The following is a 576,716-nucleotide window of genomic DNA, read 5'->3' as shown; positions in this document are numbered from 1 at the left end:
GATTGTTATTTTTCTAATCTAACACCCTTCAGCTCTAATGAAATGATGGAACAGAGAGAATGTTGGACATGAAATTGTGCTTAAAAGCATCAGGGAAGAAGTGAGTCTTTTGGATTCTCCTTCAGACATGGTTATCTGGACAATGCAATGTCTCAGGGGCACCCCCTCTAGATTCTTGACCATGAACATTAAAAAAGAGAGAGAGAGAGAGTATCCTAGAGAATCCATCACAGGTTTTACACTGAGCACTGTGCCTCTAGGAAATTCTAGCTAGTACAGGATACTGCAGTATGTCTCCTCAACAACACAGGCTACCACAAGCACATCAGACGAGTCCTATGCTCTCTCTACTGACTTCTCATAGATCATCAAGTTAAGATCAAGGTACTCAGTGGCCTGAGCCCAGGATATCTAAAAGATCACCTAAAACTCCAGGATGAGGACTGTGGTTTACAACTCTACTCCCTGGGCACAATGGAATTTTCTACCATAAAGGTAAAGCTCATCTGTGCTGGAGACAGAGCTTTCCAAGGGGCCAGTCTAAGATGGAATTAACTCCCATGGATATTAAGGACCCTCACAGACCTCACCACCTTCCACTTCTTCCCCTTTTCTACTATAAACCCACAGCAGTGTGTACATTAAAAAACAAAAACCCTTTCAAAACAAAACATCACACTGTAAAGATAATTTTCCTTGTGATCAGAGGATGAGAGGGAGAATGAACCACATGTGACAGATGTTAGTTATGTGTCACTACTGGAAGGCACTCAGACCACAATGATAAGAACCTGAATAGAACAGAAAAGTGTCCGCTGCAATAAGAGTTTGGGAACACGCCTGCTGACAAAGGGGGGGGGGGCAAAGGGGGCAATTGCCCAGGGGCCCAGGTGATTTTAAAGGGCCCTGTCCCCTGACTGCCCTCCCAACCTCTTCCCCATCCAACCGCCCCCTGTTCCCTGTCCCCTGACTGCCCCCGGGACCCCCTACCCCTTATCCAACTCCCCGCTCCCTGCCCCCTCCCAACTTCTGCCCCATCCAGCCCCTCCCTGCCCCCTTACCTTGCCACTCAGAGAGGCAGGAGCTTGCAGCCCCACCACTCAGCCATAGCCAGCCACGCCGCCTGCGCTGCCCAGCAGGAGTGGCGGGCCAGAGCACTGGTGGCGCAGCACGCTGAGGCAGCGGGGGAGGTGGAACAGCTGGGGAGGGGCCGGGGGCTAGCGTCCACGGCCGGGAGCTCAGGGGCTGGGCAGGATGGTCCCGCAGGCCGGATGTGTTTGCCCACCTCTGCTCTAACCTCAGGCTATACTACTTCAGTTGATCTCAGCAGAACTGGAGCATCCTTGCTTCAGATCAGAGGGAAGAGTTGGCTGTGTTCTCCATCAAGGCTCTGTGATTCTGGAATTCATCCCTCTATCTGATCCACCAGACCCAAGATCTGTTATTTCTCAGAGTGACCCTGCAAGCCTCATCTTTCCTCTCAGCATTTGTGGAGGAGGCCTGCTGAGGGCTTGACAGGTCTGTTATTTACATGGACATATTATTAGAATGGAAGACCAGTGAAGTTCAGTCATGTACCACGGAATGCCACAACATGGCCAACAAGCACATGGGAGCCAGAAATATGGGTCGTGTGAGAAGATTGCCAGTGATAGACATAACTGAATATCAAGCCAGACCACCCTAAGGACCTTGCCAAAGATTAATCTGAGTGGTGCTTGATCTGCAAGGAAGCCATATCCCTTTGGGATTTGCCATGATGATTTGTTTGGGGGAGAGAGGGATTTTTATCTGGCAATATGTATTGAATTTACATCTTTACACATCATGGCACACAGGGCCTCATCCTGCCTCAACGTAGTCAGTGACAGTTTTGCCACTAGTTTTGATGGAAGCAGGATCAGGCCAAGAGAGCCTGGGATTGGAGTGGGGGTTTTTTTCTGTTTACTTAAATAGAATTATAGGGACCTTCTTCTGCCCCTCCCAGGTATAAATACACTGGATAAGATTCTGCTCTTGTTTTTACATATGTAGCAACAAGGGGGTCTACTTCAGTGTGGGTCCATCTGCATGAATGAGGGAAGATTCCGAGCGAGCACCTATGTCTGTCTTATTTACGGGAGTAGTAGTATTGTTTCTTAATTATAACTTCAGTGATTTACTCTGTTGAAGTTCTCATTTTCTTTCCCCTTTTTTTCTTGTTTGCATTGTTTACCTTTATGTTCTGGCTCTTTTCCTTAGTGATATGAAACCATCCTGTGTGACACATAATCACAACTCTTTAATGTAACCCTTGAAGAAAAATAATTGCTTTAGACAAAAAAATATTTGCCATAGTCTTGCTTCAAGGGGGAGACTGAAAAGTTAAGAATTAAGAAATTAAATTGTAGTGTAATCCCTCTTAGGGTGGATTTATCCTTCACACAGAATTTTAATGTCCAAAATACTACATAGTACTGTGCTTCTGATTTCAGAGGGCTGCTTTCTTCTAGAGAGGTGCATGATTTTGTATAGTAACTAAATGGGAACAGAACCATTTTCAAGTACTTTAAAGCCATTAGCTGTGCCCAGACAGTGGGGACTAGTTTTCGGTATAATGAGTATAAAATCAGAAAAGAAGTTAGGCCTTGTCTACACTAAAGGGAAAAGTCGATGTAAGCTACACAATTTGAGTTACATGAATAGCGTAACTCAGATCAATGTAGCTTAGCTCTACTTACCACGGGGTCCACACTACAAGATGTCGACAGAAGACACTCTCACGTCGACTCCCCTTACTCTTCTTGATCAGGTGGAGTACAGGAGTCGACAGGAGCGCGATCAGCAGTCAATTTAGCAGGTCTTCACTAAACCCACTAAATTGACTGCTGATGCATCGATCGCCACAGCGTTGATCCTCCAGTAAGTGTAGACAAGCCCTCAAAGTGTTAGACCAACTAAAAACAAGCCTTAATACAAGAGTTTACTTCTGCTCCCTACCAGCAAAATCAAAAGGCTCTTATTTATTTTGCTGATCAGTCCATTAATACTAATTCTTATTGTGAATACTGAAGTTCAGATATTGTTTTTGGTTACAAATCAGCTCAATAACCCTGAAGTCCTTAGCAGAACATTTAAAAAAAAAAAACAGCAGATCAGGAGTGTCCCACAAAATCAATTAAAACTGAAGTAAAGAACTCTGCCTTTCCAAAAACAACAACCGTCTTATAAGCCTGAGCTGCATACTCTCTTACTTAAAGAAAGTAATATTACATTTCATTATCAGCTATATGTCATGCTTGCTCATATGAATTTCTCTGCTGTGGGACTTGGTGTTTGTCCATACTGGTAAAAAGGTATAATGCAAGCATTTTCTTTGTGGGTAATGCAAATCCTTATGAAGCAGCAAAGAATCCTATGGCACCTTATAGACTAACAGACGTTTTGCAGCATGAGCTTTCGTGGGTGAATACCCACTTCTTCGGATGCAAGCATCCTTATTATAATCCAGAACCCTCAGGTATCCGACACTAATATGCATAGAAAGTGGAGGCTTCTTAATACATAATCAGTCAAGGCAGGTACGAGACTGACATGTCTGTAAATTGGGCACATGCATCTGCGTATATGATCTTGCAATTGGAGCAGCAGACAGTCAGGACAACTGGGTTCTATTTCTGGTCCCTATTTGAGTGGATATTATACTTGTATTTCACAAGGGTGCTGAGGCATAATTTATTAATCTTTGCATAGGTGAAAAGTGCTATATAAGTATTTTATTGCAGGAGTGCAGGGGAAGGGTTATGTCTGATGATATAGGGCCCAGTTCTGAAGTTCTTACTCAGGAAGAATTGCCATTGACTTCAGTGGGAGTTTTGACTAAGTGAAGAGACTTCATATTCTAGTGTTGGGCCATTGACTGGGTCTAAAGTATGCCTTTTTTTTTTCCTCCCTGTCTGTTTATATATAGGAGCTAATGCGTCTGCTCCAGACCAACTGAGCCTAGCTTTGGCCTGGAACAGAGTAGACATCGCTCGCAGTCAGATCTTTATTTATGGGCAACAGTGGCCGGTACAGTATATACCATCTTCTACAGAAATGTTTAAAATCTGACATTAAAGTGAATGCATTTTAAAAAAAAACAGACTAATATGGGGTTTACAACATACTGAGAAATGTTCAAATCCGACTCAAGTTTCCCTGGTCAGAGCTACTGAAGACAGGATAGATCTTCTGCTCTTCTTAAAGGAAATGAGGCCATTTAGTGACGCAGATAGATCATTGCGTCCACTGCCACACCTTCCATGAGATAAACAACAAAAACTAAGCTATATTAAAATTTGTTCTACAAACTGCCAGTGAGTGTCTGCTGCAAACCTTTTTGTATGCAAAAAAACAAACAAACAAAAACATTAAACTATAGTTATGGGGAAAGTGAGATTTTTTTTTAACTTTTCTAAACATCCACGTGATGTATGCTAATACTTATGATGATCTGTCATGATGTAGTAAATTTAAGTTAGATACCTATCAGGTGTCATCAGACACAAACTATCACAGTGTGAGACCTCCAGAGCAATTGCATCAAAGAAAATTGCCTATGTTTAAATACATTTGTTGCATTTTTATTTTAAATGTATTCTCCAGTTCTTGCTACTCACAAAGATGGGATTTGCAAAGGAGCCTTGCTAGCCAGTTTTTCAGTTAACCTGAATATTTCTCTTGCATTCTCTAATGGAAATAAGCATGCAAAACACATGCAGCAGCTACTGATGTCTTTCTCCATCACAAAATCACAGTGGCAATCTGTACATTCAGTTCACAAGCTAAAAGCTGTAGGTACGAGGTACCTCCCAGAAGAGAAGAAAGCCAGGACTGTGTGTATAATGGATGTGATATATCCATTGCATTTGGCCCTTGTTGGAAATGCTGTTTAAAAATATATTTCTGCTTCCCTGGTTTCAAACCCTTCTTGGCTGCTTGTGTGACAATATTCACTTAGTAGGAATGAGCACAAAGTGCAAAATCAAAAGAAACAAAATGTTTGTCAAGAGAGTGAAACTAATAATGAAAAGCTGTCAAGGATAGTGACTTGGTCACCTGCTACCTAAGAACTGAAAGGTTCAGTTCTTAGGTCCTGATCCAAATTTATCAGAGTGTATTGATCTTAGCACACTGATCTTTTCATTTTTGTACTGATACTTTGAAACAGGGAAACCAAAATAGATTTAAAAATGTGATGATCCCCTTCTAAGCTTAACAAGCTAAGGGAATTCTGTCAAAACACCAAACCCTCCCCATGCTAGAGTGACAGTAGCATCTAGAGGCTTTCCTAAATGCAGGAACAATCTCAGTGAATCCTTTCCTTTGCAGGTGGGATCCCTTGAGCAGGCAATGCTAGATGCCCTGGTGTTGGACAGAGTGGATTTTGTGAAATTGCTCATTGAGAATGGAGTAAGCATGCATCGGTTTCTCACCCTCTCCCGACTAGAGGAACTGTACAATACGGTAGGGCCAAGCTAAGGCAAATTTTCTGTTTGTTCATGTGTTTGTTTCACCACCCGCCCATCCTAAAATGACACAACGGTGCACAGCACTGCCAACACCTTCTCCACAAATGAGTTACTATTTTCTTACATCACAAGCCAACATTGCTTTCTTGGGTTTGACTCTCTTATCATGAGAATTCACTATTGCTTCCTGCTTACTCTGTCTAAATACACATCATGAAGTGTGGTTAAATAAAGGTCACTGAAGTTGCAGACGGAACTGGGTATTTGCTGGGAGTTGTAGTTCAGTATGATAGACCTTGGGCTTAGACAGGCCATTGGTAGGGAAGTTGTGGGCAAGGTAGGACCTGTAGGACAGTGCCACATGACTCCAGATCCCTAGAGAAGATTCATTGGTTTAGTTAAAAAAAAAAAATTGAGTTTTTCAGTGTTGCTAACTCTTGTGATTTTATAGTAAGGTTATCAATATTTGGTGTTTTTCTTAAAGCTGCAAATTCTGAATAGGTTATTAACTGAGAATGAGAGGTTTCATTAGAAAAACAAATTTTCTAGCCCTTATGGTTGCAGAGAAAAGCTTTCAAATATGTACTCGTAAATACTCCAACACCAGAAAGCTTATAAAAAGAACCCTACATATATTGTTTTGTAAATCTTGTGATTTTTAAGAAAAATCTCATGATGGGGGGGCTGACTCATGATTTTTGAAAGCTTGGAGTTGGTAATACCATCATGCAAAATTTCACCATTTTTGCAATCCCAAAATTTTCCAAAATTAATAGTTTTTACTTTTGCAAATTTTATTTCCAAAATGTCTTTCTCCAAAAAGCAAAAGTCCTTAAAGCAAATGTTTGAGTATTGCACTGCTCTAGTTGCTTACAGCACTTCCCATACCAACGCTCACCTCTGTCACCCTCCTCACAACAGCATGCCAAAAAAACTATTTGGGTGCTGTTGGGGAAAACTCCCAATTCACATCAGTGTCTGGTTCAGATGATTTCTATTTCAGTCCAACTGAAAGGAGTTGTCATGATACAAGGCTTTGTTCTGCCTATACATTTCAAATCCATGCCCTCACTGGGCATGTCTGCAGTCTGCACACTGGCACTCTGTCTCTGCTCCCACCTACAGCTCCTCTCTCAGCTCCCAGAACCACAGCATGCTCTTTGCGACTCAGCCCTATGGCTAGGTCATCGTCTGTTTCCCCCTTCCAGGGAAGGGTATCTCTGTCCAACAGTCCAGCCTCTTCCCCAGTGGCAAGTTGGGGGGACACAGGCCCGCCCATTACTCTGACCCAAACCCAGGGACACTGTAAATAGTAGCCTCCTGCTTCTCCTCTGTAACCTCCAATCAATGCTGCTCTATTTCCCTGGGCCACTTCCCCATGGCCCCAGCACCTTCTTTGCCCTCACTTCAGGGCACTCTGCTGCTCAGTCCCAGGACTGCTCTCCCCCTGTCCCTGCTAGCAGCTGTTCTGTCCAAGGAACTTACAGTTTTCTCAGCCCTCCAGGGATACAGTCCTTACTCCCTGGGCTCCCAGCAGCCACTGACCCTATTCTGTCCTGCTGCTCTCTTTTATCTGAGCCTGTTGGGCATGGATTGGTTGCTCCCTGCAATTCCTCCCTGATTGGCTGTGCTTCATGCAGCCACTCTGGGCCACTCAGAGAACTCACGTCCACTGCTCCTTCTGGTGCAAGGCATGATTAACCCCTTGTATGTCTGTGTGGATTAGGTACCCCATCACAGGCTGTCACATTATGGGCCTCAGGGGCAAATATTACTAATTTACTTGTGGTGGCCAGAAGTTAAGTGTTTCCAAAATATCAAACACTAAAAGGTTTGACTCAACTCATACACATAATAGAAAAACAAGTATCTGTGCTGCCCTAAAGCCAAAGGTACAGACCTGCTCTTTGATTGGCTTGTTCTTTGACTGTCTAACCTGGGACATGTCTATTAATTGAGAAGAGAGAGCCTGAGAATTTTCTGAAGATGTTGGACGAAGCTATGCTGTTGTAGTTTATTTGAAAGGAATGGGTAAATTTGTGAAACTGAAGTGCTACTGATTAGTAGGGGTGTGCATATGTTTGGTTGGGTGGTTAAGTAGGAAAACTTTACATGAATGGAGCACCTTCCAGATTTTACATTTTATCTCCTACGTGGCTTCTGTATAAGGCAAAAATATTTGATTCTTCTTCATCTGTCATTTACAGAGACATGGACCATCCAACACTTTGTATCATCTAGTGAGGGACGTCAAAAAGGTAAGAGTCCAATAGACGGTAGGTTGGAGGTAATGTCATGATTGCTTCTCGTAATTAGAGACAGTCTCTGTTTTGCATGAGCTTTCAGAGCATTCTCCTGTTCCTTCCCGTCTCCTTCTCCGTCCATGCCATTTCAGTCTGCATTGTTTGTTTGTATTGAATCTGAAACTCTTGCACACAATGCACAACTAACCAGTTACTGGGCTTGCTGTCTCAGTGGTTTTAGATGCTTTGGATACAGTGCTTTCGCTAGTGGAATTGTAGGCTTTTTCATGCCATGTGGATTTATGCTGTTATCTGTATTTTTCCAGACCCATGACTATTTTGGAAGCTAATGTCCATGTTGTCAGTCAATCCCTGAGACTGTAATAGATCTATATTTTTTTTGTGCTCGATCCTAGTCCACTGCAACATTTCCAGTTCCATCTTCTGTGATATACTGTAAAAGCTGTAAAGTCCTCCATCACAAACAGCATAGAAAAAGGACTAGTGCAATAAAGCAAGAAGACAGCTTGTCTCTCCCCCATTATCAGAATTTCAAGTGAGTTTCAGGCATCTTGAACTATAAAGGTCCCAATGGGGCTAAACCAATCCACTTTCTTTAGCAATATCTTTGGGAGGGGGGAGGGGGGAATTGACATGGGACCAGAAATAAATGAAAAACCAGTATCTTCTATATGCAGATGGTTCAAGCAGGGAATTGTGACCCTGTGCTGACCCATCACCTTTAATTTTCTTTCAAAGGGTGTGTAAACTGCAGACATTCTCAGTGCACACTGGTGCCTATGTTTCTTTAAGTAACTTGTGCCTCCAGAAGGTATATGCTTTCAAGGGGACTTTCTGTATACAGATTAACTAGTTAAATAATAGAGGGAAGAAGGAGGGAGAATTTTTGTCAGGGCACAAATCAAATTTGTGGTGTTCCTTTCATCAGTGAAAGCTAGACAGGGTTAAAGGGGTTCCGGTACAGTAGACATTAAAGGACTTCTAAACATCACAGTGTAACAGCTGATGTTTGATGCAATGCTACTATATTAAATAACGTTATATAATAATTATATTAAATAATAGGGGGGGGCAGGCCACAGCCCCATTGGTTCTACCACACCCAAATAAAAGCAGCTAATGGTGCTGTATGCAATTGTATTAAAGGAATAAAACAGTGAAACCCCATCCCACCCCAGAATCTAATCTTACTTACCCCATTTTAGCCCCATTCATTTCAGTGTTACATAGGAATTACACTGGTGTAATGGAAAGCAATCAGAGACCTTCCAAGCCCCCCCCTTTTATTTTAATTATTCATGATGCCCCTTCTCCACCTCTTTCCTCGCACCCGTGGCCTTTGGCCAGAAATGTAATGGCAAAAGGGTCGTTTGTATATGAGGCAGAGGAAGGGCTAGTTGCAGAGTCCTGCATTGCTTTCTGGAGGAGCTGGGTAAAAGTGGACCTCCTCAGGGGCTATTGCTTGTCATGGAGGTACCATGCTTGGTTTCTGAGGGAACTTCTTGTTGGTCACCCTATGGAGTTGTGACAGCAATAGCAGCAGCCTGGAAAAAGAGTCACAGATCATCCCTTCTGCTTCATACAGATGTAACAATGTCTGGCACTGGGTGGGAAGGCAGAGTTAGGACTGAAATAACAGACAGGCATGGATAGAACATAATAAACAAGTTGGCAAGAGTCTTTTGCTGGGGTTTCCCAACACAGAAACAAAAGAAAGCAAAAGCTTGAAAATTGATTAGAAATATTTGAAGAGGTTTGGGTCATTTTAGTTTTGCTGAGAAGGGGTCTACAGTATCATCTGCAGAGTAGACATCATTAACTAATATACAAGTGTCAATGAGGAAATATGAAATATCTGCAACATATTTGGAACTGTTCGCATGCATAAATCCCTTGGATGGAGCACAGTACTCAGATTAAGCCTGAGTGCATCTAGGCTGCCTGCTTCTCTGTACTTTCTCTGTGAGGCGCAAGCTAGTAGTACATTTTGTTAGTAAATGTGTGATCATTTTTGTGTCTTTAAATGTTTGGAATGATTATCATCTGTCTTCTAGATTAAACAGATTCCATTTCAAATTCCCTGGCCTCCTCTTTCTAACATCCTTCTTCAGAAGCAAAGCATTTCAAGTGTCAAAAGGTTGTGTTATAATAAGGGTAATTAGAACATTGTTTACCATGGTTTCCCAGGGCCTCTAATCTGAGAGGTGTTTTTAAAAGAGCCGTATAGTGAAAAAGTAAGTGTTTTATAAGCACTTTATATAAACAGAAGACTTTTTCATAAAGCAGTAAGAAACTAAATGATTTTTAATATATTTTAACAACAATATGTATCCCCTGTGATTAAAAAATATGCAAGGTATTGGAATTTTTCCTAAAATATATCCTATTGGGCTTTATGTTGCTGTTTTTCCTCGTGTAGAATCTTTCTTTCTTTAACACCTGCCTGTATGTTGAGCAAATGTATGCTCTGACTGGAATGCAGCTAATGGCTTAGAATACAAACAGGCCATGAGCAACCATTCACTAGTGCTCATCAGAAATATGCCCCATTGTGGCCTATTCTTTTCATTTTGTCGATGATGAAAAATTCCTATGCCATGCTGGCTGATATCTGAGATTGTACCACAGTCCTGCACCTGAGCAATCAAATCCCTTACTAGTCAATCGATCAGTCAGGAGATTTGACACGAATTTAAATACAAATACATTCTGGAAAATAACCTCCCAGTGGAACATAGCATTATTTGACAGCGAAACGGTTCACTGTGCATGACAGAGGCAAATTGGTGTGTAGAAGCTAGTCTTTTAGTTTAGATAAATTCTGAAGCCAGATAGTTAAACTTTCAATCTTAATGGCAGTCTCTAAAACTATAAACACCAAAGAGATTTGAAATCTGTCACCTTAACCTGGTACTTCCAGGACTAGCCCAAACTATATGCATTTTATTTCATAGATAGAATAATTTGTAAATGTTCTACTGTAAAATGTGAATTATTTATATCTTCTGTATCTAGCCAAATTACAGATTCAGAAATAACTGCTTGAAAAAGAAACATGAAAACAATGTTGAATTTGCCATAGTATATTAAAATGTATCACCCCAAATCTCTAAGATTTTTCCTTTCATTTGAGAGAGATTCATGGTTTACAGGAGTTCTGATAGTACTATTGGGATTCCCTTTAGAACAAACTGTTATGCAATGAGGAAGGTACACAGTCTTATTTATGGAAGCTTGTATTTGTTTTGTGGATTCTGATTCACATTCTCCTGAGAGTTTCCAAATATTGTTGTGGAGATTGTTACCTCAAGGTAGCTGTTTACAGTCTAGCCCTAAAAAAAAAAAGCTAAAAGAATTACAGCCACAATCAGGGTTTGAATTCTAAATGTATCAATTAACAAAGAGAATACTCTCTCCTTTCTAATTACTATGGTTTATGGAGAACTGTCCATCTCCCACTTTTGATACCCTTAGTTCAGCCACTAAAAGTAAAGCTAATTCTGTTTGCCTTATTCGCACACACAGCCTCACTGATATCAAAGGGGCCTGTGTAAAGGCGAACAGAATTTTTCCCACAGTGGTCACTTTCATCACATTGTTGTTCAAATGATACACTCAAAATAAACAGCAGGAAAAGATGGAGTTGACGGTGTCTTGACACTATTTTTGTGGGCAGAGATTGCCCTCTACTGGTCACTTTTAAAAAAAAAATAAGATTCTGCCCTACCTTTGGATCCTATTCATGCAAAGTCATGCAGATCAGCAGGTTAGTATTTTTCATTTCTTTATTCTTAATGAATAGATGTTCATCCTGCTCATTAGTTATATATACATTCAAATTTCACTGCTATTAGTTCTAGAGACAGTTTCTGGATTCCTGTATTACCAGGGAACTGTGAAGCATAGTTTTATCTAGTATTGTGAAATACTATTGAACTCTTGGTATAGAAAATGAGAAATGGTCGTTATTAGTTACAAATAAAAACAGTTCTGACCTAGTGAAAGGAATCCCACTGACACGTTCGAATTTGAGAGGGGAAGAATAGTGCATTGGTGTCATAAAGCTTACTTCAGGATCATTGCAGACTATTAGTACCATTGGCTCAAACTGTCCTCTTTCATACCTGTGTTGTATAGGTAGGTTCCATGCTGTCTGAGGATCAAGGGTTGTGGGCAGCTTGTATCATTGTGCTGCCACTGCAGCCAGACTTGGGGTATGAACTGAGCCTTATTGTTAACCAGTTTATTTGCTGCAACTTCTGCTACAGTATTCACAAGCACTGACTTAAGTATAATATGTAGTTGGCACTATAAATAGTTATTATACACATGAGAATATTTACAATAGCTTAATGAAACCTAATATTGCCCATTACAGTTAAAACAGGGAGCAGTTTCATATCTACTATAGAATGGAAATATTTGCTAATGGGCCTGATCCTGCAAACGCTCTGGCACACTTTTCTTTCCCGTTGACTTTAATGAGACTATTCACTATATAAAATTATTCCCATGCTTAACAGGATTGAGCCCTGTGTATGTATTATACAATGTGTGATTTGGCTATTGTTTTACAAGGTTTCTTCAACAAAGTGTCCATTGTTAATTAAATTGACTGAAATTTTCAAAACTAAGGGGATTTAGGCACATCTTCCGTTAACGTACAGGTAAATGTATTGGGAGATGTGTCTAATCCCCTAGATTGCTTTGAAAATCTCCACTATGATATGATAAAGTATTGAGTTCAACATTATAATATGCTATTGGATATTCTATATTGTGTTTACTTAAATTGCATTGTGATAACTAATATTTACCACTGAACATGTTTCTACTGCAGAACATTCATTTATTGAGGTGTCAAAAAAAGCTCCCATTGAAGTCAATGGGAGTTTTGTCAAGAGATTCAGTTCTCATTAACTTCAAAAATAGTTGCTCCCATTTCTGCCAGGAAATGAATTTTAACCTTTCCCTTTAGAACAGTTATAAAACAGCTCTACATAAGTCTCCTATATGGCACTTTGTCATTGGTTCCTGTTTACATGTGATCACAAAGAGCCTGCAGTACTTACTCAGGTAAAACTCACATTGGTTCAAACATTCTGGACAGAGAGAACCATTTTTAAAAAGCCAATCATTTTAATTTTTCTTCTTTTAATGAGAAATGTTCATTTTTCATTACAGTGCTCAGAACACAAACATGTTATTCGGTTATGATCACATCAATAAATCATGCCTATTAGGCTCAATCTTTTGTAAGGAGCAGTGCAGAGCCACTGTGTAGTCCCTGTTATCAGTGCTGACCCCTTCAGACTCCCCCATAGTGTAAACACACCGTTTCCCAGACCTCCAGCCATGCTCTCAGAGCACATGGTAGGTGTAGCACAGAACACATACAGACATTGCACCAAATTGTAACACATTATTGATCTTTCTTTAACAGCATGAGAAATACACAGATCTATACAAAAATAATAAACCCTACCTGCATTTCCCTACCTCAGTTTTCTCATCGCTTCAGAGCATTCTTTCACCTGAGGTTAGGGCTGTCTGGGACCAACCAGGATCTTTCATAATCACAGTGCCTGGCTTGGATCATGAAACATGGAGCCTTCTCTCCCACGCTTGCCTCCTCAGACCTTGGATGATCCATTGACTTCCCCTCTCCTGCCCAAACTTCCTGCGAGTGCCTCTCTGAGGGTTTTTTCCCGCTGTGAACCCTTTAAAACCTTCCACTCCTTCTGTCAGGTGACTCCTGGATCAGCTTCCTTAGGTGATCCCAGACTCCTAGCAGGTGACCTCATTGCCAGGCAACCTCTCCCCTGACAAACCATTGTTCTGTGTGGGAGCCTGCCTATTGTCTAGGATGTTTATATTTAAATGGAGGCTCATCCTAAATTAATGTCCCTCTATTATCTGCCTGTATCACTACACCTTGGAATTTCAGTCCAACATGGAGGCAAAGAGAGACCATAGAGAAGGCAACTAGTCATTTTCAAAATAGAGTTGGTAGCTTGGCAAAGATACATAGAGTTCAGAATCTCACACAGAATTTATAAATTGTACACAAAGGTTCTTAAAATCATCACAATCTGTCCCTCAGAGTGTTTTATGATGTATGCTTTATTAATCTAAATAAAAAAACACATCTGCATAGAAGTCAGGTAGATGTACAGAACCTCTACAGACCTCTGTCTGCAAAAAATTCCCAAAGAGAAAAAGAAGGAATATTCATAAAATTAATTATTTTGAATTAATAACCCAGGTGTAATGATATTAAGAAAACTACAGATTAACTACAGTCCATGCTGCATATCATTATAGCAAACACAATGGTTTTACTAGAGTACATTAAATAGTAGTATTAAGATAACAATTGCAATGTAGCTGCCTTATTTTAGTTTTACTATAAAAGCTCTTGTTGTATTATAGCATATTTTTCCCTTGGATACAATTCTGTGTTCATAGATGGGCTAATTGATCTCTTAGGCTTAATTCCATGTCTAATTAACCCAGAATTGTCATGTTTCCTATAATGATATACAGACTGACTGTAGCTAATCTGGAGTTTTTTTAATATTATCGTCAAAGTTGGGCAAATTATTCATAATGACTAATTTTCTGAATTATGCCTCTTTTCTGTTTGTGAATTGTTCACAGGCAGTGGTCTGTATAAAAAAAGCCAAATATTTTTGTGTGTGGCATCTCTTACTTAGTCCCTGACTGCCCCTCCACTGTATGAGTGGACCAAAGCTTTCTCTTGCTGAGTTCCCCTATGGAGACAGAGGAAGGCCAAATGCCAGCTTTGTGGGACTGTCCTTCCATCTCTGGAATTTTCTAGGAACTCTTCCATGGGAGACCTGGGAGGGCACTGCTCTGTGGGATTTTGATGGTGGGGTCTAGTGAACAAAGGTGTGGAAGAATAGGACCTGTCGTTCTCCAGGCCATTATTCTGTTCTGTTCTAGTCTATGTATACTCTTATACCATGCTCATCACAGCATCTGAGTGGACCTCACTTTAAATTCAGAGCAAAGAGAACTGTTTTAAGGTCTGATTTCATAACTTCACATGCAGTAAGCTGCATGGAACTCATGACCTTCGGGTCATTATTAGCAGCACTGATAATATGGAGTAGAAGGGAATGGGCCAGGGAGCACACAAAGTTGGAGCCATAAATATTCTGTATATTGTTGGCCTTTTCCATTTAAAATTAAAGGTGTTTGATGGCATGAAAATTAATATGAATTTATTCCAGGACCAGGAAGGGTAAGAAACAGTGGCGCAATGGGTCAGAACTGGTTTTTCAGCTCAACAGCACCCAGAAATTATCCAGGACATCAAGGCGTCATTTTTCAAAGCAGTGTATAACAAAGGAGCTGAGTAGCCCCCATTGGCATTAATGGGAGTTGTGTAGCAATAACCCTGTGCTGAAAACTTACCCTTTAAACCAGTGGTTCCCAAACTTGTTCGGCCAATCGCGGCTCCCAGTGGCCGTGGTTCACTGCTCGAGCCCAATGGGAGCTGCTGGAAGCGGCGCGGGCCAAGGGTCATACTGGCCGCCGCTTCCAGCAGCTCCCATTGGCCTGGAGCAGTGAACCGCGGCCACGGCAGGTAAATCGGCCCAGCGCGCCAGGGGCTTTCCCTGCACAAGCAGCGGAACAAGTTTGGGAATCACTGCATTAAACTGTCTTAAATCAAGTCCACAAGAGGGCAGTGTGTTAAAAAATCATCGGGTTTATATATTTGCTCCTAAAACTCTAGATAAAACAGAACTGGATAAGAATCAGAATTACTTGATGCTCACCACATTCCTGGCGGATGTACATAAAGCAAAAAAAATAGGCACTTTTTGAGCCAGTTTCATGTTTTCTACAAAGCAGATGATGACATACCTCCTTGACTCTAACAAGTTTTTTAAAAGACTCATTTCAAGCAAAAGAGATTTAAGTGGGCACACCTTACTAATGAAACTTTTTTCCCCCTTCCTTTTATTTGATGAGTGCTAACTATTAAATAATGCAAAGTAGGGAAGAAACATGCTTTTAGGAAATAGAGATCACAACTGAGGAGCTGCAAAGCCTCTTTTTGCAAATGATATAGAGCAGGGGTCGGCAACCTTTCAGAAGTGGTGTGCCAAGTCTTCATTTATTCATCCTAATTTAAGGTTTTGCGTGTCAGTAATACATTTTAACGTTTTCAGAAGGTCTCTTTCTATAAGTCTATAATATATAGCCAAACTATTGTTGTATGTAAAGTAAATAAGGTTTTTAAAATGTTTAAGAAGCTTAATTTAAAATTACATTAAAATGCAGAGCCCCCCGGACCGGTGGCCAGGACCTGGGCAGTGTGAGTGCCACTGAAAATCAGCTTACGTGCCGCCTTCGGCACACATGCATAGGTTGCCTACCCCTGATATAGAGCTTCCTTCACAATGGACTGAAAGAGAAGGCAGCCCAAATGGGTGCCAGTGCAAACATATTCAGCCGAAGAGATGCTGTGTGTGGAAAACATATTTCACAGAGGGACTAGAGTTCAGCAAGTGTGCTTGACCTTTGGGGAAATGCTTGGTCCTCACGTTTTTTGTTCTGCAGTGGTGTTTCTTGTTTCTCCCAGCAGAAGAAATTGAGTACTATTTTCTGACATTATTATCTTCTGTTACTACCAAGGATTACTGCACATTCTTATTTACTTATGTCTTCTTTCCAAGCGAGAATATCCAGGTTTCGGTTGGATCTATTTTAAGGTGAATTAATTAACCAGCATAATACATTCCTATGTTTCTTAACTAATTTGTATTTGTTTTACTCTAATATAGTTAGAGGAAACACTGAATGGTATCTGTACTAATCAGTTTTGTCTCTTTGTTTCTTTTCCTTTTTCTTTAATTTGATAGGGTAACCTACCTCCGGATTACAGGATAAGTCTGATTGATATTGGCCTGGTAATTGAGTACCTGATGGGAGGAGCTTATCGCTGCAACTACACCCGAAAACGGTTCAGAACCCTCTACCACAATTTGTTTGGACCCAAGAGGGTAAGGAGCTGTATTTCTTTACCAGTAGTATTGCGATTCTGATGTCAGGCCCACCAATAGCAATTACGGGCCCCAGGGCAGAACAGTCAATGGGCCCCAACACGCACACAAGCTGCGCCCCCACTGACATTTTCACGGTGCTGCGCCTGCACTGGCTGATGCCCAGCGAGCTGCTGGCTGCACTGTTGGTCCCTAGTGAGTTGCCGGGTGCGCTCTTCCGGCACGGCCAGGGCTTCCACATGCCCGCCCAGTAGGGCTGCCAACTGTCTAATCGCACAAACCCAAAGACCCTTGCCCCGCCCCTGCCCCACTCCTTACTTGAGACCACACCCCGTCCAGCCCCTTCTCTGAGTCCCCACCCCTACTCACTCCATCCCCCTCCATCCTCACTCACTTTCACCAGACTGGGGCAGGTGGTAGGGGTGCAGGAGAGGTGTGGGGTGCAGGCACTGGGAGGCAGTTTGGGTGTGGGGGGAGTGCAGGCTCTGGGTGGGAGTTTGGGTGCGGGAGAGGGTGCATGGTGCAGATTCTAGGAGGAAGAATGGGTGGGGGAGGGGTGCGCAGTGTGAGCTCTGGGTGGGAGTTTGGGTGCGGGAGGCGGTGTGGGCTCTGGGAGGGAGTTTGGGTGCGGGGTGCAGGCTTTGGAAGGAAGTTTGGGTGCAGGAGGGGGTGAGGGGTGCAGGTTCTGGAAGGAAGTTTGGGTGTGGGAGGGGGTTCGGACTCTGTGCTGGGGCAGAGGGTTGGGATGCAGGAGGAGGGCAGAGAGTCGGTGCTTACCTTTGGCACCTCCAAAAACCGATCGACACACCCCTCTGGCTGCAGCTTCTAGGAGGGAGCTAAGGGGGTCTCTGTGCACCACTGGCACCTCCCCCACAGCTGCCATTGGCTGCAGTTCCCAGCCAATGGGAACTGCAGAGTCAGCACTTGGGACGGGGGCAGCGTGCGGAGACCCTCTCCCCAGGGACTGCAGGGACGTGCTGGACACTTCTGGGAACAGCGCAGAGCAAGGGCAGGCAGGAAGCCTGCCTTAACCCCACTGCACTGCTGGCAGCAGACAGGGTCCCCTGGGCCCTTTTAAATCACCTGGGCCCTTGGGCAATTGCCCCCTTTGTTTCCCCCTGTCTGATGTGGTAATAAGAAAAAAGTGCTGGGAGTCAATTCAGTAAGGGGCTGAATTTTGGTAGATTTCTTCCCATCATAGGAGTTATAAGAGGAAGAATCAATACATGCATGTCATTTGCTGCTAGGATGCAGCTGCTGTTGGCCTGAGTCTAGGATAAAGATTGTTACTGGGTTCTAGTTTTTTAAAAAGCAACAATTCTCTCTACTGATTAGCAGTTCATTATGATCAGGGTTTTGTGCATAGAAGAGCAGCTGCCTCACTACGACCTAGAGAAAGTCAGCTCCTGACACTAGCTATTTTATGGGCTGGCTGCAGAAATTATTAGGTGAGGTTCTTCGGCCTGTGTTATGCAGGAGGTCAGACTAGATGATCATCATGGTCCCTTCTGACCCTAAAATCTATTAATATGAATCTGTGAATGGTTCTGATACAAAGCCTTATGAAGGCAATGAGTGTCTTTCCATTGACTTTCATGGGCTTTGGATCAGCCCCTGTAATAGGTAGTATATTGCAGTGAGATTGAAAAAAAAATTGAATTGAGAGAGAGAAATTTCCCTGGTATGTGCTGAAACCTTTTTAAGTGGCATGGAGATTTCAGAACTGGAAAAATCATAACTCTAAATGGGCTTGATCCTGCACTCCTTGAGTGCAAAGGGTGCAGGTTCAAGGCACAATTTTGTATTTTTTGATGTTATACTGCTGTGAATCTGGAGTAATTCGTCAGTCTTTATAAAACAAAATGATGTTCATTCTTGTCTTTAATGAAGTCTCTCCAGATTCACAGCAGTGGAACTGAAAGCAGAATTTGGTTGTCTTCCATGAAACTCCTAGTTATAACGACTTCTCTTAGCTTACTCTCTAGCCGACACAGATATTTCACATATGGGTTCACTTTCTAGAGACATATATGAGTATGACTCTGATGATCTCATCCTAGCAGACATTGGTCCTGATAGTACAACAGCTGCTATGAAATGTTTACATCCAAAGGAAAACTGGAGACCTGCTGGGTTTGTTTGGGGCTTTTTTGCCAATTCCACCCTGGGGATGGCTTTTCTGTCATTTCTTTTTTTTTTTTTTTTTTTTTAAGTAGCAAAATGCATTCTTTTCTCTTCAGAGAAATGCTCCCTTCCCTCAGCCACTTAGTGGAAAAACTGTATAAATTAAGACCTTGTAAACCTTGGGCCAGATTCTTGGTCCCTTTGAATTGCTGAAGCAGTGGAAAAAAAGGGCTGTATATCTGCTCTATGAGGAGATGGGAGAATCCCTGAGAGATATGTAGAGCCAGCAGAGTGCCCTCTCTTTTGCAGCTTCTTGTTAGGGGGGTTGTCAGATGAAGGGTACATGTCCAGAATGCAAATGAACTCCCGGGATCCTCAATGGATGGAATGGCCCCTTAGTGTCTGCAGCATCCAGCACAAATTAGAGCTGCTGTAACTTATGGTAGGGGCCAAACTTATGCCAGGAATCTTGGGGGAGAGGGGATACGTAGGATTATATAATTTTGTTTAAAATGTTGTTGGTATGGATAGGCTATATAATGGTTTATTAAACTCTTTTTTTGTACAGCCAAAAGCCCTGAAACTTCTGGGAATGGAGGTAGGTGACGTAATAAATCTTAATGTTACATTCTCTTCCCTTTCTCACCAAATTCAGCAGCATTATACTATCTGAGACTTCTTGTAATTAATATATTTTAAAAGTTCCACAGATTTAGAACGAGAAGTTAAACACACACAAGGCTGTACTTTCCACCAAAGTAAATTGTTTATATAAATGCAAATAGAAAATCAGTTTCTCAGTATGCTTCCCCATAGACAAACTAAAAAAAAAAAACGTGGGGGAAGTAAATCCTGTCGTCTCCAGGTCTCTGTTGGTGAAATTGGTACATATTGTTTTAAATAGTACAGTCTATTTGAAACCAGTATCCCAATCCAACAACTATAAAAGCTGTCAGAGAGGTCAAACAAATATAGTATGTGATGCCTAGTTCCCATTGACGTGGCTGAGGCTTTTGACTTTTTCTTTTCCCTTTGTAGAAAAGGCTAGAGGCAATTGTTTGGGGTGCAGGGAAGCACAAAATCCTACTTTGCCACTCCAGAATCTATAAATAGCAACTAGATGCCTTGCTGTCCTTAGCCAAATACCTGCTCCCACATCCGACAGCAATGGATAGATTACCACATTACATGAATGTTTCTGCTAAAATAGGGTCAGATGCACAAACTGTTATTCATATTGAGTAGTGCCTTGCTCCACAAATAGACCTGTTTACTTCAGTGGAACGACATGAGGGACAAGGTACTACTTAATGTGAGTGAGGGTATCAGAATCCAGCCCATGCCCATCAGGGCATTTGTTAACAATTAGATTGTTGTTTTTAAGTTTCAGTGTGAGCACCATACTTAGCTGAATGTGAGTGGTTTGCACTTTTCAGAGTAGTTGTTTCAGGCTGTCTGTTTGCAGACTCAGCAAACCATTATTGCACTGTTTCGTATTTCCTCAGATATTGAAGGTTTTCTTTACAACTATATGGGAGAGAAGCTTCTCTCTTTTAATGAAAACTTCAATTCTGGAGCATAATTCTGTGTCAAGTGGTTGGATTCTGTAGCAAGTTTTGTGGCAACCTAATTATGGAAAATGTGGAGCACTGAGTATAGTTTTTTTTTATTTTACATGCTATTTAGGCTGGGATTCTCAAAAACCCTCCACTTTGTCCTGTCTGTACTCCCAATACCATCAATGGGACCACTTTCACAAATCCCAGCCTTAATTATTTTGTAAATATCATTGGTTTATAACTGTCACTTTTATGACCACTTTTTAACTATATTTAATTGTAAACAATATTAAAATAAAGATTTTCAAAAGTAAAATATCTTTACTTGGGAACTTGAGCTGAGATAGAATGGAGGGCATTAGTGTAGTGCAATGTCAATCTTCAATAACCCAACATCCTTCAGCCTCTGTAATGCTGTACACTGGCCCTTCAGAGAGCTGAGGTTTTGTATGATAAGTTTCACTTTCCTGCTAACACAAGGAGCAAAGTTCCGCGAACACAATCTGGGAACAAAAGGACAAAGGAAAGCTATAGGACAAGATGAGAGGACGGAAATAAACAGGATGGGCAAGCAAGAAGAAATAACATGGAATTGGAGGGGGAAAAGGGAGAAGAAAGGACACAGAATTGAAGGAGTGGGATAGTATGTGAGGAGAGAGAGGTTACCCCACTGATAAGATCAGGATGGGAGATCACTAAGAATGAGACAGAAGTGGGGAAAGGACAAAACAATACCATGCTACCATCTTCTGATGAAGCATCCTCCAGCCTCTCCCTCAGTGTCCTTTCTAATGCAATTAGAGTGAAAAGAGGTGAATGTATCCACCCCAATGTGTTAAAAACTCAGAGGTAAATGGGCATACCAAAAGCTTTAATGTAAAGGTGGTTTTCCCAGGAGTGACCTGGGTATGTTATGATAGTGCTCTGCACTACCACAGGGAAGGGCCAAGTTAGATTGACATTCCCAGACTCCCATTTCCGACCAGACAGGAGCTGGGAGTGTTGAATCATCATTTCATATGCATCACATTTATTTTGTGAATTATTTTTTTCAGTGAATGTGAAATTAGTTATGTAAGTTTGTGTAGGGAGGAGTAGTGGGAAGCAGCAGAAATTTTACTCCTAGAAACTCAGAATGTGGGCTGGTCACAGTGAATAATTAGTCAGTCTAATCAGCAATTAAAAGAAAGTAAGTTACATGAACATGAGTGTGCCTGTGGCGAGGGAGTCAGCTTCCTCATGTTGTGCCTCCTGTATCCAGTGTAAACTGATTCACATCATTCCCTAGAACCACACTTTCTCCTTGTTTGACAGGATGACGTCCCTTTGCGAAGAGGAAGGAAGACCACAAAGAAACGAGAAGAAGAAGTGGATATTGATTTGGATGATCCTGAGATTAACCATTTCCCTTTCCCCTTCCATGAGCTGATGGTGTGGGCTGTGCTGATGAAGCGTCAGAAGATGGCCCTCTTTTTCTGGCAGCATGGGGAGGAGGCTATGGCAAAGGCTCTGGTGGCCTGTAAACTCTGCAAAGCCATGGCCCATGAGGCATCAGAAAATGACATGGTGGATGACATATCCCAGGAGCTGAACCACAACTCCAGGTTGATTTCCTTTCATGCATACTTTCTGGGGAGTAGCAAAGAGAGGCTGCTGAAACTGCCAGTAATCAGCTTAGGAGTGGCTTGCTTTAACTGCTAAAGATGTAGGGAAAATGCAGTGCCCTCAAAGCCAAAGGAGTGGCTTTTAGGGAGCACCCATGCTAACAGAGCCCTTCTAAAAACTGTGCTAACAGGGCAACTTCTGAAATGGATAGAACAGGAGCCAAAAAGGTGAATGAAGCCTCTATACTGACTATATGCTTTCCTCCATCTTGAGGCCACCAGAGCCTGAATGTGATTCTGTTGAGTCACTTTTCCCATCCCAATGAAATACAGTTCAAAATCTACTGAAGTAGTACCCAGGTGCAGGAAGTAACTAATCAGGAGATCAGACTAGATGTCAGGAGGTCAGACTAGATCATCATCATAATCCCTTCTGGCCTTAAAATTCATGAATCAAAGACCAACGGGAATTTGAACAATGTTTGGACACAGGTTAATAAAACCTCCCCTTCAGGGGTACCTGACATGAGATCATGAACAAGCAATGGGGGCCTGGATTGCCTAATAGCAGATAGACAATGGGCTTCAAGGAGAGAACAGCAGCCAGGCAGGTGGGAGCAGATGTCTGGGAGCAGTGGGTATGCAGTATTCTAAATCAGGACATTTATTTAAGTGCCTAACTTTAGGCACTCAGGTTTGAAAACGTGGGCCTCCATGTACAGCCAGCACCGCGACTGCATTTCATGGAGCTGTCACTAAGTGTGTACTTTCCACAAAGCAGACTGTGCTGGCTAATGAGAATGTCCTCTGTTGCAGGGATTTTGGCCAGCTGGCGGTGGAGCTGTTGGACCAATCGTACAAGCAGGATGAGCAGCTGGCAATGAAACTGCTGACCTACGAGCTGAAGAACTGGAGTAACGCCACGTGCCTGCAGCTTGCGGTGGCAGCCAAGCACCGAGATTTCATTGCTCACACTTGCAGCCAAATGCTGCTCACAGACATGTGGATGGGCCGGCTCCGGATGCGCAAAAATTCAGGTTTAAAGGTCAGCACTGCCTTAGTATCAATTAAGAGCAAGAGCTCTAAGGGATGGCAAGGGGGCTGACACCAAATCAGCTACAACTAGATGTACTAATAAACTAATTGCTGGTCCTGTGTTATTTATAGTGACATGACACAGTGCTCATCCCTGCTGGCCCAAATCCTGAGTGCCTTACTCAGTCCTTGGTCAAAACTATCCAAGATCAATAGGACAGTTACTGGCATAAAGACTGAGCAAAGGCTTCAGGATTTCTCCCTAACTGAAGACTTCAGGGTTTGGCCGTATTTTAAAAAAAAATCAGTTAATAAATTAAAAGGGTGTTTGAATGTATTTATTACTAGTGAAAGGTGCTGAATTGACAACCCTGGAGAATGATCCTCAGAACAAGCAAATGCAGCAGCAATGCAAATACTCCTGCAATCCCAGGTCAAGCTGCCTCGTACCTAACCTGGACAGACCACCCCTAAGGGATATGGAGGATAATTCAATCAAGCCCATTTAATACTGAATTTCTCTGGCAAAATAGCCAGTGAGAGTGGAGTTTTCTGACAGGCATTTTTGTCCAAGAGGAACTGAGCTGTGGTGCATTCACCTTCAGCACAGTATTCACTAGTCAGACCAAGAATTGCCATTTTTAATTATGTTTTGTGGTGATATTCCCTGACAGGGGCATTCCCTCGCCTGTATCAGGTTTACATGTGAAAATCGACACTTGCTCTCGCTGTTCTATTGTGCTGCAAAAGCATGTACCTGAGAAAATAATTATGAACAGCACAAATATAAATATATCATTATCGCACTGAAACTAATGCACTATCAGTAACAAATGAGCATCAGTGGCTAATAAGATTCTTGTCTCACTTGTGTCAGAGCTCTGCATGAGTACCTTTCTTTCTAAAACTAGGACATGTTCTTACATTTTGGAAATTCCTCCATCTTAGCCATGTTTTCTGAATCCATCTGTGCCCGGATCCCCTTGCTCTCCCTGGGGGGCCTGACTTCTCTTGCAAACCTGACTTTTGAGATGTTCCAGTTGTTCATTACTCAGTAGATCTTGCTTACTGTAGTGTAGTGGATCTATCCATTTTCCCTCCTATGCCTTGTCCTTTACAGTGTGTACCTCTTCAGCCACACAGCAGACCCCTGGCCCTATCCTTTGCATAATAAGTATCTCAGGGTGATAAATTCCATTTTCCTTTTGGTTTGTTCCAACAGAAGCTCCTCCCAACTGTCCACACTCAGTTTATTGTTCACTCTATTTATTCTGCTTTATTCCATAAACCTTTATCCTTTAACTCTCCCTCCCTGAAGCAACTCTCTTTAGGCAAAAGAGAGAACAGCATAGACTTTGTCATGCACCTTAATGGAGTATATGGCAGCATTGAGGGTGAGGGGGGTGTACTTTAAAAGCAGGGCAGCTCCAGTCCAGAGACCTGGATTGACCTCTGCAATGCACTAGTAAGCACCAGTAGACAAAGCAGGAATGTTCTTCCTCATGGGATGGAAATATACTCTCCTCACATATGCCAGCAGGCCTACTACATAATTTCATTGGCATTACTGGAGTTAAATTCATTGGAGATATGTATAAAATGATTTTTCCATGAAATGCTGGCAAAAATCAAGCTTTGGTGTGTGTGTGTGTGGTTACAAATGGGCCTAAACCATGATGGGTGATCTCACACAACCCAGGTGTAGTGTGTTGCATGTATAAGAAGAACGTAAAATGGATGTGCAGCACAAGACAGCCAATACAGGAGAATATGAGCTCACATTGATGGGAGCAGTGCTGCCAAGTTACAGGAGTGAATACCTAAGCACATAAGTTGTATACTTTTAAGTCTGTCTCCTCAGACTCACTCATGCCATTGTCCTGACCTATTCTACCCTATACACTTCCAAGTAAGGGACCACAGGGAACTTACTAAGCCCTGATCTAAGTTTTGTTTACGTAGCTGTGTAAAAAATATCACACCCCTACCAAACATAAAGCTAAGTCAACAACCTCCCCAGTGTAGATGTAACTATGCCAACAGAGGAGTGCTTTCATTGGCATAGCTAATGTCTTCTGGGGAGGCAGTATTACCATCCTGGCTAAACTCCTTCTGTTGGTTTATGCTGTGTCTCCACTAGTGGGCTCTACCAGCATAGCTATGCCAGAACAGGCTCTGTACTGTAGACACGGCTAACACTTACTGCAGAGAACTGTCTATTGCCTAATATTTCTTGTGTCTCACATTAACACTGGAACACTCTACTGTACAATGTGCAAAATGTTTCAGGTTCAATGCTTTTGTGGTTCCGCCTACTACCTAGTATGGTAATATTTTGTAGTGTTCTAGCTTGTAACAATATGTATGAGATGGGTAATTTAGGGTTATATGAAATAAATTATTCAGCACCATGAGTTAGCCATATAACTTCTATTAACATTGCAAGGCATGCTATGCTTAGTTTCCCTACAGTCCTTTGTAAACATAATCTCAAATGACAGCTTTCCAGGTGCCATTGAAATTTATACACTGGAATGTTTGATTCCCAGATTCCCCAAGGGGCTTGTTCCATTTGATACTAAGCTACCACCATAATCATAACCTGTTAATTGAGATGATTATTATTATTATCATTATTATTGCTTTAGGTAATTCTAGGAATTCTACTTCCTCCTTCAATTCTCAGCTTGGAGTTCAAGAACAAAGATGACATGCCTTACATGTCTCAGGCCCATGAGATCCATCTACAAGAGAAGGAGCCAGAGGAACCAGAAAAACCTGTAAAGGAAAAGGAAGAGGAGGACATGGAACTCACAGTAAGGGCAAATAATACAAAAGCCAGCCTAAGTTCTGTCAATTTACTATTCCGACCTCTGCAGGAACTGCAGACTAGAATGTCCAAGTTTAGTGGATAAATGCCTCCAAAAATCCTCTTTCCTCAGCGGAACTCAATACTTGCGTTGCAATGCTGAATCGCCAAATTTGCCTCTTGTAGTCCTGACGTTGCCTCAGTGCATGACAATACTGCCTCATCACATTGTGATGTGACGTCATGTATTGACCAACAGCAACGTGGCATTGTCTGAACTAAATGTAATAGACTTGCAGAATTCAGAACACACCCAAGAATGTTAGGATGAGTACCCTGGAGAGACTGAGCACTAGTCTTTCATGTGTTCAGAAGGAAGGGAGAATGGAAGTTTCCAAAGCTTGGATGGGGACTGGAGGTTTTTTTCCTTTTATCTGTTCTCGTTAAGCAGAAATTAGTGTACTGGTAGGTGTACTGCTAAGATATGGAAATCTGTCTAATCAGAATTTCACCTCTTTGAGTCCCTCACTCAATGCTTTCTCACATTGGTGATTACTTACTAGTACACATGTGGAAGTACTTAGAAAGGATTGCACAGTCTAGCCCTGGATAATAACAGGAGTCCGGTGGGAGGGGGTTACATTTGATTGTGTTCTTCTGTTTTTTTATAATGAATATTTTATTTGCTTAATTTAAAATGTTAGAATTGCGCAGTGTAACCCTGAATGAATAATTCATACCACAAAAGGACTCGAACCATTGAAATTCCGATGATTAGACAAATCTCCACAGTTCCTTGTTTGTATCAAGCTTCATGGGCATTTTTTATTTGGCCAAGGTAGGGGAAAAATTGCAAATCCCATCATCAGAGAGCTTTGAAGGGCTTCAAATCCACCCTGGTCTTCCAGGGCCAAGATGCAACTGAGACACATCAGTCAAAAAGAAAAGGGTTCTTTCTGGTTAATTTTTTTTAAAAAACAGCCTATTTCCCACAGGCAAACAGCAGGCGCTGCCCCCAGGACCCCATCTGCAGGCAGGCAGAAGGACCTGCCTACAGGACCCAATATGCAGGCAAGCGGAAGAACCAGTCCACAAGACCTGCCTACAGGACCTATTTGCAGGCAAGAACCTGGCCATTGGAAAAGACCAGATGCCAGCATAGCATTTGATGGGCTGTTTTCCACTCATTAGCTACTAATTACAATTAATTATTGCTGGCTTCTGCTCAATTCATGAAGTGCTTATTCAAATCCAATAAGTGCTTCACACAGTGCCATGTTTATGGCATTGGGTAAAATATGGCAATGAGGTAAATACCATGATCTCTCTGTGAACATCCTGGCTCTCTGTTTCTTGTCTCCAATACTCATTTCCCTTTAAAAACTTTCTGATTACCACTACAAAAGCACTATACTCTGAATGATATATTCTTGTCTGCAGGCCTTAGGATTTAAGCTTTCCTTCCTCTCTCCTCTCAGCTTTCTGACAGTCCTATGGCTCTCCCCTTTCACTGACTCTGCCCCCCTACTCCCTGATATGCAGCACACACACCACTGATAACCCAATTCAGGGAGAATGAATTGACTGTAGCTTTCTCTACAAAAAGCAGGAGCAGGGGGACCCAGCTGATCCCATGGAGTCCAGCAGCTCTTGTAATATGGTCTTGGGCCCTCTGCTGCTGAATTCAAATGTTTTTTATATGTCCTTGAGTTGTGAGCTATAGAACACCCAACTCATTAATTTTGCATCAATCAACAGCAGGCAAGCTGCTGGGACCCACAGTGGAGATGTAGGAGATTTGCAGAGACTGGGACCTTTCTGGATAGTTTCAGAAGAAAGACAGCATCCTTGTCAGGAGGTTCTTATATCTAGTCCTTTCCCAGGCTTCACAAAAAGTGACATTTTCTAATTATGAAAAATAGTTTGGTTTAAATTTTGGGTGAAAGTTATGCATTGGTTCTTATTTTATCTGAACTGCTTCACCCCTGGGACAGGAGGACCCCAGAAGGATTACTCAAAAAGCTCTTTCATGAAGACCTTTTTTTGGTCACACTTGATATTTAGGGTACATTTTAAACCATCTGTGAGAGTAATAAATTATTAACAGATGTTTTCATAAACGGTTAATCAATTGTTATAGAGTCCAACAAGTTGCTTATAACCATAACTTGTAACCATCTACAACACCATCTATGGTCTTATCACTGTCCACAACACACACCACTCAGGTCTACAGAATGCTTATAATGTCTATTAGTTCTTTATAAGTGAATCTTGAATATAAAGTTGCCCTCCTTTTTTTTAAATGGCTAGTAGTACAACTCTGTGAATTGATTATTACAGAATAGGGTGTGTTTTATGTTTTCTGTGCTGCCCCAGAGGACAGGGGGGATTTTATCACCACCCTGTGATGCACGAAAAGGATTGTGTTATCGCCATGGCTTACACTTATGCAAAGTGGGTGTAAATCGCTACCATTCTGATCTGATAGCATTTTCCATCCAATCTGCACTTGTTCTGCACAGGAGTAAATGACCACACAAGGTGCAAAAGCAGGGAAATAAAGCCAGTGTGTATGACTCGGCATGTTTGTATGTGTTTACACTGCTTTTTAACAGTTTTTTGTTTGGTAGTCCCCAGAGGGACAGTTATATCAGGAGAGGGAAATTGAGGGCTTGTGTACATGGTGTGGCAGTGCACAATACAGGAGTGTGAATTCTAATGTGTTGCACCTTGCTGGTGCGCACTAAAGGTTCCCTAATGTGCTTTAATGTAGTGTCATTTGAAACAGTATTTCATTAGGGGACCTTTAGTATGCACCAGTAGGGTCTGTACAACACATTGCTGTGCCTAAGAAATCACACCCTCATAATGTCCATTACCCTATTCAATAGACAAGCCCTAAGTTATCATCCATAGTACATGTCACTAGAATGATGAATTTATATGTTGTAAATTACTTATTTATTTTTGCTTTTTAAATTTCTAACAGGTGCATGGGCGTGCCAGGCACAAATCCCATTAACACTTTGGTGATAGGCAAGAGGATTTCCTGATATAACATGCCGACAAGAATGCATTTGCTAGAGCTCCTCTTTCATCATTGCAACCCCAGCACAAAAAGGGTTAACAAGTCATAGGATTTGTGCATGGAACTTTCACTCGCTAATCCTTAATACTTAAATTTGAAGAATTACTGCATGGGGGAGGAGTGGCAGGAGACTAAAATCTACAGGAGTCTAACTCTTCCACGGACAGTCTTATTTCCGGGAGCAACATACCACATCACAGTCATTTGTTCAGTATTTTCTTTGTTTAGTTCTAATTTTCCACATCAAATAAAGAGTCTGCCCTTCTACAAGTAGTAAGAGTGCAAATAAAATAAACATGTTTGGGCTTAGGACATTCCCCTTTTCAAAAAAATCTCAAGTAGGTTAGTTTTTTGGATATGAAATGATTCAGGCTCTTTCTGGAACTAAAAAAAAAAATACAGACTGAAACCCTAAAGCTACAAAGCTTTGAAAGTTAGTTTCTCCGTGGGGCCAGTGCTGCAGTGGTACAGATGAGAGCTGTGAGATAGCAGGGCGGTTTTGCCTGTTTTTTTTTCTTACTCATGATAAAGACCAAGTGAACTGGGGAAAATGAGCACAGTTGTCCAGGAAAGGTTGGCAAAAAAATGGTTGCCGCTTTGTGCCAGGAAACACTGAATGGCTGTCTGTGAGGGAAACTGTTTTCCCACAACCCCTGGACACATTTCTGTGTCTGTCCTCCCTGCTGTCAGCAACTCTTAATCTGACTTGAGTAAACTGCTGTTATTGGCAAGCAATAGGAGCAGCTGAAAATGCTAAAGGGGGGTCACTGAGCTGAACTTAACACCTTTGCCCTGGCCATGCCTTAATTCACCCCCGCTCATACACTTCTGCTCGCTCCCCATGACTCAGTTCAGGGTGAATATATAGGCTTGCTCACATTGCTAAGCACTATGGGTGAAATTCGCCCCGGTGCAGAGAACCAGCACAAGGGATATGCACCACTTATGTAAAAGCCATAATTTGGGGACTTAAGTAGTGCATTAGCCCATGCTGGTTTCTTGTACAAAGATGAATTTCACTCTAACTGCAGAACATTTCTGCACACTGTGGAAACCTCTCTGTACAGCTGCTGAGCAAACACTAAGAGTAAGTCTTACGCTGCATTTTGGAGCGAATCTCATAGGCCAAGTCAAAAGATGGGCTGGCGGGGATCACACTAGTGTGCTAAAAATAGCTGTATAGGCAGAGCTTTGGACTTTCAGCTTGAGCTGGAGCTTGGGCTTTGAAGCTCACCCCTCCCGTTAAACTCCTGCCCAAGCCACAGCTTCAAAGTGCTGTCTGCACAGTTATTTTTAGAGTGCTAGTGCAAGCCCACTGGCACATCACTGACCATTTTTTAAATCAAGATTGCATGTTTTTCTATACGATCTGCTCTAGGAAGAACTTCCCCAAAACGATATGTATGGTCTGTGTTATACAGGAGGTCAGACTAGATAATCATAACGATCCCTTCTGGCCTTAAAATCTATAAGTCTCTTGACCTAACCTGGGGGGTTTGCTCCAAAATGCTGTGTAGACATATGCCCAGCGCTAGTGCTTTGGCTCTGCTTATTTCTTTCAACAGTGTTCATCAGATGCTGCAGAATTGAGAATGTAGAGCTGCAGTTAGTATAGATCAGGGTCTAGAAAACTGTGTTCTCAGTGTTCAGAAACAGGAACTATTGAGCACATGCAAAAGCTGGTTTTTACATGCTTACATCTCTGGGGTTTTTAGCTATTTTTGTCCGAGAAACAATGAAAGCATCCATTCCAACTAAGCACCGTTATCACATGGCCATCATTTCCCTCTGTACTGTGGAGATGGTTGTGTGTGTATGCGCACACGCGTGCACGTAGATGTATATTCAGTGAGCTATGTTCCATTTTTCCTCACCAGTTTGTAGATACTAAAGTTTGTAAATAGCGTGTGCATTTCACTAAAGATGAGTTCTGAAAAGCCTAAGCTCATATTCAGTGGGACCAAAATTCCTGTTATAAAACAAATGCGCAGTATATATATACTGCTACTACTAAAAAACATATTTTAATTTGTAAGTGCACAAGCCAAATGTTTCTTGTTGCTGGAACAACTCTAAACATAATTACAATGAAATAAAGCCACATGCCTAAAAAAATCCCAGAACCCTGCTCACAAAATCCCCATGTCCCACTCAATAATGTACATGTAGCACACAACATAAAACTGCAGGCCAAAGGGAAAGCAAGTAATGAGGATGCTGCAGATATACTGCACTGTGCGTGTTGCCCTGAAGTCAGGACTACCCTGACTGACTCATGGCAAACCACAGGCAAAGTTTAACATTAGAAAATGAGATGCCATTTACACCAAACAGTTTCAGTGTTGTCTCACTGCTTCTCCTACCTTCTTCTTCCCCTCAGAAATAGACACGTTTGTTCACATTCATTGCTTGCAACAGCACAGTGCAAACTGTCCATTGACTCAGGCTCTTTCTATAATATTTTTAATGGGAAGGCTTTTCAGATTTGTTAATACCATCATGAAATTAACATCCTGGGACATTAGGTTAAGCCTAATACCTAGCAGTTTTAAAGCTATTCCCCATCTGCTCTGTGGTAGATGGTTATTTTGAAATGACTGTAACATGGTTAACCTCAGCATCATTATCCACAAGAAAACAAGAATAACTAGGCAATAAAGCAGCAATAGTGAAATAAGAAATGAACCTAAAGCAAGGTACCGAACGGGACCGTATCACATTGACTGCTGGGGGAATACAGGGCCATTCAGAGTCGCACGTTTATGAACCTGTGAAGGGTTTGGAATTTGTTAAACAGTCACCCGCCCTGAAACACTGCCCAGTGCCTTAGTTAAATCTGCCAAAGCCCTTTTTCACCTCTCCCTCAGAACTCTTGAGCACAAGCAGGCAACAGAGCTAGAGGCCCCCAGGATAGGCACTGCAGATTTATGTAGCACCAGATATCAGTTTTCCCCATAAACACTCAGGAGGCAGAGGGAAGTAAGCAGACAAATGATTTTCTCAGGCAGGAAGAGCAGAAATTGTTCGGAGCATCTCAAATCACATGCAGAAAACCATCCTCTCTCATGACCTGGGAAATAACTCTGTCCCTGTGTCCCTCGGGCAAGTTGCCTTTTGTAATGGGAAGGGTTAACAGTCTCTATTAGTATTATTACATTCAATGAATGCTGCAGATAGAGTCTGCAAGGAGTGAGTCAGTCTGCTTAGCTAAAGTGAATCCTGCTACCATTTTCCTTTGTTTATTAACCACTTCGTCCTTTTATTCTGCTATGTCTCACCCAAACTTCTTGTGACTTATTTTTTGAGTCTAAGTTGGATGCCCTGTGTTAATATTTAATACCAGTTGTTTTAAACACATTTGGTAATGCCCCTAGCGTCTGGGATAGACACAATGAGCTAATGGATAAATAACTCTTCTAAGATGGAGTGCGGTTTTAAGAGGGAGAGAAAAGACTCAGCTTCTACTCTGTCCTTGAGTCTTAGATCTTTGTTCTTTTTCTATAGAGACTTACAGTTAGCAGGTACTCAGGGTACGTCTACACTATGGGACTATTCCGAATTGGCATAAACCGGTTTTGTAAAACAGATTTTATAAAATCGAGTGCGCGCGGCCACACTAAGCACATTAATTCGGTGGTGTGCGTCCGCGGTCCGAGGCTAGCGTCGATTTCTGGAGCGTTGCACTGTGGGTAGCTATTCCCTAGCTATCCCATAGTTCCCGCAGTCTCCCCCGCCCCTTGCAATTTCCGGGTTGAGATCCCAGTGCCTGATGGGGAAAAAATCATTGTCGCGGGTGGTTCTGGGTAAATGTCGTCAGTCACTCCTTCGGGAAAGCAACGGCAGACAAGCATTTTGCGGCTTTTTTCCCTGGATTGCCCTGGCAGATGCCATAGCATGGCAATCATGGAGCCTGTTTTGCCTTTTGTGACTGTCACCGTATGTGTGCTAGATGCCGCTGACAGAGGCGATTCAGCAGCGCTACACAGCAGCATGCTTTTGCTTTTGCATGACAGCAGAGATGGTTACCAACCATACTGTACCATCTACCAATCCATAAATTGGTAAAAAGATGATCATGGTTACCAGTCCTTTTGCACTGCGCCATCTGTTGCTGTCATAAGTGCCCCTGGCTGCTCTTAGCCAGGGGCGCAAAAGCCAAAATTGGGAATGACTCCCTGAGTCAATCCCTCCTTTATGGTATCAAAAAACAGAATCAGTCCTGCCAAGTGTACTAGAGAACCACTGTATCATAGAACCAGAGAGCACAGCTGCTCTGTGTCAGATCCTGCAGGAATGATGAGCTGTATGCTATTCACAGGGGGTGCTCCTGCAACAACCCCACCTGTTGATTCCCTTCTTCCCACAGCCTTCCTGGGCTACCATAGCAGTGTCCCCCCACTTGTGTGATGAAGTAATAAAGAATGCAGGAATAAGACACAGTGACTTGTTAGTGATAAATGAGTGGAAGGCAGCCTCCAGCTGCTATGATAGTCCAGACAGGACATTAATGAGTGTGGAGGAGAGGAGCCCAGCATCCTGCTGCTAGTCCAGGGGCAATTGAATCTTTTCTTTACACATGAAGGGTGGGGGCTGATGAAGCTCAGCCCCCTGTTGCTATGATGAAGACGGTTATCAACCATACTGCACCATCTACCATGAAAAATTAGGTGCACATGACACTGGGGGACCTGACAGATGCTAGTCGGCATGGTTACCAGTCCTTTTGCACTGCACCACGTGCCAAAAAGCTCATGATGATGAGGATGGATACCAGTCATATTGCACCATCAGCCACCCATAGCGGGGGAGGTGGGAGCAAGGATGTTGATGTTGAATGCTGCAGCATTGCGTCTATCTGCAGCATTCAGTAAAGATAGGGTGACATGTTAAATAGTCACGAGAGGATTTTTTCCCTTTTACTTCTGGGGTGGGTGGGGGGGTGTACATTGCCGAGCTATGCCCTGAACCACCATGGACACTGTTTGTTTGACCCTAGAGGCACTTGGAGCTCAGCCAAGAATGCAAATGCTTTTCGGAGACTGCAGGAACTGTGGGATAGCTTGAGTCCTCCAGTCCATGAGCGTCCATTTGATTCTTTGGCTTTCCGTTACGCTTGTCACGCTGCAGTGCGCTGAGTCCCTGCTATGGCATCTGTCTGTAGAATTTTTTTAAATGATTCTGAATTTCGTCTTCTATAACGGAGCGCTGATAGAACGGATTTGCCTGCCCTTACTGCGATCACATCCGCATGGTCCATGCTGGAGCTCTTTTTTTATTTTGATTTCGGACTGCATCACCACCCGTGCTGATCGGAGCTCCACGCTGGGCAAACAGGAAATATTCAAAAGTTCGCGGGGCTTTTCCTGTCTACCTGACCACTGCATCCGAGTTCAGATTGTGGTCCAGAGCAGTCAGTGGTGCACTGTGGGATAGCTCCCGGAGGCCAATACCGTCGATTTGCGGCCACACTAACCCTAATCCGATATGGCAATTCCGATACTAGCGCTACTCCTCTCGTTAGGGAGGAGTACAGAAACCGGTTTAAAGAGCCCTTTATATCGATATAAAGGGCCTCTTGGTGTGGACGGGTGCAGCGTTAAATCGGTTTTATGCTCCTAAAACCGGTTTAAACGCGTAGTGTAGACCAGGCCTCAGTCAAATACAAGAAACTGAGCAACCACATGGCAAATAGCAATAACACTGAGAAAACTAACATGAATCAAATAAAGTGTAAACACTACAAATGGCAGCAAAAACTTAGATACCTTAACAATAAGTACCCTATAAATATCTAGACAGACAGAAATAAATACATAGGTTCATGCCTTGATTGAATTGTTACAATTTATTCTTTAATAAGGCCAAAAAATGTAGGAAAGGCTTCCCAGAAGATATTGCAAGGTACAGTGCTTGCCCTTAAGAACTTGCATTCTAAATTATAGATACGACACAATAATGTGGGGTGTCAAACAGTCCGAACAGTATGGGAAGAGAAAGGACTAGGGTTGTTGATTTAATAGCAGTTAACTCGCGATTACTCAAAAAAATTAATGGCAATTTAAAAAATTAATTGTGATTAATCACAGTTTTAATCACACTGTTAAACAATAGAATACCAATTGAAATTTATTAAATATTTTGGATGTTTTTCCACTTTTTCAGATATATTGATTTCAATTACAACACAGAATACAAAGTGTACAGTACTCTATGCTATTTTATTACAAATATTTGCACTGAAAATGATAAAAGATATAGTAGTTTTGAATTCACCTCATACAAGTACCATTGTGCAATCTCTTTATCATGAAAGCACAACTTACAAATGTAGATTATTTTGTTACATAACTGCACTCAAAAACAAAACAATGTAAAACTTTAGAGCCTACAAGTCCACTGAGTCCTACTTCTTGTTCAGCCAATCGCTAAAATATCAACAAACTTGTTTGTCTATATTTACGGGAGATACTGCTGCCCACTTCTTATTTACAGTGTTACCTGAAAGTGAGAACAGACGTTCGCACTGCACTTTTGTAGCCATCATTGCAAGGTATTTATGTGCCAAATATGCTAAACATTCATATGCCCCTTCATGCTTTGGCCACCATTTCAGAGGACATGCTTCCATGCTGATGACGCTCGTTTAAAAAAAATGCATTAATTAAATTTGTGACTGAACTCCTTGGGGAGAATTGTATGTTTCCTGCTCTGTGTTTAACCCACATTCTGCCATATATTTCATGTTATAGCAGTCTCATATGATGACCCAGCATGTTGTTCGTTTTAAGAACTCTTTTTCACTGCAGATTTGACAAAACGCAAAGAAGGTACCAATGTGAGATTTCTAAAAAAAGCCACAGCACTCAACCCAAGATTTAAGAAGTGCCTTCCAAAGTCTGATTGGGAGGCGTAAGGAGCATGCTTTCAGAAGTCTTAAAAGAGCAACACTCTGATGCAGAAACTACAGAACCCAAACCACCAAAAAAGAAAATCAACCTTCTGCTGTTCGCATCTGACTCAGATGATGAAAATGGACATGTGTTAGTCTGCACTGCTTTGGATCGTTATCGAGCAGAACCCATCATTAGCATGGATGCATGTCCTCTGGAATGGTGGTTGAAGCATGAAGGGACATATGAAGCTTTAACGCATCTGGAGTGTAAATATCTTGCAACTCCGGCTAAAACAGTGCCATGCGAATGCCTGTTTTCACTTTCAGGTGACATTGTAAACAATAAGAGGGCAGCATTATCTCCTGCAAATGTAAACAAACTTGTTTGAGCAAGAAATAGGACTGAGTGGACTTGTAGGCGCTAAAGTTTTACATTGTTTTACTTTTGAATGCAGTTATTTTTATACACAATTCTACATTTGTACGTTCAACTTTCATGACAAGAGATTGCACTACAGTACTAGTATTAAATGAATTGAAAAATACTTTATTTTTACAGTGCAAATATTTATAATAAAAAATAAATATAAAGTTAGCACTATATATTTCATATTCTATGTTGTAATTGAAATCAATATATTTGAAAATGTGGAAAACATCCAAAAATATTTATATAAATAGTATTCTATTATTGTTTAACTGTACGATTCATTGCGATTATTTTTTTTTCTTGCTTGACAGCCCTAGCAAGGACAAAGGTGTTACAGCAATATAATAATCTGGTTATTCAGGGAAATAGAATGTAAGAACATGAATGTTATGAATTAATATTATAGATTAAGGAAAGTCATCAAGAGGTTATTTAATATAGGAGTGTCCCAGCAAACATCAGATATAATATCAAGAGTTTAAGGGATTCAGCCTTAGTTTACCTGCATCTTCCCAAAAGTACCTTCAAAATGTTCAGCACCTGGAAGAATGGCACAGAACTGTAATGTCATTATCCTCAGAAATACAACCTCCCATTGCAGAAGGTAAAATTCATTTTTTGACTTGGCTTTCTCCTCAATATAGTCTACATACACACACAAACAAACAAAGAAGAGATTGTAATGTTTATTTTTAAATATTTAGGAATTGCTTAGCTATTATGGTGGTGGGCCATATCGCATTTCCAGCAAGGCACTTTAAGCACATAAATAATCCAACTGAAGTCAACTAATTACGTACACAATGCCTTGCTGAATCAGGACACAGGAAGGAAGGAAGGACAGTGTCATTAAAGTACAAATGCTGGATTGGGAGAAAACATCTCTGCCATGACATCCTGTGTGACTTTAGACAAGTTACTTGACCTCTTAGTTTCTTAATTAGTCTTAGTTTCCTCCTTTGTAAAATGGGGATAATAGCAATACTTGCAAGGGTGTTTTGAGGCTGCATTAATTCATGTTTAAAATGCTTGAAATCTTCAGAAGGAAAGTGCTATAGAAACATTAACTGAAAGCATCCGGGCAGCACCAGCCCACTTAAGTAAGACAATAGTATCAAAATACTTGACTTGCAGGTGTCACTATATGGAGAAGTATCAAAATCTGTGCCTGTCACAACAAATGTAAGAGTGGGAACTTGCTCGCAGCATGAAAACTCTCATAAAATTCCATCTACTCTGAGTCGCCTATTTCACTCTCCTAAGAGGACTGAAAACAAAAGAGCTATTCTACAGTCAGTATTACAAATACAAGAGGACACTTCTCTCTTTTTTTGGCCTTATTTCTTTAAGGAAAACATTGCCGTTCTTCAGAGGTTATAAAATCATTTAAGATTCAGTGAGTAATATTTATTGTAGTCATTCTCTCTCTCTAAGGTCGAGCATGAATTTCAGACTAGCTCTACATGTAGACAACAACCATTATTGTTGTTTAGTCACCATTGGTATTGTATTTATTGATGTCTTATATATTTATTTCTAAAACACCTAGCAGCAGATCCTCTGCTGGTGTAAATTTTAATAGCGTCAATGAAATCAAGTCATTGAAGTCAATGGAGCTATGGCAATTTACACTATGTGGTAGATCCTCAGCTAAAGTGTGTTCAGCATTCTGGAAAATAACCCTGGAAGAAGATGCAATCCCTATAGCAAGGAGCTTACAGTGTAAAGCCTCATTCCTGCAATGGACTCCAATGGGCAGGCCTCTGCATCCATATGGAGATCACTGCAGGATTGTGGCCTAAGTAAGATACAACAATCAAAATGAACAACAACCAGGATCATTATTTCTTATTCAGTAACCTTCAACACCTGCTTTCCTCCTTCCTGCGTTTCGCTTCCAGTATCAACCCTCTGATCATTTTCCTATAACAACTTCTATTCTTACCTTCTCTGCTTTGCACATAGCTACATAATAGAAAGTGACTGTTGGGAGAAGAGAAATCAATATAGCAAAAATCAGAAATGTCTCCCACATCTTATTTTTGTCCCAGAACCAACATGTGAATGGAGCTCGGTAGTCACATTGGTATTGACAGTTCTGAAGTGTGTGGCTCCTTCAGCTTATGAGGGAACAATTGGTATGATCTGAACTGGAGCTTCCCATCTAAAAGAGGTTGTTTGCAAACAAAGTAGTTCGAATCCTGCAGCTACATGGGCCCAAGAGGGATGGGTCATCTGATCCGATCCTCGTGTTAAGATGAAGATATCAGAGAATCAATTAATGTGGCTCCTTTTGACACTTTCAAAAATAGCAATCCCCCCTGTGGGATCCAATTAAGGTGTAGTTCGTAGTTCACAAGGAAATAACTACCTTTCTTGTTACAGGCAATGTTGGGCCGAGGGAATGGAGAATCATCAAGAAAGAAGGAGGAGGAAGAAGTTCATAGCAGACACAGACTGATCCCTCTTGGAAGAAAGATATACGAGTTCTACAATGCACCTATAGTTAAGTTTTGGTTCTACACGGTAAGCTATCTTCCTCCTAATAAGTCAGTGTCACACTGTTGTCCATGTATCTGTCTGTACTGGCACGAATTTTCAGAGGACCTCCATTAATACATTCACAAATGCCATTTGGGGAAGCAGACTGGCATTTGCAAATCCAACCACAGTATTTGTGTATACAAATGGTGATTTACTTGGACAAATGGGTGAGCCTGTAAATTTTGTAGACATATTTTTAGAAACAGCTGTCTCTAAGTACTATAATAATAGAGCCAAATTCTGAAGTCCACCATCAGGTAGTACTCCCATTGAATTTGTTGTTGGACTCAGTGGGAGCTTTGCCTGAGTAAGGACTCCATAACTGGGTCATAATTAATTAAAGTAGGTATCAGCTACTACAGCAGTGTACTTTCTTAGACCATTCTTGTTTTGTTTGGCTAATTTTCATGATCTACCTTCTGCTGAACCCAACCCCAATTTCAGCAAATCACAAAAAAGAACTCCCTATTTCAGGAGATGATCTGAAAAAAAAATCATGCTTTCCTGCTGAGACCTTAATGATACATATATAAGCAACACAAACAGCTCGCTCTCAGCAGAGATCAAACCATGGTGGGGAGCATATGCTAGTAACTCACTCCAAGCTGGCAATTGTCATCCAACAAGATACTATTGAACTGTAGCTAATAAATGTTAATCAAGTTGATGAATCTAAAAACTGCTCATCAGCAGTCCAGTATCATTATGATTATCAATGTGCATTATTCCTACCAAGAAAATTCTTTCCACTGTAAGCAAAATGAGTGTCCTGGCTTGCACTACTATTTCAATCCTGAAATGGAAGAGGGAGATCAATACTACATTTTCATTTAGACCTGTTTCTACTATTTTAAGTCCTGAGGGAGGTCAGGGTCACTTATTAATGGATCTTGGCTAGATTCATCTTCCAGAGCAAAGTAAGGCTGTGGGGCCTGGCTGATTGGACTTGAATGAGAAATGCTGCAAAATGAAAGAAAAGCAACTTCCAGGTAAGGGTTAGAATAGCTCTGAAATCAGTCTGACTCATTTTTAAAAAGAAGTATAGCCTAAAAACTATTCAAAAGAAATCCCCAAAATCTTTGTATTCAGGGTTCAACAAGCAGGGAAAGTGTCCATGTCAATTACACAATTGTCAGTATGAATGGCATATAAAATCATTCCATTATTCTGTGCCCACGTCTAATACCATCATTCTTAATGTATATTGGAGTGGGCTAAACTCAGCGTCTTGTGACTGTTACTATTGAAATGGATGTTGTATTTTTACAACACTAATATCCACTCATTCATTAAAGGGACCCAATTCAACTTGGATTGGTGGGATTAGTTGCCAAGAACAGGCAAGATCTATCTAATAGGTACATTTTAACTCAAAAAAGACATCAAGAGGTGGGATCAACTGGCTTTCAAAGATACTGTCCCTATGTTGTTTTGCATGGGGAATAGGCCCATCATACTTTGAAGCTGTTCTTTCAATTAGGTAGCAACATTTTCAGTCCAGCCAGTCCCACTCAGATTGGACGTCTGTTGACTCAAAAGGACTAGACCCCAGAATAGGTCAACCTGGCTTTCCCTTTCCTTCAAACATGTTGAGAAGATCAGGTTAGCTCTAGAGAAACAATCTAATCACCAAATACAGATCTGAAAGAAGGGATGAGTCCATTTTCTCCTCCTGTTGTAAGTAGAAGAGGTAGATTTTAGCTGTGCTCATAATTATGGTCAATTTAAAGAATTTGTCTAAGTGGTTTCCAAGCCAGTGACTGAAAATAAAGCCAGCACTCAGTACTGCAAGCCTTATGCTTTCACACACTTCAACAAATTGTTTGTGTGAACTAATTGAATAGAGCAGAACTATGGACCTAATTCTGTTAGGTGCTGATCATTATCTACCACCACTGAAGTCACCACTATGTTGCTTCCAAAATACACTGTCCTACTATGTTGCTTCCTTTTGACCTTGTTACAGCATAGGCAATAGACTTAGAGACTTAGACACAATAAAAAGAAAGAGAAACCTACTTCTTGAAATACAAACACTTGTAATAAGATGTCAGCGTTAACAGAACACACGCCTAACTCTCTATGCCTGGCACTGAAGATGTTCTCTGAAGAGTTTGACCTAAAATATTCTGTGTCATAGAGCTGTTGCTCGAACAGTGAGGTACTCACAGGGAAAAGAGAAGGGAACTGAGCACTGCAAAGTCTGACCAAAGTCAAATATCCCTGCCACAGAATTATTCCACACTGACTCCATGTCAGTCGCCAAAGTTCCCTCACCAAAGGCTCTTAAGCAAAGTAAGCATTAATAGGATAGGAGGGAAGGTCTTCCCATGGATCAGTAATTGGTACAACGACAGGAAACAAAGGGTAGGAATAAATGGTCAGTTTTCACATTGCAGGTCCCCAAGAATCTCTACTGGGACCAGTGCTATTCAACATATTCATAAATGATCAGGAAAAAAGTATACAGTGAGGTGACAAGGTTTGCAGATGGTCAGTTTTCACATTGCAGGTCCCCAAGAATCTCTACTGGGACCAGTGCTATTCAACATATTCATAAATGATCAGGCAAAAGAAGTATACAGTGAGGTGACAAGGCTTGCAGATGATACTAAATTACTCAAGATGGTTAAGTCCAAAGCAGACTGAAGAGTTACAAAACTGGGCATCTGGGCAACAAAATGAGAGATGAAATTCAATGTTGATAAATGCAAAATGATTGACATTGGAAAACCTAATTCCTAACGATACATACAAAATGATAGGGTCTAAATTAGCTGTTGCCATTCAAGAGACTGTGGAGTCATAGTTCTCTGAAAACATCTGCTTAATGTGCAGCAGCAGTCAAAAATGCTAACAGTGTTAAAAACCATTAGGAAAGGGATAGGTAATAAGACAGAAAATATCATAATTAAACTATATAAATCCATGATATGTCCACACCTTGAATACTGCATGTAGTTCTGGTTGTCCCATCTCAAAAAGATATATGAGAAGTAGAAAAAGTACAGAGAAGAGCAACAAAAATGATTAGTGGTATGGAGCAGCCTCCCTGAGAAAAGATTAAAAAGACTGTGACTGGTCAGTTTAGACAAGAGATGATGAAGGAGTGATATAAGATAGAGGTCTATAAAATCATGAATGGTGTGGAAAAGGGAATAGGGAAGTGTTATTTACCCCCTTCACATAATGTAAGAACCAGGGGTCACCATGAAATTAATAAGCAGCAGGTTTAAAAATAAGATAGGGAAGTACTTCTTCCCACAATACATAGTCAACTTGTGGAAAGTATGGCCATGGGGTATTGGGAAAGCCAAAAGTATAACTGGTTCAAAAAATAATTGGATAAGTTCATGGAGGATAGGTCCACCAATGGCTGTTAGCCAAGATGGTCGGGGAGCTACCCCAGGCTCTGGATGTCCTTATACCTCTGGCTGCCAGAAGCTGGGACTGATCTACCAGGGATCGATCAGTCGATAATTGCCCTGTTCTCTTCATTCCTGCTGAAACATCTGGCACCAGCCACTGTCAGAAGACAGGATACTGGGTTAGATGGACTATTGGCTTAACCCAGTATAGCCATTCTTATGTTCATAGGTTCTCCTAGTTGGCTGATCGGGGGTGCTTCGTTTATTTTATTTGTTTTTTATAAATGGCCTGTGTCCCAACATACTAAAAAAAACAAACCACCGTCTTTTTTCGACCCCCTATAGATGATAGGGCAGATAGCAGAAATATAAAGGGAGAGGACCAGAGCAGTTGTGCTTTGAAGCTTGGAAAGAGGTGAGGATAGGTGGGTGAGCAACAGAAGCAGTTAGGCCAGAGCAGTAAGGATATAGATGGTCAAGGTGGTAGAAACAGTATGTATGATGACCAGGCTAGATGCAGTATTACTCTGAGTCAGGGCAGGTAGTAGTAGTCACAGTTCAGGATAACTCCATCTGTATTCCCCCCTGTTGTCCACCAAGAGCACCCACTCTAGGTTCCTGACTCCTCAGCTGTCACCTCTTTTGGGCACAGACTCATATCTCTCCCCCTCCTCAAGGGTTTTTCCAGGATGCACAGTTCCTTGTCTACACTATGATATCCCCAGCAAGCCAGACTGCCTAAGAAACCAGTGTTTGTGCTTTGCTTTCTCCCCAGAGGCTATGCCCAGTGTATTGCCCACAGTCATAAGTTACCACACAGCTCTTTATAAGCAAGCATGTTTATTCCTAAGGTGAAAGCATTACAGAGAAGACATTAAAAATTAAAATAACCTATGCACATGCTAAAAAGCTTACCAGAGGTTGCTCCAACTCCAACCTTAGGCTCTGGTAGGTGTCACTCCTTCAAAACATGCAACTGGGTTTTCCCCATGATTATAAACTCTTAACTGTCTCAGATTCAGAACCAGAACATCAGCTGGGTAGATCAGCCTCTTTCTTTAAACAGCTCAAGTCTTTGATCTCTAAATCCTGGAAACAAGTAACCAGCAGACAGTTAACCTCTCCTGGAGGATGTAGCTTCAAAAGGCTGGGTTTTTGCATAACTGGAGGTGAGGAATTTGCATTAATCTCTCCCTAGGCATTTTCCAGGAAATCTACTTTGCATTTATTTCCCCAAAAAGTCTATTTTTGGCACAATTTAATTATATTCCTTTAAACTTCACACTTCATATCACATCTTCCCCCTAGAGAGGTTACATACAATTCCGGCCCATAGTATTACATAAGATAATAAGGTTTTCCAAGAATGTTGCAGGAAATTGCCATATCTATCACAGCATCAACTTGGATACAGGGGATCCAGATTAAAAGGGTTGTGCATTAAGGGAGAGAAGGTCAGGGTGGGTCTGAGGTAGAGGAACTAGGTCAGAATGATTGTATGTGTGGACAAGAAATGTCAGGTGAGTAAAAAGCAATAGGTAGGAGGGAAATTGACTGGATTGGAAATGTTCAAAAAGGTGACTTAGGAAGTCTAGGTTTGATAGTGGCCTCCTGGAGAACCATAGAACCATGACTGATCCCATCAGGCGTAGTGAAGATCCACATGAGCTGTGTTAACAATGATGGGAGTGGTTATACTTGTGAAGCAGCAGTAGCAATGGAGAGGAGACCTCCAAGCATTTATTTTAGAGCTTCCACTTGGTATACAGATCAATTTGCATAGCTGCTGCTGATGTTCTCCTCTCTGTTTTCAGATAGAAGATCTTTGCAAACTGAAATTAGGGTTTTAAAGCCACCTCAGAGGATCTGACTCTGCTGTATAAACATTAGTTAGTGGTTACTGATGTCAAAAGAAATTTTTGTTTCATTACAGTTGGCATACATCGGGTACCTGATGCTATTCAACTACATTGTGCTAGTGAAGATGGATCGTTGGCCTTCTACACAGGAATGGATAGTTATTTCCTATATTTTCACACTGGGAATAGAGAAGATGAGAGAGGTAACATTATCCTGGATGAGCCAGAAACAGAAAGGAAACACAAATACTTTTCACATTTTTTTATTTGTTTGAATTATGTTTCTCTGAGTATTTTGTTAGGTGGACTTACCACAAAGTTTCCTTTTTTCCAGAAAAGCAGAGGGATGTTGAAATTTCTATTGCTACATTTCTCCATTTTACTGTTTTCTTAGGGCTCTTCACAATGTTCCTCATAGGCATGGCCACTGAAGTAGAATTTTGGGGCTTGTTGTTTACTTTTAGGTGTGTGTGGAGGGGATTAGAGAGAGGGTTCCAACCAGAGCCCCACATCTAAATACCCCCAAACTGTCCGAAAGCTTGGCTCTGCATTCAATATTTGCAGCTGTCCTATGTCTCCATAATGTGCTGAACCAAGACTCTGCATCCAAACATCCTGAGTTCTGGGACCATTCAGACCCATAACCAAACACTGTGACCCATTTTTGGGGGAGGGGGGGTTCTCCTTCTTTATGTAAATGTTTGTTCACTAATTACATCAACTGATGACAGGCATCTCCCAAAAGATTTGAAAGCACTTAGAGAAAAAAGATGAACATCATTCATGAGTGCATTCAAAATTCTATAATTATATGAGAAGCAGAATTGTTTTGTCCTCTTCTGTCCCCTATCCCCCTGCAGCTATAGCTGTGCCCTTTTCACTTGGCCTAATAAAGGTTTATTTCTGCAGTGAGAGCACAGACCAAATTCAGCCCTGATGGGAGCAGGTGTATCTCCCATTGACTACATTTGTGCCCCTGGGCTGAATTTGATCTTGTCGTCAGACTCTGCCATCCATATTTGCATTTCCACCAGCAAACCTATTTAAGTGCTTTTGAGGACTAGTGAAAAATTCATCCTAAAGCAGTTACTTAAAAGCACAATGCAGGTTCAAAAAATTTGGGCTTTAGTTTTAAATCAAATGAATAGAGAGTTACAACATGGTGGAATAGGACAGTGATTTTGTGGGCACACACTCCATCAATCAGCCACAAGGGGGCTCTGCAGCACTGATAACAAGTTGCAGAGAATTCAGTGGATGAAAACAAATGCTGTTAAATATTTTCTGTGAATATTTGTTCCATTTTTATAATCATTCACTTCAACTGTGTGTGCACTTTCCACAAACATTTTAGGAAGATTGTTTATGGAAAAAGAGTTCTAAGTGGAGGTTGGAGATTATTCACAGAAAACTAGACTACAGTTTGTCTAAGAATTGTGCTCACCAGGTCAGGGAGCGAAAACAGACCATATGACTGTGCTCAAACGTACTCAAATTCCAAATGTAGAATACTCAAAACAAACTACTTGCATACAAGCTAAAGGCAAGAAAATATTCATGGAAATTGTTTGGTGAATAGTTTCAAATGACAAACAAATTCAGGGAAATTGTAAACTCCTCACAGATGATTTTGCAAACAGAAAAGAAGCTAAATTCACAGAATAAGTCATTTTATGCATTATTTTCCCAACTGTGGAACTCAGTCTCCCAAAGCTATGTTCAAGTAGTAACATCAGTGTTTTGGATGAAATGCACAACCAAGGTCCTTGTGATCATTAAAGATCCCTGGCTCTTTTATGTGTAGTTTGGGAACACTTTTCTGTAGTTTCTTTAAATGAGATTTTTTATTATTATTATTATTATTTATTATTAAACACCTTTCTACCTCTCTTCCTTTACCCTTTAGTTCAAAATTGGATCATTCAGTTTGGGAAATGGAAAGTGAACAGTGAATTTTTTGTCACTTATAGGGGATTTTAGAAAGATATATTCACAATGTGCTATTTTAAAAAAAAATAAGAGTTATTCGTTTGTAAAACAAAACCAAATACATCACAGATGGAGTTTGATTGGCTAGACCACAAGGTATCTAAAGATGGGTCAGAAGCATGTACGGTATTCATGAAGGATGTCATAGCAGGGACTTCATCAGATTTGCTTTTGGCCTTCATAAAATATGAATGTTTGCCATGTGTTTTCTATGGGGCTTAAAGTGAAGATAACATAGATCCCCTTCTATCCTTCTTTCATGCCCTTCAGATATTGATGTCAGAACCTGGGAAGCTGTTACAGAAGGTAAAAGTGTGGCTCCAAGAGTACTGGAATGTTACAGACCTCATAGCCATTCTCCTGTTCTCAGTCGGAATGATACTTCGTCTGCAGGATCAGCCATTCAGGAGTGATGGGCGAGTCATATACTGTGTTAACATAATTTACTGGTATATACGTTTGTTAGACATCTTCGGCGTGAACAAGTATTTGGGACCATATGTTATGATGATTGGGAAAATGGTAAGATAAGTTTCCTCATTCTTTCCATACTTTCTTAGCATTTGCTTGATTTTATTTGTTTGGGTTGGCGGAATTAAATCACTACAAATCACTAGTATTTTCCTATAATCCTAGCAATCAGTGCCTTTATCTTATGTCAGCATCATGGCAAACCCACATCCTCCAGATTGGCCTCATATGTAAGAGATCAGCATCTAGCTCTTCTCCAGGCTTCTACAGATTTTTATACGGGAATCTTATATTTTGTGTGGCAACCTCAGAAACCCCCTTTCAACAGCAAAGTTATCTCACTAGTTTCTGTGCCTCAGTTTACCCATGTATAAAGTGAGGGATAATAATTCTCACCTACCTTGAAGACATGCTTTGAGATCTATTTAATTAACTAATATTTTTGGAAATGCTTTCAGATCCTTACAAGAAGGATGCTATAATAAGGGTGGTGTGCTCATATATTGTTAATATTTATTATAATAGTGGTCTTGCGATAGCTTGCTGCCCCATTGCCTCATTTCCTTTTGTCTCCCATCCCAGGGGCATCCTGCTGACTAAAGGCCTCCTTAGTTCTTGCCCAACTGCACCTTTGACATACTACCTCTCACTTTCTTCTACTAGGATCACTTCCTGTCTTCCCCATCTTAGACCTCATATCTGTGTTACCTTGATTTTCTGCTGTTCCTTCCTGGTGACGTCCCCAGTTGCTTCTGCAGAACTTTGTCAGGATCATGTCACATTTTATCTCTGGGGAAGCACCAAAAGGAACCCTCCCTGTGAGAGCTGAAAATCCATTCACGTGACCACAGCAGCTAGAGTTGCCAACTTTCTGACCAAACAAAACCCAACACCCTTGCCCTGCCCCTTCTGTGAGGCCCTACCCCACTCCCTCCCTCCATCACTCGCTCACTCCCACTATCGCTCACTCACTCATTTTCACCAGGCTGGGGAGGGTCCCTTTTTGACCAGGTGTTCAGTTGAAAACTGGACACCTGGTAACCCTAGCATCTGTAATGGAGTCATATTGCATGTACATATTAGGGCATTAATGTTAACATGTTATATCTAATACAACACATATTCAAGTGTACTGAGTTAGAAATGCTGTGACATCCACAGCTTTGAATTTTCCCCCTTTGTTGGTTTAAAATTTCAGCTGTAACTTTGCATTAATGTTGGATATTTTGCATCTAAAGCCAGATTCTCAAAAGATAGAAAGTCAAGTCCACATACTAAAAGGCACCTTCAGTAGGTGTCCATGTAAAATAACTGCATGTAAATGCCCATGCACACTGTATGAGTATGTATGTGACTAACTAGCCTCTTAAGTGCACATATATCGGATTTACATGTTCATGTTTTGTGTAGACTTGGGCTTCCATTTTTCAAAATTGGGCCCCGTCATGTGTTCCAAATGTTTAGACTATATGTTTAAAAATCAATATTAAAATATCACTGACATATAGCAGAGATGGGCCAATTGAATATTAAATGTACCAGATAACACAAATGTTAATATTGCCTGATTAATATGAGGGCAATACTCAGTAAACCTAATAGCATCCACATTATGGTTCAGAAGATGCCTATTGAATCTGCCATGGAGAACACTTTATACTTTCAGCAGCAGACCCAGTCTGTAAACTACAGTATAACATCCCTCACTCCTTGTACCAGTGGAGACGGGGACAATACCTGCTCCCTCCTCTGTTCAGCTAAGAGTTAGACTCACTTCTGGGCCTTGGATTAGGGGAAGCATATAGAACCCTACACTTCAAGGCAATGAGTGCCAGAGACCCCTAGACTTAGGATACACCAGTGCAAAATACTGGCTCTCTTCCTGCCAGAGTCACCAAAATAACCAGTTCACCCTCTTCTTAGTGTGTTACCTTCTTAGGGTCCGAACTGATAGCAAAGAATCAAAAGGAAAGATACATTTTAAGGAAAAAAGAAAGACCACAACAGAAACTGTTGAAAAATATTTTTTCCTGCAGAAAGGTCTTAGTGAGTCTATGGATTCCTTCAGGGGAGACAAGGGAACCGTGATTACAGGACAGTGAATAAAGAGACCTCCCACAGAACTGCAAAGTCCAAATAGAAAATACTCAAGATAACAACTGTTGCTGCTGCAGATTACTGAAAGGAGAAAACAAGCTTCCAGACAGAGAGGAGAGAGGAAAAGATCAGACAGAAACCATTGCAATAGCTCCTGCCCCACCTCAGTCTAGTTTCTCCCAGATTGTAATTCCTCCTTGTGATGATCCATACCAGCATTGCAGCTCAAATTGCCCGTCTCATATAAAACTACAAAAGAATGTCAAAATAGCCATGTATTCCTCTGTTTGTCACTGGTACCATACACAGCCACATTTTTTTACCCATCTGCTCAGCAAAGGCAGCTTGGAGACCAATTTGCTACTGGACAGATTGTCAGACCCCTACTAGCTGAGGCACTGGCAGTCAGCATATGATGAATTGACATTAAGGTCACTGAATCCAATTCAGCAGTGACATAAATGGTAGTGTATGTTGCACCTTGGGTGTAGCAGGACCTGCAAATGGGTATAAGTAGCAAAATAATGTAATTTGCACTTCTGGGATATCCCTGCATGTGTACAAGGAGAGTAACCTCCCACTGCTTTGGTATTCTGTGGGGCCAGATGCATCCCTGCCAGAAATGGGTTCGACACCCATTGCAGGCATTGGGAGTTGTGCCCACATAGCCCTTGGAGCACTGGGGAAGGCATAAGTTAAAGTAGGGGGACTGCTTTATCTTACGCCCTTCTGCTATTTGATTTTCATACTTTATCCCTGCACTTCAGCATTTTGACATACCCATTTTGCCCATACAGTGAATGCCCAATTGGTACAAGTTGCACAAATTTGCCATAACATCCATTTTCTGGCCACCTTAGACCCAGTGTGTAACTGGCAGCCCCGTTCATATCACTCATATACTTACGTGCAGTTGCTTGCTCTAGGCTGTATTTGGGTCACCGACTACCTTTTTGTTTAAATCACGTTTCATTTTCGTTCTCTAGCTTCTATCTAATCTCCTCTTTCATTTCATGTGCCTGGGAAGTACACAAGTAAAGCATGTGAAGGATCTACTTGATTAAACATATTTCTACCAAGCAAGCTTTATCACAGCTACTGTATTCTCCAAAAGGCCCATATTTAGTATAAACTGTACCATCATCCTATTTATATTTATGTGGAATTTTAAATCATAAGCAAAGTTTTAGACTCTTCAGACAAGGGGCCTTACTCCCTCAAGTATTTCATTACTTTCAGTGTGTCAGAGGAAGGCAAATTACTATCTCTTCAGCTGTGTCTGTACAGAACCCAGCACAATGAGGCACCGATTGTCACTAGGGCCTTTAGGTGCTGCCAGAGGATTAATGATAAGTGTTACCACTGGATTCATTAAAAACAGTGCATAAAATTGTGCTGGCTGAAATTAAATCAGGAATGGGAGGAGGGCACTGGAGGTATAAAACAAAGAGGATGGTGCCTTTGAAATGGCTGGATTTGCCATTACCTTCTTATTTCAGTGACTGAATGTGCACATTTTTTAAATCTACTTTTTTATTTTTAAATAAGGATATAATTCTGTACTTTTCACTTACAGGTAGGATGAAATGTCTCTGACATGGTGTCATGAGATTAAGAGGTGTATCAGACACTTTTCCATACACAGACTAACATCCAAACTGTATTTCATTTGTCAGCAAGTTAGAAATTGCTGTGGGGCTAAACTTTTCTATATTTATAAATCTACTAAATAAATATATTGATACAGGAACAATTCACATTTTGTCAGCTAACTGAGCTTTTTCAAAGAGATGATTAAACCGTTGAACTATCAAGTTAAACTAGCAATTGGAATTTGGTACAACAGGCAAACACACCCTAATCCAATCACCAGTAAAATCCAAAGAAAGACTCCTATCAACTTCTTTGAGTTTTAGATCAGGCAGATTGAGAGGGCTGAGCCTAGAGATGAGACATCATCTTGCTTGTGGATGAGACAAAAACAAATGAACTCTTATTTCTAGCAACAAGAGCCCTAAACATCATGATTGCTGATAAACAATATACCAGAAGGTTAAAAAGGTTCTCTTATGGTAACATCCAAGATAATTGTCAACATTTGGTTACTTCCCTGACATTTTGGTACATCTGCCTGAAATCAGTGCTTGAGTTGGTGGGGGAAAGGGATGGCATGCTCCAGCTTGGTCTCCACATGTTTTCTTTCTGCAGCAGTAGAGGAGCCTTAATCTGGTCTCTAAAATTGTTTCCCCATATTTTTCATACCACAATATGTTGTTAGTTAATTTATTATATTTATTTTTTCAGTTTACATAGCACCTATGATGGATATTCTAGGCATTCCCAAGGGTTACTCTTCCTTTAATATCCTTTCTTGGGGTTCTCATCCCTATTGCTAGTGCAACATCTGTCCCCAACCCCATGCCTAAGATCCTATCCAGTATATACTGGGCCTGATGTGTCAAATTGGGGCACTGAGGAGATCCCTTTTTCCTAAGCACTTCCCTGAATGCACAGACATTATAACCATGTGGTAATGAGTGATTTGCATATGCTAATGAGACACTGCAGAGGGGAGATGTATAGGGCTGAGCCCCTATGATATTTGCATGCTATCTTTTGAAAATTCATGCTCCCCTGAGTCCTCTGACCTCTGCTGGTCACCTCCAAACATGCTGGTCTCTGGTCCTTCTACGGATCTCCTATCTCACTGGTCACCACTGTGCCTGTCCATTATGTTGCACTAATGAACTGTTATGCCACTCACTATTCCAGTGTGACCAAGAGAGGTTGAATCCTTATGCTAGCTCCAGCCTCAGTTCCTTTCCCCTGGGACATTGTCTGCTGCTAGCTAAATAGATGACTATGCCCATGGCTGCCCGTCGTTTTTGTAGACGCCACCTGTAGCATAAGAACAGTGCTTCATCTTGCAAGTGTGGCCCAAACTGGGCTGGGCAGACATCAGTGAACTTATAGTAGTTGCAGGCAGCCTGTGCAGCTAAACAGTTGCTTATAATTTCAAACCAGCACACACACATTCATAACAAGCTTTGAAAATCCCACTGAAAATGAACTTGGCCAAACCAAGCACCCAATTTCCCCACTCACCACCTTTGAAAACTCCAGCTCATATGTACAAATTGTATCCTTAAACTTTACAGTTTTTCATATCAAGGTTGAAACATACCCAAATAATTTTCTCTAACTCGTTTCCTTTATCTCTATTTCTCCCTCCTGCACTCTTTAGATGATAGACATGATGTATTTTGTCATCATTATGTTGGTGGTTCTGATGAGCTTTGGTGTCGCAAGGCAGGCAATTCTTTTCCCCAATGAAGAGCCTTCGTGGAAGCTGGCAAAGAACATTTTTTACATGCCCTATTGGATGATCTATGGGGAAGTGTTTGCAGACCAGATAGACCGTAAGCGTGTTTATGATTCTCATACTCCAAAGTCAGGTACCCAATTTTGATCAGGTGATGTCTTACAAGCTCATTTGTATGTTCTCAATAAATGGCTCAAGATAGGGGACTCATTCATTGAAGAAGATATTCACAGAAAAGCTATTACTAGTAGTGGCTAGTATTGGGGTACCAATTTCTGTATTGCTAAATTTTATCTTTTATATGTATATACATACATAACTTTGTAAAGTGATTGATTCTTTTTAAATGCTTAAGGGTGTTGGGGTGAAGAAAATCTAGGTATCCATGAAGAGTTCATTGGTATATTTAGGACATAGCACTCCACTCCTTTTCCATCCATTGGTTTCATTTTGGAATGAATACATCAGTTTTGCTCAACTTGGTATTGAGAATCCAGTCTGAAAATGCTGAGCCAGCTCTTCAGCTGGTAAGTCGGCATAGCTGTACTGAACTGAATGGAGTTACACTGATTTACACTAGCTGAGGATTTGCTCCATCGAGTTTTGCTTTTACTGAGACCTGTTCACTGCTACCACCCTTATGTTAAAACATGTGATACAACCCTTTGTGGACGGAGGATATATTACTAAAATTTTGTTTCATTATTTATTGAGAGGTGAGTGTGTGCTCAGTTCAGTGCAAATAGAATGGAAGCCATCACTTCCGATACATTCTCCTAAGGATTTATTTGGCTGGCAATCTGGAAAATGCCAGTTTCTTTTTAAATTAAACCTCCTGGTGCCAACAGGCGTAGTATGGCAAAGGAGATAAGTGACCATGTGAAATGATGCAGAGTGAGGAATGGAAAAAGCTAAGAACCATCTTTTTAACAAACACTGACATGCAAGAGATGCTCAACCCCTTCATTTCTTCCTAAATGTGCATAGGTCTTGGAAGTACTTACAAATGAATATCTCTACTAATGGTAGAGAGGACCCATTGAATCTATATAAATATAGCAATTCAAATACTAGGTTCAGCCTTAAGGAAGAAGTGTGCTTCCATGATATATCTTGAGCTCATTCAAAATTGAAGAATTTAGACTTTCCCTAGATTGTTTAGATCCAGATGATAAACTTATCTGCATCACCATTCATCCCCTTTAATGCCCTTTAGATGTAGACTGTGTGCTCCATGAAAGGTGACTCAGGAGAGCTCTATTTGCATTCTTTCTCGTCATGTCCATGGAACCCTATGCCAAATGCAAATAGTCTCCTTTTATGTTACCCCTCCATTATGTTCTCAAAGGCAACATGGCATTCAAGCAAATAAATATCCTGAAACCCAGAGAATTTCTCCCTGTATTTACCTTTCCACTTGGTTCCATCTTTTTTTTCCTCCAGAAATCCATTTTACTTCCAAGGGTATAATAATTGAGGGCTGATATTATCCCTTTAAACTGTGGCTCACTTTTACAAATGGAATTCTGTCTGTCCCTCTACAAGTGGCCATTTATTGATGTTGTACTAAGAAACTACCATAGTGCAACAAGTGCGGCAGTCTGGCTGGATAAGAGGATTTTTTTTTTTAAATGAAGTGCTGATTGTAGTTTAGAACCCTGCAATCGGAGAGAGATTATTTTAACATGAGTGGAATATGGCTGTTGGGTATCTGTAACAGGCTGGCAGTCTCTCTGTCCTTGCATAGGGATCCAGGGCTAATCTAGTGAATCATCCTGATGTCCAGTGCTTAAACCTTGCATAAAAATGCAGGGTAATTACTGCTGAGTCATAAAGGCAGGTGCATTATCTTAACTCCAACCAGGTATAAAAGAGTTGTTTTGTCCCTCTCCCTGAGGAAATTAGGGGTTTTAACAGATGAGGTCCTTCACAGAAACTCTAAGAGCAGCCCCTACTTCTTTCTCTGTGAGTAAGAGAGAGAGACAGACAGACAGACACTGTGCAAGGTATTAGAGTCTGCCATTCTCTTTCAGTGTTTTTCAGTACATCACAAAATATATGTTATCCCATGGAACAGAATGAAGAATGCACTAATTAACTGACACATAATTGTGTTTTTTTTTATATTGTTATTTTTTCACTGTTTGGAAATTTACTGCCATATATTCTCCACACTGTTCTAAGCTAAATCAGCCACTGTATTCTATTTAGAATGACTGTACTTTCTCAAATGTGATTCTAAGAGTGTCCTAAAAGCTGTTGTGCCATCTCTAAAATGTAATCAGATTTCACAACCTGTGGTTTTACTTTCCTCTTCATATTACACTGAAAGGATTGCTCAGATTTATTATTATATTTTTTTAATATTTGTATTTTGGCCATGAATTCCGGATTCTGCCAGAGTGCTGATCTCTGGCTTGTTACACAATGGAGCTGCATGCTAGAGATTACTCGTGTCTATTTGAGAAATGTACAAAAAGTGTATGTTACTCTAAAATGTTTTTTTTCTTTTATCTCTTTCTTTGGATTTGTGAAGCATGTTGTAAAGCTGGCCAGATCCACCTCATCAACTGGCAGCCTGTCCATCCAGTAGATCTGCTCTTCTTTTTAATTTTATCTCAAAATACTGCACTCTTAAAAAACTAAGCAGTCATATTTTTCTAATTTACTGCATGGACTATGTGTTTATATATATCAATGAATACCTGCATTCATTCATGTGAAAAAAAATTCTCTTAGTTGAAATGTTTATAGATGCTCAACAATGCACTGTGGACATTGAATCTCACTAGCAACTCAAAAGTGGGGACAGTTATACCCTGACTTCCGGGAGTTAATATATAACCCAGTGGTATGCACTATTACATATACAGTAAATAAATACTATATTCATATAGATTATTGGCTAGCAATCAGTCATAAATAGGGCCCTACTAACAGGGCCACCCAGAGGATTCAGGAGACCTGGGGCAAAGCGGGGGAGCTGCGGCGCTTGTACTCACCCAGCGGTGGTCCGGGTCTTCAGCGGTAGGGGGCCCTTCAGTCGCTCTGCGTCTTCAGCAGCACTGAAGGGTCCCCCACTGCCGAAATGCCACCGAAGACCTGGACCGCCACTGGGCCAGGGCTCTCGGGGCCCCTGTGGGGCCCGGGGTCTGGGACAAATTGCCCCACTTGCCCCCCTCGGGCGGCCCTGCCTACTAAATTCACAGTCCATTTTGGTCAATTTCATGGTATAGGATTTTAAAAATCATAAATTTTATAATTTCGCTATTTAAATCTGAAATTTCATGGTATTATAATTTTAGGAGTCCTGACCCAAAAAGGAGTGGGGGGAGTTGCAATACTGCTATCCTTACTTCTGCGCTGCTGCTAGCGCTACACTGCCTTCAGAGCTGGGCAGCTAGAGAGCGGCAGCTGGTGGCTGGGAGGCCAGCTCTGAAGGCAGAGCTGCCACCAGCAGCAGCAGCCCAGAAGTAAGGGTGGTATGGTATTGCCACCCTTACTTCTGCACTGCTACTGGCGAGGCACCGCCTTCAGAGCTGGGTGCCTGGCCGACAGCCGCCGCTCTCCAGCTACCCAGCTCTGAAAGCAGTGTAGCAGTAAGGGTGGCAATACGGCGACCCCTCTCCCCCCCGACACACACACAATAGCCTTGTGACCCCTTCCGCAACTCCCTTTTGGGTCAGGAGCCCCAGTATGAGAAACACTGGTCTCCCCATGAAATCTGTATAGTCTAGGGTAAAAACAAACAAAAGACCAGATTTCACCATCTGTGACACGTTTTTCGTGGCCATGAATTTGGTAGGGCCCTAATCTTAAAGGAAAAGAAATAGAGCAAAACTTCTAAGATTGTTTAAAACATGTTCACTTTTTAAAATAAGTTAAACAAAAAGATAAAGTTAGTCCTAAAACTGAAACTAGAAAGCAGTTTCTCTCAGATAGACACAATCTTGTTTATTGCAGAAGGACGGGCTGGATGAAACAGGGAATTGGTAATAGAATTTCACTTTTAGATTGCCATTTCTAATCCAGCTCAGACTGGTATTGATTGATAGTGACTCCCAATCAATTGCTGATTAGTTGTTTCAATGCTTTTCTAGTGGACAAGTGTCCTCATCATAAAATCTACCATGGCAATTTGCACTAATTGGTACCCTGGTTGGAAATCTGAGCAGAGAACCCAAAGATTGAATTGCCACAAAGAATTAATAGTTTTCTGATCCCTAGAACCTATCCCTCCAGAAAAAAAACAGGTGGCGGGTGGGGGGGTGGAGACAGCATCAAAGGAAAGCTTGTGATACTGTTGTCTATAGTGTGCCTGTTCTATAAACAAAGGGTGAGTTTGGCAGGTAATCTTATATGTGGTCAGATAGTAACTGTAAAATGACAACTTGATGGACAGCAGTCACCATTAAAATCCAACACATAACATTCTTAGAATATGAATTTAGAATATGGAATAACTGTGATTGCTGTTGACAGATATTGACTTTTTAATGACAGCCCCTGTATGTTGGCTCATTGTCTTCTATGTAAAATTTGCTTAGTGTATAGATCAAAACAAGATTTTCTTTCCAACTGACAGCATTTCAAAAGCAATCTGAGAACTAAAAATCAATCTGGATTCTTTCTGCTCCCTATATCCCCTTATGGAAAAATCCCATAGAATTGTAATAGACAGTGATGGAACCTGATTCTCCTCTCATACCTAACAAGTCTTTATAGGTTTTTGAATCGCCGTATAGAATGTAACAAAAAATTATATCCCTTGTATAGAATTCTCTAGACGAGAGGGAGAATTCTGATCTCAACTCCCCAACCAGGGGTTAAAGGAAGTCTAGTGTTGGTGGTCCGCCAGGTCTATGGCAACAAGGTGGGAAGAGAGTTAACAAGAACTTAGTCTAACTGGGGACAGGCATTCTCACTGTTCAGGAATACCAACTGCTACACTACAGTTCTTATTGGAGCAAGATGACTAGAAGAATATAGAATTCTATAGGATGGTTAAAATGAACTATAGAAAGGGTATATTTTTCTGTTAAATTCTATGGACCCAGTTCACATTTACACTTTACACCATTCTGGTTGCCTAACAGGGCCTTAAAGTGAGTATAAATTGCATCTACATCCACTTGAAAGCCACTTAACACTGCCAGAGCACAATAAAGGTGCCCAATATGAATGAGAATTCAAGACCTATAGATTTTATAATAATTTGCATTGAGCCTTATTATATTTCTGTAGAATCTTTTCAGTTTCAGCCTTCTTGCATTTCTATGGAACTTTCTCATAAGGGCCATCACCCTTATTCTAGAATTAGAACTAACAGTAATTTTGTACAAGATGGAATGAAATGCACCTTTGCTCTTCTGTGACTATACTGTACGTTAACTATGCATCACTGACAGAGTTTGTTAATATGCTAGATAGACATACTGGGTGAGATCCTACAAGGCCTATGTACCCTTGTGTGGGGTTTTTTCTTCTCTTGTTGCAAATAGGTTTATTGTTTTTAATATACGGAGAAGGAAGGAACTAGAATTAGAGGGATCAAGTGTAGAATAAATAGACTTTCAGTATAAAATGTGACTAAAGCACCAACACTGCAAGGCACAACAGATATTCGGAGGAAATGTTTTAGCAGAACCCAGGACAAAAAGTAAAATACAAGAACGTGGTTTACTTGGTCCTGCCATATCTCAGGGTGCTGGATAATGTCCCTTCCAGCCCTACATTTCTATGATTCTGTATCAGAACAATACTATCTATTAATGCTAAAACAATCATTTAAAATAATGAGGTATTGTTGCAGTTCCCTGACAGTTTTTTTCCCCTAGTGGATAAAGCAAGGATGTGATAATCAGGACTCTCAGATTTTAGTGCTTTCTCTGTCTCTGAATCACTGTGCAGCCTTAGGCAAATCACTTGTCCTCTCTATGCTTCAGTTTCTCCATTTGGTAAATCAGGATAATAAATACCTAGCTCACAAAGTTGTTTAGTGTTTAATTAATTAACGGTTATAAAGTGCTTTAAGATCCTTGATGGAAGGCTCCATGGAAGTATTATTAAGATGGAAAAAGCACCTAGTTAGCCATCAGGATGAGGATATAAGTACATTTCAGATTTCTGGAGCATCCACAAGAAATTATTATTCATTACTTAATATTCATATTTTTGTCTTTATCTTGAGAAATGTGACTAGATGTACCCATTAAGCAGTTCCTTCTAACAACATATAACATACCTTGAATTGTAGAGACCTTATCCATTTTTAAATGAAAAGCTTTTATACAGAAATTGGTTTTGCTACTAAGTAGTACCCTTCCCTCTCTCTTTTGGGACAGCAGATGGGGGAGGAGATTTGCAACTGTCCTTTCATAAGCCCTCAGCCAAATGCACATTAAAAATTAGCAATGCCCATGTCATGTCTAGTGTAATTATATTAGAGAAATAGACCTTGGAGTAAACATAGCCCTAGGCCTAAATTCTGCAGATGCTTTAGGCCTGAAACACTCAGAGATGTGGGTTACAGCTGTTTGCTCTCATGTGATGAGCTGGCCAGGAAAGAGGAAGGGCTGGGGAGAGAAGAGGAAAGGCTTATACAGGAAGCTGCAGAAGTGAACATGGAAAGGGAAAATAAGCATAGGAGGGGATTATGAAAGAAGAAACAAAGGATGCAAAAAATAACTGTTTCTACAGATGTCAGGTTCTAGTGTCCTAAAATTTAGTGAAGTTGCACATGTGTAACTGAAATTAGAGCTGGGCCCTGAAGAGCCAAATTGTTAAAAGCATAGCTCTGAGATCTATGCTCAATGTCCTACTTTCATTTAATTGGTACCTAGGTATCCAACTAGTCATGTGTATGTGCAGTCCCCTAGTGTACACATGCAGCTGAAGTAAAAGGCCTTGAATCCGCAAAACACTTAACATGCTTAAGTACTATGCTGAATCAGGGCCACAGCGTCCACAAATGTAAGCACACAATCTGAAGCAAACATTGCAATTCTGTTTTGAAAATACAGCGAGGAGTCCTAGTGGCACCTTAGAGACTAACAAATTTATTTAGGAATAAGGTTTTGTGGGCTAAAAGCCTCATTGTTTTTGCTGATATAGACTAACACGGCTACCACTCTGAACCCTGTTTTGAAAATGTTTGTCATCGTGATCTAATTCTGCCTTAAATGATACAAAATAAATGCATTTATCAAAATCTATTTTTAAATGGCCGAATAGAACTCTGATGTTTTCTTATGCCAGCATTAGCATGTATATTTATTGTCTACAGAGAATGCTAATTGTGTTAATATTATTTTAATATAATCTCTTTTAAACACAGTCATGCAGTGTAGAACAACTAGTCACAGATTACTCTGTGTTTCACAGCATGAGAGACGTCTGTGGTACTGGAATCATTCCACCTGTGCCTCCACGCTTCTCACTATCCCTAGGGTGTGTTTTTGTAGCATATGCTCACACTGGACCTGCACTTCTCATTGTGTTGCTGCAGATATCGCTGTCACATAGATTGGCCATTTCAGACCACAAATTGAAGCACAGAGTGTTATGCTTGCTATTTGTAAGTATGCGATTACAGACTTCTCAAGGAGCTCAGATTTTGTGGTACATTCCACATTTCAAGTGAAACACCCTCTGTTCCACAGCAACACTAAAGCAGGTGATGGTCTATGCATCCAAGACAAGAAAAATGACCTTTGGCTTGGGGAGGCTGCACTGGACTGGGAGCTAGGAGACCATGAGTTCTATGGTTATCTCTCGCACTACCTGCTGTTCATATTTCTGTGCACGTCATAGACATTATTATGAGCATGTCCTCAGACCTCTCCCTTAGCCTACCTAAGAGGGAGACAAGTATCATTCTCCCCGTCTCACAAATAAGTTAACTGCGATTTGGACAAGATCACACCCAGTAGAACTAGAAATAAAACCCAGGTCTATATGACGATAGATCCAAGGCTGAACTATGCTGCCTTTCAGAATGAACATACCAAATGTATGTACTTTGCTAACCTGTCTTCAACCACTAAACCATGCTTCTCTCCCAGGGGCAAGAACAGAATCAATTAATTCTGATCCCTCACCATCCTACTGTTGTCTAGCAAATAGTTGTGTAACCTATTGACAGTGTGTCACTTTGCCCCCAAAGCAGGCCCACATGGAGGCTGATTCATCTTGTTCAAGTGGTAGAGGGTTGTGCTGGTGATCTGAAGGGTCAGGGTTCATTGGGCAGGATTCTTATGGTTGCAAATAGTAGAATTTCTGTTTTTCTTGTTTTCTTTTTAAACAACTGGGTCTATTTAGGAAGCAATAAAAATAACCCTTAAACAACAATAGTTTAAAACATTGTAAACAGTCAATTCTGGTGTAATGTGCAACAAAACACAGATGTTCCATATTTGGGTCATTTGTCACACAATTTAATTGTTTCAGGCAGATCTGAAGGTTGAGAGGTATGCTTGATTATAGCAGGTTAGCTGCCGGTAGAGTGCCACACAAAATTAATATTGAGTTGTCACTTAAAGGCAGCTGACTCCAACACAACAGGCATAGGCAGGAAGCCTTTGGAAACCTGTATGGGGAAAACCAAACACCCATGTATGTGTACTTCCTGTGGCATGAAAGGGGTTGGAGAGCTGTTGTCATGCTAAGTCTAATTGTCCATCGTACTGTATGGCATAAACTGACAGGGCTGCATTAATGGCATTCTAAATCCTCTGAGAGAGGTCTTTATTAAAGGAGGCTGAAGAAATCCTCTTTGTCTAGATATTTAAAGCTGGATTTTTTTAGTTGAAAATCTATTTTTTTTAAATTAGAAAAATAGGATAAATGTAGCCAGAGTTTGGGCTAAGCTTTTGATTTCCCTGATGTATGGTACGAAATACGCTTTTGAGAAATTTCTGTCAGTGTGATAGAGAGAGATTATTCTTCCTTCGCAGCTATTCCTCAGCATCCTTCATGTGCTATATCAGCTGATTATATGTGTTTATTCTGTTACTGATCTGGAGTCTTTATAGGGCCAAGTTATGAATTAGGCTTTGTATCCTGCTGTACTATCGTAGCTTGAAATCAATGCATGGACATAAATCAATGCTCCCCCCGCCCACATCAGAATTTTAAAAGCACTTTATTTCCTGATCCTGCTAAGTGCTGAGTGCCCTCAACCTCCCTTGAATCGAGGCTGAGACCAATCAGCACTTCACAGAAAATCCTCCACAAGTCTCAAGGCAGAGCCCTTGATGCCTACATGAAACTACAGTTTGAAAAGCTAAAGGAAACATTAAATAAGCAGCTAATTGAAAAAATCTGAAAATAGCATGTTGTTTGAAGAATTATTCTCTTTGAATTCATCCAAGAGAGAGAGGGTTTTTTTCCCCTCCTGTATGTGAGGAAGACTAATAATGATCATTAGCATATGAACATGCCCACAAACACAGCACAGCATTTACAGAAGGGTGTTATTGGTGTATAGGGTATTGCTTGTTCTGGCAATGTAATGCCTTTTCTGTGGGTGGTGGTTGTATATTTTACCCTGGGATAATAAGTCAAACATTCACCTCTCCCATACAACTGCATCAAGTACAGATTTGATAGTATAACATCTTCACATACTGCCCCAAAAAAAAAGGTCTCAGGGCTACTTGATACCACATGACTAACACCACAATATCATCCAAAATTGATTCCAGTGGGCTTAGGATCAGGCCCAGAGTAAACATTCTGAAAAGAAATAATACTAGATTTATAGATCACAGATTTGTTAATTTGGGGGGGGGGATTTTCAGAAGCACTCGGTGTTTGCCTAACTCTGCTCCCACTGAAGTCAGTGGTAAAACTCCATTGACTTCACTAGGAGCAATGTTAGGCCAATGCGGAGTACTTTTGAAAAATCCCACCTTAATGGAGGGAATGATGGAAGGTTATCGATAATGTCCATTGTGTCTTTGAAGGGGTATATGTAAGCCACTTCTTCAGTGGTTTCCTTGAAGAACCCAAAAAGATGCTTACTCAGGATGAATCTTAAGGTATAGGAAAGTTACATGCCAGCATGAAACGGGTCAGGAAACAGGGTGGCAACAGGCCACCACATGTTACCAGGTTCACCACTTTTAAGTTGCTCAAGGAACCAAAAACAAGGAAGGAGCTCTGACACTACATGCCTTTTCCCTGACAGCTAAGGCGCCTTTTCCCTGACAGCTAAGGCACCTTTTAAAACATGGCTGCCAAAGCCAACCTCGGTAGGTAGACAGCAGGCATGTCATGTAAATAAGGAACCTGGTCTTCACAAAAGGCTACTCAGCATTTCATTTCTCTTGCTGATGATCTTCAAAAAGCAACCTTACCAAATACTACAGTATTAAATGGATCAAAATAATGTGGCTGCTATCATATTTTGGACACTTATTTTTTGACATTGTCGTCATTAAAAGCTAATCTGAATAAGGTAGGGTGCTGCAATGGGTTAGACAGACTACATAGATGGCTTGAGACCAAAAGGCCAACCAGAATTATGAACTGAACTCACACTTATAAATGGGAGTCTCTGGCCAAAGCATTATCAGAGAACTTAAAAAGTAATATTTTATCCCTCCTCCCACTACTTCCAAAAAATGAGTACAGAGTGTATGTGAATCTAAATCGTTCAAAAAATAAACAGGGAGCAGCTCCACTGCCTCCACGTTTCTATACCTGGTGCAATAAATACTTGATTGTTTCCTGCATTATTCTAGGCAGGCAGCCAAAAGTCCTTTATAGCAGAGAGTCATTACTAACATTTTCCATGGTGGTTCTTAGATTCTTGTGTACTGCAATGGCTAAGTAATTTCATATATTACCTTTGTGTTATTGATTTGCAGTCCCGTCTATCAATTTGCAAAAGCCTAAATATTTACTCCCAATAGAAAATAAATGTTAGCTCATAGGAATAAGCATTTTGTTCAGTTCACATGAAAACCTCTAATTACCACCAGTACATAGCACTATTTCAGAAGCAGCTTGACAGGTCAGTGAGGGACAGGCAGCTGCAACTAAAATCACTCAAACCATATAGACTTCCTGAAATTTCTCAGGGAAAATCTTGATGCTGCTAACAGAAGAGCATTCAATATCAAGAGCAGTAGCTTGTATAATCTGTAGTGAATTTGACAAGTGTTTGATCACAGCATGAGGCAAGTGCATAATCAAACCTCTTGGGGAAGCATCATCCCACTGTGCTTTGGAAGATTTGTGTGTGTGTGTGTTGGGGGGGAACCTTCTTCATAAATATTTAAATGCTTTTGTAGGTTTCATTCTCATTTGTTTGTTGTATACTGTTTCTTCCTAGCTCCCTGCGGCCAGAATGAAACCAGAGAGGATGGCAAAATAATCCAGCTGCCCCCCTGCAAGACAGGAGCATGGATCGTTCCCGCCATCATGGCATGCTACCTCTTGGTTGCAAATATCCTTCTGGTGAACCTCCTCATTGCTGTTTTTAAGTGAGTGGCACACTGATGCATGTGGATGCAGGGTGTTATGATTGTAACATTTCCCTGGGACCCCTGGGTTGTGAGGCACTCGCCACCACCTGAAAGAAAACCTGCTTTTCACTTTTCTGGTGACCAGTCCCTAATCACAGACCTTAAGAACATAATTTTAAGTACGATATATACACCCAACTCCTTATACAACATCCATGCATACGTTTTGCAATGGTTATGATGACCAGTGTGATACAGGCTTTAATTAGAGACCTTATATGACATGCTTTTGATGAACCCATGGGATCCCTTTATTCCATCCAAAGTTCCTTGGGTCACTGTGATGATTTGGCCAGCATGGAGGCCTTTGCAGACTGTTGTGCTGTAGACTGGGGTTTGGAATCAGTTTCAGGGGAGATTTATTATACATGGGAGTGACAGAATAGATTGTCTCCAGGCAGGGCTGGATTTAGGGGCAGGCGACTCAGGTGACTGCCTTGGGATGTCAGGCTTAGGGGACGCCGGACTTGGGATGCTGTTTTTGTTGTTAGCAACAAAAGAGAAAACAGAATGTCTGAAGTAAAATGTTTCAGGTATTAATGTTAGTACATTTCAGTTATTCTTAAAATTAAAAAGTTTCTATAAACTTAGAGGAAACAATTTTTTTTTATTGGCTTATATATGACATGAATAAAATACAGTTTTATAGATCCTAGCATGCAAATTTATCCTCTTATATGACAGGGATAAATCATGCATGCAAATAGTGCATCAAAATCATGAAATGGGCTACAAATGCTACAAAACATAAGGTATTCAAAATTGTAACAAATGGGGGGACACTGAAGACGCTCCTCACCTTGGGCGCCATTTGGTGTAGGTCCAGCCCTGTCTCCAGGGTATGTGGTGGCTGTATAGTTCTTCAGAATTTGTGGTATCCAAACTACAGAGATCCATTCGGACAGAGAGCAAGGAAGTTCTGCATTCTAATCTCACCTGTGGCATATGTCCACTTAATCCTTCATTGCCTCATTATCCACATTTTATGTATGGATCAAATAACACTTACCCACCTCATGAGCCTGACTGCTTGTGAAGTGTTAAGTATTGATATTCTGTCATTCATAACCAGCATATTGTTGGAATTACTGGTACAAGCATTGTGCTTTCTTGAGGAGATAACAGTTAATCTTGTCCTGTTTTTTATGACGGCCTTTGACACTTTGTGAAATCTGTCTAACTGGGTACAGTATTATTATGTGGGGAAATACCCAAGGATGGTTTCAATCTCATTTTATTTTCCTTTCCCCCCTCCCCTCTTTTCTTTTAGCAACACATTTTTTGAAGTCAAATCTATATCCAACCAAGTGTGGAAATTTCAGAGGTATCAATTAATCATGACATTTCATGAAAGGCCAGTCCTACCACCTCCTCTGATTGTTTTCAGCCACATGACTATGATTTTTCAACACCTCTGCTGCAGATGGCGGAAACATGAAAGTGACCAAGATGAGAGAGACTATGGACTAAGTAAGGTTCAACAAGCTCACACCTGTAGATAAAAAGCATGACTTTCAAATTCATTTGGTGGTCCTTAGAGTTTGGAGGGCATGTAAACTGAACTCAGCTCTACAATAACCTTTTCAGTGAGAAACTACATACGCACACAAACATTAACTGAAATTAATCATTTAATTATATCTCCCACCCTTAGAGAAAACCAATAGAATGTGTTAAATTTTCCCCTCTCCCTTACCACTGCTCAATAGACAAACATACCTTTCTTCCTTCCACTTGACAACAGGGAACCCTGAGACTTAAAAGTTTTGAAAACAGCACCTGACCCAGAAGAGATGCTAAGAATTTAAGTAAAATTAAGGACCTTTGTTTGGGAGATGTTAGAAATAGGAGAACTTGCCCAAACTTTTCCCAAGTAAAAAATGGTTCAAATTTGGCTAAGGTCCAGGCCTTATTTCCTTGTTTTAACTAGTTCATTAAACCGTAATAATGATTTTGTAAAAAAGATAGGACTACATTTTCAAAGTGACATTCATCCAACTGCTAAAATTCACAACAATAGTTTTGTATGCACAATATTTATCTGCCTGACTAATGGCTAAGTGCGCTCATTTAGTAGCTGATTCTCATATAAGTGTATGATGTAGCAGCCTTGGGGACTGCTTTTGAAAGTTTCACCAACAGTCTACAATAATAAAAATCAGGATTTTGTTTCTTATAAATTTGTGCTTTGTCAGTGTTACATTCCTCCTGTCATTCCCACAGAACTGTTCATAACTGAAGATGAACTAAAAAAAGTGCATGATTTTGAGGAGCAGTGCATAGAAGAATATTTTAGAGAAAAGGATGATAGATTCAATTCTTCCAATGATGAAAGAATCCGCGTCACTTCTGAAAGGTGATTTTTGGTTTGGTTTGGTTCATTCTGTATCAGGAGTGGGCAAACTACGGACAGTGGGCCACATCCGTCCCACCAGCCGATTTAATCCGACCCTTGAGCTCCCACTGGGGACCGGGGTTGGCAAATGCTCCATACGGTTACTGGAAGCAGCGGCATGTCCCCCTCCGGCTCTTATGCATAGGGGTAGCGAGGGGGCTCCACACACTTCCTCCAACCCAAGCGCCACCCCTGCAGTTCCTATTGGCCGGCTGAAGGGCAGCGTGCAGAGCTGGAGGCGGGACATGCTGCTGCTTCCGGAGCTGCTTGAGGTAAGCGCCACCCGGAGCCTGCACCTCTGACCTCCTTGCGGGCCCCACCCTCCTACACCGCTGCCCTGATCCCCTTTCTGCCCGCTGAACCACTTGACCCCAGCCCAGAGCACCCTCCTGCACCCCAAACTCCTCATCCCCAGCCCCACCCCAGAGCCTGCACCTCCAGCCAAAGCCCTCACCTCCCCACCATGCCTGAAGCCCCCTCCCACACTCTGGACCCCTCCCACACTCCTGCACCCCAACCCCAATTTGGTGAGCATTCATGGCCCGCCATACAATTTCCATACCCAGATGTGGCCCTCAGGCCAAAAAGTTTGCCCACCCATGTTCTATATAGTATGTATCTTTAAATGTGTTCCTGTTACCATTGCTACTCTTTCTTCCTCTCCTTGCTAAGGGATCTGCTTGAGGCCACTTTTTAAATTATTCTTCACAGCCTAGAAACTGCAGCTGGTTGGAAAATGTTCAAATTTTTTTACTACAAATTTTCATCTGGATTTTGAAACTATGAAACATTTAACCAGCTCAGCTAGAAAATAACAAATCCATGCATTCTTCTTATAGCCGAGTTTTTTAAATCATTGCCCTGAAACACAAGTGGTCAGAATATAACCTGGAGGTCCAATGTGGCTATTACATTCTTTAAGGCAACCTGTAACTTTAGCACTGAGGCGTAGCCCATTTAGAGTGGTCAAGAGCACTGGATGTCTGGACCTGTGCAGTGGAATGGGAGTTTTGCCATTTACTTCAATGGGACCAGAATTTCACCCATAGAGTTTATGGACTCACTCTCTTTGTATTAAAGATGAAGGCAACTGCAATAAATTCCATTTTATGTAAATTCTGTGCAGCCTCAGGTGCCTGGCAAATTCCCAACATAGTTCTCTGATCTCTCTCTTCTCTCTCTGTTTAAATGGGTGTTTATGTAGTCCTAATAACCACTGTATCTGAGCAATTTAGTTAAGTTTGAGCTCCCTGTCATAGATCATGTCTATTGACTCAAGGCATTGTTCTCAATAAATATTTCAGGCCAACATCCAGTCAGTCTATTCATAACTAATTCATATGAGCCAATGAAAACTCTAATTCCTTTTGGTTACGCTTTTCTTAAAGAGACAAAGAGAGTGATGGTTGTGAATTCATTTCAAGAAGAAACTCTCTTCCACTTATGCTGCATCCTCACAGCACTACATCTGATGCAACCAGGTTAAAAAAGTGCTTTCTACCAGCATAGAAACATATTTTAGTTTTATTTCAGCTTTGAAAGTAAGTCCAGCTAAGAACAGGAGTAACATATCGTATATCCCCTTAACCATCTGCATTCCTGGCTGAGAACTGTATTCTCAAACAACACACTTTTACGAAAGTCCATTAAAGAGGGAGGATAGTCCAGTGATTAGGGACCAACACAGAACATAGAAGACCCAGGTTTCATCTCAGCTCTGCCACAGACTTTCTTTTGTGACTTTTTCGCAAGTCACTTAGCTTTTCTGTGCCTCAATTCCCTATCTGTAAAATGGACATGACAGTAATTTTCTTCCTCACAGGGGTGTTGTGAGGATAAATACATTAAAGATTTGAGGTGCCTAGATACTTATTGTAATATCTTAGATAAAAGACATTTTTGAACAAGAACCACAGATCTGCCCCAGTCCATTCCCAGCTATATTGAACACGGGGAATGTTTGGATCTGGACCCAGACTCTATCCAATTGTTCTGACCCAGAAACATAAATCTAATCCCTCTACTCTTTCCCCAAACTGAGGAATGTTCAAAACTCGCTCCAGATCCAAGCTACATAATTCAGGGACATCTCAACAGAAATCGTTAATAAATGGCAGGACACTGAAGCTGAATGTTCTTACACACCCTCTCACTTTTCTATCACAGTACCTACTCATTATTCTATAGCAGAATACATAGAGCATTACATCCATTAAAAACTTAAATTATAGGCAAGGTTGTCAAGTCCACTAAATCTACTTTGTGTGCCATAAAGTGGCCGTGAATCAGCCAGAGAGGCCTGTGGAAAATTCTTCCTGAGTTAGGGAAAACTCTCCCAGCAGGAAGCAGAAAGAAGGCAGCTCTACCACCTCCTGAATAAGCCACTTCTCCCTCTCCAACTCCTAGCGTGAGGGGGACGGGGGCATCTGAGTGGCACAGCAGAACTCTGCTATGCCCAGTCCTACAGTAGTGTAAAATCCCTACAGGACTGTATGCTAGTGGTGTAAGTCAGTTCTGCTGTTCTGACTTGCACATAGGGGCCTGATTCTGAGCCATCTGGCCTAACAGCCTCCCCAGTCAGACTCTGTTGAGCATCATTGCTCACATGTGCTGTACACCTCATTCAGGATTGATGCCTTGGCTTAACGTTTTGGGTTTACACAGTCTGTTCTGTGGCCTAGCTTGAGAAAGAACAATAGTTACATGCCATAGGTGCAGGCAGGCTAGTTATGGGGAATGAATGAATGAACTTCCTCAACAATGCTCTAAGAGGAGATGCGCCCCACCCCCTGGGGGGAACAGAGGAACATTTGGGGAAGTGAGCAGCAACACCAGGTGGCTTGAGCCAATGACTCCAGGCAGTTAGCTGAATAGAAAGCAGAAATCTGGGGGGAGGGCATGTGCTCCCCCGCCACACGCATTGTCTCTGACTGTAGCATCCAAAGGCTCCAATCAAGATTGGGACCAGAATGTATTAACTGGTGCACAAATATGTATTCAGACATGGTCCCTACTGTTATGCGTCAGCATACACACACAGAAATCATACAAAAACATAAATACCCTTGCCGGAAGGCTGCAACTTAACGCTACTTTATTTCCTAGAATTCAGAACAATAACACACAAGAACCTAAACAATCAGAGAGAAAAACACCAGGCTACTCCCTAAAACAAAGAGGCACAACTCACCCCGCCTTACCATACACTGGCTGTCTACAAACTGACTCTAATTGCATGCTTCATTCCATAGCCCTCCATTAAAATCAATGGCAAAATTCCCTTGGACCTCAATGGGATCACCACTTGTTCAGTACCTTCTGTATCCCTAAATTTCAAAGTTAGATATGTCATCATAGAACAGTTATTTTAAAGGTTGAACGTGTGCTAGTGCATTCAGTCATTGGCTAAGAAGTATATAAAACTTGCATTTTAAAACCAGAACTTTTTATTAAATTGTTAAATTATATGGCAAAATTCTCCTGGATTCCAATAGGAATTGGTAGTTTGAATATTCTCTATTATGAGATTATATCTTGTGCTTGAAGTGGGTTAGGCGTTTTGCTCCAAACATTTTTGTTTCCTTTGACTACAAGGGGTGGTTTAGTGGTCAAAAAACAACTCGGGAAGAGTGATGTTCCTCCAAACCACAGCTTCAAATCTCAGCAGTGTTTATTTAGCCATTTGTCTTTCCAGGTCTGATACATATAGTACTGAACAGTTTACTGTGTGTTGCTCTTTCAGATAAGACTTCTGAAACTAAAATGTTGCCCACTCTGCATGCCCATTAAACTGGGGTGCAATCCGGACCCCATTTATGCAGTGTTTTCCACCTCTAATTTCTATGGATCCACAGATGCCGACTCCGTGGGTGCTCCGGGGATGGAGCACCCACGGGGAAAAATTAGTGGGTGCTCGGCACCCACTAGCAGCCAAGGCCTCACCTCCTTCTCTCCAGTTCCCCAACATGCCGCGTCCCCGCTCCTCCGCTACCCTCCCAACGCTTCCCACTGCTCTGCCACCTAACATCTGTTTGGCAGCGCTTAGGACTTTCCGGGAGGGAGGGAGAGGAGTGGGGACATGGTGCACTCAGGGGAGGAGGTGGGGCAGGGGCGGGGACTTGGGGAAGGGGGTAGAATGGGGAGGGGAAAAGGGTGGGGATAGGGGGGGTCAAGCACCCACCGGACAGAGGGGAAGTCAGCACCTATGTATCGGTCTATTGTATTGAATCTATGAAAGTATTTAAAGGTAACTGATAAAACAGTCATTTTATCTCATCAGCTAAAAATAAACTGCAAAGCAATTAGACTAGATCCTTAGACCTGTATAAATTCTACTTAGCAAAAACCCAAGGAGGGCCAGGGGCAAAAGTGGGTTGTATTCCACTTTCACGCACACAGCCTTAATCTTGGAGCCAGCCATAACCCAGGTTGGCCTGTGGTACAATTTATAGCAACTTCATCGCGGCCCCTAACTTTTGCCCATCTGCAACAGCACCCAAAGCAGCAGTTCTGGCAGCTGGGGATTGCCAGAGCAGAGCACCACCTCATTCCTCCTGCCATCACTCTACATCAAGGCCTACAAGTGGGTAGCATAGAACTGGTTATTCTGGTTCTACACCACTACTGCAGTTTGCTATAAAAGGGGAATCATGTTGGCCACTTAATCCATCCTTAACTGTGCTTTACAGCAGATGGGGTGGTATAAAAATTAGAATAGAACAGAGGATTTGACCTGGACTTTTTAAGCCCTATTCGTTCCCATACATTTTGGCAGGTTAATAAATAGACCTCAATAATCACTCCCCTGAATATAACCCATGCATTCTTCTTTTGAAGGGTAGAGAACATGGCCATGCGCCTGGAGGAGGTGAACGAACGAGAACATTGTATGAAGGCTTCACTTCAGACTGTAGATGTCAGGCTTGCTCAGCTGGAGGATGTGATAGGACGAATGGCTGCAGCCTTAGACAAGCTGACTGGTATAGAGAGAGGGGAAACTACTAAGATACGCTCTAGAACCTCCTCAGACTGCACAGATGCAGCCTACATTGTGAGACAGAGCAGCTTCAATAGCCAGGAAGGGAACACTTACAAGCTTCAAGAGAGTATAGATCCTGCAGGAGAGGAGTCAATGTCCCCAACCTCTCCTACCATCACGCCCCGTCTGCGAAGCCACTCTTTCTATGCAGTGAATATGAAGGACAAATGTGGGTTAGAAAGGTTGGAAAATATTTTTAAAGAAAAGTCTGTGAGCCTGCATCGAGCGAGTAGCTCGCACTCTGTATCAAAAGAAGCAAAAATACCGTTAGCCCCTACAAGCACTTTGTCAATTGCCCCAGACTCCAGAAGGCCTTCGTCTTGCATAGATATTTATGTTTCTGCCATGGATGAGTTGCATTCTGGTATAGAACCTCTCGACAGTTCAATTAATATACTTGGTACCGGAGACCCATCTCTGCAGGCTCAAATAGCCTCTTCTGTTCTAGCAAACAGTGTGTATATTAGCAGTACTCCCAGTGACAGAATTTCTGGCAGGAGCATTGATTGTGAGGAAACCTCTACAATGGAAACAAGAGTGTTTTCTTCAGACTATTCACATAGCACAGATAGCCAAAACCTCTGGGATTCAGACCCTCCTTTGTATCAGACCTTAGAGCGATCTAAAAGCAGTCGCTATCTTGCTACTACCCCATTTATTCTGGAGGAAACCCCAATCGTGAAGTCTCATAGTTTTATGTTCTCTCCTTCTCGGAGCTATTTCAGCAGCCTTGGGGTGCCAGTCAAAACAGCAGAGTACACAAGTATTACAGACTGCATAGACACCAGGTGTGTCAGCGCTCCCCAGAATATTGCAGAAAGATCCAGTTTTCCCGGAAATCATGGAGACAAAGTGGAGGACTTGGGATGCTGCCACCCGGAGAGAGAAGCAGAGCTAAGTCACCCAAGCTCTGATAATGAGGATATTGAGGCCAAAGACAAAAAGGGGGCTTCCTTATCTCCTCAAGAGAGCAGCACAGCAAGAACACTGTCCAACAACATACCGCTTCCAAAAATAGAAAGGGCCAACAGTTACTCAGCAGATGAGTCCAGCATGTTGTATGCACACACAAGGAAAAGCTATTCTATCAGTGATAAACTTGACAGACAGCGTAACACAACGGGCCCACGAAATCCATTCCAGAGGAGTAAGTCATCCAGGCCGGAGAGTAGAGGAGACAACTTGTCTATGAGAAGACTGTCTAGAACAGGCGCTTTCCCTAGCTTTGAAAGCAAGCACAGCTAGACATGCATAACAGGAGGTCTAAGAGTCATCTGCTCTCCAGTCCATTTTCCTTAGCAGAATAAAATAACCTCACACCGTGATATGTCAACTAACGTCAGAGTCTGTCACTGGTCAGGTTAGCACTTTGTTAATCTCATTGTTGCACACTGAGTTACTGGATCCTGACCAAGTTGATATTTGCACTTAAGGAAAGAGGGAGGGAGGAAAGCTTTATAAACACTTAAATAAAAAGAAAGAAAGGAAAAGAAAAAAACCATCCTCACAAAGCCTTGAGTAGGTTCAGAAATCTGCCTTTTACTAGAAGACATCCTAGGATTTCTGGTAATTATTCATGAGTTTCTAGGACACAGGGCTAAATTGGCAAAAAGAAAAGCATACAAATGAGACACTCTAAACTGATTTCTTTTTACATCAGTTCCATCATTGCAATGACTGAGGAAAAGCATCATTGTAGTCTATAGAAACAAGCTGTAAGCAAATCCTAAAGCTCCCCCACTGCTGCAACTAATCATTGTAAAGATAAACAAGGCAACAATCATATAGTTCACCTGTCTCTTTTTGTATTGAATTCTAGTGCCACAAAGTGTTTATATTTTCAAGATGGGAAAGGAAAAAGAACTGCCTTTTGTATTGCAATGTAAATGAAGGAAGACTTTATGTAAAAAAAAGAAAAAAGAAAAAAAATTGTCAGGTAGTTTCCTGTACTAAACAGGCATTGTGGTACAGTTGAGCCAAGCTCAGGATGAATGTAATTAAGTGGAATAGTATATATTTATTTTTTTACCACATTTGTCATCAATATATTGTCTCAATAAATTAAATGATGTTATGGAACAGTAAGAATAATGGGCTGAGATGCTCAAAGCAGATCAGGAGTGATATTTTCACTGTTCTTTGCAACATTTCCATTTCTTGCATTAATTGTTTTCTGCCCTCCCAAATTGCTACCATGTTTTTCTTACTATTCTACTGTCAAGCTGCTGATTTTTCACATCATTCACCCAACACAAGCATTAACATTTTACTTATTGAGACAGTTGTATCTGAACACTCAAAACATACCATACAAAGTTCATCAAGCAGTCTGATTTCAGATTACCATTGTTTAATGGAAAATGGCAAAGTATCTCAAAACAATAAAAAAGATTTTAGAGGTAAGCTAAAGCACCAAAGTGAAAGCCGTTATGTGTTAACAACAAAAGTCATTAGTTGCAAGTATGCTTCCATTAAAGAGCAAGATAGAACAAACCACAACATGCATTTTAATAAAAATTCTGCCCTCAATTGTGTGTATGGGACCCCAAATGAAGTCAGCAGTGATACGTCCTATGCATCTGAGTGCAAAACCTTGTTCGTGATGTTAATAAGGTGTTTCATACCCTTATGATAGCCATCTCTTGGTCATATAATGGAGCCTTAAAAATAGTAATTTTATCACAATTTCACATCATTTTAGAGGGGGGAAGCTTAATCTTGAGAAGTTTGGAAGCAAATGCTGTGACCATTTGTTTAAAAAATAAAACAGCCTCTAAAAAAAACTATTATACGTGTGGATCCGGGTCCTTTAACATGGGTGGGATTTTCAGAATTACCTATGGGGCATGCCCATTAATTTTAGTGGGAGTTGGCCATGAAAATCAAGAGGTATCTTTGAAAGTCTCAGCCTAATTTATCGCTAAGCATTCATCCCAGGGGTGCATCTGAGTGATAGGCAGCAAAGCCCAAACTCAAATATCTGACTCGCGAGAAGAGGCAATAAGAGTGGGGAAAAATGGTGAGCAATGACTCACTTTTTGGAAAGTTGGTGAAATAAACAAATGCAACATGTTGACTTTAAAACACAAAATGTATTATTTGTTAGTGCACTAATTATTTTCTTTTCGTACTTTGTTAAATCAGTCCTTCTGCGAGCTAGGCTCAGCTTGATCCACATACTGTGTTTACTTGATTGCCTTGAGGTCCATGTACTGCTTTTCTGTCATGTGTCACTGATCAAGGGTACAATTTCTGACCTGTCACTCAGTGAATTACAAAGTGTGCTTGTGATGGGCTGATTGTTAAACAATAGCTTTCCCAGGACAATGCCATTTTTGTTTAACAGTCTGCTTCAAATGTGCCAAGTTTTGTATCAGTTTGTTCCTAAGGTTTCTCTAAATTAGCCTTTTTCTTTATTGCTTTTTTAATTTAAAGATGTTTTCTGAAACTATTCAGAGACTTTTCCACCTTCCTCAATATGATTAGCATGTACAAGAAGAATTAATTTGAGACACCCCCATCACTTTATTAGTTCAAAGTGTGGAGATCCCCTCTGGGTGATTCATTGTTAGTTTGTTGGGGTAAAGGGGTTTCCCAATCCAGGAGCTGTAAAATAATTAGAATACAGCACTTTATTGACCTGGAGCATAAACTCCAGATGTGGTGAACCAGGACACTTTAGTTACCTCTTTTAACTGCCATTATATATAAATTCCACTATAAAAAAGTCTAATTCCATAATGTCAAAACTGTTCCTGAATGTTTCCCATTTACCTAAAATAAGGTTTCTATAGCATGTATTATGATGGCTGGGAGAGTATTTTATTTATCTTCACTTGTTAACATCAGTGGGATGAGGATTCTGCCCCCCTCTCAACGATGAATGGTTCAGGTTGTTATAACTTCTTTAGCAGAGATAAAAAATAACTCAACCTTCATCATCTTATAACTATAGCTTGTGCCATATGATATATTATGTATTGAATGATATCTTATTAAATATATATATATAGCCCATGTATAATCCAGTATGGTTTTGACATGTGATCATATAGTGAATGTTACAGGGCAGCTTTAACATTACATTATAAAGTCATACTTTTAAATCTGTAACATTCAATAAAATAGCACATGTTGCATTGAACATTAAATTCCACTATCCAAGTTGTTAGCATACATATGGATTACGCATTTGTGGTCACAATCTGTAACTGCTGTATGTTTCACATGTCCTTCTGTACAGCGCCACTGTAAATGTTTGTATGAGCTGATGTATAAGTCTCTAATGAGCCACTGTGAGCTGTGATTGGTGAGTTGTGATAGTGTGAAAGATGAACTGGCATGTTATGCAAAAGATAAGATAAATGAACTTTAAATAATATTTTGAAACTCAGTTGACTTAGCTGTTTGTTTACATATGCTGGCCAATTAAGGAAGCAGTGTACAGTATTTTATAAATATTTTCATATAGTAATCTGTTCTGTTTAAGTGATGCTATTCTATAGTTGGGTGTACACTTGTCCTAGATATTGGATTATAGCATATTATTCTTCCACAACAACGTGATATGACTGAACTAGTTTCTCTTCCTTAAAGTCCAGTCTTTTTTTGTGTCAATGAAAATGCATGCATTGTTCCATAAACTTCTTGGGACTACTATGAGGCGTAACATTTTATTATTGCCTGCCTGTAATGATGAATCCAGTTAGGAATTTAAAAAAATCAAGTTTTTGGACTTTTACATTATGTTCAATCTTTAAGCAAACTAAATAGATTTTTAATTTTTTGTAAACTACACTTCAAGACATCAAGAAATTGAAGTACTAAACACAAAGGTGTGAACCTACAGCAGTGCTGAGACATTTAGCTCTCTACTTTGGAAAAGATAAGGTGTTTCATTACTGTTCTTGGCACACCTGTCTGGTAACTAATGGCAGTGAGGTACAAATTGCTAAAACATAACAACCAGTGAGAAAAGGCTCATTAATCCACATGGCAAAATCACTCTAGACTCCAGATAATTAATGTTGATTTAAAGACTTCTAGTGAAAATGAATCTGTGTATATGGATGGGATGGATGATTTCGTTAGGGTGGGGGTGACTTGAGATGTAATATTTGTAAGAGAAGTAGAATATTTGTTTCTTAAAAACTGTCTGGCACCTGGAAAATGCAAAAGTAAAGCATGTCTGCCAACTTTGAACAACAGTAAAATAAGTGCCATTCACAGGTCAGGGTGTCAGTCTAATTCAACGGTTCTGAACCGGCAGCCTGCAGGCCGCTTGCAGCCCAATTAGCGCACAGCTGCGGCCTGGCCCAGCTCAGCTATGGGGTAAAGGCCGTCCCACGTGCCAGGGTCTGCACTGCCCCGCTGCTCAGCGCGGCAGAGTCGGGAGCCCCTGGCTGACCCACGAGCTCTGTGGTCCTGGGCAGCCAGCCCGCCCCACATGGCAGGGGTCTGGGGTCAGGGCAGCCACCCGGCCCCACAGGGTCCCGCACAGCAAGGGTCTGGCTGCTGCTGCCCTGCCACCTGGCCCCTGCAGCCCAGGTAACACATTGTGGGCCACACATACGGCCCACAATGTGTAATAAGTTGAGAACCACTGGTCTAATTCCTGCAGTTGGAACCAGGCCTGTTCTCTCGAAAGCAAAAGTTATCAATTTACAGATTTGGACGGAGCTCACTGAAAATCAAAAATCTCTCTCTAAACTGTTTGTTTAAAACAAGAAAAAAAGTCTTCTTGTATTTGCTCAGGCTATCACTTTAAGGGGATTCAACAACCAAGAGTAAGGAAAATATGAGGTGGTCATTCTTGGATTTCCAAAGTAGGGGTTGTGATGATTATGAATTCTCTCCCCCCCCAACAACAAAGAGAAAAAGGAAAACAAAAATTGCATTTTTGCACAAATCAGCCCATTTGAGACAGCAAAACCATGTTTCCAGATTAACGTACATTTATTATAAGACAGCTAAGTTAATACTATTTCTAGGAAAGGAGCCTAAGGGTATTGTAGCATGAGTTCTCCCTCACCAATCTCACATAACCAAGAGCACGTTCCAAAGAGGGAAGGAGGGCAAAAGTAAAGGATATGGCGGGGGTGGGGAGTTATAGTTAGCTAATGAATTCCTTCATTACTGTGCATTAGAATTTACCCTCCTTTCCTCTCTGGCATAAATGAATACATCACAACACTACCCCTGCACGTGAAAGCAGTGACCCTCTCCACTCCCATGGCTGTTATGTTGCTTTATAGCCAACTATAGTGGCATTTTGGAGAGCAATACAGCATGTTACATCCTTCCCCTTTCCAAGGTAGATTATTGGGTAGATTCTGATCTTTGTTACACTGGTGTAAATCTGCAGGAAGTCTACATCAGTGTATACGGATGGGATGGATGATTTCGTTAGGGTGGGGGTGACTTGAGATGTAATATTTGTGAGAGAGGTAGAATATTTGTTTCTTAAAAACTGTCTGGCACCTGGAAAATGCAAAAGTAAAGCATGTCTGCCAAGTTTGAACAACTGTAAAATAAGTGCCATTCACAGGTCAGGGTGTCAGTCTAATTCAACGGTTCTGAACCGGCAGCCTGCAGCCCAATTAGCGCACAGCTGCGGCCTGGCCCAGCTCAGCTATGTGGTAAAGGCCGTGCCAGGGTCTGCAGAATAAGAGAGAGCAGAATTGGGCCCTGAATTTCCAACTTTACATCACTTCTAGCCATTACACACATTGTCCTTAACCAGGTTTCCAGCAGGCAGTCTACTGAATGAGGCACTGGGGCTGCCTAACTTCAGTTCAGATAGACTGTGAAACCTAGTTATCTGCTGCACTTTCATTTTGAACAAGGTTCCACCAAGTTCTTACTTCAAAAGGCTCTTGAGGAAAATGGTTGGTTATGATATTGCTGCTGTTGTTGCTGCTGCTGGTAGAAAATGTTAACTTTTGTTTATATGGTAGTAGGGGGGAAATGGCTATGAAATATGACAATATGCGTGCACAACAGTTACCTGTACTAAAGGTATGTCCTCCTTCCACCCCTGCAGCTGTCTTATCTGAGGAGAGTCTATATGCTGCTAGTGCTGTCTGGAACAGTGTTTGCAATATTACTGTACTAATAGCTATGTAATGATGTAGTATTTGGGTTATCATTTGTAACTGTTATACCAAACATTTATAAAAGGAGGAGGAAACAATTAAAATGTCATTTTTAAATGAATTCATATAAATATGATGGTTCTGAATTTTGATTTATTCAAATATATATATATATAACTAGGGAAAACACTACTTTTTAAAAGGTCTACTGGATTCACAATGCACTTTTAGACTATGTGGTTAGATATATAATGAAAAAGCGGAAGTTGGCTGTTACTACAGTAGAACTTTCTTAAATTTCTGTAACAAATGTTTTGCAATAAAAAAGGATGTAGTTCAAAACATTTCTACAGCTTTCCAGTGCATTTATTTGCCGTCATCTGGTTTCAACATCACGCTGGACCATGATGCAAGTGGCAGCTGCCTTACTCCAAATAAAATCTGATTGTTTTACTTCCGTTCTAGCTAAGACTAATTTAAAAACAGAAGTACTCTCCCTCACAGCATTTTATAGATGTAATTAAAAAAATCAGACTGGTTTAATAGTTCTCACAACCAGTTCTGGTTCCCGGTCATCTCGATTTTTTAAAATCCAGCTTTTAGGTCCAGCTGTTCTTTATTAGTTCAAACTCTATGGTAGGTGCCCTGACACAGAGTTACATATAGCCCACATATTATAGACACAGTAAATGAAGAGAAGTGAGGTAATGTCTCCTATTGGACTAACTTCTATTAGTGAAAGAGCTGAGCTTTCAAGCTTACACAGAGTTCAGGCCAATACATTGGCCACCAATGTCTGGAAAGGATGTAGAGAAACTGGAAAGGATCCAGAGGGAAGCAACAAAGATGGAATGCAAGCCCTATGAGCAAAGGCTGAAGGAACTTAGTTTGGAAAAGAGGAGATGGAGGCGGGGAGAGAGAATATGATAGCAGTCTTCAGATACTTGAAAGGCTGCTATAAAAAAGTTGTTCTCTTTTGCCACCGAGGGCATGACAAGAGGCAATTAATTCAAACTATAGCCTAGCAGATTTAGATAAAATCTCAGGAAAAGCTTCCTAACTGGAAGAACACTAGAACAATGGAGCAGATTGTGTGGGGAGGTTGTGAAAGCTTCTTCACTAAAGGCCTTCAAAAGGAGGCTGGATAGCCATCTGTCTTGGGTGGTTTAGAGAAAACAAATCCTGCATCTTGTCAAGGGGGTTAGACTAGATGACCCTTGGGGGTCCCTTTTGATTCTAAACAATATTACCTCACCCAGCTTATGTGTCTAATATCCTGGTACCAACACAGCAAACCATAAGATTACAGAGACTTGTCAGGAGGTATGATGCCCATAATAGGTTATAACAGAGTGCAGGAAGCCAGGTCACACAGCTTCTAATCCTGTCTTTGCTACTAACTTGCTATTGCATTTTAGGTAATTTACTTAATTGCTGTGCCTCGGTTTCCCCAGCTGTAAAAATAACACACTCACCTTTTAATGTGTTTTTGGATTTTCAGATGAAAAGCTCTATGTAAGTGCAAAAAATCATTTATTGTTGACAATATGAAAGAGTATCATTTACTATTAATAATTATTATTGCATTATATGCTACCAGAAATAGCAAATACTTGCTTCTAATCATGAAGCACAAGACCATGGGGTAATGAAGCGCTAATTGGCTCCATGCTGCACCATTCATCTTTGTTTTGTAACCCTATACTGTAGCTTTGCACTGCCAGTGTGTGCCTAGGAACAAGCATGTAGTAGCTTTGCCTAAATTTGTGGGGCGGGGAGGGTCTCTCAATGATACCACGCTGTGTCTCTATGCCCTGTGTATCCTCATTTACTGTGCCTGAGTGATGTGTATACCTGACACTTCCCAGCTCAGGTACCACAGATCAAAAATGACATTGAAAACAGTCATGAAGTGACGCCACAATTTTTAAAAAGTGAAGCGTGTTTTATCCCCTGCTTTGTAACCTTAAATGGTATCAACCATCCATGAGCATGAAGCACCTTAAGAGCAGTTAGATGCACAACATTAGGTGCCTTCTCAGCAGAATTTTATAAGGTGAGGAGTATGCAGTGAATTAGAGCAACACGGTGGGTGAGGCAAATCTGTCGCTCTGACCCTCAGAAGTTGGGCCAACAAAAGATATTACCTCACCCACCTTGTTTCTCTAAAGTTAGGCGTATTTAGCCAGTTCAGCCCTATAGCTGGAAAGCCCTAAGCACTTTTTAATTAAACACATATTGGGATATATACACCAGGGTTTTATATCAGTTTCTGCTGGCACAAACCCTAGCAGAGAACCTTGGGAAGAGGGTTTCAGCAACACAAGATACCATAGCAACCCCTTTGCTGGAGCCCTGTGGCTGGCACAGTCCCAAAAGTTGCATGAGAAGGGTCACATGAACAATGTGCTGATTCAGAGAATCCCAGCTGCCATCTCCACAAAAAAAGGCTGAAAAAGCAGTGCTCAGACTAGGTTAAGGAATTGAAACTGCCAGAACTCCTGAGAAGAGCAGAGGGTGAAAAAACAACCTGCCCAACCACACTAAATGCCTTTTTTAGGTTCCAATGATCTCACTGGTGCAAGGATTTAAATTTTATCCTTCTTTGAACAGTGAAGGTGAATCTGGCTCACTCATGTTTGAGGAGGTGAATGTCAAGAGTTACTTATTTGAGTGGGAACTATCAATATAGACAGAGGTTTTTTTCCTTGAGGAATAATAAATGCTGGTGTTTGCTAAGTCAAGGAATTGCTATAACTATTCTGATCGCCATTCTGAATGGCTTTGTCAGAAAAGTTGAAGCCTCTGTGTTGTCATGTGTGTAACAATTTTCCTTTGAAAACAACATTTGAAGGAGGGAGGCACTTAGAGTTTAAAAAAAACTACATCACTCACCCCTTAGGAGATTAATAAATAATTCTCTCTTATGGAATTTGCTGCATCCATTCTGGATGCAACCATTTACATATGAGTACTGATTGGCTGACACGGTTCTATATTTCAGTTTTGTGAATAAGCAGCATTACTTTCAAATGGAAAGTCAATGAGCAGGAATTAGAGTCCTCTTGGGAGTGAGTGGCAATGGCAGGTGCTCAGTATCTCTGAAAATCAGGCAACTTAGGTGCCTAAAATTAATGTTGGTGCCCCACTGTCAGACAGCTTTCAGCCCATAGTAAATCCTGATTTTTTTTTCAGGTATATAACTACAACAGGCTGCAGAGATGTTTATGATCATGAAAGGCTTTCGTTACAGAAATTTTCCAAAGTTCTTTGGCGATAATCCCCAAATAAAATGATCCTTGAATGGTTTAACCATATTACAGGGTATTTATTAATACAAAAAGTTTGTCCTCCAAACTGCCAGAGACATGTCAATTCCAACAATGTTGCAAGCAGCTACCAAAACAGTAAAAACCTCAGCAAACCCTATTCTATACTGCAGAGCCTCAAAACAATTATTTTATAATGAAATAATTTTACGTCATGCAATACATTTTTAATTTTAGAATATAGTTATTCCTGTTAAACCAAAAATCTGCTGTGCAACCATAAGCCCCTCACTTCACACCTCTGCATTTGTCTCCCCACATGCAAAATAAGGATACCAGAGCTCACCTTCCTGCGTGGAGTACTTTGAAATCTACATAAAGTCTCCTATTGACTTCAATAGTCTTTGGATCAGGTCTTGTACCAGATGAACTAATAATAATAAATAATAATACTTATGTCCTCCTCCTCCTGAAATATTACAGGGGATTGCTCATTTCCCTGGCTGTTTACTTGGGATTTTTTTGTTTTTGTTTTGCCTCTCCAACTGTAGTGAAGCATAAACAGGTTGCAGACACATGAATTTCTCATGCCAAGACTGACTGCACTTACACATGGATCCCATATTTACATTTATATGCAAACAAGGTTTTATATTGTAAGATTTAAAAATTAACTTTTATTTTGCTGTTTTAAAATTTCTCTCCTGGATATTATTTTGTCTGGAAGGGACCGTGAGTATCTGTGTTTCACTTTGACAAAGTGCCTATCTTTGGTACCAATGACATTATTCTAGTTGACTTTTGTTGTGGTTTTTTTTTTTAAACTTTCTGCACTTCACTCAGCTTGCACAATTAAACTAGATGGTCAATTTCATTTCTCCCCCCTCCCCCACCCCGATCTCCATTGCAAATACTTCAGGGGAATGCTTAAACAGAGGTCTGTAGTAGGCCTTTGGACAATTGGGCATTTGCCCAACAGACCATTATCATGTGCTGCAGTGCCTGTTTGCTCCCTCCTGTGAATATGCACAGACAGATGCATTCCCTCTTCCATTTGCCTGCCACAACATGTGCAGCATCTCATCTGAAGACACTAGGAAAAAGCACCCTCTGCTTTCTACTATTCCCCGATGCTGAGTTTCCTCAAAACATTGCACATAGCAGGAACCAGCACCATCCACTTCTCCCCCAAAATGAGACTGAGTCTACTTTATCTGACTTGTCTATCCGGGATGGTCTAGACAGTATTTGGTCCTGCCATGAGGGCAGGGGACTGGACTCGATGACCTCTCGAGGTCCCTTCCAGTCCTAGAATCTATGAATCTATGACTTGATAGCCATCAAGCTCAATGCAGTTCTGTCTAGATATACGTATTTCATTCAGCAGTGGGGCATTTGACCTCTGGCAGCCTCCTGAGAGAGCAAAATGCCTGACACCTCCTCAGAGACTGAGTCTATGACTCTTGTGAGTGCCCCTTCCTAGAGCCCCAAATCTGTTGGCCCAGTATATATGTCCAGTGAGCTCCTCTTAAGGTTGGGGGTTACCTCGGTTGGATGGGTCAGTGGAGTAGTTTAGTAGGTTTGAGAAGGTGAACAAATGATGGGTGGATGGGAAGAAGGAAAGCTTGAAGGTGTAGTGTAGAAAAGATTTACATTTATAATAGCACATATCACTGCAACCATTAGTGTTTTTCAGACTGCTGGTGTGTTTTAAATGTCCCAGCTGCATTAGAGCCTGAAGAACCCTCTACTCCAAAAGTGAGGCTAGCACGTGAGGATTTGTCTGCAGCCAGTGGATCTGCTTTACCTTACACTATTTCTTGATCCTCACTGTTCGTCTCTGCTCCTTTCCCTCCTCCCATCCAGCCCCAGTCACTTCATGTTTGTTTTTCATGCTGCTTAGGCTCTGCTCCATATTCTGCCCTGTTGGTTCAGTATCCCTTTTTCTCTGTGCCTTTTCTCCAGCCTCTCACACAATAATGGCTGACTTTGGCTCAAACTTTCGACCTCACAATGTTTGAGTAAGTTTGAAATTTGACAAAAGAAGGTCCTCTAGTTTATGGGGGAAACCTCAACACACACTCTTTTAGGTATTTTAAAACCATTAAAGTAATTTGGTGAGGGTGTGACTGTAGCCATACTCGCATGCTTAACTCATTCCCACACCTTCCTCAGAATGGCGGCCACTTTCTCTCCTTCCACCCCAGGAAAGGTTTACAGAATAAAAAACAAGTTCCTTTCTATTTTTCTAATCTACACAATCCTCATCTGGCCCAGGTGTTGTGAGTTGCCATAAGTGGCAGTTGAAGGAGCTCAGTATATTGCAGCAGCACTTTATATTATAAGGCCTCTCAGCTGCAGCTGATTAGTGCACTGTGTATCTCTGGAGGAGAGAGTATGCTTAAAGCCTCCTTTGCAGTCCCTTAGTACTCAATTGGCAATGTGGCTGCCGCACAGGGGCTGGGTTCAGACCTTTATCCCTAAGGAACTATCATCTGCCCAAGCAATTAGTCATTTAAATAAGGAGACTAACTTCCCAGATGTAGACTGGAGAACAAATGCTACTATGAGTGGTAGGGCTCAGTTATGCCTGAATGCGATAGGATTTCACCAACAAATACTCACTGATCCAACAGGAGGTGATCCTATTTTACAAGTGGATTGAGTTTTAATTAAATGGAAGGGTAATCAAACAGCTCAGTAACTAAGCTTTTAGATTTCAAAAGGGGCTGACGCTGAGAAATTAAAGTAACTGGTTAGTGAAGTCAACTGGATTGATACACTCAAGGACTTAAATGTGGAAAAGGGTTTGTAATTCCTTTAAATTAGAGGTGTGAAAACTATCTGGAATTTGAAGCCCAAGCCAGGGAAATAAACTTGTAAAGCAGGGCGTCAGATCTAACAGGATGGGGGGAAAAAACCCAAACTCAAGCTCAAAAAAGGATATTCGGATTAAGATGCGCACCTACGAGGAATGGAAAAAAGATTGCTTGGCAAAGAAAGCTACATTCTGGAGCTCAAAAAGTGTAGGGATAAAGTGTGGCTTGCCAAAAGTCAACTGAGTTAGCTATTGGAAAAGAAATTCAAACACATAGTAAAAAGCTCATTAGCCTTACAAGAGAGCAAGAAGTGGAGCCTCAAGGATGGGCTAGAGATTAAGGTATGGCCAAAAAACTAAATGAACACTTTGCCTCAGTTCCAATAAGGATGACAATGTACAATATGGGGGAAAGGCTAATGAGACTGTATAGAAATGGATATTACTGCATTGGAGGTAGAAGCCAAATCAGTGAGCTTAATATCCTCAAATTGGGGGAAACAGCTCATCTGCCCCAGAATACTGAAAGAACTGGTATGTGGAAATTGCAAGGATGTTTAATAAATCTGTCAAGTTGGGGATGACTGGAGAAGAGCAAATGTAGTAACTACATTTTAAAAGGGGCTGGGGGAAGTGACGTGGGCAGCTCAAGACCATGAATAAATTTAGGCTGGAAATTAGAAGAAGGTTTTTAACAATCAAAAGAGTGAGGTTATGGAACAGCCTCCAACTAGGAGTAGAGAGACGGGCAATCAACCCAACTAATTTTAAGATGGAGCTTGTTAAGTGTATTAAATGAATATGACAGGGCTGCTTGCAATAGCAGGGGAATGGACTTGATGACCCAGGAAGTCCCTTCCATTCCTATATTCCTTAATACAAAAAAAATCCAGCAAGAAATTAGTATCTCATAAAGGAGAAATCAGCTACTCTTCTGTAACCATTCTGCAGAGATCACTCATACAAGCAAAGGGTTGGCTTAGGTAATCTAACAGGCTCTCTCCCTCTCTACTTTCTAGGAAACAAATTAGCACATTCCAGGGTGCAATCCAGGCTAGTGAGGGATTCTGTCACTGCTTGGTCTGCAACCTTGGGTGCCTCACAATGCTTTGCTGTGTAGCTCCCGCTTGGGTTGCTCACAAACAGCCTAACATTGTGTATGTCACGCCGTGAGTGCCTGTGTATAGCTGCAGCTATGGTCCAGCAACTCTGACCGTGTCAGCAGCTCTCCAAACACACTCCAGCTTCCAGCAGCCTTGGTTACTACTTTCAGGGTGACTCCACCAAACTCACTGTCCCAAATTTTCCCGAAGTAGTATGTTCTGCACTAGCCAGCCCTCTTCTGGACACTTCAGATATTGTAGGTCCATTGCCCCTGTGAGTAGTTTACTACTTTAATTGGTGTTACCAAACAATTCAGTTTAAACACAACACTGGATTGGTTTTGATTAAAGAATAAAACAAGTTTGTTTAATTACAGAGTGATAGGTTTTAAGTGAGTACAACTATAAGGCATTAAAGTCCAAAATGGTTACAAGAGAAATAAAGATAAAAGGCTTTCTAGTAACTAAAATTGAAGCCAGATTTGGTTCAAGGTGAAATCATTACCACATTTTTCCAGCAATAGGACTGACCAAATTCTCAGGTCAGAACCCCTCCCAGAGTTCAAAAGCCAATTCCTCCATTGTCTCAGGTGCGAAAGACTAAGAGAGAGAACCAGGGGTAGTCCAGTCACTGTTATAGTCCAGTCACCCTTTGAAATGCATTTTCCTGACAGTTACCCCTAGAGAAAGTTCCTGCCCACTGTGAGGACAGAGACAGAGTCCCGTAGTGAAAGAGGTTCCATGTCATTGTTTGAAAAATGCTGACAGTATTTCTCCTCCTCCCGCAAAAAAACTTTGAAAAAAGATCAGTTTTCAGTGAAAAACTGTTGATTTGTAAAAAGAATGAAAAAAAATGAACAGCTCTAAGCAGAAGCATGAATCATAACCCCCTCATTTCTAATTCACAAAAGTGTACATATGAGACAATTTAGGAACATAAGGCAGTGGGAGTTTTGGGTGCTCAGGGACTGAAGGCAGAAGACATCTCTGGAATAAATTCAGGGTCATTTGACCAGCACATGTATTTTACATTTCTCAGTTTGCCATATAACTTAGAGCAATGTTATGCATTAAATTAGTGATACATCTATTTATTATTAAAAACAAAGTTTATGCATCTCAGGAAGCTGTCCAGAAGTTCTTGGTGAAGGGCTAAAAGTTTAGCACTCTACTGCATCTTTTTGGACGTCCCAAATAAGGGACAGTGGATAGCTAGGCTGCCCCAGGACCAAACTAGGGACTCAGAGTCACAATCTAGTCCTTGATTATCAGTTTGCTTTGGAGGGAGTAATTTGGGTCAGCCCTGTAACCGGTACAGACTGACAGCACAGCTATGCTAGCGGGGGAGTAGCAGCCCTACGGAGGCCATTCTCCCCCATGCACTACTGCTGGCAACATGGGAAACACATGCACAGGAACAAAGCAGCAGGATTTTAGCCAGGGTCTCAATTATGACCTTAGAGACTAAGTTCTCTGGATATTTTCTGAACTTATCTTGATGGAAAATCAGACTGCAAAGCTTTAAAAAAAAAAAAAAAAACAGGCTCACTCATGAAATGTCCAGTCATTTACAGCTGGTTACACACTGATAACATTTACGTGCAAATAACCATTTCATGAAACACCGCTGAGCTGCTCAACAAATTTGTAACATGTTGTTCAACCAGCTCCATATTGAGTCAGACTGAGTAGGAACCAGCCGCCCACTATTTCAGTGCCTCCAGTTCAGGTCCTGGCCAAGCGTTGTGACAATACTGTGCCAGATCCTCAGCCGGTGCAAGTCAACCTAACTTCACTGACGTCAGTGACACAATGCTGACTTGCACCAGTGGAGGCACTGGCCCATTGTTTTTAATGACCCTTTTAATTAACCTTTTTCAAGTGTCCAAACGGGTTTCTGGTTTGGTTTGCGTTTTAGCCATAAGCCTGTGTCAGTTTTTATGGTTCCTGGACCAGTCTGTGCAGTCTGCTTTCCAGTCATAGGAGAAGGCCTGGTTACAGCCCAGCTGCTGCTGCCCTGCCTGCATACACCCTCCCTGAAAGTAAATGGGAGTGGAAGCCAGCGGGTGCTTTGGAGCCAAATCAGCTACAAAATCAGGGCCTTAAACAATGGAAGGCAGAAAGTTCACATACCACCTCCTCCCCCTGAATTCACCTCTCTGAGACTGGATTTGTTTAAACACCCAGGTTTAAAGTTACAACTTTTAACTGCCCCCCACAGAACATTTTGTAATATCATATTAATCTTTAAGACTTTGGAATATTCATAGGCAGTGACAATCTTGGGTAGTATACTTGGTAATATAAGCTCCAATTCAGTACTGTATTCAAGCTCATGTCCAACTTCTTCAGCACAAGCAGTATCTTTGAAATCAATTATCCCTACCATGGAAGTTAGTGAGACTAATATGCTTAAGTATCTTGCTGAAGTGGAGCTGTAGTCACTGCTGTTTTCTCAACCTTACTCTGCATTAAGGGCCTGATCTCTATACTTACCCATGCCAGTAGTTTACTCATGCAAGTAGGACCACTGATTTCAACTTAATTATTTATATTAATTTTCTTGTCTTAGGACTCAAGATGTAACTGCATATTTTTGCTGTCATAAATGAGCCTAGTCTAAGCCAAAGCCAAATAATACATAGTGTGACAAGCAGGGGCGGCTCTAGCAATTTCGCCACCCCAAGCACGGCGGCACGCCGCGGGGGGCGCTCTGGCGGTCGCCGGTCCTGCGGCTCCGGTGGACCTCCCGCAGGCACGCCTGCGGATGCTCCACTGGAGCCACGGGACCAGCGGACCCTCCGCAGGCATGCCTGCGGGAGGTCCACCGGAGCCGCCTGCTGCCCTCCCAGCGACCGGCAGAGCGCCCCCCGCGGCATGCCGCCCCAAGCACGCGCTTGGCATGCTGGCGCCTGGAGCCGGCCTTGGTGACAAGCTAAAGATTACGCTTGGGATTTTCAAAACCCCTAAGTAATTTAGGCATGCATGTCCCATGAAAAATCAAGCACAAATCCTAAGGCACATGTGTCCAAGTCACACAGGCAAAACTAAGAACATTTTAAAAGTTTACATCCAAAAAAAGAAATAGAACTAAGGCATCTTAAATAATAAAACTTAAGTAAGGAGAAAAAATTGCTAAAAAGGACAACTTTATAATCCAATTTCTTTTTACCATACCCTGTTCCAGAAGGGCAGCCAACCTTGTGTGTCATTTTTTAAGCTAGCTCTTTTTTCCATGGCTAAAATTCTATCCAAGGTTTTTTCTGCCTTTAGGGAGATGTCAGCTAATCGATCATTTCTGCTTTGGGTGATATGAGTTAGCTCAATAAGTAAATCCTATTGGTTTTAGCCTATTTTAATAGAAATTGTGGCCTAGGACAGTGGAACAAACCCCTACTCTTTACAACATAGATGGGATCAAATCAAGGAGAACTTTGCTGTCATGGAGAAGGTAGGGGCAGTACAATGTTATCTCCCACTGGCTAGGATCTTCTTTTCCTCTTCTTAAAGACAACTTTTGGTGTATGGGGGTCAAACTTGAAGGAACGGATGAATCCTCATATATATATAATGCCACTGTAACTTTTCCTCTGGTAGGTTCTATTCCCTTCTTGATAGATCCTTGAGTCGTAAACACATTTTTGAGCAATGCTGTGCATTGAGTATACCCATCCATGAATCAGGACCGCTAGATCTGGTCTCTGAGGGCTATGCCAGTTAAGTATAACTAATTGTATGTGTCATTTCAAAGCTTTATTTATGCCCTTTCAACACAAACCTGACTGTATAATAATGAGGATTACTGGCATCAAAAATGCTGAACCATTAAACAGACGTTATGGGAAAATATTGTACTGCGCATATTAGAGAAATGAATATCAGTATTTCAAACTTCCTTCATCTGTTAATTTCTGCCCCGGCCCTTACTCTGGGTCTTCATCACACAGTTTAAAGGCCAGGCTCACAGAGCTAGAATTTGGCAAGTTAAGAACTAATCATCAGGGTGGTACTCAAGTAGGAGATTTCACACCTTACTTTGCATTTCTTGGCACTGAATTTCATCTGCCATCAAGTTGCCCAATAACCTATTTTTGTCAGATCCTTCTTGAGTTCCTCAATCCTTGACAGTTTTCACTACACACTACAGAGGCAATGTGGGTGAGTAATATCTTTAGGAAGAAGAGCTCTGTGTGGCTCAAAAGCTTGTCTCTTTCACCAACAGAAATTGGTCCAGTAAAAGATATTACCTCACCCACCTTGTCTCTCTCATATCCTGGGACCAACACAGCTACAACTACACTGCATTCACAACATACCGTCATTTGTCTGAGTGGCCACTGGATGTCACTGTTTCTCCTCTGAAATACAGCTTCAAGGGCACATTTATCTGGCTCCAAATAATGAAGTTGGGGTGCTTAAAGACAGGGCTGAATGAACCAATAGGCCCAGGCGTAGCACACAATTTTGAGGCTTCCTCTACACCGATATAGAAAGAGCAGCCTCTACAATGACTGCAATCATTAGGGTTGCCAAGGCAGCAAAGAGTCCTGTGGCACCTTATAGACTAACAGATGTATTGGAGCATGAGCTTTCGTGGGTGAATACCCACTTTGTCGGATGCATGCAGGACTCTTTGCTGCTTTTACAGATCCAGACTAACACGGCTACCCCTCTGATAGGGTTGCCAACTTTCTAATCACATAAAACTGAACACCCTTGCCCCACCTCCTGCCCCAACCCTGCCCTGAGGCCCCACCCCTGCTCACTCCACCCCCCTCCCTCCATCGCTTGCTCTCCCTCACCTTCAGCAGGCTGGCGCACGGGTTCGGGGTACAGGCTCCAGCCAGGCAGCAGGCATGTCTGGCTCCTAAGCGGAGGAGCCAGGGGGCTCTGTGCGCTGCCCATGCCTCCAGGTGCCAACCCTGCAGCTCCCATTGGCCACAGTTCCTGGCCAATGGGAGTTGCGGAACTGGCGCTCAGGGGGAGAGTGCGTGGAGCCCCTATGGATGACCCTGCACATAGGAACCAGACAAACCTGCCACTTCTGGGAGCTGCGCGGAGCCAGGATAGGTAGGGAGCCCAGTCTGCAGAGCCTCCGGGGTCCCTTTTTCACTGGTTGTTCCAGTCGACAACCAGACACCTGGCAACCATAGCAATCACCCCATTCGAGAGGCAGGTGGGGAAGCAGAAGCAATGTGGCATGACTAGTAATCAGGAAGGCCCTGAGGAGCAGCATATGGTCAGCTGGCACACAGTTAGCAGCAGCTCTAACAGTGCTGGACAATGCACAAGATAAGCTGCAGCAGAATACTGACAGTGCACAGTAGAGAAGTTGTTTGCCAGCTTGCGGGTGGGCGGGGGGTAGAGAAATGGAATGAAGAAGCAATACTCATGAAGACAAGAGGGGAGTGGATAGGAACTGCAGAATGGGCTGAGATGTTTCTGTGAAAAGAAAGTGTTGCAATAAGGTGGGAATGGTGTGACCCTAATATTTCTGAGCTGCTTCAAGTGAACCTTGTTAGCAGTGCGCTGTAATTAGAATTACAAATGCTGAGGGGTGGAAGCCAGAGCTTTTAAAGGAAAGTATTGGATGTGTGATCTATTTCCATTTTCCACATTCATCACAATTTTCACCTCTTACTCCATAACCATGAGTACTTGCAATAATAGCATCACTGCCCAAGTGTCATTTATTACCAATTTTAGCTATAATTTATAGGCAGGGTTGATAGCATCACCTACTATTAAGGTTGCCCACCACTTCCATTTATAAGACCCTGTTTGTATTGTTTATAACTTTAACTGTTTGGTCTGAATTTTCCACACTGTCTGCCTCAGGCTGAAGTTTTTTGGAAAATTTCAGCCAAAATGGATCAGCTGTTTCCAAAAATGAGGCGAAGGAAGAATATGGCATCTGTGTAATCCGAATTTGGCCCCTTTGCACATATGCATTATGATTAGAGCTGGTTGGCAATTCTCCAGTGGAACCGTTTTCGCCTTCCTCTGCCACATGAGGCCTGTGCAGGTTTAAACTAGGGTAAATGGTGATTACTGTATAGATTGAAGTCTTTAAACCAGGATTTGAGGACATCAGTGACTCAGCCAGAGGTTATGGGTCTATTTCAAGAGTGGGTGGGTGAGGTTCTGTGGCCTGTAATATGCAGGAGGTCAGACTAGACGGGACCATCGTGATCTTCTGGCCTTCCAGTCTATGGGTCCATTGGAAAATGCTGATTCAGCAGAATTGAGACATTCTACAGGAATGTGTGTTATTTCCATCAAAATTATGACTGGAAACCAGGAAGATGTCCAGTGGAAGCCAGTCTCATCTGCTTGCTCACTTTCAAGGGCTTCTAGGCCCCATGCCAGACCACCTGGTAGGCCACCAAGGTACCAGAGCTCCCAGGCAGCCCACCTGGAGGGCTGCCACAGAGCTGGAGCTTCTACTACTTGTAAGGTCCCCTATTCCTTACAGAGAATCTGGGCCCAAGGGTTTGTTTTTGTTGTTTTTTTATTAAATTTCCCCTCCACTCCCTGCTTTTGTTCCTTTCTGGTGCATTCAGGATAATAAAAACAAAAAAATATATAGTATGCAAATAAAATGCATAAACCCATTAAACAAGCAACACTTGTTACATTCCTATATAGCCTGCTCCTGTTCTCACTGCAGTCAATGGGAGATTAGTCATAGATTTAACTGGGAGCCGAAACAGAACCAGCACTTCTGGGGCTGAGGTATCCAAGCACTACCCCAGTGCAAATAATAAAGCAATAAATAGTAATCCTGCTAAAGTTTAGCATCTGATACTAATGCAGTGAGAGGGGGCAATATTTTATTTCTTAAGGTTTTTCTACATAAGTGATGAACTTATGGTAAACAATTATCATGATGCAGAGAACAAGACATTGATGTTCTTACCCTCTGAACAGACCAGAGACAAAAATACAGAAGTGAGGAAAACAATTTTAAGGGCTAAACACTCTTCTTAGTTAAACTGGTATCAACTTGGAGTAATTCTATTGAAGCCACCCGAATTACTCAGAGTGGATGCCCCTGTAACTGGGAGCAAAATTTGGTCCTATAAATAAACCCACCATTCCATATCTCATCAAGTTAGAAGTGCAGTGTGCTATCTGCAAAGCTGTTTTACTCATCTTGTCTGGCCTTCTGAAATTCCCATCCAGATCCAAATAAGATCTAAGGTCAAATTCATATCCTTCCTGGGATTTGGTCTTATGGGTACCTCAGATAAGAGCAAAAGGATGTAAACATCAAGCTAAAATTAACCCCTAGGCCTAGCTTTTCTTAGGTATATGCTTGAGGTTTACAAGCTGCACCTGTCCCAGTGAGTCAGCAGGAGTTACTCCACAGCTTTATTCAAGGTTATAACTCAGGCCAACAGCATGGGTCAACATAAGAGCACTCAATCTCTGTGCAAGGTCAGAGATCCTGCCAGCCTGTTAGAGACATTTAGAGACAAATGCTGCCCTTGCTTATAGCTATGCAACCCCAGTAAACTTGATGGTATAACAAAAATTTGGCATTGAAGTAGGAGTTACAATTACTACTTATTTCCAGTCCCAGCTCTTTTTTCACTGCATCAAGGTGCTATAGGGATATAAAATAAATATTGTATTATTGAGGCCAAAATTTTCAAACCTAAAGTCAAGCACCTAAATAATAGCGACCTGGTTTTATGAGGTGCTGATCACCCACAGCTCCTGAAGTCAATGCAAAACTAAAGCAACTACCTGTTGGCATACACCACACCATCATTGTTCACATACACCTCTACCTCGATATAACGCTGTCCTCGGAAGCCAAAAAATCTTACTGCATTATAGGTGAAACCACGTTATATCGAACTTGCTTTGATCCACCAGAGTGCACCGCCCCGTCCGCCCGGAGCGCTGCTTTACCACGTTATATCAGAATTCGTGTTATATCAGGTCGCGTTATATTGAGGTAGAGGTGTATATCAAACACACATGCATGACATCTCTATTATTCAATGACTAAAGCATGGTATAAAGTGCTGCCTATGTTAAACTGAGACTTAAGTAGGCTGCTAAGGGATCCAACTGAGTACTCAAAAGTTAAAATTACATTTGTCACATATTCGCCCACATGGGTGTTGCCGCCTCAAGAAGCTGGTACATCAAGAAAAATACACCACAACTATTGTCCCATGTAGCTGGTATGTGTCCCTTGACATGGCAGCGTTTCAGAGGAGAAGCATAGCTTCCAAGAGCAGAGGTGGAAATGGAGAACAGTAGTGAAAGGGCTAAGATTTGGATAAAGTTCTGGCTTGGGGATACACCCTGAAAGCAACATATTAGCTTTTCTTTGCAATTAGATTCCCATAACTCCAGTATGTTTGGGTCAGAGGCTGTCTTTGAAGTCAGCTTCCTACCATGCTGTTGATTAAGATATATTTGTTTTGCCAGGTCTCTAATATGAAACACCTCTATAAACATGGTATTACAGGGCATCTTTAAACAGATTGCTGAATGTCTTTCTTAGCTTAGATTTGCCTGGACTTAGATGCACAGAAAGAGTATGGTTGTGTTCAGCATTTCATAGGCCACAAAGCTGGCTAACTGTGTTCTGACAGTCATCATCCACATGGTGTATCCGATATGTTTATGGCCATGTGGTTTTATGAGGTTTGTAGCATTTTCTGTACAGATACCACCTGAAAATGTGATATCATGCTCAGATGTGGCAACTCTTCCCTGAGGGTTATTGTTTACATGTTAAAAAATTATTTCGAAATACTGTCAACTCCATCTCCTCCCACCAATGGTATCTAAGTGTTGCAATACCTAAGTATTTACTAACTTTTTTTTTCTACACTGACTTTGCAGAAACCAAAGCAGACAATGTGACAACACATTTTATTATAGCCTTAATGGTAAAAAAAACACCACCATTGGAAAGCATGGAAATAATCAAGAGAGAATATGATCACTTGCCATCAGTAACATCTGCATGGGATCTCAGATTTTAAGGACTCCCTGCTCTTTATATAGTTGTCACTCATTAGTAGTAGTGGCAAATAATTTGTAATGACTACAGTAATTTATTTGATGGATGTTCCCAAATTGTCCATGAACAGATTGTGATTTACTCCAATTTCATTGTTTGAAATTATTTGTCACATAATTTCAGCAAATACTTGTATTTCTTTACATTGTTTGCAAGGCAGTTGTATTTGCAATTCAAGCTACACACACAGGTCATGTGGTATGTTTACGTTCCCTTGACTGAAGTAACTCAGATTCAGGTTTCTGGTGTGAATAACTGCAAATACAAATTTGAAATTAATATTATGTAAATACTCTGCAATTGTCACTTAAGACTGTCTGTTTCAAATAATATCTAAAATAACCTCACTTGCTTGTATATTCATGGAAATCAAATATAAGGTACACTAAGAAAGTCAGAGTCTTATTCCCCTTCTGGTGTCCAGGCCATATAAAAGGATTCTGAGTCTGCCCTCACTGGAAGCAGTAGCAGTTGGGCACAGATTTTTAAAGGCCATTATGCCCTTAAAGATGTAAACAGGCATCCATGGGAGTTAACCACTTAGGGGCTTTTGAAAATCCCAGTATGTGCCTATCTTCGACTTTAGAGGCCTAAAGATCTTTTAAAATCTGGCCCTTAGTCCTTTAGCTCAAGTGAAAAAGGCTTTTAGCAATGAAAGTCCCCAAGCAGGCTCAGTTACAAGAAAACACAAAATGATCACAAGCAGTTAAAGCAAATTATTTGAAAAATTTAAACAAATTTGTGGAACTTTTTCTATTATTTGTTTAACTCTACAAAAGGGTCAGCACAACAACCCTGTTTTAGTATGAACAGTCCACTGTTTCCTAGACAGCTGTAAAATCTTTTAAGAAACGAAGCAGTAAAATGAGCAGCAACAAAGAGGCTGCTTGATTTCCTGTTCCTGAACACCCCAGATACAATTGCACTACTTGGTTTCCTGGTATCCTGCTTTCAGCAGTTCAAAATTATTTGAGATAATGAGTTGTGCCGGTGCTATTTCATATTACAGACACACTAAAGCACTCAAAAATCAGGAAATACCAAAATTAAATCTGCATGTGCAATCTTAATTTGGCCCCCTTGTGCATATACATTATGAAACAGTGTTTAATTACATGATATATACTATTTTTTTCCACAGGACCCTTGCCTCATTCCATGCACAAAATGGACAGTGCTCACTTAATGAGCAGCTATTCCATATTTTGTTTGAACAACAAGGGAAAATGTATGACCCTATGCCTTATTTACTACACACTACTCAAACCCTGCTCTGAAGATAGAATTACTAATATCCTCATGGCCTTTTCTAATGGCACGCATTACAATGATATCCAAAAGCTTCACAAACATTCATGAATTTATTTTCACAAAAACCCTGTGTAAAGAGGAAATGTATTATCTACATTTTACAAATGGGGAACTAAGACACAGAGATATCCACTGATTTGGGTGCTCATTTTGAGATGCCTAGGATCTGATTTAGTATTACATAGCACTTTATATGTTCAAAGCACAGCTCCCGTTGACTTCAGTTGCACCTCTGAGTGCTCAGCACTTCTGTAAATGAGACCACGTGTCTCATGTTGGATACCCAGAAAATGATGAACGTGCAATTACTGACCCTCCCGCATGGTGAAAAGTTTGGTGTAAGTGACTAGCCCAGCATTACACAAGAACTCTGTGGCAGAGGTAGGGCTAGAATCCAATTCTCCAGGACAGCATTCTCTTCCTACAAGCCTCTGCCTCATTCATAGGCGCCGACTCCATGGGTGCTCCGGGGCTGGAGCACCCACGGGGGAAAATGGTGAGTGCTGAGCACCCACCAGCAGCCCCCCCATCAGCTCCTCCCTACCACCTCCAGTGCCTCCCATCTGCCAGTGGCGCCTCCCCCTCTCTCCCAACACCTCCTGCCTGCCGTGAACAGCTGTTTCACAGCGTGCAGAAGGCTGGGAAGGAGGGGGGAGGAGTGAGGATGTGGCACACTCGGGAGAGAGGGCGGAACTGGGGGTAGGTCCATACTTACCGCGCGGGTCGACGCAGTGAGTTCGACTTCTTGGAGTTCGAACTATCGCGTCTAATCAAGAACTACCTTAGTTCGACTGACTTACCCGTCCAGACGCGGCGGGGTCGAACTCCGCGGCTCCAAGGTTGACTCCGGAACTCCACCACCGCGAACGGCGGTGGCGGAGTCGACCTTGGAGCCGCGGAGTTCGACCCCGCCGCGTCTGGACGGGTAAGTCAGTCGAACTAAGGTAGTTCAACTTCAGCTACGCTATTCGCGTAGCTGAAGTCGCGTACCTTAGTTCGACCCCCCCGCCCCCGTAGTGTAGACCAGGCCTGGGTGGGAAGAGGTGGGACGGGGATGGAGCTTGGGTGGGAAGCAGCAGGGCAGGGGTGGGGCCTTGGGGGAAGGAGTGGAGTGGGGGTGGGGCAGAGCCAGGGGTTGAGCACCCCCTGGCATTTGAAAAGTCGGTGCCTGTGGCCTCATTCACTACACACCTTCCAACTTCTGTGACAAATGGGATAGGGGACAGACAACAGTTTCCATCACTATCCAACCCTGATTCATACCCAGAGCAAGCCCATCATCATGTGCACTGAATGAGGTGGGGGTCTTGTGGGGAAAATAGTATGTTAGCATGTGATTAAAGACAGTTTATAATGCATGCACACATCAGGGCCAGATGAAAGTTACACAGGCAAATCTTAATTCTGGCATTTCCTACCTTTTGAGGGCTTGCATCTAGTGACTCTCAGCCCACCTCTGTGGCTCCCAGCCCCAGTCTCCTTGCTCAGCCAATTGCACTCTCCCTCCCAGTCCCAGTTCTCTCTTCCCCAGCCTCCAGTCCCAGTTTCCACCACCACCCACCCCAGGCACCTTGTCCCAATCTCCTCCTACTCCATAGCCCATTTGACTTTGGTCCCCTCTGCAGTTGAATCAGGCAGCTTCCTCCTCCACGTTGCCTGGCCCAGCAGGGGGTCATTGAGAGCACAGGAGACCATCTCCCTGGAGCCCATAACCTGCAGCAGTTCAGAGCTACAACTGTAAAGAAAGTTCTGCTCAGCCCTAGATGGGGAGCATGCCCAGTGCACACGGAATCTTAGGGAAATTAGCTGCTAAAATCAAACCCTGCACTGAGCATTTGCAAACTGTGTTTTTGTTTGGGTTTCTTTTGTGTGAAAAGCTTATAACTTGACCAAATTTGGGCTGATTTTCCCAGAGATAGCAAAAGGCACATCCCTGACACAAAGGCCCTGCACCAAATTTCAAGCTTCTGATCCAAAGCATAGGGGTGGTAGAGATTTTCAACAAAAGGGTCACCAGAATCTTTTAATGTTGGCAAAACATATTTTTCCTTAGCCTCTTTCTGAAAAATGGCTGAACCATTTTGGATGAAATTTTCCAGACAAATGCACCCCCAGGCAAATATCCAGCAGGGAATATTTGGGAAACAGTTAAAGTTTGGCAAATCTATAAGCAGCTGAAAACATGGTCTTGTAGTCGGAAATGCGAGGCAACCTTAATAATAGGCAATGCTACCAACCCTACTAATAATGAACCTAGTTTTTTTTCACTCCACCTCCAGGTTTATTTAATTGAGGCATTTCAAGGTAAGGCCAAAGGTGAGGGCAGTATCAGGCTATCTGACAAAGCACCAAGCCTAGCCAGTCTGATAACTGGTTATATTTTCTGTTAAGAATCTTTTTTACTATAGTCTGATAATCCTTTGGAAATGGTTATCTTCAGGTCAGTTAAATATTAAAAGATCACCTTCTGGCACACTTGTATCAATGAAATGGTGACACAGCATTCAGATGAGCCTCTGATAAGGATATGTAAATTTTCACAGTGTTTATCAACTGAGTGATTGTTCACATAGCGATAGTTCACACAGAGAGCAAAATGCTCAGATGTCATCTGAAACAAAAACACTGGTAACAGAAACATGGAAAGAGAGATAAAGAATAGCTATGGTGGATTTAGCACATTGCCAGAAATATGAAAGGCAACAGACCCAATTCTCCTCTCACTTACACTTTCTGCACAACATATAGCTCATTTAATTGCTGTGGAGTTATCCTAATTTCAGAGAGATTCCCCAGAATCAGGCCCAATGTATTTCTTTATGTAGGTAACTAGGTACACCAGTTTTAAAGAGACACTGTCACCTTGAAATGTATCAGTTTTTAAAAATTATTTTAAAATAGTTTTGAAGACCCTGATTGCTCCGGAGTTCCCCCTGATCATTTTTGCAATTTTACAATGTCTTAAACAAAAAATTTCCTCCCCTGTTGTGTGATAGATCCTCAAAAAAGGAAATTGACTAACAGACTATACATGGAAACTAGTTAAACTGACGGTAATCTAGGTCAGTGGTTCCCAAACTTTAACAACCTGTGAACCCCTTTCACTAAAATGTCAAGTCTTGCAAACCTCCTCCTAAAAATGAATATTTTCAGGGATTTTCTTCTTTACCTGAGTATAAATTATACTCTATGATCTTGGAAATATAAAATTTGTACACACTATTAATTATTATTTATCATTACAGTATTTTTAGTACATTATGAAAACGGCAACACTCTTCCAACATCTCACTTTCATAGCTTGTATCACTTTGAATAAGCCTGTTATAAGACAAAGTTCCTATGTTTCATCAAGGAGTATCAGATGTGAAACAGCATGAAGGTATTTAAGAAGCCAATTCAAAGAGTTCCTCCTACACAAGCATCCAGGTCTTGAGCAGTCCAGGCAAACAACGCATGTTACAATAAAGCTTAAATTTGTTCTTCATAATAATTTTAAAAGCAATACTAGCTGCCCATTTAATTTAAAAAACAGCAAAAAATATCCACCTCCCTTTCCATTTCTTATAAGTCGTCTTGAAGTTTAAATCTCCTCAGTGTGATAGATATGCTTGCTTTGATCTGCTTAGCTCTTGGAAGTCCAGGGGCTCCAGGCTGCAAGCCACAGCTGCCCGGGGTCTGTAGGGATAGCTTTGTCTGCCATTAGGGAATTTTTTCCTGAGAACCGCCTGTAACATTTTGCGAACCCCCAGGGGTTCATGAACCCCAGTTTGGGAACCACTGATCTAGGTGCTACACACAGTAAACAAATTGAAAAAAAAAAACCACCAAAACTTTTTTCCTAATCTCTTCTATTTGTAGTAAATCATAAATGTAGCTGTTCCCTGTAACAAACAGTAGGAAAAATGTTTGCAGATGGAAGTGTGACTTCTAAATTGATAGAACCGCTTTAAATTACCAAATGTTTTTAAAGTGATAATCTGTTCTCAAAGCCTCTGGTTTTATCCAAAAAAATCACAGGAAGCTACAGTCTCCTCTGAGTTATACCAATACAAAACCATAAACTTCAGTGAGGTTGCACCAGCCAGGGTAATTTAGAGAAGAATTTAAATCTGGGCCTTCTAACTAGGCACTGGGACATCAGTGTCTAGTTAGAAGGCCCAGATTTAAAGGAGAGGAATGTGTACTGAGGTTCTGAACTGCTGGTAAAGGGCTGGCTTTTCCCTGCAATTTAGAATTTTATTTGCAGTTACAAATCATGGCACTTTTAGTACTAGACTTTCATGATTCTATCTTTTCACTGTCCCATCTAGCAACAGGATAAAGAAGAGAATCAGATACCAGCATGGCACAAAGGATGCTGCTCTTTTTCAGGCCCCAAGAGTGTTTCAAGAGTGTTCTGAAAGCAGCTTGTGCCCACATCGTGTACTATTTATTATCCACACTTTGGGTGAATGACCTGGTATCTTGTTTTTGTCTTTGTGTGGTATTTTAAGTGAGCAGGGCTTTCCATTCTCCATGTTTCTCAGCACGTATGTATTTAGCACAGTCTGTCCCGTTTGTGTAGTATTGGAGAAACCTCTGAGGTTTAAAGAGAGATTTTGGCAGGGAGGGCAAAAAAAAGTATCAGAGTTAAACATAAATCCATTTAACATCCTGTACTTCTCCAAGATTACCTTGTCACTTGTTCTATTTGTTAAAGATATTTGGCTCATACAGGAATTTTTGGCACGATAGCTTAAAAGGCTTTAATTCAGCCTCCCTTTGCAAATTATCGAAGGTTAGGACTATTTGCAAGGGCATATGAGGGTTTTAAGCTGTCATCTTTATTTCTGGGTGTAATCAAAGAGACCACTACATGTAATTATTTGCAGTTGTAAACGAAGAATCATGCAAAATTGTGCCTGTAATTACTGGAGAGTACAAATATTGCAGGAGCAAAAGGGAGATTTCTATTAAATATGATTATTATTATCATCAACAACAGGCTTTCAGAAACTATTCTTCCTACTACTTCAAACTTCACTATGGCCATCCCAAAAGTATCCCTGAAAATTAATGCCATCCAAAGTCATTAACAAGGCATGGTAGGAACTCCATAGTTGTAACTTGCTACCCATTTTAAGGCTTGTTTTGGCCAGCTTAGTTGGGGTGGGGGGGAGAAGGAGAAATCATGCCTGTCTGGAACAACTTCTATCTGATCTCTGGTCAGAAGATAATTTGTTTTGTTTTTTTTCTTTTTAAGTTTCAGGTTAATTGGAAGAAGGATTTTTCAGCCATAGGATTTTGATAGACAAATTGGAGTTTATAAATGCCCTTGGCCAAATAGCTTTAGTTCAGAGCAGCGATGTGATTTAAAAAAAAAAAGTGGATAAACTAGCCTAAACTACATATTCCCCAAAGGAGAAGTGGGGAAACTGTTTACCCACATTTACCCTTGACTACTCTACTGCTTCAAAAAGCTTAGAATCCCACAGACAACAGTGCTTGTAAATTCCACAGGCCACATAGCTCAGTGCCAAGATTTAGAAAGTTAGGACTCTAAAATTAGGTTCCTAAAACCATATTTAGGCACCTGAAGAAGTACCTTGATTTTTCAGAAATGCTGAGCACTCAGCAGTTCCTGTTGGCCTTTGCTGGTTCTGGGAATAGTGCACAATCTGTCTCAACAAAATTCCAAATTATGGTGGTTTTGCCAGCATTTCTTGCCACCACTTCTGGATCTGTAGGTCTACTTCAAGAAATATATAGGTTATGCCAACAACACTGGCAAATATCCCTATACCCAGACCCAGACATCCTAAGAAGACCCACACAGAGAGTGTGTCACAGAGCATACAGATGACAATTTATATGCCAAAGTCAAGAGAGAAAATGTTTGGAATTAGAGAGCCTGTAGAAGAGAATTTGAACTTCCTGCCTCAGGTGATGCATTGCTAATTAGAATATGAAACAAACCTATTCATATAGGTTAATCAAAGAAATATTTAAGTAATGCAGCCATCATTATAATTTATGGTGACAATTATAATTTATTAACATTTGAATAAAAACAAAGGCTTTTTGAAAATGGGAAATATTTGTTATACTATATTAACAAGTATTAATATAAACAATAATCAAGGAGAACTTCATTAGACTATTGTAGTTTGAAAAACTGAATATAGACAAAAAAATCAATAAACTCAGAATTAAGGTTCCACAGACAATCTTTATGTTGTCAAACACCTTTGGTATCCTTGACCTATCTACACATGCATTCCTGAGACACCTTTATAAATCTCAGATCAAAATTCTACAGTTCTCAGTATGAGCCATACAAGGGCCACATATAAGAAAGCCATCACTGACCCACCTCCAATTCAGTCTACTTTTCAGCCTGCAGCCCAAGATCTCCTTTGCTGAGAGTGGGATCCAATTCTGAGAGGTGCTGAGTGCTCTCAGCTTCCATTGCTTTCCACACATAGATGAAAAACTTGTCCTTCCCCCAACCCATCTGCCCGCTGAAGTCAAGGAACAGCAACACTTTCACTTCTTTCTCTCACCTTTACATACCACTCACAAACAAACACCACCACCTTCTTCCAGCCATCATCACAATTTATGCCATGACCCCCATCAAAGTTATTCACCCTCTCTCTGCTGACAAGACATATCTATCTGCTTATCTCATTTGCCATTTTCATGTGGATCTGAAGTCCTACCACCCCCAGGCACCAAAGCAGACGTTCCCTAATCCAAAACTGTTAGAATTTGGGAAAGAGGGGTCAAATTCAAGCCCCAGATTCAAACCTATATCCTTCAGTGTTTGTTCTGGATTGGATCCAAAACTGGAAGGGGCCTATTTTCCACATGTACATTAGCTGTTGGCAAAAAAAAATGCACAAGAGCAGCTATTCTTACAAGATTTAAATGAAAAATGGTAGACAAAAATGTCACAAGATTCACCTTTGGTCCAAAATATCTTGAGCTTGCCATGCGGTTAGTCCTGTTTCAGCCTGTAACCCAGATACCAAACCCTGACCTCAACCTGTTTGGGATCAGAAGTTAGAACCTGAAAATGCTTCCTTCACCCAAATCTAATTATAGCCTGGTTCCAGGTGCACTTGAGCTTCATTCTAGCCTAGAGTTAACTGCCATAATGCTGCTCGCTGTACAGAAGCCAGCTTGTTACTTATCCAAGTTATAGGTCATAACTGCGGCATGTCTCTCTTTGGAGAAGGAGAGGAGAATTCACCCAGATGCAGACGCTGTCAGTAGGGCTAAGGATCCTAACCTAACACTAAGGTCTAACGATGGCTGTAGGGCATGGATGTGAGCACTGGAAAGGTTCTGAATAAGACTTAATAAGGACTAATAAGAGGTTCTGACAGGTTCTTATTAAATCAGAAGCTTTCATAAAACTGTCAGTTATATGATCCAAATACAGAAAAAAGAAGTCACATTTACTTCCCAATATACTTTTTTCAGGGTCATACTTATATTCCCTGTCATAGAAATGGACTTTTATACTATTAGGGCTAGACAGTGCTTAAGGCTCAATTCTCCACTAACTCCAAGCACAGCTCAGGTGGTGTGGAGAGTGGACAGTGGCTTTAGCATACCAGAAAATCTGTCTGTTTCGGTCACAGTACCCCTATTCAGGAGCTGCTGCTGGTACACAGCCACTTCCTCTCCAGCCACGGCAGCACAAGCCATAACTTAAAGTTCTTACAACCTTTCCCTTACTTTACATCAGTGGATTTAAATGAAAGCTAAAACAGGAGGCAAGGGGGTGAGGCAAGACACAAAAGCTGTTTAGGTTTTAAAGTACTGTTTTCAGGGCTTACCCATCAGGCGCCATTTTAAAAAAGGTCTTTTTGTTTACATTGTAATAAACATGAGACAGTACCTCATCCGTCATTACAGTTCCTCTGGGTGGCTTCGGCTTGTCATCACCATAGCGACCATCTAGCTGCAAATATAGTGTCATATAATTTATTTTGTGATTGGGGATCTGCCCTCAACAAAGCAGGCAGAGAGACAGTCATTAAACAACTGCTCAGCTCAACAGCCACTCTTGGTGATGTCAGGCTGACATTAGGCACAGCAACAGTGACAGCCAGCAGTGTGGCAACGATTACACTACCCCAATGCAACACTACTGCTGGCGTCAGTGGATCCTGACCCCTACCATGTGACACCAATATTAACCCTTTGTAGCCCTAACCCGTTTTATGTGACCAGAGCTAAACTAGAAATAAAGACCATTCTCTTTCCAGCTATCTTGTGTGCGCCCAGGGGCTATGGAGCACCATTTAAAGTGGGCAGGCATGGGTGGGAGGGGGTCCAGTTCTGCCCCTGGGGGATGGGAGGAGCCAGGGGAGGGCTGGAGAGCAAGCCTGCATTGCATTCACAGTGCAGAAACTCCTGTTTTGCGGAGCTGGGCCCAGCTTCCCTCTTGGGCCCATAGGCTCTTGCCCCAGCATGCAGGTGGGGCCTTCCCTAGCCCAGTAATGCCCTGCCCTCTTTCTGGCCCTGGCATCAGCAGATTGCATGCCCTGTGCTGGGCTGTGGCGGACCAAAAAGTAGCCAGATCATGACCCAGGGGACCGCATCCCCGCTTCCACACCCCAGCTCCATGGCCTGTGTGTGTGTCACATTGTCAAGCTATGGTGTCAGAAGAAAACAATCTTTGGCAAAAATTGAGAAAATAAAGCCAGCTGAATCTCCTGATTGGGAAGGGAACCTGGCTGAGAACCGTTGAAGGTAGTTGCAGCTAGAACTAGGTGAAGTTTTTTTGGCTGAAACTTTTCTCAGTGAAATGTGCAATTCAGCGACACAAACATTTCATGAATGTTTATGGGGAGCACTTCTCAAATAATGTGGGGCAGCACAGGAGAAAGAAGGAGGGTGCTTATCCAAAAATTTTACAAGTGAGCAGTGGAGGCTGACATCATGAGTCCATTGGAGGTGCATCAACACCTTATTTGTAAGTGAAAAATGTTAGGTGGTGTACAGAGGGACCCTGAAAGGCCTTGCAAGTGAATACAAGCAGCTTATTGTTGATGCGATAGAGAAGGGAGAGCCAGTGGAGGGATGCAAAGAAAGAGGTGACATGGTCAAAGCAATGGGTGAGGAAAATGATCTTTGCAGCCGCATTCTAAATGGATATAAGTGTGGCAAAGTTGCATTTGTCCCAGCCAGAGAGAAGGATGTTGCAGTAATTGAGATGTGAGATTATCTGAGCCATGAGGAGAGAGTTTTAGTAATGGATAAGAAAGGCTGTATCTTAAAGATATCATGCAGAAAGAATCAACAAAAGATTTAGGGTGTGCCTATGCTTCAAGCCGGAGGTGTAATTTCCTGCTCGAGAAGACATACCCACACTAGCTCTGATTGAGCGATCATACTAAAAATAGAGTTTACCAAAGGCAGCATGAGTGGCAGGGGAGGCCAGCCGCCCCAAATACACATCTTGGATAGGCACATACTCAGAGCAGCTAGCACCTCATGCCATTGTAGCTACACTCTATTTTTAGCATGTTAGGTTGATAAGAGCTAGCATAGGTATATATATATATTTTTTTTTTAAATGGAGATATCCTATCTCCTAGAACTGGAAGGGACCCTGAAGGGTCATTGAGTCCAGCCACCTGCCTTCACTAGCAGGACCAAGTACTGATTTTGCCCTTGATCCCTTAGTGGCCCCCTCAAGGATTGAACTCACAACCCTGGGTTTAGCAGGCCAATGCTCAAACCACTGAGCTATCCCTCCCCACTATAGCTACTCCAGCTAGAAATTATACCTCTAGCTTGAACTGTAGGCATACCCTTAGACACAGCCGGACTGCAAGGACCTAGAGAAATGTTCAGGTCAAAGACAAAACATACATCATGGGTCTGAGTGACAGACAGGATGATGGTGTTGTCAGTGCTTAATTTGTGCCAAGACTTGCCAGGGCTGAGCCCCAGCACTCCTAGGCTTAGCAATTCCTAGCCCTGGCTCCTCTGGGCTTCCTGCATCAGTTATAAATGTAAAAAAATTGCTTGAGCCCCAGCACCTAATTGCTTGAGCCCCGGCACCTCTTTCATTACAAATTAAGCACTGGATGTTGCCCACAGGGATCGAGAAAGAAGGTAATGAGAAAAACTTGGGGGAGGGCAGGGGAGATTAGGAGTTCTCTTTTAGCTATGTTGAAATGTCAGAGAGGCAGGCAGAGATTTTAGTGAGTCCAAGGTTGATGCAGATCTATTTGAATTAAACATAAAATTACCATACTTCTGTTTAGTGAATTGCTTCTCACATTATTTTGAAATTAACCTCTTACAAACACATTGCGTAGCTATACAGTGTGCTGGTCCATAGACTTGTAACATCCTTATGAATGTCCCAGGGTTCCAATGGAACGCTGACAACAGCAGGCCTTCATTTCCAGTTCAGCAGCTGCTGCAGCAGGTTAATACTACTATTCTAGGGCCTGGTCTACACTAGGACTTTAATTCGAATTTAGCAGCGTTAATTCGAACTAACCGCTCAACCGTCCACACCAGGAAGCCATTTAATTCGAACTAGAGGGCTCTTTAGTTCGAATTTGGTACTCCACCCCGGCAGGTGGAGTAACGCTAAATTCGACATGGCTAGTTCGAATTAGGCTAGGTGTGGATGGAAATCGAACTTAGTAGCTCCGGGAGCTATCCCACACTGCACCACTCTGTTGACGCTCTGGACAGCAGCCCGAGCTTGGATTCTCTGCCCAGCCACACAGGAAATGACCCGCGAAAATTTGAATTCATTTTCCTGTCTGGGCGGTTTGAATCTGACGTTCTGGTTGCACATCGGGGCGAGCTCCGCAGCACCGGCAGCAATGCAGAGCTCTCCAGCAGAGGAGTTCATGTAATCTCTGAATAGAAAGAGGGACCCGGCATAGACTGACCGGGAACTCTTCGATCTGATCGGTGTGTGGGGCGAGGAGTCTGTGCTTTCGGAGCTGCGCTCCAACGAACGGAATGCAAAGACCTACGAGAAGGTCTCCAAAGCCATGATCCAGACAGAGGATACAGCCGTCATGCAACGCAGCGCCGCGTGAAAATCAAGGACCCCAGACAAGCCTACCAAAAAATCAAAGCGGCCAACGGACGCTACGGAGCCTGCCACCACTGCCCCACCAGTGACCATGGACTCTGATGATGGGACAGTGTCGACGGACAGTTCCTCGACGATGTTCACGGACGGGGAAGATGAGGAAGGGTTTGTGGAGGACGAGGCAGGCGATAGCGCTTACAACGCTGGTTTCCCCGACAGCCAGGATCTATTCATCACCGTCACGGAGATCCCCTACCAACCCTCCCCGGCCAGGAACCCGGATCCTGAATCAGGGGTAGGATCTGTCGGTAAGTGCTTTAACCATGTTAACTTTTATTCTTAATATAACAGGAATCTGAAGTGTGTGAAAAGGAGGTCTCTGTATATATGGTGATAGAACAGAAATCCTCCTGGGAGAATGCCACGAAGCTCTCCTGCCATTAATCGATAAGCATCAGCAGGAGGTTCCTGGGGAGAGCTGCCTTATTGGGTGCTCCGTGGTAGCACACTTTTCCGCGCGAGGCTTTCATGCGGTATTCAGGGAGCACTGCCTCCCAGAGCACGGCTGCATAGGTCCGTGGTTCGTGCTAGATTTCACGCAGCATGCGCTCTCTATCTCCTTCAGTGCCCGTCCTCACGGTGATCTCGCTCGGAGACTCCTGCATCTAAGTAGGGGAAGAAATGTTACGTTACGCCTGGTCCAAAGTATTTTTAATAAATAAACGGACAGACGGCATAGCACAGACTCAGCACGCAGCTGCGTGACGAGCGTAACGGAAAGCCAAAGAATCAAATGGACGCTCATGGAGGGAGGGGGGAACGAGGACGCAAGGTATCCCACAGTTCCTGCTGTCTCCGAAAAGCATTTGCATTCTTGGCTGATCTCCAAATGCTTCTAGGGTCAAACACAGTGTCCGCGGTGGGTCGGGGCATAGCTCGGCAATTTACGCAGCCCCCCGACCCCCAGAAGTTAAAGGGAAAACAATCCTCTGTTGACTGTTTTACATGTCACCGTATCTGTACTGAATGCTGCAGATAGACGCGATGGTGCAGCACTCAACACCAACATCCTTGCTCCCCCACGCTATGGATGGCTGATGGTACAATAAGATGGAAATCCATCCTCATCATCAGCCTATTGGCACATGGGGCAGTGCAAAAGGACTGGTAACCATAACGACCGTACCAACTTGCTTGGGACAGGTCGGTCAAGGCCGCCTGTTGCTAATTTTTCATGGTAGATGGTGCAGTATGGCTGGTAACCGTCCTCATCATTGCAACAGGGGGCTGAGCTCCATCAGCCCCCACCCTTCATTGTAAAGAAAAGATTCAATTGCCCCTGGACTAGCAGAGGGATGAGTGGCTCCCTCCTCCACACCCCTTAATGTCATCTCTGGACTATCATTGCAGCTGGAGGCTTCCTTCCACTCATTTCTCACAAACGACTACCTGTGTCTTATTCATGCATTCTATATTACTTCATCACACAAGTGGGGGGACAATGGTATTGGAACCCAGGAAGGCTGGGGGAAGAATGGAATGAACAGCTGGGGTTGTTTCAGGAGCACACCCTGTGAATAGCGTTCAGCTCAAAATTTATGCAGGATTGGACAGAGAGCAGCTGTGGTCTCTGGTTGTATGATACAGTGGTTCTCTAGTACACTTGCCCATAATCTAGGCAGGACTGATTCTATTTTTAGATACCCAAAAAGGAGGGATTGACTCGGGGAGTCATTCCCAAATTTTGCTTTTGCGCCCCTGGCTGATCGACCAGGGGCACTTATGACAGCACCAAATGGCGCAGTGCAAAAGGACAGGTAACCATGACCATCTTATTACCGTCTTCTTACCAGTTCATGGTATGGTAGACGGTGCAGTATGCCTGGTAACCATCGCTGCTGTCATGCAAAAGCATAAGCATGCTGCTGTGTAGCGCTGCTGGTCCGCCTCTGTCAGCGGCATCCAGTACACATACGGTGACATACACAAAAGGCAAAATAGGGTCCATTGTTGCCACGCTATGGCGTGTGCCAGGGCATTTCATGGAAAACGTGCTCGAAATGATTGTCTGCCATTGCTTTCCCGGAGGAAGGAATGACTGGCGACATTTACCCAGAATCCACCGCGCAAATGATTTGTGCAACAGCAGGCACAGGGGTCTCAACAAAAAATTCACAGAGACAGCCTAGACTCAGTTAATTGTTCGCAAAAAAGTATCATTGCAAGGAATTAACTAACTGTTTCCCATCTCACAGCTTCCACTGTCTCCAGACCTGCCACAGCATCCACCTCGCAGAGGCTGGCGAAGATTAGGCGGCGAAAGAAAAAGACAAGGGACACGATTTTCGATGAATGTGTGGGCTGCTACCTAGCCGAGGCGGACCAGCAGAGGCAGTGGAGGGAGAAAGTCTCTCTGTACCAGCGCTCACACAGCGAATGGGAGGAGAGGTGGCGTGAGGAACACAAGCAGGCGACTCAAGCAATGCTTGTACTACTGAGGGAGCAAACGGACACGCTCCGGCGACTTGTGTATGTTCTGCAGGACCGCTGCAGGACAGAGCCCCCGGCAGTATCTCTGCAACTGCCCTCCCCCGCCACAAAGTCACATTCCCCCTCACCTCAAATAACCAGGAGGATGCCCGCCCTGGGCCGTGAATACTGTCACTGCACCCCAGCAGAGTGCTCAAGTAACCAAAAGCTCTCATACCCTACGTTTGCATAAGTCCTTCCCTTCCGGACTCAAACAAGTCCCAATCCCAGTCCCATCCCATAACTGTGTACTTAAGTAATAAAAATACTTTGCTGTTAAGTACTGTTTCCGTCATGTTTCTTCACTGAAGACTGTGTTTGAATGGGGTGCGTGGGGAAGTGCGTTGCTAATTGCATAGGACAGGCACCTTTCGCAGGGTACAGACACGGGGGCCGGATCAGCAGCGGGTAACACACACAGTGCAGTCAGCAGGCACCGTGGTTGGTATGGGAGGTGGTTTCCAGGTTCTGTGTGGGCGGTGGGGATGTGACTTTTTAGCGGGGGAGGGCAGGTACAGATCTTATACAGCGGTCCTTGTCGTGGACCGCTGAGTCACGCAGCAGAGGAATCTGTATCCGTCCTCCTCCGCCACAAGGCCACATAGCCCCCCACACAGAATCACAAAAAGGAGGGATGGCAGGCTCCGTTGAAACAAGCAGTCCGGCAATGCGGACCGCTGTAGGAGCAGGAGCCTGTCATTCCTTGAGTTTAGAGGCGGTCTTTACATCAGCGCACACCCTACCCACCGCAGTCTGCGTTCCAGTTTCGACCCTTTAACGAAAAGTCATGAATAAAGAAACCTCTCCTCAGTAACAGTGTGACATGTATTTTATTTTTACACGTGTCTTGGAAGTGGAGGAAACGGGGAGAACGGGGTATTTAACCGAAGAGGAGAGTCAACAGTAACTGGGTAAAGAAACAGGGGCAGGTTCAGCTTCTCTGTAAAGAAACTGAACAGTCACAGGTCACGCTGCTCGCTGGTATTTAAAGAGTTCCTTGTCGCTGTCCCAGGCGCCTGTATAGGGCTTCATGAGCAAGTGCATTAGCGGGCAGGCTGGGTCACCGAGGATCACTATAGGCAAATGCACATCCACAACAGTTATTTCGTGGTACGGGAAGAAACTACCTTCCAGCAGGCGTCTGAGCAGCCCACAGTTCCTGAGAACACACGCATCAGGAACCTTGCCCGGCCATACGACGTTCATGTTGGTAAAACGTCCCCTATGGTCCCCCAGTGCTTGCAGAACCATTGAAAAGTAGCCCAATTTCTCAGCAGCTGAATGTGGAAGAGGTGGACGATAAAGTGCGAGGAGGAGAAAACGGCGAGGATCGCAGCGGGCTCCATGCTTGCAGTGCTGTGGCGTCCACGCTGTCACTGACCAGAAAAGTGCACGAACAGATTGCCCGCAGGCGCTTTCAGGGAGGGAGGGAGTGAGGGCGTGATTGACGGTTCAATGACGACAGTTACCCAAAACCACCCTCGACACATTTTTTTCCCCCAGCAGGCATTGGGGGCTCTACCCAGCATTCCAATGGGCAGCGGGGACTGCGGGAACTGTGGGATAGCTTCCCACAGTGCACCGCTTCGAAAGTCGACGCCGGCCCCGTTAATGTGGACTCAGAAGTTCGAATTAGTGTATTTAGTATGGATACACAAATTCGACTTCATAAGGTCGAATCCACAAATTCGAATTAAGTAGATTCGAAATAGTCCTGTAGTGTAGACAAGGCCTAGCTCTTCTGATGCTTGTGCACCTTCCATGTGGTGCTTCAATACCAATAACCCAACAAAGAGCAAAGCTAGCCTTGGGGATCCCTCCTTAAAGTTACACCATGTTAGGATGAATACTCAAATAGCAGCTGAATTGCTGCCATCAAATCCCCTCACAAAATGTGGGTGTGAGGAAGCTATGTTCTGCAAAGCCCTTCTCCGTCACTGGTGGAGTGAGGCTGATTTTCAATTCCCTACTTCAGAAAAGAAACAGAAGTGTGTTGTGGGGAAATGTGGTAAAGTAAAACAAAACCCAGATGCTTAGCAGTAACAGATACATTTAAAGACAAAAAACTATTAATCCAGCTCTGTGAAATTAGGTTTCATTTTGTTCTTTAAAACATTTTATAATTTAGCTTTTTTTTTGGTAAATTTAAACAGAGCCAAAATAAATACTTCTGATGAAATCAAACCTTTTGGGAGTCGGGCTTTTTCTTTTCTTTTCTTTCTTTTTTTTGGGGGGGGGGGGAGAGGAGGAAAGAGGTGTTGTTCTCTCTCTCTCTCTCTTTCCATATATTTATGTGGTTCCTGAACCAAAGTGGGCTGGAGAAGTTCAACCTCAGTTCAAAGAAGAGAACATTCTGTACTCTGCACAACAGGCAGGACTGCTGTAAAACAAGATCAACAACATGATCTCAGCAGCAGCACTACAATAGAGACACTTTCAATACTCAAACTGTCCAAAGGATTTCTCCATTTACATTTTTAAAAAAAATCACACACAAGGATATGTGATCAAGGTCAGTGAATTAACTGACTTTCTACCCTAGAACTAAGTTGTTCCATTTCCTCCCCTTCTCCCCCAACAAATTTGGGAAGATCCCCCCGCCAGAGTTGAATCATAGCTGAAGTATTTCCAAGGAAACAACCCCTCCTCCCTTCAAATTCCCTCACGGGCGCACTGCTCAGGGTTTGATTAATGTAGTTCAATATTTTCTGCCAGTGGCACCTGAATGCTAGGTTTTTCAGCCAGATCCTTTGCTGATATAATCCCAACAATTTCAGCAGGACTGCACAGGGTAAATATGCACAGATTCCACCCAGTATGTGCATTATACTGAAGCCAAAGTATTGCCACTTTAATGGGGAAAGGGCTCCATTTGGTGTTCTTTCTAAGCCTCCTCCTAGGTGATAAACAGTATGACTTCATCTCTCAACCTGTTTACTGTTTAAGACGGTCAATAACAGAATCACTCACAAATTTGGCAAGCTTTGCTAAGAAGCTACTGAAATGGGGGAGGAGTAAAGGGAGGCATAGATTTGAGGAGATGTTTTTGTCTGTGTACTAAGATCTGACCCGTATCTGTAAATCAATGATTCACTATTTCACAAGTCACTGGATCTAGCTGAGTTTTAAATATGGAAATGTGCAGATTTGAAATATAATCATCTGATCCATCTTTTCCTCTTTCAGATCCAAAGCAAAGAGGCAAGGGAGAGTTTAAAGTCCACAAACATTCCACATTGATAAGGACCTTAAGATATATTCCTGCGTAGTAACCCATCTCAAAACAATCTCAACACTGGACAAGGTGTCAGTAAAGCAATCACTGTGGATTCCCACTGCCAGAGCTGTGAACAAAATCACTGGTGAAGAGGTGGCTGTCAGAGTAAGAGATAGTAGGCAAAAGGTCCTGCAGTGGTCATTCTAAAAAAAAGCGTGGAGCAGACAGTAACTGAAGTTGTCCAATAAGGAAACAGTTTTGAGCACGGAGCTGTTGACTGTGCAGGGCATGAATCCAGGGCTTACTCTTGTGGTTTATGATGTCATCAGAATCCCTCTAGGCAATTACAGCCCTTCACTCAACATCAGGGCTAGTTCAGACAATGCTGCCAAGCTTGTGGGTGATGGGAGGCCCAGGTCACAGGGATCCCCAGCCCAGCAGGTGCAGGTTGAAAGGCTTATGTGATGTTTATTGTTCATGCACTAATGCTGTCCTGGAGAGCATGAGCTCTTTCATTCAGATTAAAAGTTGTCAGGAAATAAATTGAGCCACTTGTGGCATCAGGATGTCTCCATCTTTGTCCCCGTCATTGCTGAGATACATTGCAGGTTCCCCCTTTCTCCTGTTTAACAGGAAATCATTATTTCCCTAACACACACTCCTGTTCTGGACACATTATTTCTTCTACCCCCTGCCCATGGGACTGAAACCCCTATCAATTTGGCATAGGAGTTTGAGGCAGGTTGGAGAGCAAAAATCATATAATGAATCATGGGCCTCAGAGCCAATGAGTCCAACTGAATAACTTAACAGATGATCCTCTGACTTAACTGAACTGGCCCTGACCCATTACCTGTGCGTTACTTATTGTGGTATTTTTAAAGCTATAGAGCTGTAAGCTGAAAACAAGCTGGATCGCCACAGGATAAGATAGAAAGAACATAAGGAGCACTGAAAGTTTGCTATAGCATGGGACAGAGCCCTGGATACAAATTCCTGCCACTTCCATATGTTCATCATGTGCTATACCTGACATCACTGTCCACTTGAAATTGTCACCCACTTTGCTCTATCATCCATCTCTATCACTTTATGTAAATCCACAGAAAGACTCTGATCATTTTTAGATGGAAAAAAAATCCTTCCCTTCCCTTCTCTTTCCTTTCCTTATTTGCATGGATTAAAGTTCATATGCATGTTGCCAATGCATTAGCAACCAATTATTCATAATTAATCTCTTGGTGTAACCATGTTTTTATCTGAGCTTCAAAAGAATGGATTGCACAAAGCCTTTTCCTTCATCTTTATTTTACACTGATAATATGCGGCCCCATTTCTACAGACACTTGTAAAATAGAGGGTTTTCTTCATATTTACATGTTGGCAAAAAAAAACAACCACTGAATATGTTTTCCTTAGACTGCTCTGCATTGTCTTCTTCACATAAAGTACACTTAAAAGGCAAATATTTACCCTGCCTAAATAAAAGGTTCTATACTGCTTGTGTGCGTGTGCAGCAAAGGGAATTTGCCAGACAGCTGCCAATATTCAGGACCTGTACACAGGCTGGTTTAGCATTTGTGTAGCTATGAACATAAGAAACTTGTAGTCTTCAGAAACTCACCTCACCTTGCTGAGCTGAATGTGTGACAGATGGGAAAACCATTATCCAAAACCGATAATGGATTTCTCAGAAGAAAACTTCTCAGTTTTCCAATGTGTGTCTGGGTTTCAGCATTTCTAACAATATCATTACTTATATTCAGCCTTCCATTCCCAAAGCTCCCAAGGCATTTTATATGCTATACTCCACAACAGTTTCACTCATTAAATCCTTATGTTGGGTATATTAGAGGGATGTGAGGTAAGATGCAAAAGCAAGAGTTGATCAATGATGCAATGTTTGCTGAAAAAAATTGAGATTTTTGGAGGAACTTGAAGGAAAAGTGTGAGGTAACCTGATGCACAAAAGGAGAAAGGTTGCTACAGATGTAGGGATAGCACGCAGCCATGAAGGGGTTAATGGACCGACCACTTATTTTCCCAGCTGTAATTCAGTGATGACTAGCAGCTGGGTTAAAAGGCTTCCACTCAGGCAGAGAGGGATGGTTGCCAGAGAGGCTGGGACTATCTCAAATAGGTTCCCCAGCAGTAGCCTGGCATGGAAACACCCAAGGAACAGATTCAGAGGCCTGCCACAGGGAGAGGGGGTGAGGTTCCTGAGAAATAGTAAAAAGGACATTTCTTTCCCTCTTACCGTCTAAGGGAGGGAGAGAGAAGGCCAGACTTCTGGAGGCCCACATCTGATTTTAGAGAGTTTATATAGGGACAAGGACTAGCCAGCAGAGACCTAGAAAGCTGGGAGACTATACTCTTAATCGTCCAGGATATAAGAACAATCTCTTAGGAACAAATCCCTTCACAGATAGTCATTAATATAGGCACAGAGTGACAAGTGGGAGAAGATGACAAAGGTTTTGCTAAAGTAGGCAGAGCATGTGAGAAGAGGTGTAGTGGTGGGCAAGGCCTGAAAGTGTGGATGGGACATTTGGATTTGATGTGAATTGGAACAAGAAGTTAGCAGGACTTCTGGACAGGGGTGACCTGTTTAGAATGGCAAGCAAGGAAGATTACTTGAGCTGCAATGTGTTGTGTGGACTGAAGCAGGAAGAGACTGGGATACCTGAGAAGAGAAGGTCACAGTTGCCACCGGAGCAATACGGAGTGTGAGGGCCAAACTATTAGTAGACGAAAGAAAATGGCAGACTTGGAAATTTCCGATACTTTTTAAAAAGAGGGGAGGCCAAATCTCTGACAGCCATTCAACAATAGTTAGGCTGAGAGCAGCAAGAATGCCACCTCCCCCTTTTCCTCATCAGTGCTATTTTAGCTCCGATCCCAGGATTAAATGTTTTATTCTGGGAGACTCTTTTTATTGGCCTGGGCTCCCAAATGAGAGATCTCTTCTTTTAGCTCTGCTTTACTATCTTGTCAGCTTTGATGGTATTTCCTCACCACCAGGTGCACAATACATTCTCCTCACCTCCCTTTGTCTTTACTGTTACAAATATAGAGACTTTATCCCCACCCCAGCACTAAATATAAGGTACTCATAATGAGGAAGTTCTCCACATATCCCCATTCTCCCCTTATTTCCATAAAAAAGGAAAAGGCCAACTGCAAGAATGCCTTCCCCTTTGTTGTCCTCTTCTAAGAGCATACTCCTCCCATATAACCAGAACCATACCACATAAGAGAGTAAATACAGCGCAGAATTTTAAGTAAGATTACAATTCCAACACTATTGATGATGTTCGTCCATCGTTTTCGAAGAAGACCTTAACATCTATCAGGTTGTGAGCTGTCCACAGTGCGTCCGCAAATGGCTGGTAAGGCCAATACGGGCACGGAATGTTCTGCCACATGTCGGGCAGACATGCGTGGGCACCACTGTTACAACATTTGCAGCTCTGGCTTTACGGAGTGCTCGCTTCTCTTGTGCTAGTGTTATCCTTCTAGCTTCAGATGTCTGGCAGCCTTGGTGGATCAGCGTACGCCATGTCGATCGGTCTTGTGCCAGGGTTTCCCAGGAGGTGATGTCGATATCCAGGGACTTAAGAGAGGCTTTCAGCGTATCTTTGTATCGCTTCTTTTGTCCCCCGTGCGATCGCTTTCCTTGAGACAGCTCACCATAGAAGAGCTGTTTGGGGATGCGGTGGTCTGGCATCCTCACAACATGGCCTGCCCAGCGTGTCTGGGCTTTCATAAGCAGAGTGTAAACTGATGGCAGGCCTGCTCTGGAAAGGACTTCTGTGTCAGGCACCTTATCCTGCCACCGAATCCTCAGAAGTCTGCGGAGGCAAGTCGTGTGGAAGTGGTTCAATTGCCTAGCGTGCCTCCTGTATACAGTCCAGGTCTCACTGGCATACATCAAGGTAGTTAGCACTACTGCTCGGTAGACTTTAAGCTTTGTAGCAAGGCTTATTCCACGGCGGTCCCACACGTTGGTCAGCAGTCCGCCAAATGCAGAGCTTGCCTTGGCGATTCTGCAGTTGACCTCGATGTCAATTGTCACTGCACGGGAGAGGGTGCTGCCAAGGTATGTAAATTGGTCCACTGCTTGCAGCTTTTGCCCCTTCACTGTGATGATGGGCTCTTGGTGTTGGGCTTTCGGAGCTGGCTGGTGCATCACTTCGGTTTTCTTTATGTTGATAAGAAGGCCAAAGTTATCGCATGCTGCTGCGAATTTGTCCATGCTGGCTTGCATTTCCTGCTCTGATCCAGCATTCAGGGCACAATCGTCAGCAAAAAGGAGGTCTCGTAGCACAGTCTCCTTTATCTTGGTGACAGCCTGGAGTCTTCGCAGGTTGAACAGTTTCCCATCAGTCCTGTATCTCAGGCTGACTCCCAAGGAACTGTTCTGAAAGGCGTCTGACAGCATGGCTGAAAACATCATGCTGAACAGGGTCGGTGCCAACACACACCCTTGCTTGACGCCATTTGTGACGGGAAAGGCCTCTGAAGCTTCTCCGTCGTCCAGAACACGAGCCGTCATGCCGTCGTGGAACTGACGTACCATCAGGATGAATCTATCAGGGCACCCAAACTTCGACATGATACGCCACAGACCTTCACGACTGACAGTGTCAAAAGCCTTAGTGAGATCCACAAAGATGGTGTACAGTTCACGATTCTGCTCTTGACACTTCTCTTGGAGCTGTCGGACTGCGAAGATCATGTCCACAGTGCCACGCTCTTTACGAAAGCCGCACTGTGTCTCGGGTAATAGACCCTGTTCCAGGTGGTCAATCAGGCGATTCAGCAACACTCGTGCAAGGATCTTGCCTGCGCTGGAAAGCAATGATATTCCTCTATGATTGTCGCAGACTTTTCGATTTCCTTTCCTCTTGTAGAGGTGTACGATGGATGCATCTTTCAATTCCTGAGGAATAGACCCTTGATTCCAGAAGGACTGAAACAGTTGAGTGAGTTTGTCAACAAGCACTGCACCACCATCCTTATAAACTTCTGCTGGGATCGCATCAGATCCTGAGGCCTTGCCACTGGACAGCTGGCTGATGGCCTGTAGGATTTCAGACTCTGATGGTGGAACGTCCAGACTGTGGTTGATATCCGCCTGGGGCATTCTATCAATCGCCTCGTTATTAATGGAAGATGGGCGGTTCAGTACAGATTGAAAATGCTCAGCCCAACGCTGTAGAATCAGAGTCTTCTCAGTAATGAGAGTTACACCATCTAAATCCAGTAAAGGAGAGCTCCCTGAGGGCCGAGGTCCGTACAAGGATCTGAGGGCTTCGTAGAACCGTTTGGCATCGTTTCTATCAGCAAACATCTGGATTTCACCTGCCTTGGCACTCAACCAGGAGTCCTGCATCTTGCGAAGCTTGTTCTGTACGGTCCTGCGAGTGTTGTTAAAGGCATTTTTCTTAGCTGATGACGACGGGTCGTTCTGATGAGCACGGTAAAGGCGGTGCTTTTCAGCAAGTAAGGCCTTGATCTCTTCATCGTTTTCATCAAACCAGTCCTGCTGTTTCCTGTGTGAGGGTCCAAGAACCTTTAGTGCAGAAGAGTGCACAATATTCCGGAAGCGTTCCCAGTCCTTCTCAGCATTTTCCTCTAATTGCAGCTCTAAGAGTTGGTTGTCAAGATTTCTGCTAGTAAAGCTGCTGTATTGGGGTTCCTCAGTTTACTGACGTTAATCTTTTTCACCACAGCTCTGTTTCCCTGCGGACGTCTCTTTGGCTTGATGTAAAGGCTTAATTTAGAGATGATGAGTCTATGATCAGTCCAACAGTCAGCACTCGGCATGGCCTTAGTCACCCTTACATCCTGTCTATCTTTCCTCCGCACGATGACATAATCAATGAGATGCCAGTGCTTGGAGCGTGGATGCATCCAGGACGTCTTTTTGCGAGTGGGCAGGCGGAAGATAGTATTGGTAATGATCAGATCATGAGCCACACATGTCTTCAGGAGTAGTAGGCCATTGCTGTTACATTTGCCGATTCCATTTTTTCCAATGACGCCATCCCAGGCAGAGTGATCAGATCCTACTCTCGCGTTAAAATCGCCAAGTAGAATCAGCCTGTCGGTACGCTTCACGGATGAGAGTAGGGCATCAAGATCTTCATAAAACTTGTCCTTTACTTCATCCGGATTCGTCATTGTGGGTGCGTAAGCGCTGATTAGTATAGCTTGCTTTCCTCTCGGTAGTGGAAGATGCAGTGTCATGAGTCGGTCGTTCACACCCTTGGGAAGACTGGCAAATTTGCGGACAAGTTGATTCTTAACCGCAAAGCCAACTCCAGATTCACGACGTTCGTCACTGCTACGTCCACACCAGAAGAATGTGTAACCACCCCCTATTTCTGTGAGCTGACCTTCGTTGGCTAGACGAGTTTCACACAAGGCTGCAATATCGATGTTAAATCTTGCGAGCTCTCTAGCGACCAGGGCTGTTCTTCTTTCTGGTCGATCTGCTGAGGGGTTATCTTGAAGCGTGCGTACGTTCCATGTACCAATAATGAGTGGTGTCACCTTGCGGTTTGTTATTTGAAGTTTTGTTGTTCGACCGCATAAGATGGGATCCCCTCCAGCCGCGGTAAGCTGGCCAGGGTTCTGTGAAGCAAACAATGTTTAGGGCACCTTTTCTAGCCCCTTCCTCTTGCTACGGAGGTGAGCAGTGCGGTCCTAAAAAGGGCTGCTCAGTCACTCAGGTAGACGCCGAATCCAGCTGTTGCTTCGATCAGCAAGAAGACGACCATTAGACCTGAGCCGCCTGTGTGCAGGTCCACGGCTACAGCTCCCAGTGTATCCACACCTGCTGCTTCGTCGCTCGCCCATCGCCACAGGACTTTGAAATTTACGGAAGTTAGATGTCAAGACTTGCGCGTGGATTGGATTAAAGTGAGGGAGAGGTGCGCATAGTCAGCCTCACTCTCTCTTCCCAGATCCCATCTTGCTCCAATGGCAGGACAAGAGTCGAGACGGTTGGAGATGGGCTGGGCGCAGTGGTTGACCAGGGCATCTTTCGTGTCTTGCCGTGCTCTTAGCGTACCACACCGCTTGCAGAAACCGCCTTCATGACCGTTGGTCCTATTCTAGAAGGTCTCATCCGCTCAATCCGCCGGAGTCTGTCTTCACATGCTCGGGATAGACAAAGCCCTATCTCACCGGAGGTCTAAGCCCAACGGCTACCCTCAACCTGGTTTAGCCAGCCTGTCGAAGCTGTTGCCCGGGGTGTGGCCGCTGCGCATGCTACAGCTACAGGGAGCCACAGGTGAGAGCTGAGTGACAGGTGGGGACCAAAGGTGGACGAGCTGCCCTGAAAGGACACGACATGCCCCTACACCAGAGGTGCTACCCCTCCCTGAACACCCCATACACCCCAACACTATTATTCACCAAGTGGATGGTAAACAAATGTCACAAAGGGTTCCTAAAATGTACTGTGTGTTCCAGTGATGTATCCCCTCTTGTACTATAAGGCTCTACCAATATCCAAGTCTAGGACCCATATCACAGAGGTGGAGTCACTACATCTTGGAGTGCCTATGGCCCAAGATTGCCCTAATCCCTCCCTGAGACTCATAGGAACTCAAAGAGAAATTGGCATAATCTCCTGACTAAATGGTTGATGATTAAAACAGTACAAAGTCATCAGGTCCCTTATCCTGAACGAGAAAGACTTTGTTCCCAAAAAAACCCAAAACTACGGAGTAGAAGATATAAATACAAAAGAAAAAATCAGGATGTTTCCGTCTAATTCTCAAATCAGAAAAAAAAAAGAAAAAAAAAGGAAATTCTCCTCCCTGCCTAGCTGTCCATATGAATTCATACACACTAAAATTCTCATTTCTAATGGCCCAGGTATGGAAAGATGAAATGACCCATTGCACCAAATTAAAGCAGAGCGAGATTACATATGAGACCCTGAGGGGAGAGTATACTTTCTTCCATGCTGATAGCATGACAGATATTAGAAGCCATGTATTACCTTCTCTACATTTCTGCTTTTCTACTCCAAGGTCTTTGTCTTAGCACATCATTTTGATCTGAGCATGAAGAAGAGAGAGGCTGTGTGGACCCTCAAAAGCATAGGAATTCATTCAGCCACACAGACTGAAAAAATGCCTGCGTAAATGCCAGGTTTCCCCATCCCCACCCCTCCTCCTTTGTCCTGGGCCCTCCTCTTGTCTCATTAGCCCTTAACTTGTGCCAACAACAAGAGCAAAAGAATGATTGCAACCTTAGCAGTTTAATTCTAGCCTAGCTGTTATGCAATAGGCTAGACCTGAAATTCTTTAAGGCAGGGCATTAGGGATGCTAGAGAAGGGATTCAGGAACTGTGCTTGTTGGAGTGACTTTACTCTGCTGCAGTGGTGCCCTACTCCTTCCAAGCTACTGAGTCAGTTTCTACTATTAAATCTTACCTAGAAACCTTTGTCCTTATTGCATAAAGCAGTTTATACATGTATTTCTAATACACATTTTCCCACTGCACTGTACCCTCTTCTTCCAGATGTGTTTGCATACATAGAAGGGAGATTTAACTGATCCCCCACACTTGGGAACACTGCACAACGAAGTGGAGAAGCACACGAGAATTTTCACCTATCTTCAATAGGTGAAATTGCTGTTGCTGTTACTTCTGACTTTTAACTAACATCCCATCAATTTGGGTTTCTTCACAACCATCTGGCAGAAAAGGCTCTCATGAATGAGCTAGCTTAGGTGCACTGTGACTACGGTGCAATGGATGCAGTTCAGACACCAGCTGGAATGAGGAATGATTGTCATCAGTCATTTCATAAATTGTGACTAAGCTGAAAACTTTAACAGGGGATGGAATAGGCTGGTCATATAAGAGAAAAGAAGTCATTTATATTGATTGTGAGGAATGTTGTAAGATTTTTGTTGGGGCATACTATATTTAGTTTGTTCAAGTAGCCAAGAAGCTTACCAGCTCCCCTTTCTGTAGATATGTAGACTGTTGTCATCAAGAGGCCTGTGGTTAAAAAGAGGAAAGATTTTCTCTCATCTCTTTGTAATGTGCATGCCAGCCCCAACACCTGTGGGGCACTGCACATCACTTGTAAGAAAAGTTTCAATATATATCAAATCTGTAAAATGTTACATATTGAAATTCTGTGTGTATTCAATTGCTACATATATGTATGTCAGTGATCAGGGGCTTAGGTCAACAAAAACAAATACTTTATCCCTCTTCTCCGTTACGCATACAAACCAGTTGTAAACTGCTTTATAATGCAAAACTGTATGAGCAAGCAGTAATACAGAATAGAGTCTGTGTTCATCAGGCAATGCCCACACAATTTAGATGTGGATAAAACAATCAAACTATTATTTTTTAATACAGATCATTTCACTAGAGAAGAGCAGCACTGTTGTAAGTAATTGGAACAAATGGCAATTTCTTTGTAGCTGTCTCCACAAAGCTGCATTAATGTCAAAGACACTATGGCCTGCTCCAGTAATAGTCAAGATTCATTGTTACTAGTGCTGATTTCACAGTCTTATGAAGCCTTGATTAGTGGGCTGCTGGCTAAAAAAGTGTCACGTGGAATGAAGCAGGATAAATGCAGGTGTGCAAAAGAGAAAGGGGGAAAGACCAGGAATAGGACAGCCGCAGAAGAAAGTTTCTGGCTAGCAAGCAAGCTCTCAGATCTACAAGAAGATACCGGTAGTACAGCAGCAGCTTGGACAAATAAGAAAAGGTATTTAGCATTTTAAAATATTTCCATTATTTTAATTAAATAAAAATCTTGCAACCAGATCACCTCCTGCTTTGGTCCAGTCAGGTCTTACAAGACAAGTTATTATGAGCTGAGTCAATATTTGGATGGGAGACTTCTTAAATGCTACAGAAAGTTGAGCTGGTGATTCAAGAGGCAACATTCCTCCATCTGAGTCAGAACTGAAAATGTGCAAGTATGGGGCAAGGGGGTGCCGTGAAGCTGGAGTTGCCATTTTTTGGATGAAATGGCAAATTAAAGTCCTGTTCACATGCAGTAACTGAAACTTACCATTGCATTCCTCATACAAGAAGGGGTGCTAACCCCCATCTCCTGTCCAAATTCCAATTGAACGAAGACACTCTACCTACCTAAATTGCTCACAGAGTTGCAGCTGAATAGAAGCATTCTTCAGTTCCTGTTCTAAACTGTTGCTGTGCTGTTTCAGAATTGCATGTTTCACTTTTGTAGAGAGCGGGCTGATTCCCAAGCATAGGGGTTTTTTGGATGGCACCATATAAAAATAAAATTATCTATGGAATCCTTTGGCACTCAAAAGAATCAGTCATTAAATCTTAAATGCTTACTTACATGAGCTTGATGCCTGTTTCTTGGCTACCTAAAGGATGCTGGGGTTTTCTTCCTCCTCAAGTTTTTATTTTCCAAGTGAGAAATACCATAAACTGCAGACAGCCTATTGGTCAGTGTTACAGGACATGCTTCCATGCATTAGCTGTCATCATTACTAGCAATTCTCCACCAGAAAAATATATCCAAAGGGACCACTCAGTGTCCATAAGTCATAATTCAGATTGCTCTCTCTCATTTTTGATTGCTTTCATTAAAAAATAAAAATGTCAACTTCAAAAAACTGTCTATGTCTTATTAATTTCAGAAGTCAGCTTCATCTGCTACATGAGATTGAGTCCACCAGTTAGTTTCCATGGAGGATTACTATCATTTGCAAACAACATATTGAGTAGCTAAAAGTAAAGTGACTTGTTAGATGTTTTGGAGAGATTCAATGTTCACTTTTTATTGAACATTTTAGGATATTGACATTACTTCTAATTTTGTTTTTAAAGAGCCAAGAAAAAGAATATTAAGATGCTATAAAGTATTGTGTTTGTCTTGGCTCCATAGCCCAGATAGCATCAGTTACAGGAGCAAAGGTGTCACCGCATACATTAGTTCATATATAGGAAGTTCTGAGTCCACCCAATCCTCCTTCCAAAAGTCTATGGCCTTGATCATGCTCCCACTGACTACAGTAGGAACAGGCTTGGGACTTAAGAGAGCATCCCATGGGGAATAATCTTTGAAACTATGCATTAATTCCCATTTATCCTAAAGGGAGTGAGGTGGATTTTTCCACTGGAGGCTGTATCTTAGGAACCAAGAAGCATTTTTATTAGTGAATTTTATTGTTTGTATCACCTAAAAATAAACTGTACTGCATAACCATAGCACACCATTGAAATAAGGGTTGATAACATCAAGATGCCTGGCATGTTAAACTATTCTAAGTAGAACTGTTTTAAAAAGCTATAAATCTTTATACATAGCACTGAAATTATTAACCATACAAAACCAGAAGAGCAGACAACACAAACAGATGGAAACATCAAGTGATCAGACTTCTGGCTGCAAAACAAATTGCTTGGGAATGTAAATGGCATGCTAACCTTTTAAGAGAACTCTTAACAGGGTTGTTCCTAACCCGAGGACACTAGCTAAAATCTGGGTTTGTACATTCCAGTGTAACAAAAGGAGGCTAAAGGGCATGTTTCTGGTATCATGCATCTATGTTAAAAACTGATCCAATATAAATAAACCAACATATTTTACTAGTTTACCCAATCATGATGATCCACAGAAGATCCATTGATAAAAGGATTATGTTTGTGATTATCACTGTATTCACAAGTCAGAGAGAAAAAAGTTTGACAAAACTAACATTTTTCATTGTTTATGCATAATCATAGAATCATAGAATATCAGGGTTGGAAGGGACCTCAGGCAGTCATAATATCCGCCCTCCTTTTAAGTTTCTCTAATCTTAGGTTCCACAATAATGAAATAAAATAATATGCAGAGATTGCTACAGAATTGGCTGATATGAAACCTTTCTGTTGCCCACAAGGACTGCAATAATTAATCAAATTATTTAATAGTAAATTAATGTTTTTGAAGGGTGCTGGACTGGCTTCCCTAAAACTGAAGTCCTGTAGATCCACAACACAGGCAAAAGGGTATAGAGAAAACTACAGTAGAACCTCAGAGTTACGAACAACCTTGGGAATGGAAGTTATTCATAACCCTGAAACGTTTGTAACTCTGAACAAAACATTATGGTTGTTCTTTCAAAAGTTCACAACTGAACATTGACTTAATACAGCTTTAAAACTTTACTATGCAGAAGAAAAATGCTGCTTTCTCTTTATTATTTAGTAGTTTACATTTAACACTGTACTGTACTTGCTTTTGGGGGTGAGGGGTGTCTCTGCTGGTGCCTGAATGTTTACTTCTGATTCTAAATGAGGTGTGTGATTGACTGGTCAGTTTGTAACTCTGGTGTTTGTAACTCTGAGGTTCTACTGTAGCTTCTTACTAACAGACAGGGGCGGCTCTACCTTTTTGGCCGCCCCAAGCAGTCATGCGCGGGAGGTGCCCCGGAGCCCCGGGAGCAGCGGACCTCCCGCGGGCATGACTGCAGAGGGTCCGCTGGTCGCGCGGCTCCAGTGGACCTCCCGCAGCTGCGGACGGTTCGCAGGTCCAGCGGCTCCACTTGAGCTGCCGCAGGCATGTCTGCGGGAGGTCCAGCCGAGCCGCGGGACCAGCGAACCGTCCGCAGTCATGCCTGCGGGAGGTCCACTGGAGCCGCGGGACGAGCGCCCCCTCCGCAGTCATGCCTGCGGCAGGTCCGGTCGTCCCGGGGCTCCGGTGGACCTCCCGCAGGCATGACTGCGGCAGGTCCACCGGCCCAGCCTGCCGCCCCCCCGGGAAAGGGCCGCCCCACGCGCGTGCTTGCCGCGCTGGGGTCTGGAGCCGGCCCTGCTAACAGGTTTGCGTGCTATCGACATTTCTAACAATTTCACATGATAAAGCAAAACTGGCACTATTGGGAGTGGGTATGAGTGAACCCTGGCTGACTCTGAGCACTTCTTTGCACTCCTGTATAGCCCTTTATGCAGAAAGACTACATTATTCAGCATTGCAAGTCCCCCTTCTGGGGATCAGGACACAGGGCTTAGGATGGAAGCATCCAAGAATTTAAAAGGCCCATTTCTACCGCCAAGATGGGTACCGTATGTCCAAGACAGGAAGTTGCTAAGCATTTAGGCCAGTTATTGAAAATGTTTGACTCCATCTACATTACAAATTGTAATTGTATTATAATTAGTTTAGGAAACCACCATGTTGCAACTGAGCCCTCTGATTCAGTTGCATTTCTGGTATGGATGGTCTCCTGAAGAGACACTAACCCTAATTTAAAGTTGTTAGAATCTAATGAGATGTTTTATAGATTCTAAATGCTGAAGGAGGGAAATTTGAATTCTACTATTTCACTGTGGTGGATTAAGAGAACAAAAAAAATAGCCACTATTTTTGGAGTTACACACACACACACACAATGTATTTTGTGTTGGTTCAGTAGCAACAACAGTTTAGCATTCTCAGAGCTGTAATGAGTTTAATAACTTTATGCACAAAAAGTTTTAGAAGGATCAAATGCCACAGGGTCACGCTAAAAGTAGCATACCCACAAGGCGCCACAAAATTCCCTTGCACCAGCTTGCAGCTGCTGTGTTGAATTTGCTTCACCTGAGGAGCAAGTCTTCACAGCTGCCTACACAGCTTTTAGAGGTTGGGGTTTGTTTTTTATTATTATTATTATATCATACTTGAACAATGCAAAGCAATCAAAAGCTTGAGAACTGTATTCTCTGTCTTAGTCATCCTATGTTTTGTTTTCTGTACAGTATTTTGAAATATGGATAGCCAAACTGGTTCAAAATAAATTAGAACTGTTTAGTCTAGGTGTGTTCCTCTGAGAGACAGCATTGCCCGGAGGACACAATGCACTGTTGGGGATCTGGAAGTCTTACGCTCCAATTTTGGCTCTGTTACTGACTCCAGAACCTTGGGCAATACATTTCTCTGTCTCAATTTCCCTATTATAACATGGAACTAATACTTACGTACCTTACAGGTGTAGTATGAAGATTCATTAATGTTTGTGCAGGATTTTGAACTTGTGAAATGATATAAGAAGTGCTATGTGGCAACATTCAAAAGGAACATCTTTTCAAACTAAGATACTCCAAGTTAATTTCAAACAGGCCAAGAGACATTAACATGTAAGAAGCACCTGCAGAAGTACATATCATGGACATTTCCTGGTTCCTTACAAAAATTAGAGACAGAAAGGACCTACTAGATATAATAATCCATCTCCTCGTGATAATACAGGATTGTTCAACCACCTTTGTTCTGCTGTCCCTCAAGCTAATTAATTTCACTGTAATTTCATGTATTTGGATTGTTTTTTCCAGTCTCTTTACACAACTTTTTCCAGATATAGAATGTGACAAATATAAAACTGGAAATTAAATAAAATCTGCCACACTATGGTCATTTATAAGTTACAGGTATTTGGAAATTGGATAGGTAAAAATTAATTGGTAACCATGGCAAACAAAAGTCTATCTAGCTATGTAACCACTAGGATTTCATTTTCTGTTTCCTGAACCTAAATTTCCAAGAATCTGCTGTCTGTTGCAATTTTGGAAAGCAAAGTTGATGCAGCATGTTATGCACGTGACCCATCTATGCACTTTCATAGATACTTTCCTTTTGCTCTTTTATATGTTCTTATTTCTTTTTAGCTAAAATAAGGGCTGGCCTACACACAAACGTGCACCAAACAAAACGTATGAATGAAAACAAAATTTTGGTGCAAGACTATGTAGGTACTTTCTTATTTTGGAATAAAATGACTACGGCTGATTTAGCTGAAGTTCGTTTGTTGCTGTCTTTAGCTAAAACAAACAAACAAACAAAAAGAGTCTGGTCACTTATTTTGAAGCCAATTTAAGTGACTGATTAAACTAAACTAAACTGATATAAGCCTGTTGCAAACCAGTTTAAGTGTCCCATTTAAGTTAATTTGAAAACAGATTTTAATTAAATGATACAACTTGTGTGTAGGAAAGACCGCAGAATGAAAGTATATGGTTGCTCTCTGCATAAAGAAAAAAATATATCATATTTAAACAAAGCTAATACTTCAGCATTTTGCCAAGATCAGACCTATACAAAGGAATGTTGGGTTTTTTTAAGCAAATGCAGCTATTATGAAGCTTATTGTGAACTTACAGCTGCACAAGCCACAGTATATAAATGTGATTATACTAAAAATAGGCTTAGGCAACTAGTGCTACAATTAAAGCATGAAGTAGGGTCTCTTAGCAGTCTTTCGGGAAGATATGTATTCTAAAATCTACATAAGCTTCCTTGAAAGGGACATCATTTTTAAAAAATGGTGTGGGAAGTGGATAAGAGGAGAGCAGGTTAATATGTGGAATAATTAACCCTTTGTTTGTTCTCATGCACAATCCAAATCCTAAAAACCTACTCCCCTTAACACCTGCTGACCCGCTCAACTATCAAATCCTGCATCCCTTCAAAGAGAATTGCCTCTCATGCACATTTCCCTGTGGCCTTGTCTACACTAGTCTATGTGATGTATTGGAAACTTACAATTACAAGCTCTTTTTTCAATTTGTAAGTTGTTTCCTGATCCTGCTCGCAAGCTAGGGGACTCTGTAGAGAAAAGTGCACTAACTCGGAGTCAGTCAGCAGAGTGATCGCTTATAGTAAAGGCAGGTGGGGTTGTGCCTGGTCTAGGGTTCTTGTCAGTTATTTTGAATTCTAAGAAATAAAGTAGCATTTTGTTGCAGCCTTTCAGCAAGTTACAGAAAAATTAGATAAAAATGTGTTTATGCCATAAATGCAAGTCTTCTGGGGGAAAATCTCCCACTGTTGCACTGTCACTAATGTAGCTCCACCTCTGGTAGCAATCGTAGGAGCTGTAGTGTAAGTTAGGCACAGGCATTTCTACCACTGTAGCATCTAGACCTGCTCTCAGCAGGCTTAGATGACACAATGGTAAAAAATGCCATAGGCCAGCCTTCAGTAGTACTCCAGCATTCCCCCCCCTGGAGGAATTGCACTGGTGGCAGTTCAATGGTGATAGATTTGGATGCTTCTCCTGATATAACCTACAGGAGCAAAGCTTTCTGGGGCGTATTAGAACTGCTTCAAGTAGGTAGACCTACTGGAGAGAAAATAAATGGTTTCAGGGACTCTGAGTACACTAGAAGTGCAGCAGGCAACGATTGTGATGAAGTGTTACAGCAATATAGTACCACTACTGCTTTTTGCCCTGGGAGACAGAAAGTGACTTCTTACTTCATAACTTCCCTTTCAGTTTGACCACCCCGTGCTCATCTGGGATTAAGGCTAAATGTGACCTAGATCACGAACCCGTGGAGGTTTGCACAATGTTACAGGGGGGTTGCCAGAAAAATTTCCTTAATGGCAGCCAGAGGACCCCAGGCATGGGAGGCAGCTGGTGGGACTCAGTTGTGGAGCAGACAGCCCGAGCCCCGTGGAGCACTGAGCTTTGGGGAAGGTGATATAAGGTGGTCAGCTGGAAGGACGCTGCTTCTGGACTGGGAACAAAGAGGGGTCTGGGCCCACACAGATGCTGGACAGACCCAGATGGACTATGCTGACACTTTCTAGGCTCAAGGCCTCTGAGAACTTCCTGTGCTGTGTTCCAGATGAGCAATAAACCTCTCTGTTTTTACACTGGCTGAAAGTCATTGCAATCTAGAGATCAGGGTTGCATTACTCTGTCTGGGTGTGGAGGCCATGGGGAAGTGGCGCGGGCCACAGGGACATGCTGGCCGCCACTTCCCACAGCTCCCATTGGCCAAGAACGGCGAACCGTGGCCACTGAGAGCTGCAGGCGGCCATGCCTGTGGACTGTCAATGTAAACACTGTCTTGCGGCCTGACAGCAGATTACCCTGACAGGCTTGCGTGCGGACTGTGAGCTGCCCATCATTGCCCTGGGGGGTCCAGGGTGAGTGGACTCATGGAGGGGCTCATGGAGTGAGACAGGCATGCTGAAGGCTCAGAGGTGCGGCCAGAGGCCCTAACCCCAGAGAGAGAGTGTAATCCTCAGGGAGGGCTGTCACACTGAAGGGGGTTACTCCCAGGGACTGTACAGAGCAAGAGAGCACAGGTCCTGAGAACCTGCAGCACTGGGTCACACCAATGGTCCATCTACCCCAGTATCCTATCTTCTGACAGGGGCTAGTACCGTATGCTTGAGGGAATAAACAGAACAGGGCAATTTACTAAGTGATCCATCCCCTGTCATCCAGTCCCAGGTTCTACAGAAGTGGTAGGTAAGACTGAATGCACAGGTTTAGGGAAACCCAGATCATGGGGTTGCATCCCTGACCATAGGCGGCAGGTTCGTATAATTTTTGGTGGGGCCCAAAATGGTGCCCCCGCCCCCGCTCTCACCCTGTAAGCTGATATAAAATGAAGCTACAATGCGTCAGCACCACAAGATTACAAGGGTCAATTAAAAGTGGAAAGTCAGAAGCAGCACTTGCCTATTAATACCTAATATACGGTATTAAATTTTGTTGCACCTGTTGTGACAAAGTGGGAATGTTCTTAATGTTTTCTCTGAATACTGTGTGGGTGCCTCAGTTTCCCCTGCAAAGTGCCAACTGACGGTGTTGGGGACAAAGAGATCAGGTGGCCTCCTTGTCCGGAAGAGACACAAAGGCCAGATGAGGGAGTGTCAGTTTGGAGCTGGCTGGGGAAATCGGGAGAGGCCCAGAACTTGGGTCTGGGCTCCCCACCCCAAGATGGACGTGACTGAGGGGTCCTGTTTTCTGTACTTACAAGCTCTGTTTTAGACTGTATCCCTGTCATCTAATAAACCTTCTGTTTTACTGTCTGGCTGAGAGTCACATCTGACTGCGGAGTTGGGGTGCAGGGACCTCTGGTTGCCCCAGGACCTGCCTGGGCAGACTCGCTGCGGAAAGTGCATGGTGTGGAAGGGCATGCTGAATGCTCCGAGGTCAGACCCAGGAAGGTGTAAGCTTCTTGCCCTGGAGACAGTATGCTCAGAGAGGAGGCTCCCCCAGAGTCCTGACTGGCTTTGTATGGAGTTGTTCCAAAGCATCCCAGCATCCCCTTCCACACCATGCGCTTCCCGGAAGTCTGCACAGGCACTGACACTCCCTCCTCTGGCCTTTGTCTCTTTTCCAAGCATTAGGAGGCCACCTGATCTCTTTGTTCTCCAACACCTTCAGTTGGCACCTTGCAGGAGAGTGGCCCAGGCCATCAGTTGTCTGGAGGCAGGGTTGCAGCCATTCTCTGTGCAGACGGCATCACACTGGCCCTCTAGGGCTTTACAACAATCACACCCCCTTAACCCACCATCTAGAGCCTTAAGAAATGCATTGGGGAAACTGAGGCACACAGACAGTATTCAGAGAAAACACCTGTATACGACCAGTTACATACTTTGAAGGGTGTAAAATAATCAAATATTGTGCTAAATACAATGATACTCCAAACACCTTCAGTTGGCACCTTGCAGGAGAGTGGCCCAGGCCATCAGTTGCCTGGAGACAGGGTGTCGGCCATTCTCTGTGCAGACAGCATCACACTGGCCCTCTAGAGCTTTACAACAATCACACCCCCTTATCCCACCATCTAGAGCCTTAAGAAATGCATTGGGGAAACTGAGGCACACAGACAGTATTCAGAGAAAACACCTGTATACGACCAGTTACATACTTTGAAGGGTGTAAAATAATCAAATATTGTGCTAAATACAATGATACTCCAAACTGACCACCAAATTTAAGTTGCATGTTTTTCCCCTCAGGTGAGGGTTCTGGGGTGGGGCTGGGGATGAGGGGTTCACAGTGCAGGAGCGTGCTCGGTGCTGGGGGTGCAGGCTTTGGGGTGAGGCAGGGCTGAGGATGAGGAACTTGGGGTGCAGACAGGCTGCCCCAGGGCTAGGGCCAGAGAGGACTCCCCATCACCACCACTGGCAGCAGCAAGCTCCAGGGGAGGGACCCCTCCTGCCCCCCACGGCACACACACTCTGCACATGCTCCTAGAGCCCCTCTCAGGTCCAGAAAGCTCACTCCCCTCCCCTATGATGGGTACTGGGGGGGGGGGCACAGGTGGCCTTCCATGTTGCTGCCCCTCACCATAACTTCACTGTGGATGGGGCTGCCCCTTGCCCAGCATGGGGCAGAAGTGGGGTAGGCAGGGTGGTGGCTGGCTATGGGACAGGGGAGCAGGGTGTCATAAAATTCACCCAAGCCCCAGCTGCTCAGGTCTAGGAAGCCTCCCTCTCCCATCTCTCCTGTGGCGGGTGGGTGGGTGGGTGCTGGGGAAGGGGGCATTGCCTTCACATGTGGCTTCCTGCCTCCCCTGTGCAGCCTGCTGTGCCTCGCTGGGGCTGGGGCTGGGGGGAATCATAGGGTCAAACACTCAAACATAATAAAAAATCATAGGGTCAAACACTCACGGAAGCCCCAGCAGCTGCTAAGGTGAATGATGTCTGTCTCCTGGCCCGTTTGTGTCTCCTCCAGGTAGGGGCAGGAGAGGGGAGGCCCCCTCCACTCCTCTCCCCCTCCTGAGTACTTCAGCAGTAGTTAGCATTCCTCTTATGCTAATGCTGCAGCCCTTAGGCTACGGCAGCAGCAGCAAAGGAGAGAGAGACGCGCTGTGCGCTCTCTTTACATTCAGGCAGGGAAGCTCCGGGGAGGGGGAAAAATCTAGCTCCAAATATTGGTGGAGCAGAGCCCCTGATTATGAATATTCCTGGGGCTTTAGCTCCAAGAGCCCATATAAGTTGGCGCCCATGTCCCTGACCACCTTAGCTAATAGCCGTTGATGAACCTATCCTCCATGAACTTCTCATTCTTTTTTTAACCTAGTTATGCTTTTGGCTGTTCCCTGGCAATGAATTCCAAAGATTGACTGTGCATTGGGCAAAGAAATACTTCCTGTTGCTTGTTTTGAACCTGCTGCCTATTAATTTCACTGGGTGACCCCTGATTTGTATGTTATGTGAAGGGGTAAATAACATTTCCTTATTCTTTTTCTCCACACCCCTTCATGATTTTATAGACCTCTATCATATCCCCTCTTAGCCATTTTTTTTCCAAGCTGAACAGTCCTACTCTTTTTATTCTCTCCTCATCTGAAAGCTGTTCCATACCCTAATATTTTTTGTTGCCTTTCTCTGTACCCTTTCCAATTCTAATATATCTTTTTGAAAGGGGATGACCAGAACTGTACGCAGTATTCAAAGTGCGGGCATACCATGGATTTATACAGTGGCATTATGACATTTAGTCTTATTTTCTATCCCTTTCCTAATGATTCCTACACTTTTTTGAGCAGATGTTTTCAGACAACTAGCCACAATGATTCCAAGATCTCTTTCTTGAGTGGTAACAGATAATTTAGAGCCCATCATTTTGTAGTTATAGTTGGGATTATTTCTTCAATGGGCATTATTTTGCATTTATAAATATTGAATTTCATCTGCCATTCTGTTGCCCAGTCACCCATAATTGTGAGAGCCCTTTGTAACTCTTCACACTCTGCTTCATCTTAACAATGTTGAGTAATTTTGCATCATCTGCAAATTTTGCCATCTCACTATTTACCCCTTTTCCAGATCATTCATGAATATGGTGAACAGCACTGCTCCCAGTGCAAATCCATTGTGAAAACTGGTCATTTATTCATACCCTTTGTTTCCTATCTTTTAACCAGTTACTAATCCATGCCAGGACCTTCCTCTCTTATCCCATGACTGCTTACTTTGCTTAAGAGTTTTTGGTGAGTGACTTTGTCAAAGGCTTTCTGAAAGTCAAAGTATACTATATCCACTGGATCACCCTTGTCTACAACTTTGTTGACCCCCCTTAAAGAATTCTAATAGATTAGTGAGTCAGGATTTCCCTTTACAATAGCTGTGTTGACTCTTCCCCGTCATATTGTATTCATCTATGTGGCCGATAAGTCTGTTCTTTACTATAGTTTCAACCAATTTACCTGGAACTGAAGTCTTACAGCACAAGATCATAGCAAATGCCCTGCCAGCAGTCCCCTCTCTTTTAAAGTGATGGGGTACCATCCTGATTGCCTCTGGTGATCATAGCTGTAGCAATATGGGGAAGGAAGTGGGCTCAGGCAGGAAGAGCACAGGGCTTTATAGTGTAATGCTGGGGGCTGGGTGAAATCTTGTTGAAGCTGCCCGGTGTAATAGCCACCCTTCATTCAGGACAACCGTAAGAAACAGTTAGGCTCCTTTTGGAATAAGATAGCTGAAACAGCTACAGAAGTGGTAGGTAAGACTGAATGCTAATGCAGCAGGCTGGATATTGTTTTTGATGGACGCATGTGTGAGAGCAGATGAAATCAGAAACACCACAGAAGTAGGCAGAAAAGGCAGCAGAAAGCCAAGGAGATTCCAAGAAGCACTTGTAGTGTAACCTTTGAGAGAAAGCTAATAGCTTTTTGGCTGGAAAAGAGAGGGAAGACTATTAAGCAAGGAAACTGTCTCCTGTGCAATTCCTTCTATGTTCAGGGAACCAGAGCTGTGTGTACACTCTTTGTGAATAAACATCATTTCATCAAAGAAATACTTAGCTCCACCACCAATTTCTCCTCCTAACAGAAACCACCCACAAGACCCCAAATATTGGCTAACCACTCAGGTCAAAAGGGCTACTGATAGATTTGAACTTGAGTCTCTAGGGGTGATCTGCAGAGTTTTTGCACCAAATTAACTAGAGACTGTAAGAACTGATTTAGTCAAATTAGTGCAACCCCTTCTGAGGATGCAGTAATAGCAGCATAAACGCATTTATAGCAGTATAGCTCTGCTAAGGTGTTCGGGTGGGCGAGGCTATACTGATAAACCCCTTCATAGTGATATAACTGCATCCTCCCCTCCCCCCGAGGGAATTGCACCAGTTTAACTAAATCGGTTTTTCTACTGTTTTACAGACATGGTTCAAAACTGCGTTGAGTCAGGCAAGGGAATATGAAGCCACGCACTCTGGGGTTAAAAATGAGAGGGCTCCCTCCCAGGAGTCTGTCCTGGGCTCACACAGCTGGGCTTCAAACCTTTGCACGTCACCCCTCCCCCGAAGACGCAGCGTCACCACCACCTCCAAGCAAGCCTCATGCCTGCCAGTGTGTGTCGGCGGGGCGCCCCCGCGGTGCGTGGCCAGGGGAGGGCGGGAGGACACGCAGCGGGCTGTCATGCCCATTGCAAACCGCAGCAGTAAACAGCCCCAGCCCGGCTCGGCTCCCTCCCCGGCTCCGCGCTGCGCCTCCCCCACCCCCCGTGTGCTGGGGCCGCATGGGGATGAGGAAGCGGCGGCTGCAGCTCCGCAACGGCCCCTCCTCGCCTCTGTCCCCAGGGGCTGGGCTGAGGGCCGCTCCTCGGGCAGGGGGGCGGCGCCGGTAGCGCGGGCTCCCCCTCAGCCAGCCCCCGTCACCGCCACAGGGGCGCGGCAGGCTGCGGCGGGGGCTGAGCCGGAGGAGAGGCCGCGAGGGGGCGGGAGCTGAGCGGGGAGGGAGAGGGGAGGGGGAGCGGGGAGTTGAGGGCATCTGAGGTAAAACGGGGAGGAGCCGGCGCGAGGAAGGGGTGGGCGGGAGCGGAGGCGGCCGGGCGAGCGGGGGAGGCGGATGTGGGGGGTGCAGTGGGAAGAGGCTGAGCAGGGGGAGCGGGAGGGGCAGCCTGGTGCCCGCTAGTAGCCGGCCAGGGGAGCGAAGGGGCGCGAGCCCCGGCTGTTTTCGGGGGCGGGGGAGGCGATGAACACGGTGTGCAGCAGACCAGGGCCCGCGCCCGCCGCTGACAGACGGGGGGGAGCTCCCTGGGGCGGGGGCCGGGGCACACAGGGCGAGGGCTGACCTCGCGCTCTTCGGGCACGCGCGGCCGCCTGCCCCACTGGTTGAGCTGGGGCTTTACAGCCATCCGAGGTGGGTGTTATACCCCCAGCCCCAGCATGTTCCTGCCAATCACTAGCATCCTCCACGTTTGCTCTGCTACTGCCCAGCCCGGCCGTATCCCATCTCCCTCCGCCGGCGCAAAAACGGGGTACCGGGCCAAGCGCTCAGGAGCGGGTTAAAGCGGATTCCGCCGCGCAGCTGCCAGGCGCGCCCCACACCAAGCCGAGGGGACAAAGGGGTGGCACATGGACACTGAATGACATTAACAGGGATGGTGGCCCGGGGCCAGAAGTCAGCCAGCAACCTTAGCTGTCAGGAAACCCAGCAGTTGTTCCTCTCCCCCGCCCTTCTCTGTCTGTCTCTGAGGTGTAGGTGCTAATTTCAGTGCGGCTCACGTGGGCTTAGGCGCCCTGAGCTCCGTGCACGAGCTGGGGGCGGGCTCACCAGCCCCCAATCTAGGGCAGTTTGTTCAACTGCAGTAAAGGGAGCTCGATGTTCCAGCAGCGAAGGGATTTCTGAGAACTGGGACTGTGTCCTCAGATGAACTCCACTCCTCCACCGCCTCCTCCCTTCTGCTGCCTGCAGAACAGCTTTAAAAGGGCAATGCCTGAGCAGCCTGGCTGCGTTACACGTACATCTGCAGCCTGCAGTGCAGTTTATTAGTACTGTCCCCACCGAGCTTCACTCTGCAGTGAATGGGGCTGGATTGAATTTATACAAACCACGGGGTGGGTTAGGAAATAAGCTCTATGACGGCAGGTGTGGCCTTTTCTCTATATAAATTGTGCAGTCTTTGCACCAATTGAATTGTGCTGCATGCAGGAGCTATAGCCTTTCACCTCCTTCACCCTACATCTACATTGTATTTTATTGTTTCTGCGGTTCTGCTATATTGTGTATTTTTGTTAAAGCTCCTTACTGTAACAGCAGCCCCACTGGACATGAACCGGTCAGACCATTACATTCATGGTTTAGTCTCCATATCATATCTTTTCTCCTTTGCATCCCCTCTTGCCCCACCAGCAATGCCAACCTCAATGGCCTCTTTGTTTCCAACTCCCACTCCTGTCTCCCTGCTTTCTTCCTTGCTGCCCTCTATGCTTGGAATGTTGTCCCAGTCCTTCTGCAGCAGGCCTCACCCTCTGCTTATTCATATCCCTCTTGAGGCATCTCTTTCTCCCCCTCCCCCCAGAAGCCCAGACAGAAAAAAATAAAATAGAAAAACCTATACTAGCCTCTTCCCCTGGCCTGATAGGGTATGTCTACCCCAGGGAAACATATTGTGTTAGAAAAAATATGAGCCAACATGATTTAGCAACCAGTGTAGACAAGGAAAAGTCATGTTTAAAAAGATGTTAGCTTATCAGAGTTGACCCCACGTATGGAGGTTCATCTAGGGTTTACCTCAACCAGCTCACATTTTTTACAGTGTTAAATTTTGTCTACACCAGGGTTAAAAAAAAATGTGATCTATAACTGGAGGGGTTCTCCCACCCCCAATGGCTCCAGTACAGTATCTATCACGAATCCCGGTACCAGGGGCATGAAGTACAGGCCCACAGCATATAGTACCACAGGCTTCCAGATGTCCATAGAACAGCCCAGGGAAGCTGCTATAACTTAGCAATTTAAAGCCACCCCTATCCTCAGGTAGATGTAGCACAGAATCTCAGCTCATGTTTTTAATCACGAACTATTTTCCTAATCTAGGCATGACCGGAGTATAGACAAGGCACTACTGTGGTTTATCTTATGCATCTTTCAGGCTACACACCTACATTAGGAAATATTTTCCAGAAAAATTTAATCCATGGGAAACCTAGGATAGGCTTACCTCCAGTAGCTTCTCATTTTTTCCAAGGGCCTCCAGCATTCTTACCATCATGTCTGTTTAACTTATACAGTGGTAAAAACTGGTCTGGCTGTGGGAGTTTAGGATTCCCACTAATGTAGACACAGCCTTTCATCATAAGCTTCTCAAGGCAGGGAACATTTGTGTGTGTGTATTGTACAGTGGTGAGCACATTACGGCTTTTTTTTTTAATTGAGACTCAGGAATATAGTAGACCACTATATAGATAAAAGTCACCTCATTCAACACACATGATTTGCCAAGTTACAGTAGGTTAATCCATTTCATTCCAACCCCTCTTCATATCAGTTTTTAAAGACTTGAAACATTTCAAAACCTTTGCATGGTTCCTACATAGATTGCCACTCACAAATTAGTCTGAGGAGATAAACTTGTAGATCACATGGACATTTCTTCCCTCACATATTCTGAAGCCATGAAGGCAAAGTTGCTCACTCCTGCTTTACATTGAGCTGAATGCTGCATCGTACTGTGAAGTGTTTGCTGCTTCCCCTTTGCCCCATCCCGACAATGGTCTCCCTGATAAGGCATTAGAGTATGGATCACTTGTCCTGACCTGAATCCTTATCCATTTCTTCACTCATTCATTGTGGGGTCACCCTTCTCCTCTTATACACTCCTCTACAGCAAACAGCTCCTATTACTGTGCACTTCCTCTTGGTCAGAAGGACAAGCAGCATCCCCAAACACTGCACTGTTAATGACCTCAACCCTAACATGAGTAGAGTTGCTTCTCATGAAGAAAGAGTAATTTAGCACAGCTGGTGGCCTGTGTGTGGCTGGTTTACAATGTGAACACCTGTCCATTACACACTGATTCAAGGCCATAAACATCAATTTGGATTTGAACTTTGATCCTTAAATATACCATTTGCCCATTAAAGTTTACAAAAGTTTTGTTATTAAGTTGTATCCCTGCAAACTAAGATAGTCATCCTTGGTAACTGAAAATATTAATGCATTTTAAGTATTGTAACAAAATAAGTCAGGCACTTCTAAATTCAATATTGAGTTACAGGTCAAATTGCATGGATGTTTTGTAAATCACATTTAAGGTTTGTTTGCCTGGATGAAAACTGCTATATAGATACAAGATATTAATACAGTTACATTCAAGCCATGGCCCATATCCTTGATTTCCTGGGAAGAAAAGGTTACAAACAGAGCTAGTATGCCACATGTAAATCCTACCATTTGGAAAGGCATGACAATAATGACTACTCAGTTCCAGAAAGTATCTATCTACTTACAGCAATTAGTAAGCCTTTTGAGTTTGGACTCATACTTTTGCCTTCATGAAGAGAACATGCATTTTGGAGGCATATTGGAAATTATTAGACAGCTCTAGGTATTCCATGGCTGCTGACTTTGCCACAGAATCTTCCTTTGCTTTAGAACAATATGGCAATAGTTCAGCTTAACATTTTTTCTAGTTGTAAGAAGGGTGGACTCACCAGTAGAGCTCCCCTCTTGCAGCTGGCTCTCCTCCACCTATGGCCCCTAGCAACAGTCACTATGGTCTTTCAGTGGTCTGCTTCTTCTTGTGACTGCCGGTCAGCCATTTTAGTCCCACTCTTTCCAGGTGAAAAAGCATCCAAACAAATAATAGTCCTCATCCTTACATCCAGTCTTTGGCCCTCAGTTCCGGGCCCCACACTCTCAGAGATTTTAACTGTCATTATCCCCTTATGTCAGGGGAGCTTTACACCACTTTTCCAGTGGCTGGTAGGGGAACCGAGGCCCACCCTCTATACTGGGTTCCAGTCCAGGGACCCTCAAACAAGCAGGCAAGGTCTGCTCTGTCAGACACCTTGCAGCTGCCTCTCTGAACTCTTTCCTACCATTAACCTTTCTTCAGACCTTTCCCCCAGCCATTTCCTGGGCTCTTTGTAACAAGCAACCCTTCCCCAGGCTTCTCCCTGGAAGTGCAGTTCTTATCAACATGTCAGGGTCAGCCCCAGGAGCCTGTTCCAATCCTGAGAATTCTAGGTATTCTCTTTATAGGCTTCCTCCACACCTACAGGACCCTTCCTGCTCCCCCAGCATATGCTCATGCTCACTCTTGTGTGCTCTCTCTCCCCTACTGCCACCACCATGACTGCAAAGTTCCTCCTACAGTCCCCTTCTGCTGTTGCAGCAGCCTCCCAGCTGAAACTCATCATTAAGTGGAGCTGGTCCACTCTCCAGGTGCAGCCAGGGGGGATTGAGGCCAATTAAATCACCTTAACCCTTGCTGAGCTAGGATGGGGGTATATACCCCCATTTGCACTAGTCCTTATGCTTGTGAAGACTCCTTCCATCTGTGAACAGAATATAAATTAATGCAGTAATCTTTCCAAGTCTGCAGAACACCTGAAACAATACCTCTAAGAGCCCCTTCCTTTAAATAAGATGTTATGCTGAAGACTCAATTTAGCAATGTATATGTTAACATTAACTATTTCACCTCTCACCAACTGTAGAGGCAGCAGGCTCTGATTTGCAAGGGCTCTGGCTGAATTACATTTTGGGAATGTAGGTGTGTGTCTAGTAAACACTAGAGATTGACTGAAGCAAGAGTAGCCGGCTTGGGGAAAAACATCCTGAGTACATGGTAAAATCGGTATTCATCCCCTTGATAGTGAAATTTCACTATCCAGGTGACTCCTTTGATCCTCATCCACCTTTAAATGATCCAATAACAGCTGTAGGAATCAGTGTTTTTTTCCAGTTATGTTTGGCTAGAAGACTACAGCCCTCATGAGAGAGTTAGCCCTATCTTTATCTAGGGCCACAGCTGAAGATTTATTCAGCTAGTATAGAACATGGCTTCTATTTACTTAATGGTATTTCATGCAGAGAGATAGCAGCAATGTTTCTTACTCTGTGCTGACTTCCTAATTATTTCCAGGCTCAGTTAAAGAGATTGCTTTTAATCTATAAAGCCCTTTATGGTTTGGGTTCTGTCATTTTAAGGAAGCAGGATGGTCTATAGTTGAAGCACTGAACTAGGATTTAGGAAATTGAGGTTCAAGCCTGGATTCTCAAGAAATTATTTAGATACATAACTCGTCTTTATTTCACTGGGAGTTGGTCACAGACTTTTTGTTTAACCATGGGCACATAACTCAATCTCAGTTTCCCATTGATAACAAAAACTTCCCTGTCTCACATGGTTATTTTCATAAATAAAGATCTTAGAGACAATCAGATACTACATTGAAGGGGTGTGTGGAAAAACCTACTCACCACAGGCACACCCCTTCATGTCTGGGCACAGCAGCAGCTTCCCTCCTTTGGTGCTTTCTGAAATTGCAGTGATCTGAGTCCAATATGCCAATGATCTGGCACCATCAGACCAGAGGCTCAACTCAACTTTTGGGCCTTCCAGCCCTTAGCACCACGTTTTCACATCCCCACCCTAGAATGGCTAGTAGAGGAACCCAGAGTCATCCTGTTCTCTGGGTTCTAGCCCAGGGACCCTGTATGAAGCAGATGAGGTCTGTTTGTCCAGACCCTCTGCTAGATCCCAAGGCTGCTTCTGCCCATGGCCTGGAGTGAAGCATTTCTCACTGCCTCTTCCCCAGCTGACTCATCTGCAGGTCCCAAAAGAGAGGGGATCCAAATTAGTTGTGGAACAAAAGTAACATTTTATACCAGCCCTACTTGCCCCAAGGCAGCTCTGAGACTTAAGAGTGTTTAACTAGGCTCTAGCCCCCACTGGTCCGTCCTTCCTTCCAAGCAGTCACTAGTTAGGCTCTGGCCCCAGCCATACTTTCCTTAACAGGGCTTACTCAAGAGCTTTACTCCCCCTTACATTCAGCCACTACTAAGTTGGGGCTTTCCTCTTTTAGCTGCTTGCTCCAGTTTTTATACCTTTCACAGGTGTAACAGGGTGGGGCTGATTGGGCCCACAGACTCTCATTAACCCTTTTTTGGTCAGTGTGGGGTCTGTGTACTCAGTCACATGGAAGCTATGTAAGTACCTTGATAGATATTTCAGAGACTGCTTCTTTTTCCTTATGTTTTCCCCTGATATTTAACTCAAGATAGGGTACACCAGCTATCTTACCACAAATTTAAATGTTAGGAGCTGATGACAGGTTGTTCTCTAGAAAGAAATCATCCCTTCTAGTCTGAGACAGCCCAAGTTAGCTAACCTTCAGGGTATGCTGAAAGGACTATCTGTTTGCTCAGACTTTTGCCTGATGGGGTCAGTTGGAGAAGAAGAATATGTACATTGGAAAGGGGTACACAGGATTTTCTTTCATTTAAATTAGTTTTTTTGGGGGGGTGAGCCTCTAACAGACATTGGCTCTGGTTGCTAATTGTGTTTTGTATTCGCAACAAAGTATATTTACATGTGTTTATAGACAAATGATAAACATGTTTTATAAATTAAAAAGTAAACATTCTCAATAATAGTAGTAAAAGCAGGTGATATAGCAAACATTGTGTTACTTGTTGCCATACAGTTAATCACATGGAGAAGACCAGCATTATCTCTATGCCGTATCCCATATTGTGCAGATGACCTTGGATTTGTTCAGTCACCAATGGTTCATCAAGTTGTTCAGATACCAAAGAGACAGTCAAACATTATGATGAGGCATGTAGTGTAAACTCATACATGGATGGATGGATAGCTAGAGACTAGAAAATGATTGGATAGGTTCTCAATGTCAGTTAAAGGTTTATTGGTAATATTTTAGCTGTATATCAGATTTGCACCATCACCTCCATGAAGAGGACATTGTTAATAAATTCCACACAAGGGAATATAACTTTTACAAGTCCTAATGGGTGTTGATCTCTGCAACAACCACCACCATCACCTTGGTAAACCTTCTCTACATCAGAAGGTGACGTGGTCAAACCCAACTATGGTAGCAGATTCATTCACGTCTTGGTTTGATACTATCTGCCCAGGGTGAAAAAGACTGGCTCCAGCATAGGTGATTTTCCAGGCAAAGATGGAAAATTGCTCAGAGCACTCAGTCAAGGAGACTCCTCAGGCTACAGTTTGGATGAACCAGTCTCAAAAATATGTATATAAATATGTACAGTAGCTACTTGTCAAATAACTTTGTTATTTTTTGTTGGGAGGAGATATGATCTATTTATTTTGTCAGGTTATATTTCACTTGTTTAATTAAAAATACGTAAGTCTTTGAAGGGAATTAAAAGATGTTGAAAAAGAAACAGCTGAAATAAGTAGCTTTAATACTAAACTTTTATTAGGCTTGTCGGTGAAGGGAGACAATATAATACCTCTAATAGCAGCAAATAACCTGTAAGCATTTTAAATGGATTCAAATGGATTTTTCAACATCCATAAGAGATTTCATCACTCACACCATTTACCCATAAAAGCATTCCTTGGATACAGTGGGCACCCTTAGAAACTTGTTAGGTGCCTTAGTTAGATAACTTTGTCCCTTATTTGCTGTATTTTAGGTATTCCCTATAGTATGTTCGGGGAAGTTTACATAATACAGTGCACACTGAAGTAACTTACCTAAGACAAAATTAGCATATTTTAAGGGTGACCCCTCTATTGGTGTTATTTAAAAAAAAGAGGCCAAATAACTATTTCTAAAGTCTCATTTCTTCCCCTGAGTCCAAAAGAAATTAGCCAAGCATTCATTCACTGGATCATGCCGTGTTTCTCCTTCCTTGAGTAATTGTACATTATTGACCTTTGCCCTCTCCTTCCTCCTGCGCCCCTTCCCATTAACGCGTTGCCTCATTCTTTGTTTCCTATCTGAAATTAGTTTTTATGTTCCTCTGTACAGGGATCATGTCATTTTCTGTATATGGCTGTTAGACTCTTAGGCTCTGTAAAATCAAATAATACAAATATTTCGGGTTCCTGATCCTGGACATTTTAAGCATATCAGAAATCCAGCAGACTCCTGCCCTGGTTTTAAAAAAACAACCACCACCACCCCTCCCTGGAATGGAACTTATGGGTTTTTAACTGGGGTGGAGAGGTGGCTCTAGGTCAGTGACTGTACAATTATTTTCGCCCCTTTACGTCTGCAGTCTGAACTCCTACGACAGCACACTCCCGGCCGGGTCTCCCACTCCAGCTCTCTAGGTTTACAAGTGTTGAGCCGTGTTTGGAATTTCTTTCTGATTGGCTAAGCCAATGTTAGTGACATCAGCCAACTTACTTTCGATTGGCCGGCTGGTTGCTGGGACTGTAGGACTTCCAGCTAGGCAGTTAACCCGGTAAGTGCTGGAAAGCCAAACTTGGAAAGCTGCTAGGCAGAGAGGGCTATAGCTAAACCACAGGGAAAGGGATTTAGTCCAGCCGGAAAGCAGCAGAGTTCGGCACCCTGCGAGATTAAGCTGCAGTCAGAAGCAGCTCGCTAAAGAGAGTCTGATTCAGGCTGGAGCTCAATAATAAGTGATACCGATTATATATTTATTTCAGATTCCTCCCCCATCGCCCTTTTAAATCGCAGCACTCAGACTCCCGGAGTAGCACGCGGCATTGGGAGGGAATATTAGGATTGGCCGGGCTCCTCGTTTATAGACACACCTCTCATGCAAAAAGGCTCTTCTGACTGGAAGGGGGAGAAGGTAAACAGAGTTGAATCACCCTCCCCGCTGACCAATTGGTGGGGGGCTTGGAACCTTACGTGATGGGATTCTGCGAAATTGTTACTGAGCAAGAGCATGCCGGAACAGTGAGGAGCGGCAGGCGAGGGGGGAGTGCATCAGGCAGTGGGCAGAGGGGGGGCAAGTGTCTTGTAGACCTGGAGCTTTGTCTGCTATTTCAACAGAGCGTCTTGATGAGTGGGTGAATGTGCAGGGAATTCTAACGAAGGCAAAGCGGCTGGGTGCATTTCCAGAGCTCCTCCTGCGATTATTATTTTTTGGGGGAGGGGGGGAACACACCACCTTGGGTCCTTTTAAAACGCTGGATTACTTGAAATTACCACTAGTGACAGTATTTCCAAGAGAGAGCCTTATTATAGCCCGTCAATGTGCTTGTCATTGGGAGTGAATTGAAATCTGGAGTTTCTGGTGATCACGGGTAAGGGGTCTAAGCGTGCAAGAAGCCCCAGTGTAGCACCAGATTGTGGATGCTGCCTTTGGAGTCATGGATTGTTATATAAAGCTCAGTGGCTGAGATCGACTCCTTGCTTGGATACTAACGCACACCGCCCCACCCCCTCTCTACTGATCTTGCAGGCTGAAGGCACCAGTGTGCTGATTAAAAACCCCGGGGGGTACGACAGAGAAGTTTCGGTGCCTGGATTTTGGTTCTCTTCTTTGGTGGTTACTCGTCTGCAAAATGTCAGCAGTTGCCTACATGGATTTTGTTGCTGCTCAGTGTCTGGTTTCCATTTCCAATCGCTCTGTGGTACAGGAACAGGGGGCTCAGGATGCAGAGCTACTGAAAATGCCTGATGAAGAAGTGACCAAGGACCTGAATGACCCCAGGGATGCCTGGAAGGATTATTGCACATTGGTCACAATTGCTAAAAGCTTGTTGGACCTGAACAAGTACAGACCCCTCCCAACCCCTTCCATCTGCAGTGACAGTGTAGAAAGTCCAGATGAGGATGTAGGATCAGACAGCGACGTGACCACTGAATCTGGGTCGAGTCCTTCCCACAGCCCAGTGGAAAGACAGGATTCTGGCAGTGTGCCCAGCCCGCTCTCTCTCCTCCACAGTGGAGTGCCTGCAAAGGGGAAACTAGCCACTGAAAAGAGACACAAGTGTCCATACAGTGGATGTGGCAAAGTCTATGGAAAATCCTCCCATCTTAAAGCCCATTACAGAGTGCATACAGGTTAGCTGTGGTCTCTCAATTGCAGAGGGGGCTGTTGGGGTTAACTCAGTGTTGCAGAGCAGCATTGGTTATGCAACACTGATTTTAAGTCATGAACATTATCCTTGTTCTTAAATGCTGCAAATATAGACAAATAATGTTAAGGAAGTTGGTTGTCCTGGTTTGAACTCCTTAGAAATTATTTTACTATTTAACCTGTTTTCCTCCCATCCTCCATTTTTGTGTCTCATCCTTGTTGTTATTAGCTATGAATGCAATGGCTTTCTGGCTACATTCAGTCTATGAAAGCACAGTATGTTACTGAAATTATATGGAATGTTTAGGGTAGAGAGCAAAGGGTGTTCTACTGGTTTGTCATGTTACTGAGATATTTTTCTCTTCCCTGCATCTGTAACACTGAGGTTTACACTGGGAAGATCAGGCCAGTAGAGGAGCTGTTCAGTCTAAAAATGGTATATCTGCTTCTATGAGAGTAGCAAGAATTAACCAAAAATTGCATGGAAGCTGCACGCCCTGTATGCAGTAGAGCCTTTTAGGGACTGTTCAATGTTCTTTTAGCCTTATGCTTGTTTTTTGTGCTTGCCAAGCTGGCTTTATGTTTGGCCAGGAGTCTTCATAGAGTTTTAAAATAACACTGCTTAGTACAGCATAGAATTTTGACAAAATAGGGGATGATGAGTTAGCCTCTGACTAGCTACTTACCCAGTCAGATTTCAGAGCTTCATTTTATTCATCCTGTGTGTTAGGACTTGTCCCCATGAGCTCTGCTGTGAGATTAAGGGCGTGGCCAGTTTCTGAGGTCGTGGATTGATGACGAATTTTATGAATTCTCATAAGGAAACATGTAAAGTTTAACTCCTACATGAATCGGAATGTGAAAGGTCTAGTAATTAATGAACTAAGATCTGAAAAATAGACAAGGAGAAAGGCAGTGAAAATTCCACCTTTAGAAATGTAATCATCCTTGACAAGGCAAATATACTTGTGATTAATCAGCACACTGAAGGGAAGTTGTTAGGTGGTTAATATTCTAATTTAGAAAGATGATGGACTGATATGAAATCAGACTTGCTGGTATAAGGCTACAGCACACTGGGTCCTAAATTATATGGCAGCCACCTTCATTATAACCATTTATATTCTAACACTGCTTTTAGCAAACTCTCTTTGGGAAGGCATTGAGCATATTTTTAATGAGCAAATGTTTTAAGGAAATGCTCCCCCACCCCACCCATAAACATAGCAAGAATAGAGGGGAAAATTCTCTGCTGATGTAAATGGGCACAATTCCATTGACTTCAATGGAATGTGGCCCATATTTTTCAAATACAAGCACATAAGTGCAATAGACACTTAACTAGAAGGGCAGCTGCTTTGAAAGATCAGATGTTGGGTAAGTCTCAACCACTGTTTTTAACTTTCAAAGCTAAGTGCATTCCATCAGCTTTACAATTTGTGTTTTCATAGCACCTGTTCACCATCATTTTAGTCTGCTCCCACGAGGGGGCTGGATGGCTCAAAATACTAGTAATAGAGGGTTACAGTGCTATTAATTTTTACATCAGTGTTCTGATGCAGTATAGGTCAGTAGTGGCCAAAAGTAAATTACCATCATATTATGGCTTTGGTGGCCTATGTGAAATGAATTGGTAGTCTCAGTCTAGTTTCTAATGAATGGGGTTTCCACATCACTCTCCCTTTCTATCTCTCACACACACAACATAAACTCCATCATGACAAACTTGCAACGTTGTTGGCAAAATCAGTGAAGAGACTAAGGACTGAACGGACATTAGAGGGAAATTTCAAAAGCATGTAAATGACTTACAGCCAGGGCCGGCTCCAGGCACCAGCTTATCAAGCAGGTGCTTGGGGCGGCAACTCCGGAGAGGGGTGGCACTTTCACGTATTCGGTGGCAATTCGACGGAGGGTCCCTCACTCCCACGAAGGCCCTCCTGCTGAATTGCCACAGATCGCGATCGCGGCTTCTTCTTTTTTTTTTGGCTGCTTGGGGTGGCCAAACCCCTGGAGCCGGCCCTGCTTACAGCCCAAATCCTTAAAGGTACCTAGGTGCTTAAGTCCACCATTTAGGCACCACTGACACTTTCAAAGTTGCCACTGAGCTGCCACCTAACTCCAGAGATGCCTAAGTCTCCTAGCTGCCTTAGTTTCCACTGGTCAGCATTTGCAAAGCTACCCCACAGTTAATGAGCTGCTCAGAGATCCAGCTCAAGCCAAAGCCCCAAAGTGAGATTAGATGGGGGGGGGGATGCCTATCTCACTAGTGGGGCCTGATCTGGTAGGCATGCTCTGAATATGTCTTAAGACCTGATACTTGTTAGACCCCACAGCTGAAGGCAGGTCACCAGTAGGTGGAAGGACAACAGAGTGCCCATACAAAAGACATGGGGGCACAGGGAAATGTAGAATGTGTGAGAGAAAAGTATCAAGCGAGAATAGAGGAGAGGGACACTATTTTGGTTGGTAGGACATGGCCTACCTAAGTGGCTGGTCTGGCTTAGGTGCCTAACTCCAGGAGAGGGCCCATGGCTGAGGATCCTGGGCGGTGGGAGGCACCTATCTCTAGGCCACATGCAACAGGTCAGCCACTTAGGTGCCTAAGCCCCACCCCTCCCCTCAGCATTTTACTCCTGGCTAGCCTAGACAACTCCCTGGGCGGCTGACTGGCTTCTGAAAATCTCTTCCTTAGGTGCCTAACTCTCCCCATGCATTGTACAGGGAGCCTGAGTGTCTGGCTGCTTAGGGTTCAGGTGTTCAAATGCTGAGTGGAGCAATACCTAAATACCTTTAAGGATCAGGGCCTAAGTCCCATGACTTCCAATGGGACATATGCTCCTAAGTCACTTTGGCACTTTTGAAAATGTTACCCTTAACCTAACTTTTGACCCCCCTCCAGGTGGCCTATTTAGCCTGGGGGGATGGGTCACATTGACAGGGCAACAAGGATACTATTGCATTGTCCATGCTATTCCTGTTCCATAGAGGACATCAATCTCCAGTAGTGTCACAATGGGGTTTTTCACCAGGACTAAATTCATAAGACTGGATATGCTAATATACACAAGCTAGCTCAAGTGGTTTAGCGAGTGAGGTAGTATGGCAAAATATTAACCTAGCAGTAAACCCCCACCCCCAAAAAACGGCTATAGTAATTCAGATGTCCACAGGCTCTCCACAAAAACTGTAAACATGGTAATTGTAGGCTTTTTTTTCTTCAAATTGTCATACAAGTCCTTTTAATTCAAGTGTCTGAATAAAACCATTACCACACATGTAAATTGCAATAGGAGACACCATGCTTGTGCATGAGGCTGTTTAAAAGTTGCTGTAAATACGAGTTGTGTGTAAGTGTAAAAGTAGAGTCTCAAAGGAAATCAACATAACTAGAAGTTGGAAGTTTACCTTCCAATCATAGCATCTCTGTTGTAGATTACTGTGTTCTTTTCTGAACTTTCTATAATAGTGGTGGTGGAAAAAGAAGAAATTATCACAGGAAAATACACCACAGGGCACTGCTGTAATAGTTATACACTAAGAGCAGCTTTATGAAAGGAAATGGCTAAATCTGAGTTACAATTAAACTCCCATCGGACAGGCTTTCCCTTTGGCCTAGCGATACTACTTTGCATTGCAATGAGGGAGACCTGTCTTGTGCTCTCCATGCTGAAGGGCTACTAAAGCAGCATGCTTAGCTCAGGCAGCGCAGGTGAACAAGGAGAATGGTTGTGTGTCATTCAACAGCAATCCCTGTGGTTAATTCAGGAACCTCACAGATTGCCTATGGGAGCAAGGAAAGGAGTACAGTCGTGCTCAGCTTGTTGGGTTGGTAGTCATTTCATAGACCCTTATGGAGAAGGGAAAGTCCATCTGAACTTCCATTTATCTTCCTAGTAAAGAACTTTGTGGATAGAATGTAGTCCTGATTTCTAAGCCTCAACAAGTGAAGTTTGTAGGAGGAAAAAATATTCCATTTGCCCACTTTCAGCCCATAGATATAGACAGAAACTTGAGAGGAAGGGAAAGACATTTGTCCCAAAACTAGGTTTTTTTTAACTCTGTCTTTTAACTTACCCTAAGGCCTGTGTGGTGTCCTCCCTGACATTTCAGGTCCAATATTTACTCAGAACTATGGTAGCTAAATATAGGTGAAGATTTGCAAATTTCTGGCTTGCAAAAGACAAAGAAAATTACAGTATCATTTCCAGTTTGTTCCCAGAGCTCAGGTATCTATCCTATTCTGAAGTAGACATCAGCTGGAATAGCATTCTGGGTGTTGACATGCAGATTAACATACTACACATTGCTTCCAATTTCCTATCACCAGTATTGTTATAACAAGTAAGTTTTAAAGGGGAATAGAGTTTACCTAGGCCATGTATGAAGTGGATACCCATGGGAACCTAGTAAAGGGGGACTGCATGATCAGAGATTTCTTTTATCTTCTTAACTGCTAGTTCAAAACCAGCCCCTCTTGCAGAGACCAAAAGTAACCATCTGATGATTGGTTGTCTATGGCCTGCCTCATGACTCATGCTCAAAACTAGCTTGAAAATTATTTAATTTTAATGATGTCTTGGGTTTTAGACTGAAACATTATTAAGAGTGAGATTACTATTATGAATTATTTCTAGTAGCACCTATGAAGTGCTTGGAGCTTTCCAAATAGAAGAGAGGGCCTGGCCATATTCCCCAAGGACCTCACAATTTAAAGACTGTCTCTCTCTCTGTCTTGAGGATAGGGGAAAGATGCAATACATATACAATTATCTTTAGAATGTGTATACAAATAATGAAAATAGGACATGTACAATTATATCCAAACTACTTCTCAGAGTTCATGTTATCAGTGGCAGCTTTCCCATAAGCATCATGCTAGAGGTGGGTCTTCAGGAGACACTTGAATGTGGCAAGGATCTGGGTCTTCCAAATGAACTCTATAAGGCTATTCCATGCATAGGGAATAGCATAGAAGGTACAGAAACATAGGCGATGCAGTTGTAGATAGACGGGCAGTTGAGACTGAAGTCATGGTGCAGTGGAGAGGCCAGGTAGAAGTGGGTGGATGGCTGATTTAGAGTAGTACAGGGCATTAACTTGAAAATAGTCTCTGTTGCCAATTTATATTTTGAATGAGGGTAGAGAGCTAGGGTTTATAGGCTTTTAAAAGTTTTTAATAAAAAAATATGGAAGGTGAAAGGAGGATGTAAACAAGGAGGGTGAAAGAACGCCAGTAATTGGACAAATGGCAATTGGTGATGTTGGTTTCCCCCCATATGGCAAGAGAGGAAATGGGCAGCAACATATATACCAGGAGGCCAATTCTGTGGGCTGTTACAGGATTAGTAGAAACCTACTCAGTTAGGAAACCCAGGCAGACCAGAGGCCCTGAGTGCTCCATGCAGCAGATGCACTTGCTCCTAAGATTTGGCTGTAAATCCTTGTGTATATCAAATATTCATAATGAATAAGGATTTCCCTGTATTATAAGTGCTTGGAAGATACAGATCCCCTTGAGAGTGCTATAAAGTGCATGAGGTATATACATTCTCTGCCTCCTCAATAGGGCCTTAGAGCAGCACATGTCAATATGTGAGTCTGAACCAGTCCAACAGTGCTAGAGTTTTGTAACAATATAACAGCAGCTATGCCCTTAAACTCCTCCTTTGACATTTTGCCCTTGATGATATTCCGTGATAGGTTAAGGGCGGAGACATGGAGCCACAGATCTGAGTTCTACTGTCTGGGGGGGAAGGCAGGGAGCAGCATTTCTGTCACAACAGAGACACAACTGATTGATGTTGCAACACAAACTGCATCGTGAATCCAGGCCCCTTATCAGTTTAGGCTGCTCCTGACTGCATTTCTTTCCCATTTATTTTCTGAACTATTCCTAGTTTGTCAGACAGCACAGATGTGTATTTTAATGGACAAAGTTTGGAGCATTTTCTTGGTGCTTTTGAGTTTCAAATGGAAAATCTGAAATCTAACATTTTAAGCTTCTTATTCAGTACACATTACACAGGTAGTGCATTTATAATATGGCTGAAGATCAGATAGCAGTGCTCAAAGGGCATCTTGATAAAAATGTGTGAAACCATTATTCTCAGGGATTTATAAAAATGTGAAAACTCGTAATGTTACCAGACTGAATGGACAGATTCTCTATCCAGGAGAAAATTATTTGTTTGTAATATTTGATAAAATTTGATTACATTGCTTGAAAGGCTAGAAGGTTGAGCAAGTTAGGCAAAAAATCAATCACTCATATTTTCAATATGCTTTTTCTGATGCTTTTTTGTATTTCTGTTTTTTGTTGTGTTTTTTTTAAAGAGAATTAAGTATTTGTTAAATTTCACATTTGGAAAACTACCAAAAAGTATTAGTGATCACACTACTCAATCAAAGCAAGGAAAAGCACATTTAGAAGGGAATCAGAGAGCAACAAAGTAGCCTTATCTCAACTGCTTTACTTCATCCTTTCACACCAAGAATGTAACTCCTGTTGCCAGCAGAGGACGTATTGGAAGAGCTGACTCTAATGAGTTATTGCACCTTGTTGTGTCTTGGTACTGGAGAACATTTGGTATATTTCTTCCTAACCTGATTTTGTCCATTTGTGTGTGAATCCATTAGGATCACTGTGGGTGAGTACATTCACCTTCAGTTCACCGAACTGCAATACGACACCATCCTCACATTCATAAACTGACAGAGCTGCCAAACCTGAAAGAGAGGAAAGGGTTGGGAAAACCAAGTTAAGTTTAAACGGCCAAATCCTAGGATAGCACGAACAGAGCCCATTTCAAATCGTTTTATGATTGTCTCAATCCTGTATTTAGATGCCAGCCAAGCACTCTTGTGCCGGAATGCTCTGCGTGCACTTTTTTGGGGGAGCCAGAATGGTGTTCCAGTACTGCTGATAATTGTAAAGTAAACCAATGATAGTGGTTATTGCTTTCATTCTTCACCTTGCACTGTGTGTGGTCGGTGCCTATGCAGCAAAAGGTGCATTCGGGATCTTTCTTTTTTTTTTTTTAAATGGCTTGAGAACTGATGCTAATTATAACGACTTGCACCCTATAAATGCCTAAGACATATAGAGTCTCAGGTTGTCCTGTAGAATAGTCTAGTACACTTTACGTGATGAATAATTATTCAACTAGGGAATTCATAGATAATAATGAGAACTTTCTCTTTTTTTTTTGCTTCTGAACATAGGGGCAACAGATGTTAATTGGTGCAGTCAAAGATGTATTGAAGGAATCATAGCAATACTGAGATTAAGTTTGGTGGATATGTGTATGTTGTGGCAATGGATCTTACCCATACTTGAGCAATTTGAGAAGCTAACTGCCATTTAAATCTCCCAGCACATCTGTCATGTCTGCCCACAAAATTACTATCTACGGGGCACAGGAACATACCACACTGTGGGTTGTACTTGCTCCAAGCAAGGCTAGCTACTGTGTTGCCCACATCACTGTGAGGCTCCATTGGTACAGTGCCACTGTAGATACAAAGTGCTGGTGCAATAATCTCTATGGTGCAAATTGGCCTCCCATCACTGTCTCACAGAGCACTAGCCACTACGTAGGGGGCTTGTTTGGCCTAGTTCTTCTACCTTGTTGGTACAGGATCAAGTTTTCTGGAAGTCCCTTGCCTACACATATAGTACTTCATACTTTTGATCTCATTGTGTACTGGTTTTTTTGCCAGCACTCGTAGCTTTGCGGTCATTGTGTGTTTCAGCAAGCCAATTTTGGAACATATTTCAGAAGGAAAAAGCTATTGTGCAGGAATGCTGCCAGCTGGCCAGAGGCAGATACCCAGGTGCTTGAGAGATTCAATTGCAGTTGAACTCTAATTAGGAAAACTTTGGATTATGACTGAGTGATGCAAATATAGTGCATGGCAGGGAATCACCCACTTGGGGGAAAGACACTACCAGGAGAAAAGTAAAAGGGCCTGAGATAACTGCAGCCAGTCTGGGGTAAGGAGGAAAACCTGTCTTTTTTCCCAATGAATTGGACAGTATTTTTGGCACTCATCCATCTACAGAGCCTGAGGTACTTTGGATGACACTGTGACACCTAGCACCTGGGCCATCAGGAGAAGAGGAAGGAAAAATATTCATCATAGCCCAGTCCATGACAAGGGATGTGGGCCAGGACCAGGAGGTGCCTGAGACCATACCAGGATTCCAAGACCTCTTTGGAGAAGCTCAAGATCTGGCTACAGCAGCCAAACAGGTTGGGGGTGGACGTAGGAAACAAAGGAGCACGCAAGGTACATTGGATTTTATTATTTTCAGCAATCAGGATTGGTTTTGCATGCCTGGGGGCTCTGGGAACATGTTCTTGGATTCTTTCAAACACCATACTCTGACTGTGGGTGGTTACAAGATCACATGGTGCTAGAAGACCCCATTCTCCCTGGCTCTGCCACTACATCATAAGTGACCGCTTTCTTTACCCTCCCTCCCCGCTTCAGCTCCCCCAGATTCTATCAGGATGGACAAGCCCCACCATAATTCTCCACACTTGGCAACATAGCCAGGTGTCCCAAGTAAGGGCAGATGTTTCAGGCATGCAGTGAACTGCAGCTGGCTGAGACATGTCACAGGGCCAGGCTCAAAATGGAGGTCAAGCAAGGAAAACCTGTTCCAAAAGTCAAACAAACCCTGACATATACTAAATGTAAAAGCAAGAGTATTATTACAAGAAACTACATACTGGGTAGCATGATCCCACCATGTACATGACATCGTCTCAGTCAGCCCATGTATCGGAAAAAGGCATCTGTTTAGCTATCCACTCTTATCAAGCTGTAATTATAGTTCATTCTGCCTTTCTATTTAACATATGAGACACAGGCAAAAGCATTACTCAATAACAAGCTGCTCTATACTAACCATCAGTGAGGGTGTGGAATAATGACTATGTCAAACTTCACTGTGGTCAGCTAACAATGCAGGGCAGAAATCTAGAAGAGAGAATGTATTTTAGCCATATTTTTCCACAGTCCTCTGTGAATAATCGCTGAAAGTCTTTTGTAAAAATCAATGCTCAATCTGAGCAATCAAATTAGGGGTAATACTAATTTCCCTATACACCCACAGAAGTTCACTACACCTCTTCAGTCCTAGAACATATCCTATATTTAGCCATGAGAACAACCCAAGTGTAGGATTATCAACTTTGCTCCTAACTTGTTCAAACCAACCGGTCCTTTCCCATTCTGGAATCCTCAGCACAAAGATTTTCTCTATCTCCTGTTTGCCTGGATTACGCAATTTTTTAGTCCCATTGAACTACAGCCACCAAGCCCCACCCCTGCACACATTGTTTTCATTCCCGCTGGTTAAGAATTGGTTTTAAATTAGGGAGAGAATGTTAGTTTATATTCTTATCATCTTTAAATAGTAAGAACAGAGCTTCTTGCTGCAAGAAGGAATTGGAGTGAGAAAGGAACCAGAAGCAGTTACTTTTATTGCATTCCTTGGTACAGACAACCCTGGAATGTCATTAATTAGCCTATTAACATTCTTCTTATTTCTGATTTCAGAGGGCCCGACTGCACCCAGGCCCAGTGTGGAAATGCTGGCACATCACAGAATGGGACGGCAAAGGCATCAGGAATCACAAATGATTGAACACTTGACCACATTTCTCACTGGAAGGAAATGGAAATGACTCACAGAGGGGCATGTAAAGGGACTCTGATACAATGTTTAGATTCAAGGAGGAAAAAGTGGGTCGTTTTTTGGAAAGACAAGACCATTTTAGGCAAGAGGACAGAAAACCAATGATGGAATTTATATGGCAGGATAGTGAAGTGATGCTGCTGGATCAAGAGGTCCATAGAAAATTTCAGAGAATACATGGAGAAGCAAAGGCACCTAGCACTATTCTCCCAGCACCTGTTTGCATTGTACACCCACCTCAGCATGATGCTATGGTACAGAACTGCAGCCCATACTGGACTGGCTCATCCCTGTCTGCTCCCTCTGCTGTGGTCTCCTGGCACTCTGGTGGTGAACAGGACAAAGAACTGGAGTATGCGGGACATACATTTTGTGGCCATATAGCCCCGTAAACCAAATTTTTGTGTGCTTGGGTTATTTTTCTCTGGTTACTTATTGGAGCTGGCCTGAATGTTTGTGGTTTTAAATAAAGTAAATTTGCACAATTTATTTCAGTGTTAAGAATCCATAAAATATACTTTTAATTTACCTTTGTTACATCACCACTTCATTATGCCATAATATTCTTTACCCAGACTCAAACTGATATGTGCATACATAAAGTGAAACCCACCATCAACAAAGGAAACAAAGATATTTAAGGGCAGCACATGCTAACCCTTCAGGCTTGAACAGGCAGAATGAACATTATCACCACACCCTCTTTACGCTACCCCGGCAAAAAGTGTACAAAGCATCTTTGATTCATTTGGTTCAGGTGCCTGGTACTGCCAACATTAACAAGTGTTACAGATTCCGGTAGCACTGCTTGTCTGCCTGTGCATAAATTGTTGCAAGTTCCTCATTCAACAGACTCTTAAACACTTCACTGTTGCTTTCACAAATGTGCGGAATGCAGCAGGCAGATATGATGTCCACTGTTGCTGATTGCACTATCGCAGCACATCAGCAAGCACCTCCACTAGCACAGTCTCTGTCAAATCAGCTATTTAATCACCATTTCTCTGGGCTTTGAGTATGACTTCATGGCCAAGGGGAGCAGTGGATTTGCAAGCTCACAGAATCACTGAAAGCCTAGAAAAGAGGATGGTCCCCTTTCTCCTACCTCTATCTGCTCTTCAAGAGTTCAAAGTTTTAACATTTTCTTGCACTAAGCTTATCCTATCTTCTGCATCCTAGTCTTCCTGTGTGGAAATGACTTTTCTGTCCCACAAAATTTTTTGAGACTTCAAAAATGTTCCCATTCTGCATCAGAATATACCTGAAATTTGAAAATTGCTTCCCCTGGATAGGGAAGAGACATTGACTATCAGCTGGTGGTTAGGGCATTTTCGGTATGCACAGGTAATGCAGGCACACCACATATTGCCTCTCCTGCAATACTTGGTGATTTTATTTTAGAAGCTCCAGCAGAAAAATTTCTGGTGAGCAAAGAGTGAGCTCTGATATTTCAGCCTGGCTTCCATTTTAAGTTCATGCCCTGGTTATTGCTGAGCTTCCGAAAGAGTTATGGGATTTTGACCTCTTCTCCCACAATTCTCTTGGAGTCCCAGAATGCATTTCCAAATGTCCTGCAAGCCAGTGCTTCAGGACTTTGTGCCAGAAGGTGTGAGATAGGCATTGAGAGGGCAGTACAACTGAAACCCTTGAGGAGAGTGCTGTACAAGGATCTGAGGTAGATCTAAACCCAAAACAGGATGGCTAATATGGACACTCTACACCAGGGGTCTGGAACCCCCAGGGGAGCCTCAAGCAGGTTTCCAGGGGTCCACCAAGCAGGGCCAGTGTTAGACTCACTGGTGCCTAGGGCAGAAAGCTGAAGCCCTGCTACATGGGACTGAAGCCAAAGCCTGAGCAAACTTAGCTTTGTAGGGGACCCTGTGGCATGGGACCCCAGGCAATTGCACTGCTTGCTACCCTCTAATGCTGGCCCTGGCTTTTATAAACAGAAAACCAGTTGTTGTGGCACAGGTGGGCCATGGAGATTTTATAGCATGGGAGGGGGAGGAGGGCTCAAAAAGAAAAAAGTTGAGAACCCCTGCTCTACACTATGAACTCCCAACAACCCCATTCTGTAGTATAGAGGCAACCATGGCCTGTGTGTGCATGCACAACAGACCTATAAAATTAATGTCTCCTTTCAGGGCAGTAGTTGTTTAAAAAGGTGTTCAACTGCACTTGGAAAAGTAGAGTGGGAAACAGAGAAACCTGGAAAACCATAGTCAGAGCTCCAAGGGTTAGAATTACTCAAACAAGTGGCTTTCCCTCTCTCTTTACTGGTGCTCTAGAGTGACTCACTACTTTTGCTACTCCTTTTATCCTTCTTCCTTGACCAAGGGCCAGGCTTTTTCTGGGCTAATTCTAAATCAAGATAGTTTCAGAGAGTCATGTCCCACCTCATGGACAACATAAGAGTCCTAGAGTCCTAACATATCCTTTTCAGTCTGGGGCAGAAAAGTCTGACAGGCACGCTGTGTAGCTAGAAGACTAAATTTCATAATATATTATCTGAGTGACTGTTTTCATCCATTAGACTCGGCTTTTACCACTTTCACTAAAGTCATGCATTCCAGTCACAAATCCTAGAAAACTAAGTAAGAGACTGAGCAGAGATTCTAATCTGGGCAAAAGAGAATACCCAGTCACAGCAAACTCTATCACTTCCGAGCTGGTGGCCAATGCCAAGACTTCCAGTTGAGGGAGAGCATTCAGCTGTGCAGTTAAAATGGTGATCGGAAGGCTCTGAATGTGGACATGAACCTGATGGCTCCTTTTACCAATCAAGAGCTTGACCTGGCTATAGATCAACGGCATCCTGATCAGGCTCCTGGTCTAGATTACATCCAAGTGTTTCTTTCTCACTTTGGGCCAATTTCCAAAAGCTGGCTATTTTGATTTTTGAATCATTGTATCCAGGTGCAGAACAAAAACTGTAGCTGTACCTAAGCCAGTGGAGCCATTGACAGACCCAGAGAGCTGCTGACTGAATTCTCTGCTGTGTGTTATTTACATGCTGTTGGAGAGACTAATCCTAATGTGAATTAGTGAGGTAGTCGAGGTACCCTCAGCTGCCTCACATTCAGGATGGAGTCAAGATGCACCCAAGAGCAGATACTGAGACACAGAAAACACATTTGAGTCAGGAAAGGAAGTTGGCGTAGTCCTTATGAATCTGACAGCAGGCTACGACACCATGTGGCACATTGGGCCGACTGCCAAGCTGCTGCAAATTATTCCTTGTAGGCCAATGGTGCAGTTCATTCAAGAAATGATCAATAACCAAAGCTTCATCCTGCAAGTTGGGGAGAAAATCATTCACCCTACCTGTCAACACAATGACCTCCCAAAAAGGGTCAGTTTTGGCTCCTCTTTTGTTCACTGTATACACATATGACCTTCCTGAAACACAGGCCAAGAAGTACGAGTATGCTGATTACATCTGTATTGAGGGCCCCAGAAATGACTTCCACAGGGTTGAAGAGAAGCTCAGCCAACACATGGCCATTTTGACCATGTATTCCAGCAGGGTAAATGAATTCTTAATGAAACCAGGACAACAGCAACCACTTTCCATTTAAACAGTTGTCTTGCCAATCAGTTCTTCTCAATCTGTGTCCCAGGATGGCTACTGAAATTCCAGCCAGTTATCAAATACTTGGGCGTAGCTGGACATACTGGCCGCACCTGAAACTCCTGAAAATGAAGATTTCTTCCCATACTGCCTTGATACGAAAACTGTCAAGAGGCTCCTGGGGAGAAGACCCTTTGGTCCTTTCTACTTCTGTATTGACCCTGCTGTTTGTTGTAGCTGAATAGTGCTCCATGTTCTGGGGGAGCAGTTGCCACATTCAGCTTGTTGACATGAAGAATTTGTCATTCATATTATTAGTGACTGCTTGAATTATACACCAACCTTCAGTCTGTATATGCTAGCACGCATAGCTCCTTCAATGAAAGACTATTAAGTCTGACAAAACTAGCCTATTACATCTCTGGCTGGCTGATGCCCCATTCTCAGGTTGGAAACAACATACAGTGCCAACTCAAAGGTCTGCTCATCTTCAGAGGAGGAGTCCCGCTCCTGTGAACTGGGGATTTTACACCCCTGCTAATCTATCAACACCTCTTTGCCAAGGCAACTCGCACACTTTTGGACAAGAGCGCTACATGCACAGAAAATCAGCGTCACCAAGGTGCTGAAAACTACATCATAGATAGGTTCTCTTTCCTACCAATGCTTCCAAACACAGTATGTAAATTCAGGAGTGCATCACTGCACCTTCTTCCTTGTCTATATGATTATACATCTTGGACCAACCTCAACAGACTACTCTCTGGCTTGTCCAGAGTTGCCACAACTATGCAACAACTTGGCCTGGTTTCTTCCCTACACTCAGCCTGTGGGACAGCATTGCAGACAATAACTCACGTTGTGGAAGCATACCCAACCAGACCTCAGAAGGGCAGTTTACAATGCCTAGCCTCCATTGATACAGAGGCTATCCTCTGCTTACAAAGCCTGGACATCGAGCTCTGACATCTACATATGATAGAGAGACTCTAAGGTCTAAAGCAGCGGTTCTCAAACTGTGGGTTGGGACCCCAAAGTGGGTCACAACCCCATTTTAATAGGGTCGCCAGGGCTGGCTTAGACTTGCTGAGACCCAGGGATGAAGCGTGGGGCCAAAGCCCCAGGTGGCAGGGCTCAAATTACAGGTCCCCTTCCTGGGGCAGAAGCTCTTGGGCTTCGGCTTTGGCCCCTCTGCCCAGGCCAGAGCTTTGGTGGGCTCAGGCTTCGGTCCACCCCCTCCTGGGGTCGTGTTGTAATTTTTGTTGTCAGAAGGAGGTCGCAGTACAATGAAGTTTGAGTACCCCTGGTCTAAAGCCACCATTTTCTGGCCAGATCTAAGAGAATCTACTCCCATCATCATTCTCCCTGAATTCTTTGCTTTTCACTTTGTCAGTAATCCTCTCCTTGACATCTTATCCTCAGTGGGCCTTTGTGATACTTTCCTCTCCTGGTTCTCTTTTTTCCTCTAGCTATTCCTTCAGCTCTAACTTCCTTCCTCTCATGCCATCTTCACTGATTAATTTTAGGGATTTTCATATCTGTGAATGCAGCCTCTGGGTGCCTAGGACACCTCTAATGGTTATTGCCCATTCTTGACATCTTTGTTTTTGAAAGTGTTCAGCAATGCATTTTAGGTTAAGGTAATGGGTTTTGCTCCTTACACCCAGATGCACATCAGTCCATGCTGCTGGATCTGACAATAAAGGGACAGTAACTTTTTAGCCTAGGAAGTTGAATTGAATTGACTTGAAGCAGCCAACCAGGAGATTGAGCAGCTTTGTTTTTCTCTATTTGGAACTGTGTTGAGGGCCTGGGTTCCCCTTTGGTTTCTTTTCTCACAACTCCAGATGACTTTGCTTAGTGAAACAGGAGTACCAGAAGAGTGTGTGTATTCAAAAATAATCATTGCATTTTTGAGGGGTGTTTGTTGACATGCTTCAGAAAGGAAAGAGAAAGTCAGCCCAAGTTTGTGGATACAACTCACACAAACCAAGTTCTAGTTATTCTGTTCTATAGAGCTCTTTATATTGCACTCATTACCACAGGATCTGCATGCCTATAAGTTGTCCTATACAAATACACTGGCCTATACTCCACTGGCAGCTGTCTTGGTGAAAATTAAAGATCCCACAACACTAGCGTTCTAATCAGGACTCTCCATCTCAATTTAGAAAACCAACAGATTTTAGGTCCTGATTCAGAAAAGCAACCCTGTTCAGGACAGTACTTAAGCATTATATGAATAAAGTTAAGCATATGCTTAAGTGCTGTCCTGAACAGCTGTTTATGAACTAGTGGTGGAAACAAATTGGCACTTTGTTTGCTTACATAGTCACTGTGCATCTAAGGTGAAATCCTGACCCCACTGTAGGCAATGGTTAAACTCTCATTGACTTCACTAGGATTTCACCTCAGGTATTTAGCATCATTGTACAGTGCTTTAGATAAGCCAAAGTATGAAAGGTAGTATTATGGAGTTGTTGATCTTGACTCCATAGTTTAAAAATGAGTCAGAAGTTTTAAGTAAGTTTAAAACCATTGTTTAGTATAAATCCCATTAAGATGGCAAACGTCCAAAACAGACTATAAAGATTAATACTATTTATATTTTTAATGGTAGTTTGATTAAAATTGGGTTATTACAGAGAATAATCAGCTTAAAATTATCCCCTTTTCTGAAGTTTTACACTGGATTGTCTCACCTGTTTTCCAACAACCTTTGAAAGAAAACTAAAGTGCCCTAGGATCTGTGCTTTGCACCACACATTGCTCTTCATGCAATGATTAATACAGTATCCTGTACAGTAAGTGTCCTTCATCGGCATCATAATTTTAAACTTTTCTCCATAACTGAAAAGAAATGCATTACATTAAACCTGCTGTAATGAGCAGTGATGCTGTAACATGGTCACTTGTGGATGGGTGAGAGAGAGAGAGCTAGAAAGAACGCAAGCCATCCCTACCCAATACTCCTCTAACCTAGGGGGAAGCTCCCTGAGCTGGAACAGAGGGTATCATAAATTCAAATGTCACCTCTATTGAATGTGGTTTATATTCCCATGAATCTTACCACCCTGATTATCAGTCAAGTCCTTGAACCCCAATTCTAGAAGGCAAGTATGAGCTGGCACCTCATTTTACAAAATAAGTTAACAGAGACATTGCAGGAGGTCACTGCAGGTACAGTCAGAAGTAGAAGCCAGGATTAACAACGGCAGCCTCAATTAGCATCCCTTCGCCACACAGCCCTTCTGATTGAATGTGCTTTGGTTGGCCTATCTTTAATTCCTAGACTCTCTTTTCAAGACGCAACGATAGACCCCAGGATTCCTGCTCTCCAGTATACTACTGTTGTCTGGTAAACAGTTTAGTAACCCCTTATAAAAGTGTGTGTCAGGTCCTCTTGTGAGTGACCTAACTGAGGGTAGCAAATACTCCTGTAGCTCTAGCAATAGAGATCTGGTTTGAGGGTTAAGGGTTCAAATCTTGCTATTGACCTGTGTGAGAGGATAGTCTGGTGGCATGTGACAGTCTATCTTTCAGGTTTTCTTTTTAAATATAACTGGTTTATTTAATTTACACAAAGAGAAGATATCCCATAACACATTTATAATTTACTATAATCTGTACTATTGGAATATGTAAATTATAGCATGACCTCAAAATACAGAGATTTTGCATTTCAACCATTGGCATCTCTCCCTTGGGTACCAATTCACTGAAGTACATGAAACCTGTATAAAACACTAGGAAATTAACACACGAAGGCTTCAGTTGGTGACAGATGAGGTTGCTTCAGGACACACCCCACCAACTGACAACCTGAAAAGTGTGGTAATAACAAGGTAATGGAAAAGTCTCCTGCATTTCTTGCCACTTTCACATGGCCTCCAGTGCTGTCAATAACACACTGCAATGCTCCACAAGGTTTCATTTCCCCCTCCACCAGATACCCACAACCAATATGTACCCCCACTTTCATCAAACATGTACTCTAATGCAAAGCCTTAAGAGTCATCTCAGCAGTGTTAAGGCAGAAAAACTTCTCAACTGTATGGAATGTATGGCAGTCAGATGTGCTCATCTGCTCATACAACAGCTTCAGAGGTTTTGCACTGGAGTTTGATAAAGTCAGGGTATATACTGGTTTTTGGTATCTGTTGGAGGGAGACATGAAACCGGTTGGAGCATTGCAGGGTGTTGTTATAGCATTATATGCTGTGTGAAAGTGGTAAGAAATGCAGGAAACTTTCCCCCTTAGCTTGTTATTCCCCATTGGTGCCGACTTTGTGATTTCCCAGGGGGTGCCCCGCCTCTTCCTGCCCCTGCTCCGCCCCTTCCCACCTCCTCTCCTGAGCATGCCCCACCCCCACTCCTCCTCCTTCCCCCCAGCACCTCTTGCACACCACTGAACAGCTGATCACAAGCAGGTGGGAGGCACTGGGGGGGAAGGGGAGGAGCTGATTGGCAGGGCTGATGGTGGGTGCTGAACCCCCACTATTTTTTTCCCCGTGGATGCTACAGCCCCGGAGTACCCACCGAGTCAGTGCCTCTGATTCCCCTGCTTTTCAGATTGTGAATGGAATACCTCACCTTAACTGTCATTAAGCCACACATGTATATGTTTATTGATTTGTGTAAGCTCTGTGATATTGTTTGGTATTGCTCTGCTGTCATCTTCTAGATTCCTGTTTTTCCTTCTAAACTTTCTGGTTTTGTCATCATTACCTTCCTACAGGTGAGCGACCATTCCCGTGCACATGGCCCGATTGCCTTAAAAAGTTCTCTCGGTCAGATGAGCTGACTCGACACTACAGAACCCACACTGGTGAAAAGCAGTTCAGGTGCCCTCTCTGTGAGAAGCGGTTCATGAGGAGCGATCACCTGACAAAGCATGCCCGTCGCCACACTGAGTTTCATCCAAGCATGATTAAGAGATCAAAAAAGTCAAGCTCCACCTCATTTTGAATGATGGACTACACTGGGGGGAAAAAGACATTGGTAAAGGCATAACTGATCAGCACAAGAAGTCTGCCACTGTACAGTTAATATTCTCTACTTGCATTTTTAAAGCACATGTAGCTGAAATTTAAAATAAATATTTTGTCCCCCGTGCTGATAACAGTCTTAAACGAGTGACTGCTGAGTGAGGTTGGGGGCAAAGATGGGGATCAGAGTAGATGATTCATTTCTTTTGTAACTTAAAGAATCAACACTGGTGTATATATGTCTGACTGGGTGGTCTGACCTGTGACTCCACAATAGTGATTCCAAGGTCTTTGTGATTGCTGTGTCATAAACATGTTTTGTTGAACAATGTAATGCTGCTTGTATTTAAAATTTGTTTAGTAAAACCACTTTCCAAATCACTTAATAATTCTCAAGTAAAATTCCATAGCACACATTTTAGAAGTGGGTTCACTTCTATCTCAGAATGATCCATCATTTAAAGACTGTTAATACATTACATGTGTTACTAATAATACCTGATTGATATACAAAAGTACGTTGAATTTATACTAAAGAAAACTGGGTCTAATTTTTCTTTGTATGAACTATACTTTTGAATGTTTTTCCCAATAAATTTGTGTACAACTTAAGCTGATACTTTAAGCAAAAAAAAAAAAAAAGGCAAAACTGACTTTTTCTGATATCATGTATATTTAGCTCTATTATTCAGTAACCAGAAAAAAAAATGTCAGCCTAAATAATGTGGCAGGAGTATGAAAGGAGAAATACACTTCTCTGGATTGTTCCTATAATTTCATTTGACAATATATACCGTACTGTACTATATAAATGCCACTAACAGTGCTTTATTCTGCTGTTTTATTTGAATGGATGCACAACAGCAACTACCATCTTTAGAAACTGCTGCTTTTTAAAAAAAAAATTCCCTTCATACACTTGCCTTAAAGATTTATTCTCTTCATACACTTGTTCAACTCCTATAAATTCCAGTGGGAGTTGTGTGTGCTGTGGAGAGACTAGATCTTTCCTTAAGAGCACTCTGTGTTAATGGAAACAGGTAAGTCTCCTTTATCTTTTCATAGGTGTTATATAGAGTTGAGGGGGGAATCATGAGATAATTAGAACTACAATAAAGAAGGCATGTCATATTATTCCTTATGACATGAGCCTCACTCCTAGATACCTTGTATAGTACTTGTGTGTCATATACAACATATTTTATTATAATGGCAATATTACATTTATTTAAAAGCTATGATTTGCTCTTTAAGAGGAGTTAAGACATCATTGAAGGAAAACTTAAGATCATTTATATTATCTGAGTTTTCCTCTCTGTTAAGTTAAAAGCATGAACTTTAAAAAAAAACAACGTATTAAGGATTTTTCCCTCTTTATCCACTTGTATGGTGGAGAATTATGTTTACACACTTTTCTTTCCAGAAACATTCTTCTGGTCTTTTGTTTTTACCCCTCCTTCAAAAGAAGGAAGGTGAGGTGCAGCCCTATTACAGACATCCAGGGCCAAATTCATCTCTGAATTAACCACATTGAAGTCAGTGGTGTTCCACTGGGGATGTTATTTGGGTCCTCTTGTAAAACTTTGTATATAAAATCTTGTTAGTACACCTGCAGCTACAGTTATCTTCTTATTGTTTCACCTGATAAAAAAAGCTTGCTTCCTAGAAATAAACAAAAATCGACTCAGAAGTAGAAAATTTTCTTCTACAATTATACCTGGCTTCCAGCTTTAGAGATCAGTTTGTCTATAGCATTTTTACTTGTGTAGTTCATTAGAAATTCTGTCGATGTGAAGAGAACTGCTTTTAAGGCATTAGGGATATTGAGCAGTCTGTGGAATAAAAAGGGAGGCGTTTTCTTCAGTGAAGACATCAGGAAACCAAGCACACTTTCTACCTCCGTTTCAGCTTTTTGAAACAGTTATTTTAAGAAACAAGCATTAATTTCTGGTGTCCAAAATAAGTTGTAGGGACATTTGTTCTTCCTAATAAAATAGGTAGCCTGGCTATATCTATTGACCCAGTATAAAAAATGTATTCTGCTTACCAGTACTGTAACTGCTGCCTTGGGGTCAGGACCATGTGGTAGCCCAGCAACTCACAAAGTAATATTTTTACACTCGTCCTCCCCTTCTCTATTAAAAAAAACAAACCTTAAGAACAGAGTTTAGAGTCAGTTCTACAATCCAGCAGCTGTTCTATGTGTACTGTTGCCATTATGTGGGACAAGTGCAGTACTTAGCAAATTAGGGACTGATCATGCGAGATGCTGAGTGTCCTTCCCTACTATTGACTATGTTGGGAGCTGTGGGTAATCAGCACCTCTTAAAAAAAATCAAAGAACAAAAAAAATCAGGCCACTTAACTACCAGTAGCAGCTTAAATATGGATATAGGTGTCGAGCTATAGGCAACCAAGCTTGAACATTTGGGGCAGAATGTACATTTAAACAAATGTCACTAAATTGTTTTTTGTGTTATAAAAAAAATGTAAGGTACTCTCACAGGTACAAAAATGGAATGTATAAACTCATGTCTATATTTGTGAGAAGATCCTGTCTATAAAAATTCCCAAACAGAAACCAACATTCTAATTTGCTTTAATACATACTGTATCTCAGTCCAGTCCAGATGGGAATAACATGGTTCATTAACCACTAACAAAATACGTTGAGTAAGTTTTTGGTGGGGTTTTTTTTTTTTGTTTGTTTTTGTTTTTTGAGTGAAAGCAGACAATGGATTTAACATACAAAACAAATTGCAGGATAGTCATTTGTATTTTAAACTGAATTTCTGTAAGAGACTGTTGCAGGTGTTGGAAAAGAAAGAAAAATCAGGTTCTCTAATACTATATGTACTTGTCATACTATTCGGGAAATACTTAATAGTGCTGAAGTTAGGACAGCTCCTCTCCTCAGTTAAGAAAGCCCTTCACTATTGCATAGAGAAGCCAAGGCTTTAAAGGTATAGCTATACAACATACTACTTTTGTGAACAATTTTTGATGACTTACATAAACAATTCTATTTTCAGTTTGCAGATGGACTTTGTTCAGTACACACCAGACTGGACATGTTCTTCAAAATGCTGTTTTACTACAGATTAATGATCTGTACACTGTAAAATACCAACCTTTACAACAATTTAATCAGTTTTATTTTTGTACAGTATTCGTATCCTTTATAAGTTATTTCGCTGTCCTGTTTTGTAAATCACATGAACTTGTAAAAAAAAGTAGGCATAGATGTTTTTGTACATATGTATATAAATTGTCCAAATAAAGAAAGAAATAAAAAAATTATCTTGTTATGGATGATTTTAATCAGACTGTGACTGCAGAAAGGTCAATTTGGGTGACTGAAAAAACTTCCACTACTGCAGATGAAAAACATCTATGTGTTCTGCTCTCTGAAGACACTGAGTTTTCAAAGCTGACTCAGCCATTTAAGCACACACCTCCCAATTAAACTACAAAGAGTGGTGTGGCTAAATCCCTGTGTCAGTTTTAAAAATTTCAACCTTTGGTAGTGACTAAGGAGATTGGGTCTTATTTCTCTACTTTTTCAGGGCCAAATTCTCCCCTCCACTAATACAAACAGACGGGCGCTTAATTACGGTGTAACCTGCTGAGGAGAAAGAATACCAACTCTTCAGTGTGAGAAGCTGAGAAGCTTCTCTGCTATAGCTCTATGGTGTGAGGGCTCCACAGATGTTTAGAGGATAGGTGCCGGAAGAAATGCAGCTGGGGAGCAGCCACTATTCATGGCATTCTCTCCTCCTCACCAGTCAGATACCTAAGGCACTGGGCTTTTGCTGATATCCTGAGATCTGTGTGGTTCTTGAGACATTCTCTAGTTTAAGAAGTAAAACCCCCTGTTCGTTCCATACAGAGAGGGAAGGATGGTGGATCCCTACTCCTAGATGCACGTTGAAACTCAGTCAGTGTTGGTAGTTCTTATGATTTTATAGTGAATTTCAAAGACCTTACTCAAAGAGTAGCTGTCAATGGTTTGCTGCTAAACTGGGAGGATGTATGTAATAGGATGCTGCAAGGGTCTGTCCTGGGTCTGGTACTACTCAATATTTTCATTATTGACTTGGATAATGGAGTGGAGAGTATACTTATTAAATATGTGGATGATACCAAGCTGGGAGGGGCTGCTAGCACTTTGGAGGACAGAATAAAGGTTCAAAATGACCTCGACAATTTGGAGAATTGGTCTGAAAAATCAACAAGATGACAAAGTGCTACAATCAAAGAAAAAAAATCAAATGCACAATTACAAAATGGGGAATAACTGGCTAGGCAGTAATACTCCTGAAAAGGATTTGGGGGTTCTGGTGGATCACAAAATTGCACATTAGGCAAAAATGTGATGCAGTTGCTGAAAAAGCTAATACTCTGGGGTGTATTAACAGAAACGTCATATGTAAGACACACAACATAATTGTCCCACTGTACTCAGCGCTGGTGAGGCCAGGGCTGGAGTATTGTGTTCAGTTCTGGGTGCACCACTTTAAGAAAAAGACATGGAGAGAGCCCAGAGGAGAGCAACAAAAATGATAAAAGGTTTAGACAACCTGACCTATGAGGATAGGTTAAAAACCTGAGCATGTTTAGTCACTGAGAAAAGACAAAGATAACAGTCTTCAAATATGTTAAGGGCTGTTATAAAGAGGATGGTGATCAATTAATTTTCCATGTCCATTTAAGATAGGACAAGTAATGGGCAAGGGAGATTTAGGTTAGATATTAGGAAAAACTTATACTTATAAAGGATAGTTAAGTACTAGAATAGACTTCCAAAGGAGGTTGTAGAATCCCCTCACCAGAGGTTTTTAAGTACAAGTTGGACAAACACCTATCCATGATAGTCTAGGTTTGCTTGGTCCTGCCTCAGTGCAAGTTGCTGGACTAGATGACCTCTCAAGGTCCATTCCAGCCCTACATTTCTGTAACTATATGGTATTATTTGGTGGTTTCTTAAAGGCCCAGCTTCTAGAGTCATGTGATTATCAGAAAAACTCACCTTTCATTGGGGGGGTGGGACCTAAAAAGTAAGTCTTCTAGCTCTCAAGATTGCAGAGAGAAGCTTGAACATGAACATCAAAGGCTTAACAAACCAAAAACAAAAGAAAACAACTCAGTATTTATTATATCAGATCGATTTTTAAGCCAATTTCATGATTTAGGAGGCCAGATTCATTATTTTTTAAAGGGTTCAGGGCTGCAGTTCCTTGCTCTTTCTGTAGGTTTCACCCACAGAGGGGAGAATTTGGCCCTAAATTAAGGGTCTCTCAAGCAATGCACTTTACTAATTGTTTCTAGAGGCACCAACCTGGCACTGAACTGTTCCCAAAGAGAAATGAATTGGATCGTCATAATCGGTGTGTAAATTGATTAATTTTTGAAAAATGATTGCTTCACTGTTTGTGTAACATGATAATCCTGGGGAGGTCATTTGTAACAGAGATCAAACCTGCATCTAAAAACATGACCCTTTACTGCCTGAATTATAGGACCCAGCTCTATTAGTTCAAAGACTATACAGAGTAAGAAACCTATATATGGTTCAGCCACTAGGGTAGGACAGAGAGCCACAGTGAATCAGCATGGGTTATAGCCACATAGCAGGACTTCTATGAACAGTAAGAGTATGGGCAGAGAGTGACAAATAGTCTTAGTTTTAAAAAGGCTTATTGTCCCTGACTCCATTATATAAAAAGAACCAAAGGAGTGGTTTGGTTTGGTTTGAAATAGAAATTACGCAGAATAAAAGCGTAACAAAGCAGACCTTTTTTAAACTTAAATTTTGGAGAGAGCAGACCCTTTCTAACAATTTGGGACTCCCTCTTTAACAATAAGGAGGGGGGCATTGTAACAAGCAAATAACCTGGCTTGCCACAAACCTTGAAGGATAACTTGGCATTTGTATTTTCCTCTGTGTGGTATCTTTAAAAAGTTTCCTGAAAAATCTTCTAAAATAGACACATTGAACAGATGAAGGGCCACACTTGGCAGTGATTTCTACTCACTGCGCCCTTACAGAGTATAAAGTCAAGGCAGGATATTGCTCTTTATTTGCAAATTTTAAATTACAAAATAAAATTTAGAAATAATTGATTATTGTATCCTTTGCTTACCTACCAAGACCTGAGCTCAGGGGTCTGTTTCCACATTTCCATTGTGACAGTAGATGACATCACTTAATCTTTCCCTTGATAAGATAAACATACTGAAAAATGGGAAGGAGTTCAGAAAGGAACAGCTTACGTGACCAGCAAGCTGGAGGGATTGCTATAAGAGGGGAAATAAAAGATTTTACAATACATAGACTAAATAAGGGATGTTATCTTTACTTATTAATATTTAAATAATGTCAACACAAGAAAGAATAAGGATTATTTAGGTGGTACAAGGAGTCAAGGGATGAAGTTCAGGCCTGATCTACATTTAAAAGTTTTACTGGCATAGCTATATTGGTTAGGGGGTGTGATTTTTACCAATATAGCTATGCTGGTAAAAGCCCTGGGGTAGATGAAGTTACACCAATATTACTGTGTTTACACTACAACATTGTTATACTGAGGTCTGATCTACACTTAACATTTAGGCTGACATAGCTATGTTAGTCAGGGGTGTGAAAAATCAAGCTATGCCGTCTTAACCTCTAGTGTAGATGCAGCTGGGAGAGGCGGTGATCCTACAGTGACAGAACAACCCCTTCCATTGCTGTAGTCTGCCTCTATACAGTGGGGTTATGATGGCATAGCTATAGTACCATAACTGTGCTGCTATAGTCCCCATAGTGTAGACACATCCAGGTTTTGACAGTGTAACTATATAGGCAAAACCCTCCTAGTGTAGACAAGGCCTTAATTTCAGGAAAAATCTTCCTGACAATGACTTCTACTAGATTGTGGAATATTTTCTCCAAAGGAAGAGTAATGGAAGCCTCATTGCATGAACCATTTAAACACAGCCTGGACTAACCGCTAGATAAGAAGAATATCTGGGAGCACTAGCCAGAATACTTCGTTTAGTCTTCAAAGTAAACTCTGAATTGGCTCTGAATACAGGCCAGTTCAGTAAGAAAGTTCAATTTTTCCATGGAGGAAAAAAAATCTTTTGTTTCTTTCATTTATTTTTATTTATGTTGAAAGAAAAAAAATGCAGGAATCACAAAATACGCGAACGAAAGGATCTTGCTTAAATATCTGCAGTCGTTTAACAAGACCCAAGAGTAAATTCTTACCTGCCAATAATATTTCTCATAGTGCCATAGCATGCCAGCCCAGACAGTGGGTATTAAATCCTTCCTGCAGTAAACACAGGAAACAAACAAACTGAACGAGTGTCATCATTCTCCTTCAATGGGATGCAACCAAATACTGCAATCCACAGAACTTTGGCCCAGATTTTTAAAGGTATTTCAGCATTGTTGCAATCAGCGTTGCAAGGACTAACTGATTTAGGGGTCTAAGACTCAGTTTCAAAAGTGATTCAGGCACTTAAAAGCCTAAATCCCATTGACAGTTAGTGGGATTTTGGCTCCTAAGTGTCTAAATACCCTTGAAAATGAAATTTAGTGCAGCATTTACCTAAATACCTTTAAAAATCTAGGCCCTCCTGAACAATGAAACAAGGATATCTAGCCAGGTACCAGAGAAATGGTAGCGTATAGGACTGTGAGCAACCTAACTAGCAGATAAGAAGTTATTCTTCTCCTTCATTCCTATTATGCCAACCCAGACAATAGTAGATGCAAAAATCTCCTCCTCCAAAACAGACATTGGGAGGGCGCTGAGGGAGAAACTAGAAACCACTGACTACCTCAAGCACATCAAAAGCCTATGCTGACATATAAAGTTTTGAGCAGCCCTAGTTTCCAAAGGACAACTTGTTTCTTTTCGTGCCTGTGCATGGGGACCTGCAGCCTCAGGGCAGGAGAGGGACAGGATGGAGTAGTACTTTTAGCCAAGCAGTTTGAGAAGCTAGTACATTTATGTATGTTTGGTCTGTTTTTATGCACTAGCCATTGCTGTGGTAGCCTTTAATTGTTTCCAGACTAGAAGCCTACGTCAGCGTGACTTGAAAGGCTATGAATAATGACTCTGCTGAGAAAACAAAGACAGGGAGAAAACCGTAACAACATCAGTCATAGATGCCATGGTAGGTGTGAACATTGCTGTGCCTGTTTTACTGGACCCTATCAGAGTGCCTCAGGCTCTGCTTAAGGGCTGGTCTACACACACTTCTTGTACCCATTCAACTATTTTGCTTAGGTCTGGTCTACACTACTAGATTAGGTCGAATTTAGCTGCATTAGGCAATGTGGTTACACAATCAACCCTAAAGGGCTCTTAAAATTGAATGCTGTACTCCTCCTCAATGAGGGGAGTAGCACTAAAATCGACCTTCCTGGGTCGAATTTGTAGTAGTGCAGATGCAGTGTTGTGCAATTCGATGGTATTGGCCTCTGGGAGCTATCCCAGAGTGCTTCAATGTGACTGCTCTGGACAGCATTTTCAACTCCGATGCATTAGCCAGGTACACAGGAAAAGCCCTGGGAACTTTTGAATTTCATTTCCTGTTTGGTCAGCGTGGCGAACTCAGCAGAACAGGTGACCATGCAATCCCAGAATCGCAATCGAGATCCAGCATGGACCAAATGGGAGACACTGGATCTGACTGCTGTATGGGGAGAAGAATCTGTGCAGGCAGAACTCTGAACCAGCAGAAGAAATGCTGATATATATGCCAGAATCGCACAGGGCATGGTGGAGAGAGGCTACACCAGGGACACACAGCAGTGCCACGTGAAAGATAAGGAGCTCAGACAAGCCTACCAAAAGACAAAGGAGCCAAACAGTTGCTCCAGAACAGAGCCCCATACATGCCGCTTCTGTGATCAGCTGCACGCCATTCTAGGGGGGTACCCTACCACTACCCCACCACTGTCCGTGGACACCTGCAAGGGGGGAGTCTCACGCAACACCAGGATGAGGAAGAGGAGGAGGAGGAGGAGAATGCACAGCAGGCAAGTGGAGAATCTGTTCTCCCAGGCAGCCAGGACCTTTTCATCACCGTGGAGCCAATAACCTCCCAGAGTGAATTGTTCCCGGACCCTGAAGTCAGAAAAGGCACCTCTGGTGAGTGCACATTTGTAGCTACACTACAGGGGTTAAAACAATTGTGTTTAATGTTTGATTTGCCCTGAAGAATTGGGATACATTCGCGGCCAGTACAGCTACTGGAAAAGTCTGTTAACATGTCTGGGGATGGAGCAGGAATCTGCCAAGGACATCTCCATGAGTTCTCCTGGAGGTACTCTGAAAGCCTTTACAGAAGGTTTCTGGGGAGGGCTCCTTTAATTTGCCCAGTACGGCAGGACACTTTACCATGCCAAGCCAGTAGCAAGTAGTCTGGAATCATTGCAGCACAAAGCATGGCAGTGAATGGTCCTGGGTTTTGGTCACATTCATGCAACATTTGGTCTTTATCTGTCTGTGTCAGCCTCAGGAGAGTGATAGCATTCATGGTCACCTGGTTGAAATAGGGGAATTTTTGTAAGGGAACAGTAAAAGGAGCCGATTCATGCTGGGCTGTTTGTGCTTGGCTAAAAGGGATCATCCCGGAGAATAGCCATGCGGTAGGTCGAGGGGTGTGCTGCACATCCACCGCAAAACTGCAGCCCCTCCTTTTAAATGGCAAACCCAACCAGCATTGCTTGCTATGGGAAAGGAGGGTGCTGCAGTTTGAAACCATTCCCACATGTTATGAAGGCGGAAGAAGCCAACCCCATGTATTCCTTGGCTTACCATGGCTGCCGGGAAACCAAATTCTATTGCCCAGCCGTGTGTGATGTGTCACTATAACGGCAGGCACTCAATATAAAAGGCAAAATGTAACCTTGTACCTGTAACCCTTCTGCCCGTCTGAGTTGGCAGCAACAATGGCCGGGTTCAGTATCCAGGGATTCCATTTCAATAACATAATGCAAAACTGGCTCGAGCCCCCACCCAGTGACCTGAGACAATTACATACCACCCCCCGGGCGCCTCTAGGAGGCAATACTTCCCCTCTCGCAAGCACGGAGTCTGAGTGTAGCAAAATCCTTTTAATAAAGGAGGGAAACAATGAAGCATTATGCTGGGGAAACACCAAAAACAGGATTCATAACACAAACCATGAGCAAAAGACCCACCCCCAAGTAAGTTTGGCAGTATCCCTTTCCCCTCAGGGTCTTAAGTCCAACCACCCAAAAGATCACCCCAAAGTCACAAAAGTCCAACAACCCGAAAGTCTCTGTCAGAAAGTCTGGTCAGTGCAGCCCCCAAGTTCAAAAGTTTATCTGCAGAGTTTTACCTCCCCCAGCCTGGGTGGAAATGGGAGGGGGGAAGGGGTGTGGGGGGTGTTAAAGGGCACCTTACGTGGTCTGAGGCTGACTGCCCCGCCTCTCCGTGGGGTTCTGCTGCAGCCTTCACCACGAGCCGCTCCACTCCACCAGCCGTCCTGTGAGCCGCTCTGCCCCACTTCACTCCACTCGCTGTCCCATGGGCCGCTCCAACTGTCCCGCAAACTGCTCCACTCTGCCAGCTGCTTAGCAATACATCTTCAGGCTCCCCCACTAGTTAACACAGCACTCAGTCATCTCAGCTCTTAGAATTTTAGCTCTTTAGTGATTTCAGCTTGTAGTAGGGGAGCCCCAGTGCTGGTGCACCATTGGCCCAAAGTGAATTCAGCACAGCAGCCTGTAACTAGACTCTTGATGGAATCAAAATTAGCTCTGCTCTTCAATAGTGGAGAGAGGAGGTGGTGCAATTGGTGTTTCAGGCCCCCAAAAGGTGCCTATACCATCAGGTACAAATACCTGTCCCCAGCCTCTCTCTCTCTCTCTCAATTCACAGGGTTTTGGAACCCATGTCCCTTGTCTAGAGAGTGCTACATAGTTGATGGTGAGTCCCTCTGTCATAAAACAGTTCCATTGGTCTTGATTCACATAGATCAGGGTAACAACACTTTATTCTTCCTGCCCCAATAACAGAGAAACTGGGGATCCCACAGCAGCCAAAGTGACCATTTGGGCGGCTGTGGGCTCATGCTAGGTGGGGTGGGTGTGCCTATGCAAACAAGACCAGCCCCTGAAGTTCTTTTCCACAACTCGCCACAGTTCACCACCAGAAGTCAGGGTAAAGCTCATCCTGACTCTGCTTACATACCTAAAACACATGTGCTGTCTGCTGTGAATTGCTTGATTCACTGTGAAAGAGTCTCCCTTTTGTTCTCAGAAATGTATCTTCTTAAATTGTACTCTTCCTTTTTATCCCCCCTGCAGATGCAAATGTTTCTATGCTCCCCGTATCAACTCCATCCCTGAGGTTATCGCAGATTAGAAGGCAAAAAAACCACACTCGCGATGACATGTTTTCAGAGCTCACGCAGTCCTCCCACACTGATAGGGCACAGCTGAATGCATGGAGGCATTCGGTGGCAGAGGCCAGGAAAGCGTACAGTGACCGTGATTGGAACACGCAGGAGATGCTGAGGCGAATGGGGGAGCAAACAGACATGATCAGGCGTCTGGTGGAGCTGCAGGAAAGGCAACTAGAGCACAGACCCCCACTGCATCCATTGTGTAACCACCTGCCCTCCTCGCCAAGTTCCATATCCTCCTCCCCCAGACGCCCAAGAACATGGTGGGGGAGAGGCTCTGGGCACCCAGCCACTCAACTCCAGGGGATGGCCTAAGCAACAGAAGGCTGTCATTCAAACAGCTTTGATTTGTAGTGTGGCTATAATAAGCAATGTGGCCTTGTCCTTCCCTCCTCTCCCACCCGACCCGGGCTACCTCATCAGTGATCTCAATTTTTTTAAATAAAGAAAAAATGAATGGATTCAAAACAATAGGGACTGTATTTCCTTTGCCAGCTTTGGTCGAAGTGGAGAGGGGGATTGGCTTGCAGGGAAGTACATTCAACAAAGGGTGCAGTTTTGCATCAAGGACAAACACACACAACTGTCACACCGTAGCCTGTCCAGTCATGAAACTGTTTTTCAAAGCCTCTCTGATGCACAGCGCACCTAACTGTGTTCTTCTAATTGCTCTGGTGTCTGGCTGTTCAAAATTGGCGCCTGGCACACAGCAAGCAGCAATAACAGTGGGAATATTGGTTGCGCTGAGGTCTAACCCACTCAGCAAACAGCACCAATGTCCTTTTAAACGTCCAAAGGCACTATTCTGCACTTGCTCAGCCTATAGTTGAACTGCTCCTTACTTCTGTCCAAGCTGCCTGTGTACAGCTTCATGAGCCATGGGAGCAAGGGGTAGGCTGGGTCTCTAAGGATAACTCTTGGTATTTCAACATCCCCAATGGTAATTTTCTGGTCTGGGAAGAAAGTCCCTTCTTGCAGCTTTTCTAACAGCCTGGAGTTCCGAAAGATGCAACCATCATGCACCTTTCCCGACTATCCCACATTGATGTCGGTGAAAAGTCCCTTGTGATCCACCAGTGCTTGCAGCACCATTGAGAAGTACTCCTTGTGGTTTATGTACTGTTTGGCAAGGTGGTCCGGTGCCAAGATAGGGACATGTGTTCCATCTATCGCCCCACCACAGTTAGGGAACCCCATTGCAGCAAAGCCATCCACTATGACCTGCACATTTCCCAGAGTCACTACCCTTGTTAGCAGGTTATTGATTGTCTTGGCTACTTGGATCACAGCAGCCCCCATGGTAGATTTGCCCGCTCCAAATTGATTCCCGACTGACCGGTAGCAGTCAGGCGTTGCAAGCTTCCACAGGGCTATTGCCACTTGCTTCTCAACTGCCAGGGCTGCTCTCATCTTGGTATTCCTGCACTTCAGGGTGCGGGAAAGCAACTCACAAAGTTCCATGAAAGTGGCCTTACGCATGCGAAAGTTTTGCAGCCACTGGGAATCATCCCATACCTGCAACACTATGTGGTCCCACCAGTCTGTGCTTGTTTGCCAGGCCCAGAATCATAGACAGGTAAGGGTTAATTCCTCTTTTACCTGTAAAGGGTTAAAAAGTTCACATAGCCTAGCTGACACCTGACCAGAGGAACCAATGGGGGGACAGGATGTTTTCAAAGAGGCAGGAGGGAAATCAGTCTTTTGTCTGTTCAGTAAATTTGTGCTGGAGTGAAGGATCCAGGAATCAGCCATCTAACATTTCTTAAAAGTAGTAAGTATTTAGAGAAAGAATGTATTAGATTATTGTTTTATTTTATTTTGTGACTTCTTTTGCATAAGAGGGAGAATCAAATTGGGTTTCTTTTGTGTAACTAAGTTTTTGCCCAGAGGGACATTCTCTGTGTTTTTAATCTGTTGTCTGTGAGAGTAGCTTGCATGCTAATTTCACAGAGGTATTCCTTTCACCCTTTCTTTAATTAAAAGTCTTCTTTTAAGAACCTGATTGATTTTTCCTTGTTTTAAGATCCAAAGGTTTGGATCTGGGCTCACCAGGAATTGGTGGGAGGTGAATCAGTCTCAATCCTGCCAGGAAAAGGGGGATAAAGACTGGGGAAATATTTGGGGGAAGATAGAGTTTCCAAATGACTCTCCAATAAACATTTGTTTAAACTATTTGGTGGTGGCAGCTACTAGATCTAAGCTGGTAAATAAGCTTAGGGGTTATCTCATGCAGGTCCCCACATCTGTACCCTAAAGTTCAGAGTGGGGATGACACCTTGACATACTGGTTCAACCTGCCCCAAAGCTGCCATAATATCCCAATTGCCACATCCCATGCTTTCAGGAACGTCTGTGTCCATGTCCTCCTTACAATCATCCTCGTGCTGGCGGCTCCTAACCAGGCTCTGCATACACTGCAAGATAATGCACGAGGTGTTTACAATGCTCACAACAGCAGTGCACAGCTGAGCAGGTTCCATGCTTGCCATGCTATGGCATCTGCATGGATAACCCAGGAAAAAAGGCGCTAAACAATTGTTTGCCGTTGCTTTCAAGGAGGGAGGGAGGGAAGACTGATAACATGTACCCAAAACCACCCACGACAATGTTTTTGCACCATCAGGCATTGGGAGCTTAACCCAGAATTCCAATGGGCAGCAGGGACTGTGGGATAGCTACCCACAGTGCACCACTGTGTGAGTCGATGTTAGCCACGGTATTGAGGACGCACTCCGCTGACCTACTGCGCTTAGTGGGGACATATACAATCAACTGTATAAAATCACTTTCTAAAGATCGACTTCTATAAAATCAACTTAATTTCGTAGTGTAGACATGCCCTTAGGGATGCATTTTTTTAAACCAAAATAGTTGAAGTGGTACAACCCCGAGTGTAGATGCTCTTACAGTGGTATAAAGATGCTTATACCCATATAGCTTATCCCTACAAACTTTATGGGAATAAACTATTCCAGGATAAAGCACTTTTATACAAGTATAACTGCATCCACATTAGGGATTGTACCACTTCAGCTATGCCAGTTTCAAACCACCATAGTTAAAGCAGTACCAAAACTGTGAGTAGACAAGCCCATAGTGAGAAGGACTAGTGGGACTGGAAGCAGGAAGGGAAGTTCTAGCAGGTGGGTCCAGATTCCCACACACTTGAAGCCCATTAAAATACTTCTGTGACACTGGTGGGATGACCTGAGGCCTAAACAAACCTCTAAGCTGCGGCCATCGGATACTGCTTGTGTTGGTGATGAAGACGTCCCCAATTCTTCTCTTTCCTGGACACCTTCCTTGGACTTTCCCCATGCCCCAGCTATCCATTGCCAGCATCCCTATAAAGTATGGGACTTTCCCTATGCTGAGGCTTTGGACGGTGTTGCAGGTGGGTCCCTCTGTCTCCACTCAGACTTATCTCAGTTTGTTTTCCTCCTTGCTGGGAATGACTCATAGTACTTATATCCAATGGAAAGTCGGCAAGCCTCCTTATCTTCAACAGCTTCAAGTGCTCCAGTGGTAGTGGGAACTTCTTTGCTCTGAACACTCCAGAGCTCAGTAGGCCATTGAGGTTTTAGCCGCCATCTCAGCTCAGCTGTAGAGGACAAATAGATTACACCATTTCCCATAATTTAGGGGCTTTTCAGCTAGATATACAAGGCCCTTTTTTATATCCAGAATATGCACTTTCTGCTCCTTCAGGGTTTGTGGGGAGAAACAGGAGGAGAAAGAAGAGACATCCTTGGCCATAAGATAAGGAGAAGGATTTATCGAAGAAAAATGAGGTATTATCTTGATCACTGCTTTGTTTTGCTGAAAGACTAGGTAGCGGTTCCTGATGGCCAGGAATTCCTCCAGCCTTCTAGCCAGGAAAATTGTTATGAGGGCAGGCTGCTCTCAAAAAGCCTCTCTTTAAAAGCTCAAAGAGAGGGTTATGAGAGCAATAAGGGGAAGTCTGAAGGGCCAGAGAAAGCCACCTTGGTTTTAGCTTGGTTGCAGCCTTCAAAGCATCCATCTCTCTCCATAAGAGCTCCTACCCTATGGACAATTTATCTATATTATAATCTTGGAGCCTGACCACAGAGGCCTGGCCCTCAAGGCAGCACAATCCTGGTCTTTATGTAGACCCTCCAAAATTAAAGCTAGAAGTTTTCCATTATCTAAGTGCTAACCCTGAAGAAACAGTCAATGGGCAGTGATGGATTTCCAGATATTCATGCACCATTGTGGTTGGCACCTGTTCCATTCCTGTATGACTTTTTTGAGCATGGTCATTTGAACAGGCCAAAACATGGGGGCTACTAGGATCCTTGTGCAGGAGATGTTGAGAGGAGGGTTTGTTGAGGGGACCATCAAGGGTAACACTTAAAAGTTGGTGGGGTTTTCTTTGCACTTAGTCCATCGCCTATTTGGTCTGAACAAGGACAGAGCCCAGAGTTAGAAGTTTCAAAGTATGCATAGTTTTCTGGGCTAATCCAGAACCAGTAATATGATCATCATCCTATCCCTTGGTACTGATGGTTTGTTTAATTTTCAAGAGCACCTGGGGCAGAAAAAGCATAGGCTTAACTCCAAATAGGTGAGAGTATTTGTTCTGAGAACAAGGTAGTCCATGGTTAAAGCGAGCAAATGAGGATTTTGATGTCCACTTGGGTGGTCATTATGTCTATTTAGAGCATCCTCATACTTCTACATGATGAATGCAGTTCCCTTTCCCCTTATGGCTGTTGATAAACTGATCTACTATTGCTCAGAGTATCTTTAAAGACACTATGCAAAATGAAAAAAAAAGTTACATACGTTTATAAAGAAAATGTGACATTCCAATTGTCTTCAGTTCTCACAAACACCAGAAACATAAGAGCCCAAGTGTTCATACTTATTGACAAAATAAGTTGTTGAGTGTCTGTTGATTTGCTCAGATACATTTATGGTAATGGACTGAGAGCTGTCATCAGCCTGCAATTTTATTACAATTCCCTTTACCTCCTGTTACTGTTATATTTCATTATTTGTTCAATGTAACAATTGCCCATCTGCAGCAAAAGAAAACATCTCTGCCATTTTTAAATGTCTCAATGTGTTTGAGCTAGAGGAAATGACTATTTCAGAAGCCCTGAAGTAGTAGATTTCATACTAAAAGCAAACAAATGCTTAAATCTCATGGAACTGAGAAACCTTTGTGGAGAACAAAATAGAACTAAATGGAAAGCAAAATATTAAAGACTTTTAGTGGGTTTTAATTATTTTGCTAAAAAGGAGATGGTCAGGTTGGTATGATTTACTATACCTTTTTCCACCTGTTTCTGAATTACAAACTAGTATAATGTGCCTTCTAAAAAAAAAAAGACATCTCCCCTTGCTCAAGTAGATTTTGTGTAACAAACAAAAAACCTATTGTCACCATTAAACAATCCTGTATTTTTGCACACCTCAGAATTAACAAATGAGTAACCAGGAATGATGGAGAAGGGAAACTATAGTTTCTTTTGTTTGAAAAGCAAACAAAAAATACTTAGCCTGTACACTGACTGACCTTTCCAGAGTGGACCCAAATTCCAAATTTCAGAGCAGGATTCAAACTTTTCAAAGCTCAGGATGCTTGGAGATGGAGATTTGGTTTGAGATCTTTCTTGTTATGAACTGAAACAGAAGGGTAAGTACAATACTAACATTTAAAAGGTAATTTGCCAGATCCTCAGATGATGTACATTAGCTTAAATGGAACGATGCTAATTTATAACAGTTGAAGATTTGGTACAAAATTTAGCGTTATCATATTTATGTCTAATTGTTCTTTTCCTCTGGGGTATTTAATGTAATGGACGTGGGAAGAAAAATGAACTTTCTTTGCAAAGTAGGAGCTAACATTAGGAAATGGGAGAGAAAATGGGCCAAAGAACCCAGTCCACCTACATTTGTTACTCTTTCCAACCTTTTTAAAAAACTGTTAGGAAAATCTAAAAATTTTACTGCATATTAGATTAGTCTGTTCAAAGAAAACTCCATCACGTTGTCTCAATCCAGTCAAATCACTGTTGATAAGCCGGGAATCGCTTCTTACTGTGAGTACCCTGTGCAATGGAGCCTGTCATTTTAGTTACAAATACATTTGGCATTGCTCAATCTTCCTGCCTCTAACAGCCATCTTGTCTGTGACCGAGACTGCGTGAGACCCAAGTGCTAATGGAGATGAGACTGGAACAAGCAGAAAAACTCTAACGTTAGTGTTCACAATCCAAAGCTTTTAAAATAAAACTGAAATTATTAGAGGAGGATGGAGGTGTCACGGAGTTTGGGGGAGACAAGGCCCTGTATCCCCAGCTTTCTGTGATTCACCGTGACTCTCGGCCAGCCAGTAAAACAGGTTTATTTAGATGACAGGAACACAGTCCAAGACAGGTCTTGCAGGTACAGACAACAGGACCCCCTCACTTAAGTCCATCTTGGGGGACCCCAGGGAGGCCAGAGTCCCGTCTGGGCTCCCCTCTATTTTCCCAGCCAGCTCCAAAATGAAATTCTCCAGCCCCTCCTCTCTGGCCTTTGTCTCTTTCCCGGGCCAGGAAGTCACCTGATCTCTTTGTTCTCCAACACCATCAGCTGGCATCTTTGTAGAGGAGGGGCCCAGGCCATCAGTTGCCAGGAGCCAGAGTGCCAGCCATTCTCTGTGCAGACACTATCACAGGGGCCTTCTTGGGCTCTGCAACAATCATACACCCTGATCCTCCCACCTAGAAACCTAAGAAATGCATAGAGGAAACTGAGGTACCAACACAGTATTCAGAGAAAACATTAAGAACATTCCCACTTTGTCACATCAGGGTATTTTCTTACTTACTAATCAGTTTGCTCTTAGACCCTCTATTGCAATCCCAGAAAGCAGCTAATGTTTTCTCCTTCCAGCAGATGGAGGTGGGAAAATGGAAAATTTCTCAGTATCTTTTTTTTTTTCTGTTGGAACACTAGACTCTCATGCCCACCTCTCACACACGATCAGGTCTCCCAAAGTCCCTCTGACCATCACGCCATGATTTAATACTTTGCCACAAATGTTTGTTAAATAACCTAAACAAACATCATAGTGTTTCTTGTTTTTTGTTCTTCCTATCTCTCTCTTTCCTTCCTTCATTATCTAATTTCCCAGGCTGCTTTTCCCTACAGACAGCCCGTTTTCTTTTCCATGCTCCCTCTCTAATTTTCTGACCTTTTTTCTCTTCCCCTTTTAATTTCACTCATTCCTGTCTCTAACCCCATCCTGGCTCCCTTTCCTTAACTCTTCCATGTTATTCCATGCTACATCATCTGTTCCTTGAGGCTTCCTTTGTGCTCACTGTGTCCTGTTACCTCAACCTCATCCTGTTCTTTCCCAAGACCCCTTTCCATCTTCTGTGACCATTCCCATGTTCACCTCCAGATAAACCAATCCTCTTTTTCCACCCCTCAACAAAACTTATCTCATGTCTCCCTCCAACTTACTTGCAGAGTTCTTTTCTCCAGGTCCCATAGGAGGGTCTTAAGTTTGGCAGATGCCTCCCTCCTCCCACAAATGAGCAATATGCCATAGCTGCCAAGTATTGTGCAGGTCTATGTATAACAATTTATGGAAATTATTTGCAAGCATGAAAAACCTTATTACATAATTTGTATAAGATCATAAACTTCAGTTTAAGGTGAATACACCCTGCCCCGTGCAATGGTGGGCATAGGTCATCATGCTGCAGAAACCTGGCAGTTAGGTGGGTGCTGAAGAGTGTCTGGGGCGTAGATGGGTGTTGGGTGGATTGAAGATGGAGTGGTTGGGGATTGTTGAAAGGGCTGAGTGGGTGAAGGTCGTGGGGGGCAGTAACTAGGAGAAGTTTAATTTACAGGCTGTGTCAAGAGGGGACAGAAGCTAGGAACTGCTGAGCTTGTGGGGTGTGTGTGTAGGGGAAGATGGGGTGGCTGTGTGGAGCATGAGGGTAGATGCTGGCTCAGGGCTGATGGAAAGCTGGGACTTGATGTGGGTGGGATTGGGAGGTTGCTGTGGAGGGAAGCCTGGGCCAGAACTGTCCCCATCTTACCTTCCGTCTCTACTGTTGCCACTTCCTGCTGCCACCATTGCCGGCCTACTCCTCGTGGCTGCTCCTTCCTTGCTCAGGTCCAAAAGGCACCACAGAAGCTTCTGGAGGTCTTAAGCTGCAGTTGCATGACATTTAGAATTTGTCTACATTTGAAAGTTAATTCATATTATAGTAAGGTGTGTATTTAAAGAGCAGTGGCTATTCCTGAATAACTCCAAGCGTATACAAGCCCTTAGCCTGGGCTGTGGGAATGTGCATGTGTGAGCGTCACAAGAGATGCATAGCAGTCAATGCAAGTCCTCTTGCAGCGTACCTGGTAGAGCTTTTTGAAAGTCAGAATTCTGCAGAAAATTCCAGTATTTTGAAATCTGTTTTTGTTCCAAATTGGAAACATCAAATTATTTTGTGGACAGAAAATTCTGAGTTTTCTAACTGAAGTTTCATTTAGACATTCCCAAATTGCCAGATTTCACTTTGGCTCAGTCTAACATTAATCTACGTCCCCATGAGCTGCCATAGTGCCTCATGTTCCCATTTTCCTCTATGGCTGGGCTCCCTTGCCAGACATTTCACATGATGCTGACCATATGACTCCCATGATCCATAGGTTGAACTGACACAATGTAAGTCCATGATACATCATGGGAGATGGGCCATGCTCCCTGCCCAGCCTATGGAGAAGAACAGGAGCCTGAAGCACCCAAACTACAATGCCCATGAGGCACTGCAGCAGCTGATGCAGGCACAGATTAATATGGAACTGACCCAAAACTAAATATTTCAATCTGGATTCAGCTGACTGACCCAAATGGAGAAATATTGCATTTTGAGTCAGGGAAACAATCATCTAAGCAAAAATCTTTGATTTTGCAGAAACATGCATTTTCCGTTGAAAAAAAATATTTTGATGGAAAATCCCTACCAGATTTAGTACCAGGCACACAGCCAGCCAGTAAGCCCATGGCTGAGCTGATGAAGCACAGGAGAGGCAAGAGCTAATGCAACTTGGTATGCTACCCTTTTACACAGAAGGTGCCAAGCCCAGCATTCTGGGGCTGCAGAGGAGATGCTGGGAAGACAGCATCCCACTTACCTCCCCAAAACAGGCCCCTGGGACAGGTTGTATTGCCCCCTCAGCCCATTCCCAGAAGCATAGTTGCCCTCTCAGGAGCAGTTTCTCACCCAGCAATACATTTTAAAAAATTAAATACAAATTAAATAAATAATCTAAAACAGCTCCCAGTTTAGCTTTTACACTAAAAAATGAGTTGCAAATGGTGTAAAGGTGTGACACTGCAGCATGGGGACTTTGTAGGGAGAACCGCAGTGCCCTTTTCCCTTCCTCAGTTAGGTGTTCCACCTTGATCTCCAAGGGATGTCTTACTATCTTTTACAAATTAAGAGTGAGTTGGGAGAATTTAGAGTATTTTATTTCATTAGTGCTGTCCATGCCCAGTAGCCTATGCCAGGAGTTTCCTGGATAATCACCCAATTTTGAATACAATCTATGTGAAAGCTTTTATTCTTTTTCTGTTTCTCCAACGTTGCTTCCTTGCCCTGTAAGATAACAAAGTAACAAAGCTCTATGGAATACTGTTTCCAGTCCCCTAGTGACGAAACATGGAATGACCTTCCCAAAACCCGAAGGTGGAAGGGGATCTCAAGCACCACTTCTATTTGAAATGAATGGAAAAAAATAAACAGCACTCTTTTTTGAAAGTAAGTTCCATCTTCTGTTAAAAATGAAGGGCTATTTGAACTCCCTTCCATTTCTGGGTTTGTGAGGGGTACTTTATTAAGCAGTATCAAAGCCTACATATTACCTGCAAATATATTTATCTAATATTCTCTTTGTCCTCTCTGATCCCTCCACCCCCAAAAACACAACTACATTTACAATGAATTGCAAAGGTTTTCACAGCACTTCAGTCCCTAAAGTTGCTGGTCAGCAGGAGGGGAGAGGCGAAAAGGTTGCTGGTGGATAGGGAAGAAGATGGTTAGAAGTGTAACTGCCTCTGCAGCTAAAACTTGTATAAATGAAATAAATTATAAAGCAAAGGTAGTGGGAGGGCAATGGTGGGTTTTGCCTTTTTTTTTTCTTTCAGATTTTGAGTGATAGTTTCAATGGTGAAGTGTGGCTGCGAGACCAAAAACACCCAACCTTCCAGAGAGAATGCAGCTTTAGACAGACTATATTCCTAACCATAATAGAAAGAATAAATACCAGGAATTAGTTGTTCAGGAGTTACTCTGCAAATGTTCACTTGTGGTATGCACCCATTTACTCCTGCCCTCTACCATTGAGCTTTAGAAATGTTCTGGAAATCAATATTGATTTGGGCTATACAAGCACATTCCCAGTAGATGCTACAAAAGCACTCAAAAGTCCTCAGTTCCTTCCACTTAACCAGGTACCAAGTCCCACAAGGCTAGAACTCAGAAGAGGGAAAGCTGGGTGGTTAGCCTGAATAGACAGAGACAACACTATCTAAAAGACACAATTATTACTAATCTTTCTTCTTGTAGGTAGCATCTGCATATTCTTTACTTATGCTGCTTTCTAATACCCAGGAAGATGGGCAGTGAACTTCTGGAACAAGTTTTGCAGAACTGCTCTCCAAAAATGAGAAACAGAGCTAGATGCCAAGTTGAGGGATATGCTGTGTAAGTGTGAGAACAGGACTCCAAGTAGAAGCCCTGCAGATTTCTAAGATTAAGACATCACAAATACAGACTATCAATTGTTGCCATAGTCCTAAAAGAATAAACCTCAAGCCCTTCAGCTTCTGTCACCCTAATGTATGTATAACGTCTCAATGTGCAGCTTAATCCACACAGGCACTGAGTAGAAATGGCATCCCTCTTACAATGATCTTCAAAGGGTAAGCAAGATTGCACATTTGTTTTTAACCAAGTAATTTCAATATTTGGGGAAAGTCAACTCAGTCCTGGGGAGACAGACCATTTGTAACGACCAAAGGTTAAGCTTAAAAGCCTGATCTTCTGATGAGGTGCACGGACAGAACCGTATGCCCATACAGAGCCCCACTGAAGTCAATGGGAGGCTTCCTGCATATACCACTGCAGGAGTATACTGCACATAATGAGTCTCCATACTCATTCAGTCCCTCTGCCAAATATGATTTCTATTATATGGACACTGGTCCTCAAGGAATTGACTAATTCCAAGAATTCATTTCACATTAGGGCTGATGTCTGTTGATTACTTTTGATCCACAATGACCAGGATTCAAGCCAGTTATCTAGAGGTGTACAGTTCTCTATTCCTTTACCAACTCCCTCAGTCCCACCCTTCTTATTAAAAGGGACTCTCCAGTCAAAAGGTGTTATGTTTAAAAATTATGGACATTTTAGAACTGAATTTTTCAGAATCTAGTTTATGTTTTGCTGTTTATGCTATTAATTTTTTTACATTGCTCTCATTTGGGAGAATTAAAATAGTTATGTGAGCTTCATTTTCAGGTTCTCATTTGCTTAGGACAACACTGCAAACACTTAAGTGGAAAGGATGTCTGTTTTAAACAGTACGCTACTGAAAAAAACCTTTTCTTTGGCATTTAGCTTTATAAAAGTTTTATGCAAAACCTACATCCAGGGCTAAATTTGACCTGACAGTGGCCTGTTAAATAAGGCTTTAATTTCTAAAATGTGACTTTTGTCACATTGCAAATTAAGTAGATGCCCGTCAAACTAATACCATCCTTCAAATGGCTCCTTCAGTGGTGAAAATAAAGATGTTACATATTGCTGTAGATTTTCAGAGAGCATATGGGAATGGCTCATTTTCCTAAAGATTAGTTGGAAAAGGTAACTGACAGCAGTCTTCCAATTTTATACAAATCTGTACCTTTTACAATTTTGTATCACAGATTAGTTAGGCAGAGAAGAATTTCAACCAGCTGACATATTCGATTTCAGGAGTTCACAATTACTGTTGACAGCTGTAACTATTAAACATTTATACTTAAACAGATATGGCCAAAACCCCACCAAGAAGCCAGCAAATTTAACAGCTATGTCATCAGAGATCTATCCTTCACTGGGAGTACAAAACCATGCCAAAGAAACTAGAGCTGTTAAGAATAGATGAGTTCAAGTGTAAAAACCTACAGGAATAATTTCCATACCCACCACCAAAAGCAAATGACATTTAGCTTGATGTTACTTCCAGAAGCTATCCTTTTTGTAGCTCTCCAGAAGAGAGAACACAACTGTTTTTGAAGAGAAATACAAACAAGGCTACTGGCCCAAGTACAATTTTTGTTTAAAAAGCTAAAATTTGTATTTGTCCATATGGAGGGGGGAGGAAGGGAAGAGGTTGTGGTGTGGGTGTGGTGTGTGAGTAAAGGTTTTGGGATTAGGAATCCACTCCACCCTGCTGAAATAGAGTTTAAGGGGAAATGTTAATATACATAATACTATAACGTCTAGTTACATAGTGTATGCTATTTTATATTTAATAACCACCACAAGAAAAAACTGTGATACAAGACTACACCACACTAATTGAGAGTCTGGTGACATCACATACCCTTCTGCCTCACTCATGTAGTTACCATTTCAATAGAACCACTTCAAAGCTATCCACTGTAACTTTATCTTCAAGTTAATTGTGCAATGTATTAACCTAATATACATCACAACTTTAGAAAACTTCAACAAAAGTGGATTTGACCAAACGTAACTCATTTGGAAGAAATAAACTGACAGCTAAAATTTCCTGATGTGGTATGTTGGATATAGCAAAGTGCAAAAGATCCAGGTTTCTAGGGGCCCTCCCATTAAGACAGCCAGTGCGAGTTAAAAATGAGATTTTCTTTGAAGGAATAGATGTCTAGAACAGATCTAAGAAAATATTACATATATTTGAAGGTAAGTTTCTAAAAAAAGAAGCCCAGCTCTTCATTGTCAGTTCTCTGCAGGTTTCCCTCTCAGATTCAACCACTCTGTTTTCATAAATACAGTCTCACAGACCAGTAGCTCCAAAAGACTCTATGGAATTCACTACTGATCCATTTGCTCAACTTGTCGACGTCGCCTACGGAATGCCTTTAAGTTCCATTTGGTTGGTTCTAGCATAAAAGGTCCATTGTAGACAAACAACACTGTCATTTTTTCAGCATAGGTGAGATTCTGCAGGAGCTGTGAAAAATGAAAAAAAAAAAAAAAAGTCACACTGAGCAACACCTCTTATACCAAGCATCGCTTTTGTATTAGTTAAAATAGATTAACATTTCCCCCAAAAAACCTTTGCATGGTGCTTTTACCATTGTTTGCCACTGACCACATATGCATGTCTCCCAGTGCCCGGAGAATCTGGGATAAGGAAATGAAAGGATAGAAATAACAAACACCACCACCATTTTTCCACTCTAAGGCCACGTCTACACCACAGAGACTACAGTGGCAAAGCTAAAGCACCATAGCTACTCCAGTATAATCCTGTAGTGTAGATGCAGCCTAAATCAACGGAAGGGGTTTTCCATTGCTGTAGGAACATCATCTCCCCGAGTGACGGTAGCCAGGTCGACAGAAGCATTATTCCGTCAACACAGCTGCATCTACACCAAGGGTTAGGCCATCATAGCTACATGGATCAATTTTTCAGACCCCTGAGCATCGCAGTTATGTCATTCAAAGTTTTAAGTGTAGACCAATCTTAAGTTATGCCAGACACTGAAGTTCAGGTGACCAATGAAAAAAAGTTGGTTTTTGGTAGATCCCTTGACTGCCATATAATCAGATAATTGGTTCACATCAGCTAACATCTAAATAAATTAAGTTTTGGGATGCAGGAGAATGTTACCTTAATACCTTAACTGGTGATCAAGCAATTTACCCTATAATCTCTCCTAATTTCCTGTAGTAAACAGTGTAGGTACTTGCTGAGACTGCATTAAAGAAGACAACCCCATTGGTCCTTTCAAACCAAACCTCCCAATTCTGCCAAAGTACTACAGATAAACAAACTTGTAAATAATGTTCCTTCTTGGGGCTGTTGTTTGGGTCAGAACAAATGTAAACCATTCAGCTGGCTGCCACAGGCACAGACAGTATGTTCCCTGGTCAGTTAGTTCTCCGCAGCCCTCCTTCCAGAGAGTGCAGTACAATCCCCTTTCAGGCTCGGTAAGCCATCAGCCTTGTGCTCAGGCTTGAATAGTCTTTCCTCCCTAGGTGCAGGGTTGTCTGCAGCCCTCCTTCCTAGGACTGCAGCACTGGCCTTCCTAAGCTCTCCCTAAGCCCTCAGCCTGACTGTTAAGGTAAGTTGTCTCACCTTTATCTTTCTCCTTCGTTTGGGCTACATAATTGCCTTTTAATCCTTATCCCTGTCTCTTGAGGGTCCCCTAGTTCCCAGCAGTGTGTACTTCAGCTTGTTTGTACAATCGATCGTTCCAAGGAACCACAAGTCCCAGAATGCCTGTTCTTAAAGAGGCTGAGCCTTGGAACAGAGTTGGTTGAGCCCAGGCCACAACTATCCTTAAAGGAGACAAACTGCCCTGTTATAGTATTTTTATTTCATCCCTATCATAGTCTCAAATGAACAAACCAGAAGACATTTATATAGCACCTATATCAATACTATTTATTCTTTTATCAAAGAAGTTGAGAGAGTCTCTCTCTCTCTCTCACACACACACACAAACGACTCTTTTTGTTTAGTTTTCAGTTACCCACCTTTGGTGTAATAAAGAAATACTGAGAAGTGCTCTCTTTACAAGCAGTCTTCACAACCATTTCAAAAACTCTCCTCTCATTGACTGGGTCCATTCCCTTTAAAAAAAAAAAAAAAGAAATCATATATACTTTTACAGTCCCTCTGGTCACTCTATGAACTGTGGAATGAAGTCTTGTTTCACGCACTAGCAACCTTACCTGATTTATTTCATCTACAACCCTGAAAGGACATCTGTTGAGTTCCTGCAGAGCCATCAAGTACAGCATAGTCGAAACACTTCTCTCACCTCCACTCTGATGGTGAGGAGTCAGTTCATGCAGTTGGGTATTACTACGGAATTTAACTCTAATTCGAATCCCATATTTGTCATACTCCTCCTGTGAGAGTAGGCAGGAAATGTTAGACATCTATAGCTTCCTATAGTGTATCCTATTTGACAATGCAGCAAAAGTGAAAGGAAACCATTTTATATATGTCTTACATTAGGAGAACGAAGTGTTCAGGATCAGTTATATATAAACTCTTTCATTCTGTTTTAAACTATGGTTTATCTCTTAGCATTGATCTATTCTTTTTACAGATAGAACTTTTCTCTAACCTATTCCCCAGCTAACCGATTTGATGTGTAATTTTAAAAAGGGCAAGTTACTAGAATTTTTGTTCTTATACTTTTTTCCCCTACACACTTGTTAGTAAATTATTGTATAGCAAACAAAATATTGGCAGCAAGGTGCTTTATAAATAAAACCATAATTGAATACAAAAGTTAGTGTTTCATGAGAGGTTCTGTTGTAATAATTGGTCCTAGAAATTTACCCTAATTGTGAGCTCAACTGGAAAAAGTGACTGAACGTTTATAAAATGTCACAAAAACCTGTAATAATAAATGTTGATGGGAAAAGGTGCAAAAAGGAGACAGCAGAATTGAATTAGTTTAAACAAAAAGGCCTCCTGATTTAACTCAAGGACTGCGTTAAGATTATACCTAGTAAACATTCAAGTGTGGAACTGAAAATCAATTGCCCAAAATTGTTGTGTCGGAAATTAGACCTACTAAGTGAACAAAATAACGAAGGGTGGGCTATTCTGCCCATCACTTCTTTCTGGGGTTCTTGAAAAGAAAAGAGTTTTGGGGAAAAATTAGCTGAAGAAGCTGTCTGCCAACAACTGCTCTAGCGAGCCTCACCATCATGGCTGCCACCCTCACCATTTCTTGGGGTCCACTGTAACAACGCTGAGCTTTTGTCACCCTAATCCCAAGACGTGTCCTGACTAGACTGGGCCAGAAAGAAGGACCCACATGAAATCACCTCCACCGGCTTTGGCTGAACCCCAACCACTACCTGTGACGTGAGACTTTGTTGCCCCTCCCCATGTGTCCCTTTCCCTTCTCCTTCCCCATCTTATTTCATCTCTTCTCTACCCCTTTCATTTTGCCTTCTGTTTAAAAAGAGTATGGCTTAGCTACCCTAAACTGTATATCAGGGGTAGGCAACCTACGGCACGGGTACTGAAGGAGGCATGCGAGCTGATTTTCAGTGGCACTCACACTGCCTGGGTCCTGGCCACCGGTCCGGAGGGCTCTGCATTTTATTTAATTTTAAATGAAGCTTCTTAAACATTTTAAAAACCTAATTTACTTTATGTATAACAATAGTTTAATTATATATTATAGACTTATAGAAAGAGACCTTCTAAGAACGTTAAAATGTATTACTGGCACGTGAAACCTTAAATTAAAGTGAATGAATGAAGACTAAGCACACCACTTCTGAAAGGTTGCCGACCCCTGCTGTATATTTTGCAATTCTCCTGTAAGCCAGTGACCAAAAAGGCAGTCAAAAGCAATGACCTAAACAGCCCCCAGCTAATAAGATCAAATGTGTTTTTCCAGCAGTGAGAGTCAACACCAGAAACAGAAGCTGCATTTTCTATTTTTGCTGATCTTTTCTTTCCCTCTGGTGTGTGTGTCTTCTTTTGTCTTCTAGGAAACAACGGCTTTAGCAACAGCAATAATAATACCAGCTACAAACCATCTCAATTTTTTCTCCTTTCCCCCCAAAAGGAGTTACCACCATCTAAGAGACTGTCAAACAAGGGAGGTTTCCTTTCTAAAAATCTCTCTACACCTATGATACTAAGCATTTGTGAGGTTGCTGTATATACCAAACCCCAAACTTTCTTTTAAACTGTTCAATGTTGGACAGTTTCAGGGTCATGTCAACACCTTTGACTCTTTGGAACCATGTATTTCATTGGAATTAATACAACAGTTCCCAACTTACCCACAGAGAAGACCCTATTTATTGTACCTGACTGATCACACCAAGCCACAATCATTAGTCAATGGTTTTCACATACTGCATTGATACACTGTGATCTGCAAATCTGGGCTGGTGATTTCTGTTCATCGAAATGGATTTTAGGATAAGATGGACTTGAAGCTGTTCATTTAGGTGCTATTAGAAAAATAATTCTACTTCATAAGGTTTTTTTATGTCCGCTTGTCCAAGAGTCCATGTACTCAATTAACACAATTCTGTTTTTCTCATTCTTCATTTCTCTGTCAAGAGCCATGATCTTTTTTCAGAAGATTCTATTAATATCATAATTGGTTTTAAGTGATTATAAGTTTAAAAGCAATTTTTAAATTATGCCTCTTCCTCTTTTTTTGAGCCTTTTTTTTAGAATGGTACCAGCTGAACGTAAACATGGATTTCATATTTGTGCATACTCATTTCTGTTCCTCAGCAGTTTTACTGTTGTTGCAGACAAAAGATAACTGTTAATCGTGTATTATACCATGCTGACTTTTGCACAATAAGAAGTTCTGTAAAAAAATTTAAATGAATGGAAAACTTCTTAAGGATAATTTCTTTTCTGTTAGCAGTGTCTCCCACAGTTCTGGAATCAGGACTGCTCTTCTCTGTGCAGCTCAGAGGCGGATCAAGCGTTTTGGCACTGCACAGTTTGGCCACACACCTTTTGCTCCTGCTTACTTCCAGATAAGTTATTCCTAAACTTGCATATCATTAAAAAATATTCCAGAGATCATGAAATAACTATGTACATTAGACCAAGAGGAGGATCATGTGGTAATGATTCTACTTAATATCTGATCCTTGACTCATGACTAAGGCTGAGAGTTTGTCACGGAGGTCACAGATTCTGTGACTTTCCGTGACCTCTGCAGTGGCCGGTGTGCCTGGCTCGGGGGCCGCCTGAGCAGCTCAGGCAGCCCCTAGGCCAGTCACACTGGCCACTGCTGGGGCAGTCTGGGGCCACCGCGTCCCCCCCCCCACTGCCCAGCAGCGGGAGTTTGGCTGTAGGAAGGGGCAGAGGCACAGGATGGGGTGAGGCAGGCTCTGGCCGGCGACATTTCCCCTCCCTCAGCTCCTAGGCGGAGGCATGGCCAGGCAGCTCTGCGCATTGCTACCACGCTGCAGCTCCCATTGGCCACGGTTCCTGGAGCTGAGGAAGGGGGAATGTTGCTGCTTCTAGGAAGGTGTGGAGCCATGTAGGGAGCCTGCCAGCTCCCCCCGATCTAGCGGTGCCCCCGGACCACCCCCCCAGCACCCGTGGCACTCTTAGGCCGCGCCCCCACCCCCAGATTTAGTCAGGGGTATATAGTAGAAATCATGGATAGGTCATGGCCATGAATTTTTGTTTACTGCCCCTGACCTGTCCATGACTTTTACTAAAAATACCTGTGACTAAAAACAGCCTTACTCATGAGCCGTCCAGGGTGGGTAGAATTGTGGAAGATGCTGCTAGCAGAAAGGAAATTATTGGTAAGAAATTTTCCATTCTGCAGCCCTCATTCCACCCAGGAGGTTGTTAACAATTTTGTGGAGTGTGCCTTGATCCATTTTGGGATAGGAATCTCTGATGATTTGTAGGTTTCCACAATACGGAGTCTAATCCACCTAGTGATGGAGGACTTGGAAGTTCTGAGTCCCTTGCATGTCAGGTGGAAAGACACAAATAGGGAGCCCTCTCTCCTCATGGATTCTCTACACTTGAGATAGATTTTTCAATGCTCTTCTGACATCTAAGGTGTGCCACGTTGATTCAGTTGGATGCTGTGGTTTTGGACAGAATGAAGGAAGCACAACCTTTTTGGAGGCATGAAAGGAAGAATTTACTTTAAGTAGAAAGGAATCAGGTGCCCTGAACACCACCTTGTCCTCATAGAAAAGGCAGTAAGTCTCCTTGTCTGGCAGACATGACAGCTACTAAGAAACAAGTCTTAATGGATAAATAAAATGCTGAAACTGAAGTCAGAGGCTCAGAAGGATGACTTGTCAGGGCCCTCAAAACTTCCCATTTTGGGAAGAGTGGCCTGACCACTGGTCTGGCTAATCGTATTGCTTAAGGGAATCTAGCTGTCTGTGAATTGTCTGCTAGGGATCCCAAGGATCCTGTGAACAGCATGCTATTAAAGGCAGACAGCTGATGCCCAATGGTACTGTCCTGAAGGCCTCTGTCTATACCAGGGGTATACAGTGGTGTGCCAAGTCTTCATTTATTCACTCTAATTTAAGGTTTCGCGTGCCAGTAATACATGTCAACGTTTTAAAAGATCTCTTTCTATAAGTCTATAATATATAACTAAATTATTGTTGTATGTAAAGTAAATAAGGTTTTTAAAATGTTTAAGAAGCTTCATTTAAAATTAGATTAACATGCAAATCGCCCCGGATCGGTGGCCAGGACCCGCGCAGTGTGAGTGCCACGGAAAATCAGCTCTTGACTAGCAATTAAGCTGCAGCATCATCCTGTAATACAGAATAACTAAGTCGATACAATTTTTTAATGCTAACCAGCAAGCAACCATGAGCTGTTAACTAACTACTAGAACTAAGAGGATGAGGAAGAGCCAAGGTTTCTGTTTCCATCTACTGCAGTGATCAAAAAGGAACTTGGGGTAAGATCAAGGCCGTGGTTCCTTGTATCCCCTTGGTTCTTGTGATGAAGCATGTGGGTGGCTCCAAAAGTCGTTGCTCTTTCCAGAAGGTTCTGCTTTGACAGAGAGGGTACATGCACATCCAGAAAGTTGGGATCTAGAAAGGTTTAGACATCCTTAAGAAGAATCTGATAGACAAACTAATCTTTGAAATAAGTGGATTACTCAGCTCCATCTGGCTTTGAAAACTTCTGATAAGACTGACTGTTATACAGCTGGTGGTCCTACTTTCATTTGGTTGAGACACAAATTAGTTAGTTCTGGTATTTAATGAGAAGTTAGATTTTCATGTATTATTAGTTATTATTCATAGATATGGAAATGTAATCATACCTCATTTTCTGTATGAAGATCAACTTCACCAGCACACTGCATAGAACTAAAAAAACTACTGAACTTTTCATTAATTTGTTCAACCAGCTGTTTCAAAGGTGTTAGCCACCTTTCTTTAACCTAAAAATAAAGAGACTAATGTAAAACAACCTCTGAAAGAATTTACATTTGAAGCTATAATTAACAAAATACCAAATTTAACTATTACAGTAGAATTTACATTAAAAATTGCCCACAAATCACCATACCTACCTTCATAGATCAAGTAACCACCCAAAACAGACCAAGAAAACTGTTATATGCAGCCAGGCACTCAGATACCACAGAATATGCTCTGAAGAGAAAGTCTGGGATATACACCTTAACACATTCAAAACTTTCACCAAACAAGGACACTCCACCAGAGAAGTAGATCGCATCACTTGGGCCACCCAAATACTCCAAGAGATCGTGCTTCAATACAGAAATAAAACCCACTCCAAATGTACACCTCTAGTTGTTACCTACCACCCCATATTGGAACCCACACAAGATATCATCGCACAACTACAACTCATACTCGATGGCATGGGCGGCGTGGAGCCCCATTTCAGGGAGGCTAGACCCTGGCTCCGCCCCTCAAATCCCCCTCCCACCTCCCAGCTGGAGACCCCCACTCCCCCCGCAACCAGAGTGCCCCAAGACTCCCTTACCCCACCCCCCCGGGGCCCAAGCCCTGAAACCTACTCCCCCGTCTGTGGCCAGAGGAGCCCCAGGCCAGCCAGAGCCCTGAGCACCCTCCCAAACCTGCTCGGAGGAGTCCCGAGGCAGCTGGAACCCACTGCACCTGCGCCTCCCCTTTGCAGACCCCAAGCTGCCCCACAAAAATTCAAAAGCTCTTCTCTTCTTCTCTCTTCTGGAAGGAAGAAGAGCTTTTGCTATGCCCCATGGAGGTTCTGGGGTGGCTGAGGAGGCGGTATGTGTTACTCAGACAGCACCCCGGGTTCATCAGTAATCCCCCTAGAGTCCAGTGAAAGTATTAATAAACCCAGGAGCACATACTGCTGCCTCAGTTGCCCCGGAATCTGCATGGGGCATAATAAAAAGCAAAAATTTCACCCGCTAAACCTGCAGCTGGGGTTACGAAGCAGCGGCTGTGCTAGGGGAGGCAGAGCCTCCCCTGACATATTATACCCGCTGCCCATGCTCGATGGGGACCCCATCCTGAAAAATCTTTCCTGAACCCCCTCTTCTGGCCTTCAAACAACCCACACAACTTCTCCAAGCTCATCATCAAAGGCAATCTCCCCACAGATCAAGCCACACTAACTCAAAGCAGCACCAGACCTTGCCAGAACAGATGCAAAACCTGCAGACACATCTGCACTTCTACAATGATCAACACCCCCTACAAAACATCTTTCAAGAACCCTGGGTCCTACACATGTGGAAAACCTCATCCAGTATACTAAAATACCCCAATAGCAACTATTTGGGTGAAACCAGACAATCAATACGCTCTGTAATGAACTCACACAGGCAAATGATAAAAGATAAAAACACCCTATCATTTGTGGGTGAACACTTTTCACAAAGCAATCACTCTGTATCTCACCTATCAGTCCTCATCATCAAAGGAAACCTGCATAACACTTTGAAAAGATGAGCCTGGGACCTTAAATTCATAAAACTTTGCTAGATACTAAAAATCATGGAATGAACTGAGACACTTGATTTATGGCTTATTATAACAATCTGTAATCCACTAACACCTGCCACCCTCAGCTACTTCCCCGACTTCCTTTCCTCCCTGTGATTGGAGGGGTGTTAACAGGCCACTTTATCTTGAATGGTCCCTTGAAATATGTGTTAACTACTTATGCTAAATTAACAATCTGTTCCACCTTGTATTTAACAGTGACACTCTGAGTTAGGGCTTGTCTACACTGGCAATGTTAAAGCGCTGCTGCAGCAGCGCTTTAACGTGGCTTGTGTATTCGCAGCAGAGCGCTGGGAGAGAGCTCTCTCGGCGCTCTAAAACAAACACCTCCAAGAGGGACGTAGCTCCCAGAGCTGTCTACACTGGCACTTTACAGCGCCGAAACTTGCTGCGCTTGGAGGGGGGAGGGGTGTGTTTTTTCACACCCCTGAGCGAGAAAGTTGCAGTGCTGTAACCTGCCAGTGTAAACAAGCCTTAGTTCCCCAGATCTGAAGAAGAGCTTTGTATAAGCTTGAAAGCTTGTCTCTTTCACCAACAGAAGTTGGTCCAATAAAAGATATTACCTCATCCACCTTGTCTCTCCAACATCCTGGGACCAACATGGCTATAACACTACTGCATACAGCGGTTGCCAACATTTCATTTTTCCTAGCATCAAAACTTGAAATGTCTTTTAAAATGAATATGGTGCATTTTAATAGAAGTATATGCCCATTTATGTTTCTCCTACATTCATTATACTACAGTAATGATTTCATATATTACCTGTGAAATGTTTTGCCGATAGCTCTCCAATTCGTTTTTCTTTTCCTCTAGTTCTTCCGTTACTTGCTGTATTTCTTGTGCCCTTCTATTATATTCTTCAACAACCTGTCAGGAAAAAGCATCATCCTTCAAAAATATAGTCTTTCAAATTGACAAAATAGATATTTATCAATTCAAATCTTAACACTTGTTTACATATAATTAAGTAGTGTATGCACTGTTTATACATTAAACAGGACATACTGGTCTCTCTAAAGCAAAGAGCAACTAAGCCATGGCTGTATTTCAGGTTAACCCAACTATTTTTCTCTAAACAAAAGGCAGAGAACATGCTGTTCCTTTGGAAGAACCTACTTAAAATTCTAATAGATTCAGAATCTGGCATTTATAGCACATTGTTCCTGCTGTCTAGCTTATTATTACCAAGAGTTCTAGTACAGAGTGGGAAGCAAGTACAATACTGGAGGAAACATACTGAAGCATTTAGGCCTGTGAAGCAGGAGGCTCTTGATTTCTCTTCATTCAGTAAAGCATCAATTTCATCCAATGTGCTTGGAAGGTCCTGGAATGCCTACAAGAAGCAAAACAATCTATTCATTAGATAGTTTAATGGTGAGAGAGGCTTGAAATATGACTAAAAAGTAGCAAGAAATTGGACAATCAAGGACACGGCTAGTCACTAGATCACTTTATTAAGACACAATCCATTTAAATTTAAGTGGCTAGATTATCTCCTGAGAAGTGCTTGCTGTGGGGGGATGAGGGAGGGCTGTTGGGAAGCTAACTATGGCTCCCTAATTCTCTGCCTGAGCAGGTATAGCCCCAACCCCGGTGCAACTGCTCTAACCTTGTCACCTGGCAATGGTCCATAAGAGCCCCACTACCTGAGAACTGTTGGAGTGCAATGGCACTCTAGTCATGCATCCAGAAAGGGGATGGTAGTATAGGAGCTGGCTATGCCAGATGAGAGCTTCCCCACACAGGAGGAATACTCGGCTGCCCAGATACATCCAGGATCTGGGCCTTTCATGTTGGAATAGGAAGGAGAATCTGGCCCAAATTTCTTTCCTGTAGTGTGGGAATTTTGATTAATTAATTAACCTGATAAATTCTCTCCCTCCCCTATTGTGTATATAGAATAAATAACAAGGAAAAACCTTTTTGTGATCATGGGATATACCAGTTTTCAGAACAGTGTAAAAATGAACTAAACTTAAAATACTATTTAATTCCTGGGGGGAGTGGTAGTTAAGTTTATATAGCACCTGCTTTACAGACATGGTCCCTATTCTTGAGAAGATGACAATTTAAGGGCACAATGATCATGCAAATCGTTACATGAACAGTTCTTTATATTGAAATAAATGGCAATACTGATGCAAGCCTTATTTTAGAGACGCATAAACAAATGACGGGCAAAGGGGTTAGGTGGAAGACTGAATTAAAAATAAAGAAAAAGGGAAACTTCTTTTGAGAGAGGTGCTTTCCAGACAAACATTCACCTCCTGCCCAGAAGAGATCATAATGAATACATGACATAACAAGGGAAGACAAAACAGAAAGGCCAAGGTAGCGTGCAGGGTGGAGCGGTCAGAGACAAGATGAACTTTCAAGAAAGCTTACTTGCATGTATTTTTTAAAGCATTTATAATCAGGATGATTTTAAAGTGAAGGAAAAGGCGGAGGTGGCATTAAGGCGGAATTGGAGGAAGGGGAAGAGTTAATAAGAGAAAAGAATGGAGGAAAGGACAGACAAAAAGAGGCAATAGGCCGATGGAGAGGAGATAGGGAAGGTAAAAACAAAGGGAGGGAAGACTGTAGAGGAACACCGTGGGCAGGAAAAGTGAGGCCAACAGCAGAGGGAAGAACTACAGCAGGGGTGGGCAAACTTTTTGGCCCGAGGGCCACATCTGGGTGGGGAAATTGCATGCAGGGCCATGAATGTAGGGCTGGATCAGGAGGTTGGGGTGCGGGCTCCATCCTGGCACTGCTTACCTGGAGCTCCCTGCCTGCCTTAGCCCCGCGCCGCTCCCAGAAAGGGACGGCACCACATTCCTGCGGCCCCTGGGTGGTGGTGGGGGGGGAGGGAGGCAGGCAGAATGCTCCGTGCGCTGCCCTCGCCTGTGGGTACCTCCAAACCTCCCATTGGCTGTGGTTCCCTGTTCCTAGCCAATGGGAGCTTTGGGGGAGGTACCCACAGGCAAGGGCAGCACGCAGAGCCCTCTGCTGCGCCCCCTCCCTCAGGGGCTGCAGGGACGTGGTGCCGGCCACTTCCAGGAGCGGCGTGGGGCCAGGGCAGGCAGGGAGCCTGCCTTAGCCCTGCTGCGCCACAGGTGTCGCAATCCTGTGGACCGGATCTGGCCCGTGGACCGTTGTTTGCCCACACCGGACTACAGCAACCGGAACAGGTGGAAATTAGTGCAAACAATCAATCAACAGAATGTCCAAAGTTCAGATTATAGAAGGGTTCTAACTCTGTTCTGTGTCCAAAACTTCAATTGGAGCTGCTGGGTGCTTAACATTTTTGAAAATTGGACCACTTATTTAAGCACTCTTTTTGATTTGCCAGCCTATTACTCCCAATATCCCCCTAGAAAAACCTCATCATATTACGCACATAATCCCAGGATAGAATCTCTCTAACATTTTTCTGACTTTTAATAAATTTTCAAGTTATGGTGTTTCAAATATTTTCCTGTCACAGAATGAAGTTTTCCCCAACATATTTTGCCTCAACATACTTCCAAAAGAACATGTCTTACGAACTCCAGATTTGTTTTATTGAGAAGTGGGTTTTGTTTGTTTTTAAAGGGGGTGGGCAGAATTACAAAGCTATATAACAAGGATCTTGAAAAAAGGGTGCACTTGCCCCTTAAAGTAGTCAGGAAAGAGATTAACCAGAGGATCAAAACAGGGATCTAGTGGCATGATCCAAAGCCCATTGACTTCACTGGACTTTGGATCAGGCTGAAAAGCAGAAAGGCAGGGTAGAGCCCCTAAAGGGAAGAAAAAGTGCTTGCTCTGTCTTGCACTCCACAACTGTAAGAACCTGGGGCAGGAAGCAAGGAGAAATTGGGAACTCACCCTTCTGGCTTTCACAAACGGACTATTTTGCTTTAGGTGCAGGTGCACTAAAAGAGCATAGTTCTGAATATTATAAATGAACAGTCTTAGGTAGCGAAATTATCTCTTCATGTTATACCATTACACCAGGGCCGGTGCAACCTATTAGGTGACCGCGCTAGGATTTGGGAGGGCGGCATTTTCTTCCGCGGCGACTGTGGCAGTCGGATCTTTGGCTACCCTGGTCGCCGCCGGCATTTAGGCAGAGGGAGCTGGGGCAGAAGGGCGCGGGGAGGGCTGTCTGCAGCAAGTAAGGGGGGGAGGGGCGGCACGCAGAGGAACTCCCCGCCCCAGCTCACCCCTGCTCCGCCGCCTCCCCGAGCACGCCGTCGCTGCTTCACTTCTCCCGCCTCCCAGGCTTGCGGTGCCAATCAGTTTAGGAACCGCAAGCCTGGGAGGCGGGAGCAGCGACGGCGTGCTCGGGGAGGAAGCAGAGCAGGGGTGAGCTGGGGCGGGGAGCTGCAGCATGGCTCCCCGGGGGGGGGGGGAGCTACCGCAGGGGGGTGCCTCAGGGCGGAGGGGGGTGTGGGGAGTTGCTGCAGGGGAGGTGCCTCAGGGTGGAGGAGGGGTAGGGAGCTGCTGCAGGGCTTGGGGAGGGGGTGGAGCAGAGGTGAGCTGCTGCACAGCTCCCAGGAGGGGGGGGGGCTGCCTCAGAGGGGGCGCCTCAGGGCGGAGGGGGAGGAGCTGCCGCAGGGCTCGGGGATGGTGGAGGGTGCAAGGTGGAAGTTTCGCCTAGGGCATGAAACATTCTTGCACCAGCCCCGCATTACACCCTTATAAAAATGTGGCCTTTTGTTTTTAATACTTACAGTCTGAAAGTCTTTTGGAATTTCTTGATCAGGGCTGAGATTACACGCATGTCTAGCTTTCCTCATCAGTCCCTTGCACTTCTCCAAAAGAACACGTTTTTTTTCACCCAAGTCAGAAACTTGTTGCTAGTATAGAAGAAATATAAAAGATGTTTTATTTTAAAGAAAACTCCATTGCCTTCAGTTACAGTCAACTGATCTGTGACCCTGCATGAAGTTCAATTGTCAGAGAGAGAGAGAGAACCACAGAAGGAAGTTTAATGACAAAAATGATCAATTTCACACACTCCAACTCCACCATCTCCATTAGAACTAGCATACTGGATGTAATCATGTCAGATTCAGAGAGTTGGTTTGTGAAATCATAGCAGATTGTTTACAGGGGTTGAAAATAATCCCTCCCTTCAAAAACAACTATCTTCTGGCTTTTTTAAATTTTTGTTTTTTGTTTTTTTAACTAAAGGGATGGCAGAGCTGAGTGAATGAATCAAACTGAGCGCACAATTGTAAAATATATGAATGTGTTTTTCACAAAGAGAGCCACAGTTTTGATCTCTGCCTAGATCCAGATGTAGATCTCTGCTTTAAAATCTGGTGGTGGAAGAGATGGACTATTGCAGCGTTCATAGAATCATAGAATCTCAGGGTTGGAAGGGACCTCAGGAGGTCATCTAGTCCAACCCCCTGCTCAAAGCAGGACCAAACCCAACTAAATCATCCCAGCCAGGGCTTTGTCAAGCCTGACCTTAAAAACTTCTAAGGAAGGAGATTCCACCACCTCCCTAGGTAACCCATTCCAGTGCTTCACCACCCTACTAGTGAAAAAGTTTTTCCTAATGTCCAACCTAAACCTCCCCCTCTGCAACTTGAGACCATTACTCCTTGTTCTGTCATCTTCTACCACTGAGAACAGTCTAGATCCATCCTCTTTGGAACCCCCTTTCAGGTAGTTGAAAGCAGCTATCAAATCCCCCCTCATTCTTCTCTTCTGCAGGCTAAACAATCTCAGTTCCCTCAGCCTCTCCTCGTAAGTCATGTGCTCCAGCCCCCTAATCATTTTTGTTGCCCTCCGCTGGACTCTCTCCAATATATCCACATCCCTCTTGTAGTGTGGGGCCCAAAACTGGACACAGTACTCCAAATGAGGCCTCACCAGTGCTGAATAGAGGGGAATGATCACATCCCTCGATCTGCTGGAAATGCCCCTACTTATACAGCCCAAAATGCCATTAGCCTTCTTGGCAACAAGAGCACACTGTTGACTCATATTCAGCTTTTCGTCCACTGTAACCCCTAGGTCCCTTTCTGCAGAACTGCTGCCCAGCCATTCGGTCCCTAGTCTATAGCAGTGCATGGGATTCTTCCGTCCTAAATACAGGACTCTGCAGTTGTCCTTGTTGAACCTCATCATATTTCTTTTGGCCCAATCCTCTAATTTGTCTAGGTCCCTCTGTATCCTATCCCTACCCTCCAGCGTATCAACCACTCCTCCCAGTTTAGTGTCATCTGCAAACTTGCTAAGGGTACAGCCCACACCATCCTCCAGATCGTTAATGAAGATATTGAACAAAACTGGCCCCAGCACCGACCCTTGGGGCACTCCACTTGATACTGGCTGCCAACTAGACATGGAACCATTGATCACTACCCATTGAGCCTGACCATCTAGCCAGTTTTCTATCCACCTTACCGTCCATTCACCCAGCCCAGACTTCTTTAACTTGCTGGCAAGAATACTGTGGGAGACTGTATCAAAAGCTTTGCTAAAGTCCAGAAATAGCACATCCACTGCTTTCCCCTCATCCACAGAGCCGGTTATCTCATCATAGAAGGCAATTAGGTTAGTCAGGCATGACTTGCCCTTGGTGAATCCATGCTGACTGTTCCTGATCACTTTCCCCTCCTTTAAGTGGTTCAGAATTGATTCCTTGAGGACCTGTTCCATGATTTTTCCAGGGACTGAGGTGAGACTGACTGGCCTGTAGTTCCCTGGATCTTCTTTCTTCCCTTTTTTAAAGATGGGCACTACATTAGCTTTTTTCCAGTCATCCGGGACCTCCCCCGATCGCCATGATTTTTCAAAGATAATGGCCAATGGCTCTGCAATCTCATCGGCCAACTCCTTTAGCACCCTCGGATGCAGTGCATCCGGCCCCATGGACTTGTGCTCGTCCAGCTTTTCTAAATAATCCCGAACTACTTCTTTCTCCACAGAGAGCTGGTCACCTCCTCCCCATACCGTGCTGCAGAGTGCAGCTGTCTGGGAGCTGACCTTGTCTGTGAAGAGAGTGGCAAAAAAAGCATTGAGTACACTAGCTTTCTCCACATCCTCTGTCACTAGGTTCCCTCCCTCATTCAGCAAGGGGCCCACACTTTCCTTGACTTTCTTCTTGTTGCTAACATACCTGAAGAAACCCTTCTTGTTACTCCTAACATCTCTGGCTAGCTGCAACTCCAAGTGTGATTTGGCCTTCCTAATTTCACTCCTGCATGCCTGAGCAATACTTTTATACTCCTCCCTGGTTATTTGTCCAATCTTCCACTTCTTGTAAGCTGTTTTTTTGTGTTTAAGACGAGCAAGGATTTCACTGTTAAGCCAAGCTGGTCGCCTGCCATATTTACTTTTCTTCCTACACATCGGGATGGTTTGTTCCTGCAACCTCAATAAGGATTCTTTAAAATACAGCCAGCTTTCCTCGACTCCTTTCCCCATCATGTTATTCTCCCAGGGGACCTTGCCCATCAGTTCCCTGAGGGAGTCGAAGTCTGCTTTTCTGAAGTCCAGGGTCTCTGATCTACTGCTCTCCTTTCTTCCTTGTGTCAGGATCCTGAACTTGACCATCTCATGGTCACTGCCTCCCAGGTTCCCATCCACTATTGCTTCCTCTACTATTTCTTCCCTGTTTGTGAGCAGCAGGTCAAGAAGAGCTTTTCCCCTAGTTGGTTCCTCCAGCACTTGCACCAGGAAATTGTCCCCTACACTTTCCAGAAACTTCCTGGATTGTCTGTGCAAGCGTTTCTTTATTTTGCATCATGCCTCCCAACTAGCACTAGTTTTTCTACTAAACATGACAGAGCCATCTAGTAAATAGGATTTGCATTATGAGGAATATTTAAGTTGAAACTATACAGTACAAACAGATTAGCTGTATGTTAAATAGGAAATAATGTATTTTTCTTCATCTCTCATATGCTACCTTTACTATTACAGGCAAAAGATACTAAGTAACAGTTTCATAGTAATGACTAAGAGCAAATTTAGAAAAATAGTGCTACATGTGTCTGTCAATCAAAGCTAGAATCTCTACATTGTAAACTCCTCGGGGCAGGGACTAAGATCTTGTTTTCACTTTTGTTGAAAGCACAAATAGTCAATTATATCCAATTTTCATGTAATTTTCATACATTTACACCCCTACATAAACCAGGAATCACATGGGACAAAAATGGGACCAAAAAATGTATTAAAATGTATACAGTTAACTAAAGACTCAATACTTGTGTATTCTACTGGATGAAGTGTCTGTTTCACATTTTAAAAATATACTGACAAACCTACAGAGAGGGTACTTACAATAAAACTTGTTTAAGTTACTCTCTGTCAATGTAATTAGATTAATTCATATCACTGTTCTAAATAACATAACACAAGTAGTAGTAACAGTTATACTTAAGACAAATGCAACCTCAATTCTTGCAGGTGTTCAAGAGTTTGGCATACATATTTTTGACTGACATTTTCTACACTAGGTATCAATCCAAAGGAGAAGTTTTTCTTCCCAAAGCATGTGTAATATACATTCAAACATTTAGGCTCTGCATATGGTGGGGGCAGGGAGGAGGTTGAGAGAGTCAGACAAAAACATATTCCATAAATCCTGAGCAGAAGTGTTCACCTGCATAGCTTGCAAATTTGCCTGTTTTACGGACAATAGTGGTTCAGTATTTCTGAAGTTAGACAAAGTTGGGCAAGTTAACCTCAATGTGCCTGTTGTTTCACCCTCTGTAAAATGGAAATCATATTTCTCTATCGTCCTTAAAGAGGTGTTATGAGATTTAATACATTTTTCTAAAGTGTTTTGAGATCTTCAGAAAAAAGTGCAATAAAACCACAAAGTATAAAAATACCCATAGAGTTAGGGACCTTCCACTTAAGGACAAAATAAATGTTCATAAAATTAGTTCAACAGTTATAAAGTTATGAAAGTTTAAATCAGCATGTTAAAACATTCATGCTAGGCTTTTTAGATTAATTCAGTGCTAGTTTGGTTTGAGACTCTGATTCATATCAAGCTCTGTTGTTTGTATACCTGAGGACCATGTAATAGTTACCTTGAACGTTAGTCCATTCAGCTTTTAATAGTCAGAATTTTAAAATTTCTGTACTAATTTTCTAAAAACTAGGCTAGTTTTGTAGATCTCATTGCAACTTAAAAATCAAGCAAGGCATTAAAGACTGCATATGTAAAGTTGTAAAGAACTACCCAGTTTGAACAGGTATTTTATAATGATTTAAAAAGTTCCCCATTTTAAAGTAGAAGCATAGGAGAAAGTTAAGATGGATTTTTCAACCCTCTATGTAGGTATTTTTAAAGCACAAATTACTGCAAATTCTTGGCATTAATTCTACCTTTTTTTAGTTCTGAAAATTTGATTTCTCTAATGTTGTGTTAACGCTTTTGGGGGGGGGCACTGTGTGCATATAGACAGAAAGGAAGAATTCATGATGGTGTGGTGTAGCATAAAACTTATTGTTATAAGTTGGGGATGGCCCAATTACTCACAAGCCAAAAGTGAGTTACACAGGTCACTCAAAATGAGTGTCAATGAAACCTACATCCCTCACCACATCTGCTCCACTATGTGTTTATTCATGCTATATGTTACAGAAAAATATTTAGGAACATTTTAGTGAGTTTTCAAAATGTAACTGGACTATTTTTTGTATCCCAATACTTTAAAAGCCAATTGCCTTCATTACTATGAGTCCAAACGTACGGGGTTCAAAAGAAGCCAAAAAGAACCTGTGAAAATGACACATCGTTTTTCTGTACATAAAAATGTCAGTTTTATAGTCTGTCATCTCTAGCAATTCCAAGGCTAGAAGCTCCCATTTATAACTCTGCAGGGCTGCATGGAACAGGCCTTAAAGCGATGTTTTTAGGCACATCACTGAATTTTGCCTGTCCCGGCTGTTGGGCAGCTGTAATTTTGGGGGAACACATGTATTTGGGAAGAGAAGGAGGAAACATATTGGGGCAGGCTGATTTTTTAAAAAGAAAAAAAAGTAGGTGTTTGAAGCTGTTCTGGGCTACGAGTGTTAGAATAAATACCAGGATAAATGGATTAGTAGGTAGGTGAGGCATTCAAATGTGTGTGATAAATTCATTTATCACATGACTGATATTTATTACCTGGCTATCACATGAGATGGGTATTTTCTCACACACGCTTAAGTATGTATATAAGTACATACATGTGGAACCTTCTATAGACCCATCCAGTTATGATGTGTTCGAATATTTCATGGAAATGCTAACATTTGGCAAGTACAGTTAGTTAATCCCACCCTGTATATAAGGGATGTGAGAGTGCCCCTCTGGGCACAGGGAATTACTGTCTGGAATAGATGGGTCCTAGAGGGAAATTCTAGCTTAAGGGAGAAGACATAGGGTGAGCTATGTGTTACTGTTATTTCAGCTGACAATATAAGAACTAATTCAGGAAGAGAGGTTAGTTTGGGCAGTGAGGGAGAGAGTTCTATGCTAGAGTGGAGCTAAGGCATAGCTACTGAGAGGCATGCTACTGGATACTAGAACCCTCTCGCATTCTATTTTCATAAGCAATTTGTATTCTTTTATGTTCATAAGCAGTGCAATTGGTTTTGTGGGAAATGAGAAACTAGTCAAAGAAAACATAGTAGCCAGTAGCCAATATTTTCCCATGCATGTGTGTTTGAATGCATTCTTAGTGACAGTATTTAAATAATTAAAGATGGGCAATTCATACAGAAGGAAAACAGAATTTGCATTTTCTTCAAACTTGGCCTAAAAGAAAAAATAACAACGTACATACTGAGTTTAATACCAACCATTTAAAAAAATTACACCAAATGAACCTAAAAATTAACGAGCTATCAAAGCAAGACAATTAACAAGTCTCTTTCAATCATCATAAACACAAAGGCGACTGTGCCAATTATCCAATGAGCAGATGGGGCTAACAATCCTCCCTACTGTTCAATATGGGTCATAAACACGCACTTGCTTCTCATGCTCATTAGACAAATTAAATACAAAAAGTTGTTAAAATAATACTAAGGTTCTGACTTGAGCTGCCATGACAAACAAAAAAACCCCACAAATCTGTTGCTACTAACGTGACACATTCTGAAGCATACACTTTGGGAAGGAAAATGCATTTCAATCCAAGTGTCTAAAATATACCCAATGTGCTACTATTCCCACGGAATCCCAGTGCTGACAACTCACACATGAACATATGCAGCCCTCTTTCCTCTGGAAGAGGGAATGAATTGGGTTTTATGGGCCATTCTGGTCTTATAACAATAGTTTAAAGACTAACAACTTTTAGTAAGAGAAACATTATTAATAAATGCAATATTAGCAAGAGTTCCCCGGATTTCTCACAGGAGCGGCACCAGAAATTTTTCACATGGTATGCAGAACTGAACCACTCTCACTTTAACTCAGCACGGCACCACTCAAGTTTGGCCCATCCACCCCTCCATCATGACCGGGACAAATCTCAGCCAGTGGCATTGTGAGTCACTGTGCAGTGTTCCAGTGTCACTCAGGTTGGGATGCCTGGCACCGGAGCAGCTCTACCCCACCAATAGTACGCACTATGCGTAATGTGCATATGGCTGCAGGCACCACTGGTTTGGATTTTTTTTTTTATTGTCCCCTGCTCTAATCTTCACGAATGGCAGCAAGAGTAACATGTGATCTGTGGCTGTCTATTGATTATTTGGCAATTAATTTGATGTTTAATCATAATGTGTAGGTTTTAATTTAGTTTCACTACTTAATTTCTGTAATACCTCATACTAATTACTACTTTGTGCACCAGTCTCTGTACCTTTGCCTGCAGTTTCTTGAAAACTTTATATTATTTCAACTTTTCTGCTGCATGCAGTTGTCAAACAAGTGATATTGATTCAGGTCACAGGTGAACTGAAAATATGGGACCCCTCTTACACACACAAATTCTCACTTTGTACTTGCAGGATCAGGTCAGAAATTATGAAAGTTCTCATGTCTACCATATATGCTAAATTCCTCCATACAATTAGTTTATGTGAAACATTTAGCGCATTACTTTCTAACATTTAAAAGTCAGAGTGTAGGAGAAATGGCAATGGGGAAGAAACTTGCTCCCACTCATTCCACCAGGCCTCCCCAAAGGTAGGAGTTTAATAAAAAGGATAAGGAAAACAGCTATGGAGAACTAGGGTCTCAACCCTATCCTACTTGAATGTGCTTTCCTCCAGATCTTCATCAGATCCCATTTGGGTCAGTCCACTACCAAGTGTCAGTTCTGGGAGGTTGGCCCCAACTGGAGCTACTCACTGGAGGAAGATGACATTTCTAAATGACAGACTGGGCCAAAGGGGCCCACTATGCAGGATATTATGCCAGTTCCACACTGTTTAAAATGTTTAGGGCACATCTTCACAGAAGAGGCAGCCATCTTGGTTAGCATGAGGATGCAAAGCTCCTTTTCACCTGGAAGGGAAAGGGACTGGAGAACTGATGCAAGCTTCAGAAAGCACAAAACCTTAGCAACAGGAGTAGAGATACCTATTACTAAGAAAGAGAACAGAAGCAGCCCATTCCTGAGTGCAGAGGCCTCCGGGCAAAAAGTGTGTTTTCAAAGTTGATTTACCAATACATCAAGAAATAAAAAGCAAAGCTTACCTCTAAAGCTCTTAGTTGTACAGTTGCTGCTTTATAATCAGATTCTAGTCTATTCTTCTTGGAATTCACTGTAGTGCTCTGAAGAACCAAATCCACTTTGAGGATGTTCAGTGTTATGCAATTCTGCAGAGCAAAAAACCATAAATCGCCTTTGTCGTGAAACACTCGAAACTGATACATTGTCAGCAGCATCAGGCTTTGCAAACCAGCTTACAAGATATCAATTTTTATACAAAGTTTTGGACTCCAGATTCAGCTCTCCAACCCAATTTTGTTTTCAGTTTGTTTCTTGAAGCAGCAAGGTGCTTGTTTGATTAAGTATTTCTTGTCTCTCCCACACAAGGAAGCTAAACTTCTAATTTATTTTGTAGCAAAAGCAGAGCTTTGCTGGTGTGCACGATGTGCAACTAAACATATATATTTGTTTTTTTTTAACATTACTTACAGCTGTGAAGGTTATGTAAACAACATCTAGGAAAATCCTCTGCTTCAAAAGTTACAAAAATTATGAAGTAATTTTTTTAAAAACCTAAGATTACATTATTTGAAAAAGAGTCTTGTGGCACCTTATAGACTAACAGACGTTTTGGAGCATGAGCTTTCGTGGGTGAATACATCCGACGTGGATGCATCCGACGAAGTGGGTATTCACCCACGAAAGCTCATGCTCCAAAACGTCTGTTAGTCTATAAGGTGCCACAAGACTCTTTGCTGCTTTTACAGATCCAGACTAACACGGCTACCCCTCTGATTATTTGAAAACAGTGTGTAATTTTTAAAGGTTACAGCTATTTAAGGAAAAACAAGAGCTAGAGTTCTGTAACAAAAAGAGGGAAAAACAATTACTTGTTGTGTCACACTTTGGGGTTCACCCAGCCCAACAAGGAGTTCACACTCACCACCTGCTTTGCAATTCTGGTTGCCTAGAATACTATGCTGCTGTGGCTCACAGCCCTGACACCAACAGCCAACATACAAGCATGCAGGCTTTCACCATCCAGTTACTCTTTGCAGGAGGACCTCAACAACCCTTCCAGCACCAAGTGCTCCCCCAAAACTTCTCTCTTGAAGTCCTTCTCACTTGAACGCTCACAAAATCTTACCAAGTTCACTGCTCCTTTAAAGAGACCATACATAGCAGCAGCCTGTTAATTTGGTTGAGCATTTTACTTTTCAGTATGAAACACTGTACTGAGATGGTTGTGTAGCCTAGACTGTTGTATAATCGATATACATTCCTGTGACACATAATTAACAACTATCATTCTTCCATGCAGCTGGGCAATCAAATACCTTCCAATATGTATTGCTGAGGAATAGAAAGTATATTAGAGAGCCAGTTTGCTATGGGGTAGCGGGAAGAGAAAAATAAAAAATACTCCTCCACACAAGGGGTTCACAGGTCTATAACTGTACATGCCACATTAGTTGTGCTGCTTATGAGAAGCAGAGGAACACTAACTACATGTTGACTGATAAACACAGTCATCCTAGAGTGTGCTGTTGTTCTTATAAACTGATATTTTAAAATTTAATTTAGAAAAGTTTGTTCATAAAAATAATATTCCTTTTGAAAAATTAGTTGCTTAATAACAGCATATCACCTATAAAAAATTACTTTTAAAAAGTAATTTACAAACCCTGGGGGCCCACCGTGCCTTAAAATTGGTTATCTTCTGCAATTCTCTGTGGTTTTCAAAGCTGCTTCAGCCAGATGATCCTACATGATCTGTGAAAGACTCCAACCACTGCCATTCAGGGCTTAGCAATACACTCCAAAACAACTCATCTGTTTGACATGATAAGCAGAAACTTCTTTTAATGCTGGCTACTCAGTGCAGTAGAACCAGCATTATTTCAAAGGCAACACCCAAAAAAAAAGGATTAGAGGGGTAGCCATGTTAGTCTGTATCCACAAAAACACTCACCCCCAAAGGTGGTAGGAAACAATTGAAGACTTTCACAGAACACGGGAGACCATTTAGCACAAGCAGCCCCCCCAAAAGTCCTGGGAATTGAAGAAGATAACTAAGGACACTAGGAAGTTCAGACTTGAAATTAGACGAAGGTTTCTAACCATTAGAGGAGTGAAGTTCTGGAACAGCCTTCCAAGGGGAGTAGTGGGGGCAAAAGACATACCTGGCTTCAAGACTAAGCTTGATAAGTTTATGGAGGGGATGGTATGATGGGATAGCCTAATTTTGGAAATTAATTTGGCAACTGATCTTTGATTATCAGCAGGTAAGTATGCCCAGTGGTCTGTGATGGGATGTTAGATGGGGTGGGATCTGAGTTACTACAGAGAATTCTTTCCTGGGTGCTGGCTGGTGAGTCTTGCCCACATGCTCAGGGTTTAACTGATCGCCATATTTGGGGTCGGGAAGGAATTTTCCTCCAGGGCAGATTGGCAGAGGCCCTGGAAGTTTTTCGCCTTCCTCTGCAGCATGGGGCACGGGTCACTTGCTGGAGGATTATCTGCAGCTTGAGGTTTTCAAACCACAACTTGAGGACTTCAATAACTTAGACATAGGTTAGGGGTTTGTTATAGGAGTGGGTGGGTGAGATTCTGTGGCCTGCATTGTGCAGGAGGTCAGACTAGATGATCATGATGGTCCCTTCTGACTTTAAAGTCTATGAGTCTATGAGGAGTGGGAAGAATATCTACTCTGATTATTAAAACTTAAGGATTTTATTTTATGGTTCTCTACCTTTCCCAAAGAAATGGCTATTACCATTTATACAACAAAGGTGTACACAATATTTATAATATGTATGACTTATTTGCTATTCCAAGGAGTTTAAAATTATTGAAGGGCCACAGACAAATTGAAAACTAGTCAGTTCTTTAAAAACCCGAGTTCAAAGTAATTTCAGCTAGTGCACCTGACCCCCCGTTGATTTTTGTGATTTTACAATTGCATTTTACAATTTGTAAAAAAAAGGGCGGGATATGTCTCAGGTGCTGTGTGAAAAACCCACCTGAAGTAGACAAATTAACTATGCAGAGGAAACACAAATGAAACATGCACAAATGCTGTCAAAAAGACAAAAACAAACAAACGAGAAAAAATTACAGAAAAGATTTTTCTTTTTGAATTATCATAAACTGGGGTATTTCTTGTAGGACCAAGAAAATATGTTCATATAGAAGTAACAATAAGAAAGGGGTCTAAGGAAAATAAAATTAATTGAAAAATGTATATGGGGATAGAAGAAATTTGGTGAAAAGGTTATATACTGCACATATGTTTGCTAGGCAATTTCATGGGCTGGAAGCCTCTTTAGCCAGGAAGATGGCAGCTTTTATCCAAGTCAGTTTATAATATTTAAGTATCCATGTAGTAAACTGTGCACACCACCAACAGAAAGTGGAGTGAGTTTATATGGGCTATGTTCCAACGAAGCACATATTCATGTAGCAGAAGTAAACGTAGCTCTTTTAACAATAAAAACCTACATTTCAAAACGCCTCCCACTATTGAGGCAGCTCCACTTCTCCCCCCCCCCCCTTTTTTATTTTTAACAATACTAGGCCCTTCACGACAAGGAAAAAGTGTATAAAGCTAAGAAGGAGCCATACCTTTATGAGTTGCATTAATTCTGTAACAAGTTTTGCTTTTTGGACATTAATTTCTTTGATCCTAGCATTTGTTTGTTGAGACTCCTCTTCTAGATTGATGGCATCTTGCTCCATCTGTTTCAAACTATGAAAAAAACCAATTTATTATTAATACTGATTAAATCATGCTGAGATACCCAGGTTCTTAATCCCAAAGGATCCATCATAAATGAATACATTGAAAATTAGAAGAGGTCCAACTGCCCTTACTAAATAAAGAAAACGGGGAAAAAGACGGTTACTCACCGTAGTAACTGTTGTTCTTCGAGATGTGTTGCTCCTATCCATTCCAGTTAGGTGTGCGCGCCGCGCGTGCACGGCTCTTCGGAAGATTTTTACCCTAGCAACTCCGGCGGGCCGGCTGGGCGCCCCCTGGAGTGGCGCCGCTATAGCGCAGGATATATACCCCAGCCGGCCCGTCCGCTCCTCAGTTCCTTCTTGCCGGCTACTCCGACAGTGGGGAAGGAGGGCAGGTCTGGAATGGATAGGAGCAACACATCTTGAAGAACAACAGTTACTACGGTGAGTAACCGTCTTTTCTTCTTCGAGTGATTGCTCCTATGCATTCCAGTTAGGTGATTCCCAAGCCTTACATAGGCGGTGGGGTCGGAGTTAGATGTTGCAGAACGCAACCGCTAAGCCAGAGGCTGCAACAGCTCTGGACTCCGGGACCAATGAGGCAAAGGTGTGGACCGAGGACCAGATAGGTGTACAACACATCCCCTGAAAGGGAAAGCGAGCCAGGAAGGCAGCTGAGAAGCGTGAGCCCTGGCGGAATGTGCAGCAAGGTGGCTCTATGGAACATGGGCCAAAACAGAAGAGGTGCAAATGCACAATGTCATTGAAGATGAAATCCTCTAGGAGGAGACAGGTATGCCCTTCGTCCGGTATGCCGGTACGATGAAGGTTGTGGGGGCGATACGAGAGGGCTCTGTCCGCAAGATATAGATTGCGGACGCCCTACAGATGTCGAAGGAGGGCAACCGTTGCTCTCCTTGCAAAGAGAGTGGCTTCGGAAAGAAGACCGGAAGGAAGATATCCTGGTAGATATAAAAGGCCGACACCTCCTTAGGGAGGCAGGTCGGACGTGGTAATAACTGCCCTTGTCCTTGAGGAACACAGTATACCTTGGGCCTATTGTGAGAGTCTGAAGCTCGGAGACTCGTGTGGCCGCAGGAAAGGCTACCGGAACTGACTTGCAGGATAGTTATATCAACGAGCCTGTTGACAGTGGCTCGAATAGGGCAGTCATAAAACTGGTTAGAACCAGATTGAAGAGCCAGGTTTATGGCGGGGCCCCACTGGGGGAGTGTATAAATGCTCCAAGCCCTGAGGAACCAGATGGAATGGAGCGGGAGCTCGGCGGGAGAAACCTTGCGCGTTTCGGAGCAGCATGAGAAACGCTTCCACTCGGCCAGATACTTCAACCGAATGGACGGTTTTATACCACCCCGGAGAATCCCGTAGAACCGAGGTCGAACAACGTAACTCGGATCGGTTTAGCCACACAGGAGTCCTGCTGTGAGGTGCAGGGATTACAAGAGCGGGTGGTGAAGGTTGCAGTGATTCCACGTCATGGGGTCTGTGCCAAGAGGGTTGCTACCGACAGGTGTAGCAACATGGTGTGCCAGGGCTGCCCAGGTTACACTGGAGCGATCCCGATCAGGGGCGTTCTGTCCCTGCGGAGTTTGAGTAGGACCTTGTGAACCGGTGGGGACAGTGGAAAGCGTACGATAGATGGCTGATCCACGGCCACAGGAAAATCCTCCAAGACCGAGCCTGGGGAGAGGCCTTGGAACGAGGAGAATTTCTCTCTCTCTTTCCGTTCTCGCAAGAGCGAGGAGGGCTATGCGGGGAAAGACCCAACCTCTGAAAAACAGAATAGATAAAGACGGGAGGAAACCACCACTTGTGAGACAGGAAGGATCTGCTGAAGCGATCCGCCGGCTGAATCGCCTGGTACACAAGGCAGACTGCTCTCAGCTCTTGGATATTGATGTGTAAGGCCAGCTCTTGCGCTGACCGAAGGCCGTGAGTGCGAAACTACTCCAGGTGCGCACCCAGCTGAGAGATGGGCTGTCTGTCATGAGGGACCCCGAGGGGTGAAAGAAACAGCATCCCCGGATGCACCGGGGAGGACGCCGACTCCTGGTGGAGGGAGCCTAGGCTGCTCGGGGGGAACGAGCCGACCACGAGTATGCCATCTCTGCCCGGGTGGCACACCCAGGTGAGCCATGATTGAAGTGAACAGAGGCGAAGCCTGGCATGTTTGGTTGCAAACGTGTAGACAGCCATGTGACTCAGGAAACCTAGGCAAGTGCGAGTCTGGAGTCCAGGACAGCCCCAATGAATTCCCTTCCCTGTATGGGAATCAGAGTGGAGTTTACTATTGATCATCAGGCCTGGACACAGGAATAGGTTCGTGTCGATGCCCACATGACTGGTACTTTGGGCCCGGTGGTTCTACGAAGGAGCCAGACGCCTAGATACGGAGAACGTGTATGCGACGGTGGCGAAGAAAGGCGGCGACTACAGCCATGCACTTTGAATACCCCTGGGCTGTATAGAGGCCAACCGGGAGGGCTGTATACTGGGAATAATGATGGTAGGCCCCAAACCGAGGGTACCTTCTGTGTGGAAGAGAAATGGCGACATGAAAACACGCGCCCTTCATATCGAGGGCGGCGTACCAGTCTCCGGGATCCCAGGATGGGATGACGGTCGCTCTGGGTACCATGCGGAACTCTGCATCGTGACTTGTTGAGTTCCCGCAGGTCTAGGGTAGGTCTGAGACCTCCCTTCGCCTAGGGGATTAGGTTTCACCCTTAGGTACCTCCTGTATAGCTCCGATGAAGAGGAGCGTCCGCACCTCTTGCCAGAGGAATCGGTCGTGAGAGGGGTCCTTAGGAGGGGCGAGGATGGGTAGGCTTTTGCCCCATTGGTGGTCAGAAGGACCCTAATTTCGACTCCTTTGGGGTGCGGATTGATGGCCACGACCGTGTAAGCCACGCCCGCTGGCCAAGTCCTGACTTTGTCAAGGCACAGGGCAAGAGCGGAGGTTGGGGACGGAAACGTCGGCGCTGAATCACCGGCGTGTGCATGCCGAGAGAGAGAGAGAGAGAGAGAGAGAGAGAGAGAGCAAAGTGACCCTGCTGCCCTTTAGGGTCTGCAGCCTAGGGCCAGTGTTTTCAGAGAACAGGCCTGTGCCATTGAAGGGCAAGACCTGTATCGCGTGCCGCAGCTGCGAGGGAAGGCTCGACAACTGGAGCCATGAAACGCGCCGCGTGGCAACACCCGAGGCCAGGGTCATGGCAGCGGAGTCAGCTGCGCCCAATGAGGCCTGGAGGGAAGCTCTCTCCAGCTCCGTCCTTTGCTGCAGGAGGGCATCGAACTCTTGACGGGAGTTCCGAAGGAGCGACTCCGTAAATTTGCCCGCTGCTACCCACAGTAGCGGATAAGCAGGGCTTGCTGGTTCGCTGCACGAAGTTGCAGGGCCCCCTCCGGGTACATCTTACGGCCCAGTAAGACCACACGCCCAGCCTCTTTGGATTTAGGGGCTGGTCACATTTCGATTAGAGGAGGGCCGGAGGGGTATGTTCCTGCCCCCGCCTCATCTGGGGAGGAGGAAGAAGAAAGGCCAGGGACAAGTGGGTCCTGTGTGGGCTCGAGCTCCTGGACGACCTCCTGATCCTGTGGGATCTGGGAGCCCGGTGCCGAACCGGGGGTTGCTCTGTACCGGTCGGACGGGGACGACTAATTGTCACCTCTGGCACCCGGAGCTCCGAGGGAACGGAGCGAGATGGGATCACCGGTACGCCTCTGGCGCGGAAGTACACGCCAGGCGTCCAGAATGACCACTGATAGGTCTCCTGGAAGACTCTGGAGGGCACATCGGAAAACAGAGTGCTACGCATATGAAGTGTCCGCACGGGACGACACTGATGCGTGGCTGGATGGCCCTGGAGGAGCTGAAAGCTCTTGGTAGAGTCTCCGTCTGTAACTGACGTCGCTCGATGCGACACCGGGGATCGGTACCGGTAGACAGACCGGTACCGAGAACGGGACCCGCCACCGAAGCTGTGCCGGGCGGTCGACCGAGGGTGCGAGGCTCGATGATCAGGAGTGGCTACGAGCGTCCCGGTGCCTGGGGCTTGATTGGTGCTGAGTGTCCCGGACCAGGGATCAGGATGCTGACCGGTGCCGCGAGCACTACTGGTACCAACATGGAGAACGGTGCCGAGACCTAGATCGGTGACGGGACCGAGAACATCTGCGGGACCGCGACCCTGAACGGTGCCGCTCTGCGGTGCCGAGGTAGGGTGGTTTGATCAAGGCAGGCTTGCCCATCGACTATGTAACCCGCACCGTCGGTGCCGGGGGTTGAGGCAGCGCAGATGCTGTCGTTGCAATCAGCCCCCTCGCCGTGGACACTGTCTCCGGCGAGGAGGGAATAGTGAGCTCGACCCTAACTGGCACCACGGATGCAGCTTCATAGCGAGCTCGACCACGGCCCGTACCGGGGAGCGTTCCAGCACCGGACTCGACAGCTTTTGCCTGGCCAGAGTTAATGGTGCGGGCATTGTTGGTGCCGCGGTAGAGATCGGTACCGGGGGATCCGACGGAGCATAGCGCTCGGCTGTGGAGCAGGCGGCTCGGACGCAGCTTCAGGGCGAGCTCGACCACGGCCCGTACCGGGGAGCTTTCCGGCACCGGACTCGACGGCTCTTGCCTGGCCGGAGTTAACGGTGCGGACATTGACGGTGCCGCGGCAGACATCGGTGCCGGGCGGTCCCACTGAACATAGCGCTCGGCTGCGGAGCAGGCGGCTCGGACGCAGCATCCTAGCGAGCTCGACCATGGTCCGTACTGGGGAGCTTACCAGCACCAGACTCGACGGCTCTTGCCTGGCCGGAGCTAACGGTGTGGATACTGTCGGTGTCGCGGCAGACATCGGTGCCGGGCGGTCCGACTGAGCATCGCGCTCGGCTGCGGAGCAGGCGGCTCGGACACAGCTTCCGGGCGAGCTCGACCACGGTGCGTACCAGGGAGCTTTCTAGCACCTGACTCGACGGCTCTTGCCTGGCCGGAGTTAACGGTGCGGATATTGTCGGTGCCGCGGCCAACATCGGTGCCGGGCGATCCGACGGATCATAGCGCTCGGCTGCAGAGCAGGCGGCTCAGACGCAGCTTCAGAGCGAGCTCGACCACGGTCCGTACCGGGGAGCTTTCCAGCACCGGACTCGTCGGCTCTTGCTTGGTCGGAGTGAAAGGTGCGGATAGTGTCGGTGCCGCGGCAGACATCGGTGCCAGGCGATCCGACGGAGCATAGCGCTCGGCTGCGGAGCAGGCGGCTCGGATGCAGCTTCAGAACGAGCTCGACCACGGTCCGTACCGGGGAGCTTTCCAGCACCAGACTCGACGGCTCTTGCCTGGCCGGAGTGAAAGGTGCGGATATTGTCGGTGCCGCGGCAGACATCGGTGCCGGGCGATCCGACTGAGCATAGCGCTCGGCTGCGGAGCAGGCGGCTTGGACGCAGCTTCCGGGCGAGCTCGACCACGGTGCGTACCGGGGAGCTTTCCAGCACCGGACTCGACGGCTCTTGCCTGGCCGGAGTAACTCTTCATCCTCCAGGAGAGGGGTCCATGCCGAGGGTGCGTCGGAGTCAGCGACGGTGGTGCCAGGAGGCCTTGGCGGCACCGGCGGTCCGGTGCCGAGGGAGCGCGCCGTGAAGACTAACTAGCGCTTGGCGCCGAGAGCGGAGGAGCAAGAGCTGCCTCCCTCAGGAGCTGTTTAAAACGAAAGCCCCGCTCCCCTTTGATCACTGATTAAGGGCCTCACAAATGCAGCACTTATCTGGGAGGTAAGATCCCTCGAAGCACTTAGGAGAAGATCTCTTGTCGGCAGCGGCTTGTGGCTGGCCGAGCATTAGAACACGCTGTGGACCGGGCATCGGACCCGGCACCGAGTGAGGGGAAGGGGATAAACCCCGACCCCTGTAAAATAAATACACTATACTATTCTACAAACACACAGAGTTAACTACAACTATAAACAGAACGAGAGAAAACTACGAGTAGCTAGGGAAGTGGAGGTCAGCTAAGCTGTGCTCCACTGTTCCAACGGCCGTCACGGGCGGAAAGAAGGAACTGAGGAGCGGACGGGCCGGCTGGGGTATATATCCTGCGCTATAGTGGCGCCACTCCAGGGGGCGCCCAGCCGGCCCGCCGGAGTTGCTAGGGTAAAAACCTTCCGAAGAGCCGTGCACGCACGGCGCGCACACCTAACTGGAATGCATAGGAGCAATCACTCGAAGAAGAATGATTTTTCTGCCTCTTGACTTCCTCCCCCTCCCATCCTAAAGGATTCTGTAAAAAATTCAGCAGAAAATGTTATCTGTAAAAGGGATCTCATTCTTAACTATGGTTCTAAAACAAATCTTACATTCCTCCTCCATTTCCTTTTTCTATTGTCTGTAAGCAGACTAAATGCAGGTCAGCTTTCCAAAAAAGGTGATAATGTTGCTCTATGGATTAGAACACCATCTCAAACCCAAAACTGAATTTATCCTATTTCAGAACTTAGATTCTTCTACATGATAACGGTACAGCTATCAGATACTGTCTTTTGACTGTTAAGATTGAGAGTATGTATCACTAAGAGTATGTCTGCACTACAGACGCTACAGTCACACAGCTATGGTGCTGAAGATGTGCTGCTGTAGCACTGTAGCGTAGACACTTCCTACACTGACAGAAGGAGTTTTTCTGTTGATGTAGGTAATCTACCTCTCTGAGAGGCAGTTGCTAGACTGATGCAAGAATTCTTCTGTCAACTTAGCTGTGTCTACAGTGGGGGTTAGGTCAACCTAACTATGTTGCACAGGATGCAAAAACTTTCAGACCTGAGTGATGAAGCTAGGTTGACCTAAGTTTAAAGTGTAGACTAAGCCTAATTTTAGAGTAAAGACTCTTCCAACATCCTTGTCATTATCCCCAAACCAAGCATTTTCAACCCAAGGAATTCAGAATTAAGATTACACCTATAAGAAATCTGAACGTGTTAAGGCAAGTAATGCACAATTAAGACACTTAAGTAATCCTAACGGTACCCTGTAATGTCATCATTCAGTGAGGATATAATTAAAATTAAGGCATTTTCGAGTGTGTTCCCAAAAAGATTAAACTGATTTTTTCCCCCTTCATCGCATCATTACAAGGCAGAGTTAAGGCTGTTTTCTTTCATTTCTGTTATATGTATTAATTTATGAAAAACAGCTACTTATCTTCTCTTATTGCACTCACTGCAGAAGAGAGTTTGGAAATTTTGGCCTATGTTTTTAAGCCTGGTTTCCCAAAGTTAAGCACTTAAATAACAGTGTCTTGATCTTCAGAGATGCTGAGTATCTGCACTCCCACTGACTTCAGAAAATTTGGCCACTTATTTAGGAGTCCAGTTTCAAAATTTTGGTCAAATATTTTAAGAGTGGTTACACATTAGCACAAAGCTTCAAAAATTATTTGCCTCCTCTTTTTACTGACAAAAAATATTTTCTCCACTATATGATAAACCTTAAGAAAAAAAGTGACTGAGTTTTCTGGTACTGAAGCAGTGCAACATACAACTGATTAGGAGATCTGAATTAAAGAGAAACTTCAGGATTTTGTCTTCACTGGACTAATGGAGATTAAGCAACAGGATTAGTTTCTGGGAGGAAGGTTTAACTTGCTATAACCCATTCTGGCTGAACAACAAAGCAGAACTGAATCTGAATTTAGAAACCACTGTCTATACTTTATCCTCTAATGATGTCCTAGGAAAATGAAGCAACATTGTAACACTAAGATGCAAGGAGGCTACATGACCACATTGAGGTCAGTGCATTTATCTTTGTAGTACTTGCTATAATGTACTTTATTTCCCATCTCATCAGCAAAAAAAGAATATAATGGTGTTTCATGAGAGTACTAAGATAATATTTGAAGATGAACCCTTTTAGGGTTGAGGCTTCAGTTTGGTTTTTCAAGTGTTTATGAAACAAAGACCAGATAACATCTCTGTTGATCATGTAAAATTGTGTGATAATCTTGTAACAGACCAAAACACCCATGGGAAACTAGATTAAGGGTTTGTCTATACACAAAGGTTGTACTGCTTTAACTATATTGGTAGTTAAAGTGTACAACCACATAGTGCAGATGCATGTATACCAGTATAAAGGTGCTTATATCAGTATGCTTATTCCTATAAGGGAAAATAAATAAAACTATTATGAGTATAAAGGTACCTTTATACTGGTATAACAACATCCAGTATAATTATTTTATTTTAATCATCCTCCTCCTCCCCCTCCTCATTTGTATCAGAAACTGTTTCACCAGTATACAAAACTGTGTGTAGACCAGGCTTAAGAGAACTAATATATCCTCACTGGTGACCTCAATCACAGATGAACCTACCTATATTTCAAAAGTGAAAGGTGTGAGAATCAAGCCTCTGCATTACCTATACCACCCCATTTCTGAAGCCCAGCTGCCAACTAGTTCTTAAGAATAAATTATATCTTATCAGAATCAATGGGCTAGAGGTAGCCAAGACACATTTTAGGGATTGCTTGTTATTTCCATTTTGTTATTGAAATGGCCCTAGTCACCAACATACAAAATTATAACTGATGTTAATATTTCAGACTTATTTCTGTATCTTAATGCTGTCTCAGCAAGAGAAAATATTTGCAATCAAACAGGCTCATCAGAAGTCATACCTATCATGTTTCATACTAATTTTTGATTCCAGTTGTTTCCTTTTGTTTTTTCTCTCCAAACGTTCCTTCTTTTGCTGTCTCAGCTCATTATCTTTGCGTTCCAGACCCTTCTGCCTCTCATATAATGTATGCAATTGAGAATCTCGTAACTGGAGAAGTCTATTAATATCCTATAGTAAATAGTGACACAAAAAATCTTTAATATTCTCATTACAATCATACCAGATCCAGGCCAAATACTACAGTTTTACTGAACAAAAAATTGGCAGTATTTCAATCTATGTACTTCAGAATTTTTTTCTAAACACTAAAATAAAACAGCCTACCTTTAGTTGGTTTTCCAACTGCCTTCTTTCATCTGCATCTACTGTGACAGTGAGAAACTGCGCTGGTCTCAGGGATGTGTTACTAGAAATAGTTTGGTTTGTATAAGCAGACACTCTCACTGAATACCTTTCTTCTGCTGTGTAGATTTGCTTAAATTTGGTTTCTTGTATGACCTAAACATGAAAAACAAAGCCATTTGACAAAAATCTTATGTAAGGCTCACCTATTATGAACAAGGAAGATTATTTTCAGAATAGGAAATAAACTAACTATGATTTGGAGTGGGGATACTAAAATTAGCCAAGTTTCTGGTGTATGAACATGCATTGCATAACGGAGATTCAACAAGTTTGTTGCATCATTGAATTTGAAGTTTTTGCCGACTGATTTAAAGTAGCAATAAAAAAAAATACATCACACTCTTTCTGTGTTGTCATACAAAGTAAAACAACTTCTGTGATGAGTGAATGACTCCTGTATAGACACAAAACTATATAGGTAGTTCTTTCAGATTTTTGGAGAAGAAAGATGCTATATAAATGTCTATTATGGTATTCCAAAGAGTTACCGTTTGAGGTAAGTCCCAAAGCAAAACTGAGACTTTGGTTAAGAACAGATACCTGAAAGGAGGTGTGGAATTTATCACTGAATTTATCATTATTCTTTTAAAATCTCATACCTTCCCTGATATCTGGTACTTCATGATTCACTGAAGACACTCAAGATGGAGACATCAGAAATAAGGGAAGCCTCATTACAACCCATGGTACTGCAATATTTCAGAAGGATTATGTGACATCGTCAATGAATCACGATGAATCAAGAAGTTTCCAGAATGGAAAATAATTAGAAAATTATTAATTAAAAATCTCTGTACAAAATTCTCCCCACAACCTGGATACTCTGAGGTTACTGAGTACTGAAATCTGTGCTTAACTAAGTCTTCATTTTGCTTTGCAGTTCACCTTAAGGTTGAGAGGGCAATTCCATTTTAACTCTTTTTTCTCCTTCAGGTCTATGAGTAAACCTTCCCATGCTTGGTCTGAGCCCAAAAATTAATTTGTTTGCAACATTTTAGTAAAATTAATTTAAGTATTAGAGTTATTATGAGAGCATGAGGAATATCACACATTTCACTGAAAAAAACAGTTGTGGTGCCCAAATAACTCAAAACAGCCAATATAAAATTCACATAACATCTCACATAACTGTGGTCCACACAGCAGAGGAAAGAAAATCAAGCCAAGTTTAAGTGAAGGAAAAAGTTTAAAATTATTAATGTTTGAAATTTCATGTTTGTGTAACCACAGTAGAAAAGTTATTAGCTCCTGTTCTAGGCTACAGAAAGTATCATTTATGACTTCAAGTTGTATAAAATATTAGGTAAGTGCTACAAAAGAGGAGTTTTTGTTTCAAAATAAATAGCTGATCACATGATCAGTAGGCAAATTATTGTTGACATTCTGGAACTGGTGGGATTCTCTCACCTGCCACCATGAGTAATGAATTGGGAGTGTGACAGTTCCTTGTCGGGGTAGTGGGGAGAGAGAACCACTTGATACTTGAAAGCATTCCCTTCATAGATATTTTAAAACTGCTGTTCTACCCCAGGTATATCATGAACACATTAGGTTGGTGAACTGGGGGCTCCTTTTCATCCATACCCAGGAAATGCAGAGAAGTGTCATTTCTCACATGGGAAGCACAATTCCCAGCAGAGTTGAGGAGCAGCTGCCAGCTCTCCTCAGCTAATGCACCCGATATGTGTTTTGGACATAGACGTGCACTCCAGCAAATCTTAAGCACGTAACAAATGACTCCTCTTTCCTCCCCATCAAAAGGATGGGCTTCAAGACCAGTAGATAGCTCCTTCGAAATAAGGAGGTGAAGGGGAATTTCTTATCTTCTGCCATCTCATCTACCCTGCTGTTCTCTCCCTAACATATGAGAGAGGAGAGAGAGAGATAACCCCTCTCCCACAAATAAGGGGCAAGCTTCCCTGCCTGGAGACCTTATTCCTTGAATGAGCATTAATTTTCCCTTTCTCCCTATTGAGGAGAACAGGCTCCCTTAGAAAATGTGAATTTCCAACCATAACCCAGAAGAAAAAGCAATTTTTCACTTTGGAATTCCATTCTCTGTGCAAGGTGAAAAACAACTGTTCACCATAAACAGAACTACTGGTGCTGAAGGGAGTATTTCTTATTACAGTTGCAAGTGCAAATCTTAAATGCATAAGTCAGCACTGAGTGAGGTATGGGGGGAAGGAGAGAGAGAGAGTGCATGCGCAGGCTTCCCAGGAAGGTGACTCTTTCTGTCAGCCCATTTAAAACAAGTCTAAATTTCTTGCATCTCCTTTATCAAAACAAATAATACAATGAGGAGGTTACAAGACTATATTAGATACAAGACATTTCAAGCAGAAAGTACTTTCCAATTACTGCTCTCAATAGTTCACTGTTTCAAGTTGGGGTCATGAGATTTCCTAGCTCCAAAATGAAAACATTTATTTTAAAATTTGGAAAGCTGGTAAATGTTTGTAATTTATTTTACTTTAAAAGTACCCAGAAACTTTCAGGCCTGGCCACCCAAAAAGCTTACTTGGTTACTACAAAACAGATTAATAGTTTTGACTTTTTACCATAATAAACCTCTGAGTTTTAGAGATTTGATTAGTGCATTACTAGGGTACGATGAACATTTAACTTCCTGTGAAGCACTGCAACCAATAGTTTGCTCCAATGTGTTAAAATCTACTCATTATGTAAGCCACTGGTCTTGGTTTTCTCCCCACTAAGTAGGTGAAAAGTTTTATTTGTATCCAAAATTAACTTTTTTCATGTCCATTTTGCAGCAACTTTCCTAAATATGGTCTTCAGAAAATCATAGTCCTACTCATGTTATTTAGCACCTCTCACCCTTTCAATCATGCTTCTGGTCTTCTCAGTTCCCACAGGGACATCATGAACACGATACTGGGAACAAAGGTAACTCATCACAGGATGAGGAGCATCAAATAACTCTCGCAAATAAGAGAAAACACCATATTGGCTGAGGAAGAGAAAAGGTGAAAATCACAAATAGATCTTTAACCAGTTTTGTTTATGACAAGTTAGCACAAATATTCAGAAAGAAAAAAAACATTAGATCTTGAGGTAAGAGTTTGATTTGCAATAAAAGTTGTGCAATAAAAAGTTGGGTGCACAACTACATCATTTTGCACTGAGACCAAAACATTCAATGTTGACAATAGTTTTAAGGTTAAGTATTTTATTACTTACTGCAACTCTTCAACTGATCTTGAAGGTCTATTTTCAGCACATGACACAGTGGGTGCACATACAGCATTAACTTTTAATTTCTGATGGTCACGCACCTAAATGTTACACCAAACAAGATATTCAGTAACAAAAAACAAGAGCTTTGAGTGAAATTAAAATGATACTAATGTATGAAAAAGATGTATTTCATAGAAGCAAACATTTCCTTTATATTGACTTAACCTCACAACCATGCATTTGAAATGATTCTGACTCCCACATGATAACCAAAGTTATTTACATCCACTGAGGCGTTCTTTCTCTCTACATTCAGTTAGCAGAAAACTGTGGTCAGTTGGCCAGTTGAAAGAAAGAAAAGAAGAGTCCTCCTTATGTTTTTTCCCCCCATTAATGATCAATCTCCTTAGCAATGTTGCGTTGGAGACCTTCAAAATCCTGGACAGAAATTAGTTACTGTAGCAAGAAGATCTTTTCTGCATCAGCATCTGGGAAATATGTAATACAGATGTGAACTAACCCCTCCAGAGGTTTAACTGATCTTTTTATCAATTCCTTAAATATATACATTTTCAATTTACTAGACAAGATGAAATATCCAGTAAAAAAGGTGTCTCAACAAAAAGGTGAAAGGAACACAAACCACTAAAACATATGCAAGCATCCACAAAAACCCACAACTGTGGTGCCCCAACCAGCTGAGTTCTCCAAAAGCCACTACCTAACTACTACCATGTAGGAAAAGCTTTTCAAGAAAATACATTAGTCAAATCAACAGCAGTCATTCAGAGCCCACTGTCCCACCTAAGTAGCTGAGCCAGGTATGAGTCAGTTGCACAGGGATGCAAGAGCAAAAAATCCTCCTCTCTGGATTTTGAAAAATCTTGCTCTTTTATTTAAAATATGCAAGAGAAAAATCAGGTGGGAGTCTGCATATCTGTGGTCTCAGTACAGTTTACAAAAAAAAAACCCTGATCTTACCTAGCAAATGTATTATTACATAGTGTATAAATTACTTAGTGGTCATAATAAGTATGCGCTAAACTGGAGGGTTCCTGCATCAATATTATTTATTTTAAGCTACATTTTTAGCATGTTTTATGACTGAGTACTTGCCTCCCGAAGAAATATTTCCATATCTTCTTGACTTTCAAAAACAAAGGCCCTCATATCATTTGCTGAAATGTGATTTTCAACATATTTAGCATGTCTATTGTCTTTCATGTTTATCTGCTCAGATAAAAAGACAAAGGAGGATCATGGAGTGATGTAATATAATTATAAAAATAAAACACATTAAAAACAATAAATAACATAAGACAGGTAATATCCAAGCCAACATTTAATAAAACAAAGGCAATACTTTGTTCTAAGGCAGGGGTAGGCAACTTATGGCACGTGTACCAAAGGCAGCACGCGAGCAATTTTCAGTGACACTCACACTGCTTGGGTCCTGGCCACCAGTCCGGGGGGCTCTGCATTTTAATTTTAAATGAAGCTTCTTAAACATTTTAAAAGCCTTATTTACTTTACATACAACAATAGTTTAGTTATATATTATAGACTTATAGCAAGAGACCTTCTAAAAACGTTATAATGCATTACTGGAATGCGAAACCTTAAATTAGAGTGAATAAATGAAGACACCACTTCCGAAAGGTTGCCGAACCCTGCTCTAAGGAAAGGTGGAAATATCAGAAAACTCCAGATTCATCGCTAGGATATTCATATGCAGTTCTCATTGATTTCACTAGTAGCCAGTGAATACATCTAAACATAAATATAGAAACCCAAGGCCCTGTGAGGAGACAGATGATTTGGAATTTACTAGAAGTCAATCTGGTTTTCTCGAAAGAATTCTCAGACAAAACAAATCCATTGTTTAAGATGAAGGAAGGTTTTTGTACCTCGGTAAAATATGGTAATACTAGGAACATATCAATACACTAAAATTATATCATACTATTAGCTGTAAAAGGATCAAGATATGTTTGAGAGAACCAACACACACTACTATATAACTCTATTAAATACAGTGGCAATTGACCAAAGTTTGATTGCTTCCACTAGTGATTTCAGAACTGGTGAGCTAATTTTAATTGATTTAAAAGTTTCAGATGTTCCTAAGACTCTCAAAGAAACAGGATAAAATTGTACAGTAGAGATTAGGGGGAAAAGATTCAGATGTTCATGAACACTGTGAAGATTAACTAGCCTTGAAGGAGAAAAGGTAATGGCCCTCAGATCAAGATATCTTTTTTATTAACTTGACCTGACAACGCTATATCCAGTAGGAGCGAATGATCTGGAAAAGGCAAAAATAATATTTGATTCTGATAATGCAAAACCATTTCTGGCATTTCCAAAACTAGCATGAAGCAGCAAGTTTAGAAGGATTAGTTAAACTTAGTTACTGACTTCTGAGTACCTAAAACTATATAAAATGAACATTACTGACAACTATTAGCAATAATAGGAAAGTCTGGCCAAGAAACAAACCAAGACTGAGCACAGACTGAACGCCTCTATGCCTGCAGCTAGATGTAGAAAAGAAGCAAGTGAAGCAGGTGAGGAGCAAAAGTCCTCTTAAAACTTCTGTTCTGAATATTCAGAACTATGAGAAGGCTCGCATATAATCCCAACCACCACTGCTTTCTTAGAAGATTCCCAAATTTCAGAGGAATACAAGAGGGATATATCTCACCAGCTGGAATTTGTAGAGGCCACCTTGAAGGGCAGTTCCATTGGAAACCTATATGTTGGATGGCTGAAAGCACTCTGTGTTCATCCATGTAACAACATACCCAAGGTACAAAGGAGTCTAGTAAAACTTTCACACTTGTTATATTACTTGCATGAAAAAAATTACACATCTTAACCAGCTGCAGACTTTGATTTAAATGAACTCCAGTTTGCTAACTCATTGTAAAACAGTAGATAAGCTAGGGAGCCTCTAAATTTTAGGTTTATAATAGAAATAACAACCAATCCAGATTTTAATTTTTTTTAAGACACACTATTAGCCACTAATTAGTATTATACTCAAGCGAATTTTCTTACTGCAAGCATCATGGGTTCACAGACACTTCTTTTAAATCGGTCTTTGTTCTCCCTTAGCCACAGAAGAGCATTGTGTGTGTCTCGGTATCTCCCTCTGAGCTTATCTTCCTTCAGATTCATCATATTGTTAAATTGTACAATGCGATCAGTTACTCCTGTAATTTTGTTTAAGAAAGTTATATTAAGTCAAGCCTACACATCACAACTAAAGATTTCTAATGTTTAATAATTATAGTGCTACAGTATTATGGTTAGGAAAGAGCATTTCTTATTTTCATACACTTATGACCAGTATCCCATCCATTCTAAAGCATGTACGCCATTAAAATTTTAAATCCCAGAGCTATGTGAAATAAACAGAAATGTGCTTCAAAACAGAGATTAACAATATCCAGGTATAAATATTAATATTCAAATTAATTTTTGCAATGGGCCTATTCTAGGTGCAGAGACATTCAAGTAAACAATTGCCAAATAATACAGCCAAAAATCCTGGACTGCCACTATCTTAAAAAAAAACCCAAACCTTCTCCTCCAATACTAGAAAAAGGGAGAAGGAAGAGAATGAAATGTTATACTTGTGGGGGGTAGGGTGATAAGAAACTTCTATTTCAGTACTTTTCTATTTATTTATTTGGTGACAACAGAAGAATGTTGCTGTAATGCAAGAATGGTGTGGGAGGGTTCTTGCCACCCAAGAGAGGAAAGGGAGAACTCATTCTCCCTCTGAAGACACACAGAAGAAGCATTCTTCATGTCACCCCCTTTTGGGAGGGACCTTGAGGTTTCTACATGATAATAAGAAAAAAATACTACAAAATCTTCCAGGAACACACAGAATGTTTCCAATCTATAGTCTCCAACAATGGGGAAGGAGGACAGTCTTGTGCTTAAGACACTGGACTGGGATTCAGGAGACAGGGTTCAATTTCCTATTTTTCTAGACCTCACTAAGCAGGACAATCAGTCTCTCTGTGCCTCAGTTCTCTATTGGGGTACTGCAAGGATAAATCCATAAATACATGAGAGGTGTTTTGATACCATAGTGTTGGGGCCATACAGACAAAGAATGTGTGGAAGCAAGTTAATCAAGAAGAGCTCTAAAAAGATAAATTTTAATTCTAGCTCTCAAGTTACATCAAGACAGAACTAACACAAAAGGCCAGGCTAATATTAAAAAGTGCAGTGTAATTCGTTAAGGATAAGAAAGGCTGGCCTCCAAGTTCATCTAACAAAGGCAGAAGAAGAAACAGTCACTAAAATATTGCCATTTTACACATACCATCTTGGCACCATGCCACGTTTAATTCTTCTAGTTTAAATGAATACCATCAATTTAATAAAATGACCATTTCTGTCAGAAGTTTTTTTTAACTTAATGTTACAAGTAACATCTAAATTTACTATAATAAAGAAAAACCCTTCTGTATTTTGTTTACTTTATGCTGAAAAGTCAGTTTCAGCATTTCTCCTGTACAGTCTATCAGTTTTCCTTTCGTTTGTATGGGGCTTTCACATAGTAAGAGAGAAAAAATAATTTACATAGAAAAATTCAATTGGAAAAACATACAAACTGGAACATCTGTGAGGAGCAGGTTTATTGAAACTACGTGCAATCATTTTTTTTTGAAAGACTAGTTTTCAAATTGATGGTGTCCCTTCAAAAACAAGCTATCCCTGTCACTTTTACAGGCCTTGAACAGATGAAAGCACTATAGAGATGTACTAAGGTTTGAAATGATCTAGTGTCTCAGTTAAGTCACTTCAACACAAAAGGATTGCATGTAGTAACCATAGTAGGGAAAGAATCAAGCAATCTCACTTTTCTTTTCCCTCTCTAGGTTCTCTCTCTCTCTTCGCAGATCACTCATTTCACCATCAATATTTGCCTTTTCTTCTTGCAACTCTCTCAGCTCATTGTTAATCGAATCAATCTGTGGTTGAAGATTCTCAGAGTTTCCTGTACTGTTGAGCTCATTCTGCCAGTCCTCTATCATCTTACGAGCGTTGTGTATTCTCTTCTGTCGATCCATTTCTTCATCGTTTTTTATTCTCAAAGCTTGCTGAATTTCTTCAATCTAAGAGAAATGCAAATGTTTTCCCAGAATGGCATTTACAAATGAATTTTTGCATATACAACAAAAGGCAGATAATTACAAAAGATTGTTGTAACACATACTGAAATGCTGATGTAGTCAAGCAGGTTTAAAAATATAAGATCTCATCCTTGCTCAAAAACCCACCTAACTCAAATTGGTGCCTTTTTGTAAAATAACTAGAATTTGTGCCAGTTTTAAAGAACAAATGTATTACAATCCCAATCTTTAAACAGATTATTACAGATTCTTAGCCCTGGTCTACACTGGAAGGAGGGCTCGGGGGGGGGGGGGGGGGGGGGGGGGGAGTCGACCTAAGATATGCAACTTCAGTCTGCATATCTTAGGTAGACTTTACCTGGCTGTGAGGACGGCGGCAAGTCAATCGCTACCGCTCCCCCGTCGACTCCGCTTCTGTCTCTTGCGAGCTGGAGTTCTGGAGTTGACGGGGAGCGCGTTCGGGGATCAATTTATCCGCATCTAGATGAGACGCAATAAATTGATCCCTGATCGATGGGTAGAGATCGATCTATCTGGCGGGTAGTGAAGACCTGCCCTCAGATATATGTTTATCTAAAATTATAGTAAAAGTTGCATGCTACTGGATATTTTGAGAATTAGTACAAGACTGAATAAATTCAACATAACAAAATGGAATATGCAACTTGAACTCTCCCCCTTATGTTTAATTTTCATATTCATTGACTGAGTGCTTAGATAAGGAGCCTTAATGTTGCATTAACAACTTTTTGCATTTAATTTTTTTAAAACTGTATACATATAGAAGCTCTCTGATTAGCTAACACAAGCAACTATTCTGTTTCTTCAGCTGGTTAGACTTAAGGCACCAGGGTATAGTGGATAACAGTAAGTGAGCACTAGAAAACATTCTAATGTAGCAAAAGTATTCAACAAAAGCAAAAATTTGTAATATGCATACTGTATACAAAAAGTACATTCCTTATAATAGAACATTGCATCTAACTTGAGAAGACAGCTGTTCCATGACAGTGCTCTGTTCTACTGATAAACTTCATTTTCCTCGGGGATAGCAATTTTAAGGAACTCCGCAAGTCTGAGTGCTGAGGGTGCTGGGAGATACAATGAATCACTGCATCTCCTGGATACTCTGTCCCTGTTACCTCCGAATTTGACTCTGTACACTTTGGAGGGGGCTGTACCAATCAGATGTGGGTCCTTGGAGGAGTGGAGGCTGCAGACAGCTTGCAACACTACATTTCATCTCCAGTTGAACTTTCCATCCTGAGTGGCTGAAATATGGGTGTCACTGATGGAATCCAAACAGTGACTCAGCCACAACAACACTAAATTCCACAATATTTACCTGAACACTTCATGTGATGTATTTAGTATTATATCAATGCTCCACAGCACCTGCAAACAAGAATTTAAAAAAACCCACACACTTTAGGTTCTCTTACTTGTTTGTCTTTCTTTTCCATAGCATCTTGTTTTTGTTTACATCTTTGAGAAGTGTCTTTGATTTCAGCAGTCTGCATACAACAAAATTAAACGAAAAAAAAGCAAGAAATTAGCCATAATTATTTTGTATATGTAACTTTTTTAAAATAATAGGAAACATGCAAAAATCAGACTTTGGAAGGACATTCTGTTTGGAGCATCAAATATTTACCTACCATAAAATTGATTTTTGACAAAAGCTGCACATTCATCAGAAGGAAATTGTTTCTAGACACTAACAGTTGTTTTATTTCATTGTAATTAGTCTAACAATGTTTACTACATTTGTATTGTCTATAGTTTGTACAGAACTTATACTTGCAAGTGGTTTAGGAGCTACAGAGCTGCACATTTGGATATACTTGCCTATAAAGAAAGGCTCACAACATAATTCTGAAATTAAAATCACAATGCTCTTTAAGGATTGTAAATAAAAGAATTACATTTAGACTGTTATATTTTAAAAGGTGGCCTCCTTCTCTGTCTCCAAAACAACTTTCCCAAGGAAGATCTAATTGACTTAGTGCTCAACTGTTACAACAATCCCAGAGTAAGTGGCAGTGTATTGTTGCATTGTCCCAAGAGCAACCCAGGAGAGAATCTGGAACTCAGGGAATAAGTCTCACTCCCAGGTCTTCTGCAGCTCAAGGAAGAGATTAAACTGTACTGCATCTATATTCTGCACATCTATGCAAGCTGACATGCTTGAGAGTGAGATGGGGTGTTGAGCCAATGTCTCTCCCCTGCCCCCACTTGTGAGAAGAAAGGGTGTGTGGCATGGCAGCTCTGTAATCTGTTCCCTGACTGAGATGCTATCTGTCATGTGGGTAACTAGTGAGGGGCCATAAGGAGGCAACTTGCGTTCTCTTAAGCCACTCCACCACCATCCTAGACAGGCCACACTTTGGCTTCGAAAATCTTTCTTTTTAAAAAGGCATTTAAAAGGGACCCCACCAATCTGAGATTTAATTAGGTATTTTTAAAAAATATACTAAAGTAGTTTCAGGTACTGTGCATGTCTGAGTCCTTCTGGCAAATTTTGTTATTTTAAATCACATTTTCCTACTTATTAATTTTTTAAAATGTGTCTAACACTCCCCTGCAACTGTATTCAAGACCCATGCAAACAAGAGAAGGAAGTAATTGACTATACAGGGGAAACAGTGAAAATGACTACACACAAAGGGCATAAACTCCATTGATCTCAATGAGTGTCTTGAATTCAATGAGAGTCCTTCCAGTGACTTCAATGGGCTTTGGATCAGAGTCAAAGTACTTTCAAATTCACAGAGTAAACAGGAAAAAAACCCTAGAAAAATACCTCCTCTACTTTTTTTAACAATCAGTTATTGCACTTAGTAAGTGACGATAATCTGAGGAGTTGCTTGCACAACAGTTGGTAAAAAGTTTTCAGATGCAAAAGTGGATTTCTTTTATGTTATGGTGCCCCTTTAAAAGAAATAGTAAGTGTTAAGTAAAACAGCTAAAGTAAGATGTATTTTGGATACCTGAACGTGTGAATTAATAACAGCACCTGTGTGATAACACCACTGTCTAGGGGAAGTATACTGCACTGACACACAAGGATTCATCTGTAATCCCCACCTTCCTGAGCCACCAGAGCTGGGGGGTGAGGGGGGAAATCACACTGGCATATAGGGGAGTGATGAAAAAACTCCTGTGGCAACTGTTTGGTGAAACTCAAACCAATAAAAAGAGGGAAGAACAATTCAGAATACTGTATAGCTGCATATGGATGGGAGTTTAAAAATACTGTATTGGAGGCACATCACAACAGAAAGATACACTTCTACTTGGCTCCCTCAGCAACTGATATCTAGCAAACTTAAGAGTTAAATCTTACCAATAACTTATTTATTTTGAAGACAATATTTAAGACTTCAGCCAATCCTACAATGCCAAAGATTAAGAAGAAAGCCAGCTATTAAGATTTCATGTGAAATTGCCCACTGCTGAGATGAAGGCTCTCCGAAGCATGGGGCAGGGGTCGCTCACTAAAGGAGTGGGTGGATCGGCTTATGTGGCCTGCATCTTGCAGGAGGTCAGACTAGATGATCATAATGGTCCCTTCTGATCTTGAATTCTATGATTCTATCTTACTGTGAAGCAATTACTGTTTCTGCTCCTGCTGAAAAGTGGACTAAATCAAAGAAAACCTGCCAAAACGTAATGCCTGTTTCCAAAATGTGCAAGAGGCAATAGCCATTATGGATGGGGAAAATGAATTCCATCAACTTCAGAGTACTGCAACTGGAAGCTGAATAGACAACAGTACTGAAATTAGACCCTTCAGTGCAGAAGCCACTACACGATAAATGACCAGAAAAATGACTTTTGGGGCTAAAGTTTTAAACAGATCTCTCTACCTGGCTTTCACATGGAAATACTAGAAACGTATTGCCCTGAACTACAGTAGTTACCTACATGATAGATAGCGTATCAGTCAGGGAACAGGTTACAGAGTTGCCATGCCACACCCCCTTTCTTCTCACAGGTGGATGGAAGGAGAGAGAATGGAGGAGGTGGTGGGGGAGGGAAATTGGCACCACACCGCATCTCACTCTCAGGCATTGCAGCTTGCACAGATGTGCAGAATATAGATGCAGTACAGTACAGGGACTACTACAGATGACAGAATCTTTATTGAAAGAACATAGTCCACTGCAGTAAGAGAAATACCAAAGAACCCCACCTATCAACAACAAAAGCTACTACACCTCTACCCCGATATAACGTGACCCAATATAACGCAGTAAAGCAGCACTGGGGGGGCCTGCACGCTCCGGCGGATCAAAGCAAGTTTAATATAACGCAGTTTCACCTATAACGCGGTAAGATTTTTTAGCTCCTGAGGACAGTGTTATATCAGAGTAAAGGTGTATTTTTAAAGCAGGGATAAGGATAGAATCTTATGTGGAGTTAGATATGCGAGAAATTGTCTTTAGAAAGTCATATTGTGTTCTTCCCTAGACCTAAATCCCAGTATTCAGACAAAGAGAGGATTATTAGTACTAATTTAAGACCCCAATCCTGCAGCTGACTGTACACATTTGGTCCGAAGCACCTACACATAGTCATTCACAGGATCAGGGCTTATTATAATATTGAAAATATTGATGCTGTAATCCTCTTTCTCCCCACCCAAAAAACCCCTCAAGTAGGCATTCTAGAGAGAAATATTTCTCTTCTGAACAGTTAGCTGCAAGACTTTAAAAAAAATCCAAACCCCTCAACATTTTCAAGGTCAGCACAGGGACACTTGATATCAACTGGAAAATTAATTCTAACTAGCTTATGACAGACATTGTTAAAATCACATGTACATTTGATTTACATTCATATTTTATATATGTGAATAACCAACTTTTTTTATCTGCCTTTCAATTTTTATGACCAAGAAGAAATATATTTTTGTATTAATTTGTCAATTTTTTTTTTTTAAATAGGTCCAAACAGCCTCCTCCTGTGTAAACCCCTTTGAAGCTCTCCAAGTGGAGGAAGACTCAGCAAGGTTCCCTTCATGGATTTTTCCCAAACTGTTCTAGGGGGAAGGCTTTCTCTTAACTTGCAAAATTAGCAGGATTTTATTCCTCCAGATCCTGCAATTCCACCTAAGGCACAGGGTCTTCCCACGCATAGACAATCTGCTTTCATTCCAGCTCTCCAGTCTCTGATCCTTCCCCTAACTTCACCTTCCTTGTCACCCCCTTAGAATAGGGTTCTTAGCCAGAGCAGAACCACAGAAAAGTTAATGTAATATCAGATGCATTAATTTTCCTACAGATTTGCTTTCAGACTTGCCTCCTTCGAAGCAGAGATGCCCAATACTACACAGGGCTTTTTGCAGGCCCGGGTGGAGCAGTCGGGACACAGACATGGGCACGCAGAGCGAGATCTCAGGGAAACCGTCAGGCTTGTAAATGTTTGATACTGATGTCAGGCATAAATGGCCTGAAGAAAATCCTATTACACAACTGGTCATAACATGCCTGAAACTGAAACAGAACTTTAAAGTTGGACTGCTTCCACCCATCGCCAAACTGAGGATAAACAGAAGATCACACAGTTCTTGGACCAAAAGTATGAATTTATATTGCTTCCCATAACAAAAATAAGTGTCAATCCTTTGACTACAATTATGGAATAACAATGTTTTCTACACATAGAATGTTCATCTGAACATTGTAATTGAAAGGAAATTCAAAAAAGTTAGATACACTATATTGATATAGTGAAGAGATTTTAATCTTTAAGAATGTGTGCAGTTTCTCTGACTTATTTTAGGAGATGACAGCCATGTGAAGTAGCCTGTGTTAATGTGTACTATTAAACTGGCTGATTCTTTAACATAAAGCAAAAAAGAATGTCAGCATGGTCTTCCCATGATGGTACAAGCACTTTAGTTACTGCCCCCACATCTTCTTCTATTGATGCCAGTGAACATTCTCTGGCAACAAATCAAGGAGTTTTCACATGACAAGAAAAGGTAGGGTGAGGGTAGAGTGAAAATCAATTACCAATCCCCAAAAGGGAACTACTGGCACAAACAAACAATCAGTAAAACAATATCAGTAGCTCTATGGCAATACTTACAAAATACTAATCCTGCAACTGTGTTATGACAATGAGAATTTAATTTGATGATCAGGAATTATTCAATTTGTGTGGTCCCCATTAATGTAATATATAACCCCTCCACACATACACTTTTCCTCACAACATAGCAATAAAATAGGAAAACATTAATACCTCCTCCCCCTTACAAATGGAGCACTGAAACAGATAATGAGGGTAAATTCCTGGCACCATTAAAGTCAATGGAATCTTTGCCATAGACTTTTGTGGAACCAGGATTTCATCCTAAGTGACTTGCCCAAGATCATACGGAAAGCGTATGGCACAATAAGGCACAGAACTAATCTCTCTTAAGTTCCAGTCTGTTGCCTTAACCACCAGACCATCCTTTCTTCCCCAGAATAGAACAGCACTCCTCAATCTTGAAGAGCACTGTCATCAAAGCGAGTCTTAGGCCTGGTCTACACTACGCATTTAAACCGGTTTTAGGAGCGTTAAACCGATTCAATGCCATACCCGTCCACACTAAGAGGCCCTTTATATCGATATAAAGGGCTCTTTAAACCGGTTTCTGTACTCCTCCCCAACGAGAGGAGTAGCGCTAATATCGGTATTGCCATATCGGATTAGGGTTAGTGTGGCCGCAAATCAACGGTATTGGCCTCTGGGCGGTATCCCACAGTGCACCACTGACCGCTCTGGACAGCAATCAGAACTCGGATGCAGTGGCCAGGTAGACAGGAAAAGTCCCGCGAACTTTTGAATATCATTTCCTGTTTGCCCAGCGTGGAGCTCCGATCAGCACGGGTGGCGATGCAGTCCGAAATCCAAATCCAAAAAGAGCTCCAGCATGGACCGTACGGATGTGATTGCTGTATGGGCAGGCAAATCTGTTCTATCAGAGCTCCGTTACAGAAGACGAAATTCCAAAGCATTTTTTAAAAATCTCCAGACAGAGGCCACAGCAGGGACTCAGCACGCTGCTGCGTGACAAACGTAATGGAAAGCCAAAGAATCAAATGGACGCTCATGGAGGGAGGGAGGGGGGACTGAGGACTCAAGCTATCCCACAGTTCCTGCAGTCTCCGAAAAGCATTTGCATTCTTGGCTGAGCTCCAAATGGCTGTAGTGTCAAACACATTGTCCGCGGTGGTTCAGGGCATAGCTCGTCAATTTACCCCCCTCACCCACCCCCAAATGTAAAAGGGAAAAAAATCCTCTCTTGACTCTTTTAAATGTCACCCTATGTTTACTGAATGCTGCTGATAGACGTGATGCTGCAGCAGTCAATGGCAGCATCCTCGCCCCCCCCCATGGGTGGCTGATGGTACAATATGGCTGATATCCATCCTCATCATCAGCCTTGTGGCAGATGGTGCAGTGCAGTAGGACTGCTATCCGTCCTCATCATCAGCTCGTGAGTGCTCCTGGCTGGCCTCTGGTGAGGTCGGCCGGGGGCGCCTGGGTAAAAAACTCCTGATCATTCCTGGTAGATGGTGCAGTACGACTGGTAACCATCTTCATCATAGCAACAGGGGGCTGAGCTCCATCAGCCCCCACCCTTCATGTGTAAAGAAAATATTCTGTTCTGCCTGGACTATCATAGCAGCGGGATGCTGGGCTCCTCTCCCCCACACTGCTTAATGTCCTGTCTGGACTATCATAGCAGCTGGAGGCTGCCTTCCCCTCATATCTCACTAACAAGTCACTGTTTCTTATTCCTGCATTCTTTATTACTTCATCACACAAATGGGGGGACACTGCAACGGTAGCCCAGGAAGGCTGGGGGAGGAGGGAATCAACAGGTGGGGTTGTTGCAGGAGCACTCCCTGTGAATGGCATACAGCTCATCATTTCTGCGAGATCTGACACGGAGCGGTTGTGCTCTCTGGTTCTCTGATACACTGGTTCTCTAGTACACTTGCCCCATATTCTAGGCAGGGCTGATTCTATTTTTAGATACCGTAAAGGAGGGATTGACTCGGGGAGTCATTCCCATTTTTGTCTTTTGCGCCCCCGGCCAATCTCAGCCAGGGGCACCTATGACAGCAGCAGATGGTGCAGCACAAAAGGACTGGTAACCATCATCTCATTGCCAATTTACAAGGGCATGGTAGATGGTAAAGTACGGCTGATAACCATCTCTGCTATCATGCAAAAGCAAATGAATGCTGCTGTGTAGCGCTGCTGAATTGCCTGTCAGCGGCATCTAGTACACATATGGTGACAGTGACAAGAGGCAAAACAGGTTCCATGGTTGCCATGATATGGCGTCTGCCAGGGCAATCCAAGCAAAAAGGGCGCGAAATGATTGTCTGCCGTTGCTTCCCCGGAGGAAGAAATGACTGACGACATTTACCCAGAACCACCCGCGACAATGATTTTTGCCCCGTCAGGCACTGGGATCTCAACCCAGAATTCCAAGGGGCGGGGGAGACTGCGGGAACTATGGGATAGCTACGGAATAGCTACCCACAGTGCAACGCTCCAGAAATCGACGCTAGCCTCGGACCGTGGACGCACACCACTGATTTAATGTGCTTAGTGTGGCCGCGTGCACTCGATTTTATACAATCTGTTTTACTAAACCGGTTTATGTAAATTCGGAATAATCCCGTAGTGTAGACATACCCTTAAACACACCAAATAATATCAGCACAAAATCTTGTGTTAAGGCAATATCACATCACAACACATAAATTGTAAATTAAATCAATCCAACCATAACAGAATTCTAAATTAAATCAACTGTAAAACAATGTTAGAATATCACAGTGAATATTCGATTACTCTCCCATTTGGAATAAATGATTTATTTCCTCTACCACCTCCTTACTTTTTTGCTGATAGGAACACAGATGGAGTACTACTGAACTACAGGCACAGTTTAGACCTACCTAATTTACACACACAGGCCTCGATCCCACAATGGAACTACTCACTTGCATAAAGATTAGCGAGTGTTTATAGAATCAGGGACTGGATTTGTTAATCTGATTTCAAAAACAGATGTACTGATTCAAGTATAAACAACAAGGAGTCCTTGTGGCACCTTAGAGACTAGCAAATTTATTTGGGCATAAGCTTTCGTGGATTAGAACCCACTTCATCAGATGCATGGATTGGAAAATACAGTAACAGGTATAAATACACAGCACATGAAAAGATGGGAGTTGCCATATCAAGTGGGAGGTCAGTCTAATGAGACAATTCAATTAACAGCAGGATACCAAGGGGTCAGTAGGTTTCCGGTATAGGGTGCTGGTTATGTGACCATTGCTTATTAGCACTGTAGTGTCTAGGAAGTGGATCTCTTGTGTGGACTGGTCCAGGCTGAGGTTGATGGTGGGGTGGAAATTGTTGAAATCCTGGTGAAATTCCTCAAGAGCCTCCTTCCCATGGGTCCAGATGATGAAGATGTCATCAATGTAGCGCAAACAGAGTAGGGACGTTATGGGACGAGAGCTGAGGAAGCATTGTTCTAAGTCAGCCATAAAAATGTTGGCATACTGTGGGGCCATGCGGATACCCATAGCAGTCCCACTGACTTGAAGGTATAAATTGTCCCCAAATCCAAAATAGTTGTGGATGAGGACAAAGTTACAAAGTTCAGCCACCAGGTTTGCTGTGATAGTATTGGGGATGCTAATCCTGACAGCTTGTAGTCCATCTTTGTGTGGAAGAATGTTCATGTAGAGAGCTTCTATATCCATAGTGGCTAGGATGGTGTTTTCTGGAAGATCACCAAAGGATTGTAGTTTCCTCAGGAAGTCAGTGGTGTCTCGAAGACAGCTCAGAGTGCTGGTAGAGTAGGGCCTGAGGAGAGTTTACATAGCCAGATAATCCTGCGGTCAGGGTGCCAATGCCTGAGATGATGGGGCATTCAGGATTCCCAGAATAAATGAACACAAATCCGATATCAGGAATTATAACATTAAAAAACCAGTAGGAGAACACTTTAATCTCCCTGGTCACTCAATAACAGACCTAAAAGTGGCAATTCTTCAACAACAAAAATTCAAAAACAGACTCCAACGTGAAACTGCAGAACTGGAATTAATTTGCAAACTGGACACCATCAAATTAGGCCTGAATGAAGACTGGGAGTGGGTGGGTCATTACAAAACCTAATTTTTCCCATACTAATTTCCCCCTATTGTTACTGACACCTTCTTGTCAACTGTTTGAAATGGGCCATTCTCATTTCCACTACAAAAGTGATTTTTCCTCCGTTGGTATCCTACTGTTAATTGAATTATCTTGTTATACTGACCTTTCACTTGATTTGGCAACTCCCATCTTTTCATGTGCTGTGTATTTATATCTGCTACTGTATTTTCCACTCGATGCATCTGATGAAGTGTGTTATAGCCCATGAAAGCTTATGCCCAAATAAATTTGTTAGTCTCTAAGGTGCCACAAGGACTCCTGTTGTTTTTGCTGATACCCCTCTGAAACCTAATTCAAGTATGTTGCTCAGTTAGCTGGTTTGACCCCTTTCCATCACTTTTATCATTTCTATCACCTCCTCAGCTTTGGCTCCCACATTTACATAGCACATAACCCATAATGAAGAATTTCTTTTCTGTACAAGTTAAAACAAAGATGCTTAATATATTTTCCTGTGTTTTTCACACAGAGCATAACTTTTTCATTAATACAGCCCTATATTTCTAAGAATTATGGCAACAGTTGTTCACAGCAGAATTCCTTCCTGCTTTTAGAAATCAGTTAATTAATTAAAAATGAGAAAATGATTAAAACTTAGCAGGATAATACCAAGCTGTGCAAATGCAGTTTTGCATTTAACAGTATGGAGGACTGTACAGCATTATGAAAATTAATCTCAGGCTTCCAGCTGTTAAATTCCCTCTAAGGGAACACATACTTTTACAATAAAATTGAAAATAGTTCAATTTTTTTTTTAAAAAGTTAAGACATTCTGAACCACAGAAGCAAAAAAACAAAAAAAAACACTTAACCTTTCCCCCACCTCAAAGAAAAACAACAAACAAACAAACTTTGAGCAGTATTGTGGAGCATGAAATCCAAATATACTTGCATTTATTTATTTATTTGTAATGGACTAGTTTAGCAAAAACATTTTTGTTGTCTTTGAAGTAATATAACAGTAGACTCAGCCTTTAACAGAAAATGATAGCATGCACTTATCTGTTAAAAACACATGATAAAAGAGTAGAGCTAATTAAACGTTGTTACAAATAATAGTTGTTAAAAACTTAGGTCCCAATTCTGCAAGTTCCCCCATGTGGGCAGACATCTTCAGGTGTGTGTTCATTCAGGCGGGAGTGGTAAGCAATCAAATAATTTGGACAAATATTTTTCATTATATCAGTTATTCATTAACTGTTTGCTTTGCCTATTTGTTATTCATAGACTCAAACTGTAAGGCCAGAAGGGACCACCATGATCATCTAATCTGACCTTGTGCATATTGCAGACCACTGAACCTCAGCCACCCAGTCCTCCCTTGTAATAGCTCTATAAACCTCTGGTGAGTAACTGACATCCTCAAATAATGATTTAATTTAAAGACTTCAAGTTACAGAAAATCCACCATTTAATCTAGTTTAAACCAGCAAGTGACCTGTGCCCCAATGGGCAGAGGAAGGTAAAAAAAATGTTCAGGGTCTCTGCCATTCTGACTTGGAGAAAAATTCCTTTGTGATCCCAAATATAGTGATCATTTGGACTCTGAGCACGTCAACAAGACCTACCAGCCAGACACTTGGGAAAGAATACACTGTAGTAACTCAGAGTCATTCCCCTCTAGTGTCTGAGCTCCTGCCGTTGGGGATATTTGCTACTAGCAGTTGCAGATGGGCCACAGGTATTTTAGACCAGGGGTCAGCAACCTTTCGCATGCTGCCCATCAGGGTAATCCTCTGGCGGGGCGCAAGGTGTTTTGTTTATGATGACCATCTGCAGGCACGGCCCCCGTCAGAATTGCGGCCACTGGTAGCTGTGTTGGGGGGAGGGGGGATGCCTGCAGACAGTGAACTTAAACAAAACGCCTCGTGGCCCACTGGAGGATTACCCTGATGGGCTGTGTGCCAAAGATTGCCAACCCCTGTTGTAGACAATCTGATTGTAGCATCCCCCCCATAAACGTATCAAGCTCAATCTTGAAACCAGTTGGGTATTTTGCCTCCACTGCTCCCCTTGGAAGGCTGTCCCAGAACTTCACTCCTCTTATGGTTAGAAATCTTTGTCTAAATTCAAGTCTGAACTCTATGGCAAATTTATATCCATTTGTTCTTGTGCCAACGTTGGCATTTAACTTAAATAACTCCATCCTGGGTAAGTTGTGTGATTGGTGAACTAAGCCATTAGTGTTGTTTCTACACCTTTACACACCTTCAGGGTGGATTAGAAACAATTATTTTTTTAAATCGGACTTTAATTAAATTGGATTTTTGGAATTTAAATTAACTATGTTTCTTTTTTAAAAAAAAATAAACCTATTTAAAATTAAATTTGAAACTGACAGCTTATGTTAAAGCCTAAATTTACTATAATCTATTAAAATCATTTACATTAAATTAAAAAATATTAAGCAGTATATTTGTTGTAGGGCTGCCAATTAATCGCAGTTAACTCACGCGATTAACTCAGAAAAATTAATTGAGATTAATCGCATTCTTAATCACACTGTTAAACAATAGAATACCAATTGAAATGTATTAAATATTTTGGATGTTTTTCTACATTTTCACATATATTATATTCTGTGTTGTAACTGAAACTAAAGTGTATATTACTTTTGATTACAAATAAAATAATTGCACTGTAAAAATGATTAAAAAAATAGTATTTTTCAGTTCACCTCATACAAGTATCTGGGCTCCAGATAGCTCAGTGGTTTGAGCACTGGCCTGCTGACCCTAGGGTCATGAGTTCAATACTTGAGAAGGCCACTTCGGAATCTGGGGCAAAAATCTGTCTGGGGATTGGCCCTGCTTTGAGCAGGGAGTTGGACTAGATGATCTCCTGAGGTCCCTTCCAACCCTGACATTCTAAGTACTGTAGTTCAATCACTTTGTTGTGAAAATGCAACTTACAAATGTAGAATTTTTTTTGTTACGTAACTGCACTCAACAACAAAACAATGTAAAACTTTAGAGCCTACAAGTCCATTCAGTCCTACTTCTTGTTCAGCCAATCGCTAAGAGAAACAAGTTTGTTTACATTTACAGGAGATAATGCTGCCCTCTTCTTATTTATAATGTCACCAGAATGTGAGAACAGGCATTTGCATAGCACTTTTGTAGCTGGCATTGCAAGGTATTTACATGCCAGATACGCTAAACATTTTTGTGCCCCTTCGTGCTTTGGCCACCATTCTAGAGGACATGCTTCAATGCTGATGAATCTCATTAAAAAAAAAAAGTGTTAAATACATTTGTGACTGAACTCCTTGGGGGAGAATTGTATGCCCCCTGCTCTGTTTTACCTGCATTATGCCATACATTTCATGTTCATAGCAGTCTTGGATGATGACCCAGCACTCCTTGTTCCTTTTAAGAACACTTTCACGGTAGATTTCACAAAACGCAAAGAAAGTACCAATGTGAGATTTCTAAAGATAGCTACAGCACTCAACCCAAAGATTAAAAATTTGAAGTGCCTTCCAAAATCTGAGAGCGATGAGGTGTGGAGCATGCTTTCAGAAGTCTTAAAAGAGCAACACTCCAATGCAGGGAGGGGCAAGCAGCCACGTGGAGTGTGCAGGCAGGAAACCGCTCAGCTCTGCTGCACTGCCAGTGGTGAGTGGGGGCCCTGGGCTGTTTTAAATGGCCCAGGGGATGTGCGGGGAGGGCAGGGCCGGGCCAAGGGACAAATCCATCCCCAAACATTGCTGGACTGGGCCCCGGGCCAGGAATATTCCTGCTGCCCAGGCACCACGAGCCCATAGGACTCACCATGGGACTGCGTGGACTTGCAGACTCTAAAATCTTACATTGTTTTAAGTTTAATTCAGTTTTTTTGTACATAATTCTAAATTTGTAAATTCAACTTTCATGATAAAGAGATTGCACTACAGTACTTGTATTAGGTGAATTGAAAAATAATATTTCTTTTGTTTTATTACAGTGCAAATACTTGTAATCAAAAATAAATATAAAGTGAGTACGGTACAATTTGTATTCTGTGTTGTAATTGAAATCAATATATTTGAAAATGTAGAAAACATCAAAAATATTTAAATAAATGGTATTCTATTATTGTTTAACAGTGTGATTAATTTTTTTAATCGCTTGACAGCCCTAATATGTTTTTCCCCTAACAGTACCCGTAGGTGGGGAGTGCCCCCACGACCCCTGGAGTGGCGCCTGCCTGGCGCGGTATAAGGGGAGCTGTGCGCTCCCCACACCCTCAGTTCCTTCTTGCCAGACAACTCCGACAGAGGGAAAGGAGGGTGGGATGTGGAATAGACATGAGCAACACATCTCGAAGAACACCAGTTACAGAAAAGGTAACTGTCTTTTCTTCTTTGAGTGATTGCTCATGTGTATTCCACAGTAGGTGATTCTAAGCTGTATCTGTTGGAGGTGGGTAGGAGTTCACAAGTTCCCAGGACGGAGGACAGCCCTGCTGAACCCGGCATCATCCCTGGTTTGGGAGACGATCGCATAATGTGAGGTGAACGTGTGAACTGAGGACCACGTGGCAGCCCTACAAATGTCCTGGATAGGGACGTGGGCCACGAAGGCAGCTGACAAGGCCTGCGCCCGGGTCAAGTGCGCCCTCACAATGGGTGGCAGGGGAACGCCAGCCAGCTCATAACAGGACCGGATGCATGAAGTGATCCAGTTGGAAAGCCTCTGGGTGGAGATCGGCTGGCCCCTCGCACACTCAGCCCAGACGACAAACAGTTATGGGGACTTTCTGAACGGCTTAGTCCACTTGAGTTAGAAAGCCAAAGCCTGCCACACGTCATTGGATGCGTGAGGCTTGGGGCAGAGGACCGGTAGAAAAATGTCCTGACTCATATGGTATGCGGAGACCATCTTAGGGAGGAATGAGGGGCGTGGGCGAAGCTGGACCTTGTCCTTGTGAAAAACCACGTACAGGGGTTTGGAGGTCAGGGCCCTGAGCTCCGAGACTTGTCTAGCTGACATGATAACCAGAAATGCCGCCTTCCACGAAAGGTGAGACCAGGAGCATGTGGCCAACGGCTCATATGGGGGCCCCGTGAGATGAGCTAAGACCAGGTTTAAGTCTCACTGTGGAACCGGGAGTCTAGAGTACAGGAAGAGGCATTCCAGACCTTTAAGGAACCGGCCAGTCATAGCATGGGAGAACACCCTGTGTCCTTGTACTGGCGGATGGAAGGCCGATATGGCCGCCAGGTGCACCTTGACTGACAAGGAGGGCCCAGGGACTGGCGCCCTCAGGTGGAGGAGATAATCAAGGACAAGCTGGAGAGGGGCAGACACTGGGGAGACACCCTGGTCTGTCGCCCACTTAGAGAATCGTGACCACTTAGCCAAGTAAGCGCGGCGAGTGGAGGGCCGTCTACTTTCAAGGAGGACGCGCTGAACCTGTTCTGAACACGCCCTCTCCTCTCCCAACCATTGAGCAGCCACGCTGTAAGATGGAGAGCCACCAGGTTGGGGTGGAGGAAGCGGCCCTGATCCTGAGACAGCAAGTCCGGGCGGAGTGGTAACTGCCATGGCAGAGCTACGGCCAGGCTCATGAGGGTCCCGAACCAGCACTGCCTGGGCCACGCTGGGGCAATCAGGAGGACCCGGGCCTTGTCCAACTTTATCTTTTCCAGGACCCTGCTGATTAGAGGGAACGGGGGAAAGGCGTAGAGGAGCCTGCATGACCAGGACAGGAGAAATGCATCGGAGATAGTGCCCCTTCCCAGGCCCCCCCAAAGCAAAACCGGGGGCATCACCGGTTCTGTTGAGATGCAAACAGGTCCACCTGGGGAGTTCCCCACCTTTGGAAGAGCTGGTGGGCCACTTCCAGGTGGAGGGACCACTCGTGTTGCGAGGAGAAGTCCATGCTTAGGCGATCTGCTCATCTCGTTCTGGGTGCCCGGTAAGTGGAAGGCCTTCAGGTGGATATTGTGGGCTATACAGAAGTCCCACAGCCTGAGGGCTTCGTGGCAGAGGGCAGAGGACCGGGCCCCGCCTTGCCTGTTGATACAGAACATGGAAGCTGTATTGTCCGTGAGGACCTTGACTACCTTTCCCTCCAGGCGCGAGAGGAAGGCCATACACGCCAGTCGCACCGCCCTGAGCTCCTTGACGTTTATATGTAGGGTCAGGTCTTGAGCCGACCACAGGCCATAGGTCTGAATGCTCCCCACGTGGGCTCCCCAACCCAGGTCCAACGCATCGGACACCAGCTCCAATGACGGGGCGTTGTCCCTGAATGGGACCCCGTGGAGCATGTTGCTTGGGGTGGACTACCACCTCAGGGAGGTGATCACCGAGCCTGGCACTGTGAGGACCTTGTCCATCCCGTCCGTGGCCTGGGAGAAATTCGAGGCCAGCCAGAGCTGAAGGAGCCTCATCCTGAGTCTGGCGTGACGGACCACGTACGTGCACGCTGACATATGGCCCATGAGTTGCAGGCAAACCCTGGCTTTTGTAACCGGGAACCTCATGACCGAGTTGATGAGACCCTTTAGGGTCTCGAACCTGTCTGGTGGGAGAGAGGCCCTGGCCAACACTGCATCCAGGAGCGCCCCAATAAACTTGATGCATTGGACAGGGACTAACGTGGACTTGGTATTGTTTACAAGCAGGCCAAAGGCGGTGCACGTTAACAGGAGGAGCGGTACATGATCCCTCACCTGCGACCGGGAGGTGCCCTTGACAAGCCAATCGACCAGATATAAGGAAATATCTGGACCCCCCAGCGTCTGAGGTAGGCCACTACCACCAACATGCATTTTGTAAACACCCTGGGGGCAGTGGACAGTCCAAACAGAAGACCATAAATTGGCAATGATTGTGTCCCACCACAAACCAGAGGAAGCGCCTGTGCCCCTCGAATATGTGGATGTGGAAGTACACGTCCTGTAGATCGAGGGCAGCGTACCTGTCCCTGGGATCCAGGGAGGGGATGAAGGAGGCCAGGGAGACCATGCGGAATTTGAGTTTCACCATGTGCTGATTTAGGCCCTGTATGTCCAGTATGGGTCTGAGCCCCGCCTTTAGCCTTCGGGATAAGGAAGTAATGGGAGTAGTACCCCTTGCCTGTGAACTCCTCGGGCACCGCCTCTATCGCTCCTAGTTCCACGAGCCGCCTCACCTCCTGCTCGAGCAGAGCTTTGTGAGAGGTCCCTCGGGGGGCATGGGAGCGGAGGGTGGTTGGGCGGGGAGGACGTAAACTGGAGGGTGTAACCCTGGGAGATGGTGTTGAGGACCCATCGGTCCAAGGTGGTCCGTGACCATTCTGGGAGGAAAGCACATAACCGGTTGGAGAAGGGAAGCTTTATTGGGGTTGGATCCCTGATAAGGACTGGCGGGATGCCCCCAAGCGTCCCATCAAAACTACCTTTTCCTTGCCTGCTTGCCCTTAGAGGTTCCAGCCTACGAGGGCTTCTCTTATAGTCCCGCTGCTTCTCATGGGCGGCCTCGTACTTCAGGAGGGCAGCCAGGGTAGAAGTCTGCTGCGGCTTAAATTTAGGTTTTGCCGGCGCCAGGACATACAGGCCCAGTGTCTGGAGGGTCATGTGGGAGTCCTTCATGCCACGCAGCCTTGTATCCAGTGATGAGCTGCCAAAATCTTAACAACGGGTTCCCTATAAAAAGTTCTGATTTAACAACGGGTTCCCTATAAAAAGTTCTGATTTAAGGGATGTGCGACAGCATGTATTTTTTGTACCAATAGGGTTACCATACGTCCATATTTTCCCAGGAGGTGATTAAGAACCGAAAAGCCTGACATGTCCAGGAAAATACAGATGTATTTTAACCCTACCTAAAGTTCTTTTTTAAAAAGATGGGGCTGAACTAGAAATGAGCTCCGTTTCACATGTGTGGGTGGTGATCAGGGACAGTCTCAATTTTTGGGTCTTTTTCTTATATAGGCTCCTATTACCCCTCACCGCCGTCCCGATTTTTCACACTTGCTGTCTGGTCACTCTAGGGTGTGCACATGTGTGGGTCCCAGCTGCTCCCTGCCCCCCCCTCATTAAAGCAGGTGTGCAGGGTTACTGCCCTGGAAACTGCAGGGCACCAGTGGATGTGGGGCTGGCTGCAGATAGGGGCGTGGGGCAGGGCTAGCTGGAGGCAGGGAGTGACACGGGCTGGCTGTGGGCAGGTGATGCAGACGGGCGGGCTGCGGGTGGCTGTGGGCAGGGGGTGGCTGCGGGCGGCTGTCGGCAGGGGGTGGCTGCGGGCAGGGGGTGGCTGTGGCAGGGGCTGGCTGCAGGCAGAGGCTGGCTGTGGCAAGGGCTGGCTGCGGACAGAGGGCGGCTGTGGGCAGGGGCTGGCTGCGGGTGGCTGTGGGCAGGGGGTGGGGCAGAGGGCGGCTGTGGGCAGGGGCTGGCTGCGGGTGGCTGTGGGCAGGGGGTGGGGCAGAGGGCGGCTGTGGGCAGGGGCTGGCAGAGGGCGGCTGTGGGCAGGGGCTGGCTGCGGGTGGCTGTGGGCAGGGGCTGGCTGGGGGCAGAGGGCGGCTATGGGCAGGGGGTGGGGCAGGGGGCGGCTGGGGGCAGGGGCTGGCTGTGGGCAGGGGGGCGGCTGTGGGCAGGGGGGTGGCTGTGGGTGGCTGGGGGCAGGGGCTGGCTGCGGGCAGAGGGCGGCTGTAGGCAGGGGGCTGGCTGTGGGCAGGGGCTGGCTAGGGGCAGGGGCTGGCTGGGGGCAGGAGGTGGCTGGGGGCGGCGGGGGGCAGGGGGCGGGGCAGGGGCTGGCTGGAGGTGGCTGGGGGCAGGGGCAGGGGCTGGCTGGGGCCAGGGGGTGGCTGGGGGCAGGGGGTGGGGCAGGGGGTGGCTGGGGGCAGGGGGTGGCTGTGGGGGGCAGGGGGCGGCTGTGGGGGGCAGGGGGCGGCTGTGGGCAGGGGCTGGCTGGGGCTGGCTGGGGGCAGGGGCTGGCAGGGGCTGGCTGGGGGTAGCTGCGGGCAGGGGCTGGCAGGGGCTGGCTGGGGGTAGCTGGGGGCAGGGGGTGGCTGGGGGCAGGGAAGGCGGGGGAGGGGCGCAGATACTCACACGGGGGGAGCGGCTGGGAGCAGCAGGACGCAGCCGGGGACTCACCAGGCAGCAGCAGGAGCCCCCAGGCCAGAGGTCCAAAGAGCAGCAGCAGCAGCAACAGGGCCAGGAGGCAGCTCACATGGCTCTCGCAGGACAGCGCAGCGCCCCCCGGAGGCCGGGAGGAGGAATTACAGGCTTCCCAGGCAGAGCCCATCAAAGCTTCCCTCACAGGGAAGCTAGTTAACAAGCGGTTCTAAAACCGCTTCTAAATTTAACAACGGGTTCGTGCGAACCAGCTCCAGCTCACCCCTGCTTGTATCTGTTTCCTCTGCAGACAGGGCTTTCCCATCAAACGGGAGGTCCTGCATGGAAGACTGCGCCTCGCTGGACAGCCCAGAGAGTAAGAGCCATGACGCCCGTCTCATGGACACCACTGAGGCCATCGATTGTGCGGCCGTGTCCACAGCATCTGAGGCAGCCTGTAGGGGAGCTCAAGCTGCCGTTGCCCCTTCCTCCACGAGCACCCTGAACTCCTTCTTATCATGCCCCTGGAGGGAGTCCTCAAATTTGGGCAGGAAGCCCCACAGACTGAATTTGTACTGACCCAGGAGAGCCTGATGGTTCGCCACTCGTAACTGGAAACTCAAAGACAAATACATTTTTCTTCCGAAAGAGTCCAGTCTCCAAGAGTCTTTGTTCTTTGGGGTCGGGGCTGGCTAACCTTGTCGTTCCCTGATGACCAACTCGACCACCAGGGAGCTGGGTGCCAGGTGGGTATATAGGTACTCATGCCCCTTAGCGGGTACGAAGTACTTTCGCTCAGCCTTTTTTGATATAGGGGCCAACGAGGGCATTGTTTGCCACAGGACATTCAAAATCTTAGCCACCCCTTCATGGAGTGGCAAGGCCACCCTACCCGGTGCTGATGGGGACAGCACATTAAACAGGGAGTCCACAGGCTCTTCCACCTCCTCTGCCTGGAGGTGGAGGCTTGCTGCCACCCTCTTTAGGAGGTCTTGGTGGGCCCTAAAGTCCTCCTGTGGGATGGAGGGGGGCGGGGCCGCAATCGCCTCCTCCGGGTGGGGGCGAAGAGGCCAGCGCGGTGCTCTCAGTGTCAGCCAGCACCAGAGGATCCACCCCTTGGTCGGACTCCAGGCACGGTGCCGAGGACGTGCGTCCCACCAACCCCTTTGTCAGGGGTCTAGAGATGGATGCCGACAGAGCCTCCAAAGCTTTGGCCACCGAGCGAGCTCCCACTGGGGGCTACGTCGGAGGCCACGGTGCCCACTGGTACCACTCGGCTGGCGATGATGCTCGGTGTCCCTGCACTTGCTGTGGCACCGCCGGGGCTGGCTGTCCGGGTTGCCCGGTTTGGCTCGTCGAAGGGCGGCTATGAGCGGAGACCTGGCTGGCATAGGATCCGCTGCTGTCTCTCAGTCAAGAGGAGTGGCAGTACTGGGATCTTCAACGGTCACAGGACCGCAATCTTGACATGGAGGACCGGTACCAATGGTAATAGCTGCTCCACGAACGGCCTCGACAGGCGGACCCACGACAGCAAGACGACGGTGATCAACGCCCAGGGCTGCGATGTCTCGGCAGAGACTCGGAGTGGAAGTCCGAGTGGGAACGGCATCGACAACTGTGCCGTGACCAACTGTGGTACCTTTTTTGGGACGAGGACCGACGACATCTGCCGCAGTCCTGTCGATATCTGCTCTCTGAGGAGGACCGGTCCAAGAGTTCCGGATGGATGGAACTCAGCCCGACAGTCTAGCTGGCGTCGGGGCAATCCACGTGGACTCTGCCCCAAGCGGACACTGGGCGGTGATCAGCATCGGGAACGTTCCCTTGACTGAGACTGGTACCGAGCCAGGGGCAACTGTGGAGATCCCAGCGGCGGCTTGCCTCTGGAGCGCAGGATCGACGTTGGCGGGGCTCCGGGCACCGGCATGGACATGACGTCCTGGGCCGCTTGGAGGGCTTTGGATGTGGAAGGCATCCGGACATCTGGGGAGGCCTGTTCCGAAGAGGCTGGGCTACTCCACTTTATGTGAGTCGGAGGCCAGGGGATCGAGGACTGCCCGACATGGGCCTAGCCTCTTTCCCAGACTTCCCTCGGTGCCACTGCAAGGAAGGAGTCTTGGTCCTCTTGGCGTGTCCCGTGGACGGGGAGCAGTGCTTATTGGTCGAAGGCACCGGCTGATCGCCGCATACTGGCACCGCAGTGCCCAGTATCAGCTCAGAGCAGCATGCCAGGGTCAGGGTCAGCGCCAATTCCATCAGAATGGCCCGGAGCCTAATGTCTCTTTCCCTTTTGGTCCGAAGCTTAAACGATTTGCAAATTTTGCACCTTTCGTTGATGTGGGTCTCTCCCACATCAACGAAAGGCGCAAACAGTCTGTGTGCGGGTCGCTCCTCGGCACAGAACACCGACAAGAACCACAAGACTTAAATCCTGGGCTCGGGGCATGCCCCAGCCTGGGCTCACTGACTAACTAAACCAGCTAACTAACTACAGGTACTAAATGAACGAACAGTTCTGGGGACGAGCTAGAGCGAAGCAGAGCAGTTCTGACGCACCTTCACTGGTGGCAAGAAGGAACTGAGGGTGGGGGGAGCGCGCAGCTCCTCTTATACCGCACCAGGCAGGTGCCGTTCCAGGGGCCGTGGAGGGCGCTCCCCCCCTACGGGTAGTGCTAGGGGAAAAACTTCTGGCACCGGTGCACGTGGCGACCATGCACACCTACTATGGAATACACATGAGCAATCACTCGAAGAAGTTAACAAACACCAATTTTAGTGCAAAGGCAATATTTAGTTGCATACCATTATGTTTCAATAGTTACCAGCTAAGGAGAATCAATCTTTCTTTCGGAAAATAACTAAAAAGTAAAAATGTAAAATGATTAAACCATCAGTTTTAATCAAGGTTTCCTGATCACTGATTTAAATTGTGATTAAAATTGGTGATTTAGAATGCTTTAAGTCAAACCACCCTGCTCACCACTTTTTAAAAGAACAAATAGCAAATAATGAATACAGTACATCTGATACTCGGGCTAAAATACATGGAGGAGGACCAGTTACTATCTGACAAACTCTATCATATAGGTATTTATAATAGGGTTAAATGTAGATGGAGTAGCAGCTAAGGAAATCAGTAAGGCCAAAATATTCAAAATTGGATGCATAAAGCTAGCTACCTAAACTAAATTGGCCTGATTTTCAGGAGGTGCTCATCAATCAGAGTTCCCAAATTAAGAAATGAAAGCGCTGCAGGTGCTTGGCACATCTAGAAAAAAAATCAGGCCAAATTAATTAGATCCCTAACTTTATGTACCTAGGTCTGTATATGTTGGCCTAAAGATTTTTAGTATAAGAAAACCATATGGCTATGTCTATTCCTATGGTGCTTTTACAGTAGTGCACCAAACGTGATCATGGAAAGTGAACTAAGTAGTACCTAACTCCACACAGCCATATTTAATTTCCTTTTAGGGAGGAGAGGCACAAAGAACAGAGCAGGAAAAATGAAGGCAAAAATACTTTCATTAAAATCTCTTCTAAAAACATGCTACTTCTACTATACAAAAATGAACATATTCTGATTGCTTCATATTCCATTTTCAGCTTTATTAAACACATGGAATGTCTAAATACTTTAACCGAGAATCCAAAATACATACCTTCTCTTTGATTTTTATATCCAAATTCCTCCATTGCTTTTCAACTTCTTGGATTTGCTGTGTCATTGGAGACTTTGTTTGTTGTAGTTTTTTTAATTCTTCCTTTGCATGGTCACGGTTTTGTTTCACCTCCTCATGCTCTTGGCGAACGTTTTCATATTCCTTGCAAGAGTTTCAAGCAAAACAATGAAAGCCTTTTATCTTCTGAGTTTAGCTGGATACACATATTATGCCCTTGCAATGCTCATGTTTAATTCAACAAGAATCATGCAGAAAGTCTGTTTTACAGTGATGGAGTTCCAGTACTGGTTCAATTAACTTGCTAGATATGGATCAGCTTGACCCTGAGATACAATGACCAACCTATTTCCTGCTGATCAAAAGCATGCAATGGCATTTGAACAATTTTGCTTTAAAGTATGAGTGTAAACATCCAATTATTCTGTGAATATCCTGACTTGTGTGTGTGTCCTGGACAATACTGAACTTGGGGAGTTTGTCCTGGTTTCGGCATAGCCCACCAGTTGACAACTTCAACCCATCATTCCACTGCAACTCCCAACACCAAGATGAACTTGGAAACTCTACTGGTATCTACAGGACCCTGAAATGTGAGTTCAAGAGCAAAAGAGTCTGAGGTACTCCAGACTCTGGGGCATACAAAAAACAGAAATGCTCATATTAGGATTTCAGACTATTATCTATTGCTTTTGCTGTATGTGTTGCTGCCTTTTCCCACCTGGATATTAATTTTTCTACTTGTAAACAGAGAACATTTTTGTATTGCTGCCCAAGTTACTTTGAAACATTCTTTGTCAACCCCTTCCAAAATGGTCAGTCTCAGAACAACAACTTAATCCCCTGGTGACACTGACAGATAAACAGTTTGCTCTCCAGTTATTGTTGTTTAAGATTATTGCAGGGACAGATTCAAAGTCTTGGGATGCACCTCACAATGCCACATCCTTGCTGGAAACATCTAGATAGCCTTGGCCTATGGAAAATGCAGCATCAAATGCTGAGACCCAAAGGGTATATAAAGGAGCCATGGGCCTGCCCTGCACCTCAGTTTCTTTCACTATTTCAAAGTACACTAGGAAGGCTCAGAAATAGTTGGGAAGGAGGATTGATCATGTCAATTAGCCTACACAAGCTAGCACCTCCAAGTTATTCAGTTATAGGTGAATATTGCTTTTTCAAATATTTTCTTAAGAGATCTATTCTCTGTGAATCTGATTAGCAAAGATTCTTGTAAAGGTGGGTAGGAGGACCTAACTAAACAAACAAACATTATTCTACCAAGTTGAGTGTCAGATCTTAAGATAAATCTAGAATGACATGTATATGTATGAACCACGTCATAGCTCTACAGATGCCAAGTATGGGAATGTTTCCAAGAGAAACTGTGGAGATTACAAATAAGCAATGGAATGTACGTTAAGACTTTTGGGAATCATAACCCTCACAAGATCATAACACTTTGTAAGTACACCGCCACCCCGCTATAACGCGACCCAATAGAACATGGGTTCGCATATAGCACGGTAGCAGCGGGGCTCCAGCGGTGCTTTAAAGGGTCCGGGACGCTGGCTGCTGTGGGGAGCCCAGGGCCCTTTAAATCACCGCTGGAACCCTGCCGCCTCTACCCCAGGGCTACAGCAGCGGGGCTTGGGCAGCGCTTTAAAGGATCCAGGCTCCCCGCAGTGGCCAGAGCCCGGAGCTCTTTAAATCACTGCCAGAGCCCTGCTGCTGCTACCCCAGGGCTGCGGCAGCGGGGCTCGCTGGCGGGTTAAAGGGCTTGGGGCTCTGGTTGCTGCAGCTCCCCACGACCGCATTATATCAGGGTAGAGGTGTATATATATTCTCTAGGTAGGTAATTTTATAAAGAATCTGTAGGACTACTTGATGGGTTTATTTCCACTAAAGGTAGTAGCTAAATGCTCTTTTTACACCTAGGCTATGTAGTGAAGTTTTCCCCAGTAATTAATGTAGTTTTGGGGGGAAAAGAAGAGGAAAGTCAAACAGGTGGTTAATAAAGGGATATCAGAGTAGATCCATAGATTTCAAGAATGGGAAGGGCCATTATGATCATCTAGTCTGATCTCCTGCATAACAAAGGTCACAGTAATACCTGTACTGCACCCAATAATTTGTGGTTGACCTAAACCATGTCTTTTCTAAAGGTCATCTAAGCTCCACCACCACCACCACCACCAGCATTGCAGTGAGAACTCATGTTCAGTTAGTTATGAATAATGACTGCCAGGTCATTTTCAAAGTCACTGACTTCCAACATAGTCCAGCAACCTGTAAGTATCTAAACTACCTTAGATAATCATTTGGACTACGTACAAAATCACCAGTGGATCTTTATAGAGAAACTTGATAAAGTGAAACAGTAGTCCAATAAACCGAGTTCAGCCTGATACTTGAGAGGTTTTTTTGTGTCAAAAGATAATCAAATATCATCAGAATAGTAGCAGATGTTGGGTTAATCTGGTTTTGGGCTGCCCACACAGAGAATCTCTTACATTTTGCAGCACGTTTGTCTAACAGAGTGTTTACAAATCTGCATCAGTATCAGCTGCACCTCCAAAACACACTAATGATTCTGTCCTGTTAAGATTTTAAAATCCAAACAGGAAGTTGCAAGGATTTTTAGTCCAAGTGTAGCATGCTGTCATTTTCTGTGAAAGAAGAGTGGGAATTAGTGAAAAAGAGGATGGAAGCTTCAGGTTAGCCCCCCAGTTGGACTTATTGGTATTGGATATACCAGAAGCACCTTTTCTCCATCCTCTCCAATATTCTGTTATTCTCGGGATCAGCGGTATTGGAGTTAAGGCATAAAGAAAGGAAAGCATGAAAGGAGAAATAATGTCTTCCTCTTTTGAAGACAGTATATGGCATCCTCTTTCATTGCCAATAGATCTATCTGTGGGATTTTTCCATCTCAGAAACAAGGAACAAAGCACTTTTTACTTTCAAGACCATTTGTGCTAGAAGGTGAAATTTCTGCTGAGACAGGAGAACACTTCAACCTCCCTGGCCACACAATAGCAGATCTTAAGGTGGCCATCCTGCAGCAAAAAAACTTCAGGACCAGACTTCAAAGAGAAACTGCTGAGCTCCAGTTCATCTGCAAATTTGACACCATCAGCTCAGGATTAAACAAAGACTGTGAATGGCTTGCCAACTACAGAACCAGTTTCTCCTCCCTTGGTTTTCACTCAACTGCTAGAACAGGGCCTCATCCTCCCTGATTGAACTAACCTCGTTATCTCTAGCTTGCTTCTTGCTTGCATATATAAACCTGCCCCTGGAAATTTCCACTACTTGCATCCGAAGAAGTGGGTATTCACCCACGAAAGCTCATGCTGCAAAACGTCTGTTAGTCTATAAGGTGCTACAGGATTCTTTGCTGCTTCTGCTGAGACTGTAGACTAATGTACTCTATATGCCTCACAGGCCAACAGTGTTAAGGACATGATTTTAAATGCACTACCTTCTCAAGGAATAGCTTTATTACAAGAAGCAGATCTGGCTCAACCCTGGTAGATGATATAGTTCATCTTCATGCTACTGCCTGCTAAATATTTGTATTACCTGATCCTGTATTTGACAGATAACAGACTTGAGAGCCAACTAAACCACTTGTCCCAGTATAATGGTATGCAACCTGGCATCTGCCAAGTTACAGAATTTTAATTGTGACTTAACTAAGTGAGCATTCCAACCCATGGCAGAGACACCTATTGACATTACTATACTGGGATTCAGTGGTTGGAAAGGTTCGGGTCTTCTCTGTTCAAATCCACTATGCAAGTGAGTTCAGTGTTCTGAGGGATAGCCACTAGCAGGTAGGGGTCAGGCTGACTGCTTCTTGTCCACCTTCAGACCCAAATATTCAGGATGGCAAAAGCGTAGTCAATGCTTTCTACAGAGCTCTCAGGAAAATTTAAGTGTGCAGGTGTGTCTCAGCTGTGTGAATCTACAAAGGCATTACTCAAAGAACCATTTATTTCTAAACGTAAAAGTCAATTCAGAAATGTGTGTTATGACAAACAATTAGTTTTCCCCTTAGTCTCTATTGATTAGCCTTCAAAGTACTGCCCCAATAACAGTGATGTCAATGCTCTTTCCTGATTAACTGTGCACAGCCTGTAGCTGTCCTGTTTAAACAGATACTTTTTACGCCTTAACCGAGTTATCCCCTACCACTACAGGAGAAATTCACTTCACCCACATAAAAGAAAAGGACAAAGTTCATCCTCCACTGCCAGATTGGAAGGCTATAGCCCATGTCCTTCAGTAGCTGTCCTTTCATAGCATTTGTACTGTGGGTTGGGACACCTGAGTCACATAACTATGCATCCTGTTGCCTTTCCTCAAGTGTACTCATCAATGGCTGGCATGGAGGCTTCTTCCTTAATGTACAGGGAGCTTCTCTGTGGTTGTTACACCTGCAACTCCCCTCATACAGCACCACTACATGGCTAACCTACCGTAGAGGGCCAGGCTTTCTGCACCCTCTGTAAATTTCAATCACTATAAATGAGATCCAAAAATTTGGCACACATACTTCATTAATTAAAGTTTCCTTTGTGGGCTTAAATGAATGGCATGAAAGCAGAGTAAATATAATAATGACATAATGCCTCAAAATTCTAAACAACCCCAGCTTAATTGATGGCTTTGAATCTCCAATTCTGAGTCAGTTTTGAAATATCACATTTTGTAATTCAAAATAATTCAGACTCTTGTGGACATAAGAAGGTGGCTATTAAAGCAAGCCAAAATGATTTACCTTTAACCCAGCACGTCTCTTATTTATTTTGATTTCTTTAAAGCACTTATCTCCAGCTCTAGGCACTTGTATGACAAAACATTTTGTGAAACTCACTGCAAGACTTACTTCTGAAGCAACAAAAAGACCCATCATTCATTATGCTGTAGGGCACAAGGTGATCAGCTGCTTGGAAATACCACTACCCCATGATACAGTACTGAATGATTGGTCTAGCGGAGGGAGTCACTCTGCCTTCCTTTTAAAGCATGAAGTACAAGCCATTGCTGGAAGCAATAGGTGCAACTAGGCAAAAGCTAAGTGAGGCCAGGGGTAGAACACAATGTTTCAGGACAATTATATACTTTCTGTAATATTGGTAGTGCTTGGGCTATTCTGGGGTGGAAAAAACTTATTTCACTGCATAGTAACTCTCTCTTTTTAAAAAGATGGTGGGTTTATAATAGTTTTTCAGAAAAATTTGAAAAAAAAAAAAACTTACCACCCACGGTCTTTTTCTCTCGAGCATCTCTATTAAATCTAGATGACGCTTGCGTTCATAGTATCTCTCCACATCTTGCTTATACCGTTCATTTCTTTGCTTCATTTTCTCCAAGAAATTAGTTTTCTCTTGCAATGAATTCTGTCAGAAAATATATTTTACACTATTTACTTTGCTCTACTAAAATAACTAAATACAAAGGGGTATGCAGAAATTATGAAAAGTATGTCAACGAGAAGAAATTAAGAATTAGACAGAAGTGTTAGAACAGTAGCTTTTTGTGTTTTCATTGCAACTGAATTTCATTTTTCAAAAAAGGGAGAGTCAAACCACTAGTTATAGCCATCAGTACTGGAAGATGCATGACAACTTTTCCCACATAATTGTGCCATGGAAACTCAAGTTTGATATAGGTAATGAGATGCAAGGTGAGTGAGCCAATAATTTTTATTGGACCAAGTTCTGTTGGTGAAAGAGAGACACTTTCTAGACTACAAACTCAAAAGCGTGTCTCTTTCACCACCAGAACCTGGTCGAATAGAAGATATTACCTCACCTGCCTTGCTTCTCTAATATCCTAGGCTCAACATAGCTACAACAATGATGCAAATAACAACAAGTAATAAGAGTAATTCAAACACAACTTAATCTTTAAAAAACAAACATTTTCTGATCAAACAAATTATTCTCTACTGGTCAACAGGAAAGGGGGGAAACTATTTTTCATTATTGCCTTACACATTTTGTTCTTTCTTGAATGAATTATTAACTGAACAAAATATCTCTACTTTCACTACTAATTAGAAGAGATATTTTATAACTATTAGTTTTGCACCTCTATATAATTCCTTTATCTATCTTATTTAGTTAGATTAATAGGTTATCACAGAGACTATAAAGATATTATATGGCAAGTGACATTTAATTATTAGCTTGGTATCTCCATAGTACCTAGTCAATGTCACTGTTTGTCATATAATATTCTATCCCTTAAGTTAGGATCTGTGTGCATGCCCCCATTCAGCCCCATTTCCCTCACCATTTTTATTCTTTATAACTAGAAAATAAATTATGTAAACTTTATTCAGAGGACAGGCAGAGCTGAGATAGGGTACTGTTATGCTGTTAAGCATTAATGGGTGTAATTAATTAGTTGTTTGATCTACAGACAATGGCATAAGTGATTGAAGCTGTAGCTGTACTAATGAGATGGCAGAGGCTTCATGTGCACCCATTTTTTCCCTTTGAGTTTTCAAATTTTCCCCAAATCAATAATGTTCTGGACACTTATGCCTAGAACATTCCCGGAAATTTTGGACGTGACCGGATGTGGCGTTCAAATATTATTGTATTACATACAGAAGACAAATGCCACTGAATTGAGTTTAAGGCCTTTGCAACCGTGGCCAGTTAACTCTACATTGACAGGTTTCAGAGTAGCAGCCGTGTTCGTCTGTATCCGCAAAAAGAACAGGAGTACTGGTGGCACCTTAGAGACTAACAAATTTATTTGAGCATAAGCTTTTGTGGGCTACAGCCCACTTCATCAGATGCATAAACTGGAACATACAGCAAGAAGATATTTATACATACAGAGAACATGAAAAGGTGGAAATAGCCATACCAACTGTAAGAGGTCAATCAAGATCTACTAGGTAGGTACTTACCTCAAGTTCTCTCTCTCTCTCTCTGAAGTTTTTTAGTTCACAGTGGAATTGGTACATTTCTGGTGGGCCAACTGATTTCTCTGTAGCTTCAAGAAGCTCAGTCTTGGACAGTTTTGCAAATTCCCCAACTTTGTCCTGCAAAGCAGAAACCAAAAACCAATGTCGTCACAGGTCTGTTATAATATTGCAAAAAAGTAATATTTTATTGCAATATATTGGCCTATCTCAAGCTAATATGCACATACAACATAGAGTTACATGTCAGACAGCTTTGGAAGTTAGTTAACAAATTTTTATTAAATGTGCACCTCAGTTATGTATTACAGCCAGCCCTGTAACTCTGTTATAGTTAGCATATGATCTATTCATATGCATATAGTTAGCATATGATTTAGTCATAGTTTTCCTGGCTGAAAAATCTAATTGTTATCAAATTTTGTCCATGGCTTTCTAAGAATCGCTTTGAACACTTCTCCAAACAAAAACAAAAACACCCTGGAAAATCCAAGTGCTCAAAATTTCACTCTGCCACATTCCCAGAATTTGTTCTAAGGTCATTTTCCTGCTAAGGTCTAGTCTACACTGAAAAACTGATTTTAAACAAATATTAGCTACTGCATTAATAAACATAGTTTAAAGACCACCTGATTAAAATATGTCGGCCAGCATGTTTTAAAATGACTTTTTACCCCTAGTCTAGATAGCGTCTAATTAAACTTGTCTGTTCTCAAGTTCAGACATGCTAGGAGGCCAACTACCTAGATGATGGAGCTCTCTGCTACTTTTCTTTTCCCAAACATACTCAGGTTCCTCTTGGCTTTGTTCTGAGAATGTATCATATATTTAAAGATACTTAATACTTTAGATTATTTTTTCATCCATAGACTCAAGGCACTTTCCAAACTAGGGCAAATATCATGACCCCCAATTCAATGAGATACAGGGGGAAAAAGTAATTTGCCCAAGATCACATAACAAGCCTAGTGCAGGCCTCCAGCCTCCTAAACTTGATCCCTATCCACTGGACCATGCCATCTCCAACACATGCTCTCTTTTTTATGGAAGATTACCTAATTTGACAAAATTAGTGAGCCTTAAAACATTATGCATGCCATACACACCCGCACACACACAAAAATATTAAAAATCATTCATGATGCAATGGTTAAAATTGGGGGGTTTTTTGTTTTTGTTTTTACCGTTTCTGGCCTTCCAAAGAGCTACCTCTAGTCCCTCTACTGAAAGGCCACATTTAAAAAGTCACAATCCCCTTCTCCCCACCCCCATCCCCAAAAAATTAGTACTCAATTTGTATCTATTATTGTCTCTCCTACCTGAGGAAGAAACTGGCACAGATTGCCCACTTGGATATTTAAGGCTGCAATCTGCTCCTCTACTATTTTCAGGGTTGAAGGCTTTTTATTGACAAACCACACTGATGCATTGTTTGCTACATGAATCTCACGTGTGATAATGAGATTTTTAGGAGTCTTAAACCTGATTAATAGAAAAAAAAGATGTTAAGTGTTTACACTTATAGCAACTTTGGAAATATACATACAGACTGCACTGGTAACACATCTTGTTGCTTTAAATAAGAAAGCTCCAAAATTTCTGATGGCAATGACTCTATCACTAGCAAGTGAATAATAGGTTTCAAATGTTAAAACAAAAATTACTGGATACTAGAGATAGCCAAATTCAGGAATGTAATAGGAACTGCTGCATATTATCTAATGGTACAAGGTGCCGAGTTAATCCTACAAGCCATTACTCACAAAAATAATCCCTGATCACATGACTAGATCCATTAGTTCCTGAAAAATCTTCACTCAACTGAAGCCAATGAGATCATTCATATGAGTATACTACTCATGTGAATGTATCAGTGTAACTGTTTCAAAAACATGTGTGAACAGTAGCAATATTAACAAGTTCTAAAGTATAGTAAATGGATTTTTTAAAAACACACAGCTATAGTTTAAAACATCTGAAATGTCTCTGTTACTGCACAGTACAGATCTAGATGTGTATGTATATTCCATATGTACTGTACTCATTCCTGAGGAAAACAATAATCTTATACTACTAAACTAACAATTATTACTTACTTTTTATTTTCTGTTTAATACACTAAAAGTACAGTATACCAGATACCTCACAAATAAATATGCAAACAAGATCCCTGTACTGAAATGCTTACCATCTAATTAGCAAAACATGGGGGATGAGATGTATCAGCAAGCAAATAAGCAGTGAAGTCAGCATTCGATCTTGAAATTGCCATTAGTTTGGTTTAGTTTATTTTTCTACTGTCTATTCAGTTAACACTTCTTTAAAAGGGGAGAATTAGGTTTATAAGGCCTTTCAGAAGAAGTTTATTTTAAGCAGGGACTTAAAGGAGCAGAGCTTGAAAGAGAAGGTGGGGTTCCAAGCTTGAGGGGCTGCATGGAAAGCAGCACTAAGATGTGAGTGAGATAAGGATGTGAATACCTTTTTCCTTATAAATGCCTACCATGTCATTAATGATATTCCATTACCGTCATAGTCAAGAATGCTTCACCACTGTATACATGATTATTTTGATTTTAGTTATGATCCTAGAGTCAAATTCACCCAAGCTGGCACAGAGGGGTACACATTTCAAGTTCTAAAGGGCATTAGGTGTCCCATCAGTAAGTAGTCCCATATTTGATCACTTCCTCATTCTAATCTTTCATCTGAAAACTTCCCTGTTAAACAAAGTACTGAATTAGATTTGGACTTCTGCAGCTAACACAGCTAATGGTCTCCATAGACCATTAGACCCTCTCCATACTTCAAGTGAGATATGATTGGGTTACTTAATCTATCTCCTTTGACCTGCCTTACTACTTCCCAGAGAATAGTGTGACCTGGAGACCCATTGCAGCACCAACTGCCCCAGATTGTCTCACTTTGGCCCTTTTCACAAGACTGAATGTCCAATAATATAGCTTTGTATTTGGGAGCCTAATCCCATTTTATCTTGATCACTGTATTGGACAGGGCTCATGAAAGGTCTGTCCTTTGTCCCACTTCTTATCAAAACAGCATCTTTAAATACTATGCTGAGATTCACAAAAGGTTATATGCTACAATATAGTTAATTTGTAAGACAGGTAGTATCTTTATTAGATTGATCTTTTCTAAAAGATTTAGGCTAGATTTTCAGATGTGCTCAGCACCCACAACTGGGATCAGGATTTCAAAAGAGCGTGGCTCCCATTTAGGCATCTGTATGAATTGGCCAGGTTTCCTAACAGGCTTAGCCCTGGGTGTTGTCAAATTTTCAGAAATCTTCCTCCATGGTGGGTGAGCATTTGAGAACTCAGTCAGCCACTTCATTTGGGTGTTAAATGGGAACTAAACAAGTTTTGAAAATTTGAGCCTGGAAAAGCATTAGGGGGATCTCTTTAAGGCTTATAGGCATCCTTTAACTTTGGCAGTATAGTCAATGTGTGTCCAAGATCACCTCTTCATTGTGTGTTTTGAAAATCCTCTCTCCTCCATTAAGTAAAAGATTATCCTTGGCCACAAAGGTGGTCTAAGTAATTCATTTCGGCAGAATTTAAGTTATTTTGAAGATCTAGCCATTGAAGCTGATCATTGCCCTAGTTAACCTTCAGAAAGCTGTCTTCACAAGTCCACAAACAGCATTAGTATTCTGGTGCTACTGACAACCTTGCTGAACAGAATGACCAAATTTGTTAATGGGTCAGAAATTACTATTAAGATCCCTGGAGGAGAGTAATGAAATTGTCAAGAATCACTTTTACTCTGCTACTTGGGAGCACTAAGAACAAGCACAATAGCTATTTGGGATAAGGGTAGGGTGGGAGAGAGGACTCGGAAACTGAAGAGCTAGTCTTCACTTCCCGCACTATGCTCTCACAACAGCCAGGAAGCTCCAGGACCGCCCGGGGGGGAGGCAAGTGGGGCAATTTGCCCTAGGCCCCACAGGGCCCCCCATGAGAATATAGTATTCTATAGTATTGCAACTTTTTTTTAATGGAAGGGGCCCCCGAAATTGCCCCAGGCCTCCTGAATCCTCTGGGTGGCCCTGGGAAGCTCTGGGTGAAGGAAGATAATTCCTTCTCCCTTGCAGCCTACAAGGGGAGATACATCATGGAGAAAAATGAAGGAATTCCAATTGATCAGAAACTCCTAGCCACAGACAGATGTAAAAGGTGGAGTTCCACCATCAATTTCTGGGAACAGCACCCTCTCCGTTTATAGAAGAGGGGAAGGAAGGAAGGAAAGATTTTTACTAGTGCTTTGCTGGTTCATCCCCATACCTATATTTAATATTAGCCTTTGGCTATTAGATAATCCTCTGGATAGTAGGTGTCTAAAATGTCTCAAGCCCTGTATGCACCATTTAACCTGATATCTGGTTCTCTGCATTTGATCTTAGCTAGATTTTTCCTACACTTTTGTTAAATCAAGAACATTACAGAAATGTATAACTTTCACAGAGTAAACTGGATATCATCTACATAAGATACTATTCTGGACTCCTGTGATCCTATTCATCCTCTCTCTGATATTTCACTTTGTGCTCTAATTGTGGTATGCCATTAGCCTGTCCCTTCCTCTCCCCATTCATAAAATAGCATTTTACTCTAAGGGTAAGTAGCAATTCTACAAAAAAGGTCATTTTTTTTTGGAGTTAAATGCACCCAACCTACACATACCTCTCTCATTTGGAAGCTTATTTTACATATGTTTAGATGAGGTATAATCTGGAGCTGCCAAGTAATGCTATAGGTCTACAGGTGAGATGAAACAGTGGTTCCCAGAATGAGGAAAGTGTCAATTTTTTTTGCACAGTTCCAGAAACACTGCAACATGACTATAACTAAAGTTTTAGTTTAAGTTAATTTCAACGCCTTAGTGTGGTGTTTACTGATCAAAGGTACCAAAGGAAAGTGTACAGAGATTTTTATTGGTTTTGCATGGGTAAGTATTTTTTTTCCCCAAATGAAGCTGTCTAGATATGGCAAAAATCAACATTCTGCAACATAACGTGAAATGTTTTCACATTGCATATTCTTAATTGTCAAAATACATATCACACGCAATAACAATATTTCTATACTTTCAATTAATTTGCTGACCATCTCAATCTCACACTGACAATTGCATGCCATTAGTTTGTACCAGGTAATGGGCACATATAAACGTACATGAATTCCTAATTTAATGCTTCTCCATTGTAAGTTTTACTACATACAATGTAGCATCTAGTCTGCCCAATGGAAGATTTTAATTTGTAATTGCCTTTGCATGTACCACTAGCCTTTGAAATATTCTATAAACTAGCTTTTTAATTCAGTGACACTTATACACTGGTCAGTATTACTGTTAGATGACAATACACAGCTTCATACAAGGCTTCAGTCAAAGTGCTCACTAAACAAAAATGGTAATTTTGATAGTAACATTTAGAACTAATTCACATCTAATTTAGCACACGTCTGTATACTTGTACAAAATGAAAAATGGTGGCAATGTTAACAATATACTTTGGGAATTTTATCTCTATAGGAAAGTTACAGTATTTGAAGACATGGAAGTACAAGCCCCTTTAAGCGTCCATCAAAGATGATGTGCCATCAATGCTCTGTCACACGGGCTGCTTTCAGAAATATGCAAGCAAGTTGAATTTGGCATGTCAGAGTTATACTGAACCAAGGAAAGAACAACAGACTGAATCTGATCAGAGACCATCACGTTCACCTGCTTCTATTGCCACCACAGCAAGCACGTCCTGCAGCAATTGGTCCTGTTGCACTGTTTGCTTGAGAAAAACCATGCAAGATAGACAAGAGAGCAACAAATCTAATGGAGGCAGCATTTCAAAGAGGAGATGACGTTCTGCAGAATATCTGTGGAAGACTTAATTGCTAAGGATGCAGTTTATCACTCAACATGCCTTTCTTCCTATTTGAGTAAAATGAATTAAAGCAAAACCATCTAGTTACACTGCAACAATATTCACCTTCCGACATTGCATTTCATCACCTGATTGAAGAGATAGACAATGATCTTATGTACCAGAAGGCTCTTCTTTTGTTTAAGCTGCTAAAAAGATATTAAGCTCTGCCTTCTTCAGATGTAGAAACTGCAAGCTATTCTAGTAGCAAATTACAGACAAAATTAGAAAAACACTATGGTTCTGTAATTTCATTCCATGCACAGCATGGACAAGGCAAGTCTACCATTGCTCTGTGGAGAACAGTAACATTAGCTGATACTATTCAAGCTGCTAATAATCTGAAGCAGGAATTCAAGTCATCCAAAGATTTTGGGGATGTTCTTTTGGTGAGTGAGCCTGATGAACTACTTTCAAACGTACAAGTGGTTTTGCATAATGCTGCTTCAATCCTTTGGTCTGAAATAGCTGAAATGAAAGCCTCAGAATATTATCCAAAGCCAGATGATTGTCATTTACCGAGGTCTGCTACTTTTGTGCCCCAATTGGTATAGGAGTTTGTCCTTTGGTTGATAAAGAGGTATTTAATTCAGCCAGCAATGAATATCATCCTTCAGAAGATATTCAAAGGTGCTTCTCAATTGCAGAGTGCATATATTTAACAGTTCCACAATTATCACACCATGAATTTGGGTCATCCAATTAACTGATATACTACAGCTTCATAATTGATGCAGAATCCATGATGAGCTGAGGTGGTCTATCACTGGTGCTCCAAAAACTGAAGGAGAAAAACTCCAGGTGGTGTGTTCATTCCAAATGGAGTTGTACCACTTGATGCCACTGTAATTCTCATCCATTAAGGAGATGATAATATAGGGAAGGGGTGGCCAACCTGTGGCTCCAGAGCCACATGCGGCTCTTCAGACATTAATATGAGGCTCCTTCTATAGGCACCGACTCCTGGGCTGAAGCTACAGGCGCCAACTTTCCAATGTGCTGGGGGGTGCTCAATGCTCAACTCCTGGCTCTGCCCCCACTCCACCCCTTCCTGCCCCCTCCCCAAGCCTGCCGTGCCCTTGCTCTTTCCCCCTCCCAACCCCAAGCCTCCTGCACAGCTCAAAACAGCTGATCAGGAGGCACAGGGAGGGAGAGGGAGGCACTGGCAAGGCTGCTGGGGGGCTGCTGACATATTACTGTGGCTCTTTGACAATGTACATTGGTAAATTCTGGCTCCCTCTCAGGCTCAGGTTGGCCACCCCTGATATAGGGTATGTCTACACTGATGGAAAGAAGGCCTTCTAGCCACTCAATGGCTAGAGTGGTATTTGAAGAACAGTCTGCAGATATCTCTTATGATGCTGGACTACCATTGAACCATGGGAAAGAAAAGACACTTTCTCCAGGCAATCAGAATTTCTTATGCAATCTGAAACATTTGAAAAACCTAGAACACCTCCAGAACAGAATACGCATGAAAAAGTATTTGAGAAAAACTCATTACCTACAAATGAACACTGGCTGAGATCTCTCCTGTGGTCTTTTAAGACTACTACCTCGTGATTGTTATCTCCTTGGGGCAGCCGGTGTAGGAAGCAATCACTTGAGGCCAGAGAGCAGGCAGCTAACCAAAACCTCCATTTTATTTACATATATACAGAGAGCACCTCAGCCGGTTGAAACCGGTTGAGCTAGCCCATAATAATCTAACTCAGTTGCCATAGCAACAAAACCATGACAACCAAATACACAACATATTCCTCCCCCCCTAATAAGAACATCCTCTAAATAAAACACACACTAGACTAGAGAAGGAGGGTAGACTGCCTCCATTCCCGGCTAAACCCTGGGGATTATTTTGCCCCATAACCGTGGGTTCGCCCTAGCTAAAGGTCCAGCCGATGAGGAGGCCTTCTGTCTCTAGGTGGATTACGGCGAACTACTGGTGTTATTGCACCCGAAAGCACTAGGGGCTCAGGGTCCGCAGCACGAACAGGTGAGGAGGTGGTATCAGCTCGTGCTGGGCAAAGGGGTATCTCAGCCGCCGGCAGTAATGGAGGAGAACAGTCAGAAACAGGTGACTCGTGATTCGATCCCTCACCAGAAGAGGTGAAGTCAGACCCCTCAACTGCAGATGGGTCCTGAGGACTGGCATGACCTGGCAACAGCTGATCTACATGTCGCCGCCAGGTAAGATTCCCTGCAGTCCGGACTGTGTAGGAAACAGGTCCTGTTTGAGTGATGACTGTGGCCGGAACCCATTTAGCTCTGGAAGTATAATTCCGAGCCAAAACTGGCTGTCCCGGGCTAAAGGTTCGGTCTTTTGCTCTGGGTGCCCGTCTGATGACTTGATATTGCTGCTGATGTTGCACAATTTGTCGGGGTTCAGAAGGTTTCAGCAGATCAAAGCAAGTGCGCAGCTGTCGTCCCATCATTAGAAAGGCCGGAGATGCGTGGGTCGTAGCATGAGGTGTGTTTCTGTAGGAAAGTAAAAAGGTATCCAGACGCTTTTGAATGGAGTGTTGTCCCCTTGCTGATTTCAAAGCGTTTTTCATTGTCTGCACAAATCTTTCAGCTAATCCGTTGGTGGACGGATGATATGGTGCTGACGTGATGTGGTGTATCCCATTTGCTTTCATAAAATTTTGAAACTCCTGAGAAACGAACTGCGGTCCGTTGTCGCTCACAAGTTGTTCTGGCAGACCAAAACGACTAAAGAGTCCTCGTAGTTTTTGGATAGTACTCTCTGCAGAAGTGGACTGCATTATAGAGACTTCTGGCCATTTAGAATGGGCATCTATTGTCACCAAGAACATGCTTCCTTCAAGGGGGCCAGCAAAGTCAACGTGAATACGTTGCCACGGGTTTTCAGGCCAGTCCCATGGGTGTAGGGGTGCCCACTGGGGTGCATTCCTCACACCCTGACATGACATACAAGCTTTTGCCTTCTCTTCAATAGCGCTGTCCAGTCCAGGCCACCAAAAATAGCTTCGTGCAATTTCCTTCATGCGCACTATTCCACAGTGACCGGAATGTAGCTGTTCTAACATCTGTGATCTCAGTGGTGGTGGAATAATGACACGTCTCCCCCACAACAAACAACCAGATTGGACCGATAACTCCGTCCGCTTGGACATGTAGGGAACAAGGTCGGATGAGACCGGAGAGGTTTGTCGAGATGTTCCATGCATCACCAGGTCCATAACGTGGGACAATACTGGGTCAACGCGAGTTGCCTTCTTTATCTGAGTAGCAGTGATGGGTGTATTCTCTACCTGTTCAAAGTAGAAGATTTCCTTGTGGGCCCTATCTTGGTGTTTGACCGGCAAAGGCAACCTTGAGAGGCCATCTGCATTGCCGTGTAGAGTGGATTTCCGATATTTGATTTCATATGTGTGTGCTGAAAGTAACAATGCCCAACGTTGCATACGACTAGCAGCTAATGGGGGAATGCCTGTGTAAGGTCCAAAAATTGATGTCAGAGGTCGATGGTCTGTGAGAAGAGTAAATTTTCGCCCAAACAGGTACTGATGAAACTTCCGAATTCCAAAAACAATTCCTAATGCCTCACGTTCGATTTGGGCGTAGTTAGTTTCTGCTTTGCTTAGAGTGTGTGAAGCAAAAGCAATAGGTCTCTCTTCTCCTGAAGGCATAATATGTGACACGACTGCTCCCACTCCATAAGGGGAGGCATCGCAGGCCAATTGCAGTGGTAAGGATGGATCAAAGTGCGTTAGAACTTCAGAATTTAGCAATGCATCCTTAGCTTTGTTAAACGCAACATCACAGGCTTCAGTCCACTTCCAGGCCTTGTTCTGCCCAAGGAGCTCATGAAGTGGTTTTAGCAGTGTGGCTAACTGTGAGATGAACTTTCCATAATAGTTCAGGAGTCCTAGAAACGAGCGCAGCTGGCTTACATTTCGAGGTGGGGGAGCCTCCACAATAGCTTTAACTTTTGCAGGGGCCTTATGAAGACCTGCAGAATCAATGATGTGTCCCAAATATTCAACAGAGGGCTTGAAGAATTCACACTTGTCTTTGCAAACTCGTAGGCCATACTCTTCCAGTCTTTGTAGGGTAGCCTCTAAATTCTTTAAGTGATCCTCTTCATTTCTTCCAGTGACCAGGATATCATCCAGATAGCACTGAACTCCTGACAAGCCACACAAGATCTGGTCCATAGCCCTCTGGAACAGGGCGGGAGCAGATGTTATTCCGAAGGGTAGACGACAGTATCGATAAAGCCCCTTATGAGTCACAATAGTCAACAGCTCTTGGGACTTTTCATCGACGTGCATCTGTAAATATGCTTGACTCAGATCAATCTTACTGAACTTTTGTCCCCCAGCCAGGCCTGCGAAGAGGTCATCGATGCGGGGAAGCGGGTATTGCTCTGCACACAACACTGGGTTGACAGTGACTTTAAAATCACCGCAAATCCGGAGAGAGCCATCTTTCTTCACGATTGGAACGATAGGAGTGGCCCATGAGTTATGGGTAACTGGTATTAGGACTCCATTGGTGACCAGGCGCTCCAGGTCTGCTTCAACTTTTGGCCTGATGGCATATGGCACAGTTCGGGCTTTCAGATATTTTGGTGGACTGCCAGGTTTAATGTTCAATGTCACAGTGATTCCCTTCATACTTCCCAAATCATCTCCAAAAACAGCAGCATGTTTCCTTAGTATAGGGGTTAGACTGGTTTCTTCTTTAGTCATCCGGTGCACTTCTGCCCAGTTCAGTTGAATCTTCCCAAGCCAAGACCTACCCATTAAGGCTGGGTAGTTACCTCTCACCACAAACAGTGGCAATTTAGCCACCTGTCCATTGAGCTCCACCTTAACATCAATAGTGCCCAGCATAGGCACAGCTTCTCCCGTATACGTCTTCAGAACAGTTTTTGTTGCCTTAAGCGGAAGATGCTGTAGCTTTTCTTTATACACAGTCTCGGAGATCAGTGAGACGGCTGCACCGGTGTCCAGTTCCATGCGTATACGTTTGCCATCCAATAACGGGGTTACCCAGTATTCATGTGAGCCCATTGCCAAAGACAAAACATGCAGTGGCACTTCCTCTTGCGATGAGGTGTCACCTTGATCATCCTGGGTCTGCTCTAGGGTATGCAGGGTTCCTCTTTTTGTCGGCCAGACCACAGGCCTCTTTTTCTTTTGTTTACAGGCACACTCAATGTGTCCCTTTTTGCCACAGTGTCGACACACCAGGTCCTTACACCAGCATTCTGATGCCTGGTGACCCGGCTTACCACAGCGGTAACATTCTTGACTCTGCACAGTTTTGTGGGTCGGTTCTTGTGACACTTTTTGCACCCTAGGGGGTGCACCGATGTATTGTGCCTCCCTTGTAGCCAGTTCCATGGAGATAGCAATATCAACAGCCTTCTGTAAGGTAAGCTGAGCCTCTGTCAGTAGGCGCTTCCGTATAGCTTCACTGTACAGGCCACACACTAACCTGTCACGCAGGGCATCATGTAACATTTCTTTAAATTCACAGTGTTCTGCTAGCTTTTTTAAAATGGCTACAAATTGTACAACTGTTTCATCTTCCTTTTGGTCTCTTTTGTGGAACCTATATCTTTCAGCAATTACCAGTGGTTTTGGGGAGAAATGAGACCCCAGGATTTCCACAATGTCACTGTAAGATTTAGTCTCAGGCTTAACAGGGTGTAGTAAGCTGCGTAGCAGAGAGTAGGTTTTAGCCCCTACAACAGTTAAGAATATTGGCACCTTCTCTGCTTCTGTAATGTCATTTGCAATACCAAAAAGCTCAAAACGCTCAGTATACACATGCCACTGCTCTGTATTCTCATCAAAAGGCTCCAGGGGCCTGGTCAGAGTAGCCATGATTTTTAGTTTCACTTTCACAGTCAGTGCAACAAGCAGCTTTTTTGTTTGTTTGTTCTTTACCTTAACTTCTACTTCCTTCTGTTACTGGAGCAGCACCGGAGTCTCACCCTCGTCGCCAGTGTTATCTCCTTGGGGCAGCCGGTGTAGGAAGCAATCACTTGAGGCCAGAGAGCAGGCAGCTAACCAAAACCTCCATTTTATTTACATATATACAGAGAGCACCTCAGCCGGTTGAAACCGGTTGAGCTAGCCCATAATAATCTAACTCAGTTGCCATAGCAACAAAACCATGACAACCAAATACACAACAGTGATGTCCTACCAATACCAAATGACAATGATATTGTGAGAGAGACAAGGTGGGTGAGGTAATATCTTTTATTGAAGCAACTTCTGTTGGTGAGAAACTTTCAAGCTTACACAGAGCTCTTCTTCAGATCTGGGAAACAATCAACTAACTAATGAACGCATATTTCAAGGGATCATTAGTGTAAGCTTCAAAGTTTGTCTCTCTCACCAACAGAAGTTGGTCCAATAAAAGATACTACCTCACTCACCTTGTCTCTCTAATATCCTGGGACCAACATGGCTATAACACCACCGCATATAACAATGGGTGATATAATCACTTGAATGTGAACAGTATTTTGGACTGGTTTCAACCACAAGCTTGCACCAAAGAAGAGCACCTACACGGCTGGTGCATATGCACTAACTCTAGCTCCAAAGAGCAAAATATGCCACATTTATAGGCAAGCGGCAGATATGATTGATTTGGTTGACTTAACGTACTACTGTGGATGCCAAACCAGCTGCCATGGCCACAGTCTACACTAAAATATTGAAATGTAAAGAAATGTCAGCAGCTCTAGGACAACAGCATGCTGTTCAGACCAGGGATTCAGACCGCCTATGTTGTTGCTCAGCAAGTGAAATGGACCTTCCTAAATGAACTTGGTACCAATGTGATTCGCTTATGTGGTTTTCACACCCTGTACTGCTTTATTGCATGTCCTGGGAAATTTTGAGGAGACTCAGGATTGCTAGACCTTGTTGATTCTGATGTACATATAGTTTGCACTGCAGATCAAATGCTTGCTGGCAAGCAATTCAGCCATGCTCTATGTGGCTTGACTCTAGCATCTGAGGCCTGGAGAATGCTGTATAAATGTATTATTAGATTTTGTTTTATCCTTTAGATGGTTATTGTAAGGCTGTGAGGTCAAAGAAATCCAATTTTATGTCCTGAAATATACAGAGTCATTAAACTAACAGAAAAGAATGCAAATATTTTGCAGTGGTCATTTTACCATGTTGATGGTGTCACTGTTTACCCCCATTTCTATGATAACAGAAATGCCATCTCTCTCCTTAAAGTAGACACAAGCTTTCAGATAATGTATGACTTCAAGTTAAGCATGTAGACAAGTGTTTGCAGCAGAAGTTAACATTTTTATTATAAACTATTTCTAGTGACAAAATCTTACTTCCAAAACAAAACGTATAAGTATAGTTTAATTGTTAAGTGATTAAAAATAAATACATACTGGCCAAGTTTTTCAAAAACAGGATGTTAAAGTTATGCTTCTAAATGTTTAGGCACCATATTTAGGGTGGTATTTTCAAAACCATGAAAAGTAACTTTGGAGCACAATTCCCAATGACTTCAAACCCTGATGAAGGAGTATAGCCTACTCAAAAGCTCCTCAGCTGTTTTAACTTGTGGAAGTTCAATGTATCAGATGGCAGAGTTGGTTTCAATGATCATACAAGGGCTCTTTGTATCAAATTTTGCATTTGATTGAATTGTTCCTCCAGTAAGGATGTTATTCAGACCCTATACTTGTCATTTTCAGCACAAATTTTTGTAATGTCAGATTTTTCAGTAAAAGAAGTCTACGTAAAAAAACTTGCTTTAGGAAGGGCAGTACTATCTGTCCCTGAGATTTTATTACATTTAAGCCATTTGACAGGCTATTTTTATCACATATAGCATCTGCATACCTTGTTCAAATAAACATAACTATGCAGAGAATAAACTAATTGAGGTTTATTCTTCCAAGAAGATTCACTTATCCCATCAGTAATGTACAGGGTTTGCAGTCTACTTTTTGACTAGCCTCAAATGTCTCAAGTCCACTTCCACTGTATATATGCATGTCCCAATTGTGCCACTTTCCTCTGCCTTTCTTTACCTTCTTGTACTAAGATCTACCTTGATTAATTTTGATATGGTGCTATTATTCCTTGGTCTTTTCTTACCACTTTCTGCCTCTATTTACAATATTTTGTATCATCAGAAGCTGGGGATCTATCATATTCAGTTTCTTTCTCTTCCTCTTGTCTATGTATTCCTTGAATAGCCTCCTGGATTTTGCTAATTCACTCTTCCTGTACTACCCACACTGTGATAGGCCTCTCTCTGAGACAGTATTCTCTGCATGACAGCAAAATTCTCATTCTCTGATGTGTTTGGAGAGACTTCTGTTTACACCTGCATTGGTGACTGCACTCGTTTCTTCTCACCTGTCGGGTTTTAAGAAGAGAGTGTCCCTAAACTATGCTGTACTAAGTGTCCGCCTTTCATTCATTTGCCTGTGTAACAGGGTAGTCTGACTCCTTTAAGGGAAGTTTTGTTCCAGGAAAAGCCAGTTCTGTTCTAAAACTTGGAATTGTGGGATCTGCATTTCCCCAGAAGGAGACTGAAAGAAGTATTATGATAGAGGTTGCTCCATAGTAGCTTACCAGTGAGAGACTGGCTACTCAGTCTTCCTGCTTAGTTGAGTCTATCACTTGACTGAACTACATATTTTGTTACCAATAAGTGACATGGCAGGCAGAATTGTAGAAAAGAGATCTTTATTGCATATGCTGAATGGCCAGAGTTAAATGTTGAGGCTCTAGAGTTTCTGGGCAAATAGCTTAACCCCACCTTGCCTTCTTGAGCCTGGTGCACACGCAAGTAGGTCTTTGACCCTCTTCACCAAGTTCCATACACCCCTTGCATTTTCCCCATGTTATGAGCAAATTAACATACATAATTAACTTCCAGTTCCACTTATACTATACTGCCTGTTCTTAAAGGGGTTAATCCTTAGAACAAGGTTGGCTAGCTCCATTCCACAAGAAAACATAATGCTCATCTCTGTTATAAAACCACAGTATCTTGTCTTTAAACTGTATGTTACAACATGTAAATCCTCAAACACACCAGAAGAGGAAACATACAAAGAAGAAAATCTCAAAAAAAATCTACTTCACCCCAGGAGATCTTTTAAGTCCCACCTTTTCCTATTATTGTTCATTCACCTAAGGTGTTGTCTGGTATTATATTGTCCAGGTGAAAGACTGTTGCACCATCTTTAACAAACAAAACACACACCTACACCACCCCACACCTCGTTTCTGGTAATGCAGTCCTTGCTATCTTCCTTTTATATTATCTTACAAATTACTCATGGAATCTTGTTATTAGGATGATGGTTGTACTCTGTTTCCATGCTCAGGAGAAAACAACATTAGCCATGATTTCCCCCATTACAGTTTCTCTCCTTTGATTTAAAAAGGAGAGCAACAGAACCTCATCTTGAGCTAAGGAAGCAATCATTCCATATTTCTTCTTTCTTTCTTTCTTTCTCCAACTCTGCAACAAGATTCCCACCCATCACTAAGCCATGCAGATGTTGGCAGGTCAGTTATTCCTTGTCCTAGAACCAACTTCTCTACCAAGGTTCACTGTTTCCTCAAGATCTAGAATAACCTCCTTCAGTTCCCCGCTCCCCCCCGCCTCACAGCTGTCACCTTGGCATCTCTTTCCCACCCAAGCAATGTTTTTACTAGTTTATCAGCTTCTAATATCACCTCCTGTGCTTGGTTTCAAAGAAGTCTCTTCGGAATGGGTCAGTCTTTGTTCAGCCATCCCATCCAGGTTTGAGGCCAACTGTTTGGTCCCTTTTAGTCTACAGGAAATGTTATGCTACCTTTTATTACTTTACCCTGCCTCTCCTCCCTCCCTATTCTTCTGTCTGTTATCTTTTCTGTTTGTCTGATGCAGTCTAAGTTCTTTGGGGCAAAGACCCAACAAGTACTATGCAAAGATATGTTGCAATGTAAGGTTGGAGAAAGGTTCCTGGAGAGTTTTACTTTTATTTTTTATTAAATATAGAACAATTTAGATATAATTACATGTTATATTAATGGTTATAAGTGTTTACATAAAACAGCATTTGCATCACAACATTAAATACACCAAAATCTAACATGATTAATCAAGGCACTTGCTTTCTATATACAACTTTTCTTTCCTTTTCTGCATGCCGGGAGCCTCCCTTAAAGATTAGGCAAGCTGAAGCAGAAAATGACAAATTGTTAGCTAGCTAATGGATCATCTCTTACAAACCAGTTATCTGACACTTTAAAATTTATTATACTAAGCTTGTGCTTCAAGAAAGTACTCTTTACACACCACAAATCATCAGTGCCTCAACAGATGCTGTCTACAAAACTTTTTACAAATCTGTTTATTAAAACAAAAACACAAGATAAAGTCAGCAAAAAATGGTTTTAGTACTTACAGTTCAATTTCAACCAAGCCTTTTGAGCACCCTCGCTTTACATACAGACCAACCTGCAGAGCAAAAGTTACAGGAACCAGTATTTTAAAATATTAAATACAAAATGTATCTATTAAAAATATATTTAAAAATCAGACATAAAACAATTTAGATTTAATGACTGATTTGGAATAGGTATGCCAATAACTAGTACCAATTTACAATGCTGTCATGCATACAATTCCCTCATATGTAGTTACAAAAAAGATTATGGCTGGGCAATCACTAGAGAAATCCTGTTACGAGGAAATTAGAATTTTATACAAAACTACTGCCTCCCTCCCTCCCTCCAGCTTCTGTTTCTTCTACAGGGGAAAGAGAGAGTATGGCTCTTTTTTGTCTAAAGAGCTCTACAACAGTTTTTTGTACTTCATGATCTGCTCCAAGACTGATGCCTTATAATACACTGACCCTTGAATCAAGTTACACAGAAGAAGGAATTTCAGACTAAGTCATATTGCCTACTGCTAGAAAATACAAATGAATGTGATTAAGAGATGAGTACACTGATTTGGCCCCAAGCCCATCTATTTTTACAAAAAACTGAACCCCTTGGGCATGGGGAGGAAAAAGTCATTAAGACGTCTGGAACACGTAAAGGGATTCAGCCAATTCCTGACAGCTGTATAAGCCATCCATTAGCACTAAACCAACTTTAAATATACCCTCTTAATTTTCAAAAAAACACATAAAAAGGTCAAACCAACAAATAAGTAGATTAGAAAATCCTACTGCCTATTCAAAAGGTCCACTTTCAATATATCATAAATACACTACACCTTTATAAAGGAGATGTGTATTATTAAAGAAAAAAAATGAAATTTTATTCACCTGTAACCAAAGTTCTTAAAGATGGACTCTACATATTCATATTCATGGAATACGCTGACAGTGCAGCTCTGATGGTGGAACCTTCTTTTAGCAGTGCTCATTGGAGCATTTTATTATCAGGGCTGCAATGTCACTGCAATATATGAATAGGATGAGCAGAGCCCACCCAAAGAAATACATTTAGGGATTTGTTCCCTAAATGTACACATGGAGTTGTTCCCAATTAACCTCATATGTTGACATTCTTATTCCGGAATAAGAATTGTTCCTGCTTAGTTGAACATATATCTAAAATGCATTAAGATAAACAGGTACAAGGCACTCTTTTTCTGGATTAAGAGTGTTCATATTGCCAATAATGCTGTCAATAACACATTTCAACACTCTATAAGGCTCTACACCAAAAGCATTATGTACCCCAAAATCATCTAATTTGCTCTCTAACACAACACCATTTGATATCAATCATCAACAGATAAGCACCTCAGACTTTCACAGATTCCATGCATTTTGGAAGTTCTGATGAAAAAAAATACTTAAGTGATTAAAGTAGTAAAGTGAAACACTAAAAAGTTAGAAAATGTAGGAATTAATACTATTCCTACATGCTTCAATTTCTCTAAGTAGGTTGTGTTAGTTGAAAAATTTAAAGAGGTCCCAACATGAATCAAGTGCTTCCAGACTGAACACAAAAGCTCAGTCAGGTTGATAAGCAGAAGACCAACGTTACAGCTGCAGAGCTCTTTGTAGAGCTACAGCAGAGCTGGACAATTAAGAGAGGTTTTGTTTCTGCAGCAGATTGACCTGCTGAGGTATTATTATCCACTTGGAGTTTACAAACCACCAGGATTACGGTTATTCCTGCTGGACTGGGCCCTAAATTATTAAATTAAATGTCTAGATCTCAAAAATTCGCACTCACCTTGTCCGCACGCCCTATGAAAGAAGGTTTTCCTGCCAATCCCAGACAAATGGCACAAACAATGCTTGACTTTCCTGTTCCATTAGCTCCTACTATCATGTTCAAATGGGGTCCTGGAGACACTTCACAATTATCATATGTTCTGAAAGAAACCATCATTTTAGGCTAATAGACAGCGATATAGACCAGAAAAATCAATCACAGTTTCATGCAAAACAAGCATATTTGCCTCAGCGCCATTCTGACTGTTTAAAATATGATAAAGCAGTACTTCTAAGATTGAAGTCTTTTCTAAATATGGTTTTCTAGAAAAGCTCAACACATGGCACAAAAAAAACTAATCCCATATCATTTAACACGGTGTAATGAAAATATACCAGCTGCAGCACATGTCTATCCTTTACCATGATGACTGGGGAGAATGAAAAGCTTAGAGTAAAATCCTGGCTCCACTGAATCAACTGCATAGCCGCCCCCCCCGCCTCCCTTAACATCAATGGAACCAAGATGACATCCTTAATATTTCACCCGTCAAAACAAAAAGCAAAAAAAAGGTTAGTCTTTTAGGGAAAGCATATAAGTTGCAGGGAGGGATAGCTCGGTGGTTTGAGCATTAGCCTGCTAAACCGAGGGTTGTGAGTTCAATCCTTGAAGAAGCCATTTAGGGATCTGGGACAAAAATCTGTCTGGGGATTGGCCCTGCTTTGAACAGGCAGTTGGAGTAGATGACCTCCTGAGGTCCCTTCCAACCCTGATCTATGAATTCTGCAAGGCTGATTTAAACACTTTTTGTTCAGTTGATTGTTTCTAAGTCTGTCAGATTCGACTCAGGTAGGCAGAGGGCTGCCTCCTGTAGTTGCAGCTCTTAGAAGGCATAATCTGTACTAAAGGCCTGTGTGATACCACAGCAAGCCAGATCTAATATCTGCAGCATAGTTCCCAGCTTCTGTCAGTAGACTGAAATTTCCAGTCCAATATGAAATTTGTGATAAATTCATTTAGTTACAAAATCTGAGAATTGTAATGAAAACTAATATTAAAGAGCTCTTTGGGGTAGAGACAATGGTTTTGTTACATGTTTGTACAGTGCCTAGCACAGTGAAGTCATGATCTATTACTGGAGTTCCTAAGCGCTAATGCACTACAAATAATTAATACACTTAGTACAGTCAGTACTGTACCTCCTGTGCCATTTATTTTTACATTAAACTCAGTATCTTCTACTGTCCGTTCATTTTCAGTTTTCCAAACGCCAAAGAGATTTTACTGACAACACTTAGCCACACTGTAGAAGAGCTCCGGGATAAGTAATGGCTTTTCTTCATGTATAGTGCTACAGCTGCACCACTGTACCACTTCACTACAGACCCTACTATGTCATCGGGAGAGCTTATCTTGTTGGTGTAGTTTGTCCACCTCCCCGAGGGGCAGCAGCTATGTCCTGGGAGAAGCTCTCCTGTCAACACAGCACTGTCTACCCCCGGGGGGCGGGGGTAGATTGCAACAGTTATACTGACAGTCTGTAAAGCAGAGGTTGCCTAAAGGATTTGGCTGCTGGGGCTTTTGGCACCTGAAGAGGAGTGGGAGACAGGCTGTGGAGCAGACAAATAGTCTAAATAGTTCTTCTTTAAATGATCAGCAGTTGACTACTTCAGGCTGAGGCTTAAACCGCCATACTTTAGGTGTCAGTTTCAGGCCCCAGCCATAATGCTAAACAGTTTTTCCTGGAGGTGTGGAACACGAAAGGCCTGGGAAGGACACAGCGGAAGCTAGCCAGTACACGGCACTTTGCTCAAGCTGTTTGTGAATGACGGCCAGGTGCTGTCCAACACTGAAGGTACAGCCAGTGACACACACGCTGCCCCAGTCTTATAAGATGGCCAACACCCAGCCACTCTAGTCTCGTGATGCCACTAGTGCAGGGGTAGGCAACCTGCGGCACACGAGCTGATTTTCAGTGGCACTCACACTGCCCAGGTCCTGGCAACCGGTACCAGGGGCTCTGCGTTTTAACTGAATTTTAAATGAAGCTTTTTAAACATTTTTAAAACTTTATTTACTTTACATACAACAATAGTTTAGTTAAACATTATAGACTTATAGAAAAGGACCTTCTAAAAACGTTAAAATGCATTACTGGCACGCAGAAACTTAAATTAGAGGGACTAAATGAAGACTCAGCTCACCACTCCTGAAAGGTTGCTGACCCCCTGCGCTAGTGCGAGGAACTAAGCCGGCCCCAGTAGCCAGAGCCCCAGCAGTTAGAGCCCCGCGGGGGAGAGGGGGGAGGCAGATGCCGCACCGGCCAGCGAGCTCTGCCCACACGTCTGGGGGTGGCAGGCCCCCGCGTCCCCACACCGGAGCCGGGCTCCCTCCCACTATCGCACGTGACAGCAGGGGCGGCGGGACGGCGCCGCCAGCGCCCAGGATCCCGTTTGCAACCCAGGCCGGGCCGGGCGAGCCTGGCGCGATCCCCTGACTCCCGGAGCTGGGCCCTCAGCCGAGTGCCAAATACCCCCGTCCTCACGGCCCAGCCCCACGGCCGCAGTCCCCCAGCACGAGCCGCGCCCCCGGCTCGCTCTGTCCCGCCGCCGCCCCTCGCCCCGGCAGCAGAGGACGCCGCACTCACAGGAAATTCTCCATAGTGACCCTGACTATAGAGCCCTCCACGAAGGGCGACCGCGGCTGCCCCCGGCCGCTTCCCTCTGGCCCGGCAGCCCCCGAGCCTCGCTTACTCCACCCGGCGCCGCTGTCGCTAGTGGCGGCCCCGAGTTTCCGTTTGCCCGGGGCCGCCATCTTTGCGCCAACCTGAAGCACCGCCCACCACCCGAAACTTTTGTCGCCCGCCGTTAAGATGAAAACGAGTCCGACACGCGCGCCCTATTCCCATTGGTAGACAGAGTGGGACGGAAGGGGAGAGGCATAGTCCATTGGCTAATGAAACACCAGGCGTCACGTGAAACGTCACTGGTTAAGAGATGGCGGGGTGGGGCCAATTCATGACTTTCAGTTCAGTATGAAGGGTCCGTTCGCGCGAGACCTTCCCGCAAGCCGGCTTGGGCACGTGGTGCATTTGTGACGTTGGTTGTTGCGGGCTCTCTGATAGGGCTTCTCTTTTAGGATTTTATATGGCGAGGGGGGGGGAGGGGTAATAGCGTCCCAACTTGAACCCTTGTCTCTGCGTAGACGGCGCGCCTCATTTGCATACGACGGAATCACGGAGGTTTGTCCCCCACCTTACAAGCAAACTGCCTACGCCTCGCAGCTTGCTGTGCAGCCATCAAAGACTACACTGCCCAGCACGCAGCGCGGCAAGCGGGCACCGCCGTTCCCTGTGGCCGGCGGAGCATTGCATGCTGGGAGGCGTAGTTCTCTTGAGCCTCCTACCCCTCCCCTACTCTGAGGGCTGCTGCTCTCTGTTTTCCCTGGCGGGGCTCAGCCTTTCGGGCTGGGGAAGGAGGGCAATTGCTCACCCCAGCAGCTGCCTTTACCCAGGGGCACGAGGCAAGCCTGAAACTGCCGCCTAGACCGGTCTCCGACGCTGGGTGTCTGGATTAAAGTGGTGACAGCAGCAGCCGTCGCTGCTGTGCAATGTGCCAGGGCCGGCCCCAGCAGGCGGCTGCACCGCTTGTCCGATGCTGCTTCGGTGGAGGTGGTCAGTTACGCTCACGTCACGGCGCTGACACCTGTGGACAAGGTTATAAGTGTCGTATAAAAATGCTAGACTTCTAAAGACTATGATTCGTGAACTGGAGTGCCTGGTAGTATTAGGTGAGAATATTGATGTAAATGAAACGTAGTGGACTTCTGATAATCCATGGGACACTAATACCACAGTATAAAATATATAGGAATGACAGACTAGGTTGCACCAGGGGAGAAGTGGCACTATACACGAAAGAAAGAAGAGAGTCAAATATAGTAAAAATCTTAAATGAATTAAACTGTATGCTAGAATCTCTATGGATATAAATTCCATACTTGAATAATAAGAGTATAGCATTAGGAATATACTACCACCCAGCTGACCAAGATGGTGATTATAATATGCTCTGGGAGATTAGAGAGTCTATCGGAATAGAAAACAGTCATAATGGGGGATTTTAACTAGCCCCATACTGACTGGGCACATGTCACCTCAGGATAGGATGCTGAAATAAAGTTTTTGACACCATAAATGACTGCTTCTTGGAGCAGCTAGTCCTGGAACCCACAAGGGGAGAGGCAATACTTGATTTAGTCCTATTAATTTCATTAAGGCAGTTCTGTCATGCCATGTGCCAGCAAGAGGATCTTCAGGAGGGAAGGTGATCTTATATTTGGAGAAGCAAGGGGCAGGAGAGAAGCTAGGAGCAGGGCTCAGATGATTTAGGGTTAGTCAGATGAAGAGTTCCTGGCATGGAGACAGGCTAGCAGCTGGTCTCTTAGTATTGTTTGCTGACATCATATCCGTTTACATTTTGAATATAGCTCAAAGTGCCATTTTTAATTCACTCCTCTATCCCCTCCCTGATATTTGAAATTGGGAAGCGTAAAAAGTATTGCTATTACAAAAAAACATATTAAGGTGATTTCAAACTGAGGATGGTGTTATTGTCTTTTCCACAAGATGGCAGCATAATCTAGCAATTCTTCCACAGAGAAAGAATTTTAAAGGCATAGGGGATATACAGTAATTAATAAACAACTCCTTCAGGAATATGCATGATTTAGCTATTTGCAGTCAACTAGGGAGCAGGGGCAGAGATAACCAGCTTCCATTTTGAAGGCTAATTGTATGGAAAATTAGTCATAGGGATTGTTCCTAAAAGTCATTGGTTATTCAACATCCTTTCCCCCACTTTTGAGGAGGACCCTCAATAGATTCATGTTAGGGATGGGTACGGGTATTCCACCATCACTATTGGAACTGGCAGGATTTCCACCAATGGCATTAGGGTTTCTGCAAGTTCCTTTCCTTACAGCTGAGCTGACACTCTCAGCTGCCAGTGTAGCTTCCAGCCACAAAGAGTGGGGCAACTAGATTAATGAGTTACATGAAAGTAAAACTGGAGTAAGAGTGGTGAACCAGGCCCTTATGTTAAACCAAGATTAATCTAATACTGGGCCATAATCTGGTCTCATTTACACTAGTGTAAACCCAAAATAACTGTATTAAATTTGATATAAACAGGATTTACACCAGTGTAACTGATAAGAATTTGTCCCTCTTAAGTAATAAAAATATGCAAAAAGATGAGGTAATAGAACATACACATACAAACAGCAAAATAAAGAAGACAATATTACAAACAAAGGGACAATGGAAAGGTCTGTCCTGCTCTCAGGACAATGCCAGTTTTACTGCAATACAATTTGTTTCCAGAACAACCAAATATAAACCATTGAGTGTTTGGGATCCAGTAGTTGTTTTTGAGGGCTGTTTACAAAGGTATACTGGAATAGTCCACAGAACTGGGCTCATAGCAGTTGCATGCGGATTTATTTTTAAGGCTTCTGAAGAGATTTTTAGATGTCTGATTTATATGACATGCCACATAGTTTACGTATCAGCCTCAATTCTTTGCTTTGCTGTGGTCCAGTTATGCTGCTCCAGTGATGCAAGGTGCCATATAATAGATGAAACTGGCCTCCAGGTCCAGGATATTCCCCTGGTGTACGTGGTTTCCTACTTGGCAGAGACTGATGGAATGACTATACTGTCTCCCTCCCCTATCACAGCATAGAGACTGGCCAGTTGGGGGAGTATTGTGCATGCTGCCTCTATTCTTAATTGGCCATGGCCATCAAGGGGTCATGTGCTGCCCTGAGGCTGTGAATTCAGGAGACACAAAGTGGCTTAAAGGCACCTTTTCTCTTCCCAGTGCAGTGGTTTTCAATCTTTTTTCATTTGTGGACCCCTAAACAATTTCAAATGGAGGTATGGCCCCCTTTGGAAATCTTAAGACGTAGTCTGCCGACCACCCACTGTTCTATGGTAACAACAACATTTTGTGGACCCCTTTGACATAGTCTATGGACCCCATGTTTAAAATCACAGGAAGGATTGGTTAATTAACACATCTTAAGATCTTTGTTTAATGTATATATTGTATTCAACAAAATCAAATCCTTTGATTGTGCCTCCAATGTTAAAAAAAAATACACCAAAAACCCAGCTGACTGGAGGTATAAGGTAAATCTACACAGCAAAAATAAAAACCCTGCAGCAGCGATTCTAAGAGCCTGAGTAAACTAACTCGGTCTTGCATTATGGGGTAAAAATAGCAGCATAGATGACTTTTGGGCTCGGGCTGGAGCCCAGGCTCTGAGACCCACCCCTATCACCAGGTTTCAGAGTCTGGGCACCATCCCAAGCCCAAACATCTACACTGCAATTTTTAGCCCTGTAGCGCAAGCCCCACGAGCCCGAGTCAGCTGACGCAGGCTATGAGACTTGCTGCCTCAAGTCTTTTGTGCAGTGTAGACTTACTGATAGAAGGCCGTATCTTCAGATGTGGCCAAGGAATGTTCAGTGCATCTTGTGGAGGTGGGGGTAGTGGATTGGACTCTAGATGCAAATTAGAGCAGCCTGAAGGCTATTCCAATATGCACCAGGTGCCAGCAGTCCCAAAGGACCGTTACAGCAGCTGGGGGATCATGGGTGTAAAAGAGAGCATTGGCCACTCCTGTTTCCTGGGCCACATACCCTGTTTCAGCAGCCAGAATGGGGATTGGAATAGGAACTGTTACAGTGTCTACATACAGAATCCTCCTGTAGCTGGTTACATTGGCTTTTGGGCTGCTCTGGGCTCCTGCAGTGCCACATGTACTGGAGAATCCAGCCCATAATTTGTTCTGAAAATGCTAAGCTTGTTTGCATATTATCATGGCAATAACTAGAGAACATAGTGATTGAAGTAGAGCAATAAAATAAGACATTATTCAAAATTACATTTTATTAGATAGTTTGGTAATTTTAAAACAACCATATTGTAATACAAACACACATATATCTTAAGAGTTAACAGATTATGTGAATTAAGTTTCTTTTTAACATAAACGCAAAACATCTGTGGTTGGGTAAAGTATATAAAAAGTGTGAGTGTAGAAACTGACATTTAAAAAATGAGGCCTGCAGTCCAAACAAAGAGTGCCTCCTCTATTGCATACAAACCAATAGCAGTGTATTTTAATATAGTATTAACGTACACTGAATCACACTGGAACATTGATGGAAGTCCTTTTGTTATGCACATGGATGGCAAATAGATTCATTATAGTAATTAGTCTGGCAAAGAATAGTGAAAAATCCATTCATATGGAACATTTAAAGTATTACCAGTAAGAGACTACATTTTCCCAAAGAGATTTGTCATCATGAATAATTGCTTTCGATGTGTAGGATATTATTAATATCCAATATTATTTACTTATTTCAAAATATTTATGTCTTGAAATAAAAACAAAACCCACTTTCTACCCAACACAAAACATTCATTGAATGCAGATTTAAGATAACACAATATCTGATTTTAATTGTGCCCTTTTTACCTTCTTCTCTTTACCTATGCAACAAAAAAGATTTACCAAAAAGCATTAGTATTTTATTGCTTGATCTGTGCAAAATGGGAAGCCTTTATATAATAACTAATATCACATGCAAAAGAGAAAAAATCCAATAAGAACAGTCTAAGAAGCCCTGAGTCAGTAACTTTGTTACAAAGGCCAAGGACAGGAGTGTGCCGAGTTCTTCCTATACATTGGTGACCTATTCAAAATAGTCCAGTATTTATCGTTTTATACAAAATGGGGGAGGGGGAATTGTGTAGTTTCTCACATATAACTTACATGGTGCTTCATTCATTTCAGCAGAACTTACTTAATACTCAATTTCATTTAAGTCATCAGAATCCCCGGATGAATGCTGAGTAATTTCTCCCATTTCTAGAACAGAAAAGAGGGAAGAGTATTAAGTGTTTGTTTATCACTTTTACATACACAGAATTGAATTGCCGTGTTGGACTTTGAGCAAGAGACTGGGCTTACACCCATGTGCCATGGGATCTTTACTTACCACAAGCTATCAGGACTCTGGTTTTACATCTCATCCAAAAAAATGGCTCCTCCAGCAGCACGGTGGTTCTTAACACCACACTACTGTGGAACTGATTCAGTGTTGACTCAGAAAAATAGCACCGACTCACTAAAACCACTACCTGTAGTACCTAGGTGTCTCCTAAGAGAATTATAAGCAAGTATAAAATTTACCGTTACAGGGTCCAGCCTGGAACAGAATATCATCTATAGCAATGTCACTTCTTATTGACACTCCACGAACTGCTTCAATAATAATCTGTAAAAACAACCCATATGGTTTTCATAAATATCACAGCTAGAAAAAAGTACATCTTTTTAAAAATGCAAAACCCCGATGCAGGCTATTTTAAGATATAATGCAACCCTAATGCTGTTCTAAGAAAAACTTATATGCTCAGTGATTAGCATATTTTAATAGACGTCATTCTAATTGGTTAGAGAACTGGGATGCATGTGACACCCAGAAAAGGCCAATCAAATCTCAGAATATGGTATGGAACTGTTTTGTCCTAAGGATGACTGATAAATAATCAGTTAGTTTTAATGATATAATGCTTCTCTTGTTTTTTCATTGCCTGAGTGTTGTCCTTATCACCAGGCAAGTTGTGAGGGCAGAATTTTTTGATAAACCAGCAAGTTCTTCCTCTTACTCCTGTAGTTGAATTTAGCTCTTAATAAAAAGCAAAAATTTTTCTAATTAATCTCTAGATATTTAAGACAAAATGAACCCATGTTTTCTATTAATAGTTAATGCATTTTGGGGCTAATCTTGCCTCCAATAGACATTAGAAATGTTACCACTGACTTTAATAGTAGCAGACGCAGGTTCTTATTGTACACACTAGAGTTAAAATCCTGGCCTCATTTAAGTCAATTGCAAAGCTCCATTGACTTCAACAGGGCCAAGATTTCACTCCAGAATTACTGAGGCACAGCCACAAGAGGAAACACAGCAAAAGGGGTCTCTGTGCATTGTTACAAATGTTTTTGATAACAAATAAAAAATTATTTGTTGTTTAAGTTCTAAGTGTATGAGGGATTTTTTTTTATAAACCAAATATAAGCTCTAATACCCTTGGGTAGCTAAATTCTTCTAAGCAGCCTATCAACAGAGAATTCTTGTCAGCAAAAGTATGAGTTCTCCTTGATAATAAGCAATTGTCTCTATTCTGGATAGTTTACAAATTGAATTAAGCATTGCAAAGGAATACAAGGTGGGCATATTTCGTTTGGTTGTGTGTATGCATCTTCTTGTTTGTTTCATTTACACAAGGGCCAAGATGGAGCAATTCTGGTGAAAGCCAGGAGGTCCTGAATAGTAAGAGAGAGTGATAGGATAGTCTATTTTTCATCCAAGTTACATAATTTTAGAGGTCCCTCTAAGAAGGCTGTTGGTTAAGGAGTATGGAATAACTGAATCTAAAGATGAGTTGCCAGATGAGGTCACATAATAGATGACCAATTGTTGGACAGATGAAATTGGAAACTAAGGGATGTGCTCCGAGACCCATAGAATGTGCATCTTAACCAAGAGAGATGCATCATTAATGAGTCAAAATTTCAATGAATTGAGAGTTAATTGATCTATAGTGACGGTGAAAGAGAAATCTAAAACCAGCTGTGGAGAAGAAATACAAGCAAAGATTAACAGAAATAGTAAAAAGGGACTGAAAGATTTTCCTCCTTTAAGATTTGTATGGGCATATCTATGCAATCAAGGTATTTGGGTCAATAAGGGTCTAAGTCATTTTTGTTGTCATCTTCTGTAAATCAACATACAATTAGATTTAATAATCATTAGTAGTAAAATATTCCAAGTAGCACAACCTTGTCTATTACATCATCTTCCAGCTGTTTCACTTCCTGTTATACTTGCACCAGTGCATTTCTAACCTTCATGTCTGGATATTCAAAACTGGGGTTTGGTTCAAATACATCTCTAAATTTAATGTCAGTGGGGCCCAGACTTTCATAATTATGCACACACTTTCATGGCTCACTTGCACATGCAATGTAACTGCATGAGCAAATGACCAGTTGGACTTGCACAATCAATTAATGTAATTACATGGGCAATCATGGTAATTTTGGCTTCAAAAAAGGCATGCAAATATGCCTGCAATGGAAAATGTGCGGTTCAGAAAATCTACATCTATCAAGAATGATTATTATTAGGGTCCGGTCCCATGAGGTGCTGAGGGTCCTCAAATTGCACTGAAATTAACCTGGAGTTTAGGGCAGATGGCGCCTCTCAGGACTTGGCCCCTAATTGGCAGTTACATCTTCAGCTCAAGCTTTGTGCCAAACTCAGAAAGCCACATCCTTGAAGAGGCCTTGAGAATTGTACCGTAGTTTTGCAATTATGCCAACTCCAGAGCAGGTTGTTTTGCAGTTGGAGAAAATAAAACATTTATGAGCTTGAGATAAAAATGAGATCTAGACGATATAGCTAAGACCACTGGCAAGAAAGGGTGGAACAATATCATTTAAATTAATATATACAAAAACAGACATGATCAGTAATATAAATTGAGACATTCATGTTTGCAACCCACTTATGACTGTATCTGGTATAGTCCCTCCCTCTTATAAACTGGGAGAAGTTCTCCAGTATTTCACCTTGCTCAAATGAAATGCCACATGCAGCACCAGTCAGTGATCCTGAACAAGAAGCATCTCAACACTTCCTCTGTCATGGACAGAAGAGGACACAAGCTCTGAATAGACTCATGAATTTGATTTCCTCCCTCCTCTAAAATCTCCAGATCTCATTGAAACCCCACCTATGTCAGTTTTTAATTCTGAGTTCAAGTGGAGCCCAGTCTCTGAGCTAAAAAATGAATCCCAGAGAACAGTGCAATTTAATCTTCCATGTGGCTCAGTCTTTTGCTTACCTGATGGTATTTATCACATTCATATTCTATCAGTCCCCTTAGCCATGTGATGCTCTGTTCACCTCTCCTCCTCCATAAGAGGGTTTCTTCACTATCACTTTCCTTTTTCACATAAACATTTAACAATCCAGTCCCAGCTCCATGCATGTGATAGAAAAATGTCAAGCACTGCTTTCCAGAGATCCCTCTTAGTGACCTTGAAGTCAGCCGTGCTTTCTGTCCATAAATCATATTGGATGCCTCTATGTACATGTAGTATCCTTAAAAAGATACAAGACCAAATAGTAGTAAAACAAAATGGTTCTTTCTCTCAGTATGTTCAATAATAAGCTTGTGTGTGAAACCTGTTTAATAAATGCACGCTCTTGCTCACAATACAGTTCAGAAGTGGATGACTCTGTGTTAGTTATCTAGTAAAGCAGAGTATATGAATGATTAATGAAAAATAATTTTAAATTAATATATACTAAATGAAAAAAGTGTACACAAAGAAATAATCTAACATGAATGGTGATAAAGGGATAACACTGGAAATAATAAAGGCCTGAAGTATATAAATATGGAAATATATATTTAAAATATACACTGTTTAAAATTTTTGCTTATGCAGTAGAGTCGTACTGGTGGAACTGAGCGGAGATTTTTTACCCTGGTGTATAGTACTTGAGTATAGTAAGAAATACTGATTTAGATCAACCTCTAATAATTCAAATAATGCCATGAATTTAACAGAAGTAGAGATTTAATTATGTTAATATATGGACCAAATTCTGCCTTCAGATGAATGAACAGAGATCTTTCTGACTGCAACTGTTCTTAACCCAGGGGTATGGCATGAGAGAGGCAGAATTTCACTGATCTGAGAATTTATTGATCTCCTGGAGTACAATGGGAGTTGTGTACATGCATCAGAGGTCAAAATTTGGCCTATATTTAGAATTGCTGCTTTTGATAAATCTAAGGAATAAAAATAAGTCTTTGCCACAGAAGACATCAATCATGTGTCTGTTTCAGTGAACAAGATGTAAAGATACAAGTTGAGAGAACTTATTAGCCAGAGTGCATAAAGGATTATGCTCTGAAGTCTGAATTGTGGGAAAATTGGTTATTAATTGGCAGAAGACAAACGATTTTTCCTCTGAGGGCCATCACACAGCTATTTCAAGCTGGAGCATATTGATATATCAGAATACTGGGAAGCTTCCCAATGTCCCATCTGTTATGCATGGCAACTATATTGCATGTTGAGGCACACACTCCACCAGTAACTGGTAAGTTAAAATTTTGCAGCAGCTGTTCCTGTGGTCCCACTGCTCCCTTCTTGTCATGTTGGCAAGGAAAAGCTGCCCTTCCACCCCTATGAATAATAGAGTTTACAACACTTTTGGGGAGACAGGGAATTCTTAAGGATCAGTGAGACAGGAGGAGAGCACAGAATGGCAGGAACAGCTGGTAGATGCTCTGAATGTCTTTGATGATATTCAGAGTCATATTATCTAAAATCATTCTGAAGAGGTCCTCTGTGGCCAAGATTTTTTTTCTTCTTTTTTTTTTTTTTTTTTGGTGGTGAGTGGCAGCAGGAGAGAGGAGAGAAGATGAGCAGGGGTGGAAGAGTAGAAGAATATCTACAGCTGCGGATCTTCAAACAAAAGCACACTCCCTGTAATCTGTCAGAGGAAATTCCCAGGGCTATTACACAGAACTGAATGCATGCTGGTTACAGAAATTTTAACTATTGTTTTGCTTAAAAATTATTCTTGAAGTAAAAATCCATCCAAACTCAGAACTAGTGTCATTAGAGTAAGTTAATATAACAAAGCAATGAAGTCCTTGGTTTCAGTTTTGAGAGCCAAATCAAGTTATAAACTAGCTGGAATGTCTAGATCAGATCTAGATTTCATTGTCCCATGTTTGTAAAGTTCCCAGTATATTTGGGTGAGCTAAATAAGTGAAACAATGATCATCATTTTGAAAAATATTTTTATGTGACAGAATTAAGACTGACAGACCAAAATTACTCTCTTTCAGCCCCTTTGAAAATCAGGACACCATCCTCTTGGCTGTCTCAATGGTTAGTGGTTTATACAACCAGACAATAGAGCTGAGTTCAATTTCTGCTTCAAAGATCATGAGCACTTTGAAAGAGCACACTCATTTCCTAGGGTGGAGAATCTCTCTACAATGTCTCCTTCAGCAAGTAGATGGGCTTCAGTCTTGGGAAATATGGGGCCTGGAATATGTACTAGAAAGTTCCCATGTAGAAAATCCGGCTGGGGGAAAAACAGTAAACAAACCTGCACCCTACATTTCTTTATGACAGTGGTTTTCAACCAGTAGTCCACAGACCCCTAGGGGACCAGAGACTATGTCTAAGATTTCCAAGTGTCCACACCTCCATTCAAAATTTGTAGGGGTCCACAAATGAAAAAAGGTGGAAAACCACAGCTTTATGACAATACAGCCTGGTTATGAAACAAAACAAAGCTGGCAAAGCTGATTTAGTGTATATTACTATATATAGAAAAGGAAGGCTGTCTAGTACAGTGATAGTCTACACATACCTATACAGGTACCACAACCGCATTTAAAAAATATTCAGTCAAATGGATTTATAAAAAACACTCGGAAAAATATTTACCCTGTCTTTCTGGCTGAATTCATGCAAATCTAGTTTATGCAAAAGAAGTGGGTGTTAAAGATGGCAAAGACCTACTGGTATTAGGTCATTAGTTCATAGCCTGCCAGAGTAGGATTGTTTCCTATGCTACATTTTCTAGCATTTTTCCCAATTTTAAATGGACCAAGAAATAAGGCTTCTGTCATTTCCTTTTGGAAACTATTTCACCGTATTGAAGGCATCATCATTAAGACATTTTTTCCTGTTGTTCAGCCTAAATTTTCCCTTTGCATAATTTAACCATAACAACTGCATCAAATATGCTCAAACTTATAACCAATTTGATTGCTTCCATTTTTCATTTCTAATATCATAGCAGGAGTTTGATTTGAGCTTTGGCATTCCTGAAATGTATTAATACTTCTGCCTACATGTAGCACTGGCTAGCATTGATTGTGGGAGAACATAATTGCTTTGAAGACTGAAAACTACAAGTGAGGTTAAAACTCTTCCATGTATATTCTCAGTTCAATGCTCAGGGCTTTGGCCATGTAGTCTACATTGACATGAAGGGAAATTGTGTAGCTGAAGCGCTGTAAACAATCAAGAATATTCTCCTCCTCCATTAGCATCTCTTTCCTTTCCTGCATTAACACAGAATTTTCCAATCCTGCCCAGGACGTAGCTACTGGAAGGGCTTTATTAGGAAGTGGAAAAGTGATGCTCTGCTGAGTATACATTTCTTCTATGCACACATATCCCTCTAGATAGAGTGTGATTAGAGAGAAGGCAAGGCTCTTATTTTGTTAACTAGAAACAAAATAGTTTTGCAGGTGCTCTTGAATGCAGCTGTATAATACTCTACATACTCAATTGAAACAACTATGTTTAACAATGTTAGTATGGTTTAAATTCAGCTGTACACAGACTGAGTTATAACGATGTTTGGCAAGTCATTTTGGACAATCCCAAGCTGTGTTATAATCAGGCTAAATATATGTTCATCATAGCATCAGAATTGTTATAATTCAACTCAGCTACTGAGTTTAAGCTTTATTGCACGAATTTCAGCCCTGTGCAAGAGGCCCAACAGAAGGCACCACTTAAGTCTGCTAAAGTATTCGGAGAGTTTAAGCAGTTATGAGCTGGGTGAAATCTTATTAAGGGTTGAACTCATCCTTCAATTGATATATCTGTAAGCAAAAACCCCACCAAAGACAAAAGGTGTGCATGAAGCTGCCCAGGAGTTTTTGGCTGAGGCAGGGATGGGAAAACTTTTTGGCCCAAGGGCCACATCTGGGTGGGGAAATTGTATGCAGGGCCATGAATGTAGGGCTGGGGCAGGTGGTTGAGATGCAGGAGTAAGTGTGGGGTGTAGGAGGGGGTGAGGTTTGCAGGAAAGGGCTCAGGGCAAGGGGTACAGGAGGGGGCTCAGGACAGGGGGTTGGGGTGCAGGAGGGGTACAGAGTGCAGGAGGGGGCTCAGGGCAGAGGGCTGGGGGCTTGGGTGCAGGAGGGATGCGGCAGGAAGCTCAAGGCAGGGAGTTAAGGGACTCAGGGTAGGGGGTTGGGGTGCAGGAGGGGTGTGGCAGGGGCCTCATGGCAGGGAGTTAGGGGGTTCAGGGCAGGGGATTGAGGTGCAGGAGGGGTTTGGGGTGTGGGCTCCAACCTGGTGCCACTTACCTTGAGTGGCTCCAGGGTGGCAGCAGTGCGCAGCAGGGCTAAGGCAGGTTCCCTGCCTGCCCTAGCCCTGTGCTGTTCCCAGAAGTGGCCAGCATGTCCGGTAGCAGCTCCTGGGAGAGGGGTGGGGCAGCCAGCTCCGCTGAGCATTGCCCTTACCTGCAGGTACCATCCCTGAAGCTCCCATTGGCTGCGGTTCCCCATTTCCAGCCAATGGGAGCTGCAGGAGGTGGTGCCTGCAGGTGAGGGCAGTGCACAGAGCCCTCTGCTCTCCCCCAGGGCCCACAGGGACGTGGTGCTAGCCTCTTCTGTGAGCAGCACGGGGCCAGGGCAGGTAGGGAGTCGGCCTTAGCCCTGCTCCACCATGGGGCTGGCGATCCCATGGGCCGGATTAAAAGCCCTGACAAGCCGGATCCGGCCTGTAGGCCATATTTTGCCCTCCCCTGGGCTGAGGGATGTGTTTGTGCACACACACGTGTAGAGATTATATAGAAACGGAGGTTAGACAAAAACAGAGCAGCCTGAAGGAGCAGCTGAAAGCACAGTGGCTGACCCTGGAAGAAACCTCAAAAGAGGATTTGGGATCAAGGGTGCAGGCTAAAGAGTGCTCTTAGTGCTGTGAGTGAAGGAAGCTGTGTCCTGCTATTTGATTCCCTCTGCGGTTCAGGGACACAGGACTTTGTACATTCTTTGTAAATAAACAAAGCTGCATCAAACAAATACCTATCAACAATTTCCACTCCCAACCAGAACACCTACAGGGCCCAAACTTTGATGAGCTGCTTAGGTCAAAAGGGGGCCACATAGTACATAGGCCTTAGGCTGGCCTTCGGCACAGTGATGAATTTAATCCATTATGCTGCAGACAGCAGAATTACTTTTAAAGACTTACACTGGTGTAAGTGAGCCATAACCCATACTATATTAAAGCAGCCAGGTGACAGCAAGCACATGAAAAGTCCTGCTAATTAGATTGTGCCTTGGTGAATTGATGTAAAAGGCAATGTGAGGTGGAATTCTCTTCTTCAGGACAAGCAAGCTTTAACTTAGACACAAGGCAAACTGCTTTATAATTTAGGTCTGGTTAGGGTTGCCATAATCTTTTTCATGTTTTTGTGAATCCTTGAATATTTTAAAAAGTAAAAGGACACTATGAGTCCACTCTCTCCTGTTTGAAATTACTTCTGTATAATTAATGAGCTAGTTAAGGGCAAAAATTCTAGTGCCTGCACCTTTGTTCTCTGAGGTAAACAGCTATTCTGTGTACTTTATAAACATAAACATAAGGCATCCTTCAGATCAAGCAGGGAGACAATATACCGTACTGGAAAGTTTTATACTACTAATTTTCTGACTCATGGAAAATACTAATATGCATCCTGTTTAATATAGCCAGTTAGTTATCTGATTGTTTTGGGTGGAGAACATGCAGTAACCATTTAGGTTGGTCCTTTTAGTCTCTTGTTTTAGTCTTCTGAGATCTAGGAGGGTAGAATCCTTCAGATTTTGGAAGTATAGAAAAGGAAATAAAAACACTTCAGATGAAAACAGAGTTGCCAGCCATGGAGGATGGGCTTGTTGGGGCTGAAATTTCTCCCCTGTCAGGGCAATTGGGGGTCAAGAGATACAGAACAGCTCCCTTGATTCCCCAGCCCCAAATATCCATAGGGTATTTTTTTGTTCCTCATCTCTGGTCTCTTCTCTCGTCCTTGAAGCAAGGAGTTCATGCAAAAGGGCTGAGTGCCCACCCCTTTATCTTGCCTCTTTCCCCCCTGTGGAGGCCTCACAGAATCTACTGCAGATCTGTAGTGACTGTGGACTTGGGTCAGAGTCTAGGCTTAGTGTGAAGTATAGACATACCCTGTAACTCCCACATAGCTGCTATATCTTCAGAAGCTGTGAAACTAGTGCTAAGCCCCATATGAAGGGATAAGGGGCTCCTTTCTCTTATATAAGACAGGGCCAGGATTTGGCATTTACGGTCAAATTCTTCCTTTGTCTGCACGTATGTGTCTATCACTGAAATCAGCATAGCCCTGGCATACACATACAAGTTCTAAATTTTCACTTAGCTTTTACAGCTTTCAGTCACACCCTGGATCAAATCATTAGCTTGCCTAAAGCAGCATAGCTCTACTGAAGTAATATAAAATAGCTGTTTTGAAATCAGTGGAGGTATGCTGATTTACAGCAGCTGAGATTTTCACCCTCTGTGCATATCCAAAGCCTGCTGCAGAAAGAAGAAAAAGAAATTAATAAAAAAAAAAAGCAAAACCTACTTTATTTGCATTTTGAAAACACCACGTTTTGTCTAGCATTTGTGTGAACATTTATTATAGTAACTAGAAAGTGTGTTTAATACTGACAGACCAGAAAGCCAAGCTCTGTTTAGCCACAGAGAATTTAGAGCACAGACACTGGTAGTTTGCACTTCCTCATCGATATACCCAAACACTTCTGACGGACTACCGCAAGACGGGAAGGGTCCGTTTCTGCATTTCCATTCAATCACTGATCTCTCTATTACAAACACCAACTAACAAAGGTGGGAACTCTGATGCTATTTGTGTTGTGAACACCTTTCGCCTCTGACAGCCAACTCATTTCACACAATCCAAATAAAGATGAGAAAGAGAATAAGAAACAGAGCCTATCATCTGATCCTTCAGTCCCATGGTTGATACTGTCCAAGAAGTTGCCTCAGTCTCTATATTATAAAATCTTATGTTGAGAGATTTAAAAATACTTTGTATCATTCACTTAAAATTAATTTCCTTTTTAACTAAAGTCTGCAGTAACATCCCACCCCAGCACAGAGAACAGGCAAGTCAAAAAGGTAATCTCTCAATGTGCATGTATTAGCTATCATTAATGGAATATATGCAAGAACATCCAGAGAAAGACAGACGCCTGAGTTCAAAAATGAAGGGAAAGACTATGCTCATCACATGGTGTTAGAAGCACCCTTGACTAAGCTGTGTTAAAAGTGGCAATGATGGCTGCCCTAAAGCAGGCTGTATGTTCAAGAATGAGGAAAGGTGCTATCTAGTCCCATGTAATCCAGAGTAAAAGAGGCAAACCAACAAGTAAAGAAGTGGCCCAGAAAGAAGAGGCTGATACTGCATTACTCTGCACTAAATTCCAAGGGGTCACTTACCAGCAATATCCCAGATGCTGTAAGTGCACCCATATGCTATCCATGTCTCCCACGTTCACTATTATAGGATTTCATTTGACTTTACCTTAAAATTTGTAGTGCAATTAAACTGCAGCAATCATCATCACACATATTGATAAAGGGATGAGGGCTGTTAGCAATGGGTACTTGATTTGTAAGAATAAGTCAAATGATGAGTGAAATTGAAAATAATTTGCCTACCACTGAGAAGTCTCTATGGATGGGCACATAACACAGATTAAAACATTATCTTCCCAAACATAGCTTATCTGAAAGATCCTACTATGAATATAACAGATTTCTTGCTTGTTTGTTTTTTCAGATTTTTGTTCTGAATAACTATTTTGGATATGAAGGGTAAAAACCTTTTTACTTTCCTCTAGAATATCATTTCAAAGGACATTCATTTAACTGTCACTCTGCTCTGAAAGTTCAATGTGAAGTTTAACTCACCTACCCCAGTAGTGTGGTCTCCTTTTGGTCCAGTGTAAGAAGTGGGAGTTTGACCCCTCCTCCTATGCCAACTGCTTCGGTTTCTTCTCTCCTGGGTAAATGCACACTCATCCTTTTCAAAAGTACATTCTCCAGGAAAAGATGACCACATCTCTGCAGTGAAAGAACACTGAGTTACATCTGAAACTGTATGGTTGGATACATTACTTATATAATCTATTTTATCCATCCATTTACAATGTCTCTTTATGCATAGCGATATTTATGATATACACACAGTGTACGGGAGAGAGCGAGCTCCAAATTGGTACACCAGGTAAACCCCCTATTTTCACAGCTTTGATCCTACTCTGGATCTGAATTTCACAATTTGGACCCTTCTCTAACATCTATTAATATTCTTTTAAACAACCCTGCTGTTCACCTGATAGGTCATCCGCTTGCTGTGGCCCTGATCCTGCAATGGGATCTGCTGGTGTCAGGGCCGGCTCTAGGTTTTTTGCTGCCCCAAGCAAAAAACAAACAAACAAACAAAGAAACTTTGAGAGCGCAAGAATGCCAGAATGCCGCCCCTGAAATTGTGCCCCCCAATCATCCGGAATGCCGCCCCGGGAATTCGGCCACCCCAACCACCCAGAATGCTGCTCCGGGAATTCGGCCGCCCCAAGCACATGCTTGGTTTGCTGGTGCCTAGAGCCAGCCCTGGCTAGTGTAGGCCCGTCCACCAGTGTGACAACCCAATGAGTTTAATGGGATCTGGGCATACATAAGGGACTGCACTAGTAGATCCTACCATATGATCAGGGCCTATGTTATCTGAAGTCAAATGGAAAAGATTTAGCCTGCTGAGACCACAGTATAGGATTCTATGTTTCCTTTATTTCAGCTGATAAAATCACAACAACATGCATTCCCTAAACTACTTTAGCTGTTTGGAATATCATTACATGATGCAGGAGAAATAGACAACCCAGAATTCAGATCCTGGCAGGAATGTAAAAGGAGGAACTGCCTTTCAGCTATTCTGTTTTAATTTATTCATGAATAGTTTAACTTGCTTTTACCCTAGACTCTCCCTTTATTCCTCAACCACTCTGGCCTGTTGGGATATTGCAGACGTTTTTGCTTGTATCAGCCATGAGTCCCTACATGTGAACTACATAATCCATATAGGAATATCAGTTTAAGTATGTAAGCAACATGATAGTGTCTGTGAAAATTCTGTCTAAAGTACAGTATAAGAAACATGTACTTAGTCATATACTGATTGGATTTTACTGCTCCTTCTCCAAGCCACTTTTCCCCTTTTTATTCAGCCTGCAGTGGTGGGAAATGGGAGTAGTACCCACTCCTAGTCTCTCCAAACTGCCCCTTATATCCTAATCAAAATAGCTCAGGATTAAAGTAAAATCATCATAAATACCAGTACAAAGGTTGATTCTGATTTTTATTGTAAAGCAGACTTTTAGGACCAAATTTAGCTCTGGATTACGCACATACAGCACCCACTGGAGACAATGGAGTTAATCAGGATTTACTCTGGTGCCAAAATTTGGCCCTCACAGTACATCAGTGAAAGCAGCATTACTTCAGTACTTGATTGACATCCACGAACACCAGTGTTAAAGCTAGCTATGGAATGAGAACTTAATATAATTTTGTTAGGAAAATGGACACAAAAGAAGGCTTTTTATAGCAAGGGCTGAGATTGGACAGTGACTGTAGCAGAACAAAAACGTATCCGATTTCAAATGCACATTGTCTTACCAGTGGTTTGGCAGCTTCCCAGGCTCACTGATATGTCATCGAGTGCCACCAGCCCACAGTCCCAAAAGCTTTTGCACCAGCTCAAAAACACCACCTGCAATTTACGAAGAACATGGGTCTCAGGTTTATTTAGTGAAACCTGGCATTGTAAGCAGTCCTGAAATTTTATACTTTTCTTGGTGCATTAATAATTTAAGTGCTGAAAATTTTTTCCCAATAATTTTTGTCACGTCAATGTGATTAAAACATTTAAATTAACTGATTTTTAGACATAAAAATATGTCAGTACCAATAGAATAATTTTTCTCCATTTAATTTTTTAAAGCTAATGATCTCTGTCTAAAAATAGATGCCACTAATTTAAGTTCTCTCCACACACAGTTATCATTTTATTAAGGCACACATCTTTATTAATATAGGAGAAAGAAAATCTCTACACTTGGATCTCACTTCATTAAATTTCCTCTGCAAAAAAAAAACAGCACAATTTTAGATTGTTTTCTATTAAAATAAAAGAAAATTTTCACCCCAAGAATGGTTAGAGTTGAATCAAAATATGGGCAAAAAGGCATATTACAGGTTTGACAAGATCCATGTTATTCTACAATTTCTGAAAATGAGGAAATATAATATAGCCAAGAACAGAAGGTTTTTATGATTACATTCAACTCTGATAAACTAAAAAATTACATACCGTATTTTGGTTTTACAGTCTAAAAGTCTAGCATTCAGTGTGGTTTCATGCAAACCACAATATTATAGTGACTGTACACATCACTCTAGAGCACTGGGATTTTGAGTTCTCTGGGTCATGTACACAATGCTCTGGTGCATTTAGCCAGCAATTCAGGGGCAGATGCAGGCCTCAATGCAGGGAAACTGGTTTTTCCAGAAGGTTGCTGTAGAGCAGGCAGAGAAGGAGACTCCACATCCCTCTGAATGGACTCTCCACTTACTTCTCACAGGCCAGTGCAGAGTGAGGGTTAGATGGGGAAAGAGGTATGACTAGTTGGTCTATAATTACATAAATCCAATGATCACAAACTATCAACTAAGAGGGGTTGCAGCTCTTATTACAAACAACTCAGGGACCATAATAGCAACTGTAGAAATGCTGACTGGCTGTTTCACACCATGCCTGTGCATTGTGAGGATGGATACAATCCTTCACAACTCCTGCATATCAGTAGATCCCATGCACAAAGCCTGTTTACTTGTGTAACAAGTTTCAAACATTAAAGGGACATTTTCTCCTAAAGAGAAACATGATTCTGGGGGAATATCCTGAATGACATGTGCTGCTGCGATACATTAACATTCCATTAGTGTAATGGATGTACTTGGTACATTCAACAACTTAGCAACAGTCTTCATATGCTATTACACAAGAGGGACTCCTTAGATGAAAATGTTTTAGTGCCAGCTCTTTCATACTGTGGGGACAGTCCCCACTCCTAGGGTCTAAAACTCTTCTCTTACTTTTTTATTTATAGTCTTGAAAATAAGAAAATATAAACTGCTGCATGGGATTTTCTGTTAGTCTTTGTATGCTTCTTCCAGCACCAACTAAAGTTGCTCTCACACACGCATCACAGCAGCAAGCACAGAGCCGGGTTTCTCCTCCACTAACTTCTCCTGACCATCGGGGGCTGCTGTGGTGTCAGCACTGAGGGCAGGGAGATTTCTTCTCCACTCTCAGAGCTGCAGGTGCCTGGCTAGGATGGTGCCAGTGTGTGAGGAGGAAGTGGCAGCAGCTGGGATGGAGTTAAGAGAATGGAACGGGAGACAAAATGGGCGAAGCAGTCTGGGAGGGACAGTGTACTGCTGTGTCTCTGCTCTCTGAACAACATGGATCAAAAGGGAAAAGCTTGGGGGCAGAATAAGAGAATGGGGGATTGGGGCAACAAGCTAGGGGAACAAGGGTCCCTTCTGAGCCCTTGTAGCCCCATTCTACAGCCTTCCCCACACCCCTCTCTCTCTCTCTCTCTCTCTCTCACACACACACACGCACACACACACAGTTGCACCTTGCACCCATGCTGAATGTTCCAGTGAGAATGCTGCTTGAGGACAATACAAAATGGCACTGGCATGATTGGCAAAAATAAAGCCATTGGGAATTTTAAAAAATGTTATGGATGCACCAGGGATGTAAAATGTTAACAGGTTAACCGATAAGGATGAGTCTTATTGGTAAGGTATTCCAGTTAACATTTAAACTCTGCTGCAGGATCCCAGCTGTCACGCTGCCCCACACCCCCGCCCAGGGTCCCAGCTGCTGCACCCTCCCCCCTACCCCCAGGGTCCTGGCTGCTGACCCGTGCCCAAGATCCCGGCTGCTGGCCCTGTGCCCTGGTATGGGGCAGCAATGGAGTCCCCAGCGTGGGGCCGGTAGATGGGACTCCAGGCGCTGGGCCAGCAGCGGAGTCCCCGGTTTGGGGTGACAGGAGAGCCCCAGGCACACACGATGGCAGCCGGGACCCCAGATGCACAGGGCAGCAGTGGAGCCTAATGGTTAAACATTTAACCAGTACCATTTTAACAGTTTAAACGTTTACTTTTTTTAAACGCTATGGGATGGCCACCAGAAAAGGCCCAGGTATGCTTCAAAAATAAAGACATACAGTACTGGGCTTATAGAAATTAAATTGCTCCATAAAATGGGATTCTCTACAAACCAGATCATATTACTATGCAGCCTGAGGTTGAAAATGCTAAGCATGCTCCATAGTGCCCATCTGGGTACTGAGAAGTGTAAGAGGAGTCCAAGATGTCCTATTTTGGCCAGGCACGAATTCTTCCATGAAAAATAAAGTATTCAAGTATGTAATCTGCAATCAATCCAGCAAACAGAATGCAAAAGAACCACTGAAACCATGTGAGATTCCTGATTACCCTCGGATCAAGGTTGGTGCAGAACTATTTGAATTAATCAAAAAAATACAAAGCTTATTTGCTGTACATATTGCTGCAAAGCAGTAGATGGGCAAATAATAAAAATTGTGTATCTGACCGTAACAGAAGTAATTTGCTGCCATCGTTTTTGGGAAACTTTTCAAAGCTATTTCATTGTGATGAGGCCATGACTTAGTGGCTAGGTATGTTTCTCATGGCTGATTCACACTCCAGTACAAACTGTTAATCCCTCAGCTGCACATTTGAAGTTCCCTGCTCACTTACAATTTTTGGCTTATGCTGAAAATTAGTTGTTATAAAAAAACATGTATATACTTTTAATCACTTTTCACTGTCTTTAACAGGACCTGTGGTGCCTGCTAATATAGTAGTTAAACAGGGTAGTGCCAAGTTGCTTAACTATGTAATATTTATTAAAACCTGCAAATGCATTATGAACAGTCAAATAACCACACTTAAATCTTTAAAGAATACATGAATTCAATTGCCTGGCATTGAGCAATTTTTACTGTTCAAAAGCATTTTATATTCAAACACCCGTAGTCCCAGCACTACAGATTGTTTATTTTGTGAAACATATAGTTGTGGGGCATCACAAGGGGTCACAACAGCTCAATGCATAGTGGACTAGAGCAGGGTTCCAATCTCTTTCCAATCCTGCTTTTGAAACCTTTTGCTATGGAGAGATAAAGTTTTCATCCTAATATGATTAAACAAATGATAAGACAATTATCAAGAAACAAGCACAATCTATTCATTAAAAATGCAATGCCTTGGAATAATTGACACAATGACATATATAACCACTATGGCATATGTTAACATCTATCACTATAAAATAAAAAGTTCAGTGTGGATGACTTTTGGCTACAGAGATGGTTTTCATAAAACCCCCAAGTTCCAACTTCAAGAAAGTGGCATGTGAATGGATGAGTCCAGATTTTACAATTCTTAACAGTGAAACAATGTTTCAACACTTTGGGCCTAAAGCTGCGGCCAATTACATTTTTCCATTGACTTCAATCAGAGCAGGATTCCTTCCTGACCCCAAATCTGCTGATGAGTATGATGCTGAGCATGTCAGCAAGACAAAAGAGCCAGGCGTCTAGGAAGAGGATTTTCTGTATCACCTCAGAACACTTGCCCGATCATCCATCTCTAGGTGTGGCCATGCTCTGCCACTTCAGAGGAAGGCAAAGCCCACCCCTACTCCTTCCTCAGAATACATCTGGCCAATTGTGCATTGGGGGGAAAATTCGTCCTGACCCCTGCAGGCAACAGGCTAATGCCCTGAAGTGTGAAATTTGATTATAATCATTGTCTTAATACAGAGCTGCAAGTGTTAAGAGAATGATGAGGGCAATGCAAGCAATCCTGTTCTCCCCATGGTCCATAAAACAAGGGGATAAACAGAGGGACTCTTTTTAGATTCAGACTCTCAAGGCCAGAAGGGATCATCCAGCCTACTCCCCACCCCACATACATAGTCTATACAATTTCTCCCAGAAGATGAATGAAGGTGTATCTTTTTTTAAAAAGCATAATCTTGTTTTAAAGATTCCAAGCAATGGTGAGTCCACCACCTTCCCTGGTAAACTGTTTCAAAGTTTGATTCCCTTTCAAAGGATGCTACAAAGTTGCATCTTATTTCAAGGCTAAATTTATTTAACTTCAACTTCCAGCTATCAGATCTCGTTATGCTTTAGTCATCAAGGTTGAAATCCCCACCCAAACTCTTATGCTCAGATCTCTTTTCTGTGTGTAAGCACCTATACACAGCAATCAAGTCCCCACAGTACCTTTTCTTTGATAAGCTGAATACGGGGAGCTTCTTAAGCCTGACTGCATCAGGTTTGTTTTCCAGGATCTGACTCACTTTTGTGGCCCTCCTTTAAACTGACTAGTATTTCCACATCCCTCTTCAACTGCAGACACAATAACTGGACACAGTACTCTAGCAGTGGTCTTACCAATGCTTTGTAGAGAGGCAAGATCACCTCCATTGGTAGTCCCCTTTTTTACATCCACAATTAACCCTTTTTGCCACAGCATTGCATTCAGAGCTCATATTAAGATGCTTTTCTTTGACGATCCCCAAGTCCTTCCCTGAGTCACTGTTTTCCAAGATAGAGTCTCATGTCCTACAGGTATAACCTGCATTCTTGATTCCCAGATGTATTACTTTGCATTTGGCTCTTTTAAGAGACATTTTGTTGGATTGTGACCACTTAACCGGGCAATTCAGATTACTCTGAAAGAGTAACCCATCTTCCTCATTATTTACTACCCCACCAATCTTTGTGTTGTCTGCAAACTTTACCAGCAAAGATTTTCTATCGTCATCTAGGTCATTAATAAAAATATTAAAATAGTACTGGACCAAGAACTGATCCTCGGGGAACCCATTAGAAACAGCCCTGCTCGTCGATATCCTTCAGTAACAACTACATTTTAATATCTGTCAGTGAGCCGATTTTTAATCTATCTAATGTGTGCCCTGTTAATTCCATATAAATGCAAATTTTTAATCAAAATGTCATGTGGTATTAGCTCAAATGCCTTGGAGAAATCTAATTATCCTGAATCAAAACAGTTGCCTTTATCAACCAAACCTGTAATCCTGTCAAAGAGAGACAACAGGTTTGTTTGACATGACCTACCTTCCATGAAACCATGCTGACTGGCATTAATTATATTTTTTGATATACAGTTACCCATTAGATCTCACAGAAAGCACTATGATGTAGTGCTTTTACAATAGGTATTGGCCAGTCAAGGATTTAACTGAGTAAGTGCTCAACAATTCCCCCAAAAGATCCATTTATTTTAGTTCAGCCTTTTATCTTTACCAAGCAACAAAGACTATCAAATGTGCAGTTCTGTCCCAGTGTCTGTATGTGTACCTTTAACCTTGCTAAATTCTACCCTTGGTTTCTGAAGTAGTGAGTGACATGCTGCTGCCACGTGGCTTAATGTTTCCATGGCTACTTTGCTGGCTTATGCTCAGAAAAAGTGGATTTTCCAACACAGAAGTAGCATAATGCAGTGTGTGAAGTTGTCTGGTGTTCTCTTGACTAATTCTGTGTTTCTGAAACCTTTCATTAGTTACATTCCTTGTGACATTGTGAGGAATGGGGTAGAAGACATTTTTCTTTAGCAGATCAAATATATACACCCCTTATTTGTCCCTAACGTCTTTAATTGTAATTTTGCCCATTTAAGCATGCTTGCAGCTCACCTGTCAGTTGGATGGTATCAGAAGTTTTTCAGTCTTTTGCTTATTTTCATTTCAGGTTTGGCATCTAAATCTGTCCTTCATACTGCACCTAGATCAGTGGTCACCAATCGGTCGTCGCGATCGACTAGCCGATCCTAAAGGATCTCCCAGTCAATCACGATCTCCGGCGGTGCAGTGTGGTCGCCCCTAAGGCAGATTCCCTGCCTACCCCAGCCCCATGCTGCTCCCGGAAGCGGCCAGCACAGCCCCTCGGCCCCGGGGGTGGGAGAGTACGAGGTCTCCCTCTGCGTGCTGCTCCTGCCTGCAACCACTGCCCCCCGCAGCTCCCATTGACCGGGAGAGCTGCAGAGGTGATCCTTGCAGAGAGGGGCAGTGCACGGAGCGCATTGGCCCCTTCCAGGAGCGGTGTGGGGCCAGGGTAGGCAGGGAGCCTGCCTTAGCCTCACTGCACCCACCAATGACTGGGAGCCGCTGGAGGTAAGTGCTGCCCGGCTGGAGGTAAGTTCTGCCCGGCGGGAGGCCACACCCCAACCCTCATCCCTGAGCCCCCTCCCGGAGCCAGCAACCCATACCCCCTCCTGCACCCCAACACTCTGCCTCAGCCTGGAGCCCCCTCCCAGAGCCAGCACCGTGTACCCCTTCCTGCACCCCTACACTCTGCCCCAGTCCAGAGCCCCCTCCGGCACGCAAACTCCTTCCTAGAGCTTGCACCCCTCACCCACTCCTGCACCCCAACCCCCCATCTAGGCTCAGCCCAGAGCCCTCTCCCACACTGCAAACCCCTCAGCCACAGGCGCTGACTCTGTGGGTGCTCTGGGGCTGAAGCCCATGGGGAAAAGTTAGTGGGTGCTCTGCACCCACTGGCAGCCAAGCTCCCCCCTCCCAAGGGCACTGTGTCCCCGCTCCTCCACCTACCTCCCAGCGCTTCCCACCCAGCCACCGCCAAACAGCTCTTTGGCGACGTGCTGGGAGGGAGGAGGAGGAGGGGGAACCTGGCACGCTCAGGGGAGGAGGCGGGGCCAGGGCACAGATTTGGAAAAGGAGTTGGAATAGGGGCAGGGGAGGAGTCAAGCACCCACCTGCAGGAGCAGAAGTCGGCGCCTATGCCCTCGGGCCCAGCCCAGAGCCTGCACCCCCTCCAGAATGCCAATCCCCTGCCCAGCCTGGTAAAAGTGAGTGAGGGTGGGGAAAAGTGAGCAACAGAGAGAGGGGAGTGATGGAGTGAGCAGGGTGGGGGTTTGGAGATGGGGCAGTGCCTTAGGGAAACCCACGATCTACCCCGCCCCTTCCCCTAGATTCAAAAAGTGATCTTGGGCATAAAAAGGTTGGAGACCACTGACCTAGATGATGACTGACTGTGATCAAATTTGAGCCTTGCAATATTTACATTTATATTAATTTTGACTTAATTTCTTTTCACAGGGTAATTCTTCCCTACACAATCCCCAGTGAATTAATGCATGCCATAGAGGCAAGAAAGAGGGCAGAGTGCTCAGCTCATGTTTTCTTTATTTAACATGACAGAGGATGAATATATTTATTATTTCAGTCTAGAATTATTAAAATACCTCGAGTTTGTCTGATATCCTGGCGGTTAAATTAGGAAACATTACTGGATGCAGTCAGTCGTTGTCGTCAATATTCTTGAAGTTAAAAAGTGCTTTCCTCCTTTACCTCTGCTTTTTGCAGTGAGTAATGGGAGAGGCCCAGGACATTATTCAAGCATCTGTTTACAAATCTTTGCATCAGTTTCTCAAAGCACGTTTGATTTATGTTCCAGTGCTTACTTAATTTCCTTGGTCTACAGCATCAACAAAAAAATCAATGATCAAGTCTTGTAATTTATCAGCCACGTAACAGTAATTGGTACAGAAGAAGACAACATATTTATATTAAATAGAAACACAAGCATGCAAGTAATTTGCAATGATGATTCAAAACTCATCTCTGCCATGATACAGAGTTGGGTTTTAGTTCACAGGTAATATTGAGTTAGGTTGAATGATTCCCCATTCTCTTTTTCTGTACCTGTACCAGGAGGATTGAGGGTTAAATCTGTATATATGAAGTCTACCTGCTCCTAGAGGGGGAGAGGAAATGGTAGGACCTGCTGTAAGTCTCTTTGCCAAGGAGGAAACAGGCAGTAACCCTGATCTTTCAAAAGGAGAAAGCACCTGACATAGAAGCCTGCAAAAGAAGCCTTAAGCCTAAGAAGCGCTAGGCAAAGGATCGTTCGGGAACCCTCCATGAAAAGGGCAAAGCTCTGAGAAACAGGAAGAAAATCCAGCCAGACCCTGATGCAGCAGAGGAAGCTGGGTTTTTCCTTTTGCGCTGTTTGTTTACCTCAGAAAGGAGAGCTTTGGTTCAGGTAAAGAGCTAGACCACCCAATCAGGCAGAAAAGTGAGGCACTGGCCCAATCTGAGGATGGGATGGTAAAACTGTGCCCTGGAAGCAGGTTACGTTGCCAGAGACTGACATGCAGTTTAACCTGCAGTAGAGCTGACTATTTGATCAGAGCCTAACAAAAACAGAAATTTTTGTGCTGTAAAATGCAATTGTACTATACACTACTGTACACTTTTGTGAATTTGAAAATAACTTTCAGATAATGTTTTCAATTATGTTGCTGCTGAGCACTCCCTCTCACTACCCAGCAATAAGTTTCCCTAGTGTCAGTGGCTGTCCCCCAAGCTGATGACTTTGTCACTGACCACTGCTTAGACTTTGGAAAACACACTGCTGTGCAATGTACTCTGAAAATAATGGCATGTGAATGGCTGTTAAACTCAAATCCATCAAAGAAATCTGAACCAAGGATTTCAAAAATTATCAGGGATTTTTAAAATAAATATATTGTAAGAAAAAGATGTTTTTATTTTAAAACTTAAAGTGTGAAGAATTTAAAAATATTTGGCATTTAGTCTCAATTTTTAAAACAGAAACTCCAAGTGCTGAAAAAATGTTAAATTAGCAAAGAAGGTCTGAACTATTTCATTCTGCTGAAGGGCCCAGTCCTGAGAAGTGCTGAGCACATTCCGGAGAGTGCAGAATGCCCTTAATTCCCACTGAAGTCTAGATGAGGCAGTTCAGCCCCTCACCGCACACACTCAACATCTTGCATGAGTAGGTCCCTTAAGCTCAATTCCACTGAAGTCAATGGAAAGCCTGCCATTGACTATGAGGAGAGTTGGGATGGGCCTTACATTAGTAGGAAAAATTATCAATATCTCTTTGCACTATGTCAAGTTTATAATCTTGCCAAATCCAAATATTGCATTCTGATACAAATAAAAATGTGCTAAGGTGTAATGAGCCACTTCATAATGTTTTCACAAAACAAAAGGTTGGGCCTGATTCTTCACTCTATTACACTGGTTTTACACAAGTGTAACTATGTTAAGATAAAGTTTCACTAGTATAAAACTGGTCTAGCAAAGGGGAGAATCAGGCTAACTGGCTCAAGGCTTGTCTGCACTGAGAAAGTTGTGTCAGTTTAACTTTAACAGGTTTTTAATCGAACTGGTGCAAATAGCTGTATGGACATTTATTTCAGTTTAGCCCAGGTTTATTTTGGTTAGCTAAATTGATAGAAATTGATATATGCTTAACTGAAATAAGTCACTCAAACCACAATAAGAATGTCCACACAGTTTAACCAAGTTGTCTTAAAAATCACACTTAGTTAAATCAGTGCAACTTTCTCACATTACAGATTACTCAGCTCAACTATGTATGCAAATGCTATGGATTGTAAAGAGCAAAATAAATTGATCTGAAAAGCTGGTGCATATTGACTTGGGAAAGCCTGGTAACATCAGCTAGTAACATTTGGACAAATATTTCTGAAATGCACTTCTGTCCAAGTACAAATAGATTGCAGAAATGAAGAAGGAAAATGGGAAGCTCACAGAACAAATTAAAGCCACATCTATATTCAATGGATTACATTATCCAGCAGAGAATGCTGTCTGTAAGGAAAAGTAAATAGACTGGTGATATGTTATGAGTCCCCCAGAGCCCTGCTAGATTTCCCATGTCCTAATATTATGAGTTTGTTCCCTCTTTAATAAAACTGTTTGGTTCTTAGATTTTTGCGGGGGTAGGGGGGGTGCACAGGGGGAGGTTTTGCCCTTGAACAGAAGAGTACTGTCATATATTAACATGATAATATCACAAGCTGTGTTAGACACACAGAACCTCTTGGAAAGCAATATTAAGTGCAGAGAACAAAACTGAGCAAGCAAATAAATGTCAGTTAAGTAGTGCAGAACAACTAGGTTGGCATAATGGAGATAAAATATTCAATCTTCATCTAGCTGCTGTGATGAGTGTAGGAGGATTTATATTTCCTAAGTTTTTAAATGATTATTTTCTCTAACAGTTTTTCTAAGGTGTTATTTTCAAAAAAAGTGTACATCAAATGTCACAGAAAAGTGGATATCAAATACTGATAACCATATTTTGAGAAATCTTACGTTCATTGAAATTTTAACCATGAATTCTCAGAATGGGATTTTCAATGGCTGACGTTTTAGGGCCATTTTCTTTGTTTTTGGGGTGAGGTTAGTTTCCCTGCTGCTTTAAGTTGAACATCCACAAGGTCTCATGAAACAGCCATCACCCTTCCAGCTCAGAGACTGCATGGGAGTTACATGTTAGGTAGTCATAAGGCTTTATGCCCTTTTTCACTTGATGTTGGCTGGAAAACTGCCCTTTATAAATGGTGACTTGGCTGTGATTGTCCATGCTTTCATGACTTGCAAGATGGGATTATTTCAACTCTCCATATTTAGGTATACAAAGACCTTGACAAACTTTGTTAACCCAGAATGCAACAGTCCAGCTGATCAGCAACACCAGCCACCAAGTGAGCATCAGCTTGATGCTGTGTTCTACACTGGCTCCCTACAGCATACCAGGTCAGGTTTAAAATCTCAGTTCCAGTCTTCAAACACATCTGTGGAACTGGTCCAAGGTATGCAAGGTTTTGCCCTTGAACAGAAGACTACTGTCATATATTAACATGATAATATCACAAGCTCTCTTTTTCCGTGTTAATGATCTCCCCTGGTGGTTGTGTTTCTAAGGAACTAATAATTAATCTATATTCCCATCAACTTAAAGGGTGAAGCTCATGAAAGTGGGAGACAGGGATTTCTCAGTGAAACAGTGTGGCTTGCCCCTTAAGGACTAGACGTCTGGGGCCAACCAACCATAGTTACCAAGGCGGCACACCTGAGCAGGGATCTGCTGATTCCCTTATAAATGGGTAGCAAAAAGGGGCAGAGGAAGAGTTCTCAGGGAGAACAGAATGAAGTACAGAGACTGCTGGAAGTGACTAGGCTCCAGCAGGGCTGCCCAGAGGATTCAGGGGACCTGGGGCAAAGCAATTTTGGGGGCCCCTTCCATAAAAAAAAAGTTACAATATTATAGAATACTATATTCTCGTGGGGCCGGGGCAAATTGCCCCACTCCCCCCCCCCCCACCTTCTGGGCAGCCCTGGGCTCCAGTGGAGAAACCTGGGACTCGGGGACTGAGACTACCAGCAGGAAAGCCCTGGAACAGACCTGATAAGGAGGTAAATAGATGGACTTGAGAATTTTGGTTTGAATGTTTGTTAAATTAATAAAGTAGAATCTGAGAAGGGCTGTGAATGGACAAAAGGGTTTGAGAGTTATTGAAGAAACACCTTGAAAGAGAAAACAGATGGGGGGGGACTGCTTGCAGGGCTGCCCTGAGGCCATGAGGGGGTGCCCTTGAGATGGCAGGCCTGTTGAAACTCAGCAATAAGGACAAGGTTTTAGAATTCACTCCTGGGGAATAGAATGATCGCTAAATTCACTGCCCTCACAATGGTGTGTGAAACTTACTTGTTTGATTTTGCTTTCCCACAACTATAACTAAAACCAACTATGATGAAGCGTGAAGAAGGAAGAAGAGCAGAAATGAAGACAAGAAAGAAGAGGGAGGGGGGGAGGAAAGGTGAGAAGAAGAAGAAAATAAAAACTCGAAGTGGCCTCTGCTATGCTGGGGGGAGGGGGAGAATTAGGTCACTGTTCCGTGAGTTTAGTTTTAAATCCATGGGACACACTCAGATACTACAGGGATGGGTACTATGATAAGACCCTGTGTGAATGGCTAGATAATATTAAATGTTAGCTTTCGAAAGCTGCTCAGAGGTTTGGAATGTTCTATCAGTCCTAGCAGCACTGCTTTAACTGGGCAGAATTGAAGTGAGTAGGTGAAGCTTTTGAACTCAAGTTAAACTTAATCTAGGGATGCAGAGTTTATTCTATGTTAAATAAAATATTCTTTCCATGGTTACATGCACACAAATGTAAATTCAAGTTGTGTTGTGCATGTTTGGAACGCATTTGTTTTAAGTGGATTTACTCACTGTGGTGGGGTGGCTGTCCCACCCCTATGTGAGAGGGGGCTAGAGTAGGCCAGAGAGGCCGAGCAGGCTGGCAGCATTCAGGAGAGGGCTTACTGAGAGCCAATCAGGGCCAAGATTGGAGACAGCCAATCAGGGCTCAGCTGGGCCATACATAAATGCTGCCCAGAAGAGCAGGAGGCAGTCTGTCCCAGACCTTCATGGGAGAAGGTCTGTCTCCAGAGCAGGAGACCAGCACCTGGGACAGCTGAGTGCTGGGCAGGCTCAGGGGAGTAGAAGGGAACTCCAGCCACTACCTACCAGGCTGCAAGCCCCGAGTGAAGGGCCTAGCTGGTGCAAAGGGGCCAAAGGTGAAGTGGTCCACGGACAGATGGACAAGGGGAGAGAAGGAGAGCAGGGAGGCTGCCACTAAAGGGTCCCTGGGTTGGGACCCAGAGTAGTGGGCGGCCCTGGGTCCCCCCACTTCCCCCTTGTACTGCACCTGACCATGCAGTAGGGTGGCTGAAACAAACGGCAACTGGCCCTTGAGACAAGGGGCTAGACTTTGGAGGTTGTGGTTAGTCAGAGGCCAGTGCAAGGAACACACACACACACACCCACCCAGAAGGGGGTGGGGATGGACTAGGAGGCACTGCTGGAGGGCCGCCAAGCAGGGAGCAACAACACGGGTCCAGACAATGGACGGGACACCACCAGCAGAGGGTGCTCCCCATGAACTGAGCTAATTCCTGGAGATAACCAGTAGAAGGCACCACGGTGGTGAGTCCCAACCCCGTCACACCCCCACACATCCCACCACATTTAATCCACCCTGTCACACTAATGCTGAGATAACAGATTTGGAGTCAATGTCACTAAAATGAAATGCATTTCAAAGAATCCAAACAGCTCAATGTCATTTTTCATGCTACCATAAACAAAACCTTAATAGATGATGGGTTTGATTCATGCCCATAAATGCCAGGATCTCCCCTCTGACCTCCTCATCCTCACATTTGTTCATAAGAATTGCAAAATTTGAAAATGGTAGTTTTTATGTACAGAACCATATGCACTTACACCATGAGCTAAGGACAGAGTAAGAAAGGGCAACTGAAGTGCCTTCCTTTTCTGAGGTTAAGTCCATCTGTTAACATTATTCAATGCAAGCTTTGTGTTCTATTTGAAGTATGTATATTAAAATTTATGACTTGCTTGGGTGATTCATATCCAGCTAACATTTGGCATGATACTTTCAAAATGCCTTCTGGACAGCAGCAAGCTTCCTGCTCACGGAATTCAAGCCAGCAAACCACTCCCAGACTCCAGTTTGCCAATTCAAAAAGAACCGTTAAAAATTATACAAACCAGGATCCTCAAAAGTAGAGAGCCTTTTATTAGGCTGAGACAAGTGCTAGCTTCAACAGACAAATACCACTTTGTCCCCAAAATTCATCAGAAAAATCTCAAAACATACCTTAAGTTTTGGGGAGTAATGTTTGAACCCTACATCATTCCTTATAGTGAGGAGAAAGATGAAGGAAATATGCAATCAGAAGTTTTGTAACTATCATTTTCTGGCAATAGGAGTTTTATAACTTTCAAGATTCTCTGGCCAAAGAAAGGAACAGCATAAAGATCTGAGTCTCTGACCTTATTTGCCATTAAGGGGCATCCAAGAGATTACATCACCAGAGGCTGTTTGCTATTTCCACAGACACTTACTTAGCCAACCTATTAAGTAACATCCATCAACCAAAAGCTTGATCAAGCAAATTACCATGCACATTTAAAAGTTCTTACTTTTCAGTCTAGACCTGTATGTTTTTGAGACAGAACATGCATCAACTATGATATTTTATAAATAAAATATGCAGAGCTAGTCAAAGTGCCTATTAAGATTGCCCATCTCCCATAAGACAAGACCTTGTTTTCAGTTACTTATATCTTTGCCAAACTCTAACCATTTGGGCTGAAATTTTCCCTGCCAGGTTTTGGGGACTGGCTGGGCAAGAAGACTGGGTCTGGGAGAGAAGGAAAGATTGAGACGGGGAGTCTGGGACTAGAATGAGAAGCCTGTGGAGTGGAGGCTGGTCCAAGGACTTATGGATGAGGAAGAGACAAAACTGAGATGTGACAGGCTGGAGGGGATGAGGCAGAAGGGATCACATACTGGGGGGGGGGGAGGGGAGAGCCAAAAAAAAGAGTCTATACCTCACAAAGTACTTTCCTCCATAGCCTGGAATGGAACCCAAGATTCCTGTGTCTCACCATTCCCCTGATGTCAGCAAATATCTGAAAATGTACTAGCAAAGTGTGTGCCTAATCCTCCTCTAGAGCTGGTCCACACAGAAGATAACCACCTATTGTTATCAGTTAATCTGTTAGTTCAAATGGCAGAGGTCTGTGTGATGGATCTAAAAATTCCATCCCTGCTGATGACCCATGTGTCCATCATATGTGATGCTACATAAAGGAGTTTTTCTTCAGTTTGCTTTAAAAAAAACAAAACTAGGAAATTACACACAAATTGTGTAAAAAGAGCAGTAAAAGGTTTCAAAGCCTACCACTCACAAGTTAGGAAATGCCAGAATTAAGGTTGCCAATACCACCTTAATTGAGTCTTCTTTGTGTGTCTGCATTATGGTACAGTCTTTAATTACTTGATGACACACTGGGTGACCCCTGCATCATCCAGTGCATCGAATGGAGTTGCTCTGGGAATGAATAGGGATTGTATAGTAAAAGAAAATGTCTGCGGGGCCCCTGCTTGGTTTGTTGCAGAAGCTGGAAGGTGCGTGAGTAAGGCAGTTGAATACTGCCCTGGAGAACTGGATTCTATTCTTGCCTCTAACAGAGTTCCTGTGTGATGTTGAGGAATCACTTAAACCAGACATATCGCAGGCGGTCACTAATTGTGTGTTCCTCATTTTCTGGATACCTAACTTGTAGAAGTGCTGAGCACTCACAGAGGCAACTGAAGTCAATTGGAACTGTGCTTTGAATACATAACGTGCTGTGTAATGTAAGTACTCTGAAAAATCAAGTCCTAGGTGTCTCAAATTGGGCACCCAAATTTAATGGATACATTTGACCTTAATCTCTTGGTGCCTTATTATCACCATTTCATAGATGGTAAACTAATAGCCCATCATCTCACGAGGGTGTTATGAAAATAAAGTAATTAATGTTTGTGAAGAACTCAGATGCTATAGTGATGAGCACCATAGAAAAACCCATGAGGAAATTAATAATTCTGTCTTCATAGCAGGCTTTGAATAGTTTCCAGTAAATGAGGCCTGGGGCCATCCACTGAATAATAAAGAACAAAATATTGAATAGCTACTCAGTAAATGGTTTCAGAGTAGCAGCCGTGTTAGTCTGTATCCGCAAAAAGAACAGGAGTACTTGTGGCACCTTAAAGACTAACAAATTTATTGAAGCATGAGCTTTCGTGAGCTACAGCTCACTTCTTCGGATGCATAGAATGGAACACACAGACAGGAGATATTTATACATACAGAGAACATGAAATGGTGGAAGTATGCATACCAACAGGAAGAGTCTAATCAATTGAGATGAGCTATCGTCAGCAGGAGGAAAAAAACTGTTTGAAGTGATAATTTTACTCAGTAAATGAGCACCATCCATCGTGTGTCCTGAGTGAGGCAGAGGTCCTGTCAAAAGAAATAGTATGTGATTGTGTAATTAAAGACTCTAATACATATGCATAAGGAGACCAAATTAAGCTTGCAGAGGCAACCTTAATTCTGGCATTTTCTAACTTTTGGAGTATTTGACTTTGCAACCTTAAAATTCTTTTAATATAGTTGTGTGTGTGTGTAATATTTATACACATGTATACATATGCCTTGTGAAGGCATTATAGATATTGTCTTCAATAGGCTATTTGTCTAATCAAGAATTTGTAAAACTAAACTATATATGGCCATAGAGAAAGCTGTAAAGCAGTGGATTCATTATACAATTAAGATATTCCGTTTGTTACTTATACAGCAATGACAACTACTGCATCATTAAGATTGGGCTTATAGTGGAAATTAAGTTGCAATTTTGCCTTCCAGTCAACAAAAAAGTCATATCAGCCTTAAAATGAGTAGGCTGAGTCTACACTCAGGTAGGGTTTTTTTTTGCAATTTTAAGTAAATTGGATAAAGAGTGCCTAAATTATGAAACCCTCAGGATAGGTATTCTCCACAGCTCCGAAAATCTTGTGAGAGGAATACAGAAATAAACCTTAAGTTCACAGGACTAACATTGCTAAGACCTACTGCACAGAATAAAAATTTAGCTGATTACAAGTCTAGTTTCAGAAGTCATTAACTTCTGAACATGTAATACTGCTCTACTGAGCTGAATACAGAACATCAAAGAACTGCTGAAGACCCAAGGTTTTGTTTAAAAAAAAAAGTAAGCCTCTAGTCCTCTCTCTTGCAGATAGATGTGTCCCTATGTAAATCTATCAATGGGAAAAGGAATACTTTCCCACCCAAAAACCTCTCCGGGCAGTGACTGAGACTCCTAAGACTTGCCAGGAGGCCAAGGAGCCTGAGCCTTCAATTGCACATTGGGTTTCTCCCACCCCCTACAGGTTTCAGGAGATCCAATGGAAGATAGGAATACTCCCTTGATCGCTTCTTAGCCAGTCTAACCCTGTCTACAGACATCCTGGAAATTATACATACAAACTGTATTTTGGTTATTTATTTGCTAATCAAGTTTTTAAAAGGTTTTTAAATGCATTAAACAACTTTCCAAACAAATTTTAAAAAATCAAACGAGTTTCTAAAGATTTTCCAGATAAGTCATATTAAAATAAATCAAACTGGGAATATATTTCTTTCATTGTCCTAGGAAAATTATCGGAGCCATTTTCCCATCACACCATTTGAAATATATCATGGAATTTTTGCATTGTTTTCCATATTAATCTGAAAATGCATAGAAGAATCTCATTACTATTTATTGTGACTTTGCAATTATAGCAGTCATCTGACAGAGCCTGATACTCTGTAGTTAAGGTTGAGACTTTCAGTACAAAAACCACTTTTCACATGTTCATAAGATTATTATTTTTATTTTTAAATTATTCTTTTGGGGTGTGCTTGGTCTCAGCCCAAGGAGAAATTTTTCCTAGAAAGTTTAAACAAAATAAATACCTTTAGCCATTTAACTATAGGAAGGTGAAAAACAACATTTTCCCATTGTAGGAATGTTTTAAGATGCTGTTAGCTTACGCATAACTCAAATGGCTGAGCTTCAAAATCTGTCCTGTGTATGTTTTTGTTGGGTTTCACACATGCACAATAGTAATTTTTAGCTCTCATTTGAAGTGATTGTACTAACAGCACTACAGAATCAAATCTGCACTCTTTTACTCACATAAATAGTTGAAGTAGTCCCATGCAAGTGGTTAATGGGACTGTTCGCAGAGGAAGGAACTACTCAGGTAAAGATTTACTGACCAGACCCTTTGTTAGTATCATAGCTAAAAACCCTATGTAGAAAGTTTCACAATAGGCAGATTTCAATGCAGAAGATTCCTTTATGCTTTTGTAGAGCTTGTGCTCTCTCCAGGAGGGAAGCCATTGTACACTGTGTCTGATAATATGGATAGTGCATTGCAGTACTCAACTCTCAGGGGAGCAAAGACAGAAATGAGTAGCAAGATCTGCATCTAAAAGATGGGCATACCCCTAATCTAGTGCAGACTGAAAAAAAATATGCTGGCCTCACCTGTCAGAAGACCCTTGCACTGCAAACCTGCATAACAAATGGCAGCTTGCTCCCTCAGTTAAGAACATTAATATAACCCACACCAAATCTTACAGTTTCTTCCCCTGTCATCTAATGTCACCTTAGTCTTGTCTGCTTGAAGCCTCAGCCAGTTAGCCTTAATCCAGGCCCCAGTTACATACATACCATTCTATCACACTAGCCTGGTCATTTGCCTCCTGGCAAATGTCATCAACATATTGAAGGAACTATAACCCATGTCTCCTCACAGACACGTTTTACAGCCTGGTATGTACCTTGAACAAGAGTAGTAGCAAAAACACATCCTCTCAATACTCAGCACTTATGCCCTGAGGGGTCTCTTATGCAGTTACACAAAGCTACTCCACAGTATTACTCAAAGAAAGGATCAGAGCCAATCACAGAAAGCAATGGAGCCAATCACAGGCAAGTCTATCTGCTACTTGTCAGGAGAATGGACATATTAGCAGTGACAGATCTACTGGTGCCAGGCAGCAGGGTACTGTTCTCATCTATTGCATGGGGAGTATTGTCCTAAACCTATATCACCACTGTGGTTTCTGTAAAGTTCCCAGACCTAAAATTAGACTGGCTGGAGTCAAGGAAATCTGAGGCCTCAAAATATCAGCAAAGTTAGCCCATGAAATCCTGCATTTGGGCACTCAAACTGATATTTAGTAGGTGCATAAAGCAGACGTCTGTCTGTGTGCCTGTCTGGGATTGGAGCCCACATATGAAATTGGGCATACAGTCATTGTGTATACACACACCACACAGCTTCCCCCCCACACACACACACACATTCAGGGCTATATGGAATTAAATTGACTGTTTGCTAAAAAGAATGGCAATACCATGTGGCAGACTTGTAAAGACAGGACCATTTTAGGGTTCAACCAGCAGCATCTCATCTTGTCAAATTTTCATGTCTGTACCACAACCTCTTAAAGTTTTAAGGAGCACTGTAAAAGTATTAAGGTAGGTCAGGATCTATGACTGCCTGTCTCCTTCTGCATTATCATACTGTTCCTGAAGTTCAATTCCCTTCTACTACTGGTCACTTGTAGAAGCATCAGGAAGGCATTAACATTGTTTAAGTTTACTATCAAACTCTCAAAATCTAAAATAGTGTCATCCATCTTTTTCATACCATGAACCAACATTCAGCTGCTCGCAACTGGTCCTCCTGAAGTGTCCCAAAATCCTTTGCACCATTTGCAATGATGTTCCAAGGGTATGTCTACACTACAGCTGGGAGATGTGATTCAGAGCTTGGGCAGACATATATGCTAGCTCTGAATATAGCAGGGCAGCTCTGGCAGCATGGTCAGTAACTTGAGCTAGTCACCTGAGTAAAATCCCACCTGACCCTCTGTGTACACACACCAGGTGGCTATCCCGAGCTGTCACCATGGCCACATTGCTATTTAACATGCTAGCTTGAGCAGAGCTAGTGTGTGTATGCCTCCCAGTGCCAGGGCCGCCCAGAGGATTCCGGGGGCCCGGGGTCTTCAGCGGCGGGGTGCCCTTCCGTTCCGGGACCCGCCGCCGAAATGCCCCGAAGACCCGCGGCGGGGACCCCCCCGCCGCCGAATTACCGCCGGAGCGGGACCCACCGCCGAAGCGCAGCCTGGTCTTCGGCGGTAATTCGGCGGCGGGGGGGCCCCCGCCGCGGGTCTTCGGGGCACTTCGGCGGCGGGTCCCGGAAGGGAAGGGCCCCCCGCCGCCGAATTACCGCCGAAGACCGAGCTGAACTTCGGCGGCGGGTCCCGCTCCGCCTTCGGTGGTAATTCGCCGGCGGGGGGTCGTTCCGCTCCGGGGCGGAAGGACCCCCCCGCTCCCGCCGCCGGCGAAGACCGGGAGCGAAGAAGCTCCTGCGCCCGGCCCCGCAAGAGTTTTCCGGGCCCCCTGGAGCGAGTGAGGGACCCCGCTCCAGGGGCCCCGAAAAACTCTCGTGGGGGCCCCTCTGGGGCTCGGGGCCTGGGGCAAATTGCCCCTCTTGCCCCCCCCTCTGGGCGGCACTGCCCAGTGCTGGAAATCACACCTCCCTGATGTTGTGTAGACAAACCCCAAGAGAGGAACAGTGATAACTCATGCAATGACTTCTAGGCTGAATTTGATGTGAGGATTCTCTAAGTCAAATTAACGTTGGGGGAAAAAAGAGAAAAGTAGGAGTGTGATGACCTGCTTGAGGGTTGGTGTGGATGGGTCTGAGTAAAACTTTGTTAATTCACCTATTTTTGGTACAAACTCCAACCAGATTCCACAAAACCTTCACCAATGTCTGAACTTGGACTGACTTCTGAGTTCAGGTTGAAACTTGGTAGTTTTGACTAAGAAACTAAGAAATTCAGCAGTTTGAGCAGAAATTTTTGCTTTTGAGGTTTTGGGCTTGTTAAATCTTGAAAATGAGAATGGCAGCTGCAAATCCCCTTGTAGCGGGGTGGTCACCCTGCTCCGGCCCTGAATGGATTAAAGCAGCCCTGGAGAGGGCTGTGGCTGGAAAAAGCAGCCACAGTTGGGGGCCATGTCCCAATCAGGCCATAGCTGGCCCTATAAAAAGGGCTGTGGGCCAGGAGCTCAGAAGAGAATCTCTCTCTAGCTTCTGAGAAGGGCCTGGTAAAACCCCAGGCTGTAGGCCTTGCTGAAAGGGGCCTATGAAAGGTATTGGGACTACAAAAGTATAGCCTGGGAATAGGCAGAGGCAGCTGGTCTAACCCCCCTTGCCGACGATGAATGGTTTACAGACTGCAGTCTGCCCCAGAGAGCAGGGGCTACATGGAGACTGGCATTAGCCACTGAGGCAAGGTGGGGATAGAGGGTGGAGGTTCCCCTGAGAGGGGGGGACCCAGAATGTGGGGCACTGCCAGGGGGCATATAGAGGGGTTCAGCCAGGGCTTGTCCCCCTCTGGGGCGGCTGGGAACCAGGCCGCCTCGCTACAGGGCAGCACCCCAAGATAAAGGGGCCCTGCGGTCTGGGTGGGACATGGGGGCCTGCGGTAGGTGAGACACCGGCCTGCAGAGGGCGCTCCAGGCTGGAAGAGCTAATTCCCAGGACGACCAGCAGGAGGCGCCATGCTAGTGAGGCGTTGCCCCGTCACACCCCTGTGAAGCAAAACTAAAATGATGATATGTACATGGAGCCCATGAGAATCAAATCCACCGAGTTGCACACAGCTATAGCTGTAACTCAGACTAATATCCTCTGGAATAAAGTGAGCACCAGGATTACTCAGATGGCAAACTTCTTGGGGCAAGGATTCTCTCTTCATTATCCGTATGTAACGTGCCTAACATAATAGGGCACCGATCCTTGATTGTGCCTCCAGGCCATCAATCTCAATACAAACAAATAGTAGGATAAACCTGCTAACAAGTGCCCAAAGATTCTGACCATCTGCTGCAAGCTGATTGCCCTCCACTCCATCATTGACTTCACTGGAAGCTAAAGACTCTCTCAGCACCTTGCAGTGTTGGGCCAAAGATGATTAACATTCCCTCTAGAAATGAAGTGAATTAAAAATCTCCATCTACACCTTTGAGAAAGACACACACAAGAAATGCTGGTTGTTACCTTGCAAGGCATAGGCTTTTTGAAGGTGATTTCAGCTTGAGTCCAGACTCCCTTTGGGGATTCCAAAACAGACCAGATTTTCTCTTGAACCACATGATTCTCCTCAAAGATATAAACAGCCAGGGTGTCGCTCATTTTGAAAAATCCATATACGGCATAATAAAACCGCAGACAATACTGCAAGTTTCCTGGCAGCGAGGGGCCATACAGACGTCCAATGTACCCAGGCTGTGAGGTAAACTTTGTATTCGCCAATAAGTAATAACCTGTGAAACAGTGCAATTATTGAGTCTTTCTAATAAACAATTCACAAAGCCTATTCACAGGTAAAAGAAGCTTTAGTCATTTCAGCAGATTTTGGTGCTAATGAGAGAGTTTCCACTAGCAGGTTAATAAATTATATAAAACCCCTGTTTGTAGTGCTCAAATCAAAATCCTAAATAAACTCCCTGCCGTTACAAATTTAAGACTGCACATGGCCAGATTCCAGTCTTCACTGGAGATCAACACTTTGCAGAATTACCTTAAAAAACCCTCAATTTTATAGTATCCTGCTGGCTCCATTGGCAGCCTGACTCAATTTCAGGGTTACCACTCCCTTATCAGAGGAGGTAATGCTAGGGCACTCGGCATGTTATTCACTGCCAGGTCCTCACTAGATAGTTCATACAGAAGATGCAAGCCTCTCTGGTAGCTGTGGTTGAATGGTGGTGAATGCTACACAAAAAGGTTCTATATGAGTAGTGTCAGAAACCACAATGTAAAAAAGATATTCCCCAAACAACCAGATATCCTGAGCCCCTGCCTTGGAGAGGTAAGAGCACTACTGGTATGCAATTCTTGCTTTTTTAATCAGCAGGATGCTTGAATAGAGTATATATTCATGTGCCTCTCCTTATTAAAAAAGTTACGCAAAACTCCTATTATAAATTCCTACAAGTAGTTCATTGCATGCTTTGAAAAATAGTATGGGACAGATCCTCATTGGGCGTAAATTTGTGTTGACTACCTTCTCTAAATAAATTTCTCACCCCAAATGTCCTTTGCAGCGTTTTCCACCAAGTCTGGTTGAGATCCCATTTTTATGAATGTAATCACACTGCCTGATTACTTCCTAGATGCAGGATAAAGGGGTGTCTTCCTTGCCTCCTGCATATACTCCCACCCCAAGTCCATTTTCTTTGCACACAGCTAGGCTAACCCCCATAGCTTGTTTTTCCCCCCTTGTTGCTCCTTTTCTGTTGACTCTCTATGTAAATGGGTCTTCTATTGTGTTGGCTTACAATGCTTAATTTACATTTCGACAGATATGCATCCTACCTCCACTCTGGAAGAAAACGTGTTTTCCTCTTTGGTTGTGACAGATGTTAAAATATATTTTCAGTACATATACACAACTCTTTAACTATCATCTGTACAGACATCTTGCAACAATTCTGAGGATCAGTATGACAACTGTTTATTAAAGGATGCACATGACACTCTCTGGTGAAACAGAATGTACACGACAGACTCGGGAGACACCTGTACTCTCTATGCACCCACTCTGTGGCCCTTTGCCAGCTGGCACTAACAGGTTCTTGGGTTACAGAACTGCCCCTGGGGCAGCATCTCTCTGCCCTACCCCCAATGCAGAGCAGTATGTCAACTGCATAGCCTGTTCTGGAATAAAGAGTAATTTAACCTTCATATCCAGTTGGACTTTTCCAGTTAAATGAACTTTTGATTTACCTAATCCAGTAGTGTGATCTCCTGTCCTATATGCATTAGGCTTTACTTTCACTCTGCTCCAGCCAGGGCCATCCTTGTGATCCTGATAAAAATGACACAGATCTTCCTCAAAATTGCAGCTTGCCTCAGCAGGATTGAAAGAAAATCCTGCAAAAAGATAAACATGCTCTGCTAGGAGAAATATACTGTAGTATGCATAAGTATTTGAAGAACAAGAATGCCAAAATGTATTCTGTTTTAACTCTGTTTGTTCATGACTAGTAATTGGGTGTATTGCAGAAGACAAGCAGATACACACACACACTTTATACATATGGCACATAGTCAGGCTGACATCAAACTATCATTTTTGTATGACAAATGGATCCTATTTTTTATCTTTTGCCGATGAGGGAATATACCTCTTTCACAGTCCCCATAAAAATAAATAGGCAAAAGATGTCAAAAGAAAATAAAATTTCTCCTTCAGGATGTAATGCATAAAGACATCCAGACATTTTTTCTGTCCTACTCTATTCAAAAGATATCCAGACAAAAAGTGTGTGTATAATAATATTTAGATTTCCAGTGTGATAACCTTCTAAGACAAATATTTAAGATTTATTCATTCATTTTAACAAACCCTCCTTTCCTAAAAGGTAAGTGGGGGGGTGTAGTATTTTTTATTTATGGCTACTGACATCTGGAGCTTTGCTCAATTCTCATTAGTATTGCATGTTTCACTGCACAAAGGAAAACATCACTATAAATGGTGTAATTTATTAAGGAGTTGAGCTAATCTCTTCAGCCATGCTGAAGGCTTTTTGGTTTTCCTGCTGTGTGGAATTCAAAGGCCAGAATTTTAATCTAAAAATATCCCCACCCAGCAGGCTGCTTCTAAGAAAAATGCTTCTCTCTCAAAGATATTCACAGATCATTTTTACAAGTTATTGAGGGGGAAAAAAATCAACATATGGCAATCAGGTGATGTTCCTATAGGTGGTAGGTCATGTCTATGTGAGCTCTGTGGTGGCCTGGGTCAGTCCTCCCTAGCATTACAGTACAGTAGCTAATACAAAGATTGAAAAGTTTGCTTGCTACTGCCAAGTAGGAGCTTTCCCATAGTAAGTGTGGGGATCCATGCTATCAATTTCAGTGAAATCTAAGCTTTAGTTTAGCAAAAAGGAAAAAAGGTTCTAGCCCTTGTAGTTGTAAATATAACCTTCTGAATGTGAACCACATGTAAATTAATGCAGTGCTATCATCCTGAGTCTTCAGACATATAGTTTCCATGCCTCTACTACTGCTCATGGTTTTCCCAAGCTACAGAAGACCGAAAACAGACCAGCCCTATCTGCAACCAACCCTATTGCTGCAACTAGGAGGGCAAGGGAGGATTAATGTTTTGGAGATACTACTCCTTACAACAGCTGGAAGACCCTGAGTAGAAAGGAAAAACAGAAAGCAAGTGCTCCTCCTCCTTTCCATCAGTCAAATAGGGCTGTGGTGGCTTTAAATTTAACAGACACCTACAAGCCAGCTGTGAAAGATGGAGGTGTCAAACAAGGTACAAGAACAGCACTTCGAAAGAATCCCTGCACCCTGACTCTGGGTGCTGATTTAACTCAGCTTTTCATTAGGGCACTGGCCTGAAGAGCAAGGCCCCATCTTTTGAATCAGCCTGTGGCTAGTAAGTTTAGTCCTCTGACTAATGGGTGGCTGGTAGATTTTTGAAGACCTGAGGTAATAATTGTGCACTTTTGAATCAGGACTCCTAGGGAAAAAAAAAATCAAACTTAATGTCACTATTGTACAACAAAGGATTTCAGATGGAGCCGACACATACAGTCCCCTGGACAGCTGGAGGCAGAGAATCACTAAAGCCAAGCAGGAAGAGAAAGCAATTTCAGAAGTACTCAAAGCAACTAAAGATGGAAATATGGGAATTGGTGACAAGACTGAAGTGTTAAAATGTAACTGAACATATTTCAACAAAACACCAAGGAAATTACTGGCATGAATTTCTCACACAGAAAAACTTAATAGGCCAAAATCAGACCTGGTGTAAGTGGATGTAGCTCCACTGACAACCTAGAGTTCCATGCACTTACAGTGGATAAGAATTTGCATCAGGATATTTAGAATAAACTGTTTGTGGTGTTCTAAAAGGTAACAGACTGTATTTAGCCCATCAAGTAAACAACATCTGAAAGTTAAAATAGAAAAGGACAATACGTTACAGCATAAGTAATAAATGCAAAGTGCAACATTATTGCAAACAATCAAGAAATCAAAATACATAAATCCCAAGCATAGACTCTTACAAAAATGAGTAAAACCAGAACAGGAGGAGAGAAGATAGTGATACAAAAAACTACATTCAATAAACCAAGACTGATAGATTAGCAACACATCTGGGACCTCAGTCTCATGCCCTCCGCAGAACACATCTTTAAGCTGTGCAGATAAAGTCTGCAGAGACCATGTACAGATGTAAAAAAGGAAGAAACTGTTTTCCACTAGATCAGTACAAAAAAAATTTTTCCCTTCCCATTTCAAAATAAGTCAAAATTGTGACCAAAGGCTTGATAGGAAATCATTAATCATTTTGTTAGAATGTTACTTAGCAATGAAAAGCAACATTCCAACTAAACAGTATTTGGCTAGTCCAGGGACAGACACTGTATCTGCCAAGGGCTGAATCCTGGCCCTAACTGCCCCGCAACAATCGTGTGGATCCAGCTTAGTTCTGTTGTTGTGGAAACCTAATAAAATCCTGACAGAACTCCCCTCTCAGAGGCAGCTAGTCACTCCATCAACTGAGGGAAGTGAGTAGGCCACATGACCCCAAAAGGTATCTTCCGATTTACAACTCTGAAATGGCGTACCAGGCACGTAGAAGGATAGGACATGTCCCAGTGTTAATCATTGTGGGAAGGATACAGCCCTTGCCAGTCACCTGTGGCCTCCTCCCACCATAGCACCTTGTTTATTTAATTTTGGGCACCTGTCCCAGTCCCACGTTCCCTCAGAGGCATGCTGTACCAGCTTCAGCCTCTGTGGTAATTTGTTTAACCTCAGGGAGATAGAATCGCAGCATTCTAACTAGTATTCCTGTTGCAGCATGGAGCATGCAGCTTGTCTAGGAGGAAGGGCAGACCATTCTATTTTGGATCAATTGCCCAAATGAATGACATTCTGTAAATATGTTGTAAAAATGTTCATAGATTCCAAGGCCAGAAGTCTGACCTAGAAGTCTGTGATAGAAATTCCTCTAAATAAATCCTGTCTGAACTAGATCATATCTTTTAGAAAAACATCCAATCTTGATTTCAAAATAGTCAGTGATGGAGAATCCACCACAACTGTTAGTAAATGGTTCCAATGGTTAATTACCCTCACTGATAAACATTTATTTCCAGTCTGAATTTGTCTAGCTTCAACTTTCAGTCATTATCTTGTTATATTTTTGTCTGCTAGATAGAAGAGCCCATTATCAAATATTTGTTCCCCTTGAAGGCACTTGCAGACTGTGGTCAAGTTACCTGTTAAACTCAATGAGCTCAGTCTATCACTAGAAGCATGTTTTCCAATCCTTTAATCATTCTTGGGGCTCTTCCCTGAACCCTCTCTAGATTTATCAACATCCTGCTTGAAGTGTGGACACAGTGTTCCAGCAGTGGTCACACCGGTGCCAAATACAGAGGTAAAATAATCTTTATTCCTACTCAAAATTTAAAATGTTGTGCTTTAGTTTTGAAGCGCTGGTGATCTACAGATTCACAGATTTTAAAGTCAGAAGGGACTACTATGATAATTTAGTCTGACTTCCTGCATAACTCAGGTCATAAAACCCAACCTAGTAATTTCTTCATCAAGCCCATCACTTCTGTTTGAGTTATAACACACCTTTTAGAACAATATCCAGTCCTGAATTCAAAACTTCGTATGATGGACAATCCACCATATCCCTAAGTATGTTGTTTCAATGGCTAATAATAAATAATAATAATAATAATAATACCTAGTTCATATATAGTGCTTTTCATCATCAGATCTCAAAGCGCTCCTCAAAAGGTAAATTACCCTCACTTCTGATCTGCATGCATCATTTATTCTACAATCCCATTTTATTTCTTAAAAGGAGGAGGAGCCCAGTGGCATTGCTAAATTGAATAGGCTAGTATTTGAATGTCACTATAGTATATTCCAAGACTGACAAAAGGAGGCAGAGAAAGGGAGAAAAGCTATGGAAAGTAAATACCCAAAAGAATTCATACCTGTCTGATTGCTGCAATAATCTGGAGAGAAAGAAATGTCATCAAGAGCAATGTAGCCTCCCTTGGCACTGTTGAAAGCAACTTCAAAAATAACCTGAAAAAAATAAATGGCAATTTATTACTTATCTATTGTGTATGTCATTACAATGTGTTAACACAGCTTCACCATCTGGAATTCTGATCAGATTACTTAGAAAAACTACCAAACCTCTTTGAGAGGATAGTGCAGGTATTGGGATTAACTCAGTTATATCACAGAACACTGCGAGTCAAATCCTGGTCCATGCACATGAACATTTCAAGGCTGGGGCGGGGGGTGGTGGTGGTCAGGAATGGAATCTTCTTCCCATTTTGTGAAGCATCAAGAGTTAGCAAAGAATAAACACCTTCTACTTGATATTTCTTTTGGATATCCTTAGATTTAGAATAATAAATAATAGAGCTCAATTTTAGCTTTGAGAGACAGTTCTGTTAAGGGGGGTTTAGGAGGAGTAAGATCTATGCTGTGGTTGCTGGAGGCATCCTATCTGAGCAGGGGAAAGGAATAATGCACCCCAGAGAGTACACTCAGGTGCATTAGCTACCACAACTTTTAAAAGTGCATTTATTTTCAAATGAGATTGCAATGGGGTAGGCCACGATAGAGGGCAACTGTGCCTATTAGTCAGCCCTACCACATGGCTTGGCCATTTAAATGTTCAGAAGAGTTCAAAAGATACATGTAGAGACCTAAGAGTCCTGGGAATAAATGGTGCTTAGGGAAGGAATCAGAAGACTGTACCTTTAAAGGCCCAAATCCTGCAGAGAGGGCAGGGCAAGGAAGGGGTTAGAAGAAGGGGAGCAGTATAAAGACTTCCTCCTCCATAAGAGCAGGCAGATGCTGACAGCAGAAGTCTAGCCTGACGAACCCTCCAGACTGAAAGGCTTACCAGGAAAGGTGTTCAGCTGAGGGGAGCTGGCACAAGGCCTTGCAACTGACTAATCTTAGGCAAGAGGCGTGAGGCACACCCCCAGCTCCAAGGAGAGGGCTGAGGGGGAACTCCTGTTCATAGGAGAGAGCTACTGACTGCCTTGAAGAAAGGGGCAAAGAATTGCTAGCAGTACAGTCCGTCTGCTGCAGAGAGGAACTGAGACTGGCCTGCAGGAGATGCCTCCCGAGCTAGTCCCAGGAGAAGCTGTGAGGAATCAGAGTCAATGCAGGTACAACAGAGCCTGCTGATCTTATGAGGATGCTGATGTGTGAAGTAAAGGGAAAATGGTGGTGGGATTGAAGGAACAGTCCTTAACTGCCTAAATAAAGGTCCCCAGACTGGAATCCAGAGGGGAGGGCAGACAGGGTTCCCAGACCAAGAGGGGAAACTCAGGCAAAGATAAAAGAAGCCAAGAATATCAAGCACCAGAGCACCAGATAGAGGTCAGGAGATGGACTTTGAGTTTCCTATTTTGGGGACTGTTCTATTAACCCCAGAAGGGAAATGAACTGAACAGAGACCTGGTAGGAGGACTAGGCCATACATAACAAACCAACAAAAAGGGGGTGCTAGACTGAGACACTGCCTGCAATGCCACACCTGGACACTAGGAGGCCCTCTGAAGGTAAGAGACATGATGACAGGGATACACATGTTCTATTTCAGTGGCTCTCAATCTTTTACTGGTGACCCCTTTCATAAAGCAAGCCTCTGAGTGCGACACCCCCCCCTTATAAATTAAAAACACACTTTAATATATTTAACACCATTATAAATGCTGGAGGCAATGCAGGGTTTGGGGTGGAGGCTGACAGCTCACGACTCCCCATATAATAACCTCATGGCCCCCTGAGGGGTCCTGAGCCCCAGTTCTATTTGATTTTATGACATAGTAGAGAAGAAGCGGTACGTCGGCAGCACTGACATATGGAGCTGAAATGCAAACTGTGAAAGATATAGCTATACTGCACAGGTATTTGATTGTCTTACCTCCATTGGGTATGGTGCATCAAAATCAACCTCTGCTAAACTCCAGTCTGTATTCATTGTACTGTCTATTTTCCAGATCTCTTCATAAAAGCCATTTATATCTCTCATATAGAGAGTAAAAACAATGCCGCTCTCCTGCTGAAGTTGGTAATAAAAGGATAAGCAGCCAGACATGGGGGTTGTTGTCTTAGGTGAAACCAGCTGGGCCACTTCTTGGAAATGCTTGACATAAATAGAGTCCACATACATGTAGTGACCTAAAATATATATATATAAAACTCTTGAATATACATAATGGTGAAAATGACAATTAAATAGATGTATCAATAGATGCGCAGAAATTTGATATGCTGCTCATCTACATCATACACATTGGATAACTACTGTGATGGCCCCCTTAGAAATGCTAATAGTAGTAATACTCTCTTCACTTGAGAGATTACAAATGTTGCTTCCCTTTCTCTTCTCTCCTTCTCTTCTGCACAGTCCTATGAATGGCATATTGGTGGGTTGTGATTTTGAGAGACTGGGATTCCAGAGATAAATAAACCAATCACAACCCTTACCTGTTGCCGTCTCGAGTCATTTAAGCCTTCAGTTTTACCTTAGATTGAAAAAATCTGCTCTCCAAACTCACAAATGAAAAGATTAATAAGACAGACACTTACCATGTCCCAGTCAGATTAGAATGGAAAAAAGTAGGTTACTTCCTGCACACACATGATGAGAGATTCTCAATTGGTGTAAATTGATGAATCTACATTGACTTCAGTGGATTTATGCTGATTTACACCAGCTGAGAATTTGACCCTTTATATGTATTTCTGTTTATCTGAACTGCATGTGCGTATGCCTACATGCATATTTACATTCTCTTTCTCTGATGTACACCCAGAGTTGGCACAGTTATAGGACATAAAATAATATAAACCTCATCTCTAATCAGTATATAATGGAAAAATTTTGCTCAGCAGGTTGAAAATATATACAACAGTGGAGTAAAATGCCACAGCGTTAAAATTTTAAGGTTTTTGTGTTGGTTTGTATAAACTTCATCTTGGACTATGAAAAGGGTTAACTTGACCATCACTTGCCTCTGGCAAGTTCATGCCTCGCCACCACCCTCCCAACCTAGGTTTCACTTCGACTGCAGTTGGCTTAGGGCAATATTGATGCTTCATTGTTTCCAGGCAGTGTTACCAGTTGTCACAGCTTAACTTTCACAGTTTGTGGCAAGCTCATCCACAAATGGTGAAAGATTCTCAACAATGAGTCACCAAATGTAGGCTACTGAAAGTGTAACATATTAAACTCAAGTTAAATTGGTTACCAATTGTTTAGCTGTCTGGGGGCCGAGCAGTGTTAGACTGATACTCTGTACTCAACTCATACAATTGTGGGAGTGGAGGGTGAAAGGTACAGTGACATGAGTTAAGGAGGTGTCATCCATCACTTAATTTCCTGGTTTTTTGTTCTGTCACACACTTCACATTGTTTAAGATCTGAATTATAAGTCTTGCCTATTGCTTCCCTTAGAATGCCCTCAACTTCTTTCTTGTAACATCAACAAGGAACTACAAAGTCTGCCCTGTCTTTGCTATTATAGTGTAAAAGAGGCACTTCGAACAAAGTGGTGAAGAAAAGGCATCTACTGCATAAGTTTTATGTGCAGGGAGAGATCTGAAGGATCCTCTAAGCCTTTAAAGTGCTTTGTGTTCTATAACCTACAAGAACAGAACCCTAGTTAAGTTAAAGAAATAAAAGCCTTCTAACCCCATCTAAGTCGATGTCATAAATGAGTTGTGTTTCATCCCCTATGCTTTCTGCTCACTGAATTCTTCCATTCAGTATCAATGATAAGCAAATGCTTGGAATATGTATGGGTCAGCATTACAAGGATGAAAATGTTTCTATAACTGGCAGCAAGTTGTCATATACCATAATTTTAAAATCCAGACAATGAGTTTTTACTATCTGTAAACGTATAACAGTTGTCCTAGATATAATTGTGGGTGGTTTCTTTTTTCTTAAACTGACTACAGAGAACAACAATCATGTATAAAGATTTCAGAACATTTCTTAACTTTTTCAAGTTAACTGAATCACTGATGAGCTTTAATCTCTTCTTTCATGTCTTTTTTCCCGACAAATGACAACAGTCAGAACAGGATCCCAATATAAGATTTTTAATGTGTGAGTTTTACACAGATTTTATACCTGAATCATAGTCACTGCTCTAAATATAACAGCATTACTTTCTTTTGTTGTACTATCAAAATCAGTAGATCACATGAAAATCAATAAAGTCTGTTAAAATGGCAAAAGTAACAGATTTCAGAGTAGCAGCCGTGTTAGTCTGTATCCGCAAAAAGAACAGGAGTACTTGTGGCACCTTAAAGACTAACAAATTTATTTTAGCATGAGCTTTCGTGAGCTACAGCTCACTTCTTCGGATGCATAGAATGGAACACACAGACAGGAGATATTTATACATACAGAGAACATGAAAAGGTGGAAGTATGCATAACAACAGGAAAAGTCTAATCAATTGAGATGAGCTATCATCAGCAGGAGGAATCAGCCATGGGCCATCTTAATTATCACTTCAAAAAGTTTTTTTTCCTCCTGCTGATGATAGCTCATCTCAATTGATTAGACTTTTCCTGTTGTTATGCATACTTCCACCTTTTCATGTTCTCTGTATGTATAAATATCTCCTGTCTGTGTGTTCCATTCTATGCATCCGAAGAAGTGAGCTGTAGCTCACGAAAGCTCATGCTAAAATAAAAGTAACAGACTGCACTATGATTTGAATATGACACCTGCTCTATTTTTAGAGCACAAGTTAGAGTTTAACTAGCTTTTGCATTCGTGTTCCTTCATTCAAGTTACACAGGTACTTTTTAATTTTCAGAATCTACGGCCAAAATTTGTAGAAGAGTTTGCTAATTTTGTGTGCCTCAGTTTTTCAATGCTCAAGTCAAGATACCTTGTGCCTGATTTTCAGAAGTGCTGAAGACCTGCAAATCTCATTGGGGTTACATCTTAAATTCATCCAGAGACTAAAGCTGTTGCAAAATGCAGCAGTTTCCTCTAGTCTAATGTTACAACCAATAAAAGTGGTGACAGATATCTTTGTCTTGTTTCCCTTGTAAGGGGTATTTATTTAGAGCAGGACCCATTTACCAGGATACTAGTTCTTGGAGCAATGTATAAGACATTCACTTGCCTTCTGAATTTTGGGCCAAATCCATATGGAAAATACATATGAATATGTTCAACACAGCCCACTTAGAAATGGCCACTCAGCCTGGTATAATTCCTAATACCTGCTGAACAGAGCTTTTGGTAATACATACGGCTTTAAGGAGAATTAGATCTTTTAGTCTCTCTTACCATTAAGGGAGGAAAGTCAACTTTTTTCCCCCATGCCAAGTTCCTTGTATATTTAAAAAGGAAAACACATCTGTTATATGTCTGAGGCAACTGCTTCACAAAATATCTCTAATATTTACAAAGCAGTGTCCAAGTAGAAGCTTTTTTCATATCAAAAGCAACTCAGACTTCTAACTTTTCATTAAAAAAAAAAGTTTGTAGCAATTTGCTGTTCTTTCAGTAAGCTATAAGGCCCTTACATCTTCTCAAGTCTGGAGTGGACGAAGAGCGGAATGTAAAATATGAACGGAACATGAGACTAGAGTAAAGGAGCACAATACAAAATGAGGAAAAGTTGCCATGAGAGTGATACTTAAGGCCTAATCTTTCAAAGACTTACACACATGCTTAGTTCTACACACTGAGCAGACTGCTCTTAAACAGTGGTGGATTTAGAGTTAGTGGGGCCCTGTGCTCAGCTTCATTTTTGGGGTTCCCCCCTTGGGACCCAGCCATGAAAAAGAACATTCTCTTATCCCACCCCCACCCCCCATTTTTCTTCGTCCTCATATAATAAGTAATGGGAAGTAAATTAAAATAAAGTGAGGTACCTTGATTGGGGAAGGGGGTTGTGGTTCAGGAGGGGGTGCTGTGGGTGGGCTCTTGGAGGAAGTTTGGGTGTGGGGTGCAGGCTCTGGGCTGGGGCAGGAGGGTGGGATGGGATGTGGGAGGGGCTGACGGGTGCGGGCTCTAGGAGGAAGTTTGGGTGCAGGCTCTGGGCTGGGTCAGGGGCTGGGGTGCAGGAGAGGGGGCAGGGTGGCAGCGCTTACCTCAGACAGCACAGCTCTCAAAGTGACCAGGACACACACCCCTCTGGCAGTAGCTCCTAGGTGGGGGGGAGGGGCAGGGGGTCTCTGCGCACCGCTGCCCACAGGCACCATCCCTGCAGCTCCCATTGGCCACAGTTCCTGGCCAATGGGAGCTGTGGAGTCTATGCTCGGGGAGGGGGCAGCGTGATGAGACACACACACACACACACACACACATACACACACTGGGCTGCAGGCACATGCTGGCCACTTCTGGGAGCAAAGCTGTGTGGAGGAAGGGAGGCAGAGTGGGCAAGGAGCCGCCTTAGCCCTGCTCCACTGCTGCAGAGCCACCTCCTCCACCCCAGCCAGGGGCACGCAGAGACGTGCCAACAGTCGGACGTTTCCGGGAGCAGCGTGAGGCCATCGGCCACGCCATGCAGGCAGCCAGGACTCGGGGGCAGGTTGTCAGATATTTGTCTTGCATTTGGGGGGGGGGGGGGGGCTGTGCCACCGCACAGTTTGTTTCATGGTAAATCCGCTCCTGCTCTTAAAGCAGACTGCTCACAGTGCACAAAGTTAAGTACGTGCATAAAAATCTTTGTAGGATCAGGGCTTAAATCACTGAACAGACGAAAGGGTTTTAGTCTCCTATTAATGCTGCAGATACAATTGATTACAGAACACATCAGTGATAATAGGACTTACATATGAAAGTTACCTGACCACTGAAAGTAAAACAGACCCAAAAGAATGATGGGAATGAAAGAAAATGAAGACAAGAACTTAATGAGAAAGAAACAGGATCAAAACTTTTAGAATCATAGATGTTAGTGATAGAAAATGCCTATTAAGTCATCTAGTCCATTCTCCATCTGCCAATGCAGGATTGTTCCTTACAGTATTTTCTCCAATACTTTGTCCATTCTTGTTTTAAATATCTCAAGCCATGTGATCCCACATTCCAATGTGAGAAACTTAAAACAGGAAAATGTTGGAATGAAAAATAAATGGACTTTTTTCTAGTCACATACAATATTAAGAAGTAGATGAGGGGAAATATAAAGAGAACAAGGAAAGTATAAATACCTCAGAGAGTACGTGAAACACAATCTAGGAAAGGAATGGAGAATAGCTGGCCTTTACACCACCTTTCTGTCCCCCTCAGCCTAGATCTGAAGGAAGTAGCCTCAGGAGGAGTGGCAAAAAGGGGAATTATGAGTAGCAAGGACCTGGCCTCCTAACTTTCTCTTAAAGCACAGACCTTCCTTTGCAGCATATTTGCCACAATATTATTTGCCAACCATTTATTTTATTTTTCATTGACAAAAGGGTAAGCAAAAGTAAAGAAGTCTTAGTTTATATTTCAATCATGTGACCTGGTTGGGTCCTTTAGTTGCTACTGCAAGTTAAAAGTTAGATGCTTTTGTGGGCAAAGATTATTATTAGTTTAGATAATCTACTTGTCACTTACCCAATTCGCTGTTAAGTGTGTGGTCTCTGGGAAAGATGGATTGCGAATTTCGAATATTGCCTCCACCAACAAACCAGTTTACATTGGGGTTCCATTGGTTCATGAAGCCACAAAGATGATTTTCTTCAAAGTCACATTCTGCAATTGCAGATAACATCAAGATCACATATGTTCATTACAGAAGCGGCAAGAAAGGCTATTGCTAAGCATCCACTTTATTGTCTTAGTAGAGACCACATATTAGCCTTCTGTAATCTAAGAAAAAAAAACAGCTACAGGGCTTACTAGCTAGCCAAAGGAAGCAATGTAAACTGCTATGCTACCACAGCCACTGACCCTTGATGTGTGCTATGAAGCAGTGTGTCACATCCTGTTCAATCCCACTTGTTCTTTTGACATTTGCTAAGGTATCTCGCTAATTGCTGAAAGTTAGCGCCAATTAAAATATTGCAAATGCCAAAATAGGGACTCAGTGTACTACTTTCAGGGCTGTCAGACCAGAGCTCCCACTGGTGAACCACAGTGGGTCCAAGAGAGACTGGAATGGAGCTCAATTAAATGGGGTGTATGTGTAGGGAGCTACAGTGAGGGGCTGGCTGAGGTCTGTAGTCACATAGCCAGGTAGACAGGCTAGGAAGGGCAGCTGGATAGCTGAGATTTATAGCAGTGACTGTTGTAACTGGAGCAGGGCTGGCACTGTAAAACGGAAAGGCCCACTGTCTATTGAATGTTCATTGCAGAGCCAAACAGATGTAATGATTATTTTTAAACTTCATGTTTAAAAAGTAGCCTGCCCAAAGAAGAGTAAAGTATGTGTGAATTATCAAGCATGTGAGGCTTGTGATAAGTAAGTTACTAGGAGCACAATAAAATGTTACACTAAAAGATAACATTTCAAAGTAAGCGTTATTTATACACACAAGAATGGAAAAATGCTGATTCATCACCACTACATTTACCTAAAAATTTAAATATTTCCTGCTCATTGCAATTTTATTACTTTGGTAGGGATCTCTGGGAAATATCATGGGGAATTAAGGGATTTAAATTCCTACTTTAAGAACAATAATCAACACAACTGTAACTATGTAACTCCATAACGAAGCATGAATGGACAGTTAGTCATGGGATTGCAGCTGTTATGTCCAATATTTGCAGCTGTCTAGCTTTCTGAGTCCTACAGTAGATCTTGAATGTGCAATAGCCCAGAAATATATAAATTTAAGTGAAGCTCTGTGTCATACAGACCTACAGTGTACACACACAGTTTAAATATAGTGAACATTTTACATGGACTATGATAGACTATTCTCTATTAAAAATATGTTTTGTTTTCATCTATGCACATTGGGGGGGGGGGAAAGGATGGTACTTACCAATACAATATCCACTAGTTATTTTAATTTCAAAAACTGCTATACTGGCAGAATTATCTTGTCCCAATACACCTTCCAGTACAATCTGGAAAATATAAATACAATAGTATAATTGGGTGCTAATATTTGTTACTATATCAGATATCTAAACTTTAAAATTTGGATATTAGAGTAGCTAAATAAATGTAGTGGTCTCGTCCTGTGTTTAATCACTAGAGGTGCCCTTGCTGGCAGCCCAACAGAGAGAGCAAGGATGGAATGGGCATGGAGACTGTATTGCTCTCTTTCCTCTAAGTCAGTGCTAAAGCACATTGATGGGTAGTGAGAGGAAGCCTACATTTTACCCACTATGTTATACCTGTTTTGCAGATTAACAGACTTCAGACCCATCTGCTGTTGAAATGGCACCTTCAGATGCACATTAAATTTACTATAAAGAGATAAAACACCCACAAATCCTCTCTCTCAAAACTTCACACAATTATGGCTACTCTTAAGTAGGATGGGCTGAGCAGGCCCAGGCAGAAGACTCCTGCTTCCCCTGCTCTAATACTCCTGCATGGGAGGCAGCTATGGCTGCAACTGCTCCAGAAGCAAATGTCCAAAAGAGACATGTCTGATCAGAATGGGAACAAGGCCATGGCTCCAGCCCCTGGGCCCCAGCTAATGCTGGCAAGGCAAACACTTAGGGGTTCTGCGTACTACTGCTGGTATATGGCTGTATCAATGTGCCTCTCATTCCCCCTGGAGGCTATTGGGAAAAATTCAACTCTTAGGTGACTTGAACAGCATTTAATCACAGATGAATTTAACCTACACAAGCATGGAACCTGCTCCTGCTTCCACTAAAATCAATAGAACATTTCTCATTTACTTTCCTGGGGACAGGCTCAGATATAGAACATGGGCACCAACTTATATGGGCTCTTGGAGCTAAAGCCCCAGGAATATTCATAATCAGGGGCTCTGCTCCACCAATATTTGGAGCTAGGTTTTTCCCCCTCCCCGGAGCTTCCCTGCCTGAATGTAAAGAGAGCGCACAGCGCGTCTCTCTCTCCTTTGCTGCTGCTGCCGTAGCCTAAGGGCTGCAGCATTAGCATAAGAGGAATGCTAACTGCTGCTGAAGCACTCAGGAGGGGGAGGGGAGTGGAGTGGAGTGGAGGGGGCCTCCCCTCCCCTCCCCTCTCCTGCCCCTACCTGGAGGAGACACAAACGGGCCAGGAGACAGACATCACTCACCTTAGCAGCTCCTGGGGCTTCCGTGAGTGTTTGACCCTATGATTCCCCCCCTGCCCCAGTCCCAGCCCCTACTCCTACCCCCAGTGAGGCACAGCAGGCTGCACAGGGGAGGCAGGAAGCCACATGTGAAGGCAATGCCCCCTCCCCCAGCACCCACCAACCCACCCGCCACAGGAGGGACGGGAGAGGGAGGCTTCCTAGACCTGAGCAGCTGGGGTTTGGGTGAATTTTATGACACCCTGCTCCCCCATCCCATAGCCAGCCACCACCCTGCCTACCCCACTTCTGCCCCATGCTGGGCAAGGGGCAGCCCCATCCCCCATCCACAGTGAAGTTATGGTGAGGGGCAGCAACATGGAAGGCCACCTGTGCCCCCCCCCCAGTACCCATCATAGGGGAGGGGAGTGAGCTTTCTGGACCTGAGAGGGGCTCTAGGAGCATGTGCAGAGTGTGTGTTCCATGGGGGGCAGGAGGGGTCCCTCCCCTGGAGCTTGCTGCTGCCAGTGGTGGTGAGGGGGAGTCCTCTCTGGCCCTAGCCCTGGGGCAGCCTGTCTGCACCCCAAGTTCCTCATCCTCAGCCCTGCCTCACCCCAAAGCCTGCACCCCCAGCACCGAGCACGCTCCTGCACTGTGAACCCCTCATCCCCAGCCCCACCCCAGAACCCTCACCTGAGGGGAAAAACATGCAACTTAAATTTGGTGGTCAGTTTGGAGTATCATTGTATTTAGCACAATATTTGATTATTTTACACCCTTCAAAGTATGTAACTGGTCGTATACAGGTGTTTTCTCTGAGTACTGTCTGTGTGCCTCAGTTTCCCCAATGCATTTCTTAAGGCTCTAGATGGTGGGATAAGGGGGTGTGATTGTTGTAAAGCCCTAGAGGGCCAATGTGATGCTGTCTGCACAGAGAATGGCTGCAACCCTGCCTCCAGGCAACTGATGGCCTGGGCCACTCTCCTGCAAGGTGCCCACTGAAGGTGTTTGGAGTATCATTGTATTTAGCACAATATTTGATTATTTTACACCCTTCAAAGTATGTAACTGGTCGTATACAGGTGTTTTCTCTGAATACTGTCTGTGTGCCTCAGTTTCCCCAATGCATTTCTTAAGGCTCTAGATGGTGGGATAAGGGGGTGTGATTGTTGTAAAGCCCTAGAGGGCCAATGTGATGCTGTCTGCACAGAGAATGGCTGCAACCCTGCCTCCAGGCAACTGATGGCCTGGGCCACTCTCCTGCAAGGTGCCAACTGAAGGTGTTGGAGAACAAAGAGATCAGATGGCCTCCTAATGCCTGGAAAAGAGACAAAGGCCAGAGGAGGGAGTGTCAGTGCCTGTGCAGACTTCCAGGAAGCGCATGGTGTGGAAGGGGATGCTTTGGAACAACTCCATACAAAGCCAGTCAGGACTCTGGGGGAGCCTCCTCTCTGAGCAGACTGTCTCCAGGGCAAGAAGCTTACACCTTCCTGGGTCTGACCTCGGAGCATTCAGCATGCCCTTCCACACCATGCACTTTCCGCAGCGAGTCTGCCCAGGCAGGTCCTGGGGCAACCAGAGGTCCCTGCACCCCAACTCCGCAGTCAGATGTGACTCTCAGCCAGACAGTAAAACAGAAGGTTTATTAGATGACAGGGATACAGTCTAAAACAGAGCTTGTAGGTACAGAAAACAGGACCCCTCAGTCAGGTCCATCTTGGGGGGTGGGGAGCCCAGACCCAAGTTCTGGGCCTCTCCCGATTTCCCCAGCCAGCTCCAAACTGACACTCCCTCATCTGGCCTTTGTGTCTCTTCCGGACAAGGAGGCCACCTGATCTCTTTGTCCCCAACACCGTCAGTTGGCACTTTGCAGGGGAAACTGAGGCACCCACACAGTATTCAGAGAAAACATTAAGAACATTCCCACTTTGTCACAACAGGTGCAACAAAATTTAATACCGTATATTGAAGCAGGCAAGTGCTGCTTCTGACTTTCCACTTTTAATTGACCCTTGTAATCTTGTGGTGCTGACGCATTGTAGCTTCATTTTATATCAGCTTACAGGGTGAGAGCGGGGGGGGGAGGGACCACCATTTTGGGCCCCACCAAAAATTATACGAACCTGCCGCCTATGAGAACTACCACTGCTGGAGCAGAGCACCTCCCTCCCACCTCAGGCTCTTATGCATGTGTATATGCACAGTTTGGGGACATTAACGGGGAATGACCATCCTTATCATTCCATCACCAGGTCTTTATTGTTCCCAAGAGCCCTGTGACAAAGACAAGACCAAAAGCAGGGGCCTAGTGTAGCTACTGCCACCATTCAAGGCAATGACTTTTTCAGGGGTACTTGCTGAAGTTTTCTAAGCTTGTATGTCAGGGTACGTCTTCACTACCCGCCGTATTGGCGGGTACCAACCGATTTCTCGGGGATCGATGTATCGCGTCTCATCTAGACGCGATATATCGATCCCCGAACGCGCTCCTGTCGACTCCGGAACTCCACCAACCCGAACGGCGGTAGCGGAGTCGACATGGGGAGCCGCGGACATCAATCCCGCACCGTGAGGACGGTAGGTAATTCGATACAAGATACTTCGACTTCAGCTACGTTATTCACGTAGCTGAAGTTGTGTATCTTAGATCGATTTTCCCCCGTAGTGTAGACCAGCCCTCAATATAAATGGAGCCTGTGGATGGTTCTCATGCAGTCACTCAGAGAGGTAGTGATGTCACAGGGACCTGGAGAAAAAATGCTTCTAGATGGTTCAGTGAGAGTTGGAGGCAGCTAGTGAGGTAGTGTGGGAGCTAGCAATAAGCTGGGAGCTTTGAGACCAGACTGTAAAGTGAAGAAAGCTATTGCCAGATACTCTATGGAAAGGAGCTTGGGTTTTGGTACAGCCCTCTAACCCTCTGGTCCTTTGAGGGTAGGGGAGCAGAAGCAAGAACCAGTGAGCATGAGTGTAACAAAAGCTAAGCAGCTCTCTAAAGAAGAGTGGTGACTGGGAACTAATTACTGATCTGAGGACATAGCTGATTTATCCAAGTGGGGTAAGAATTGATTAATTTGGGGAGGTTACTAATTGATTTCATTGGTGGGGGACAGCATTAATTATTTGATTTTAGGGACTGAACATATATGGAGGTCAGCATTAACTACTGGATTTTAGGGACAGAATTAATAGATTGCTATCCCGAATCAATCTCCAAATCAATCAGTTTTAAAATGCCTAGATGCCCTGGAACCAGCAGCTAACAGGTTACAGGAAGGATTCATTCTTTCATCCCCTGGCAGTTACATAAACTGAGTATCACGCACTCTATAGGAGTTTTTCGAAAGACCTTAAAAAGTGAGGTCCTATTTGCACCAAAGACACCTTTTGTGAAGTAGAGACCTGTTTACATACATGCAGTTCTATGCCTACTCTTTCTGTCCAATTACCATGCATGCTCAGATCAGATATTTGCATACCACTCTGGCAGCCCCAGCTTGATCCCAGGCTTATTTGGAAAATTGTCCCTGACAATATTTCGGCAACTATGTATTAATCCAAGGGTAGGCAACCTATGGCACGCATGCCGAAGGCGGCACATGAGCTGATTTTCAGTGGCACTCAGGTCTGGGGGCTCTACATTTTAGTTTAATTTTAAATGAAGCTTCTTAAACATTTTTAAAACCTTATTTACTTTACATACACCAATAATTTAGTTATATATATATTATACACATACAGACCTTCTAAAAAAATTTAGAATGTATTATTGGCATGCGAAACCTTAAATCAGAGTGAATAAATGTAGACTCGGCACACCACTTCTGAAAGGTTGCCAACCCCTGTATTAATCTGAAATCCTTTGTGCATCTAACTTCCACTGAATTCAATGGGAGTTTTGCATACATCAGGCTTGCATGTTCAGGTCCCTGAACATGTAGCATAGGAAAATGGGTGAAAACTACATTCTGGATTCCAGTGAAAAAGCTTTCATTTTCCACCGAGTTCTCCTTCTGTGTTCTTACTACTCAGGGATTCTCCTACTGAAAACAATGAAAACCAAGAAGAACGTCAATGTTGTTTGCAGTGTTGTTGTAGCTGAGCTGGTCCCACGACATTAGAAAGACAAGGTAAGTGAGGTAATCTTAGTGGACTGACTTCTGTTCATGAAAGAGACAAGTTTATGAGCTACACAGAACTCTTCTTCAGATCTATGACAGTTTGTTGAATAATACTGATTACTTTTTCCAGACCTGAAGAGCTCTGTGCAGCAAAAAAGCTGGTCTCTTCCACCAGAAGAAGCTGGTCCATTAAAAGGTATTATCTCACCCACCTCATCTCTCTGGTTAACAACAGTCAGTACATTCCAGCACGTGCACAGTAAATCCAGTACTATCTTCTACAATTGTGCTTACTTTGTACTTTTTTGTGGTGTTTCTTAAATCAAGACTGGCTATGAGCCAGCTATCTGAAGGCTCCTTGGCTGACCACAGTAAATGATCAAAGCTCTCTCCTTGTAACCTCAGATACAGATTTAGCCTGGTAGGATCAAATGAAGTCTCTGAAGCTGTTGCAATCTGATATATAAGCCTGATGCAGCTCCACTCTTCAGAATGTAGTTCAGGACTGGTAAGTACTGCTTTTTCACCCTGAGTTCCCCAGGAAGTATCCACAGAAATGTAATGGCCTAGGAACACAAACACACACAAAAAAAATAGGACAATAAATGTCAGATACTTTATTTGTGCATCACTAGATAAAAGTATTCATTTTAGGGAGGAAATGTTGTATAGAGGTTAGACCAGGACATTGAGCCAGGACTCCGACATTTAATTTCCAGCTCCTCCACTGACTTACTGTGAAAGACATTTAATCTCTCCGAGACCAATTTACTCATCTGTAGACAAGATATAATCTACCTTACAGGTACTGAGAATCTTAATTAAAAGTTTGTAAAATGCTTTGAGATCCTCAGATAAAAGATGCTAAGTGCAAAGAATTATTTTTTTTAACAAATTTTGGTTATTTTACTCAAGTATTGTCCTTTAAACCTATAGTTTTATGGAGTCATTATTTATATAGATAATAAATTGATAACCTACAGGAGCATTCAATCATTTTCTGGACAGAAACATCTCTAACTTCATTTTATAATTCAATTTTTTTAAAAATAAAAATATAGTTTAACTGACACTTAGTAAAATCTAAGCACGTCTCGTAGTTTTGCAGTAGAACTTGAAATAAGCTGTTGGCAGTTCTTTCTAAGGTTACTACTGAAAATATACACTAATATGTACAAGTATCCTGATTCAAATCACTAAAGCACATGCTTAACTTTAAACACATGAGTAATCCCCAAAGAGCCAATGGAACTAGACTTGTACTTAAAACTAACTACATGCTTAAGTGTGGTTGTTTGTTTGTTTGTTTGGAATGGGACCTAAGACACTAACCTAACATCAGGAATAAAGATCCACAGGGCTACATGTGGAAGCTGAAAAGCAATAAAAAACAAACATAAGGGAAAAGAAAAGGAGATAAATCTGATGCAAACTAGAAACCCAATCCTGCAGACTTTATTTACATAAAAGTAAGACTAAGATTTGGAGACTACAAAGGAATAAAAAACCAAAGCAAAGAAAGCTAGTAGTTAGCAAAACAGAGAAACAAATTAAGAAAACGTCAAGGAAAAGCCAGCGTTAGAGAGTCTGTTTCTACAATATTATCTGGCCAAAACGAGTAGATAGCACAAGATCCCATGAAACTACCCTGTGGCCAGTCTGATGCCATCTTCTATATTTGCATATCACCTAGACCACCTGTAAAATGATCTTAGGCAATTTACTGGGAGCACATAAGGGACAAATCTTATTCCTGTCACCCACTCCAAATGGTTAGGCTGGGAGCCAGGGCTCTCTCTGGGGGCAGGGCTGGGAAAAGTTCTGACAGAGTGAGTGGCTCTTCAGAGCTGCTGCCTCTTCACTCCCTTCTGTCCGTTTTTTCGCTCAGTGGCTCCACATAGCTACAAATTCAGGACCCCATTCAGCAAGGTATCTAAAGGAGTGCTTAACTTCAAGCCCATGAGTAGTGTTGAACTTAAGTACATATCTAAATACTTTGCTAAGCTGGGATCTGAGTGAGCACAGCCCAATTCCCAAGATCCTGACTGTGCAATGACAGGGGAAAAATTAATCCATCTCACATTCAGAAGGCTTTGGCCCTTTGTACAGCAAATAACCTAGAAACACAGAGCTCAAGTCACTGCCCCGCCATCATCTTTGTTCCACTCCTGTAGCCCAAAGGGGATGGAACGTGGTGGTCCTGTGACCCCAGCAGGTGTAGAGCTGGCATACACAGCTCCTAACTTACCCTTCCCTAAACTCCTGGCACTGGCTACACATCAGGGGCAGAGGTTGGGGAGTAAGTGTGGCTGAAGTATAGTGTGCTCCAGCTATCCTCTGCCAGCAAATAATCCATTGGTCACTGTTACCACTGGTGCACATTACAGCATCCACCAGGCAGCTCCCTGACACCCTCTGTGGCTCTGAGTGGCAACTCTGGACAAGAGAAATTCTGGCCTATAATGTATATGCTTGCACTGTAAGCTATTTGAGAGTTGCTTACAAATGTTGGCTGTTTGCCTGCCTTCAAATAGCTCCTCAATACTGCCATTTATTTTGGTCAAACATGTGGCTGCTGCTCACACATCCAAAGCACAACCTATTAAAAAAATCTTTGTTGTATTTTTAGGAATGGATTTTCACATCTTGCCATGATCTCTCCTTGCAAGACAGATATCTACAGTATACAGTTTTAGTCCCTAGGCCTTGGAATATGTGCATTATGGCATGTGAATCACAGGTGACTTGCTAATGCAGCAATACGTAAAAGAAAAACAAATCAAGGGCCACATATTTAAAAATGGACAACAACATTTGTGCTTGCCATATGAGTGTGTGCAGCTAAACAGGGAACTGCATATTGTAACAAAGCTTCAAGCCTGTATTGGTGGGTCCCACGCTTCCTAGCAGATTCAGTGGCCTCAGAAGCCCACTAAGGCCCTCAATATGACCTCCCTTTCCCAGTATGGTGGCAAAGGTTACAGCTTATTGAACTACTTTTCGTCACAGGCCAGTACAGGAGGTGGGAAGGTGGAATACCCACAATCTCTGTTGCTCCTTAGAGCTCAGTAGGCACAGTTTGGTCTCCTGCCTAGACCAAAGTCTGTTTCTCCTCTCAAAGGGATCTCTGTAGAGCATGGTGGGGATAAGGGGGGAACCCAGACCCACCCTCTACTCCAGGCTCCAGCCCAGGGACCCTAATGGTAGCAGCTGTTGGCAGCTTTCCTCCTCCACTGATACCACTTTGATTCCCTGGGCCACTTTCCCATGGTCCCCTTTTCCAAGCTTCACCCTTACCTCAGTATTCAGTAATGCTTCCTCTCCTCCAGCTCCTTTCACGTGGGCTCCTCTCAAGAGAGCTGGACAGGAGAGCTTTCAAAGCAGTATAAGTGGGACCGTAATTGGTTCCAGCTGTCTCCATTAGCCTAACAGCCTTAACTGACCTTTTGTCAGATAATTGAGGTCAAGTGCCGGCATTAGCCTAATGACCTTAACTGGTTAAACTAGCATCAGGCATCTTGATTGGCCTGGAGTAGCCCTTGTTTGGCTATCCAGGGAACAGAGCTCTACTCCCTCTGAGGCTGCTCTACCTGCCTTCCACTCTTGTGAGGCTGGTTTGCTGTCTGGTTGCCCCCGTGGCTGCTGTTGCTGCTGTGGGGAGGACCCTGCTGGTGTGACCCTCAGAGGGGAGTGCAAGGCCCCACTTTTTCCATTGTTTTTGGGGCCCCCCTGGCTGGGTTGCTGCTGCCTTTGCTGCTGCTGGGGAGCTGTTACTGCTGCTGGAGCTGAGGAGGGAGTAGAGGAGGGTTTGTTACATCCCTGCTTCTCTGGTGGTAGGTGCCCTTGCTGTGGGGAGCTGGGGGAGTGGCCTGGAGTCCTCCCCGTAGTCCATCCGCTCCTCTACTGCCACCGCCACTGCCCCCTCCACATTTCCACCTGCCTTTTGGCTCTGTTCTCCGCTCTCCAGCCTAGCGGTTTGCTCTGCCCCTCTAACCATCCAGAGGACATGGCGGCAGCAAACAGGCATTTGTTTTTCAGACACCTGTGGGTGCTCGTTTTCCCTCCCTTCCTTTGGTCTTGTCCTCCCTCCCCTGCTGTGTTTGGCTGGTGGGCCCCCTTTCCCTCTGCCTCACCCACTGCCTTGTTCTTGCAGCTGCTTGCCCCCTCTCCCCTTGCTGCCTGCCCCGCCCGCCCCCCTTTTGGCCACCCTGTTTGCTCTGGTTTGTCCCGGTTTGCTTTCTGATCTTTGCTTAGTTTGTTTGCCCCACCCTTGTCCCGTGGTGCAGGCCTGGTTGCCAGCCCCATTCCTCCCCCTTTTTGGGTTTGGTTGTTTTTGACCCCACCCTGTTCTTTGCTCCATGCCTGAGGCACACCCGCTTTAGCCCTCCCTTGCTTCTTGCCCTCCCTCCGGGTCAGCCCTTATTGCCTGTGTGCCCACGTTCCGCTGTTGGTGTTTGAGATTCCCCCCTTCTCCTCTTTTTTCATTGGTTCCTTCACTGATGCACTCTCCTCCATGATATCTTAGTTTTCCCTTCTTTCCCTTAGTGCAGCCAGGGGAGCCGGTTTCTTTTTCATCTTGTGCTGGAGTTGTGTTCCTTGTTTCCCTTTGTTCCTTTCTATTGGTGCCCCCCCCTCCCGCCCTGCTTTCAGCCTAGTGGGCGGGGTGTAGTAGCCACTGTTCCCCTCCCTCCCCTTCCTTCCATCCCCCTGCTCTAGTGGCTGTCCCCTTCCCTCCCTTTCTGTGGTGGGTGATTCGGGGGGTGGGACTTCCCTGGACGCCCCTGCAGTTCCCTTTCGGTCCCCCTCCCTATACCCTCTCTTGCGATGGCCGCCTCAACTGCTGCTGCTGGGCTACCCGCCATTGCTACCATTGAGGCACTGGTGGGCACGGATAGGGGCTCCCAAGACTCTGCTGTTGCTGCCGCGGCCTCGGCTGCCTCCACCTCTGAGACCGCTCCCTTGGCCAGTGGGAAAGGCTGGGGGACGCAGAAGGGCAAGGGTCCTGCCCGGAAGGTGAAACCCCCCCCGTGGCAGTGGTTCCTTCTCCTGCTGCGGCCCCGTCACCGGCCGCAGCTCCCTCTTTCCCTTTGCCCGTTGTTCCCTCCACCAGCTCCGGGGGTGCCGCTCTCTCGGCCCCCAGGGCGTATGCCCAGGTGGCTGTGACCCCTCCACTCGCTACCTCGCCGTCTGCTCCAGCTGCCTCCCGGAATACCATTCCTGGCAGCCGGGGCCCCTTTTCCACTCTCACCAGGGAACATGGGTGCATTGCCTCCTGGTGCCGGCCTCGCCCCACGTGGAAACCTACATGCGGGCGTTGGCACGGGTGGTGGAGCCCACGGCCGTGGTGGCGGCCTCTAAGATGTTTGGGAAGGTGGTGTTCTTCCTAGTGTCAGAGGCCGCTGCCCAGGAGGCAGTGGAGAGGGGCTTGGCGGTGGGGGGCATTCACGTCCCCCTCGAGCCTTTGGAGGACCTGTGCGTTCGGGTGGTTCTCTCTTCTGTTCCTCCCTTCCTCCCCAATGCCGCCCTTTTGCCGTTCCTCTCCACCCTGCGGAGGCCCCTGTCCGTCCTCAGCCCCCTTTCGTTGGGCTGTAAGGACCCCGCCCTCCGCCACGTTTTGTCATTCTGCTGGCAGGTGCAGGTTCAAGTTCTGCCGGCGGCACGTGACGGGGAGGTGCTGGAGGGGTCCTTTCTGGTGCCCCATCGCGGGGCCCAGTACCGGGTTTATTATTCGTCGGGGGTGGCCCGGTGCTTTCTCTGGCGGGTGGCGGGGCACGTCCAGAGGGACTGCCCCCTGGCCTGGCCTGGAGGGGCATCTGGGACCCCCGATACCCGGAAGGACGTCGGCTCTCTCATCGCCGGTGGCCCTGATCGCCTGGTGTCACGCCTCCTCCATCCATGACCGTTGTCAACTCCGCTCGGGTCTTGGGGGAGGCCCCCCCACGACGTGCCCAGATGAGCATGTGGGCCCCGCCACTGAGGCAGGTAGTAGACCAGAGCCCACGGAGGAGAGGGTGGCAGGGCCGGTAGCAGGACTTGAGCGGGGCTTGCCTCAGGGGGAGTTTGTTCCTTTCCCTGTTGTCCAGCCCTTGTCTTCCCTTGCCCTCCTGTCATTGCTCTCGCTCCCTGGCCCTGACCCAGCTGGCCAGCCCCCTCTTCGGGGAGCTGGGAGCTTGTGCGGGGGAGACACTGCAAGCGGGGAGCACGGGCCCAGCACCCCCTCCTCGTTGGCGAGCGGGAAGGGACCCCCTGTAAAACTATGAAGGGGGTCGCTGGTGCTGGGTGTTCTGTTGACTCCCCTGCTGACGTTCATTGTTTGGAGTCGGCCGAGGTTGCTGCAGCTGCGGAGGCGGGTAGTACCATCTCTCCTATGGACTCCCTCCCTGAGGGGGTTCCAGACAGTGCCCCCACTGCCCCAATGCCATCTGTGCCCCCTGTCGGCGCTGCAATGGCTACTGCCCCGGCTGCTGTCGAGGGGGAATCTGTAGCGGTGGGTGGGGACTTTGCCTCTATTTTTGCCGAGATTGAGGCCCTGGGCTTGACCCCAACCACCGAGGGAGTGGATGCCCCCCCTGTTGGAGGGCCTCGGTACGGGCGATTGCTATCTGGCGCCCACACTCCTCCCTTTCCCTCCGTCTCAGGTGGTTGCCCCTGATTTGGCCTCTGCAATGTCCCAGGCCCTGACCACCTGCCCGGCCGCGACTGGTAATCTGGCTGACGCTGCCATGCTCATTGTGGCGGCGGCCGATGCTGAGCGACTGGGCTCTGAGCCATGGGTGCCCTGCCCCATGAGATGGGACCACAGTTTTCGCCTCCCCTCAACGCTGTAACTGAGGGTGCCTCGTTTAGTGAGGCACCTGAGGCTAGCACTGTGGAGGCACTCCATTCCCTTGCTGTCCCTTCACCTGCCGTGTTGGGTCAAGAGGCATCATGCTCCGGTAGCTCTACCGCCCAGGCCCTAGATATTGCCCCCGTTCCCTGCCCCACCCTATTCCCATCCTGGATCTGTGTCCTGTCCCTGCCCCTGACCCTGTTCCCACCCTTGTTCCTGTCCTTGACCTCTCTTCCCTCCCTCCTTCTGTTGTTGCCGCCCCCAAGGTTACCTCATTTTCTTTTTATACAGGCCCTCAGGAGGCGGTTTTTGTTTTTCCTTCTCCCAGCCCATCTGGGGCTGCAGTTCTCCCACTGCCATTGTCCTTGGGGCCGAGTGTTGTGTCAGGTGGCACGGTGCTGGACGGACGGGCGCTGCGACGGAGCTTTGATCCCTGCATGCCCGTCTCTATAGACCACAGGGCTGGCAGGGGGGTCCAATCGGGAGATGCCCCAGGGTCCGTGACCCCGGTCCCTGTCGCGCAGAGGAGCGAGATGCGCTCTTTCTTGGAGGACACTCGTGGCTCCACGAACAGAGTGCATCTTGCTCTTCAGCACTGGGGCGATTTCCATCTTGTTCTCCAGACCGTGAGGGCCATTATGGGGGAGGGCAAAGGGACCGGGAAGTGGGATGCTGCGGCTTACCAACGGACCCACTGCTTCCATGACGCCCTGCTAGCTTTCAGGGTTGGTCACGGTTTGCTGTGGGGTCCAATGGGCGCCGCTAGCGCCCCAGACCACGAGGATCATCCCCAGCCCTCTTTATGTCGCCGTCCATCTTTGCCACTTTGAACACCCGCGGCTGTAGGTCGGGTCTCCGCAGGTGTCAGGTGCTCTCCTTCCTTCAGGAGAGGGGGTACTCGGTTATTTTCCTGAAGGAGACCCACATGGACCCAGCCGCTGAGGCGAGCTGGCAGCTGGAATCGGGGGACGGGGTCTATTTTAGCCACCTTTCAGCCCGTCAGGGCAGGATGGCGACCGTGTTCTCCCCGCACCTACAGCCCGAGGTGCTGGGGTTTACCGAGGTCACGCCAGGTCACCTACTGCACCTCCGGGTTTGGATGGAGGGGCTAACGTTGAATCTTGTCAATGTCTATGCCCCAGCATCTGGCCCGGTGAGAGCGTGCTTTTTTTTGGCAGGCGTCCGCCTTCCTCAGTACCTTGGATCCTCGCGAGTGCCTGGTCCTGGGTGGAGACTTCAACTGCACCCTCGAGGAGCGGGACCGCATGGGGATCGAGCCAAGCCCGGCCGTTGCAGACGTCCATCACTCCCTGGTAGACATCTGGCGCGACCACCACCCGGACGATGACTCTATATTCACTTGTGTCCAGGTGGAGGAACACTGGTCGAGCCACTCCCGGTTAGATCGCATTTATTTTTCTCGATGTCATCTCTCGCAGGCCCACTCCTCCAGCGTTTGTCCGGCCCCGTTCTCGGACCACCATTTGGTGGCTATGATGGCCTCTCTTTCTTTGGAGAGGCCGGGGCCGGCCTATTGGCATTTCAATAACAGCCTGCTGGAGGATGTGGGGTTTGTGGCATCCTTCCGGGAGTTTTGGCTGGCCTGGTGGGAACAGAGGCGTGCCTTTCCCTCAGCGCGGCAGTGGTGGGATGTGGGGAAGGTGCGCACCCGGTTCTTCCGCTGTAGCCACACCCGGGGCGCCAGCCGGCGAAGGGATGTGGTGATAGAGCAGTTGGAGCGGGAGGTATTGGAGCTGGAGAGGCGTCTGGCCGCCAGCCCCGGAGATCCACTCCTCTGTGGAGCACACTGGGAGAAGCGGGAGGAGCTCCGGGCCCTTGACAATCTTTGGGCCCGGGGTGCTTTTGTATGATCCCACATCCACCTCCTGCAGGACATGGATCGTGGCTCCCGCTTCTTCTACGCCCTGGAGAAGAAGAGGGGGGTGAAAAAGCACATCCTCTGTCTCTTGGCAGAGGACGGCGCCCCCCTCATGGATCCGGTGGAGATGCGCGAGAGGGCCAAGGCCTTCTACGCTGGCCTTTTCTCCCCGGATCCAACCGATGCCGATGCCTGCGGAGCGCTTTGGGACGGACTCCCAACGGTCAGCATGGGCGACCGAGACTGGCTGGAGCTGCCTCTCACTCTGGCCGAATTCTCGGAAGCCCTCCGTCTCATGCCCACTAATAAATCTCCGGGCATGCACGGGCTGACCGTGGAGTTCTAACGCATGTTCTGGGACGTTCTCGGCCCAGATCTTGCCATCGTCTGGGCCGAGTCCTTGGAGAGTGGGGTCCTCCCTCTTTCATGGTGCTCGCTTTATTGCTGAAGAAGGGGGACCTTCGCGATCTCCGGAATTGGCGTCCCGTCTCGCTCCTCAGCACGGACTATAAGGTCATGGCGAAGGCCATCTCGCTGCGGTCCATCCAGACCAGACCTACACCGTCCCGGGCCGTACCATCTTTGACAATCTTTATCTAGTCCGGGATCTCTTGGAGCTTGGGTGTAGGGATGGTCTGTCATTCGCCCTCCTGTCCCTGGATCAGGAGAAGGCATTTGACAGGAGACGGGTATCTCCTGGGCACTCTGCGGGCTTTTGGCTTCAGACCCCGGTTTGTGGAGTTTCTCCAGGTGCTGTATGCCTCCGCAGAGTGTTTGGTCAAGCTCAATTGGACCCTGACTGCACCTGTCAGCTTCAGGCGAGGGGTGCGTCAAGGCTGCCTGCTGTCGGGTCAGCTGTACACTCCGGCCATTGAGCCCTTCCTTTGTCTCCTTCGCAAGAGGTTGATGGGGTTGGTGCTCCGTGAGCCGGATGTGCGGCTGGTTCTGGCAGCATATGCCGACGATGTGCTCCTCGTGGTCCAGGACCCGGACGACCTGGTGCGGGTGGAGGCTTGTCAAGCTGTTTATTCGGCGGCCTCCTCCGCCCGGGTCAACTGGGTCAAGAGCTCTGGCCTGGGGGTCGGGGCCAGGTGGCAGGCGAGCCCCCTCCCACCCGCGCTTCAAGCCATTTGGGGGGGCGCAGGTCCACTGCTCTATCTTGGCGTTTATTTCTCAGCCACGCATCCGTCTCCACTGGAGAACTGGCACGGTTTAGAGAGCAGGGTGACTGGGTGGTTGCGGAGCTGGGTGGGACTGCTCCGGTGCCTCTCCCTCCAGGGGCGAGCGCTGGTGCTTAAGCAACTGGTCCTGTCCATGCTCTGGCACCGACTCAACACCCTGTGCCCACCCCCAGTGTTCCTGGCCAATCTCCAGAGGTTGGTTCTGGGTTTTTTTTGGCTGAGACTGCGCTGAGTCTCAGCGGGGGTTCTCCATCTCCCCTTGGAGGAAGGCGGACAGGGCCTGATGTGCATGCGCACGCAGGTCCATGTCTTCCGCCTCCAGGCTCTGCAGAGACTCCTTTATAGTGCAGGTGGCTCAGCGTGCAGCACATTGGCGCACGCCTTCCTCCGCCGCCTGTGAGGGCTCCGATATGACTGGCAGCTCTTCTTTCTCCATCCGAGAGGTCTTCTGCGAGACCTCTCCGAGCTGCCGGTCTTCTACCAGGACCTCCTCCGGACCTGGAGGCTGGTTTCAGCAACCAGGTCCTTTGTGGCCACCGAGGGGGTAGATCTCCTCACGGAGCCCCTGTTACACAATCTCCATCGTCATGTGCAGGTGGCGGAGTCCTCCTCGGTGTGCCGGAGGTTGGTCCTGGCGGGAGTCACCAAGATCGGAGACCTTCTGGACTATGACCTGGGGAGTTGGGTGGATCCCCAGGTGCTCGGTCGACGCATGGGGGCTTTCCACCCTTACAACCCCCCCGGCGCGTACTCCAGGAGATGGAAGTAGCCCTGCCTCCCACGGCTCAGTTCTTCCTCGAGCGGGTCCTGCAAGAGGGGGAGCCCCGCCCGTCCCTCACTCCGGGCCCTCCGGACCTTTCCATCGGCCCCCTGCACCGTGCGCCTTCCCGGCCTTTCCACCCACATACCTTTAGCCGGCTGCACGTCATGCAGCCGGTTCATTTCCAAACCGCGCCACAGGACCATCTGTACACGCTCGTGCTGCACACGCTTCACTACCCCACCCTCGTGTCCTGCCCAGACACCAAGTGGCAGGACCTTTTACCAGCAGCGGCGGGTGGGGAACCCCGGTGGGCCAGTTTCTATTCCACCTTAGTCCCGCGGCCCGCCAGGGATATCAGCTGGTGGCTCCTGCATGGAGCTGTGAGCACGGGCGTGTACTTGGTGCGGTTTACCACTGTCCCTGATGCCTGTCCCTTCTGTGGCATGAGGGAGACCCTGGCGCACACGTACCTTCAGTGCGCCAGGCTGCAGCCTCTTTTCCGGCTCCTCCAGAACCTCTTATTGAGGTTCTGGCTAAACTTCTCCCCACATTTATTTCTCTATGCATACCCAATCCGAGGCCCCACGAAGTCGCAGGACCACCTTGTCAACCTCCTCCTCGCTTTGGCCAAGGGTGGCCATTCGTAACACCAGAGAGGGGAGGTTGGCAGAGGGGGAGGCCTGCGACTGTGGGGCCATTTTTCGTTCTTTCATCCGTTCACGTATCCGGGCAGAGTTCCTCTGGTTAGCATCCACTGGCTCCCTTGACACCTTTGAGGAGCAGTGGGCGTTGTCCGGGGTTCTCTGCTCGGTGTCCCCATCAGGTTCCCTTCATTTAGCTGTATGACCTCACTCCTGATCCTGTTTTTTTCATTGGTTGTCCCCCGTACTTATTTGGTATCACAGACCTGTGGATCCTCCCCTTAGGCTGGGGGGAGGCCCTTTAGCAGTGGATGGGCTTTGCCCACCTACTTCCTGGATACCAACAGGACTACCCTCTTATATCCTTCTGACCTGAGTCCGTCACAGTATATAAAAGATGCAGTTGCACGTGTGTTTGTTTTTATCTCTTCTTACCAAGATCTAGAACAGTATTATGAAATGTTTATCTAAATAATCTTTAAAAAGACAGGAATTCTATAATTAATATACCCTCTGAAAAATATTATCATCTTATCTCCAGCAGGTTTGTCCTTACTCTAATCCATTCTATAAGAGAGATTCTAGTTCATACACAAGAAAGTTATTAAATACAATCCTGCTTGTGAAATGTGAATTGTTTTAATCAGGGTGTTTCCTTTAGTATACAGTTTGCCCACTGTCCTTCAAACTGCAGGAAGAAATTGGTATAAAAATATATTCATGGATTTTTACCTGGTTTGAATGACCAGCTTGCATGTATGTAAAAACCTGTTTTTACATGCACAAAAAGAAAACTTTAGGTCTGATTCTGATCTCGCACTAGATTTACATCATTGTAACTCCACATATTTCAGTGGAGTGACTCCTGATTTACAGTGATAGTTGACATTAGTAGGCTCCACATTCAGAAAATGCATGTAATTTTTTTTTAAATTCTGAACAGAATGATGCAGAAACATTGCTAGGGGTTTTGCTTTGTATTAAGTTAACCAGCAATATCCAGATCAGGCAAGGAATTTGATTTTCAAGATGGTCCTACTTTTGCCCAGTTTTAACACATGGATACAAAGAAACATATAATTCAGAGTCCAGACATTGCAATTGCTGTTTAGATTTCAGTCCTATTTTAGTCTAGAATTTGTGAGAAACCCCAAAGGAAACACAACCTCTTTATGGCTGCAAACCATAATACTCACTATTTTGTGTTTTTTCAAAAATAGATTAGTATAAAGAGAGGGAAAAATATATTCAAATAGACCTCAAATTACCAGCTACATGGCTCAACTGCCTTTCTAACTTGAAAACTTAATTATAAGTAGACGAGGGTCTACTTTTCTCTCATAAATGGTAATTTGTTTTAAAATGTCCTCTAGTGACACCAGTCTAGATGTTTATGCTACCATAAATTTGATTCTGCTCCCTAAATACATGATACACTTGTTCTCATTTGCTCTAGACTCTGTGAAAGTGAATGGCATATTTGATCGCAAAGCTGGAAAGCCTGTCTCTTGAGTCAGGTCTCTTTCAGAGTAATTTGGCCAGTTCATTGTTATATGCTAAAGCCCTTTTGCAGCAGAGGTGATGAGACTATGAGAAGCTCGGTTCTATAAGTGCTGAGCACTCTGAGTTCAGTCCAGCAAAGCACTTCATAACATATTTAATTTTAAGCATTTTAAACATTGCAGGATTAAGCTCAGACACAGATAAAATTCTAAACCTCTTACAAATGAATGGTGGCACTGACTAATATGCTGCCATTGCAGCGTAAGGACACTGTCCAGCAGGACGGACTACAAGGACTTGGTCCAGAGCCATGGTGGGAGAGAAGTTAAGGGGTGTTCATGAGGGAAAATACTCCCCCAAAGTAAAGAGGGGTGCATATGCAGAGTTGTCCTTCCTCCAGCCAAAAAAGAAGAAAAATGTTGCCGCCCGAAGTTCACTTCTGTTTGGGGAAACCTTTGGAAGCGGCTGAACTTGGTAGATCTCTTGTTAAAGGCTTATTCCGGAGACAACTGTTAAAGGCTTATTGCGGAGACAACTTTTAAGGCAGAGTTCTCATTGAACCTAATTTTATTTTCTAGCATATCATATATACAAATATTCCTCAAAATCCCCTTCCCTTCAACAGTACAGAACATTTCACTAACTAGTAATCAGAGAGAGTTATCAGCATGGGCCAGACTGTAACAACCATATGTCCTAAGTAGCTGCTTCATCCCATGCACAGACCAGAGAACAATGACTCAGTCACAATTCCTCACCCCCTTGCTCTGGGTGGGGAATATGGTATTTCAACTATTTTCTTGGAGCAGTTTACTCCCCACTGTGCCATCCAGCCAGCTACTATGGCTGCCAAGTTGGTGGGAGGTAGCAGAGCGAGAGGTCCTCCAACTCTTCATCCTCTCCCCACCCACTTGCTTGCAGGGGGGGAATATCAGGCAAATAATTCCTCTTTTTCACTTGTGGCTGGAAGACAGTCTAACAGGGGAGAAAGTTCATCTTATCCTCCGTATGTCCAAGCAAGGGCAGTGACAATCTAGACCTACAGCTGTAGAAATAAATCCTGCAAACCCAATTGATGTCAGTGGGACTGCTCACGTCAGCAAAGTTTGAAGGACGAGGCCTTACTCACTCATGGGAGTTTAATGTCTCTGACCTTGCTTCTCTAATAATCAGTTTCTTAGGGCAGGTCTACACTAAGGGCGGGGGTCGAACTAGGGTACGCAAGTTCAGCTACGTGAATAGCGTAGCTGAACTCGAAGTACCCTAGTTCAAACTACTTACCCGTCCAGACGCCGCGGGATCGAAGTCCGCGGCTCCGAGGTCGACTCCGCCACCGCCTTTTGCAGTGGTGGAGTACCTGAGTCGACCGCGGCGCTTCCGGAGTTCGAACTATCGCGTCTAGATCAGACGCGATAGTTCGAACTCCGAGAAGTCGAACTCACCGTGTCGACCCGGACGGTAAGTGTAGACTAGCCCTTAAAGACTGACATTCAGTTTAAATTGATTAGGCCAGGGGTAGGCAACCTATGGCACGCATGCTGAATGCGGCACGTGAGCTGATTTTCAGTGGCACTCACACTGCCTGGGTCCTGGCCACCAATCCGGGGGGCTCTGCATTTTAATTTAATTTTAAATGAAGCTGCTTAAACATTTTTAAAATATTTACTTTACATACAACAATAGTTTAGTTATATATTATAGACTTATAGAAAGAGATCTTCTAAAAACGTTGACATGTATTACTGGCAGGCGAAACCTTAAATTAGAGTGAATAAATGAAGACTCGGCACACCACTTCTGAAAGGTTGCTGACCCCTGGATTAGGCCATAACCTTGCCATTTTTTCACACAAACACTGCACTTCTAGATCACAATGATTTTATCTTTACTTAGCAAATTTCAGTGTTTCAGTGCTATTATATTGATGCCCTTTAGATTTTATTATATCACTAAGCACTGGTTATAGCAGCATTTTTTTTGCAGCATTTGTTCCTCAAAACAGTAAGAAAATTACACTGATTGCACATTCTATGAGTAACATGAAAGGCAGGAAGCCAGATATTGTGGCTAACAAACTAAACTACAGGCCATTAAAAAAGAGATTACAAAGCATTTGTAAGAACTAAAAATTACCAATTCTACTGATGTAACAGGGTGTAAACATTTGGAACTATAACCACAGATATGTTCCACCCTTCACAGGCGTTTGTCTGGTGCAGCTGTTCATTCAACCTAGCAACAATAGAGTTTTAGGGGGGAGGAAAAAAGTCATGTGGCTGTTTCCTCTGTTCCTTCCATACAAAAATTAGAAGAGGTATCATTCATCAAGGTTTCTAGGATCAAAAATTTGCTCTATGGATATCTCCTTTGGCATAACAATATCTAGGGTGTTTTTTTTTTAACATACCATTCTATGGCCAAGAATAAAAACAAAGTAGACACCGTTTTCATAGATGTCTACACCGTTTTACAAAATATGTATTAAGCTTTGCTCTTCCTGCGACAATGGTTAGCTAACAAACACTATTTCCCACAGCCATGCAGACATCATTTTGCACAATGAAGTTTGCACTGTGAAGACAGTGTTTAGATCTGGTTTAGGTTAAGGTTCAGGTTTGATTTGACAGCACTGAAATCTTACTGGCTGTTCTCATGAGATTTTGGCTGAAAACAGCAGAAGCTTCATGAGATTAGATTTAAGGTGTTCAGCTTCAAGATTCCATATTTGGTCCAACCTTTTTTCAAGGAAAAACTGGGTTTTCGCCTAAATTAAACTGTTTGCTGAAGTTGTCTGCCTTCCACAAATATTTTCAATTTTTCCACCAGAAAACTGAACACCTGAAAACCAAATACTTCTGGCTGAAAACTGAAAGTGTTTTGGTTTTCAGCTTTCCAACAAAAAGTTGAAATTTTCTGCAGAAAAAATAAAACACCCCTATTTTCCAAGCAGCTTTACTTATTTTGCTTATTTTAAGGGGGACGGATAGCTCAGTGGTTTGAGCATTGGCCTGCTAAACCCAGGGTTGTGAGTTCAATCCTTGAGGAGGCCACTTAGGGATCTGGGGCAAAAATTGGTCCTGCTAGTGAAGGCAGGGGGCTGGACTCAATGACCTTTCCAGGTCCCTTCCAGTTCTAGGAGATTGGTATATCTCCAATTATTACCTTTTTTTTTTATTACCTGTAGTTTTTCATTTTACAAAGTGAAAGGACTCAGCATATTAGCACAAAAGTAGAGCCCAATAGTTAAACAAAATGACTATCCTGGGAGAAGACAAATATCTGTGTGCACATTGCATTAATATTGATCTTCTCTGAGGAAAAGAATTTACACCATACAAATCCAGTAAGAAAAGGGGACTAGAGTGAGGAGAATCATCCAGTAGATTCAAAGGCAAACCATCTATATATTATTTTCACATGCACCCAGACTTTCATGCCAAGGTTAGAGAATCAAATTTAAATTGTAACTATTGCAATCTCAGCATGCCCATTCAAGGTTTGACTTCGCTGTGCACTGCCCTTTATATACAGAAGCATGCCTATAAGCAAACGCTAGCCCTAACGTAATGAAGGTGAAGCCTACATTCCAAAAAGTCCACAAATTATAGTGTTACTGTTCCTACAGCAATGCAATTTGACTGCATTGTGCATATGTAGTATTTTCTATTCTTGTAAATTGTGGCTGAGTGTATTTGTTTAGGTTGTCACATTTATACCATAAAACGTGCATGATGTGCAGGGTGGTCAAATTAACATTGTGGCAGGAACCTTAATTGTCACTTGTACTGACTTCTTTGTCTCAACTGTTTATCCTTAAAAGTGACTATGAAAAGAACTTTGTGGGGTTCCATGTCTATTGTCTTTCAGTGACTGAAACATTTTGGATGAAGCGCCTACTGCACCATTCTGACTGTGGTGTATTGAGTTCCTGCCTGCCCACAATGGTGAGTCACTGTCCTGGGTGCAGTGGTACAAGTAGAAAAGGTTTAAGGTAGAGGTGGGCAAACTAGGGCCCGTGGGCCACATCCAGCCTGCGGGACCCTCCTGCCCAGCCCCTGAGCTCCTGGCCCGGGAGGCTAGTCCCCAGCCTCTCCCCTGCTGTTCCCCCTCCCCCACAGCCTCAGCTCACTGCGCTGCCATCGCAATGCTCTGGGAGGCCGGGCAGTGCAGCTGCAGAGCCCATGGTCTGACCCGGTGCTCTGTGCTGCGCAGTGGCATGGCTGGCTCCAGGCTCCAGCCAGGCAGCACAGCTGCCTGTCTTGGTGCTCTGGGCGGCACAGCTGGAGCGGCGCCAGCCACCAGTGCTCCAGGCAGCGCGGTAAGGGGGCAGCGAGCAGCGGGGATTGGATAGAGGGCAGGGGAGTCCAGGATGGTGGTCGGGGGAGAGGGTGTGGATAGGGGGAGGGGCGGTCAGAGGGCGGGGAACAAGGGGGTTGAATGGGGGCAGGGGTCCTGGGGGAGCAGTCAGAAATGAGAGGAGGGGTTGGATGAGGCAGCGAGGGGCTGTCAGGGGTAGGGGTTCCTGGGGTCATCAGGGGACAGGGAGCAGGGGTGGTTGGATGGGGCGGGGGGGCAGTCAGGAATGAGAGGAGGGGTTGGATGGGGTGGCAGGGGGCAGTCAGGGGTGGGGGGTCAGGAGGCGGTCAGGAGACAGGAAACGGGGGGTTGGATGGGGTAGGAGTCCCGGGGGGGGCAAGAAGCAGGGTGGGAGTTGGATAGGGGGCAGGGGCTAGGCCATGCCTGGCTGTTTGCGGAGGCACAGCCTCCCCTAACCAGCCCTCCATACAATTTTGGAAACCCGATGTGGCCCTCAGGCCAAAAAGTTTGCCTGCCCCTGGTTTAAGGCCTTCCTCTGAAGAGATGTGCTCCTACTACTGCTAGTAGTAAGTGGTATATTTACTGCTTTTTGTGCATGGGCACAAGGCACTTTTGAAGCATTGCTACTACCAACGATGGTAATGCCTTTTTGCCTTGATCTATCAGCCCAACTGTAACAATCTGGCAAGTTCAGTATATGCTGCTGTTTTCTGATTTAAAACATCTGCTCCGCTACAATGGTCTCATTGGTGATACTTAATTGTAGAATGTTCGGCAACAATTGTGACCTCTCTTTGCTCTCCCTCTAGATGTCCCAAGATTCTTACATCATGTACAGATTATACCAGATTCTCTGTTTGTTCCAAATGCAAGCATATGGGTTTGTTTTCTTTTATAACAGCCTCATATACTGTTATATTCGTCTCAAGTTTTCCTTTGTTGTTGTGTTTTTCAGCTGTTACATCAGCTTCAGGGGCCTGGTGTTCAAAGCATTCAGAAGTCCTTTTAAGTTGCTCATGTGTGTATTTTGTTTGTCAAATCGGTTATCTACTGCAGTAAAAGCCTCCAGATATGTTGAATTTTCCAATTTATTGCTTCCAATAGCTCTTTCAAGAAGCCATCCCTGTGATTTTTTGTTAGTACATTTGAACAGGACGGGGGTCAGATTCTGAGACCCCTCTGTGATAAGGGTTTTTGAATTGGAAGGGAAATGGTTTAGTAAATATTTCCTTTATTCTTTGGCATCTTAGAAAAGTTTCCATTATCTTATATGCTTAAAAATATTTAAAAATTAAAAAGCAGCTAAAAAGGAAACATCCATGCATTCATTTGTTCATAGTGCAGTTCTCTCAGGTGCTGAACTCCACTTCTTCTTTGAATTGTGTTTTTGACAAGGTGTCCTGGAGAAGGTGTCCTGGGCAGTCTTACTAGACAATTGTTTGTTCTGCCATATACCAGTACAGGATAGCCCTAACACCTCTGTGAGAAATGTTAAATGTTTCTCTTTCATCTATTGTATTTCAGTTGATTGTTTCCCTCTTTTATTTACACAGATGCACACCATGACTGCGTCAGATATGTATGTATGAAATTATGAACTCCATCTTGTATTATGTGTTGAACACATCTAAACTTGCCCAAGGCACTCCTACTCAACTGCATTCCAGACAGCGTCCCTGCCTAGGAAGGGTACATAATACCTCACTGACTAACTCCAAGAAGCCATAAAAGCTGCAATATGGGGCCATTAACTTTGATCATACGTCAACTGTTGTGCCCCGCCCTCCCCAACAATGAGCTCCTGTGGAGAAAAAACATGTAAGGTGCAGGTGGGGGAGCATAACTGTGGGATCTGTGGCTTCTCAGTTGGGGTACTTGGAGCAGGGGTGGCTCCAGGCCCCAGCACGCTAAGTGCGTGCTTGGGGCTGCTTGCTGCGGGAGGCGCTCTGCCGGTCGCCAGGAGGGCGGCAGGCAGCTCCGGTGGACCTCCCGCAGGCGTGCCTGCGGAGGGTCCGCTGATCCCGCGGCTCCGGTGGACCTCCTGCAGGCATCCCTGCGAAGGGTCCACTGGTCCCGCGGCTCCGGTGGACCTCCTGCAGGCACGCCTGCAGGAGGTCCACCGGAGCCGCAGGACCAGCAGACCCTCCGCAGGCAGGTCTGCGGGAGGTCCACTGGAGCCGCAGGACCGGTGACCGGCAGAGCGCCCCCCGCAGCGTGCCGCCCTGCTTGGGGCAGCGAAATGGCTAGAGGCGCTGCTGACCTGGAGCAGAGACAGGGCCTCCCTACTTAAGAGCAGGAGTGAGTTCAGATATGAAGGAAGGTATGCCTCAGGACTTTTGTTGTTTTCAAAAATCTGTAACTCTAGAGTGCTTTAAGATTAAAGGGACTATGGTTAAGAAATTCCTTTGCTAAGCTTGGGTTCCTTGATTTCTTGCCACATTGTCCCCAAAAGGGTTAAATTAGAACTAGAGTACATAGGCTAGGTGGAATTTTGAGGGAGCATGTGTAAGCAACTGGAGAAGGGGGACTCATGAGGTTTGAGGCACCGATTTCCAGGGTTTAGGGCAGATAGATGGAGCCATTCCACATCCTAAGGCGGGAGGGATAGTTCAATTATTTGAGCATTGGTCTGCTTAAACCCAGGGTTGTGAATTCAATCCTTCAGGGGGACACTTAGGGATCTGGGGCAAAAATCAGTACTTTGGTCCTCCTAGTGAAGGCAGGGGGCTGGACTCCATGACCTTTCAGGGTCCTTTCCAGTTCTATGAGATATACCTATCTCCATATATTATATTATTAAAAAGGAGTAGAAGCAGGTGGCTTGGAAACACATTGGACCCAGTGATTGGTGAGCAGCAGATTAGTGACTTTACAGTGGGGTACTAGCCCAGATTGTAAAACATGCTGCTTGTCTCTTTGCCCCACCACCACTCATAGTACTCTTGATTTTAGTTAGGAAGGGTTTTAAAAAAGACACTAAAAATTAGGCTTTGTTATAACACTTATCTTCCAGGTCACATGCGTAGTTAGGACCTGCTGTGTTGTATGGCTGTCACTGTCATATGTAACTGCTTTTCATGTACCAGAGACAGTGTTAATACAATTATGTAATTCTTCCCTTCAGGTTCAACGATGTAAGGAATGATAGTTACCCATTAAAGTTTACTTGCTCTGCATGAATAAAATTGTTCTTATACCTACACATAAACAACTCACATCAGCCCCAGTCCAGCAAAGAGCTTAAAGCATGTAGCTAACATTAAGCAAGTGAGTTGTCCCATTGACTTCAATGGAACTACTCATGTACTTAGAGTTAAGAATGTTCAGAGGCAGCTAGGCTGCATATAAACACTGAAACCCAAAACTGATTTTAGGAGGAAAAGACTTTACACTTTAACTGGGTCAGAGTAAAATCTCACCCAGAATGTGTGTGTCAAAAATATGCTGTTCAAAATGGACTTTCTGCATATCAAAATATAAAGGGGGAGTTATAAGCATCTGTCTATGAAACAGGAACTAACCCTTCTTGTGCATGTCTGAGTGAATGTATGATTCATGTATTCTCAGGATTTCAGTTCCAAAATTTTGCGAGCTTTGTATTTTTTTAATTATTTTTTGAGCTAGGACTTTTTAGGATGGTTGAGATAATGCCTGTGGATTGACCCATGACCTCAATGTCTCAAAATACCTATGGATCTGCTGATTGATTGGGTATATTTTTGGATCCATGGAAATCCAAGCCTGAAGTTACTGGAATGGGGAAGTTCTTCATTTACAGAAAGTTGACCTAATCAAACCACATCTGGTGATGCCAGTGACTTCAGAAGGAGTGTCCCATTCTGATTCACCAAGAGGAATGAATCAGCCAAGCCACCATCTTCAAAAACTGAATGAAAAGAAACAACCCGACTGCTGTGACTACTGGCATACCTGTTTCTGGAACTGATTGCTAGCCACTGGCTGTGCAATTCCACCAGGCCTGACAAAGAGGCCTGTGCTTGCTCCATCGTCCCACCCAGACAGCCAAGGGTAGGAGCCCAGTATAATTTCATTTAAGTATAGTGGATCCACTGCCTTACCTGTTCCCTCCAAGAAGAAGATATTCTTTAAACAGCTCACACTCATACTTTAGCTCCGTGGTAGATTAGACCCAGGGGAAACTGAGCAGCAGGGATTTGGTCTTGATCCCACTCCTGTCAGTGATTTATAGTTCTTTCTAAAGGAGAGGAGTAAGGACTGACGACTGAGTATGGTTAAGTAGAAAATGATAAAACTAGCAAATCTAGAGCCAGAGCTGGCCTCTGGCGCCTGGGAAACCTATGGCTGCAGGGCCCCTTAATTCCACTCTGTTTTGGTAAGGAGATGGCTTGCAAAATATAAAAATTGGAATTCAATAGCTAGGATGAAAAGTTTGTCACTGTGAATTTATTCCAGAAACTCACGATTCCCCAGACAGTTTTCCAAAATTGGCCCTAGGACTCATTCAATTAAGCCCTTAGATTTTTCAGGAACTCCAGCCACATTTGCAGCTGTGGGATTACTAGGGGTCACCCTGAGACCTGGAGAATCCTTAGCATTCCACCGGAGTGTAGAACCATCTATGAAGAGACTCTGTGCCCCAGTGGCTTCCCCCCCAATAGTGGCTGTCCCTGGTATACCCCATGAAGGGGGATCCCAACTGCCAAGGAGGGCTCTGTGAAACAGGTAATACAGATCTTGAGAAGACAATGTGGCCCAGGATTTATATTCATGGGGCTCTATCAATTAGTTATCAAGTCTTTACTTGGGCAAATTCGCATGGAAGAGCAGGGAGAAGAAAAAGAAACAGATATTAATGCAATTTTACAAAGCAGGTGGAAGGTGAATTCTGTCCATTACACATGAATCTGTGATCATGGATGGCCTTAATCCATAACATTGTTAAACTTTTGTTTTCTTTTTCCTAACACAGCCAGGCTAATCCTCCTCTAGCAACCAAACATAAATTTAGTGAATTAACTAACTAATGTGCTAGCCCTTAAATGTAAACAAAAGTTTAACTGATGCTGAAGATGCTTTTACAGTTTCACATGCATGTCAAGATTATCCTTTAAGAAACAGCTTTGCTGTATATGCCAAACTTTGTGTGGTCTTTCAATAAAAATACTGCATTAAGTTCTATTCTGATATCACTCCTTAGGGCAAGAGTTATATTTGTCTATGAAATCATTGCAATAATGTGTACTTCAAGAGTTTTCAGGATAAGGCCAATAATTAAATTATATCACTTTTAGAGTCAAAGTTTAGTAAATGTGCTGCAAACAAATACTTTATAAACTAAGTCCTCACATATCCTATATAGTCTTGCAACTTCCACAAGCACAGTGGAGTCGGTACTGAAAAACTTTGGCCTATAATGTGCAGATTGGTTTAATTAAAGTTGTGATGGGAAATGGAATATGCCAGAATGTTGACTTGCAGGTTCATTATCTTCTGCACTTGACACCTCTGGCTGGAGTCCTGGCATGTCTGACTGGATCACTGACAATGACTCATCCTTTCCTTCTGGTGTCAAGAAACAGATTTTCAGTTCTCTAACTATGCTGTCAATTCATCTTGATAGGCAAAGAAAACCTGCCTCCAGCTTCCCATTGGCCTGATGAGTCAGATATTTCTGTTTTATTAACAGCATTCTTTTTCAAAGAAACTTGCAGTATTGTTTGCCTGGGGTGATATGGAGATAATCTGAACACACATGGATGTTTGATATTCAGCTCATTCCACCCATCAGTGTGTGTGTTCAGATTATCTCCATAATCTATAGTTAAGATGCAATTTACACACACACGCACACACACCCCTGCACGTAGCCTACCCCTCAACCTGTAAATTAGGGTGCAGAGCTGTAATGCAGCTCCTCCACAATCTCTATTCTAGCCTACAGACTGGAAGAGCAACAGCAGCCCAGCTGTGCCCTGATGTAGAGGATTCCTGCCACTAGATCCACGTAAGCACAGCTCTCATTCCCTCTCCCCTAATTTGTGTGCAATGCCCCCTTCCTACAGCAGCCTCTTTGGGGATGGAGCAGAAACCGCAGCATCCAGTGGCCATTTCACCCCGTCACAAGGCTCAAGGAGCATGAATGATTCTGTATGGGCCCACCATAAATGGTTATCAACTGAGAATAGAGCAACAATCTGGCAGCTAGCTGCTTAACTGGAAAAAGAGTAAGGGGCGCAAAGCCAACCAGAGAAGCCCGAGAGCATGAGAACAGAATGTCAAACTGGACACTGAGTTTTTTGTTTTTTTGTCAGGTTGGGTCCTAGCCTTAACACTGATTCAATTTTCTTGCCCTTTTACATTGTTGTTTCCCACTTTCCCCTCCTCTTGAGCTCAAAGCCATGAGTAAATCAGATCATGGGCTAGTTGCTTGCCAAATTTCATCTTTGAAAAAAAATCAAAAGCAAGTTTTCATGACTGTTAGAAGCCCCAAAAACATGTTTTCAATGTGTAATATGGACATAACCTTAACTACTGAAGCACATAATCATCAACCATTATAATCTAAAGGGGGAAAAGGCAGTGACCTGTATACCAGTCTTCAAAGCCTCCAGACCATAACATTACCAAGATGCTGACTCAAGCTGACAATATGTACTGCAGTATTCCAGACCTAGTGCCTTTCACCACCATGGCTAAGCTCATATGCTCACTGAATTGTCTTAGTTATAATACAGATTTAAAAAAAACAAGCTATTTTGGTGAAGGAAGGAATAAGAGACACTATCAAATATTTAAAGAATGCACCTTTGCTGAATATTAGTTATTTATGTAGTGCCAATAGCATGCTAGGCTTTCAGAGAGAAATAGCATATAGATCAGAGATGCAACACAAAGCAAGTGATTAAACTGGGATACTTAGCGTATCTTGTTAGTATTTTTTTAATCACTTCTTTGAAAAGAGGACTAGAGTTTATAGGCCTCTTACAAACTTAGGGGGGGGGGGAAAGCCCAGTCCTCTCTTACACTCTGGCAGCATAAAGGGGCCCTAAGGTGGTGGAACTGGCAACAGGTGTTCCCTAAGCAGCATAAAGCTGGTGGAATGTTTCTAAGCTGGCTGTCCTTGCAATCTCCAGCATAGGCAAGATGTGCTCTAGCTATTTTCAGCTGCAGGGACACCCATGTATGCCATCACAGAAGAGATTAAGTTGACCCCTGGCAGAACAAACAGAAAAGTGACTGTGGCAAAGTTGCTGCCCCACTACATCCCAGTGCTGTATATGGCATTGGAACAGATGTGCCTCAGTTTCCCCCATGCCTTATTTGGCCTATTTCAGCCTTTTGGTATGACCTTGCCATCCAGCCAAGCCAAGTGACAGGGGTCCAAAGATCGGCAGGCTCTCAAATTGTTTCACTTAAGTCTAACAGAAAATAGCAAAACAATAGAATCTTCAGTACAGCTGGGCTCAGCTAGTAGCCTTCTTTTCAGGCTAGCCCTGCTTCAAACCATCCCAAAAACTGATCCATATTCCTGCCTTCCACTCCTAATGCCCAAGGGAGGGCAGGGCAAGTGGAACTCATCCTTCCCTCAGCCTACAGGAGAAAAACTCCCAACTACCTCTCACTTGGGTCTTGTTCCTAACCCTTCCTCCAGCAACAATTTGATCCTTCCTTTATGAAGGCCCAGCCCCTCCCTAATTGGGTTTGATCACCAGTTATGCCTAATGCCCCTCCAGGTGCAGCCCAGTCAGTTAATCGGCCTCTCAGGCCACTTTAACCCTTTCATTGTGTGTGTGTGTGGTGGGGGGGAAGGTATATATGCCATCACAGTGACTTTATGTCTATATCATTGGGGTCAGGCTACAGGTCTGTTTAATTGTGGTGCAGACTTTCAGGCTTGGGCTGGAGCCCTGGCTCTGGGGCAATTCCCCATCTTGGGGTCCCAGAGCCCAGGCTTCAGCCCGAGCCCGAATGTCTACACAGTGATTAAACAGTCCCATAGCCCAAAGCAGCTGACATGGGCTAGCCATGAGTGTTTAAGTGCAATGTAAACATACCCACAGAAACTTTTGTCCTCCCCCATCCATGTGCCAAGCACAGCTCAATCAGAAGAGAGAAACCAACCCCAAATGTCTTTATCGGTTTTATCTTCTATTTGATAAATGTAGTTTCACACATATGAGAACACGTTTGTATTTACTCCTTTGTGTCCTAATATTACCTGAATATCAGCAATATGCTGGGGATAATGTATATTCAAATCCTGCATTACAGCCAGTCATGGGAAGATAAGGGTATAAAAAACAAATTAATGACTTTTTTGCTTAATTCCTTTGTGATGGAATACTGCATGAAAACTCTCTCATGTGAGACAAAGGTTATGTCTAGCTCTTTGATAGTTCCATAATAAACATCTCTGAGCACAGAACTCCAGACATGCTAAAAATATGACATATTGGCTATGTGCTTAGCTTGCTGTTTTACTGACAAAATACATCTACTGGAACCTGAATGCATTGTAGTGTCTCTCTTCTGGTGTTCAGCTTTTTGTTACTTGGCAGGGAGGAAGTGCTTTTGTTATAGAGTTGTGTCTGAATATATCAGATGTTAGTCAGCGAGATGATTGCTGTTCTAGTTGCTATGTTGGCATCACTGGCTGGATATAACTACATTGCCTAGAAACTACTGTGTTTCTAACAATACGTACAACAGTGAGAACACCATTTCAGACAACTTTGGAGAACTACAGCAGAATTGATACACAGGGTGAGAGCCTCGTCCTCCAACTGCCCCCTTTACATTAGGTAAAAGGGCCAAAATTGCATAAATGGAACTTAAAAGCCCCACTTCTGGCCAGGTAAGAATTCCCCCAGTGCAGGAATTGAAGCAGACAGCCACAGTCCCTATGGATTAATCTCTAATTGTTTAGGTTATGCTCACTACTGGGATTTCTGACTGCATTCCCCATTATCCACACACCTGCTCCTACACTGTGTATAAGCTTTCTTCTGTTGATGTAAGATGCTGACATATACTAACTACCCTTTCTGCACTGCAGAGATGTGATCTCTCACATCAGAGTTGATTACGTTCATAATTTATCTGTTGGACCTCCAGGAGTCATAAATGAGGGTGCTTTTACATCAGTAAAGTAATCACTGCCCTTTTCTTCTATGGCATATCTGCTCTCACTGAAAGCTGTACCTATCTTTACACTGAAAATCTGTATGAATTTGATGGGGCAACAGGATATAAATTATGCTTCCTTATTTAGAAGCAATCTTTGGAGTATTCCTCTTGCTGCCGCCCCTGCTTTTTTAAAAAAAACAACAACCCACACACTCTAGAGAAGACAAGATGGCTAATGCTCACCACAGTACTTTCCCAATTAAATTATAACTAACCTGAGATGCATCACATTGTGCATGCAAGAGTTTTGACAGCATCAATTCAAATATTGTCATTTTTCCTGCTGAAACCAAACTGTAGGAGTATCTCATTATCAACCTGCCTTGAAAGTTTTTCCAGAAAAATCAGAATTTTACTTTTATGATTGCCCTTTTATAATTACTTCAATAGTGCTGGGAGCTATAATACAATGAATTTATACCAAGGGTGGCCTTTTAATAAAGATTCACCATGAAGGAAAAATATACTTTCTACTCCAGGATATTTAAAAGCTTTTCTTTTAGTTTGTATTTAGTTATCTTATGTGTTAATACAAGCTTTGCCAGCTAATTACTAAGACTGTCTACACTATACCCGATGTTGGCAAAACTTATGCCACTCAGGGGTATGAATATTCCCCCCCACACACACCGCCCGAGCAACATAAGTTATACCAAGATAAGTGCTCAGGTGCACAGTGCTATGTCAGTAGGAGATCTTCTCTTGTCAACATAGCTCCTGGTGCTCTCAGAGGTGGGGTTTTATATACCAGCAGGAGAGCTCTCTCCCATTGGCATCGAGCATCTTCACCACATGCGCTCAGCAGCACAGCTGTATCGGTACAGCTGTGTTGCTGCAGCGCTGTACGTATAGACATACCTTTATTGGCAATGGAACATGGAAGCCCAGGTGACAGACCACACAAACAGGCAATAATCCTAATAATGAAACATGTAAACAAATAGAAAACAATTTCCACTGGAACCAAACAGCATCTACCATTCTTGCTGTACAATTTTTTTTTTGCCAAGTAAAATAAACCTAGTTGAATCATTCAATATAAAAAAAAAATCTAACATTACAATATTAAGAACCTGATAATGATGAAAAATCTCCATTGTGAATTTCAAGTTTAAGACCAATAATTGATTTTAAAACAGGTACAAATAATATTAGATTGTGACTGTACAGGTAATTGTATAATAAGCCTTTTTATTGGGGAGGAAATGGGGAGTCCTAGCCAATTATTCTAACACCCAGCAGTCACAGCCCACTGAGCTGAGATAGGAATGATGGACTGACTTTCCTTAAGCTATTCGGACGTGTCAAAGAAATAAAAATGTCCATGTTTATACAGCATTTCAGAACACCGTAATTTTAGACCAGAAATGTATTTGCAATGGCTGTAGGCAACATCAGAATCAATTAGTTTTTACATATGGGTGATCACCTTGTCTTGATTAGGATCGAGTGGGTTGTGCTTAATTCCTCACTGTTTAAAATAACAATTTGTGGGTCCACTAGATACAACTTATTTTACCCCTCTTCTCTGTTGCTTACTGGAGTGGCCATATAGTAGTTGCAGCCTACTGCTCTTTGTCTCCCTCTGCCTCCAGCCATCTTGCTGCTACCAGACTGAATTCTCGGCTGCAGATGAGCTGTGGCTGGGGAAGCTGGGATGAGATGAGGGCACGGAAGTTAGGTTTCTTCACCCTTATGCTCCTCCCCCGAATCCTGCAGCCAACTGTAAGTTTCACTGGTTGACTATTTGCTGACACTATTTTGAGAGGCCCAAATGAGGAGCCAGGATCTGTGTGAACAAAGAGAAGTTTGATGTTGCATTCAGTTTTGTATTCCAACGGGACTGCTCTTCTGGACATCTCTCTGACAACAGGTCAGCTGTGGATGGGCTAACTAAAGCCTTGTAGGTTTGAGACTCTCTATTGCTCTGGACTTCTGACTGAGCACTCCAATAGGGCTGTGTCTACACTGAGAATTGTAGGTGAGTCTCCCACCATTGGTTTAGCATCAGGGCAACTCCAGGAGAGCTAGCAATGGTGCAAGCACCAATGGAGAGTCCACAGACACTTTTATCACCATGCCATTCAACACTGCTCTGGGCAGGTCTGGACTCTGTGACTGGAAAAATGCCTGTTGCCTTCCTCCACTGCTGTTTATACCATTGCTAGCACAAGTGAAACTGCACTGGTGCTAGAGCAACGGTGGAAAAATTGCCTGAAAGTCTATGTACAACATGGCTTAGGAAACTTTCACCTGCCAGCAACAGTGAGCACTGCATTACTATGGGCACTCTGCACACTGCCACTTTCCCTTTCAGGAAGAGCTTTTCATGGTTCAGTGAAGGGCTGTTTTATGCACACACTGCAGCCTGTGATGGCAGAGCCCCCAAGTTAGAAGGGGCCCCACAAGGGAGATATAGTTATTAGAGCTGTCTAGAGGACAACAATTCCCTTTTGCAGCAACTTTCAAAGTTTCAAGATTTGGTTTTGCTCTTCACTGGAATGAAAACAAAGCTTTTTGAATGTTTTACCAAGACAGAATTGTGTCAAGACTTCTGGTTTTGGATGGAAAAGCTCATGTTTTCAGTTTGAGTCTCTCTCATGTCAGAAGTGACCAGAGAGCCCTGGTCCTCAGAAATCTTTCAAATGAAAACTTAATCAAAACTGATACATCTCAGCTTTGAGGATACAGCATGTTTCCATGAGAAACATCCTGACCAACTCTGATAATTATATATAGGATTCTCACTTCTCCTCCAGGTCATAAAAAGAATGACCAAGAAAACTGTGCTACACATTTCCTTGGGTTCACTGGAGAGATTGCTGACCACCCCAGATCCAATCAGGCAGGACTTTTTGCAGCCAGTCAGTGGCATTTAAGATGTGATAGAGCTACTAATCGGAGAACTACTTCATCAGCCCCTCCCCACTACATTCCCCTTTCTCCTGGCCAGGTAGGGAAAGATCCTGAGCCAGGAAATGGCTGGGCTCTGTTGCGAAGCTTTTTTAAACTAAACTTTTTTTAGTGGTAATCAACTGCTGCAAATGGACCATTTTGATTATCACTACAAATTTTTTTTTCTCTCCTGCTGGTAATAGCTCACCTCAACTGATCACTCTCCTTATAGTGTGTATGGTAACACCCATTGTTTCATGTTCTCTGTGTGTGTATATATATATCTTCCTACTGTGTTTTCCACTGCATGCATCCAATGAAGTGAGCTGTACCCCACGAAAGCTTATGCTCAAATAAATGTGTTAGTCTCTAGCTACTAAGGCAACACAAGTACTCCTGTTCCTTTTGTGGATACAGACTAACACGGCTGCTACTCTGAAACCTGTCTCCGAGTTGCAGAACACCTGGCATGCTACTGCCACCCTAGGGATCTGTTAGACCAGTGGTTCTCAAACTTTTTTTTTCACGGACCACTTGAAAATTGCTGAGAGTCTTGGCAGAAGACTTGATCTTTCCAAATGTCGTTTGTACCGTTAGTAAACAGTTGTAAAGCTCTTTGGATAAAAGCGCTATATATATATATAAAAAAAACCGAATAATTAACTTTTTTTGGTTCTGCAAATAAAAGCACACAACTCATATTTTAGTATCAGTAGTCTTACCTTTCTAATGTGATGGATGTGCCTTCTCTCTCCTGCCACAGCAGCCTCTGAGGTGGGGCTGGGAAGGAGGGGGATCTCTCCCCCACCACAGCAGCAACAGAGCTGAGGCTGGGAAGGAGGGCTGTCTCTCCCTGGCAGCCGCAACCCTGGAGCTGGGGAAAGTCGCCTCTTTCTCTGGCCACCACAGCTCTGCACGTCCCAAATTCCCCCCATCCCCTCTTCTCACCCCATTGCCCCCTCCCACCTACCCCTTATTACCCCCAAGGCCACCACCTCACCTTACATGTGCGTCTTCTCCAGGGTCCACGCCTTTGCAGCTCCACTAATTAGGTGGGTGGCCCTTCATTCTCTCATGTGCAGCCACTCAGGCGCACACCTTAGAGGGAACTATCCGCGGACCACCTGAATGGAGCTTGTGGACCACAGTTTGAGAACTTCTGTGTTAGACAACAAACACCCATAGCTTCCAGTCAGATACTTGATGTTTAGATTGGGGGGTCAAGGCCCTCTGCCTTCTTGCCTTACCTGCTTCTCCCACCACTGGCAGCTCTTCTAGGGCCTTCTTGATAAAGCAGCCTGGGTGCTGCCCAATACCCCAGGCCTGAATCTGTTCTAGGAACCCCTGGCCACTGCTGCCTGAGGCCCAGATGCTCCCCATTCTCCTTAACTGGGAGCTGCTCTTGGGCCTCTCTCTAGACACTGCTCACTATGTCTGCCTCTCCACTGCACTCCTCTCTATTGCCCTACTCTGACTTTGCAGCATTCTCCCTCATAAGAAGGGGCCAAAAATGGAGACTCCAACAAAATGAGTCCACAGAGGACTTGCATGTGTCTGAACTAGCCATGGTACAAGGAACTCCACATCACAGCCCTTCACTCTTCTGCTCAGAGAGTGTGAGCTCGCCATTTTCACCTCCGCAGGTGGTCCCCTATTCATGGAGTGCCCACCCTCCCCAGGTCTTTTCAAACCCCCACATCTCACAAAACTGAAGAATGAGTGAGCCAAACCGGAGGAGTACACACTGAGAGCAGTCGGGTTAAAAGTGAAGGATTGTGGAGGACCTCTTCTTCTAAAAATGCTGGACTGTTTTCAGATTGGCCAAAGTGGAATTTGGCCTGGAAGTGGAATTTCCTGTCAGAGACATAGCTAAAAGGAAGGATCCTCGCTTACATGTGCTGAGCAAAAACATCTGTCCTAATGCAAGGCAGATACGCCATTGCTTGCACATTATGGACTCATACAAAAACTATGCCCTTCAGCTTTCAGAGGTGGACAAAACCATCTGAAAACCACTGGAGTTCCCCAATTTGGACTTCATCAGCCAGTCCTATGCCAGGAAGATCAAAATGACAGGATCATCCCCCAATCTATGGTTGGAATGATCATCCCCAATCTCATCAGACAGGATCCTGGAAAGCTTTGGTCCTAGACTCAGAATTGATTATTCACTTACCAGTACCAGCCTCGCTTCATCCTGTATCAGGACTCTTCCACTTCCGCCCCACTAATCCAGTAGAGGCAAGCAATTACCTTTTAATCCCGACTCCAAAAGGCACAAATTCTCTCTGGCCTTTTGAACAAGTCACTTGAGAATTCCTAACAGGTGGCTTCAGCCTGCCTATCCCTGACAACCACAGGTGCATTCATACAATACACAATGATAAAGTCTGGATAAGTCTGAACCATTACCCCCTGAAGGGAGTTTCAGAGTAGCTTAAGTTCTGCTGTCCCTTTGATACAAATCCATGGCAAGATGGCCTCCTTTTAAACCTGTTCTACCCCCTGAGCAGTAGGGGAAGAAAGACAACGCCTTCATTCTTGGGTCTATAGAAGTGGTACCACAAAACAACATTCTGGGAGGCTTAGCAAACTCCACATCTGCAGTTCCGGAGTTGAATAGGGGTTGCCAACCAGAGGAGCCAACTTTTCCCAGCACTGGTGGGTGCTTGACCACCCCCTTGCCAACTCTACCTCTGCCCCACGCCCTCCCGCGCCTTCCCCGCTCCCATTCCAACCCCTTCCCCAAAGTCCCCACCCCAACTCTGCCCCCTCCCTGCCCTTATTGGACTCCTTCCCCAAATCCCTGTCCTGGCCCCACTTCTTCCCCAAGCACACTGCGTTCCCGCTCCTCCCCCCTCCCTCCCAACACTTGCTGTGCGGAAGAGTTGTTTTGCAGCAGCAAGTGCTGGAAGCTAGGGGGAGAAGCAGGGACATGGCGCACTCAGAGGAGGTGGAGTGGAGGCAGAGGTAAGGTGTGGGGGGGAGCTGCCGGTGGGTGCAAAGCACCCACCAATTTTTCCCCGTGGGAGCTCCAGCTAGGGTGACCAGATGTCCCGATTTTATAGGGACAGTCCTGGTTTTGGGGTTTTTTTCTTATATAAGCTCCTATTACCCCCCCCACACCCTTTCCCGATTTTTCACATTTGCTGTCTGGTCACCTTAGCTCCAGCACCGGAGCACCCATGGAGTCGGCGCCTATGTTGCCAACAATCAAATTTGAAACCCCTAAATCAGTTCATAACCACACAGCCATTTTGGATAGATGGCTTAAAAAGCTGAGGGTCACATAACACAAAGGGAGTTAACTAACACAAACAGATCTGGCCAAGCCCAAATTATGAGAGATAATGAGTAGAAGACTCATTTATTTTGGAAATGAGTCTTCTACTAAAGGAGGGTGATTGTTTTCATAGTGTGATCTTATAACCCTCTTTTGGCTTGTACAGCTCTGCAACTGTGTAGTCTACTCACAGTTAATCAGCCCTCTGTTTTTAGTAAGAGAAAAAATGTTGACACTTACATTTGACTTTTACTTACCCCTACTTGTGTGGAGATCCAAGCTACACCTCCCTCTAACATCACTGCCATATATGACAGCCTCCCAGTGAAAAGTTCCCTGTTCTTTTTCAAAAAAAGTGCAATTACTTCCATAATAACTCCCTAGCTTGACACTTAGTTTATAATAAGCACTGAAGTGGCTATATTTAGAAAACTATTGATATAAAACCTCTCGTGTTTCCACTCAAGTGCATAAATGTATTCTTAGGAAAGAAATCCCTCTGGAAATCTCTCACACACTTAAAGATCAGAACAATGAACCTGAATAATACACCCTCAGTAATATATCTGCATATGAACAGGTTAAAATATATGTATTCAAACTAAGCCTGTTAATTCCAAAACTTCAAGTAGCAAACAAAACAGCTTGGACTGGCACATATGAATCTGCAAGCTCCATACAACAGATCAAGGGTCAGCAACCTTTCAGAAGTGGTGTGCTGAGTCTTCATTTATTCACTCTAATTTAAGGTTTCGCGTGCCAGTCATACATTTTAACATTTTTAGGTCTCTTTCTAGAAGTCTATAATATATAACTAAAGTATAGTTGTATGTAAAGTAAATAATGTTTTTAAAATGTTTAAAAAGCTTCGTTTAAAATTAAATTAAAATGCAGAGCCCCTGGATTGTTGGCCAGGACCCAGACAGTGTGAGTGCCACTGAAAATCAGCTCATGTGCCACATGCCGCGTTTGGCACGCATGCCATAGGTTATCATAGTCCCCTCAAAGACACTCGGGGCTGGTCTTTGGGGTCCAGGACAACCATAGGTCCAATGATTTTTGTGAGGACTCAAAATCAATTCACAGCTTTGGGGATTAGTGCTGATGGCACCATGGATGCTGCAACCTCCTTACAAACCCACTGCCTGTGATGAGCTAGCTCCTCTACTGAGTAGTCAACAGGGCCTGAGGCCACAAGGATCCATAACATGAGAGGAAGTGTAGTCTAGCATACTAAGCAAGGGACTAATCCCAGCTCTGAAACTAACTTTTCATCAAGTTATGTAGGCCAAAATTGTCAGTTACCTACAGTTCCAGTAAGGAGATTTTACTGGAGTGTAGGGGCAGTTTGGTACCTATTGGAGAGCAAGGTTGTTATACACGTTCTTATTAAGCAATATGTAGCAATGGGACTATATTTGTAATTCTCTCTCCCCTATGGTTTAGAGCTTTCAAGTTGTCACAACTTGCCCACTGCTAGATTGCAAGTGATGCAGGGCAGGGAATTTGCCTGTCTATACATTCTATAAGGCAGCTAACACTCGGGGCTGGAGGGGAAGGGGGAAACAGCAGTCATATACATGAACTGCAAGCGTTTGCCAATTTAGGGTTTGATGACCCTAGAAACTTAAGTCCTATTTATTTACAGAACAGATGCACCACAGAGAGCAGAAATGTTGCATCTGCTTCACCAATGTGCCTCCAATCTCTCTTGAAGGATTGAGAGGATAGTTCAGAGACTATCCCCATTTATTCATCAGCCTCTCTGCTAAACAACCAAGCCAATTACTGTCAAATATGACAGTGATGTTGGTCATGTGACTTGAGATGAAAACGCCTCAGTTTGGCTAAACAGCTATTAGATCAGAGGTGGACAAACTACGGCCCACGGGCCAGACCATTGAGCTCCCGGCTGGGGAGGCTATCCCCTGGCCCCTCCTCCACTGTCCTCCCTCCCCCACAGCCATGCTGCCACTTGGGCAGCACTCTGGATGGTGGAGCAGCACACTCCTGCCAAGCAGAGAGGCAGCGTGTCTAGCTGCGACTGGGCAGTGCGGCTGCCAGACATGCTGATCTAAGCAGCATGGTAAGGAGGCCGGGGGGTTGGATAAGGGGCGGGAGGTTCTGGGGGAAGTCAGGGGACGATTGGATAAGGTGGAGGTTCTGCGGGTGGGGGGCGGTCAGGGGACGGGGAACAGGGCGGGGGGGTTGGATAAGCATGGGACTCCCAGGGGACCTGTCAAGGGTTGGGGCTGTGGATAGGGGTCAGGAGATGGGAAACAGGGGGAGGTTGGATAGGCATGGGGTCTCAGGGGGGCCTGTCTGGGGCAGGGGTGTGGATAGGGGTCAGGGCAGTCAGGGGACTGGGAGCAGGGAGGTTGGATAGGGGGTGGGGTCCTGGAAGGGGGTGGTTAAGGGTAGGGGGGTCCCAGAAGGGGGCAGTTAGGGGACAAGGAGCAGGGGGGTTGGATGGGCTGTGGGCTCTGAGGGGGGCACTCAGGGAGCGGGAAGTGGGAGGAAGTGTATAGGGGGTGGGGGCCAGGCTGTTTGGGGAGGTACAGCCTTCCTTACCCGGTCCTCCATACAGTTTTGCAACCCCAATGTGGCCCTCAGGCCAAAAAGTTTTCCCGCCCCTGTATTAGATGGTGTCTCAGTCAAGGAGGCTTATTTATGGAATGAGCCGCCAGGGAGATTAGACAGAGCAGATTTATTTTCTAAAGGTTTCCCATTATAACTGCAGTGTGTTAATCACCATACACAAAAAGACATCCCCAAGTAGAGGTTACTAGGATCTTGGAAGGGTTCACAGCAGAATCCTCTAAGAAGTCCATTATGGAGAATTCCACATAGACTTACCTATGTCACACTTGGGGCATATCTACACTGCAATTAATCAATCCCAGTTATTTTACATGTCTCTATGAAAACCAAGAGGTCATAATCTCCTGAGGTTTGTGCAGCACAGAAGAAACACCAGAACCTGCCTAGAAGTGCCAACCAAAACCTCCTGCTTGAGGTGCTGCCACATCAAATTATACCAAGGATATGGTGCCACACAAGACCTGCAAACATCCAAAATGGGAGATGTGGCCCACTGAAATACGGAAGGACTCAGGGAAATACCAAAGTGTTATTTATATTACCTACCAAAGTCAACATTTCTTATTACAGAAAAAATACCCCGAGGGCCAAATTATCACCTGTGCAAAAACATACAGAAGGGGAAAGTTAAGGCAAAAACTCCGTAAGAATTAATTTGCAAAGGTTCAGACACATTCTCCCCTCTCAGAGCAAGATTGCTGGCTCCAAGAAAGCTGAATGGTATGGCCTCTTACCCACATGGATCCCTGAATACACCTGCAATTTCACTGTGTGGAGATCCAGCTTAACCATAGTGCTCCCTAAGACACAACTCTCCCTCCCCTTGCAGCATAGAAGCTGTGCTGCCATTGGTTCCCTGGCTGCACACTATCTCACTGAGGGGACAATAGCTACAAATGGTAACTTAATGATGCTATTAGCTTTAAGTTACATGGGTAGTTCCATATGAAAATCCCCAGGGACAACAGGAGATATCACAGAACAGCTGCTCTCCATTTCTGCCCTTCTAGAAACTCCATCCAAAAGTATCAAAGAATCCTGTGGCACCTTATAGACTAACAGACGTTTTGCAGCATGAGCTTTCGTGGGTGAATACCCACTTCTTCGGATGGCATCCGAAGAAGTGGGTATTCACCCACGAAAGCTCATGCTGCAAAACGTCTGTTAGTCTATAAGGTGCCACAGGATTCTTTGCTGCTTCTACAGAACCAGACTAACACGGCTACCCCTCTGATACTTGACATCCAAAAGTATGTGACACGCCAGCTATGGAGATTTTGCATGGAAGGGTGTTAGTGGATTTATGAACATGGGCAAACTGTGCAGGTTCTCCTCCCCCCTTGTTCATTATTTGCATTATAGTGGAGCCTAGAAACCTTATTGGAAGACTCAAGACCCATCACAGTGTGGGGCACCATACAGATAAGTAATACTGCCCCTTTTTGACCCAAGCAGCTAGTCAAATTTCAGGGCCCTAGGGATGTTCTAGTTGGAAATAGAAATTGATGGAATCTGGAATTCTCTTTGACACATCTTGTTTATTTACAAGGATTTCACAAAGTTCTGCTTCTCCAAGTGTGGGAAGAACTAAGAACAAGAGGAGCGGTTTCAGCCCCCAAGCCTCTTTAGCCAACAGACCTTGGCCAAAAGCTCACTCTAGCTTTTCTCAGGGTCACATTGTGCTCACAGGCTACTGCCTGGCTTTCTTGCTTTTTGCCTTTGCCTCCTCTGTTCTTGCCTCTTCTCAGTTTCTGTGTGTTCTGTTCTCTCACACCCCTGGCAACAGAACCAACCCTGGCAACTTCCCATCTCCAACCCCCACATGGGGCTAGCTTCTGCGCAGACTCTAATAGGCCTGTTTTAGGTGTAGTGCCTTAAATGAAGAGCATGTTCACACATCAGTTTGAATGAGGTTTTAGCTCAATCCATAACAAGGTTTCACTCAGCTCATAATCACAACTCCACCTCAGCTTCACTCATCCTCCTGATGAGGCCTTAAATGGTGGCACAATTTCCTGGGAGAGAATCATAGAGCAGCTCTGCTTAGTGCAGCACAGAGAACCATGGGATATGCCCCCAGGAGTCCTCATGACACACAGGGGAATGCAGCAGCACCAGTGAGGGCACAGTAACTCAGGTAGGGCTTTGCAATGTGGCTGCTCACAGCCAGGCCAGGCTAACCTGGATATCTATCACCCAGGCTAACTTCACCACAAACATACTCACAGACTGCAAAGGTACAAAATAAAATAGGATTCCCAACTCCAGACAGAGTAGCATCCTATCTGCTGAACTTGGCCCTTTACGATACTACTCTAATGACTACAAATGTTTTAGCTCCTAAATGGCATGGTCCATGCTGGGAGACAGCAAGGTTCAGCAAGTGGAATACTGGTCTGAATCAAGAGACTTGGTTCTATTCCAAGCTCTACCAGTGGGGGTATCATTGGGCAAGTTTCTTGACTAATCTGCATGTCTGCTCTCCAGCTGTAAAAACAGGGATAGTTCTAGATCTCTGTAAAGTACTTTGAGATCTGTGGATGAAGAGTATTTATATGGTAACCTTAACTCTTCCCCATGTTCCAGCTTCAAAAAGAATGAGACAGCACTTCCCTGTGTACCACCTTCAGGCACAACCCTGCTTCATTCCTTGTCTAGCCTGCACACTAAAATGAGGAAGCAGTTCGGCATACAAAATAAGATGTAATAAAATCTTTAAAGATCATATTGTAATATAAAAAAGTGAAAATTTGAGACAATAATAAAAAAGTTCATTTGAAAGACCAAAATAAAAATGGCATATAGAACGAAAATGCTTGGGCAACCTTAAATATAGGTATCACTGTGCAGTCACCTTTGCACAACCTATTTTTGTAGACCTCTGCCCTTTCCACATATTTTGATTGAAAAGGGTAGTCTATCACCCTGAGAGTCTAAAGGAACTCAAAGGCATTACACAGTGCCGTAACGTATTTTTAATTGTTCAATAATCGGATATTTTACAGTCCAAATTCTCTGAAAGACTTTAGATTTCCATTTGAAACACCAGTTAATCACTGTGATTCATGGATTTCCTGATATTAAAAGTTGCAAGTCTTCCAGTACTGAACAAAGCATTAGTAACATGTGTAGATTACACTTTATCTAGGAACACATCTATTTAAAACATGTTCAAAGTGAGCCAATGTAGTTACTCTACCTACCAGAGTAATACATCCCTTCACTCTTGATTTATGTTTGCCAAAATAAACATGTTGAGAAAATAACTATACGCTGTATAAGAATTACCGGGTATGTTGTGGATGAGAAAAAAAAATCACCTATAAGTGGTGCTTTAAAGTTACAGGATTCTTTAGTTTGATTCTTAGGTAGACACTACAATAATGTGAGTGATGGTAGCAACCTGACTCGAAAATGTTGGAATGCATAAAAACAGGAGAGTATTAAGATACAAAAAATACTGAGTCCTCTAAAAAGATATAATAAACTACGCTCAAATTGCACTGATGTTGCTAAGCAACCAAAGATGACAGCATGCATTTAAAGGGTCAGTCAATCACACTTCTGTCTAAAACATCTTTATGTACTATTATTACAATACCTAAGATATCTAAAACTGAAAATATACATTTCTTTATTTTTTCAATTTGTTTACTTGGAGCGTTTGACAGCACTTCGGGTTTGCTTTGATACAAGTCAGCCAGTTAGTCAATTTTCAGTGTTGTTTACACTGGTCTTTCACACAGCAGTCAGGAGAGAAAAACATTTAAAATAATAGTGAAATGTGACAGTAAAAACACAAACATTGGCAGGAGGCCTCAAGGGGAGAGAGCTGAACTACTTTTAGCTTATTTTTTGAATCTGTCAAGATTTCAAGTTGACAGTGGCCCTTTAAGATCAATAGGACACCTTCAGTTTAGTTCAGCTAAGCCTACAAATCACAGCCTCTAAGATCCGCAATGACTGCAAAAAGCAAGAGTCCTGTGGAACCTTATAGACAAACAGAAGTATTGGAGCATAAGCTTTCGTGAGTGAATACCCACTTCATCAGACTCAGACACAAGGCAAAGACAGCAAATAAATTCTGATTAAGTAACAGCAATAATAATGTTTGTTACCTGTGTAACGTAACATGTTTCACATTTTCAGGATCTGGTATTATCAATAAGGGTTCAAACTGATTACTCTCAAAGCTGTAAGCACTTGTTTCTTCCCCACAAATCCTGGCCTAGATGAGCTCCAGGATTACACGGTGGAGACCCACAGCACTGGAAATGCCATTCAGGTATTAGGCCGCAGCAATGCAACCTCCCCTAAGCTGACATGGCTTTTAGAGAGTATAAGCAAAACCCAAAATGTGTGGGACGCTGGCTGGCAAGGCTGTACGGCTAGAGCAGTCAGGAAGTACACTAACTCAGCAACTTGTTTCTAAAGATCCTACCAGCACAGCTACTGGCACCAGTTTTACTGAATACCCTACATCCCAAAGTTCCTAAATATAAAGTCTAGCTGTTTGATTAACTTATGTTCCTCGTTTATTGGGAAAATTCAAAATATTTCTACTATTTAAAAACAAATGTGTTTGCATGTTTATAAATTTTAAACCAATGGGTTTTAGTGAGTTTCAACAATATTTTCAAGTTTAGCACAGTTTTTATGTATTTTATATATAATTTAACTTATTTTTTAAAAGTAGAACAATAGCTATATGTCACAGAGCTAAAATTGTTTTCTGACAATGGAACCTATTCATCTCCACTGGAGTCAGTGGTGCAGTTAGTACTCAAAGTCCTATGTCTCAGTCCCCGTAGTCTATCCATAACTCCTCAACCCTTTTACTGCAAAAAACATACACGTCTTTGTTTTTACCCATGTACACAAAAATGTGCCTCAAAAAAAAAAAAAGTCACCAGGCATCTACTATGTGGTAGAGAAAGAATACTTGTATTAGTTTTATATGTTTAATAAGAGGATGTTTTGCAACATTGTGGCATTTTGCAAGGTATTTGCATTAAGATTTACAGTGTCATGAGACAATGGTAAAAAAATAAAACAGAGAAGAAGCTGCTTTGTTCTAATATTTAACAAGGAACTTCATTAGAATAAGGAAAACAGTTTTACTTATCCAAGAAGCCTCTCTCTCTCCTTTACTATAATACTTTGGCCTCTAGTACCTTTCCCCAGCCCTCTTTTAGGCAATTTCCTACTACAGATTTAAAGAAGCAATACACACATCCTCACATTATACTATTAATTATAATCAATGATAACCTTTCCAGTTACTTGAATACTCCAAATCAATGTACATGGCCATATTAACCCATTTTCGTTGTTTTGTTACAAATAAAGTCACAAGAGAGGCAAGGTGAGTGAGGTAATCTCTCTAATTGGACCAACTTCTGTTGGTGAAAGAGACCAGCTTTTGAGCTTACATACAGCTCTCCTTAAATAAAGTCAAACATTTTGGCACATGCTTCAGGGATATTTAATAAACAAGAACTTTAAAAACAGCTGTCACACTTATCTTGCAGTCATCCTCCCTGTTTCAGTGTGAACAAGCTAAAATAGGTTGTTGATTCCCAAAAATACTTAATTTGTGACAACTGTAAAAGAAAACATGATCCTGATAACTGTATTATATTGAGGAGGAGAAGGAATGCTTTGAAACTTGTCTCTCATATTGTGATGTACTGATAGCAATCTGGGATTGGTTTATGCGTCCTAGAACAGATGGAAAGCCAGCCTTACCAAAGGTTTCACACATTGCCTGTTGTTGATGCTCAGAGTCTCTTGTGAATGTAAATAGTACTTTGTTTTTGTTGATGTTTTTCTGGGAATTGTATCTGAAGCTGAGCTAATAGTAAATTAAAAATTCTATTGCACAGAAGCCTAGGTCAACAAGTGATATCTGGGCAAGTAAAAGTTAGATTTGTTGCACATCAGATAAGGACAACAGAAGAGGCTGCAAACAAGACTGAGGGGCATCAGGCACAGCTGTACTGAGGGTATGTCTACTTTGCAATTAGACACCCACAGCTGACCCATGTCAGTTGACTTGGGCTCCTGGGTCTTGGGCTCGGTGCTGATGTTTAATTGTGCTGTAGATGTTCAGGCACGGGCTGCAGCCTGAGCTCTGGCACCCTCCCACCTCACAGGGTCCTAGAGCCAGGGTGCAGCCCGAGCTGGAATGTCTACACCACAATTAAATAGCCCCTTAGCCTGAGCCCCTTAGCCCAAATCAGCTGGAATGAGCCAGCCTTGGATTTTTAAATGCAATGTAGACATACCTTGAGCTGCCAGTCAGAGGGGAATGTGTGAGACTGAGGGCTTGGCTACACTTGTGAGTTAGAACGCATTAAAGCAGCCCCGGGCGCCCTATCTCCTGACATGTCTACAATGGCAAGGCACATAGAGCGCCCGGACTCCGTGGCTGGAACGCCCCTGGTAATCCACCTCCATGAGAAGCATAATGCTTGCTGCACTGCTAGTGTGGATGTGCTGGTTTATTAATGTGCTCTGACTGGCTTCCAGAAGTATCAACAACATATACCTAGCTCATAGAGCTGGAAGGGACCTTGAAAGGTCATCAAGTCCAGTCCCCTGTCTTCATTAGCAGGACCAAGTACTGTCCCTGACAGGGTTTTTTTGTTTTGGTTTTTTGGGGGGGGCGGGAGGAGGGGGGGTTGGTTTGCCCCAGATCCTAAATGGACCCCTCAAGGATTGAACTCACAACCCCAGGTTTAGCAGGCCCATGCTCAAACCACTGAGCTATCCCTCCCTGTCCTACAATACCTATTCCAGCCACTCTGGTAATCACTTTGAACTCTACTGTCCTGCCCTCAGGTGACCAACTGTCAGACCCACCTTTTAAAGTTTCTGGGAATTTTGAAATTCCCCTTCCTGTTTGCTCAGCAATGTGTGGAGTGCTCTCAGCGCATCTTTCCAGGTGACCATGCCTCCAGGTGATCCCCAGTACGAAGCAATGGCAAGGTGCTGGACCTCATCAGTGTTTCGGGGGAGGAAGCTGTCCAGTCCCAGCTGCGCTCCAGCCATAGGAATTACAATACCTTCGGGCAGATATCAAGGGACATGATGGAAAGGGGCTATGACTGGGTTAAAGTGAAGGAGCTGCAGAGTGCCTACCACAAAGCGCGGGAAGCAAACTGCCGCTCTGGTGCTGCCCCCATGACCTGCCATTTCTATAAAGATTTGGATGCGATACTTGGGGGTGACCCCACCTCCATTCTGAAGACCGCCACAGACACTTCAGAGCTTAGTTCAACAATGCAGGAGGAGGAGGAGGAAAGTGGGAGCGAGGGTGCTGAGGAGGAGGGGGGACAGCCCGGCATCCCTAGATGCATGCAGCCAAGACCTGTTTTCAAGCCAGAAGGAAGGTAACCAGTCCCCTTAATGTCAGTGAAATGCCCACGGTGATCCACAAGCGCCTGGAGAACCACAGAGAAATACCCCTTCTGATTTATGTACTCTGAGGCCAGGTGGGCTGGTGCCACAATTGGAATATGCGTCCCATCTATCACCCCTCCACAGTTAGGGAAACACATTTGTGCAAAGTCAGCCACAATGTCATGCACGTTACCCAGAGTCATGGTTCTTCTGAGCAGAATGCAATTAATGGCCCTGCAAACTTGCATCAACACGATTCCAACAGTCAACTTTCCCACTCCGAACTGGTTAGCAACCGATTGGTAGCTGTCTGGAGTTGCCAGCTTCCAAACTGCAACATCCACCCACTTCACCGGCAGGGCAGCTCTCAATCTCGTGTCCCTGCGCCTCAGGGTGAGGACGAGCGCCTCACACAGTCCCATGAAAGTGGCTTTTCACATCCGAAAGTTCTGCAGCCACTGCTCGTCATCCCAGTCTTGCATGACGATGTGATCCCACCACTCAGTGCTTGTTTCCCGAGCCCAAAAGCGGCGTTCCAGTGTTGAGCATGTTCGTGAATGCCACAAGCAATCATGTCGTATGCGTTATGCGAGTCAACATCGTCAGACTCCCCACTGTCAGTTTGTAGCTTAAGGAGTAACTCTACTGCAATTCGTGACATGCTGGCAGCAGTTCCTCAGCAGTTCGGGATCCATTCCCGCAGACTGAAAGGGCACGCAGTACAAAAAACGTTGAAAGATGGCACCAAAAGTGGACGGAAGCACAGGGATTGCTGGGATATGAAGTGATGCATCATGGGGCGTTGAGACAGGACCCAGAATGCCCTGCACCCACCCGCCCCCTTCCCACAAGCCACAGCGCCAGAATGGGAAGAGGTGCTCTGTGGGATAGCTGCCCATAATGCACCGCTCCCAATGCCGCTGCAAGTGCTGCAAATGTGGCCACGCCAGTGCACTTGCAGCTGACAGTGTGAACACACTGCAGCACTTTCCCTGCTGTGGTCTGGTTTAACTCTATATCTGCAAGTGTAGCCATGCCCTGAGTGACAGAAGAGAAGAGGAGTGAGCTGCCTCAGGGCGAGGAGGAGAAGGAGGTGGAGCAGAGCAGACCAAAGAACTGAACTGCTAGTCAGAGGGGAGTGCACAAAGAAAAGAGAAGTTGAGCAAAGCAATTTAGGCCAAATTGGCAATCAGAGGGGACAGGGATGTCAGACACACAAACTATATCTAGGAGAAGGAGGTGGACTCAGGAAGGAATTTACAGCTGTGCACATGTGAGGATGGACCTCAGTTTGAATGTTATGTTTTTTTCTGCTGCTGTTCTGCTCATAGGTCTGTGGTGACTGGGAAGGCAGAGATTGGGTCTGGGCTTTTCAGCTACAGTCAGGTAGTCCAAATGCAATTATTTTTGCCAAAAAGGCAAGCAACCGTTTAATTTTCCAACCAAGTCAGTGGTGGCTGTGTTGCAACTCGTACTCCACCACTGCAAAAGGCGGTGGCGGAGTTGACCTTGGAGCCGCGGACTTCGATTCCGCGGCGTCTGGACGGGTGAGTAGTTCGAACTAGGGTACTTAGAATTCAGCTACGCTATTCACATAGCTGAACTTGCGTACCCTAGTTCGACCCCCGCCCTTAGTGTAGACCTGCCCTTAGAGTTTTACAACCTTGGTTGCTTTAATCTTGGATTAAGCTTTCCACTCTCTGAGTAGCATTACAGATTTTTTTATAGAGATGGTTGCATAGTATGGTAGAAATGTCCCATAGTATGTCCCAGAAATGTACTACAGACAGCTAAAATTACTACTGTGCTAACAGATCTGCAACTCAGCAAGAGAATGAATATATCAGATTTGAACTGCCTTTGCTGACATAGCAGACTCAGAGTCTGGGACAGCTAGAGGTAACATACAGGGTAGCAAAACAGCTGAAGATGTTGTGGTGCCCAAGGTGGAAGAACTCAGATCAACACACATAGGCCTGAATTTAAATGGTGGAGCTGTGAATATGGGCTACTCAAATGGTGTGCAGGTCAAGTTTAGACCAGATGTTACATATGAATGAACATAAGAACGATGATATTGGGTTATATTGGACCAATGGTCCATCTAGCCCAGTATTCTGTCTTCTGACAGTGGCCAGTGCCAAGTGCTTCAGAGGGAATGAACAGAACGGGTAATCATTGAATGATCCATCCCCAGTCATTCACTCCCAGCTTCTGGCAAACAGAGGCTAGGGACACTTGGAGCAAGGGGTTGCATCCCTGACCATTTTTGCTAATAGCCATTGATGAACCTATCTCCCATGAACTTACCTAGTTCTTTTTTGAAACCCTGTTATAGTTTTGGTCTTCACAGCATCCTCTGCCAAAAAGTGCCAAGGTTGCCATGCGTTGTGTGAAAAAAGTACTTCTTTTTGTTTGTTATAAACTTGCTGCCTATTAATTTCGTTGGGTGACCCCTGGTTCATTTCTTGTGTTATGTGAAGGGGTAAACAACACCTCCCTATTCACTTTCTCCACACCAGTCACGATTTTACAGACCTCTATCATATCCCCTCTTAGTCATCTCTTTTCCACACTTAAAAGTCCCAGTGTTTTTAATCTCTCCTAATATGGAAGCTGTTCCATTCTGCTATTCATTTTTGTTTCTCTTCTCTGTACCTTTTCCAATTCAAATATACCTTTTGTGAGATGGACTGACCAGAACTGTACACAGTATTCAAGGCGTGGGTATACCACGGATTTATATAGTGGCACTATGATATTTTCTGTCTTATTATCTATCCCCTTCCTAATGGTTCTTAACATTCTGTTGGCTTTTTGACTGTCGCTGAACATTGAGCACATTTTCAGAGAACTATCCACAATAACTCCAAGATCTCTTTTTTGATGGTAACAGCTAATTTAGAAACCATAATTCTCTATTTTTACATGGGATTATGTTTTCCAATGTGCATTACTTTGCATTTGTCAACACTGAATTTCATCTGCCATGTTCTTCATGTTGGTGCATACTATCTCGTCCACAGCCTTGTGCTTGCTATTCTGGTTCTCAAAAAGATTATCCTCATCTTAAAAAGTTTAAATTTTGAAAAACATTTTCAACTGTTATTATTTAAATGACACATGGGACAACAGCAATTTTAGCTCTCTGGGACAACTATGATCTATTTCAGACATATCTGCTGGGCATGCTGATTTACTAATCAAGCCAATGTTCAAATATGGTCATCTGACGGTCAGCCATTTGGAACATACTACAGAAACTGAGTCTTGGACTGATGTAGCTCAAGTTGTAGCATTCGTAAGGGGATCAAAACAGGAAAATTGATGTGCACATTGTAATTCAGTATGTACTTAATCTCCATTCTGACTGAAGTCTCTCTTTTCAAAGACAGAGTCTCTTGTGTGAATTTTTGCAAAAAAACTAGAAAGTTCAATTCTGGAACTCACAGCAGCTAAAACCAATCCTGTCTTTATGTCCAAAAATTTACCCTTAGAGATGACCAAGGTGATGGGGTAAACATTTCTGGGTCTGTAGAGGAAAAGCAGCAGATCAATCAAATCTAGATGCTTGAAGCTGCATTGACCATACAAATGCCAGATTCCCCAGACTATAGCAAGCACCATTCACGTAGCTCTAATAGTTTGGCTCCACTCAATTCATTATGGAAAAGTACTAACTGAAAGTCTACTAGCAAACATTACACAGGTAAGTGTAGAGGAGATCCCTACATCAGTAGTTGCCTTTAAAATTGCTGCTAAATACCACTAAATCCATAAATGATGCCTGTGTGTGCACACATTTAACAAAGCGTTCAATCACCAGACTACTTGCCTTTCAGAATATATTGCTGTGAATGGAAACAATGTTCTCATTGTCTTGGAGCTCTGCAATAGTAACACAATGGTGATCAAAACAAGCCCACACCAATATATGCAACACAGCACAGTCCAGGACTAGGTGCAGATATGAGTCAAAGGCCCAAGTGTGGATGCTTTTCAGCTCTATTAAGTTGTTTCCTGCTGATTTGAAGGGATACCAGAACAAAACACACTCATTGACACAGGCAAATTGAACACAACAGCAGTAACAGGTAGTGCCTATGATAGATTAAACTAGAGCTATTCTTGACAAAAGTATCAACAAATAAAGTAGTTCACAGGCATAACAAGGATGGACCCTGATTCTTGAGTCTAAGGAAACTATGATTTATAATTTTGCTATGAACATGCTGTGCTTAGGGCCAGATTACAGCTGGCCCTTGTGAAGGTTAGGTTGTGGGGGAGGGAGGCAAAAGAAGGCCAGAAAGCTTACTCCATTGCACCATCTATGCAATGCAGCTACAATTGCAGTCCTTGCACTCTTCTGATTGCAGAGACTGTTCCCTTCCTTCATTCCAGGTGGACCTATATCCCTGTCTCTACTGTTCCAACCACAATTGCTGTCTGGCCATGAACAGGAGCACTCCCTGAACCTTCCTAAGCCACAATGTCTCTTGGAGACATCCCACACAGTCAACACAACTCTGCACCACCCCTAACAAGATCCTGTGATGTTGAGTCACAGAGGATTCTGGACAGTAAGGAGATAAAACTTTCTTCTACTAACAAAAAAAGAATTGTATTTCAGAAAAAGCATGTTCTTTAATAAACTTCCCCTTCTGCCAAAGAGTTAATTGTAAGCCTAAGTTATTTGTAAAATCCTACTACACTACCTTTAAGGATTTGTAATATAGGTAACAGTACCCCTTATTGTAGAGAAGTCTGATTTCATCAGTTCTGTTAACATTATAAACCATAAGAGTAAAGCTCAAGTGATTTGATCATATTATCAGAACCTCAGCATGGAATTACAGCCTAGATCAGAGCTGGCCTTCAGGAGTCTGCAAAGCCAATGTCCAGAAGGTATCTGAATATAAACCTGGGCTGAATTTGACCCAGAATGCTATTAGTGACAAATATTACCGCAATAGTGAATTCTAATTCTGACTAAATATCACTTGTATTGGTGAATATGGACTTGCCTTCTGTCTCTCTCATAAACTAATAGGGAGAATGATATTTGTCTCATACTCCTGAAAAGGAGTTTTATATGCAAATTCCTCTTCAGAGACAAAGTGCATTCAAGGATATTTATGGTAAAATGGAAGTAGATCCCTTGCAGACTTTTTTAAAGTTACTGAAGGTCACTACTAGCATGTTGTCTGATGCATACAATTGAATAATAATATTTAACACTCACATAGCTCATTACATCTTCAAAGCACTGTACAGACATTAGCTAATCTTTTGGTCACCAGTTTATGTTTTCAAACAATACATTGTGTAATGCAGCCTCTTTGCCATGCAACAAATTCACAACTGTTTTCTTTTTCGCATACTTAACAATATAGAAACATTAAGCACACAGTGGAGTCCTCCATTATTCATACACATTACATTGCAAACTGAACTGGAACACTGGGAACTGTGTTGCTGGACATATAATGTTATATTTACTCAGCTGGGGTTCAGTTCTCTAGGGCTTGCACATTACTGAACACTGTACACTCTCCTCTGTACTGGGTAGACACTTTTAGAGAGAGGATTTGTAATATTTTGAGCCAATTTTAGTTTTTATATTATTCTTTACCAAGTGATTTTTAGCAATACATGATAACAGTTTGTGGCATTTACATTTTGGAATGTAAAATTTTAGTAGTAAATGACCTCCCCAGAACAGCTATCAGATAGAAAGGGAACGTTGCTGTTTATAATATTAGGCCCCAATCCTACATTTAGATCCACCTGTGCAGAATTTAGTCCCACATAGAGTACCACTGAAGTCAATGCAGGTTCATTTGGGCACAAGAATCCATCCCATTAATCCTATTGCAGGACTGGGGCCTTAAAGCCCAATTTTACAGTCCTTTCTCAGGCACAACTCCTGTTGACTTTAACACTGAATATTTCTGTTTGATTTTCCAGTAGGACTTTTGCTAAAATTAGGACTGCAGCACCACTCAAGCTCACTTGTCAAAAGATCAGGTAAAAAGTTAGATTTATTTAAATGGTAAAACTGTATGGTACTCAACTTATTTTCCAACTATCCCAATGTGATCCTTATCTAACTGACCCACCTCAGAACTCTTAGCTAGTTAAAGAGAAGTCATAAGCATTTCAAAGGGCAGTTGCATCCATGCCTTCCCACTGATCTAATTGGGAATACACAGGTATAAACCAGAGCAAAATTTGGCCCCTTATGTCCAATCTGGGTCTGGCTCTTAAGTACACATTGGCTTCATTGGCAGTTGAGCAAAAGGCTTTCAAGTATGGAGTGGAAATTTCTCAGTGGGATTTAACTATGCACATATCACCTAAACTGCTTGGCATGATACCATATTACTGAGAGATTTATAGGATGAAAGAGCTGAAAGATTTTAAACAGCTAGTCAAGTAGTCCCTATAAGGGTATGTACTCCAAATAGTAAATGCTACTTTAAAACAATAAAAGATTTTAAACAACCTAAAATAAATGAAACAAGTCACAGTTAAAGTTGCCAGTCCCATCCTTAACTTCCTCTGTCGTGCCAGTAAACACACAACTTATGCACACTCTGATCAGACACACCTGGGTTAGTCTGCAAATATCAGCTCCCAGTACTGTATTATGGAGCAAAACAGTATCTGAGACAAATTGGTTATGTACACCTGAAAGCAAAAGTTGGATGAAACATTTTAAACTAGTTTTGGTTACAATACAGAATAAATTTCAGACAGGCTAATACCCTATATGCCAAATGTCAGCCTGGAATGTCTTACTACCACTGAGTTACAAACTCCTGGAAAAAGGATTTATAACGGAAATATTGACAGAGCCCTACCTATTAAAAGTATTACTACCCCAACTGTCCTCCCAGAGTGAACTTTACAATCCAGTTATATATTCCTTAATAAAAATAGTGATTTCCAGTGACAGAAGCTTAGCTGTAACTGCAATGTTCAGGTAAAATAAAGAGTGTTGCAACCAATCAAATTAGTGCTCTATGTGCAGGGCCAGTGCAACCATTTAGGTGACCTAGGCAGTCGCCTAGGGCGCTGGCATTTGGGGGGCGCCATTTTCTTTGGCAGCAACCGTGGCGGCCAGATCTTCGGCCACCCCGGTCGCCGCCGGCAGTTAGGCGGAGGGAGCTGGGGCACGGGGAGGTCCGCCTGCAGCAAGTAAAGGGGGGGGCGGCACGCAGGGGAACTCCCCGCCGCAGCTCACCCCTGCCCCGCCTCCTCCCCGAGCACGCCGTGGCCACTTAGCTTAGGCGCCGCAAGCCTGGGAGGCGGGAGAAGTGAAGCAGCCACGGCGTGCTTGGGGGAAGAGGTGGGGCAGAGGTGAGCTGCTTCACTTCTCTCGCCTCAAGCCGCAAGCCTGGGAGGCAGGAGAAGTGAAGCAGCCACAGCGTGCTCGGGGTGCTCGTGCTCATGGGCGGAGCAGGGGTGAGCCAGGGCACTGTGGCTGTTTGTGCTCCAATTTGGTTTCTTTTTTTCTTTCAAGCACCATAACAGTTACTCTTCATCTCATACTGTTGTCCCTGCAGGGGTTGCTGCCAATGTCTCACTGCTACACTGGGCTGAATCATCAACACTTTACACAGGGCTTCCTGTCAATCACAAAGAGGAAGTGCTGCTTCCAAAAGAGCCAATTCAATGAGTGATGCTAACAGACAGAGTAGTGGTAGCAGAGACTGTTAACATTGCTTCCATTTGGCTCTTAGGAGCGGCATTGTTTTGTACTGTTATTTTAAATAGTTAGAGAGAGGGATTGGAAACACAAAGAGAAAATCTTCTAGTAGTTGGAAGGCTGAAAGGAGAGCAGACGAGAGGATTTATCTATAGGTATCTATACTCACCACTTTATTATACCTGGACCCTGTTTTGGGGATTTATGTCGCCACCATAACCACAGCTAATAGGGCTTCCTTTTATTATGTGAACCCAAATTTAATCCTATGTATGGCATGGTACCCACTGCCATACCCCAATATAAATATTTTCACTTCTCAGTTATACCCAAATTGTGTTTATTACATAGAGCACGACAAATTCTGCAATCATTACTCTGGCAACACTGCCTGTGAAATCCATGGGAATTTGGACTGTCACATACTTTCCCAATATAGCTCAGTAATACAATGTCAAAAATAGTGAATTGCAATTTTTCCTATTCAATTGTAGGTACCAGACAATGGACCAAAAAGAATATCGGAACACCAACAATACTTGGCAATCATGTATTACTTTTCATCCAGGGATCTCAAAACATTTAACAAACATTGCTAAATACACCTCACAACAACCCTATGAGGTATGCATAGTAATGATAACATATACAAACATCACTTCTCCTGCCATAGAAATGCAGTCACTTCTGGGATGGAAGAAAGCATGTGTTTAATATAAACAGCAATATTTCGTAGAAGTTTAAGACACAATGCTTCATATATAAAGGTAGAGAAAGAGAGTAGGCAGAGCCACAATTTTAAGGAGATGACTTAAATTAGGTCTGAAATACTGATTTTGTAAAAATGAGTTTTTCCTCAATAGAGAAACCAAAAATAGTTAAACCAATAGAAAGTTACCATGATTTCTGTAAGATTCCCATGGAAACAGGTATTTTAAAACAAATTAATCTCTCTCTGTAGTGCCTGTAAACTAAACATTACAAGACTGAGAACCAATGAAACTATAAACAAAAGTGAACAGACCTCAGTGGTATTCATGTAAAAGAGTTAAACAGCATCAACCATGAAAAGTACATTGGAAATTTAAGATTCTTCCATTCTTGATACTTTTAGTTTATTGTAGCCTAGGTATAGAAATGTATTTGTTCATTTTTAAGCACAGTGCGTCCCTGTAAATACCAAAAAGTCATCCTTACCTTCTTCATTTAAAATCCATGGCAAAAATATATAGTCTGATTCATAGCCACAAGTGCTGTCTTCAAAGGCACAAGACCCAGCAGAGAGCTCAACAGCTCCAGCAAACAGCAAAACTATAGGGACAAAGAAAGCTCTGTTCACACAGATAGCATTGCATTGCACTCAGAATGAAAAGAATGGTGAGGGAAACCACATGCTTCTCTGCAACTTAGGCAAGCAGGTCTCATGCTCATTCACTCATGGAAGCACCAGGAATAAGGACAGCATATGGAACCTGTTGAATTCAACACTCCTTTTTCACTTTGATATCACAGGTTACATTATAGCCCCCAACAGAAAGATGCTGCCTCACTCACACCTTCCAAAGTGAGGCTGCACACACAGGACCTTTACAAGCATTTCACTGCTTTCACAAGCAAACAGCCCACAAAGGCAAGAAAGAGATTAACAGCAACAGGGACTAAGTTTGCTGGTCCCTCCACCTAACTTCTCCCCATATCTGGGCCCCCTTACCTTGCACAGTGAGGAGATACAGCAGAAGCATAGTCGCCCGTCCAGTGAGGAAAATAATACAGCTCTTTGGGATTGAACTAATAGAGGGGAGAAGGGGTGGGGGGAATAAATGAACCCTCTAGGAACTATGGCAAATAAAACTTCCAAAGCAGCAGACAAGTTCCTTCAGTGTATGTGTGTTTGCACCAAGCCTCCTTATGTGCTCAGGACAAGACACCAGAATGGAAGCAGGCGCAGCGGCAAAGATGAGCTGAGCCTGGAGAGGGAAACCTACCAGCTACACAGCTGGTCCTTGGCTCAAACGAGGATAGGGAGGGGCTACTCCAGGGCTCTGTGTTCCTCAGGCACTGCAGCTTATAACAGAGTTCATCTCCACAGCCACTCATTTCAGGAATAGAAAGGAAGAGTGAAGGAAAGACTGAACATAATACATGCAATTTAGGAAGTCTGCAAAACAGAAAGGGGGACAAGGGGTTCTCCATGGGTGCTATGGTTATTTTACAAGTAGGTAAGTTGCACCATGCACACAGACCAACTTCCCACAGCTGCATTTTGTCCTTCACTAACATTATTCCGATGTCCCCATATCTAGTTAAAATGGGACCTGTCATGTATACTTTTTTTCTTAACATTAACAGTACTGGAAGATGGAATTTCCTTAAATTAGATTGCTTGAAACTCTGTAAATTTATAGCAGAAGGGAAAGATTTTCCTATTCAGCACTATTGAATGTTTCCATCTGTCTGTAATACTTACATCACATATGCAGATATGCCAAGCAGTTCCATGCACACGTTCATAGCATGTTTAGTCACTAATAAGACTTTTATGGTGTCACATTGATGGTTTTGTTTTTAAATGATGTTTTCCATATAGAAATAATACAAGCCATTCAGTTGAATAGATCATAAGCAAACATTATATCAGAAAGATATGAACCATCACACATAATGGTTAATTGTGACTGTTTGTTTGTTACAGAATATTTGGATGTCTGTCAGACACAGGAGCATTCTGGGAACTATAGTTCAATAACCAAGCCAGTATAACGTGGCTCAAAATCCCTTTATTTCTATTTTAATCATTTTTCCATTATACAATCTTTGTTGCATCAACAGTTGTTTTGAAACACAGTTTTTCTATTAAAAGGTTTGGGAAAACATCCATTTTAAATTATCAGTTGTAAGGATTTCTCAGGTTGTTGCTAGGAAATTTAACTTCAGTAGTGCATTTAATTGTTTAATTAAGTGATTTGAATAATTTGAACAACATAAAGAATTAGTATACTCTGAACCACAATTTGTGCTGACTTACATACTGTGCAATTCCATGGGCCTCAGTGGAGTTGCACAGTATGTAAGTCAGGTTACATTGTTAATCTGTATATGTGGGAGAGGAGGTGTTACTGAAACAAGAGGAAAATGCGGAGGTAATGGAGAGGATATGTGAAATGCACTTGCAAACCAAATTCTGCCAAGACTTAGGTAATGGCACAAGTTATATACAAAGCTGGTTTGGGAAAATGACCTTTGTCTAGATCAGTGGTCTCCAACCTTTTTATGCACAAGATCAATTTTTGAATTTAAGTGCAACCCAGGATCTACCCTGCCCCTTCCCAGAGGTTGTGCCTTGCTCACTCCACCCCTCTTCGCTTCGTTGCTCACTCTCCCCCGCCCTCACTCGCTTTCACCGGGCTAGGGCAGGAGGTTGGGGTGAGGCAGAGTATTGGGGTGCAGGAGGGGGTTTGGGGTGCACAAGGGGGCTCAGGGCTGGGGCATGGGGTTGGGGTTCTTACCTTGGGTGGCTCCCACTTGATGGCGCAGCAGGGCTAAGGCAGGCTCCCTGCCTGCCCTAGCCCCACGCCACTCCCAGAAGCGGCCAACATGTCCCTGAGGCTCCTGGGGGGGCATGTGGTTCTGCGCACTGTCCCATCCCTGCAGGCGCCGCCGCCCCCATAGCTCCCATTGGCCGCAGTTCCCCCTTCCCAGCCAATGGGAGCTGCGGGGGTGGTGCCTGCAGGCAGGAGCAACACGCAGAGATCCTCTGCCCTCCCCCCACCAGGGGCCGCAGGGACGTGCTGGCCGCTTCTGGGAATGGCGTGGAGGCAGGGAGTCTGCCTTAGCCCCGCTGAGCCATCAGACTTTTAGTGGCTGGAGATCGCAATCAATTTTCAGAGGCTCCAGGATCGACCAATCAATCACAATCTACCGGTTGGTGACCCCTGATCTAGATTAATCCTTTCAAATGGGGTCTACAGTGTTTCCAACTCTCACAAATTTGTCATAAGTATTGCAATATTTGATGCTTTTCTTAAAGTCCCAAGTCTGAGAGGCATGTAATTGGCTGAAACTCTTGGCTTTCATTTGGGGAGGAGAAAAAAAAGGAAAAAAAAGTACGATTTTAGCCCTCATAGTTGTGAAGAAAAGCCTGGAAATCTGAACTCCAAAGGTACAACACCAGAAGCACCTCAGAATTGTTATTTCTAAAACTTTCAGGATTTTAAAGACAATCTCATTATTTTTAGCGTCTGATTCATGATTTTTGAGCATTTGGACTTGGCAATACTGAGTCTACTATATCAGATGTAAAGATAGACACACAGATGCACACATTTTTTCCTGAGTTTCTTAAAGGTGATATACAAGTATATGGGAAAAATATGTAAAATGACATTTATGTACTAAACACCTCAAATACCAAGAGGTAAGAGGGGGGCTTTTAGAACAAAATGCAAATGACAGCTCATCTGCTCCGGATGGTGTCCTAAATTCTTCATAACCACCATGTAACCTTGATGGACCAGGCACCCAGTCTACGAGATTAAGGTAAATGGTGATTAGTTTGTTTTTTGCAGTATGGGGCTGTGCACACAAATCGTAATTCCATCCCTCCTGCTGACTGTATCCAGGGGCGGCTCTAGGAATCCCGCCGCCCCAAGCAGGGCGGCGCGCCGCGGGGCGCGCTCTGGCGGTCGCCGATCCCGCGGCTCCGGGGGACCTCTTGCAGACGTGCCTGCGGAGGTTCCGCTGGTCCCACGGCTCCGGTGGAACATCCGCAGACGTGCCTGCGGGAGGTCCACCCGAGCCGCGGTACCAGCGGACCCTCCGCAGTCATGCCTGCAGGAGGTCCGCCGGAGCCGCCTGCCGCCCCAAGCGCGCGCTTGGCGCGCTGGGGTCTGGAGCCGGCCCTGACTGTATCATCAACTGCTTCTTTTATATTTTTCAGTCTTTGGCTTCTTAGAAATTTGCGAAACTGAAAACAGACATCTGCCTAGAAATATCCCTCACTGGTGCAATACATTGTATATTTTTAACTATAAAATGAACAAATGTGCAATTCTGCCATCTTCATGCTGGAAATTGGATATGACTTGTATGGCAGACTGACAATGTCCTGTAATATTAGAGTGACCAGATAGAAAGTGTGACAAATTGGGACATGGGGTGGGGAGTAATAGGCGCCTATATAAGAAAAAGCCCCGAATATCATGACTGTCCCTATAAAATCGGGACATCTGGTCACCCTATGTAATATTCTGAACAAATCTTATGAAATTAACAAACTTTATGGCAGAGGTCAGCAACCTTTCAGAAGCGGTGAGCCGAGTCTTCATTTATTCACTCTGATTTAAGGTTTCGTGTGCCAGTAATACATTTTAACATTTTTAGAAGTCTATAATATATAACTAAACTATTGTTGAATGTAAAGTAAATAAGGTTTTTTAAATGTTTAAGAAGCTTAATTTAAAATTAAATTAAAATGCAGAGCCCCCCGGTCCAGTGGCTAGGACCGCAGGTTGCCTACCCCTGCTTTATTGAATTAAATTAAACTTTATGGAATGAGGGTTAATGCCTTTTGGGCACATTGTATTAAAATGCAGGTTTGTATGTGCTACTGTGGCTTTGTATGTATCTTCTCTAGTGGAGGTGCTATTGTACTTCTTCTGTGATCGGCCCTTTGAAGCCACTCCCCCGCAAGAGGTTTGGAAATACTAGTTCAAACTGGATTCTCCAGGGACCAACAGACAAAGAAAGAGTTTTTGGATAAACAGCCTGGTTTTAAATTGGCTTAGGGGGTTCTTCCTGATCCAGCAAATGGTGAGGACACCTGGTCCACGGAAGGCCTCAATCCTTAGGGTAGGGTTGGAAGGACTGCGTATTTGTTCTGAGCTGAAGCTGTAATGAACTTTAAAAGCAGCAAAGAGTCTTGTGGCACCTTATAAACTAACAGACGTTTTGGAGCATGAGCTTTCATGGGTGAATACCCACTTCGTCAGATGCATGTAGTGGAAATTTCCAGGGGCAGGTATATATAAGCAAGCAAGAAGCAGGCTAGAGAACTTGTAATGAACTTGTCACCAGAAGGAATCCCTTTGGTGGGAAACTGAAGGGACTGCTCCCACCAGAGTCCATGTTAGGGTGATCTCTGGTAAGCTTGTTAGCATGTGTGTAGGTTCTTTTATGGTTTTTAATACGTTTTCTCTGTACCACTTTTTTCCTCCTTTCCTCTGGAGGAAACATAAACAAATTTCAGACAAATCATTATGAAATCAGACAAATCAGAAATTAGACAAATGAGAACATAAATCAGACAAATCACTATGAAAACTTCTATTAGAGGGAAATTTCAAACAGAGAACAACCCAAATGAGGCAGTGGTTTAATTATTAGAATTCCCATGGAAACAAGTGCTGGATTGGACCATAAATCTTTGGAGGTGGAGGATGACCCTTAGATAAAGCACAGGACTGGGACTAGGAGACCTGTGTATTATTTCTGTATTTGGCACAAATTTCCTGTGTGACATTGAGTAAGTCATGTACAGGCCCTGTGACTCAGTTTCTCTATCTGTAAAAAGGAGATAATAATATACCCTTACTAACACTGGTGTTGTGAGGGTTTATTCATTAATGTTAGCAAAGTACATTGAGTTCATCAGACAAAAGGTGCTATAAAAGTGCAAAATATCCTTGGGGGGTTACACAGTTTTAGTCTTTTGTGAATCTGATTCCTTCTCTGAAAACTGATGTAAAGTAGAGATGGGCCGAACCCACCAGATCTTGCATCCGAGCCACCAAACCACCCTCCCCAAAATTGGGGTTTAGGGTGCAAAATCTGAACCCAGATCTGGATCTATCTTTTGTAGCTGGACTAGTTCTCTATAATGGGGTGAACCTAAGTCCTACTCACAAAAATACACAAACTTAAGGGGAAGGGAGGAATAATTCAGAAATAAGATGGGCACACATCACAGTCTCTTTGAGAATTAATTTGCTTAATGTACAGGGTTATATTAATCATTTGTTTGCTTAGATCATCTCACAAATAAGGTGAATTTGAGATCTTGGAGTCATTGTGGCTAGTTCTCTGAAATCATCCACTTAATGTGCAGCGGCAGTCAAAAAAGCAAACAGAATGTTGGGCATCATCAAGATAGGGATAGATAATAAGACAGAAAATATCATATTGCCTCTATATAAATCCATGGTATGCCCACACCTTGAATACTGTGTGCAGATGTGGTCACCCCATCTCAAAAAAGACATATGGGAATTGGAAATAGTTCAGAAAAGGGCAACAAAAATAATTAGGGGTATAGAATGGCTTCCGTATGAGGAGAGATTAATAAGACTGAGACTTTTCAGCTTGGAAAAGAGGCGACTAAGGGGGGATCTGATAGATATCTATAAAATCATGAGTGGTATAGAGAAAGTAAATAAGGAACTGTTATTTACTCCTTCTCATAATACAAGAACAAGGGGCCACCAAATGAAATTAATAGGTAACAGGTTTAAAACAAACACAAGAAAGTATTTTTTTCACGCAACGCACTGTCAACCTCTGGAACTCCATGCCAGAGAGTGTTGTGAAGGCCAATACTATAACGGGGTTCAAAAGGGAGCTAAATAGATTCATGGAAGATAGGTCCATCAATGGCTATTAGCCAGGATGGGCAGGAATGGTGTCCCTAGCCTCTGTTTGCCAGAAACTGGGATTGGGGGACAGGGCATGGATCACTTGATGATAACTTGTCTGTTCATTCCCTTTGGGGCACCTGCCATTGGCCACTGTCAGAGGACAGGATACTGGGCTTGATGGACCTTTGGTCTGACCCAGTATGGCTGTTCTTATGAATTTCAAACTGATCTATCAGAAAGAAAATGCTTCTCTTTTGACTGGAGTCTCTTTAGGAGTTGAACAAAAAAAGATTCTGCAATGTGATGGAAAAGAAACATCGCTCTTACATTCAATTGCATTATTAAGTGCTGACAAATTCAAAACAACTGTTCTGAGTAAAGCACAGGGAAACTCCAAAGTTAAGTGAAGTAATAGTATTGAAAGGAAAATACCGTTTTTTCCTAAAGGTTTTTGGATTCTTTCTCTCTCTCTTTTTTAAGTGCTTACCCTCTTTTCTGCCAGGCTTATTTACTAACAGTTAAATCATAAAAAGGATCCTTGCAGTTTTATACAAATATTTAGAGCCTCCATTACAGAAATGGTATCACAAAATATCTCTACAGGAGATTTTTTCAAGTCCTCCGACATGGAGGGTGTGGGCTTACATAGAAGGTTTGGTACAAAAATGTAATGGAAACTGGTTACCCAGCTGGTTCTCAACTTTATTTACTTTTGTTTCCATCACAATAACCTCTGAAGTGCTATCCATCCTTAAACAGCCTGGATGCTTAGGATATATCCAAAGGCTAGGTGTGTGCCCATCAGACCAATGGCTCTGCAGCCGTGATTGGTGAATCACACTTTCTAGTTGTCTGAGGAGCTCCTTCAGTGACAAGGATGAAGAATCTGTCCATCTTCAAGCAGTGACACTTCCTGATACTTTCAGTCCAATCCAGAATTATTTTAGAGTTCACACAGACTTTTTAGACAAAATAAACTAAACAAACAAAACCAAGCACCTGTCTGTATCTTGTGTGGCTGCTTTCCCTCTCTCATTGTCTGCTGTCTCTATGGTATAACTATAATTTTATGTGCTGACTACACCAAAGTTGGAGGGTTAGCAAACCCAAGATCAAACTGCAAAATGCAAGAAAGATTAGAGTAGTGGGGATAGCAGGCAGAGAATGAAAGGCATCTCATTAAAGCAAGTTTATTTTAATCTTGTCTGCTTAAATCCTGCGTTATATTTTACCCCTTCTACTGTTTGTGTAGAAGGGGTAAAATACACACACACACACACAGGAGTAGAGTTTCTACTATGAATAGATGTGTATGAGACTAAAAGCAGCAGCTCTCCATACAAATTGCTCTATCTTAAGAGCTGGCCTATAGTAAGAGGTCCACTGTCTTAGTGTAGGGGTTTTATACACCTTTGGGCAACTACACATCATGCTACTCAACTTGAACCTGTGTCTTACTTAAAATAATGTAGTAGTACTATATAGCCTTCAGTGTACGTATTCTTTAACATTCTACAGTTTGATTCACATGGTCCTAATCATATGCACCATGGATTCTGGATTTTCTGATGATCACAAAACCCTTCAGAGCTAAACTCTTCAGAGCCCTACACTATCTTCTTTCAGGAGATATCTGCAGTGAATCATTTTAGACAGTTGACTGGCTAAAGTATCTCTTACTAATCTTTGAAATAGATAGATTTGTTCTCCTTGTTTTGAAGAGCCAAAATTAAAAAAGGATAATTAGTTCTTTTGGCATATAATTTATCGACTTGGGCAGAGATATCCAAAGTTATCTTTAGGATTCAGAGGCCCAACGTACATACATTTTAATTTTATGGGAACTGGACATCCAAATAGCTTGGACGGTGTTGAAAAATTGCATCCTTTCAGGGTATTTTTATTTACACACACACACACACACACACACACACACACAGAGTCAAGTATTGTATCTTTCTGCCTTAAATCCTCTGAAGTCACAGCTCCTACCTCTTAATGCTAATAAACTAATGAGGTTGTCTACTTCATGTCAGGGAGCAACATAGCCACACTTGAGTTATCTTAGCTCTTTTCACAAGTGAAAGCAAATGTCAAAAGACTTATTATGCAGTATATATGAGCTTCTCATGTGCACTAATGTGTTCTACTAATGGTAGGGTTCCCATGGTTATTTCTTCATGGACTGTAAATGGTTAGGCCTCACATACATTTTCTCCCATTTAGGAGAGAGAACATGGGAAATCTAAATTAAACCCACAGGGACAAATTAATCTTTGTTATAATTCCATTGATTTCAGAGGGCTTGGTCCAAAGATAAATTTGGTCCATAGGCCCTGATTTGCCTCCTGTTACATTCTTTCATTATTTCTGATTTAGTCTAGTAGAAGAGAATCAGGAGCATGATGATTAAATCCTGAACTTCTCCAAGCTTCATCCTGAACTTCTCCATATTGATTCCTAGCTACAGATGTTTGTTTTGAAGTGGAAAATACATTTTAGAAAAGATCTCGCTGCATGCACGGGCCAGCACTTTCTGCTTGTTCTCAGAGCTTGGACATCAGTATTATTCTGAGCTGGAAATGCATGTTGGGTATCTGTGTGCAAATTAGCATGGTTCATTATTTTGTGTCAGCATCCCTTTGTCTAATATTAACATTATAACTATGCATTATTTATTTTTACAATACCATGGATGTGCACGGCACTTTACAAGCAAAATTAGGCAAATGGCCAAGACAGATTACTTACAATTTTTTTTTTAAAAGAACAGTTTGAGTTAAGACCATCTCATTGTGCACATAGCTAGACTATGTAACAAATCTTCCTAGCACCGGAACTCTTATCCTCCCCTTTACAGTCCCTCCATTTATTTGCTACGCCCAGGTATTGCTTCTCATCTTCATTTAGGGACATATTCTGCCCACCCCCACCTCCACTCTGTTAACCACTCTGTAGTAGTACCTCACTCTGAGCAATCCCACTGATTTTAATGGAGCTACTTGCCGAGTAAGTACAACTCTATGTAAGGATGACAGGTTCTGGCTTCAGGACATGTATGGATTACTGTTACACTGATTATATTTAACTCATGTTAGTCAGCCTGATTGTTCCAACTGTCTCTTTACTATATAGCTCACAGCACAATGGGGGCCTTAATCTTCAGTGGGGCCTTTGGGTGGTACTATTATACAAATTAAGGAATATCCAGAGCTGTGCGTCACTGTAAACAGGATACAACTCGATAGGAGTGCTCTTAAGGAAAACAAGCACTTCTCTTTTGTTTCAGTAACTAGTAGAGCTAAAACTTCCCTATTAGGAGTTCCTTATAAACAGGCCCCATTATATTTATTCACTGTTTACTTGTCACATTACCTTGGAGTTAAATTCATTCCGAGGAAACAAGAGAGAGGCTTAACAGTAGTCACTAATAACCAGTGATTGTGCTTATTATATTTGTTGCCATTATCTTATTTGCAGTTATTTTGGAAGGAGGCAAGAGAAGCAAATAGATATAAGCAGTACTATGGAGAAAAGGTTTTGGCAATGTAGCTCTATTTTCTATGATCACTATCATGTCATACTACTTGCAGCAAACTGCAGTCACCTATTGAAGCATACTGACAGCTGCCACTGCTGTTAGTAGCATCTGGTGCAGGTGTATGTCATTATTGTGGCAACATCTGGATGCTTTTTATAGCAGCTTTTTAAAGGAAATTTTATCCATTCTATTGGCCTGATTCTGAACTAGGTTTTAAAGGCACATCTACCCTGAACAGCCTGTTACTGTTTAGTACTAACAAAGTACATGTGTCTGGCATGTTAACTCAACATAGTGTATCCTGCTTTAGCACATTTGCTCGTTTTCCCCTCTCTGGTGATTTGCACTCATGACACTGAAGTGAGAACGGAGCTCTCTGCTATTGCTAATTTGCTAACGGGTTGTTGGTAGGAGCAGCTAAAGAAGAGGAAAAGGGACCTTGAGCTCTCTGACAGAATTTGCAATGAGTCTGTTTCTGATTCACCAGCAAACATTGCCAGATATCAGTCATGGGGAACCATGCAGCTGCTGCACTTGACAAGATTACTCGGTATCAAGATTAGTCATACAAAGCACCTCAAAGCCTGTGATAAAACTGGAGTAAATCTACCCTTTTAAACTGGAACACTATCTAGAAATACTGCTGTAAGCCTCAATAAGAATTTTATTTGTGGCATAACTGTACAATCTATACTCCAAGTTTTTTATATTTATACACACACACATACACGGCTATGATCATAGTGTAGAAAAGGCCATGAGGGACAAGCTCATAAATGGCAAAGTCACACAAGAAATCACAACCTATAAAGCTGTCTCTCACTGACATAGAAAAAGGTTTCTGGGGCCCATGTTTACATTAAAAACATCAGCCTTCCTTATTTAATCAGTTTTCCAGACCTTGTTTAGATCTTCAATAAAAGAGTGCCAACAGCTTCAGCCTGGAAGGAGAAGGATTCTGCAGCATATCATGATGTCACTTCTTTAAACAGAAGTAAAGGAAACAATCAAAAAGGATGTTCAGAAGAGGAATTATTTAAATAACTTGAAACCCAATGATCTGATTGCTTCTTTGTTTGTTTGTCATAACTCTACTGGCACCAAAACTGGCAAGTTAAACAAGAAACGACTGCTTCCTGAGTGGAAAACCAAACTGACTCCAGATAAATATTTAAGTAAAAAAGCTCCTGATTCAGTTTTAAAACGAATTAACATTTCTGAAAAGACACAATATTTGACTTTCATGGATTGTTGTGTTTTAAACCAGACATGAAGTACCTCAGCATTGGCTAGGGGCCTTGACTACTCCCAGCTATTCAGGTATTGGCCTGTATAAGTGACTTGAGCATTTAATGCTATTTTTTTAGGGGCAAGTTCTCCCTTTCCTCTGTGGTCACAGAGGGTCCCTGAGGCTGCAGGACCATTGCAGTTTCTCTGTGTGGGATGCAAGGGGCAGGAGTTGAAGAGTCTGTACCGGGGATCCTTGCCTTCTTCATGCCACCAAATCAAACTCTGCAGGATGTTCCATACATCCACATGCACTGGGGTTTGCAGACCAGAGGCACCAGTGGATCTGCAGCCTACTGAGGCTCTGGGGGATGGCAGTTGCACTGACATCTAATGGCTCACCCCACAGCCTAAGGGGAACAGTCACCAGTCTCAAGCATCAAATGATCATGGGGGACAACAAATGAAAAATCAGGGACAGAAGTCAGGGTCACAGGGTCAAAAGCAGGGAGCCAGAGCGGGAGACCAAGCAGAAAATCCCAGACAGCACCCACTGCTCCTTGAAGGCGTCCAGGGAGCCAGAGGATGCAGCCTAGAGGAACTTTGCCCGGAGACATGACTTCATGGAGGAGCAGAAATAGGCCCTATAGTCACAGAGCATCTCCACGTCTAGCATCCTCCTCCTGGTATGGTGGATGGGCACCTTGGCCAGTACCAGGAGCAGGTTGACAAGTTGGTTTCGTGACTCCGTGGCGCCACAGATGGGTGTGCAAATAGGAGGAGGTGTGGGAAAAAGTGCAGCCAGAACCTGAGAAGGTTCTGGAGGCGTCGAAAAAGGGGCTGCAACCTGGCACACCCGAGACTGATGTGCTTCCAGGGTCTCCTTCACACCACAGAAGGGGCAAGTGTCAGGAAGGGGAGTGAACTGTGCAAGGTACACGTCCATGCTCACAGCTTCATGAAGGAGCCACAAACTAATATCCCCGGCAAGCTGGTACCAGTAGCTGCAGAAGCAGCCAAAGCTTTGGCCATTCAAAGAACTTTCTACAGTTTTGACTGGATTTTCTCTGCCCAGTGCTGATTGGCTGTTTGCTCCAACCCTGCCCCCTCCTTCACAATCTCATCACCTCAGCTTCACTCCACATATGTCCCTCTTACCCTTTTCTCTCCTGCCCCGTCCCTCTCAACGTTCAATGTTTCCTTTCCCACCACCTTTCTTTTTATTTAGCTAATCCCCTACTAACTAACCCCCCTCCCCACCCCTCCCAAAAACTTAATGTGGAACCAACATGACAATTACTGCCATCACACTGTTTGCGCTGCTTGTGAGTTGTATCCCTTTCCCCCAACCTGTGTCTGTCGGTCTATTTATATTGTAAGCTCTTCAGGGCAGGGACTGTCTGCCCACTGTTTGTACAGCCCCTAGTATAAGAAGGTATCTGCTCTTGGTTGGTTCATAGGTCCTACAATAATAAACATGAGAATGATTAATAACAACACCAGCATGAATGCCCCCACAGAATGGGAGCACAGGAATGGCAGGGACTACTGCAATCTCAAGGCTGCGGTAGCTGCTGCAAGGAGGATCCTCTGCTGTCCATGATCGCCAAGGATGGATTCCTTTCCCCCTCAGTTCCCAAGGATTCTCCTTGAACAAACCCCTGCTACTTGTACAGAAGAGGAGGAAGACATTAACAATTAAAACTCCAGTTTGGTATTTTTGGCTCCGTTTCTAAACAGGTCTAGTTCCCACACCAAACCACAGAGCATGCTTTCATTTTTAAACCAGTCACTGTACCAGGAGCTCCATTCTTACAGAGTCCCATACTTGATGAACATTGGTTAAAAGGATCAGGTGTTCCAGACCAAACTCTTCCCTTCACCCTAGGGAGGGATAGCTCAGTGGTTTGAGCATTGGCCTGCTAAACCAAGGGTTCTGATCTCAATCCTTGAGGGGGCCATTTAGGGAACTGAGGTAAAAATCTGTCTGGGGCTTGGTCCTGTTTTGAGCAGGGGGTTGGACTAGATGACCTCCTGAGGTCCCTTCCAACCCTAATATTCTATAACCTACTCTACATCTGGATTCTCCATAAGCACTTTGGAATTCAGAAATGTTAGCCCTGACCAGCCATTTTTGGTCATGCAACCCAGTTACTCCACTTTATAGTTATTTGTTTATATGTACAATGGCAAATCTACTATGGTAAATCTTCCGTATAGTCTAAGTGACTTCTCTGTCACTTAAGACAAAACCATGGGGAAAATGTTGATTCTTCCACACCACCACAGTTATTAACAACCTTGTAGCCTATTGTTATTTATATAGTGGTAGTGCCTAGGAGTCCCAGTCATGTACCAGGACACCATTGTGCTAGGTGCTGTTCAAATGCAAAACAAAAAGACAGTCCCTGCCCCCAAAGACTGTACAGTCTAAGGAAGGGACAGGCAATAATAAAAAAAACAGTATGGAATCTTCAAAGAGAAGATAGGGCTTTTGTGAAAGACAGAAGAATGAAGAAGAATCAAAACAAAGTACTGGTTCAACTCCTGAAGTCCTTGTTCAAGTCAGTGGAACTTACATTGGCCTCAACTAGAACTTTGTCTGAGTAAAAGTTTCACTTATAGACACATTATTATTAAGTAGTAGTGATGCATAAACCTTTCACATTTGAAGGGTTTGGTTCAGAGAAGCTTATCCAACCCTAACTTGGTTAAGAATTTAGGCTGAAAATATTTTTGAGAACTGACTCTCTCAAATGATTTCCAGTTCTTCCAGGTTTAGAATGGATCAGAAACATTGCAAGATTACATTAGTTTTCATCACATTATTTTTTGTATTTCTGCTTCTGACTCCAGCTGGAACTAAAGAGTACAGTAGACAGACATGAAATTTCAGATTAACTTTTTGGTTCATCAAACTTTGTCAAAACCCATAAAAATTGTTTTGATTTGATTTTAAGTGAATCTTCAGTTTTATTTTATCCAAATATGTTCATCTATCTCTAATAAGATGATTTATATTACCCTATGTTCTTGCACCTCTAATATTATATTAATTATATATTCATTTATTCAAATAAAAACAATAATAAACACATTGATCACTGACCTGTTTTTAAGGGCTTCTTTAAATGTTTACTGGGTTGTTTACATGGGGAAGTTATATCGGTATAACCTAACGTGAAATAAAACTGATATAGTTATACAAGTTAACCCTATTCACCCCCCCCCCACCCCCATTCATGTAGACATGCTTGTCCCAGGATGAGTGCCTTTTTTTCAGTTTAACTTATGTTGCCTGGGAAGAGGTTTTGGTTTTTAAAAATTGTTTGTTTCACCACTACTGAGAGTCACCACCACCACTGGATATCAGAGTATGAGTCAAATGAGAAGATATGGTTATTTTTGTTTCTAATAATCTAAAAAGAACAAAATATGCTGGGCCAAATTCTGTGCTGATTTACATCCCATGCAACTTTGATAAAGATATCGCAGGGCTGTGTGAGTATAAATTTGTACCTTGATAGCAAAATAACACAATCAAATATTTTACAAAATAACTAACTCCTGTTTCCAGGTGTGACCAAACTAGTAATCTGTACATCTGAAACACATCTTGTCCAAGGAACAGCCCACTTTTTCTCTCTTCTGGAGTCCATGTAACAACCTCTATTATGGAGGCTTTCATTCATATACCAACAGCAGAAGAAACAGACTAGAGCCACTTTCTGGACAATAGCAACTTCACAGCTGAGAAAACTGTATAGTGAAAACAAGAGTTGCCATAGTGAACAAATGTGTATAAACGCATAGCCCACGGTTAGTTTCTTCTTTGGATAGAGTGACCAGATGTCCCAATTTTATAGGGACAGTCCTGATTTTTGGGTCTTTTTCTTATATAGGCTCCTATTAGCCCCCCACACCCCCATCCCAATTTTTCATACTTGCTGTCTGGTCCCCCTATCTTCAGATGACACTGCTTTGGCGATCTTGAAAGGAAACAAAAGAAAAAAGCAAAAAAGAGGGGATAAGTGCAGAGATGAAAGACAAAGAGAGATCATGAAGATGGGGAGAAAGTAAAAAGAGGACGGTATGGAGAAAGCTATGAGGAAAATGAAATAGGGGTGAAAAGAGAGACTGAGCATTGACCATTTTTCAGGTTTGTAGGAAGGTGTATCTAGAAATCCAGGGAGAGATCCTCAGTCCTGCTCCAGCCCCCACGCTGGTTAAAAGTTACAGATGCCTAAAGTGTCTCCGAAGCCCCATACTGGCTGCAGGAGGGGGAAGGCGCTGTAGAAACAGCTGTAAGCCTTACTTCCAAGGACCCCTTCACAAGGCCTGGAGCAGGGGGCAAGCTGCCTGGAGCAGATGGGACTGGGGCCAGGAGGGGTATGTGTCAGATTCAAAGCTGCATCTGTAAGGTTGTGGCACTACTGTCACCCACAGAGCAGCCTCATGAGGCTGTAAATTAGACATGGCCGGGGTTGGGAGCCACTACACACACTCTGCCCAGAATCTCACGCCCTGTCCGTTTCTTCGTCAGTGCACTCTCTCCTCTTTTTCATCTCCTTCATTTGCCAAGGGTCTCAGTTTTTCCTCTTGAAATAATTATTTCTTTCCAAATAAATAGAAAATGAGGAATACACTGTGGGGACCTACATAAAAGTAGATGATGTTTTATAGCAATAGCAGTTCTAGAAATCTGAAAATACACATCTCTGAAATAGAGATGAGCCTGCAGCTGAGATCTTTGCTTCTGCTTTATACTGGCTTATGCATAATCTGTTTATTTCAATATATTTTAGGTGACCAATACTTCTTGAGGCAATCTTCACTATGGAGGAGCATCCAAAAATGCATGAATCAGAAAATCCTAAAATACAACAATATTGCTGAGATTTATATAGCACTTCTATCCAGAGAAACTAAAAATGAAAATACAAACTCACTGCAAAGCAAAGAATATCCCATCCAGCTCATGCTATAAAGAGAAATTCATAGAGAAGCAGCTGAAGGCTAACCTCCCTACTCCTGCACATACCAGGAGATTTTTAATTATCACAAGCAATGAGAACCTTATCTTTACATCACATCCAGGCTACAACACCTCCAGTAGCTCCCAGCATGGCATTCTAGTAAATGGACGGAACTTAAGGCAAATTTATATCAATAGGAACTGTTTAGGAAAGCATTGCCACAAGGCTTTTACAGCCTGTTCATACTAAAAGTCAGCATTTAATAGGCTTTGTAAAACAAAGAAAACCTCTCTAATGCAGCATCTGCCTTAACCGGGTCCACTTATTTCAGTGTTGGGTTTCTTTTTTTTAGTTGGTTTTTTTTTTGTCCTGACATTACACTTATTTTGTTTCCACTGATGAAATGTTGCAGCATTCAAAAGGTGTGAAGGATCATAAGTGAGGTGATTATTTAGTGGTTAAAGGAGATTATAAAAGCAAGGAAGGATAAGGATGCCAATGGTGGTGGTTATAGGTATACTTATGTTTTGTGCAGGAAAAACCATGTTGTATTAAAAGATGAAGGAGCTTGTATTTTATATTTTGTTTCATCATTTAAGGCCTGATTCTGCTGTCCTTTACCCCAATTTTACACTCGTGAAACTTCATTGACTTAAATAGAATTAATCCTAATTTGGTGTAAGTGTGAGAAGAATCACCCCTGGTCTATGCTTACAAATTAGAGCAAAGTTTCTCAAACAGGGGTCACCTGCCCCATCCACAGGTCCGGCCGATCGCGGCTCCCACTGGCCGCGGATCATTGCTCTGGGCCAATGGGAGCTGCTGGAAGCGGCAAGGGCCGAGGGACTTACTGGCCGTCCTTCCCACAGCCCCCATTGGCCCGGAGCAGCGATCCACGGCCAGTGGGAGCTGCAATCGGCCAGACCTGCAGACAGGGCAGGTAAACACACTGGCCCGGCCCACCAGGGGCTTTCCCTACACAAGTGGCAACCCCTGTTTGAGAAACCCTGAATTAGAGTGATCTACCTACATTGCTCAGAGCTGTGAAAAATTTCACACTTTGTGCCATAGGTAGGTTGACCTAACCCCCACTATAGATGCAGCTAGGTTGACAGAAGAACTCTTCCATTCATTTAGCTACTGCCTCTTGGAGAGGTGAATCAACTACTTTGCTGGAGAAACACCTTCCATCAATGGAGGAAGTGTCTACACTCCAGCAGCATAGCTGCAGCTGTGCTGCTGTGGCGCTTGTAGTGTAGATATAGCCTCAGGTTGCTTACATCGACAAACTGTATAGCCAGAGGTGAGGGAGGTTGGGACTCAAAAGAAGGAGTTACATGCTTCAAATTTTAGAGGCAAACAAATATTGCCACCTACTCTGATTGCTGAGTGTCAAGTTGGGTCCATGAAACACACGTGTTCACAGAACGCTTTCGTTATCACAAATTAATTGTTTTTTAAAAGTACTTCTTTATAAGTCAGTGATGACAGCAACATGTTCATGCAGGTTTAAGTGTTTAATCATCCAGAATTGCCTAGTGTTAATTGTAGTCTCATGAACCATATGGCACCTCTTCCTCCATCCATTTTCCAAAGGCATGACTGAGGCACAAGACAGAGACTGTATAGACAGAGACTGCCAAGACAAATACAGAATCTGGAATTTCAGAAGCCCTCATTCCTGCTTTTTAAGGCTAGTCACCAGACCAGACTGCCTCTTCTAATTATTTTTATTTAGACAAAAATCAAGAAATAGATATATGTCTTGTGGTTGTGGTTTGCACTGTCAGCTGAATTGATGCATGTCTGAAAACAGTGACGCTCCTATGTGTTGGGCAACTCACAACAAGCCAAAAATATCTAACATGCAAGTAACGATCATTGTACCAGACACAGTATTTATGTTTTTGCTTTTGTGACGAGTAAAACAAATTGAAGTCATAAAAAGAAAAAAAAAAGACAGGTCTGTGGTTTCTTTGAATAGCTTGAAAAAGAAAATCTACCGACCGATGATGACAGCAGTTGATAAAGTAGAGGAAGTGATTAATTATTGATAGAAATTGCCACGTCAGAAGATTTCAATGCCATGAAGTTTTTCTTGTATGGTTGATTAATATGAGTAGCATACAAATACAGGAATGCCAATATGAATTGTGCTTTGCTCTGTTTGGAATGTACTTTATTTTTAATTCTAGCATAATGTTCTCATTACAAGATGTACCCTGTAACCACAAGCTGTCAAATTCTGCACCAAGTGTCAGGTTCCAGGCAGATTTCTATAGTTGCTAAATTATTATCTCTAGCAGCTAGGAATCCAGCCAGCCTCCTTGTCTGCACATGTGGCCTACAAATGACAGACAAACCCCTTTGTTAAGAGATGGCAATGTTACTTATAGCCGCTCTTCTGGTTGCTTCCCCCCTACCAACCAACATCAGAGTGAGAGTGAGCCATCTAACTCTCATCCAGGCCCCCTGCTATCCCAAAACTGGGCTAGGAAATCCACTATTCTAGTTGGATCATATGATCTGGAGATACAGAGCTGGATGTCATCAGCATACCGATAGCCACCCCCATATCCTAACAAATATTTTCAGGTGATGGAGCAGTACAGTCGCTGAAAGCCATTGCCATCTGGTTGTTTACATAGTATGAATTAGTGGTGCCAATCCATGTCATAGTGGACAGCAGACTACATCACACAAACTGCTATCATAATCAGAACGAACAGGCAGTGAAGCCAAGGACTGAATGGACATTCAGAGACTGTACTGCTCCATCACCGTAGAAATGTTCCCATCAGGTCAGGTTTGAGGCGCGTTGGAGAGGTCAGTAAGAGGGAGCTGGTGCAGCATGTACTGTTCCTGTTCAGTGGATAAAAGACAGAATGGAAACTCACCTACTATATCAGGAGCATTAAATTCACTCCTCCCCATCTGACCTTCTCTCCCCAATCCATGTCCCCTCTCTGTTCTCCGGCCTAATTCCTCTCTCACCTCTATTGCCAGATTGTGAGAAGACCAAAGATCCTTTGATGACTGGGGGTAGGATTTACTGATGCTATACCTCTAGTCAGTGCTTCAGATCAGGCCACTCAGACTGCTACACCTGGATCTAAAAATACTCAGCAACCAGAATAGAAGATAATCGCAGGGTTTCTCAAACAGGGGTCGCCGCTTGTGTTTACCTGCCCCATCTGCAGGTCCGGCTGATCGCAGCTCCCATTGGCCGCAGATTGCTGCTCCGGGCCAATGGGAGCTGCTGGAAGCGGCGCAGGCCGAGGGACTTCCCGCAGCCCCCATTGGCCCGGAGCAGCGATCCGCGGCCAGTGGGAGCCACGATCGGCCGGACCTGCAGACGGGGCAGGTAACACACTGGCCCGGCCCACCAGGGGCTTTCCCTACACAAGCGGCGACCCCTGTTTGAGAAATCCTGAGATAATATAGCCTATAACAGTCAAATGCAAATGTTAACTGGGACACTTTGGCTGCAGGGGCTTTTCTCCCAGGTTTAAAGGGACAGCTACCAGACAAAATGCCAGGAAAGGCTCATAGGAGGGTGTCAGTCTAAACTGGAGCGGTCAGTAGTGACAGAGTATTTACAAAGAATGTAGTTTGTAGGCCAGGGGCTCAGAGCCCAAACTTTGCGAAGCAGCGATGTGGGGGGAAAGCATTCTGAGATTTCCAGAACTAATATCTGGTGTGCTTTATCACAGTGGTAGTTATGTTCTTCAATTATCTATGACATATATTTATACAGTTCAATATTAAACCAGGTGCTTGTGGGACATCAATTGTTTCCTGTGCTCAGGGCCGCCTGGGGAAGGGAAAGTGGGGCAATTTGCCCCGGCCCCCGCAGGGGCCCCACAAGCCTGGCCCGGCGGTGGTACGGGTCTTTGGCGGCAGGGGACCCTTCAGTCACTCTGGGTCTTCGGCGGCGGGGGGCCTTTCAGTGCTGCCGAAGACATGGAGCAACTGAAGGACCCCCCTCCCCGCCGCCAAAATGCCACCGAAGACCCGGACCTCCGCCGGGTGAGTACAAGCGCCGCAGCTCCCCCGCTTTGCCCCTGGCCCCCTGAATCCTCTGGGTAGCCCTGCCTGTGCTTACAGTTCACTACTACCTCATCACAACATCATTTACAACACTGCAGAGTTTGGTCCTCAAAAAAAAGTATTTTACATTAGACTTAAGAATAAACTTGTTTTATTCTAACTTTTGCATCTGTCAGGGATTTTTAAAAGGGTCTTGTAGGTAATCTAGGAAGATGAAAGTGACTGGAAATAAAGGTGGGAAAAGTCTAGGTCTTCCTTGATACAGCTAGTGAAACAAAATTATGATACAGTAAACTAATGATGTTAACATCTGAATTTCTTTTGTTGGGCATTACTACTTCCATATTGTTTACCACTAACTTACATATTATTGAAGAGACAAGTATATCTTTTTCTAATATGATGATGCTATAAAATATTGCTCTCAGAACAGTTAAAGAAAGGAAGATCCAAGAGATGATAATAGAAATGGTGCTGAGGGAGATATACTGTGATGGTATATTTCTGAAATTTAAGTAGTTAAGAATGTCTTTTTATGGCTATGCTTAAACTTCCTTATAAAATACCATACATATTTATATGCCAATAGCATAAATTGTGAGAGCTGAGTGTTTGCTTGTTAAACTAACTGATTATTTAGGCCCTGGCCCTGAAAGCTGATCTCTGCAGAGCCCCATTTAAGTCAATGGGATTGCACGAGAGCAGGAGTCAATGGGTATGGATCAAAACATAACCCATCACATGTAGTATGTTGTTCTTTTCCTTTATACAGATAACTCCAAGTTTCTCTGTTAATAACATGGGCAAAGGGTAAATCATAAAATACTTACAAAAACCTCTCCCTGGGGTATCTCAGAAATATTGCTAAGTGAGCTGCTGATTGTCCAGGAGATTAATAAATGTTTTTTCTTCTGTCACAGAGAGCAGTCATAAAATCATTAAGAGAAACACCCCACTTGCCTTGCAAACCATCTGGATAAGACTCCCCCCTGAAGTTAATGGGCGAAGGGTTTCGTGCATGTAGCACTTGTTAGGAATTATGCAACTTGAATCTGCTTTTTGCACTCAGCAAGGCATTGGAGGCAGTGCAGAGGAACTGCAGAGCAGTGTCTTCAGGAGGAATTTTGACTGACTCCCTCAAGGAGCACACAGTGAAGCAGGAAGCATCACCACTCTGGGACCCTCATGCCGCCACACAGGCCGCTGTCCAAGAGCAAGGCCTGCACTCTCCAAGCATACTGGACAGCTGGATGGAGGCTTCTGACATCTCACGCTCCCTACACGTCCTACTGTGTACCTGCTCAGAGGCTCAGAATGAATTAATACAATATATATCTTATCTCTTTTCATTAAAATTTGGACTAATTACATCCCCTTCGTTCCTCAAACTACTTCCTAAGAGTGTCTTATTTTAGCAGTAACAATATTGCAGCTCCTGCATTTCCTAGAGCTTTAAGCACCTCATTACAATGGGCTATTCTTCAGATAGCCATAATACACATATTCATCTTTCAGCAGCTGTTGCTAGAATTTTAAACATAACCTTCTTTAGAATTGCTCAATTCAGCTAGGATGTCTCTCAGTAATGGAGTATTCTATTAAATAGCCTGTGAAGTGTGTTTTTAATTTTATCATGGATTTGGTGCCAGAATAATTTATTTTTGACGTCCCCAAAATACAAAATACATAGGTGATTTTCAGTATGATTGTATATTCTCCAGAAGAGGTCTGAACCGTTAGAAAAATTGCATCTAAAATTATAGAAGAATTAAAAAAAGAGTTATCACTTTCCACTGGAATCCCTTCCAAGAAGCGGAGAAAGGAGTTGCATGTGCAGTGAATATTATATCAGCTCAGCTTTTATGTCCCTAAACTGCTGCTGTATTCTTTCTTTCTCACCAGCCTTTCTGCAGAGCACAGAGGAAATCAACTCTCTCTCCTTTTCCCACCCCCTAATATTTAAGAGGCGCGGTGGATAACTGAATGGTAAAGCATGTTTGCAGCTCAAAAAAGGTTGTTTCCCATCCCAGTAACAAAGAAAAATCTCAGTTTAACCTGTCTTTTGTCCTCCTTATTTTCAGTCCTTTGATGTAAATATTACTGTAACAGATAAGCAGACAGCTATGGTTTTCTCTCCCAGCTTGATCCAAAGAGTTGGGGTTTATGAGGCAGATATAATAAGAATGAATCATATTATTTGCTTAATTTAGATTGATAACCCCTATTTGGTAAATCAACAAATTTTGTTTTTCAAATTAGCTTAAAAGCAAATGACATGCACATTATCCAAAACATTATGGGCTGGATTCTGGCTGGTCCTTACAGAGGTGCACAGTGGGGGGTACAGAATAAAGAGCCTCTACCTCTCCTTGTGTGATCAGTATCAAGGCCAGAAAGAATTGTTCTACTTCCTAACCACTGCTCTGAGAGTTCATGGTGCCCAAAGGGATGATGGCATGGTGAGATGAGATACTTCTTAAGGGGTGTATCAGTGTGTGTACCCCCTGCCCCCGTGCACCCTGGAGACTCATGGCTTGATTCTGAACTCAGTTACACAAGTGTAAAATGAGTGTCACTCTATTGGCTTCAATGAAGTTACTCCTGACTTACATCAGTATAACTGGGGAAGAATCAGTCCCTCGGTATCTATAATGCATTTCAATGTGTTATTGGTAGACTAGAATCAGTATGAAGTCCAAGCAAAGCAGCCCTACCAGGCCAGAATTGATTATCAGCCCAGGAACTGGGCCAGGATCAAAAGTGCAAGGAAAAAAACCGAAAAAAACCCAAAGAATAACAGAAGAAGCAGAATTTCCATGAAATCATCAGTCTATGTAATCATAAACCCAAATGAATACTTTAACCCAAAATAAAATGCTTGCTCATCCTCTTACTTACATCAGTGTAAATCACAAGTAACTCTATTGATATGAATGGAGGTGCACTGGTGTAAAACTAGTGCAAGTGAGAGATTCTAGTTCATAGACTTTAGCAAAAGTTATTGGTACTAAAGCATAAAGGTACTGTCTTCCTGGTAGATAGGCTGAAGGTTGTGTGTTCAAACTGAATGAATAACTGTAGGCACTCTAGTCATTACTTCAAGTATGGAAAAAGATATTATCATGTGGCCTTTGTGTTTATCAAACTCTGGGACTATTGCCCTTCCCTGAAATCATGTACCTTTAAAAAAAAAGCCATGGAGTGGATAGGTATTATGCTATATTATTACATTTTTGTTCAGTGAATTAAAGGAGACACTCAGAAAATTATTAGTCATCAAGATTAAAATCCTGAAAGATTAATATAAGAACACGTGGTATGCACCATTGAAAACTATAAATTCAGAGATAACATTTCCAGTAAGAAATAAAATAAGTTAAAAGTAAATGAGATGTTGTTAGGAATAAGGAAATAGAAAAAATTTGAAAGTTTGAATTGTAGTGAAGAGTTCAAAAGAATGACGACCAGTTCATAACTGCCACACTCAACCTGCTCACTAAACTAAAACTATTCTGAAAAGCCTTCTTAGACTCCTGCCAAAATAGACTATGTCACTCTGAACAAGCCAGCCCTCCAATGGAAAAGACCTGTCTAGAAGCTATGCCATGATCAACAGTCTTCTTGCCCAAAGACCTAGCATTTAACAGTGCCAGGCTAAGAAGTTATTTACTTTTTGTCCTGTTGCAGACAGCTACTGTTTAGGAGTACAATCTTTTACAAGACATGGAATACAAGCAACATCCATTATTTTCTAGAGAAGATCAGATACAGGATCTGTTGGCATACAATATAATTGACTTTTGCAAAGAGTCTTTCATACAAAAATATCCCAGAATACTTCACTGAAATTATGTGCCCACAGAAGCCACTTGCTGCATCTTTCATAAGTAGAAAAGTTCTCCAAGTAACTGCCAAAAGGCAAGGGAGCTACATGGAGTGAAAGAGTGGTCCAAGAAGGAAGAGTTTAAAATTCTTTCAAGTCCAAAGAACAGAAAGGAGGTACAACAAACAATGGAAAGATAAAATTTCACAAATGTACTGTACTAAAAGTACAAACCCCATGTGGACTCTGGTCCTGATTTCAGGTATACTGGTGTAAATCAGGAGGAGTAACTCAACTGAAGACAGTCAAATTACAATGTGTAAAACTGGTGGGAGGAGAATCAGGCCCAGTAAAGTTACATTGGTACAAAACAACTGTAAGTAAGATGAGAATCAGGCCCATTTTGTTTAGATTACAAGTCTCTTGAAGCAGGGTCTTTGTGTCTTGTACAGCTTAATAATAATGTAACATGTTAAGGACACAGGATGAAACATAGAATCAGAGTGTGAGAACTTTTTAAATCAAAGCAAATCTCACCTATGATATGCCCTAATTTAGAAGCCACAGACAGTGACATGGATTTAATAAGGAACTCCACAGAGCACTACCACCTGTCTGCCCCCCAAAGGGTGCCTAACCTAGCACTTAGGTCAGCTGGGTGAAAAAGACGGTTACTCACCGTAGTAACTGTTGTTCTTCGAGATGTGTTGCTCCTATCCATTCCAATGTAGGTGTGCGCGCCGTGCGTGCACGGCTTCTCCGGAACATTTTTACCCTAGCAACTCCGGCGGGCCGGCTGGCGCCCCCTGGAGTGGCGCCGCCATGGCGCTGGTTATATACCCCAGCCGGCCCGTCCGCTCCTCAGTTCCTTCTTGCCGGCTACTCCGACAGTGGGGAAGGAGGGTGGGTCTGGAATGGATAGGAGCAACACATCTCGAAGAACAACAGTTACTACGGTGAGTAACCATCTTTTCTTCTTCGAGTGATTGCTCCTATGCATTCCAATGTAGGTGATTCCCAAGCCTTACCTAGGCGGTGGGGTCGGAGTGAGACGTGGCCGAGTGTAGGACCGCTGAGCCAAAGGCTGCATCATCTCGAGACTGTTGCACCAACGCGTAGTGGGAAGCGAAGGTGTGTACCGAAGACCAGGTGGCCGCCCTACAGATGTCCTGGATGGGGACATGGGCCAGGAAGGCGGCCGAAGAAGCGTGCGCTCTGGTCGAATGAGCGGTGAGGCGGCATGGGGGGACGCGAGCAAGCTCGTAGCACGTTCGTATACATGACGTCACCCAGGATGAAATCCGCTGCGAGGATACCGGCTCGCCTTTCATGCGATCGGCGATTGCCACAAACAGCTGGGTCGAACGCCGGAAGGGCTTCGTCCGGTCGATGTAGAAAGTGAGGGCCCTGCGGACGTCCAGGGTGTGGAGCTGCTGCTCACGAGGTGAGGCATGCGGCTTCGGGAAGAAGACCGGGAGGAAGATCTCTTGGTTGAGGTGGAAGGCCGACACCACCTTGGGGAGGAAGGCCGGGTGCGGTCGAAGCTGCACCTTATCCGCATGGAAGACGGTATACGGGGGCCCGGCTGTCAGGGCGCGGAGTTCCGAGACTCGTCTGGCGGATGTAATTGCCACGAGGAAGGCCGTCTTCCAGGTGAGATAAAGCAGAGAGCACGTGGCCAGGGGCTCGAAGGGCGGTCCCATCATCTGGGCCAGAACCAGGTTCAAATCCCAGGTCGGGGCAGGAGGACGTACCGGCGGGTACAGACGGTCTAGACCTTTAAGGAAGCGGGCAACCATCGGGTGAGAGAAGACAGACCGACCTCTGATGGCGGGCCGAAAGGCCGCCAGAGCCGCCAGGTGCACCTTCAGGGAAGAGATCGCAAGACCTTGACCTTTCAGGTACCAGAGGTAGTCGAGGATGGTCGAGATAGGGACCAAGAATGGGTTAAGACCTCGCTGGTCGCACCAGAGCGAGAAGCGTTTCCACTTCGCGAGGTAGGTAGAGCGCGTCGAAGGCTTTCTACTTTCAAGCAGGACTTGTTGCACCGCCGACGAACAACCCCTCTCTGCGTCGGTCAACCACTCAGGAACCAAGCTGTAAGATGCAGCGACTGCAGGTTCGGGTGACAAAGCCTGCCGAGGTCCTGAGTGATGAGGTCCGGCCATAACGGGAGGGGAATGGGATCCCGAACTGACAGCTCGAGCAGCAGGGTGTACCAGTGCTGTCTCGGCCAGGCCGGAGCGACGAGTATTACGCGGGCCCTGTCCCTCCGAAGCTTGAGTAACACTCGGTGTACGAGTGGAAACGGGGGAAACGCGTAGAGGAGGGGACCTGTCCACGTCAGGAGGAACGCATCCGAGAGGGAGCCCGGAGCTCGACCTTGGTATGAGCAGAACCTGGTGCACTTCCTGTTGACCCTGGAGGCGAACAGGTCTATCTGGGGAAACCCCCACCTCTGGAAGATTGTATAAGCCACATCCGGGCGAAGGGACCACTCGTGGGAGGCGAACGACCTGCTGAGATGGTCTGCCAATGTGTTCTGCACCCCCGGCAGAAAAAACGCTTCGAGGCGAATCGAGTGGGTCACGCAAAGGTCCCATAGGAGCATCGCTTCTCTGCAGAGCGGGGAGGATCGGGCTCCGCCCTGCTTGTTTACGTAAAACATTGCTGTAGTGTTGTCCGTGTACACCGCTACAGAGCGGTCCTGCAGGTGGGCCCGAAAGGCGAGACACGCCAAGCGGATCGCTTTCAACTCCCGGACGTTGATGTGGAGGGAGAGCTCCTGGGCCGACCAGAGACCCTGGGTGTGCAGGTCGCCTATGTGAGCACCCCAGCCGAGTGCCGAGGCGTCTGTGGTCAGGGTGACCGACGGGCGAGGAGGGCGGAACGGAACCCCTGCGCAGACAACCTCCGGATCCAGCCACCAGGTGAGCGACTGGAGAGTGGGCTTCGTAACCGTAACCACCATGTCTATGCTGTCGCGGTGGGGGCGGTACACCGATGACAGCCACATCTGGAACGGGCGAAGCCGCAGCCTTGCGTTCGCGGTCACGAACGTGCACGCCGCCATGTGCCCCAGCAGGCGCAGGCAGGATCGCACCGTCGTTGAAGGGAAGGCCTGCAGGGCCCGTATGAGCGAGACCATCGTCTCGTGCCGAAGACGAGGGAGGCAGGCTCTGGCTAAATTGGAGTCGAGCACCGCTCCTATGAACTCCACCCTTTGTGCTGGAGTTAGGCTGGACTTCTCGGTATTGATAAGGAGGCCTAGTGAATGGAACAGATACCGGACTTCGGTCACCTGAGCTGCTACCAGTTCTTGGGAACGACCCCGAATCAGCCAGTCGTCGAGATACGGGTACACATGTATCCGACGACGGCGGAGGGCTGCGGCCACGACTGCCATACACTTGGTGAACACCCTCGGTGCGGTGGAGAGGCCGAAGGGCAGTACCGCAAACTGGTAGTGAGCTTCGTTGACAACGAAGCGCAGGTAGCGTCTGTGGGGGGGGTAAATTGCCACATGAAAGTATGCATCCTTCATGTCGAGGGCGGCAAACCAGTCTCCCGGATCCAAGGAAGGGATGATGGTCCCCAGGGTCACCATACGAAACCTGAGCTTGCACAGGTGTCTGTTGAGCTCCCGGAGGTCCAAGATGGGACGAAGACCTCCTTTCGCCTTGGGGAGGAGAAAGTATCTGGAATAGAATCCCCTGCCCCGCCTGCTGCGAGGCACCTCCTCTATAGCACCCACGCTCAACAGAGTCTGGACCTCTTGTAAGAGGACTTGCTCGTGAGAGGGGTCCCTGAAGAGGGACGGGGAAGGTGGGTAGGAGGGAGGGGGCGAAACAAACTGCAGGCGGTAGCCGTGCTGGATGGTGTTGAGGACCCAGCTGTCCGATGTTATAGAGCACCACGCCTGGAGGAAGCGGGAAAGGCGATTTGAAAATAATAGGGATGGATCCTGGGGGGAGAGTGGCGGGCCGTCCTCGGGCGTCCCGTCAAAAGGCCGATTTCGGGCCCTGAGGGGCCTTGGAGGGGCCCTGGGTCTGGTTACGCCTACCCCCCGACAGCCTGCGGCGGTAGGGGGCCATCCGGTGATTGTTAAATGGCCTAGACCTGGCCTGGGTGAAGGGCCGGTAGGGCTGCTGCCGGAAAGGCCGTCTCTGGGTGGCCGGCGTGTGCATGCCCAGAGTCCGGATAGCAATCCTCCCGTCCTTCAGGGTCTGAATTCTCGAGTCCGTCTTTTCTGAGAAGAGACCCTGTGCATCGAACGGGAGGTCCTGGAGGGTGTATTGTACCTCCGGCGGCAAGGTGGAGGATTGCAGCCAGGCAATGCGCCGCATGGTTATTCCAGACGCCATAGTTCTGGCTCTTGAGTCAGCGGAGTCCAAGGCTGCCCTAATTAGGGTCCTGGAGGCCGTCCTGCCCTCGTCCAGGAGCGCCGAGAATTCCCGGCGGGAGTCTTGCGGGGTCAGCTCCGAAAATTTTCCCAGGCACCCTAAGATGTTGAAAGTGTACCGGGACAGGAGCGCCATCTGGTTCGCTATGCGGAGCTGAAGGCCACCCGCTGAATAGATTTTTCGCCCCAACAGGTCCATGCGCCGCGACTCCTTTGATTTTGGCGCAGCGGCCGGCTGTCCATGCCTCTCCCGGTCATTTACCGACTGGACCACTAGAGAGTCCGGGGTGGGGTGCACATAGAAGTACTCGTACCCCTTGGGCGGGACAGAGTATTTTCTCTCCACCCCTCGCGCCGTGGGGGGGACTGAGGAGGGCGACTGCCAGATTGTCGTATTGTTCCGCTGAATAGTGCGGATAAAGGGTAATGCCACTCGCACTGGGGCGTCCGAACCCACAACATCCGTTATAGGGTCATCGTCCTCCGTGACCTCCTCAACGGGCAGGTTCATGGCCTTTGCCACACGGCGGAGAAGGTCCTGATGCGCCTTCAGGTCAATAGGCGGGGGTTCAGATGTTGATGCCCCCGCCACCGCCTCGTCAGGTGAGGAGGACGAGGAGCGGCCCGGCAGCACCTCCTCGGATGCCTGGTCCGCTCCTGGGCGGTCAGGAGCCACGGACTCCGGCCCCGGTGCCGGGCCTGGTGGCGAGTTAGCCTGTTCCTGTGGAGACGGGGGGGCCTGCTAACCGTGGCCTCCGGCACTGAGCGCCCCGTAGGCGCCTGCCTCAGCGGCAGGGGAGGCCCTTGCTCGTGTTGGGCCCAGGGAACCCAATATCCCCAGTGTTGGGGTCCAAGGTCCCGTCCTTGAGACGCTGCCCTGAAGTCCACTGCGCTGCCCTCAGGGGAAGCGATGGAGGGTTCACGCGAGGGCCAGGGAGGAGCTGAGGCGGTTCCCGAATGCCCAACCGAAACCTGCGTCAGGTGTCTAGCAGGCGTTGAAGGTCGGTGGCGGTCATCACGTGACCTAACCGGAGAGCGGGACCTGCGTGCGGCGTGGTACCGGGAGCTGGATCGACGGTGCCGGGAGCTCGACCGACGGCGCCGGGAGCTGGACGGACGGCGCCGGGAGCTGGACCGATGGCGCCGGGAGCTCAACCGGCGGTGCCGGGAGCTCGACCTCGACGGCGATCGGCGGCGTCGGGAGCAGCTCCGGGAGTCTCGGTGCCGAAAGCGGTCACTGGAGCCGGACCTCTTGCGGTGCCGGTGACTCGGTGACCGGGACCGTTGCCGGGAGTACGACCGGTGCCGCGAATGCGAGCGGTGCCGGGACTGCGACCGGTGCCGAGACGGGGAGCGGCATCGCAATGTTGATCGACCTCTGGATCGGGACCGCCTCCGAGAGTGGGACCGGGATCGAGACCGAATCCTGGAGCGTCCGTCTCGCTTATCAGGGGAAGGAGGCCGCATCATCATCGGTTTGCCCACTGACTTGAGTGCCCGCACCAGCGGTGCCGGGGGCCGGGGGCTTGGAGCTTCCGCGAGCTCGATTAGCTCCCTCGCCGTCGCAAACGCCTCCGGCGTGGACGGGATCCGCAGCTCTACCTCGGTGGGTACCGGGGAACTGGGTGGTGCCGGACTCGACGGCCCTTGCGGCGCCGGAGTCGACGGCACCGTGCACTGCCTGTGCACTGCCTCAGCCTGTACCGCTTGTGTCGGAGGCGGCTGGGCTAGCGGTCTCTGCGGATGTTTAGAAGAGACCGCCTTCGGCACCTTGTGCTTCCTTCCTGGGGAGAGGGAGCGGTGCCGGGACTTTGGTGCCGGGTGTCGAGGAGGCTCGGCACCGGAGCGGCTCGGTGCTGCCGGTGCGCTGCCCGCCGAGGAGGGCTTCGGCGCCGATGGAGTTGGCGCCGGAGGCTGGAGCGAAGCCTCCATTAGCAACTGTTTAAGGCGCGAGTCCCGCTCCTTTCTCGTCCGGGGTTTGAAGGCCACGCAGATCGGGCACTTGTCTGTTCTGTGTGCCTCCCCAAGGCAGCGAAGGCACGAGTCGTGCGGGTCACTCACCGGCATGTGCCGCTGGCAAGCCGCGCAGGGCTTGAATCCCGGTGCCCCGGGCATAAGCCCGCACCGGGTGCAGAAGAAGAGGGGCTAACCCCTCTAATTCCCTATTTACACTACTATACCTATTTAACTATAAAACTATACAACTATCAAACTAACTAACGAACTATATACAGTAAGAGATGGAGAAACGCTAGGGCTGTGGAGGTAAGGGAGCACTCCACTGTTCCAACTGGCCGTCACGGGCGGTAAGAAGGAAATGAGGAGCGGACGGGCCGGCTGGGGTATATAACCAGCGCCATGGCGGCGCCACTCCAGGGGGCGCCAGCCGGCCCGCCGGAGTTGCTAGGGTAAAAATGTTCCGGAGAAGCCGTGCACGCGCAGCGCGCACACCTACATTGGAATGCATAGGAGCAATCACTCGAAGAAGAACATGAAGAAATCAATGTGATACTTTTAGGCAACCCCATGGAACCTGCAGCCAGCACCCTAGTGAATCACAGATATCAGCTAGTACTTAAGAACCCGGAAAGGAAAGGATAAATTAATAATAAACAAAGTTAAAGACTGAATTACACAATTCTATAAAACTTCAAAAAGGCCTGATAAGACTGCATGGGGTATTATAAGAATGGCATAAGGCAGAATTAAGTACCAAGCCTTTTCAAGTCTGTCTCATGGTGATGTATTTCTCCTATTTTGTTCACAACTCAGCTCTGAATATTAACTAAGTTTTTCCATTGCTAGCTACAGAATGATGAAACAACAAATCCAGTGGAGTAAATGAAAAATCAAGGGAGTCAAAGATCAGGTAATAATAGAGAATTACTGTAATTCTTAAGTTTGAGGGGAGGGTGGGAAGAGGAAGCAAAACCAGACCAGGATCAGAAGACAGTTCCTTGCAGAAAATGTATTAATGAATGACCAAAGCTTGCTCCCACTAAATTTGAGACTGTAACAGAGGCAGGATAGGGCCTTTGGCCCCTTAGAAATACAGCTAATGTAAATGAAGCACATTCATAAAAATCAGGGGCAAAGTAACAGAAAATTCTATTTTCCGGTGTTATCTGGGGCTAGAAATGAGAAGGCAGTGTTATAGCACCAGAAGAAGTTCAACAAACCTTGAGAGCATCCAACCCCAATAATTAAAATGCTTAGCAATTTTTACCATGATAGCCAAGAGTCATTTCTCAAGAGATGGAAGCAAGGATCTCTGACTGGTTCAGTGAGTTATTCACCACAGCTCTGATAGAAAAGCTTACTACCAGGATTCAGGAAGGAATAATTGCAGGAGGGTAAGTGGGGAGGAATACAAAATTTGGATACCCACAAAGAAACCACCCTTCCTTTTCAGCTACATGAACCTAATTCTCAAATACACCCCATTGGCCAAATTCATTCTTTTTGTAATGTGGGGAAGAACTTGGCTCTATGTTTTGCTTGTTCAGTGTCTCAAGAGCTGTTCTGAATCTAAATTAATGGAATTAATGACTAATCTAGGGGATATTTATTCTGAAAACACTTGTCTCTGCACCTCTTTTATAATTTATGCTTATTTCTTTACACATCATGGACCAAATTCTGATCTCAATCCCATCTGGGATAATTCAGTTAGCCCATATTGTCCTGTCTCATAGCAAAAGCCAGTCCTTGGGATCATAGGACTCTCCTTGGCAGTAGTGGCTCTGCGAATCCCAAGGGAGTTTGGGAAAACCATGTAAAAGTTAATACAGTTTAGGACAGGGGTGGGCAAACTTTTTGGGCCGAGGGCCACATCTGGGTGGGGAAAATGTATGCAGGGCCGGGGCAGGGGGTTGGGGTGTGGGAGGGAGTGTGGTGTGCAGGAAGCGGCTCAGGGCAAGGGATTGGGGCAGAGGAAGGGTGCGGGGTGTATGAGGGGGCTCAGGGAAGGAGGTTGGGGTGAAGGAGAGGTGCAAAGTGCAGGAGGGAGCTCAGGGCAGGGGTGCAGGAGGGGTTCGGACTGCAGGAGGGGGCTCAGGGCAGGGGGTTGGGGTGCGGGACAGGTGCGGGGTATGGCAGGGGGCTCAGGGCAGGGGGTTGGGGTGCAGGAGGGGTGTGGGGTGTATGAGGGGGCTCAGGGCAGGGATTTGGGGTGCAGGAGGGGTACAAGGTGCAGGCAGGGGGCTTAGGGCAGGGAGTTGGGGGGCGGGGTGCAGGAAGGGTTCAGGCTCTGGCCCGGCGCTGCTTACCTAAAGCGGCTCTGGGGTGGCAGCGGTGCGCACCGGGGCCAGGGCAGGCTCCCTGCCTGCCTGCCCTGTCCGCAGCCCTGCGCCACTCCAGGAAGTGCTGCAGCCCCTGGGGAAGGAGTAGCGGAGGACTCCGCGTGCGCTGCCCTTGCAGTGCCTCCAGGTACCTCCCCCGAAGCTCCCATTGGTCGCAGTTCCCCATTCCTGGCAAATGGGAGCTGCGGGGGGCAGTGCCTAGAGGCAAGGGCAATGCCAGAGCCATCTGCCCCCCAGCCTGGGGGCCACAGGGATGTGGTGCCAGCTGCTTCTGAGAGCAGCGCGGGGCCCATGGCTCCACTGGGGGCAATCCCACAGGCCAGATCCAAAGCCCTGAGGGGCCGGATCTGGCCCGCGGGCCATAGCTTGCCCACCCCTGGTTTAGGATGTCCATTTTTAATTTAAGTTTTGCCAAAGTGTAAGGGTAAAAACTGCTCACCCTCATCCCCTGGACCATCATAGCAGATCTTCATCACTTACCCCAGTATAAATCAGGAATAATGGCACTGAAGTCAATGGAGTTCCATGATGAAAAACGAATATGAGATCAGAATAAGGCCCATTAGCTTCAATAGATTCACTCTGACTTGAACTAGTTTAACTAAGGGCAGGATATGTACATATACCATCGATATGAAGTCATTAAAAACAAAACAAAACAAGGCAGGTGGCTCCTATTTAAACACATTTCACACACTGAACAGCATGTGGGGGAACTGCTTGCAAAGAAACACATTCCTGGGTATGAGTTGGGAAGAAATCCATAATGGTTATTGAAAGCATCCTGCCTCACCACATCCATAGCACCATAAAGGCAGATAAAGATTCCCACCCTGGTGGTGGCTTACTGTGATTTATAGCTGAAACAAGCTGGGACTAATTAAATCTACTGTTCCATGAATAGGCCATTTTCATTACCTCAGGATACGTTTTTACAGGCTCAAGCTCTAGATCTTCTAATGCACTTTAAACGCCATGAAGCTAGAATTAAGCAAAGGATTTTTCTTTCTTCCTTCATCAGCCATGAATAAAGTTGTGCAAGGTCAGAAAGGATACAGCAAATTCACTCAGAATATCACCTCAGCTATAGATAAGGTGAATGCAACTTCACTGGAATGGAACCTTAAATAACTGCTAATGAACATGTTGCATCTGCGTGTTTCTCTTTGTGATATGTTGGCTTTCATCAGAGACAATGGGCCAAATTCTCTGAGCTACTCTAATATAAATCCACAGTAATTCCACTGATATTAAAAAGAGGAGAACAAGCTGCAGAAGGAGCTGGTTTCTTTCAGCAGGTGCACTATTATGAAACTTTAAATTGTTTTCCTTTAGTTTTCATTCAATTTACATAAAACAATTGTGGTTAACCTTAACAATCTTTTACTGTTTCTGCAACTGCTAATCAGGAGCTGCACAGTTTAGGGCTGCAAAGAACCAATTTCCTACACCAGCCAAAAGCTCAGGTGCTATTGTAGTGTCCAGTCCAACTTCCACTGAAGTCAATTTGAGTTGGATCAAGTCCTTGGAGAACAGTTCCTTTAAAAGTGTTTTTCCATAGGCTGATTTGCATTTGAAAAAAGGTTTCTGTGTTAAAATATTTTTTTAGAGCCTTCAATTAGCACACAGAAGAGTCCTATCAAGGGGGTATCTGCAGTGTCGGTTTCAGACCAAGATTTAATATTGGGGGTTTTATGGGCCTTTGAAACTGACCCCAGAACAATTGTCCATGTTTACAGTAGTGAGCTTTAACATGCCGCTGGGGGTTGTTTCATAGTCACAAAGAAAAGAAAAGAAGCTACAAAATTCAGAATTCTGCCAGAAAAATAAGTAGGTTAAATCAGGCAGATGTTTAATATTAACCAAAAGAATGGCCAGATTCGTGATTTTCTTTTTCCTTAACAGCAATATCAACAAACAAGTTTAACCTCACTGGAAAAAAATCATCCTCTACCCACTTAACTATTCAAGAGCTGGATCTGTTAATCAGTTCCACTTCTGTGGTTATTTACAGCTTCAGTTCTGTCCCTCTTTATCATGTCAATAACAGTGGGGCAAAGCACATCTCCCATGCTGCTCCCTATACCTAGAGAATCCGTATGCATGCATCTTTTTTACTGCAGCATCTACTGAACATGTATTTAAAGCCCTCTGCAAAGTCTTTCTTCTCCATTAATAGTGTATGTAACAAATATTCAGTGTATGTGGTTGGGTTTCAAAGGTTTGGTAATTTTTAGATATTAATCTAACATCAGAGGACATGCAGGGATGCTTTATTCATTTTTATCCAGTTGTGTTTTTTAAAAGAAATGCAATGGGCCAAACACAATCTAAAATTACCATGTTTGGTATAAAAATAGAAACAGTTATGTAAATACAGAGACAATAGGTAATGAGAGAAATGTGGCTATGTTTAATCATCTCAGCAAAGCAAAGCAAAGACAAAGAACACAAAATAAACTCTTTAGTTTAATAAATGGAAAAATTTATGTTCAGCACATAAAAAGCTCTTACTATAAAGCTTTATTCTTTTTACCTAGTTTTTCAGAAAAAACGAAGCTTTGTTATGTCTTTATAATGAAGACCTGTTTCCCAGGTTACTTCCTGTTTGGATTACTTAAAGGCTGATGATGCCACATTATACATTTTTAAAGACTGATGATACCATCCTTAAATCTGTTTTGACTAGTAAAAATTCTGCTTTTAATTGGAATCAAGGTTTGGAAGAGAAAATAGTCTGCTGTTTCTAGTATCTGATAGGGTAGATTTGGTACATTCCAGTGGGGCTTGTGTCACTGTTTGGGCAGACCAGCCTTGCTATCAGTGTGTAATTAAATAACCCACAAATGAAGCCTTTAAGACTGTTCTACTCTATTATTTATTTATATTGCAGTAGTGGCTGGGAGCACCAAACTAGCAAGGCCTCACTGAGTGAGGCACTCTACAGACGGCAATACAAAGACAGCTCCTGTGCCAGGGAGCTCCCAGTCTAGCCAGACTCAAGAGCTGTACCTCACTTTCAGACTTTCCTAACTAAGCTATCAAAGTCCTCGCTTCATAGGTTTGGCTCTGAACAGTAGCTTACAGCTGTTTTCTTATCATTTTGTTATCGTTCTGTCTAACGTGAAATTCTGGTTTCTGCTTATTAGGTGGAATGGTAAATTAATGTGTTAGGATCGGATCTTCCTTGCTGTTACACAGTAAGTTCACTGGAGTTACTCTAGATTTACAAAAACATAAGAGAGATCAGAATCTGGCTGCTGGGTTCAAATCCTCAGTAAGTTACAAATGAAATGAGTTTGGTGGCCTCATCCAGCTTTATGAATATTTATTATTTGGATTACAGTAACACCGAGAGGATTGGGCCCTGTTGCACTGTGCAAACACATAGTAAGAGTAGTCCCTGCAGCCTGCTCCAGACAGCTTAAAACCTATATAGTCAAAGAAAACAAAGGATAGGAAGGGGGGGAGGTACAGAGAGGGGAATTGATCTATTCAAGATCACGTGACACATCAGTAACAGAGCCAGGATTAGACCCTGGTCTCCTGAGTCCAGCAATTTATCGACTAGAACTCACTGTCTGTCCCAGGATTTGATTTTAGTGTTGTTGCAGCTATGTTGATGTCAGGATATAATGTAAACAATTGCCATGATTCACTGTCTGTGCTCAAGAGAGGCCCAGAATTCTCATAACAAGGGTGATGCAATAAGGATTGCGATGCACTGCCAGAGCTCTGTAGAAAAGCTTTGTGCACCTGCCTGCTTTATGCATGTCTTAATCCAGGGCTATTAGACCTTTGGCATTCATAAACACAAAGGTACCCAATAGATTTTATAGGGGTTTTTTAACCTCCCTTTAGCACTTGCTTTTACGGCAGTCTTTTTGTACTGCTTTACATTCTTTACATGCTTAAGAGTCCCGTGTACCTGCTTTTATACACACTGCAGGAAGATAAATTCACCAAAACACTTTACAATGTTCAGGAACATGAACAATTCAGACAATACCATCTTATAACACCAGATGGCTGGATTTCTGCTGATAGTGAATTACAGTGTTTCATAAGAGATGATAGAAGTTTTCTAATTTTCCACTATGCAAATACAAGAGCAGGAAAAGAGACACTACTTTCTCTCCTGAACTAGCTTTATGGAATCATCTGTGACTCTTCTTCCCACAGATAGTAGCACATCATGTTAGCTAGACATGATATGAAGTGATCTAATGACTGAACAAAAGCCAGTATAAGAACTGATTGTTCATCTTAATTCTTCATACACTAGTGTGTCAGATAAAAGTGACTGGCATTGCTTTCCAAGTATTTTTGTTATCAGGCACTGATATTTCTGCATTTACACCAACAAAAATGCTCTGTTGCAGCCTATGAACTTAAGTCATCAGCTCACGAAAGCTGATTCAGCTATACAGTAGAACCTCAGAGTTACAAACACCAGAGTTACGAACTGACCAGTCAACCACACACCTCATTTGGAACCGGAAGTACACAATCAGGCAGCAGCAGAGGAGAAAAAAAAAAGCAAATACATTACAGCAGGGGTTCTCAACCTTTTTCCGCCTGAGGCTCCCAACATGCTATAAAAATTCCTCGGCCCGCCTGTACCACAACTGTTTCTCTGCATATCCAGTAGTTAAAAGCCAGGACTGGCATTAGGGGATAACAAGCAGGGCAACTGCCCAGGGCCCCACACCACAGGAGGGCTTGGGCTTCAGCTTTCTGCCCTAGGCCCCAGCAAGTCCAACGCCAGCCCTGCTCTCTAGTTTATTTTGGCGGACCCCCTGAAACCTGCTAGCGGACCCCCAGGAGGCCCCAGATCCCTGGTTGAGACCCACTGCAGTACAGCATTGTATTAAACATAAACTACTAAAAATATAAAGGGAAAGGAGAATTTTTCTTCCGCATAGTACAGTTTCGAAGCTGTATTAAGTGAATGTTCAGTTGTAAACTTGAAAGAACAACCACAACGTTTTGTTCAGGATTACAAATATTTCAGAGTTACGAACAACCTCCATTCCCAATGTGTTTGTAACTCTGAGGTTTTATTGTATTGTAGGAAAGATTACATGCTTCTGGAAACTTAAACCATGCACTTTTAACCAAATAAGAATTGGTATGAGTGTATGCATCCCCAGATGGCTTAATGCAAGGTTGGATCCTTTCCTGATTGAGCTGGGGAAGAATTTTAGAGGTCTTTGATCAGAAACTGGGGTATCTATGAGGCCAACAGTTCTGTTAAGGAGCACCGTTAGGGAGAAAGCAAGACTATAAGGCCTTATCTTCCACTCATAACACCTAGGTAAAGGGGGGAGAACTCCACTACAGGACTTCTGTTGGGGGTATCCCCTAATTATAGAACAATGAGGTGAACAGGATAGCAAGCTCCTTCACATCCTCTTCTTTGAGAAGAATGGGTGTGGGGCTAATGTTTCCAACCATACTCCCCACCTGAGGATTTGTGTATATACCCTGTCCTTGAATTCATTTTATTTCCCCACTTAGGGACCTATATGCATTCTCAATTCGCATAAGAAGCTAATTTATGCACTCTACTTCCCTCCACTCCAGGCTTTTCTGCAACTTGCTCCTGCAGAGTTGTTCCTTTCTCTTTTTGCTCAGCCCTCTGCAACAAAGCCAGAATCCTTGGCCTTCTGGGTGTTGCATGGCTCAGAACACCGTGGATATTTTCTTCTTGGATTATATTTTACAGTTGCATAGTCTTAGCAATAACAACTATGGATTTCTTTCCTATAAGGAACAGCTGCTTTTCATGATTTATTTCTGTCTCTCGGGCCAGTACACCAGAAGATTCAGACGTCTGCATCCCCAACATGGATCTAATTCTTACAAACAAAATGGGAATGTTTCAGCAGATAGGATTTCTTTGGAAGAATTCCCACTATACACTGTAAGCAATAATGTGGGTAAAATGTGTCATTAGGAAGTCACTACAGAGTCAAGGGAAACTCACTGAAAATCTTAGGTTAATCTGCATGGGTTTCTTTTTAAAAACATATATTAATGACATTTTAATAGTTTATAGGCAGAACAACAAATATAAAGACTAGTTAAACACACATCTGGAGCCAGATACTCCATTTTTTGTGCACCAAGTTTGCAGTGTGTAAGGTAAGGTGATTCAGATCCATACAATCCAAACTAGTGAAATATTCCAGAAATTACAGCCTCATAGAATCATATTTTGTTGGATTTACCCAATCCACTTTGCAAAACTACATAATGAAACTATCTGCTGCATAGGAGGTGCAGAAGGACCACAGTTCAGTCCAGAACTTGGAGTAGCAGCCACGAAGGGGATGTGCTGCCAGGGGCGGCTCTAGGAATTTGGCCGCCCCACGCACGCCGGTCCCGCGGCTTCGGGGGACCTCTTGCAGACGTGCCTGCGGAGGGTCCGCTGGTCCCGCAGCTCCGGTGCACCTCCCGCAGGCATGACTGCGGAAGGTCCGCCGGAGCCGCCTGCCGCCCTCCCGGCAAAATGCCGCCCCAAGCGCGCGCTTGGCGCGCTGGGGTCTGGAGCCGGCCCTGTGTGCTGCACCCCATGACTTGTCTGGTGATTGTGGGGGATGAGTTCTAGACTACCAGATTCTGCTGCTTTCTCCTAACAAAACCTGAATAGCGGCACTCTGCATGGAAGGCTGGAGCTCTTCCTTAATATTGTCTCTAGGTGCAGCACACACCCATAACCAAGCAATGAAACTGAATAATTGGGGTGCACAGGTATACCCCATCTTTCTTATTGAATTCTAAATCCCATAACTCTTGTATTCATTGCATATTGGCTCTTCATATTTTCCTGTTTTGTGTTGCACATGCACACTGCGGTTCAATAGTATGAGTACAACTGTCTCAGCCCTAGTATCACCATGCTAGGCAGCTTGTCCCTTATCCTATTGTGTTCCATTGGAGGGGCTATTCCTAGGCAGTAGCCTCTCTAGCAATGGGGATTAGTAATTCAACTGCATACTCACAGGTGGGGAAATCCATCTGCACATGCTTTAAAACTGAACTTCATTTTTAATTGATCAGCAGTGCAACCAGTTGCTGGTGAAAGTGGGAACAGGCTAAAGTCTGGGGTAGGGCTTTCTCTCCCTTCGCAGAGGCATCCACAGGAGATAGTTCAGTTAGAAGATTTATCTACTTATTATCATGCATGCAATGGGAGATGGTTGTATAGATGGTTGTATCCTTTGGTGCGCTGGAAGATCGTCCTGGCTGGTACCACCAGCTTTGGAGACCTCCTGGACTACGATCAGAGGGACTGGGTGGACCCCATGGCACTCAGCCAGCACATGGGGCTGCCCACCCTCTCATGTGCTCCAGGAATGAGGGCAACCTTGCCTCCTGCTTCTCCCACTTTCCTCAAGCAGGTCAATCTCCCTGCCCATCCCTCCCCTCTGGGCCTCCGGAACTCATTCAGCCAATCCACCTCCAAACTGCACCCAGAGAACATCTGTACACATTTGTGCATCCCACCATCCACTTCCTCATGTCCTGCTCCAACACCTGCTGCCACCTGAGAAGTGCGAGAAACCCCAGTGGGCCAGCCTGTAATCCACTCTGGTCCCATGATCTGCCAGGGATATTAGTTGACAACTCCCCATCAAGTCATGAGAATGGGCTCGCAAATTCCACTGAGGGGGCAGGCCTTTAGTTCTGGGCAGGACTAGACCCACTTAATCCAGTCCTGCAAATAATACAAGAGAGATGTAAAGAGCATACAGTGTAAAACAATGAAGTTAGCTTTGAGAGAGAGTATCCCAATCCCTACCACACTAATTGATGCAGCCTTTAATAATACTATGTATTTACATTTGGAAATCATTATTCTTCATGAGTATTTTTTAAATGTCAAAGTAAATATTAGATAAGATACTAGACACACTTAAGGAGGTGCCTGTTGTCCAATAATTCTCTATTAAGGTTATGCTGACACCTATAAAATGTCTTAGGACACATTTCTGTGATTTATGACATCAGCTGAGCCCTATTAACAGATAACTATTGCATTTGGTAACTGTTTATTGGTTTCTAATTATACCAGCAACTTTAGCAAAAGAATCTACAAAACCTTGACTTCTACCCTGACCTAAGAGAACAATAGAAATACACATATGCTACTTTGAATTAAAGAAACATTTTGAGGATGAAAATGTTCTATTACATTTTAAAACTGCCAATTCAAAATTGTCATTTTCTAGATTTGATTATTCCACCAGTAAAAAGGATTTCTATTATGTTTGTTCTAAAAAATCAATAATTCATCTAAATGACAGAATCCTAAATCTCAGGACCAACCCTACTACAATAAACTAAGGTGGGTACACAGAGTAGAGGGGAAAAATCGTTAACCACTTCAGTGTTTCCTAATTTACCACCTACAGTGTGCACAAGTGCTGCCCATTAGCCTTGGCATATCCACTTTGACAATGGAGCACTAGCTTTTAAAGTAAAATTTCTAGTCTGAAAAGTAACTCTAATAATAGGATTGTGGGGTGCAAGGCTGGTTGTCTCAATTATTTCCATATCAAATGCACTCAGTTTATGAGTAAAAAGATGCTTTGCTACCTTCTGGCCTTGGAAATGCAATAGGGGTGCTGTGAGTCAAGTTGGGTTTACTCTGTTGCATCGTCACCAGCAATAAATGTTCGGCAGGCCAAATTAGTCCTTTGGCTACATCTGCCAATCCAGTTATCTTCAAATTGTGCCGTCGCTCACACCTCTGCAAACCCTCTGAACAGATATAACTGACTGGAACTTAATAAACAAGATACTGGCACAGAAAGAAATGTGGCTTATCTGTGGCTCAAGAGTGCTGGGCACAGAGGAAGAGAAAGAGAGAATGGATGCAAAGATGACTTGGAATCCTAATCTATGAATACACACAGGGTCAGATTTTAAATAGTACCATACTCCTCTGGGACTACTCACGGAGGAAGGTATTACTCAGAGTAGGGCTGACAGAACTGGAGCTATAGCGAGCAAATCTAGTAAACATTGGCTTTTTTTCTCTCTCCTCATTATCTCTTTTCAAAGTAGAACCATACTTTAAAAGATTACAAACACATCATACTCCGGCAGAGACAGCAATAACACAAGTACGTAGAGACAAAATTAGAAAGACCAAGGCATAAAATGAGATTAAACTAACTAGAGACAAAAAGAGTAAAAAGAAAACATTCTACAGATACATTAGAAGCAAGAGGAAGACCAAGGACAGGGTAGGCCTGTTACTCAATGTGGGGCGGGAGGGAGGGGAGTGGGACATGACGGACAATAACAAACACTGTGGAAATGGCAAAAGTGCAAAATGACTTTTGTTTCAGTTTTCACCAAAAAGTTTAGTAGCAATTGAACATATAACTTAATGAATGTCAGTGGAAATAAGGTAGGATCAGAGGCTACAATAGGGAAAGAACAAGTTAAAAATGTCTTAGACAAGTCAGAGTCTTCAAGTCACTGGGGCCTGATGAAATACATCCTAGAATACTCAAGGAGCTGACTGAGGAGATATCTGAGCCATTAGCAATTATCTTCAAAAAAGTCATGGAAGACAGATGAGATTCCAGAGGACTGGAAAAGGACAAATATAGTGCCAATCTATAAAAATGGGACTGAGGACACCCCAGGGAATTACAGACCAGTCATCTTAACATCAGTACCCGGAAAGATAATGGAGCAAATAATTAAGCAATCAATTTGCAGACACCTAAAAGAAAATATAGTGATTAATAGTCAGCATGGATTTGTCAGGAACAAATCGTGTCACACCAACCTAATAGCTTTCTTTGACTGGGTAACAAGCCTGGTGGATAGGGGGAAAGTGGTAGATGTGGTATATCTTGACTTTAGTAAGGCTTTTGATGCTGTCTCACCTTCTCATTAACAAACTAGGGAAATACAACCTAGATGGAGTTACTAAAGGTGGGTGCATAACTGGTTGGAAAACCATTCCCAGAGAGGAGTTATAAGTGGTTCACAGTCAAGCTAAAAGGGCATATCAAGTGCGGTCCTGCAGAGATCAGTTATGGGTCTGGTTCTGTTCAATATCTTCATCAATGATTTAGATAATGTCATAGAGAGTACAGTTATAAAGTTTGCAAATGATACCTAATTGGGAGAGGGTGCAAGTGTTTTTGAGGATAGGATTAAAATTCAAAATGATCTGGACAAACTGGAGAAATGGTCAATAAGGACAAATGCGAAGTTCTCCACTTAGGAAGGAACAATCAGTTTCACACATACAAAATGGGAAATGACTGCCTGGGAAGGAGTACTGCAGAAATGGATCAGCCAGGGTGTGTGTGTCATAGTGGATCACAAGCTAAATGAGAGTCAACAGTGTAACATTTATGATGTTGCACCCCATAATGCTTTATAGAAATATGCTTGTGAGTGAAAATATGACATAACTGAAATATGTTTTATGCTAGATGTGCCATATAACATGTCTTTGCAAAGGTTATGATCTACTGAATATATTCATCCTGTTTGTATGCATGTATCATTTTTATATCTGAAATTATGAGTGTTGGCTCTATGCTTGTATTTAAAGTGTTTACTGTAGGAAGCACATAAGGCAGATTTTGTCAACACAGTGTGAAGGGGTTATTCAAGTAATTGGGAGTACTTAACTAACAGTGGACTTTGGAAGCTGCCAATCCATATCTGAGCTTTCCTGGGAACATTCAAACTAACATGTAAACAATGGTGTCGGCCTGCAAAAAGCTGAATCATTCATAGACATGTGACTTGCCCAGGTGGCTACAGACTCCATCTTGCTGCTGTAATTTTGCACAGGAGAACAAAGAGGTTTCCACCCACAAGAGAGAGAATATAAAAGGCCCTGGAAACCCCTCCATTTTGTCTTCAGCTGTATCAAAAGATAGCCTCACCACCCCAAAGAGATGCCTGAAAGAAACTGGAACAAAGGACAGTTACTACGGAGGTGTGAGTGATTGCTGGACCCAGACTAGGAAGGAATCTAGTCTGTGAAAGAAGCTTATTGGAACATCTCTAAGGGTGAGATTTACCTGCATTTAGTTTCCTACTGTATTAGGCTTAGACTTGCATGTTTTTGTTTTATTTTGCTTGGTAATTTACTTTTTACTGTCTGTTATTACTTGGAACAACTTAAATCCTACTTTTTATACATAATAAAATCACTTTTTGCTTATTAATTAACCCAGAGCAAGTAATTAATACCTGGGGGAGCAAACAGACATGCATATTTCACTATCAGTGTTATAGAGGGTGAACAATTTATGAGTTTACTCTGTATAAGCTTTATACAGAGTAAAATGGATTTATTCGGGGTTTGTACCATTGGGAACTGAGTATCTGGGTGCTGGAGACAAGAGCACTTCTTAAGCTGCTTTCAGTTAAGCCTGCAGCTTTTGGGGACGTGGTTCAGACCTGGGTCAGTGTTTGCAGAAGGCTAGCGTGTCTGGCTTAACAAGACAGGGTACTGAAGTCTCAAACTGGCAGGGAAAATGGGCTCAGAAGTAATCTCAGCACATCAGGTGGCAATCCCAAGGGGGTCTCTGTGACCCAACCCATCACAACATTGTTGCAAAAAAAAGCAAACATCATTCTGAGATGTATTAGCAGGAGTGTTGTGAGCAAGACGCGAGAAGTGATTCTTCTGCTGTACTCTGTTCTGATTAGGCCTCAGCTGGAGTATTGTGTCCAGTTCTGGGCACCACATTTCAGGAAAGATGTGGACAATTGGAGAAATTCTAGAGGAGAGCAACAAATATTATTAAAGGTCTAGAAAACATAACCAATGAAGGAAGATTGAAAACATTGGTTTTGTTTAGCCTGGAGAAGAGAAGACTGAGAGGGGACATGATAATAGTTTTCAAGTACATAAAAGGTTGTTACAAGGAGGAAGAAGAAAAAATGTTCTCTTAACCTCTGAGGATAGGACAAGAAGCAATGGGCTTAAATTGCAACAAGGGAGGTTTAGGTCGGACATTAGGAAAATCTTCCTCACTGTCAGGGTGGTTAAGCACTGGAATAAATTGCCTAGGGAGGTTGTGGAACATCCATCATTGGAGATTTTTAAGAGCAGGTTAGACAAACAACTGTCCAGAATGGTCTAGATCAGGGGTCGGCAACCTCTGGCACGTGGCTTGCCAGGGTAAGCACCCTGGCGGGCCAGGCCAGTTTGTTTACCTACCGTGTCTGCAGGTTCGGCCGATCGCAGCTCCCACTGGCCGCGGTTCGCTGTCCCAGGCCAATCAGGGCTGCGGGAAGCCACGGCCAGCACATCCCTCGGCCCGCGTCGCTTCCCGCAGCCCCCATTGGCCTGGGGCGGTGAACCGCAGCCAGTGGGAGCTGCAATCGGCCGAACCTGTGGACATGGCAGGTAAACAAACTGGCCTGGCCTGCCAGGGTGCTTACCCTGGAAAGCTGCGTGCCAGAGGTTGCCAACCCCTGGACTAGATAAAACTTAGTCCTGCCTTCGGTGCAGGGGACAGGACTAGAAGACCTCTCGAGATCCCTTCCAGTCCTACAATTCTATGATTCTATGAATGGGTTAAGGAAACAGACTCAGTTTCAAGCTTTCAAGGAAATATGGAAAACATAAGGGAGGAAAAAACTTTTAAAATTACAAAAATGTTTGTGTCTCCTTAGCTGCATTTTGACTAGTTGAGCTGTCAATATTTCTACTTCCCAGCTTAATAGCAGTCATTTCAGCTGTTTATTTTTCTTAAGGTGTTCATTTTGCATCGCAGAAATGAAGTATATGCAAAAGCAGATTATGGATGACATCTCCTACAAGTTAAACAAACAACTTGGCTTTTCTTCTGTGTTCATTTTCAGCTCCAGTGCTCTGGATAGCAGAAATATTTACTTATAAAAATTTTCCACTCTCCTCCTTCATAAAGATTAACAATAATAATAAATAATAACACAGACCACTGTAATTGATAGAACTCAGAGCAGGATTTGACCCTGCTTCTTTGGCCATCTGTAGCACTCTTCTTCTGTATATTTGTACAATGAAGTACCAACCTGTTTAGATAAGATAGTAATTCCTAGAGAAAAGAGTTAGATTAACATATGATTTTGGCATCATTACTTGGAAAGAGCAAGTGATGGGGATCTATTTCAGGTAAGGAAAGCTTATGTTCATCATAGCAATTAGAGCCACTTTGAAAATAAGCATTTTTCCTGCACTCTAGCTATTATGGGATATAAGATGATCCCTTAGGGGCCATTACAGCAAGCCCCAGAATTTATTGAAAGCCACGTTTGACCTTATGCTCTTGGGCTGCATTGAGCTCAGCACAGCTGTAGCCCAGAATCAGGGCAAGCAGGTGCACCCAGAGAGCACACCTCCTGGGCTACTGAATACCTTAGGAATATCTTCGTGTTCCATTTGAATCTGTGTTGTGTTGCCAAAAAATGTCCTAAAAACTGCACTAAATCTTACTTATGAACTATGGGCCATATGCTCCTGCTCATGCAGCATGGAGGGAACGGAAAGGACCAAGTATCACAAAGAAGAGTCCTCACATGAGGATTCATGGTATTTTCTTCTCCACTGAGAGCTACCTGCCTTCCCTTAGCAGTTACTTTAATCATTTCTGGTCTGCTCAAGAAATGGAGGGGTTGGTACTGGTGCCATAGGAAGGCAAAGTCTAGGAATGACCCATTGTTCATGGTGCACTGCCCTTCAAATCCTTTAAAAGTAACAATGCATAAAACATCTTAAGTTACTATTGACTGGAGCAGTAACTCCCTGGCCATGGATCTGGCCCTGGTGAAGGGGCACATTCTTATGGAGAGACCCTGCATGACATGTAGCCAGGATGATGGCAGGGAGACCTGTGGAAGCTTGGGCCTACATGGGATTCTTCTCTGTGGATGGCAGCATGCAGCCTTTTGTTTGCTATTCCCCATCCCACAATTGTTAGGTAACCATATGTCCCATTTTGGCCAGGACATTTTTTAAGCCCTGTCCTGGCCGTCCTGACTTTTTTGGAAAAAGTGGGCATTTGTCCCATTTGCTCTTTGGGAAATATGGTCACCCTAACAATTGTGCATCTGCTATCTAAGCATCCAAAAGGGGTTGATTCCACAGTGTGATGCTAGCCTAGGACCTGTAGATTTCTTTCCTTTTTGTGCCTTTTAAGTTACAAAGATCACAATTTGTCAGTATGTGACCAAACCCCTGAGAGATGCACTCCTTGAGAGCCAAGATTATTCATAAAATATCAGAGCACTAGAAACACCAAAGAGTAAAGAGTCTGATCCCATCATCCCTATTAAATAAACATTTGTTACTACCGCTGGATTACATATAAGAAGGGATAGTTATTACAGAAACAGGAAACATTGCCCAGAGAGAGACACACTAAAAGTTCCTGGTTGACAGCAGAGTTCATATACAGATCTTTCAAGGAGAACACTTAATCCTTACAAGGCTAAAGATATGGACGGCGATTTCCCTATTGTGAGTGTCATGGGGTGACACTGTCGTTTTAAGAGGGCAGAGGCCAGAGCACCTGTGACTGGGCAGGTGACCCCCAATTACTCTTAAAAGAGGGCACCTGGGCCCTAGAGGGAGGAAGCTGTAAAGGGACTGCAGAGAGTGAAATGGCTCCTGCAGGGAAGACCCTTAGACATCAGGAGACTTTTGAGACAGTACCAGCGTGGGGGAGAAGGGACTGTGCCCAGCTTCTAGGGAGAAGACCATTTTTGGATTTTCTTGAACTTTAATCCAGTAAAACCAGACCCTAAGGAGTAGTATTACTGAATGGAAAGAAAGGGCCTATCTTCACTGTGCTTCACTCCAAACTATGGGGGTATGAACTGCAGAGCACACCAAAATGTTATGATCTGTCGTATGTTGGCACTGCTGGCATGAACTAAAAGGTATTCAGTTCACATTAACATAGTTGTGTTTGAAAGAGGACTATGTTAATGCAAATGAGGTAGGTACCTTTTAGTTTGTGCCAGCAGCGTTCACACAGGGCAGCTAGAGCACATTTTGGTGCGCTCTGCAGTTCACACCCCCATAGTTCACACTATAGTGCAGTGTAGATGTAACCAAAGACTTTGTGGAGTTCTTAAAAGGCCTGAAAGAGGAAATGCTCCCTTCCCTGCACCCCCAGCCATAAAGGGACACTCAGATGGTTACAGCCTAGGTTTGCCAACCCTCCAGGATTGGCCTGGAGTCTTCTGGAATCGGCATCCATCTCCCAGTGACTATTGAAAGCAATCCAGATTTTAATAGGATATTTTAAGAAAATGACATTACATCATGTTGGGGAAAAAAATCTCCCGGAATAGCTTCAGTCAGACTTAGCAATGCTATGACTGCCTGTTAGAGTGGGACACAATCACCAATCGAGGGAGATTTGCCAGCAATAACTGAAACAAGCCTTAATGACAGAAGAGATAATCAACACTGCTTTCCAAACAAGCAGAAGACCAAGACTTCACACTCAGTTGTTTAAAAAGACAACTGGCTCTCTTAAATTTTGGGCTATGGTTTCATTCACAAATAAATTAAAATGAAATATTGTTTCTGCTATGAATGTCTACAGGTAATTTTCTTTTGAGGATTATTGTGCCAGGGTTTCTCAATCATATTCTCTTCTTTCATATATTTGACTCTCACTTGGTCTTATATTTAACTTTGTCCTAGCTTTAACATTCATTAAAATGTCACTGTTACCACCTGTTTGAGAGAGAGAGTCAGATACTATGTAATTTATTTCAGTCAAGTAGGAATTCTAGAGCATAAATAATATTATGGATAATGCAACAAAGAGTCCTGTGGCACCTTATAGACTAACAGATGCTTTGGAGCATAGGACTCTTTGTTGCTTTTTACAGATCCAGACTAACATGGCTACCCCTTTGATTATGGATAATGTCACCTGCCAACACCCAGGAAATCATAGCCAATAGGTCACTACTTACATCTAGCTAAAGAGACACAGGCTGGGAATGGGAAAAGAGGGAAATGGAATGAGGGAGAGAAAAGAAGACAAAGAGATCCTAGCATTTACTTCTCTTCCCCCCACCAGCACTTCTTTTCATCCTTACTACTAGCAACAAAGAAGATCTTAATCCCCCTCTCGGGCCTGGGGGATGGGATAGCATAAGTAGGATCTTTACCCACTCTCAGGCCTGGGGATCCAGAAAAGCTGCTGCAGATCCAGCAGAGAGCTGCTGTGCCTCAGCCAGCCCTGAATTCACAGGGCTGAATGTTGCAGGAATAGTCCAACCCTGTATTTGCAGGAAAGGAGGAGGGACACCACCCTGATACATCAGTTCAAAATAAAATAAAATCACAATAAAATAATAATTTCATTTATAACCAGGGGGATCAGCTCAGGCCCACCTACTGGCCACAGCTGTGGTATTACAGCGAGGGGAGAGAGGCAATCACTCAGTCAGGTCATTCCCAGGCCAGTTAGGCCTTTATAGTTCAAAACAAAGACTTTATTCTACCCTTGGAGACAGATGGGGAGTCAGTGCAGATCTCAGAGAACTGGTGCCAGATGCCTCCAGCAGGACCTCCTGCTCAATAAGTGAGCAGCTACACCATCTTCAGTCTCCAAATAGCTTTAAGGTTTAGCCCAATGTGGAGTGCGTTGCAATAGTTTAATCTGAAAGTAACCAAAGGCATGAATGCAGGTGGAAAGATCTACACCCGAAAGGAAAGGTTAGAACCTCCTAGCCAGACACAGATGGTAAAAAAACTGGGTAACCATTGTAACATGATCATCTAACAATAGGTGGATTAAATTTTGAAGCAGCCAGAGATGTAAGGTGCTCTTCTTTTCCTATTCACAAATTACCAGTCTTAGTAAAATTCTCTTGTAGACTGTCAGTTTGTACATTGCTATAATGAGCCAGTTCTTTCTTACCACTAGGCCAGGGAGTGCAGTCAAAGCACTCAAACAGTATTAATGGTGGTGGCTGTAGCCTGGTAAATTTGGCACCTGTATGGTCAGATGCAGTTCCAAGCAGATATGTCTGATTTTTCTGTAGCTTTGCCTCTAGAGAACTGAAAATGTTTATCCCTTCAGATTTGCCATCTCTAACTATATGTTTTCAGACATAAGGGTTGGGATTGTCTTTCTAGCCATGAGTTCTAACATAGCACTTTTTAACTTTTGCAAATGAGTGATCAACTCCTTGAAAAAAATGATACTTCAGTCACCACGGCGATTAAGCCCATCACGAAATTGTGTGCCCCCAAAACTACCTATCTTAACTGATCACCTTAAAAATGCTCCTAACTTGGCCTACATCAGCCCAACTCAGTTCTGCAATATGTTCCAAATGGGTGACGGCCAAATGATCATTTTGATCACGGCCTCCAGTACTCTGGCATGACTAGTTCCTTCTAAATAGCTCACCATTGCCCTCTGAGGCATCAGCAAGAGTTATAGTTGCATTGTCTTTTGGATTTTAAAAAATAAAATTTTAGATTGGCTTTTCAAAATAAAACCAAACTTTTTAAGATTGGGCGAAGATCAGAATAATCTTTGTTGAGATCCAGAATAGTAATCTCAGGATTGAGGTTGATGCAATGCACAGCAATGCAATTGAGAGGACTTGGCACTCAGCTCATTCAACAATATTCACGGTTACATTATCTAAATCCTGACCATTCTGTTTTGATATGAGCTCCTCTGCCTTGATTGCCATAACTCCTCAAGCTATCCTAATTCCCTGTGTGTTGCCATCAGCTGTCCTAGATTCCAATCTACTATGTCAACAAAGAGAGTACAATGCTTACTCAGCTTCAGACCTGACAATGGGTCCATCAACATTCACCCTAGCTTTCTCATCAATATTCACTCTAACTTTCTGGACAATATTCACTCTAGCTTTCTGGTACTTCTGAGACAATCCCCAGCACCCAAAGCCAGCCAACTTTTTTTGTCATGGCCCAATTCCACAGCTGGGTTGCAAGCAGAAACTGTGGGTGGTTTGTTTTTTGTTGGGTTCTGCATAGAAAAAGATTGATAACTACTCTACTAGATAGCCAGCAGTGGGTCACTTCCAGCTCTCACAATTTTAAGGCTCTCTGATACACCCACTCAAAAGATCTTTCCCGTTGATTTCTTGTTTGAAGACCTCAGTAAACAAACAGAAGAAAACATGTGCTTCCACTGGAGCTGTAGAAAGCATACTCTGTGATATCAGATAACAAATATTCTTAAAATTGCTGTGCTATACTGTGTCTGATTTTTTCATTGGTATCAGGAAAATATCCTGATTTGGTGAATCAAACTATGATGGAAATCTGTTCATAACACTTGTGGTGACAGTCAATAAATATAGTTAATCACTATGGTTGCAAACACAAATGCCATTTACAGAAATGTGGTTGACCAGAATAAAAGAATTGAGAAATAGAATAATTTACTGCAGTATTAGATTGAAATGTGAATTATTTGAGAAAAGGTGAGCCAATGAGCATGAACTGATTCAAACAAAATTATTAATATAACTTTATAGCAATAATACCTGCTGTCACTCATCAGCTATACTGCCTCAACTCTGCTGCATTTCCTTCTTTTTATATCTGTCACCCTCTCACTTATGATCTATGCAAGGAAATAACTTGTACTGTCAACAACTTCTGTGTAATTAAAAAAAAAAGTAACTGGAAGAGTCAGTATTAAACTAACAACAGATTTTCTGCTGGAAGCATTCAGCCATGCTACAGTTGTCAAGCTGTTAGTACAGGGAAATTATGGAGGCAGCAGAGAAAGAACTCTTGTCATTGTTATAAACCAATGACTGCTATTAAAGAAGCAGTAATTCCCTTTAATATGCTCTTCTCTGCAAACATACCACTTTAATAGAAAGTTAACTGGCTGGGTTTCTTCTTCACCTGTGAATTGTCAGAATGGACATTCAGGGTGGGATTTTCAAAAGTGATTGGCGTTGACCTAGCTCTGCTCCCAATGAAACTATTGGTGAAGCTCCCACTGACTTTAATGGAAGCTGAGTTAAGCCAACACTGAGTGCTTATGAACATACCTAACCCTCAGACCTGTTCCTGCATCACCGGAGTCCATGTGAAATTTGCAATTGACATACATGGGAGCAGGATTGGCCCTAACTAACCACATCAGCTCTTTATTTTTGTAGTGAGGGCTGTTTAAAAATAAAACAACAGCTGATGCTGTTATTGGGTCTGATCCTGCCCCGTGAAAGTCAATAGTAGTTTGCTGCTGGGGTGCTTTAATGGGATTACAATTAGACCCAGCTCTGTATTTGTGATCCAGGTTTGTGACAAATAAATAAAATAAATAAATAAATAAATAAAAGCAGCCATACTAATGCATATTGTCTTTTTCTGTCAATATAGTAGATACAGTGTAAGCTCACTCCCTACTCTGCCCCTTTCTATGCTACTTACAAAGCAGAGCGCAGTGTAGCCAAACTGGACATATTAGGCTACACCCTGGAATGAGCACAAATTCTTGGAGCATGACAAGAATTTAAAAGTACAGTCAGCACCAGAATGTGAATTCTAATGTCAGTGTAACCCAACAGTATCATTTAATATAAGTAGGAGGGATTATTGTTTAGAGAAGGATCCAAAACAGGAATCAGAAAACCCCAAACTCTGGAAAAGTTTGGATCTGGAGACAGTTTCATTGCTAAGGCCTGTTTGAGTTGTTTTATATTTTTTCCAAAAAACATACAGAACATATACCAGTATCCTCCAGGTAAGGGCTTATTTCTCAAACATGCCCCTGGCAAACATGCTTCAATCAGGCCTGTTTTGTTTTCCTGAGGTGGTAGTTTCCAGAATGAAAAGCACAGGGTGATAATCAGGCTACCCCCAGGCCAACTTTGCAAAGGTCTGATGCCATGTTCCTCCCTGAATCAGCTTACTCTGCACCTACATTTCTCAATTCTTTGTAGCTCTTAGTTTAGAATGCAGTTCATGCCAATCCTGAATGCTGAGAGAGAATCACCAGTAGTTGTTTACATTTCTCAGTGCTGACCTCCATTAAATATAACGGATCATTCAAACACTATCATTGTTTCCCAAACACAAAAACTGCAAAAGGCATCAAAAAGAAAGAGGGAAAATGTTCTGTCTATGTTAATTCACATTTTGTTTCTTTCCTTTCAGTGACAATTTATTTTAATGATACCTTGGATATTTCCAAGTCACAGTCGATACCCATGGAAATATGTATGTCATCCACACATTTACCAGATGAGTTCACTGTGATTAATGCTACTGTAAGAAATCCCAAATTAATTAATAATGATGAGATGTTTAAAATGAAATGTTACTTTGTTTTGCTAGGTTCATAATCAGTAGAAGGAAGTAGCTCACGCACAGGGCATATTTGGTGGTAATTGGAAGAATGATACGCAGCAACAAAAATTATTTAAAATCTTCAGCTCCAAGTGTTTTGCAGGCTTTGCAGAAGCCAAAACCAATTAGTCTTTTATCTTTCAGGAACAGCCTGGGAAGTGTGATCTTAATTCAAGCTCAGCATGATTTCTATGCCATTGAGAATAAGGGATGGTGGCAGTGATGGTAAAATGGGAAGCTGCTGATCAAATCTGATTTGAGTTTTAAAAGCTAAATGTTTGGAAATGTTCCAATAATTTGAGATAATTACACTTACATCTCTCCAGATTTCACAGAGGCATATTACTGCACCTATGCTTGATATACAAAATATCATAATATAAAAGGGTACCATGTTAACCTTCAAAGTAGTTTCATATCCCCAGATATATACAGTGATCAAGTACTGTATGTTCGGATTATTAATGGTAAGATTCTTCCTATTTCTTACGTTACAATGACAGAAAGAAGCCAAGTGATCAAAAAGAATTCTAAGATGTTTGTGTGAAAAGCCCTAAATTAAATATACTGCATGTAACTCTGGGTGGGGGGAGAAAATAGTTACATTTATTCCATTTACTTGTAGAATTTAGGCTAATCTGTCTGGATTTTTAAATCTACTGGGGTAATACCTTCCTGAGCAGCCCTGGATAAAGGAAATGTGGTTGAAGAGAGAAAAAGGGTGGATTTATTGTTAGATTATGTTTGGAAATATCTGAAAATAAGTCTTAGCTGACATTTGTTAACTTGTTTTATATTATTTTAACTTATGCTTATGTGCAGTTGTGATGGGTGTGTTGGGCAATTGTAGGGGTTGGGCAGCTGCACCATCTGGTTGAAGCTGTTGGGTGTGATAGCCAGAAAACTACCACCCAAGGACTAAACTGCATGCAAGCCTGAGCAGTGACTAAGCCAGGAAGTCCAAGAAGTTTTCCAGGGGTCAGATAACAAACACAGGGGTTGGGGGTTGATTTAATTATGGAGGAGGGGAATGTGCATGCGCACAGATGTGTGTGCAAGAAAGAGAGCGAAGAAGCATAAATGTCACAGAAGCATGCAAGGAAAGCAGCAAGAAAGCCTGACTGCCAGCCTGAGAGGCACTTACAGCATGACCCTTAGAAAAGCTAAAAAAGAGTTTTTGGGTAGAGTGCTGGCTAGAAAGAGGAATTCTGAGCAAAGAAACTCTCTTTTGATACTTGATTCCTGTGTTCAGAGAAACAGGAGTTTGTACATTCTTTGTAAATAAACAGGATTGCATCAAAGAAACACCTACCAGAAACAGCCTGCAATACCCTGAATATTAGCTAATGCTAAAAGGAATAGCAGGTACATATTGAAAGAAAATGAGAAAGAAAACACATTAAAGACCACCTACAGAAATAACAGTCAGTACAATCAATAATAAATAATCCCCAACTTCTCAATAATAAATAAATAATACAACTAATAACTTTCAAATCAATGTTTACATTTTGTTTGTATGAATATTTTCTGTGGTGGTTTTTTATTTTGTTTTGTTGGTTGCTTTGCTAAAAGTCACAAGCATACGATACCTTTAATACAAATCTGATTTCTGTGCTGCTAGAAATTCACAAGTAGTATGGAATTATGAAACCGAGTCAAAAGTGGATGTTGGTGTGAGTGCACTTCTGAGAATGAAAAATAAGATGGCAGTGAATCCCTACCTGTGTTTGTGTTGGCTCTGGGGATGTGGAGGAAGGTGAGAAATAGGACAGCATCCTGATGGAAAGCTTGCCAGACTCAGAATACAGTAGTATATTCAGAAAAAAACATTTAACCTGTGTAGAAAGAAGAGGGAAATGTACATTGAAAAGGAAAGGATCCTCAAATACTACTAAGCAATTCATTTTAAGGGCTACTTTAACTACTAAAAAACAGAGTTTTCAATAATAAAAGCCTGCTTCTCTGACTACATTTAATAAGTAACCCAAATGAGACAGCCCCAAGAGTTTAATTTTAGTTACTATGTAGAAACAATACTTATTATGATATTTTGGCTTCATTCCAGAGTTCATACCTGGGGTGATTATTATAACTTAAATGGCAATTGTATGTAGTTTATACATGGGTGCAGGAATTCTAAGTCAATGTATAATAAGACTACACTTGGCCTAAACCTAAACTCAGATACATAAATGTGTATCACCCAAATGTTGAACAGTCTGATGCCCACACCGCAGCCAGTAGCTGTTAAACTCTAGCTCTTTGGGAATTTGGCATCCTCCAAAAAATGTATTTGAATAGCAATCTATGACTCTTACATTTGTGCTTGACGGTTCCCAAAAATGAAGAAGGATTTTTAAACTGTATCCCAGTTTCTTTCTTTCTATGTGGAAGCATTCCCTGGCTTCAACAACAGTATCCTCCAGAGCAATGGAGGAAACAACCACATCCCAAAAATATTACAAGGGCCAGATTGTAGCCAGCTTCTGCACAGGTGCAAAAGGAGCTTCCAACTCTTGTAAACCCTGTGCAGCAGCCAGCCACAGTTATAATCCTTGTGTTCAGACAGTGTAATGACTGCTCCCCAGTAGTGCCCAAAAGAGGCAGGGAGAAGCTGTGGCCATGATGCTGTGGCTCCTTCCTCACCAGCCAATGGAGTTGGCCAGCCATGAAGAGGAAAACACAATGCACCCGCTTATGGGTAGTAGTATAGGGACGTATGCCTGGGAGCTTGTGAAGGCAAAATGCCTCCCAGAATTCTCACAGGAGTGGAGGGGCTCCATGCTGATCCCAATATGGAGCAGTACCTAAAGACATGATGGAATCCTACGTCACTATGGGAAAAAATCCCTAAGAGAACAATGTATAAATCATTGGAAACAAGAAGTTTGCACTGAGCTAGACTACCACAGATCCCTAAACAGAAACGTCACTCTGTCTTAACCCAGTAAAATAGGCAAAATACAGGTAGACAGACTCAACGAATACAGGATCAGCTATCACAAACTGGACATTGAAAGTGGGAAGTACAAAGCATAGAGTGGAAACGTAAGGTGAAATCCTGGCCCCTTTGAATTCAATGGAAGAATTCCTATTGACTTCAGTGAGGTCATGATTTCATGACTGGAACAGTATAAAATGCATCAGAACAAAATCAAGAGACATTTTCTGCTCCATTTCGCCGTGATATTAAGGTGTGATACTTTCTGAAATTATAAGAAATGATAAAAGACTTTTCATCAAAAAACAAAGAAGCAAAACTGTACAGCTCTTGAGAACAGGAAAGAGACAGTAGAAATAGTCTTATGCTAACTAGCAGCCTGCCATTGTATAAGAACCTGATCCAACTCCACTCAAGTAAATAGAAATCTTTCAGTGGGATTTGCATCAGGAGATTAAATGTGACCAAAGGTAATAAAACCCCAAACACAGGACAGATGCTTGATGCAGAAATAGTTGTGACAGATACTATACTCACAATAGGGCTGGTTGAAAAAAATGTTATGAATTTTGTGGTATTTTTTCACATAAATTAACTGAATTTCTCCCATTGTGTGCCCAATTACAGACTAGACAAGTAATATGTGGACACATTTCTCAACTATCTTTCACAATTTTAAATAATAAAATAATTAATATTTGTTCAGGCTCTCTCTTTGATGCTCTGACAAAGTTAGTTATGCCAATCAAATATTATTTATGTGATTTGGTTCCTTTCCTTGCAATTCAAACAAGAATTTCAAAATAAGTTTCCTGAATGTAAGGTACTTCATGTATATAGTGGAATAAACATCACATGTAGCCAATGTACATTCACCAACACATCATTCTAACACATCTCACAAGTAACTTACACTCAAATGCAAATCCAGCATTCAGCAGGTAAACCTGTGACTATCACTGCAGGACTGTGGGACCATAAACTAATCAATGGATTACATTTATCCAGGGATGTAGTTTTTCCATCTATGATAATATCATGGGCAATAATTTTCATTTACTAATCTACATATAATCAAAACAAGCTAGCATTGTAAGTAAAAATACCCTTTGGGTCAAATTCTGTCCTGTCATAATTCCATTGATTTCAATGGGGTGATGCCTGCAATGAATTTGGTCCATTTTATTTAACTATTTCTGAGCACTATGTGTGAGCTGGAATGGACACAGACTGGAAATTGCTTATACAGAATGTGACAGGGACTTGCATCATTTGGTGGCATGTGGCACAATCTGCAGTGAAATGACAGGCATGTCACATGATACCTTTTCAATGTGTCATGTCAATAGCAGTTGTGTGACAAGCCTATCACTTGGCTGATTTGCTTACTGACATGACACTTCATGCTGATCAGTGCTATTAGGTAATGGATGCAAACTAAACTATATTACTGCTGGCCAGTCAATCAACTGAGAAGTAAGACATAGCAACTCTCTTCAAGGCAGAAATATCAATATTTCAGTGAGAGAGAGAATTCCATTGAAGCTGATATTCAGGAGAGTCCATGATTTCTACCCCTGCTAATTTCAATGAGAATTGCCTTGACTGATACTTTGGTAACCAGTTATATATCTTGAGAATTCACAAGTAAAAATTGTTGAGAGTGAAGCAATAACTGGGGAATTTTTTCAAATGCTCCATCCGTGCACTGCAGAAATGTCTTATATACTTGTATTTGGGCTGCTTTACAAATAGGTCATCTCTAAGACTCTGCAAGGAATTGGCAGGTGGAACTTTGCCTACTGCAGATTTGTGAAAATGGTATATTTTTATTAATTATTATTATTTTTAGTGGAGCAAAACCTCCATGAGAAGTTATTGGAATACTGGAACATTTCCTCTTTTGCCATTTTAATCAGCATTGTGCATCAACAATGAGTGGAAGCGGATTATACGGAGACATCAGTAAAATCAGTGTTGTTCTTCTCTAACATGTAAACTTAGATGCTTAAGCTCTGACTCCAACATGTTCCAGCCAATGTCTCAGCTTTGTCTGTTTTGCCTGCAGGGGTCCTAGAAAAGTCTCCAGGGCCTTTATAATAACATCTGCTCTACCGGTTCTTGAGGGAGCTTGCTGACTTTCTTTTCAATGTTCCATGGTAGTGTATGGTGGTCCATTCTAGATTTAGGCCCTTGTCCATATCACCTGTCTTCACTTTACTCCATGTATTTTTAAGTCTTCATTTGCATATTTCCATTAATACAGTCATTAAAGTTCATATGGAGATGCTGTGAAATTCTTAGATGGCCAGTATCCTATAAGTAGTCAGTAAAATTAGAAATACCTAAAACAATAACACAGAATAAAAGATGATGGTAAGATATTTATACACTTGAATGGGCTTTGAGCAATTTATCTGAGGGAGGCCCCCTTTTACATCTAAGACTTCCACTGATCTAAATGAAAAAATCTTTCAAAAGCATTTTCAAATTTCTTATCTCTTTGATTGGTGTTGTTAAGAGCTGATATTGCTTCACTTAATAATAAACCACCAGTGCATAGAAATACAGCATATAGCTATTGCATATGGTTTTGATATCCAGAGCAGTGATTAATATTTGGCTGTGTTGCCTTTAGTTTCAACCTGATATCTACAAAGTAATTTCTAGTCTATATGTGGGTACTTTATCCAGAGCACAGTCATTTGGATACAATATATATTTTATGGGCAGAAAATGCTTGTATTAAATCACTGTATTGTAACAAAAGGACAACTCTGAACTCTACAATGCTCTCTATTTATAAGTAGTTCCTTTTGTTCTGTGTGGACTTTCTGAACTGTTCTTAGCCTAATTTTACCTACATTTGCTTTTGTTTTTTCCTGTTCAGTTTGTTTCACTGACAGGCAGCTTTCCTCTGCCTTCTGCCAGTTTGAACATCTGCAGTGCATGAATGGCGCCAGGACAACGTCTGCTGGGATGCACAGTTTCTTTTGGGTACTATTCAGGGATGTTTGTACGTGTGACCCTTTTAATCCATGTCAAATGTACTCCTTGGAGACTTGTGGTACTAGGTCAGTAACCCATGCTTACTGGTGTTTGGATCTGTTGCACTAGAGAAATTAGTTTATTCAGCAGAATGCAGGCTGATATTCATGACTAATTTGAACAAACTTGAAATACATATTATTGTTAACTGAGTATCATATTCTGTTAGAAACTTGTGCTCTTTATCTCATGAATTCTGAGATGTCCTAAAGGCATCCTCTAACACCTCCCTGTCTGTCTAATGAAAAAACCATACAAAAGGGGGAGAGAAAGAGTCAAGTGCATATAGAATCATTGGTCATTAATCTACACCTGCAAATAGAAAAACAATAGAATTACATGAATCTGTTTGTTTCATTAAAATCAACAAAAGCCTTTGTATTTACCAAGGCTGATTTTAATTTCTACCTCAGAGTCAGAGTTAATGAACTGTGTGGAAATAGATTGGCTGTGCAAGATTTACCACACAGAAGGAAAATCCAGTTAAAGTCCTATGGGACCGAAGGCCTTAACTCTCTCTCCACTTCCACAGCTGAATATTTTATTCATTACCTACTACTACTGAATCTGGAAATTATTCTATTGAACTGTCTTAGTATTAGAATTAATGTCCAATCTCAATCTAAGGACAAATATAGTGGCTAGTTGATGCCTTGATTAAAGTTGCTTTAGACTTTCCATATCAGTGGCACAGCAGGCGGCAATCAGGCTACACAATCAGGTCAGACATCTTTGCAGCATTACACTGACATCTCTTTTTTATGATATCGTATTGCAGCATTACTCCTGGCCTCCCTTGCTTCCACCTCAGAAGAGAGAGCTTACATCACCTCATTGTTATGCTTATAAGAAGCACACGGGATCTTTTTCCAAAGGAAAAGGCAATACGCCGCATTTATTGACGATACACCAAGTAGCATAAGCATTCAATCACACCACACATACACTGTCCCACCAGTCGATGTTATAGTTGATCCAGACTTTGGACTGGTAATCTAGTGGCCAGCTAGGTTGATCACAGGTAGGGAGGAGCTGGGTTCTGTTGGTCGCAACACGATGCTCCGGGGAAGTCTTGGCAGGACAACCCAAAGTTTCATGGCAAGGCACCCTGTTTATATAGTGATTTTCCTTCATTGGGACCTATGAGTTCTGCACCGTCATGCTGTAATCAATTGTTGTTTGACAAGTGCTTGTTTTCTTAAATTGTCCTCCTCATCCTTTATCTTGTTCTTTAATCAAGTTCCTCGGGGAGTTATCCCAGGCTGGTTTTGATCACAGCTATCTTGTCCCCATTGATAGGTGCCTGTCTCATCTTTAGAGTCATCATTCTGCCCTCCTCTGACATTTCAATATGGGTGTGTTGCAGCCTCCTGGCACCTGTCTCTGGTTCCTCCCTAGACCATCTGGTTCAGCAATGGCCTTCACACTTATCTCTGAACACACACATTCACACACAAAACAATTAATTTACACAGAACATTTTGATCAGAAACATTAAGTTGCAATGCAAAAGAAAACAATCATTGCATTCTTTTCCTTATTTTAAAATGCTAAACCTACAACAAATTGGTGACCCTCAAATTGGTGACCCTCAAAATCAGCACAGAGACAGATTCTGGCTGATGTATCTCTACCAATGGCCCATTAGGCCATTCCTTTCTGCTATTCAAAAAGGGTGGCTGGCAGGACATGATCAAATCATACACCAATACATTTAATACATGCTACATTATTATTCTTATTTTTTTATCCTTCATTCTAAATTATACAACATAAAATCCTACTACTACATCATCAATAGCAGGTGCCTGGCCTCAGCGGTTTTCATTGCATGCATTTTGTATAACTATCTACTTTGTTTCTAGATTAAAGATAAAGGATGAGGAGGACAATTCTGAAAAGAGGACTGAGGGCCACACACAAAAAAAATCTCATAACCCTGCACAGTCACATTCATATTTGTCACTGTGCATACAGATAACTCGTTAGTGCATAAATAACCAGTTGCACACGCAGTCACAGTAATTATATGTATAAAGGTTAGTGCATTTGAGTGCAGACACCTTGTTTTCTAACCCTTTAATCATTCTTGTGGCTCTTCTCTGAACCTTCTCCAATTTATCAACATCTTTCTTGAATTGTAACACCAGAATTCCAGCAGCAGTCGCACCAGTGCCAAAAAACAGAGGAAAATAGCGTCTCTGTTCCTACTCAAGATTCCCATTTATACATCAAGAAGTGCATTAGCCCATTAGGCCAGAGCATTGTATTGGGAGTTGTGATGAGGTGTCTAGCCCACAGAGGTGCAGAAAGGGTTAATCTCAGCAAGGAGCAGTGAAAGTGAATCCTCCAAGCAGCCCTGAGAGACTGTGTGAGGCACAGCCATATCAGGGAGGAGTTGCAGGGAGCAAACCAATCTGGGCCCAGCAGGCTCAGATAAGGGGAGCTGCAGGGCAGAGCAGGGTCAGTAGCTGTTTGGAGCGCATGGAGTGAAGGTTGGGCTCTCCGCAGGTGGAAGGAATACTAGCACCATGGACAGTGCAGTGCTTGAAGGCCCTGAGGTAAGGGCGGAGTAGGTGCAGGGGCATGGGAAAGAGGCCTGGGGGAAAAAGTGATGAGCAGTTCCAAGGAGAACAGCATGAGGCTGCTATCAACAGGGTCCTTGGGTCAGGACCCAGAGTAGTGGGCAGGCCTGGGTCCCCCCCTAATAATTGGAGATATACCAATACCAATCTCCTAGAACTGGAAGGGACCTTGAAAGGTCATTGAGTCCAGCCACCTGCCTTCACTAGCAGGACCAATTTTTTTTGCCCCAGATCTCTAAGTGGCCCCCTCAAGGATTGAACTCACAACCCTGGGTTTAGCAGGCCAATGCTCAAACCACTGAGCTATCCCTCCCCCGCAACACTAGAGAAGTGGCATAATTATTGGACTGCAATACTAACCCCCAAAGGGGGAAAACATGGATGTTGACATGGCCAGAGGGCAGAGCCATGAAGAGGACACTGCGGTTCCTGAGGCAGCGAGAGGGGTTGCAGGCAGATGCAGAGACAGAGTGATAGTATGAAAACTGTGGTCCGGGAGGGTGTCTGCCTTGAGCTAATCCCCAGAGTGACCAGGCAAAGGCACCAGCCCAGTGAGTGATATGCCCTGTGACAGGAGCTCATATCCACCACAACCCCAAAGCTTTTTCACAGTCATTGCTTCCCATGATAAACTCTCCCATCACAGCAACAGTGTTCAGCTAAGATCAGTGTATATATAATCTGTAAAAGATCCACAAAATGCTTAATCATAAAAATACTCAATATATAGGAAACCTTCATTCAAGGTTGGTATAGTGCAACCCAATATAAAGAGATCACTTGCAGAACAATGCATCTACTGTAGCAAGCATTTAAAAAATATTTATTGGAATATTTGGAAAATAGTTAATACATAACATACAATGTGTCTATTTCAGATTCTATTATAACTGCTTAGAAATTATCTTCATGCACGTTTGACGGTATAGGATTAGTTACTGGGAAGACCTGTTGCTTTATATCCACAGTAGCATATATCCCACTCTCATCTTGCCATGTGTTGATACCATGTCTTCTGTAATCTGCTGTGTCAGTAAACTGAGAGTGACATTTTCTATGAACTATAGAATAACCATCTGGTTGGGCTCCAACCTGTGGAAACAAGAGAGATTATAGTAGTTCATTCTTCAGCAAACAGAAATGTTAACATCTTGCTCATATTATGGTCAAATTTTAACCGGAAAGAAATTAAACCACTTCACAGAATATAATTGTATCTCCTAATTAAATGTCTGGTCCCAATATCTGATTCACTCAATTGTAGACCACAGGATACGTATGGTTTAGTGGCCAAGATCGGTGAACTTGGAAGACTGATTTATTTCCTAGCTTTTGGAGATTATTTTTGTAATTAAACTAAACAATGATAAAAGTATTTATTCTTGTGCAATTTTTTTCTAAGAAAAGAAGGGTAACGTACCTTACAATAACTGGAATTCTTCAAGATGTGTGGTCCCTACGGATATTCATTGTTGGTTCTCATGTGCTCCATGCACCTGAGCCTGGAAGATTCTTCACTAGCAGCATCTGTTGGCTCACCTGTGCCCTGTGCCTCCTTGTGCTCCGAACCAAGGGCAAAAGTGATGGCAAAGACAAACTGTCTCTGAAGTTCCTACTCTGTTGCAAATCAAGTAAACAACTGAGCAGAGGAGAAGGCGGACAGGTCGTGGAATACCAACAGGGACCAGGCATCTTGAAGAACTTCAGTTACTATCAAGGTAAGTAACCTCCCTTTCTTCTTCAAATGCTAGTACCTGTAGATATTCACTGTGGGTGACTCACAAGCAGTACTCATTGAGGAGGAGGGTGTGAAGACCCATGGTACACCACAGATTGCAGGACTGCTGTACCAAAGGATGCTAAAGAAGCTTGGACCAATATGTAGTTTTTGGTAAAGGTGTGCAATGAGCTCCATGTCACTGCTCTACAGATTTCTACAAAAAGTATGCCTTGCAGAGAAGTAGTATGTCCTCCAGTTGAGATACCGAGATAGTGTGTGCTCTAGTTGAGTGGGCCCTCATACCTTGAGGAAGAGGAATTAACATCATATCATAACACAGTAGAATACAGCCTGCAAGCTATTTTGGGAACCTTTGAAATGAAATTGCCTCCCCTTTCATCCACTTGGCAAAGGAGATGAATAATCTCAGGGATTTTCAAAAGGGCTTTGTCCTTTGATGGTAAAAAAGCCAAAGCTCTACAAATATCCTGGGAATTGTTTCCCAGCCTCTCTAGTGTCATGACGTTCAGGTAGAATACTGCTAGATGGATAGTCCAATTCACATGGAATCTGGAGGGAACCTTTGCAATGAATTTGGGATGTAATCTTAGGGACACTTTGTTATTATGGAACACCATGTAGGGAGGGTCTGCCATAAAAGCCACAAGCTCCCCAACTCTCCTAGCTGAAGTGATTGCTGTTAGGAAGACTACTTTCATAAATAGATAGAGAAGGGAACAGGAGGCCAAAGGCTCGAATGGTGGATTCATAAGTGCCAACAGTAGGAGATTACAGTCCCAGTTAGGAATTGACACTGATACTGGAGGCTCTGACAAGACCCCTCAGAAATGTCATGGTCATAGGGTGGGCATACACCAGACATTTATCTACTGGAGAATGGAAAGCGTTGATTGCTCCCAGTGCACACACAATGAGCTAATGGATAAAACCAAAGACTTCAGGGAAAGGAGATATTCCAATATGGTAGGAATGCCAAAGTCTAATGGATGTATGTGGCGATGCTGCCACCAGATGAAAAATCTCTTCTACTTGGCAGCATAGTATTTTCTCATGGAAGCTTTTCTGCTGTGGCTGAGGATGGATTGGACTTCCTTGCAGCAAGACTTTTCTATGCTTGTCACCCATCCAAATACCAAGCTGTGAGGTGGAGGGAGATCAGGTTGGGATGGACGGTTTTGCCTTTGTTCTGAGTCAGAAGGTTCAGCAACACATGGACATCTGGTAGATACTGGTGAACCAAAACTGTCTCAGCCATCACGAAATCACTAGGATCACTGTCAATTTGTGCTGGGTGATCTTCTTCAGGACATCATGTAGGAGCGGAATGAGTGTGAATGCATACATTAGTGGCTCTGACCACTGAACCATGAATGAATCCCCTCTGGAATTGTGCACTTGAGCAACACAGGAGCAATAGGCTGGACATTTCTTCTTAACTGGGATGCAAAGAGGTCCCATGACGGGGGTCCCACTGACAGAAGACGTTCTGCACCACCAAGTTGTGAAGTACCCACTCGCAGTCTCTGTGGAAGTGGTCTCTGCTGAGGCTGTCTGCTACAGTGTTCATTACTCTGGGAAGGTGCACTGCTGATAGGGTGAACTGGTGTTAGATGCATCAGTTCCAGAGCTTGTCTCTTGTTTATGTAGAGTACTGCTGTTACGTTGTCTGACATGATGTGAACATCTGAAAGGCAGAAACCTTTTGCAAGCCTCATGCACTGCCCGAAGATTGAGTAGACTGATGTGTAACTGGGACTCCTGTTGAGTCCAAGAACCTTGCACTCCTTGGATGCCCAGATGTGCTCCCCAATCTGGAGGGAAGGGGGCGGTCTGTGATTAGATTCTTTGTAGGTGGAGGGGAAACAAAGGGAACCCCTACAAACACAATTTCTTTTTTTCCCCACCAGATGAGAAGACAGAACACTCTGAGGGATACTAACTTGTCTAAGATATCTCTATTCAGCATGCAGAGCCATGCCTGAAGGCATGGAAGATGGAGCCTGGTGAAGAGTGTTTTGTATCTGCAGGGAGCCATTTGTATGAGCTCAGAAATGAGCTGTCATCTATGGACTCAGTCAGAGTTAGGTGATTTTTGAGATCCCTGATTGCAAGACCCTGTCTTTAGCTAAGTAAGCTTTGGGTGAAGTCAAGTCCAGAGTTGCTCCAATTAATTCTATAATCTGCATGGCGATTAAACTGGACATTTCTAGGTTCATTTGAAGTCCTACAAATTGCAGGAAACTGAGTATATTGTAAATTGAACTTCCCCAAATGACAGTCCTGTGAGCAGCTAGTCATCAAGGTTAGGAAAAAACTGGACTGCCCTGGCAACAAAGTGTATTGCTACCACCGAGGACTCCTTTGTGAAAACTCTTGGGGCTATCGAGAGGCCAAAAAGAACCCTGTACTGGTAATGTTCTAGTCTCACCAAAAAGCACAGAAAATTCCAGTGAGATGGGTGAATGTCTATATGAAAATAGACATCCTTCAAACTGAGAATTGCAAACCAGTAGCCTTTGTTGAGGAAAGGGATGTTGCGATAATTGGGCCTACAAATTTACCCTAATTGTGAGCAACTGTAAAAAGTAAATGGAAGTTCATGTCACAATAACCTATTACAAACATTGATGGGAAAAGGTAAGAAAGGGAGACAGACTGAATTAGTCCAAACACAAATGCCTACTGATATAACTCCAAGACTTTGTGAAGATCATGCTTGGTACACAATAAAAGTGGGAACCAGAAGTCAGTGATGAAAATCAGTGTGTTGGAAACTAGGCATAATTCATGGACAAAATAATGAGGGGATGGGCTATTCCACCCATCACTCCCTTTTGAGGTCCTTAAAGAAAGAGACTTTAGGGAGAAAAACTGACTACTGGAGTGATCTTCACCATCATGGCTGCCATCCCCATCATCTCCTAGGACCCCAGGCCTACATCATCTTGATCTTAAGAGATGTCCTGTCCTGACCAGGCCAGTTAGAGGGACCCATTGCCACTTCTGGATCCCAAAACACCACCTGGGATGAAACAAGATTGGAGTTTAACAACAACAGCTGCAACAACTCCAGCCCATCTCAACTAATTTCTTATTTTTCCCCAAAAAGCTAGTTATTGCAATAATCTAAGAGACTGTGAGACAAGAGAGGTTTTACATCTAAAAGTGCTCTCCAGCTAAAGGGGAAAAGGAAAAAGGGATGTTGCTAATATGAAAGCCTTATGTAATACTTTATATTTTCAAAGATTGTTTTCCCTTCTTGTCTTGTTTGATAAAACTTTTAAAGTATTTTTAAATGATGCGTTTGCCATGGTATTAATCAGGATGAGGTCTCTGAATACCAAAACCCAAACCTTGCTTAACACTGTTTAATGTTGGACAGTTACTAGACTATTTTTACACCTTTAACCCGTATATTCCTCCTAAATTAATACAACAGAGATTATGGAATCCAGAGTGGTCATCCTGAATCTCAAACAGCATATGAAGACATTCTGCTGTCTGAGATATAGAATGGTCTCCTTCTTGGAATGAGGAAGTATCTCAAATAGAAACCCTTCCTCCTGTGTTGACGAGGCATGGATTCTATGGCTCCTAACTGAAGGTTAGGATTTTATCTCCTGTCTGAGGAACCTGTCATGAGAGGGATCCCTGAAGAGGGACAGGGAGTGGGGGTTTAGTGTAGGAATGGGTCTTGGAGATTAATTCCTTTCCATCTGTCTGAAGTAACATGTTGCCATTTTGGAAAGAAATGGAACAGGTGGCCACTGAAGGGGGTGAGACTGTATGGCTACACCAAGACTGGTTTGTAGCTCTTGAAGGTCCCATCAAAATGACTTCTTGGCATGGGATAGCTGGTGAGGGGGAAAGCAATGGTAAGGGGCATTCTGCCTGCAGTGGTGTAACTTCTGGTTTCCTGGGTGGTTCATAAGCTCATTGATGGAAGAAGGGCTAGGGAGCGAGACACTGTCTATGACAGTGGCTTAGATTACTTTCCTCCAAGTAAATCCCCAGCAAGCAGAGGGTAGACCCAGAGTCTTTGAGAGAGTGAAATGATTTGTCTATTTTTTTTGCTGAACATAAGGTTAACCTTGAAGAGGAGGTTTTCTACCATCGCTTGGACTTCAGTAGGAAACCCCAAAGACTGAAGCCAAGAAACCCACCTTATAACTACTGAAGTTTCCATGGAGCGAGAAATGAAGTCAGTTGCTTTGAAAGATGTTTGGAGGGACAATTAAGCTATTCACCATCCAGAACAGTTTGAAATTGTAGCCTGAACGCCTGAGGAAGCTTGCTAGCAAATGGAGACACCTTATTATAATGAGTCATTTCAAAATCCAGAGCCTGGTAATTTGCTGTCTGGAATTGTAGGCTGGCAAAAGAGAAGCTCTTCCTCTCAAGGAAGGTCCAGTTTTCTCCCTGTTGAATGGGGTAACCAAGGCTACTGCAATCTGTTGTGCTTGGTACTGGCTTGAACTACTAGCAAAGTTGGGACAGGATGGGGAAAAATATTCTGCCTCTTTAGATGAGACAAAAGTATCTCTTCTCAGTCTTTTTTGGGGTTGGGGCACAGTTAACCGCAGTGTGCCAAACAGCTGGGGCCAGTTCTAATATTGTGCTATTGATGGGAAGTGCCACCTTACCAGGGCCCATAGTTTGGAGGATGCCCAGAAGCTTGTGAGTAGGGTCCTGAACTTCTTCCAGAGGGATCTGTAAAGCCTTCACAAATCATCCTGAGGAGGTCCTGAAATTGTTTAAAATCATCAGGTGGCGAAGGTGAAACCATCATCACTGCTTTGTCAGGAGACAAGGAAGACAGAGCTGCAGGTGGATCAGGCAGTTCCAGCTGGTTGGGGTATTCCTCCTCTTCACAGTGCTCCTGGATGGGAAGGGTGGGTAGGCTGAGGCTTTTCCCGCTAAGAAGAGTTGTGTTCATATTCCTACTCTGATCCCTTGGAGTCAGGAGGCCCAAAGTATCGGACCCAAGGGTGCCAATAAAGCCCAAATATAGGGTTGTATGGGTATAAAACCCCATAGTGGAGGGCACCACTGGTCCCAGGCCTGCTGATATGTCTTGAGGCAGGGAGAGGGCACCCGTGCCAAACCTTGGGACCATTGGAGTGGTCAGTGCATCGGACTCAATCTCGCCGGAGGAATAAGGGTCCTTGGCATCTACAGGCAGAGCTGTCAGTACCTCATGTCTTATGCCATGATTGGTAGATTGAATTGGTGAATGGCACACTTTTGGTGCCCAGAGGTCAACACTCCAACTGGTGGAAGGGACCAGGGAGTGGTGTACCAATGGTGTAAGTATTTCTCTGGAGATCACTGGAACAGAAAGTAGCAGTGACTCTGAGTTGATGTAAACCCTAGTTCCTCAAGAATAGCATAGCTGGGTCCAGCAGAAGAGTGAGGAGGGACTCTATGTGTTGGTGGATTGGACAGTGCAGATTCAGTGCAGGAGGTAGCTGTTAGTACTGCTAAGTCCCTCTTCCTCATGTAGTGTGGAACGGCCAGTGCAGAGGGTGATCACACTCTCCTTTCCTTCTCTGATGATGGAACCAGACCCATCCCTTACATAGGCAGTAGGCTGTGGGTATCCCTGGCTCTCAGTATTGGCCCATGTTCATTGGGAGCTGCAGACCCATACCGGGGCATAGAGTCTCATCTGAGTTAGAGGAGGCAGATATGTTAGAGGGTTTTAAGTGCAGATTTCTACTGCTTCTTATGAGTGTTTCCTTTTACCTTCTTCCATCCACACCTGGTAGAGTCTTTAAATCTGCACTCTTACCATCCAGGACTGCAAAATGCCATGTCCAAAAGGATGCTAATGGCTCAACCCAGAAACCCCAAGGTTGAGCTGTGGCCTTAGAGTTCCATCAGATGCTTCTTAACCCAGAATTCTCAAAATTGCACATGAATGGAATGAGACAGTCCCCAAGGAAGCACAAACAGGAGGTTTAGGGATCACTAACTGGGAAGACTTGGGGGCAAGCCAGGCAGGACGTAAAGCTGAGGCTTTGAGGCATAATAGGTAGTCTGAAGAGTGGGGGTGGCCTGGAGGATACCTCCTACCCCCAACACTACTCTAACTAGCTACAATAAAATAAAACAATTTACCCAAAAAAAAACACACCCAAAAAACTGAATAGAAGGCAGGAACACTAGGAAAGCTGTGGATGCTACTGAAGTTCCATCTCAGCCCATAAGCAGTAGAAAGGAACTAGAAAGGCAGTTGGTTCACATCACCCCTTATGCCCTCAGTTTGGAGCACATGAAGGCACAGGAAAAGACCAATGGACACTGCTAGTGAAGAACTGAATCTTTCAGTCTCAGGCATATGTGTAGCCATCGCGAATACTTATAGGGACCAGCACTCAAAGAGCTCAAAGGACTCTTTTGTTTCAGAATTTACAATGTGTTAAAAAGCAAACTATGGTAATTATTTTTGTAAGTGTCATTTTTTTATGAACGTAAATAGCATCCATTCAAAGGAGTAATATCACTAACCATGTTTTCATATCTTGGAATTGCTTCATAATGTATCAAGGCAATTGTTAGAAACAAAGCTCAAGGAAAAAAAAAACAGCAATATTAATTCCTTTTGTGAATTTGCCTTAGTAAAGGAGCACTATCTGGGATATTTATTTGCAGTCTGTCTTACGTGGACATCTAGTTTAATAAAACAGGGCATCATATCATTATTCACACCCCAAAGGGAAGCTTACTTCTGTCGGAACAGGCCAGGGTTATATTTGACAGGGATATTGAGCACAAGATCCTACACTAATGAACCAATTTTTGTTTGGAATAGCTATTAATTTTACAGCAAGCCAAGGATGCTGAAAATTAGATGACCAGAGCTGCTGAACAAAACAACAAAGGATTAAAAAAATGTTTTGTTTGATCACAGAATCAGAGTACTGAGCTTTATTAGAACTAGAAGGTTAGATGGTATATGCATGGGCAGTTATTGCCTAAGGGCTTGAGAGAAGGTATAAAAAGTAAGTATAAAACTACAACTCATAAAAAGAGACATCCTATTTGAGCTTCTCTCCTGCTGTATAAAATTACAAAACAGGCTTTCAAGAAGTCTTCATTATTTCATGTCTATCTTTTGCTCTATGGAGAATTCATTCCTCGTTGTTTCTTTGCTTTGAACAGTACTGAAGAAGAGTTTAATTCCTTTGAATACTGTTAAACTAACAATCATATTTCTTGTTTGATGGATATTGCTATCCTGTATCTTTAAAAAAATGTTTTGACTAAGCACCTATATGTAGGTTTTTAAAGTATATTTCATAAGCTATGGTCTGTATCAACTTTTTGCTTAAACCTGTTTCTTTATAAATGTAGAAAACATAGCAAATGATACAAAGCAAATACATTATTTAATTATATATATTTTTCTATAGGTGTTCATATTAAGAAAGTTTTTCTGCTTCCTTTAATCAACAAAAAGCTTTCATAAGGAGTGTAAATACTTGTCAAAGATCCTACCAAGTGCCCTGTTCCAGCTCCCCACCAAGACTGCTGTAATGGAAATCCAAGCCTGTGCTGCTCTGGGACCCTGGGGTGTTTCAAGCTCCTAGTGATTCAGCAGGCTGCAGCACTGATTCCTCTCTACACCTCTCTGGCACATTTCCTGGGCACTGACTCACAGTCTGTTACCCTTTCGAGGAACTGGGGCGTCTCAGCCCACTGCTTTGGGCCCCAGGAGCAGCTCTGAATGACCCCTGAGATATCCTGGTAACTCAAAACACCCCCTTTTCCCAAAATTCCACCCAAAGGAGTGAAGGTTCTGGTTTACAGTTTAATAACTCTCTTTCTCAAGGCATGAAATACATGTGAAGCAGTCAATAAACATAGACTGTACAAAGTATAACACCTTTATGCACAGAGGCCAGCTTCCTCATTTCCCCAGGTGTGCTTGACCCCTGCTTGGCCCCAGGTCCCGCCCCCATTCCACCCTTTCCAAGGCCCCACCCCTTCTCACACCCATTCTGTCCCCTCCCCCAAGTGCGCTCCGCCCCCTCCTCCCCAGCACCTCCTGCACATCACTGAACAGCTGATAGCGGCTGGCAGGAGGCCCAGGGAGGGGGAGGTACTGATCGGCAGGGCCACCAGCAGGCGGGAGGCACTAGGCGGAAGGGAGAGGATCTGATCTGCGAGGCCACCAGTGGGTGCTGAACACCCACTGTTTTTTTTCCATGGGTGCTCTAGCCCTGGAGCACCAACAGAGTCGGCGCCTATGCCTTTATGTTCTGTTATACTTAATTGTGTCATGCACAGGAGAGTATGGATCATACAAAACAATGTGAGTCCTTGGGAAACCAGCTGGATCGAGGCACGCAGAGTTCCCACCAAATGCAAGCTGCTGCATACTAGCTGGTCTCTTCCTCATGCTTCTGTGACATTGTCCACTCCTGCCCCACCCTTCCTCTTTCTGCCTCACTCCCCCTATTCCTGTGTATTTCTTTATTTAAAACTCCTCCTGGTCACCTGGTCTCTTTCGTTCTACTCCTGGTAACTTTTCATTGCTCCTACCTTCCCGCCTCCTTTCTGGAGTCAGCTAAAACTGTTTTCTAAGGATGCAGCTCATCCACTGTCCCAGATGTTTGCACCTGAATCGGGTCTTTAAGTCCTAAGCACCTTTGTATTGTATTGGTCTGGTGCATACATGCTACAGAGCCCGTCAGCAAAGGTGGACCCACACACGTACAAGCACTCAAGACAGATTTTCATTATACAACAATATCAATCAAAATTCATAAGTTGTATAGATATAGCCCCACTATTACATACCATTCTATTGTAGGTTAATATATTCTTGGCAAATACAATGCAAACTGTCATATACCTAATGAAAGAAAAATGGCCAGTTAAGCATGGCCAACATCCTAGGGGTAGTTTATCAAAACACTCAGTCAAATGACAATTGACTTTTGTGTGCAAACACTTTACAGAAAAAGTTATACTATTTAAAAAGAGTATATGGCCATGATTCTCATCCTACTAAAGTCACTGGCACATAAAGTAAGGCATCCAGACCATAACATGAACCCTCTTTTCCTTCCCCAAGTTAAGTACTGCATTAAACTTTCCATTTTTGGTGTACAAAACAGAAATTTTACCTCAACTTTTATTTATATCAATATGTGATTTCTATCACGTCCAAGTGAAAGGTTTCTACATTTATTATAAATATATGATAAAATGCAAACAAGCTAAATCACTTGTCTATGGGCTTGCTCCTACATTTCAATGGGTCAAGAGAGTTTTGCCATTCACTTCAGTGGGAACAGATTCATTTATGTGTAATTTATTCTGTTTGGGTTTTTGTTCCCCTTCTGCCTTCCTCTGAAGTACCAGAGATAGCCACAGCTGGAGCTGGAATACCAGATGGGCTGGGCTGGTGCAGAGAATTCTCTCTTTCTCTGATGCTCTGTTGGTGAGTCTTGCTCACATTCTCATTGTCAAAGTGATTGTCATTTTTGGAGTCAGGAAGGAATTTTCCTCCAGATCAGATTAGCAGGGCCCTTGGGGTTTTTCACATTTCTCTGCAGCCCGGGGCATGGGTCGCTTGCTAGGATCATCTGGGTCAATCTCACGAAAACAATTGCCAGCAATTGCAGGAGCCTCCAGCATTGGTGCATCTTGGTACCTTCTGTTCTCTGCCTATGGTGCACAATAGGTTTAGTCTCCTGAGGGTTATAAATACTTTAATCCAGGTTATTGGGTTCAATGCAGGAATAAGTGGGTGAGGTTTGATGGCCCGTGGCATACTGGAAGTCAGACTAGATGATCTGATGGTCTCTTCTGGCCTTGAACTCCATGCCTCCATGATTATGATTTATACTTATCCTTTTCCTATTGAACACAGAATATTATAGAAATTGTTTTGTTGTGCATATTGCATATTTTTTCCTGACTGCCATTTTCACCTTGTTTGGGCATGATGTGCTAAGCAAAATATCATATAATTTCAATAAAACTGTGCCTTAGAACAGGACAAACAAGAAAAACGGAAGTCTTTCAGGATCTGATGCTAGGCCTGTGATAAAAAGAAACTTTTCCAGGTATTTATAGTAAGTTTTTGTTCAAAGATGGGGAAGTTCTGCTATAAATAGTCTGTTTATACTAGTTTCTTTCCTATAAAATTTCTCACTGCTGCTATTGCTGGTTCAGCTGCAATATCGTGTAGACAGAACTCCAGGCAACCAATGGCATTTTAGCTAATGGGTTGTCTGACCAGTTGAACATACTGACAGACCAGGATTGGGAGGTACAGAGGGTTTGCAAAATGTCTTAATCAATCAAAGTTGCAGTGTGCTCAGTGCTTCTGAAAAACTCGGAAAATTATTTAGGTGCCTAAATATGAATTCAAAAGACCCACCCTTTTTTTCCCCCCCAAATCTGGGCCCTAAATAGCTGTGATATGTATTTCATTCAATTATTGTAGTTGCTGTAATGCATTGCAAAGTCATGAAATGATGTGGTACTGCATCATCTTCTGGTGACAGGATGCAGTAGGGGGAAGAGAATGGGGTTGAGAGGCGAGGAGGTGTCTAAAAGGTATTCAAGTGCCAAAGTAGGCCCCTAGCCCACTCAAGCATAAGTAAGTGTGTGTGTGTGTGTGTGTGTGTGTGTGTGTATTACATATACAATATATTATATATATTTGGGCAATGTGTGGAGCTGTAGGGGAGGCTACCTCTCTGGTGAAAAATGGCCGGTTAAGCATGGCCAACATCATTTATGAGATGACTAGATCAAGACAGAGAACCTGTATTGATGTAAAAACAACAAATAAAAAGAGAGGGCTTAGGATCCTTCCTCAGAAAATTTTTGAAACTCTTAATGCAGTTCCTTGCATTATAGAAGATTTTAAACTTGCCAGAGGAAAGTTGTGTTTTATTGAACTATCAACCAACATACACCAAAGCTGCCAAATCCAGCACACCCCACCAAATAAAAGCAGAGTAATGTGATACTCTTGATTCTCCCAGGCCAGTAAGTAGGTCAGCTGACAGCTGCCTTGCAACTCTGAGTGCCTTAATGCAATGCTATGCTTCTGCGTCTGACAGTTCTGACATCAACAGCCAGCATACAAGCAGGCAGGTAACGCCCTAGCTTCCACCACACAGTTACTCTTTGCAGTGGGACCTCAACAACCCTTCAAGCCCCACATTCTCCCTCCAAAATGTCTTTCTCTGCAGTGCTAAGCACCTCTTACTGTAGCACCCACAAAATCTTATTTCACTGCTCCTTTAAAGACAGTACAGCAAAGCTTATTAACTAAACTTAGTTAACTTATTAACTTAACGTTCCACTTCAGTCAAAACACTGAGTTGGATAATGGTAAAAGTAAAACAAGTTTATTAAAAAAGGGACATAGGTTTAAGTGATACCAAGAAAAGGAATAAGAATAGAAATGGCTACGAACAACAATAAAAATATTTTTCTAAGACTAAAACTCAACAAACGAATCTTTTGTTCAAAGAAGGTTCTCCCCACAGTCACTCTCCCAGCATGGCTAGCCCATTCTTTAGCCAGGACCCAACACACAGAGCTCAAAGCACTTTGTTTCTCTGACTCCTTCGGTGAAGGATAACTTAGGCGGCTCTCTCCCCTTCTTTGATAGCAAAGTAAATCTTTCAAAAGTATTCACTGAAAAATAAGCCCAAAGTTTCTCTGTACTTCTTGGATGTAGATGTCATGCTGTCTTCTCCACCGCTTCTTAGCTTTGTTTACCTTATATGTAAATGTACCTTCACTGTCTCTGCCTGATGACCAGGCTGGTCAGATAGAAACACATATTCCTTTGTCTAGGGCAGAGTGGGTTTATACATTGCTTGGCAAACAAACACAATTCTAGCACATATTTATAACTCTTTGTACGTACCCCATTCGTACATTATGCAATGATTTTGGGACCACTGTGTTACCGGTTTGTATATGATTTTTCCATGACACCTTTTAGATACAGATTATGACAACAGTGTGTTAAGTGTAGAGAGTATGTCAGGCCTGACAAGAGTTGCTGAAACAATGCTGAACCACCAATGGGCCTCTATGTCCCAACAAGGTTATCACCATTCCTATCTCAATGAATACTCGGCTCAATTAATCAAGCTTCCTCCTTACACCATGTCACCCAAGGGACCAGACAGGCCATTTTGTTGCTCCTGGGATTTTTTCCTCTGGGGTGAGGGGTGCTGAAATAGTATCTCTTCTTCTATCCCCTTGAAGCTTTCAGTGAGAGTCCCCTCTTTCCCTGGAGAGAAGGCAATGCTGTTAAGAGGACTCATCTTCATGTAAAAGAGGCTATTAAAGGACATCTCTTCTTTCCTTAGATGTTGTTCCACATATTGGGGGGAAGACAAGAAGCCCCAGAAACTCCACAGCCAGGTGTCAGGTCCTTCTGCTGCTCCTATTTTAGATTCCCATGGATGGCAAATCCTTGATTCACCAGTCAGTGAGATGGAGCAATCAGCACTCCCTCATGTTCCCTCCTCATTTTAACCTCTACCTTTTATTCCTATAAGTGGTCCCCTCTCGATCAGTGCTGAGGTACGTTGCTAGGGCAGTGTCCGAGAGCTTACACATGCACATGCTGTACCTTTTATACAAACACCAGACTTCAGACTCCATGTCTGACAGGCAAGCATCTTTCTCAAACAATATATTCAGATTACAATAAAAATTTGTTAAAAGTATGGAGGAGTCTGAGGGGGTACAGTAATCACCTCTGTGCTCAAAAAAAAAAAAAAAAAAAAAGCAACTTTCCCAAAACATTTGGTTTGCTCTCCAAAAAGCTGTTATTCCTTTAAGTTTTAATTTTATTTTAATTATTCAATTCCAGTTTTTTATTTGTTACATTACACACAGTAACACAATTCTTTCACTCCTTGTATCAAGAGAACACTGATACTCATGCACGTGGTGGTGAAAAAAGAAGATACACAGAAATAAATTCTTTAAGCTTTTATCATGCTGAAGCATCAAGTTTAGCCAAAGATGGAAAGAAAGTTATAAATATCTTATTTTCCACAAAACACTGAGCTTGTGTGGTAGATAACCAAGAAAGGACAGAAAATAGCTGTGGAGGGAAATCTTAAATAAACAGTTTGCTAGCAAGTTATGGGCAAATTAAGAACTGTGTCCCTGTAGTAAATAAACTCAAAAATAAATTATAGCTGTTATAACTGTCTCACTTCATTACTGACTCCCACAGTTATATTGCTAATGACTCTATGCAAATATGAACAAATCAACATTTCAAAAGCAGCCTCCTCTTTTCCCAAGGTTAATTAAATGCTCTAGATATAAAGCTACATGTAAAACATCACTGTAAAATAAGACTCTTCTGCTCCATATACTTACATATGGCGTATAATCATATGGAGGAACATAGTCTATACGGTATGTTGTATCCAGATACCTATGATGCACAAAACAAACAAGTAGGGTATATGGTATCACAAATAACTTTTATTTAAGGATAGTTTATTTTATAGATAATGGAAACATTATGATAGCACTTTTTGGAAGTTTAAAGTCTTGTCAAATCTGGTCACAACGGATTAGTCCAAAAAGACTGTCCTTCACTTTGTGAATAAAGTTGACTGAGCAAATGTATGCTGCAATTTACTTCCCTCTTTCTACTTGGAAAAAAGGAAATTCCAGATCAGAATCCACAGGCAGACTATTTTTATATGAATTTAACTGGGAGCAGTCCTTATACTGAGCCATATAGTGCTACATTTTCAGACATGAGTGTGCAAAAATTCACCCATCTATTTGCATACACTAAATCTATATAAGCAAGTACTGAGATGTGCACGCATAGAGTTAGAGCTTTGCATGCACACACTGATGTGTATGCACAGGCCTCCAATTGCACATTTGAGTACTTATGCCAATAAGCTTGCCACATACATCTTTCAAAATATGGCCTGATATCTTCCTTTGTAAGATACTGTAACTGTAATACAAAATCTCTCTCTATTATAGCTTTAGTTAAAAGGACATCCTTCGTTTCATAAGAGATACGTAAATTAGGAAACAGTAGAGAGGGTAACCATAGGTATCATTCACAAGGGCAAAGTGGAGCAATTCCTACTACAACCTTCCAATTCAAATTTAAATCAGCATTTTTTCCTACAGTTGAGCTATGTTTATGTGCTGCAGCCTGTAGGATTATCAGTGTTGTTAGAATACCTGAGCTTTTTCCACCCACTGTCTGTCTGTCAGGTGCAGTGCTAATGCACCCCAGACTTTGTTCCTGTCTGTTCAAAGGAAGGAGCACTCACCTTAAAGTACAATGGGGAGAAATTATCAGCAGACTTATAGGTACATAAGAAGCAGAAAATAAATAGGTTCAGGACATAGGACTTGTTCTGTAACATAGGAGATTCAGCTGCATAGAGTTTAGGCAGGCACCATTTAACTATTTAGGTACTATATCCAGCAAGGTGGAACCCTCCAGAGCATGCTCAGAAGAGTCTTACAATGAGGAGAGACCATTCTTGTAAGGTCTCTGGTGGTATATGGAAAGTGGTTAGAGAGTGCTGGATCAGTGTAAAAAAGCTGTAGGATGTTTTCAGGTGGCTGTCAATGCATTTGTTTAGGGCAGGAGTTCTCAAACTGGGGGTCGCAACCCCTTCAGGGGTCAGAAGGTTATTACATCGCGGTCATGAGCACATGCATGAAACAGAGAGCAACTGCTAAAATAAATATATAATTTAAATCTAGCATTTTAGAAAATTACACACACCTTTCCATCATAATGTAGTGTATTTACTTCAAAAAGTATTGTAAACATATAATGCAGCGATCCTTGCTCCTAATACCAAATATATATTTTGTTTATCACCACTTTAAGGAAATTGAACTGTGGGGATTGTAGTTTAGTGCACACAGGTTTGTTGTCTTGAGACTGAAAAGGTGGGACTGAGACCACATTAGAAGGCTTGATTGTTCAGCAGCTGAAGAACTGAATTAGACTGCAGACAAATCATAACACAGATTGGCACAAACTTTTTTTTTTTAAAAAGCAATCTATAATTTAACAGTCTGACACACTGGTGGGGCAGTGCTGGGCCACCCCAAAATTTACCTTAGCCCCCCTGTAGCCATCCCTCCCTATGCAAAGGTCAAATGTTATGCAGGGAGTAAGGGTGGAATGGTATAGCATTTCCACCCTTATTTATGCAGTTCTGTGCTGCCGCTGCCAGTGGCACTGCCTTCAGAGCTGGATCCCCAGCTAGTAGTGCCACCCTCTGGCCATGCAGCTCTGAATGCAGTGCCGCTGCCAGCAGCAGCACAGAAGTAAGAGTGGCAATGGGCACTAAGTCTGCTGTGAAAAGTGATACTGAAAAAGTTTCTTCACACCCCTCCCCCAATATTAAAAAATAACTTTGCTGCTTATACCAATCATTCGATAAAAATGTGTTTTAGTTTTAATTTTAAAACGGTGAGAAAAGGTAAATGCATTTTAAACAATAGGGTTATAAATTTAGCATTTAAAATAGTTAAATATAAAAAATGTGTTTTTAATTTATAAGGGATGGGGGTCACAATCAGGCTTGCTGTTTGAAGGGGTTGTAGAGAGCTTTCACTTCACCCACTCCCCTGGTTCTTGTCACGCAGACAGAAAGCAGAAGACCAGAAGTCCGAAGCACAGACAATGCAATGTTTATTGGGGTTAGTTCCAAGCAAGCATATCCATTGCTCTACACGCTGTCACTGCCTGTTTCCCAGTGTTCCGTCCTAGCTCTGATGCCGCAGAGCCTTGCCTGTGTCCCCATTCCCACCTCCTCCTCCTTAGCAGGCCCAAATATACCTGCAGTGCATGCCCTAGTCACACCCCTTACAACTTATCATAGGCGTGTGCACGGGGTGTGCTGGGTGTGCACAGGCACGCCCTAATGCAGGGGTGGGCAAATGGCTCCACTCTCCCGGCACAGCAAGACGCCGGCCCCTCCCCTGCATTCCCGGGCCGGCTCCCACCCCCGCCCCCCCACAGGTCTCCCCCCCCCCCGCCTGCCACCCCCCCATGGGTCTCCCCCCCCACCCAGGAGCATCCCCGCCTGAAAGAAAGTGGGGGGGGCCTCTCCTGTCCCATGTCTGCTTTTGCTGCACATTCCTGCTCAATGGCTGTCTGCTTCCCCAGGGTCCTAGTGCCCCCCATCCCCTAATGGCAGGGCAGGCTGCTCTTCCCCTGCCCTTCTGCCCTAGCCCTGAGCCTCTCCAATGCCCCAAACCCCTCAAGCCCAGCCCTCATACCCCCGCACCCTAATCCTCTGCACCAGCCCTGGGCCCCCTCCTGCATTGTGAACCCCTCATCCCCCCACACCCTAATCGTCTGCCCCAGCCCTGAGCCCCCTCCTGCATCATGAACCCCTCATCAAAGCCATGCCACTTCAGCGCTGCCCAGGGCCGCTCCTGGATGCGGCTCACTGGGCTCCAGGGGAGGGGAGGGTAAGCAGCATGGTAAGCCCCTCTGAGCTGGGCACCCCTGGACCCCATCCCACCCCCGCAGCTCTGAGCCCAGCCCCTCTGAGCCAGGCACCCCCCAACCCCATCCCCCACAGCCCTAACCCCCAGCTCCAACCCAGCCCCTCTGAGCTGGCCAGCTGGGCACCCCCCCAACCCCATCCCCCCCCAGCTCCAAGCCCATCCCCTCTGGGCTAGGCACCCCCGATCCCATCCCCCGCAGCCCTGACCCACAGCTCTGAGCCCAGCCCCTCTGAGCTGGGCACCCTCTGACCCCATTCCCCACAGCCCTGACCCCCAGCTCCAAGCCCAGCCCCTCTGAGCCAGGCACTCCCCGACCAAGAGCCCAGCTCCCCACCCAGCCCTGAGCAACAGCTGTGCCACCCCCAGGCAGCAACAGCCCATTGGCACCAACTATCACCATCACCCAGCGACAGCTCATTATGTAATTGCAAATGTATACATACCATTAAAGCATTTAATGTTTTTAAATAATGTATTTTGTGTATTTTCAAATTATTAAAATAATTTTTGAATGTATTTCACTGGTTATTTTTTACATTTCCAAATACATGTTACTGTAGTATTGCAACTTTTTTTTATGGAAGGGGCCCCCGAAATTGCTTTGCCCCAAGCCCCCTGAATCCTCTGGGCGGCCCTGCCGGCGGGACCTGAGCTCCTCCCGCTCGGCCGCAGCTCACAGCCCCGCCCCCTTACCACGCTGCTCTGAGTGGGAGGAGCTCAGGCCCCGCTGGAGCCACCACGGCGCTGCAGCGCTGCCCAGGGCCGCTCCTGGATGCGGCGCGCTGAGGCGCCGGGGGAAGGCGGAGGCGAAGGGAGCCTCCGACATTCTCATGGGGGTCCCTGCATGGCCCGGGGCAAATTGCCCCCCCTTGCCCCCACTCTGGGCGGCCCTGCATCCTCAGCCAGAACCCTCATCCCCCCGCACCCTAATCCTCTGCCCCAGCCCTGAGCCCCCTCCTGCATCATGAACCCCTCATCCTCAGCCCCACAGCCCTCACCCCTGCACCCCCTCCTATCCCCAAACTCCATCCCAGAGCCTTAGGCAGGTGGGAGGTGGAGCTGGGGGGGGCAGGTTCTGGGCACCACCAACATTTCTACAAACCTGCCACCCATGCGCGGGGCAGCATGTCTGGCTCTGCACAGAGCTAAATGTGCTGCTAAGAGCCTCATGGTAAGAGGTCCAGGGCCGGTGGGATTGGATAAGGAGTGGGGGCAGTTAGGGGACAGGGAGTGGGATCCCGGGGGGGTGGTTAGGGGTGGGGGGGTCTCTGAAGGGGGCAGTCAGGGAGCAGGGGGGGTTGGATGGGGCATAGGAGTCCCAGGGTCTGTCAGGGGCAGGGGATGGATAGGGATCAGGGCAGTCAGGGACAGGGAGCAAGGAGGGTCCTGGGGGGGGCAGTTAGGGTGTAGGGTCTCTGGAGAGCTGGTCAGGGGACAAGGAGCTGGGGTGGTTGGATGAGTCAGGAGTTCGGGGGGGCGGGTCTGTCAGGAGGCAGGGGTATGGAGAGGGATTGGGGCAGGAAGGGAGCAGGGGGGTTGTATGGGTCGGGAGTTTTGCGGGTCCTGTCGGGGGCGGAGAGTGGTTGGATAAGCATGGGAGTCCCAGGGGTCTGTCTGGGGGCGAGGGTGTGTATAAGGGTCGGGGCAGTCAGGGGACAGGTAAGGGGTAGGATTCTAGGGGGGCAGTCAGGGGACAAGGAGCAGGGAGGCTTAGATAGGGGGTGGAGTCCTGGGGGGTAGTTAGGGGTAGGGGTCCCAGGAGGTAGTAGTCAGGGGACAAGGAGCGGGGGGCTTGGAGGTTCTGAGGGGGGCAGTCAGGGGGCGGGAAGGAGGAGGGAGTGGATGGGGGCGGGGCTAGGGCAGGGCTAGGGCAGGGCTCCCTGGGTGCACACCCTAATGAAATGTGCTGCGCAAGCCTATGCAATTTATGGTCATGTTCCGTTCTGGAGGGTCATGAGTCTGGGGTCTTCGTCCCACCTCTTTTGTAATCCATGGGAGGGGTAAGGAGTGAGGTTGTGTTCTGGCCAAGGCCGGGCCTTTCTTTGGCTTTTAGGGTGTCTTATGCCTCCTTCCCAACTCCCTTAACCCTCCTAACTGGTTGCTTGACCTTGGCTTGAGAGAGGAGCCAGGCAGCCTTCCAGTGTATGCTCATACATTACACTCCCACCATACCCTGAACACTTTAGCTCTATCCCTCATCTTCTTTCATTGTACTAAAAGCTGTGGGAAATGCTACACACAGTGTCTTTGTTCATTGTTCTTCACACACATTAGTATAAGATATAAGAGTATCAAAAAGTCAAACCCAAAATTCTATCTCAGGCTGACAAACAAGCCTATATACTAATAGGGGGTGCCAATACAAAAAGTTTCAGAATCACCGGTCTAGGGGATCCCAATGAATAATGTTGCCTTCTGTCCAGATTGAGGACTTGCCTCACAATTAGTCATCAGAGAGTCACCTGGGAATAGTAGCCCAGATCTTTGCTCTGTCCGTCACTTATTTGTGCAGTTAAGAGCAGACAGCCAAGAGAGTGAAACAGAAGTTTAGTTCTGTCCAAATACTGTTGGTCAGTTTTTGGATGGAAGAGTGCAGGCTCATATATCTTAATTTAAATGACGCTCCTCCAACAGCTTGGAGGAAGAAAGGCATGTCAGTTTAATAATTTGGTGGCGTTATGGCAATAGAACGAGAGGTCTCTAGAGGTAGAACGCCTGGAGACAGGTCAGGGACCTTGCCTTCTACATACAGTCCTAAACCAGACTCAGGTACAGTTCAGTCTAGCTATTGAATGAGGCAACTAGACAGAGATAAAGAAAAGGAGGAAGGTCCAGTTTAGTAGCTGAGCTACATCACTAAACTGTATCTATGGAAGACTGACTCATAATATTTAAATGCGTGTTATCGGACAGGACAAAGGCAATGGGAAAAATGTCAGCCTTAAGTGATGTAGCAGAGAAGTTTTTAACTCTGGTGGGGTGGAAAATTCATAATGAGTGATTTATTCAGTTTGCAAATTGTGATTTTCTCTAACAGAGTTGGATTAATTGGCTGAAGTGATAATTTTGGTTCAATCTTTAATAAACAGTGATTTGTATTTCAGATTCCACAACAGGGTTCTTTGCTAAAAATGAGCAAGGCCTGAGCTAAAATCTCCAAAAGTATAAGTGCTAAATTGCACTTGTACATGTTTAATTTTGATACACAACTACTGCAATTTATACATATTTGCATATTCAAACATAAAAGCACATTTTAGCACGAGCACTTTTGAAGATTTAGCACTGGATCATTTCTCTTCTTGATGGAAAATGGTCTTTTAAAATTATGCCTGAAAACTGGCAGGAAAATGTGATGGTCATGTGAAGTGGCCAAACAAATTACATTTAGCTCCTGACCTGCCCATCCCTGACCTTCAATAAACTATACATTTCAAAGATACAAGTCCAAAGACTACTTTTCCATTTTCTCCTACTTACTTGAAGGACACTTTGGGCACTATAAATAAAATAAAGACTGCAACAGCTGCTTTGATCATCCTCACCAAACATTACGTGTTGGTCTTAAAGTATACCCTCTCTAAAGATCCTACTCCAAGGCAATGACTAACTTTTTGAAATGGGTTCAAAGCTATCATCAAAAGCAGATGATCCAGTTGAAATGAACCTCTTAGAAAATGTAGCTTTTAAAAAGGAATCTGTACAGTAAATATCAGGTTTGTGGATTTGGCTAGCTTACCCACCATTATATGCAACAGGGCTATCATTGCCTCAATTTTTTATTTCCTTTCCTTCTATTTAAAAAAAAAATATATATATATATATATACCCACAGCTGCGCAGCTACTTTTTTTGTTTTGCACTTAAAAGCAAATTGTGTCCATTTTGCTCAAACCAGCAATAGACAAGTTTGTTGAGAGACAATCACTTCTCATCATGAATACACTGATATGTATTTGAATAACCCACAAGCAAGGCAAAGCAATGCAGGAAATTCAACAAAATGTAACTCACAAAGTTCCTGACTTATTTTTAATGGGGAGGGTCTTATGGGTCCACAGAGGGGACATGGTCCTGCACCCATGTGAGTTTACAGAGATCGGCAATGAAATCCTGTGTATCTCCAGGCCTCTGCACTATTCCCCGTTCCCTCAACGTGAAACCTGGAAACACAGCTCCCTCAGATTATTGCTATTTGTATTGCAGTAGCATGTAGGAGCTCCAGTCATGGATCAGAACCCATTGTGCAGATGTCATTATGTCAGGTACCATCTGTATATAGCTGAGCCATATCAATGTCCATACACAAGGATCCATACACCAGGCTCCCCTAACCTAAGATGCCACTCTTCTCTCTCAAAAGAGCTTCTGAAAGGGTTGAAAAAATGTCACATTGGCACCCACCTTCCTCTGACAGATTTAGGGCCAATGGAATAGATTTTTATCTGCTTTCACCTCCACTGCATTGCACACAAGTGACTCCAAAACTTTCTTTTAAAACAGCTTTTGTTAAGAGTGAGGGTCAGCATTTGGAAATGTAGTTGTCTAAAGTAAGACACCTAAATCCATATTTAATACCTAAATAAAATACTTGATTTTCAGCAATGCCAAGAATCTACAGCTCACACTGAAGTCAATAGGACCAGGGGATGTTTAGTATATCTGAAAAAATCAGGCCACTGATTTAGGTACCTAAATATGGATATATGTTACTAGCTTTGTGCATCCAAATTCAAAATTTGGGGCTAGATGTTCTTCAAATGTGATTGGCTAGGAATAGCACAACAACAACTTAAAGTCACTTCACCATATACAGATTTACAGAAAAAGTTGTACCCAGAATCCAGTTCAGGTTCTTCTTTTTCAATGAACTGACACATAAGAGGCCTTTGACTTCAACAAGGACTTCATTTCGCCCTCTGTTTAATCTAGTACAATAAATCAGGTAAAGTCTAATAATAGCTGGTACAGAGAAAAATATACTTGAAAGCAATAATCAGATTAGAAATCAAATTTTCTGAAAAATAAATCCTCAGTTTATGAAGTTAATCCATTACTTTCTAATTTGTTTATAACATTTGCAAATGTTATGTATCTCACTATCCTAATCACTTGAATAATTTTTCCCCCTAAAATTTTAGCTTCAACACCTCAGCTGATCTCAACTATTAGGACAGAATACAAACAGAGAAGTGGGCTCCAAAGTAGCCAGAAAGCAAACAATAAAAAAGGCATATAGGCCAAATCAGTACCCTTCAACACTTGCATTGAGAAGAAAACAATATCATCCCTAGTGACTTGCCTACACAGTGAAGAAGGGTGACAGAATAGGACCTTGGTCCATCAAGACAGAAGAGCAATCATCCAACTATACTTTCTCAGTCCTTTCAGACAGTAAGGAACACAGCCATTCAAATACCATTCTGGAACACTCCTGGGGTCTATATCAATCTGTGTCAATCAAATGTCATGGTCAATGGTACAAAACAGATGCCATGAGCAGATAATTAACAGAGATGATTGGGGTGCTTCTGTTCCATATTCAGGTTTCAAGACTGGTTAAAATGGGAACTGGGTATGTGAGGATTCCAAGTACTACAGCACTGCTTTGACAGAGTCTTCTCAATAACCTTCCCCAGAATAGAAAGGTTAGAGAGAGGGCACTTAATGACAAGTTATCAACATCAATAGATGATTTTTTGACCAAGGACTTAACAATTGCTTGTTTAAGAGATCCTGGCACATTGCATTCCCTAGGACGCACAGATTATCTCTACCACTAATGGATCAATGTCTACCCATTAGATTTAACTAGCTATACAGGGCATGTAACCAAATTATAGGTCAGAGCCTGAAGTTCTTCAAACACTTCAAAAACTTCAGTAAGCAAAATTGACTGAAACTCAATACAGAGGAGGTCTTATCTGCACTTTGCACCGACCTCCTTGACATAGAGCTGCTATCATGAAAGCAGTCTATCTGGTCTACGTGTAATTAGCTACATCACGCATTTGCACATCTATCTTGAGTATGGGCAACAGTAGATTGGAAATCTAAATTTAAAAAAGGAGCTAAGTATTTAAAAAATACCTTAAAATAATAAAAAGTTATTTATTATGAACCCGATCTGTAATCCAATTTTTTTGGATTGCTGAATACCAACAAGAAAATGTGATGTGACTGACAGTGCACATGTCTGAATAAGATCAAACTTCAAGAGCACAAAGAAACATAGAAAGACAGACCAATCACTGAATATTATAGTTAGTCATATAGAATGTTAGAGGTCTCCTTTGACATTGTCTGGAAGTTTTCCAAAAATTTTTTTTTTTTACAAGCAAGTGGAATACTTCAAGTGTTACTATAAAAGTATTTTTCCCTAAGGGTTAATTTGATGTTGAAATGTATATTATGATTACAGTCTTTCCCACATAACAGGAAGCACTCATTTTCAGTCCATTGAGCAAACTCATTCTTATGCATTATCTTTTTTAAGTTGGCATTTAATTTTAACAGCTACACAGTCGTGAGAAGCAAAAAAAAAAAAAAAAAAAACTACATTCAAGAGAGCAGATTCTGAAACACTGGAATTAAAGTGTTTTTACCATAATTAGCATTCTATCTGTATACATCTATCTGTATGGTAAATGAGAGACATCTTAAAGTTATAAGAAAATTACATGGAGGACTGGAATCTGATATACTTATAACTCAACTGTATCTCTATTTCCTTGATTACAGTTTGAGTATTTTAATGTTATAACATATGGAAACTCCTAAAACTACTACCCCTTTCCCCTTCCAGACAGATCACCTTCTCCTGCATTGTCCTCATGTCCACCCCAACAGATCTTGTAATAAAATGCTTTGGCCCTATGGATATGATGAACTGCTCCACTGCCTTTACGCTTGGGATCACTTGCCTTGTTCCTTTGGGTTTCAAAATCTCTATCCTATGCTTACATCAGACCTCTCATTTATAATACTCAGACTTATATTGCCAGGCATCCAGTTCCCCCAGTACTTAACCCTGAGGCAGCAGAGGCTGATTTCACATTTTACTTTTAGTTTAACATTGTTATAATTGGAAGTTATTCTTGATTTACCTTTTAAACAAAACTTAAGAGTTAAAAGAATTCCATGTTTGATAACCATGATGTCTTTTCCACATCAGATGCTATCCCAGGTAAAATCTTCATTAATCGGTAGTTATATCACTGTATCACTCATTTCAGCATGAAAACCCTTAAGGAATATTGTAATTTTTTTAAAATAAAAAACTGACAGTCTAAGCCAAAGTTCTCCTTTACAATAAACCCCCCAAAGTATGGTATGCAAATACACAACAACTTCAACTCTATCTCCATATCTCCATCAGATTTTAATCCTTACTCCTCATTTTATTTTTGGAGAAGACACTATACTTACACAGCTTGTACTGAAAAAGCGAACCACAAAGCATTGGTTTTATAACTGGTTTCATAAGCACATTACTCCAATCCTAAGCCTGATGCTTTATTACCACATTAAGCTTTGCACTTTCTATGTAAGTGTCATAAATGCCATGTCCTTAGCCTAAATGAATACTTTGGCTCAGTTTCCAATAAGGATGATAACCTAGAACATGGGGCAAAGGCAGAATGGCTAATGATCATGAGTGTATAGAAATGGAAATTACCACATTCAAGGCAGAAGCTAAACTCACAGAGCTTAATGCAGTCAAATTGTGGGTCAGAAGGGATGGGGAGAAGATAATTGCCCTCCCAGAATACTGAAAGAACTGGTACATGAAATTCCACGTCCGATAGCAAGGATTTTTAATAAATATATCTAATCAAAGGTAGTACTGTCTGACTGGAAAATAGCAAACATAACACCTACATTTAAGAAAGGGAAAAAATGCAATCCGAGCAACTATAAACCAGTTAGTCTGACCACAATATGCAAGAACAAATTTTGAAGGAAAGAATAATTAAAGACATGGAGGTAAATGAAAAATGGGATAAGATGCAACCCACCATCTGCCTAACCCTATATGATTCAGAGTAAGGTATTGATATGTTGTGATCATTAATTAGATTAATCTTTGTAATGGATGCATAAAATTGCATCAGAGATTCTGGTTATTCTCATGGCACTACAGAAGCAGAATTACAATTGTTTAGATGACCCTAACTGTTCATCTGCATACAAGGGGTCATATTGGGATGGCACAGACCAGCAAAGTGAGATGATACTTTTTCCCCTGCAGGCTATATTTTGTGCTCTAAGCCAAAACCATAAAAGGTAATTAAGTGCCTACTTCCCATTGAAATTTTTTAATATTGAAAAATGACATTTTTTCTCCAACCTCATTTTCAGAAACAGCTGAATTGTTTTGGCTGAAATTTAAAAATCAGCCTGAAGCAGACACCGAGCATAAAAACATTCATCTCACATTGTTAACGTTTGGCAAACATATAGATAACAGAAAACAGGGTCTTATAATAGAAAGTGTCAGGCAACCTTAATAATGGGCAGTACTACAGCCCTGTGTATTGTATGCATTGCTCTTTTTTCTTAGATTAAAATTAGTGTAATTATTTTACCAATATACTATTACTACCGTAAATAAGGTTACTTGAGTCACTAGCTATGCTGGAAGTGAAAACCATACATACTAAGCATAATATGTCTGAACTAAATACAATAATTCAAGAAGTAATTCTCAATTAGCTAATGTAAAAACAATATTTTAGGGATCTTTCCAGACCCAGACACTCTACAAGCCACAGAGAACAAATATAATTTATTCCTAAACAGCACATCACTATTTGCTGTTTTTTGGGGAGGATTACTAACATTTGAAAGTGATCTGAAGGGTGTCTTGGCAATACAGCTCCAACTCCTGTTTTGGGCAGCCCAGTCTCCCTGCAAAAGAAAAGATGATTTTCAGAAAATTAGCATAATCATAAGTAGTTCAATTTTTCAAACTTATTCTATGCAACCTGGCAGAAGCAAGGTTTGAATGGTCAACATTTAAAAAGAACTATCTCAGAGCTGTGAAAAACATTTGCATAGGTCATTAAACCAGCAAATAGCACATTTTTGCCAGATTCACAGGGGAAAAAACTAGCTTTGCACTAATTTTTTAATATATATTTTTCACCTATGATTAAATGCAATTCCTTTTGCAATAGAGGAAGTTGGTGCAAATGTTAGCATACAAATTATAGCTTGTTTGTATGTTTACCACTGCCATCTATGGGCTAGAATGTATACAGCCGTCTCCAGTATTAATTAGATTGTAAAGGTCCTACTTTGTTAGCTGGAGAAGGACACATGACAGTTGGAGCCTACTTCTGGAACCCAATCTCAAAAGAGGGGATTCACAGCATGGAGAAGTTTCAACTCAAAAGTTAATAAAACTTTAATTCTGGAGTGGATTTCCTGAGGTTTGGTGGAAGGATGTGTAACCCACACACCTTGTGTGTGTAGTGTTCTGTCCCATCTAGTGGCACCGACACCACTTAGAGAGAGATTAATGAGTCTGCTCTACAGCCTTAGCTAAGGGCCACCTGGCTTTTAACTCATGCAGTAGAGACTCATGCAGTTAGCTCCAGAGGCTCCAGGTTCGATCCTGCCCACCTGCCAACGACTGGGGTCTGTCGGTGTTACAGATGGAGTACATTCCTTCAGGCTCCATCCCACTCTCCTCTTATCCACAGATTGCCAATCCCACAAAGGACCTTCTACATGATCCTAGGACAGGGGTCTGGTGCTGGCATGGGGAAGGGAGGACCTAGACATGGAGATTTCCCTTGGCATGAGGATGTGGGGGATAGGGTGGAAATGGTCTTATTTTATCATTCTCTGTAATGAAATTCCTTCAAACACAATATCAGGGTTGGAAGGGACCTCAGGAGGTCAACTAGTCCAATCCCCTGCTCAAAGCAGGACCAATCCCCAACTCAATCCCCAAATCCTTAAATGGCCCCCTCAAGGATTGAATTTACAACCCTAGGTTTAGCAGGCCAATGCTCAAACCACTGAATGGTCCAACACAAAATTCTATCGTGTACACGATAAATATTAAAATACCTGTCAATAACACCATCTTCAAAATTATCTTCATTCAGCATGGATTTACGAATCTCTATTTCCCTATATCCTTTATTTGTACACGGTTGAGACAAATGATCCTGGTATGTGGTGATCCATGTCTGGAAAATAGCATAAAAGGACAAATATCGTGAAAGGGGAAAGAACAGTTTTCAGTATATAGGCTATTTTCAATCTGAGATACTGTAAAATTGTTTGTTGCTTGTTAATTAATTATTATTATGGATGCTATGTTTCATAGCCTTATTTTGCTTTGCAAGTGTTGCATAATGTTTAGTTCTGGCTAGGAGGTCTAAAAATAGTGCTCTATGCATAGGCAATAGCTAGGTTTGACCTCCTTGCCAGGTCTCTTGCTGTAGGAAAAGTGCTATCTGTAAACTGTAAAAAGTGCCAATGCTGTAAACTTTCATATACATAAGATGCAAGTATAATTTAACTCTGTTCAGAGCAAGGTCACAGAGCTTATAGAACTGCTGGAAAAGGGCTGTAAATTTTATTATTGAAATGCATCCTTTGTACAAGTATCCAAGAATATTCAAGACATAAATCTCAACCTATTTTACTTCATGGGACCAACATTTTAATAAGTTTGCAAAGACCTTTTTTTTCCATTGTGTAAATAGGGGAGAAGAGAGAGTACAAGCTGGTCACATTTGCTCATCATTTTATTAAAATGGTCAAAGAAGACTTGTTAAACAAAGACTTATTCAATAAGGGACAAACTGACAGTCAGTCTGCCCGTTAACTTTTTTCATTCTCATTTTTGACTCGGAATGGCATTGTTATTGTTTAAGAAAACCCTCTCTTACATTTTACCAAATGAGATTTCATTCAAATCAGCTACATGAATAGGTGACCTTATAACAAACATAAAAAAGTAAAATACACCACCATATTATTCATAAAAGTGCAGAAAAATGTCTAAAATCTCATCTTAATCAGCTCTCAGTAGTTCAATAAAAATACAGAGAAATTGTACTTGTATTCCCAGTTTCATTTGTAATTGGCTAAAACATAGGGAAAATGTTCAGTGATAATGCATTCTTTACATAAGTGTTCAGCTGTACTGATATTTGCACGAACATCCATTAAATAAAATGACAGCATCTTAATTGAAATTTCAAGTTTATTTCTTTAAAATTCATTGTTTAATTCAATAGTTAGAAGTAATAATGCACACTATACAATTCTGCCTAGTCATTGCTATATTCAATCAGCAAACCAACGTCTGTTCAACATTTGGGACTTTTTAACCTCATGTACCATACTATTTTGAGGCATGGTACCACAGTGAAATTGTTAATGGAAATGTATGCTTTGATAATGGCCTATCACATCGAAAATCAATACCCTGGCCTAGTCTCAGAATCATTAGTAGGGAAACAAACAGATTCCATTAACATTATCACTGGAATACATACATCAGATGTTGTGTATCTACCATGAAAAATACAACTTAGTTGTGATATGGAAGTAAAATATCTTCTAACACTTAATACAGAGTCTTAAAATTATTACGTTGTGCTTTCACACAGCCTTCATCAAGGGAGTGTTCCTCTCAACTGCACCTTCTATATAATGCTCTCTTTAGAGTCTCACATGATGAATTTAAGTGAAAACTTAGTAACTGTTAATTTTATGTCTTCAAGTTCTTCTATACAAGTGTGAACACTTCAGTTTCACTCCTCCCTGAATAGAAAGCCCCTCCTCATAGGCCTGGTCTACACTGGGGGGGGGGGTCGATCTAAGGTACGCAACTTCAGCTACGTGAATAGCGTAGCTGAAGTCGAAGTACCTTAGCTCGAATTACTTACCCATCCTCACGGCGCAGGATCGACGTCCGCGGCTCCCCTGTCGACTCCGCTACCGCCACTCGCTCCGGTGGAGTTCCGGAGTCGACGGGAGCGTGTTTGGGGTTCGATATATCGCGTCTGGATGAGACGCGATATATCGAACTCTGAGAAATCGATTGCTACCCGCCGATCCGGCGGGTAGTGAAGACGTACCCTTAGAGATACTGAAAGGAAAGGTGTGATTGTTTCTCTTTTTCATCTTCTAGGCAGCTCTTTCTTTAAAAGCCAAGTGTGCTGCATTTAAAAATTCCCTACAGCCATAGTCATAGTTCTGTTTTCCTGCTGCAGGGGTAAGTGGTGCCTGTTTTTTCTGTTGGGGGGGGAGATCCTTGCCTATGGCAAGTACCAGCCTCAGCTACTTAGGGACTGCTGTGCATAGTGCTAGATGAAAGAGTGGGGTTGGACTTATATTTCTGCCCAGATATGGAATATGAGAGGGAAGGGCTAAGCCCACACTACTCTGGAGACTTTTTTGGAAGCTGCCATGGAAGAAGTAGGTCATCAGGAGCTTGATGTGATGAGCATAGAAAGCAATGCTTGAGAATTAGAAGAGGAAGGAGACATCCATATCCATGCTCTTCCGAATGCCAAGCCTATTTGACCCCATTTCAGGGAAGAACTATAGTGGAGAAGGGGCACCTGGGTGCCCATCATGAAAAGGAAAAGGGAGTAGCTGAGCCTATGTTTTCAGGAGATCCAAAGGGTCTCGACCATTTTTTGGATGGTGGTGCAAGAAACTTCCAGTATGAAACAGGAGAGACAGCAGTTGAAATCCTGGCTCCAATGAGGTCTGTGGAAGTTTTGTCAGTTGAAATCAATGGGGCAAGGATTTGGCCTGGAATATCTGAAGACACCTGTAATGGCCAACTTCTTAAATGTGCAATGAGAATGTCATCAAAATCTCAAATATTCTGTCCCCATCTATTGACAAGGAGTGCAATCTAGCAGCATTTGTTTAGACGAAACAGAAGTATGTGTTATTACAACACTGGTAATTATAGCATAGTTTTGTTTAGTTGGGATCATAAGGTTGGCTGCTTTTTAAACTATAAGGAAGCTTTTTAATGAACCTCTCCCCCCCCCCCCCCACAGAAGGGTGAAATGTATTTTGGTTGCCATAGCACACACTTGGCACAGTTACCTCCACTGAGCACTGTGCTATGTCCAACTAAAACACCAGCCTAATATATGTTAAAATAAATCTCTTAATGCACTGACAAAAAAGTATTTGTGCACCCCCTTGTGTTATAGAGAACTGCTCTACAACATTCATGTTTTTCTAATCTACAGTTATATAAATTTCAATTGTTCCCTTGTAGGAGGTGAAGAAATTACCACCTCTTGAACTACAGTGGAATTAATAATGTCATATACAATGCAATTCACCATAAGATACTTTCTAGTACAGCTGGCAGAAAGAGGTTTAAAACAGTTTTTTGCTCTCTTCACTACCAAATCAAAACCTTGGATGGCTAGCAGTAAATCAAATTAAGTGTAAAAGAAAGACATGTCTCCCCAAGGCAAAACACCCTATAAAACAGTCAGCATTCATAACTAAAAAAAAGTCCAGTGCATATATATACTGCACACAAGTCTACAATAAGTGTTGTACCACACTGTTTAGTTCATAACAATTTTCTACTGTTGTAGAAAAACTAAAAAAAGAATCTCTGGTCCTGGTGGAATGTAACAGCAGGGTTTTTTCTTTTTAAAATTACAGCACTTTTACTGGAATTTGATGAACAGGAAATGTGTGGTACATGGGAAGGCCTCCTCAAAATGAAAACAGTGCGCCATTGCTATAAGTACTGTACTTCTGTAACTTTTTGTGCCTCTCCACTGCATGGAAATTTAAATAATTCCATTGCAGATGAGGATTTTACTGATCCAATAGGATTGACAGGACCCGGTTCCAATGAAATCTCAGTCAGGCTTCCACATAATTTTTCCAGAGACTGCACAGTTTTGAATAAATGAAGAAGCTGGACACAAATAGGCTTGGTCATCACATTTTTACCATATTTACTGTACTTATGAATATATTATTTATTAATAGCCAGGAGTGATAAGATATTTAATGATTCATGATGAAGGATAATACCATATTTAACTGACTCATATTTAGTATTTGGGAATGGCCAGGTTTAAATAGGATTAGTAGTAGTAGGCATCCTTCAGTCTTGAGAGACCATGGGTATGCACCCCTGAGAGGTAAAGAATTTTCTCAGTTGGTTTTATGGCAGCCGTAGCTGAAGAGACCCACTCGAGAGAGAGACAATCTCTGCCACATCTGTCACATTTAAGATGATGTTTTGACCCTTTGCACTCTGCCTTCTGCAAGCTCTTTTCTCCTTTGCTAAGCTGGACGGCTTCCTCTCATAACTCTGGAGACCTTTGTTAAATTCTTGTTTCCAAAGGCTGCAGTCTTAAGTGTGATCTTCCCAGTTGTCCACATCCATGTCCATTTCTTCAAGGTCTCACTTGCACACATCCTTGAAATGCAATTTTGGGCATCCTTTGGGTCTTTTTCCAGATGCCAATTCGCCATAAAGAATGTCCTTTGGGATACATCCATCATTTAAGTTGGCACACATGCCCAAGCCAGCAGAAACATCACTGTTTGAGGAGTGTTTGCATGCTGGCCTGCTTGAGCACCTCAGTGTTGGTAACTCTGTCCCTCCAGAAGATTCCAAAGATTCAATGAAGGCAATGCATATGAAAGCGTTTGAGCCTTTTTTCCTGATGAGAGTAAGGTCCACGTCTTGCTCCCATACAAATGTGTGCTGATAACACATGCACAATACACAGACGCTTTGTGCATTCTGTCAGTTTGTTCTTTTGCCATACCCTCTTGCTCAGTCTAGACATTGTTGTGGCGGCTTTTCCAATGCAGATGTTGAGTTCCATTTCAAGTGAAAGATTGACTGCGATAATGGAACCCAAGTATGTCGGCACGTTCACCACTTCAACTTCATAGTTGTTGATATTGCAGGAGAGTGCTTCCTCAACTCCTTGGCACATCATGTTCATCTTTTTTAGGCTTATGGTAGGCCCAAAGTCTTGGCAGGCTTTCGAAAAACTGTCCATAAGGTTCTGGAGATGAGCTTCTTTGTGGGTTGTCACTGCTGTGTCATTAGCAAAGAGGAGGTGTTGGATAAGGGCATCCCGAGTCTTGGTTTTAGATCTGAGTCTCATAAAATTGAATAGCTCTCCATTAGATCTTGTGTGCAGGTAGATTCCTTCAGTTGAAACCTTGTTTCAATAGCAAGGAGAAGAAGATCACAGAGTTGGGGCAAGTACATAGCCTTGCTTAACTCTGCTACAAATCTGGAAAGCCTCAGAGACTGAGCCGTTGTATTGAATTGTGCCCTACATGTTTTCATGTAAGGATCAAATCATGCTTAAGGACTTTCGGGGGCATCCAATCTTTTCTAGAAATGCAAATAGTCCACTTCTACTGACAAGGTCAAAAGTCTTTGTGAGATCAGTGAAGGCCACGTAAAGGGGCTTTTTTGTTCTCTGCATTTCTCTTATAGTCATTGCACTGGGAAGATTATGTCAATAGCAGACCTTTTAACTCTGAAACTGCACTGTGATTTGGGATAGACTCTGTCTGCAAGGGTCTGAAGTCTGTTCAGGACAACTCGGGCAAAGGCTTTTTCCATAATGCTAAGAAGGGAAATCCATGATAGTTGTTACAGTCACTCCTGTCTCCCTCCCCGCCCCCCCCTTTTTTTTTTATATATAGAGAGTGATGATGTCGTCTCTCGTTTCTTGTGGTACTTCGCCTTCTTTCCAGCACAGGTAGAGCAAATCATGAAGATGTTGCAGTAGAATAGGTTTTCCGCATGTTATGACCTCTGAGGGTATTCAGTTTTTCTAGGGGCCTTTCCATTGGGGAGTCCATCTATGGCAAGGCTAAGCTCTTTGACAGTTGGTACATCGTACAGTTGGTTCCTAACAGGCAGGCTTTTGATAGCATTGATGGGATAAGATAACATAATCCTGATACCTAAAAGAGAATTCTCAGTAAAAGGTAACTACCACGCAATAATCAACAGCAAGTTACCCTGGGCCCAACTAACTGTTCCCCTGCACTTAGTGCACAGTGAGTGAAAAACGGTATCAATGGTTAGTATTTTGCACCCATTTTGCAGCGGTATAAATGATTGCCCCATATGCAGGACAACAAAGAATCTGGCTCCCTCTACAAGAGAATTTTAAACTTATTACAGGCTTATTGCTACTTTTGAGACATAGTTCTATGCTATTCTGCTGCTTTTTAGACATTATACCAACACTAAAATTATATAAAAATCTAAGTGAAGATGACATAAGTAAATTCAAACATATTATTACAACATAAAGATTGAGAATTTAAGGTCTGTTCCTGCTCTCATTGAAGTCTATAGGAGTTTTGCCATTTATTTCAACATGAGCAGGATCGGATTTTTAAACACATAAAAGTCAGAAAAGAAAAATTATGGCTCCTTCTGTAACTGTAATTTGTTTCCACTGGTTATATTCCAACTCCTCCAAAAACTTTGCTTTTTTTAAAAATTAGGATACTGACAACAATATACATATCTACCATGCCATTTGTAAAACCCAAGAATTTAAAACCAAAGACATTCTAAATTTCAGTCACCCCAAATAACAGACATGTTATCAAGTACAAATAAATTAATATTTCATACCACTACCACAGCCTTGTAGTTGTTTGTTATGATGTCATATGATCAGCTACACATTCCGCACTTCATGCTGGAGTTCTTGTACTGAATATGCATCACTGCATATCTTGGATAACAAAGTATGCAGTTTAATTTTGGAGTTTGGTCTGTTAGTGCAATCTGGGGTTCATCGTTGTGAGTGTGCAGATTGAGAGAGAAGGTAGATGCCAGGCTTGTGAATTGAGGGCTGAGAGGAGGATCTAAACTTGGAAGATTAACTCATAATAACAACAACAACAATAAATAATAGCAATAAAGATGTTCTGAAAAAGAGGGTACTAACTACACTAACTAGACTCCTGTCCTAGAAGTGGTGGTACGGTTGATTAAAGGTTTCTGGAGAAGGAAGCTCTAATAAAGTTACATCTAAGCATAGGATTTCATTAAAGAAAAATTTTTGTTTACTGCTGAAAGAAATTGATTTTAGTTTTATTTTGTCTGTGCCAGATCCTTAGCTGGTGTAGATGGGCATAGCTCCATTCCTGATTATTTTAACCGAACTAAACTCCTTTTAAGCCAACAGACATTCTGGTCCACATATTTTAAAGCAATATTTGCTGTATTATAATATATAGTTCTGAAAATTTAGCTTCTTTTTATGCCTGTATGCATCCCATAATTTTGTTAGATTTGTAAATAAGCATTTTTTCATTTTTCTTACTCTGTTTTCCTTATTTTTAATTTAACAATAAGTAATCAGGAAGGGTACAAAAGCAGAAGGGTGGGAAAGAAGTCTAACATGACTGACTTTGAAAAACACTAAAAACATCATAGAGGGAACCAGGAAGGTAGACTTTAGACAAGGAAAAGAAATGTTAATTTAGTGGTATGGAATTTAAATATTCTTTTATTATGTTTGTCCAATAGGTCCATGCTGGAGGCCAATTCAACACATGCCTCCAAAACCAAAACCAGATGCAAGCCCTAAAGATAAATACATAAACAATATTGAATAATTTGAGCTAAAACAAAGAAAAAATATTTACCCCATCCACAGTTCCAAATCTCGAGTAGGTAGATTGACATAAATTCTTTGAACCCAAAGGAACTTCATTTATATCATAATCTTTAGGTTCAGCCTCTCTGTTTTGGTGCCTTTAAAAAAAAGTTTATATTTGTGAGACAACAAATGTAATCATGATCTCTTATTTTGAAATCAAAATTTCACTGGATATAGTGAAATTCTCCACATTTATGCATATCATAGGCTTGGCTCTACTGTACCACCCATTCTTTTATGCTACTATTATAATCATTAGTGCAGTTGCTGGTTGCAATAGTATCTTGTTGCACCTAGAGATAAGAGTGAGATTTACCACTGAAAATAAATATATTTAATAGTAATACTAAATATAATTAAATGGAAAAAGTTAAAGAAAAAATCGAACAGAAAGAAACTAGGAAAGCAATAGACATGTTGACTGAAGTTTTACATCAACAAAACTACAGCATATCAGCTAACCTATCACTACCCCTTTTCCCCTTTGAAAAACTGTTATAAGAATCCAAAATGACATGAAAAAAGGATAATGTAATTTTAGGTCAAGGTATCTTTTGAAAAAACAATTAACATTTTAAATCAGAAAGTTTCTATATTTAGTGAAATAAACACTATGCAAATTATACAAATAATCCTGCATTACATACTAATCTGTTTACACCAGGCAACAAACTCAAGCTGCCTGCTGGTGAAAAGCATTCACTAGCTAAGGCAAAGCCAATGTCAGACAAGTATCCAATTCCCTCCTGCTCATGCCTTTGAAATAATTTATTAGCAAACAATTAAATCTGAGACTGAATTTCCATACCTAGTCTAAATGGATTCTGTTTGCTCCCCTGAGACTGGTGAGTGTGATACATTAGAAGAGATTTTCAGTCACAAAGATGGCACATAACATTCTAAGCACTGTTGTCAAAAATCCATTTTTATTTTCATCCTGGAGAGCACCTATAAAGGTTCAGCCAATACAGCACTCTATAAAAAGTTCTTCATGGTTACAAATGATGGAGAGAATTTAATTTTTGTGTCAGGAACTAGCATTCAGAAGTATAAAACGTTCAATGGATACTTGGATTTATTATTGAATACATTATCTATTCCTAGAAAACTCTTCTAGATGGGGGAGGAATATAACTGCTAGTCTTCACCTTACTGTCATTTTAGCCACACAAAAAAGGATTATGCAGGGACACTACACTAACGAGACACCTTTTGGATACATATAATCAACAGAACTGCTAAGGGATAACTATAAAATACAAAAAGGCAACTTTGAACAGCAGCAGCAAAGTGCAAGAATGGATGAAAACCCTAAACAACATATCCCCTCCCACCCCCCCCACCTTTCCTTCTCTGGTGAGAGAAATAGCTTAAATTGGTGTGGGTGAAATCCTGATCCTATTGAAGTCAATGGGAGTTTTGCCATTGACTTAAACAAAGCCAGGATTTAACTGTGTGCATGTGTAAGAGAATTTAGTTGATGTTAAGGAGATTTAGATCTCGATGTCATCTGTATATTGATGGCATTTTAAAATGTGTTCTCGCAGTTGCTCTCTCACTAGCTTTATATAGATGTTGAATAATGTGATGGAGAGAACTGAGGCCTGCGAGACTCTAAGGGCTTTAATGAGGAGGAACAGCTATCCCAAACCATCCTCTGAGTCCATCCATGCCTACACAGAGCAGCAATGCTCACTACAGGGATGTAATTTCTAAAGCACACTAATGTACTGTGCACTAATTCTCTGTGTAGACGCTTCTGGTGCACACTAAACAATCTCTCCCACACTTAAATATAGTGCTGTTTCAAACAGCACTATGTTTAAGTGCATTAGGAAACTTTTAGTGTGCAACAGCAGGGTCTACATGGACTAATTAGTGTGCAACATTTTCGTATGTTTTAGAAATCACATCCCTGTAGTGCACATTGCTGCTCCATGTAGACAAGCCCTATGTGTTTTTACAGGGCCTACCATGATGAGATCCTGAACCTGATTGGGGCCTGCAGGCACTGCCATAACATTAAAAACAATTATACAAATCAGGGCAAGATATTTTGGGTGGGAAATTAATGTTGCTTACAGCCTTTAAAATAATCTCTCTATATGCAAAAGAGCTTTAAAGACAGACAGTAGGAAAGTATTCCTGTCCAACAAATGTTTATTTAATTGGAAAAATGTCACTACCTACATTCTTATGGGAGTACAGTACAGTATTCTATTTGAATGTTTGTCTCCCTTTTAATGGCTGTGGACTCACGAGTTGTTTTCAAGCTTTGCTACTAAAGGATTCTTTTACTAGCATGGATTCTTTCTTTTCAAAGAGACAAGACAGATGGTCCACACATGCCTCTCACAAGCTGTTCAGTGGAAGTCCAAGCTGAAGGTCAAATTGTCATTTTAACTTTTTTTTTTGTATTAAAAAAACCCAACAATGTCAATGTTCAAGGGTCTGACTTTAACAAAACAAAAACAAAACAAACAACTTTCTCCTTTGTGGCTAGCTATTGCATGGTGTTTACAGAATTGTGTGATGATCATTCTAAGTTCTTCAGGAAAGAAGAACTTTCATACATGTCTTTAAAGCATGTAGCACACTGATGGCTCTGTATAAATACATAAAAAATAATAACCAGCATATATATTCAAGCCTAAGAACAATGGGATAAAGGGAGAGGCAGACCAAATTCTGAAATTCTTCCTTTTGTTACTTTAGGTCAGACCCTTGGTAATATTTTTTTAATGTTATGGTCTTGATCCAACTTCCGATGGATTTAGTGGAAACAATCCCATACTCGTACTTCAATATAAATTTGATCTGGTCCTATAGTTGTCGTTTTTTAGTTCAGGAATTCCTGAGCATTTCTTTCTGTATTTCTTTTTAAAGTCTGACATCTAAAATAGTGGTTTTCAACCTGTAGTCGATGGACCCCTGAGGGTCTGCAGACTATGCCTAAAAGGGGTCTGCGAAAGTTTGTCATTACCATAGAACAGTGGCTTTCAACCTGTGGTCCAGGGACTAATGGGGGTCTGTAGACTATGTCTAAGATTTCCAAGCTGTCTGCACCTTCGTTTGAAATTTTTAAAATTAAAAAAGGTTGAAAACCACTGATCTAAAAGCATAACAAGAAAACAAAACAAAAAAGGCAAACTTCTTTAGCATTTTATCTGGTACACAGGTTCTGGTTTATATAGAACAGTGGTCACCAACTGGTCGATCGCAATCAACTGGTCAATCCTGGAGACTCTCCAGGTCGATCGCGGTCTCCGGTGGTGCAGCGGGGCTGCTGCTAAGGCAGGCTCCCTGCCTGCTCTGGCCTCACGCTGCTCCCGTGGCCGGGGGGCGGAGGGGGGGGAGGCCAGGGGTCTCTGCGTGTTGCTCCTGTCTGCAAACACCACCACGCAGCTCCCATTGGCCGGGAATGGTGGCCAATAGGAGCTGAGGGAGTGGTGTCTGCAGAGGGGGCAGTGCACGGAACCATGTGCCCCCGCACCCCCAGTGGCCACAGGGGCGTGTTGGCCCCTTACGGGAGTGGCATGGAGCCGGGGCAGGCAGGGAGCTTGCCTTAGCCCCCCACTATGCCGCCAACTGAGAGCTGTCTGAGGCAAGTGCTGCCTGGTGGAAGCCCGCACTCCAACCCCCCTCCCAGAGCCAGCACCCCATACCCCCTCCTGCACCTCAAACCCCTGCCCAGCCCTAAGCCCCCTCCCAGAGCCAGAACCTCATACCTTCTCCTGTACCCCAACACTCTGCCCCATCCTGCAACCAAACTCTCTCCCAGAGCTTGCATCCCTCACCCCCTTCTGCACCCCAGACCCCTGCCTCAGGCTCAGCCCAGAGCCCCCTCCCATACTGTGAACCCCTCAGCCCCAGCCCAGAGTCCGCACCCCCTCCCAAACCCCAACCCTCTGCCCCAGCCCAGTGAAAGTGAGTGAGGGTGGGGGAGAGTGAGTGACGGGGTGGAGGGATGGAGTGAGCGAGGCAGGGCCTCAGGGAAGGGGCAGAGTTGCTCTTAAATTCAAAAAGTGATCTTGGGTATAAAAAGTTGGAGACCACTGTTATACAACATGAGCTGAATTAACTGTTATTTCCATGATAATAATATGATAAAACATTAAGATTGGGACTTTTAAGGGTTAAATCATGCAGAATGACAAAGTTAAGGCTACACATGCAATCTGGAACTCTGATCTCAATTTCTATGCACCTTACAGAGTCCCCAAACGGCCCTGTCAATTTTCAGGAACATATTTGACTAGATTTCCCACTGTACAGGTAAATTACCCACCCATACATGTGCAGCAAAAGCCTTCCTTTTATATACACCTTTGTTTTAAACAAGGAGTGCACTGCTAATTAACGAGGGCTATTCCTAAACCAAATTGCACCCTCTAGTCCCCCAACATTTTCAACTGAAGAGCATCTTAAAACAAGAAAATGCTGTACAAATGTTGGATAACAGAAACAGAGTTTCCCCACCAACCAGTTTTCGACTGGAATGCCTGGTCGAAAAGGGAGCCTGGCAGCTCCAGTCAGCACCGCTTACCAGGCCATTAAAAATCAGGTAGGCGTGGAGCTGGCAGGCTTCCTATCTGGCTCCGCATGGCTCCCCAGAAGTGGCAACATGTCCCTCGGCTCCCAGGTGGAGGAAAGGCCACAGGGGTCTGTGCACTGCCCCCACTCCACCCTGAGCGGCGGCTCCGCAGCTCCCCTTGGTCAGGAACCGTGGCCGATGGGAATTGTAGGGGCAGCACCTGCGGGCAGAGGCAGTGGGCAGTTGCCTGGCTGTGCATCCACTTAGGAGCCGAGGGACATGTCACCGCTTGCAGGTAGCCACCTGAGGTGAGCGCCGCCCAGAGCTCACACTCCGAAACCCTTCCTGCAACCCAATTCCCTGTCTCAGCCCTAAGCCCCCTCCCACACCCAAACTCCCTCTCGGAGACCACACCACGTACCCCCTCCCATGCCCCAAACCCCTGCCCCAGCCCAGAGCCCCCTCCCACACTCTGAACCACTCAGCCCCAGCCTAGAGTCCCCTCATCTCCAGAGCCCGCACCTCCAGCCAACGCCCTCACCCCAACCCCCGGCCCCAGCCTGGTGAAAATGAGCGAGTGAGTCAGGGTGGGGGAGAGCAAGCAACAGAGGGATAGGGATGGAGTGAGCAATGGTGGAGCCTCGGGGAAGGGGCGGGGAGGGGGCAAGGGTGTTCAGTTTTGTGCAATTAGAAAGCTGGCAACCCTACCCATGGTCAAAAACGTTTGAGCTGCTTTTCCCTCAAAATAAATAAATTATCTTTTGGGCAGAGACCAAGTGTAGAATTGAATATTTCAGAAATAAAATGCAGCTGAAAACAGCAGGAATCATAGAAAACTTTATGCAACCTTAACTCTAGTGATCATTGTTATCCTTATACTGTATAATACTTCGTCCACCAACATCGTCACTTGTCAAAAGGAGAAAAAAGAGACTTTCAAATTGACATGCCATTGTAGCCAAGTCTCCTAATATTTGGTGTTTCTTTAAAGCCCTAGTCCCTGGAATCAAGTGATTATACAGGGGTCTCAGCTTTCAGAGAAAAGAGTGTTCTAATCCTCATGGTTGCAAAGAAATGCATGAAAGCATGAGCTGAGTGTACCCTAAGCTCAGAAACCAGAAGAAAAATAACCCCAAATTTTTATTTTTTGAAAATTGTCATGATTTTTAAGCCAATCTTATAATTTTCTAGGCTTGACTTGACAATTATTTTTACTGGACTGAAAACATGAAATCCTATAAATACTATGGGAAAATCTACACTTGGAAGATTTCCAGTCCTTTCATGTGTGGGGATGATCACATTTTAGCAGGGCAAAATTCTGAAAACATTAATTGAGAAAAACTCATTGAAATCAACAGGAGATTTTTCAACTAAGGAAAACTTGGCTTCTTCTTGGCAACAAGGCTTCCTAGGTAACTCTAAAAGCATTTGAATGTTTCAGTTAGAAAATAATAGAATATAAAAGTTCAAAGAGAAAGTAAGTAGCAAATCAGGAGAGTTCTCTTACGTGTATTACCTCATCATTCAGACCCTCATTATTTGTATTATCATAGTGCCTAGTAACCCTAGTCATAAACCAGGACCAATTGTAAAAGAGACATGTTGTAAAACCAAGGCAACCTGGTCACTCGTAATCATTAAAGATCCCATGACACTATTTTTGAGAGTAAAGATGTTAACACCACATTCTACAGGCCACTATCCTCTGATCCCACTGAGGAGTGCCAAAAGAAACTATACCATCTGCTCAAGAAACTCCCTGCTATAGCACAGGAACAAAGCTACACAGACACACCCCTAGAGCACCGACCAGGGGTATTCTACCTGCTACTCAAGAACCATAAACCTGGAAATCCTGGACCGCCCCCCACTCCATCATCTCAGGCATTGGCACTCTTAAAGCAGGATTATTTGGACTCTTTCCTCAGACCCTATGCTACCAACACTCCTAGCTATCTTTGAGACACCATCGACTTCCCGAGAAAACTACAATGCATTGGTGATCTTCCTGAAAACACCATTCTTGCCACTATGGATGTAGACGCTCTTTACACCAATTTTCCACACAAGGATGGACTACAAGCTGTCAGGAACAGTATCCTGATGAGGCCATAGCACACCTGCTGGCTGAGCTTTGTGACTTTGTCCTCACCCACAACCATTTCAGATTTGAGGACAACTTACACCTTCAAGTCAGCAGCACTACTATGGGTACCCGCCTGGCCCCACAGTCAGGGGCGGCTCCAGGCACCAGCACGCCAAGCACGTGCCTGGGGCAGCAAGCCACGGGGGGCGCTCTGCCGGTCGCTGCGAGGGCGGCAGACAGGTTGCCTTCGGCGGCATGCCTGCGGAGGGTCCACTGATCCCGCGGCTTTGGCGGACCTCCTGCAGGCGTGCCGCTGAATCCGCAGAACCGGGGACCTCCCGCAGGCAAGCTGCCAAAGGCTTGGGGCAGCAAAATACCTAGAGCCGCCCCTGCCCACAGTATGCCAACATTTTTATGGCTGACTTAGAACAATGCTTCTTCAGGTCTTCTCCCCTAGCGCCCCTCCTCTACTTCCGCTACATTGATGACATCTTCGGCCACAAGAAAGAGGCCTTTGAAGAATTCCACCTGGATTTCAAAAATTTCCACCCCACCATCAACCTCAGCCTGGAACAGTCCACACAAGAGATCCACTTCCTGGACACTACAGTGCAAATAAGTGATGGTTACATAAACACCACCCTATACCGGAAACCTACTGACCGCTATACTTACCTACATGCCTCCAGCTTCCATCCAGGACACGTCACACGATCCATTGTCTACAGCCAAGCTCTAAGATACAACATTTGCTCCAATCCCTCAGACAGAGACAAACGCCCTACAAGATCTTTATCAAGCATTCTTAAAACTACAGTACTCACCTGGGGAAGTGAGGAAACAGATTGACAGAGCAAGGCGGGTACCCAGAAGTCACCTACTACAGGACAGGCCCAACAAGGAAAATAACAGACCACCACTGGCCATCACGTACAGCCCCCAGCTAAAACCTCTCCAACACATCATCAACTATCTACAACCTATTCTGGAAAATGATCCCTCACTCTCACAAACCTTGAGAGTCAGGCCAGTCCTTGCTTACAGACAGCCCCCCAACATGAAGTAAATACTCACCAGCAACTATACACACCACAGAAACACTAACCCAGGAACCAATCCCTGTAACAAACCCTGTTTCCTACTCTATCCCCATATCTACTCTAACACCACCATCAGAGGACCCAACCACATCAGCCACACCATTAGGGGCTCATTCCCCTGCACATCTACTAATGCGATATATGCCATCATGTACCAGCAATGCCTCTCTGCCATTTACATTGGCCAAACCGGACAGTCTCTACATAAAAGGATAAATGGACACAAATCAGACATCCAGAATGGTAACATACTAAAGCCAGTAGGAGAACACTTCAATTTCCCTGGACATTCAATAACAAAATTTAAAAAGTAGCCATCTTTCAACAAAAAAAACTTCAAAAACAGACTTCAAAGAGAAACTGCAGAGCTACAATTCATTTGTAAGCTTAACATCGTTAATTTGGGCTTGATTAGGGACTGGGAATGGCTGGCTCACTACAAAAGCAATTTTCCCTCTCTTGGTATTGACACCTCCTCATCAATTATTGGGAGTGGACTACATCCACCCTGACTGAATTGGCCTTGTCAACACTGGTTCTCCACTTGTAAAGTAACTCCCTTCTCTTCATGTGCCAGTATATTTATGCCTGTATCTATAATTTTCACTCCATGCATCCGAAGAAGTGGGGCTTTTTACCCACAAAAGCTTATCCAACATATCTTTAATTGCTTTGATGTTGTTTTGGATTTATGCAGTTTCACAGAACATTGTGTGTATTTCACTCTGAGTAATGTAATATTATTCCTATTATGTGTCTTTTTTCAGTATTTTATGATGCATTACTGTGGGCTTACTTGTATGTCCTACATTTCCTTTCTTGTATTCCTATAAGGCTATGGTATTTCATAAATACCTGGTGTTTATATACTGATTTATTTGGTAGCAATCATCAAGGGCATCAGGTTACATTACGCAGGATGAAGAGCTATGCCCTCCAAGATGTAATTGTACACGCTGTATTCAGCTGTTGCTACTTTCTAATCAGGAGTATGTTCAATCTGGTAGTATGTAGAATACCTTCTAGTTTTGATATATGTAATAAACTGAGATGTAAAAAGGTTTTTAATTTTTAATTTTTTAAAATCATAGTAGGATTTGGGCACGAGAGTTACAAACGTTCATAGTATGATTAAAAGAGGAGCAATATGCCCTGAGTAGTCTGTATTGTCAGCTGGGAGGTATATGTTCTAATAGCAAAATAACATCAAAGCAATAAAGATATGTTGGATCATTTTGCTCTGAATTTGAATTTCAGTTATAAAAAAAATTGGATTACATTTAAGTAGTTAACTAATTTGTTACTTTAATTTGCTTAGGGTACTATTACAACAATTTATTTAAAATGAAAAACTGTTCTAACTATTACAGTTTCCTTATTTTATACTAAATAAATAAAAGTGGACCCATAGTAACAGAGCATAGTTTTAATGTATTTTAGATTTTTAAAAAAATCACTTTGTTAAAGTTCAGTTTAATAATAGAAATGCCAAGGGATAAATAAAATGATGAATTATTTCTAAAAATAAAAGGATTTCTCATTATTTTCATTCTGAAGAACAAAACCCTTTCACTTTATTTAACTTGGGAATCAGGATGGCTTTCTTATTAGCTCACTACTCACCAAAACAAATAGGTTTGTTATCATACTTCTGCACATCACATCCAAGGCTACTCGCATCTTTTTATGACCTAGTTATTTTATTTCATTTTTTGCATTACTTAAATAAGAATCTGACATTATACATACATACAATTATTAAGTGGTAAGAGGTCCCCTTCCCTGATGTTTTTGTTATACTCCTTGCCCGAGCAACAAGAGATTATGGGCCAAATTTTCATATATGCAGATCCATATAGAGAAAATACAAAGTGCATCTGTGATTGCATGCAAAATCAGGTAAATGCATGCACAAACCATTTGATACTTAATTAGCTTTTGTATGTACAATTCCTCTCTTTGCACACACATCTGAAAGTGTATTTTTCCAAGCAAGTTTTTTGTATGTGAATCAGAACTCTAACTTTAAAAATGTATATTTGCCTCTCACTCTGAAATCATTAGAGACTATGAGCTAAATTCTTGACCCCACCTACTGCAGAACCTCAGTTACAAACACCTCGGGAATAGAAATTGTTCATAACTCTGAACAAAATGTTATGGTTGTTCTTCAAAAGTTTACAACTAAACATTGATTTAATACCTCTTTGAAACTTTACTATGCAGAAGAATGCTGCTCCCCCCCCCTTTTAGTAATTTAATTGTAACAAGTACTGTACTGTATTTGCCTTTTGGGGGGGGGGTCTATACTGCTGCCTGATTGTGTATTGCTCGTTCAAAATGAGGTGTGTGGTTGACTGGTAGTTTGTAACTCTGGTGTTCTTAACTCTGAGGTTCTACTGTACCTATGCAGAGTTCATGAGGAAATCAATGGTAGTTACATCAGAGTATCTGAAGGCAGAATTTGGCCCATATTCTCTCTATAATTTCAATTAATGCTAAATAGGGTTCCCACCTCCTGGCAAATTTTAAAGATAGGCAGTTATGGCCAATGGGAGCTGTGGAGCCGGCCCTCAGGGCAGGTGCAGCTCCCTCCCTGGCCACCCATGAGTCTAGGGGCTGCAGGGACCTGGCAGCCACTTCTGGGAGCCACGTGGAACTAGGGCAGGCAGGGATTACCTGCCTTAGTCCCAGGCTCCTGCTGCACCGCCAGCTACGGTCCCTTTTCGATCAGGCATTCCAGTCAGAAACCGAATGCCTGGCAACCCTAATAGCCTCAGGAAACAGTGCTTTCACAGGTACGGGCCCCAAGTTATGGAACTCACGGCCAGATGAAATGAATTATTAACCTCACTACATTCAAGAACTAAACACAACCCTCACCTCCTTTTCTCCCAATACTTTCCTGCAATAATAATCTCATTCTCATGTATTTTAAAAAACCCTAAACCTGCCTCTTGATGGCAAACAAGACAGATATGATTGGGATTTTTACCTTTGTGAGGAAATGAGATACTTGATGGTGGAGGCTATATAAGTATTTAGACAGACAGATAGGATAGATAGAAGTAGGGAGACTGAGGAGTGAATGGTAGATTCAGTAAACATTCCAGCAGGAGATGCTTTTGGTTTTGCTTTCATTTCTTTTTTTAAAATGACAGCCTCAACCACCATTTTCCCATGCACATCTCAGCACCACCCACTGAAAACATCCTTGGGATCCTCTTTTCCTTTCATGAGCCACAATAGGAATCCCTTTTTTTTCCTCTCTGAAAAATCTGGCCTCTATACGTGTATTGGATAGGGGGATTTTATATTGTTGCCCAATATGGCTTTCTGCTTCTGGTTTGTCTGCTTTCAAACATGAAGGGACCAAGAGTACAGCAGTTTTCGGTATCTGGTGATTTTACACACATGGATCTTTAGAAATTTTCCATACCTTTAATTATTACTTGGCTCATAAATCATAATGAAGTTGGCAGAACCACACTACCATGAAGTGGGGGAGGAGACTCCTTAATTCTAAAGATTTTCTTCCATTTAAAATTCCATCTTTAGTTATTCTTCTTACATACTGTTTCTGTTTATGATTTCAACATATTACATTTACAATAGTTTTACTATAAATTGGTTTACTTCAGATATGGAAAAAATGGTAGTAAATAGCACATTCTCTCCTTACAATACACCTGAACCCCGATATAACGCTGTCCTTGGGAGCCAAAAAATCTTACCGCATTATACCGTAGGTGAAACTGTGTTATATCAAACTTGCTTTGATCCACCAGAGTGTGCAGCCCGTCCCCCTCTGGAGCGCTGCTTTATCGCATTATATTCAAATTCATGTTATATCGGGTTGTGTTATATCAGGGTAGAGGTGTACATTTCACATCTCAGACACATGGATGAATCTCTCACAAACATTTGCAGTGCTTAACTTTGGGAATGCTAAGTAAACTGCCAAATATCAAGGCAGGGACATAATTTACTATCCCAGTGATTTTCAGAAAAGCTTTCAATAACAGTGCTGTGCTCAAATCCACGCAGTATAGAAAATATATATATGGAAAAGGGTACAGGCACAAATGCTCCTGAATTTACTCATGACACAATTATGACTACAAAGATGTATCAGATTTTAAATGCGTATGAGCCAGTATGCATAGTGAAAATAATTAGGCATGAACCAAAAATAATCATAATACAAACATGGAGAGATAGAAAGGCAGGCAGACCAGGAATGAGTGTGGATAATATAATAAAACCATCTGCAAAATAGCCGGCGGCAGTTAAAAATGGCAGATGCATATATATTGGGGCTTTTAGTATAAATCAGTTGAGGGCTCTATGGTGTCTGGTAGGCAATGCCCAAGTTGTGGGTAGTAAGGAGACACACCACTTGAGGGGGGAACATAGGGAAGAGTGCAAATTGCTACTCCTCTTTAAGGGCTAGACAGAATATAGCCCATAATTGTTAGCGCTCTCTAGAGATCTACTTAGGTATTTACAACCCACTCATCATGGCCACATAGCTAAACCCATTTCAAAAATACTAGTAATCTGAAAACATTTGAAGTTTGATTCTTTCCCCATTTTAGGGGTCCCCATATTCCTCCCCCTTCTTCTTCCTTGCCTCATTACTAGTGTATTAGTTACTCATTTTGGGGAGCTGGTCATTATTGTGAGAAAGCCAGGATGAAGAGAGGAGTCTTATGCAAATTAGTTCTGAGGGATCCTATGTGCATCTTGCTTCTATTTCTCCTCTGCTTAGGCGTTCACAGGATTTATTCCACCCCCTCCATGCACCACTGAACCAGATCTATACCACCCTTAGATTTCTGTAATTATTTAAATGGTGAGCCACTGGGTCCTAAAATATCCCATATGCTTACTGAGAGTTTGGCCTTGACAGCACAGGATTTTGGATATAGCTATTTTTAAGAGTATAAATTCAAATACTGCAATGTTCTAGAATACTATTTAAAAAAATAAGCCAATTGCTCCTAAAAAGATCCACTTTTTAACAACAAAAATCAGAAAACAAGAAAAACCATGAAAATTTACCAGCTTGGGCACAAAGGAACAACTGTCTACATACAAACAGTTGTATTGCTTTATCTTTAAGGCTCCTTTATACCAATATAAAACTCCTCCATGTTCAAGGCCTTACTAGTTATAACTATTTTAGCAAAAGGAACCAATAAACCACAGTCCTAACCCAACCATAGTACGAACACTGTGTGCAGACCAGGCCAAAATCTACTCACCTTCCTTTGCCAAAACTCACCATAATCTAAAAAGTCAGAGGAGTGACTTTTTGCAAGGGTGTCCTATATATAGCATAACACTAGGGTGACCAGATGTCCCAATTTTATAGGGACAGTCCCGATTTTGGGGGCTTTTTCTCCTATTACCCCCCACACCCTGTCCCAATTTTTCACACTTGCCCTCTGGTCACCCATAACACACATCTCTAGGAGGTGTGCAGTACACAAGGGAAGAGTGGATGTCTTTTTCCTGGGGCATTTTGCTGAGTACCACATATGTTCACAGACCCAGGGATACCGACAGTGGTGCCCTCTTACCAGCGGTACATTAGGGTGGGTCTCCCATATTGTACGCAATGCGAGCGCAGAGTCAAAGCCCCCTTGCGCTCCAACACATCTGGGGGGCCTATGTCCATCCTCAGGTGGATCCCTCTGGAACTGCAGGACTTGCTGCACTGTACTGACCCCCCAGACCTAAGCACGCAGCCTCGCCTCTCTCCCGTTCACACACAGGGGCTAGTCCACTCCAGCAGCTCAGCCCCACTTCGCCACAGAAGGCTCCTTGCCGTCAGCCCCCTGGGGTAACGCTGCGCCCAGCTCTCCCTCTCAGCACAAAAATAGTCCCTAAAAGATTCTACTTCTTGAGGCCCCAAGTCTCTCCGCTACAATCAGAGACATTCCTACGCAGGCGCCGCCTAATCCCCTTGGTAACGAGAGACGCTGCGAAGAAGGGGGAGGAGCGAAGAGAGCTTTCCGCGCTTCGGCCGGGACTATAAGGCTATGGCCTCGGAGCACTGAACCGCCGCCCCGCGGAGGACTACATTTTCCAGAATACAACGCTCCGCTTTGACCCGAGCGAACGACGGAGCAATGCGGCGCATTGCATGACGGGAAATGTAGTCCAGTAAAGACGGACCTCTATTAAACAGGTGACAAAAAACGTGACCTTGTTTTAAAAGGGGCTGAGGGTAGTTGAACCCTCTTCCCATTTACCGCAGCACCTCGCTGCCTAAACCTCTCCCATCTGCCGAGTCTGGAGGGCACAAGAGGCAACAAAGAGTGCTGTGATGACTTCCAGCTCCCTATGGGGCCAAGCAGATATCATTACCTATGTTGTCTGGTAGCACCCAGCTAACCCAGTCATGGACCAGTACCCCCACTGTGCTAATTCCTGTACAAAGAGGCCCTGCTCCAAAGAGTTTACAATCTGAGTTAACAGTATTCCTGCTCTGGAGACCAGACAGGCAGGGTATGTCAGAAACAATTTTGCACACACAGCACTGAATAAATAATTTTGGTTTTGCTCCTGCTATGGTCGCAAGAGGGGCCATTAAGCTATACAGATGGCTGTAGAAGCTAAAGGTGAAATCCTGGTCCCATTAAGGTCAATGGCAGACCTCCCACTGACTTCAGTGGGGTCAGGCTTTCACCCTAAAGATTTGCAAGAGTGGATCTGACTCTCACAAGTAGTTTAAATAGTTTAGGACTTTTTTGTTGATATTTTAAATCGTCACTCCATGTGGACAAGTAGGTGCATAAGTATTGTGATTATAATTTTAGCTCATCAGATGATTTAAAGTTAGTTCCAGCAAATAAATCCAAAATAGTATACACAGTTCCACTTACTTTCTATGCCCTCAAATTGTCCTTGTAATAAATCTGTGAAACTAGCATTATTCCAAGGAGAGTGTAAACATTCATTTACATAACAGGATTCAGATGAGAAAATGGTAACCTCACCTAACAATATCATGTTATTTCTGTTTCTGCTATTACTGGTATCACTTCACTTTTTTTGCAGTTTTTTTTTTAAATATATTGTCTAAGTCTTTGAAGAGAAGACGCTTTGCTCTAATTTCCTTCTCTATATAAAGCATGGTTTTATTCTGAAAAGTGTTGGGTAAAAGTGACATTAAAGGATTCCATACCTACTTTGTCTCCATTATTTCCACATTAAATGTGTTTTGTTTACAAGCTTTAAAAAAAAGTGTTTTTTCTAACTACTGGCCCTGCAAATGAGAGTCACTCTGCCCTTTGTGCATCAGCACCTGTAATAAGGACTCTATAGGCCAGAATATTGCAACTGTAACACCTGTGCAAAACCATTTATTTCACCAGTAAATGAACTACATTGTCACTAATAGGGTAGCACTGGTGTAACAGACTGGAACTTGGCACAGAATTCTATTGTCAAGAAGGAAGAGAAACCTAGTTCAAACTCCTTTACCTTCTTAGTTATGTTGGCCCTGCTGGAATAATGGGAATAAAATGTAATGGACACTTACTTTTTGTCATTAAAGTAGTCAAATAAAACCCTGAATACATTCAGGGAGCAGATCTGTTGAGTAAGATGCTTCCATTTTCATTCACTTTCCAGATTAGAGCTGCACTTTAAATATTTAAACATGTTGCAGACTAAGTTAATTAACTTTGTTTGCCCCATTGAACAGCTGAAAAGTGTGTATTTAAACTGCTCTAATATTCAGCACTTAGTTACATATAGTACATAGTATACTAACAGAAAAAAAGTACACAGCAATAATACAGTACAGCAAAAATGTCTGGAGCATCTGTGTCACCTTTGTTACTAAATTTTTGTTGGATAGAAAATATAACCAAAATAAAACTTTAAAAAATGGGATAAAAAATAGGAGCAGTTGTTGAAACTGCACCTTGGTACTTGTGCCTCTGAAAATACAGAGCAAGGATGGCAATCATATTCACAGTTTTGAAACCAATGGACATAACAGAGTAACCTTGTAAAGTGAACTGCAGGAGTGGGGCTTTTTTATTTTTATGATTCTATCAATTAATTATCCCCACTATAAATATTATCATTTGCATGGACTTAATTTTTAAATTATTTTTGTGTTAAATAATACTTTCATACAGGATTTCTGGCATGGTACCAAGACGACTCAGGTAGATTAAAATATTAGTCAAAGGGAGGTAAAAAAAGAAAGACTTTCAGTTCTGCAAGGAGGTTTTTTTTGTTACTCTAAAGTCTTGAGGACACTTATTTGTACAGATCTCTCAAATTGCCACAGCCCTGCCAAACATGACATTTCAAAGCTCCCATGGGCCCCAGTTAAGCCCAAAAAATACACCCTTTCTAGGCTGACCATACAATCAGACTCAAAACTCATCTGGAAAGAACATGTTTCATATACAGAAAATATGTTAAGTATGTGTGTACATGTACTAAAATTTATGAAAGGGGTCACCCTCATATTAGTGCAGCACTAGCTCATAGAAAAATCAAAATGAGAAACGTGCTACCTGTGCATCTCTCTCCAGCGCCCTGCATAAGTAATTTTAAAAACTTAAATAAGTCACATTATGATAAAATTAATGTCATCTATGTACAGAGGCAGATCACATTTTTAGAGACATATAAAATGAAGTACTTAAAACAGAGAATTTAAATCTTGAGAAACTGCCACATTAGAGAAGAGGTATACATTCCAGACTGCTCCAGTTCTGACACCAAGTCCCTCTGTGACCTTGGACAAGCCCCTTAACTCCTTTCTCAGCTTCCCACCAGTAGAATAACACCTAAACCACAAAGGAATTGTAAGGATTAATTACATATTAGTAAAACAATGCAAAGATGAAAACCACTATGTAAATTCATAGTCATTATCAAATTATTACAATGTTAAGGTAAATGAAATTTTGGGCCCAACAGACCTAACAGTATCCTTTTATTTAATGACACTGATTAATTGAAATAAATACAAAAGTTTGTGATTATGACATTATATAACTCACACTGAAAACAATTTATCATACATAAACAATGTGCGTATTACTTTTTGATAAAAGTAGTTTTAGTCTTTGAGAAACATTGTTCCCAAAATTAAGAAGACACAATAAAAAGGTTAGCAAGTTATTATAACTTGATTATTTAACCAGCCCCACCAGAAATGGATACTAATACTGCTACAAATAGTTCACTTCCCCCTCCCCAAGAATAAGAGGTAAAATAACTATATTCTCCTAAATAATCAAGCATTACCATAGGTAATTCCAATAAATATAAGCCTGGAGAAGTTTTTTTTTTTTTAATTGTGAAAGAAGGCTAATTAGTATAATTCATTTTGCAATCAGTCTTGAAATATTTGGTTTCAGAGGTTTTGCTTTCAGGACCTCTTGCTACATCCCCAAACGGCGTTGAAATATCTCCTCCATTATGTCATCAGTATATACATAATGCTTATTTTCTTTCTTGGGTACCAAGGTCCATCTCCCAGATTTCCTGTGATAAATTCTACGGTATCTATTATAAAAATAAAAGGGGTGGGGGAATGTTTTATTAGGAGAAGAAATGCTGAATTTAATAAACATCACATACAAGATAATTATAGAAATACATGTTTTCATCTATCAGTATGTATAAATTAAAGGCCTCAGTCCTGCAAACTCTACTCACACACTAACTTCTGTGGGGAAATTTGTGTAGTAAAAGGGCTACAAGATCAGCCCCTAAAAGCCTGCAAAAATGTAATTAGTCTCTATCCTTTTGTTTACAATTTAAGTCAATGGAGCTTCACCAATTTACACCGAGGAAAAGACTGACATCAAGTGATACAAGACAGAATATTCACATATACCCATTCCCCCTCTACTCATATTCATGTTCACACACTCAGCCTATGTGTAGTGACTTTTCTGAGACTAACTTCAAGACATTCTGCAGAGTCAAACTTAGTAAAAAGCGACAGAGTCCTGTGGCACCTTATAGACTAACAGACGTACTGGAGCATAAGCTTTCATGGGTGAATACCCACTTCGTCAGATGCACGTAGTAAAGGTTCTCTGTGCTGCAGTTGAGCAATTATTGAATAAAGGAGTGACTGAGGTGGGCAGGGGATCCAAACACAGCATAAAATTGACCAACAAAAATACCATGTGAGGAACGTCGAAAAGCAACTGGTTGCATTTACTACTTCTCTATAGCTTCTTAGGCCAGGTCTACGCTGGGGGGAGCAGAAGGGGGATCGACCTAAGATACGCAACTTCAGCTACACGAATAGCGTAGCTGAGTCGGCATATCTTAGGTCGATTTACCTGGCCGTGAGGACGGCGGTGAGTGGACCACTGCCGCTCCCCCGTCAACTCCGCTTCCCCCTCTCGCCGTGGTGGAGTTCCGAAGTTGACGGCAGAGCGATCGGGGATTGATCACTACCTGCCGATCCGGCGGGTAGTGCAGACGTACCCTAAGTGAGCATCATAGGTTCATACTAGCTATTACAGGCTGAGATTGTGGCTGAACCATGCACTTTTTGAGCATACTTGTCTAAGTGCTGAATCGTCTCTAGCTGTGTGTTCTCTCTCTTTCATGCAAATTATGTAGAATCCTGAACTTTGTATTAACATCAGAAAAAAGCAAATTCTCTGCTGGCATAATTCCCCTGAACTCAGCAAGAAATGTGTGTAATGCTGTAGGTAATAATACAAGCTCATTTCTTAGAGCAAATGATAATTATCTGCAACTATTAACTAAAAAAAGAAACAATAAATTAGTGCAGTAACAGACTTACATTAACTGATTCTGTTGATTGTGCATGGTTTGCCGGTTCAAATGCATATTGTAATCAATAGCAGCCAAAAAACATCTTGCTCTGTACACTGTATAGGTGTATTCAAATCTTTTGGGAGCATACATATGCACATGCTGCTGAAACTGTTCCAGATCAAATGTGGATCTTTATAAAAATAAATATATGATTTGTTTTTCAAAAACATCTTTAGCACATTACTAACATTATCAGGAACACACTATATAACTAGCACAAATATTAATGAAGTGTAGAAAGACTTATTAGCAAGTAGCTTTTCCTCTTAAATTACAATTGTTACATTTAAAATTCACTTAGCTTCAACTGTGTTACATAGTTTAGTACTACTAAATGAGAGTGTATATATGCAAAAACTACCTTTTTTGGCACACAGTCTATATTCATTTTTAGTAGGAAGGGAAGAGAATAACTTGGAGGAAACAAAGACAGCCTAACATCCACAATTCAAATTCGTTATACCTAAACTGTAGAAAGTATGGGATGTTTCTCAGAAACTTTTTATCCAAAATTATTCTGCACATTTCAGTGTGAGGTTTGCTTCCCTTTTCTAGCCATTCCTTTTCTCTTTCATCCATTTGAGGACCATGTTTGCACCGTCCCTCAATGATGCCGTTTCCACTAGCCCACTGATGTTCATTGACCACATGATGAACTAAGCCACACCACATTCCCTACAATGTTAAGAAACCATGATAATAAAATGTAATTCACTGCAATAAAAGTGTATTGGAATATTACAATTTGACTCTAAATTACAACTTACAATAAATTTTTCATATGAATTTGCTTCCTTGCAGCAAAACCAGAAATAATTGACAATATCTGAACACCATTGTAAAAGACGGCGACAATCTTTCTGTCTGCTAGCCTGAAAAATAAAGGCATGCATAACTATTATTAAAAACAAAATGGCATGCGTGCGTGTGTGTGTGTCCTCTACTTATCTACTGAAATTATATATAGTAAACACTTCTGTAGGCAGAGAGTGTGTCTTCCTGTATTCTGTACAGCACCTCCAAATTCTGGCCAATACCATAATATAAACTATCATAATAATAGTACAGCACAGATATTGGAAATATAAGCTTTCCCACATTGCCCAACTGATGTGCCCAATATAGAAAAAAAACACCTCTAATGATGAGAGATTAGTTCATCTCCAAGCCATTAATTCTTTGCCTGTATCCTGAGACTGCAAAAATGGAGGCCACTTAGGATCAACCATGGTGGGTTTTCTGCTATGGACAATGAGAGGCAGATCCTAAGTTGATGTAAATTGCCATAGCTCCAATGACTTCAGTGGTACTTAAAGTGAATAGAGCTATGACAAGTTACACCAACTGAGGATCTGCCCCATAGAAATTAACTGAGATCATCATAGATATTTCACAGAGCTGACCACATATCCACTAGAGATAACAGGTCAGTAGTGATAGAATGCTAAAGACTCTATATCTTACTGTCAATCCCCTGAGATATTAAACCAAATATTGTGTTATGAATGTACTATGATCAATTTTATTATACCATTACAAATAGCTACAAAATATATAGTTATTCTGTACTCAGAGAAATGTTACCTCAATTAATTTATTTCCAAGATTTTTGGCACCACACCATATGTCATATGAATGGATTATACAGGGAAATTTCTTTGCTGTGGATAAAAAAAAACCAAACATGATAATTAGATTAATGTTTCATTGCTGTTCAGTTTATTCACAGCCCCTGTGTAAAATTAAACATTTTATTTTTTCCAAATTCATTTATCATAATTTTCCCCAAACACACATTGGCAGAGCATATAAAACACAACTGATTTAAAGCTCAGTGATCACTACAGCAGTTTAACACACCTGGATCATACACAATGTTAAGCACAGAAGCCTGCTGAACACAAATGTCTGATAGCAGAAAAGTATATAATTTTTTAAAAGTACATTTTATAATGCCAGTTAAAATAAAAGCAAATACAATTTAGTTTTCAGTCCTTTTTGGACAGCAATATGAAAACTTAATTGTAAAAAGATTGTTTACATAATTATACATAACAGCTCCTGCAACTTACAAGCATCAGCACTCTATCAAGATTCAGCACTTCTAGTGATTTTTAGAGGTATCACAGATTTCCACCCGCATTAGACACTGTACCCAAAAAATATAAGATATGTCTACTCTGAAAAAAAAATTGCAATATTAATTTGGGTTCTAACAGCAGTGAAGACATGGCTTTTTAATAGTTTAAGTTCAAGTCTCTAGGGGAGCCTGAGTTTGAATTTAAGATTCTAATCCAAATTAAAAAGCCAAGCTGCTGTGCCTTCACTGCTATTTTAACCTGAGTTAGCTAACAAACACACTTTTGGGGAGGGGGAGGCAGCGTAGGCATATTGACAGAAAAAAAGTTAGACCTATTATTCCACTTGGGGATTCTGACAACATCTACAAACCATTTAAAAAACTTTTTTTTTTTCTCAAGATTTACATCACCAGAACCATTGGATAGATTTTGACTAGGGCTGTCAAGTGATTATAAAAAAATAAATAATGATTAATTACTGTTAAACAATAATAGAATACCATTTATTTAAATATTTTTGGATGTTTTCTACATTTTCAAATATACTGATTTAAATTACAACACAGAATACAAAGTGTACACTGCTCACTTTATTTTTTAATTACAAATATTTGCACTGTAAAAAAGAAAAAAGAAATAGTATTTTTCAATTCACCTCATACAAGTACTGTAGTGCAATCTCTTATGAAAGTAGAACTTACAGTAGAATTATGTACAAAAAAATAACTGCATTCAAAAATAAAAACGTAAAACTTTAGAGCCCACAAGTCCAATTAGTCCTACTTCTTTGTTCAGCCAAATCGCTCAGACAAAGAAGTTTGTTTACATTTGCAGGAGATAATGCTGCCTGCTTCTTGTTTACAATGTCACGTGAAAGTGAGAACAGGCGTTCGCATGGCACTGTTGTAGCCAGTGTCGCAAGATATTTACGTACCAGATGCTGTAAAGATTCATATGTTCCTTCATGCTTCACCCACCATTCCAGAATAGATTCTTCCATGCTGATGAAGGGTTCTGCTCATTAACAATCCAAAGCAGGGCGGACTGACGCACATTCATTTTCATCATCTGAGTCAGATGCCACCAACAAAAGGTTGATTTTCTTTTTCAGTGGTTCGGGTTCTGTAGTTTCCGCATTGGAGTGTTGCTCTTTTAAGATTTCTGAAAACATGCTTCACCCCTCTCAGATTTTGGAAGGCACTTCAGATTCTTATACCTTGGATCAAGTGCTGTAGCTATCTTTAGAAATCTCACATTGGTACCTCCTTTACATTTTGTCAAATCTGCAGTGAAAGTGTTCTTAAATCAAACAGCGTGCGGGGTCATCATCCAAGACTGACATAACACAAAATATATGGCAGAATGTAGGTAAAACAGAGTAGGAGATACACAATTCTCCCCCAAGGAGTTCAGTCACAAATTTAATTAATGCTTTTTTTTTTTAACCGAGCGACATCAGCATGAAAGCATGTCCTCTGGAATAGTGGCCAAAGCATGAAGAGGCATACAAATGTTTAGCATATCTGGCATATAAATCCCTAGCAATGCCAGCTACAACAGTGCCATGCAAACGCCTGTTCTCATTTTCAGGTGACATTGTAAATAAGAAGCGGGCAGCATTAGCTCCCATAAATGTAAACAAACTTGTTTGTCTTATTGAGTGGCTGAACAAGACGTAGGACTGAGTACACTTGTAGGCTCTAAAGTTTTACATTGTTTTGTTTTTGAGTGCAGTTATGTAACCAAAAAAAAAAATCTACATTTGTAAGTTGCACTTTCACAATAGAGATTGCACTATGGTATTTTAGTTAATCACGTGAGTTAACTGCAATTAATTGACAGGCCTAATTTTGACCCTTATGTATGGCTTGAAATACATTATACTTTGTGTTATCTGACTAAGCTGAAATTCTAGTTACATAATTAAAGTAATATAGTAGAAAAGTAATACAGAGGTAAGCCTTAAAAGTACATTGACAACTACAGAGTTTTAAAACTGGTGGAAAAATTTCTGTTAAAAATGTTTTTCAAAAGCAAATTGTATACTTTTGACTAAATTTTTTTTCTCACAGAAAATTGCAATTTTTTGGCTGAAAAACAAAATATCTTGATTTAGGAATGCTCCTGCAGTATCTCCTTGGAGATGTACTTTGATTGTCTCATGTCCCCATTCTTTTGTATGGGCCACACTTTCAGCCAGACCACACAATGCACCATGGCCAGAGACTCCTATGTTGCAATACACCCACTTCCTCTCTCCAAGTAGGAAGACCTCAGTACACCATAGGATGATGAAATGGTCTGCCTATGGGTATATAGAGGAGAATGAGAACTTGAGGAGCCAAAACTACAGCTCTCATGAGACAGCGCAGCAGCAGTTTTAATTTTTGAATTTCTGCCAAAAATAAATGCCATAGAAAGCCTCCTCATTTTTCAACCATCTCCAGAAAAACCTTTTTAGAAACTTGAAAGTGAAGTGTCTTTCCTTACTGATTATGTCCTTCCTATCTGGGAAATATTGATTCTTCCTACCTTGTATAATTAAGAGACTGACATTAAAATGCTGTTTTTTATTTATTTCCTTGTTTATACACTAGTATCACTGATTAGTTCAGCAGTGCTTTATGAACAGTGTTAAGTACAAATGCTGGAAATCCTTTCCTACAGAAACTGTTTTATGGAAGTCAATGGGACTACTTGTGTGAGTAATAATTACTTATTTGTTAAAAGCAAAATCTTGGCTGCTAGGACCAAACTCTCTCTTCAGATATCTATGGGCAATTCCAACTGACATTACTGGGAGTTGCACTCCCAGTTCTGAGGGAAGAAATTTGACCTCCAGCTAATAAACTAGTGGAAGCCAATAGTGGACAGCAACATTAGTAACCATTCTTTTTGCGTTAGTCACACAAAAAATGGAACCGCAGTTTTCATTCTTCAGAGATTAGTATAATGGATTTCTTTTTAAAAATACAAACTGAAAATCCAATGGATATTTTCAAAGAGATGATTTTTCAGGAAAGTCAAATGTTGGGCCTAAATTATCAAGACATACTGTTAGAACTTACAGAGTTTTGTAGAGCCTTAGTAAGAAGTTAAGAATGATAATTACTTATCAAAGCAGAGATCTGAGTGTGTGAATCAGTAACCACTTCTTTGACTATTAGCTGTTCATCCAACAATTTTTGTAATCCTCTTCTAAAGGCTTCCTTCTCCATAAATGGGGAGTTCAGTTGCGTTTTGCGTTTATCCACTATTTCAATAGCTAAAATTTGTTTAGTTTCTAAATCCATGAATGAGTATACACAATACTGTGCAGAGTGGCCAGGGCCATCCATGCGTCCATCTCCTGCACATTAAGAATTAAATAGAAAAGTTTTATTCTGAGAGAAATAAAATCGAGGTTACCTATTTTAATAAATGTAGTAAGAATATTTTTTAAAAAATTAAGGAACAAATTTGGAAGAGGTATCCAAAAAACAATTAAGTTTCGAAATGCTTTATTTACCCATAAGGACTACTTCCTTCCCATGTAGTTCCTCTAAAATGTGTTGCTTCATTCGACACCAGAAGGATTCTATAGTTGGGACAATAAAGTGACGTTGCATTCTGAAGAACGTACTTGCACTTATGAATGTCAGCTTCATAAAGTTTGCCATTTGTGAAATTTTTCCAAAATTGTTTCCTGACAGTATGATTGCAGCAGATAAAGCAAGGTCTCCTGCATGGGTCTGTCCTTTTACCAAGGGTTGAGAAGACCATTCAAATGCTATATGTCCTGCACTACATTTCTAGACGTGTTGAAAATTAAGCAAAAGAATAAAACAAAAAGAAATAAGTGAGGCCATGTACTTATTGTTTGCATTATAACATGCCATAAGACTAAAAATTAGATCTAGAAATATATGGATAGTTTTAAGGGGCACTTTTAATTAAAAAAAAACAAAAAACACACTGATAACCAACTATCTTACATATATTATTATCAACTCCTTAAAAATGAAATAACTTTAGAAATCCAATGAACTCATTACAATTTATGCTTTTTATTTACTGTTTACATGTCTCTCAACCGGAACAATGAAAAAAAAAATCAGTGAATTCATTTAGCTTCTTCTAAACAGTCACCTTCACTTTCCAGTTCTTAGTGTTGCAACGCCAAGTTTTCAAAGAGACTGCAGGAATAATATTTGCTTATTTCATTTTTTTTTATTCTGGAAATATTTTTTATTGATCTTCAATTTTTTGAAAGCTTGACTTTACAATATATACATTTTGGACCCTATTTAAATATGTCCACTCAATGACAGGATATTATATGATAAAATAAAAGACATAGAAAAGCTCACATCAGAAAACATAGGGACTTATCCTGCATGTCCTTACTCATCTGAGTAATCCCATTGGGCTCAACATGATTACTTGAGCAAGTGAGAACTATTGACCAAATTAGGATATGCAGAAACAGGTCCGAGGATATTAAAAATAAACACTGAGGTCTCACTCCTGCAATTAGACCCACGTGGGCTGACCTTTGAGGAAGTAATTAATTTCAAAGGGATACTGTGCAGAAGGCACAAGGTTTCATTTAAGTCAGTGAAACTCCACAGGACTCTGCACATGTTGATCTGATTACAGGATCAGGACCATGGAAAATTAAACTACTATTAACATATTGAGAATTAGTTAGCAAGAGAGAGACACATTTACAAGGTATATTACTCACCCATATCAAATGCACACAGGAGGAAACAGGCTGTACAGAAATATCAACTTCACCAGCACAATACATACATTTTGGTATAACAATTTTTTTGGCTAGTTGAAGAAGGGATTGTTCATAAACAATGTGAATTTTTTCATGAGAAATATCCTGGGTGTCATCCAAAGTCATATCATGAGTTGTCTCCTCAAAGGTTTCTATAAAGTCACCTTGTGACCCATCATCACATTCATCTGTAATACCCAATATATCCTCTGCTATAGACACATTTTTCAAGTGTTTAACTGAAGAAAAACTAAACAAATACAGACAATTAGAATGCATTATAAATATAAACACATGAATTAAGACACACAGTTATTTAGACCCTGAAAAAAATTGGGTTCAGGTGTTGCTGTTTTTTAAAAAAGGTAAATGTAGAAGGAAAAAAAAAGATTTTTGAAAGCCTAATATGAATTAGTTTTTTAAATTTAAATAAGAACAGATTAAAACACTACACTGCAGAGCTTCAGTGCATAAGAATTAGAAAGTGAACATTACTATGAATCAGACCAGTCTAAGTCACTAACAAGCTGTGTAACATTTACAATTAAGCAAACAACTTAGATGGATGGTAAACAGTATATACGACCTTTTTTATTTAGTACTTCCAGTTTTAATACACTGTTATACCAAATATAACGACAATATAGTATCTTAAAATACACTTACCTTTTAGAAAGGTCATATTCATTATCAATAGTACACTCTTCCCCTGAACTTTCTGTAGATTCATCCTCTAAATTTTCACATAGCAATCTGTTAAATAAATTTAGCCAAAAGAAGCAACATTTTAATGTAGTGTACCTTTGAAAATAAGAGATTCTTCACTCTGTAGCAAACCATGGATATACCATATAATCAAGATGCAAGTTTCTCAGCTACTTACATCATCTCATTATATAAAATAATAAAGCAAACCATCCAAAAAAAACCACCATGCCTTCAGATGTGAAACATTGGACCTCTGCAATGCAAATTGTACAACACTGAACTTTTAGTATAGACACTTTCCATAGTGAATTCACACATGATTTTAAAGTTTTGGCCAAAAGAACTGTACGCAATAAGTTAATGCACAAAAGAAGTCCCGTTCATAAATACTTTGAACGACAGGAGGGTCAATCACTGAAAAGTGAGTAAATTATAATCCATTAATTGGACAACAGAACTAATTATTCTGATCTCTTTTGCACTGAATGTAAATGTGCTATTGCCCAGTGTACTAATAACCTCTCCTTTAAATTTCATTGTCTTATTTGAAAATTAAAATTAGCATATAGAATATTTATGGACTTCCATACACTTAACTCAAATTTGTAAAATATTATGTAAAATTCCTAATATAATCATAGAAATGTAGGTCTGGAAGGCACCATAAGAGGTCATCTTGTCCATCCCCCTGGGCTAAGGCAAGACTAATATCACATTATCCAGAATTATATGAGTCATAGAAGGCAAAGTCCTTTTCTTCTTCTCATGCAGAATGTCCTACTGAGTTGAGGCCTGACTGCAAAGGATAGAGCAACCTCCACTTTCTTGGAAGACACAGCAGAATGGACTAATTATCTAAGATCAAGGATGGAATTCCAGGCAGGCCTGCTGGCCTTCTGTGGCATTTTGCTAGGGAGGTGATGGAGAAAGGAGCGTTTCCGAGAGATTAGAGATGTGGGAGAGAAGAAAAAGGACTCTAATGTTCAGTACTTATGTAATTATTTGTATTTTCACAGTGCTGTATAAATCTTTATCCACAGGCTGCATTAGTACAAATTAAGGACCCAGACCTGCAAGGTGCTAAGCTCCCTTAACTTACAAGGAAATTGACAGGACTCATCCTACAGCTTAGTTTGCTCAATGTCTTGCAGGACTAAGATCCTAATTCCAACCACTCACACATACATCAACCTAGCTTTGGCCCACAATAGAGCAGTCCCACGAGGGGGGTGGCACCATAGCCTAGAGCAGGGGTTCACAAACTCGGTTCAGGGCTTGTTCAGGGTAAGCCCCTGGTGGGCCACCGCTTCCTGCAGCTCCCATTGGCCAGGAACAATGAACTGCAGCCAGTGGAAGCTGCGAGCGGCCGTACCTGCGGACACTCAGGTAAACAAAAGGTCTCGCAGCCTGCTAGGGGCTTACCCTGAACAAGCCCCGAACCAATTTTGGGAACCCCTGGCCTAGAGGAATAATCACATGAATGGGAGTTATTTCACTGACAACTGTTTTTTATTTTTACACAATTTCATGGAAAAAACAGAGAAAAAAATAAAAAAAGATTTTAAGTCACCTTTCAGTGCCTGCTATTAGAGAGATCTCTGGCACATCCTTTTCTGCATTTAATGTTGAGTTTCCATCCGCTTCCTGTATTTTCACTTCTGATTCCTTGCACACATCTCGGTTTTCATAATTGTCATATCTATATTACAAAATAAGATGAAAGTATCAAAAAGAAACCAATCAGAATAAAATTCACATTTCTGTTTAGATAATATATAGGACATTTGAATTACTTACAAGTCCAGCAAAAACTTGGCAACTTCAGCATGTGAGAAGACATTAAGCGTTTCCCTAAGTGACATCCATCGTCCTATTTGTTCTCTTATACATATCCTCGATTGAGCCCTTTTTCTCTCTAGACTCTTTCTCCTCCTCTTTTTTTCTAATGGGGAATATATGGTGGGTCTACCAGGTCGCCTTGGTGGTGGTGATGGTGAGGATGAAGAGGATGATGATGACGACATTGCAAGCTTTCAAATGATAGAGGACTAAAGTTTAATTTAATAATAACATTCAATTTTAGTCATTACAGGCTATATAATAGTAGCAAGTTATAATTTTTGGAAAATGACAATAAAATACAATAGATTTGTGGTGTAAAGTTAAGGTTAAAATCTTCATTTATAGCCAAGTTTTACCCTCAGATAAGTGAGCATAACTCCCTCTGAAGTCCATGGGAGATATACATGTATATTGGAGGGCACAGTTTAGCCCCTATGTTTTAGGTACACCTCTACCCCAATATAACGCTGTCCTCAGGAGCCAAAAAATCTTACTGTGTTATAGGTGAAACTGTGTTATATCGAACTTGCTTTGATCCGCTGGAGAACGCAGCCCTGCCCCCCCAGGAGCTCTGCTTTACCGCATTATATCCAAATTCATATTATATCGGATCGCGTTATAACCGAGTAGAGGTGTATTAGATTGGCTATTAGAATAACAAATGTATAACTTGCTAGTTTTACATATAAATGAGCAAGTGCACATTAACATGACTGTTGCTCGTTTGTATGTCAAACTAAAGAACTGAAGGGAAGGGAACAAACAGTTAATTATTTTAAAACAACAGTAACCAAAGATTTGAATGTAAAGCATATTAACCTGTGTTAAAAGTTCTTATGTGCACATTATACCAAACGCCTCTGTCCTGTAAATACTTATGCACTTGTTTAATTTTAACTTGAAGTCAATGGGATTATTCACACATGCTTAACTTTAAGTAAGTGTTTGCAGGATCAGGCTAGTGTCTGTGTGTATGCATGACCTGTATGGGTTACTGACTTGAGTGAGCAACTGGACTGGCCATTCAACACCAGCAGAAAAGGAAGGGAATTAAATTTAGTCACAAGTGATCTCAACTCCAAGTGGACAATGCAGTCAACATTGTATATCAAGTGTGAAACTGATTAAAGTACTACCATGCCAGGGCCCAAATGTTCTCTCTCAGGATCTGGATAACTCTAAATACAAATAGTTACTTGTATCCTGCAGCAGAAGGATGGCCTGGACTGTAACACAGCTCAAGGCAACAAGAGGATAAATAACCAGGAGATGAAAATGAACCATATTAAAAAGCAAATTTTATGCCTTTTATATTAATGTTCTCAAATTCAGACAATGACAACAGTTAAGCCTAAAAAATTTTTGAGGCAATAAAAAGTAGGCTGAAACATGACATCTGGTATGCCTGTGGTAGTGTAAGTTTGCTTGTTTACTGGGTGGTTTTTGTTTGCCTATGGAAATTGTTTTCACCAATGAAAATCTTGGAGTAAAAAAAGTTTGTCTGTGACTACTTATTAAGAATCCCAGAACTCACACTGTTAGGCTGTTTTGTGATAATATTTTTTACTTATGTATATCAAACTGTTTTTTCTGATTTGTGTTTCGATAATGGTTTATATTTTTGAGACATTTTGAAAAATGTAGGGTTTAGGTTTAGGATATGTTTTCTTATAATGTTTTAGGTATTCAACATCACTTTAATGCATGCAATTTATAATATTTTTCAACATTGTACTTACAGAGAAGATGGATTGTATGGGAGGTGCATGCAAAGTGACCACAGGTAAAGTAATGCTTAGTGTTATTTACACCATTCCTTGAACAGGAAAAAAGATAATCATAAAATATTCTTAAAGCACAACATTTTTTAAAAGAACAGAGATAAAACAGTATCAAAAATCCCACCCCCCTAATATTTAATGGACAGGGCAAGAAGAGTGTTTAAATTCTGAGTTTGTCATGCACAGAACAGGTCCAACAGTAATGTTGCCTTCTGGTGATGTGTGCCATAGCAAAATATACTAAGATTCTATCCTATAAAAATTATCAGGTTTTCTCTTTTTTTATAAAACTGCTAGTATTTTCAATATATTTTACTACAGCAACCTATGAATTCCTTCCTCAAGTAAATATCATTGCGATGCCAATATAAGCTGTTGACACAAAAACATGTGATCCGCAATCCAATTATTTCTCTCACTACAGCCCACAGGGAAGTAAACAAAAGGCACTCGTTTGTTTCTATTACATCCCAATAAAATGTTTCATATTTTCCAAGTTAATAGTAATATTGGAAAATAAACTTGATCGTCAAACTTTAAAAAAAATATTGAAAGATTAGAAACATCTATTTGGTACCCTAAATAAGATTTTAAAGTGACAGAATTACCTAGCTCAGGGGTTCTCAAACTTCATTGCATCGCAACTTCCTTCTGACAACAAAAATTACTACATGACCCAAGGGGGGAGGGGACAACACCAAAGCCTGAGCTGAAAGCCAAAGCCTGATCTTCAGTCCCAGGTGGAGGAGCCTGTAACCTGAGCCTCGCCACTGGGCATCAGCCCGGAGGTGGGTCTGGGCTTCGGTCCCAGCAAGTGAAATGCCAGCCCTGGCGACCCCATTAAAACAGGGTGGTGACCCACTTTTGGGTCCTGACCCACAGTTTGAGAAACACTGAGTAGCTATTTAAAAGAATTCTCAGCTAGAAGCACCATCAGGGCCATTTAAAGTCAGCAAAATAGACAGACCAGCCAAGTCCTATTTTGAACTAATTTTAAGGGCATTTTCAGAAGGGTCTCACTTTAGCGATGAAGATGTTTGCCGATGATATAGCTATGATTCCCCCCACACCTCCTTTAAACAGCTTGGGAAAGAAAGCCTGCGTGTGAAACAAAAACCAGCGCGCACGAAGCAAGCGTTACAAGAGGCAGGGGGCCTGCTGCAAACGCGTATGCTTGTGCTCATTAACCTTACCCACGCGAGCTACCCCCTGATGTCAATGGGACTAACAGAAGCACATAGGGGTTTGCAGAGCGAGGGCTGCAGGCTGCGCCGCGCCCCTCCTCCAGAGGACACACGGGATTTGGTTTTTAATTGTCGGTACAAGCTACAATACGGCCTCATCCTCGCAGGTAGCCGTCTCCTCCGGATCCCCGCGTCAAGCCGCCACATGCCCTTGCCTGTGCAGTTGCGGTGTCAGGCTGGTGCCAGGGCGAGCTCCACCCCAGGCACGCTAGGCACACCCGGGGGAGGCCCGCAGGCTCAGGACGGTTGGCGGAAGAGCCCAGGCGGTTCCGCGGCTCTTTTAAAGCCCCGTTGCTCTGATTCCGGCCGTTGGAGCGCGGGGGAGAGCGGCGGAGCGGGGGGTAACCTGGCTGAGCGCGGCGAGCCTGCCTGTCCCGCCGCTGCTGCCGCCCGGCCGGGGTGGCCGCCGTTGCCAGGGAGCGGTTCGTTCCTCCTCGCTGGGCCGCCGACCCGGAAGCGCTTTAGCCCAGCCTCGCTCGGTGGCGGGGGCCGAAGATGGCCGAGTCCCCGGAGGAGGTGGCGGTGCTGGTGCAGCGGGTGGTGAAGGACCTTAACAACGCCTTCAAGCGGAACCCCCACATGTGAGTGCGGCTTGGGGACTCGCCGGGCTGCGGGGGAGAGGGGCGGCTGCCGGGCTCCAGCTTCCCCGGGGCAGCCCCCCAGGGGTAAGTGGAGACGCCGGCGCCGACTAAGTCTCCGGTTGTCCCGTGCGGGGCAGGGGCAGCAGTACCCTCAACTCTGGGGCCGCTGCTGCCCCGGCCGGGGACAGCGCCCGGCCTCAGCAAAGTGGGGGTGAGCCGCCCCGGCGTGGGACGAGCACCCCTGGCTGGGACAACCAGCCGGTGAGTCTTGCCCTGCTCCAGCATCTTCTCTGCGAGGGGCTCTGAGCGCTTCACAGGCACCGCTGCTGACGCCTCTGCCCACCCCCGCCAGGGAGGTGATCCCAGCATGGCAGCTGGGGAAAGTGGGCTCCAGAGGGGTAAGGACCCGACTCCAGGAGTCCCCTTCTCACCTGTCTCGCCCAAGGTCGCACAGATGAAGTCAGCTGTGGCTGGCCTCTGGATCTGTTGACTCCCCGAGGCGCCGGCCTTAATTAGGTTAACGTCTTTCGCAGTCATGTAAACTTGGCTTATTGCATCAGTTTCGACATACCTGAGGTCGGTAAGGTTAAAGGGACACCGTCCGGTTATTATTCTGATGGCTTTCCTAACCTCAGTTATTAAAAACATCTCTGATTACTGAAATTATAAATATCTAATTTTTGCATCACTATTTATGCTTTTTGATTATTTATTTGCTCATCTTGAATAGTAGAAATTATTTCTTCTGGGATTGTGTGTGGCTCTTACATACCATGATGATAGGCACAATATAAAAATCATAGATCTTTCCACTGTTGTTTTTTATTCTGTAGGATTGACACAGTCTGTTGTGCAGCACTGGGGTGAAATAGTCCATTATTTGTAAACATAATATGAGAGAATTTATTTGTGTATTAAATGGGAGGAATCTTCCCCTGGATATTTTTTTTTCTAAATGCATGGAAACATTCCCTTTAATGTTAGATAATGTTAAAGAAATGAAATGACCGTGCCTCCTTGAGGCCCCAATCCTGTAATGGACTCTACCTGGCTCAGGGGTCCACTCACATAGCGTTTATAGTAGGATTGGGGCTGAAGCTCTGTGTAGCTCAAAAGCCAGTCTCTTTCACCAACAGAAATTGGTCCAGTAAAAGATACTACCTCACTCTCCTTGTTTCTCCAGTGTCCTGGGACCAGCACAGCTACAATAACTCTCCTCTAGGTGACAGAAATCCGTAGGATTACATAAATGTGGTTAGCGGCGTTGGCAGGTAGCTAGGCTTTAAACCATAGTATATGGGTGCTGTCAGAAATAAGCCTTTTTAAAACTAGATTTAGTTTCCCTTTCCCTTTAGGGTTGTGAGGCATAATGCACAGTAAACAGTTAATGTTTGTGTGCAACCTAAAGAAGGGCTCTTGCTTCTTTTCACATTCTACGCTGTCAAAACTCCCTTTGATTTCAGTGGTATCAGACTCAAACACTTATCTTGTTAAGATGTGCTGCTGTTGCCGTCTGCCTTCATGGAGAAAAGTAGGTTAGAAGTAAAAGTTTCTGCGCTTTGATACTGACTTAACATAGCACGCTAAAGTGTGATCCCTGCAGGTCATTATTGGTGGGACAGTGTGGGAAAGCTACTGCTGCTGTTATAACTGTTCTATAGATAAAGAAGGGACTTCTGTGCCCAAGATTGTCAAGCTTCTTAAGGTGAACATAGGCACCTGCCCCACAATGCGTACCCTTTCTGCCGTGAGAAGGAGACCCTAGCACGTGCTTACCTCCAGTCTGCCAGGTTGCAGCCCATCTTCTGACTCCTCCAGAACCTTCTGCTGAGAATCTGGCTTCATTTTTCTTCACATTTCTGGGTACTCCATCCGTGGCCTCACCAAGTTTAAAGACCTCAGTTTAACCTTGGCACTGGCCAAGATAAGTCCCTGGACTAATGGATGGGTGATGCTCAACAGGGTCGGTGATCAGTGATTGTGGAGTCTTCTTTCTTTTCCTTCCCTTTTCACACATTCGGGCAGAGTTCCTCTGGACAGTGTTCACCAACTCCTTCACAGAGCAGTGGCACTGCCCAGGGTTCTCTGATTCATGACCCCATCTGGTACTCTTCTTTTGAACCTTTGATCCTTACACAGTTGAGTGGATGGGCCCTTCATTCTGGATAGGTCAACACCCACCCTCTCAAGAATTCAGGTAGGCTTCTTGGGCACTAAATTCACTAAGAGATAATAAAAAGTAAAGTTCTAAGCTGAATGTAAAACTGAGTTGTTGTCTCTCATATTGGGTTTTTAATTAATTAGGAGGAAAAGGGGTTTGGTTTTTTTTTAAGCAAACTTACTTTTTATTTCTTATGTAATTTAAAATCCTACCTAAGACTCATGTTGACTTGTCTTGCTGAGTCAGCCTAATTTTTTTACTGAAATATAAATGTCTCTGCATATTATGTTCTATTCTTGAGCATCTGTATAACTTGTAAAATGTACTGCAAAATTTCTTTGGCCCCAGACATATGAACACTTAAACTTGTGTATGACATAACTCACAAGTAGTTCCATTGAAGCCAAATGGGGTTGCTCACCAAAATTATACAAACACTTAAGTGTTTGTAAGACTAGGGCCTTAGTTTTTACAAAGAGGTGTCCTGTCCAGCAGTCTTGGTGATGTAGGGCAGTGGTTTTCAAACTGCTGTGTCGCGGAACGTAAGGCACTGGGTCACAGCGCCTCTAGTCAGCGCCACTGAAAGGGCTGTTAAAAGTCCTGTTGGCGGTGCTGCCTGGCTAAGGCAGGCTAGTCCCTACCTGTTCTGACACTGTGCTGTGCCCCAGAAGCGGCCAGCAGCAGGTCTGGCTCCTGGGGGGCATAGAGCTCCACGTGCTGCCCGATCACGGGCTCTGCACTCCCATTGGTTGGTGCCTGCGGGCAAGAGCTGCACGGAGGCGCTTGCATACCTCCACCTAGGAGCCGGACCTGCTGCTGGCCACTTCCGAGGTGCAGCGCGGTCTGCGGTGCCAGGACAGGCAGGAAGCTTGCTTTAGCACCCCCTCTGTGCCACTGACCAGGAGCCACCCAAGGTAACCCCATACCCCAATCCCCTGCCCGAGCCCTGAGCCCCCCCAAACCTGGAGCCCCTTCATACACCCCTAATCCCTGGCCCCATCCCAGAGCCTGCACCCTAAACCCCTAATCCCTGGCACCCTCCTGTACCCCAACCCCCTACCCCAGCCCTGAGGCCCTCCCACAGCCCAAACCCCTCATCCCCAGCTCCATTTGGTTGCAGGCATCAACAATTTTTCTTCAGTGATTTTCAAACTTTTTTCCTAGCTACAGTTGATGATGGGTGAAGAGGAATACCTTTTCTGTCCCAGAAAGTTGGGAACTATCCATGTCCTAATTCTGCTCTCCTGTTTTGGCTTTGTTAATGTGATGTCTAACTGAAGTCTTGACCACTTTTTTTCTAGGCAAAATTCATTTGCAGTATTTGGTTTGTGGTCATGCACTGGACTGGAACTCAGGAAATCTGGGTGCTATTGCTGGCTCTGCCACAGACTCCTTATGTGACCTTGCTCAATTCAGTTTATCTCTGTTGTCTAAGTTCCCCACCTATTAAATGGTGTATTAAATGGTGTAATAGTACTTCCTTTGTCTGTCTTGTCTGGTCAGATTAATAGAATCAGAGAGTGGAAGGGACTGCAAGGATCATCTAGTCTACCCCCCTGCCAAGATGCAAAATTTGTTGTGACTAAACTAGAGGTCTTCAATGTGTGGGGTGCACCTAGGGTGACCAGACGTCCCAATTTTATCAGGACTGTCCCGATGTTTGTTTGTTTGTTTGTCCCGCGTCCCGACCCATGTGCAGTCGGGACACTGGACAAACAAGCAATTTTGCCCTCCTGGAGGGACTCTCGCGCCCCCCCCCGACTCCGCCCCCTCCTTCCCCTATTGGATCCCTCCCCAAATCCCCGCCCTGGCCCTGCCTCTGCCTCTTCCCCAAGCACATGGCATTTAATTTCCTCCTCCCTCCCAGGCTTGCAGCTGAAATGGCGGCACAAGCCTGGAGGGAAATGGGGGGGCTCCGGGGCTCTGGACCCTGGCAGCGGTGGGGGAGAGTGGCTCGGGGCCGCGTGAGTGGGCCAGGTAAAGTTTATTGGCTTGAGGGGGACCCCGGCCAGCTCCTCGCCCCTGTAGGGGGTAGCGTCCCCGCCCTGCGCCAGCATGTCTCACCGGCCGCCGCAGGCCAGGTAAGGAGCCGAGTTTCCCGTCTCCCCCCGGCTGAGCGGCATTCCTCCTCCCTCCCAGGCTTGCAGCTGTAATGGTGGTGGTGCGGTTTCCAGTTCCTGGAGCTGGTGGCGAGTACGAGCTCCAGCACCAGGCGGGCAAAGGGGGCTGGCAAGGGGACTGCTCCCCCAGGAGGGAGACGGGGGGGCTCAGCTGAGGAGCCAGGATGAGGGGGAGAGCCGATAAAACTTTACATGGCTCGCTCGTGTGGCCCCAAGCTGCTCTCCCCTGCTGCTGCTGGGGTCCGGAGCCCTGCGCCTCTCCCGCTCGGCTGCGCTCCAGGCGCGGCTCCTTCCCGGCGGGGTGGCGGGAAGCGCCGCATGTGCCTGAGGCCGCGGGGAGGGCAGCGCGCGCGGCCGCGGTGTGGCCGGGGCCTGCTAATTTCCCCGGCCCCTGCGAAACGGCTTCTTCTTCCCCCCTCCTCCACCCCCGCATCCCGATATTTCATTTCTATGATCTGGTCACCGTAGGTGCACCCCCTTCCCCTCCGGAGGAACATAGAGTAACATTTGAGAGGATGAGGTTGGGGCCCAGTCCAGCCCACACGAGGGAAAGGAAGAGAGTGCTGCCCCGTGCCTGGGGACCCAGCCGCCGGCCCCATTACACCTGTCCACATCCCCCCCTCCTGGAGCTGTGGCCTGGCTCCTTGTGGAGGTGGGGTATACAGGGACGGGGGAGGGGGGGCGCAAGGTAAAAAGTTTGGGGACCACCGGTCTAATCCATCCAAGACAGATGGCTATCTAGCCTCCTTTTTGAAAACGTCCAGTGAAGGCGCTTCCACAACCTCCAGAAGCAATCTGTTCCATTGTCCTATTGTTCTTACAGTTAGAAAGAAAAAGTCTTCTGTTTCCAAAATTAAACAAATACAATGGATTAATGAAAAGAAACTCTAGTTTCACCACTTGCCTGCCCAGAGGCTGCCCAGTCAGAGAGCCAAGAAGCCTGGGCGGCTGGCCTCTGCTCCCAGCTGGGAGCGGGGAGCAGAGAGCCTGGGGGGGCAGTTGGGCTCCCAATAGTAAGCTGTGCTCTCACTGCCACTATTCAGTTGGTGGACGCGCTCCTGCTGAGGATGCACACCACTGACAGCAGGAGGATAGTATGGACATCAGCCACTGCAATAATTATTGCATATACAGTCGAACCCATTTATCTCGACCTCGGTTAACTTGCCAACCCTATTAAGTCGAGGTTTTACAAGTGGAACCGCCAAACTCCCTCTTTGTCTTATGGGTTTCTCATCCCTTATGTCGATTCCCCGAACCCTAATATCTCGAGCCCGGCTCCCCGCGTCCCTGACCCACCGTGTCCCCAGCCGCCCGCTCCCCGGCTCTCCAGCCGCGCGGTTCCCCAGCCGCCTGCTCCCCGCGTCCCCAGCCGCCCGGCTCCCCGCGTCCCCGACCCACCGTGTCCCCAGCCGCCCGTCCCCGCATACCCGGTCCCTGCCCGTCCCCGCATACCTGGTCCCCGCTTCGCCTGCCGCCCGCCCACCCGGCTCCGCTTCGCCGCCCGTCCGCCCGGCTCCGCTTCGCCGCCCGCCCGGCCCCGCATATCCGGTCCCTGCCCGTCCCCGCCCGCCCGGCCCCGCATACCCGGTCCCTGCCCGTCCCCGCCCAGCCCCGCATACCTGGTCCCCGCTGCGCCTGCCGCCCGCCCGCCCGGCTCCGCTTCGCCGGTCCTCGCTTCGCCGCCCGCCCGGCTCCGCGTCGCCGCCCGCCCGGCTCCGCTTCGCCGCCCGCCCGGCCCCGCATACCCGGTCCCCGCCCGGCCCCGCATACCCGGTCCCCGCCCGGCCCCGCATACCCGGTCCCTGACCGGCCCCGCCCGGCCCCGCCCCCCCGGCCCCGCATACCCGGTCCCCGCCGCCCGGCCCCGCATACCGGTCCCCGCTTCGCCTGCCGCCCGCCGGCCCGGCTCCGCTTCGCCGGTCCCCGCTTCGCCGTCCGCCCGGCCCCGCATACCCGGTCCCTGCCCGTCCCCGCCCGCCCGGCCCCGCATACCCGGTCCCCGCTTTGCCTGCCGCCCCCCCGCCCGGCTCCGCTTCGCCGGTCCCCGCTCCGCCGCCCGCGCGTCCGCCTGGCTCCGCTGCGCCGCCCGCCCGGCCCCGCATACCCGGACCCCGCCCGGCCCCGCATCCCCTGTCCCTGCCCGTCCCCGCCCCCCCGCCCGGCCCCGCATACCCGGTCCCTGCCCGGCCCGCCCGCCCGGCCCCGCATACCGGTCCCTGCCCGGCCCCGCCCGCCCGGCCCCGCATAACCGGTCCCTGCCCAGCCCCGCCCGCCCGGCCCCGCTTACCCGGTCCCTGCCCGGCCCCGCCTGCCGCCCGCCCGCCCCGCTTACCCGGTCCCCGCTTCGCCTGCCGCCCGCCCGCCCGCCCCGCTTACCCGGTCCCCGCTTCGCCTGCCGCCCGGCCCCGCTTACCCGGTCCCCGCTTCGCCGGATCCAGCCACGTGCAGGCACCGCGGTAAGGGGGCAGGGAGGGGGTGTTGGAGAGAGGGCAGGGGAGTTCAGGGGTGGGGGGGTGGATAGGGGTTTATCTCGATCATCGGTTATCTGGACTATTTTTGGCAAACCCCTAGGCCGGCGACATAACAGGGTTCAACTGTATATATATATTGCAATAATTACCTAATATAGATCGACTTAGGGCTGTAGTGTAGACATTCCAAAACTCTGGATGTCCCTTCCAATAGTTAAAACTTGCTATAATCTACAATAACACTCAGCTGCTTAAATTGATGGCAGTCTAGTCTACTTGCATTCCAAAACACAATTTCAAACTTACATTAATTCTTCTAACTTGTGGTAGCTTGTATAGTTATTGGATAAACTGATTTTAAATTGAACTATAATTTTATTCAGTTCTTTATACTGACATCCATATATTTGACACATTTATTTGCTGGTTTGCATTCTAAACTTGGTATGTCTTATACTCGCTTATTCATCCGTGAACCAGTCCTACCTGTTTGTTGTTACAGTATATAAAGTAGTCTTGCAATTCTGTTTGCCTGGAACGATTTTGTTTTGTGGAGTGGCTGGGAGGTTGAGTGAATAAATAAGAGTGTCTTTTTATTTTATTTTTTGTTTTTGTATTTTTTTTCCTCCCCTCATCATAGTAAAAGGTGGCCATGTAGGGTTTGGGGGGGGGGGGGTTGAGCATATGCTGGTAAACTTGCATGACAGGCTTGCAAGGTTTATGACGTATATCTTGTCCATATGAATAAATATAGTATATAACTTGGTCTCCCGCTGAAGCCAAGAATATATATTCCCTCAATGCAAGGTTGACAAAAGTTTGCTCAAGGGCCACATCTAATTGTCATATACTGGAACAGAGATTCAGGGCTGTGGAGACTACACACTCCAGGATGCAAAGCTTTATCATGAATCAAGTTGCCTAGCTAGATCACTTCAACGATCTGAGCTGCCTAGCACTTTCTCCTAAAAGATAAGGGGATAGCTATGGGCTCTGTTGTAGATGTCTGAGGTCCTCACATTGGCAACCACTGCCTCTTACTTTATGTAGCTGGTAAAAAATTTACCCCATTGCCCTCTTCATAGAGTCTGAGAGAGATTTTAAGAAGCTTATTTGTGAAGTTAATTTTACTGCATGAGGCATTTAGTTAGGAAGGCATATTTAAGTGGGATATCTGGGAAGCTTCCAGGTTGTGTGTTCTCACATCTGAAGTTCAAGAACCAAGAAGGCGGGCAGAGGTAAAAGACATAGAAATCAGAAAAGGGGGGAAAATATGGGCTAAGTGGAATGGGAGAAGTAGGCAGACTGTTAACTAATAACTGGTAAAAGCAAATAAGTAGTCTAATTATATTTTACTTGTGTTTTATTTTTAAGAGATGAAATTGGGTTAATACCCTGTCCTGAAGCCAGGTATAACCGGAGCCCTATAGTCCTGATAGAAAACAAGCTTGGCGTGGAGAGTTGGTGTGTCAAGCTTCTTTTGCCATATGTCCACAACAAACTCCTCCTCTATAGACAAAGAAAGCAATGGCTGAACAAAGATGGTAAGTTACTTGATTGACTGAATTCCTGTATGTTTCCTAGTATGTAGCTTTTGATTATCTCTGATACAACACAGTCCACTTTAAATGTATACTTGGTAGTGTATTGGAATAACCTAGTGAAATGGGGAGGGGGAGACGAAATTGCAAATTGTTTCTACCTAGTTGAGATTCCAATTCATGTTTTGTCCCCAAGCTGTAAGTGGTGTAGAGAGAGAAACTATTCCTTTGCCTAATTCAGGAGAAATGTTACTGTGTTGGAGGGAATTTTATCTAACTCTCCTTGGTCAGAAGACTGGTGATATATAGCTCTTGGTGGAAGATGAGTGAGGGATTTTCAAGGCTTATAGGACCCAAGGGAGAAAATTTATATAAACAAATCGATATTCTAGAGCTCCTGTTTGTTTTACTAACTCACTTTTGCAAGTTTCTAAAGATATTGCTTACTTTGTATAGTTTTAACATCCTTTTTAGGAAAAGGGCTGTGAAGTTCTGCTTCATTTGTGGGAGTGTCACAAGGTGGTCAGCATGATTTAGAGAGGAGGGATAGCTATGAAATTTGACAAATGACTTTTATGGATAAAATCACTCTGTTTTTCTGTAAAACAAAGTTGTGTTTGATGTAAGCTATGGATGAAGGGTAAGATCTGTCTAAGCAATGTGAAATTTCCCATTGTTGTTCCATTGAAACATAGACTTGTCTCTCTGTGAAAAATTGAAATATCATATACCTCTTGTAAATGGACTGAAAACTCTGTTCAGTAGATTGGTACAGCAGCTTGGATGTTACCACCACAAATCTATTGCATTGTGAAGGGGAACCTCCTTTGAGTTACAGGATCATGCTAATATACTTTAAAAATGTGAACAAGAAAGGAAAGAAGGACTGTGTTGAAAATGCTTTGCTACAGTGGCACGAGAATACTGCAACATCTTAAAGGTGGATCATCATCATATCACCTATGATATGATGATAGATTTATAAGATGCACCCTTTCTTGCCCCAAAGCCAGGGAAAATAGAAGTGTGTTGCAGCATACCCTCATGGCCAATGGATTTGAGCTGTTTCAAACCAAAGGGCACAATGAACTCCAAAGTCTGTGGCCTCTCACAGATTGCGCCTTGCTGTCAGCACCCTCTCAGTCCTGGTGGTTGTAGCTGTGACAAGATTACATGGGCACAAAGGTAGCGTTAGGTAGGTTCTGAGATATTTAGGGCTTTTTTTGGTTAAAACCATTACCTTTAAATGACACTGGGAAACCAGTAGGCAGCTGATGCAAATCCTAGAATGCAATAGTGGTCTCCTAATGAGATATACCACTTACTAAGTGAGCTGCTGTACTCTGCACCAGTTTGAGTTTCCAGGTAGATTTTAGATGTATCTCCAAGTAGGGTTTGCCTAGATTAGGAAAAGAGATCTATATTAGCTAATCCCAATTTTTCACTAGTGTAGACACGTCTTGATTTAGGTGGTTGAAGTCCACCGTAAGCGCTCCATTATTTGTTTTACATGAGGTGTAGAACTGGTTGTCTTCAGCCTAATGTTGGCATGTTAGTCCCTTTTGAATTGCTAGCTCTCACAAGAGCTTCATATATATTCTGGATAATATGAAGGAAGATGATTGAGCTCTCTGGGACTCTGCCTGTGAGCAGTCTAGAAGTGGAGGATGATGCCCATAATTAGGGCTCTGTGTTTGTCACGGAAGTCACGGATTCCATGACATCCTGCGATCTCTATGGCTTCTGCAGTGGCCAGTGTGGCTGACCTGAAGACCACCCAAGCAGCTGACCCAGGAGCCAGCTGCTCAGGCAGCCTTGGGGACAGCCACACAGTTGCTGCTGGCGCGGCTCTGCAGCCAGCCGCACCAGCCTCTGCTGGAGTGACCCTGGCCCCGCTGCACCAGCCCCTGCTCTGGCAGCCCCAGGCAGCTGGCTCCAGGGACTGCCCTAGCAGCAGCCGATGCAGCTGGTCCTGGGGACCGCCTGAGCAGCAGTCCCAGGGGCAGCCGGAGCAGCTGCAGCTCCCGGCAACGGTCCTGGGGTGGTTGGAGGAGTAGCAGATGGAGCAGCTATTGTTCTCCCAAGGCTCCCTCCCCCTGCAGTGGCCAGAGTAGCCCCTGACCCCCTGTGCCTTCCTCCCCGCAGCAGGACCCCCAGGTCTTTCCCTGACAGTGTCCCCTTCTCCCCCCCTCCCACCCCTCGCCCGCTATGAGTCAATTTGGGTATTTATGGTATAAGTCATGAACAGGTCACAGGCTGTGAGTTTTGCTTTGTTTTTGTTTTGTTTGTTTCTTGCCCATAACCCATTCATGACTTTTACTGAAAAATACCCGTGATTAAATAGTAGCCTTACCCCTAATGAATTTTTGTGGGGAGGGAACCTGACCTATTTCAGTTCACCCGTAGTCTCTGGCAGGTGGAACTGGAATATTTTGTGAACAGTGGCATTACGTGCCAAAAATATATCTAGCAGAATGAGTATGCGTGTACTTTCCTTGTCTCTGGATGGGGGAAGTTATCTGTCAGAACAGCAGGTGCCATCTCTGTCAGGTTTCAGGCCAGGTTACTGTGCAGAGGAATCTGTTGTACCGGTAGCTAACAGTCTACCAGTGTCTGTAGTGCAGTCTTTGTGACATCTGCAGGGTGACAAGAGTCAAGGCATGTCCGTACTTGGAGTTGTCTTGCCACAACTTTCTATATACTCTATAATCAGAAATAGAAGATTTGATATTGTCCAAACAAAGTGATGGTTTCTTCATCAAAGGCCACATAACCTCCTAAAAAAAAAAAAAAGGCTGGCAATATGCTATCTCTAAGAAAGACACTGACAGTTTCCACCAGTCATGGGCCACATTCTGTCCTGACGCACGATGAGTTCATTGCTGCTGGATAATCGCAGCCCCACTACTGATACCCAATTCAGTTGGCAGGTTATTGCCCAGAATGAACTCTCTTCCAAGCAACCAATAGCATTTAATACAGTTCTCATGATGTGCTGTTGGGATCAGGTAAAAGCATCTGTATTTGTTTCTGAAAAATGGGCTTTCACAAAGAAATATCTGCTTTTATTCCTGAGCTTGAGACTATCGTGGCTTTAGCTGATCAGAATTAGGGAGACTGGGATCCTTCCCCACTGGTGCAGTAGGCTAATCATGACAGGGATGCAAGGAGAAACACAGACATGCAAACTTCAGCAAGCAGGCTGTTTTTTCCCAACCCAAAGATGGAGGTAACTGGGTTCAATGGAACTTTCCAACGTTTGAAAGGAAAGATTAAGGTTTAGGTAAGGGAATATATGTGCATAGGGATTTTTGATCTGCATATTATTTACGTTTGGGTGAATGAATAATAAATGGTTTGTTTTGAAGAAGCTGTTTTGGGGTTATCGTAGTCAGCTTGCTGGTCACAGGTCCCCAGAGGAAAAGGGCTTACAGGTTCCAAACATGAAATCCCCAACAGTGTTAACCTGGTTAGGAAATGGGGCTGCCATCCAGAGATCTAGTCCCAGAGTGGTTGGACTGCAGGGTTCCTTCCTTCTGAGACGGTGCAGAAAGTCACTCAAAAGGGACTCTGAAAGATCTAAAATGTAGCTTGCCTTGTAACTGTGACATCAGTGTAATGCTGTTTGACAATAACAAGATCTGGATCATTTCCCTGGGTGCATTAGGATCCCATCTAGTTGCTACTGATGCATTCTGATCTGATAGAAACTGATGACCATATCTGATCTCAAGCTGAGAATTTGAGAACTCTTCTAAAACTCAGTAGAAAACCATTTATGTTTTGTATTTAAAATTCTAAGTCTGACATGGTGTCAGAAACAAATGTGCATTTGAAGTGATAACTGACTTAGATGGACTAGTCAGAACATTGAGTTATCGTACACGCACCAGTGAAGTGTATGTATGTGTGGATTGTCTGGCAGGTCTTTCACATGCAGAATTTCCTGATTGGACCTAGATTGTTATAAAAAAGTCCTTCCTCAGAAAAGCCACAACATTCAGACAAAAGGCTTTCTACATCTGTAGTCCAAATTAAACATATAATGCAAAGCTTGTTTCATTTTTGGACATAAGCAAGAAGGCAACCATTGGTTCTTATTTAGCCTCCAGCTCCCTTCTAGCTAAGTTTGTCCTATTCTCATAGAATCAGGTACTTTGTTGCAGTGAGGCTCATATCTGCAAACAATATTTGCTCATTCAGTTATTCTTGTTAGCAGTGTTTATCGCTGGAAGTTGAAGTCTTTTAATTCTGTCTCTGATAGAGCCTATCTGAAGTCCTTTCATCCCAAAATACAGACCATAAAACTGTCATCTTACAAATATTTCAGCAGTGTGAAATCCAGGTTTTTGTCTTTTTTTTCTCTTGAAGAGAGACTCCCTTCTCCATTGTTTTAACAGAAAGAAAACACAAAAAGTGCCTGGTGTGAGATGGTCTGCAAAATTTTTCAGGTTTGTCCAACTTTTAAAGTGATTATCTGTATGTTCTCAAGACTCTGCTACATTAATGACCTGCTTTATATGCCAAACTGTGCTTTAAGTGTTGGATGACATGCTTTACCCTTAACTGAACATTGCGTGTCATAATCTTTTATTTTCTGGTACAGCCAAATAAAAACCAAACGTACAGAATCTAGGGCCACATTCACTTCTTGCAGCTGAAGAGACTCTCCTGTCTGAAAGCAGCCCTGTGCAATGAGCAAGTATGCTGCTGCATTCTGCATAAACCTCACCCAGCAGCAAAGACCTGCTAAAAGTGAATTAAAAAGTAACCAAAACATCTGACCGTAAGGCATGTCTTGCTGTTGCAGTACTGTCACAGGATAAATAAAGGAGCAGCAGAAAACCACTCCTATTTTGTCCTATGGCTGACACATGGCTTTCCATGGAAATAATGGCAAAAAATGCCCCTAAAATTCATAAAGGGAACCATAGACTCAAAACCCTCACTTCTCAAAGAAAAAATTAGCTGCTGTTTTTTTGCAAGTAACGGCTAAGATGACTCTAAGTGAAGGAAGTATACTTTTTCTGTTTGTCCTCTTCAAGCATTTGACAACACTTTTTGTATAGTTTCACTCTATTCCCTGTATAGTCAATTGGCTTGCCTTGTTTATGTGGGTTTTTCACATGGCATTAGGGGGTGAAATGTTTTTAACATAGTAAAATGTGATATTTTTTTATTTATTTTTATTTTTTTACAATCACAAAAAATGACAGAGGTACAGAAGCGTCATGTCTGAAACTACTCTACCTCTTTATTTATTATTCCATTTAAACTGAGTAGACTTCAAGTTGGTGGTGGTCCTGATCCTTGACATAATGAGGTGCACCAACCTGGACATTTGTCTGATACATGATTGTAATTCTTAATAGGATTAAGTAACATGAGTTTGGCAAGTGCAGTCACATCAAATATAAACAAAGTTTGTTTTTTAAACTATTTTTAATGTCCGATTTAGCTTTGCTAAAATTTTATTTAGCACAGTTGACCCATTGTATAGTGAGGCTATGTAATAATTACACACAAAAACAAAATTGCAACCTTAACAATGATTTTTAAAGTCAAGCACTCAAAAGCTAGGAAAAAGCCAGAATTAAGGTTGTTTGTGCATCCTAGTACCAGTATCCTGGCCCAGCCAATCCTACTTTTCCCCCTTGAGGCTTGCGAAGTCCCAATCTCCCCACTCACTTTCCAGTTTTCCTCCCTGTCCCCACACCCAAACATAGTTTCCTTGACCAGTCAGCCCTAGTCTCCCTCCAGCTCCTCATGCAGTCTGTGCTTTTCCCCCCACTGGCTCCCAGTCATTCCCCTCCTGGCTTCCGAGCCAGTTTCTCTCTCCTCCTCCTTACCAGACTCTTTGTCTTAAACTAGTCCTTTCCCTTCCCTTGGTCTGTTTTTTGTCCTACATGCATTTGAAGCCAGCCGGGGGTCACTGAGAGCACAGGAGAGACATGCTCTCAGTTCCTGTGCCTGGCCCCACCTCATCCAACCCCAATTACCGAGCAAGTTCAAATTGCAGGTTTTTTTCAGAGGCTTATAATGTGGCCAAATTTGGGTAGATTTTCACAAGGACAGGAAAAAGGCACATTCCTGACACAAAGTGCGCTCCTTTCCAAATTTCAAATCTCTGCTCCGAAGTACAGGGGCACTAGAGTATTCCTTTTTTTTTTTTTTAATATTGTCAAAATATATTTTTTTCTTAGCCTTGTTCTCAGAAACAGCTGAACCATTCTGGGTGAAACTTTCCAAAAACTTTCAGCCTGAGACAGTTGTCCAGCATGGAAAATTCAGCCCAAATGGTTAAAGTTTGGCCAAGTTACAAGCAGCTGAAAACAGGGTCTTATAATGGGTATGTCAAGCAACCTTAATCATAGGCAGTGCTGTCTGCCCCACCTACAATATTACTTAAAGAATGGGCCAAGGGGGGAAAACACACCATACCACGGATGAGTCACGTTGCAGGAATTGGTAATACCTTAGGTTAAACATTTATTTATTAATTTACAAAATAAGATCCTCTTTCTTGTCTTGAGAGGAAAGGAGGTTGCAATTTATAATACTTGAACATTCAAGAGATTTTTCTGTTTTAATAATCACAGATTGGAGAAGCCATCAGAGGAATTATATGAAAATCCCAACTACCCAAGTGGGGGAGTTATGCTGGTTCACGCTTAGCAGTGATGTATGTCCATCTCTGTATTTTCTTCCTTACAAGAAATGACCGTTTTGTCATCTAGTAGGTTGCTTAGATGAATCTTGCATTTGTGGTGAATTTACTTTAGAAGAGTCATCTCCTCTATTATGTTGATCTATTTTGAAAGAGGATAAGGCTGACATGTTTGTATAACATATGTGATTTTTAAGTAATGGTGTACTCAGAGCTTTTGAGTTTTTGCCTTTTATCATGTCTGGAACTATAAATAAATAGTATTTTTAAAAATTCCAAATATTTTAAATATTCCATTCTCTTATAATTGCTTCTCATTTTTTAGATGCTATTATGAAAAGGGTGTGTCTGAAGCAGACACAGCTTACTGTGCACCCTGAATTGGTTTTGTTGCGTCTCTTGATGCTTGTGGTGATCTAGTAATGGATAAAACCAGCAGGGCTTTTGCTGAGCCTCATTGGTCAAGTTTTGGGTTAGCAAAACCATAAGGCCTGTAACCAGAAAAGTACTTAATCACATGTTTAACTTTAAGCACATGTGTAATCCCATGTACTTTAATAGGACTATTCACATGCTTAAAATTAAGCATGTGCTTAAGTACTTTGCTGGATCAGGGCCTACGTGAGCTGGTTTCAAGTCCCAATTTGCCCAAACCACTAAAATCCAGATACAGGGCTCTGGCTCATCTGTAATACAAAATTTTATTTTTTTCCCAAGTTTTATGTAACTGTGGGTGGTACTGGCTGCACTTGAACATATTGATAAGGTGGCCAAGGGATGATCTGATTCACTGCGTCAGGCTCCTAGACAGGAGCCTTGATGGCCAAGGCTATGGAACTTCACATGATTAAATTCACCTTTCTCTGGCAGAAATCCCAAATGAAGGGTGCATCTGGTTAGGCTTGCACAAAGAATTGCTTGTGGACCTCCCTGGGCCTTGGGGGATTAATGTTCCCCATTGTAGTTAATCTAGTCAGTTGATTACTAGTTTTCTGTATGTTCAGTCATCTTAATTGAACCATCTATGGATTTAGTTCCCTGAAGATACCCCTTGCTTTTTCTCCCCTTCCCTAACTCTTTTCTTAAAACAAATTGTATCCAGTGCTTCTCCTTCATGAGGATGCAGCTGAACTGAAAATACTTGTTTTGTTGGCAAATTACTTTGGAGTACAACCTTTTTGAATATATTATCAACAGTAAGGAATCTAGACTAACAGTCTTGCGAGCAAAAGCACTAATAATTTTGCTTGTATTTTGGAGAATATCTGTGTGGTGCTGCTTCTCCTTACCCAGCTCGTTTATATTTAAGAATTGTAATGCTGGGGAAGATTAATTGACCTGATTTTGTGACTTTTGGAGGCAAGAGTTAAAGAACCAAACCTGAGACATTGAGAATTATCATTGTGTTTTATGAGAGGCTGCACGTAACACTAAGCTTTTTTTTTTTTTAACCTAGGTAGGCATCAAACTAATTGATTAGTGCAGCAAAATACAGGAGGGAAAGGCAAGGCTAGAATAAAATAACTCTTCTGTTTGTCAGCCACCCACACAGCTCCTCCCAGTTTTATTACATCATTAAATATCTGTAGAAATCTGCAGTGTCTAAAGGGGAGTAAGCAAACAAATGTTTATGGATATGTCTGTATTTCTTATTTAGTGATTAGTCATAGTATCTCCTTCTTTGGAGAGGCAGCTTATGTAGAATCATTTAAAAAGTATTTTCTGTTATTTAGTTGTGCAACTTACTAAATGAATTTGTGATGTTCTCTGTTCCCCCACAACTATGGATTAGGATTTTCCCCTTCCATAGGTGCAATTTTTGTAGTGATTGTTTAGTTACATGTAAAAGCGTGCGGCATAGAACAGCTATAGAAAATTGCTATCCGCAATTCAGAGTTCTTAGACCAATGTAGTTATGCTGTTCCAGGAGATTATTGTAATTTTGAGTGTTAAGATCTCAATCGACAATTTTTCAACAATTTTAAGAACTCTTTGTGTGCGTTTAAGTCACACAGTGTATTTTCAATTTTAATAACTAAATGGACTAGAATGCTCAAAGATCCCATATAATCTCTCTGTTTCAGAACTATCCAATAGCTTTTAATTCACTTAAGAATATTGTCTTTTTGAATCATAGTTCTCCAGGGGGAGAAGAGCCATGATTCCAGGTTATAATAGTGGAGTTTGTAGATATCAGTGAACCCAAGAGATGGGACTTATTTTAAGTACTTAACATGGAAGGAGAAGAAACTAAACCAACTGTGTGTCATCCTTCCAGTTTTAGATACCTGTTTTTTTCTGGACTGGAGGCATAAAGAGGGGAGAAGCATTGATGTTTTATTTTACCACTGTTAATCATTCATGGATTATATATATATTTTTTTAATCTTTTAGAATTGATAGATATCACATGTACGCTGCTGCTACTAAACCCAGACTTCACCACTGCATGGAATGTAAGGTATGTCACAGGCAAATGAGATCACAAAGAGCTTGGCCAGCTGCCTTAAGTCTGAGTCTGCCATAAGCTTTGTTTTAAGTGGGATTTAACATCATAATGACTGCTGTTTTGATAAGATGTGCTGAAAGAACTTTTACAATCTTTTCCTGATTTCCTTTGTAGCTAATCTGTTGCATTTCACAGTACAATGATATATATTTTAGATACCAATTAAAGGTTATGCCACTTTTTCTGAAGAGATATGCAAGATAAAGAATATATTTTACCAAAGGACCATGGTTACTGGTCCTGTTCATGTATCGGTGAACATTTTTATCTTAGATCAAATTTAATATAAAACTGCATCTCTGCTTGCTAGCATATTTCAAGTCAGTGTATTGTATGAGGTTACCCCTAATGAATAATTTATGTGAACTATGATTCTTTGTTTACATTGTATTAAGATTAGCATGGGGCAAAAATTTTATTGACAGGTAGCTTCTTTCAATGTACTCCATTAAGATAATATGTTAAATACTTAGATTTTATATTGCTCAGGAGCTAGGATGTCACACTGATCAAGACTTCACATTTGATCAGCATTTGGTTCACTCTCCCTGACAACAGGTAATGCAAATGAAGCTTTGCTCTAAAGAGCATTTCCATTCTTGCCTGACTCCTGGGGCAGCTTAGGGAGCACTGAGCAGTCTGATGCTCTTAGGAAATGCTGCAGCGGTGCTGTAGTTCTTCAGTGAAGATGCGATTATACTGACATGAAAGCTAATTCAGCTCCATGAGCAGCAGTAGCTGTGTCAGCAGCAGAAACCCTGCCATCGACCTAGTGCTGTCTACCCTCGGGGCTAGGTCAATACAGTCAAACCTCGCAATAACGTGCCCTGCGATAACACAGATTCGGATATAACGCAATCATAAGTTGGCTCCCCTTTAAGGTTGTAATACTGTTCACGTTTTGCCAGAATACTTTTTTTTTTTTTTTTTTACAACATTTATAAATAAACTGCATTTTTCTGGTCTTGTAGGATAAAGTAATTCCTGGCCATTGCAGGCCCATTGCACTTAGTAATTGGGTTGTATATGTGTATGGTGTTTGCCTATTAAGTTGTTATTAATTTCCTATATTTTAAAAAATATTTTACTGTTATGGATACACGAGTTCGCAATCGCAAATCGTTTTCTGCCCAAGAGAAATTGTACGCCCTGGATCAACTAAAGAAGGGCAAACAACAAATTCGCTTGCTAGAGATCTAGGAATTAGCGAGTCCACTCTGCAAGGGTGGAAAAAAGAAGAAAAGCTCCGTAGCCTACTCTGCATTCTGGAAGCGGAAACTGGTTTACAGCATAAAAAGGTCAAGTTTGCTAATGACGAAAGCCTAGATTCAGCCTTGTACCAATGGTTTGTCCAGGCTTGCTCAGAAGGAGTTCCCATTTCTGGCCCTATTCTGAAAGCGCAAGCAGAGAAATTTGATCACCTTATCAATGGAAATGAATCCAAATTTAAGGCGAGTGACTGCTGGCTGGACAGGGTCAACAAAAGGCACACTATAAGCCAAGTTCTTGTGTCTGGGGAAATCGGCTCAGCTGCTAAAGAGGCTGCCGATTCCTACCCAATTGAGCTTAAAAAGTTGCTGGAGGAAGGTTGCTACACAGCCGATCAAGTTTACAACTGCAGTGAGACTGGTTTATGCTTTAAAATGTTACCCGATCGCACCCTCGCAACCAGGACTGATAGTCACAAACGAGAATGCTTTAAGCAGAGGGAGGACCGAGTCACTCTCTTGTTTTGTGTCAACAAGTCTGGCAGCCACAAAGTCAGACCTCTGATGATCGGAAAAGGTCTCCCTGATGTTTTCATCATGTTAATATGAAGGCCCTTCCCTTTGAATACACCAACAGCAAAAATGCATGGATGAATAGCTCCATGTTTAAAGACTGGTTCCATAAAACTTTTGTGCCAGCCGTTCGGGCTTATTTGCAAAAACTCAAGCAGGAGGAAAAAGCTCTCCTCCTGCTGGATAATTGTTCTTCCCACCTCCCCAGCCCCCACAGTGGAAAAATCTTATCAGTCTTATCTCCCGAAGAACACTACATCAGAAATCCAGCCACTGGACCAAGGCATCATATCAGTATTTAAGCAAAACTATTGTCGCGAAATGATCAAGTGGATGGTAGCGGATAACAACTCTTCCATCGACACATCACTGGTGTCACTCAACTTGAAAGAAGTCTGTCACCTTGGCAGGAAAGCCTGGGATGCTATCTCTGCACGTTGCATTGAACGATGCTGGATAAAGGGTCTTGGTCCAGCTTTTCCGTCATCTACACATGATGATGGTGACGATGACGAGCCTGAATTTACAAGATTGATTGAAGATGACGTACATTTAGCCGAAGAAGCACTCAGAGAATATGAACTCAGTCATCATGATATCCTCTACTGGTTTTCAGCAGATGACATCTGCCCCATATATAAACACATCTCAGATGATGAAATTGTCACAGATGTCAGCGGGAAGAATGAAGCTGCACCACCAGAGCCTGAAACCTGTGGCGCTAATGACAACGATGATGGCACCTCAACTCCCCCACCAAAAGTGTCTGAGGCAGTAAAGCACCTAGAAGCCAGTGGCTGGAAACTCAAGATGTGGACAGCGTCAAAATCCTCCAACTCAGAAGCATTCTTGACTTTGCTAGAAGCCAACAGTCCGCGGCAAATAAGCTGAGAACACTAGATAGCTTTTTTTTTTTTTTTAAAGAAGTGATGAAATTTAAAATTATGGAGTCATGCAACCGGATTGACTTTGCACTCTGTGCAATGATTAGTATAGTCGATTTCACGTTTCTTTCATGTACATGTAATTAAGTTACTACTTTTGTGTTTAAAACATGCTGGGATAACTGTTAGGTTTTTTGTTTTTTACAAGACTTAAACTGACGGGCTTGAAATGGTAAATTTTCGTAACCCCCGCTATAAAACGACCCTGCATTTATCGTCATCGAATTTTTTGGATCCCAATTATCGTGTTATAGTGGGGTTTCACTGTATAACTGCATTGCTCAGGGGTGTGGATTTTTCACATCCTTGAGTGACGTAGTTATGCTGATGTAAGTTTAGAATGTAGACCTACCCGGAGATCCCTACCCACTGCAGACATGAGGAAAGGGGCTACTAAAATGAATGCACGTACACTTTTCTTTCCAGCCACCTGGGAAGAGGAAATTCAGTGCTCCTTGTCACTTAGGCACATCATAATAGTACTTAGCATTTTTATATTGCTTTACATGTAGGTTTGTAATTACTATTGTGCTCATTTTATAGTTAGGGAAACTCGGACAGGAAAGTAAAGCTATTTGCTCAACCTGACATAGGAAATTGTTGGCAGAGCCAGGATTAGAACTCAGGACTTGATTCCACTCCCTGTACAGCACAGGACTTCACCAGGTGAATTAGAGTAATGGTCTATTTAGTCAACTATGCAATCTCGAACAGTGGCTAATATTGGATACTTCACAGGAATGTGTCATATCCACATAATGAACAATTATAGAATAACCTGCTCATAAGGGAAATTTTTTTCCTAATGTCAAGTGAGTAGTGGTTGGTTGATGCCCTGAATACTACATCCCTTTTATGAAACTGGAAGTTATTATCCATGTCAATGGCTTACCCCTTTTTGAGTTCTACTAACCTTTTTTTAATTTCTCCTAAGCTCTGGGTGTCAGTAACATTTTGAGGTAAAGAGTTCCACAGGTTAATTATATGTTGTGTAAAAGAGAAAGAAAGGATTATTATTTCTTCTATCCGTTATTAAAGGCAGTTTTCTGCCTTTTAATTAGATGTCTCCTTGTTCCAGTATTGTGAGAGAAGGTGCTTGATTGCCCTTCATTGCTGCTACTGCTTCTAGCCTTAGTCCCCTCTATATGGAGGTCAGCTTTTTGAGTCCTTCTTCTCCATTCCAGTCTGTCTTGAACTAGTTTCTCAGATACTCCACAGCTAATCAAATCTTTTTTGTATAACATCCATCCAAATAGTTCTGGGTCTTCCAACCCTTCTCTTACCCTCCGCTTCTAAGTTTAATACCCTGTTTCCTCTACATACTTCTGATCTTTTCACATGCCCAAACCATCTAAGCTGGGATTCCCTCAGCTTTTCTGTAATTGGTACCGCCTTCACACCTCCCCCTAAGTCATTCATTACAAACATGAGATTGACCTTTTCCAGAGCTGTCATTGTTTTAATTCTACCTCCATCAGGATGTCGCACCTTGATAATTTTGAGACTCTGATATTCCATTTGCTAATGGCACTGCTGTTCATCCAAGCTGAATATCAGCGTGAGTCATACTATGATATTTAGACATGCCTCTCAATGGGAGGAGGGATGTGGACATGCCCTGTCCCAAGCATATCCTCTGATTTATTTATTTTTTCAGTCCACATGGGAACTGTGCAGACTTGACCATCACTTAGGATAACATAGCCCTACTTCCCCAGTGCACATAGAGGAGCAGCAGGGACTTGCCTCCCTTTTCCTGGGAAGCAGTTCCTTGCATTCCCCTAAGCACAGAGACCGCAATTGATCCCCCTTGCACAGGGCACAGAAGCAGGGAAAAGCTCTTTCCATGTTCTTTCCACCCTCACACAAGGGCCAGGGACAAGTTTAAATAATTGTTTGAGGGGGTTTAAACAGAAATTGCAGCTTTAAATCTAGGTGGTTTTAAATATTTAGACATAGAGATTTTCTCAGTTCAATTGGTTTCTTGCTGTTGGAAAAATAAAGAAATCAGCCCATTAAGACTGTATTTGTGGTGAATAGTTGTCAGATCCAGATAAAGAAAGTGTTTTTTTTCCCCAGCCTATAATATAATTATCCAGGTTGGTGCTGTGAACTGATTTTTGAAGTGTCATTGATTAAAGAAAAGGGAAATGTGGCAGTCATACTAAAGGGTTGGCTATCATGAGAAAAATGTATCTTTGGGTATTCTTGAAACGATAAACAGAAAAACCATCATTGAACCCATTCTGTAACACCATATGTAAACTTCTCAGGTGTTGCTATAAGTAATGTTCTCTGTAGCTGCATTGCTGCTGCTGAAAGTTGAATCCTTTTTTTTTTTTTAATGGAAGTATATAAGAACATAATGTGCATACTGGGTCAGAGTAATTGTCCATCTAGGCCAATATTCTGCCTTTTGACAACAGCCAATGCCAGATGCATCAGAAGGAATGAGCAGAACAAGTCAGTTATCAAGTAATCCATCCCCTGTCATCCAGTCCCAGCTTCTGGCAGTCAGAGGATTAGGGGGGACAAAGCATGGGATTGTATCAGACCATCTTGGCTTATAGCCATTGAGGGACCTTACCTCCATTCTTTTTTTTTTTTTTTAACCCATTTATACTTTTGACCATCACAACAGCCCCTGGCAATGAGCTGAACAGGTTGACCATACATTGTGTGAAGAAGTACTTTGTTATGTTAGTTTTAAATCTGCTGCCTATTGTGTTATGTGATTGGGTAAATAACACTTCCTTATTCACTTTTTCCACGCTATTCATGATTTTATAGACCTCTGTCATATCCCCACTTAGTCATCTCTTTCCTGTCTTTTTTTAATCTCTCCTCATATGGACGTTGTTCTATACACTAATCATTTTCATTGCCTTTCTGTACACCTTTTCCAATTATAATATCTCTCTTTTGAGATGGGGTGACCACAACTGAACACAGTACTCAAAGTGTGGGCGTACTATGGATTTATATAGTGGCATTATGATATTTACTGTCTTATCTATCCCTTTACTAATGATTCCTAACATTGTTAGCTTTTTTGACTGCCACTGCACAGTGAGTAGATGTTTTCAGAGAACTATCCACAGAGACTCCAAGATCTTTCTTGAGTGGTAACATTTAATTTAGATCCTGGCATTTTGGATGTATATTTGAGATTGTTTTCCAATGTGCATTACTTTTCACTCATCACCATTTAATTGTATCTACTATTTTGTTGCCAAGTCACCCAGTTTTGTGAGATCTCTTTGCAGTCAGCTTTGGACTTACCTATCTTGAGTAATTTTGTATCATCTGCAAACTTTGCCACCTAACCCGTAAACCTTTTTAAATAGATCATTTACGAATATGTTCAACACATAGATCCCAGTACAGATTCTTGGATGACCCTGCTATTTGCCTCTCTCTATTGTGAAAATTGACCATTCCTACTCTTTGTGCCCTATCTTTTAACCAGTTATCTGTTCATGAGAAGACCTTCTCTCTTTATCCCAGGACTGCTTAGTTTGCTTAAGAGCCTTTGGTATGGGACCTTGTCAAAGGCTTTCTGAAAGTTCAAGTACACTATATCAACTGAATCACCTTTGTCCACATTCTTGTTGACACCCTCAAAGAATTCAAATAGATTGGTAAGGCATGATTTTCCTTTACAAAAGCTATATTGACTCTTCCCCCAACATATCTGATACATAGCTGTACATGATAATTCTGTTCTTTATTGTAGTTTCAACCAGTTTGCCTGGTACTGAAGTTAGACTTACCAACCTGTAATTGCCAAGATTGTTATACCAATATAATAAAAACCAGCAGGATCTTATTAAGAGGGATAAGGCAAAGATGCCACATTTATTGTAAATACCATAACAAAACAAAAGACAATGTTTTCCTACTTGTTTCTATTACTACTTATTCCTTACACACACACACACATTCATCCACACAATCATTCATTCAGGTTCTGTATAGATGTTATAGTTACCAGCCTAGATGTTGCTCATGCCAAGTTACTGGCCAGGTATCTTGGTCATGAGGATGGAGCCGAGTCTGTGTCAGATGCATCTGATGCTCCTGGAGGCTGGCAGCAGAACCATAGGCTCAAAGTCCTTATTCTTTAGAATCCAGTTTTATAGGGATTTTTCCCTATGTTAGTTCATAGGAGTTGCTTCATTCTGCTGTTGCTAAATCAATCATCAGATGGCTGGCTCCATGTTATTAGATGTTTTGTTTTTCCTTCCTTTGAGGTGTGGTGGGTGGATTCCAGTTTGCCCTCCGGGGGGTCATCTGGTTGATCCCACTTGACACCTTCTTCAGCCGACACTGAATTCTTCAGGCTGGTGACTCCCTAACCATTCAGTCACATACATTCTCTATCTTAATCACATCTATTTCACTGTCTCTTTACTTTTTGGGGTGTTACCAATTTATGTGAGACTCCCTGTCTTTTAACAATCAAAGATAAAGTGAGATGAAGTGCTTGGCTACACTTACACTTCAAAGCGCTGCCGCGGCAGCGCTTTGAAGCACTAAGTGTAGTCAAAGCGCCAGCGCTGGGAGAAAGCTCTCCCAGCGCTGTCCGTACTCCATCTCCCTGTGGGGAATAACGGACAGCGCTGGGAGCGCGGCTCCCCGCGCTGGGGCTTTGACTACACTGGCGCTTTGTAGCGCCGCAATTTGCAGCGCTGCAGAGGGTGTGTTTTCACACCCTGCTGCAGCGCTGCAAATTTGTAAGTGTAGCCAAGGCCGAAAACTTACAGAGGGTGGGGGTCTCTATTTATACACTATAACAGCTACTGTTTTGGCTTACTTAGTGTTAATTAATGTTTAACAAGTTTTATACAAAGTATTTCTTTGAGCAGGCTTCACACAGACACAGCTGGTGGCTTGCAGGTTAGAATCACAAATTTACTTTTAACATAAACCTTTAGTTATGAGGCATCAATTAACAATAAGTCATTTTTCATATAAACCATGTCTAATATAAACCTTCTTTAATATCCCTACAAGATTGCCTCTGGAGCCTTTTTTAAAAATTGGCATTACATTAGCTATCCTCTGGTCGTCTGGTAAACGATAGGTTACAAACAACAGTTAATAGTTCTGCAGTTTTATATTTGAGTACCTTCAGAACTCTTGGGTGAATATCATCTGATCCTAGTGACTTACAGTAACTCCTCACTTAAAGTTGTCCCAATTAACATTGTTTCATTGATGATCAGTTAGAGAAGATGCTTGTTTAAAGTTGCACAATGCGCCCTTATAACGTCATTTGGCAGCCACCTGCTTTGTCCACTGCTTGCAGAAAGAGCAGGCCGTTGCAGCTAGCTGGTGGGGGCTTGGAACCAGGGTGGACTAGCAGCCCTCCATCTGCTCCCCTAAGTTCTCTATGCGGGGCAGTTCAGCTGTCCCTCCCCCCGCTGTCATGTGCTGCTCCGGCTCTCTTCCTTGGAGCTGCTCTTGGGAGCTTCCTGCTTGCTGGGTGGGGGAAGAGGGGTGCTAATGTCAGGGTATCCCCCTGCTCCTGTCCCCCACTTACCCCAACTCCATAGAGCAGTGGGGGGACACGACAGGGCTCGAGACGGAGGGAGCATGCCAGCAGTGGCTGCTGTCTCAACTTGCTGATCTACTTAAAAAGGCAATGTACTTAGAGTGGCGTCAGTGTACTTAAAGGGGCAATGTGTATCTCTCTCTCTCTCTCTCTCTCTCACACACAGGTTGTGTGTCTGTCTGCCATGATGTCTCCCCTCCCTTCATTTGTGCTCCCTTGTAGAGTGTGAGGCTACATTAACAACAATGTGTTAACCCTTGAGGGCTCAGCCAAGTGCTACATCATTTAGCAGTAAGGCATTCCCTGGGAAATATCCCACCCACTTCCACCCTCTGTCTTCACCACCTCAACCAAGCTTTGCAATCATCATTGCTGTGTACAGTATTAAATTGTTTAAAACTTATACTGTGTTATATATAATAGTCTTTTAATATAGTCTGAAACAGGGGAGAGTGATGGGGAAGGAGGAGAAGAAAGAAAGGGGTGCTCTCTTCTCTGTCCCATCAGTTAAGCCATCCTATGCCATACTTTCCCCTTTTTTCCATCCTGTTCTGAAGTAGCTGTCCTAGTTTCTCATTTTTTTAAAATCTGGTTGTTCTAGAAGTAACTGACTTCATTCACTAGTGCTGTCACATTGACATCTTTTAGAATGAAATTTTTCAGCCTCCTTTCATTCTTTAGTTCTTCACGAGCAATTAAGTCAGACCACTGTGGAAATGTTAGGCATTTTTTCTTTGCTTCCATTGGACTACTCATGCTTATTTAAGCATATGCTTAAGTGCTTTTCTAGATCAGGGCCACGGTGCTCAGGATTGAGCTTTATGCCGGCAGCATCTCATTGCTATGCAGGTGTCTGGACTGATATGAAATCCATATAGCTGCAGGCTTCTCAAAGATTTCACTATAATGTGCCTGTCTCAAGTGTGCAGGGGAGGGATTGTGACAGATGGGATGAGAATTAAGGTTTGGGAAGACTTTTTTTACTAAATATTGTGTTATAAGAGTAACTAAACCTACACTGGTCTAGCTTTCAAGTTTATTTTAAAAACAACCCTACAATACATTTCTAATGGATTTTTTTTTTTTGGCCTCTAAGTTAGTGATACCTAATACCAACCTTAACGCCTGTTTCAATCTATTTATATATGTGTAGAGAATTATTTCATTAAGATGCTTTTAAAATATAAAACAATAGTGATGCTACTGTCTTGAAGCACAATAGTAATTTCATGAGTACTTTTCTTTGTCGCTTTTAATTGTCAACAGGAGTTGCGTTTATGTGATCGATGTCAGTGGAGCTTGCTTGTGCCGAACTGTCTTTTTGAAATGTGTATATCTTATGGGAAAGCTTTGGAAGATAGCTCTAGGGTGTTTAAAGTTTATTCCTAATCAGTCAAAAAATTGTTTTGCATGCTAATGTTAGCACGTTAAGTTTTCTACTGCAAAATATTGTGCAACTCAGGAACAGATCAACTTTGTAAAGTTGTGTCATCATTTCAAGATGAATTACCACAGACAGAAATATAGACCGTTTGTCCAGTGCAAAATGTAGAACACAGATTTTTACTTTGAAAACAAGCTATCTGGTTTCAATAAAATGGTTGCTTCAATTTTTGAAGTTTTTGTAATTTTTAAAGTTTATATTCTGGATATCATAGTTGGTTGTATTATGTTTCAGAGAAAATGACATGCATCCTTAAAGGAAAAATTAGGTGTACAAATGGATATTTTTTTTTCTTTCACAGGAAAGAACTAATATTATCTGGCACTTTAAGTCCAGTTAAGGATTTACATCTTGGAAAACTGGCATTAACTAAGTTTCCGAAGAGTCCAGAAACATGGATTCACAGGTTTCTTTTTTATTTTTTCTTCCCTTTCTCCCCCACCCCCCACCAAAAAATATATTTTTCATACTTCTGTCTGTGTTTGAGGTAGGGAAGGTGTGGATGGAAACAGAGCAGATTTCCAAACCATCTACTGTAAAATTCATTGCTTTGATTTTTTTCAAAAGATTCTGATCAACTATGTGTAGGACTTAGTGTTCAAATCAAATATGTGTTTCTGCATATTACATAGCTTTTAATATAACTACAGTGGTGTGTAATTTTTCTTCATTTTGTATTCCCAGTGTGACTGCTTGAAAATTGCCATAAAATTAATGTTAGGTTTTCCAGATTTTACTTTATTTATTTAAAAAAAAAAATGCCTTAACCTGTTTATCTTGTAGATCTGCCAGAGAACCAGGATACGTTAAAAAATATTTTTTTTGTAATTGTAGCTAGGTTATATCCCATTAGTGTACTGTAATATTTTCCTTATGACTATATTTTCACCATCCATAGGATTATGCAATGACAATGTCTCTGTTACTGAGCAATAACAAAGAAAAGGTATTTTTTTAAAAAAGGCAACCCAGTGCTTAATCAAATGCACCAAATCCCAAATGCCTCGGGATGGCTCCCACACTCCTGTCTGGTGAGTGGGGCTGGTGATGCCTGATGCCTGCAGGCATATGGTAGGGGAAGACTGTAGTTCTGGCCCAGCGGAGCAGAGACCCTAGCCAGATCTGCGAGAAGTTGTTGTCATCGTCCCTGGCTGTGTAGGAGGTCACCCCACTGCTGAATGGCTCTGTCCCTGACCAGAAGTTGCTCCTCATGGTACTGCCCCCGGATCTCTACTACAGGCCACCAGGACTCCAGCCTTCCCCATACCTTGTGCCTTCAGGGATCCAGTGTCACTGGCCCTGTGACCATGCAGGGAGCCCTCTGCAGCTCTGTTGTCACAGCCCCATCCACTCACTCACTATCCAGGAGTGGCAGAACCATCCCCAGGCAGAAACTGTTCAGCAGTGGGGTGGACTTCCCTGTGACTAGGGGCTCATCCTCCTCCTTACAATCCTGGCCAGGGATCTGTGCTCCACTGGGGCCAGGACAACTGCAGCCTCCCCTGCATGTTGTACCCTGATGTCTTAGGCTCCTCAGCCACACAGAGAGACCCCTGCAGCCACTGTGTTAGTACTGCCCTATCCCCAACCCTACCTGCCACAGCTGTAAAAAATAAAAATCAAAAGAAAATCTTAAAAGTAAAAATCAATACAAATTGTCAAAATTAAAAAATTGAATTCTTCCAAGCTTAGTTATACACATATGCGCGCACACATCCCTTTCCTGTTATTTTGCTTTAATAGTGTTGGCATGGAACCAGAATTGAAGAATTTAACTGGTTTTTAACTTTCTAATCCTGCAACTTCTTTTCACCACCTTTACCTTTTTCACACTATTTGACTGCTTTGTTTTATGTAACTACATTATACAGAATGAAAAGGAAGGTAGATGTGATGGAGAGGAGAGAAATAAGTTGCAAGTGCCATGATTTAGCAATAGCTGCCTCAGACTCCTTCATATTAGACAATGCTGGACTGTTAACTGTACCATGTAATATATTATGTACCTGAAGTCATGTCATTTTCGAACAGTGACATTCTTAAGAAATAAAGAAAAGTCAGGTGTTCCTTTACACACATTTTTGCCCTTCACATTTAGTGTTAAAAGTCAGCAAGTTTCCGCTGTTGTTGATGTGGGTCATGCACACCCTAATCAGGGGGAGAGAGACATTCTTTAAAAAAAAAAAAAAAAAAAAAAAGGCAGGGGGAGGGGTGGGGGGGGGAGAAAGACTGTGGAGCAGATGGAGTACCTGAAACCATTTTTGTTAAACCATTTAGATTTCAAGTTGATGATGTCACTCAATGAGTTTTATATAATTTTGTAATCTTATGAATAAGCTATTTTTGACTGGTTAATTTTAATTTTTAAAGCTTTATTAAGGAAAGAGTTCGCCTTTCATCAAGCAGATGGAATGACATTGTGTTGGCTCACTTTCATTTCAAATGCTACCAAAGTGGACAAAAGGGTGTAACTTTTTTGGTCTCAGATGTTAAAACTTGTAGGGCCTGATTGAGAGGTCCACTCAGCTTTCCATAGAATCCCCTCTTGCAGCACTGTCTGTCTGTTTACATACTGCTGTTGACCTTCCTATGTCTGCAGTATCTTTTTTTTTTTAATGAAAGATATTTGAAATGAATTTGATCAGACAAATATACTCTTTAGCAGCTTTACTTTGACAAAAGGTTGTATAAGCAGTCGGTACATCTATTGCAGTTTTGAGGAAGTGACTTTCTTTAAGTGCAGTTCTACTCTAAAGTGCCTATTACAAATAAAATGCAATGTGGAAATCTGTTTGTCTCAGTGATTCCAGGTCAAATGTGACTAGTTTCCTAGTAAAAAGGTGTTTTTTCTAACTGCTAACCCAGCAGTCTCTGCCTGGGACCTCAGAATTAAGCTGGGGTTTTCATTTATTTATTCCTTCTATGTCATCACCAGTAATAAAGGGTACAGCAGGAGAAACTGAAGCCACATTGATGCCTGTGTACCTCTATTGCTTTCAATGAGTTTGCACAAATGTAACTGATTTAAAGTTACAGTTCCGTTCAGGACCGATTCCCCTGATTTCCCTGGAATCGGGCCCTGTGCCTGCGCCTAAGAGGGCCCCGTGCCTTAGGCGTCTTTTTAAAAAAAAAATTATTATTTTTTTAACTCAGCCGGGGTGGGGGGGTCCGCTCCACGGCTTCGGCAGCATTTCGGCGGTGGGGGGTCCTTCAGTGCCACAGAAGACCCCCCGTGCCGCCGAAGCTCTGGACCGCTGCCAGGTATTCAAATGGGGCTCCGCTGTTCATAAAGCTGGCCCTGGTTCTGTTAATGATGCACAAGAAGAAATAGAATCCCATTCAATTGCTCTTTACTGCTTTTTATTCATTAGCCCTGCAGAGTCAGTACAGCAAAGTCTTTTTTTCTTTTGTGACTAAAGTCAGCAGATATAACTGAATCCATACACAGGGTGCAGATCTGTTGAGTAAGAAGGTATTTTTACATAATCCCTTTTCAACATAAAACCTCACTTTAACACTATGGATGTCTTGTGAAAAGTGAATTCTTCAAAATCTTATATAAATATTCCATGATTTATTTATTTATTTATTTTTTGGCAAATTTTGTGTATACAGGTTTTTGGTAACTTTTTTATTGACTTCCTCAAATTCTCAACATTTATATATGACCAGTAACCATAAATGAACAAAGAGATCTGAAGTTTAAATACAGTAACACCTCACTTAAGGTTGTAGTTATGTTCCTGAAAAATGCAACTTTATGCGAAACAATGTTAAGCGAATCCAATTTCCCCATAAGAATTAATGTAAATGGAGGGGTTAGATTCCAGAGACCTTTTTTTCACCAGGCAAAAGACATTATATACATATACAGTACAAGTTTTAAGCAGTTTAAAACAAACAATTTAATAATGTACACAGCAATGAATGATTGTGAAGCTTGGTTGAGGTGGTGGAGTAAGAGGGTGGAATATTTCCCAGGAAATTCCTTGCTGCTAAATGATGAACTAGCGCTCTGCTGAGCCCTCAAGGGTTCTGTTAATGTAGTCTCACACTCTACAACGGAGCATAGACTGAGGCAGGAGGAAGGAAACACAATAGATGCAGGGCAGTAGCTGCAAACACTTCCTGCAAAAACTGAACATGATGATGAGCCCCCACCATCCAGCTGGAGTGCACCACTCCCTCCTGACAGCACATGCACGGCTTCACAGGTGCTGACTTTCCAAAGTGCTGGGGAGTGCATGCATGAGTGAGAGTGAGAGAGATGTGCATTGCCCCTTTAAGGACGCTGACCCCAGTTCAAGTACGTTGCCCTTTTCAGCAGATCAGACAGGAAGCAACAGCATCCAGCAAGGTCCCTCTTTTCTGTCCTGGAGCCCTGTCCCCCCTCCTCCGCTTTGTGGAGACGGGGCATAGAGCAGAGGGGCAGGGACAGGAGCAGGGGGTCATCCTGATATCAGCACCCCCTTCCCCCAGCAAGCAGGAAGCTCCCAGGAGCCTCTCCAAGGCAGAGGGCAAGGCAGGAGCAGCACAGAGCCACATACCTTACAGGAAATTAGGAGAGCTTAATCCCCACAAGGAGGGGCTGCTCTTCAAGAGAATCCTGAAAACAGTGGACAGAGCAGGCAGCTGCCTAACAATATTATAAGGGAGCATTGCGCATCTTTAAACGCGCTTGTTCCCTAATAGATCAGCAGCATAACAATGAAACCATGTTCACTGGGACAACGTTAAGTGAGGAGTTACTGTACTCTTAAATATGTCTATTAACTGAAGACTTCCTGTATCTGAATAGCTCACAGGTTTTATGTTTAGTCTGTTTCTTCCCCCAACCTCCAGTTTACCCTGATTTAAAATGATGGAAAACTCCACGTATGTTGGTTAATTTTATAGTGAAATAAGGAACAAAACAAAATGTTTTTTTCTCTTAAAACTGCTTTTGCATTGTTAACCTTCTACACCATTTAACCAGACGATGGGTGCTGCAACAACTAATTCAGGAAAACTCCTTGCCAACTCTTGTAACTAAAGGGAACTTGGGAACAGTGCCTGTGGAAAGAATTCAACGATTAGTGCAGGAGGAAATGGATGTCTGTTGTGAAGCTGCTGGGAGATATCCAAGCAACTACAATGCCTGGTCCCACCGTATCTGGATTTTACAGCATTTGGGAAAGCTGGATGTCAAGGTACAATACTGGAGTGTTTAAACACCTACGCAGAATTTGTACATTTTAAATCTGGATCATCGTAAAGCAGTGTGCTGTGGGAGAGGTGAATAATTGTCTCAGTGGTGTTAAACTGATGTACACAATTAATGCTTTAGGAGAATAAGCATTCCAGGGACAAGGACTGTTCTGTTGCTCTGTCAGACTCTTATCATGTAACTGGCACCCATCTGTTGGTGCTTAATTGATTAGAGGGTAGATGGGAGATGAAGCAGAGGACTGAGCATAAATTCTGTGCTGGTATAATCTGTAAGAGCCCATTAGAATAAAAGATATTATGCAACAGATGTCATTCCAATACTCTAATATTCCCCTTTTTTGTTTTACTACCAGTGTTCTTTCATGTCATTTTGTGATGTCAGAATGTGTGCATAGAGGACTAGTATAGGATAAAGAGGCCAAGCAATTTAGAAACAGAAAAGTGGTTCTTTATAAGCATTTTCATGAGATCCAAGGACACCCTTCATCCCAGTTTATGCTGAGTTTAATAAATCAGCATATACATCAAAGAGGCAAAACTGACTTACTGGCCTTAAATATGCCTTATCAACTTCAGCAGTGATGTCTTGTGAAAATCTTTTAGTTGCACTTCAGTCATGTTCATATGGTTCATCCAAAAATGGAATGCACTCAAGGCCTACAGGAAGGTGAAGTTGTTGACATGATCTAAAATTAGAAGTACAGTTTTCTAATTACTTTTACACTGTGATTTCTCAGCTGTGAGGTGAGTTCAATGCCTTTATTATGCTGATGCTCTGACCTTCCATGGTAGCTGTTCCTGACTCTGCATTCTTTCACTACCATCATCCCATCTGTGTGGTGGGTTTTTTTTTGTTTTGTTTTTGTTTTGTTTTTTAGAGGAGAGTGCTGACTATGTAGAACCACAAAATCTGTTCTGGGCCTATCACTGGCAATCTGGGAGGTCATTTTGCTTATACTTTTTCACCTGAGAACATTTGTAAAGATCTGTACGTATTCCATAATAACCTGAAAAGTGTGAGGTAGTCAGACAGTCCAGCAGCTCTCTCATCTAACTCTCAAATAAAAGGTGGGTGTGCAAAATTCAGAACTACGAAATTTGGGGGATTTATTCATCAGGAATTGAGGACTCTCAGACAAGCCCTTGATGGCTGTATTTTTTTTGTCTTTCAGTGCAAGTAAGTGGAACACAACCATTCTCCCCTTTAATTGGCAGCAGTTGTTTGAAGGACAGGGCACCATCTCAAATGCTTTTGCAGCTGCTGTTCTCATAGCAGTAGACTTTCAAAATAGGTAAAGCGAGAGGCTGCAGCTTGACACACACAGCTCTCCTTGGATTTAGAATTTGTCTGGTGTTTTCATTCGTGTACAGCTATGTTAATTGCATTGAGCAATGGCAATTCACAAATAATTATGGCCATGAAGGAAATGCAGATCACACACCAGCTTTTTATTTTTTTGTTTAAAATTTATATTCTGAAATTCCCTCTTCCCTTTGCCTTCCATCCATCTTGGCAATCATCCCAGTTTCCCTACTGGTCTACTTTTAATCCTTTAGGAAAGAGCTTTATGCTTATCCCAGAATCCTTTGCAATAATTGCTGATGCAGCACTTCAGAGGTATCATTGCCATGCTGCATTAGAGGTGTCTGTGGGAACTAGGAGGGCTGTTAAAGTTGGGGGACTGGGAGAATAAGGGAGGTTTAGAAGTTTTAGGACATACCTATAATCTAGGGAATGTAAATACACACAATTATAAAAAGGACATTTTCAGTTTGGTGTATTTGTGCATGAACACCCTGAAAAGAATTAATGGGGGGGGAAAAAGACAAATGGAAAAAGGGAGACATGACACTTCCCCTCCCCCCCCATATAAAGGACCAATATTTTGTAGGTTTTTTCTAATTTTGTATCTTTGATCAGTTGTAATTCACTGTGAATGCCAATTATAATATTTAAAGGTAAACCTGCCTGATTGTGACCAAAAATTAGGTAGCTAGAACTCTTCATATTGGTGTGTTTTTTACTCCACGACTACTAGCACCTGCAGTTTTGCATCCAAGTTAAGGTTCCTTTAAAAATGCAGCCCAGAATTATTATTAACAACATTTACATACTGTAAACGGTCCTAGAAAGCTATTGGGTTTTTAATTATATTTTTTCTAAATCTAGAACATTTTGAAGCTCATTCTAAAACACTTTATTCTTGGAAGCGTATAAAAAAAATCTCAGGGTAGAGTCTGGCCCTAAATTTAGGTGGTGTTACGAAATTATAACCAGAGCTTCAGTCTCATTCACTAAAAGGTAAATATTGTCTGTCTTTGATCCTAAAAATCGCACTTTTAAAAAAAAATAAAATAAAAAAAAATAAGAGCTTAGAGTTTACCCAGTAACCCTACTACAGGCTTTAACTATATTATCTGCTTGCAGAATTAAATCATTTTGTACACAAGACTCACAGTAAGAGAGTAACTCAAATGGCTCAATCCTACAGAATATATGTGTTTTAGGTTACGTGGGCTGGCTTTGTGGTGGCTTGACCTAGTTAGCTAAAAGGCCATTGTAATGGGGTGGAGTACCCTGCATGCAGGTCTTTCTCTTGCTAACTAACTTTTGTCTGGTATTAGGATCATGAAATGCAGATATCTTTTTGCTGGCTCTATCTGACATCTGGTCAAGTGAGATTTACTAACGTCAACCTAGGATATAAAAAGGGTTAGCATATCTCTCTGGGGCATAGGGCACCAAGGATAGGGCAGTCCTGCAGGAAAAGGTTCTCAGAATGACCAAACACAGGAGGAAGCTGAGATTTATGTGGTGGCGGTGGTGTTTATAGTAACAAAGGCAAATGTTAGGATGGGGATAAACTCACTTCATATCTGTTGTATCTATTTTCTGTTTGGAGCAGTATGGAAGCTCCACCTACTTGTCTTACCATGAAAGACAAAAAAGAGAAGCTCTCACATCAGAGCTAGTCAATCAAGGAGCTGCAGATACCTTCTGACATTTGGTGAGCTGGGGAATAACTCCTCTCTTGTGATGGATGGTAGAGGATGCATTGAACATTATACCCTTAAACACAATTGTCTTGTTTGGTGATCAGACTAAGCATAGTCTTGGACTCTCATAGCTAATTGGATGGTAACAAAATAGATTGTTTAGCCTTCATCAGTGCTTGAGTTCTTCTGCCTCCAATTCCTTCTTAAATAGCAAGCATCTTCCACTGTTGTGGAGTCTATGTTCTACAGGGAGTGGGGTTTCTAGGTAGGTCTCAAGAGGCTAGGGGAACTTTTTTTTTTTTAATTCTTTCATTTTAAAAAAATAAAAGTTTGATCATCTCATAAAATTAGTCAAATGCAATGTGTGCAGCACAGGCACAAATTACTTAAAAGGCTCGGTTTTCTTAAATAGTTCTTGAGGTTGCCATTGCTTTTAGCAAAAATCTTTAAAACTGCAGATAACATCTGCCAGAGAGAGGGAGGATGGTCTTGTGGTTAAAGCATAGGACTGAGAGTCAGGAGTTCTGGCTTCTATTCCTGACTCTGCCACAGATTTTCCTGTGTGACTGGGGGCAAGTCATTTAAATCTCTCTATGCTTCAATTTTCTTATCTGTAAAATGAGCATGTAAACTCTCTATACATCTGGCATGTAAATACCATGCAATGCCAGCTACAACAGTGCCATGCGAATGCCTGTTCTAACTTTCAGGTGACTTTGTAAATAAACAAGCAGATATAAATGTAAACAAACTTGTTTGTCATATTGATAGGCTGAACCAGAAGTAGGACTGAGTGGACTTGTAGGTGCTAAAGTTTTACATTGTTTTGTTTTTGAGTGCAGTTATGAAAATAATTATACATTTGTAAGTTGCAGTTTCGTGATAGAGATTGCACTATAGTACTTGTATGAGGTGAATTGAAAAATACTATTTCTAATCTTTATGTTGCAATTATTTGTAATCAAATATAAAGTGAGCATTGTATACTTTATATTCTGTGTTTTGTAATTGAAATCAATATATTTGAAAATGTAGAAAAACACCCAAAAATATACCAAATATAAATTGGTATTTTATTAAGTGCAATTAAAACTGATTGATTAATCGCACCTATTTTTTTAAGCTAGTTACATTTGCCTTGCATTAATTACTTGCATTAACTGCAATTAATTGACAGCCCTAATTATTTGGTTTCTATCACAAGCTATAGTCTAGTATTTAGAACATTATTTTACTGGTTGAAATTCTTTCAAAAAATTTTTATTAAATCCCTTTTTAGCAGTGTTTGTATCCCTCAATGAGTAGCTCAGCAAATCAAATACATTCCACCAACATCTTCCTATACAGCATGGTTTGCTTTTTTTAAAAGTAGCTCTCACTGTAAATCATCAATAGCCATCGATCTGTAAACATTCAAACAACGTCTTTTCCTTTTAGTGGAACAGTGCACTTCCCATATTTTGGCCCTCAAGTCTTTTTACGAAAGTCTTTTTATGAAAGATTTTGGAAGTAACTCCATTGTTGAAATGGCAGGAGACTTTCCATTGCAAATCCTATTTTTAAGATCTGCAAGTGAGCATATCTCCCATCTGTTTCGGAATGTTATTCCCCCGAGTAAGGGGTGAAGAGAGACCAGCCTCTGCTCAGGAGTCTAAATTTTCATTACTCAAAACCTGCACCTGATGTTCTCCCTCCCATTGAATATCAGTGGACTTCCTCTGATCCCAATCCAGCCACAGTATCTCAGATGTTCTCTGGTAGTGTTACTACAGACTGATTGTATCCTGAATTAAATAGTATTCCTGTTGGTTCTAAATTTACTGGCCATTCAGTGAAATGAATGACTCAACGTCCCTCTTTTATATGGCAGCATGATAAAAAGGAAGGACTTTTCACTATATACTTTATAATCATGAACACCTCATTCAAGTGCCCTGTAAGGTTTTTGACAAGCTAAATAAACCCTAGTTCTCAGTTTTTTCATGCTATCCCAGACAGTGAATTTATATCATATTTCAAGTTCTAGAAGATGAACACTGGATGAATGTGAAGTATTTGGAATCGTTCCTCCTGTGAAGGAGTTTGGAAGACTTTGTTTAGTAGTTTGCCACTCTCCCAGTAGGTGGAAGCAACTCCTCTGTTAGACTAGATTTTTTTTTTTTTAAGCTGTCACTCTGAAATCGCATGGGGGCCTAAAGAGGACGATCTAGTGCTAGACCCCTTCCACAGGTACTTCTTTCACACCCTTGAGGAAGGTCTCTGAGGCCTGGTCTACACTAGGGGAGGGGGTTCGAACTAAGGTACGCAAGTTCAGCGAAGTACCTTAGTTCGAAGAACTTACCCGTCCTCACGGCGCAGGATCGAAGTCCGCGGCTCCCCCATCGACTCCGCCACCGCCGTTCGCGGTGGTGGAGTTCCGGAGTCGACGGGAGCGCGTTTGGAGTTCGATATATCGCGTCTAGATGAGACGCAATATATCGAACTCCGAGAAGTCGATCGCTACCTGCCGACCTGGGCGGGTAGTATGGACGTACCCTGAGACTCCTTCCTCTGTACAGTGTGAAAAAGCTACAAATGCTTTTGTGGTAGATGGTAAATAAGCAAATCTTAGTTCTTCGAGTACTTACTCATGTCGATTTCATTCTAGGTTGCACACACCCATGTGCACGGTCATCATTTTTTTGCCTTAGCGGTATCCGTAGGGCCAGCGGTGGCTCTCCCTTGAGTGCTGCACTCATGCTTCGTCCCTACGCCCTCTCAGTTTCTTCTTACCGCGTGTGGTGGTTATTCGGAGCACTTTTCCTTGCATAGCATTGGCTAGCAGTTTTGTCTCCTCTGACTTTGAGCCTTTGGGCCTTGTTTGTTTATAGTAGCTAATGTTAAGTAGTTAAGTGTAGTTAGAAGTTAGTCCCAGTGGGAACTTCACCCCAGGCAGGGCATACCCCAGTCTCTAATGTTTAAGCCCTGCATGGACTGTAACAGGCCTATGTCTGTAAGTGACCCCCCGCACCCCTACAGCAGCTGCCTCAAGTGCTTGGGGGAATCGCATGTGACAGACAAGTGTCATATTTGTAAAAAATTTTACCCAGGACGCAGAAAGACCGGGATATTCAAATGCAGGCTCTCCTCATGGAGGCAGCCTTTCGTCCAGCTTCCAAGCCATCTCACCAAGACTCGCCTAGTACCTCGGCCTCAGTGTGCAGCGCACAACTGGCACCAGGCTCCGCCCCTCACGGCTCCCCATTGCCGGTGCCCAAAAAGAAAACAAAGAAGCATGGCTCCCTGGTACTGACCAAGAAGGGCCGTGGGACAGCAGGCAAAGGACCGAGTTCGGGGCCGCCCGGCCAATCCAGAGCCGTGTGAACGTGCCTTCCTGGTCAGGGCCCTTAGCCCCTTAAAGGATCCACCACCGACTCCTGGGAGTGGTGGGGGACCCAAACTCCTGGTGGCATCAATACCTTCCCAAGCTCCCCCAACTCCAAGAGAGCAGAGACCTCTGCCCATGTTGCCAGCACCATGCATGCCGCAGGAAACTGCAAAGGTTCCCCATGAGGGCAAGCCAGCCGCTATGACCCCTCTGGGCAGTGGAGCACCACCGATTCCCGCAAGACAAGGCAGCACTCTCCTCCATGCCGCAGATCGCTGGAGTCGCAGCACAGATCCTTTGGGGCTTGCCCTAGATTACTGGCACCGCAATCACGGTACCCGCCGTCTCAACACAGATCACCTAAGGGGAGGTGCCAATCTCCATATTGCCAGCACATCCTCAGTGCAGATTTTGGTTGCCTGCCCTGGGGGAGCACTCCCCATCGCGACTCCAGTCCCTCCTGGCACCAGTCCCCAGGTCACCGCCACCAATCCTCTCACTCCAGGTACTGGTCTCTAGCGATGACCATCAGCAGGCAGATGCAGGCGGCGACGGCCCCACCATGGTCACCAGAAGGGAATTCCTCCGGCATGAAAGGCAGTTCAGCCCCCCGCTCAGACTCCTCTGGTGCAATTGTGCTCCTGAGGCCAGGTGGCCTTATTGGAGCACGTGGGGCATGCCAGTCATGATGATGCCCCCTTCACACCACTCACCTGCCATTGCGTCGGAGCAAAAGTTGGCGGTACCGACGGCACCGGGGTCGGTGTATGAGTTGCGCTTGGAGGTCAAGGTAGAGGAGACTGCACTCACCTCTAAACTTCCCTCCCCCGCGGGGGATGATGTCCCAGGGTCTCCCCCAGTAGCAAGTCACCGTCTTCATCCCCAGACGAGGCAGTCACAGCACCCTCGAGGGCCAGCCTGCCTGGCAACTTTAAAGAACACCAGGCCCTGCTTTGATGGATGGCCAAGAACTTGGGCCTAGATGTGGAGGAGATGGCCACGCAGGCAGACACCTTGCCTATACCAGTGCATGACGGGGTCCTCAAAATTCCTAAGGCCCTCGGGCAAACCCTGTCTTCCATCCCTTATCTCCTAAAGGGATGAAAAGAAGCACTTTGTCCCAGCCAGAGGGTTCGAGTACGTTTTTGTACCCACCCATCTCTGAGCTCACTGGTTGTCTGTGTGGCCAATGAAAAAGACAAGCAGGGGCACACCAGCTCAACTCCCAAAAATAGAGGCAAAAAACCTGGACCTTGGGAGGGGCGGGGGGAATTTATTCCACTGCCAGCCTACAATTCCAGGTGGTGAACCATCAGGCCCTCTTGGGAAGGTACAATTTTAATTTATGGGACTCCCTCCATAAGTACAAGGAGTCCCTCCCACAGGGTTTAGCTCAAGAATTCAGAACCCTAGTGGAGGAAGGCACCATGACGACTAGGTGCTCCCTCCAAATAGCATGAGATGCGGTGGACTTGATGGGTTGGATAGTCATGTCGGCAGTGGTTATAAGGCGCAGCTCCTGGCTATAGACCGCTGGCCTTTCCCAAGAGATGCAGACTTTGATCCAGTACCTCCCATTAATGAGAATGGTCTCTTCTCTGAACAAACAGATGCGAGACTGCATGGGTTGAAGGATACTCGGGCAACCCTTCGCTTACTGGGCATTCATATGCTGCAGTTTGCACGGAAGCAGTTCCGGCTGCCCCTGCCGCCAAGGCCTTGGCAGCCCGTCAGGGATCTGCTAGGAGAAGGGATAGAGAGATGAGTTTTAGTCATCGCCGCCCTTCTTCTCACCCACACAGCCTGGCCCGGCAAAGCATCCCGGGGGCCAGAAGCGCTCATTTTGAAGGTGCGCTCGAGAGTGACATCCCAGTCAGTTCCCCGGATCCACCCTGTCCTTTCCTCAACCCTCTTCGTCTCTACCGTTCGGCCTGGTTGTGGGTCACCTCAGACTGCTGGGTGCTGGACATAGTATCTTGGGGCTATACCGTGCAAGTTTCAGCCACCCATCCCTCCCACTCTTTTTCCCATCCCTCTTCAGGGACCCTTCTCATGAGCAACTCCTCATTCAAGAGATCTAACACCTCCTGTGCCTGGGGGTGGTGGAGAAGGTCCCTCGGGACATGAAAGGAGAAGGTTTCTATTCCCGCTACTTCCTAATTCCAAAGGCAAAGGCGGGCCTCATACCCATCCTGGACCTGCGTCACCTCAACAAGTCTCTCAGAAAGTTGAAGTTTCACATGGTCTCCCTGCCCTCCATCATCCCCTCCCTGGATCCAGGAGACTGGTACACCGCCCTCTACTTGAAGGATACTTATTTCCATATTCTCAGGTCAGATGCTTCCTCTGTTTCATAGTTGGTGGGCGCCATTTTCAATTCACAGCACTGCCCTCTGGCCTTTCATTGGTCCCCAGGGTGTTCACAAAACGTGTGGTGCCAGTGGCTGATTACCGAGGTGTCCAGGACTTTCCGTATCTCGACAACTAGCTCATACCTGCCTGCGGCTATTGGACCACATGGCTGCCTGTACATACATGGTCACCTATGCTTGGCTCTATCTCTAGCTCCTGCAAGCATGGCTGGTGTCAGTCTACATTCCCAACAGGCATGACCTGGACCACATCAAGTTATCCCTGGATTGGTGGTTGGACCCCAGGTCAATGTTGGAAGGGAGTCCCCTTTGCGTCCCCATCGCTAACCCTGGTCTCTGATGCTTCGGACCTGGGCTGGGGAGCCCACCTGGGGGAGCTGAGCACCCAGGGCCACTGGTTACAGAATGACGTGTCCCTCCACATTAAAGTCAGGGAACTCAGAGAGGTTCTCCTGGCCTGTCAGGCATTCTTGTCCTACCTGAAAGGCAAGTTGGTGCAGGTCCTGATGGACAACACCACCGTGATATTACATCAACAGGCAGTGTGGTGCCAGGACTTCGCCCATTTGTCAAGAAGTTCTCTGCCTTTGGGATTTTTGTGTGCGGCAAGCCATTCATCCTATAGCCGTGCACCTGCCTGGAACCAGGAACATCCTGGTGGATCACCTCAGCAGGACTTTCTCCTCTCGCCACAAGTGGTCACTCCATCTGGAGGTGGTCCGCATAATCTTCCAGAAGTCGAGGACCCCCTAAGTGGACCTGTTCACGTCCAGGCAGAACAGAAAATGCCACATGTTCTGTTTGATCTGGTTAATGGACAGGGGCTCCCTATCAGGCACATTTCTCATTCCATGGTCGGGGGCGCTGATGTATGCCTTCCCACCAGTGCTGCTGATTCAGAGTCTTTGTGAATATCAGGCAAGACAGGGCGAAAGTTATCCTAATAGCCCCCGCGTGGCCTTGCCAGCACTGGTTTGGCACGTTGCAGAGTCTTTCGGTAGCCACCTCTCTGCAGTTGCCCCTTGGCCGGAGAATCACAACAGCCTTTTCCATCCGAACCTGACGGCACTGCACTTGACAGCTTGGCTACTGCATGGCTAAGCACAGACGAACAGGCATTCTTGGCCCGTATCCAGCAGGGTAGCAGGAAATCCTCCCTCAGAAGACTTACCTGGCCAAATGGAAAAGATTGAAGTGTTGGGCCTCAGAATAGCATATTCGGGCCAAGCAGGAGATCCTATATTATCGGCTGCACCTCAAACTCTAAGATTTGTCCCTGTCATCGATCAAGGTCCACCTGGTCACTATCTCGGCTTTCCATCTTCCATTCTAAGGTAGGTCAGTCTTCGCTCGTGACATGACAGCACGGTTTTTGAAAGGTCTGGTGTGTCTCTACCCGAACATTTGGGATCCAGATCTTCTCCCTCCTCCCCCAATGCATCAGATGAGGCGCACAGGCTACACAGCCTGGACGTCAGGATGGTGCTGGCCTTCTACATAGATAGAACAAGGCCGTTCTGTAAGTCAAAACAGCTGTTGGTTGCAATGGCAGACAGACTGAAAGGTTGTCTGGTGTCTGCTCAGAGGATTTTGGCCTGGATCATGGCCTGCATTCGCTACTGCTTTGAGCTGGTGAAAAAGCCTCGGGTGATGATCGTGATGGCACACTCGACTAGGGCACAAATGTCGTCAGTGGCCTTCCTGGTAAAGGTACCAATCCAAGGGATCTGTAGGGCTGCTATCTGGTCGCTACCTACACGTTCACATCTCATTACGCTGGCTTTGACAGAGCAGTGCTGCAAGACTGTGAACTCTGAGCCCGCCTCCATTGATACTGCTTGTGAGTCACCTGGAATGGAATCAACATGAGTAAGCACTCAAAGAAGAAAAAACAGTTACCCACCTTTCATAACTTTTGTTCTTTGAGATGTTTCTCATGTCCATTCCATTACCTGCCCTCCTGCCCCTCTGTCGGAGTTGTTGGCAAGAAGGAACTGAGAGGGCTTAGGGCCGGCAGCACCTGATATACTGACGCGTGAGCGCAGCACTCAAGGGGCACCACAGCTGGCCCTACGGATACCAATGTACCCCACCCAAGGTGGGGAGAAGGTAAGAACCCGCAGGGATTGAGAGGGGCTGGGGCTCAGAGTGAGGAGCAAACCCAGTCCCCTGCCCCGCTTCCCTCCTCAACCACTTTCCTGGGCTACTAGTGGGGCCCTCGGTGCCCCAAGAGCAGGGACAAGGGGTGGCATCTTAGCTCCCCCTGTGATGAAAACCCACCATACTAAAATCGGCCATTTTGCCACACTGTTTTTTCCAAGGTTCGGAAGCCTGGCTCACAAATACAGAATTATTTTGTATGTAACAATGTCATTTTAAACATGTTCTTTTGCTTATGCATTAGTATTCTAAATTGGAAAGTCCTGTATAATGAGGTAATTATTTTGGGAAAATCTTTATTTAAATAGATGCTTTCATTTTAGCATTGTTCTTTTAAACTTACCATTTTCTCCTAGGAGGAACTGTGGTAGTGGTGACAGAGTTGGCAGCAAGCTTAAAGGAAGGATTATGGGGGGGGGGTGAGGGAATTTGATACGAGAAACAATGTTGGTAAATTCCTTATTTATATGGATTGGTTAACTTTATACTTCTTATTTTCAGATTCTCCTTGATGAACTTTCTTCTACTAAACATTGGGTGTCCATGCATGTTTCAGACCATAGTGGATTCCACTACCGTCAGTTCTTAATAAAGTCTTTGATTGGCAGAACTGTGACCGACAATTCTATACTGGTGCAAAATCAGCTGGTAAATGAGCCAATCCCCAGTCTTCCAAAGGATGAAAAAAATGAAGCGTCTGAAGCTGCTTGTACAGAAGAACTGAGGGTAGATCTCCCCAATCTTCTAAAGGAAGAGTTGGAGCTCTGCACTGACCTTATTGATACCTTCCCTGGGCATGAAACGCTGTGGTGTCACAGGTAAGAGGGCTTATCAAATAAAACATCCCTTGGAATGATTTTATTGCTTTAAAACTGAAGTCAAAGGGCAAAATGTAATTCTGATTAAAGACCCATCTTGGTTAGTAAAGACTTGTTTCCTGCCCTATGCTAAGCCTTTGATTTTTGATTTCCACACCCATCAGAGCTATTAAATAGAAAACTTGACTGGACTTCAGTACCTTGTTGAAATAAGCTATACACATTGTTCCATAGGACAGTATCATCTGGATAGAGCCTGGATTGTTAATCTATCTCCTCGCTCCTTACATTTAAATGACAAAAGATGAATTAACTGCACAGAGTCTCCAAATGTGCTTGGCTAGATAAAAAACTCTGTAGTCAAAAGCACACTGAGTAAATTGTCTCTGAAAACTAACTTTAGTTGAATAATTGCCCCTTTTCTTCATTCTTGGGTTCAAGTTTGGTTCTACTCTGATCTGGGACTGTAAAAGTGGTATCTTAGTGCTCCATGTTTGCTTTCCATTATTGATATCAAATTTGTTAGGTTAGAAAGTCTTTTTATTTACACTTACAATCCTGCAAACCAAATCTGGGATCTCAATATCCAAAAGGGGTCTTCTCACACAGCATCACTATACACCTCTGCCCCTATAGAACACGACCCGATATAGCACGAATTCGAATATAACGCAGTAAAGCAGCGGGGAGCCCCGGGCCCCGCTGCTTTACCACGTTCTGTCTGGATTCGTGTGGCGCCCGGGCCCTTTAAATCACCGCCTGAGCCCCGCTGCCAGAGCTCCGGCGGTGATTTAAAAGGACCAGGACTCCCCATAGCAGCTGGAGCACCGGGCCCTTTAAATCCCTGCTGGGGCTCTGGCAGCCAGGCTCGGGCGGTGATTTAAAGGGTCAGAGGCTCCAGCCGCTGTGGGGAGCCACGGGCCCTTTAAATCCCCGCCTGAGCCCCGCTGCTGGAGCTCTGGCAGTGATTTAAAGGGCTTCCCGCAGTGGCTGGAGCCTCTGGCCTTTTAAATCACCGCCAGGGAAGCAGGTCCTATCCGGCATGGCGTACCAGACCAAACCTCATACAACGCGGTCTCACCTATAAGGCGGTGAGATTTTTTTGGCTCCCGAGGACTGCGTTATATCGGGGTAGCGGTGTATTTTGCCCTTGATAACAATTGTGAAACTCCATTGCCTTCAGTGTGTTAGTACAGCTGTAACTGATAGGCCTTGTAATTTGAATGTAGTAAACCATTCTCCTGATGATACAAAAGAGGGAGTGGAATTCAGTTCACTCTTTCTTAAATGTGCTGGCTGGTAGGAACAAAAAATAGCAAAAAATTAATTTGAACATTTTCACCTACTCAAGAAATCCAAATTACAGCACTTTATGGTTTTCCCTGACATTTAGTGACATGTCAGTTCCCATAAACACTGGGTGAAATCCTGGCCCCACTGAAATCCATGAGAATTTTTCCATTGACCTCAGTTGGGCCAGGATTTCACACTGTCAACATTCAGGTTGTTCCAACACTAAGTGAATACAGCTGGCCTGAAAAATATATATATATATATATATATAATATGAAAAAAATTTTAAATGGAAACTTTTGTGACAGTTTTGACTTGGTTGAATAGAAAATTTCAATAAATCTTTCGTTTGGGGGGGGTGGTTCTTTTCCCCTATTGCTCACAGGTTAACATAGTCATAGTGGGATTTTTCCAAATTGAAGATATAGACTTTGAAGAATTTTATTTTAGAAAATCTTATTTTTTGAAAATGCAGAAAAATGTGGTGATAGCAATATTTGAAAAGTGAAAAATCGGTCTATTTTGAAACCCAGGAGAACCAGAACCTTTCTGAAAACTTCAAAATGTTAGCAAAAATTGTTGTTGATATATTGTTTTGGCCCCACTGTCTTATCTGTAGTGTACTGCTCACTGTAAAAGCTCAAAAGTCACAAAAAGAAACAAGACAGGGTTGAGGCACATTGGTAGAAGCTTGCACTGCTGCTACTGATCTGGCAGCTGTCATGAACATTAAAATTATTGTTGGTTTTTTTTAAAAACCTAAATATTTAGTCTCCTCCATCAATTTAATGAAAGAGATCACATTCATATTGCACTGAAAATATGGAAAAAGTTGAAAAAAGTTACTGTGTATATGTAAAGTATCAGAGGGGTAGCCGTGTTAGTCTGGATCTGTAAAAGCAGCAGAGAGTCCTGTGGCACCTTATAGACTATTGGAGCATGTGTATGTGTAGACGTTTCTCTGAATCAAATCCCTGCTTATGTTTGTGGCAACTTCCATCCTAACATTAGGGTTTGAACTGGGAACCTATGACCTGAAAGCATGACTTTTTATCGCTTGAGCTGAAGAATAAGGATTTCTAGCTGAAAGTTGTAAGCAACCCATATCTTCTGTGGACCTGGTACAGAGTGGAACATACAACATGTGCACTGATCAATTGATTACAAGTGCACACCTGCAGTGGGGGTTGGTAAACGATGCTAGTTTTGTGAAGATACTAGATTAACAGAAGTCTCCTGAAGACAGAAGTCTTCTGTTTTAACCTGGGGACAGGTACAGCATGGGCAGGAATAGTCCACTGCATGGACAATGAAAGGAAGCATGTATCTCCACCTGGACTTAAGGAACTTAGTCTGAATTCTCTGTGCTTGAAGTCTGCTGAGCTTGTTGCTCAGAATGTCAGTTGTGATAGTGGTTGTAGTGCTCTGATGTTTGCATCACAAGGAAGTGATGTGAAACCACCTACTCAGCTGACAGGTATGTCAAGTACCAGCTGTTGAACGGTAATAATTTTTGGTTACTATTCAGATCAGAGAAGTGAAAGGCTTCATATTCCATTGCCTAACAGGAAGTCATCCCTTTTCCCACCTTTGCAAAATAAGCTGATTTTTGTGGGAAGTTTTGCTCAGAGGGCACATTGAAATGTAATTTCAATTACTTTAGTATCTTTAATTGTGGCAGCAGTTTGATTTTTTTTTTCAGTGTGTAACTTTTTTTTTTTCTTTTTCCCTCCCCTGATCTTCCTTTGAAGACGACACGTGTTCTACCTTCAGCACCATTTAAACAACAAACTTCCTCTTCCAAATGTACAGTTGACATCTGTGGACAGCAGTGATGGAACTTTGAATAATTCACACCCCAGTACAGCAGTCAGTCATGTGACTCATGCCATGGATGTTGATGGTTTAAATGATTCAAGCAAACAAGGCTATACTCAAGAAACCAAACGCCTGAAGCGTGCCCCTATACAGGACTCTCTTGGCTTGGAAATGGAATACAGGTTCATTGATAACATTTTAGCAACTTGCAGAGACGTAGAGCAGGACAGGTTTGCTGCTGAATACAGGAAATGGCTAGTTACTTTTCTAGGTCAGTGAAGGAAGTTTACAACCTTCAGGTTCCTCTTTTAGTGCAATATTCTCGTATCAAACACATGTATGTCACGGTTGCAAGTGTTGGCTACCCATATGCTTCTCACCTTTCTTTGTGGTCAGTGCTAAAATTCATATACAAAGTAATAATATTTCATTTTATTTATTAAAAAAAATCTGACATAGCTTTTTATTAAGCAAATGTAGTTTGCTTTTTTCTTTAATCCTTTTTTTAAAAAATTACAATATTTTACATTTTTACTTGTGGCAACTTCATATCGGACCATTGTCCTGTTTAAACTTTTTTTTATCTTTAATGTGGATTATGAATATGGCCATACCAAATTCAAACCCATGAAAAACATGTCACGGACCATGAGATCTGGTCTTTTGTGTGCTTTTACCCTATACTATACAGATTTCACAGGGGAGACCAGCATTTCTCAAATTGGGGGACCCAAAAGGGCGTTGCAGGGGCATCCCAAGGTTATTTTAGGGTGGTCATAGTATTGCCACCCTTACTTCTGTGCTGCCTTCAGAGCTGGGGGCTGGAGAGCAGCAGCTGTTGGCTGGGCGCCCAGCTCTGAAGTTAGCACCCTGCCAACAGCAGTGCAGAAGTAAGGGTGGCAATACCATACCATGCCACCCTTAGTTCTGTGCTGATGCCTTCAGAGCTGGGCAGACGGACAGTGGCGGCTGCTGACTGAGGACCCCGCTCTGCAAGCAGCAGTGCAGAAGTAAGGGTGGCAATACCATACCATGCAGTTCTTACTTCTGCGTTGCTGCCTTCAGAGCTGGACTCCTAGCCAGTAGCCACTGATCTCCAGCTGCTCAGCTCTGAAGGCAGTACCACAAACCCCTCCTATGGTTCCCTCCCCTCCCCGCAATTCCTTTTTGGGTCAGGACCCCTACAATTACAACACCGTGAAATTTCAGATTTAAATAGTTGAAATCATGAAATTTACAATTTTTAAAATCCTATGACTGAAATTGACCAAAACAAGCTATGAATTTTGTAGGACCCTAACTATGAACAATGGGGCTTTAAAAAAACAAAAGTTGAAAATTATTTTGATCCAAGTGGATGTCTGGAAAACAAATGGGTGGATCTGTCACTGTAACATGAACCACCTTCCAAATTCTTCTTCTTCTACCATAGTGAATGCTGGTAATGACTCTTAACCAAAGCCGGTGGAGTCAGGTTTTTTTCAATAAGAATTATTTCTTCTGAATTGCTAACTGCCTGTCAAAGATCAGGCTGCAGTGTTTCTGCCTTCAGTTCCCCTTTCTTCATTATTTGTAAGGGCAAATATGACTACTGTACTGGAATTGTGCTTTTTGTTATTGTCTGCGGTATTTTGTTTGCCTCGCACATCTATTGTACATGGTTGATATCAAAGCCTACTAAATTGACTTTGTCAAGTCAGGTACTCACTGGTGGATGCAGGAAAATGAACCATGTTTCACACGTGCAGTGAAGAAGTATGGTTAAAGCTAAATGCAGGATTTGTTAGCAAAGTTCTTTCTCTTATGTCATACTTTTTTTATTTTTACATCAATAAGCCAGAGTTAGACACTCACTATTTACATTTCTGAATGTACTATGTACACTACAGAGTCCCACAAAGCCCACTAAACCGCACATGTTAAAAAGCTATAGAAAAACTAAGAACATATGAGTATCTTAGATGATGGGATAAAAAGGAGTTATGCTGACAGTTTTAATAGTGTTTAAAATGTTCAGGGTCTCCTCCCCTCCATGCTTGTGTGTTGCTTCCTCCCACTAAGCAGGGCATCAATTTCATTTTTCTTCTCTGTCAGTGGACATTTTCCCATCCAACCCCTCAAGTGTATGTGTGCTGGAAGGACAATTTATACAGTTTCAGAGTAGTTTTGAACCTGACTTTCTTTTTGGCTACCAATGCATGTATGTATAAATACTTGTACTGGCATTTTCTCATTTTACTCTACATGAGGGACTTCCAGTGTAGCTACATCAGTATAATCATGCCAGTGCGAAGCCCTCATGTAGAAGCATTGTGCCAGTATAAAGCGAATCTTGCACTAAGGCAACTTTTTACCCCTGTTTCAAACAGAGCAGACCAGCTAAGAGGATCCAGAGCTTCAGGAGAGATCCTTTGCCACAATCCCTGTGTTTGTTTGTCTTGTCTTGCATCAAGTGCTTCCCCAAGGTGATCAGTATCCTGCTGCTGCTCTTGCTGCTCATAGTATTCTCTGAGCAGCAGAAAAGCACTAGAAATACACAGGATTCCTGTGGTCCCACATCCCTTTTGAGTCTCCCATCATTGGAGTTACTCTTGCATGTTGAAGGGAAAATAGATCTCTTGTATGGTATGTTTGGCTTTAGCAATGTGGTTGAATTTAATGATCTTCTGAGAAAAGGGCAACCAATAGGGTCATTCAGGAAACAGCAAGCATTGTTTAAACAAGGTCTCTAAATTTAAACTCCTCCTGGATTTCTAACTCTGCAGAAATTGCTGCCTCCTATGACTTGAAGCTTCTGCTCATAGATACTCTGTGGCTACAATGAGTTCATAGAGACATTTCAAATTGTACGTACTTCTTGGTGACTGCTGGGTGCCCAAAAACTGTGACACCGCCTACCACTGTAGTTTATTACAGATTATATTGTTAATCCTAAAATTACATTTAAAGTAATTAATTTTGTCTCTTTCAATTTTATCTTTTCACAGATTACATGTTTAATAGAAAGGTATTGGAGGGCAAAAAGTGAGGAGAATTTGTGCCTTGTGAAGTAGAAAATGATTAATTGGGGGGTGGGTGGGAAGAATGCGGTCTTCTGCTTGTACCATAGTGTAAGATTTTTGGGGGGGAGGAGGGAGAGACTGTCAAGGGTGGGTGATAAAACATGAGTTGAAATCCATTATAAATTTCTGTTGGACTGAAGTCTCAGTTAGCTCCCTAGAGCTATATAGTAGAAATATTCTGATACTGAATTTGACAGCCCTTCCATCATCATAAATACTTAAGGTCAAACTGTCCTTTGATATTTGTGTGCAACTCCTTTTTGATGTCACTGGGAATTATCCATATGTGTATGAAGACAGAATTTGGTCCTTGTAGAACTATATGTATTTTCATACTTTAAAGGTGCTCCAATAGGTCTTGGAGTAAAGTGTTGTTGGTTTTGTGGTGTGTGTTTTTTTGTTTTTTTTTAAGCTTTAAAGGGACACTGACAACTCAAATTGTAGATTTTTTTTTAAACTTTTTTCAGAAAGTGTAAGTCTGATGAAAATATTTCCATGATTGCTTTACATTAGTGAACAAAATAACCATATCTTGCAAGTTTGCAGTACACAAACCTTGCAGTACTGAGGACCCAACATTGGGTGGGTGTGGGGGGGTGTGGGGGAACTGTAAGAAAAAGTGAAATTGACTTCAATGAGTTACATTTTTTCCAAGCTGAAAGAAATCTAAAAACTAAACCAACAGCATCACCAGTGAAAAGAAAATACATTTTTAAAAATTATTTTCATCTTAAAAATCTAGGGTGGTGTTCGAAACCTAGAAAAGGAAATGTATTCACTTTAATAATATTTGTTTAAGATGTCAGTGCCCCATAGCCTTTTATCCGAAGTGGTTAAAATTAATTCTTTAGGAGTATATTTTCAGATTTAGAATTGTGTGATGTCTTGTAGCCATGAACTTTTACAAATATGACCACTTAATTTAATTTGACTGGTTTCTCTAAAGTCCTAATTGGGGGAAGGAGAAATACAATAAATAGCAGTAAAAATTATTAGACTACAGGCTATTGGTAATTAACATACATAAAAGCACAGCTCCTCAGTATTAAGTAACACTGTATTCGGCATTTACTGTGTCATAGGTCAGAATATTTTAACTCCATAATTAAATGAGGAGTTTGCTGGGTAAAACACTTGACTGCAGCCATGCAGCACCAAACACTTACTCATTTTTGTGATTTTTTTTTTTTGAAAGGTAATACAGATATAAATCTGGCTTTATCCAGCACTAAACTGTCAGTCCTTTTTAAGTTTCAGTAGCTGTTAATTGTGTACTTTGTTATATTGTATGGCATTTACATTGGTGCAAACCCTTTTTTATGCACTAGCTCAGTCTTATAGCAACATCTTTGCACTGGAAATTAATTGAAGGCTTTGAGAAATGAATGTCATTTGGACCTCTAAATGTGGTTATATTTTCAATCAAGTCAAAATGAACAATCACATTTTTAAATGATGTGTAATGTTTTCTGCTGTAATGTGCATTACCTAGTATTGCATCAGCAATTGGTTTTTCTGGTGGTGTAATCAGTAGGGCAAAACATACTGATGACTGTAGTGATGGATGACTACAGTGCTTGGCTGAATGCTTATAGTCTTAGAAATATTTTCATTGTTTTAATAGGGGACAATTGAATTGTCAGTCCAATCAGTAATTTATTACTAGTTGTATAGTTACCTTAAATAGCACTGGTTTATCCAATAAAAGGGCATAGTGAAGAATACAGTAAGAAGGTTTTGGATTCTGTTTTTTTCAACTGAAACTAGCTAAAGCATTTCAGTGTTTTGTGTTAGAAATTTATGCATAGGGGTACTTTTTCATTCTTCACCTTAAAGATTAATTAAATTACCTACTTTAAACAGTACTGTATAATCTTGACAACCAGAATCAGAGTCTTGAAGAGGCCTTGTCTACACAGTCAAATCTCTTAATGTGTATTTTAAAAATGAACAAAATACAGCAATTGCAGAATAATTTAACATTTGGGCTACAGGGATTTCATGATCAAACTTCTGGACAAGGCTTTTTTTTTTTTTTTTTTTCACTTTATAAGCCTGTAGTGCTGCTTCCACATTACAGAAGTGATCCTGAGCTTTTTGGTCCTTTATACTATAATTTAAAAAATAAACTGTCAGACTCAAATCTTCTACAGCAATAGTTTTCAAACTTTTTGTATAGGTGACCCCTTCACACAGCAAGCCTTGGGTTTTGACTCCCTCCCTTATAAATAAAAAATGGTGGCGGGGGGTAATGTAATTTTATTGAGGGCTCAGAGCTCTCATCCTCATAGAGCTGACAGCTCAGGATCCCCATGTAACCACCTTGTGACCCCCTGTGGGGTGAGAACCCCTGTTCTACAGAGATCTTGAGATCAATGGAGTGAAAGGTATATGCGACTAGCATGTTTGCTATTTTCCCCTCTATATGATGTTCTTTCCTTACAACTAAGGGCTTGGCTACACTTGCAAGTTGCAGCGCTGGTAGAGGCTTTCCAGCGCTGCAATTAGTAACCGTCCACACCTGCAAGGCACATCCAGCGCTGCAACTCCCTGGCTGCAGCGCTGGCTGTACACCTGGCCAGGTTGGAGTGTAGCGATTGCAGCGCTGATGATCCAGTGCTGCTCATCAAGTGTGGACACACACCAGCGCTTTTATTGGCCTCCAGGGAATAAGGAGATATCCCAGAATGCTTTTAACTAAATTACTTTCTTTGTTTTGTTATGCAGCCTCTCTTTGTTTTGTTGTGAACTCCCATCGGAGCTCCGTTGAACTGCTTATCTAAAAAACAAACACTGATCACAGCAAACAGGAGCTATCTGTACCTGGCTGTGAACGATCAAATGAGAGGCAAGCAGTTTGCTTGACAGAGAAACAGCGTTGGATGCAGGCTGTTTGCAATTAAGACTAAGGGTTCGCGAACATTTTGTGATTTTTCAATCCAGGGAAGCTAACACACAGTGTTGGCTCCAAAAATCCACTCTCTCTATCTTTCCCGCTCCCTGTCACAGTACACCACCCTCCACCCCCCTCTTTTGAAAAGCACGTTGTTGCCACTTGAATGCTGTGATAGCTGCCCATAATGCAGCACTCCCAACAGCGCTGCAAATGCTGCAAATGTGGCCACACACCAGCGCTGGTAGCTGTGAGTGTGGCCACACACCAGCGCTGGCCCTGCACGACCAGCGCTGTAACTCCCAGCGCTGCAACTTTCAAGTGTAGCCAAGCCCTAAGTCTTATCAGCTTTGACGTTAAATATAAAGAAACCCCCCATCATTTTCAAATGCTCTTAAAATGCAGTTTAGTAACAAAAGAAGGCCATTGTATTCTTTATAGTGTTTTTCCTTCTCTTTCCCATTGTGCTCAGACAATGGTTCATTCTGAGCTGCTTGTCTCCTTTTCCCGAACTAACAAAGAATGTAATGAAGCTATGGGGAGGTGGCCTCATTTAACATAAGGATAACTTTTGACTACCTCCCAAAAATGCTCTGATAGTTCCCTTAAGTGGAGTTAATCAGGCTCATTCACAATCTCAGGCTAAACCCAGATCCTCATTTCAGAGGTGAAAAGCAAAAGCTTTATCTGTTAGGCCATTTAGTTTCCCTTAAGAGGGGTGTGGGGGGGGAGTGGTGTTTGGTTTTTTTGGTTTTTTTTAACTTAACAAATCTAGAGGAAATAAAATAAAAATTCAAGTAGTTTTTATAGTTGGAAAACTATATAATTTGCATAGACTCTCATCAATTATTTCCTCTGACAGAGTATTGTATTGCAGTCAAATGGAAGAAACTAGTGCTTCTAAGAAAATTCTTTGTAGTCAGTTTATGCTTTCAAAATGTTACTATGATCAGTGATTATAAACCTGATACTTCCTTGTGGTTTTTACTTAGTATGTAACGTTACTTCTCAGGGCATAGATTATTTTCGTGAATTAGGGTAAATTTTTTACAGTTTATAGTCAATGGTTTTAAAAAAAAAAAAAAGCATAAGTGATAAACATAACTGGCTCTTAACATTTTTAGTCTAGAATAGTATTGTATATAGTCACTAGCTAAAACTGTAGCTAGGTACCTGCTTTAGGCCTGCCTTTCCCATTTTGCCCCCAATACTCATTTTCTGTACACAAACTTTACTCTGTATCTTAAATTGCTATAGTGATTTATCAGGAAACTAGGGGCTTGATCCTGAAAGTTGCTGGGTACCTCCTGTGTAGCTCCCAAGTATGCTCATGTCCAATTGTTGTGAATGGGAGTTGAAGGCACTCAGCACCTCCCAGGGTCATGCTTTAGAAAAACAGGGGAAATTTATTTTGTATCTGTTTACATATTATATATTTTGACTTTTCTAAACCCTGTTTTGACTCTGAACACTAGAATCAAACCTGTTTTATGAGGCAAAAGAGTTTTATTTATCAGTAAGCGTATGTTTAGGTACCATACAGCTTGACTATAGAGCAGAACTCGTAACTGAAAATTGTTTGTTCAAGCATTCTTATCTGTACTGTATGGAACCTGCTCATAATTCTAGTAAATAGATGGTTTTAAAAACACTAACATATCTGTATGTTGTGCACATTGAATTTTCTGAATGGAATATGATTATGGTGAGGCAAGGTAGGTTTTCTTGGAAGACCGTTAGCAGTTCACATGAGACATGAATGTTAATGCTTAGATACTACAGATTGGTTTCCTATACAGACGCATTATGAATGGGT

At 43.1% G+C, this 576,716-nt stretch overlaps 7 protein-coding genes and 2 long non-coding RNA genes across 17 annotated transcripts in view; 4 read left to right on the top strand and 5 right to left on the bottom strand.

The window, feature by feature from the left end:
• TRPM3 (transient receptor potential cation channel subfamily M member 3) overlaps positions 1 to 72,900 on the top strand; it is a 599,168-nt gene extending 526,268 nt beyond the window's left edge. The window contains exons 10-26 of the mRNA XM_045021627.1: positions 3,950 to 4,050; positions 5,353 to 5,487; positions 7,700 to 7,750; positions 16,651 to 16,791; positions 19,484 to 19,513; positions 21,789 to 22,078; positions 22,895 to 23,123; positions 25,762 to 25,929; positions 26,918 to 27,043; positions 38,721 to 38,861; positions 44,181 to 44,309; positions 46,366 to 46,617; positions 51,908 to 52,082; positions 63,324 to 63,474; positions 64,787 to 64,986; positions 65,740 to 65,872; positions 70,748 to 72,900. Of these exons, the coding sequence (XP_044877562.1) occupies positions 3,950 to 4,050; positions 5,353 to 5,487; positions 7,700 to 7,750; positions 16,651 to 16,791; positions 19,484 to 19,513; positions 21,789 to 22,078; positions 22,895 to 23,123; positions 25,762 to 25,929; positions 26,918 to 27,043; positions 38,721 to 38,861; positions 44,181 to 44,309; positions 46,366 to 46,617; positions 51,908 to 52,082; positions 63,324 to 63,474; positions 64,787 to 64,986; positions 65,740 to 65,872; positions 70,748 to 72,194 (3,899 nt within the window). The 3' untranslated portion in view covers positions 72,195 to 72,900. The remainder of the gene's footprint in view (positions 1 to 3,949; positions 4,051 to 5,352; positions 5,488 to 7,699; positions 7,751 to 16,650; positions 16,792 to 19,483; positions 19,514 to 21,788; positions 22,079 to 22,894; positions 23,124 to 25,761; positions 25,930 to 26,917; positions 27,044 to 38,720; positions 38,862 to 44,180; positions 44,310 to 46,365; positions 46,618 to 51,907; positions 52,083 to 63,323; positions 63,475 to 64,786; positions 64,987 to 65,739; positions 65,873 to 70,747) is intronic.
• A 70,923-nt stretch (positions 72,901 to 143,823) lies between these two features.
• On the top strand, positions 143,824 to 163,838 carry KLF9 (Kruppel like factor 9). Its single transcript, XM_045020908.1, has 2 exons — positions 143,824 to 144,928; positions 162,963 to 163,838. The coding sequence occupies exons 1-2, from the start codon at positions 144,427 to 144,429 to the stop codon at positions 163,190 to 163,192; spliced, it is 732 nt and encodes a 243-aa protein (XP_044876843.1). The 5' UTR covers positions 143,824 to 144,426; the 3' UTR covers positions 163,193 to 163,838.
• Positions 151,538 to 165,494, bottom strand: LOC123372649. The gene is made up of 3 exons (XR_006580385.1): positions 165,260 to 165,494; positions 153,862 to 153,932; positions 151,538 to 151,673 (listed from the first exon to the last, which is right to left on the bottom strand). It is a non-coding gene; the product is annotated as an uncharacterized LOC123372649 (long non-coding RNA).
• An 18,614-nt stretch (positions 165,495 to 184,108) lies between these two features.
• Positions 184,109 to 281,066, bottom strand: SMC5 (structural maintenance of chromosomes 5). Its single transcript, XM_045021685.1, has 24 exons — positions 280,894 to 281,066; positions 278,265 to 278,406; positions 276,473 to 276,525; positions 261,413 to 261,575; positions 260,079 to 260,213; positions 258,412 to 258,552; positions 253,127 to 253,288; positions 231,631 to 231,702; positions 229,915 to 230,170; positions 228,093 to 228,247; positions 226,149 to 226,262; positions 225,036 to 225,130; positions 224,673 to 224,805; positions 221,754 to 221,927; positions 221,428 to 221,597; positions 212,627 to 212,750; positions 209,047 to 209,169; positions 201,107 to 201,232; positions 197,650 to 197,745; positions 197,175 to 197,279; positions 194,711 to 194,830; positions 189,609 to 189,788; positions 189,411 to 189,506; positions 184,109 to 187,877 (listed from the first exon to the last, which is right to left on the bottom strand). Exons 1-24 carry the CDS (start codon positions 281,058 to 281,060, stop codon positions 187,740 to 187,742), a joined length of 3,240 nt encoding a protein of 1,079 aa, XP_044877620.1. The 5' UTR covers positions 281,061 to 281,066; the 3' UTR covers positions 184,109 to 187,739.
• Positions 245,117 to 250,047, top strand: LOC123372973. Its single transcript, XR_006580493.1, has 3 exons — positions 245,117 to 246,337; positions 247,047 to 247,171; positions 249,772 to 250,047. It is a non-coding gene; the product is annotated as an uncharacterized LOC123372973 (long non-coding RNA).
• Positions 281,067 to 285,258: 4,192 nt separating the features above from the next.
• MAMDC2 (MAM domain containing 2) lies at positions 285,259 to 393,264 on the bottom strand. Of its 3 annotated transcripts, XM_045022500.1 has the most exons (14): positions 393,017 to 393,264; positions 392,503 to 392,616; positions 341,425 to 341,696; positions 335,798 to 335,882; positions 334,422 to 334,559; positions 328,764 to 329,020; positions 326,803 to 326,896; positions 322,544 to 322,690; positions 320,813 to 321,078; positions 298,932 to 299,025; positions 297,165 to 297,317; positions 289,238 to 289,497; positions 286,515 to 286,599; positions 285,263 to 286,190 (listed from the first exon to the last, which is right to left on the bottom strand). In XM_045022500.1, exons 1-14 carry the CDS (start codon positions 393,045 to 393,047, stop codon positions 286,126 to 286,128), a joined length of 2,061 nt encoding a protein of 686 aa, XP_044878435.1. In that variant the 5' UTR covers positions 393,048 to 393,264; the 3' UTR covers positions 285,263 to 286,125. The 3 variants fall into 3 exon arrangements, with proteins under 3 accessions (XP_044878436.1, XP_044878435.1, XP_044878437.1); XM_045022501.1 differs by lacking the exon at positions 289,238 to 289,497 and having other exon boundaries at positions 285,259 to 286,190; positions 297,169 to 297,317; XM_045022502.1 differs by lacking the exons at positions 285,263 to 286,190; positions 286,515 to 286,599 and having other exon boundaries at positions 289,335 to 289,497; positions 297,169 to 297,317.
• Positions 393,265 to 406,846: 13,582 nt separating this feature from the next.
• CFAP95 (cilia and flagella associated protein 95) lies at positions 406,847 to 503,911 on the bottom strand. 2 transcript variants are annotated; one of them, XM_045020293.1, is made up of 7 exons: positions 503,450 to 503,911; positions 490,128 to 490,236; positions 482,535 to 482,656; positions 481,296 to 481,364; positions 469,317 to 469,374; positions 447,337 to 447,450; positions 406,847 to 406,876 (listed from the first exon to the last, which is right to left on the bottom strand). In XM_045020293.1, exons 1-7 carry the CDS (start codon positions 503,545 to 503,547, stop codon positions 406,862 to 406,864), a joined length of 585 nt encoding a protein of 194 aa, XP_044876228.1. In that variant the 5' UTR covers positions 503,548 to 503,911; the 3' UTR covers positions 406,847 to 406,861. The 2 variants fall into 2 exon arrangements, with proteins under 2 accessions (XP_044876228.1, XP_044876227.1); XM_045020292.1 differs by lacking the exons at positions 406,847 to 406,876; positions 447,337 to 447,450 and adding an exon at positions 454,990 to 455,281 and having other exon boundaries at positions 503,450 to 503,908.
• A 1,058-nt stretch (positions 503,912 to 504,969) lies between these two features.
• On the bottom strand, positions 504,970 to 522,240 carry LOC123373205. Of its 6 annotated transcripts, XR_006580615.1 has the most exons (14): positions 521,289 to 521,371; positions 519,848 to 519,924; positions 518,064 to 518,296; positions 517,837 to 517,965; positions 516,225 to 516,311; positions 515,517 to 515,808; positions 514,299 to 514,581; positions 513,903 to 514,139; positions 510,294 to 510,370; positions 509,477 to 509,581; positions 509,173 to 509,384; positions 508,675 to 508,839; positions 507,150 to 507,410; positions 504,970 to 506,686 (listed from the first exon to the last, which is right to left on the bottom strand). XR_006580615.1 is itself a non-coding variant. In XM_045022069.1 (13 exons), exons 3-13 carry the CDS (start codon positions 518,288 to 518,290, stop codon positions 507,287 to 507,289), a joined length of 1,938 nt encoding a protein of 645 aa, XP_044878004.1. In that variant the 5' UTR covers positions 518,291 to 518,314; positions 519,848 to 519,924; positions 522,146 to 522,240; the 3' UTR covers positions 506,764 to 507,286. The 6 variants fall into 6 exon arrangements, 5 of the variants coding, with proteins under 5 accessions (XP_044878004.1, XP_044878005.1, XP_044878003.1 ...); XM_045022069.1 differs by lacking the exons at positions 504,970 to 506,686; positions 521,289 to 521,371 and adding an exon at positions 522,146 to 522,240 and having other exon boundaries at positions 506,764 to 507,410; positions 518,064 to 518,314; XM_045022070.1 differs by lacking the exon at positions 504,970 to 506,686 and having other exon boundaries at positions 506,764 to 507,410; positions 514,413 to 514,581; positions 521,289 to 521,435.
• Positions 521,474 to 569,322, top strand: PTAR1 (protein prenyltransferase alpha subunit repeat containing 1). Its single transcript, XM_045022072.1, has 7 exons — positions 521,474 to 521,714; positions 529,844 to 530,013; positions 539,072 to 539,138; positions 549,214 to 549,318; positions 553,888 to 554,101; positions 565,518 to 565,834; positions 568,879 to 569,322. The coding sequence occupies exons 1-7, from the start codon at positions 521,629 to 521,631 to the stop codon at positions 569,222 to 569,224; spliced, it is 1,305 nt and encodes a 434-aa protein (XP_044878007.1). The 5' UTR covers positions 521,474 to 521,628; the 3' UTR covers positions 569,225 to 569,322.
• The last annotated feature ends 7,394 nt before the right edge of the window (positions 569,323 to 576,716 follow it).

Source organism: Mauremys mutica, chromosome 6 (assembly GCF_020497125.1).
Source record: "Mauremys mutica isolate MM-2020 ecotype Southern chromosome 6, ASM2049712v1, whole genome shotgun sequence".
Lineage (NCBI taxonomy): Eukaryota > Metazoa > Chordata > Testudines > Geoemydidae > Mauremys > Mauremys mutica.
This window is presented reverse-complemented; position numbering and strand designations above follow the sequence as displayed.

Bases quoted from the DNA above. Each gene is read 5' to 3' on its own strand.
- KLF9 (XM_045020908.1), top strand. From the start codon at position 144,427: ATGTCAGCAGTTGCCTACATGGATTTTGTTGCTGCTCAGTGTCTGGTT. The intron at 144,929-162,962 runs GTTAGCTGTGGT...ACCTTCCTACAG, and splicing joins CCATTACAGAGTGCATACAG to GTGAGCGACCATTCCCGTGC.
- SMC5 (XM_045021685.1), bottom strand. From the start codon at position 281,060: ATGGCGGCCCCGGGCAAACGGAAACTCGGGGCCGCCACTAGCGACAGC. The intron at 260,214-261,412 runs GTAGGAGAGACA...TCTGCTTTGCAG, and splicing joins TGTGCCAGTTTCTTCCTCAG to GACAAAGTTGGGGAATTTGC. The intron at 212,751-221,427 runs GTATGACTTCTG...TTTTTTTCATAG, and splicing joins ATTAGTATGAAACATGATAG to TTTGAAACAGATGGAGCAAG.
- MAMDC2 (XM_045022500.1), bottom strand. From the start codon at position 393,047: ATGCTTCTGCTGTATCTCCTCACTGTGCAAG. The intron at 392,617-393,016 runs GTAAGGGGGCCC...TTGTCCCTATAG, and splicing joins GTATCTCCTCACTGTGCAAG to TTTTGCTGTTTGCTGGAGCT. The intron at 286,600-289,237 runs GTAAGCAAAAGA...TTGTTTTTACAG, and splicing joins AATGTGATAAATACCATCAG to ATTATTATTGAAGCAGTTCG.
- CFAP95 (XM_045020292.1), bottom strand. From the start codon at position 503,547: ATGGACATAGGCCCCCCAGATGTGTTGGAGCGCAAGGGGGCTTTGACT. The intron at 490,237-503,449 runs GTAAGAGGGCAC...TTTTTTTTAAAG, and splicing joins CCCACCCTAATGTACCGCTG to GCACCAAAACAGAGAGGCTG. The intron at 481,365-482,534 runs GTATTTTAATAT...TTTCTTTTGCAG, and splicing joins GAAGATGGTGTTATTGACAG to GGAGACTGGGCTGCCCAAAA.
- LOC123373205 (XM_045022069.1), bottom strand. From the start codon at position 518,290: ATGTCGTCATCATCATCCTCTTCATCCTCACCATCACCACCACCAAGG. The intron at 515,809-516,224 runs GTAAGTGTATTT...GTATTTGTTTAG, and splicing joins GAATATGACCTTTCTAAAAG to TTTTTCTTCAGTTAAACACT. The intron at 509,582-510,293 runs GTAACATTTCTC...TTTATTTTTCAG, and splicing joins TTGGAAATAAATTAATTGAG to GCTAGCAGACAGAAAGATTG.
- PTAR1 (XM_045022072.1), top strand. From the start codon at position 521,629: ATGGCCGAGTCCCCGGAGGAGGTGGCGGTGCTGGTGCAGCGGGTGGTG. The intron at 539,139-549,213 runs GTATGTCACAGG...TTTCTTTCACAG, and splicing joins ACCACTGCATGGAATGTAAG to GAAAGAACTAATATTATCTG. The intron at 554,102-565,517 runs GTACAATACTGG...TCTTATTTTCAG, and splicing joins TGGGAAAGCTGGATGTCAAG to ATTCTCCTTGATGAACTTTC.